General features: G+C 48.2%; 2 protein-coding genes and 1 non-coding gene across 3 annotated transcripts; all 3 read left to right on the forward strand.

Annotated features, from left to right (window-relative positions):
• Positions 1-11,529: 11,529 nt before the first annotated feature.
• Positions 11,530-29,122, forward strand: Tsnax (translin associated factor X). Its single transcript, XM_045150089.1, has 6 exons — positions 11,530-11,679; positions 11,933-12,037; positions 14,155-14,269; positions 15,091-15,221; positions 22,524-22,651; positions 27,461-29,122. Exons 1-6 carry the CDS (start codon positions 11,664-11,666, stop codon positions 27,836-27,838), a joined length of 873 nt encoding a protein of 290 aa, XP_045006024.1. The 5' UTR covers positions 11,530-11,663; the 3' UTR covers positions 27,839-29,122.
• A 111,841-nt stretch (positions 29,123-140,963) lies between these two features.
• Disc1 (DISC1 scaffold protein) lies at positions 140,964-439,156 on the forward strand. Its single transcript, XM_045148675.1, has 13 exons — positions 140,964-141,066; positions 141,211-142,295; positions 145,855-145,924; positions 174,590-174,737; positions 200,568-200,688; positions 204,346-204,581; positions 217,774-217,828; positions 223,917-224,019; positions 234,301-234,489; positions 383,992-384,052; positions 406,531-406,807; positions 429,838-429,955; positions 437,091-439,156. Exons 1-13 carry the CDS (start codon positions 140,964-140,966, stop codon positions 437,228-437,230), a joined length of 2,706 nt encoding a protein of 901 aa, XP_045004610.1. The 3' UTR covers positions 437,231-439,156.
• LOC123460966 lies at positions 257,895-258,013 on the forward strand. Its single transcript, XR_006637311.1, has one exon. It is a non-coding gene; the product is annotated as a 5S ribosomal RNA (ribosomal RNA).
• Positions 439,157-576,716: the final 137,560 nt, after the last annotated feature.

Below are 576,716 nucleotides of genomic sequence, written 5' to 3' on the forward strand. Positions count from 1 at the left end.
ATTTTTTAAAATGTATTCTGCTGCTGAAAATGAGTGTCTGTCCAGCTTCACAGCTGTAGCTGGGGAATTGAGCTGGGCTAGCAGGCTTGTAAGCAAGCACCTTTTTTTAAAATTGGTTTTTCGAGGTAGGGTCTCACTCTGGCCAAGGCTAACCTGGAACTAACTATGTAGTCTCAGGGTGGCCTTGAACTCATGGCAATCCTCCTGCCTCTGCTTCCCGAGTGCTGGGATTAAAAGTGTGTGTCACCATGCCCGGCTCTAAAAATATTTTTGAGACAGGGTCTAATCATATAGGCTAGCCTAGCCTTAAGCTCACTGTGAGTGGGGACTGGCCTTGAACTCCTCCTGCCTCTACCTCCCTAGTGCTGACTTTACAGGCACCACAACACTCAGCCTGAACATATATTCAAAACAAAGTAGGCCGGGCATGGTGGTGCACACCTTTAATCCCAGCACTTGGGAGGCTGAGGTAGGAGGTTTGCTGTGAGTTCGAGGCCACCCTGAAACTACATAGTGAATCCCAGGTCAGCCTTGGCTAGAGTGAGACCTTACCTCGAAAAGACAATAAAAACCAACCAGGCAAAAAAACCACTCAAGTATTTTGTTAGATTTCCATTTCTGTATATTGGTTGCTTTTAAAGGGTAAGAATTTCTCTGAGGATTTACCTTGCCTTAAAATTATATTCAGAGAGCTTGAACAAACTCAAAACGGGGTGCAACCCAAACTGTAGAGACGTCTACCACTCAAACAGCTTAGTTTGTCTCTACATATGAACAACCCACAGGATGATGTGGCTAAAATTAATAAAGTTTTGTAAACAAAGAAAATTATTTATAGTTCTTGAAAATGGACAGTTAAGTGGGACTGGAGCAATTGTTCCGTGGTTAAGGCACTTGCCTGCAAAGCCTACTGACCGAGGTTCAATTCCCTAGGACTCACTGAAGCCAGATGCACAAGATGGCACATGTGTCTTGAGTTCGTTTGCAGCAGCTGGAGGCCCTGCGCATCCATTCTGTCTGCCTCTTTCTTTCTCAGTCTTTCTCTCAAATAAATAGAAGATAAAAATAAAAGCAGTATGAGATTTGTTCACTGAACTAAGCATATTTTTCCTCACAGTAGATTCCTGTCCAATGTGGTGAGGGAATTTAGTCGAGATGTTCCTTTCTGTCCAGCCCATTCCCATGCTGCAGAGCCACAGACCCCGAGCATCTCTGTGGTCAGCTGTGTGTCTTCCACCCTCTCCCAGAGCACTGTGACTTCCAAATGCTCTTGGTCCCCATGGGGAGGTTTTCTTTGCCACCAGCGATGGCACCCTAGGTATGGCCACTGAACCTTTTTTTTTCCCCCCAGATCTGGCCTGCTCCCACTTCTCTCATGCTTTCACCAAACTGTTGATGTCCCAAAGATGCCACCACCCTCCAGCTTCCGAGCACTGGCAAGAAGAAAAGGTCTGGTTGGGATCCAGCCACGGTGTGCTATTTTTAAACCCTGAAAGAAGATAACTCCTTAGAATTCTGGTGCCCAAAGGAAATACACGTCACCTGGAGCAAAACCACCCAAACAGAACATTTTTCCCAACACAGACTGAGAGAATTTGGCATGAATGGACCTGCACTGAAGGAGACACCAGGCACTGTTACTCAAGTCAGAGCGAAGACAAACCTAGAGGAAGCCTGGAGTGGTGTGGGGGAACGAACCCACAGAATCGGACAAAGCTGCAAAACCTCCAGAGGTCAAAAGCAGGGGTGTGAAAAGTAGAATGTGGACGTCACAGGCTGGATGGTGGTGGCAGGGTGCACAGTTTGGGAGACACTGGCCAGATGACGCAAAATTCAGTTAGATAGGAGGAGAAAGTTTAAAGAGATATTGTATAACATGGTGACTATGGTTCACAGCACTGTATACATGAAGATTTCTAAGAGATTTTGTGTTCTTGTCATAAAAGAACTCACTAGTATTCTCTAGGAAATTGCCAGTAGGTCAGTAAACAGGATACAATCACAGGGCGGAGAAGTAGAGGAAGAACTGGGATATGGAGATTTTTTATTTTTTTGTTTATTTTTATTTATTTATTTGAGAGCGACAGAGAAAAAGGGAGAGAGAGAGAAAGAGACAGAGACAGAGAGAATGGATGCACCAGGGCCTCCAGCCACTGCAAACGAACTCCAGATGCATGCACCACCCTGTGCATCTGGCTTACGTGGGTCCTGGGGAATTGAGCTCGAACTGGGGTCCCTAGACTTCACAGGCAAGTGCTTAACCACTAAGCAATCTCTCCAGCCCTTAAAAAAATTTTTTTTGTTGTTTATGAGAATTTAAAAGAAAATTAGTCAACCAAAAAATGCAAAGAAGAAAAAGAGGTTACTTGAACAGGTGAAACAAAAAACAAATACTGAGGTGACAGACTTCAACTGAAGATATCAGTAATTATATTGATTACAAATAGATTAACTAGTCTAAAAGAAAACACACACACACACTATATATATGTGTGTGTATGTATGTATGTATGTATGTGTGTGTGTGTATGTATGTACATATATATATATATACATATCAGTCAGAACCTATGAGGATGCAAAGAGCACTGCAAGAAGGCGGCCTTCCCATGTATGGAACACGCACCTAAGGAGCTAGCGTGTCTGTGCATCGGCCTGCAACAGTTCAAGGGAATGCTAAGACTTTGGACTGACGCAGGGTGGGGACTGGGGCTGGGATGCTCACTATGGAGATATTGCAGGCAGCTTTCCTAGTTCATTTGTGCTTCATGGTCACGATCTCCATAAATACAGATCACCAGCAACTGTAACAATAACCACTATGCCACTGATATAGTTCCTTGGGATAGACAAGAACAGCTTACCTGAGACTTATCAAACATGGGAAAGAGGTGGAGATAGCTCATGAGATTGTAGCTCCCTGACTGCCTCCTTTCTCTGCCCATCTTTGGTTCACACTGTAACTAGTTGGAGCCCTTTGCGCTTGGAGCCTGTCACGCCTTTATTTCTCTGGTGCTGAATGCACAGTGAATCTGTGATAGGTTCCAATAGTCTGCTGATAATCTTGGCCACTGTCCATGGTCCATAGCAAAGGACTACCTGGTTTCTTTCAAAAAAAAAAATTGTACCTGTCCCAGCATTTGTTGTGAAATGGCAGTTGTATCTTCTTTGTCAAGCTCAGCTAGCAGGTACTTCCCCTCTCTTGCTACCTGTTTATTCACTGCAGGATCTCCCAGTTGCTTAACACTGTGGACACTTGAGGGCAGGGAGTTGTGATGGGGCTGTCCTGTGTATCCAGTATGTTTGGCAATGCCCTTGACCTCTACTCACTGGCTGAAATCTTACTTCCCAACTATGACTAACAAGGTCTCCTGACGCTGGAGTGGGGAGTTGCCAGAAAGAACCTTAGGTTGCAATTTTTGGCAGGACTGCTGGAAAGGCATATTATTTTTCTGTTGCTGTTATAAACGTTCACAAGCTCAGTGGCTTAATGCAACACAAATCCATGACCTTACCGTAGCTATAACCCTCCTCATTGTTGGGACAGAACACTGACCAGAAGCAGCTGATGGAGGGAAAGGGTTGTATTTCAGGACAGCCAACTTTACCTTCCTTCCCTTATGCTTATTTTCTTGGGAGTTGTGTAAGAATTTTTTTCTTCTTATTTATTTTTTTTTTAGCACCACAAGATGAAGGTAGACTCTGAATGTTGTAGTTAATGTACGCCCATCTTCCAGTTGCTTATCAGCAAAGATCAGCCTTTGCTCATCATGAGGAATTCCCTATTTATCCTGGTTCTTGGCATTTATATCTTCTTCTTCTTCCTTCTTTCCTCCCTTCATTTCTTTCTTATGAGAGAGAATGTTGCTTTTAGCCACTGCAAACTTATTCCAGATGCATGTACCACCTTGTGCATCTGGCTTATATGGGTCTTGGGGAATCAAACTTGGGTCCTTAGGCTTCACAGGTAAGCACTTTAACCACTAAGCCATCTTTCCAGTTGGGCCTTTACATTTTCTACAGTGTCCGCAGGTTCAGCCTCGAGAGTGATGGGTTTTTATAAAAACCTGCATTTTGGGCTGGAAAGATGGCTTGGCAGTTGAGGGGCATGCCTTTGAAGCCTAAGGTCCCAAGTTCAATTCTCCAGGTCCCACGTAAGCCAGATGCACATGGTGGCCAATGTCTGGAGTTTGTTTGCAGTGGCTAGAGGCCCTGGCATGCTCATTCTCTCTCTCTCTCTGTGTGTCTCTAATAAATAAATAAAAATAAAAAATAAAATCTTAAAAAAAAAAAGCAAGCTGCATCTTGACAGAGGATTCACCACAGACGGTGGATCAGAATGCTCATACTCCATTCTTACGACCTCACTCAATTGTCTCACAAAAACCCTGTATCCAAACACACACACTGGAGGACAGAACTTTAACATTACTGGGAGCAACAATTCCGTGTATTAGTACATGGGATATGGAAGGTAAGAGAATGAGAATTCACTGATGATACTGATTTTTTGGTCTGATCAACTGAAAGCATAGAAGCTAGCTGAAATAAGGAACACAGCTGAAGTAGGGTTTGGGGGATGATGTCTGGTATTGGATATAGTGATGCTGAGGTGTATGGACGCTCAAGAGAAGATACAAATGAGTCGTTCTATCTGGTTGGACTGGAGATGTCAAGTGGGCAATGGTTACATTATAGATGACACTGAATACTATGAGAATGGGGTCAACAAGAAATAAGTGAAATCTGGGCTGGGCGTGGTGGCGCACGCCTTTAATCTCAGCACTCCGGAGGCAGAGGCTGGAGGATCACCACGAGTTCGAGGCCAACCTGAGGCTACATAGTGAATTCCAGGTCAGCCTGAGCTAGAGTGAGACCCTACCTCCAAAAAAAAAAGAAAAGAAAGTAAGTGAAATCTAAGTCTTCTGGAGCAACTCAATGTTGATAGTTTGGGGAAACTGGGAGAAACCTGAAAGGGCTATGAACTGGCTAGTGAGATCAAAGAAAATTTAAACCACCTTATGTAATGTTTATTTAAGCTATGTTGTGTAATGCTTATTGTGATACCTACATTTGTGTATTTATAAAATGGAAAAGAAATGTTTTTCATCACCTTAAAAACGTTCTGAAATACAATTTACATACCTGTGGTGGTTTGATTCAGGTGTTCCTCATAAACTTAGGTGTCCTGAATGCTAAGTCCCCAGCTGATGGTAATTTGGGAATTAAAGCCTCCTGGAGGCAGTGTGTTGTTGGGGACAGGCTTATGGGTATTATAGCCAGCTTCCTCTTGCCAGTGCTTAGCACACTCTCCTGTTGCTGTTGTCCATCTGATGTTGGCAAGGAGGTGGTGTCCACCCTCTCTGGTAATGCCGTCATTTCCCCCTGCCATCTTGGAGCTTCCCCTTGAGTCTGTAAGCCAAAATAAACCCTTCCCCTGCCCCCACAAGCCTCTCTCGGTTGTTTTCTGCTGACAATGCAAACCTGGCTGCAAAAATACCATACAATTTACTTAAAGTGGCCAATTTAAGAATTGTTAGCATGTTCTCAGATTCATACCACCACCCATCAGTAAATTTTAGAGCATTTTCATCACCTCAAAAAGAAAGCCCATACCCTTTGGCTATCACTCTTCTTTTCCAGGCTGTTCAGGCCTAAACAGCCAGTCTTTCTGCCCTTACAGATTTGCTTATTTGCGACATTCATATAAATGGAATGCACGTGTCCTTTTGTAAAGAAACTGCTTCTACTCAGCCCATTTTCCAGGTTCCTCCATGTTGCACCACAGGCGTGGCTTCCTTCCTCCTGTCAGCTAACACTCCACAATTGTGTTAGTTTCTTTTCTCATTGCTGTGACCAAATACCTGACAAAAAGCAACTTAAGGGAGGAAGAGTTGACTGTGGCTCACGGTTTGAGGGGACACAGTCCATCACAGCAGAAAAGGCATGGAAGCAGGAGCATGAGGCAGCTGCTCACATTACATCCATTGTCAGGAAGTAGAGAGATGCATGCTGGGGCTCAGTTCAGTTTTTCCTTTGTATTCAGTCTAATACCCCAGCCATGGAATGGTAATTAGGGTGGGTCTTCCCACCTCATTAACCTAATCTAGAAACAGACATGCCCAGAGGATTGTCTCCTAAGTGATTTGAGATCTGGTCAAGCTGACAATCAACATTAATCATCGCGGTGCGGATGTACCATCTTCCTTATCTATTTATCTATTGGTGGACATCTGGATCATCTTCACTTGTTGGTGACTGTGTATAGTGCTACAATGACAATCTCTGTACAAGGCATATACCTAGGACTGGAATTACTGAGCCATATGGCCATTCTACATTTAGTTGTTTTTATTCACAACTGCCTGAATTTACAGAGTTCTCCAGAGAAACAGAATCAGCAGACTGAATATATATGTTACATAGAGGTATTATTAGATTGGCTTACATGATACAGGTTGGGAAGTCTAACAAAGCCTGTCTTGTCTGCTCACTGGAGAGGCTGAGAATTCAGTAGCTGCTCAGTCCACAAGGCTGGATGCCTCAGCAGTCACAATATGGCACTGAAGGCCTGGAGGATTTCTGGACAGTCTCTGGTTTTCCATGCTTGAAGGCCAGAGAAGCGGGTTCTGATGTCAGCAACAGGGTAGATGCATTCATCATCAAGAAGCAAGACTGGAAAGGGGTTACCTTTTTCTAGAACCTCTTTATATATAGCCTGCCACCTGAAGGGTTGCCCACCTTGGGAAAGGTCTTTCCTGCCACCTTCAGTTGATCCTTCTTGGAAATGCAATGAGGCATGCCTTTTACTTGATTCCTGATCCAATCCAGCTGACAAAAGATACTACCTTTCCCACTGCCCAATTATCTGTACAGTACTTCTATTATTTAACACCCCTACCAGTGATACATGAAGGTTCCAATTTTCCTATATCCTCACCATCAACTCTTTTATTTCTTCTTCTTCTTCTTCTTTTTTTTTTTTTTTTTTTTTTTTTTTTTGAGGTAGGGTCTCACTGTAGTCCAGGTTTACCTGGAATTCACTATACTATGCAGTCTCAGGCTAGCCTTGAACTCATAGCAGTTACCTTACCTCTGTTTCACAAGTGCTGGGTTTAAAGACATGCACTACCAAACCTGGCTTGTTTTTTGTGGTTTTTTTTTTTTTTTCTTTTGAAGGCAGGGTATTGCTCTAGCCCAGGATGACCTGAAATGTAGTCTCAATGTAGTCTCAGGGTGGCCTTGAGCTCATGGCAATCCTCCTACCTCTGCCACCTGAGTGCTGGGATTAAAGTGGTGTGCACTACCCACACCTGTTTTTTTTTGTTTTTGTTTTTTTTTTTTGAGGTAGGGTCTCACTGTGGCCCAGGCTGATCTGGAATTACTGTCAGGGTGGCCTCAAACTCATGGCAGTCCTCCTACCTCTGCCTCCCAAGTGCTGGGATTAAAAGTGTGCACAACCATACCTGGCTTTTCTTTGTTTGTTTTTAGTATTTTATTTTTATTTATTTGAGAGAGAAAAAGAGAGAGAGGGAGAAATAATGAGCACCCCAGGGCCTCCTTCTGGTATAAATGAACTGCAGAAGCATGTTCTACCTTGTGCATCTGGCTTATATGGGTCCTTTGGGTTTGCAGGCAAGTGCATTAATCCCTAAACCATCTCTCTAGCCCCGTTTTCTGTTTTTGATTATATCAGACTAGTGAATATGAAATGATTATCTGTGATTTTGCCTATTACTCTTCACTCAAATAACAGCTTTTCTCTTGTATTATAGAAATGAAACACTTTCCTCAATATCTGAAAACTCTGCGAATTGGTATACAAATGCTTCATAATACCTGAGTCCCTCCAGTGTCTTCTGTATGTAAGGTTATGTTCAAGGGCCACCATATGATGCAGCAGGAAGACTTGAGTTCAATTCTTGGAACTGCAAAAAATAACTAGGTCACTAAAAGTAAAAATGGGAGAGTCAAGGATAGTGGTGCACACATGTAATACCAGCACTAGGGAGGCTGAACACAACCTGGTCCTATATAGCACATTCCAGGCCAGCTTGGGCTATACAGTGAAACTCTCCCTCAAAAACATAAACAACATGAAGGCTGGAGAGATGGCTCAGTGGTTAAGGTGCTTGCTTGAAAAGTCTGACAACCTGGGTCCAATTGTCCAGTACCCATGTAAAGCCAAATGCACAAAATGGTGAATACCCCTGGAGTTTGTGGTAGCAGGAGGCCCTGGAGTGCCTGTAGTCTCTGCCTCTTTCTCAAATATATAAAAATATGTTTTTGTATTTTTTTATGTCAGAGAGATTGAGTATTGGCACACTAGGATCTCCAGCCACTGCATTCAAACCACAGACGCATGCGTGGCCTTGTGCACTTGCATCACCTCATGCATCTGGCTCATGTGGGATCTGGAGTCGAACATAGGTCCTTAGGCTTTGCAGCCAAGCATCTTAACCAGCAAGCCATCTCTCCAGCTCTAAAAAAAATTTAGTTTTTAAAATGAAGATGTGTGGGCTGGAGAGATGGCTTAGTGGTTAAGGTGCTTGTCTGCGGAGCCTAAGGACCCATGTTCAACTCTCCAGATCCCGTGAAAGGCAGATGCACAAAGGTGAGACAAGTGCAAAGTCACACATGCCCACTAGGTGGTACATGCATCTGGAGTCCAATTGCAGTGGCTGGAGGCCCTGGCATGCCAACTGTCTCTTTTTCTCTCAGAAAAACACATGAAAAAAAAACCAAACAAACCATAAAGATGTGTGTGATGGATTACTTCTGCAATCCCAGCCCTTGGGAGCTGGGGCAGAAGATTAGGTGTCAAGATTATCCCCAGCTATATCATTAGTTTGAGGTTTGCCTAGGCTACATGTGACCACATCTCAAAAACCAAACCAGAAATGAGGAGCATGGTGGCACACACCTTTAATCCCAGCATTCGGGAGGCAGAGGTAGGTGGATTACCATGAGTTCAGGACCCTACCTCAAAAAACAAGACAAAACAAGCCATCCCAGCACTGGGGAGGGAAAAGTAGGAGAATCACTGTGAGTTCAGCACCACTCTGAGACTACATAGTGAATTCCAGTTCTGCTTGGGCTACAGCAAGACCCTACCTTGTTTAAAAAAAAAAAAAAAAAAAGCCAACCAGCACCAAAGCAAAAAGGTACTCAGGATTATGGCAACTCATTATGAGCCTCTTCTAACTGATGTAATGACTACACAAGGGAAATGCCGAAAAGTCACCTCTTGATTGTCTAGTATACAATTTCTCCCAATGTCAAAAACCATTTGCAGCCAGGCATGGTGGTGCACGCCTTTAATCTCAGCACTCAGGAGGCAGAGGTAGGAGGATCTCCGTGAGTTCTAGGCCACCCTGAGACTACATAGTGAATTCCAGGTCAGCCTGAGCTAGAGCAAGACTCTACCTCAAAAAACAAACAAAACAACAACAAAAAGCCAAGAACAAAACAAACGAAAAACCACATTTGCAATAGGCTATTTCTCTTATAAAGCTGTCAAAGGAGGGATTTATACACTGATATATATTTATAGTAAGGTTTATGGCTTTATTCAGTCAAACATGGACAATTAGAGCTTAATAATGGGAGGAACACCATCCATTCTCCAGGTAAAAATTTATGGAAAACGTTTACCTTTTTCACCCTGACTTGAGGTGGTAATATTCCTTTAAAAACACATTATTGTTTTGCTAAGTACAACTACTATACGTCTGTACTTGAAACAATTAAAACAAGGAGAGGGGGTAGGGATTCTGGGAAGGTTTGCCTGCAGGTTGCCAGAGGTGGAAAGACATTTCCTGAAAAAGTGTAGCTTGCTAGTTGGGACACTGGAGAGGGCTGGGATTAACTGCATATGCAAATATGTGCTGGGAAAGTGCTCAGGGGATTCACCTCCATTAAATATTTTGAGAAGTCTGTACAGGTAATGAAACTACCTTTATGGGAAGGAGTGAAGAACATTTCAAGTCAGAGTCACAGCTGAACCAGCCGGCGGAGTAGTGGCTGGAGAATGACCATAAGCACTAGTGATCAAGCTTTGGAAAGTGAGGTTTTATAAGCCATTTCAGTAGTTAGGAAGCACTCTTCCCAGATTATGGTAAAATTAGTACCGACTTTAAGAATGCTCACAACTACCAGCCTCCTTGGATTCTGGGAGGGAACCACACTAAGACATTTATATTGAAGTAGTCTTTGTTTTTGCATGGTCATGTGGCCTTAACCCAACGAGTGGGGGGGGGGGGGGATACTGGTGGATGTGAGCAGTCACAGAAATCCGGATGTGCCTAACATCCACCAAGCAAGGTTCCCCACAAGGACTTTCGTCAATCAATCTGTACTTGCAGAGCTAAGAAATTAATGGGTAATGGGTACTTGCCTGCTCTTGGGTTGGAGGGTATTTTTGGAGGCCATTTGGGGCAGAAAACCCTCCTGTAATGTCCTGAAGTCACCACCATGTTATAGGCACATCATTCCATTTATTGTTCCCTTATTTTAAGACAGGGGGGGGGGAGGGAGAGGGAGGGAGGGAGGGAGGGAGGAAGAGGCAGGCAGAAAGAATGGAAACACCAGGACCTTCAGCCTGCTGCAGGAATTCCAGTTACTTGCACCCCCTTATGCACACATGCAACATTGCGTGCTTGTGTCAACCTGGCTACATGGGACCTGGAGATTTGAACATGAGTTCTTAGGCTTCTCAGGCAAGCACCTTAACCAGTGAGGCATTTCTGCAACTTTACTGTTCCCTTGTTGGATGTGGCCCAATTTGTTCATCCCTAGGGGGTGGGGGGCTGGTCACCAGTTACATGTCTTTTTATTGTTTTGTTTTAGAGGTAGGGTCTCACTCTGGCCCAGGCTGACCTGGAATTCACTATATAGTCTCAGGGTGGCCTCTAACTCTCAGAGATCCTCCTACCTGTGCCTCCCGAGGGCTGGCATTAAAGGCGTGCGCCACCACGCCCGGCTAGTTACACGTCTTGATGTGGGCGTAACTCTTCCTCCACAGATGCTGTTGCAAGGCTCAGGGGGTCAGCAACAGTACAGAGTACCCGGGGCAGGTGGGCGTCACATCTCGCGAGATGTGTTGAAATGGGCCCGGGCTGACGGCAGCCTCGGTTTTGCAGTGGTCGTGACCGACCTTCACGTCACCCTGCGAGGCAGGTCCTTGCACGTTCCTGGGACAGTAAGGGCACCGGGCACTCGCAGCACGCACGCAGGAGGTGGCTCCGGCCGGGCACAGACGCCCGACTCCGCGCCTGGAGCCCTCCGCTCCCGTCCGCGTGCACCCGACGCGCACAGAGAGCCCAGCACGGCCGCGCGCGCCGGCCCCAACCAGCGCGGAGGCGCGGCCACAGCGCAGGGGGCGGAGCCCAGGCGCAGGCCGGAAGTCCGCGCGCTGAGAGCGAGCGCGCCGGAGCGGGGACCGGAAGTGCGCGCGGCCGAAGGGAGCGCGCCTGCGGCTGAGCTGGGAAACGCCAGCCGGAAGTCAACCTTCCCGAGGGAGCGCCTCAGAAACGCTTCCGGCGTGTCCACGTCGGCCTTCGGCGCGTGCCCGGGATTCGTTCCTCCCGCGCTCTCCGGTGGCCGGCGCTGTCCCCTCGGCCGCACGACTTCGCGGGCGCGCGTGGAGCGCAGGCCCCGCCACCATGAGCAGCAGAGAAGGTGGCGTCCCCGACCGCGTTGGCGCCGAGGGGGAGGGTCGCGGCCTCGTGGGGCGCTGGGGGGTGGCCCCGGGGCTTCTCTGCTCCCCCTTCCCCCCGAGCCCTGGCGCTGTGCCGGTGCCCGAGGCGGGCTCTGCGGGTCAGGTCGGCCGGGGGAAGCCCGGGCCGGGGTCCGCCCGCCGGGGCCTGCGCGTTCCCAGCTCTGCGGGGGGCTAGGAAGGGTCCCTGCCCACAGCGCTTCTCTTCTTCGTAAGGACCGGGAGGGTTCAGGAAGAGGAAGCATGACAACTTCCCACATAGCCAGAGGAGAGACGGCAGAGACGTCAGTTCGTCTTCACCCGTCATGTTGGCCTTCAAATGTGAGTCTCCCATAGCGTTAGGTGGGCGGAGAGGGGGGACTGGGGACTCTAGAGACCTGTGTACGTGTGTGTGTCTCTGTGTGTGTCCATGCTGTTCGAAGGAAATAGCCCCCGGTAATTTTGCAGGTGGCGATGTGAAAATTAGCTTTCCTGGACTTTTTGTTTGTTTGTTTGTTTTCGAGGTAGGGTCTCACTCTAGCTCCGACTGACCGGGAATTCACTATGTAGTGACCCGGGTCATTAGTCTCAGGGTGGCCTCGAACTCATGATGATATTATCTCTGCCTCCCCAGTGCTGGGATTAAAGGCTTGAGCCACTACGCCCGGCTCCTGCACGTTTTATGATGGGTCTAGGTTTGTTCTGAAATCTGTGCTTCAAAGACCCTGATTTGTCATGACCTGTGATGCTAAACGATGTTAGTAAACGATTTCACACAGCGGTTAAATGTAACATATTGTACGTGCCACATATTTAACAATTGTTCTGTGACATTCTTTTCATTTATATAGCATGTTAGTCTTTTTTGTTTTTAATTGCAAGGAGAGAGTGAATGAGTTCGCGGATGCCAGGGCCTCTTGCCAGTACAAATGAACTTCAAACCCACGTGTCACTTTGTGCATCTGTCTTGTGGGTACTGGCGTCAGGCTTTGCAAGCAAGTGCCCTTAACTGCTGAGCCATCTCAGCTCTATGTTAGTTTTTTATTTTTTATTTTTTATGTTTATTTGGAAGCAGAGAGGAGATTGACAGAATGAATGGGCGTGTCAGGGCCTCCAGCACCAGCAACTGAACTCCAGATGCATGCGCCACTTTGTGCGTCTAGTTTTATGTGGGTACTGGGGAATCAAACCTGGTCACTAGGCTTTGCAAACATGCACCTTAACTGCTGAGCCATCTCTTCAGCCCATGTGTTACTTTTATTTACTAGAGTTTTGCAGACAGTCTGGAACTTTATTTTGAAGTATCATTTTGCACATTATGGGAACTCTCTTAGTAAACCTTGCACACATATAATCACACCCCCCCCCTTTTGTTTGTTTTTCAATGAATGGTCTCACCGTAGTCCAGGCTGATCTGGCATTCCCTGTGCAGTCTCAGAGTGGCCTCTAACTCATTGTGATCCTCCTACCTCTCCCTCTCTGGTGCTGAGATTAAAGCCCTGCGCCACCACGGCCAGCTCACATTCCCCCTTTCTTATCATATTAAGTTGGTTAAATTTATCCCCAACTCAAAACTATAAAACAATTCTTTTTCTGTCCCTTTATCTACTGTCTGGATGTTCCGTACAGTTCCTGTGATTCAGGAATCTGGGATGTGGTGCTAAGCTGGTTGCTTTTGATTTGCAGGAGGACTCGCAACTGTTGGCAGTTTAGTCCTGCCTGTAACCATCTCTCTGTCGTGTTGCCTAAGTGTCAGCATCTGTGGCCTCTGGCTTTCCCTAGAGCAAGGAGGAAACCACAATCTCTTTAAGTGCTAATCTCAGACATCACACATTGTTCACCACATCGTATATTTGTTAGAAGCAAGGCAATTCCTACTCAGGGGAAGGAATTAGTTTGCATTTTATAAAGAAAAATAACACAGTAGCTGCAGCAGACCTCATAGGTGTAAGAAAACCAGCTGTAATTGGGCCGTATCTATCTTTGAGGATAGGAACTGTTTTTCTTTTAATTTTACATTCATAACATCAGTCTGACAGTATAATAAATAATGAAATGCTAGACAAAAATTCAGGCCTAATCATTATTTTAATTTATTTTGGAGATAGCCTCTACCTGGCTAGTGCTATGATTACAGGTGTGTACTACCACACAGACCTGTGGCATTTATTTAAAGAAGTTTTTGCATAGTCATTTTAACACACTAGTTAGTGTTACCTTAAAATACTTTCCAAAAAACCTCAGTGATTCAGGACTTACGTGTTTTGTGCATCATTGCCATGTACAGAAAAATGCAGAGCATAGTGCTCAGGTGTTGTTCTGAGAGTCAGTGTCATGACCAGTGTTCTGCTTTGCCTTATGTGGAGGCGGGTGCCTGAGTCATTATGTGCATTTTTATATGCTTTGAAAGGTTTCGAGTGAAGAATGTGCATACTTATGGTCATAATAATGTGGTCTAGCGTTTCAACAGGAGTTGGATGCAAGACATGACAAATATGAGAGACTTGTGAAACTAAGTCGAGATATAACTGTTGAAAGTAAGAGGACAATTTTTCTTCTCCATAGGATTACAAGGTAGGCAGACGTTTTAAACCTTTGTTATTTTGATGCAATGTGTATATATTTTTATTTCAAGAGATGTTATCTGGCTATTAGGATATGTGGTGACTTTGTAAACATTGGTAGTAGAGAACATTAGAAATTACATTTTAAAATTATTTTTAAAACTAGAAAGGAAAAATATGCTGGGCATAGTAGCATATGCCTTTAATCCTAGCACTTGGGAAGCAGAGGTAGGAGGATCTCTTGAGTTCAAGGCTAGCCTGAGACTACATAGTAAATTCCAGGTCAGCCTGCGCTAGAGCGAGACTTTAAACTTGGGGAAAAAAAAAGAAAGAAAATTTCTTTCTTTTTGCCCAGCTAGGGATTTCATGCTCTCTTAAGATTATTTATTTTTTTATTATGTGTTAGATGATTTTTTTTTTTTTTTGATGTAAGGTCTCACTGTAGCCCAGGCTGCCCTGGAATTCACGATGTAGTCTCAGGGTGGCCTTGAACTCAGGGCGATCCTCCTACCTAAGTCTCCCAACTGCTGGGATTAAAGGAGTGCACCACCATGCCTGGCTCTGATTTTTTTTTAATTTACAAGAAAAGAGAGAAAATATGGGTGTACCAGGGCTTCTTGCCATTGTAAAAGAACTCCAAATGCATGTACCACTTAGTGCATCTGGCTTTACATGGGTACTGGGGCATCAAACCCAGGCCATCAGGCTTTGTAGGCAAGTGCATTTAATCTCTGACCCATCTCCCCAGCCCATGTGTTAATTGATTTTAGATGATTTCAGTAAGCATCTGGCTGTTGAAGATTGCTAATATCTATTATAATGTTTATATAGTGCTCCTGATATGGAAGAAATATTGGCTGAATCAGAAATTAAGTTGGATGGTGTCAGACAGAAAATATTACATGTAGCCCAAGAACTCTCAGGAGAAGACATGCATCAGTTCCATCGAGCCATTACTACAGGTAAGACCAAGGTTAAAATACTAAATTTTAATGTTAAGTAGTAAGTAGAATGCCAATGAATTTATTTTATCAACTGTAATCGACACCCTGTGAAATAATATTACTAACTTTTAAAAGCAGGGACTTGGGGGTGATGTCAAGACAATCCAAAAAACACTCAACTGACTTTATTTTCCTAACAGTGTAGTCATCATTGTTGATTGATTGTAATGAAGTAATTGAGAGCACAGGCCCCGTAGAATGAGCTTTCTCCTTGGGTCTATCAGGTATGTTCAGATGGGGCAATCCTAATTGTAAGTACAGGGACATCTCTGGTGGCTCTCAGTTTCTACTTTGGGAGGTTCATGAGATACTGCTTCCCGTACGCAGGTGAACCCAGCTTCTCTCAGTGTGGCTGCATTGAGATACTAGGATAGTACTGGGGTTATATGCACACAATAGTTCAGTGAACACTAGACCTTTGTGGTCATCAGTGTTTTCAGGTTAGTTACTAAACCTGCAGGTTTCTCAGGTCCCTCCTCATCCTTTTCTCCACATGCCCCCATCTACAGGAGATTTACTGTGTAATTCAGATCTGCCCTGGGATTTTTGTTTTGTGTTGTGTTGTGTTTTTTTTTCAAGGTAGGGTCTCACTCTAGCCCTGGCTGACCTGGAATTCCACTACGTAGTCCCAGGGTGGCCTTGAACTCACTGTGATCCTACCTCTGCCTCCTGAGTGCTAGGATGAAAGGATGATGCCTGGCTACCCTGGGATTTTATATACTGTCTGACTGAGGGGAAGTGGGGAGCAACTGAGCTCAAACGCTGACTTCTGAGTGGACTGGATCCAGAAGTGGCATCTCCAAGCCAGACATCTGGCAGGTCTTTGAGGATGCAGATCAGGAGCAGTGGCGTATGCACCACGAGCACTGAACAGCCATCGGAAACACTGCTCCCTCCCTGTAGCTGGCACAGTAGTTGTAACCATACCAGAGACAGGCCATAGCAGCAGACAGTCCCAGTGCAGTGGTTGGTGCAAGTGCAGTCTTGAGGAGGGTTGGATGACGGGTTAGTTCCCTTTCTAGAAAATCCTTGGTTGGAAGCAGCAGTGGGGGTTGCTTTACTACATCATAGTGAACAGAAATCCCATTCTATGGCTCCTTCAGAGTGGCCTCCTAACTTGAATGATACAGGCAAGAGTTTGAAAACTTTTCCAGAGCTTAACTTGTGAAAATTTATGGCAGTTTAATAAAACTCAACCACAGTGGTCCTCACTTTTGACTTTAGTACACGTTTAAGCAAGCACCTTTAACTGCTGAGCCATCTGTCCAGAAATTGGACTAGTGGAAGTTATTCCCAATGTCATAAGCTGCCAAGTGATGTCAGTGGTCTCTTCCCTTACAGATTGGTTTTAACTTACTAATGTTAGCATTAGATAAAACATAGTAAAGGCTGGGTGTGGTGGCACACACTTTTAATCCCAGTACTTGGGAGGCAGAAGTAGGAGGCTTGCTGAGAGTTTGAGGTCAGCCTGAGGCTACATATACATAGTGAATTACAGGTCAGCCTGGACTAGAGTGAGACTCTACCGCATGGGAAAAAAAAAGCCTTGAAAATCTTGCTTTCCCTACCAAGGTTTTCTTATAAATATAGAATCTCTGTTTTTAAATAGCACTTAATAGCTTCAAACATAGTGTCATATCTTTATAGATTATATTTTATTGAAGTTGTTCTCAACAAAGTGTATTTTTGTTGCTGTTTTTGTTCTTCAGGGAGGGTGTGCCACTGTAGCCCAGGCTGGCCTCAGACTTATGGTCTCCCTCCTACCTCAGCCTCCTCTGTACTGAGGTTATAGGTTTGAGACATCCTGACTTCTGTTTTTTATTTTTGAAGCAGGGTCTCATAGCCCAAGCTGGCCTTGAATGTGCTCTGTAGTGGAGGTTGCCCTTGAACTCCTAATCACCCTACCACCACTTCCAGCTGGTGTCTGTTGCATCCCATTGCCTGCTTTCTCTGGAAGAACTAGATACTCACACTATACTTAGGGATGCATATTTTTTGATTTTAGCTTAAATATAGGAGTAAAATTGGTAGAATTTATTGCATTTAAATAGATGATTCATGAAACATTTTGGGGATTTATTTTATTCACAAATTCATTTGTATATTCCATCCTGCAAGGCCTTTTCACTAGCCACTATAAGCATTAGAAAATCTACTTACACATTTTTGGGTTATAAGAACCTTAATTTTAGATTTGTTTTCCAGATAAATGTTTGGTATTCACTATTTGAACTGTCAAATGTGTGATGGTATTTTAGTCTAGTTTCTTCTTTCATTTCTGAACATTCTTTTTAAAATTTTTTTATATATTTAATTTTAATTTATTTATTTGGCAGATTGAGGGGTAGAGAGAGAGAGAAAATGGACATGCCAAGGCCTCTAGCCATTGCACAACAAACAGACGCATGTGCCCCCTTGTGCATTTGCCTTAACGTGGGTACTAGAGAGTTAAACTGGGACCCTTGAGCTTTGCAGGCAAGCTAGGCCGTCCCTCCAGCCCCTGAACATTCTTATTTTCTGAAATTCTGTTTGAAAAAGTTAACTTTTTTTTTTTTTTTTTTTTTGGGTTTTCAAGGTAGGGTCTTATTCTAGCTCAGGCTGACTTGGAATTCACTGTGTAGTCTCAGGGTGGCCTCGAACTCAACTGCAATCCTCTTACCTCTGCCTCCCTAGTGCTGGGATTAAAGACTTGTGCCACCATGCCAGGATAAAAGTTAACATTTTTGAGGTGGGATCTGTCAATGTGTCATATGTAGGGGCGTATTATTACTCATTTTTGAACATTTTTAGAAATTATTTTTATGTATTTATTTGAAAGGAAGAGAGAAGAGACAAAGAGAACTAGAGAGTAAGGGCACACCAGGGCTTCCTGCCACTGCATATGAACTCCAGATGCTTTCACCACTTTGTGCATCCGGCTTTGCATGGGTCCTGGGGAATCAACCAGGCCGGTCATTGGGCTTTACAAGCAAGTTCCTTTAACCATTGAGCCATCTCTCCAGACCAGCTTTTCACATATTGTATAAGTCAATCTCTGCTTTAATTTATCATGCTTTTATGGAATAAACAATCTTGTATTAGCAGTATAGTTTGTTAATACCCCAGCCCACTAGTAACCACTACTTTACTTTCTCTCTGAATTTTTCTATTACATGTCTCATATAGATAAGATCATATAATATTATAGCCTTTATGTCTGGTATCTTTTTATTGTTTTCATGGCAATCTCTTTTTTGGTTTTGATGTTTTGTGGTAGGGGCTCACTCTAGCCCCAGGCTGACCTGGAATTCCCTATGTAGTTTCAGGGTGGCCTTAAATTCATAGTGATCCTCCTACCTCTGCCTCCTGAGTGCTGGGATTAAAGACATGTGCCATCATGCTCAGCTAGTTAGCTTTTCTTTCTTTCCTTTTTTTTTTTTTTTTTTTTTTTACATTTTGGGTATTGTGAACAATACTGCCATTCACATAGGTCTGCACATCTTTATGTGAACATAAGCTTCTACTTCTCTGGGGCTTGTGGTGGAGCAGAATTGCTGAGTCATGTGGTAAACAGTTGTTTGTTGTTGTTTTTTTTTTAAACCGAAAAGCATTAAAATCCTGCAAAGAAAATTAATGTGAAACTTCACTTTATGGTGAATTTTGTCTTTCCTGTTTACCTTCATACATAGTTTTGGGGGAAGACATGGACTGAATATGTATGGTATAAGTATTATAAAAATAAGTAAAAATAATCAGAGGCCTTTAATTGGGCTTCCCTGTATACATTCTGATAGGGGATGAGGCGAAGAATGACAAATTACATAAAAGCCACCTCCAGGCTGCTCTTACTGGGAGCTAATGCTGTAAATAATTCCATTTGGACTTCATCCAAGACAGGAACATAGGGGAAGGCATTGTTTGGTGGAGCATGGCAGTGGGCTGAAAATTTTCACCTTGGGGATTATACACTGAAAATAACGGATGTCCTTTTCATCAAGTTGAAACATAACTTGTTTAAACATCCTTTTACCTACATGTGACCCAAAGTGCTTTTTTAGTGTTTGGGGCTACATGTCCTTGAACTCTGTTGAGTTCAAAAGCATACACCCTACTTTGTTTTCTCTTTTCCTTTCTCTCTACAGTCCCTTTCTTTTTTTTTTAAGTTGATTTTTTGTTGTTGTTTGTTTATTTATTTGGTTTTTTGAGGTAGGGTCTCACTCTAGCTCAGGCTGACCTGTAATTCACTGTTGTCTTGGGGTGACCTTGAACTCAACAGTGATTTTCCTACCTCTGCCTCCTGAGTGCTGGGATTAAAGGCTTGTGCCACCACGCCTTTTTGTTGTTGTTTGTTTTTTGAGGGTTTCATTCTAGCTCAGGCTGACCTAGAATACACTATGTAGTCTCAAGGTGACCTTGACCTCAATGATGGTCCTCTTACCTCTTGTCTCCCGAGTGTTGGGATTAGAGAAAGGCTTGTGCCACCCTGCCCAGCATTTAAAGCTGATTTTTTTGTTTTGTTTTGTTTTTTGAGTCAGTGTTTCACTGTAGGCCAGGCTGACTTGGAATTCACTATGTAGTCTCAGGGTAGCCTTGAATTCATGGTGATCCTCCTACCTCTGCCCAAATGCTAGGATTAAAGGTGTGCGCCACCATACCTGGCTTAAAGCTGATTTTGTAAAATTTATTTATTAGTGTGAGAGAGAATGGGCACACCAGGACCATTAGCTACTGAAAATGAACTCCACATGCTTGTGCTGCTATGTTCATCCGGCTTAAGTGGGTACTGGGGAATTGAACCTTGGTCCTTTGGCTTTGCAGGCAGGTGCCTTTAACTACAGAGCTTTCTCCTCAGCTCCTCTTTTTTCCTGACATAGTCACATGTAGTCCAGGTTGGCCTTGAACTCACTTTGTAGTCAAGGATGACTTTGATCCTCCTGCCTGTACTTCCTAAGTGCTGGGATTTACAGGTGTGCTGGAGATTGAACCTAGGTCTTCGTGTACTAAGTAAGCCAGGCAAGCACTTTGAGACACGGTCTTATGCAGTTCAGGCTGACTTTATGTAGCTGAGGGTGACATTGAAGCCCTGAACCTCCTGTTCCACCTCCAAGTACTCAGATAACAGGCTTGCTCCGCAACACCTGGTTGTGATGTTTTTTTTTTTTCTTTCATCTTTCTTTCACTTTTTTTTTTTTTGATAGTATGTCTGTAGACCAGGTTGCCCTGAAACTCACTTTGAACCCGATCTGGCCTTGAACTGATAGCAGTTCATCCATTGTCCTGCGTCAACTTTCCAGGCACTAGGATAGTAGGAATGAACCACCATGCTACAGTTCTTTTTTTTTTTTTTTTTAAATTTATTTTTATTTACTTATTTGAGAGCAACAGACAGCGAAAGAAAGAGGCAGATAGAGAGAGAGAGAGAATGAGCGCGCCAGGGCCTCCAGCCCCTACAAACGAACTCCAGATGCGTGCGCCCCCTTGTGCATCTGGCTAACGTGGGTCCTAGGGAATCCAGCCTCGAACCGGGGTCCTTAGGCGTCACAGGCAAGCTCTTAACCGCTAAGCCATCTCTCTAGCCCCCAGTTTTTTTTTTTAACTTTAATTAGTTTATTTGATAGAGGATGTGGCAGGTAGAGAATGGGTGCACCAGGGCCTTCGGCTGCTGCAGATGAACTCCAGACACATGCACCACCTTGTGCATCTGGTTTATGTGGGTCCTGGGGAATCAAACCAGGGTCTTTTCTGCTGTGCAGAAGAGATATTTGAAAAGAAAATTGATGAGCTGGAACAGAAGCTCAACAAAAGTTGAGGGGGCTTTCTAACTATTAATGTTTAGGTTAGGAGAAGACATGACCTGCATACAAACCACACCGTCAGTGCAGTGCCTCAGCTGTTGCAAGTGTGCAGTTCCCTGCATTTCGTGTCTTCACTGTGGTGCAGCCGCTGCCTGTGCATTCCTCACCTCCTCCTGCCTCCCAGGTTACACTCTGCCTGTTGTGCTTTGTACATTGCCATGAACACTGTCCTATTTATTGAATGTCTATTTGAGGAGTGGAGGTGCATGCACGTGTGAATGTGTGTTGTGAGTGAAGAAGCCAGAAACGACCTTGCAGTCATTCTTGGGCATCACCCTGTTGTTACTGTTTTGAGACAGGGTCTTCCATTAGCCTTGAACTCACTAAAGCCATTGAGCTTCAGGGATCCTCCTGACTCAGCCTGCTCAGTACTGGGATTTACAGGAGGCACCACCGTCCTCAGCTTTTTTTGTTGTTGTTTGTGGAGGTAGGATCTCACTCTAGTGCAGGCTGACCTGGGATTCGCTATGTAGCCTCAGGGTGGCCTTGAACTCAAAGTAATCCACCTACCTCTGCCTCGTGAGTGCTGGGGTTAAAGGCGTGTACCACCTCGCCTGGCTATACACCCAGCTTTTTAAAAAATTAATTAATTTTTTAATAACACTTCCATGATTGTAAACAATATCCCATGGTAATGCCCTCCCTCCCCCCACTTTCCCCTTTGAAACTCCATTCTCCATCATATTCCCTCCCCCCTCTCAATCAGTCTTTTATTTTGATGTCATGATCTTTTCCTTCTCTTATAAGGGTTTTGTGTAGGTAGTGTCAGGCACTGCAAGGTCATGGATATCCAGGCCATTTTGTGTTTAGCGGAGCACATTGTAAGGAGTCCTAGCCTTCCTTTGGCTCTTACATTCTTTCCACCATCTCTTCTGCAATGGACCCTTGGAAGATGTGATAGAAATATTAAAGTGCTAAGCACTCTTGTCACTTCTTCCCAGCGCTGTGATGCTTTCTGAGTCATCCCAAAGTCACTGCCATCTGAAAAGAGAAGATTTTCTACGAAAAGTGAGGGTAGCATTAATATATGACACCCAGCTTTTTTAAATGTGGGTTCTGGAGACTCCAGCCTCAGGTCCTCATTTGTAAAGAAGCACTTTGCTGATTGAGCTGTCTCCCAGTCCCAGAAACAATTTTTATTCACTATATAATTGCTTTACAAAATGAAAGTCCCTCATTTCATCATGTGTCTATGTACCTGGTATGTACAAGGTCTACATTAGTGCAAGGACAATTGTTGCATGGGGCATACCATCCAGCTCTGACAGTGGGGGCTTGTTGACATACTTGAAGTGTGTATTCCCCACCTTAGCTCACAGAATCTTGAGTAGGCTCCTACTTGTGTTGTGTGAGATGATGTTCACTTTCAAGTATTTTATCATGGCACCATGCACTAGCTTAGTAACTCTCTCTCTTGTGTTTTCAGGGCTCCAGGAGTATGTGGAGGCTGTTTCTTTTCAGCATTTCATCAAAACACGTTCACTAATCAGTATGGAAGAGATCAATAAACAATTGACATTTACAACAGAAGACAGTGGGAAAGAAAACAAAACTGTGAGAATTTAAAGCCATACTTCACGTTTACTATATAGTTTATATGACAACATAGTGACTAGTGGAGATTTACTGGTTTTCAGTGGTTGAGATGGGAATGTTTTTTGGGGGGATGGAGGTATGTACACATGTGTGAGGTTGTAGGCATGCAAGGCCACGCCCAGCTGTATTATTAGTAGGCGCTGCGTCATCAGACTCGGCCCTTCAGGCCCTTATGCTTGTATGGCAGGTGCTCCTGCGGAAACACCTCCCCAGTCCAGGACTGTTCTTGCTAAAGCATGGCTTCATGGATCACACCAAGAAAACGGTTTTTTTAAACAGGAGAACTGGGGATAGGTTAGGAGTATGTTGAGGGTAGTTGTACTCTTCTACCGAACACACAAGCAGTGAGCACCGACCTTTTTCCCTTTTCCTTAACCTTGTGAGATAGGAAGGAAACGACTTGTAGGGAGAAAGTATCCAAGCGCACCAGAGCTGGGATTTGAACCAGGCCTGTGCCCTTGACCTCAGCTTGTCTCGAGATGTATACGAGGGGTGCCTGGCATAGGTACTTACCTCCAACGGTTTTTGAAAAGGTGTGACTTACAAAGGTTTATTTAATTTATTTATTTAATTTATTTATTTATTCGAGGTAGGGTCTCACTCTAGACCAGGCTGACCTGGAATTCACTATGGAGTCTCAGGGTGGCCTTGAACACACAGCAGTCCTCTTACCTCTGCCTCCTGAGTGCTGGGATTAAAGGTGTGTACCACCACGCCCCACTTGGGGTTTTTTTGTTGTTATTTTTTGTTTTTTCTTTTTTGAGGTAGGGTCTCAGTCTAGCCCAGGCTGGAATTTACACTGTATTCTCAGGGTGGCCTCAAACTCATAGCACTCCTCCTACCTCTGTCTCATGAGTGCTAGGATTAAAGGTGTGTGCCACCATGCCTTGCTAAGGTTTTTAACTCAGTGGTGTTTACTCTTGACACCTTCATCATATACTCAAGCCATAATAGTTACATCTGAAATTTGTGTAGCTTCTTTGAACATAGGAAAAAAGTTTTGTAGCTTGACTTTGAAACCAAATGCTATTTTTATTTTCGTTCTGGATTTGAAAATAAAAAAATTCAGACAACAAGGAGGGCCATTTGGGATGTTTTGTCTTTTCTGAATACCAATTCATTTATTTATTTTTAAACTTTTATTTATATGAGAGAGAAAGAGACAGACATACGGAGAGAGAATGGATATGTCAGGGCCTCTAGCCACTGCAAACAAATTCCAGGTGCATGCACCACCTTGTGCATCTGGCTTATGTGGTTACTGGGTAATTGAACCTGGGTCCTTAGGTTTTGCAGGAAGTGCCTTAACTGCTAAGCCATCTCTTCAGCCCCCCAATTTATCTTAAGATAAACATTGAACAATATTTCTTCCCCTTATTTAAGCTCCACTGTAGGCAGGATATGGAAGATGCTGTTCTAGCTAAAGTTTTGTTGAATATAAATGAAAATGGTAATGTTGCAAAATAAGACTAATTTTGCATGACAACATGGTTTTTCAACTTTTCAAATTGTATGGCATTTATTAAGGAGGAAAGTCATTCTGAAGTCAAATTTCTTAACAGTTTTGCTCCATTTAATGATGATTACATTGTAGTGGGGTAAGCCTATTTGACTAACTTTTTATCAACAGTAGGGATAGCATACCTCCCATTCTGTTCTAGTTCTCTAAACCAAAGTGAAAATGACGGAAAATTGTTAAAACTACATTCATAAGTAGCTTTCCCTTTGGTGTTGAAAGTTCTGGAAATTTGATACTGAAAAGAATTTATTCCTAATTTGCTTTGTGAGAAGAGTTAGCAAATCCATTAATGTAAAAATAATTATGACAAATGTTTGTGTGTGTGTTCACATTTGTGGGTACATGTGTATTTAAGTGCCTATGGAGGCCTGTGGTCAGCCCTCCTTGATAATTCCCCCATCTTATTCCTGAGCCAGTCTCAGGTGAACCCAGGGCTTACTGTTTCAGCTAGTTTAGCCAGTTTGCCCCTGTGTCCAGTTTCCAGCTGCTGGGAGTACACACTGGCTGCCACCCCCACATGTCATTTACGTGAGTGCTGGGGATGTGAACTGCTATCCTCATGCTAATGCAGAAAGCACCAGATCCCTTCAGCCATCAATCACCCTAGCCCCCATGATAAGTTTTATTAGGACGGGGATGGAAACGCAGTAAGTGCTGTGTATCTGTGTAACACAGCATCTGATGTGTTATCATTGGAAAAGTATCAGAGTGATTGGATATTTCCCATTTCTGTTACTCACCACCTACCTGTCTTCTGTTGTTTCTTGGACCTCATTCCTTCTACTTTATGATACAGGCATTGGGCCACATGATCTGTAGTGTCTGAGCTGTTAACAAAGTGATCCTGGTAAAACCAAAACCCCCTTCTGCCTTCTTTGTTACTTCTCAGAGACTGCAATGCCTGTATGTTAAGTCCTGGTTCCTACGTGTAATATTCTGCTTGCTCTCTACTCTTAACCTGTACTATGCCTTACTTGGAAAAATTTCACTTTAAGAAATTCCTCAGTAGCTCCTCAACGTTCAACACAGTTCTTACCTGTAGACCTCTGCAGTTTCCACTGTTAAGTAGTCGGTAGTAGTTTAGGCATATTTTCCAGAAGGAACCTCAGGATGGTGGTGGAGATTGCTGCTAACATTCACTAGTGCTGCTTGTCGAGCTTTATCCAGGAATTTAGGAAGATCTCATTTTACCTATAAGTGATCTTTGAGGTAAGTGTGATGTCCCATTTTAAGAACAAAGAAGAAACTGAGTTTAGGCCATATACCTCATGAAGCAAGGTCCTGGCAGAGGTGGGACATGAGTCAAGGTCATGTGGCTATTAAATCGGGTTGTTTTGGTGGAGATAAGAGGTAATTAAGAGAGGCTGTGCTAGGTGCTTGGGCAAATGACTGAGTCCATGAAGTTTGGGTACATTGTCTACTGAAGATGAAGAACTTGAGGAGTGAGTGGGCCACAAGGGAGAGCACTTGAGGTCTGGAGTAGTGTTGGAAGAAGCTGCAGTAGTACCTGAAGGGTAACTAAGGACTGGCGAGAGACCTGCCGTGGAACAAACTACATGGTCATGATTACTGGGCTATGCTCATTTATTGTTTGCTTTGAAATTTTTATTCACTTATTTGCAAGCAGAAGGAAGAAAGAGAATGAAGAGAGAGTGAATGGGTAGACTAGGACCTCTTGCTACTTTAAACAGCCTCCAGATACATGCACCATTTTTTTATGCATCTGGCTTTATGCAAGTACTGGGGAATTGAACCTGGGGCATCAGGTGTTACATAAAAGTACCTTTAACTACTGAGCCATCTCTCCAGCCCCCCAGTTGCTGATTGTAAACTCAGTGGTACTCAGCTACAGATTGAAGGACTGACTGGGGTTTTAGCAATGTTTCAGGTTTCTGATTTTGTTGGACATATGTAGGAGATGTAGCAGGGAGTGCAGGGGCAGCAGTCAGGAGTGGAGGGGCAGCAGGAGGGGCAGCCGTCAGGAGTGGAGGGGCAGCAGTCAGGAGTGCAGGGGCAGCAGTCAGGAGTGGAGGGGCAGCAGTCAGGAGTGCAGGGGCAGCAGTCAGGAGTGGAGGGGCAGCAGTCAGGAGTGCAGGGGCAGCAGCAGGAACATGAGTCCTGATGGGTGTAGTGGTGGTTTCAGTGTAGAGTGTCCCTCATAGCCTCATGTGTTTTGAAGATTTTGTCCCCAACTGGAGGCATTTTGGGAGGTAGAGCCTTGCTGGAAGAAGTGTGTTTTTGGGCGGTGGGCTTTGGGGTGTTATAACCTAGCTTCCCTCTTATCATCACTCTCTTGTTGCTTTCTGGCAGCTGCTGTGGTAAGAAGTGATGTCCAGCCTCTGCTCTACTATCATTTTCCTGCCATTATGTAATTTCCCCTCAAGACTGTAAGCTGAAATAAGCCCTTTCCTCTCATCAGCTACTTTTGGTCAGGTGGTTTGTCCCAGGAATGAGAGGTAACTACAACAGTGGTGCAGAGTATGGGGAAGAGGCCAGCTGAAGGAGCATGGCAGGCTCATACACATGGAGGGCTTTATCATTGTTATTTGATGGTGATTGCTATGCAGTGAAGTCATTAGGCTTTAAGAATGTTTCTGGGGCTGGGGGAATGGCTTAGTGGTTAAGGCGTTGGCCTATGAAGCCTAAGGACCCACCCAGTTCAATTCCCCAAGACCCACGTAAGCCAGATGCACAAGGGGTGCATGCATCTGGAGTTTGTTTGCAGTGGCTGGAGGCCCTGGTGTGCTCATTTTCTCTCTGCCTCTTTCTCTGTCTCTCAAATAAATAAAATATTTTTTTTTTTTAAAAAGAATGTTTTTGTGTTTCAGTTGGAGTTGAATGTAGTTGTGTTAGGGTCTCGCTCTAGCCCAGGCTGACCTGAAATTCACTACATAGTCTCAGACTGGCCTTGAACTCATGGTGAAACTCCTACCTCTGCCTCCTGAGTGCTGGGATTAAAAGCATGCACCACCATGCCCAGTTTGTAGTTGGTTTTATAGTGGTCATATTTGATTATTCTAGTTTATTTAAGCCGCCTGGTCCCAGCTTCCTTCTCAGCACATGGGTGGATTCCTGTGTTATGTCCCAGATGGTTGTCAGCATAGTAGATATGCATCTCGTGGAAGAGGTGAATGTGCCTGGTCTGCCATTGACTGTATTTATAATAGCTGTGCGAGCTGTTGTGTCCACTTTTTCACAGTGTCTTCTCTTTGTGTGTGTGCGTTGCCTTCTGTTTTGTTTCTCACCAGCCCTCCTTGGATTCCCAGGATAAGCAGCTTGTCACTTGGAGACTGAAAATCACACCTGTTGATTACCTGCTGGGAGTGGCCGACCTAACAGGAGAACTGATGCGGATGTGCATTAACAGTGTGGGGAATGGGGACATTGACACCCCCTTTGAAGTGAGCCAGTTTTTACGCCAGGTTTATGATGGGTTCTCATTTATTGGCAACACTGGGCCATATGAGGTTTCAAAGAAGCTGTATACCTTGAAACAGAGTCTGGCCAAAGTGGAGAATGCTTGCTATGCCCTGAAAGTCCGGGGCTCAGAGATTCCCAAACACATGCTGGCAGATGTGTTCTCAGTTAAAACAGAAATGATTGATCAGGAAGAGGGCATTTCTTAGGCTTGGAGACAAAGTTATACCACCCCGCTATTCCCCTTGGAACTCCCAAGAGACCAGTTTGTGAGACTGTTATTTAGTGTTACTGCATTTGACTTTAGTGTGGCTTTTACGTAGACGTGTTTCCACTTATACTAGTTTGAAGCCATGTACAGGCTGTGTATAAATTTATCCAGATGATGTTTGTTATTCATGAAGGTTTGCATATATGCCTCAGTTGGTTAACGTTCATTTTTCTGTTATGTGAACGTGCTTCAGAAACCTCTGGGCTTGAGCTTCTTGTTTAAGTTCTTGGTAATACTGTGCCAAGCCTTCGAATTTGACTCAGTCTGTGAAATAAGGATTAAAATTTGGTAATCTCTCAGTATTTTTAAGTACAACTTTTGTTCATATTATAGTGAGAGCTCATGTAAAATTCTGGCCCGTTTTAGGCCACTCTGAATTTATAGCCTTCCATAAAAACTAACCCAAATGTTAGTTTCTCCACTTAGTTTCTGTTGTTTTTCACAGATCTGATGGGGATTGAAGCTCACATTGTATTATTTTCACCGGTCAGGTTGAGCTGGATTATGTGCTTGTTTGTATGTAAAGCTGGAAAGCTTTCAGTACTGACAAGTTAGCAGGGTTTTTGTTACTAGGCATGTTTGGAAGGTTTCCTGTTGTAGTATCTCTTAGAAATCATATTTAAACAAATACAATGATACTTTAAACACTAAGTTAATTCAAACTTGTATATTTGTCCATGGTGTTAATTGATAAAGTTGCCAAAGAAAATGTATCATATATAATTCAGCAATAAGACAGTTGTCAGCGCAGTTGCCAGGAGCACCGGTCGTCTCGAGCAGCCTTGTGATTGAAGTTGCCGCCTGAATCAGTCATAGATGATTGTGATGTGCAGCCGGCTTGAGCATGACCCTGCTGGCTGAACACCACACATTTCCTATTGGTCTTAGGAATTTTCAGAACCTAGATACTGGGTTTTATTTTTGGAAATATGTCTGGTTGTAATAGGGGCCGATTCTTTTAAAATGTACTTTTCTAAGAAATCTTACCTAAGGGAAATAAAATGGTGACATGCCTGCTAAGCTGGAGTGCTGGTTTGGTGGTGGGGATCGGTCTCCTTGCGCTGAGGCACTGCTTCCTTAGTTAGTCCCCTTGCAGTTTTTTTTTTTTTTTGTTTCTTCTACCAGTTCAAGTTAAATTGATAATGTTAAAAGTAAAATAAGGACGGATTGATGAATGTTTTACAGATACTCAAACAAGTTTTGAATAAACTATTAAAATACAGAAGTTAGTTTCATTATTTTGATCATACTGAGAAATAATGAAGTGATTGTGTACTTTTTGGTTGAAATGGGAAAGCCCAGGTAGACTAGGTTAGTAAGCTTTATGTTGTTAGAAGTGGAGACGCCTCATTGGTAAAGGTGCTTGTTTCACTAGTGTGATGACCTACATTCAGATTCCTAAAGCCACCTGTGGTTGGATTCCCCAGAACCCACATACAGCCAGATGCACAAAGCGGGGCATGTGTCTGGAGTTTGCAGCAGCAGGAGGCCATGCATACCCATTCTCCTCTTTCTCTCTCCCTCTTCTACTCAAATTTTTTCAAAATTTATTTTGTCTTAAAACAAGTCTTGAGCTAGGGAGGCTGTCCAGGGTGGTTTTCTGAGGAGCCCAGTGATACTGTCATCTACCCAGATCTGCCTCTGCTCTGTGGTCTCCATGTTCCTTCCCACTAGCTTCCTTATGATTGTTAGATGGTGACTGTTTGCAAGTGTCACAAAGACATTTTGAAGGGTGGAGTTCTTTGTTTAAAAAATGTTCAAAGCAGGGTGTGGTGGCGTACATCTTTAATCCTAGCACTTGGGATGCAGAGGTGGGAGGATTGCTGTGAGTTTGAGGCCATCCTAAGACTACATAGTCCAGGTCAGCCTGGGCTAGAGCAAGGCCCTACCTCAAATTCACCACCTCCCCAAAATTTATATAAGCTCCCAGAAAATCATCCTTCTCAGCTCATTGACCCAGACAGGCTCATGCCCTATCCCTCTAAGCTGGTTCCTGGAGAGGAACTTGATGTACTACCAATTGTTCAAGAGGAAGAGGACACAGAAAATCCTTTGGTCTTTGGGCCTACCCACCAGTGGTCAGCAGTGCCACCCAGTGCCATTGCTGCTGATGCGTTCCTTACTAGGCGGTGCGGCTCAGCAGGATGGGAAGAGTCCCAGAGTCCCGCGTTAAACTGCTTACGGTGGTAACGTGCATGTGCTCTGCAGGGTTGGGGTTTCTATTTGGAAGGTGGGTCGTACTCCTAGGCTGACCTAGAACTCGTTCTGTAGCCCTTGGCTCGGCTTGCACTCACATGGCCGTCCTACCTCTCCCTGAGTGCTAGGATTAAAGGTGTGTGCTCCCTCACCTGCTTGCTCTGTTGGGTGGTGGTGTTCTTGTTAATCAATTTAGTTATTTGAGAGAGAGGGCAGAAAAAGAGAACAGGTACTCCAGGGCCTCTAGCCACTGCAAATAAACTCCAGATGCATGTGCTACCTTGTGCCATATGGCTTTATGTGGGTACTGAGTAATCAGATCTAGATCCTTAAGCTTTGCAGGCAAGCACCTTAACCACTGAGTCATCTCTCCAGCCCCTTAAAGTTTTTCTTTTTTGGGGGGGTGGATGTATTTATACTGTCTGCAAAGGCTCACATTAGATTTCAAAGACAAAACTGAAATAAAAGGGCAGAAATAGCCGGGCGTGGTGGTGGACACCTTTAATTCCAGGACTTGGGAAGCAGAGGTAGGATCGCTGTGAGTTCAAGGCCACCCTGGGACTACATTGTAAATTTCAGGTCAGTCTGAGCCAGAGTGACACCCTACCTCAAAAAACCAAAAAAAAAAAAAAAAAAAAAAAAGCCAGAAAAGAACCATATGCAAATATTAACCAAATGATAACCTGGTTTTGCCCACATCAGATGAAGTGGACTCAAAATGTTTTGCAGCGGACACAGACCACCACTGCAGGTTAATGAGCTCAGCCTATGAAGAACCTGTCACCAAGGGCAGTTCATGGTCGTGTTAGAGGCTTCGGCACCCCGCCTCCTATAATGACTTGAACCGGAGGGGAAGACTTGAACACTTCCATAGCCAGACACACCCATAGACGCTGAGCACAGCCCTACAGCTGAGGGCCATTTCTTTCATGTGTCCATGGAACGGTCTTCACAAAATAGGAGGCAACAAAACACATCCATAAAGTAGAGATAATAGAGAAAATTGCTCTTAGCACAGCAGGGTGAGGATAAAAGTCCTGGACAGGAGAATATTAACACATTTCACTAGTGAAAATTAAGCAACATGTATCAGAACAACCAGTCAACGATGAAATCACAGAGAAATTGGAAAATACTTTAAAAGGACAGAACTCGGCAAGGGGACCCAAGGTAAGTGGTTCTGCATTAAGTACCTGCATGCAAGCCAGGTGTGGTGGCGCATGCCTTTAATCCTAGTGCTTGGGAAGCAAAGGTAGGATTGTGATGAATCAAGGCCACCCTGAGACTACATAGTGAATTCCAGGTCAGCCTGTGCTAGAGCGAGACCCTACCTTGAAAAACCAAAAGCCAAAACAAGCCTGTGTATAAGTAGAAGTGTGAGGGGTGTGGAAAACGTCTCAGTAGGTGGTGTCTGTTGTGTAAGCATGAGTACCTGAGTTACATACCCAGCAGCCGCCACAAAAGTGAGGGGCAGGGGTCCATGCCTTTAATGCCGGTGCTAGGGAGGTGAAGACAGGAGGGTCTGTGGGCCTTGCTGGCCAGCCAGTCTAGCCTAATTAGGCAGCTCCAGGTCAGTGGGAGACCCTGTCTCAAAAACTGTGGACAGCTAACTACCTGAGGAACGGCAGGTGTAGGGTAGAAATGTGTGCGCACACAAACGGTTTGTAGCATCAAATAAAGAACCTGGGAATATGATTACCTGTGACACTGCAAAGTGACATAACATTGTGAAAGACCAACTAGAAGGCTTCATTTCATCTTGTGGTCCTGGACTACAAGAATTTTTGAGATAGTCCAGCTGTGTATGTAGCCCAGGCTAGCCTCAGATTTCTGGTCGTCCTGCCTCTACATCCCCAAGCACTGAGATACAGGTGTGCCTCACCTCCTGTAGCAAAGTTTAAATATTGTCAGGATAACAAAAGCTCTTCAAATTGATGTACAAAAGCTCTTCAAATTGATGTACAGGTTAAATGTAACCCCTATTAAATTTACAACTTTTTTTCCAGAAATGGACAACCTGGTCATAAGTTAATTAGGAAGACCAAAGAACAGACAACTCAGTACAAACTTTGACCTGAACCATTTCCCAATGTCACTTGACTGCAGTAATCACGATAGCGTGGTCCTGCTGTGTGGCATGTGTATCAGTGGGGTCAAAGTGGGCAAGTACGGAAGCCCATGTATCCAGTCTTGGTTTTTAGCAAAGGTACCAAGCATTCCATGGGAGAAATAATAGATTTTAAAGTAAATGTCAAAATAGTTGCATGCAGAAGAGTGAAATAGAATCATTACTTCAAATCCTAGCCAAAGTTTACCGTAGGAAAGGTTAGAGACCCAAAGCTACAAACCCTTAGGAGTGCAGCTCGGGAGACGGCTCGTTGGGTGAAGGTGCTTGTTGCACAAGTGTCGTAACCTGGATTCCGATCCTAAGACCAGCTGTGGCAACACACGCATCTAATCCCTGCGTGCCCATGGTGAGACGGGAGGTGGGGAGAATCCCAGAAGCCTGTGGGCCAGCTAGCTGGTGGATGCAGTGGCAGACAAGGCACAGAGTGAGGATAACCTCCACACACACCCATGCCCCATGGCATATGTGTGCCTGCACTTACATATACATCAGTTAAAAAGTGGGTGGCCTGTGAAGCCTAAGGATCCCTGTTCGAGGCTCAATTCCCCAGGACCCATGTTAGCCAGATGTGCAAGGGGGTGCACGCGTCTGGAGTTCGTTTGCAGTGGCTGGAGGCCCTGGTGTGCCCATTCTCTCTATCTGACTCTTTCTCTGTCGCTCTCAAATAAATAAAATAAAAAGCAACTCCCCCCCCCCAAAAAAAAACCCTGTGCTTTAAAAAAGTGAACTCTTAGAACAGGTGTATGTTTTCTTGACCCTGGATTAGGCAGTGGTTTCTCACTGCACCAAAGACCTAGCCATTCATGGAGAAAAATAAGAATATTGAAGTTCCCACTAAATTGAAACCTCTTATCAAAAGACACAATTGCGAAAGTGGAAAGACCACCCAAATAAAGAGAAAACGTAGATTCAGTGCCTGACCAGGGTTGAGAACCCAGGGTTGAGAGCTCCAGCTGGGTGTGGCAGCTCACGCCCATAATCCTGGCTCCTGGGAGGTGGAGGTAGGATTGCCCTGCATTTGCCTTCAAGCTGGCCTACAGAGAGACATTGGCTCAGCTCTTCCACCATCACCTCAAAGAAACGCGAAACTCAGCAATGAAAGGTGCTGTAGCTCCCTTCATGTTGCTGGGACAAAAAAAAAATCACAAGTGGAAGCAGCTGACGGGAGCAAAGGGTTTATTTTGGCTCAGTGTAGAGGGAAGCTCTGCGGCAAGGCAAGGGTGGTAGAACAGAGGCTGGTGGCACTTTCCACAGCAGCTGGCGGGAAGCACAGGGTGAGCGGGCTGCGCGAGAGGGCACGCACCTTTCATCCTGGCACTCAGGAGGCAGAAGTAGAATTGCTATGAGTTTGAGGCCTGCCTAAGACGAGAGTGGGTTCCAGGGAGCCTGGCTTGAGTGACGACGTAACACCAGCGAGGCCAGCTTGGGTCAGTTTGAGGCCCTCCCCTTCTCAGTGGCAACAAGGTAAGTGTCTACCAGCTGACAAATGCATACACAGAATGTGAAAGGCATTTTGTGTTAGGGGTGTGCCCGTGCGTGCAGATGTACACACGTGCTAGTCATCGAGCAAGAGTGAAATGCTGGCCCTTGCTGCATCATTGGTGAGCTTGGGAAATGTGCTGTGTGCGGGAAGCTGGACACGAGACCAGATGTGCGGTCCCATTTGTATAAAATGTCCACAGTACAGAGGTGGGGGTGGGCGTGGCTGATGACACAGCATTTTATTGGGAGTGTTTGGGGCCCAGACAGTGGGATGGCTGCATGCACTGTGACTGTACTGAAATCCACTGGACTGCACACTTTAAATATTTTAATTTTACTTATTTATTTGAGAGGGAAAGAGGCAGAGATAGAGGAGAGAGAGAGAAAGGACACGCCAGGGCTTCCAGCCACTGCAAACAAACTCCAGGTGCATGCGTCACCCTGTGCATCTGGCTTACATGGGTCCTGGGGAATTGAACTGAGGTCCTTTGGCTTTGCAGGCCAATGCCTTAACTGCTAAGCCATCTCTCCAGCCTGAACTGCACACTTTAAACAGGTCCAATTTATGTTACGTGAGTTGTATCTTAAAACACTTTGTAGGGCTGGAGGAATGGTCAAGGCATTGGCCTGCAAAGCCAAAGGACCCAGGTTCGATTTCCCAGGACCCACGTTAGCTAGATGCACAAGGGGTGCACAAATCTGGAGTTCAGTTGCAGTCGCCAGAGGCTCTGGTGTGCCCATTCTCTCTCTACCCCTCTTTCTCTGTCAAATAAATAAATACTAGTTTGTAAATATTTTTTACAAAGTAGACTGATTGGTGCTTTAACATTTCTGCAAGTAATTGTCTAAGAAACATTTGGGAACTGGCATTTTTGCTTGTGAGAAGTTTTATTTTTTGTTTTAAATAAATTCCTAAAGTTCCTTTAATTTTGTAGAACCATTCAAGCTTTCTGTCATTTTGCATTTGGGAGCGGGTATGTGTATGTGTATGCAACAGGCCTTGCATTACCCCCGTGTACCAGAGGGCTGGTGTGTGGTCTGTGCAGATGGCATACGTGAGGTTTTGCAGGAGTCCGCATTCTGTTGCTCACCTGCTCAGGGTGCGGGCAGCTGAGGTCATGGCCGTGGTTTCCTGCAATTCCTGCAGCTCCTCAACTTCCTGCACTCGCTGGCCGTGTTCCCAACCTTCCTTTCCTCCAGCCCGTCCAGTGTTTTGGAAGCACCTGCCTAAGTCCTTTCCTGAGTGGCCTAAGTGCCTTTTGGTTTCCTGAGCCCATGTGGCCAAAGAGACCATCACCAGATACGAAATACAGCTGGCTTTAGGCATGAACAGAGAAATGCAGAGTGTAGAGCACCACGTCCCTGTATCAGATGGGTCAGGACTTGATGTTTAAGAACATAATGTTGGGGCTGGAGAGATGGCTCGGCAGTTAAGGCGCTTGCCTGTGAAGCCTAAGAACTCCTGTTCGAATCTTCACATCCCACATAAACCAGACACAGTGACACAAGCACACAGTGTCGCACACGTGCACAAGGGGGCGCACGCATCTAAGCTTGTTCGCAGTAGCTGAAGGCCCTGGCATGCCCATTCTCTTCCTCTGCCTCTCTCTCAAAATAAATAAATTTTTAAAAGAATATAATGTGTGGAAATGGCTCTCATTCTGCGCTGCAAAATGGAAAGGATGCTTATCAAGAAAGGTATACTATTGTGAGCCAAAAGAAGGGGAGAAGTGCCTACAATACTGCCTTCCATACACAAAGGGGCATGGTATTCATGACCTCAGAGTGGCTGATGCCATCTACCTAAGACCTGAATAATAAGAGGGTTAAAAAAAAAAAAAACATGACATCAAAATAGAAAAGAAACTCCACTCCCCATCATATCCCTCCCCACTCTCAATCAGTCTCTCTTTTAAAAAAATATATATTTGTAGAAGAAGACAGTCTGTGGTGCTGGGAAGACAGGATCTCCACAGGTAGGCAAGCAAAACAAGATCTCTCTTTCTCACCCTGCACCGAAACATAACTTCAAAATGAAGCAAAGACCTTACCGTAAGTCCTGAAGCTTCAAAATTGTTAGAAGAAAACAGGGGAAATACTTGAAGAAGTAGCCCTAGGCAAAGCTTCTGAAATGGACGCCAGAGCTTCAGGAAACAATAGCAAGGCTTGACAAGTACTGCATGAACTTCAAAAGACTCCGTACAGCAAAGGAAGCAACCAGCAGTGCGGACAGCACCGCAGGATGGGAGCAGATCTTTGTCAGCTGACATCTGGCAGGGGATTAATATCTAGAATATATAAAGAGTTTGTGGGGCTGGAGAAATGGCTTAGTGGTTAAGGCACTTGCCTGCAAAGCCTAGGGATCCAGGTTCGATTCTCCAGGTCCCACATTAGCCAGATGCACAAGGCAGCTCTTGCATCTAGAGTCTGTTTGCGGTGGCTAGAGTCCCTGGTGTGCCCATTCTCTCTCTCTCTCTAATAAACAAAAATGGCTCTCTAGCGTAACTTGAAGTCAGATATTGTCACTTCCCACATTGCTTTGGTTATTCTGAGACGTTTAGGATTTCTTTCTATTTTGTGAAATATGTCATTGGAATTTGGACAGAGTTTTATTGAATCTGAATTGCTTTTTGTCACAATATTAATATATTGTAGTTCTCTAGGGTAGTGGAATCGATAGAATGTGTATACATTATAAAAGGATGTATTAAAGCTGGGCATGGTAGCACACACCCTCAATCCCGGCACTGGGGAGGCAAAGATAGGGGGATTGAGATGAATCTGAGGTCAAACTGGGACTACAGAGTGTGTTCCAGGTGGGTCTGGGTTAGAGTGAGACCCTACTTCAAACAAAGAAGGCATCTATTAGATTGGTTTACATGATAAAGGCTGGGTAGTCTAACAGTGGCTTCCACAGCTGGAGAGCTCAGGAGAACTTGTAGCTCAGACCACATCCTTGCTGACCTTCTCATCCATGCTGCTGACTTCCTTATCCAGGCCTTGAATTGACTTCTTACTTTATCCATCCTCTTTCTTCCTTCCTTCCTTCCTTCTTTCCTTCCTTCCTTCCTTCCTTCCTTCCTTCCTTCCTTCCTTCCTTCCTTCCTTCCTTCCTTTCTTCCTTTCTCTCTCTCTCTCTCTCTCTCTCTCTCTCTCTTTCTCTCTCTCTCTCTCTCTCTCTTTGTTTTGCTTTGTTTTTTTTGAGGTAGGGTCTCACTCTAGCCCAGGCTAACCTGGAATTCACTATGGAGTCTCAGGGTGGCCTCGAACTCACGGTGATCCTCCTACCTCTGCCTCCTCCGTGCTAGGATTAAAGGCGTGCGCCACCACGCCCGGCTACTCATCCATTTATTTGTGTTCTCTTGGAAGCCAGTAATCAGTCTTACAGTAGGCTTTTGAGTCATTTGGATTTGGCTATTGAGGACTTAGGCTTCTGGGGAGTCATGTTGCCTTTTCATGTTTGTTGCATTTCTGTGTTGTGATTTGTATGTCTGTTGGTTTGGAGATCTCTTCCAGACTTATGTGAGGCTCTTCCTGGGGGTCACCTTTCTTTTGAGGGCTCAGTCCCCAGTGCCTCTTACAGGAGAAAACAAGCCATTTGTGTGTAAGTCCTTGGCGCTCCTTCCTGCACTGGTGAGCGGGGCAGGCTGACTCCCCATGTCCACTGCTCTTCTCGTTCTCTGGGCTTTCCAGCTTCTATAGCATCTCAGTTGTAATTTTTCTCAAAATATTCACTTATCTCATGTACATGTTTGTTTACTTATTTGAGGGAACGAGAGACAGAGACTGAGTGTGTATGTGTACACCAGGGCCTCCTGCCACTGCAGATATATTCTAGACACATTGTACCACATTGTGCTTCTGGCTTTATAGGGGTACCAGGAAATCACACCTGGGCTGTCAGGAAGTTTCTTTTCTTGTTGTGGTTTGTTTTTTTCAAGGTAGGGTCTCACTGTAGCTCAGCCTGACCTGGAATTCACTATGTAGTCTCAGGGTGGCCTCGAACTCAAGGCGATCTACCTACCTTTGCCTCCTGAGTGCCGGGATTAAAAGTGTGTGCCACCACGCTCAGCCCTCATTTGTAGTTTCTAATGCTATTCTACCTTCATAGTAGACCTGCTCTTTGATTTGTTCATCACCTTATCATACCTGCTGCTCTTTCCACCATCTTGTCTGGAAGTCAGTAGTTTTCTGGTTATATGGCCATTCTCCCAAGCCCTGATAATTACCTATCTACCCTGAATAGTTACCTATTCTAGACACATTTTTTAAAAGTTTCTCTAATTGCCTTTAATCCCAGCACTCTGGAGACTGAGGTAGGAGGACTTGAGAGTTCAAGGCCAGCCTGGGCTAGAGTGAGACCCTGCTTAAAAAATAAAAACAAAGAGCTGGGCCTGGTGGCGCACGCCTTTAATCCCAGCACTCAGGAGGCAGAGATAGGGAGATCTCCGTGAGTTCAAGGCCACCCTGAGACTACAGAGTGAATTCCAGGTCAGTCTGAACTAGAGTGAGACTCTACTTCGAAAAACCAAAAATAAATAAATAAATAAATAAAAATAAAGACAAAAATAAATGTTTCTCTTATCTAACTGCAATTATAATTTAACCACCTTTCCCCCTTTTGAAATAAAAAAATCCTTTTACATATGTTTTATATGTACATTTTAGGGTAATTTAGGTGCAAAAACATCTATGATTCTATTTGTAGAGGTCATTATGTTTAGTATTACATAGGTCTTTCTTTTTTCTTTTTTATTTTTAAAGTTATTTATTTATTTATTATTTGAGAGAGTCAGAGAGAGAAGGGGACAGACAGACAGAGAGAATGGGTGCACTAAAACCTCCAACCACTGCAAATGAACTCCAGACGCATGAGCCACCTTGTGCATTTGGCTTACATGGATCTTGGGGAATTGAGCCTTGAACCAGGGTCCTTAGGCTTCACAGACAAGCGCTTAACTGCTAATCCATTTCTCCAGTCCTTATTTTTTATTTTAAAAGGTATTTATTTATTATTTGAGAGAGTCAGAGAGAAAGAGAGGGACAGACAGACAGACAGAGAGGATGGGTGCACTAGAGCCTCCAACCACTGCAAATGAACTCGAGATGCATGAGCCACTTTGTGCATCTGGCTTATGTGGGTCCTGGGGTATCTAACCTGGGTCCTTTGGCTTTGTAGGCAAACACCTTAACCACTAAGCCATCCCTCCAGCCCACATAGCTCTATCTTTCTATATGCACATACATAGTTGTATATAACCTATATGATTATTGCTAAACTAAAGAATCAGGATTTTATATTAATTTATGATGTGTATTTTCTCTAAAAATAATATTGATATATTCCTATAGCTACAGAATATGGTGTCATGAAGTAATTGACTCAACCAGATCTGCTGTAGAATATTGAAGGATTATTAAGTAAATATTTGTCAGCCAGCTATGGTAGCTCATGTCTGGAATCTCAGCACTTGGGAGGATAAGGCAGGAGGATTGCCATGAGTTTGAGTCCAGCTTGGGCTACAAAGTGAGACCCTGCTTCAAAAAAAAAGTTTGTCATTATGAACAAAAATGGACACAAATGTTGTTAAAACTCCACCCATGTTTATTTCCGTATAATAACTAGGTCATCCGAATGTTTTTGTTCTGTACTGACTAATGGGTTGATTTCTTCCGAAACAAATGTAAACCAGATTCCCTTTTCTAAGCCATTGTTTCCCAGATAAGTGAGCTCCATGTGTTCTCTTGGGCCTCTCCCTGGAGCTGTGTGCGCGGCACCATCATATTCCCTAAGGTTACTATGAGGCACTCTGGCTCCGCCTTCCCGCCCAACACTCCAACAGGAACTCCACGTGCCACACGTGCTCCGAAGTATCAGTACGTGCATCGCAGGAGAAAGGATCTCTGATTACTTTTCAGCATGAAAGCTAGAGCGCGTGTCTCTATTTATCTGCTCCATCTACAGCACCTAGCCCATCCTGACTCGCTGGATATAATCAGATTAACAGACGTGATTTCTTTAATCTTCATTAACTCACTGTCAACTAACTGCGTCATCGTGGGGGTCACGAGAATCGAGGCACGGAACCCTGATGGCCTGGGCTGACTGGGGGACAGTCCTCAGACCTGCCACGTCCCCACACGATCCGCCCGTGTTTCTCTTAAGCACTGTATGCAGCACAGGCTGCACCAGAAGCCTCTTAAGATGTAATTGGTGCAGTATTCAAGTATGTGTTTAGTTGAATTGTAAATTATGTTGTCATTCTTTCTTTAAAACATTGATGAGGGGCTGGGAAGATGGCTCAGCAGTTAAAGGCCCTTGCTTGTAAGGCTCCACTGGCCTGGTTTTGATTCCCCAGTACTCATGTAAAGCCAGATGCACAAAGTGATTCATGTGTCTGGAGTTTGCAGCAGAAAGAGATTCTGGCACACCCATATACTCTTTTTTTCTCTTTCAAATAAATAAATAAAAATTTAAAAATAAAAGATTAGGGAACTGGAGAGATAGCTCAACTTGGGTTAATGTGCTCTCCTGCAAAGCCTAACATCCTGGGTTCAATTCCCCAGTACCCTTGTAAAGCCAGATGCACAAAGTGGCACATGCCTCTGGAGTTCATTTGCAGTGGCTGGAGACTGTGATGCACACATTGTTTCTGTTTGCCTCTCTTCTCTTTCTCTGTCTCTCCCTCTCTCCCTCTCTTTCTCTGCTTGCAAATAAATAAATGTTTAAAAAAGAATGAGGAGGGCTGGAGAGATAGCTTAGTGGTTAAGTGCTTGCCTGTGAAGAAGCCTAAGGGCCCCGGTTCGAGGCTCGATTCCCCAGGACCCATGTTAGCCAGATGCACAAGGGGGCACATGTGTCTGGAGTTCATTTGCAGTAGCTGGAAGCCCTGGCGGACCCATTTTCTCTTTCTCTCTCTGCCTCTTTCTCTCTGTCTGTTGCTCTCAAATAAGTAAATAAAAATAAACATTAATAAATAAAATAAAATATTTTATAAAGAATGTGGAGCCAGGTGTGGTGGTGCACGCCTTTAATCCCAGCATTTGGGGGGCAAAGGTAGGAGGATTGCTGTGAGGTCGAGGCCACCCTGAGAATACATAGTGAATTCCAGGTCAGCCTGGGCCAGAGTGTTATTTGAGAGAGAGAGAGAGAGAGAGAAATACAGAAATATGCAAGGAGAGAGAGAGAGAATGGGAGCACCAGGGCCTCTACCCACTGCAAACGAACTCCAGATGTGTGTACCCCCTTGTGCATCTGGCTAACGTGGGTCCTGGGGAGTCGAACCTGGGTCCTTTGGCTTTGCAGGCAAGTGCCTTAATTGCTAAGCCATCTCTCCAGCCCCACATTCTTTTGTGTGTGTGTGGGTGTGGGTATGTGGACATCTGTTCATGTTTATGGTTACACGTAGGTGTGCATGCACACGGTTGTAAAAGGCAGAGGTCAACATTCATTGTTGTCCCTGATTGCTTTCCACCTTATTTTCGAAATTTTTTTGTTTTATTTTTATTTAATTATTGGAGAGCAACAGACAGACAGACAAAGAGGCAGATAGAGAGGGAGAATGGGTACACCATGGCCTCTAGCTACTGCAAATGAACTCCAGATGCCTGCGCCACCTTGTGCATCTGGCTTGAGTGATTCCTGGGGAATGGAGCCTCGAACTGGGGTCCTTAGGTTTCACAGGCAAGTGCTTAACCACTGAGCCATCTCTCTAGCCTTCCACCTTATTTTTTGAGACAGGGCCACTCTCTGAACCTAGAGCTCACCGACTTGACTATACAAGCTAACCATGGCATTCAGGGCTCTTCCGTCTCCACCCAGCCAGCGCTGGGATCACGGGCATGTGTTCTGTGCCTGGCTTCTGCACAGCTGCTGGAGGTCTGCACTCAGGTCCTTATGCTTGAGTAGCGGGCATGTTACCCACTGAAGTGTTTCCCAGCCCAGCCCCTCCCCTCCCCTCCTTCTTAAGAGAGAATGAAAGGGCTCTGCTGCTCGCTCTTCATACAGGTTCCTGAAGTGCAGGGAGTCCCGCAGCTTCACACATGGGAAATAAGAGAGACATTTCCTTCCCTGGAGCCCAGACCTTTGCACATCTGGGTGGGTGATCTATCCAAGAGGTTCACTATGTTCTTTTCATTTTTTCCCCACTTTTCTTCTTTCTGATAAATATTATTGGAAGTTTTCTTGAAGGGCAGTGAAAAGAGTATGTTAGCTTTACATGTGTGGGTACTGAATAACAGTTAAAATATTTTGTGCTAAAAAATGTTCTAATCAAGGGGCTGGAGAGATGGCTTAGCAGTTAAGGCTCATGCCTGCGAAGCCTTAGGACCCAAGTTCAATTCTCCAGGTCCCACATTAGCCAGATGAACATCATTGCACATGCATCTAGAGTTCATTTACAGTGGCTAGAGACTCCGGTGAAGCCATGCTCTCTCTCTCTCTCTCTCCCTCCCTCTGTCTCTAATAAACAAATAAAATTTAAAAACATTCTAATCAAGGGCCTGAGAGATGTCTCAGTGGCTAAAGTGCTTGCTTGCAAAACCTTAAGGCCCAGAGTTTGACTCCCCAGTATCCATACAGATGTGCAAAGTGGCACATGCATCTGGAGTTCATTTGCAGTGGCCAGAGCCCCTGGTGTGCCGTGCTGTGTCTCTCTCATTCTTGAAAATACATGAAAATACATTAAAAGTGTTCTACTCAAATTTATTTCCAAGTGCCTGCCACTGCCAGGGCCTGCTCTACTATGTCACTTATGCAGTTGAAGGGAAACGCACGCTCCTAGCACCATACGCAGGTGACCCCCTCTTCAAGCACCAGGTAACTTTGTTTCAAAAGTGTTCAGTGGAAGGCTGGAGAGATGGCTTAGAGGTCACAGTGCTTGCCTGCAAAGCCTAAGGACCCATGTTTGATTCTCCAGGTCCCACGTAAGCCAGACGCACATGGTGGTGCATGCATCTGGAGTTCGTTTGCAGTGGCAAGAAGCCCTGGTGCACCCATTCTCACTCTCTCTGCCCCGAATAAATAAAAAAAAAAAACCCAGATAAATAAATAAATGAATAAATAAATAAAATGGTAAGCACTTAAAAAACAAGTACTCAGTGGAACTTTATTAAGCACACTGGGCTGGAGAGTTGCTGTCATTGTCAGTGACTCTCCATGCGAGCAGCAAAATCTTGAGATCTCAAAGATCTTTAAGACGTGGAGAGATGGCCAGACGCACAGGGTGACGCAAATGTGCAAGCTTGCACACGTGCACAAGGTGGCGCACGTGTCTGGAGTTCGATTACAGTGGTTAGAGGCCCTGGCATGCCAATTCTCTCTCGCTTACTCATTCTTGCTGTCCCACATTAAAAAAAAAAACAAAAAAACCCCACCAGTTTGTTGGGCTTGCCTCAAAAAAAAAAAAATTTAAATACAGAGTACATTTAAAGAGAGCAGCAGTAAAGCTGGGCGTGGTGGTCCACACCTGTAATCCCAGCACTCAGGAGGCTGAAGCAGGAGGATTGTGAGTTTTATGCTTTCCTGGGCTATGCAGTGATCTGAAGGCCATAGCAGGACTCTGTCTCAAAAATGAGTGAATGAAGGAATGAAAATAACTAAAGAATGATTCTTAAGAATGAAGCCTTACAAGTGTTGGAAAACTGGCCGTGGGAAGGGAGGTCTTCTTGGAGGGTTGCAGACTGAAATCTCTAAATTGGCTTCTGGAGTTGTGGTCCTTGAACCAGCCACATCACCACCCATGGGCTACAAGTGAGGCATCTGTATTTCTTAAGACCTCCGGGGACTTCTCAGACATTGGAAGTTCCCAGGGACCCTGCCCTTAGGGGTAGTGGAGGATGACTTCCTGCCGGAAGCTTTGGAGAGGGAGACCTGCAGAGTGACCTAGGAGACTGCATCCGCTGGACCTGAAATACTGGGCTCCAGGGCCGGCCTTAGGGGTTCCTCGGCTGCAGGAATGGGAGCAGAGCATGCCTGGGGTGCAGGCAGGTGACTCACACCACTGGCTTCAGCAGCTGCGTTCTATGAGAAAAGGGTCCTCAGTTCAATGTGATCTTGGAGATCTGCCAGCCATGTCCGTGAATACAATGTGAAGCATTGCAGCTCCCCTCCGCCTTATATAGAGTCTCACTGTAGCCCAAGCTGACCTGGAACTCACTATTTAGTCTCTGGCTGACCTCCAACTCACAGCAATCCTGCCACTACCTCTGCCTCCCAAGTGCTGTGATAAGCGGCATGTGCCGTCACGCTTGGCCATTGCTGCTCTTTTTAAAGCACAGGTATGCTCACCAAGGTTGAATGCTTTGCCAGCTCCAAGTGTAGCCCATGCACCGGCCCTGGGTGCTCGACCCAAGTGCAGAATTACAGACTCCCGACCAGCGTCTTTACCTGACAGGCTCCCTGGGTGACTGAGAGTGCCAGGGGGGTGTGCCTGCTTAGTCCAGGGCACCCGTGCTCCAAACGCAACACCGTGGCTCTGCAGTGCACGCTGGGAAGTCTTCCAGCAATTGAGAGCTGTCACCTCTGCCCAGACAGCCTATAAGGAGAGTGAGGGTCCCTGCCCCCCTCGCCACGCAGAGCATCCATCTTTCCACCCCTCTCCCACCATCAGCCGGTATTCCCGGCTTTTCTTCTTGCTCACCCCCAGAGGTCTGTCTGTGTCTTCATTGTCTAGAAGCACCCTGGGTCTGTCATGGAGCCAGCCAGGCAGAGAGAGTGGCTGGCCACAGACACAGCAGTACCCATGAAGCTTGGGGCACAGGGTGTTGGTTTTGTGGAAACACATCCCCAGAGCCATGTCCACGGTGGCAAGGGTTCTGGTGCTAGCTCTATGAGACAGTGTGGTAGAAAAAAAGTTAAAAGTTGAACTGATTTATTGAGTTATTTGTTGAGTTAATTGCTGAGGAGCTAAACTTATCTTTGTTAACAGATAGAAAAATCCCAAAGACAGAATTGTCTAGAAAGGGCCCAGAGGCCATTGCCAAGGCTCCTGGTTTCCCACCAGGAATAGATGGTAAGAGCCGATTTCTGAAGACTCCACATGCTTGGGCTGCAAGGTCACTGAGAAATCTTGCTGGAGCTGAGCTGAAAACCTCCTCTGTGTAGATCAGCTGACAGAAAGCTGGAAAAAGCTATGCTGCATGCAGCTCAATGGGAGAGAGAAAAGTCACCAATGAAGCTAAATAACCGTAGACACTGCAAGTCTTAAGTTTGGCCAGCCAGACTAAATGAGCCAACAGAGGCAATAGTGGCATGTCTGTTATGGGGGAAACTAATTGCTCTCTAACTGGACTGGAGACCCGTTCCACGGGAGGGAATACATGCCTGGTACCGAAAACCTATGAAAGGGGAGGTCATAAGTCCTAGCGGTGTAACATCTGCTGTTGTCTGACTAAATGCATATATTATGCTCACCAAACTGCCCAGTAAACACTTCTCTTAATGTTCATACCCATATATTAATGCTACTCTCACTTTTGGTTAGAGAAGCTTCTCTTCAGATGACAGTGACCTCTGAGATGACTCAGAAGGCACCATACTGCTGACAAGAGGTGACAGAGGAGTGTTCAGCACTGAAACATCTATCACACCTCCCAAGGCTCAGGGTCCATTGCTGAAGAAGTGGTGGAAAGAATGTAAGAGCCAAAGGAAAGGTAGGACTCCTTATAATGCATTCTACCAGATACAAAATGGCCTGGGTATCCATGACCTTGCAGTGCCTGGCACTACCTACACAAGACCCTCATAACAGGAGGAAAAGATGATGACATCAACGTAAAAGAGAGACTGAGAGGGGGAGGGGATATGGTGGAGAGTGGAGATGCAAAGGGGAAAGTGGGGGGAGGGATTTATCATGGCTTATTGTGTATAATTATGGAAGTTGTCAATAAAAAATTTTAAGAAAAGAAAGGGCCCAGAGGGATGATAAGAAAAACAGTTTAGGCTAAAACAAAGTAAAATAGAGTTTATTGTTAGGATGTCCTGACTAAAAAATGATTGATATACAAATTGTCACATCTTGTTTTTTTTACTTACCCCTCCCCTCAGCTATAAAAATAATAAAATAAAAATAAAATTTCAACCCGGGGTCAGCACTTCTTTGGAGAACTATCTCGAACTTTTTGTCCCTCCCCCCAGGTAAATAAACGCATCTACTTTCACTCATACTGACAGTGGAGTGATCTTTCCAGAGAATTTCTGCAACAAAAGACTTATTCTGGGGGGTTTTATGCAAACCCCAATACCAAGCTTGTGTCTCCTTTACTTCATTTCAATAAAAAAAGACTGAAAAGGATTATTGTTCTAAATCATTACACTTTATTCCATCCAGGAACCAAAAGGTGAGGCGTGGGTATATCCACATGGTCTAAGGTCCATATACAAGTCCATGAGCCTAGGAAAAATAGGTGGAAAAGAATATAAAAGAGAAACTTTAAAAATAAGATGATGACACATCATCCTTTCCCACCCCGGCAGGGTGGGAAGGACAAAACCTTACTGGTGGCAAAAAGCTCCAGTGCTGAGAGATGAACAGCCTTGGGAGCAGAAAAGAGGGAAACTTCACCAAAAGCCTCGTGAGCAGCCAGACGTTTGTCTTATCCTGGGTCCGGGCTGAGTCCAGAAGTCAGCGCACCTGGGTGCAGCTCTGGAGGGGGCCAGGCTGAACTCCATGTGCCCAAGAGGCATTGCAGCTCTGTGCAGCTGCTGCAGACCGCAGGGGACTATGTGAGCTGAGCAGCCGCTGTTTGTTTTTATGTCTACCTGGCAGACAGGAGTCCAGGTCCCCATTTCTTCTATAGGCCTCCCTATCTCACTGCCTGGCTTCCTCCCCCAACATGTGCACCTGTGCCAGGAGCCCACCACCCACGGTCTTCACTTCTGTGCACACTTTGCATAGTGTCCTAACGATCTTTTCCTACCCAGTAGTCTAACGAAAATTTTCATTCATTCATGTTTATTTATTTTTTTGGGGGGGGGTGAGGGGTTCGAGGTCACGCTCTAGCCCAGGATGACCTGGAATTCGGTATGTAGTCTCAGTGTGTCCTCGAACGCACAACCATCCTCCTACTTCTGCCTCCCAAGTGCTGGGATTAAAGAGGTGTGCTAACATGCCTGGCTATTTTGTTTTTAATATATATATTTTTAACTTACTTGGCTTCTGTAGACATGGTCCTTAACCATAGGTAGGTAGGTATATAGATAATACAAAGATAAAGAGAATGAGGCAGACAGAAAAGGAATGAGTATGGGTACACCAAGGTCTCCTCCCACTCCCGTGTGTGGTGGTTTGACTCAGGTCTCCCCCATAAACTCATGTGTTCTGAATGCTAGGTCCCCAGCTGGGGGCAGTGTGGGAAGTTGAGCCTCCTGGAGGAAGCGTGTGATTGGAGGGGCAGGATTGTGAGTGTTATAGCCAGCTCTCCTTGCCTGTGTTTGGCTCACCCTCCTGTCATGCTGCCTGCCACCCGTGGTGGCTGAGGTGGTGTCCAGCTTCTGCTTATTCCATCCTTTTCCCCGCCATCATGGAGCTTCCTCTGGAGCCTCTAAGCCAAAATAAACACATTTCTCCCATCAGTCGCTTTTGGTTGGGTGCTTTGTGCCAGCAGCATTAAGCTAACTGCAATACGATACATGTGTCATCTTGTGCATCTGGCTTTACCTGGGTACTGGTGAATCCAACCCAGGGCCATCCAGCTTTTCAGGCAAGTACCTTCAAGCCCTGAGCATCTCCCCAGCCCTTTTTTTCTTGAGGCAAACCCAGCAGACTGGCATTTTTATTTTTTATGTGAGAGAGTGAGAGTAAGAGAGAAAGAGAGAAAGAGAGAGAAAATTGGCATACCAGGTCCTCCAGCTACTGTAATCAAACTTCAGACTTGTATGCCACCTAGTGTGCACTTTCATCACCTTGTGCCTGCCTTATGTGGGACCTGGAGGGTCGAACCTGGGTCCTTAGGCTTTGCAGGTGTAGCAGACAGCTTCAGGTTCTCTGAGATGAACTTCCAGACCAGGCACAGTTATGGAGGAAGGGATATTTATGAAAGCTTACAGATCCAGAGGAAGTTCCATAATGGCAGAAGAAGCTGGCCTGCTCTTATAGGACCAGGCAGAGAGAGAGAAGCACAGGCCAAAAAGCTGAAAGCCAAAAGCCACACAGCACAGCACAGCACAGCACAGCATACTTCAGGAACTCCAGGTAGGCACACTTTACATATCTTTAGATTGGAATCTAAAACCCACCACCACACCCTAGGTCTGGACCCTAAGATCCACCCAGTGACACCGCCTCCAGCCAGGTGGCTCCAGATGCAAACTACAAACTAATAAAACACTGACTATATTGGGAGCCATCTATTCAAACTACCACAGCAGGCAAGCGCCTTAACCGCTGAGCCATCTCTCCAGCCCCAGCTCTTTTCTGAAAGGCCACTCTCTTGCTGTGTAGGCCACTCTGTCCTCATACTCATGATGCTTCTGTCTCGGCCTCCTGAGTGCCCAATTTGCAGGTGTGTGCCACTGTATTTTGCTCAGATCTTACTCACAATTACTGACAACTTGTTCTAAATATGAGCTTGTCTGTCTTAAGTCTTAGAGGCTAGGGAGATGGTTCAGTGGTCAAAGCCACTTGCTTGAAAGCAAGAATTTTGCCTTTGGCTTATTTTGCTGGGAGCTTTCAGGGTTGTCTATGTTTTACTTTTATTTAAAAAAAAAAGATTTTATTTATTACAGTCAGAGAGAGAGAGTTAGAATGGGTGCACCAGGGCTTCTAGCCACTGCAAATGAACTCCAGACGCATGTACCACTATGTGCATCTGGCTTACATGGGACATGGAGAATCAAACCTGGATCTTTAGTCTTTTCAGGCATATGCCTTAATTGCTAAGCCATCTCTCCAGCCCTACTTTTTAAAAAATATTTGATTTATTTATTTGATGGGTGGGAGGAAGAGCGAATGGGTGCATAAGAGCCTCTAGCTATTGTGAAACTCCAGATGCAGGTGGTATCTTGTGGATCGGCTTTATGTGGGTGCTGGAGAATAGTGCCTTAACCACTAGGCAATCTCTCCAACCCTGTGTTTTACTTTTTTTGTGTGTGGATTTTTGTTTTTGTTTTGTTTTTTGGGTTTTCAAGGTAGGGTCTTACTCTAGCTCCAGCTGACCTGGAATTCACTATATGTAGTCTCAGGGTGGCCTTGAACTCACGGTGATCCTCCTACCTCTGCTTCCTGAGTGCTGGGATTAAAGGTGTGCACCACCACACCTGATCTATGTTTTACTTTTGATGCACGTGCATACACATACGTGTGTGTGTGTGTGTGTGTGAAGGCCAGAGGATAACCATGAGTGTCACTCTTCACTTGTGCCATCCAGCTTTTTTTTTTCTTTTCACAATTTTTATTAACATTTTCCATGATTATAAAAAATATCCCATGGTAATACCCTCCCCCCGCCCGCACTTTCCCCTTTGAGATTCCATTCTCCATCATATTACCTCCACATTCTCAATCACTGTACTTACATATATACAATACCAACTTATTAAGTACCCTCCTCCCTTCCTTTCTCTTCCCTTTATATCTCCTTTTTAACTTATTGGCCTCTGCTACTAAGTATTTTCCTTCTCACTCAGAAGCCCAATCATCTGTAGCTAGGATCCACATATGAGGGAGAACATGTGGCGCTTGGCTTTCTGGGCCTGGGTTACCTCACTTAGTATAATACTTTCCAGATCCATACATTTTTCTGCAAATTTCATAACTTCATTTTTCTTTACCATCCAGCTTTTTTGAGACAGGGTCTTCTTGTTCGCCTGGAGTGCACCAGGGAACCTTCCGTCTTTATCTCCCCAGAGCTGGGATTACAGGCACGGGCCTCTATGCCCAGAAGTTTTACGTAGGTTCTGGGGTTGGAGCTCAGGTGCCCGTGTGTAAGGCTAGCACCACACCCACTGAGCCATCTCCCCAGACCCTGAGGTCAATTGTCAACACATGATGGGAAGTGCAGGATTTCCAGAAACTACTGTAACAGTTTGGGGCTGGCCCTAAAAAATAGCCCCATTGTTGAGCTAAAGCATCCCCCAAAGTGTAGAGAAACAAAGCCTCTTTCTAGAGTGGCAGGTGGGAAGGCGATGGGCGGAAGGACAGGGTGAGGGGACATGGAGGAATCCTTTAGGGGAGCATCCAGAGGGTGCCCAGCCACACTGACCAGGCCCGGGACAGTGCAGATGGAGCCTCACAGCAGAGACCAGCAAGGGTCACCCTGATGGGGCTGGCATGGAGCGTGGAGGTCAGCCTGACTTCAGGACAGCATGACCTGCGGCCACCCCTGCCACATCTGCCACCGAGGCTCATCTTTGTGCTCTCAGGGGTCGATGGACAAGCTGAAGAGGGGACAACTTCCTCTATTGTGGCCTCAGTTTCCCGTGTGTGCACACCCTCCATCCTGAGCTGGCCAAGCTGTCAGAGCTAGGATGGGCAGTGTGCTTCCTGAGAAGGAACCATCGCTGATCAGGGTGCAGGGCACTGAGGAGCAGGGGCAGGGTGCCAGAGGAAGGGGGCATCCCGTGACACTCATGGAAACTGAGCCAATCAATGGTCACACTTGCCAAGCAGGCCAAAATGGAGCTTCACAAAGATCCTCTTCTGTCGTGAGACTGAGCATCTAGTGGCAACCTGGTGACGTGGTGTCAGAGACACCACGGTGGGTGGAGTTCCATGTCCTACTTCCCTCCTCAGATAATTAAAGAACAATTGCCAATGCCTTGCTATTGCACAAATGTTTCTTTTCTTATTTTGTTGTTGTTTTTCAGTTTTTCGAGGTAGGGTCTCATTCTAGCTCAGGCTGACCTGGAATTCACTCTGTATTCTCAGGGTGGCCTTGAACTCATGGCAATCTTTGTACCTCTGCCTCCTGAGTGCTGGGATTAAAGGTGTGCGCTGCCACACCCGGCTTTGCATACACGTTTTTGTTATAAATGTGTTGAAAGAACTGTTTTAGTCTGAGTAGATGCTGAAACTATTCATCAGGCCCCCATATGCATGTGAACATATGTGTGCACACCTACATATACTGTACACATGCAAGAAAAGTATAAAAGAAAAACAAAAACCAAAGAACAGCCGGGCGTGGTGGCACACGCCTTTAATCCCAGCACTCCGGAGGCAGAGGTACAAAGATTGCCGTGAGTTCGAGGCCACCCTGAGACTCCATAGTGAATTCCAGGTCAGCTTGGGCTAGAGTGAGACCCTACCTCGAAAAACAAACAAAACAAAACAAAAAAAATCAAAGAACAGTCTCAAGTCCATCCACCCTTGGACATATTGAGAAGTGAGGGAGTGACCACAGGGATTTCCTGGGAGCTTTTGCCACCCAGTACCAGCCCAAAAGGTAGTACTACCTCTCCTACACGCTTTCTTGTCTGTTTATGAATATGGGTTTATTGTAAGAAAGTGATCAAATCAGTAGATTGAAGCTGAACAGAGTAGATACGTGGCAAATCCTTTAAACATGGGTAAGAGAGAAACTGAGATACTGTGTAAACCCAGAGATGTGCCGGCCACACCTGTCACTGCGTCCCATGTTGATCCTCTGCCATTCCAGCCCTTCAGGGAGCGGAACAAAGATGAGGCCAGTGCGTCACTTGCCGTGGCTGCTCACGTCCTCCCCTCCTGCTTCTCTCCTTCTCCCTGGAAGAAAATGTTGGGAACAGGCGAATGTGAGTGAAAATTTCCATTGACTCCAGTGGAAACCAGATTTTCATCAATTGGGGATTTGGTTCAGTGGCAGGCTGTAGATTTGGTCGCCAGCACCAGGAAAGAAAAAAATAAAAATGAAACTATCCCTTCATATTGGTTTTCCTGTATATGCTAATTTTTTTCCAAATTTTATTTATTTGCAAGCAGAATAAGAGAGAGAAGGAGAGAGTGGGCATGGCAGGGCCTCCAGCCACTGAAAATGAAATCCAGATTCATGTGCCACTTTGCACATCTGGCTTTATGTGGGTCCTGGGAAACTGAACCTGGTCATTAGGCTTTGAAGGTAAGTACCTTAACCATTGAGCAATATCTTCAGCCCCTAATCTTTTGAAAAGTTTTAACGTTTTTACTTTGATTTCTTATTTACTGAATTTCTTGATTTCGTTTTGCCTTTGTATCCCTATATGGCCCAGGCTGGCTTCAAACTTGTGATGTGACTTAGCTTTTATAAAAAGCACTTTCAGCTGGGTGCAGTGATTTATGACTCGAAGCCAAGTACCTGGGAGGCTGAGCCAGGAGGATCAAGGGCAGCCTGGGCTACAGAGTGAGGTTCTGTCCTAACAAAATGAATGGATGGTTGGATGAATGAATGAGAGTATTTTCATGCAGATAAATCTACTGTAGAGTGAGACCCTACCTCGAAAAAATGTATACGTGTGTGTGTGTGTGTGTGTGTGTGTGTGTGTGTGTGTGTATGATGTTGCTCTGCAGCCTTTGGGAGGAGAAAAGTCATCAACAGTTTTAACCAGCAGTGAACATTGCAAGCTTTAAAGCTGGCCAGCCAGGAGACATGTACCAACTGATGCAATGGTGGTATGTCTGTTACAGGGGAAACAAACTGTTCTCTGATTGGATTTGAGGCCTGCTCCATGGGAGGGAATTCCTGCTGGTACTGAAAACCTAGTCAAAAGCCTATGGCTGGGGAGGTCAGAAGCCCTACGATGGAAAATACTACAGTTATCTGGCTAAATATTATGACTATCAAACTGCCCTTCAAACACTTATGTTTATATATATATATATATATATATATTAATGCTACTCTCACTTTTGGCTAGAGAAGTTTTCTCTTTTCAGATGGAGGTGACCACTGGGGAGACTCAAAAGTCATTAAAGTTTTAGCTGGGCATGGTGGCGCATACCTTTTTTTTTTTTTTTTTAAATTTTTTTTTTAATTTTATTTATTTATTTGAGAGCGACAGACACAGAGAGAAAGACAGGTAGAGGGAGAGAGAGAGAATGGGCGCGCCAGGGCTTCCAGCCTCTGCAAACGAACTCCAGACGCGTGCGCCCCCTTGTGCATCTGGCTAACGTGGGACCTGGGGAACCGAGCCTCGAACCGGGGTCCTTAGGCTTCACAGGCAAGCGCTTAACCGCTATGCCATCTCTCCAGCCCTGGCGCATACCTTTAATCCCAGCAGCACTCAGGAAGCAGAGGTAGGAGGATCACCATGAGTCTGAGGCCACCTGAGACTAAAGAGTCTTCCAGGTCAGCCTGAGCTAGAGTGAGACCCTACCTTGAAAAACCAAAAAAAAAAAAATCCATTAAAGTTTTAAGGAGAAGCAACAGTAGAGTGTTTGGCACTAAGCGAGACATCTCTATCACACCCTCCAAGGCGCGGATCATTGCGGAAGAGGTGGCAGAAAGAACATAAGAACTAAGGGAAAAGGAGGACTGTTTACAATACTGCCTTCCAGATACAAAGTGGCCTTGACGTTCATGATCTCACAGTGGTTAACATTACCTACACAAGATCTGCATAATATGAGGGAAAAAATAATGACATAAAAATAGAAGAGAGACTAGTTGGAAAGAAGAAGGATTCAGTGGAGGGAGAACTTGGGAGGGCAAAAAGGAGAATATTGGGAGGGGATTATGATCATGATATATTCTCTGTATCTATGGAAGCTGTCAAAAAAGTTTAAAAAAATACTGTGTGCTCATTGGGAATGTTCAGAATAGTGAAAAGATCCTACTTAGGTCTCTATGCACATTCTTACTTATCTTAAGGTGGACCAGCTGGGACATGGGCTGCAGAGATGGCTTAGTGGTTAAGGCACTTGCCTGAGAAGCCTAAGAACCCAGGTTTGATTCTCCAGGTCCCATGTAATCCAGATACACAGAGTAGCACATGTATGTAAGGTTCATTTGCGGTGGCTAGAGGCCCTGGTATGCCCATTCTCTCTCTCTCTCTCTCTCTTTATTTCTCCTTATCTATATCTCAAATAAAAATAAAAATATATATATTTTTTTAATTTCTAAAAAAAAAAAAAAAGAAAGAAAGAAATGGAATTCCAGACTGGGAGGACAAATATAAGTGATTTGAGGAAAGGGTCAGAGGGTCCCGCTAGGCACCAGGCCCAGCCACCACTGTCTCTTCCTCCGTGGTCCTCCAAAGACTGAGTCTCTCATCACTTAGCACTTGGTTCCTGCCTTCTTTCTTCATGTGTGTGCATGCATCTGACATGACCACACACACTCACAGTTCATTGACCTGTGCTCAGACCCGCAGCTGCTCTGGGACCTGAGCAGTGAGAACCGGGAGGGGCTGACCCGCTGCAGAGGACTGGACAGGTGCTGGGTGACCGCTGGGAGGCCTTGAGCTGGCCAGCGGCTGCCGGACAAGCAGGACTGTACGTGCTAGTGCACCACGTCTGGAATCCTCCTTACTCCATCTGCTGCCTCGGCAGAGGTTAGGCAAAAAATAATGACCCACTAACTTGTTTTCAAGTGTAGAAAAGCAAAACCACAAAAACAACAACAAAAAAAAATGAGAGAGAGAAAATGGTTTGTAATGTCATCGTGTAGCTCACCTCATATATATATATATTACAATGAGAAGTAGGTGGCCTTTCTTCTTGAAGGCTCTCTTCCCCCAAGTGGTCACTGCTGTGTCTCTGAAAAATCATGACTATGCTATTATGTATATACATCTGCCCTTTAAAATATATGCAGTGTGGATTTCACTATCTAGTTTCTGCTTTTTTTTTTTTTTGTTTAGAAGGCAGCTATGCTCACCACTGTGCCACCAATGCCATACCCATATTTCCTTTTTTTTTTAAATTTTTTATTTATTTATTTGAGAGCGACAGACACAGAGAGAAAGGCAGATAGAAGGAGAGAGAGACAATGGGCGCGCCAGGGCTTCCAGCCTCTGCAAACGAACTCCAGACGCGTGCGCCCCCTTGTGCATCTGGCTAACGTGGGACCTGGGGAACCGAGCCTCGAACCGGGGTCCTTAGACTTCACAGGCAAGCGCTTAACCGCTAAGCCATCTCTCCAGCCCTCCTTTTTTTTTTTTTTTGTATGTCTGTGTGTGCATATGTGCTTGCATGCATGTGGAGGCCAGAGGACAACCTTAGGTGTTACTTCTCAGGCATCAGCCACCTTTTTAATTAATTAATTAATTAAATTTTTATCTGAGAGAGGGAGAGAGAGAATTGGCATGCTAGGGCTTCAGCCGCTGCCATCAAACGCCAGACATTTGTACCATCTAGTAGGCACCTGTGACCTTGTGCTTGTCTCACCTTTGTGCATCTGGCTTATGTGGGATCTGGAAAGTAGAACATGGGTCCTTAGGCTTCGCAGTCTTAACCGCTAAGCTATCTTTCCAGCCCCCATTTATTTATTTATTTATTTATTTATTTATTTGGTTTCAAGGTAGGGTCTCTCCCTGGTCCAGGCTGACCTGAAATTAACTATATAGTCTCAGGGTGGCCTTGAACTCATGGCGATCCTCCTACCTCTGCCTCCCAAGTTCTGGGATTAAAGGTGTGCGCCACCATGCTCAGCTCATCTACCTTTTCTGAGGAAGGGTTTCTTCATGTCCTGGAACCCACCAGTAAGGTAGACTGGTCGGCCAGCAAGCCTCAGGATCTTCCTGTCTCTGAATCCCAGTGCTGAGATGACAAGCATGCACCATTACACCCAAGTTTATTTTTTTCATGGGTTCTGGGGATCGAACTCAGCTTCTCATACTTATAAGGCTGGCACTTTCCTGACAGCTATCTCCCCAGCTCCCCTGGCCAGCTTTAGGAGGGAAGAGCTGCTTGTGTTCAAATCTGGAGGTACTTATTAGTGGTTTAGACAGTTGGCCTATAGTGTCTCTAATCACACTTGAGTTAAAATTTTAAGCAAGGAAACTGCTCAAATAAATCATGTTCATGAATATTGTAATGTAACAAATATGTTCACTGTGATATCAATTCATTTATTCCAACATATTTCATTCAGAAATCCTATTTCTCTTCCTACTCTTCACCTCTACAAAGGACCTCTGTGTGTCTGGGGGTCTTGAATCAGCCTCTGACAGGGCTTTTAGGACATGAAGACTTTTTCTTCTTTGAACTTGCTAGTTATATAGATTAAACACTTTTTTTTATTCCAAAGTCAACAATAAGCAACAAACATGAGCTCAAATCCTAAAGGAATTAGACACAGGTCCTTAGGGGGTGTGGGCATGCCCTCGTCATCTTTGTATTCCTTCTTTTGCAAGGTTTCCATAATACTGTGGGGGACTACAGGTGGGTTTTCCTCTGTACTCCCAAAGCCAGGTGTTGATCAGCAGACGGGACAGGCGAGAGACATGTGGCCATGCTTGCAGGCCCAGAGCTAGTACAAAAGGCCTGCTGGAATTTCTATTTTTCCGTGATTCTTGGAAATCTTTACAAAACTGTTGAATAGCATATGGTAAGAGCAGCCAAAAGCAACTTCAGAAAGGAAGACTTCACAGAGCAACGAAAGCATCTTGGCTCAAGAAGAGCCCAGCTGTCCTGGAGCACAGCCTCACACTGTCCCACCAGTGACAAGACCCTCCGAGTCCCTTCCGCCCGCCGTGGCTGCCTGCATTGTAGCTGTCGCAGGACGTGGAGGCATATAAAGTCCACGAGCATGTGACCCGCAAAGTTCAACATCTGCTTTTTATCTTAAATGTGTTTCTTTGTCTTGTCACCGTGGAAAAAACCCCGGAAAAGCCTTGAAAGCTAATTAGCTCCAAATTTACTTTCAGCAAGAAGGGCCAAAGATTTCTGATGACAAATTTTCTTTGTTCCAGTTGCCAAGCGGGTCTTTGACCCTTCCATTTAATTTGGGTGACTATTTCTTTGCACATAGGTTGTTTTGCTTTTGTCAGAACAGCAGCCTCATTCCGGGAAGGGACACCTGCCTGCTGGCAGGCCGTGGCCTCTGCCACAGGCTGGGAAGGACTGCCCGGCTCGCTCCATCACGGCTGGTCCTTGATTTTCAGGCTGGTTTTTTTTTTTTTTTTTCCCCAAAGGGGATGTGTTATTATGATGATATGCATTATATTTTCCTCCAAGTTAATGTGTTTTCTTCAAAGCTCTAATTTCCTGCCAAGTTTTCATATTGCTGTTACATGTGTTTGTGTGGCATGCCTTGCCTGTGCATGCGTGTGAGCACACACGAGCGTGTAAAGGCCAGAAGTTGACTTTGAGTGTCTTCCTCCATCATTCTTCATTTAATTTATCGAGAGAGGGTCTCTCCCTGAGCCCAGAGCTCACTGTTCAGTTACTCTAGCCAGTGTGCATGGAGGATCCTCGTTCCCACCTTCTAAGTGCTGGGATCACTGGTGGGCTGACACACCCACCCTGCCTTTACATAGGTGTCAGGGATCCAAACTCAGGTCCTCACACTTGTGCGCCAGCGCTTTATCGACTGAGCCATCTCGCAGCTCTGGTTTCATAGTTCTAACACATATATGCACTTTTCTTTTTCACTATATGTAAGAATGTGTTAAATGGCCAGGTGTGCTGGCACACACCTTTAATCCCATAATTTGGGAGGCTGAAGTACACTATTGCCTTGAGTTTGAGGCAGCCTGGGCTAGAGAACAAGTTCCAGGTCAACCTGGGCCAGAATGAGACTCTACCATGAGTTCAAGGCCACCCTGAGACTACATAGTGTTAATTCCAGGTCAGCCTGGCCTGAGTGAGACCCTACCTTGAAAAACAAAACAAAATAAAAAGTTACTTGGTAAAGTTGGGAATTATTAATTTGAGATTATTGGCTCAGCAGTCTCAGTGCTTGTTTGCAAAGCCTGCAGGCCTGGGTTTGATTCCCCAGGACCCACATAAAGGTAGATCTACAAAGTGGCATATGCATCTGGAGTCCATTTTCAGTAGCAAGAGACCCTTAGTATGCCTATACTCTCTTTCTCTCTGCTTACAAATAAATAAACAATATTTTTATATGTTTTACTTATTTATTTATTTGAGAGAGAGAGGGAATGGGTGCGCCAGGGCCTCCAGCCACTGCAAACGAACTCCAGATGCATGTGCCTCCTTGTGCATCTGGCTTGCGTGGGTCTTGGAGAATCGAACAGGGATCCTTTGGCTTTGCAGGCAAATGTCTTAACCGCTAAGCCATTTCTCCAGCCCATAAATAATGTTGTTAAAACATTATCTGTGATTATCCACTGTCCTTTATTCTGGAAGATTAAGGCTTGAATCAGCTCCACACATTTTATTAGAGTCAAAAGGTTTCCAGAGGGCTGGAGAGATGGCTTAGCGGTTAAGCGCTTGCCTCTGAAGCCTAAGGACCCCGGTTCGAGGCTCGGTTCCCCAGGTCCCACGTTAGCCAGATGCACAAGGGGGCGCACGCATCTGGAGTTCGTTTGCAGAGGCTGGAAGCCCTGGCGCGCCCATTCTCTCTCTCCCCCTCTATCTGTCTTTCTCCCTGTGTCTGTCGCTCTCAAATAAATAAATAAAAAATGAACAAAAAAAAATTTTTTAAAAAAAAGGTTTCCAGAGAGATGGCTCAGCATTTAAGACACTTGCCTGCGAAGCCTAAGGACCCATGTTTGATCTCTCTCCAGATCCCACAGAAGCCAGACACACAGATGAGGCAAGGTGGCACATGCCCACTTGGTGGCGCAAGCATCTGGAGTTTGATTTCAGTGGATGAGGCCCTGGCATGCCAATTCATTCTCTCTCTCTTAAAAAAAAAAAGTTTCCAGTGAGCAATCCCATATTTAAAAAGTGGTCAAATAGTGGCTGAGCATGGCGGCACACATCTTTAATCTTTAGTATTCAGGAGGCTGAGGAAGGAGTATTGCTGTGAATTCAAGGCCTGAGCTAGAGAGAGACCCTACCTCAAAAAACAAACAAACAAAAAAAAGTGATCAAATAGCTTTTGTAAAAAAATATTTTATTTTCATTTATTTATTACAAAGAGGGAGAATATAGAGGTACACCAGGGCCTCTAGCCACTGCAAATGACCTCTCTTATGTCACTTACATACATACACATATATGCATGCATAAATACACATAGATATTTGAAAATCATGCAATATATATGACATATATATGAAGAAGTCCTCTGAGCCACATATATGATATCTGTTTTTTGTTTGTGTTTGTTTTTGTTTTTCAATGTAGGGTCTTACTCTAGTTCAGGCTGACATGGAATTCACTATGTAGTCTCAGGGTGGCCTTGAACTCACAGCGATCTTCCTACCTCTGCCTTCCAAGTGTTGGGATTAAAGGTGTGCGCCACCATGCCCAGCATGATGTATCTTTATTTTTAAATGTTTTATCTATTTATTTTGGGTTTTTTGAAGTCAGGTCTCACTTTGGCTAAGGTGGACCTGGAACTCACTCTGTAGTCCAGGCAGACCTTGAACTCGCGGTGATCCTCATAGCTCAGCCTCCTGAGTGCTGGGTTTAAAGGTATGTGTCACCACACTTTTGCTTTTATTTATTTATTTTTTTGAGACATTAAAATTTTGTCAGTCCCCCTGCTTAAGCCTTCCCAGTGCTAGGCTGGCTCGCCCTCCGAGCCACCACACCCTGCTGCCTTTGCCTTTATTCTAGGGCAAAAGACTTGGGTGGGGGGAGCAGAAGAACTTAAATTAAGGACTTGGGGTCTCTGGGGGTCACACAGCTCCATGTCGGCCCTCGTGGGAGATCCATAGAGGACCTTTCCCACATGGGCCATTTTCATCCCGAGTCAGGGTCTTGCCACTCTCCTTGGCGTGCCATGGGGCTGGAGGACTCTGAGGGCAAGGACCATGATGCCATCTCTCACGTGGCTTCATCAGTCTCTGCAGAGCTCTGGGGCTGCAGGATGTGGACATTGCCCGAGGAAGCTCAGGTTCTTTGCCAAAGGCCATGCAGACAGGCTTTCCTTCTTGGTTTTTTGAGGTAGGGTCTCACTCTGGCCCAGACTGACCCAGAATTCACTATGGAGTCTCAGGGTGGCCTCGAACTCATGGCGATCCTCCTACCTCTGCCTCCTGAATGCTGGGATTAAAGGCATGCGCCACCACGCCCGGCTTTTCCTTGATTTTTAAAGTGTGACTTTGCTCCTCCCAGTTTCCTGGTCCTGAAAGTAGCAAGACCTGAGGAGATAAACTCCCCCTGGCACTTCAGCCAAGCCACAGCTGAATCCACAGAGGCACTGGGGAGACGAGCCAGGGCGCTGCCTCCATGCTGATCCTGACCGTCAGCGCCAGGGTGCAGGAGACAGACGCTGAGGACACTCAGCACCTACCAAAGCAGAGATCCAGAGGCTCCTAAGAGCCCAGCACTGAAGTAGACTTAAAACTCACCCACCATGGCCCAGGGAATTTTGCAGAAGAGGGGGCAGAAAGATTGTAAGAGCCACAGGTTGAGACATCATGCCCAGAGGCATTCCCTCCCCACAGAATAAGCACTTCTCCCACAATGTATGAATCACATCCCTATGGGGAATATCTGCAACCTCACTGAGGGGTGTTCCCAACAGAATGGGGGCAGGGATGAGGGAAAAGAGGGTACCAACACATGATGTATCCATGTGAAACATCATCATCATCATAATAAACATTTAAAAAGTATGAATTTTACTGGGGCGAGCCCCCTGTCCTGCAGGAGAAGAACGACCACCAGACGAAGATCCTTCTTGATCACACTTTATTGGAGAGCCTCTTGGTTAACAGGAAAGCTGATGGCGAGGGGCGAGGGGCGCAGGAGTGTAGCTGCTTTTATAGGGCAGAATACTACGGGGCGCCTGCTGATTGGCTGCCATAGGCTCACCCGCCCACAGGAGCCACGGGATAGGCTCGGGACAAGGTGCGTCAAGCGCATGCGCAACCTCAAGCGAGGTTGGCACCAAGGCGCTGCCTAAATAAGGAATTGTTTACCTCAAGACTGGCAGGAAGCCAGTGCCATCTTGTAATGGCATCTGCATTAGCTCCCTACATTTTACTACCACCCATTCTCTGCTGGCATTAAAAACTTTGCTTTACTTTCAGGAAGTTAGGCACATTCTGTGCTGTGGTTGCAAGAAGAATTGGCCCCTCCATGGAAACAGGCCCTCGTCTTGCTAAAAATATTTATGTGTTTATTATAAATTTAAACTCTGAGCAAAATGTAAACATTGTGGGTTGCACAGTTGAGAAATATTTACGTGGCTTGGCTTCAAAATGTATCTTTTGTTGAAACAGGATCTCGTTATGTAGCCTCGCCTGGCCTCGAGCTCATGGAAATCCTCCTGCTTCAGTCTTCCTAAGACTGGGATGGCAGGTGGGAGCCCCTAGTTCCCACTAGCAGAAATAATTTTAATGAGTAAGTGAAAATTTAGTCATTCATTTGGAAATAAATTTTGCTGTGGTGACAGCTGTGAGACCCCAGAGGTCATAATAAAAGATGCTATATGCACAAGGTGGCGCGTGCATCTGTAGTTCATTTGCAGTGGCCAGACTCACTGGTGTGCCCATTCTCTCTCTGTCAAATAAATAAATAAAAATCTTTTTAAAAGCCTCTTTATAAAGATGCCCACACGGGCACTGTGCCAGGTCTGTAGGTGACGTGAGACCTGAGAGTTGAATTCCTGAGAATGGCCATGAGAACACAGTAGGTCCGTTTCTGCACTCCCCTGCTGGCCACAGGGACCGAGAAATGGGACTCTGCTTAGCTTGTTCCTACTAACAAGTGTGATGATCTTCATGTTTTAAAATGCCAGAAACTTAGCATCATTTTCACACATCTTTTTCTTTTCTTTTCCTTTAATTTTTTTTTAATTTTTAAAATTTATTTATGAGAGAGAGAGAGAGAGAAAGGCTTGTCAAGGCCTCTAGCCACTGCACATCAACTCCACATGCATGCACCACCTTGTGCATCTGGCTTACGTGGGACCTGGAGAATCAACCCTGGGTCCTTAGGCTTCACAGGCAAGCACCTTAACTGCTAAGCCATCTCTCCAGTCCTTTTCCTTTTATTTTAAGAGGAGGGAGGGAGGAAGAGGCAGAGAGAGAGAGAGAGAGAGAGAGAGAGAGAGAGAGAGAGAATGGATATGCCAGGGTTTTCAGCTGCTGTGAACAAACTGAAAAGTGTGCACCCCCTTGTGTGCATGCACAGCATTGAGCACTTGCATCACTCTGTGTCTGGCTTACTTGGGATCTAGAAATTCAAACATGAGTTCTTAGGTTTCACAGGCAAGCACCTTAACTGCTAAGCCATCTCTCCAATCCTATATATTTTATTTATTTATTTGAGAGAGAGAGAGAAAGAGAGAGAGAATAGGCACTCCAGGGCCTGCAGCCACTGCAAATAAACTACAGATGCATACACCCCCTTGTGCATGTGGCTTATGTGGGTCCTGGGGAATTGAACCAAGCTCCTTTGCATTTTCAGGCAAACACACCTTAACTGCTAAGCCATCTTTCCAGCCTATCCAATCCTATTTTTTTAAAATATTCGTTTTATTTATTTATGAGAGAGAGAGAGAGAGAGAGAGAGAAAGAGAAGGAGAGAGTGAGAATGGGTGCACCAGGGCTTTAGCCACTGCAAACAAACTCTAGATGCAGGTTCCACCATGTGCATCTGGCTTACATGGGACATGGAGAATTGAACCTGTATCCTCAGGCTTCACAGGCATGTGCCTTAACCGCTAAGCCATCTCTCCAGCCCTATTTAAAAAATATCTTATTTTTTTTAAAAGTGAGAGAGGCAGAGAGAGAGAGAGAGAGAGAGAGAGAGAGAGAGAGAGAGAGAGAGAGAGAGAGAGAAAGAGGGAAAATGGGCATGCCAGTGCCTCCAGCTACTGCAAACAAACAGGTGCATGTGCCATCTTGTGCATCTGGCTTGTGTGGGTCCTAAGGAATCGAACCTGGGTTCTTTGGCTTTGCAGGCAAGTGCCTTAACTGGTAAGTCATTTCTCCAGCTCCCCTTTTTTTCTTTTCTATGTGCATACATTTGAATGTGTGTGTGTGGGGGGGGATGTGCATATGTATGTGTGCATGTATGTGCATGTGTGTGGGGACATGCATGTGTGTGTGTGTGTGTGTGTGTGTGTGTGACCAGTGGACAACCTTAGGTATCATTTGAGATAGGTTCTCACATTGGCCTGAAACTTGCCAATTCGGCTAGCCTGGCTGGCCAGTGAACTTCAGGGATCCTCCTATCTCTGCCTCTGTGGGGCTGCAGTTACAAGCATGTGCCACCATGCCTGACATCTTTTCGTGTGTTCTAGGGATCAAACTCAGGTCCTTGTGTTTGGCAGGCAAGCACTTTATACCAGTCTGCCCTTTGCACATTTTTACAGTCTTCAAATGCTTTTTAACAGTGACCTGATCTAGTAAGTTAACATAGTCATTACTTAACCAGATATTTACGGTTACAGTTCCACTTTTGTAAATTATTTTGTTCAGTATTAAAATATTTTCTCAAAAAGCTGGGCATGATGGCACATGCCTTTAATCCCAGCACTTGGGAGGCAGAGGTAGGTGGATTGCCGTGAGTTTGAGGCCACCCTGATATTACATAGTGAGTTCCAGGTCAGCCTGGGCTAGGGTGAGACCCCACCTCAAAAAACCAAAAAAAGGGCTGGAGAGATGGCTTAGCGGTTAAGCGCTTGCCTGTGAAGCCTAAGGACCCTGGTTCGAGGCTCGGTTCCCCAGGTCCCACGTTAGCCAGATGCATAAGGGGGCGCACGCGTCTGGAGTTTGTTTGCAGAGGCTGGAAGCCCTGGCGTGCCCATTCTCTCTCTCTCCCTCTATCTGTCTTTCTCTCTGTCTGTCGCTCTCAAATAAATAAATAAAACATTAAAAATAATTAAAAAAAAATTCTCAGCTGGGCGTGGTAGTGCACGCCTTTAATCCCAGCACTCGGGAGGCAGAGGTAGGAGGATGGCTGTGAGTTCAAGGCCTCCCTCAAACTACATAATGAATTCCAGGTCGGCCTGGGCTACAGTAAGACTCTACCTCAAAAAAAAAAAAAAAAAAAAATCTCAGAATAAACTTCATGGAAGAAAATTCTTCAGTTAAAGGATGGTTGATGTTTGGCATTTCTGTTCTTAACTATTTATTTGAAAGAGAAAGAGAGAGACTGGGCATGCCAGGAACTCTAGCCACTGCAAACAAATTGCAGAGGTGTGGCTAGAGTTCCTGGCTTTACGTGGATACTGGGGAATTGAATCTACAATACTGGGGTATTGAATCTACAAGCTCCTTAGTCCCTGAGCCATCTTTCCAGGCCAATGTTTGGCATTTCTTTTCTTTTTTTTTTTAATTTTTTTTTTATTATTTATTTATTTGAGAGCAACAGACACAGAGAGAAAGACAGATAGAGGGAGAGAGAGAGAATGGGCACGCCAGGGCTTCCAGCCTCTGCAAACGAACTCCAGACGCGTGCGCCCCCTTGTGCATCTGGCTAACGTGGGACCTGGGGAACCGAGCCTCGAACCGGGGTCCTTAGGCTTCACAGGCAAGCGCTTAACCGCTAAGCCATCTCTCCAGCCCAATGTTTGGCATTTCTTATTCCAACGTTTTCTCCTTATTCTTGCTTGTTTTGTTCTCAGTGTTCTTCATCATGAATCACTGTGCTCAGGGATTGGAGTTAAGAGAAGGTAATGGGAGATTATGATCAAAAATATACTACAGGGCTGAAGAGATGGCTTAGCAGTTAAGGTGCATGCCTATGAAGCCTAAGGACTCAGGTTCAATTCTCCAGGTCCCATGTAAGCCAGATGCCATGGTGGCGCATGCTCTGGAGTTTGTTTTCAGTGGCTAGAGGCCATGGGGTGCCCATTCCCTTTCTCTCTCTCTCCCTTTCTCTAAAAATCTATAAATCTTTTTTAAAAAATACACTACATAAACCGGGCGTGGTGGTGCACGCCTTTAAACTCAGCACTCGGGAGGCAGAAGTAGGAGGATCGCTGTGAGTTCAAGGCCACCTTGAGACTACATAGTGAATTCCAGGTCAGCCTGGGTGAGATTGAGACCCTACCTCAAAAATAACAACAACAAAAACCCCACACTACATACATGCATAAAAATTGTCAAACAAGGCTGGGCATGGTGGCGTAAGCCTTTAATCCCAGCACTTAGGAGGCAGAGGTAGGAGGATCACAGTGAGTTCAAGGCCACCCTGAGACTCCATAGTGAATTCCAGGTCAGCCTGAGCTAGAGTGAGACTCTACCTCCAAAAACTAACCAAAAAAAAAAAAAAAAAGTCAAACAAAAGCATAGTCACAAAGAAATACTTTTGTCTTCATTTCGGGCTTTCTGACAGTGTCTGCCTATGTAAGCACAGGCTGGCCTAAAACTCAAGGCCTTCCTGCCTCCCCTCCCAAGTGCTGGGACCACAGGTGTGACTGCCAGGCCCAGCCAGTCTCATTGGCCTTGACATGGCTCCTCGGATTGCTCATGTACCGTGTCAGCTCTGAGAACAGCTGCAGAACAGAAAGTTCCGCCTTTCCTGGGTCAGGAAGGTGGGCCTGAGGCACATCAAACCTGTTGGTCTTTGTTAAGCAGTATCTACTGTGCAGAAACCAATCCTCCAGGGACTTTTTTTTTTTTTTTTTTTTTCTAGGTAGGGTCTCACTCTATCCCAGGCTGACCTGGAATTCACTATGGAGTCTCAGGTGGCCTCGAACTCACAGCGATCCTCCTACCTCTGCCTCCCGAGTGCTGGGATTCAAGGCGTGTGCCACCACGCCGGCTATCCAGGGACTTTTTATAGATGGGTTAGTTCACTCTCCCTGCTCTCTGGCGGTGGCCGGTTTCTTTCTCCTGGGCTAGAGGTGGGTCTGCTTCACTCTGCTCTGGGGGAAGAGCTGGCCTTGCCTGCTGTCCTTCCTCCTGACAGCCCTGGGGCAGCGTCTGAAGCCACCTGCTTGTCATGTTCCTTCATTGCTGACGACTGGTCTTCACATCCATCCTGTTCATGGGAAAGGTGATGCTGTCATGCCACGGTGCACGGTCTGAAAGGGTCCCGCAGTCCACAGGGGGGGTCTGGAGGACAGGCCCCAGGAAAAGTCCCCTTTGTCTCAGGAATGGCTTTGCCTATAGGATTTGTAGTTAACTTCTGCCTCCTGGTGGCCGCTTCTGAGAAATTAAAAAAGTATTTTGGTATATAAAAAGATATTTCTGTGTATCTGTCAGTTCATGCTTTCTTTAAAAATGTCAAGAGATGGGGTGGAGAGATGGCGTAGTGGTTAAGGAGCTTGCCTGTGAAGCCTAAGGACTCAGGTTCGATTCCCCAGGACCCATGTAAGCCACATGCAGAGATGGCAAATGCATCTGGAGTTTGTTTGCAATGGCTGGAGGCCCCGGTGATCCCATTCTCTCCAACTGTCTCTTTTTCTCTGTTAAGTAAATAAATAAATAAAACATTTAAAAATATCAAGTGAAAAATAGCATACTATCCACAAGGGGAAAAATTGTGGGAATTCTAACCCAGAGATGCTTACGGCGTGCTCTTGGGGCAGCTACCCAGATTCTGCCTTGTTCTCCTCTACTGGAACTGTTTCACACTACTTGTACTTTTATTGTTGTGTGTATGGTGTTATCATAATACATCGTTTAAGGGCTGGAGAGATGCTCAGCGGTTAAAGGCACTTGCTTGCAAAGGCTGATAGCCTGAGTTCAATTCCTCAGTACCCATGCAAAGCCAGGTGCATGTGTCTGGAGTTCATGTGCAGTGGCAGGAAGCCCTGGTGTGCCCATTCTCTCTCTCTGTCAGTGCAGGCACTTATGTGGAGGTCATCAGGCAACTTTTGGGTCAGTTATCACCTTTCGCCTCATTCCCACAGGTGCACCGGGATTACAGAAGCCCACCCCAGTGTCCAGTGTTTACATGGGGCCTGGGGATTTGAACTCAGGTACTCTGGGTTGCACGGCATTATCTACTGAGCCATTTCTCAAACCAGTGATTGCTTTTAGATAACTTGTCCTAACATGAAAAATGAATGTGACTTTAAAATTCACCTCACTTTTCCCAACTTCAACAAGCCAAGCACAGTTTTAGCCTGGTGATGACCACCTTGCTGGGGTGAATGTCCACATGGACATCCCTCTGTGCCCCTTCAATGTAGGTGACGTATTTCTTTCTGTAAACCTGGGCTGCTCTGCCATTCTGCTGCCCTTTATAGTGTCCTTGCACAGCCTGACCTCCTCTCGGATAGCATAGACTGAACACTGTGCGGCCGAATCAGCTCTTTGGAAGAGGGGAAGACATCATCTCCCTCCGGATGTGGGGAGGTGTGCTGAAATGCCTTTCATGGTTCTTGCTTCGGTCAGAAGTCACGAAGGGATTGAACTTCATTGTGGCAGCTGCCACTCTGGCCATGGCCGCTAAAGGGAAGAACCCAGATTATTTATTTTTATATTTTAATTTTTATTTATTTGACCGGGGGGAGGGATGAGCGTGCCAGGGCCTCCAGCCACTGCAAACAAACTGCAGACACATGTGCCTCCTTGTGCATCTGGCTAATGGGGGTCCTGGGGAATCGAACCTGGGTCCTTTGGCTTTGTAGGCAAATGCCTTAACCACTAAGCCATCCCTCCAGCCCTATTTTTATAATTTTATTTTATTTTATTTTTAAATTTTTATTAACATTTTTCATGATTATAAAATATATCCCATGGTAATTCCCTCCCTCCCCACCCCCACACTTTCCCGTTTATAATTTTATTTTGAGGCAGTGTTTCACTCCAGACTAGGCTGACTTCAAATTCATTACGTAGCCCAGGCTAGCCTCAAACTCATGATGATCTCCTCCTTTAGCCTCTCCAGTGCTGAGATTGTAAGTGTGAACCACCACACCTGGCTGTAATGATTTTTAAAATCTCTCCGTGTCTGTGTGTGTGTGTGTGTGTGTGTGTGTGTGTGCAGACATGCATGTCATAGCATATGAATGGATGTCAGAGGATGACTTGTGTGTTGGACCTCGCCTTTTACCTTGTTTAAAGTGGGGTCGTTTGTTCACTGGTACATGTACCGGGTTAGCTGGCCCATAAGCTTCCAGGATTCTGCACCTCCCATCTTGCTGAAGGAGGGTTAGGATTATACACTCCCTACCACTTTATGCACTAAGCCATCTCCCCAGCACCCCCCCCCCCCGATTGCATTTTCAGAGCAGTTTTAGATTTGTAGAAAGATCAGAGCACAGGGCTGGAGCAATAACTTCGTGGTTAAGGCGCTTGCCTGCAAAGCCAAAGCACCCACGTTAGCCAGGTGCACAGGGGGCACACGCGTCCGGAGTCCGTTTGCTGTGGCTGGAGGCCCTCGTGCTCCCATTCTCTCTCTCTTTCGATCCCTGTCAAATAAATAAATAAAAATAAATAAATTAATTTACAAAAAGAAAAAAAAATCTAGGCTGGAGAGAGATGGCTTAGCGGTTAAGCACTTGCCTGTGCAGCCTAAGGACCCCGGTTGGAGGCTCGATTCCCCAGGACCCATGTTAGCCAGATGCACAAGGGGGCGCACGCATCTGGAGTTCCTTTGCAGTGGCTGGAGGCCCTGGCGTGTCCATTCTCTCCCTCTCTGCCTCTTTCTGTCTGTCTGCCGCTTTGAAGTAAATAAATAAAAATGAACAACAACAAAAAAAGAAATTTCAGAGTCCAGAGTTCTCACTGTGCTGTTGTGTTGCACTCATTGTCCACACACTTGCCACCGCTGATGAGCCCGTCTTGATACATCACTGTAAACTGATGTCCACCCTGGGCTTTAGGGGTCACTGTGGCGTTAGGCATCCTGAGTTTCACCAAATGGGCAATGTCACATTTCACAACTGGAGCGTTGTGTAGGGTGAAATCACTCCCTGGCAGTCCCCTGTGCTCCTCTTACCCGTCCCGTTCCCTTCCCCCACCTGCCGCCCTGTGAGTTTTTTGTATGCCCCTGTGCCAGGCTGAGTCATACACCCAGGAGGTGGGCGCTCTGTGCCTGCTGGCTGGCTGGTGGCAGCAGTGATTGAGGAAATGGCTCTGTGAAGGAAAGGTCTCCGGGGCCATCAGAAACAGCCTTGACGTCCACCTAAAAAACCATCTCCGGCAAAGGTGGGGCAGCCATCCTTAGCAAAAAGGGGCGGAGCTTCTGCACTGACAAGAAATATCCTTCCTTTCTATTTTTCTTTTTCCTTTTTTTTTTTTTTTTGAGGTAGGATTTCACTCTAGCCCAGGCTGACCTGGAATCCACTACATAATGGTGATCCTCCTACCTCTGCCTCCAGAGTGCTGGGATTAAAGGCCTTGCTGGGCTATTTCTTTTTCTTTCATTCTTTTTTGTTTTGCATGTGTATGGGTGTGTGATGTGCATATGTATTTTTGTGTGTGTGTGTGTGTGTGTGTGTGTGGGTGGGTGGGTTACAAGTCCACCTTATTTATTGAGATAGGGTCTTGTACTGACCTACAGCTCACAATACTTAGCAAGTACTGGCGATACTCTTGTTTATTTATTTTTTATTTTTTGAGGTAGGGTCTCACTCTAGCCCAGGCTGACCTGGAATTCACTATGGAATCTCAGGGTGGCCTTGAACTCACAGCAATCCTCCTACCTCTGCCTCCTGAGTGCTGGGATTAAAGGCATGCGCCACCATGCCTAGCTTATAAAGTATTTTTAAACTTTTATTTCTTTATTTATTTGAAAGAAAGAGACGGGGGGGGGCATATATATATAGAGAGAGAATGGATGTGCCAGGGTCTCTAGCCACTGCAAGCAAACTCCAGATATGTGCGCCACCTTGTGCATCTGGCTTACGTGGGTCCTGGGAAATTGAGCCTTGAATCGGGGTCCTTAGGCTTCACAGGCAAGTGCTTAACTGCTAAGCCATCTCTCCAGTCCAATAAAAAGTTTTTAAAATGAGGGCTGGAGAGATGCCTTAGCAGTTAAGGCATTTGCCTGAAAAGCCAAAACACCCAGGTTCGATTCCCCAGGTACTTTGGTGGGCATGATATAGAGGATCTTCTGATTTCTGCCTCGCCAGTGTTGGGGTCATGGGCATGTGCCACCATGTCCAGCTTTTACACGGGTGCTAGTGATCCCAACTCAGGCCCTCATGTGTGCACGGCACACACTTCACCTACTGAGCACCTCCTGTGCTCATGCTCACATGGAGTGATGCTTGCACGCACACACGCTTGCGCACATGTGCACACACACACAGGAATCTTGACTGTCTCCTTGACTTTACGACCCACTCTCTGTTGCGTAGGTCAAAGACCCACAGTTGCAGGTCCACTGTCTGATTCCATGTGAACCTGGCTGGTGACAAAGCAGAGCCTGCAGGGGATGAGGGGACAGGGACAAGGTCACCACCAGGCACCTACCCTCGGTCCCCATGCAGCCATCCTGTCAGGAGAGGAGATGTTCTAAAGAGAGACCCTTGGGCCCTTCCCTTCAGATATCAGACTATTGCAACAATGGACCCCCTCCAAAAATCAAAATTCTTTGCTGGGGCAAGAAAAAGGCTGAGGCCTGGTGCCAACTGGAGGGGGAGCTTGTCTCCTAGGACGAGATCACACACTCACTTCTGACAATTTCAGAACACCTTGCAGGAGAGACTGGCACTGAGACAATGATGGGTCAGCCATGGGCAGGACCACGCCTTGACCACAAAGGAAGAAGAGTGCGTGTTCCTTGCCCTTCATTTAAATCTGAACCTCCTGTCAGGACCCCTAGGATGGACCTGTGGGGGTCACTGGACTTCGTTCTTTATTCCCTTTCCTGGTGACCATGTCAGTAAATCTTTCTCCACTCTCCACTGTTCCTCATGGGTTTAACTGGCACATTGAGGATGGGTGGCAGAGCCTGATTTGTTAGGGCTGCCGGGGCCCAGGCTCGGACCCTAGGTAGCATTCGCAGGCCATAGGCTAGCCCTGGGCCACGCTCTCATCCTCTCAGCCACATGCACCTTGCTGGGAGCCTCCCGACTCTGCAACCCTTGGGAAGGGACAGCCACTTGCAAGTCACTTATTGAAGAGTTCAGATCCTGGAGACTTTGTAGACCCCCTCCCCCAAAACCTGAGAACAAAACCAAAATGAAATGAACAAAAACCCCCCAGCCAAACAACTAAACAATCATAGTCATTGCAGTAAACTGAGACAAAAACGGGCTAAAAGAGCAGTGGCTCTTGCATCTATAATCAAAACCAACTTCAGATGCCCTTCCTTAATAGCTCCGGCCATTTGATGACGTCCATCCTTCCTGAATGCAAATCTCTGGTGACAGAGCCAGTCTCCTGGGGGTGAGTACCTGCCTGCACACAGGGTTACAGTGCATGCCAGTTACTCTTTTTCTTCTTTCTCAAGGTAGGGTCTCACTCTAGCCCAGACAGGGAACTCATTCTGTAGTCCTAGCCTGGCTTTGAACTTTTGGAGATCCTCCTACCCCTGCTTCTTGAGTGCTGGGATCAAAGGTGTGTGCTGTGACGCCTGACTCTATATTACTCTTTTTGCTGTGATCAAATATCTGACAAGAAGCAACTTAAGGACAGGAGGAAAGCTTTAATTTATCTCACAATTCAAGGTAACAGTCCATCAGGCAGAAATAGTGGCAGAAACTTGAGGTAGCCAATCACATTCCATCCACAGTGAGGAAGCAGAAAGGTGAATGCCCGTGCCCAGCAAGCTTTTTCATTCATTCATTCATTTTTTTTTTTTTTTTTCCAAGGTAGGCTCTTACTCTAGCCCAGGCTGAACTAGAATTCAAAGTAGTACCAGCCTGGCCTTGAACCTGCAGCAACCCTCCTGCTTTAGCCTCTTGAGTGCTGGGATTAATTAATTTATTTCTTTGGGTGGAGGGCAGGGAGAGAATAGATGTGTCAGGGCTTCCTGCCACTGCAAACAAACTCCAGATATATGTGCCACTTTGTGCATCTGGCTTTATGTGGGTACTGAGAATCAAACTTGGGTCATTAGGCTTTGCAAGCTTGTGCCTTTAACTGTGGAGCCATCCTTAGTCCTCAAGTGCTAGGATTAAAGGCATGTACCACCTTGCCCGTTTTTTATTTTTTCTTCTTTTTATTCAGCTCAGGAGCCCACATGGGGGTCATGCCACCCACATTTAGGGTGGTCTTCCAGCTTCAATTAATCTAATCGAGATGATCCCTCACAGACATGCCTGGAGGCTCATTTCCTAGGTGGTTCTAGGTCTTGTCACATTGGCAAGCAATATAAGTCATCACACAGTGGGCTTCTAGGAAATTTCCTCTGCCACTGTGTCACACTTAGATGGTTTTCTGACAACACCGCCTCAAAAGGAAGGCTACTTAACTTCCACATTTAGCTAAAAGCCACCACGGTGTCCTTTGGTGTGGCTGGCACCTGATGCTGTCTGAAATGGAACCAGCTTCCTCTTTGCAGGCATTAACAAATTCGGGCCCTCATGCTGTCTACCGTTACTTCCTGGGTTGAAGACAGATTTCTCTTCTCCAATTCATACAAGTTTATTATTTTTTTAAAAGAAAAGATCTCCTTTAGACAATTAAATTTCCCAGAATTGTCTAAGCCTGTTATTGTTCTCTGCGAGGATGTTTCCTATCCAGCGGAGCCTGTAGCTCTGTGGGAATGCGCTTAAATATCTGCCTTTGCCAGACTCCAAAAATCTGCAGGACGTTTGAAGAATAAATCACCCGGCCTGTTGAGGGGCATAATCCCAATTTAGCACGCGCATTCCAACAGGCCTCCTGGAACAGCAAGGTCATTGCCATTCAAGAGCTTAGGCCTGACCAACTGGGAGCTGGACAGGCATACTGACCACAGGCGGTCAGCATGATCTATCTTCTCTCCTTCCACCCACTCTGTGAGGTGACTGAGGGAGGACGGAGGGGACCGTGGGCTGGAGCGTGCAGCCACATGAGTGACTTCATTACTGAAGCACACGTGTCCCTTACGAAATGAGAGCAGTCGCTTTGTGAGCGGGCATCACAAATGCCATTTTTGTCTCGTGAGGAGAAAGTGTGTCCTGGTAGTGGGGAACATGTCCTCCACGGCCCAATTGCCTGGGTTCAAGTCCCTGCTGTGCCTTTTATGACACCTAACAGCTCCAGCCTCAGATGCCTAGTCTGAAAATGTTGTCAAGGTGAAGTATATTTAACAAGCTGGGGTTATTGACAACGTATATTTAGCGAGCATTTTTAAAAAATATTTTTATTGATTAATTTGTAAGCAGAGAGAGATAGAAGAGAGACAGACAGAGAGAATGGGCCCTCCAGGACCTCCAGCCTTTGCAAACGGACTCCAGATACATGCCCCACTTCATGCTTCTGCTTTATGTGGGAGCTGGGGGATCGAAATCAGGCCCTTAGGCTTCGCAAGCAAGCGCCTTAACTGCTGAGCCATCTCTTCAGCCCCTTAGTGAGCGTTTTATGCTCCAGATGCCATCGTCTAAGCCAACAGATGGAACAAAAGCTGAGACGAAATGATCATACCCTTCAAAAACCCTCCTGGTCTATTGCTGTTCTAAAACCGGTAAATTAGCTGGGCGTTCTAGGGGTTTTAATTCCGTTTCATTGGCAAATGGTTTTACAGCTTATTTCTTCTGAGTTCCTGGCTTCTAGCTGCAGATCCACACGTCTAATATTTCAGTATGCAGGGCCCATGCAAATGGGGCGTGTAGGGCACAGAGACTGCTGACTTGGCAATTCAGACTCTGGGCTGTGACCTCAGATACCATCCGGGTCCTTGTGGCTGCCTCAGTCCTGCTCTCATCAAAGTGAGGAAGAGCTTCCCAATCATTTAGGTAAAACTGTTATTATTAAATATTTTATTTATTGGTTTGGGAGAGTCGGAGTCAGTTATGGGCACCCAGGACTTGTTGCCTCTGCAAATGAATTGCAGACACACGTACCACGTTCGGTGTCTGGCTTTACGAAGGTTCTGGGGGGAGTGAAACTGAGGCCAGCAGACTTTGCAAACAAACTCCCTCAACTGCAGAGCTGTCACTCCAGCCCGAAGTATGATCGACAGAGCAATGGTCCTGTTGTTATGTGCCCAGTCATCTTTTCCACGGACATGTTTACACATCTTAACATCAGGGCTCAAACCAAAGCAATGGAAATTAAAGGTGCCACGTATTTGCTAGAAACCTCGGGTCTTGGTACCTGATCCTCATCGTAACATTTACGGTTGGTGTGTTTGGAGATGGCTGTCCCACTTACAGTGACCCCTCACCCATGTGTTTGTCCTGAGTCTCTATGGGGCCTCACCTGGGTACCCTGGAAATGTTAACTGTTTTGACAGAAATCAAGATAATTCTAAATTTTTTTTGTTCATTTTTTATTTATTTATTTGAGAGCGGCAGACATAGAGAGAAAGACAGATAGAGGGAGAGATAGAGAGAGAGAGATAGAGGGAGAGAACGGGCGCGCCAGGGCTTCTAGCCACTGCAAACGAACTCCAGACGCGTGCACCCCCTTGTGCATCTGGCTAACGTGGGACCTGGGGAACCGAGCCTCGAACTGGGGTCCTTAGGCTTCACAGGCAAGCGCTTCACCGCTAAGCCATCTCTCCAGCCCAGAAATCAAGATAATTCTAAAGAGACACTTGTGCCCCTCCCTTTGACGATTAGACTATTAAAACAATGCACCCCAAGAAATTTCGGTTTCCCTAGGAATCTCATGCTGGGAGAAGGGAAAGGTTGAAACCTGGTGCCAGACAGAGGAAGAACTTGTCTCTCAGAAAGAGATTTCCACAGTGTTGTCATCTCACCTTGCAGGAGAGACTGGAGGCCAGACAGTCATGGATGGGCCAGGGACCTCCTCTCCACCAGCACTGCTCAGCAATGCAAACCTCTTCCAGTCTACACAAACCTATGTCGGGACCCGAAGACTGACTGTGGGTGTCAACAAGTCTCTCTAGTCTTTCCAATGTGGTCAGGTTGAGTAAATCTCTAATTTTCACTGCTAAGTGTGTCTTCAATAGGCTTATTGAGGATAGGTGCTGAGTCTAGCATGTTAAAGCGTCCAGGGTCCAGGCTTTGACCCTGACAAGTCTGGTAACAGAGGCATGAGGTAGAGGCTCAGGACCCGTGTTCCACCAAGCCCGATGTCATTCCTAGAGGTTTGGAATCGGCTCTGAGTGGGCCAGGCTCTCTTTGCCGCTGGGTTCGAACCCTGGAGCTATGGGAAACAGATACTCCAGGAATGTGGGCTGCCAGGGCCTCCAGCACCCAGAGACTGACCCTGCTTTCTGACTCTGTGAGCCCTCCACCCCCAGGCTCACCAGAACTGTTGGCTTACCTGAGACTATATTGATGATGGTTGGTTGCCACCGAGAGCCCCAGTTGCAGGCAGGAGAAGCTGCTCGCTGGTGAGGTGGAGCCCCGGATCACCGGAGTGTGAATCTCCGCAAGGCACACGCGCAGCTGGGTGTGGTTATGCGCACCAGTAACCTCCGTCCAGGGTGGGACAGAGACCTGAGAATCTTTGAGGCCTCGCCAGCTCCTGAATCAGTGAAGGGACTCTGGCTCAGAACAGATTGGGCAGAAGAGTGATGGAGGAAACCCACTCCTAGCTCCTGTCACTGGTCACCGTAGGCCACCCCTCCACCGCAGACGAGCCCGTGGGGCACCACACCACATACGCCACACCATCCTTGATTATAGACGTGCTCCACCAGTAGAGCTCATCTATAATCCAGGTACTGGGGAGCTGGGGCTCATTGGCAGGTCAGTCTAGCTTAACTGGTGAGCTCCGAGCCAAGTGGAGACCCTGTCTTAAAAAAGATGGACTGATCCAGGTGTGGTGGTGCACACCTTTAATCCCAGCACTCAGGAGGCAGAGGTAGGAGGATCCTTGTGAGTTCAAGGCCACTCTGAGATTACATAGTGAATTTCAGGTTAGCCTGGGTTGGAATGAGACCTTACTGCCCACCCCCACAAAAAAAAAAACACAACAACACAAAAAGATGGACTGTATTCCTGCAAAATGACACCCGAGGTTATCCTCTGGCCTCTACACACACACACACATCATGCAACTGCACAGCACAAGCACACACATGCATTCAAAAAGAGAGTGAGGTCTGAAGAGATGGCTTAGTGGCTAAGGCGCATGCCTGCGAAGCCTAAGGACCCAGGTTCGATTCTCCAGGTCCCATGCAAGCCAGATGCATAAACTGGCGCGTGCGTTTGGAGTTTGTTTGCAGCGGCTATAGGCCCTAGCGTGCCCATTCTTTCTCTCTCCCTCTCTCTGTCTCTAATAAGTAAATAAATAAAAATAAAATTAAAAATATTTAAAAGAGTGTGAAAACAAGAGAGTGAAAGGAGAGAAGGGTTGGGGGTCCCACCACAGCCTTCAAAGGCCCACCTCTAACGACCTAGAGATCTCTCACTCGGTTCTACTTCTTACTTTCTCCCACTTCCCAAAGTGCCACTAGAGAGCAAGCCTTTAACACGTCGCTGTCTGCGGACACTCCAGATCTTGCATGCAGCGTCCTCGTGTACCCTCTTCACCCACCCACCCGTGCTCCCTTGTCACAGTTCCTTATCTGCCCAGGGGATCAAACCTTCCTTCTTCTCCTTCTCCTTCTCCTTCTCCTTCTCCTTCTCCTTCTCCTTCTCCTTCTCCTTCTCCTTCTCCTTCTTCTCCTTCTTCTTCTCCTTCTTTTTTTTTTTTTTTCCTAAAAGCTGTCTCAGGAACCTCCACACTGATTTCCACAATGGCTGGACCAGATTGCATTCCCACCAGCAGTGTAGAAGGGTTCCTCTTTTTCTGCATCCTCACCAGCATTTATGGTCATTTGTTTTCATCATGGTAGCCAATCTGACAGGAGTGAGATGGAATCTCAACATAGTTGTAATCTGCATTTCTTCCTTCTTAAAAAAAAAAAAAAACAACCGGTTTTACTTTTATTTATTTATTTGACAGAGAAAGAGGGAGAGAGAGAGAGAGAGAGAGAGAATGGCCACACCAAGGCCTCCAGCCATTGCAAACGAACTCCAGATGCGTGCGTCTGGGGAATCGCACCTGGGTCCTTTGGCCTTGCAGGCAAAGGCCTTAAATGCTAAGCCATCCCTCCAGCCCAAACCTTCACTCTCCCTCCCTCCCTCCCTCCCTGTCAAATAAATAAAAATAAAATATTTTTTTTAAAAAAAGAATTGAAGACCATTCTTAGATACATCATGAGTTTGATGGGAGAGAGAGAGAGAGAGAGGGAGAGAATGGGCACACTAGGGCTTCCAGCCATTGAAAATGTACTGTGCCCCCCCCCTTGTGCATCTGGCTAACATGGGTCTTGGGGAATAGAACTTGGATTCTTTGGCTTTGCAGGCAAACGCCTTAACCACTAAGCTATCCCTCCAGCCCAGTCTTCAATTCTTGATCCTCCTGCCTCCACCTCTCAAGTAATGGGATTATAGCCATGGCCATCGAACCCCAGATGCTTGTGCCATCTAGTGGGCATGTGTGACCTTGCACTTGTCTCACCTTTGTGTGTCTGGCTTATGTGGGATCTGGAGAGTTGAACATGGGTCCTTAGGCTTTGTAGGCAAGTGCCTTAACAGCAAAGCCATCTCTCCAGCCCAGCTCTTTCCTTTTTAACATCCATTTAGAGATCAAGTGCATGCACCTGCTTCTCGGTCCTCCTTGTCATCATTTTTCCCATCATGTTCCTTTCGGTTCCTGGCCATCCAGCCCAGTATCAGACTGTAATTGACCTCCTGGCCATCTCTCTTTCCAAGCAAACTGGGTAAGTTGTGCTCCTCAAAGCTCTGCTCACAGGGGGGGTTTCTCTTCATTGCTGTTGTTCAGGGTGTCCCAGAGAGGGACTGGGAGGCTGCAGCTGTCAGTTTTCAGGAGGCGTGGTGACAACCTGCTCCTAGCTTCTTCCTCTTCTGTTGCCTGTGGTGGGACATCCCCATGAGCCCATAGTTGCAGGCTCTCCTTGGGAGGGAGGTGTCAAACATGCCCACACCAGGAGACCTCTGGAAAATTCACCCACATGGAGCCCTGAGGTCTTGTCAGATGTGTTTCCCACCCTCTGACATGTAGGTAGGATCCTTATCAAGTAAACTCAGTAGTTTCTTCATCCTACCCTCTAGGTCTAAATGGTGTAACATCCTCCCTGCAGTAGGGTGGTGGTGTGCTGCAGGGAAGGGAGGGTGGTCAAGGTCGCTGAGAACTCAGTTATAATGCAGAGCTGGGGAGACCCGCTGCCAAGGTTGGGCTGTGAAGGTGCATTGCTGCCTGCTGATCCCTACCTCCGCTTACTCATAAAAAGGCGTTTCCAGGGCTGGAGAGATGGCTTAGCGGTTAAACGCTTGCCTGAGAAGCCTAAGGACCCTGGTTTGAGGCTCAGTTCCCCAGGTCCCATGTTAGCCAGATGCACAAGGGGGCGCACGCATCTGGAGTTCGTTGGCAGAGGCTGGAAGCCCTGGCGCGCCCATTCTCTCTCTCTCTCTCTCTCTATCTGTCTTTCTCTCTGTGTCTGTCGCTCTCAAATAAATAAATAAAAATTTTTTTTAAAAAAAGGCGTTTCCAGATCAATAACTGCACCAGGGAACAGGCAATATGGTCACAGGTTCAAGGAACAAAGCAACTTGTGGTAGCACTGATTTGGTGTTCATGGTCACTGCTCAGGACTGATCTGTTTCCCACACAGTTCAAGTAGGTGAATTGAACAGAAACTTGGAGTCACCATGGCACCCTTCAAGCCCGTAGTAGTGGCACTGATTTCTTTGCACCCTTGGGCCATGTGGTTGTTTTTGGATAGTTATTTTCCTAGGGAGAGGTACTTGCAGTGGTATCTGCCTTCTTACCAAAATACCCTTCTTCCCACAGATCAGAGAGCTCACAAGAGAAACCTGAGTGCCAAGTACGCTCTGTTCCAAGTTTGGATTTGGGGGGGTTCACGGACCCCTTTGAGCCACTGTGACAAGGACCTGTGCCAAAACTCCACAGTCACCTGACCTCCGTACTTCCTGACTGATGGGTGGAGGCCAGTGACACTCAGGCCCCTTGGGACTGGCGTCAGTTCCAAGGCAATATGCAGGAATTCCTGCCAGGTCTGACTGTTTCCTTTTTCCCTAGAACAGCCACCCTGGTGAGACGCCCTACCCATCTTTGTAAAAGATCGGGGGAAAAAGTTAACAACAGAAACTTTTCAAAATACCTGTGTGGCCTGGAGAGATGGCTCAGTGGTTAAAGACACTTGCCTGCAAAGCCTAATGACCTGGGTTCTACACCCCAGTACCAATGTAAAGCCAGATGCACAAAGTGCTGCATACATTTGGAGCTCGTTTCCAGTGGCAGGAGGCCCTGGGGCACCCATACTCACTCTCTATCTACTTTTTTTTTTTTTCCTAAGATAGAGTCTCACTGTAGCTCAGGCTGACCTGGAATTCACTATGTAGTCTCAGGGTGGCCTCAAACTCTTGAAAATCCCCTACCTCTGCCTCCCGAGTGCTGGGATTAAAGGCGTGCACCACCATGGCCGGCTCTATCTATTCCTTTGTATCTGGTCTGTCTCTCAAATAATAAGTAAAAATATTTTTAAAAGCCCAAAATACATGTGTGTATGTGTGTACATAGGCACATATGTGTAGAGGCCAGAGGGCAGTCCTGGGTGTCGTTCCTCAGGGACATTTCACCCTTACTGGGTTACCCCCTTTGTCCTGTTCCACGGGGGCCCTTCCTCGGCGCAGGTGCTGGCAATCACGGGGGTCACGCACCAGCCAGCTGGAGTGGGAGGATGGTGCCCCACAGTATACCTCCCCCCCTGTGGCTCTTACATTCTTTCTGCCCTCTCTCTCTCTCTCTTTTTTTTTTTTAAATATTTTTAATTAATTTATTTATTTGAGAGCGACAGACACAGAGAGAAAGACAGATAGAGGGAGAGAGACAGAATGGGCGCGCCAGGGCTTCCAGCCTCTGCAAACGAACTCCAGACACATGCGCCCCCTTGTGCATCTGGCTAACGTGGGACCTGGGGAACCGAGCCTCGAACCAGGGTCCTTAGGCTTCACAGGCAAGCGCTTAACTGCTAAGCCATCTCTCCAGCCCTCTGCCCTCTCTTTTGCAATGTTCTCTGAGCCTTGGCGGGTGTGTTAGAAATCTCCTTTAGTGCAGAGCTCTTGACAGCCTCTTGCTTTCTGCTTTGGTGAGTTTTGAGCCTCCTTGGTGTCTCCACCAGCTCCCCGGAGAAGGTTCTCTAGCAGTGAGAGAGGCATTCATAAGTGGCTTTAAGATTTCCTAAGTTTTGAAAAAAAAAAATTTCGGCACACAAACCAAGTGCCAAGGCCTCTTGCCACTGCAAAGGAATTCCAGACACATGCACCACTGTGTGCATCTGGCTTTAGGTGGGTTCTTAGGAACTGAACATGGGCTGGCAGGCTTTGCAAGCAAGTGCTTCTAAGTACTGAGACATCTCTCCAGCCCAACACACTCATATTTAATCTACTACTTCCTCTGCAGTGTTTCCTGGACCCTGGAGGGTGTGACAGAAATGACTCATCCAGTGCTAGGCACTCTGCTTTCTCTTGCCCTTTTGATGAATCTTGGGTCTCCCTGGCATTTACCACCATCTACAAAAAGTAGGTTCTAGGGCTGGAGAGATGGCTTAGCAGTTGCGGTGCTTGTTTGTAAGGCCAAAGGAGCACAGTTCGATTCCCCAGGACCCACATAAGCCAAATGCACTAAGTGGTGCATGCATTTGGAGTTCATTTGCAGCGGCCGGAGTCCCTAGCGCGCCCCATCTCTCATTTTCTCTCTGTCTCTCTCATAAATGAATAAATAAAGCAGGTTCTTCACTTAAGAGTGAGAGCAGTATTAGTTAAAAGGGACAAACATTTAGAAGGCTTAAAAATATTTACTTGAGAGTTCTCACTTTATTTATTTGAGAGAGAGCAGAAGAGGCAGATAGAGAGAAAGAGATAATGGGCACACCAGGGCCTGTAGCCACTGCAAACTAACTCTAGATGCATGTGCCCCCACCCCGTGTGCATCTGGTTTACGTGGGGTCCTGGGGAATCGAACCGGGGTCCTTAGGCTTCACAGCCAAACACCTTAACCACTAAGCCATTGCCCTAGCCCTTTGATGGGCATAATTTCTCCATTTAGTAAACAACAACAACAACAAAACAGTGGAACCTTCCTCTAGGGTCTCTGACCTTCCAGTCCATAGTCTTTTGACTTGGTTCTCAATATCAGGCACTAATTCCCTCCCATCGAGCGGGCCTCATATCCAATCAGGGCTCAACCTCGGTCACTCCCCATCACCGTCCACCTTTCTGAAACCGGATCTCTGCCCGTCCCTGGAACAGGCTACCCGGGAATCTGTCTGGCACGGCCTCTCCAGTGCTGGGATTACAAGCACACCACCTCGGGGCTTCTGGGAATCAAATTCAGCTTGGCACGCATGCCAGGCAAGCACGTTACTGCCCGAACTGTTCAAACCCATGGCTGCTTCTGGTTCGCGCTCATAAGGTCTTCATCTCTCCAGGGGGGCAGGCCTCTCCCTTCCTGCAAAAAAGTCTCCTCGCCCAGGCGTCCACCTGCAGCCTGGCCTCCAGCCTCTGGCTCCTGGCTCGTGATTTAGTTTTGTAGGCATAGGCTTTCCTTCCTGCGCAGAGGCAGGACCCCTGCCTGGCCCTTCCTGTAACCACTGTCGTCTAGCAGGTGCGTTGCTGCAGGAGCCAAAGGGCAGATGAAGGCGGTGAGCCAGCTACCCAGAGCTTGGCATGGACCACAGCCTGCGAGCTGCCAGCGATCCTCAATATTAGAGTCACACACCATTGAGGAACAGCTGCTCCCGCCCATTTCCCCCAACCCCCATCTGCCGCTCTCCTTCCCACTTTGCCCAACTTGCGGTGAGCGAATCCCGCTCCTCTCCTCCATCCATCCTTCCACTCGTGAATCTGGGAGACGGCTGCTCTCACCAGCCTTACATTGGCCTGGGCTCCCATCCCCAATCGCACTTCCCCTCTCGGTTTCTCCCTGAACCGACAGAGAGTGCGAAGTAAACTTTCTGAGGTCCTGAAGTCCCGGGAAGGAAGCGGAGGCGGAAGGCACCTCCCCCGGCCCAGCCCCCTCCCCACTTCCCGCGCCGCCTCCCGCAGGCGCAGCCGGAGCGGCCCAGGGCGCAGGGGCCGAGCGCATGCCGGGCGGGGGTCCCCAGGGCGCCGCGGCCCGCGCCGGGAGCCACCGCGCAGGTAGGGCCCGGGAGTCGGGGCGACGAGGGCGCGCGGGCCGCAGCAATGTAGGCGTGGCACTGACCCACCGGTCCGAGCGCCCCTTTCCCGGGAGGGAAACCGAGGCAGGGCTCCGAGCGCGCGGGGTGAGGGCGGTGCGCGCCTTGGACCTGCCGGCGGGTCTGCGCCCTAGGGCCGCCGGGGACCCGCAGGTGGCAAACATCGCCCAAGGTCACCCCCTCCCCGCGTGTGTCCGGGCTGTGCCCTGCCCGGTCGTGGGGTCCCGCGTGGTCAGCCTCTGGTGGCAGCCGCGAGACCCCCGCGGTGGCGCCGGGATTGGTCGCGATCCGGGTGCGGAACTGCAGCGGGCACCTCCCCGAGGCTGCTTGGCCCGCTGGTGGGACATCGGCCGCCCACTTCCGACCCGAACCGTGACGCTTGCCGCAGAGCAGGACCCACTTCCCCCACCGTGCCAGCCTCCTGCCAGCCCAGTGGTGACATTGATAAGAGTGATTGGCTACTGAACAGTGACAGGACTTAAGCGCTTAGAAAACACCAGAGGAATTTGAGCCTCAGCCTGCTGCGGTGGCTCACATCTGTAAATCCCAGCTTGCAGGACAGGACCCATTCAAGGCCAGCGTGGGCTACAGAGAAAAGCTCCGCCTCCAAAAATAAAAGCAAAAAGCATTTTAGCCTTGCTTAGAGAAGGGGGTTTGCAGTTTGGGCCCTCTGCCCTAGGCCCAGAGAAAGCCGGTCATCTAGGCGCTTTCCATAACCTCTGGTTGCCTCCCTTGCGGGCCTTTGAAGGGGTGGTGATCACCCACTCACTGTCTTATCTGGACTGTGCAGAAGGAGGCGCTCACAAAACGTGTCCTTGCCCACCACCGTGAGGTGTGAGCGCAGAAGACAACCTAGGCACCCCAGTCCTAGACATGGACGTTTCTCAGTTTCCTTACCTGTAAGAAGGAGCAAGTTTCCCTACTCATTGTTACATTAAGGGGCTCAGATGTGATCAGGAGGGCTGGGGAGAGGGCTTAATGATTAAAGACACTTGCAAAGTGAGCTGGCAGGGGTATTCAATTCCCCAGTACCCTCATAAAGCTGGAGCAAAGTGGCACATGGATCTGGTGTTCATTGGCAGTGGCAAGAGACCATGGAATAACCTACCCCCCACCACATGCGCAAACACATAAAAATTTAAAACACTGTGGCAAGGGCCATGAAGCCCCTGGCCCATATCTGAGATACACACAAGCCTTCAAAAGACCCAAGTTGTTATTTATTTTATTTTATTAATATTATTATTTATTAATTTGAGAGAGGAAAAAGGAGAGAAAGAGAGGGAGAGAATGGGTGTGCCAGGGCCTCCAGCCACTGCAAATGAACTCCAGATGCATGCACCACCTTGTGCATCTGGCTTATGTGGGTACTGGGGAATCAAACCCAAGTCCTTTGGTTCTGTAGGCAAGCACCTTAACCACTAAGCCATCTCTCCAGCCCTGGAGTTATTTTTTAATATTTAATTTAATTTATTTGACAGAGAAAGAGGGGGAGAGACCGAGAGAGAGAGAGAATAGGTGCGCCAGGGCTTCCAGCCACTGCAAACGAACTCCAGACACATGCGCCTCCTTGTGCATCTGGCTTATGTGGGTGCTGGGGAATCAAACCTTGGTCCTTTGGCTTTGCAGGCAAATGCCTTAACCACTAAGCCATCCATCTAGTCCTCTGTTTCTTCTTAATTGTGTGTGTGTGTGTGTGTGTGTGTGTGTGTGGTGTGTGTGGTGTGCATGAATATGTATGTGTTCATACATGTGTGGATGTAGGTGTGCATGCAGGTGTATGTGCACATGTGTGCCTGTGTATGTGCAGGCCAGAGGTTGACGGCAGGTGTCTTATTCGGTCGCTTTCCACCTTGGTTTTTGAGACAGGGTCTGTCACTGAACCCAAAGCTGACGGAATGGTCTAGGCAGGTTAGCCAGCAAGCCCTGGAGATCCTGTCTCTGCCTTCCTACTGCTGGGATTATAGGAGTGGCTCGTGACAATATGAAGACCTCAGTTTAGATTCCCAGAACCTACATGAAATGTTGTACATAAAACCACTGAATTTGGACTGGAGAGATGGCGTAGCAGTTAAGTGCTTGCCTGTGAAGCCTAAGTACCCCGGTTTGAGGCTCAATTCCCCAGGACCCATGTCAGCCAGATGCACAAGGGGGCACACGCATCTGGAGTTTGTTTGCAGTGGCTGGAAGCCCTGGTGCACCCATTCTCTCTGTCTCTCTCTCTCTGCCTCTTTCTCCTCGCTCTCAAATAAATAAATAAAAATAAACAAACAAAAAAACCCCATTGAATCTGGGGCTGGAGAGATGGCTTAGTGGTTAAGTGCTTGCCTGTGAAACCTATAGATCCCAGTTTGAGGCCCGATTCCCCAGGACCCACCTAAGTCAGATGCATAAAGTGGCGTATGCATCTGGAGTTCATTTGCAGTGGCTGGAAGCCCGGGTGCATCCATTCTTTCTTTTTCTGCCTCTTTCTCTCTATGTCTGTCTGTTGCTCTCAAATAAATAAAAACAAACAAACAAACAAACAAACAAACAAACAAACAAAACAAAAACACACTGAATTTGGGCTGGAGAGATAACTCAACAGTTAAGGTGCCTGTCTGCAAAACCTAATGACCCAGGTTGGATTCCCCAGTACCCACATAAAGCCAGATGCATGAAGTGGCACATGCATCTGGAGTTTGCAGTAGCTAGAGGTCCTGGCGTGAACTCTCTTCTCTCTCTGCAGATAAATAAATAGTTATTTACAAAAAGCAACACCAAATTTTACCAGTGCAGACAGAAGAGCCTGCTGCTTCTGTGTAATCCACAGTGCTCATTAATTTGCATGTATTTCAAAGGTGGTATGCAAGCCCCTTATTGCTTTTGTTAAATGACAAAAGTGATACTTGCTTATTGCTCAAACATGAAGACAGTAATTTAGAAAATAAGACAATTTTCTTTGCCAAGTAAAATCTTTTCTTTCAAAATAATGTTAATGTTTGGGGAGCTCTCAGAGATTTGGTTGTAGATACTTAAATTCTATTGTGGATTTGAATGAAGTTTGATGCTAGACCCTCATAACCCAGTGGTGACCTTGTCCCTGTCCCCTCATCCCCCGCAGGCTTTGCTTTGTCACCAGCCAGGTTCACATGGAATCAGACGGCGGACCTGCAGCTGTGGGCTTTTGACCTATGCAACAGAGAGTGGGTCGTAAAGCCAAGGAGACAGTCAAGATTCCTGTGTGTGTGTGTTTGTGTGTGTGTGTATGCTTCCTTATCTGAAGCACTGCACCATGGCCTTCCCTTCTTGACACTGCAGCCACTCATCTGGGCGCCCTGTTGGGACAGCTGACTGGAACAGTGGAAGTTCCAATGAAGACTTGTGGAGGAGCTCATTTTAAAAGTACGTGTGTGTGTGTGTGGATGCGCCATGATGTGTGTGTACAGACCAAAGGGCAACCTCCAGTGCGAGTATTCACCTTCCACTTTTTGTTTTTCAGGGTAGGGTCTCATTTTAGCTCAGGCTCACCTGGAATTCACTTGGCAGTCCCAGTGTGGCCTCAAACTCATGGTGATCCTTCTACCTCTGCCTCCCGAGTGCTGGGATTAAAGGTGTGCACCACCACGCCTGGCCCACCTTGTTTTTCTCTGAGGGAAGGTCTCTTGTTCTTAGCTGCATCCTCTAGGGAAGTTGGCCTTTCGAACCTGGGAATTCTGTCTCTACCTCCCTTCCCTCTGTAGGTGTGCTGGGATGACAGCCACTATTGCTGCACATCTGGCTTTTTGTGGGTTCTGGGGACCCAAACTTGGGCCATCAGGCTTGCATGGCAAGGGCTTTACCGCTGAGCTATCTCCCCAGACCTGAGCCCTTTCTTTTCAGTCACTCTTCAAAGAATGTCACTCTCACAAACCACAAACCACCCTAGTCCCGTGCCTTCTTTACCTGCCTTCCAAGAGGAGACCCAGGAAGCCAGCACTGCTGGGGACACAGCTGAAGCTGCTCATCTCCCCCACACTTCCCCCACGTGTGTGTGCGCGTGCATACGTGCGCGTGCACACACAAGCAAAAAATAAATCAGAAGGTCTAATGAGCAGTTAGGTCAAAGCACCTGAGGTAAGGATAGGTGACATGTTAGACGAGGGTCATTAGACCAGAATTAGACTTGTTCTTTGGTAATGGCAATGATGTTTCAGGTTATGTGCCAAGCACGCTGCTCTCACTGATGCCTGGGGCGCCCACCTGGTGTGAGCACAGCTGAGCCACCTGTGGCATCATTTAGTGTCCTTAGCAACATTTAGGAAGGCATGGATTTTTTTTTGCCTGTGGGAATCTTCTGCTGTTTGGGCTTGACTTTAAGGACAGTTGGGAACAATTGCTTCGCAAATGGCTTCTGTATAGCAATTAAGCATTCTTTTCATACCAGATGCTGTAGCCATTCGGAATCCATTTTCTCTCCTGAAATGTGAGTTCACCAGCTGTTGTCAGAGTGCAGAGTTTGCAATCAGCTTCTGATTTTTCACACTAAGCAGAGGAGGAAGGGAGAACTTGGTTGGCCAATGAATGAAAAACATTGTTTTGCTTTGAGATGTGGTCGGCGTCCCCAGAGTCTGTCTTGCTTCCTTTCCCTGGCCCCTTCCCCTTTGGTCACTTGCCTTTTGTCAGAGCTCAGGAAATGGATGTAAATATAGCGGGACTTCCTCCAACCACTAGAATCCCTGCTCACTAATGGTAAGAAAGCATCTCTGAGCTAGACGCAGCTCAGAGCATCAGCGGGCTAGGCCCCTGTGTTTTACTGGGCCTTCATTTAACAAGTGCAGCTGATGGCAAACACATGTATGTTTGCACTAAGTGTATGTCCCTATGCAGAATTATATAGATGTGTACATATATACATATATATGGTTATAATATGTAACTGTGGTAGTTTGAATTAGGTGTTTCCCCATAAACCCATGTTTTGCATGCTTGGTTCCCAGATGATGGCAATTTGGTAGCTGGAGTTGTTGGGGGTGTACTTAGGGGTGCTACAGCCAGCTCCCCTTTGCTAGAATTCCGCTCACCTGCTGCTGTTTGCTACCTGCTGTGCCAAGGAGTGATGCCCGGCCTCTGCTCTACCGTCTTTCCCTGTCATTGAGCTTCCCCTCAAGACCATAAGCCAAAGCAAACCACTCTCTTCCCATCAGCTGCTTTTGTCAGGTGCCTAGTGCCAGCAGTGAGTCGGTAACTCAAACAATAACATAAATAGTGTATGTCATTATATGTAGCATATCATTGTAGTGTGTTTGTATGTATGCATGCATGCATGTATGTATGTATTTAAGAGAGGGTCTTGCTCTGCAGCAGAGGCTGGCCAGGAACTCACAATCCTCCTGCCTCAGCCTTCCAACTGCTGGTGTTCCTTTCCCAGCCTCATGGCCTTATGCTCATCCAGAGAGTGGACAGAATTCCACTGACTCAGCTGCAGTCTTTGCCCGTGGTGGTTGGGGAGGGAGGCTGCTCTCTCTCAGGGTCCCTCAGATCACCAGAGCATTAAGGGTTGTGACAGTGGAGGTCAGTGAATCTGGCTCCTTTTTCTATGACAGAGGAAAATGAAGATGGCAACAGAGTGAGCCAAAGACCAGCGTTCTACTTTTTCTTTTCCTTTTCTCTTCTTTTTCCTTTCTTTTAGCTAGTGGCATTTCTATTAAGCTGAGTGGTTCATCTGGCTTTAAGACAAGTTAAAACTAAGTGAATTGAACCAAATTCTCTCTCTCTTTGATCTATCATGATAAGGGGATTGGATATGTCCTTGAGAACAATGGAGCCTTTCTTGGCTCTTGGGTGGGCAATGAGTCAGGAGCCAGGGTGCCAGACAGTCATCTAAAGCTTCCACTGAATTAGTGGCCTCTACATTCTTGTCTTATGAACTTGATGAATGACATTCATAGACCACAGAGGGTTAAGTTTAGAAAGATTTATCATAGAGCTTAAGAGAAGGAAAGAGCATAGAACCCCTGCCCAAGACGAGGCAGGGTGGGACTTTCAGAAATGGGGAAACCCACAGTGACCCAGATTGAGGTCTTTATGGGAGCTTACTGTGAGTCTAGCCCAGAGGACAGGTTTCTAGGTAGGGGTCACGTTTTCTGGGAAAGGATGCAGGATTCCCAGGATTTTTAATCTTTCAAAATCGGGAATTTTCCTTCTTAAAAGGGGGTGATCTCGTCTCTTTTTCAAAAACATTTTTTTTTTTAATTTCTTTATTTGAGAGAGAGAGAATGGGCACACCAGGGCCTCCAGCCACTGCAAACAGACTCCAGATGTGTGCGCCCACTTGTGCATCTGGCTTATGTGGGTCCTGGGGAGTTTTGAACCTAGGTCCTTTTGCTTTGCAGGCAAATGCCTTAACCACTAAGCCATCCCTCCAGCCCTTATCTCATCTCTTAATTTTCTCCTCCAGAAACAAAAGAGATAAAGGAAAGCAGATTCTCCCCTTATGTTCTTGGCCTCTAGCAAAGTGGAGATGCAAGGACTCCATTAGGGGGAAGGAGATAAGGATGACCCAGGTTCTCCCTACAGAATCAATTTCCTTGCTGTTACTTTTGGTGCCCTGTCACCTCAAACTGTTTCAATAATAGCTCTTAAAAGCTGCACCTCTCAGCCTGGGGTATAGCTCAGTGACAGAGCACTTGTCTAGCAGCCTGAAGCCCTGAGTTGGATCCTTAAACCACAAGCAATGCTCTGAGATGTCTTACCTTTTTTGATCTTAACATTTGTGCTTAGAGTCTATATTAAAATATTTAAAATTAGGGCTAGAGAGATGGCCCGGTAGTTAAGGCACTTGCCTTCAGAGTCTAAGGACACAAGTTCGATTCCCCAGTACCCATGTAAGGCCAAATGAGCAAAGTGGCACATGCATCTGGAGTCTGCAGTGGCTGGAGGCCCTGCTGCACCCATTCTGTTTCTCTTTCTTCTTTCTACCTCTCTCTTGCAAATAAATAAATAAATTAATAAATCTTAAAAAAAAACACCCAAAACAATGCATTTCTTCATTATTCATGCATTTCACATTCACTAGGTGCCCAGGTGGCCTAGAATTAGAAATAACATTCGAATCATGTATCATAAGGTCTTAGCATTTTTATTTGGAAGAAAACTGCTAAAAACAATGGTGATCATTTTATGGAGTGGGCTAGCGTGACAGGTAGTGAATTCTTGGTCACTGGAAGTATGTAAGTTGGCATTGAATGACTGTGGTGGATATGATGGAAGGTGTGGGGCTGCCCTGGGGGAAGGCTGTGTGTGATGACGTGGGGGAACCTCTCAGGATTGGTACGCTGTGACTGTGTCCTGGTGGACTGGGGTTTGAACTGCTATGAACATTTCCCATCTTCTCCCTGGGGTTCACAATTTGTCTCACCTCCTCCCAGATGGTTTAAGCAGCTCTGAGAAGGGCAGCCGGCCGCCTGATCTCAGCACCTGCGGTGTTTAGGATTGGTGGTAGTTATCCGACGCTCACCTAGACAAACTGACCAGCAATGCAGACATGAGCTTGGGGCCTGGGGGGATGGCTCAGTTGGTAAAGTGTTTGCTTCACAAGCATGAAAACCCTAGTTTGGTCTCCAGAACCCACATAAAATGCCAGTCATGGTGGCATATGACTGTACTCCCAGCGTTGGGGAGGTAGAGACAGGTGGACCCCTGGGGCTCGTTGGCCAACCGGTCTAGTCGAATGGATGAGCTCTAGGCTGGTGAGGGATTAAGAAAGGTGAATGGTGTTCCTGAGGAATGGCACTCGAGGTTGTCCTTGGGCCTTTATGTGCATGTACCCACATTTTCACAAGCACCCAGACACACAAATAGGACTGTGGTACTTTGAATGTATGTCCCCCATTGACTCAGGTATTAAAATGAAACTTGTAACTTGGATCTTCAGCGGCCTGGCAGGAGGAGGTGTCACTGGGGGCGGATTCTGGGGTCCAGCCCTATGGTGTCATTGGGGGTGGATCCGAATTCCAGCCCGAAGGTGTGCAGAGAGGTCTGAGCTCTGGTGGTGCTGCGGCTGCTGGCTCCTAATTGCTGCCTTTTGGTGTTTGCTGGCTGCTGGTCTCTTTTTTCTCTCTGCTCGGATCTATGGAAGGGAGCCAGCATCTTCAGCCATCAATGGAACTCGCCTTGGATCCGTGAGCTGAAATAAATGTCTTCCTCTCATAATCGGTGTCTGGCTAGGATGTTCATTGTGGTGCTGATGCCTACAACGACACAGCTCTCTCCCTCTTTCCAAAAAGTTGTACTCAGCCCATGTCTCTGCCTGGAGTGTAAGTTCTTCCATAGGCTGGAAGGTGACATTTCTGCAGTGTCACGAGTCAGTTGTGTCACTGTGGAACTCGAGCTGAGATTTCACTCTATGATTTGCACACTGGCAGAACTATTCTTTCGCAGACCCGTCACCTCCTGGCTTGTGAGTAGGCAGACAGGATGATTTGTCACAGTTGCTGGTCTTTATTTTACTTTTTTTAAAAATATTTTTATTTATTTATTTGCAAGGATGGAGAGAGAAATAGAGGCAGATAGAAGGGGAATGGGCACACCAGGGCCTCCAGCTACTGCTAGCTCCAGATGCATGCAGCACTTTGTACATCTGGCTTGATGTGGGTACTGGGGAGTCAAATCTGGGTCCTTAGGCTTTGTAGGCAAGTGCCTTAACCACTGAGCAATCTCTCTAGCCCTCTGGTTTTTATTTATTTTTAGTTTCTTTTTATTTTAGAGAGAGCAAGAGTGAGAGAGAGACAGAGGGAGAGAAAGAGAATTGGTGAACCAGGGCCTCAGTCACTGAAATCAAACTCCAGATGCTTGTGCCACCTGGTGGGCATGTGACACCTTGCACTTTGCCTTACCTTTGTGCATCTGGCTAACATGGGATCTGGAGCATAGAACATGGGTCCTTAGGTTTTACAGGCAAGTGCCTTAACCTTTAAGCCATCTCTCCAGACCACCTACTCTTTATTTTTAACTCAGTCAAGTCTCTCTCTCTGTCTGTGTTTTATAACTGAAAGCATCTTGCTCAAGTAGTGATGAAAAAAAAAAAGGATGGGGCTGGGGAAAAGGTTTAGCAGTTAAGGTGCTTGCCTGCAAAGCCTAGCAGCCTGAGTTCAATCCCCCAGTGCCCACATAAGCCAGATGATGCAGTGACACATGGATCTAGAGTGTGTTTGCAGTGGCTAGAAGCTCTGGCATGCCCATTCTCTCTCTCCCTCTTTCTCAAATAAATAAATAAATAAAAATAATTTAATAAAAGAAAAGAAGGGGGCTGGAGAGATGGTTTCGTGGTTAATGCATTTGCCTACAAAGCCAAAGGACCCAGGTTTGATTCCCCAGGACCCACATAAGCCAGATGCCTAAGGTGGCGCAAATGTCTGGAGTTCATTTGCAGCGGCTGAAAGCCCTAGCATACCCATTCTCTCTTTCTCTCTCTCTGTACTTTTCTCTCTCTCTCTCAAATAAATAACTTAAAATTAAAATTTATAAAAAAGCAGAAAAAGTGGGACAACATGGAGGTGAAGTACAGAGGCAATCAGAGCACTCATATTTCTAATTCACTGGAACCTAGACTTGTGAAAGTGACTTTGTGATCACAAATTTGGTGGAAAAAATATTTGCATAGTTTAGCATAAGACATTATTAATATTTCTTTAGTGCTTTGTATTGTATCCACTGACCAGGCAAGTGACATGTGTCTACCCCAGCCATCCCTGGAGATCAACAATACATGTTTAGTTTCAACAATAGATTGAGGAGTTTGAACACACCTTTATTCTGTTGATTGATTTGTTTCTGTATCTTTAAAAAAACCTCTAAAAAATGTTTTTAAATTTTATTTTATTTATTTGAAAGAGAGAAAGAGGCATATATATATATATATATATATACATATACATATATATATATATATATATATATATATATATATATATATAGAGAGAGAGAGAGAGAGAGAGAGAGAGAGAGAGAATAGGCACACCAGGGCCCTCAGCCGCTGTAAATGAATTCCAAATGCTTGTGCCACCTTATGCATCTGGCTTCTATGGGTCCTGGAGAACCGAACCTGGGTTTCTTGGCTTTGCAGGCAAACGCCGCAACTGCTGAACCATCTCTCCAGCCCTGTTTCTGTATCTCTTGATACAATTCTGTCCTAGGGACAATAACCCTAGCTTCCTTCCACAGTGTGTATTTCAGGAGCACTGTCTGCCTGTCCTGTCCTGTCCGTGTGTTGCAGATGTTTAATGGTGGGTGGAGCGTATTGTCCCCCAGGACGAATATTCTAGGGGTGCGAGGCCGGTGCTCTTTGCAGGGGTCTCAGGCGAGCCTTCCATTTGCTGGACCTCCAGCACCTGGAGCTGCACCCGGCCCCTTCTTGTGTGTGTCACTGTGCCCACCAGGAAGACTGCACTTCATTCCTCCTGTGCCAGCCAGGCAGGAAGATATTCTGAAGAAAAGCACTTGTGCCCCTCCCTTTGGAAGCAGTGGACCCAAAGAATTCAAATTTTCCAGGTATCTCATACTGGGGGAAGGGAAAGGCTGACCGCCTCTGCCAGCCCAGGGAGAAGCTTGTCTCCTAAGGAGATTTCACACAGTTCTCGTGGCTTGTCAGATCACACTTCAGCAGAGACTGGAGCTGAGGCAATATGGGTGAATGATGGGCAGAATACTATGCCCTGTGTCCAGCCACCCTGGTCTTGCCCCCACCAGCTGTGGCCCACTCCCTGGGAGCCTGAGAAACTGTCCTCTCTCATCATTAGCTTACTGCTCACCAATTAGACTATCCTGGCTGGCCATTGAGCTCCTGGGATCTTACTGTCCCCACCTGCCGGGCACAAGGATTACAGGCATGCCCCATATAGACGGAGATTTTCATGTGGGTACTGGGGTTGAATGCTGGTCCTCACACCTGCAAGGCAAGTACTTTAGCAACTGTGCCATCACCTTAGCTCTGAACAGCTTTTTTTTTTTTTTCTTCAAGGTAGTTTACCTGGCTGACCTGAAATTCACTATGTACTCTTAGGCTGGCCCTGAACTCTCAGCGATCCTCCTACCTCAGCCTCTTGAGTGCCTGAACCCCACTTTTATTTTATTTTATTTTTTTTGTTCCTTTTTATTTATTTATTTGAGAGTGACAGACAGAGAAAGAGGCAGAGAGACAGAGAGAATGGGTGTGCCAGGGCTTCCAGCCACTGCAAATGAACTCCAGATACATGTGCCCCCTTGTGCATCTGGGTAATGTAGGTCCTGGGGAATCAAGCCTCGAACTGATGTCCTTAGGCTTCACAGGCAAGCGCTTAACCACTAAGCCATCTCTCCAGCCCAGAACTGCACTTTTGAAGCACTTGGTTTCACTTCTAGAGTTGAGTCTGTTGATACCCAGTTCTGCAGCTTGAGGCCTTACTGGTCTGGAGGGATGAGATGGCTGAAGAGAGAGAGAGAGAGAGAGAGAGAGAGAGGGAGGAGGAGAAGAGAGGGGGAGATGGAGGGAGGGAGAGAGGGAGAGATTGGAGAGACGCCTGTGAGAGCAGTCAGCAGCAGCGGCAGGCATGTCACGTGTGATTCTTTGGCAAGTGTGTTGCCGTCTTGGCTCTAAGCTGTCACTTGTGCCGCTGATGATGGGGTCCCACTGGGGACGTCTCTCACATACCAAGGACAGCGAGGGCTGTGGAACCCATGGCGCGCAGTCCGATTTGTCCCTGTGAAGGGAATTAGTCCTGGAACCCAGCCAGATCTTTGGGTTTTTCCTGTGTGATTTCGTTCAGATTTGGCCTTTGTCCGACTCCCATCTGGGTGTGGTGGAGCCTCTGTGACACTCTGCTGGGGGGTGCTTGGGCTTTGGCTCCTCCAGGGCTCTGACTCAGTTGGCTTCTGCCGCTGGAACATTCTTGCTGGTACAACTTCATACCCACAGAGGGCACTCTGACCCCAAGGAAGGCGCAGTAGCAGCGTTGGTGACCTCTCTCTGGAGCAAATCTTCCTTTGCTGTGGACTTACTTTGGCGTTTTTTGTCTCTAACAAGGAAATGTCACAGTTCAGACTTACTGAATAGAAGCCTTCCTAAATGCTCCCTGCCCAAGTGCACTCTGGGATGGAGGAGGACCAGGCCTTTCCCCTCCCACAGGACCCCACTGGCTTCGTGTAAATTTCAGAGCAGTTTGTGAGCGATTTCCACTTCTGTGACTTGGAGATCCGCCAGAGCCCTTGGCCCGGGCTCAGGGTGTTCCTTCAGCTTGTCAAAGGCCCCTCAGTGCCGGCAGAAGGCAGGCTTGTTTCTCGGAACCCTCCAGGAGCCAGAGTCAAAGGGCTTCTTGTGTCAGGAGCAGAAAACCTCAGGAAATGCCAGCTGCAGACACAGCTTTGTGTCTCTCTGTCCCCTCAGATCTGGCTGTGTTTACGCCCTTCGGAGAGGGCGGCAGATAGCACACAGATCAACAGAGCTGCTGGCGGGGGGTGGGGGTCCTTCCCGTTCTCCTAGCCATGAAAGGCAGGGCATCCGAGCTTCCTTGCCGCCAGATAGCCGTTTCCTCCAAACTGAAGTATTCCTTCCTGGGGGGAAGCAAGCGTCGAGAGGCCACAAGTCCCCCGAGAGCTAAACCTTGAAAGGTCACAGGACCGCCTCCCGAGGAGCAGCGAGCAGCTGTGGAGGGGCAGACTCTGGCCAGGGTTGTATAGCAGTTTTCTAAACTTAAAAGGTTGCAAGACCCTTCCCTAAAGACATATAAAGGATAGACAATTGCGTGCAAAGGGCCGGGGGCAGGGAGGATGGACGCTAACCAGCAGACCGCCTGCAGGGCGCCCGGTGGGCGCCACGAGCCATCATCACCTATGCTGCATGGGCTTTTGGTTGAGGTGCCCACCTTTGAGTCGCCGTGCTCCTGAAGGAAACTCCTCACCCGCTCTGTGAGTGACCCCAGGAAACTCACTCGCTCATCAAAACTGGTTTTGGCACAGTAGGGCTTCGGTCTGTTGTCCATGTCTCCCCCTCTCTAATCTTGGGACAGCGACTTCCTTGTTTTCCCCTCCTTCTGACAGGTGTTCCCTGCCATGACGGACTGTCCTCTCAAACCGTGAGCCAAACCCTTTCTCCCTCCAGTTGTTTCTGCCAGGCATTTGGTCACAGCGATGAGGAGGCCACACCATGCCGTGTCCCTCCTGGCTGCCTTCTCTTGAAGATGGTCCCCAGAGAGGAGAAGGCTGGTCTCTGCAGGCAGGGATCAGCAGGCCACCCTAGTTATAATGATCGGTCTCTTTGTTTCTTCACTGTGAACCACAGTAATGCATGTGGTGCTAACAACACACACTCTGAATTTAAAGTCACCTGTAACCCCCAAAGTTTTCAATCCCCAGTAAGACCCAAGAATATGAGTCATTCGTGCCTTGTGTCAAAATAGCTTCTGTCCCAGAGGGAAGAAGGAACAAGCATGACCCATTAATCTCTCCCAGGAAAGCTTTACAGATGAGGCTAATAAGGAGAAGCAGATGGGCTTCTCAGAGAAAGATGACAAATTCTCTGGTTAATCTGATTAAAGGGCCACGGAAATTTTCACTGGTGCCGAAATAAAATATAACAGTCGGTGTTAGCTAAGAAGTCTTTGGCGACTTTCTGGTCCCTTATTTGGGGCACATCATAGCAGTGTTATCTTTTAGCAAATTGTAGCATGCTGTGAAGGGAACCCCGGGAAGCAGAGGGCCACACGAAAGGGCTGTCTGTCCTCTGCATCCCTCTGACATGGTCCCTGGAGGGTGAGATGACAGGTTCCTAGGGGAAGACAGAGGGTCATTCTCTCTCATCATGGCCTCCTAGGAGGATAGGAACCTCCTAGGATAGAAGCCTAGGATTCTGGGAAGGAGAGAGCAGGGCTGCTGGGAAAGGAGAGGCTGTGGAGGCCACGGAGAATTCTCCAGAAGACATTGTTCTTTGCCCTTTAGGTTTGGCCTGGCTCTGCAGGGAACCTTTGGGCTTCCTGGAACTTGTGTAAAATGTTGATGCTCCCCTGGGTACACGGCTGTAGCTGTTTGGAAGTAGAGGGGTGGTGAGACTCTTTGCATCCACTTCAGGGCGTCCAAGAGGACCATGGAGGTCTCCTCCTCTGGTTTGGACAACAAAAGCTGCCAGGGGAGGCAGGAAGGAACTAGGAATTTGCACGCACGCTTTACAGTGTCTCTGAGTTGACCTCTTTTAAATTGCAAACTTGTGCTGAATTTCTTACCCTCTGATCTCTGTCCCAGGCTACTGTCCCTGAGCAGACCCAGGGAAGGGCATTCGCTGCCTGACATGCTGTGTTGGCACACACTGGTGGCGGCTGCCTTAACCCCCTGCGCGCTTCATCTCTGTGAAAACCACGTGCTTCATTCAGCTTCCTCCCGCCCTTCCCTCCTCCGCCTTCTCCTCCTTTTTTTAATCGAGGTAGGGTCTCACTCTAGCTCAGGCTGACCTGGAATTCACTCTGTAGTCTCAGGTTGGCCTTGAACTCACGGTGATCCTCCCACCTCTGCCTCCCGAGTGCTGCGATTAAAGGTGTGCGCCACCACACCCGGCTTTCTCTTCTCTTTCTTTGACAGGGTCTCATAGCACAGGCTGGCCTTGAACTCACTATTGTAGCCACGGATAACCTTGAGCTCTTGATCCCCCTGTTTCCACCTTCCAAGTGCTGGGATTACAGGTGTGTATCACCACGCCCAGCCTTAATTCTGCTCAGTTACTGACTGTAGGTTAGAGTTTTAATTAAAAATTCCTTTTCTTTTAAAAATTAACAGTTCAAGCCATAAGGTGGTGAAGCAGGTAGTCTGAGCCCGTGGGCGCGGGGAGGAGTCTGGAGGTCTGCTGTATTCTACCTGGGGACAGTCACTGCTTTGAACAAATGGTGCAAACAAAAGTGCTTTGTAAGCCAGGCGTGGTGGTGCTCCCATTCATTCTAGCACTCAGGAGGCTGACATAGGATCGCTGTGACTATGAGGCCAGTCTACTGGCCACAGAGTGAGTTCCAGGTCAGCCTGGGCTGGGGTGAGGCTCTCACTGAGGTAAGAGGATCACTGTGAGTTCAAGGCCAGCCTGAGACTACATAGTTAATTCCAGGTCAGCCTGAGCTAGAGTGAGATCCTACCTCAAAAAACAACTCCTCTGTTGCAGTCAGGTTTGTATTGCTGGCAAAAATCACCCTACCAAGAGCAGCTTTTTTTTTTTTTTTAATTTATTTATTTATTTATTTGAGAGCGACAGACACAGAGAGAAAGACAGATAGAGGGAGAGAGAGAGAATGGGCGCGCCAGGGCTTCCAGCCTCTGCAAACGAACTCCAGATGCGTGCGCCCCCTTGTGCATCTGGCTAACGTGGGACCTGGGGAACTGAGCCTCGAACCAGGGTCCTTAAGCTTCACAGGCAAGCGCTTAACCGCTAAGCCATCTCTCCAGCCCAAGAGCAGCTTTTAGGAAAAAAGGGTTTATTTTGGCTTACAGGCTTGAGGGGAAGCTCCACGATGGCAGGAAAATGATGACATGAGCAGACGGTGGAATTCAGCCCCTGGCCAACATCAGGCGGACAATAGCAACAGGAAAGTGTGCCAAACACTGGCATGGGGAAACTGGCTATAACAACCATAAACCCGCCCCCAACAATACACTTCCTCCAGGAGGCTTTAATTTCCAATTGCCATCAGCTGGGGAGACTAGCATTTAGAACACATAAATTTGTGGGGGCCCTTAAATCAAACCACAGTCTTTGCAGTCTGTGAAGTATTAAGACATATCACTAGCATTTTTAAAGATGTCTTTTCCATTGTAGCCAACTTTACTTCAAACCAACTTTTATTTTATTTTATTTTTTATGTATTTGACAGAGAAAGAGGGAGAGAGAGAGAGAGAGAGAAAGAAAGACAGAGAGAGAGAATGGGCATGCCAGGGCCTCTAGCTACTCCAAAAGAACTCCAGATGCGTGTGCCACCTTGTGCATCTGGCTAAAGTGGGTCCTAGGGAATCAAACCTGGATCCTTTGGCTTTGCAGGCAAATGCTTTAACCGCTAAGCCATTCCTCCAGCCCAACTTCAAGCCACCTTTGCTGAGGGATGATTGGCCTACAAAAAGCACACATGTTTAGTGCACACATGGTTGAGTTTGGGGATGATTATATATTGTGAATTCATCACCGCCATCAAGGCCCGCCCACAACTCCATTGCCTCCCTTAAGTTTCTATTTGACCCATTATTATTATTATTATTATTATTTTAGTAAGCACACTTAGCATAAAAGTCTACTTTCTGAGGATGCTTTAAATTTGTAGTCGTGCTGCCAACTGTAAGCGTCAAACTAGACATGTAGTACCATACACTGCACTTCCTAGTGCATAAGCTTATTATAGTATGTGTTTTCATACTAAACTCCTAACTTGCTCCTTGTGACTGTTAGAGGACAGGTTTGTAGATCACTTGGCGAAGTGTTCACCTCTTGCATGTACTGTTGTGTGGTGTGGGACGTGTCCCCCAGTGGAGTTAGAGATGACTCCTGAGCTGCAAGGATGTGACATGGGACACCACCCGCTCATTTTCACGCTCTCCTCCAAGGATAGTTTCCTGCCAGCTGATCTTTGTCTCTGACAGCGATGAGGTGTAATGAAGGCGGCAGAGAGCGCTTCTGTCCTAAACTCCTTGGACAGTGACAGGAAGCGCTATTGTGTTGCCCGGTTTTGTATTTGTGGAGTTATCTTCTGAACTGGCGGTGCACCATTGTCCTTTCCCCAGTGATGGCACTTAGACTGTGAAGATACTTTTTATTGACAACCATTATACACATAGACGATATAGCATGATTATAATCCCTTCCCATCCCTACACCCCCTCCACTGAATCCCTTTTTCTCTCCAATGAGTCTCCCTTCTAACTTGATGTGAAACTATTCTTTGAAATGTATTTATTTAAATAAAAGGAATGAACTAATTTAAAAGGATAACGAATTGAACATCCTGGTCCAGATGGTGTTTGACTACAGGAAATAACCTGATGTGGCCTGGCACAGTTGATGTTTGAGGCACAGCTCTGCGTGGTGCTTGGTGGATGGGCCCTTGATCAAAGTGCTGCCCTTTGTATGGTTCAGTGTCTCGGCCATCCTGCTCCAGAAGCTTCCACTTCTCCAAGGACAGCACTCACTAGTCCCCAAGGTCTTGTGCAGGCCACACCCTCCTGGTTCCTCCTCGTGAGCCATGCATGATGCTCCGCATGGAGACCTGTGAGCCTGGGCTTCTCCCTCAGGAAGGTGTAAGTTGATCAGTTTAGTGGGAGTCACCCTCTCTTCCATTAGGGGGACACCAGTTCCTAACACCAGTAGAGAAAGGGATTTGGGGACCTAGGGAGGGTCCTGCATGGCCCAGAGAACCACAGCTAGGCAGATGCCTAGGAAAGCTGGGCAGGAGCACTGGTAGAGATCTGATCCCAGGGCCGTAGTTACGCTCTCGGAAAGCTTTAACGGTTGTGGGTTGGTTTGAATAAAATGTCCCCCGTGGGCTCATATGTTGTTGTTATTTTTAACTAAACTTCTTCTTTTTTAAGACTTTTATGTTTATTTTTAGAGAGAGACAGAGGGAGAGGGAATTTGCTCCCCAGGGCCTCAGCCACTGCAGTTGAACTCCAGATGCTTGCGCCACCTAGTGGGCATGTGCGACCTTGCTCTTGCCTCACCTTTGTGTGTCTGGCTCAAACTTTTCCCCCCATTTGTTAAATTTTAATTGTACAGACTTATATAATATACTTATATTTATAATAGCATATTATATCATAATGGTGTCATAATTTGGCACATATACAATTGCTATGGTTTTCTTATTGTTTTCAAACTTCTTTTTTTTTTAAAAAAATATATTTATTTATTTGAGAGAGAAGGAATGTGTGTGTGTGTGTGTGTGTGTGTGTGTGTGTGTGTGTGTGAGAGAGAGAGAGGAGTATGGGTGCACCAGGGTCTTCTACCTACAAATGAACTTCACATTCATGTGCCACTTTGTACACCTGGCTTTATGTGGGGACTGGGGAATTGAACCTGAGCCACTCGGCTTTGCAAGCAAACACCATTAACTACTGAACCCTATCTCCAGCCTGGCTCCTGTGTCTTGAATACTTAGTCCCTAGATGGTGGTAATTTGGGGCAGTGAGTGGCAGAGCCTGGGGAGGGGAGCCTTGTTGGAGGAGGTGCGTCACTGGGGCGGACCTTGAGGTTCATTAGTTCACCCCACTGGTGTCTGAGCTGGGTCACTCTGGCCATTTCCTCCCTGCTGTGTGACAGCATCTGGTGGCCATCTGTGTGCCACGATGAGGCTTCCCCGTGAAACTGTAAGCTGAGCTAAACCCTTTCCTCCGATGCGCTGCTTCTGGTTGAGTGTTTTGCCCCCGCAAGGAGATGTGAAAGCTACCATGTGTAAGCGAAATAAGAAGATGCTCTCCCAGGAGGCTCGGGGGGGGGGGAGGGGGGGGAGGATGTGTTAGGTTGGGAGTGAGCCAGGGCACGTTTGCAGCTTGACCTCTGAACTTACGTAAAAGGCCTTGGTCATTGGGGAAGTGCTATACGGAGGTCAGAAATTATGCCTTTCTTTCCTCTTTTTTTTATTCCAGGTAGGTCTTGCTCTAGCCCAGGCTGACCTGGAACTCATTCTGTAGCCCCAGGCTAACTTCTAACTCATGGCAATCCTCCTATCTCAGCCTCTTTAGTGCTGGGATTAAAGGCATGCACCACCATGCCTGGCTGAAATTACCTCTTTTTCCTTATCTATTTTATACTGTATATACCATTATCTTATGACTCTTTTCCGTTTGTATCCATTATTTTCTCAGTCCTTAATTTGAATGTTTATGTATTAGTCACGGTTCTCTAGAGGAACAGAACTGATGGAATGAATTGTATTAAAAGGGAATTTATTGAATTAGTTTACGGCAGTCCAATAACAGCAGTTTGCAAGCCTGAGAGTCAAGGAACCTCATAGCTGCTCAGTCCATGAGGCTGGAGGCCTCAGCTATCCCAATCCAGCACTGAAGGCCTGGAGGCTTCCTGGAGAGATGCTGCTCTTCAGTCCACACTGGTCTTCAGTTCACGTTGGTTACAGGCCAGATGCACAAAGTGGCACATGCATCTGGAGTCTCTTTGCAGCGGCTGGAAGCCCTGGCACACCCATTCAATATCTGTTTCTCTTCTCTGTTTGTAAATAAATAAATAAAAATATTACAAAAAAAAAAAAAAAAAAAGAATACCAGGAAGGACACAGGAGGAGGGGTGTGCCAGGGAAGGTCTCAGGGAGAGGAGTGGAGCAACCTGCCCTGTTGCCGTGCAGATCTAGGAACCTCCATATGGTCAGCTGTCCATTAGGGCTTTTAAAAACGTGTGTGTGTGTGTGAGTGTGAGTGTGTGTGTGCTGCATGCAGGTGTATATGTGTGCAGGTGTGTGTGCTTGTGCATGTGTGCATGCACGAGTGGAAGCCAGAGGACAGACTTGGTTGTCATTCCTCGGGAATGCTGCTCACCTTTATTTTGAGACAGGGTCTTTCTCTGGTGTGGAGCTTACCAAGTAGGTTAGACTGGTCGGGTTGCAAGCCCCAGCTATCCTTGTGTCTGCACCTCCCCAGGATTGGGGTTACACGCATGCACCATCATGCCTGGCATTTAAAAAAAATGTATTTTAGCTGGGTGTGGTGGTGCACGCCTTTAATCCCAGCACTTGGGAGGTAGGAGGATCACCATGAGTTCAAGGCCACCCTGAGACTACATAGTGAAATCCAGGTCAGCATGAGCTAGAGTGAGACCCTACCTCAAAATAAAAAAAGTATATTTGCTGAGTGTGGTTGTGCATGCCTTTCATCCCAGCACTTGGGAGGCAGAGGTAGGAGGATCATCATGAGTTTGAGGCCGGCCTGAGAATACAGAGTGAATTCCAGATCAGCCTGGGCTAGAGTGAGGCCCTACCTCGAAAAACATATATTTATATATATATATATTTTATTTTATTTATTTATTTTTACTCACTTGACAGAGAGAAAACAGAGAGACTGGCTGACTATGTGGGTGCCCTAGGGCCTCCAGCTGCTGCAAATCAACTCCAGATGCATGTGCCACTTTGTGTAGCTGGCTTTATGTGGGTGCTGGAGAACAGAATGGGGGCCAGCAGGCTTAGCAAGCAAGTGCCTTTAACCACTGGGCAATCTCTCCAGCCCCTGCCTGGAATTTTTATGTGGTTATGAGGCTCAATCCAGGTCCTCATGCCTAAGGCAGGCACTTTACCCACTGAACTCTCCCCGTCCCCTTCCGCTGAACCCCTTCTTTCTAGATAGTCCTTCTTGTTGTTTTTCCCCCTGATGCAATGTTGATGGGCCCAGTATTGTGCAGGGCTTGTGCAGGTAACGGACGGCAGCCGCTGTGAGGGCGTGGAGGCAATGGGGCACTTTGGGAGCCAGCAGTCCAGAGCCCTCTGGCTCTTACGTTCTTCCACTCCTGCTCTTCTGCAGTACTCCCTGAGCCTTAGATGTCTCACTCAGTGCTGGACATCCAGCGATCTCTGACTCTCATCAGTTTGTAAGTTTTGAGTCTCCCCAGTAGTCACCGCTGTCTGGAAAAAGAAGCTTCTCTGACCAAGGTGAGAACAGCTCTAATCTGTGAGCAGTCGCATGAATATTAGAGGGTCGTTTGAGGGGCACACCGTGTCCATTTAGGCTATACCATTATTTTTTATATTTCCCCACACAGGTGGTGGAAGGTGAGAGTGTATTTTTAGTTCCTATGACCCACCTCGGGGTGCAGAAGTTCTGGATTTGGTGGCCTGCCTTACGGAGATAAAGGGACAGGCGAGAGAGAAGGCAGAAGGTCAGAGGTCTGAAGCCCAAACTGCCCCGATGTGACAACGGAAAACTGTCCTTTCTTGCTCTGAGGCTATTTCCAGCCTGGTTCAGAAGGCCAGGGCATGAGGGAAATATTCTATTTAACCGTTTTGTTCTACCCACTTAGGAAATAGCAAGGGCGGTGGGATTATGAGCCTGGATCTGCGGGCGCAACAAACAGAATCGGAGTGCCCACCTTGGCTGGCTTGAATGTGGCTCGCCATGGGGAGCCTGTGGCTGTCTGAGAGCCACGTGGTTTCATCTCCTTCACCTCTGCAGTCAGCTCTCGCCCAGGCTCCCCACGGTCACCATCCGTGTTAGTCACTTCTCTCGTTGCTGTGACAAAACACCTGACAAAAGCAACCTAAGGACGGAGGGTTTATCTTGGCTCACAGTTTGAGGACCCAGTCCTTCATGGTGGGGAAGTCCCAGCAGCAGAAGCATGAGGCGCTGGTCACCTTGCGTCCGTGGTCAGGAAGCAGGGAGTTATGAGTGCTGGTGCTCAGCTCGCTTTCTCTTTATTTATTTATTTTTATTTTAGAGAAAGAGAAAGAGAGAGAGAGAGAGAGAGAGAGAGAGAGAGAGGGAAAATTGGTGTGCCAAGGCCTCAGCCACGGCAAACAAACTCCAGACGCTTGTATCACCTAGTGGGCATGTGCGACCCTGCAGTTGCCTCACCTTTGTGCGGGTGGCTTACGTGGGATCTGGATAGTCGAACATGGGTCCTTAGGCTTTTCCGGCAAGAGTCTTAACCATTAAAGCCATCTCTCCAGCCCTTGCTTTCTCTTTTTGATTCAGTCTAAGACCCCAGCCCATGAGATGGGACTGTCCACACTCAGGGTGGGTCTTCCCTCCTCAGTTAAATTTTACTGGAAACACCCTCGTAGTCACACCCAGGGATTTGTTTCCATGGCGATTCTAAATGTAGTCAGGTTGATGGTGACGCTATCCCTTCCTTTCTCCTTGCTGCCGTGCGGCCCTTCATTTGTAGTATTGTTGGCGCCCGCCGTCTGTATATTGTCCCCCTGTGCATATTGTCATCCTCGCTGTTACTCTTCTTGCCAACTCCTTTGTATCCTGTCATTTCTCAAGTTGACACTGGATGCTCTTGGTTCTGGTTTCAACTTCAGCTGTTCCTCTGAGGTGGCTTCATTCTGGGAATAAGCCAAATAGAGCAAGGGCGGGGGGCGGCTGGGAAAGTCTTAGTTATACTAAAAACTAGGTTGTTTTGTTAATTTTTTTTAAGAGAGAGAGAATTGCTACACCGGGGCCTGCTGCAAATGAACTCCAGACGTGTGCGCCACCTTGTGCACATGTGCGACCTTGCGCACTTGCATCAACTTGTGCATCTGGCTTGCATGGGACCTGGAGAGTTGAACATGGGTCCTTAGGCTTTGCAGGAAGCACTTTAACTGCTAAGGTATCTCTCCTGTCCCCAAATACATTAATTTTGACTACTTTCTCCCTTTTTTTTTTTTTCTTTTCCTTTTTTTTTTTTTTTGAGATAGGGTCTCTGACCTGGAATTCACTATATAGTCTCAGGGTGGCCTTTGAACTCTCTGTTGAGACAAGGTCTCACTCTGCATTCCAGGGCATTCTGGGATTTACTGTGTAATCCAGACTAGCCTTGAACTCACTGTAATCTCCCAGAATGCGAGGGTTCTAGGCATGCACCATGCCATCTAGTCCTTTTCCCACTGTCTAAATGAGCATGCTTGTCAGTCCTTAGTTTCTGTTAAGTCCTAAACTTTCCCAGGCTATACTGTGTGTCTGTGGTCATGGCCACAAGTTCTGCCCATGCTGGATCGTGACTGACCTGTTACCAGAGAGCTGGAAATCACCTTAGCCCTTGCAAAGGCATCTTGGGGTTCAGATGCTTCCCTAGAACAAATCCCCACACACAATGAAATGGAGACCAGAGAAAAGGCAAGGAAATATTTTGCTGCTATTATATTTATTTATTTATTTGTTTTTTTGAGGTAGGGTTTCACTCTAGCCCAGGCTGACCTGGAACTCTGTAGTCTCAAGGTGGCCTTGAATTTACAGTGATCCTCCTACCTCAGCCTCCCGAGTGCTGGGATTAAAGGCATGCACCACTGTGGCCAGCTTTGTTAATTGATTACTTTATTTTTTGGTTTTTCTTTTTCTTTTTCTGGTTTTTCAAGGTAGGGTCTCCCTCTAGCCCAAGCTAACCTGGAATTCACTATGGAGTCTCAGAGTGGCCTTGAACTCATGGTGATCCTTTTACCTCTGCCTCCAGAATACTGGGATTAAAGGCATGTGCTATCACGCCCGGCTATTTTTTGGTTTTTTGAGGTAGGGTCTCACTGTAGCCCAGGCTGACCTGGAATTCACTATGGAGTCTCAGGGTGGCCTCGAACTCACGGCAATCCTTCTACCTCTGCCTCCCAAGTGCTGGGATTAAAGGCATGAACCACGTCTGGCTATTTATTTATTTAAAAAATTTATTTATGTATTTCTTTGCAAGCAGAGAGATAGAGTAAAGAGAGGCCGACAGAGAGAATGAGTGTGCCAGGGCCTCCAGCCATTCCATATGGACTCCAGTTGTGTGCACCACTTTGTACATGTGGCTTTATGTGGGTACTGGGTAATCAAATCAAATCCTAGGTTGTTAGGCTTTGCAGACAAGTGCCTTTACTGCTGAACCATCTCTCTACCCCTATTTTTAGTTTATTGTTTATTTTTGTTTTTTCAGTTTTTTGAGGTAGGGTCTCACTTGAGCCTAGGCTGACCTGGAATTCACTATGTTGTCTTAGGGTGGCCTTGAACTCACAATGATCCTCCTACCTCTGCCTCCTGAGTGCTGGGATTAAAGGCGTGCACCACCACACCCTGCTCTCCACTTTCTTTTTTTGAGACAGAGTCTGTCAGAAACTGGGAGTTCAGCAGTTCAGCTAGACTAGTTAACCAGCCAGACCTAGACATTTTTTTTCTTAGCCTCTCTAGCACTAGAGATTACAGGCATGCTTCGCCACGCCCAGCCTCCTTAGGTGAATGCTGGGGATTAGAATTTAAATTCTTTCTGTTCTTTGTGGTTTTTGCAGGTAGGGTCTAGCTCTAGCCCAGGCTGATGTGGAATTTACTATGTCATCTCAAGGTGGCCTTAAACTCACAGTGATCCTCCTACCTCTTCCTCCCAAGTGCTGGGATTAAAGCGTATACCATCATGCCTGAGAAAGAGAGAGAAGGAGAGAGAAAGAAAGGAATGAAGGAAGAAAGAAAAAAAGAAAGGAAAAAAAAAAGAGTGGGTGCACTAGGGCCTCCAGCTGCTGCAAACACACTCCAGTTGCATGTGCCACCGTGTGCATCTGGCCTTATGTGGGTACTGGGGGATCAAATTCAGGTTGTTGGCTTTGCCGGCAAGCTCCTTAACTACTGAGCCACCTCTCCAGCAGTAGAATTTAGGCTCTAATGTTTGTGTGGCAAGTGCTTTGTGAACAGGCTGACCTCAGCCCCCGTATAATGGTTTTGATCATCCTCACCTTCTCTCATCCTTTCTTGTTCTTCTCCCACAGAGTCCCTGGTTAAGCAGCTTTTCTTTCATAAACTGATGGTAAAGAAATTGTGTACACCTTGTGAGAAGCAAGGTGGGCCATCAGGGAAGAGAACAGAGTGACCACAGCCCTGAGGGTTGTAGCTGTGATGAGGTGCATGTGAAAACCGCACCCTCCCCGTGATGATGGAGCCTTGGGTGAAAAAATTATTTCCACCTCCATGGTGGAAATAACCGTATTCCCTTACTGTTGGATTTAACGTTGTGTTTAGTTAACAGCTCTTCTTTGTGGCCCAAAACGCAGGATGTGTGTGTGAGATGGGAAACAGCAAACTGTATTCACTATCAGGAGTTAATCTTTTCACTTTTGCCAGCTTTGGGCCAGGAAGGATCGGCTAACTCTATCTTATGTCACCAATTTACCCTTTAGTTCTGTGGGGTGGTCAGTTTACAGCCTGGCGCTCTGTTCTTACCACACAGTGACCACTCCATGCCTCTTTCTGATTAGTTTTAAGTAAGCAGGGAGCAGTAGTTTGAGGATTGCTTGTTTGCAGGATAGCACTATTTGAAAGTTCTAGGCTGCCTCTGGGAGAGCTTGTACCCTCTCCTGGTTCCCTAGCGTTGTGCCCAACCCAGCGCCATCTCTCCTGGGAACACAGAGTTCTCTTCTGCTCTTCTTTCCTCTCGAGCTTCAGTGCCTCCTAACCTGAGTTACCACGATCCCTTTCAGTCTGAAGTCCGATCGCTTTCTACAATAGAGATGATGGCTGAGAATTTGAGCTGGCTAATCCTGTTCTGTCTTCTCTCTGGTCGAATCCTGCTGTCCTAGATAGAGCGCCCTTCTTGTCTGGCTGGCTTTCTTGCCCTAATCTGTTGTCTGTTATTTTTAAAATTTTTAAAAATTGGGGCAGGGGGAGCACACACCACGGCACACGCGTGGAGGTCAGAGGATAACGTTGAGGTGTCCATCCTTTCCAATCACCATATTTGAGACAGAGTCTTTCTTGTTTTTTGCTGTTGCAAGTGCCAGACTGGCTGCTGAGTAGCTGCCCGTGAGTGTCTGGAATCTTCTGACTCTGAGATCCATGGCCACAGGCACATTGGGATCACAGTCATATGTGCCACTTTGTGTCTTGACTTTATGTGGGTGCTGGGAAGGATTGACCTTGTGTTAGCAGGCTTGCAAGCAAGTGTCTTTAGCCACTGAGCCACCTCCCCAGCCCTGTCTATTTTAAGCACACCCTTTGCTAGCTTAAGGTATTTATTAGAGGTGAATCGGACTCTGGCCTCTCATTGTCTTGCCGTTTTTCTTATTGCTTGACCCCTGTCCTAGTTACTTTTCTCGTCACTGTGACCAAATTCCTGCCCAGAAGCAACTTCTAAGGGGTCCTATTTGTTTCGCCTCATGATTTGAGCTCAGAGCCATCGTGATGGGGACAGCGTGGAGGAAGGAGTGGTCGTACCTGGGTGGACCGGGAGGCAGAGGCGGGGAGTGCGTGTCTCGGCTGGCTTCTTCAGCCCAGGCCTGCAGCCCTGGGATGGTACCGCCCACGTTCTGGGTATCTTCTTCCCTCGGGTAATTCTCTCTCAGACATACCAAAGGTATGCCTTGCTAATGTAATAGGGGACCAACAGCAGGACACCCAAAGCTTTTCTGCCAGGAAGCAGCTTTTACTGTGGCTTCACATCAAAGGCTGAGCCCCTGGTGCAGCTGAGCATTGCCTCATGGACACTTCAGTCTCTCTGTCTCTCATACAGGGTGGCACTCATATTCTGATTGGTTGTTCTAAACTTGTTAAGCAGAGTCTATTAAAACAAACAAACAAACGACAACAGTGTGGTGGCACACACCTTTAATTCTAGCACTTGGGAGTAGAAGGATCACCCTGAGTTCGAGGCTACCCTGAGACTCAGTGAATTCTAGGTCAGCCTGGGCTAGAGTGAGACCCTACCTCGAAAAACCAAAAACTAAACCAAACCAAAACTAAAACCAAACACTAGAATTTTTCACCATTGCTCACAGGGGAGGTGGGGACAGGCTCATGGATGCTGACCAGCCTGCTGAAGATGTTTCTTGTTTGTCTTTTCCTCAGTTCTTCAGAACCTTATCATCAGCATTGCCTCCACCCCTTACCACAGTACAGTCACGTGCTATTCCAAGCTACTGGGCCAACTCTTCAAGTTCACTTTGTGCACATAGATGTGTAGCTGTGTTTCCTGTCCTGTGAGGGCCCTTACTACACTAATATCTTAAGTTGGTCCTCCCTCCCTTCCTTCCTCCCTCCCTTCCTCCTTCCCTCCCTTTTTTTCTGTTGTAGTCAGGTTTGCATTGCTGGCAGAAATCACTTGACTAAGAGCAGTATTTGGGAAAAAATGGTTTATTTTGGCTTACAGACTTGAGGGTAAGCTCCATGATGGCAGGGGAAAATGATGGCATGAACAGAGGGTGGCCATCACCCTCCTGGCCAAAATAAGGTGGATAATAGCAACAGGCACTAGCAAGGGGGAGCTGGTTATAACACCCATAAGCCCGCCCCCAACAACACACTCCCTCCAGGAGGCATTAATTTCCAAATCTCCATCAGCTGGGAACCTAGCACTCAGAACTCCTAAGTTTATGGGGGACATCTGAATCAAACTACGACATTCCTCCATTGGGCCCCATAAACTGGTAACCATCCATGATATAAAATGCAGTGCGTTCAGTCCAACTTTAAAAGTCCCATAGTTTTTATTAATCCTAATGAAGTTCAAACATTTCCATAGATCTTTTCACTGAACCATAATGCTGAAAAAAATAATCCCAAAAAACCCCCCAAACCAAAAAACCCCCCCCAAAACTCCATAATGGCACAGAATAAACACTCATCCTGCAAAAGATGGCACTGGGCATAGCAAAGAAATATTCAACCAATATAAAATTTAAACAGGTCAAACACTAAACTGTAGTTCCAAGTTCAACAACTCTAGTCAGTGACAAGTCTCTGGCATTCCAATTCCGCCCCTCCAGCTAGGCTACTCACAGTCCTGGGAAACTTCTGGGACAGTTGCTCTCCTTAGCAGCCATCTTGTGGTCCCGGCATCCTCACTGGGTCTCCACTGCAATGCATGGTTCATCCTCATGGCCCCATCGGGTCTCCATGCAGACATCCAGCAAACCTGCTTCACACTGCCCATGGTCATTTCCAAAACACAAGACCGTATTGCAAACGCAAGGCCCCTCTCTTTCCTGCATTTCTTATACTCCACAATACCAGGTAGGGTGCCAATTTGTTAATCTGTGGGGGGGAGAGTTGGGGGGGATAAAGTAGACTTTGAAGAACAGGACACTCCTTGAGCACTCAGGACCCTTCAAAAGAGTCTACATTCTTGTTGCCCCAGTGCAAGTCAACTGACCCAATCTCAACAGTTGTAATCTCTCATATAATTGTAGCTGAACAGGCAGAAGTTTCAACACAGAGATTTCATTTTTTCTGTGTTATACCCTCTGCTCACACCAGTCCATTTCTATGCAAAGCAACTCTGCACAAGTTCTCAGGACACGGGCATGACGGCAAGCTTTTCACACAACCTGCTTCTAGCCCAGTCCAAGCAAAGCTCTTTCTCAACCTCACAAGCCAAACCTCACAGTCCTTAGTTCTTACTGCGTTCAGGTCTTTCAACTCTGACCAGAATAGTCCATCAAGCTGTACTTACAGCACTGCAAGGCGTTTCTTAGGCAAATGTTTCAAATCCTTCCACATTCCTCTTGAAAATCAGCTGCAAAAAGCCAAAGATACACCGTCAGGTGTCTAGCAGCAATCCCACTCCTCGGTACCACTTTACTGCTGCACTCAGGTTTGCATTGCTGGCAGAAATCACTAAGAGCATCTCTCTAGCCTGCAGTTGCTTTTTTATGTATGAGAGAGAGAAAGAGGAGAGAGAGAGAACTGGCCTGTCGGGGCCTCCAGCCATTGCAATCGAACTCCAGACACGTGTGCCACCTTGTGCGCATGCACGACCTTGTGGCATGCGTCACCTTGTACATTTGGCTTATGTGGGCTCTGGGGAATTGAACCTGGGTCCTTGGGCTTCACAGGCAAGTGTCTTAACTGCTAAGCCTTCTCTCCAGCCATGCTTTTTCCTTTCTCATTCTGAGAAGATAACTCGCTAGGTCTGGGTGGGCTTGTTACTGTTCTCATCACCACAACCAAATACCTGAGCAGAGCTGGAGGGAGGAAGGGGTTATCTTGGTTCACAGTTTGTGGGTGCAGTCCAGCGGGGTGAGGAGGGCGTGGCAACGGGAGCGCGAGGCAGCTGATCACATTGCAGCCATCGTCACAAAGAAGAGAGAGAGAGAGAAATGTCGATGCTTTGTTCACTTTCTCTTTCTATGCAGTCACTTTCTCCAGAAGTGTCCTTCCTTCTGCATTACTGACCACTTCTTTGTGGCTATCAGATTATGTCTGTTGTCCTTCCTCAGAGAGGGTGCCTCATTAGGAGCCTCTGCTTGCCAACAAAGAACTGGAGTGGATCTTCAACTCCACGTAGAGAACTTGGCGCATGGGACACGTTAGTTTACCTTTGATGCTACTGCTGGATCTTCTCTCTCTCTCTCTCTTTCTCCCTTTCTCTCTCCTCCCCTATCTCTCTCTCTCACCCCTCTTCTTCCCCTCTTTCTTCTTCTCTCTCTCTCCTTCCCTCTTTTCTCCTCCTCCTCTTCTTCTCCCCCACTCTTTCTGTGTATTCCAGGCTTGCTTCAAGCTCATGATTCTCCTGCCTCATCCCGGTTAGTAGCTGGGATTACAGGTATGTGCCATCACTCCTGACTTCGAGTCTCCCTACAGTTTTCAGCAGTTTGCTTATCATGAAAGTCTGGAGTATTATATTGTCAGTCACCACTTAGCAGTCCAGCTTTTGATACTCATTCCGAGACTCTGCAAATGGGACAACAGGCCACACAGGTGCCTTCACAGTATGGTGTCACCTTTAGGGGACATTAGTGACCTCAGGCTCTTGCATTCTGGGCCAGGATAGGTTTGATCAGGCCAAACCTTTCTGGGGTCTAGCCAGCTGTGGGACACTGAAAAATGACTGGGCTCCAACAGGCTGTTGTGATATTACCCCAAAGCCAGAGTGGTGATCACGGCCTTCACCCCATTAGGTTTTGGGGAGTTACCCAACATGTGTAAAGAACATTGACCCTACGTAGTGCTTATAGGTGCACAGTGAGTGTTTGATGCATACGGATATCCATGTAGGTCACATTCATCAGCCTGTTTTTTTTTTTTTTTTTTTTCTTGGACTTAATTTTTTTTTTCCGAGGTAGGGTCTCCCTCTGGCTCAGGCTGACCTGGAATTCACTATGTAGTCCCAGGGTGGCCTTGAACTCTCAGCAATCCTCCTACCTCTGCCTCCCCAGTGCTGGGATTAAAAGTGTATGCCACCATGCCTGGCTTCACACTGGCTTTTGATATTTTCAAATCTCTTGCGTTTTGAGTTTCTTTCTAGATCATGTGTATCATGAGTTCTTATAACTTGGTGAGTCACATTGGGCAATGGCTGGACTGATTCTGTAACAATATTTGATCCAGAGATTACAGGGCTGCCAATCTTAGCAGCCCCAGTAAAACTTTGCATTTCCACAGCACTTGATATTTAAACAAAGAAGAACAGACTTATAGTGGGATACCTGATTGTCCTTGAGTAGGTTTAACAGGCTGGGTGCGGCCTTAGATTCCTGAGGTTTCCTGGACACTGGTTGGCCCACAGGGAACCTAGCCCTGGGAGCCCCGCACATGCCAGTCAGCTTTGTAGGTCGCTGGGCACACACGTACCTCTGCTGAGGAGCAGAGTTCACTGAGCTTGTAGAACATATGCCGATGGAATCCCAGAGATAAATTTTGACAGAACCAACCCTGAGACACGCTCTCCCTGTGGACTAAAAAGTGATGTGGCATCCCTGACGTCCCTCTGCTGTCACCTTGTCCCTATTCCCACCCAAATGTCTCTTCTGCCTTTACTGGGGGCTGGGAAGGTTTAATCCTTCCTGGATCTCTCCCAAGATAAGCTTGGTAATTGAAAATGTGCCCACAGGCATAATCCCCCTCCCCAACTGGTGGATTTAAAACAAAGCTGATTAGAGACTTCCGACTGTAAGGGTGGGAACAGAAAATCTGTCTTTAAGAGATAATGTTGATAGTGAAAAGCTGAGGAGGCTGGCCAGCCGCACACAACTGGAGAGGGTTTTACACAAAGAATATGCATCCGTTGGTCCTGCCTCTGGGCTTCATGTTACCAGCTAGCTGGCTGAAGTCCTGCTGCTCTGCCCAGACAGAAATCATGAGCAGGCAAGGAGATGCCCTTGTAATGCTGGAAGTCCCCAGCCTTTGAGTGCCCTGCACCTAAGGCCTGTACTGACAGACCTGGAGGCTTACAGCTCCAGTCTCTGAAAGCTGGCAGCCGTGCTTCATAAGCTAACTGGTTCTAGGGACTTAGGTGGTGTTGTGGTTTGAATGAGAAATGTCCCTCATAGTCCCTTGTGTTTGAACACTTGGTCCCCAAGTGGTGGTGCTGTTTTGGAAAGCTGTAGCATCTCTAGGAGCTGGAGACTTGCTGGAGGAAGTGGGTTATGGAGGGCAGGTATTGAGGTGTTAACACTCAGTTATACTTCTTATTTTTAAAAATTTATTTATTTAATTTTGAGAGAGAAAGAAGAGGGGGGGAGAGAATATATAGAGAGAATGGGCACACCAGGCTCTTCAGGCACTATGAACAAACTCCAGATGTGTGCAGCCCCTTGTGTGCAAACACAGCATTGCACGCTTGTGTCACTGTGTCTGGCTACGTGGAACCTGGAGACTCGAACATGAGTTCTTAGGCTTTGCAGGGAAGCACCTTAACTGCTAAGCTATCTCTTCAGCCCTCATTTCTGTTTCCTGTCCACTGTTTTTCTCTTTGATTGTAGACACAATGTGACCAGCCACCTCATGCCTTCCTCAGCATGATGGACTGAGCCAAAATGAACCTCTCCTCCCTTAAGTTGCTTCTTGTCATGTGTTTGGGCACAGCTGCGAGGAAGGTAATGGTTACAATAAAGATCTGGGCTGTAACCAACAGGAGCCCTGGCACTTGATAGCTACTGAAATCCTCTGCTCCTGCAGCAGTGAATGGTAACGCCAGGCAGTAGAGGTGGTGTCTGGTGGTGTTAGCGCTTGACTGGGTCCTGCTCGTAGGAAACCTCGGCTCCTGTGGTGACTAGTGTTATACCTCTTAGGCTTTGGGTACTGGGGACATGTGACCCTTGAAAATGGCTGGGTTTCTAGCTCTTGGACCTTGAGCATCAGAGACCCTTGGCTCTTGACCATGGATGGGTTTATAGCTGTTGGGCTTTCAGTGTCTGGGACCCTTGAATCTTGTTGTAGTTACCTTCATGCATTTGGGACAACACATCAGACCCAAAGCAGCTGATGGAAGGGAAGAATTTAATTTGGCTCACAGACTCGAGGGGAAGCTTCATCGTGGCAGGGAAGCATGGTAGAGCAGAGGCGGGGCGTCACGTCTTGCCATAGCAGTTGGCTGTGGGCAACAGTGAGCTGAACTCTGGCAGTGAGGAAGCTGGGCTACACCACCCCAGAGCCCGCCCCTGGCAGCACACCTCCTCCAGCAAGGCTTCACTTCCCAAGTTGCCACCAACTGGGGACCAAGCATTCAAGACATATTGAACTGTGGGATTCACATTCAAACCACCCACAGCAGCAAGGCTTGGCTCCCTGGAACTCCTCTCCTGACCGTGGCCGATGGATTCTCATCTCGGACTCTTCTTAGAGGTGGACATGGATGAGTAGGTGTTTTATGCTTTGGGAACCAGAGGAAGTAGGTGAATGGTAACATATCGGTGGCTCTGCATGGTGGGAGTGTTTGCTTGGCCTTTGTTATTGAAGTTGGCAACCATACACTCATTTATATGTTGGTAAGGTGATGTAGGCAAGAGACTCTGTCAGGGATACAAGCTTATGACCCTCCACCTTTATAACCACCTTGCAAGTGGTTTAGTAGAATTGGCTTTCCCCAGATGGGAAACCAAAGTAGGGAAAAGAGAGACTTTGGTGAGTCAGAGCTATCAGGGGTCAAGGTCAGTGAAAACCCAGTCTGACTTCAGAACTCTCTGAACCACATTGCTTTGTCTCCTAAAAGTCTTATCACCTGGCATGCTTCATTTTCTTATTCATCTGTTTGTTTCTGTGGAGAGGTGGTTTTGCTGGGCATAGTAGTTTGGGTTTTGCAACTGTACTTTTTAAATGCTTGGAATACTCTAAGCCCTCTGGCTTCTTAAGTTTCCATTGAAAAAAACTCACATGTTTTTCTAATTGGCCTGCCTTTAAATGTAACTTGCAGCTTTCTTTATCTTTTCTTTGTTGTGTGCATTTAGAGTTTTGACTGTAATGTCATGTGGGGAGTTTCATTTCTGGTCCTCTCTGTTTGGTATTCCATATGTCTTTTGTACCTGAATGGGCATTCTTGGCAGGAACATGTTACCTTGTTTTCTTGTGTCACTCATTTTGTATTAGGATTTGCCTGACTGGGGACAGTCTGTTCATGTGGATGGGGGAAGGTGAGCATACTGTGTGGGTGACCGTGGACTCACACAGAACGGTGGTGGCATCACAGGTGGGGATGCATTCATGGAGGGCGCACATGCCAACAGGAAGACGTACATGCAGACAGCGGCAGCAGCATTACATGCCTGGGCAACTCACACCTGGCTTTAAAAAAAAAATTAGTTATTTATTTGAGAACGACAGACACAGAGAGAAAGAGGGAGATAGAGTGAGAGAGAGTGGGTGCTCCAGGGCCTCCAGCCACTGCAAATGAACTCTAGATGCGTGCACCCCCTTGTGCATCTGGCTAACGTGGGTCCTGGGGAATTGAGCCTCGAACCTGGTTCCTCAGGCTTCACAGGCAAGCGCTTAACCGCTAAGCCATCTCTCCATCCCACACCTAGCTTTTCGTATGTGGGTCCTGGGGATCGAACTCAGGTCCTCATCCTTGTGAGGCAAGCACTTTGCCCACTGAACTATTTCCCTAACCTTTTGTTTTCCGCTCTAACAGAGAGTTGATGACAGAGGTGGTTTCCCATAGGTGACTTGCATTCTACAGAACAAGGCAATGTGGTACTTACTGGCTGATGTGTGCCCACTGGGGGTCACTTCCAGGCCTGCTGGCCCCTGCCGTAAAGTGCGCTCACCTCCCTGGAGAATATAGTCTTACATTACTTCAACACTTGCTTGCTTGGCTTCCAGCCAGCCAAGTCTGCATCTCTCAGAGCAAGCCCCCTCCACCTTCTGAATTGCAGCTCTCTGGAAACAGTCAGTAGCTCTGGCTCCCAGCATGCTCTGGAGATGACCCACTCTGAGAGGTTATATGATAGCTGTCAGATGGCAGTGACTGGAAGAGGCTCTGGCATCTAGTTTTAATAATTTAGTCATCATAAAACATGCCACTTTGTGTATAGAAACTTGCAGGAAGAGCCGGGGAGAGAGTTTTGTCCTTTCCACAATGAGGAAACAGATTGTTGGTTGTAGCCAAGAGTCCACTTACTTCAGATACATGGGCATCAAAGCATGGGGAGGAAGACCCCCTCTTAACAGTGAAATGCATTGCTTTATTCAAAGTTTCATCATGAAGAGGCATTATAAAGGCGAGAAGATCAAAATTTTCTTTGCAATTAGTGTGTGCTGTTTGAATGTAAATGTGTCCTTGGAAAGCGTCTGTGCTGTTCTTAGGCATCCTGAGAACTCCCTGCTGTCTTCTTCCCTTCGGGTTTTCATCTGTTGAAACAAACTTCATTTACAGAAGCAGGAAGGGGAACTGCAGTCTCGCCCTGCCTCCTATCCTCTCTCCTCCAGAAGCCGATGGCATTTGAATTACTCAGGCAGAATGGAGCTGTCGTCATGGAGCTGTGGTCTCCCAACATGGGAAAGACGGTGGAAGTTGAGCTGGGACTGCCCGTGCACGCCTGTCATCCTGGTGACTTGGGAGGCTGAGGCAGGAGGATCTCAAGTTCAAGGCTAGCCGGGGTTATGTAATGAGTTAAGGTGACCCTGAGCAACTTAGTCTCAAAATGAAAAGTAGAAAAAGTGCAGAGGACATAACTTAGGGGCAGACAGCTCCCACGAGCTTGCGAGGAGCCTTGGGTTGCATCCCAGCACTGCTAAACCAACCAAAATAGCAAAATCATAAAGCAAACAAAACCAGCCGGCTGTGGTGGCGCCCACCTTTGATCTCGGCACTTCGGAGGTAGAAGTAGGAGGATCACCTTGAGTTTAAGGCCAGCCTGAGACTTCATAGTGAATTTCAGGTCAGCCTGAGCTAGGGTGAAACCCTGCCTTGGAAAAAAAAAAAAAAAAAAAAAAAAGCCAGTTCAACACAACAACATGTACAAATTATGTGTGGTGTTTCAACATGAGTGGGCCTGAAACCAGAATTTGGCCTTGACACAGACGTCAATAAGCAGAGACAGGAACTGAATCTTAAAACTGCACTTAATTCAGAAAACCATTAATCTCAGAAGACAATGGTTAGTACCCTAGAAGTCTGTCTTATCTTATGTCTTATCTTTTTTTTTAAACAACTGGCACCTAGCCATTATTTATCATCTTAAAATTTTATTAGAATACAAAGAATTAGGTTTCACTATAGCATGTTGAAATTTTCATTTATTTGTTAGCAGAGAAAGTGAGAAAAGGGGGAAGGGAGGAAGGGGGGAGGGAGGGAGGGTAAATGTGGGTATGCCAGGCCTCTTGCTGCTGTAGGCACACTTTTAATACATGTGCCACTTTGTGTAGCTGCCTTTATATGGGCACTGGAGAATAGAACCTGGGCAGAAAGGCTTTGTAGGCAAGTGCCCTTAACCTCTGAGCCATATCCCTAGTCCCATTATATAGGATTTTAATTTTTTTAAAAAAGTATTTATTTCATTTATTTATTTATTTGAGGTGGGGGGGGGTAAGGGAAAGAGGCAGATGGAAAGAGAATAGGCAATTCAAGGCCTTCAGCCACTACAAACAAACTCCAGATACATGTGCCACCTTGGCATTTAACTTACTTGGGTACTGGAGAATTGATTCTGGGTTCTTAGGCTTCACAGGCAAGTGCCTTAACTGCTTAGCAATCTCTCCAGCCATGTAGCATTAAAAAAAATTCTTATTGGCAACTTCTATACTTACAGACAATAAACCATGATAATTCTTTCCACTCCCTCACTTTCCCCATCACAACTCCACTCTCCATCATATCTCCTTCCTCTCTCCATTAGCCTCTCTTTTATTTTATTTTATTTTATTTTTTTAATTTTTATTAACATTTTCCATGATTATAAAATATATCCTATGGTAATTCCCTCCCTCCCCACCCCCACACTTTCCCGTTTGAAATTCCATTCTCCATCATATTACCTCCCCATTACAATCATTGTAATTACATATATACAATATCAACCTATTAAGTATCCTCCTCCCTTCCTTTCTCCACCCTTTATGTCTCCTTTTCAACTTACTAGCCTCTGCTACTAAGTATTTTCATTCTCACGCAGAAGCCCAGTCATCTGTAGCTAGGATCCACATATGAGAGAGAACATGTGGCGCTTGGCTTTCTGGGCCTGGGTTACCTGACTTAGTATAATACTTTCCAGGTCCATCCATTTTTCTGCAAATTTCATAACTTCATTTTTCTTTACTGCTGAGTAGAACTCCATTGTATAAATGTACCACATCTTCATTATCCACTCATCTGTTGAGGGACATCTAGGCTGGTTCCATTTCCCAGCTATTATAAATTGAGCAGCAATAAACATGGTTGAGCATGTACTTCTAAGGAAATGAGATGAGTCCTTTGGATATATGCCTAGGAGCGCTATAGCTGGGTCATATGGTAGATCAATCTCTAGCTGTTTTAGGAACCTCCACACTGTTTTCCACAATGGCTGGACCAGATTGCATTCCCACCAGCAGTGCAGAAGGGTTCCTTTTTTTCCACATCCCCGCCAACATTTATGATCATTTGTTTTCATGATGGTGGCCAATCTGACAGGAGTGAGATGGAATCTCAATGTAGTTTTAATCTGCATTTCCCTGATGACTAGTGACGTAGAACATTTTTTTAGATGCTTATATGCCATTCGTATTTCTTCCTTTGAGAACTCTCTATTTAGCTCCATAGCCCATTTTTTGATTGGCTTGTTTGATTCCTTATTATTTAACTTTTTGAGTTCTTTGTATATCCTAGATATTAATCCTCTATCAGATATATAGCTGGCGAAGATTTTTTCCCATTCTGTAGGTTGCCTCTTTGCTTTTTTCACTGTGTCCTTTGCGGTGCAAAATCTTTGTAATTTCATTAGGTCCCAGTGGTTAATCTGTGGTTTTATTGCCTGAGCAATTGGGGTTGTATTCAGAAAGTCTTTGCCAAGACCAATATGTTGAAGGGTTTCCCCTACTTTTTCCTCTAGCAGTTTCAAAGTTTCCGGTCTGATGTTAAGGTCTTTAATCCATTTGGACTTAATTCTTGTGCATGGCGAGAGAGAAGAATCTATTTTCATCCTTCTGCAGATATTTATCCAGTTTTCAAAACACCATTTGCTGAAGAGGCTGTCTCTTCTCCAATGAGTATTTTTGGCATTTTTATCGAATATCGGGTGGCTATAGCTACTTGGGCTTACATCTGGGTCCTCTATTCTGTTCCACTGATCTACATGTCTGATTTTGTGCCAGTACCATGCTGTTTTTGTTACTATGGCTCTGTAGTATAGGTTAAAATCAGGTATGATGATACCACCAGCCTCTTTTTTGTTGCTCAGTATTATTTTAGATATTCGAGGTTTTTTGTGATTCCAAATGAATTTTTGGATTGTTTTTTCTATTTCCATGAAGAAAGCCTTTGGAATTTTGATAGGGATTGCATTAAATGTGTAGATTGCTTTAGGTAAGATTGCCATTTTCACGATATTGATTCTTCCAATCCAGGAACAAGGGATGTTTCTCCACTTTCTAGTGTCTTCTGCAATTTCTCGCTTGAGTGTTTTAAAGTTCTCATTGTATAGATTCTTTACTTCCTTGGTTAGGTTTATTCCAAGGTATTTTATTTTTTTTGATGCAATTGTGAATGGGAGTGATTCTCTGATTTCATCCTCTGTGTGTTTGTTGTTAGCATATATGAAGGCTACTGATTTCTGTGTATTTATTTTGTATCCTGCTACATTGCTGTAGGTTTTGATCAGCTCTAACAGCTTTCTAGTAGAGTCTTTAGGGTCCTTTATGTATAGAATCATGTCATCTGCAAATAATGATAACTTGATTTCTTCCTTTCCAATTTGTATCCCTTTTATGTGTGTCTCTTGCCTTATTGCTATGGCTAAGACTTCCAAAACTATATTAAATAGAAGTGGGGACAGTGGACACCCTTGTCTTGTTCCTGATTTTAGTGGAAAAGCTTCCAGTTTTTCCCCATTTAGTAATATGTTGGCTGTAGGCTTGTCATAAATAGCCTTTATTATATTGAGATATGTTCCTTCTATTCCCAGTCTCTGTAGGACTTTTATCATGAAGGGATGTTGGATTTTGTCAAATGCTTTCTCTGCATCTAATGAGATGATCATGTGATTTTTGTCCTTCAACCCGTTTATGTAATGTATTACATTTATAGATTTGCGTATGTTGAACCATCCCTGCATCTCTGGGATAAAGCCTACTTGGTCAGGGTGAATGATCTTTTTGATATACTCTTGTATTCTGTTTGCCAATATTTTGTTGAGAATTTTTGCATCTATGTTCATGAGGGAGATTGGTCTGTAATTTTCTTTTTTTGTTCTATCTTTGCCTGGTTTTGGTATCAGGGTGATGCTGGCCTCATAGAAGGAGTTTGGTAGAATTCCTTCTTTTTCTATTTCCTGGAAAAGCTTAAGAAGCAATGGTGTTAGCTCTTCCTTAAAAGTCTGGTAAAATTCAGCAGTGAATCCATCCGGGCCTGGGCTTTTTTTAGTTGGGAGATTATTGATAACTGTTCGGATCTCCATGTTTGTTATAGGTCTATTTAAGTGATTAATCTCATTTGATTTAATTTAGGTAGGTCATATAGATCAAGGAAATCATCCATTTCTTTCAGATTTTCATACTTTGTGGAGTATATGCTTTTATAGTATGTCCCTATGATTTTTTGAATTTCTCTGGAATCTGTTGTGATGTTACCTTGTTCATCTCTGATTTTATTAATTTGTGTCTCTTCTCTCTTTCTTTTGGTCAGATTTGCTAAGGGTTTATCAATCTTGTTTATCCTTTCAAAGAACCAACTCTTTGTTTCATTAATTCTTTGGATTTTTCTTTTTGTTTCTATTTCATTAATTTCTGCCCTAATCTTTATTATTTCTTCCCGTCTACTAATTTTTGGTTTGCCTTGTTCTTCTTTTTCCAAGGCTTTAAGGCGAAGCATTAGGTCGTTTACTTGCGACCTTTCTAATTTCTTAATATAGGCACTTAAGGCTATAAATTTACCTCTTAGAACTGCCTTCATTGTGTCCCAGAGATTTTGGTATGTTGTGTTCTCATTATCATTTGACTCTATAAATTTTTTGATTTCCTTTTTGATTTCTTCATTGACCCACTCATCATTTAGTAGTGTATTGTTTAGTTTCCATGATTTTGTGTATGCTCTATAGCCTTTCTTGCTACTGATTTGTAGTTTAATTCCATTGTGGTCAGATAGAATGCAAGGAATTATTTCAATTTTCCTGAATTTGTTAAGATTTGCTTTGTGTCCTAATATATGGTCTATCTTAGAGAATGTTCCATGTGCTGCTGAAAAGAATGTATATTCTGCAGCCTTTGGATGAAATGTCCTGTATATATCTGTTAGGTCCATTCCTTCTATGACCTCATTTAGTCCAGATGCCTCCCTGTTTATTCTTTCCCTGGATGACCTGTCAATTGATGAGAGTGGGGTGTTAAAGTCACCCACCACCACTGTGTTTGGTGTTATCTGTGACCTTAGTTCTAATAGTGTTTGTTTGACGAATTTGGGAGCCCCCATGTTAGGTGCATATATGTTTAGGATTGTAATGTCCTCCTGTTGGAGTGTGCCCTTAATCAATATAAAGTGACCTTCCTTATCTTTCTTGACTAACGTCGGACTAAAGTCTACCCTGTCTGATATTAGGATAGCAACCCCTGCTTGTTTTCTAGGCCCATTTGCTTGAAACACCGTATTCCAACCTTTCACCCTAAGATAATGTCTATCCTTTGTAGAAAGGTGAGTTTCTTGGAGACAACAAATTGTAGGATCCTGCTTTTTAACCCAGTCTGCAAATCTATGTCTTTTGTTGGGGCATTGAGACTGTTGATATTAAGAGATATTATTGAAAGGTGTGTATTTATGTTTGCCATTTGTGTGTGTGTGTGTGTGTTACTTGTTCTACCTGTGCTCTCTTCTGTTAACTGGTATTTGAGTATAGCTTGTTTTTTCTAGGTTCCTTATATGTGTGCTTTTCCTTTTGTTCAGCATGGAGGATTCTATCAAGTATTTTCTGTAGAGCTGGTTTTGTCTTCAAATACTCCTTTAACCTGTTTTTGTCATGGAATGTCTTTATTTCTCCATCTATTTGAATGGATAACTTTGCAACATAAAGTAACCTTGGTTGACAGTTGTTATCTTTCAGAACTTGGAATATATCACTCCAAGCCCTTCTGGCTTTAAAAGTTTGTGTTGAATAATCTGCTGTAATCCTGATGGGCTTGCTGTTGTAGGTAACTTGATTTTTCTCTCTAACTGCTTTCAATATTTTTTCTTTGGTGTGTGTGTTTGGAAGTTTGATTATAATATGGTGAGGAGAGGTTCTTTCTGGGTTTTGTCTGGCTGGGGTTCTAAAGGCTTCCTGTATCTGTATTGGCACCTCTTTCCCAATTTGGGGGAAATTTTCCTCTATGATTTTGTTGAAGATGCCTACTATGCCTCTGGAGTGGAGTTCTTCTCCTTCTACTATGCCCTGAATTCTTATATTGGATCTTTTCATAGTGTCCCGAATATCTTGAAATTCCCACTCATACTCTTCTATAAGTTTGTCTTTCTCTTTGTTGGACTGCATTAGGTCTGCCACCTGGTCTTCTAGCTTAGATATTCTGTCCTCTCCCTCATCCATCCTACTGGTGAGATTTTCTACAGAGTTTTTTATTTCATTAACTGTGTTCTTCATTGCTAGTAATTCTGACTGGTTTTTCTTTATTATTTCTATTTCCCTATTTATGTCTTGTATTGCCTTCTTTATTTCATTAAATTGGTGTCCTGCCTCTTCTTTGATTCCTTTGATTTCCTCTTTGATTTCTTCTTTGATTGTTTTCATGTGTTCTTTGACCTCTTTGAACATATTTATAATTATTATTTTGAACTCTTTCTCAGGCATTTCCTCTAACTCTTTCTCACTGGAGGACATTTCTGATGCATTAATACTTTTAGGTGGATCTATATCGTCTTGCTTTTTAGTGTTTCTTGTGTTATAATGTATATATTTTTGCATCTTGGATTAAGTTAATGCTTGGATTTTCTAGCTAGCTGTGTATTCTTAGCTGTATCAATTGATTTGATGTAATATATTTTCAGGGTAGGACCTTAAGGTATTAGGTGTGGCTCTTAAGACTCTCAGAGTATCTGCAAAGATGTTCTTAGGGGTTGAATTTCCCTTCTATAGGAGTATTCAAGCAGGCTGAGTGGAATAAAATACAGGTAGATTCTAAAATTTAACTAAACACTGTACACATTCAATCAAAAACAGCCCCGAGTATGTATGCAAGAGTAGTTATTATAATGACCAGATCCTCTATCAACAAAGAGGTTTAGATTTCTGGTCTGTTGAGGGATCCAAGTCAACTTGTGACCAAGTGAGACCCTTCCCTGGTGCAATCCCAGTTACCTTGGGTGATTTTGGTCTCAGTCAAGTTGCTGCCTGGGTCGTTGGGCTGCTGTTCTGATTTCTGGAGCTGGGCACTTGCTTTTCCTACGGGGCAAACCGAGCCGCTGCTGCTGCCTCTGCTGCTGCCGTAGCTGCCACCGCCGGAGCCACCACCGCTGCTGAAGCTGCCACTGCCGTGTCCACCGCCGCTGCTCCCCCCGAAGCCGCTGCTGCGGGATCTGCCGCCGCTGCCGCTCCTGGGTCCGCTGCTGCTGGGGCCGCTGGTACCGGTGCTGGAGCCGTTGTTGTTGCTCCCGAACTCTGCTCCTGCTTGGATCCCGTTGTCAGCCCAAGTTGGCATGGCCGGGTCCCAGGCCGCTGCTGTGTTCGCTGGAGCTGGGTTCAGGCGGTGGGGGAGGGGAGGGAGCCGCAGCTGCTCTGGTTCTCTCGCTGCTCCACGTGTTCTTCTACCTCGCGGTCTGCTCCTCTGCTGCTCGCTGCCGCTCTCCCCTCACGTTTCCCAAGTTGCGGAGAGCGCGGTGTGGGGGGAAAATCCCGCACCTGGCTTTTCCTGCGGCTCGAGCCGAGAGTCTGGCGGCTTTCTGCTGCGCCACGGCTGCGGCGGTTGGCTGAGCTGCCGGAGCCACTTTTCCCGCCTGTGCAGGCTCTGGATGCTCTGTAACTCTTCTACTTCTCCGCTGCTGCCTCAGTTTCCTATACACCTCACTTTTTAGTAAAAGTGTGTATTTTGCTGAGTTTTTTTGGTCTTTTTCCCCCCTAGGCTGCTTTGGCGTGGTACCTACGCTGCCATCTTAACCGGAAGTCCTCTCTTTTATTTTGATGTCATCATCTTTTTCTCCTATTATAAGGGTGTTGTGAAGGTATTGCTAGGCACTGTGAGATCTTGGATATTGAGGCCAATTTCTGTCAGGACAGTTGCATTATAAGGAGTGGTTCCCTTCCTTTGGCTCTTCATTCTTTTTGCCACCTCTTCTGCAAGGGACTCTGAGTCTTGGAGGGTGTGATAGAGATGTTTCAGTGCTGGATACTCCTCTGTCCCTTCTTCTTGCACTATGTTGCCTTTTGGGTCATCCCAGTGGTCACCACTATCTGAAAAGAGAAGCTTCTCTAGTCAAAAGTGAGAGTAACATTAATATATGAATATGAACATTAAGTCTAGTGTGTTCAGGACAGTTTGGTGAGAAAAATATATGCACTTAAACAGACAAGAGCAGGTTTTATACCCCTAAGGCACATGACCCTGCCATAGACTTTTGATTAGGTTTTCCCTAATGTATTCTCTCCCATAGAGCAGGCTTCCAGTCCAATAGAGAGCAGTTGGTTTCCCCCAGAGCAGACATACCACTATTGCACTCGTTTGGTCATTTGGCCCTTCTGGCAAAACTTAAGCCTTGCAGTGTCCACTGTTTTCATTACTGATGACTTCTGTCTCCCATAGGGCTGCATACAGTGCACCTTTTTCCAGATTTCTGTCATCTGGTCTACAGGAGATGGTTTTCAGCTCAGCCCCAGCTTGATTTCTCAGTGACCTGGCCGTCTAGGCATGTAAAGTCTTCAGCAATAGGGTTTTACCATCTTTTTCTCAAGGGAAACAAAGGGCCTTCGCAAATAGCCTGTAATGTTTTGGAGGCAACAGGGAAGTCCTTGGCCAACAACTCACTGGAAGGTATCCCATGCCTGGCACTGAAAATTTTCTAGTAGCCATCTATGGCTTCTGGATGTGCCATTATCCAGAAAGTAGGCTTTCATATGTCTTATTCAGAATATCTTGAATGTTGATTGACCCTCCCCCGCCCTTCTCTTACTCAATCTCTTCCCCTGGCCTCACTTAGGCCATTTCACTCCCTGTGATCTGTTCTTTTACACACACACACACACACACACACACACACACACACACACACAATATCATCCCCTCAAGTCCTTTCCTCTCCTTCCTCCTTATAGCTTTTTCCTAGCTTACTGACCTCTGCTCCTGATTTTTGGATATAGCTCACACACAAGTCTAAACATTTGTAGCTAGGATCCACATATGAGAGAGAACATGCAACATTTGGCTTTCTGGGCCTGGGTTACCTCACTCAGTATAATCCTTTCCAGAGCCATCTATTTTACTGCAAATTTCATAACTTCATTTTTCTTTACCACTGAGTAGAACTCAATTGTGTAAATGTACCACATTATAATTATCCATTCATCTATTGAGGGACATCTAGGATGGCTCCATTTCCTAGCTATTGTGAATTGAGAAGCAGTAAACATGGTTGTGCAAGTATCTCTAAGGTAGTAAGAAGAGTCATTAGGATATATGCCTAGGAGTGCTTTAGCTGGGCCATATGGTAAATCTATTTTTAGCTATCTCAGGAACCTCCACACTGGTTTCTACAATGGCTGTTCCAGACTACATTCCCACTAACAGTGTAGAAGGGTTCCCCTTTTTCCACATCCTCACCAACATTTATTGTCATTTGTTTTATTGATAGCAGCCATTCTGACAGGAGAGAGAATCTCAAAGTAGTTTTAATTTGCATTTTCCTGATGGCTAAGGATGTAGAACACTTTTTAAAGATGTTTATATGCCATCTGTATTTCTTCCTTTGAGAACTCTCTATCTAGTTCCATAGCCCATTTTTTAATTGGGTTGTTTGATTTCTTATTGCTTTGTTTTTTGAGTTCTTTGTAATTCTGGATATTAATCCTCTGTCAGTTGTATAGCTGGCAAAGATTTTCTCCCATTCTGTAGGTTGTCTCTTTGCTCTATTCACAATGCTTTTTGTTTTTGCTATACAAAAGCTTTGTAATTTCATGAGATCCCAGTGGCTGATTAGTGGTTTTATTTCCTGAGCAATTGGGATTATATTCAGAAAGTCATTGCCTATTCCAATATGTTAAAGGGTTTTCCCTACCTTTTCCTGTAGGAGTTTCAGAATTTGAGGTCTGATGTTAAGGTCCCTGATCCATTTGGACTTGATTCTTATGTATGGAGAAAGACTAGGATCTATTTTCATCCTTCTACATATAGATATCCAATTTCCTAGTACCACTTGCTGAAGAGGCTGTCTTTTCTCCAGTGAATATTTAAATCAGATAGCTGCCTGGATTAACATCTGGGTCCTCTATTCTGTTCCATTGGTCTATATGTCTGTCTTTGTGCCAGTACCATGCTGTTTTTGTTACTATGGCTTTGTAATATAGCTTAAAATCAAGTATGGTAAAGCCACCAGCCTTATTTTTGTTGCTCTAAATTATTTTAAGATATTTGAGTTTTTTTGTGCTTCTAAATGAATTTTAGTATTGTTTTTTCTATTTCTGTGAAGTATGGCATTGGAATTTTAATGGGGATTGCATTTAATGTGTAGATTGCTTTTGGTAAGATTGCCATTTTCACAATATTGACTCTTCCAATCCAAGAACATGGGATGTCTTTTCCTTTCCTAGTGTCTTCTGTAATTTATCTCTTGAGTGTTTTACAGTTTTCATCATAGAGATCCTTTACTCCCTTGGTTAGGTTTATTCCAAGGTACTTTATTTATTTATTTATTTATTTTTTTGAGGCACTTGTGAATGGGAGAGATTCCCAGATTTTATCCTCCGCATGTTTGTTGTGAGCATATGATTTCTGTGTGTTTATTTTGTATCCTGCTACGTTACTAAAAGTGTTTATCAGCTTTAACAGTTTGCTGGTAGAGTTCTTAGGGTTCTTTATGTATAGAATCATGTTATCTGCAAATAATGATAATTTGATCTCATCCTTTCCAATTTGTATACCTTTCATGAGTGTTTCTTGCCTTATTGCTATAGCTAAAATTTCCAGTACTATAAAAGTGGGAAGTGTGGACACCCTTGTCTTATTCCTGAACTTAGTGAAAAGCTTCAAGTTTCTCTCCATTTGGTATTATGTTGGGCTGTAGGTTTGTTATAAATAGCTTTTATTATGTTGAGATATGTTCCTTCTTTTCCCAGTTTCTGTAGACCTTTTACCATGAAGGGATACTGGATTTGGAAAATGACTTTTCTGTATCTATTGAGATGATCATGTGATTTTTTTTCCTTCAGTCCATTTATATGATGTATTGCATTTATTGACTTGTGTATGTTGAACCATCCCTGCATCTCTGGGATAAATCTACTTGGTCAGGGTGAATAATCTTTCTGATATATTCTTGTATTCTGTTTGCCAATATTTTGTTGAGCATTTTTGCATCTATGTTCACAAGGGAGATTGGTCTGTAATTTTGTTTTTTTGTTCTGTCTTTATATTTTTTTGGTATCAGGGTGATGCTGGCTTAGTATAGGAGTTTGGTAGAAATCCTTCTTTTCTATTTTATGGAAAAGTTTGAGAAGTAGTGGTATTAGTTCTTTCCTGATTGTCTGGTAAAATTCACCAGTGAATCCATCTGGGCTTGGCCTTTTTTTTTTTAGCTGGGAGACATTTTGTACCTGCTTGGATCTCCATACTTGTTATAGGTTTATTTAAATGGTTTTTCTCATCTTGATTAATTTTAGTAGGTCATATGAATCAAGGAAATCATCCATTTCTTTCAGACTTTTGAACTTAGAGGCGTGCATATACTTAAAATATGTCATTATGATTTTCTGAATTTTTTTGGTATCTGCTGTAATTTTGCCTTTTTCATTTCTAATTTTATAAAATTTTTGTCTTCTCTCTTTTTTCTGTTCAGATTTGTTAAGGGTTTATCAATATTGTTCATTCTTTCAAAGAACCAACTCTTTGTCCATTGATTCTTTGGACTTTTTTAGGTTTCTATTTCATTAATTTCTGCCCTAGTCTTTATTATTTCTCCCCATCTACTGATTTTTGGTTTGCCTTGTTCTTCTTTTTCCAAGGCCTTAAGGTTAAGCATTAATTTGTTTACTTGTGAACTCTCTAATTTCTACATATAGGTACTTAGAGCTATAAATTTCCCTCTTAGCACTGCCTTCATTGTGTCCCAAATTCTTTGGTATGTTGTATTCTCATCATCATTTGATTCTATGAATTTATTGATTTTCTTTTTGATTTCTTCAATGACACATTCATCATTTAACATTGTGCTATTTAGTCTCCATGAATTTGTATGTTCTGTAGTTTTTCTTGTTGCTGATTTGTAGTTTAATCACATTGTGGTCAGATAAAGTATAAGGAATTATTTCAGTTTTCCTGTATTTGTTAAGATTTGCTTTGTGTCCTAATATATGGTCTATTTTGGAGAATGTTACATGTGGTGCTGAGAAAAATGTATGTTCTGCAGCATTTGGATGGAATGTTCTGTAAATATCTGTTAGGCCTATTTGTTTCATGACATCATTTAATCCAGAGGTCTTTCTGTTTATTTTTTTCTAGAATGACCTGTCAATTGATGAGAGTGGGGTATTGAAGTCACCCACTACAATTGTGTTTGGTGTTATCTGTGAACTTAAGTCTAATAGCATTTGATGAAATTGGGAGCCCCCATGTTAGGTGCATATATGTTTAGAATTGTAATGTCCTGTTGGAGTGTTCCTTTAATCAATGTAAAATGACCTTCTTTATCTTTCCTCACTAATGTTGGTTTGAAGTCTATCCTGTCAGATATTAGGATAGCAACCCCTGCTTGTTTCCTAGGCCTGTTTGCTAGTGTCTATCTTTTATTGAGGCAACAAACAGCAGGATCCCTCCTTTTAATCCAGCCTGCAAGCCTGTGTCTTTTGGTTGGGACATTGAGGCCATTGATACTAAGAATTATTATTGAAAGGTGTGTGTTTATTCTCTCCATTCTTCTTGTTTTATAGTGCTTCCTGTTTCCCTTTACTCTCTTTTTTTTTTAAAATTTATTTATTTATTTGAGAGCGACAGACACAGACAGAAAGATAGATAGAGGGAGAGAGAGAGAATGGGCGCGCCAGGGCTTCCAGCCTCTGCAAATGAACTCCAGACGCGTGCGCCCCCTTGTGCATCTGGCTAACCATGGGGCCTGGGGAACCGAGCCTTGAACCGGGGTCCTTAGGCTTCACAGGCAAGCGCTTAACTGCTAAGCCATCTCTCCAGCCCTACTCTTTTGTTTTAACTGTTATTTGAGTGCGGTTTATTTTTTCCTGTTTCCTCATGTGTGTGCTTTGCTTTTTCTTTAGTGTGAAGGATTCCTTAAAGCATTTTCTGTAGAGCTGGCTTAGTTGTTACAAATTCCTTTAGCCTTCTTTTGTTGTGAAATGTCCTTATTTCTCCTTAAAGTTGGATGGATAACTTTTCAGGATAAAGTATTCTTGGTTGACAGTTGTTATCTTTCAAAACTTGAACTACATCATTCTAAGCCCTTCTGGCTTTTAAAGTTTGTGTTGAGTAATCTTCTGTGATCCTGATGGGCTTGCTTTTACAGGTGACTTGCTTTTTCTCTCTAACAGCTTTAGATATATTTTCTGTGGTTTGTGTGTTTAGTCGTTTAATTATAACATGGTGAGGTGAGGTTCTTTCCAGGTTTTGTCTGTTTGGTGTTCTAAAATCTTCCTGTATTTGCATTGTCATTTCTTTCCCAATTTGGGGAAAATTTTCTTCTTTAATTTGGTTAAAAATACCTACTAAGCCTCTGGATTGAAATTTTTTTTTAAATTGTGTTTATTTTTATTATTTATTCAAGAGCAACAGACAGAGAAAGGGGCAAAGAGAAAGAGAGGGAAAGAATGCATGTGCCACCTTGTGCATCTGGCTTACATGCGTTCAGGGGAATTGAACCTTGAACCAGGGTCCTTAGGCTTCACAGGCAAGTGCTTAACTGCTAAACCATCTCCCCAACCCAGGATTGAAACTCTTTTCCTTCCACTATACCCTGAATTCTTATGTTTGATCTTTTCATAGTGTGCTGGGTATCTTTAAATTCTCATTCCTGCCTTCCTATTAGCTTGGTTTTTACTTTGTTGGACTGTATTAGATCTGCTACCTGGTTTTCTGGTTTAGATATTCTGTTCTGTCCACAGAGACTTTCCACAGAGTATTTTTTTTTTTTTAATTTAACTGACTGTGTTTTTCAGTGCTAGTATTTTTACCTGGCTTTCTTCAGTATTTCTACTTCCTTATTCATGTCTTGAAATAACCTCCTTATTTCATTAAACTTGTGTCCTGTGTTCTCTTGGAATTCCTTCAGGAGTTTGTTTTCTTCTTTAATTCCTTTGATTTCTTTGAGTATAGATAAAATTATTTTTTTTGAAACCTTTGTCAGGCATTTCATCTAAAATGATCTCACTTGAGGCCATTTCTTATAGATTTATAATCTCTGGTGGGATTGTACTGTCTTGATTCTTTGTATTTTTTGTAAAACAATGTAACAATTTTTGCATCCTGAGTTGATTTGATGCTTGGGTTTTCTAATTATCTGTGGTGCTTTTAGATTTGGAAATCCAGCTTTATGTACTTTCAGGTAGGAGTTTAAGGTGGTAAGTGCAGCTTTTGTACTCCAATCCAACCGCAGAAGTAATTCTAGGTGTTGGGTTTGCCTGCTATCCAAGTATTATAGTGGCTGGGTGGAGCAGTTTACTGGAAAATTCTAAAATTCAACTGAGCAATATACACATTCAATAAAAACAAGCACAGAGTATGCAAGTGTGGGGCTTCTGTATTTCGCTGTGGTGTTTGCTTAAATCTCTCTCTAGGCTGGGTGGGTGTCACTCCTAGGCAGCCATCAGTCATCAACCATCTTACCCACCCTCCCCATGGCAGTTTTTAAACAAAAAGTTTTCTGTTTTTCTTCCGTTCCACTTCTCTTCATCTCCCTTTATGCCCTTCCCCCATCATAGCCTCCTTCTGGCTTTCTTGCTATGGATCCTTTCCCCTTCTTTCTCATCCCCTCGTATTTCATTCTTGGGGTCTCCTATCTAGTTCCATAGTCTGTACTCATACTTCCTTCCCCTTACTTCCATATATGCAAACATGAAAGGAAAAGATTGCTGGGGCTAAGGAGATGGCTCAGCAGCTAAAGGTACTTGCTCGTAACAGCCTGCTCACCCAAGTTTGGTTAGTGGCGCATGAGTTTGTAATCCCAACATGCGTAAAAGAGACAGAGCCAGGAGAACCCTGAGCTCATGGGCTGGCTAGACTGGCCTTCGTAGCAGCAGACAAGAGAGACCTGTCTCAACGGAGGTGGACGGAGGGAACCAACACCATGAACTTGTTCTCTGGTCTTCACACACATGCTGTTGCACATACATACACACACACAAATGAACAAAAATGTAGGATCTGCACATGAGAGAGAACATGTGATTTTTGTCTTTCTGGGCCTGGGTTACTTGAATTTTTCTTTTAAGTTTTTATTGAAAACTTCCATAAGTATAGATGGTATGCTGAAAACATAATCCCCTCCCACAAACCGCGTTTCTTTCTCCTAAGCTCTGATTAGACTCTTCTGTTTTGACGTAGGGCTACCATAATTTGAAACCAGAAACACTGAAACGGTTGGGAAAAAGCAGAGAAAACACTTCAAGTAATAAGTGAAGCTGAGAACATTCTGAAAGGGGCTCCAATGGCACAGAAAATAGGCTCAAGAAGAATCAACAAGTGGGACCACATGAAACTAGTAAGGTTTTGCAAAGCAAAAGAAACTATTGGGCTGGAGAAATGACTTAGTGGTGAAGGCATTTGCCTGAAAAGCCAAAGAGGACCCAGGTTCAGTTCCCCAGAACCCACAGAAGTAAGATGCACAAGGGGATGCATGTGTCTGGAGTTTGTTTACAGTGGCTGGAGGCCCTGGTATACTCATTCTCTCTTTCTACCCATGTCTCTTTCTCATAAATAAATAAAATTTAAAAAATATTGTTTAAAAAGAAACTATTAGCTGGCATGGTGGTGCACACCTTTAATCCCAGCACTCGGGAGGCAGAGGTAGGAGGATTACTGAGAGTTTGAGGGCACCCTGAGACTTCATACTAACTTCTAGGCCAGCCTGGGCTATAGTGACACCCTGCCTCGGAAAAGAAGAAGAAGAAGAACAACAAAAAACCCCAACCACCCCAAAAAGAAACTATTAACAGAGTGAATAGAAATTCTATGGAATGGGAGAAAAATCTGCCCAGTACATCCAGATAGGGAGTTGATATCTAGAATACATGCAGACTTTACTCTGCAGATCATACAAGGAGAAGGGGAGAGAGGAACAAAAGCAGGCAGTTATTCCCAATCCAGCCTTGCCCCTGTGGGCAGGTGACAGTCTTGTGTTTGAGAACTGTAGTTTCAGTATTTTTTCTTCGTACAGCCTCCTCTGTCTGTGTAGTGGGAGTGTCACATATACCAAGGCTGGCGAGTCCCACAATCCTTGAGTCTCCTCCAGGCCAAAGGTTAACGCAGAACAAGCGTTGTATGTGTGCAGGGCTACTTGCAATGAGCATGTGCAGGTTATAAAAGTGCTTCTAGCTGGAGAGATGGCTTAGTGGTTAAGGCGTTTGTCCACAAAGTCAAAGGACCCAGGTTCGATTCCCTAGGACCCACATAAGCCAGATACACAAGGGGGTGCATGCATGTGGCTGGAGGCCCTGGTTTGCCTATTATCTTTCTTCTGCAAACTATTTAAAAGTACCTCTATTTGTTCCCTATCAAGACTAGAATGTTTCTAAAAAATCCTTAAGTGGAGAGAAAAGACATCTGAATTCTACTGCATGCATTTCCTCTCAACTCAGACTCCCATCAGTTACAGCTCACACCTGGTGCCCACCCTGCAGGCTATTGTAACAGAGGGCCAGACAGAGGACTTATCACTCTAACCTGGGCTCCCACGGTGCTCACTCCTGTCTGCACCTTCACCCAAGTGCACGAGGCTGTAGAACTGAAATGTGGAGCATGCACCCAGTCCCCTTGTTTTCTGGTAGGAGTGTGCAGCAGGGCACGTGAGAGGCTGTGACCATATATATATATTTTCAGGTCAGGCATTTAGAGTGCACATGCCTTTGATGTGGGCTTAACTCCCAAGCATTATGAAAATTTAGTACAAAGTAGGGGCTTGCTTGAAAGACGCTCCGGTCTCCAGGGAGCTACTTACATGTGAGATGCTGACAATTTGGAATCATTTTTTAATAAACACGTCTCCAACTTGGCGTGCAAAATGGGGCATTTAGAAAGCCAGGAGAGTGAGCCCACGCATAAAATATGGCATTAGAAAGGTAATTGCGAACTTTGTTGATGACTTGTGTACGAAAGCTGTCTTTTGTTAGTGTGGCTGGGGGAGCGTGCAGCTCTTTGCTGCACAAATAGATGAGCAGAAACCCAAGTTGTTGAGGTGTTTTGAGATCACAGCGACAGAGAGGGCTCCTTCTGGTGCATCCATATTTCATGAGGGCAACAGTTAAAACATTCATTAGAGACTCCCATCTGGAGCAGTACGCTCTTGAGGGGTTCAGATGGGGATCGGATTTTTTTGAGTAGCACTTTGCACACACAGGAAAAGACAATCGCTTGAGATAATTAATAGCTTAGTGGAGAGAGGCTGTCTGGTGAATTTCAGGGCAAAACTGTGTAGACACAAAACACAGCGTTTGCACCAAAGGGAATAGAATCTATTCTGAGCCCAAGATGAGCGATTGTGGCCGGGAAACAGATTTAGGTTGTCTGGAATAACGTGCTCCACGTAGAAGTGGTTAGGAGTACCTGGAGAGCCACGAGATAAAAGAAAGCAATCGGTGTGTTTGCTAAATGCCTTGATGAGGACAGCGGACAGTCTGGTTGAGCAAAGGGGAAATCTCATCGGTTTCAGATGCTATCTGAAGACAGCCTTTGCTTTTGTGTGGGTGGAGGCTAATGATCTGTGAAGTTCATACATTTAGAAAGGTTTTATTTGACATTCAGAAGAATTGTCAGGTCAGATACGGTTGTCAGAGTAAAGGAGTACTGGGGGGCGACAGCTAGTCTGACATGATTTTTGCTCAGCACCTGCCCAGTTCCAACTCTCCACAGTCATGAGATCCTAGTCATCCAGGAACGGGGTCTTTCTTTCTTATTTAAATTATTTAGTTTATTTGTGAGGTGGGGGAGAGAGAGAGAAAGAGAGAATGGGTATGCTAGGCCCTCCAGCCGCTGCAAATGAACTCCAGACACATGAGCCACCTTGTGCATCTGGCTTATGTGGGCCCTGGGGAATCAAACCTGGGTCTTTTGGTTTTGCACGTAAGTGCCTTAACCAGTAAGCCATCCCTCTAAACCCATATTTTTTTTAATTTTTATTTAAAAAAAATTTTTTTTGGTTTATTTTTATTTATTTATTTGAAAGCGACAGACAGAGAAAGAGGTAGAGAGAGAGAGAGAATGGGCGCGCCAGGTCCAGTGTGTTTGCATGTTCGTATGTGTGGGCACGTATGCATGTTTATGCACATGTGTGTGGAGGCAGCAGTCCCTCGAGTTTGCTACGTAACTGGATGCATTTCTGTCAGAACTGTATGAAAATACCACAGCAGTCAGTGGCCTAAGAAGAGGATGCAACCTTTGAGGTTTCTTGTATTGCATTCCCACCCCATTAAATCCACTGTTGAGGTTGTTTGTTGATCACTGCTTCTTCTCCTTCTTCTTCTTCCTCCTCCTCCTCTTCTTCTTCTTTTTTTTTTTTTTTTCAAGATAGGGTCTCGCTGTAGTCAGGCTAACCTGGAATTGTAGTTGCAGGCTGGTCTTGAGCTCACAACAATCCTCCTGCCTCTGCCTTCCAAGTGCTGGGATGAAAGGCATGTGCCATCACACCTGGCTACTGTTAATTTTTTTTTTTTAATTTATTTATTTGAGAGTGACAGACACAGAGAGAAAGACAGATAGAGGGAGAGAGAGAGAATGGGCGTGCCAGGGCTTCCAGCCTCTGCAAACGAACTCCAGATGCGTGCGCCCCCTTGTGCATCTGGCTAACATGGGATCTGGGGAACCGAGCCTCGAACCGGGGTCCTTAGGCTTCACAGGCAAGCGTTTAACCGCTAAGCCATCTCTCCAGCCCTAATTTTTTTTTAAAAATATGTTTATGAGAGAGGGAGAGGGAGTTAATATGGATGGGTGGTCATGGCCCCTTGCCACTTCAAACTGACTCCAGAGTCACTGCGACTCACTTTGTGAGTCAGGCTTTATGTGGGTACTGGTGAATCGAACCCTCGCCATCAGGCTTTGCAAGTGAGCACCTTTGACTGCCGAGCCATCTCTCCAGCCCCACTGGTTCTTTTTATTTACTATTTTAGCATCACTTCTACCTCCGTTCCAGAACTTTCTCTCTCTTACTCAACCTGATGCTTGCGTGATGGTGTGTGACAGTCGTGGGCAATGGCTGGGACGTCTACCGTGCCACTTGCAGCATACTCTGCTGGGTTAGTAGCGGTCGGGTTGGGAGGTCAAGCCTTCCGGTACAACCTTGACCTTCCTGATCACTTCTGCGTTCAGCTCAGTAAGTCACAACATGTACAACAGCTTTCTCAAAGGCAAGCAGCGTTTTCTCTTTCCAGTAGAAATTAAAGATGTGTTTGTGGCAGTAGTCCCTTCTTTTTCACCAAGCTTAGTGTCACCCTTTGCTCTGACCCTATGCGGTGGAGTTTTGGGGACACTGAGGCTGGCGTCACTCAGGAACACATGGAACTTCTGCTTTGCTGCATGGGGAGAGGATTGGGCAGCCCAGTGAACCAGGTCTCTGTTCAGTTGACTTCAAGCTGAGTGGATGGAAGCAGCACGTTTCATGACTATAGTGGTGTTTGCGTGCATGACTAATGTCTTCTCCTAGAGCAAGCAGTCTGGGGACAGAGACAGTGTCTTGTCAAGCCTGCACCTGTGCCCAGCCTGTGATAGCCAGTAAAGAATGACTGCCTGAAACAGACTGTGCCATCAACAAAGAAATGCCACAGATGGTACTGGGGAGGTGGCCGCAGTTGGTCAAGTGCATGTTGAACAAGCATGAAGACCTGAGGCCAGGCTGCCAGCACCCACTGACGATGTGGAGTGTGGAGGCATCTGTAACCCCAGAGCCAGGGAGTCTCCACAGGGGATCTAGCTTGGGCTTGCTTGCTAGCTAGTTTAGCTGAGTTCTGTGAATCCTGGCTGGGGTGAGTGAGAGACCCTGTTTCAAAAATAATATAAGGTGGGGCTGGAGAGATGGCTTAATGGCTAAGGCTCCTGCCTGTGAAGCCTAAGGACCCATGTTCGACTCTGCAGACCTCACGCAAGCCAGACACACACAATGGTGAGGTGAGCGGAAGGTCGCTCATGCCCACTAGATGGTGCAAATGTCTGGAGTTCAATGCCAGTGACTGAAGCCCTGGTGCACCAATTCTCTCTGTCTCCCTTTCTCTTTCCCTCTTGCTGTCTCTAAAATAAAATAAATGTTAAAAAAAATAGAAGGTAGAAGACTGATTAAGGAAGACATCTGACATCGAGCTCTGGCCTCCACACACAGGCATGCACATGTATGAACATGTGTGCCCACCACACAAAGCAATGCAATAAAGGCTGCTTTACCCTTCGACAGGACTTGCCTTGCTTGCAAGATGCTTTTTACAGAGAGTGGAAGGCACCTCAGGACCCCTCAGTGCTGCCCGGGTCACTGAAGCACGGTTGAGCTTTGGCACAGTAGCGTGTGTTCACTGTGCGCTCGGGTCATTGGATTCTGACCCTCTGGAAAGACATCAGTCCATGGGGGGATGTGGTTTCTTTCTAGGTCTGGCTCTTTGGCTAATCTGAGTGTCTTAAGATCTCTTGCTGCTACTGGGACAAGTAGGGTTAAAATTTCTTCTATGAAAGAAACATCCTGCATTCATCTATGCTTCCTCCATACGTTCATAGCCAAGCCATGTCTTGGAAAGTCTTTGTGACTTTCTGCACCACAGCTCTGGGGCCAGCAATCTGGCTTTGGCCTGTCTGTCTTCTCCCCCTGCCAACTCGAGGCCCGGCAGCCACACTTTCCCATGCGCTCACGAACATGTGCTTTCAGCCTTGGTGATAAGATCTTCCAAGAAAATTCACAAGCATCATGTTTTCTTTTTCTTTTTAAAAAGTATTATTTATTTGCAAAAGGAGAGGAGAGGAGAGGAGGGGGGGGGGGAGAATGGGCGTCCAGGGCTTCTTGCCACTGTAAATGAACTTCAGATGCAGTCACCACTTTGTGCATCTGGCTTTACATGGGTACTGAGGAACTGAACTCAGGTCATCAGGCTGTGTGAGCAAGTGCCTTTAACCTGAGCCATCTCTCTGCCCAGCATCATCATGTTTTCTTACACTGCATGTTACAAATTTCCTTCCTTCCTTCCTTCCTTCCTTCCTTCCTTCCTTCCTTCCTTCCTTCCTTCCTTCCTTCCTTCCTTCCTTCCTTCCTTCCTTCCTTTTTTAAAAGCAGGATGACCTGGAACTCACTCTGTAGTTCAGGCTGGCCTCAAACTCATGTGATCCTCCTGAGTACTGGGATTAAAGGCATGAGTTGCGCCTGGCAGCTTTCATGTTTTAAGGTGAGTGTGGGGCTGGGGAGAGGGCCTTGTTTGCAAAGACTGCTGGTCCCGGTTTAACCCCCGAGTGCCCACACAAAGCCGTGTTCGCAAAGGGGCTCGTGCGTCTGGAGTTCGCTTGCAGTCTCAAGAGGCCCTGCTGTGCCCATCCTCTATCTGCTTATAAACAAATAGATAGGTACAGCAAGAATTATCTGCTTGATGTACATTGCAATTCCTTTCCTGTGTACTGAGTCCTAGGGTTGTTTTGGAATGATAAGGGCCCCAGGAAGGTCATCTATAGAATATTGTAAACAATTCATAGACTCCAAAGATACCCAGCAGTGCTGGGTGTTCATAGTGAACAGAGGATGTCATGTGGAACATGGAGGGGAGTCCTGGGAAGCAGGGGTTCAGGGGAAAGCTGTCTGAAGGAGAAGGTTCTGGAAGCTGATGTTTAGGAAGGATTTTGGCAGAGAAGGGGGGTGCAGGAGTCTGGCTCGCTGGCTGGTTGACTTTGTTAGCAAGGAAGTGGGGAGTCGACTGGATCCTTGGCTGAGGTGGCTTAGGGTGAGGACAGCTCCTTTAGAGCAGCTTGAAGAACAGGAGGCGGAGCCCTGTGGAAAGGCTCTGAGAGCTTTGAAGGAGCTTTTTGAGGAAAGAGGGTTCTTGGGGTTAAGGTGGGCACGCCGAGAAGAACATGGAACTGTTCCCTTCAAGTTGTCCATTGAGGTTTTTTTTAAAAAATAATTTTTTGGCTTTTGAGGTAGAGTCTCTCTCTAGCCCAGGCTGACCTGGAATTCACTACATAGTCTCAGGATGGCTTTGAACTCACAGTGATCCTCCTCCTGAGTGCTGGGATTAAAGGCACGTGCTACCACACTTGGCTAGGCTTACAAAAATTTATTTATTTATTTATTTAACAGAGAAAGAAGGAGAGAGGGGGAGAAAGAGAGAGAGAGAGAGAGAGAGAGAGAGAGAGAGAGAGAGAGAGAGAAAAAATGGGCATGTTAGGGCCTCCAGCCACTGCAAATGAACTCCAGATGCATGCGCCCCCTTGTGCATCTGGCTTATGGTATGTGTGCCCCCTTGTGCATCTGGTTTATGTGGGTCCTGGGGAATCGAACCTGGGTCCTTTGGCTTTGCAGGCAAATGCTTTAACTGCTAAGCCATCCCTCCAGCCCCCCAAATTTTTTTGTTTTATTTATTTATTTGAGAGCGACAGAGAGAGAAAGAGAGAGAGAGAAAGAGAGGGAGAGAGAGAATGGGTGCATCAGGGCCTCCAGCCACTGCAAACAAATACTAGATACACGTGCCACCTTGTGCATCTGGCTTATGTGGGTACTGGGGAATTGAGCCTTGAACCAGGGTCCTTAGGCTTCACAGGCAAGTGTTTAACTGCTAAGCCATCTCTCTAGCCTCCCACCTTTATTTTGAGGTGGTCCGGAGTACTGTGTTCTACCCAGGATAAAGTGGGTCTTCATCACGTTTCATTGCACCTTTGCAGGCCAATTGAGGAAGAAACAACCAACCATGGCCCATTGCTGCTGGCTTCAACACTGCACTTAAAAGCTATTCTGTGTGGCTCCAAACTCAGAGTGGGTGTTTGAGGCAGGGGGTAGCTTACTTCACTTGTCACCATGAGTTCACCTTTTAGTTGTTTTTTTTTTTTAATAAATACTTTTATTTGAAAAAGAGACAGAGAGGACAAGGCAAACAGAAAGAGAGCGAGTATGGGCACACCAGGGCCTCTTGCCACTGAAAACAAACTCCAGATGCACGAGCCCCTTTGTGTATCTGACTTTATGTGGGAACCGGGGGATCGAACCCAGGGTGCCAGGCTTTTCAAGCAGTGCCTTTAGCCCCTGAGCCATCTCCCCAGCCCTACCTTTTAGCTTTTGCTAGCTTTGGGCCCGGAAGGATTCTCTAACCGTGTCTGCGCTTAGTTTTCTCTTTAGCTGTGTGGTCAGCTTCCGGCCCTGCCATCCCTTCCTTGCTGGCCTAGCAGTGACAGTCCCAGGCTGCTCCTCTGGCTCATTTTCACTCATCAGTGGCTAGCAGCTTAAGGACAGGGCTTGCTGGAATGTTAGCATTTGAAAGTCCTGAACTGCCTCGTTGAGGGCCTGCTTCTTTCCACCGTTTGCTCCTAGACACTTTCCAGGCCCTCGTTGGATTGTAGATAGGGTCTTTTTGAAGTTCCTGTCTGTCCCTTCTCTTCAATTTCACAGCCTTCTGAGCTGGGGCAGGTGGGGTGGGGAATGGGAATCCTGTGAACCCAGACACAGCAGGTCACACAGGAGACGAGGCTTCTGCTCTCATATGTCCTCTGGAGCAGGATGACGCAGAAAGACCAAAGAACTCTGCACCAGAGCCCTCTGCTCAGCCATTCCTGGGACAAATGGGCAGAATGAAGTCATCTCTAGGTGACCCAGAGCAGAGCGGGCACAGCTATTTCCTGCCCGCCCCTCAGAGCTCTCACTCCAGGCCTCACTCTCCTTCCTGTCTGGCTGAGTCGCCTTCTGGCGCTGACCGCTCAGCGGTGGGGAGGGGGGAGTGTGGCCTTCTCCAGCTGAATGCTCTGCAGCCCTTCCTTGACAGCGGGCCGGAGCTAAGCCTTCAGGAAGCGTATGTGAGAAATAATTGATCTCTGGTCACAGGAGACATCACAAGCTCCTTCAAAAAATAAAGAGGGCTGGAGAGATGACTTAGCAGTTAAGGCACTTGCCTGTGAAGACTAAGGACCCAAGTTCAACTCCCCAGAACACACATAAGCCAGATGCACAAGATGACACGTGCCCACAAGGTGGCGCATGTGTCTGGGGTTCGATTGCAGTGGCTAGAGGCCCTGCCATACCAATTCTCTCTCATAAAAAATAAAATAAAGAGATAAGTGGGGGAAGATGGCTTGAAACACAAGCATGAGGGCATGAGTTTAGATCCCTAGAAGCCACATGAATTTCTGGGTGTGGTGCCTATAACCTCAGTGGTGGGGAGGCAGAGACAGGTGGATCCCTTGGGCTTACTGGCTAACTAGTCTAGCCAAATTGGCAAGCTCTAGGTTCAGTGTTAGGATTACGAGCCACCGTGCCTGGCATAGTAGCCTATTCAATTTAATGCTTGCAACAGCCTTATGAGAGGGGTCCTTTTGTGCTCCTTCCAATTTACTGATAGGGAAACTGAAGCACAGTGAGGTTGAACAACCTTTGGAAGGTCACACAGGTCATCATCGGAATGAGACGGCAAAGTCCAATATTTGTTACTACTCCTGTGTCTACAGGGTCGCTAGGCAGGGAACTCAGCCCTTCACTTGGAAGTCCACAGTATGAAATGAAGGGACTGGTGGGCGTTATAGCACAGCCAGACACCCACTGGGCATTTTGGGGACATGGACAGCTGGGATAATGAAGATTCATGTGTTATTGACTAATGACCATAGTGCATGCCTACATTCCAGAGTCAGGTGGCCCCGACTTCCAAGCCCTTTCTGGGGTGCCCCAGGAAATACCAGGGGAGATGTGCTGCAGCGTCTGTGAGGACGTAACGGCACAGCACAGGGCATGGCCAGCTGCTCTGCCAATAGAAGGATGGAGCCCTGGGCTGACCTGAGGGCAGGCAGGCGGGGTTTCACTCTGGGTTGCCCCCAGGATTTCTGAGCTCTCTGTGTCTTTGACAGGTGCAGCAGAGGTGACCCAGAACCTTGCATGTTTTCCATGCGTGGTGTCTGCCAGGTCGGGTGAGATGCACTGTTTTCTGTTCTCAGACAGCAGAGGTGGCTCACTGCCTGTGGCGTCCCCTCGGAGCCGGCGGCTGGCACGAAGGCCGGGCTACATGAGAAGCCTGCCTACGTCTGGGATCGGGTTCCACGCCCCAGCAGAAGGCACGGCACGTCTGGTCCCAAGAGGCCTGAACGGTGAGGAGGTCCAACACTCTGAGTCCAGGGCTGGACATTGTGGTCTTGACCCCAGTGGTCAATGTCAAGGCCTGACAGTGGGCAGCCCTATTCCTGAGAGCTCAGCTGCTCCTGCTGTGGCCTCTGTGGGCCCCCTACACCTGGACCAGAACTCTGAGGGAGCAACTCCAGTACACTTTGGGATTCAGCACAGAGCTGGCACCAGATTGCCTGAGAGACTGACCAGGCCATGCGGCCCTGGGGACAGTGGACATCGGAAGGAGGTTTTATCCATGGACAGTACTGAGGCCTGTGGCCCCAACAAAGATGCGGCCTGCAGTGAGGGAGCAAGAAACACGCGGGTCGTGGGGTCTCTGGCATCGCTGGGGGTGAGTGACAACTGGAACAGCCTCGAGAGAGGCCCCGACAGCTCCCCTGCCCCTCCCGGCTCCCAAGTCCCCTTCGCCTCGAACTTCAGCTTCATTCAGCTTTCCCTTCGCTCTGCGGGTGAGCGGGGCGAGGCCGAAGGCTGCCTGCTGTCCAGAGCCTCCAGCAGCGCCCAGGAGACGGGAGCCATCGGCTCAGACCAGTCCCTGCGGGACCCCCGAGGCAGCTCCTGGGCCTCTAGTCTCCCTGCTCCCAGGGGCCCGGAGGGCTTGGCCCAGGCAGTAGGGAGCAGCAGCCAGCAGCTGAGTGGCTTGCACTCCTTGGCCTTGGACACTGGCTCCTTCTCCCTGGATGCCTCCTTGGCAGGCGGCTGGGGCGATGAGGGCAGCGCCTTGGAGGACGGCCCCAGCTGGCACGCTCTGCTTGGGCAATGGGAACCTGCACTGCACGACTGTCTCCTGAGCAACCGCAGGCAGCTGGGGGTTAGTATCTTTTTTCCTTTTTTATTCATTTATTTATTTGAGAGAGAGAGAGAGAGAGAGAGAGAGGGAGAGAGGGAGAGGGAAAGGGAATATAGGCATGCCAGGGCCTCCAGCCACTGCAAATGAACTCCAGATGCGTGCGCGCCCTTGTGCATCTGGCTTATGTGGGTCCTGGAGAATCAAACTGGGATCCTTTAGCTTTGCAGGCAAATGCCTTAACTTCCAGCCCCTCTTCTTTTTCAATATTTTATTTTTATGCATGAGAGAGAGAGAGAGCGAGATGGAATGGGTGCACCAGAGTCTCTAGCCACTGCAAATGAACTCCAGACACATGCACTACCTTATGTACCTGGCTTACATGGGTTCTAGGGAATCAAACTGGAATCCTTTGGCTTTTCAGGCAAACGCCTTAACCACTAAGCCATCTCTCCGTCTCAGTCAGTATCTTCTTGAGGGGGTCGTTAGGACCCCAGCTCAGTGCCGGTGGAGGGCAGGGAAGGGGCAGGCTGGTTTCCAGGGCGGCTGACCGCACAGCCATGCCGAGTCTGAACCTGTGCGCTTTGCTCCCTGGGTTCTCTCTCTGTGTCTTCCGTGCTCTGATGGGCACACGTCCATCCTCCCACCCCCGCCTTTGGCCTGGATTTGTTCAGCGTAGCTTTGCTTGGAGTAGGACCCTGCAAGTTGGGGAGACTGAGCTGGCTGCGGTTTGGAAAAGGTGAGAGATTGGAAAGAGGACATCCTGCACTGGGAACCCCAACTTCCTGGCCTTTGCTTCATGTGTCCCATGCTTTCCTGTACATGCGGAGCTGGCCTTCTAGACCACGTTGCTTGTCCTGTCGAGACTGTGGCGGGGGCCTTGCTCAGGTCTTCACGGGGTCTGTTCTTTCTCTCCGTACAAGGAAGAGCAAGAGTGCAGAGGTTACAGTAAGCCAGCGGATTTTATTCAGGCAGAGGTGAAAGTCAGCAAATGCTCCCTGTGGGGTGGGGAGGGACCTCCAAATATGGTGAGCCTTGACCTCTGTATGACCATGGTCTCTGGCTGGAATCATTGCCCCTTCCTTGGCCTGTGTTGTGTCTGTCTCGGTAGGGTCTCTCCTGTCCATGACTTCTTACTTAATATTGGATTAGACGCCTGCGTCTGCCACAGCACAGAAGTGGGATTGTGGTTGGATCCCCTGCCTCAGGCCATGAGCTCAGGAACCCTCGCTCAACTAGTGGCCTTGGTTGTGGGCTATGAGGGAGGGGCACCATCTTTTCTCATCCTCTAGGACCAAGACAGGGTAAGGTTACCGCTGTCTTCACACCTCGCATTCCGCTCCCTGTCTGTCATCCCTCTACCTCTCCATCAAGACTACTTTATGCTGGTGTGTGTGTGTGTGTACATGCATGTACATGTCCTTGCACATGTGTGGGGATATGCAGGGAGGCAAAGCGCTCACCACGGAGCATTTAGCAGGAGAGTTTGCAGACCTGGAGGAAGTTCATGTTCATGCCATGTAGTTGGATCCTCTCTGCTTTCTGTTCCTTCCCTGTAGATTGATGTCACGAGGGACTTGTCCTTGTTTGACTCCGTATGGCCTTAGGGACCTCAGTCCAGCCCATATGTAGGGAGAGAGAGAGAGAGAGAGAGAGAGAGAGCGAGCGCAGGAGGAGATCCGTGGAGTCCTGGGCTCAGATGTGTCCGTAGCTGGTGCCACTGACCTTCCCCGACACCTGCTCTAGGGGCTTGTGTGAGGTGATCTGAGTGAAGAGACCCCTCGATTCTTCAGGTCAGAAAACAATGTGCTTCTGTACCCTGCCGCTGTCTCTGAACCCCCTCAGAGCTGCCACACACCCGCTCTCTCACCACAGCCGCAACCACCCAGCAGCACCCCCTGCCCGAGAGAGTGCTTCTCCTGTCCTGTGTGCCTGGTGCTCCCTCCCCCCCGGGGAGCACAGCTGCCCCCCCAGTTTCCCCATTCTCCCTCATCTTTTCACCCAGGGGTTCAGAGCAGAGACAGTTTTGCCAGAACTGTATTCCTTCTTAGCACGCACTGTGATGTTCTTGTTTAAAACAACATCCTAACTTTTTTTTTTTTAATTTTTTATTTATTTACTTGAGAGCGACAGACACAGAGAGAAAGACAGATAGAGGAAGAGAGAGAGAATGGGCGCGCCAGGGCTTCCAGCCACTGCAAACGAACTCCAGATGCGTGCGCCCCCTTGTGCATCTGGCTAACGTGGGACCTGGGGAACCGAGCCTCGAACCGGGGTCCTTAGGCTTCACAGGCAAGCGCTTAACCGCTAAGCCATCTCTCCAGCCCACATCCTAACTTTTTATGAGGATTTCATGCTCAAATTATACTTCTGTTTATATAACTTTTTTTTTTTTTGGTTTGTTTGTTTTTTAAGGTACAATCTTGCTGTAGCCCAGGCTGACCTGGAACTTACTATGTAGTCTCAGGTGGCTTCGGACTCAAAAAGAAGCTAATAACTTGGTTTGGTGGTACACACCTTTAATCTCAACATTTGGGAAGCAAGATAGGTGGCTCGCTGTGAGTTCAAGGTCAGCCTGGGGCTAAAGAATGAGTGCCAGGTCAGCCTGGCCTAGAATGAGACCTTACTTTGAAAAAAACAAAATAAAACAAAACAAAAAAGATAATAGAAACAAATGCATTTGGCATGAAAAACATACACTTGTGGTTTTTTATTATTTTTATTTTGAGAGAGAAAAAAAATAGGGGGGGAGAGAAAGACAGAGAAAGAGAGAGAGAGAGAGGGAGAGAGAGAGAGAGGGAGGGAGAATGGGTGTGCCAGGACCTTTAGCCTGCTGTGAAAGAACTCCAGACACATTGGCCCCTTATGGTGCATATGTGACATTGCACACTTGTGTTACTGTGTGCCTGGCTATGTGGGACCTGGAGATTTGAACATAAATTCTTAGGCTTTGCAGGCAAGTACTTAAACTGCTAACTGCTAAGCCACCTCTCCAACCTGTTTTATTCTTTTTTTTTTTTTTTTTTTTTTTTGAGGTAGGGTTTCACTCTCATCCAGGCTGACCTGGAATTCTCTATGCAGGCTCAGGGTGGCCTCAAACTCTTGGTGATCCTCTTACCTCTGCTGCCTGAGGGCTGGGATTAAAGGTGTGCTAATATGCCAGGCTTTTTTTTTTTTTTTTGTAAAAAGGGGGGGAATGAAGTGGGCTGGGGAGATAGCTTTGTTGTTGAAGGCACTTGCTTGTAAAGCCTGATGGTCTGAGTTTGATTCCCCAGCACCCATGTGAAGTCAAATGCAAAGTGGTATGCATACATGTCTGATACTCATTTGCAGCCTCAAGAAACCCTGGGATGTGTGCACATGCACGCATGCACACTCACACGGACACACGGACACACACACACACACACACACACACACACACACACGGACACACGGACACACGCAAATAAACTTTTTTTAAAAAAGAATGAAATTGATTTTTAAAATACTTCCTAGATGTGTTCTTGGGTTTCACAAAAATGGGTTTGCTTGAATGCAATTGTAATTTTGTTTTCACGTTTTTCCTTTCAAACCAACACAGGTAACCTCATTGAGTTTAAAGCTTCAGAAACTTCAGGAAAAAGCAATTGAGGACGAGGATTATGATAAAGGTGAGGTTAAAGCTGTTGATACATGGTTTCCTCTTTTCCCTTCACATTCCTCCTTCCTTCCTTCCTTCCTCATCTCTCCCTCCCTTGCCCAGGAGCTGTGGAGCCAGCTCCTCAGGTTAGCTCTGCTTAGGGGCAGCTGCCTATCTGATAGCCAGGCTGGCCTGTGGAGTTCTGAGCAGACTTACTGATTTTCCTGAAATGGGTAGAATGTTTTACGGTAAGAGCCCCATCAGCCAGGCATGGTGGTGCATGCCTGTAATGCCAGCACATGGGAGGCAGAGGTAGGGGGATCTCTGTGAGTTCAAGGCCAGCCTGAGACTACAGAGTGCATTCCAGGTCAGCGTGGATTACAGCGAGAACCTACCTTAAAGCAAACAAACAGCCACATCCAGGGTCTGGGGAGACAGCTCTGGGCATGAAGTGTGTGCCTTGCAAGTGTGAGGACCTGAGTCAGATCCTTAGAACCCAAGTGAAGGCAGACAGGGTAGCACGTGTCTGTGACCGCAGCAGTCCTTCAGAGAGACGTGAGGTGGGGACTGGAGTGTCCCTGGAAGCTTGTAGGACACTTAGCGTGCACGTGTGGCAGCCAACAAGAGACCCTGCCTCAGACAAGTTGGAAGGTGAAGACTGGCCCCCAAGGTTGTCGTCCTGTGCCATCGCCTCCCCCACACAGAAGAATCATGTCAGTCATGTCAGTGAATGAAGTCATTCATTCACCAAGCGTGCCTGTTGAGCATGCGTGATGTGCCAGGTAATGCGGCAGGGTACAGGAAAGAAAAGTCGATGTGTATCCTGTTACCAAGCCTGGAATCGCGTATTTGTTTGAAGTTGCCTCTGGCTGCAGATTTCCAGAGACTTTTGTCCTGATCTTTTCCAGGAAGCAGAGCGTCATGGTTTGACAGTGAAATGTCTCCTATAAGCTCAAGTGTTTGAACACCTGGTTCTCCGTCTCCCACAGGTGGCGCTGTTTTGGGAGGTTTGGGAACATTTACGAGTTGGAGCCTCACTGGAGGAGCTGGGTCACTGGAGGTGGGTCTTGAAGGTTGGGTCCTGGCCCCGTGGTTGTTTTGCTGTCTGTTGCAGCAGAATGACCAGCAGTGTCATGTTCCAGCTGCTGCAGAGGGGAGCTGGCCCCACTGCCAGGCCTTTCCCTCCGTGACAGACTACATCGTCCGAACCAAGAACGAACATAAGCCCTTCCTCATTGAAGTCATTTCTGTCATAGCAATGGGACAAGTAACTAGGACACAAAGTAATCCTTGCTGTATGTCTGATTGTGACAGTGTAAAGGGGGTGTAAAAGGCCCCGTCTTTCAGCTGGTGCCTGTGATAAGGGGACACTTGGCTCACAACCTGCCAGTCCAATGATTGATTGACCGATGGGCGATGCTACTGGCAGATTCAGCTAACCCTGTATTTCTGCACAAAGGGGAAGAAAGAATTAATTTATGCAATCCGAGGTGCTTCAAAACACTTTTATGAGCTGTGAAAAAGTCAGTAAGAATTTATTTATACATTTGTTTTAACTTTCTGTGTATTTTTATCTGGGGTATAATTTGCATACAGTGAGCTATAAAATGTTTAGTATTGCCTTCTTTGTTTTCCCTGTTGCGGTGACAAAATACCTGTAAAGAAGCAGCTTAAGGAAGGAAGGGCTTATTTCAGCGTCAGGTCAAGGGCTGTAGTCCGTCATGGTGATGAAGGATGGGGACAGGAGTATGAGGTGGCTGGTCACATTCAATCCTTAGTCAGGAAGCAGAGAGAGATAAAGTGCTGGCTCTGGGCTCCCTCTCTCCTTTCTATTTACTCCACAACCCCAGCCAATGGATGCTGCAACTCACAGTTAGGGTGGGTCTTCCTCAATGAATCTCATCTAGAGATTCCCTTGTTGACATGCCCAGAGATTTGTCTCTTGAATGATCCTGGATCCTATTAAGTTGGCAATCCATATCAACCATCACAAGTGCCCTTCTCTGTCTGTCTGGGTAAGCTCAGCTCAGCAGGCTTGCTGAAGTGTCCCTGGACAGCTCAGGAGACCAGATGTCAGTGTGTCAGCTGGCTTTTGTCCTGCCGTCCACACTTGGGTGGCTGTTTGCTCTGGGATAAAGCAGGAGTGGTGAACCCTGCTCTGTGGTGTGGTGGAGGGTCCGTGTGACTGTGATGGATCTGAGGTACCTGCGGTTCAGGCCTAGGTACCACGTGTTTCTCTGCTCTCTTTCCTTTAGTTTGTATGTGCGTGTGCATAGGTGTGTGTGGTGTATTCACGAGTGTGTGCAGATGCGCATGCTCTGTGCGTGCCAGGGGACACTGTCAGGTGTCCCTCCTCCACGGCTCAGCCACGCGTTTCCTTGATGTGGAGTCTTTTGCCGATACCAGAGCTCGCTCTTTTCACAAGCCCCAGTGGTTCTCAGGTCTGTGCTCCCCACAGGAATAGGGTTCCAGGAGACTGCGGCCACACCCAGCTGTCTATGTGGTTGCTGGGGATTTGAACCCAGGCGCCCCTCAGGCCGTCAAGCTTGCGCGGGAAGTGCTGTGAACCTCTGAGCCTCCCTCCAACCTCAGGATCCCCTTCTCCCTCCACCCCGTGCCACAGTCAGGAAACCCTGGAAAGCGCCGTGCCACTGCACAGCCTCTGGCAGCGGTTGGCATCAGGAGCTGTGGAGGTAACACGGAGCAGTCTGGCTTCTCCCTCTGTGTTTGGCAATATGAAGCTTATTTGCACATGTTCTGATTTCTTTCTAGCGGCCAAGAATTAGAAATGTGGCAAAGAACTATATATTAAAACAGGCAAATGATAATGAAACATTTGGACTTGAATGTTCTCCATGTCTTCCCAGGATGAGCCAGCTTTCCTTGGCGGTGTACACTGTCACGTTGCTTCTCTTGTTCCCTGCCCGATGTTCTGTTGGGTGACGCTGAATGAGGAAATGAAACTGCTGCTTGGCTTTGAGGAAGCCCCCACATCAGTTACCCGGTTTTTGTTTTTTTGTTGTTACTTTTGTTTTGAGACGGAATATTACAGTTTAGTCCAGGCTAACCTGTAACTCAGAATTGACCTGTCTCAGCCTCCCCAGCAGCTGGGATAGTAGGTGTCCCGGACTTGGTTTTCCTGGTTTTAAGAACAGAAGGAAAACATGGGGAGAGTTAGAAGGAAAGTGAGGCTTAGAAAGAGAGTTAAAGACAAGCTTCGTGACAGAGGAACTGAAACCTGGAGTCTGTGCTTCTCCATGGGCCTTGCTGTTTTGTGACCTTGGCCTCATGAGGAGAGAGGGTGAGTGTGTCGCTGCAGATGATTTTATGATCTCTCCCTTCCAAATGATCACAAATGGCGGCTAGTCCCTCTTCATGACGGCAGTGACTTAGTGCGTATTCCTGCGTGAGGCTCCCTGTACTGTTTGGTGCATCACTGGACACGTAATTTGTTTTGATAAACTGTCCAGGCACTTTATTCAACCTTGCATCCTAGCTCATGAAAAAAAATCACAGTGTATGGGACTGGAGAGATGGCTCCACCGTTAAGACGCTTGCCTACAAAGCAATAAGGACCCAGGTTCCTTCCCCCAGTACCCACATAAAACTGGATGCATAAGGTGGCATATGTGTCTAGAGTTCATGGCTAGAGGTCCTGGCATGTCCATTCTCTCTCTTTATCTCCCTCTCTCTCAAATAAATAAGTAAATCAATAAATAATATTAAAAAATTATGGGCTGGAGAGATGGCTTAGCAGTGAAGGCGTTTGCCTGTGAAGCCTAAGGACCCAGGTTTGATTATCCAGGATCCACATAAGCCAGATGCACAATGTGGTGCATGTGTCTGGAATTCATTTGCAGGGGCTGAAGGCCCTGATTCACCCATTTTCTCTATCTGCCTCTCTTTCTCTCTCTCCATTAAATAAATATAAATAAACAAAATATTAAAAGATCACAGCATGTGCAATGCCAACGTGCTTCTGATGGCGGAGAGGCCCACGAGGAAGGTGCTCAGGGGGGCGTTCCCTTCAGATGTAACACTGCCCACCTAGAGCTCAGTCAAGTCTCAAATCTGTGTGAGTCTAATAGAGTAAGTGGCCACTCTAGAGGTCTTGTCCTTGGGAGATGAACCCTAACTCATTTTAAAAAATTTTATTTATTCATTTATTTGAGAGAGAGAGAGAGAGAGAGACAGAGACAGAGAGGCAGAGAGAGGGAGAGAGAGGAAGAAAGAAAGAGAATGGGTGCATCACTGCAGAGGCCCTCCAGACACATGTGCCACCTTGTGCATCTGGCTTATGTGGGTCCTGGAGAATCGAACCTGGCTCCTTTGGCTTTGTAGGCAAGCACCTTAACCGATGAGCCAACTTTCTAGCACCTAACACATCTTTTAAAGCTTGGAAAAAATGAAACTTTATGGCAAATAGGGATTGGAATTTTACCAAGGTCTTCTGTCTCCTGAGCAGGGCCAGGGGGAGTCTCAGTAGCCCGTCCAGAAAGTTAGATGAAAATTCCCTCTTCTCTGCATGGGTTCTGGTGGCTGGCGATCTCCAGGCTCATTTTGCTGAGAAGCCCTGACCTGGTACGAAGCCGCCAGAGGGCCAGGCCCATCTGCCTTGCTCATTCTGGCTCCTGCGTTGTCACTGTGGGGCTCTGCTGGCCACGTCAGTCTTTTCTACAAGAGGAAAGAGGACCTCGTGGTGCAGGGTGGTAAGGCACCTCCCCCAGAGTTGGGACTAAGTGGAGGAGTGACAAGAGCAGCGGCAAGAAGAGAGGTGGGCAGTGGTCAGTGGTGGACCGTCTCCAAGCCAGACAATGAAGTCGTCAGAGATCGTCTCTGAGGTCTTTTCCGCACTAGTAAGAGAAAAGCCTGGAATTGATGACATCATATCCTTTTGCAATCCTGGGGCTGTGGAGTGCCCAACCTAGGACCCCAAGACCCTGTTTTCTCCCCTGATCACTCCTGATCTTTGTCCCACCCCAGCCCGGCTTATTTCCTACCACAGCAATCGTGGCTCAAGCAAGACGAGCTTGGAGGTGTCCTGGACCCGCCCTCTCACCGGGTACTGGGCGGACGCAGGCTTTAGATTTTGGATCCGGAGTCTCTCCTGTCCTTCAGCCTGAGCACTTGGGGAGGGCTGGCTGACGGTCCCCAGCCCCGCACTTGCCTCTCTGCCCTGTCTTCCTTCTGCAGTTCGGATGGCTCTTTCATTTCACCGGATGCTGTCGCCAGGACAGGTGTGGAGCCCAGCCCTGTGATGTCCCTTCTCACCTAGCTCCCTCCTGGTTTCCTCACCTTACTTCTGGACACGCCTTCTCCATCAGAGCCCTCTTTCTCTCTGGTCCCCAGTCACCGCAGAGGGCAGCGAGCCGTCGCCCACACTGTCACACATGGGAGTGCACTAACCAGCCCTCTCGTCTCGGTCCGATGAGACCCATAGCTGGTACTCGTGTGCCTTTCTCATGGTGTCCTGCCTGTCTCCTCACACAGAGCCGTTGGCTGTCCCCTAGGATGAGCTTCCCCAAAGGGTGAAAAAGACTTGCCATCTATTTTTATTTAGTTTTTAAAAGACCAAATAATTTAGTATGTGCAATGCAGCAAACCCAGGAGATAGGTGGTTTTCTTTTAAAATGAACCCTTTAGCCGACTATTCCGAACTCTAACCCTAGAACCTAGCATGGTGCTGATGCAAGTCTCCTCTCAAGAAATAAATGCTCAAAATAATTATTACAAATAGTGATTATTGTCTTTTTTTATTTTAAAGAGAGTGAGAGACAGAGAGGAGAGAGAGAAAATTGGCGTGCCAGGGCCTCAGCCACTGAAATCAAACTCTGGATTGTTGCGCCACCTAGTGGGCATGTGTGACCCTGCCCTTGCCTCACCTTTGTGCGTCTGGCTAATGTGAGACCTGGAGAGTAGAACATGGGTCCTTAGGCTTTGTAGGCAAGCACCTTAACTGCTAAGCTATCCCTTCAGCCTGTTTTTTTTTTTTTTTTAAGACAAGGTCTCATGTGGCCAAGGCTGGCTGTGTAGCTGAGGATGACTTTCTTACCTCCACCTGCTAAGTCCTGGGATTACACACGGGCACCAACACACCCAGCTTTGTATGAGCTGGGCACTGAACACAGGGCTTCACGTATACTAGGCAAGCACTCTACCAACTGAGCTACATCCCAGCCCTGTTTATTGCCATTTTTGTGGTTATCAGCAATAGATAATCTTGTGGGCTACGAATCACAGGGTTTCAGTACCTTTAAGGCCAGCCTAGTTAGCGAAGTCAGGTTCCTCCACTTATAAGCTATATAAACTTGAATAAATTATGTAATGTTTCCAGGCTTTGATTTTTCCCATCTGTCAATGGGACATCAGGGTCATTTGAAAAACTAAGTGGGTGGCATTGCTAAAACTGCGGTTGTGTATCACCCTAAGTGTTAGCTACAGTGATGCCCCTCGTAAAGGCCTTAGGTAGTAAGGGTCTACATAGAGAGTCTTTTTAATCTTCCGTCTTTGTGTTTTTCTGTCAAGGTCTGCTTGCACACAGGTTCCTGTCTCGTATCACCCGAGAGGACCCGATTAGACGCTTTAGAATAAAGAGAAACCAGAAAGTCCACAGGAGAGGGACTTTTCTCATTTCACAGTACACAGAGTTATTTTCTGTCACAGCAGCATATTGGGTGGAGTGACCTTTAGCGGTTGATGACAGTGATGTGGTGGAAGGGACAGTTTTCCACTTGACCTTTATGCATCACGCCAGCTTGTATCTTAACACGAAATCAGTTGCCATTGACAGGCTTGACAGAGCGCGGGCCTGACAGGAGCTGCTTGTTGGAGGGAGATGGTCACCGATTAGCCACGGAGTGAGGGAGGGACTTCCCCGTGCCCAAGGGTGGCTGGAAGTGACGACTCCCCCATTCACTGGCAGCACACTTGGCGTAATTAGACCCTCAGGGAGCTCCTCTGGAACTGAGATCTGCTGTTAATGAGTCACAATTGCCGGGCACCCGGTTACCCCGCAGTGCGCCGCTCCATCTTGGTTGGCTGCTCTGCTGTTGTTAGCTCTCTGCCTGGCCAGTCACTGCAGGATGTTTTCATCTCATCTGTTCTGTCACTCTATTTTTGCTTTTCTCTGAGATTTTCTTGCTTCTTACTGTTTTCTACCACTAGAGGACGTGAAGGTCCCCACATGCGGGCTGAAGTGTGAACCTTTTTTCTTTCCCATCTTGCCCGGGGTAGAACTGGTTCTGGGTGCAGGGGGAGGGGCCGCCTTATAGCCAGTGAGTTTGGAGAAAGATGCAGCTCCTGAGAGTCTGTTGTCCCAGATCTGTCCCTCATTCTGACGCCACGTGTGTGTGGCACCACAAGGGATCCGCTTCGGTTCTCCAGGGAGCCTGTGGAAGGGTCTCTGCAGAGGCCACTGTTGGTTCCGACAGCCGGAGTTGACCACGACAGAGGGTGTGCCGTCGCGGCGTCGCTCCCGGCCGTCTTCCCGAGCTGTCACGATGTGCAAGTCACGTCTTCGTCTGCTGCAGGGCGAGGCAGCCGCTGTCCCTCCTCCCTGCTTGGCCCGAGAGAGAAGCCACACGAGCGGCAATGAGAGCTGTGCTGGTGGACAGGGACCTGCTTCAGGAATTACGATGTTTTCTGCTTTTTAATTTTTCCCCTCTATACTACAAATGAACGAAAAAAGGTTTTAAGAGAGGAAGAGAAGTTAGAAGGGAGCATACATAAACATGCTGTGGAAAGTCAGAAATCTAGCAAAACCCTTAGTACCCTTTGGCTTTTTTCTTCAAGTAAGTGCATTTCACCAAGATTAATATTCTGGGCACATCCATGAGACCAGAAATCCCGTTACACCTTTGAATTGAGATTGTGCCATACCTCTGAAGAGGGGAATCTTTTTATTTTTCTGAAAGGCCTTACATAATGAAACATTCCCTTATAGTATATGGGCTCCAGGAAGCAACATAAACTTTGCAGTGAGGCTGGCAATATGTATAGTAGATGGCCTGAAAGAGTTCATTTCAAAAAGCATTTAGGGGCGGGAGGGATGGCTTAATGGTTAAGGTGCTTGCCTGTGAAGCTTAAGGACCCAGGTCTGATTCCCCAGGACCCTTGTAAGCCAGATGCACAAAGTGACACTTCTGGAGTTTGTTTGCAGTGGCTGGAGGCCCTGGTGCACCCATTCTCTCTGTCTGTCTCCCTTCTCTCTCTCTCTCTATTTGCAAGTAAATAAATAAATATAAAAAAGTATTTAATCACCAAACAAGCAAGTCAGCAAAAATACTTGAAAAGCACCTTAGAGCGGAGGCAGGGCAGCAGCTGGAGAGCCCCGTCCACGCGCTTCCACTCTCCTCTGCTTCTGGCTCGCGTTTCCTGGAAGCTCGACTTGGCGGTATCCAGAGAAGACATTCCTCTTAGGAGGACGGGGATTCTGCCTCGGGAGATCTGGGGAGAGCAAGGATATGTGGCACAAGGGTCACTCCAGTCCTTGGCAGAGGCACTTCTGGTGGGCTCTTGGAATTCGCTGTCCAGTGAACACCTCAGAGCCCATCCCAGTCAAGATGATTCCTTAGAGTCTCACTAGGAGGCTTCCATTTTCTTCTTGGCAGATGGAACCCATTGCTTTGAGTCCACCATGTAACTCTCAAAACCGTGAACCAAACTATTAACAAAAGTCCCTCATTTAAGAAAGATGGCATCCATGCATCCACTTTCTCTCCTTCAGACAAATGTGAGAAGAGAAGGATCCTGGTGAAAGAGCAGGACCCGGGTGGGGGTAGAATTTGAATGTGACATGTCTTCTCCAAGCTTGTGGCTGAACACTTGGACCCCAGCTGGTGGTGCTGTCTTGGAAGGTTGTGGAACTGCAGTGGATAGCTCCCGTCTGGTGGATCTAGGGCACCAGGAGTGGACGCTGCTGGTTTGTGGTTGGCCTGGTTCTGCTTCGTGGTCCAGCCACCATGTGCGGAGCTCCACCTTGCTCTTGCTGTCTCGGAGCTGCTCTGCCACGCCTCCGCCCGTAATGGACTGTTCTCTCTGAAACTGTGAGCCACAGTAAACTTTTACTCCCTTGGGGTGTTGTAGGGTGTTTCATCACAGTGACCAGAAAGGCAACTAGGACGGGTGGCTTCATGCCCCCTCCCTTCTCTGCTCAATCAGCGGCTGCTCGGGGGCTGACTGGGCCTCACCAAGTCCAGCTCAGTCTTTCCGCCACCTGTAACTTCTTCCCTGTGTTCCCAGATTCCTGTTATTGTAGAAAAAGCCATCCTTGGATTTCAGCCATTAGGTCTTTGTAGGGAAGGGAAAATCCTCCAAAAGGGAATAGAGAAATGAAGATCATGATGGTCACCTGTTACCCAGGAACTCAGGAGCAAGGCAGGACATCCAGAGTTCAAGGCCATCCCGGGCTACACTGTCAGACTCACGTCTGAAGAAACGAGAGGAGAGAACAAAGCCTTTAATCCCAGCACTCGAGAGGCAGAGGTAGGAGGACCACTGTGAGTTTGAGGCCAGCCTGAGTCTGCATAGTGAATTCTAGTCCAGGTCAGCCTGGGACTCAGCAAGACTTTACCTCAAAAAAACAAAAGAAAACCAAACAAAAAAGCGCCCTCTACTTTGGGGCCTTTAGGATCATACTGTGGGCTGGTGATTGTTATGATGAGATCAGATGCTAAATGGCTGCTGCATCAGTCTCTTCCCACCCTAAGCCCACACCAGGTTCAGTCCAGGTGTGAGCCATTCCTTCTACATGGCCCCATGGCTGTAGCAAACACTGAGTTCCTTTTTGTTGCAGGCAGGTTTGCATTGCTGGTAAAAATCATCCAACCAAGAGCAGCTTATGTGAAAAAGAGGTTTATTTTGGCTTACAGGCTTGAGGAGAAGCTCCACAATGGCATGAGCAGAGGGTGGACATCACCCCAGCCCACATAAAGTGGACAACAGGAACAGGAGAATGTGCCAAACACTAGCAAGGCGACGCTGGCTATAATACCCACAAGCCCACCCCCAGGGATACATCACCTCCAGGAGGTTTTACTTCCCAATCTCTATCAGCTGGGTACCTAGCATTCAGAACACCTAAGTTTATGGGGGACATCTGAATAAAACCACCACACTTATAGCATGTCTATTAAATAATATATATCTGACAGTCTGCCCAGAGCAAACATTCAAAGTATTGGCCCCACCCTTTTTTATAGCATGATCTGTCCTAGTGTTTTCTTTTATTCTATTTTATTTATGAGAGAGAGAGAGAGAGAGAGAGAGAGAGAGAGAGAGAGAGAGAGAGACAGAGAGAGAGAGAGAGGGAGAGGGCATATCAGGGCCTCTAGCTATTGCAAATGAACTCCAAATGCATGCACCACCTTGTACATCTGGCTTATATGGGTACTGGGGAATTGAACCTGGATCCTTATGCTTTATAGGCAAGTGTCTTAACTGCTAAGCCATCTCTCTATCCTGTGGTGATTTTTATCTCATCGATTGGGTCATATCACCCCAGCCACTGTCCTGAAACTCAGGCTTCTACCTGCTTCTCCTCCCTATCTTTGGGGGTCACTTCCACAGCTACTGGACTCGTGCATGAGGAGCTGCAGGAGCCAGATTTGTCCCCCACCCTTCTTCCTCCCTTCTCTGTGGTGGTTGGCCTACATCAACTTCCCCAAAGGACCTCAAGTATGTGATGACAGGTTCACTGTGCCTGGCGTCGATGCCTGAACAATGAACTCTCTAGAGGCTACTGGGTCTCACAGTCCATGATGATGGCCCTAGAGAGGAAATACATCGTGACCCTGCCCATGCGTGGAACCAAAACAGCCCGCTCTGGCTTTGTATTGCTTCACACCTTGTTCATTGAAACAGGTGCTGGACTCCATCCGAGTGTGTGTGTGTGTGTGTGTGTGTGTGTGTGTGTGCCTATGCATATTTGCACATGTGTGAGCCCATATATGTGTGTGTGCGTGCATGTATGTGCATGTGGAGGCTGGACATTGGTATGGGGTGCCTCCTCACTCTCCACATTATTAATTGAAAATGTTCTCTCACTTGAACCCAGAGCCAATCCTCCGGTTTGGCTAGTCTAGCCAGCCAGCTTGCCTTGGGAAGAATGGCTTCTTCACCTCCTGAGCTCTGGCGTTTCAGCCTGACCTTTGTGTTGGGGCTGGGGTGGAGCCCAAGCTCAGGTCCCCATGCCTGGCCTGCATGGCAAGCATTTTACCCACGGAGCCATCTCCACAGCCCCTGCTCTCCACCCTCTATGTGTATATTATTATTGTTTACTAGCCGGAATCAGGAAAATGCTGCTGCCCCTCCCGCTTGATCAGCCATTCCTGGCAGAGCGGGAACACTTTACAGCCAAAGCCACGATGGGCCGCAAGGCACTCACTGTTGGTGTCTTGTGTGGTGAGCTCAGGGCCCCAGAGAAGCGGGGTGGAAGGAGGGCTGCCCAGACACCCCCAGTAAGAAGGGGGGGCAACAGGCTGTGTTCCTTAGCATGGCTCCCACACACTGGACACGAGCCGCGTCGCCCTGGGTTCAGGTGAGTGCTGGTCGCAGGGACGCCCCCCTGCAGGTTCCTAGGGCATGGGGAAGCGGCGTCTCTGGCAGTGGAATTGCAAAGACAGTGTCCTGCAGAGCAGCAGGACGGTCCCTGCTGTTGACGGCATGGCGTGGTTCCACAGGGCACCCAGGTGCATTGTTCTGCCGGCCGCCTGCGGTCTTGTGCGTGGCTCTGCTGCGCAGTCCTGATTCCAGTGGTGGCTGTAGAAATTCAAAGAGAGCAGAGGTAGGTGGCCTTGCATGGTCTTTCTGGAAACCCCGCATGCACTCCCTCTCAGCCTCTGATAGATATGGGTGCTATGGCCGCCTTTACGGTACTGGGTCAAGGCACCGGCCCGGAAGCAGCTGATGGGAGGAAAGGGTTTATTCCTGCTCACAGTCTCGAGGGGAAGATTCAGGGTGACAGGGAAAGCATGGCAGAGCAGAGGCCGGGCCTCACGTCTTGCCGCAGTAGTCGACAGCAAGCGTGAGCTGAGCTCTGACAAGGAAGAAGCAGGGCCATGACACCCCTGAGGCCGCTCCCAGCAGCACACCTCTTACGGAGAGGCTCGGCCTCCATGTTGCTGCCATCTGGGGACCAAACACACAAAACCCATGAGCGTATGGGGGACATCTGATTCGAACTACCACAACGAGTAAGACTAATAACTGTACCCTTCCCTCCAAGACTCTGGTGTGCAACTGAGGGACTGTTGTGGAAGACAGAGCGTTCATTTTGACAGAATCAAAGTGGGAGTGGAGCTGAGCGGGTAATGCACTTGAAATTCCATGGTAACAAACACTGTAACCCTGTTCCTGGAACTCAAGCCTGCTGTCACTTGTCTGTGACTGTCTGTAAGATAACAAGACAGATGGACATAGCAAACGACTACCTGTGGAAAAGTCTGAATTCCCCATCACGCCCCATCTCATAGCATGTTCTGTCTCTGCTTCCTGGCCACCTGTGCCTTTCCTTGTAATTTCATACACCATACCTGTCATGGTCACCTATTTTCTGCTACTGACATTTTTGCCTCTGTGTTTGATGGAGTTCAGTTATCCACATGCCTTATTGTCCCCTTAAGGGCTTTAGAATCTCCAGGAAGCTCAGAGGCCAGTTGCCAAAGGAAGCCTGTGCTGCCCACGTGTGCGAGTGAGGGCAGAGGGAGCCGAGGAGGGACAGAAGTTATCGTACTTTGTACAGTAAGATGTGGGCACTGTGCAAGGCTGACCTTCAGCTCCTCCCTGTGTGATGGTCCCTGGGTGTTGGCCACACTGATTGCATGCCAAATGCCAGAGATGCTATTGTGTTAACTGAAAACTTTTTTGTGCATATGTGTGTGTGGTGTGCATGTGTGTAAGTAAATGTGCAAGTGTGTGCACATGTATGTGGAAGCCAGAAGTCATATATATTTCATATATGTATATATATATGAAATTTATTTATTCAAGAGAGTTAGAAATAGACAGATAGAGAGAATAGATGCACCAGGGCCCCTAGCCACCACAATTGAATTCCAGATGCATGTGCCACCTTGTGCATCTGGCTTACGTGGGTCCTGGGGAATGGAACCTGGGTCCTATGGCTTTGCAGGCAAGCGCCTTAACTACTAAGCCATCCCTCCAGCCACTCTACCTTATATATTTTTTGAGACGGTGTCTTGCACTGAGCTGGGAGCTCACTGGTTCGGCTAGCCTCATTTGCTAATGGGCCTCAGGAATTTTCCTGTCCCCTCCTCCTCAGTCCTGGGTCACAAGCACATGCCACCACATTTGGCTTTCACGGGTGTTTGAGTGGCAAGCCTGTTTCTCATCGAGCCATCCCCCCAGCTGCTTGTTGGTTACTCTTTGTTCCTATGAGCACAATCCCCATAGAAACAACTTACAGGAAGAAGGATTTATTTTGGTTCATGGTCCCAGAGGGTTCAGCAAGGTTGTGTGCTCCCATACGCTTGGGTGGAACATTATGGTGGTGGGAGCAGATCAAGGGCCTTGAGCAATAAACCTCCCAGTGTCCTGTCCCCGTGATCTTCTTCCTCTGGCAACAGAGCAAGAGACGGGGACACCCAGCGCCCTGCTCGGGCCTCCACTCGTGTGCACAAGGGGCACACACATAGGCACCTTCCTACGTCCTCGAAGACAGTGCCACCTGATGGGGTCTGACTGCTTCATACATGAGCCTGTGGTGGGCATTTCACATTCAATCTATAATAACATCTGAGTGGATTTAAATCTGAGTCACGAAGCTGGACCTGGGCTGAGGAAATGGCTCAGTGGGTAAAGTGCTTATCCCACAAGCATGAAGACATAAGCATGGATCCTTCCAACAAAGCTGTCAATTCTGGATGTGACAGCAGATGCTTATAATCCCAGGGCTGCGGGAGCAGAAACAGGAGGATCCTTGGGGCTGATTGGCTGCTAGCCTGCCGAATCAGTGAGCTCCAGGTTCAGTGAGACACCCCGATGGAAAAATAAGGCAGAGAGGAGTTCAGTGTACAACACTTAATGTTGACCTCTGGCCTCCACACGCAGCCTCACGTGTGCACTCACCCCCCCCCGACATGTACACACATTCATGCCACACAATAGGCACACACAAGAGAAGCTGGGATGGATAGATCTGGAAAGGATTATACTAAGTGAGGTAACCCAGGCCCAGAAAGCCAAGCGCCATATGTTCTCCCTCATATGTGGATCCTAGCTACAGATGATTGGGCTTCTGCATGAGAAGGAAAATACTTAGTAGCAGAGGCCAGTAAGTTAAAAAGGAGATATAAAGGGAAGAGAAAGGAAAGGAGGAGGGTACTTAATAGGTTGATATTGTATATATGTAAGTACAATGGTTGAGATGGGAGGTAATATGATGGAGAATGGAATTTCAAAGGGGAAAGTGTCGGGGGGGAGGGAGAGAATTACCATGGGATATTTTTTTATAATCATGGAAAATGTTAATAAAAATTAAAAACAATAAAAAATTAAAAAAAAAGAGAAGCTGGGAATGTCAATAGTATCTTTCATATCAATTCTTGCACATTTCATAAGCATTATCTTGCCACCATTTCTCAAAAATCTGTTAGCATAAGACAGTCTGCCGTTATTCTCAAATGTGTAGTGAGTAAACTTAGAAAGGTAAAACGATGCTACGGTTATAAAGCTGGCCAGATGATCTGGGACTAACATCTTTCTTAAAGTTTTTCTTTATTGAAGGGGCTGGGAGATTGGTAGGTGGTGAAAGTTGCTTGCTTGCAAGGCCTGACAGCCTGGGTTCAGTTCCCCAGTGCCCTCGTGAAGCCAGGCATAGGGAGTAGCACAGGCACCTGGAGCCCACTTACAGCGGCTAGGGGCCCTGTGTGCGGCGTGCCCATGCACTTTCTCTCTCTCTTTCATTGCAAATAAATAAACACAAATTCTATTTTATTGTGTGTGTGGTGTGATGTTGTGTGTGTGGTGGGGTGTTTGCACGTGCACGTGCCCTGGCAGTGCCCCATACACTTGCCTGCCGTGGGGCTCACTTGCCTGCCGTGGGAGGCGGGAGTAGAATGTCGGGTGAATGGCTCCGCTGCTCTTCCACCTCGTTTGATTTTGAACCGGCGTCTCCTCTTACTAATTTGCGAATTCCAGCGCTTGCGGGGTTCTGCTCCCCCGCGGGACCAGGGTTACAGGAATGTGTGGCCGTGCAGAGCTGTTGACATGGGGTGTGGACATTAGCGGTCTCAGACCCCTCAGTGCTTGCACAGGAAGGACTTAACTGCTGAGCCATCTCTCCGGTCCATATCTGGGTCTCTTGATACCTATAAAAAAACCCAAAAAACAAACACTTTGATTATTTTTTTTTTTCGAGGTAGGGTCTCACTCTGGCTCAGGCTGACCTGGAATTCACTATGGAGTCTCAGGGTGGCCTTGAACTCACGGCGATCCTCCTACCACTGCCTCCCGAGTGCTGGGATTAAAGGCGCGCACCACCAAGCCTCGCTTATAATTTTTGATTTTCTTATTGCACTAGAAAATTCTACACAAAGATTGAGGAAACACATGATCCTCTTTGAATCACTACTAGATGAGTTTACACATTCCTGGATGTTAATCTCTGGGACAATGATCTATGTAATCTATGATGTTTATCTGTAACAATTCTAGCTGGAAAGTCTGCAGGGCCAATGTCTATTTTTTGAGAGAGTGTGGCGCTCCTTCCGTATCCTGTCAACTCCCAGTGCCTCTCACTGCAGTGCAGCAGGTCCTGGGATGGAGAGTCACTGTCCATCCTGAGGGTCCCCAGGCTGGTTCTGGGCAGCCTCTGCTGGCAGGTAGGCCCCCTTGGTCAGTAGTGAGATGCCCACGCTCGACCAGAGCCTTGGCTGCCGCCTGTCCTTGTCACAGCTCAGTAGTCTTGCAGCTCTGTGCTTGGAGTGACACTTGGGCCCTGAGGGCCTAATAGCTGCAGACTCTGACTTCTTGCCATATGGAGCCACTTGGGGGTATTCCACAGACTCTGCAAAGGGCCTGTGGGAGTCTCTGGTAGCTGCCTTCTCTTACGGCTTTTTTTTCCCCCTGGGAAGACGTCCCATGCAGGCAGTTTCCTTGTGTTTGCTCATTATGTGGGGCGTGTATCATACATGTGTGTGTCTGGATGCGTGCACATGCATGTGGAGGCCAAAGGCCAGTGTCTGATGCCTTCCTTTGTCACTCTGCGCCTTGTTCATTTGTTTATACATGTATCTGTGTGCGCAGTGTGTGCATGTGTGTGCCCCTGTGCACACGTGTGGAGGCCTGAGCAGGGCGCTGGGCGTCCCTGTCTGTTGCTCTTCTGCCTTATTTCATTGAGGCAGCGAAGCTCTCTGAACCTGGTGCTTGTATTGTTATTGTTACTATTATTGGTTTTGTCTCGATTGCCTGTTAGGTGAGTCCCAGTGATCCTTGGTGCTGGGGTTACAGGCGTGCATGGCCACACCTGGCTTTTTATGTGGGTGCTGGGGCATTGAACTCAGGCCCCCATGCTTACAGAGCAAATGCTTTTAAACACCAATCCACCTCCCGAGGCTCCATCTTACGTATGGAGACAATCTTGCAGTGAACCCAGGGCTCACGGGTTCAGCCTGCTCCAGGAACCCACTGTCTCATGCTCCGGAGAGCTGCGATCACAGGCATTTATGTGGGCTCTGGGGATCCAAACCTAGGTCCTCCTGCTTCTGTGGCAAGCAAGCACTTTACCCACAGTCCCCGCCTCAGCCCCTGCAGGCGGTTTGGTTTCTCTGAGTACTGGGGCAGCAGAGGAGTGGGAGGTGCTGCTCAGCGAGTCCGCTGGGGCCCGTCAGCGTCCTCGGCTCCTGCTGGCTGCGTGGAGGGCCACACCTGCGGGGTCGCAGCATGAGGGATGTGTGGCCCTCTCTCAGGCCTCCCTTCTGTTGGTGGCATCTCTGTGATTTCTGTCTGCATCACCTTGGCATTGAAGGTCGTCCTTTTTTTTTTTCTCCCAAGTTAGGGTCTCACTCTAACATAGAGTAACCTGGAACTCAGTCTGTGGTTCCAGGCTGGCCTCAAACGCACTGCTTCTCCTAACTCTGCGGGATTGAAGGCGTGTGTCACCGCGTCAGGCGGAAGGTCATCTTTTCATCTGCTTGGATGTGCTTCAGCCAGAAGAAGACGGCTTCATTCTACATGGCTGCAAGGAACGAATATTCTAGCGCGCCTCATTTAATTTGGTTGGAGTTCATCCTAATTGGAAGGGCTCAGGCTAGTGAAAATCATTTAATCCTCTAAGTTTGTTTTGTCGGGGTTGCATGCTGTTATATACCTTAATCCCTTTGTACTGTGCAAAGAATTTAAGCTGTTCATGGTGCTGTGGTGTTTGCTGCAGACCAATTTAGGTGATCTGGTGCTGTGTAAAATGCTGCTGCATCCCACTTGCTATTCCAGATGGGGATAAACACATCACAGTGACTGACATTGTATTTTTCGCCATAATGACTATGGCTGCTCAAACAATGAACCCAGATATCTTGAATTCCACGAGATGAGTATGCAGAAATCTGCTCTCCAGAAAACGATGATGCCTGAAGAGATTACAGGTTGTGGTGACCACCGTTAAAGGGTGAATGAGCCTGTGGTTTCAGAGCACCGATGAGCAGATGTGTCTGGCTAATTTTATATGAAAACACCAGCAGAGCAAATGACTCATGAAAAGTCTATTCATAGGAACTAATTGGACACCATGTCCAGTTTAATAGTGAAAACTGAGTGCAACTGGGACTCACTGAGGGAGATAATGAAGAGGCATTTGAAGTCTTCCAGTGACATGGTCTGTAAAAATAACCTCAGGGCCAGGAGGATTTCTGCTGTCCAAGAGGAGCATTGATGCACAAGATAGCTCCCCAACTGTATCCTGTGCATGCAGTAAGGTAAAGGAACCCATGAAACAGGAACTAGAAGAGTGGCCATTTGAACTTTGAACTTTTTTTCATGTGTAGTATGCATGGTGTGTGTGATGTGTGCACCCTTGTGTGCAGATGTGCCTGCCCCATGCATGTGTGTGCAGAGGCCAGAGGAGATGTCCTTCTCCTATCCATTCTCTGCATACGGGGTCTCTCCCTGACTCCAGAGCTGCTGTCCATCAGTGAGCACCACTGAGTCTCTGGTCTCTGCCACCCCCTCCACCATGCACCATGCGCGAGTTTTGCGGATATGCATGGCCACGTCCAGCTTTTGACATGGGTTCCGGAAGGTCTCTTATAATAACCTCTTAATAAGAGGTTCTTATTAAGCTGGACATGGAGGCTACAAGTGCTTTCAACGGTTGCACCATCCATGTGCTCGGCCAGCCGCATGGATTCTCTACGGCGTCGGTCTATGGTCACTATGCACGTGGAAGTGGCCCAGAGTCACTGCTTGACAGACATCCTTCTGGTTTTGTTGGTACATTGAGGGTGAGATCTAATCACTCTGCTGTTAAGAATTTCTTAATTAATTTCATCTTAATAGATTATACTTGATAAGTGGTCAGGTATAGAACCAGTTTCCTAGGGCTCTGTGCAGGACTGTCTACATCATGGAGCGAGAAGTTTGTTGGAGCTTATGGTAGTAACTTTTCGCGTCATCATGGCCAGGTACCAAACAAGGCACTTCAGAGAAGGATTTGTTTGGGCTCGCAGTTTGAAGGGCTGTGGCACAGAAAGCAGCGTGGTCAGTGGCTGCACAGCAACGGAAGGGTGTTGCTGGGACTTCTCACCCCTCACATGTTGGGGAACAGGAAGCGGAGGTGGGGTTAGGCTATGACCTCAAGGCCTGCCCACCGGTGCCCCGCTTCTTCCAGCTAGCCCTCGAATCTGAAAGGTTGCACAATGTCCCCAAGTGGTGACCAAGTGTGACAGTGTGGCAGTCTCACATTCTGTGGGAGAACTTGTGTGCCCTGCATCTTTTATCCAGCACGCAGATTCTGTTTGCTAAGCATGCACTTGCTACTGCCCAAAGAAGGCCCATTGCATGATGGGCCACTGGATCTCTTAAGTTCCCGAGTGAGGTAGGCCCTGGCCAAGGGACTGGTACATTGTGGCAATGACTGAACAGACGTCAGAACTCAATTACGATGGAGACTGTGGCTCACACATTATTTCATGTAGGCGGATCTGCCGTTACGTTTTAAACAGCATCTCTCTGGGAACTCATACCTTTGTTGTTTGTTTTTGAGACAGGGCCTCACTGTGTAGCTCAGGCTGGCTTAAGACATGTAGTAAATCCTCCTGCCTCAGTGTCCTGAGTGCTGGGACTACAGATGTGAACTTCCATGTCAGCTCATAGAACACATATTTCTTTTCTTCTTTTCTCTTATTTATTTATTTTTATTTTACTTTGTTATTATTCACTCCCTGCATTACCCTACCCTCTCTTGTCCCCATTTACTTACCCTCATCCCCTTCCTCTTTCCAACTAATTCCCTTCTGCCTTCAGGTAGTTTTATTTATTTATTTCTTTTTAATTTTTTAAAAAAATATTTATTTATGAGGGAGAGAGAAAGAGAGAGACAGAGAGAGAATGGGTATGCAAACAAACTTCAGATGCATGTGCCACCTTGTGCATCTGTCTCATGTGGGTACTGGGGAATCAAACTTGGGTCCTTAGGCTTCACAGGCATGTGCCTTAACCATTAATCCGCCCTCCACCCCCTATTTATTTATTTCTCTGTGACCCAATGAGTTTAATGAGGGTTGGTTCTAGGAGCATGGGTGAGGGGTGTGTATAGGGGCACAGGCCACTTTCCAGTGGCTACACTACTAAAGAAAATGTCCCCAAGCCCTCCTCATCCACTTACTGCCAACAGAAGGGAGGAGCCTGTGAGCTCCTTCCCCATCCGTGAGGAACGCTGACCCGCCCAGTCTCGGGCAGGTGTAACTGCAGCTGCCCTGAGTTCATGAGTGGACAGATTCTTAAGTGGATGAGAGAGGATCCAGCTCTGTGTAGGCTTGTCCTGTGGCATTTCTCTGTGTGACTCTGAACAGGAAGTTAGCTCTGGAGCCTGCGCTGGGGTCTCTGGATGCTGTTCCTTCTGAGGTCTCATCTGCCCCTTCCAGTCTGCGGAGCAGGGGCTTGGGGGTGACTCAGCAGTTAAGGCTACTTTCTTGCAAAGCTTGCTGACCAGGGTTCAATTCCCCAGGACCCACATCAAGCCAGATGCACAAGGTGGCTTATGTGTCTGTTGTTTGTTTGCAGTGACAAAACACCTGGCTTGCCCATTCTCTCTCTCAAATAAATAAAATGAAATATTAAAAAAAAAAGAGCAACATAAGAAAGGGTCTTTAAGGTAAATGCCATGCCTCCTTCCCTACGCCATGGCAATGACTGTGATTCTCGCTGATGGTGTGCGCCCCACCCAGGCTGGAGCTCTTGGTGTTCACCTGGGCGGGAGACCAAGGCAAAGCAAGGTTCTAAACGTGCAGACCATGCAGCTAGCAAGGGGCTCACGGAGGCAGTTTCTTTAGAGCCGGCTTTGGATTCCCAACCCCAGCATGTGAATGAGCCGCTTGCTAGCTGAGCCATGGTGTCTGCTCTTGCCACCACAGTCACACCGGGTCTGCGGGACACACCGGCTTTGAGGTGCAGGACACCTTCTTTAGAGATGGATCTGAAGGCACGACCAGCCTTGACTGGTAATGATGACCAGCTACCCAGGCAGCATCTGTGAGCTTCAGGCTTTCTATACATCACGTTGGTTTTTCCACAGCCCTGTATCTAGTATTTCGACTGTTGAGAAGCAAAAATACATAGTCAAAAACTCTCTTGTGTCTTCTGGGTGGAGATGCTTTCACTGGCATTTTAGTTTGTGTGTTTTTTTTTGACTTACTTAATCACCTGCCGAGTCGTGTTTTGTCTCTTGCTCTTTCATTTGGATTCTGTTTTATTTTTTTCGAGGTTAGGGTCTCACTCTAGTCCAGGCTGACCTTGAATTCACTATGTAGTCTCAGGGTGGCCTCAAACTTCCGGTGATCCTCCTACCTCTGCCTCCCCACCCCCATGCTGGGATTAAAGGTTTGGGTCACCACGCTGTACTTTTTTTTTTTTCTTTTTTTGAGGTAGGGTCTCACTCTGGTCCAGGCTGACCTGGAATTAACTCTGTCATCTCAGGGTGGCCTTGAACTCACAGCGATCCTCCTACCTCTGCCTCCCGAGTGCTGGGATTAAAGGCATGCGCCACCATGCCCGGCTTAGTACTTGGTTTTTTGAGATGGGGTCTCATTCTAGCCCAGGCTGAGCTGGAATTCATGATGTCGTCTCAGGGTGGCCTTGAACTCACGGCAATCCTCTGAGTGCTTGGATTAAAGGCATGAACGACCACGCGTGGCTCATTTGGATTCTCTGAATTAGAGAATGGACATTTCTTGCTGGCAAGGACTTCCAACTCATATCTCTTACTGAATACTTAGAAAGCTGCAGGATTCTCTCCTGGAAATCAACAGGGATGGTGGGGATGGTGGTGGCTTTGGTGCAGTGGTGGTGGAGGTGGTGAGGGAGGGGGTGCTGGTGCTGGTGGTAGTGATGAAGGTGTTGGTAATGGAAATGGCGATGGTGGTGATGGTGATGGTGAGGGCAGTGGTAATGGCGAGGCTGGTGGAGTGACCACAGCAGTGCCGCTGATGGCGGTGGTGGTGGAGGTGGGCAGGAGTGGCAGTGATGCTGGTAGGCCCTCAGCACCGGGCAAGCAGTGGACAAACCTATCCTTCCGTTTGATGCTTGTCTGTGGCGACTCCTCCACCCCTGTTCTGACCCCTGACCCCAGGCCACGTAGGCTAGTCACTATTCTGCATAAGCACACTTCAGCGATGGTTTTGAATCAGTAGCTCTGAAAATCTGAGGGCTTTAAGAAGCTTAGCCCAAATGCAGTCACTTCCTTCCCTGGTGTCCTTGGTAATTGATATTTGGTGAAAGACATGTCTTCCATTTGAGTGTGGAGGCAAGGGGTGCTTTGGAGTGGCTCACAGTCAAGCCGCAAAGCGTACAGTCGGAGGGATTTGTGTTTGCTGATGTAGCTGTGTATGTTCTGACACATCACGTAGGTACTGTTTGCAAGGTGTGTCGATGCCATGCACACCAAGGCTCGCTAGCCGTGAGGTGTACCCAGGCCCTGGGGGAAGCATCTGGAGATTTCTTTACTTTGATATTTTGCCCACTCACCATGTAATCATTTTGTGTGGTAAATTTTTACTGGGGATGGATAGATGTCTTCAGGCACACATTTTGTTGAAATATGTCAGAGCAAATCAATGGACATGTATCAAGAACCCCGCAACAGGCTACGTGCTGAGTGGGCAAGTGTCCCCGCTAAATGAGCGCCTGGTGTCCTCGGCATCCCCAGAGGCGACCTCCCAACTTCGTACCACGTCAGAACGATTCCTCAGTCTTCTTCACGCTGCCAGCTTTGAGACTTTTCCAGAAAGCCTCCTTGCTCTTTGCTGTGGTGTGTGGGGACCTGTGACCCTCGGGAACCAGGCTTACCCTAAGCGGCTTAGCACTAAGAATGTGAGGAAACCAAATCTCTGCTTTTATGCAGAAATCAAAGAGGAGCAGAAGCAGCCGACAAGCTAATAGCTTCCTGCAATAATAAGCAGCTTAGGGGTTTGCAGCTGATTTTGTAAGGAGAGAAATGGAGATAAAATCACTCATAATCACACCGCCTGCCTCGTTTTCAGTTCCTCAGGTTTTTTTTTTTAAACATAATTGTAATCATAGAGTACAAATAATATATACATATAATCTTGCATCCTGTTTTTATTTCATAATATTAAAATCTTTCCCCATTGCTAGGTACTCTTTGATTGATTTCTAGTCTATCACTTTAACCAGGAGGCCAGGACCACCATGCTCCTCCTTCATTTCCAGAAGTGGACATACCACAGTAGACCTCACCATTCTCCTAGAATTGGATTCAAGAGTTGGTTTTTTTTTTTTTTCCCCCCACTTTGATGACGTTTGGTTTGTTTGTTTGGACTACTTAGCTCCCCATGAGAAAGTGGCAAGTACGTTGCAGGGATCCTGGGCACTCACATACAGCATTCAGGCACGTAGTTCAAGGTGTGACATGTTCAGAGAGACACCGTCTATCTTCCCTGTTTAAATTCAGTAGAACACTGAGCTTGGAACCAGGCAGATCTTGGCTTTATTTCTAATCCCTCAGAGCTGTGTGACTAACTGAGTTTCCTTTTTTTTTTCTTATGCATCATCATTTTTTAAATTTTTTAACTTTTTGTTGACATTTTCCATAAATATAGACAACACACTACGATCATAAGCCCTCCTGCCACTCCCCTCCCAAACTCCCACTCACTGAATCCCTTCTTTCCAACTAGTTTCTCTTCTAAATTTTAATTTTAATTTTTTTATTGACAACTTCCGTCATTGTAAATAATATCCCATGGTAATTCCCTCCCTTCCCACTCTTTCCTCTTTGAAACTCCACTCTCCATTATGCCCCCCCCCCAATCAGTCTCTCTTTTATTTTGATGTCATGATCTTTACCTCTTATTATGAGGGTCTTGTGTAGGTAATGTCAGACACTGTGAGGTCATGGATATCCAGGCCATTTTATGTCTGGGGGGAGCACTTTGTAAGGAGTCCTACCCTTCCGTTGGCTCTTACATTCTTTCCACCACCTTTTCTGCAATGGGCCCCGAGCCTTGGAAGGTGTGATAGAGATGTTGCAGTGCTGAGCACTCCTCTGTCACTTCTTCTAAGCACCATGGTGCTTTCTGAGTCATTCCAAGTTCATAGCCATCTGAAAAGATAAGGTTCTCTAACCAAAAGTGAGAAGAGCATTAATATATGGGTATGAACATTAAGAGAAGTGCTTACTGGGCAGTTTGGTGAGCATAGTGTATACATTTAGCCAGACAGCAGCAGACGTCACGTTTCTACTTCTGTCTTTTTTTTTTTTTTAAAGTAGAGGCTTTGTCTGGACACATCACGTGTTGGAACCATCATTTCCCTCCCCCTTGCCCCCATGCCGCCGAGGGCCCTCTTCAGGGGGATTGCTGGTATTCACCGTGGGATTGTGGGTTATGAGATGTGAGAGCAGCCGTCAGTCATTGTGGAGGGTCATGCTTTCAGACATTCCCTTCTGCTCTGTGGCTCTTACAATCTTTCCACCCCCTGTTCAGCAGAATTCCCCGAGCCTTGGTGGGTGTGTTTTAAGTCGACTTCAGTGTTTTGCTCCCAGCTGCTTTGGATTTCTGCTTTGGTGTGTTTTGCACGTCCTCAGTGTTTGTCCCCCTCACTGCAGCGCTGGTTGCCAGGCTTACCACTGAAGCCGCACTCCTGCTCCTCTTCCCTACTTCTTTGAGACAGGTTCTCTCATTGAACCTCGAGCTCCCTGATCCAGCTAGACGAGCTAGTCAGTGAAGCCTGGGGATATCCTATCTCTGCCTCTGATGCAGGGGTCACAGGCATGGGCCATCATGCCTGGCTTTTACATGCCAGTGGGGCTCTGAACTCAGGTCTCCTCATGCTTTTGTGGCAAGCACTTTACCCAATGAGCCATCTCCAGTCCTACCATTGGTTTTATTGTCTAAACAAGGAGCCCCGTCCAAACAGAAACACACATTCATTTCTGCGTGCCTACTGTGTACAAGGCAGAGGTGGCTATGATTCCGCCCCTGCCCCAGGGACCTCACCCTCACTAGGGAGTCTGGTACCTGGGCAGGCAGACAGCACCCCCGCATGATGAGAGCATAGGAGCAGGGATGCTCTGGGGAATGGAATGGAAAAGTCAAGGGGCTGCACATGAAAGGACCAAGGTTCAAGGCCACCTTTGCTACACACTTGCTTTGACACCTTGTGCATATCACTCAAAGTTCCGAATTTCACTTTCTCCATTTGTAATCCTAGCCTGCAAGTTGTCACGGAGCTCAGAAGTAATGGACAGACAGCATCTGGGCATGTGTTAGATGCTTAAAAATGATTAATATGCCTGACATCCACGGTGCCTGGTGGCAGCTGATCTTTATGAAAATGAACCCAACAAATTGCAATATTCTGAAATGTCAAAGGCAGGCTCCATTGTGCTTGAGATGGTCGGAAATACATCTTATTACAGTCTAACTCTTTGCACACTTGCCATCTAGGCACGATATGTATGGTAATGAGAGTGCAGTATGTAGCTCTCCATTGCATTTCTTGGCCATTATATAAAAAAACCAAAGAAAAATGACTCACAAAGAGGATGTTGACTTTGTAGCCTGAGAGGCACTCCCTCCCCTAGAATGTAGAATTGTCTCCGGTCTCTGGGAATATGGGTTACACTTTATATCCCGTCATATATCCCAGGCAAATGAGGAACAGGAATTGAATCTATTGTGTAAGATGTCTTTATGTGTGAGGTTTTCATCCGCTTCATAAATGCTTATTTACTTACTGATTGTTTCTTCATTTCTTTCCTTGTGTTTGCATATTGTGGCTCTAGTAATGAGCACTTATCACTGATACTCTAATGCGGTGGTTTTTAATCAGGTGTCCCCATGAACTTCAGTGCTCTGAATCTTTGCTCCCCAGGTGGCGACAGTTTGGGAGGTGGAGCTTGCTGGGAGAGGTGGGTGCAAGGGTGGATCTCGGGGCGTATCAGCTCCTCGCTTGCCAGTGCTGGCTGGCTCTCTCCCCTGCGCTGTTTCCACCCGCTGTGGCAGAAGTGACGTTCAGCTTCTGCCCTCCTGTCTCTCCCTGCCGTCGTGACGCTTCCCCTTGAGGCTGTAAGCCAAAATAAAATCTTTTTTCTCCCGTCAGTTGCTTTTGGTCAGGTGCTTTGTCCCAGCAACAAGAAGGGAACTGTAACAGCTAAGGAGTGGCAGTCAGCCTTCATGAAACCCTAGTGAGTGTCAACTTGACTGGATGTGGAATCACCTAGAAAATACACCTCTTGGGTGTATCTTTGAGAGTTCTTTCTGAGAGGCCTCACTGAGGAGGGAAGACCTCTCCGGAATGTGGGGAAACACCATCCCATGGGCTGGGGTCCTAGACTGAAAGAAAAAGATGAAGTGGGTGGAGCCTGAGAATTCCTCTCTCTCTGCTTCCTGACTATGACACAGGGTGACTGGCTGCCTCACTCCCCACCATGATGAACTGTGTCCCTTAAACCATGAGCCAAAATAAGACTCCCTCCTAACGTTGCTGTTGTCATGTGTTTTATCAATAAGGAAGATAATTAATATGATGTGGCAGCATAAGAAAGCATATCTACTTGTTCCAAAAGAGAAGGAGATGGTGGTAGCATAGGGTAGGCATGCAATGTCTGTTAACTGAATATAAATTCTCAAATAGAATGTATTCATCAGTGCATGGTTTTGCTTATGGCTTGCTAACATTTTCCTGGGTTAATTTTGAATTTGTTTGGTTTTACTGTTCAGCTGTATTTATAAATTACAAACAGTATGTCTAATATTGCTGTTCTGTCAGATTTTTTTTTAAAGCTGTATTATTTGGCACGTGTTGTATGCTACACATGCCTCAAATGCTGGCCTTGAGCCACACACTGGAATCTCATGCCCGGTTTCCACAGAAAGGCCTCATGGGTTTCAGATGAAGAGAGCCTGGTGGAAGAAAGCTCTGTGTCCTTGACCATGGGGCCAAATGACGAGAACAGTAGGGATGGGCTTCTCAAAGGCACAGCAGGACCCCTGCAGGTGAGGGGCGTAGAGTGAGGGTCCCCCATGAGGCACCTGTGGTGCTGGGCTACTGTTAGTTAAAATGATCTACACGGACACACTCACAGGGGTGTCCGGGTGTGGTGAAAAGCTCACAGTTGCCCCTCATTCTGTGTCCCCAGCTAGACGCTCATGGTTTCGCGAATCTCTGTAACCACTTGATGGCCTGCTGTAGCCACGATGCCCGAGCGTCATGAGGATGAGGATGTGTGTCCCCAGACACAGCCATGCCACAAGGCCACCTGCAGCCCCCGAGTCATGAAGTTAATTCTGATATGTTGTTCCCGTGTGTTTCATTTCATCCGGGACCCCAGAGGCACTCCATCCCGCCGTGGCTCAGGAACAGCAGTGTGCGGCTGCCTGGGCGCTCCTCGCCTCCACTGGAGCGTTTTGTCAATGATCTCTTCTCCCCACCGTCTGTGTCCTTGGGTGTTTGGAGGAGTGAAGACTTCGCAGTCCGTTGGATGATCCGAAACCTGGGTCCATCCCAGGCTTCCTCTTGCTTCTGCCAGGAGCCTTCTGGAGGTGGTGCTGTGGGATCTTGGCATCTCATGTGTGGAGTCACACGGGACAGCCCTGGCCTTCCATTGTGGCTGTCCACCTTCATCACCTGGACACGCTGCAGTGTCAGGCTTCTCAACCCCAAAGCTACCATTACCCTTTGGAAGCTGGTGTCTGTTGTAGGGCGATAACCCAAGATTTCCTCAGTCATTGCTCATCATCCAGCCTCCTTGCCGCCTTCCTGCCACCAGGTGGCTTTCTATTAGAGCCATGCATGATGGGAAACTGTTTGGTTCAATCATTACTATTTAATTTTATTCTCAAGTGATCAAGATTTGGCCCGTGGGGACTTCTTTAGGTGACTCATGTTCTCTTGACATGGTCCTCAGGCTTCCCACACTTCCAGATCATTAAGCAGTTCTCCTGCTCAGCCTCCCAAGTGCTGGGATTACAAGCTTGTGGTACCATGGTTGGCTAAAGTCATCTTTTTATGAGAGAGAGAGAGGGAAAGAATTGGCACGCCAGGGCCTCAGCCACTGCAATTGAACTCCAGACGCTTGTGCCATCTAGTGGGCATATGCGACCTTGTGCTTGCCTCACCCTGTGTCTGGCTAACGTGGGATCTCGAAAGTCGCACATGGGTCCTTAGGTTTCACAGGCAAGTGCGTTAACGCCTAAGCCATCTCTCCAGCCCTAAAGTCACTTTGTGTAACAACATGAAGGCACTCAGCAGGATGCCACCTTTGGCACATTCATCCCTTTCCCAGCTTGTGCACATGTGGCGTGGAGGCTGCAGTGTGGGCCGTGGGAAACAACGTGGGATGAAGGAGAACTTGGCGAAGGCAGACAGCCTCTGAGGAAGTGAGGGTGCCCTGGCTGGGCTAGAGGTAGCAGAAGCGAAAATGGAGGAGGCTGAGCATAGTAACACCACTGAGCGGGTGACCAGGGTGTGGACATGGGGACTGAGGACCAGCTGAGGCTCTAGAGCCACAGGTCTGGCTGGAGAGTGCCTGTGACATGGTCAAGCAATGACGGTGACTTCAGCTTTGCTCTGTCCTCCCTCGGTCAGGGGAAGGGAGATGAAGTGGCTTATGAGTAAGCAGAACAGAAGGTCTCCAAGCTTCCTTTACATCAGACTGGAACACACCTGCAGGTGACAGGAGCTAGAAAAGGCGAGGGGCTATGCATGGAGGAGGAGCCAGGTGGCTAAAATCTCCCGGATGTGGGTGAGGTGGATCCTCAGGTCCTGAAGCTTGACATTGTTTCCCCATCCCTGATGTCTCCTCTGCTGGTTACAAAAGTTTAATTGTTATAAGACAATTAAAAAGAATGAGCTGTGAGCTGGGGAGGTGGCTCGGAGGGTCATATATTTGCCACACAAGCAGGAGGTGGGACTCGGGAGGAGCTGGGATCAGTCCAGCAAGGAGATGGGAGGTGACCCACCGAATTTCACGGCTCTTCTGTCTCCCGTCTGTTTGGGTTTCCAGCGGAGCTGTTGAGACAGAGACTGGAGCACCTGGAGCAGGAGAAGGGCCGCGTGCCCTGGGCTCTGCCTTCGCGACAGCCCGCTCTCGGCCGCTTCCTGCGCTGCCTGGCCGCCCGCATCCAGACCGCCGTGCAGGGAGCCACGCGGCGGTGAGTGCGGTGGGCCCCGCTTCCTGAGAGCTGGGAGGGGCTTGGCTAGGGTATTCGTTAAAGTTTTCACTGCTTCAACAAAACACCCCACAAAAGCAATTTGGGCAAGGAAGGGTTTATTTCGGCTCAGATGGGGACGTGAAGGTATCAGGAGTGCACGGTGGCAGGTCTCACTGTGTCCACGGTCAGGACGCGGACGGAGGTGAATTTTGTGATCAGCCGGGTGCCCAGCTGTGGAAGGCTGCTGCCCACATTCGGGGTGGTCTCCCCACCTCAAATCACCTAATCTAGAACTCCCTCATAGACGTGCCCTGAGACTTGTTCCCATGATGATTCTAAATCCTGTTAAACTGACAACTGAGGCGAACCCTTGAGGCTGCAGAGAGCCCCTGGGAAGGCGGATCTGAGGGAGGCTGTGGGGCCCTGCTTCCCGAGGAAGGTGAGGAGGAAGGTGAGGAGGAGAAGCAACCAGCCCAGGGTAGCTGCGCCCTCCGCCAGCGGGACTTGTAAGGGGCGGGGCTCTCCTCTCCCCCCAGCAGCTCCTCCTGGCCTTGGGCTCAGCCTGTGAGCGAGCACGTGGGCCTTGATGACTGCAGGGGGAAACCTGCAGCTCCTGAGTGACTTGTTCATGCCACCTAAGGTCCTCCTGGTGTTGGTATAGTAGCTATCCATAAGGATCTGGGAGGGTGTGTGTTGTAGCTGTCCCTCTGGTTCCCAGGAGAGACAGAGAGAGACGGGGGGAGGGAGGGAGGGAGGGAGAGAGAGAGAGAGAGGGAGGGGGGAGGAGGGCTGGGGATGGTTGGCTTCTGGTCCCTTTGGATACCCAAACTCACAGTACTCAAAACCTTCCTATTAGTTGGGCATGGTGGTGCACACTTTTAATCCCAGCACTTGGGAGGCAGAGGTAAGAGGATTGCCTTGAGTTCAAGGTCAGCTTGTGACTACAGAGTGAGATCCAGGTCCAGGTCAGCCTGGGATAGAGTTAGACACTACCTTGAAAAACCAAAAACAAACAAACAAACAAACAAACAAACAAACCACAAACATACAAAACCAACCCTCCCCAAACCCCAGAACCCTTATATAAATGCTGTGGTGTTTGCATCTTACCTACACAACTCCCAATATGCTTTAAACCACCTCCAGGTGACTTTTAACCCCTGCTGGCATGGCAGTGCTCTCTAAGTGCTTCCGTAATCATTGCTTAGGGACCAGTGGCAAGGAGGTCTGTCTGAGGCATGCAGCACAGCCACTTTGAATAGTTGTGATCGTCAGTTGTTTGACCCTATAGATGCAAGACTTGTGGATATGGAGACCCACTGCATAGAGAAGAGGCCATATTGGACATAGTGTCCCTCAGTCCCGGCTGCAGACTGTCCCTGGGGAACTTGGAAGCCTGTTGCTATGCAGGCTCCACCCCCACATGAGCTCTGTCAGGTTTCCTGGCATGGGTCTCAGCGCTGGCATAGATCTACTGCTCTTGTCCACCTGTGTCCCCTCTCCTCTGTGTAAGGCCTGAGAGAGGACACACACATGCTTTATGACACTAGGAGCCTATTCAGAATTTAGGCCGACTTCTACGTAGGCGTGAACACAGCCCCAGCGATTGCTCCTTGCTTCCCTCTGACAATCATAGGGCTGTGTGGCCTGTTCCTATTAAGTGTACATGACACAGCACATCACACTTATCTTGATGCCTCTCTGGAGCCTGATTTAATAGCGAGGCCAATTATTTTCTGCTGAAGGGATAGCATGTGATGGAGCGTGTGGCCGGAGAGTGGGTAAGAGCGCTCACTGCCTAAGCGAGAACCCGAGTTTGGTCCCCAGCACCTATGTAAAAAGCTGAACATAGCTGTGCCTGCCCGCGACCCCAGTGCTAAGGGGGGCAGAGACAGGAGGACCTCTGGGGCTCCCTGGTCAGCCAATCTAGCTGAAAAATGGCACAAGCTCCAGGTTCAGTGAGAGACTATGCCTCAAGGAAATAAAGTGGGAGAGCAATTGACATCCTTGTCTTGTCTCTGACTGTGTGCACATGGGATGTGCACATCTGCATGTGCACATGAGACACCACACGTGTGTGCATACACAAACACACATGCTGCACATGGGTGATGAGTGCACGCTACTGTTGTATGGAGGTGATTCCTACCGCCTCGCTTCTAGTCTCGCTTCATCTGACACAGAGGTGTGCCTCAGTTCCCCTTCTAGCCTCAAACTGGAGCTTCCCCAACTTGACTTTCTACCCCTTTCTTTTCATCTCTGGGACTGTTTCTTGTTCTCACCCCTGTCTGCTCCTGTGTCACGTGTGTCCCTTTTGTCACTCTTGTTCCTTCTTTTCCACTTTCTACAGAGCCGTTGGGGAGGGGCACTTTGTGCCCGCTCAGTGGCTTCTGAGCTTTCAGGATGGACCACATGCTTTTCAGGAGACGCTCAAGGCGCCCGTGACCCAGTGCCTGGCATCTAGCTGGCCATCACTAGCCCCCCCACTGCCCACATAGCTAAGTGCTGGCAGTCACTGTGGCATGTGGAATGTTGCTGAATTCTGTGGTCTTGCATGGGTCACACTGGTGTCACAAGCTATCACTCATCTTTCAAGACAAAAAAGCTACTCTCCTCCCCGTGCCCTGCCTGCCAGTCACACAGCTCCTGGTGACTTGATAGGACATCTTGAGTGACTGCGTCTCGGTCCTAGGGGTCAGTCTGCTGCCTAGAATATCCGCTCGCTGTGACAGACGACTGTCCCTGGAGGCAAGACTGCACTGTGTTTGCTGTTTTCTGTCTCCACTGACTTGGTGCAGGTATCACACGTGTGTGCACGTGCTTGGGCGGGTCCCCATGCAGAAGGAAGGAGGAAGAGGTTCCTTCTCTTCCTTCTGATGCTGCAGCTTGGGCTGGGGCAGGTGCAGGAATGCTTCCCATGGGGCCAGCTTCCTGTGGCCCCATAACCTCCGAAGTCATCCTCAATCACTCTCCACCTTATTAGATGCCTCGTGCATGTGGTATGTGTGTGGTGTGTATGTGTTAGTGTGTGCGTGAGCAAGTGCAGGTGCACACGCATGTGCGTATGGAGACCAGAGACCTTGGGCGTCCTTCCTCTAGCATTCATCGGTGTGTTTCCTTCTGACAGAGTCTCTCTCTGAACGCAGAGCTTTTTCATTTCCCCTCAGCCCCAGCAGTTCTCCAGTCTCTGCTTCTCCTAAGATTGGGGTTACAGGAATATGTGTGGCCATGTCCAGCTGTTTACATGAGTCTGGGGTCACTTGAACTCAAGTGATCTCAAGCCTTTTCTAAACCTCATGATTGCAGCAAGTGCTTCGACCTGCTGGACTGTCTCCTCAACTCGTACACCTTAGTTTTCTGTTTGTTTGTTTATTTTTCGAGGTAGGGTTCCACTCTAGCCCAGGCTGACCTGGAATTTACTATGTAGTCTCAGGCTGGCCTCGAACTCACAGCGATCCTCCTACCTTAGCCTCCCCGAGTGCTGGGATGAAGGGTGTGCACCACCACACCTGGCTACTTAGCTTTTGAGGTAGAGTCTCTCCCTGAATCCAGAACTCACCAATTCAGCTAGATAAGCTTGGCTGCAAGCACCTGGGAATCTTCTTGTCTCTGCCTCCCCAGAGCTGGGATCACAGGCACGTGTAGTCATGCCTGGCACTGTGACATGGGCTCTGGAGATCTGATCTCGGGCCCTCATACCTGTGTGGCAAGCACGCATCCTCCCAGGGCTCTGTTCTTTGCTTTCCTTTTTTTTATTAATAATTTTTATTTATTTATTTGCAAGGAGAGAGAGAAAGAGAGAAGAGAGACAGAGAATGGGCGCACCAGGGCCTGTAGCCACTGCAAATGAACTCCAGATGCATGTGTACCTTGTGTATCTGGCTTACATGGGTCCTGGGGAGTTGAACCTGGGTCCTTTGGCTTCACAGGCAAATGCTTTAACCGCTAAGGCATCTCTCCAGCCCTTCTTTGCTTTTCTTTAGCCAAATTCTCCTGTCCAATTATTGCCGCAGCTGAAAAACAATGACTTGAGATCCACATCTTCATGCATTCTGGCACAGTTACACAGTCACTAATAAGTAAGGAAACCTGCCCTTCCGAGGGCCAGCTGCCCCACACCCTGTGATGTCTGTCCTCAGCCTGGTCTGTTGGACTCGCCTGCTTTCCAGGAGGGGGTGGTTCATGCAGTCCTCTCAGTGGCCACCAGGGGGACCCGGACACAAACTTTTACCAAGTGGGCTCTGAATCCAGGGGAAGAAATTTATTCCTAATATATGGTACTTTTCCTGCAGAAACAAAATAGTTGTGCCAACATGGCCAGTTTTCAAGGCTAATTAGAAACCAAAGTAGGTGTTTCTTTACCTTTCTGGGATCAAGTGTTTCTTTGAGAATTTGATGAAAACTATAGACATTATGTGTTACCAACCTCCTGTGTATGTGTTCACACTTCCTGGGGTGGACTGGGGATCCAGCTCAGCCGGAGGAGAGCTTGCTTAGCACTCACAGAGCCTGCGTTCCACCTCCAGCACCACTTACACCGAGTGTGATGGTGCACACCTGCAGTCCCAGCACAGGGAGGTGGAGGCAGAAGGACCAGAACGTGAAAGCCATCTTCCACTTCATGGTGAATTTGGGGCCAGACTAGGTTACAAGAGACACTGTCTTCAAAACCAAATTGCTAACTGCCGGGGCTCTTAGGAGGCACTCGAATTTGAGATCTACCCAGTCATTCTTGGGGGGTTTAGGTACTTGAGACTTAAGGAAGAGTTAAGGACATGTAAAGTCCCCAGGAGCCCCCATCTACTTTCTTGTTTTATTACTTTTTTTTTTCACTTGGTCTAAAAATTACTGCTTAACTCATATTTTTGAGAAAGCCCATTTTGTTCTCTGAACTGGTTAGAGAAGCATCTTGAGTCGCTTCTGGGTGACTATGTGGGTCTCCACTGTGCTGGTGGCCCCCTGTCATCCCACTGTCTCTCTGGCATTGGATCCTCGCAGCTTAGTCACAGAGTTGGTCCCCTGGGTGAGGCGGGTGTCATACTTCAACGAAGAGCGGTATTCCTCTACAGTGCAGTGGGTCTGCCCGTCCCTCTTCTCTGTGATGTCACTGTGCGGTGGGTCTGCCCGTCCCTCTTCTCTGTGACGTCACAGTGTGGTGGGTCTGCCCGTCCCCCTTCTCTGTGACGTCACTGTGCGGTGGGTCTGCCCGTCCCTCTTCTCTGTGACGTCACTGTGAGGTGGGTCTGCCTGTCCCTCTTCTCTGTGACGTCACTGTGAGGTGGGTCTGCCCGTCCCTCTTCTCTGTGACGTCACTGTGCAGTGGGTCTGCTCGTCCCACTTCTGTATGATGTTATGGATGGAAGGGGCAGACATTTGGGGTGTTTCCCATCCCTGATTCAGATGCAGCCCCGTCCCTCTGAGATGCCTACTGAAGGTTGGATTTGCAGCATTCTCTGCCTACTATTAGGTACCCTGTCACCATTCCTGATTCCCTGGCCAGTGGAATTGACGTCCTCTATACACAGGATTCAATATTCTCACTCTCTGGTGGGACACACGCAGTCTCCAGGAAGCCATCCTCATGGTCCAGACCCCAATATGAGCACGATGTCCCTCCACCTCAGCAGCAGTTGTTGCCTACAGACTGCTTCTCTGGGCACTTGTGGGGGCATGCCTGGAATGGCCACCTACCTGGCAGGAAACTGATAGACCCACTGATGTGAGCTGGTGGGTATTTAGGTCACTCCCAGCAGACCCATCCCACATGCCATTCATTCCTGTCGCTATGGCAACCACTCTGTTCCCACCCAGCCTCTCTCAGAGCCCTTCAGGGGTCAGCTTCCTGCTACTGCTGCTCTCCACCCTGGCACCTCACACTCTGACTGAGCTTTTCTGCCAGGGGTTCTCCAAAGCTCTACCATTTCTGTGAGTGGAAATTACAAGAGGAAGTTTTGAACTGCAGTGATAAACATAACAATATTAGTTGGTAAAGAACTTGCCATGCAAACATGAGATCCCCAGCACTCATACAAATGCCAAATGTGGTAGTGTGTCCTGCAATCCCAGTGTGGGAGAAGCAGAGACAAGTGTGTTCCTGGGGTTTTCTGGCTGGCTAGCTAGCTTACCTGAACCGGTGAGCTCTAGGCAAGAGACCCTATCTCAAAAGATAAAGGGCGGCTGGAGAGATGGTTCAGCAGTTAAAGGCAATTGCTTGAAAGCCTGCAGACCCAAGTTTGATTCCAGAGCACCCTTGTAAAACTGGACATAAAGTGACCCGTGAGTTGAATCCTTTTCTCCTACCCACAGTGACCCACTTCCTTTATCAAGGCTTATCCTCCTAAAGGTGTCACAGCCTTTCCAAAACAGTGCTATCGTCTGGGGACCAGGTGTTCACACACACAGACCTGTGGGGACACGTTTCATAGTCAGCCCTCAACAAAATGGGTGGGTTTCCCTCATCTCATCCAGGCTGCTCATCAGACGCCGTTTACATGAGAATGTTTCTGCCCTATGACCAAGGTGGTGACTCTGGAGTAACCTCACCCTGCTACCCAGTGAGCATTCTTCCTCCATTCCCTCTGAAACATGCTCTGCTTGTCAAGTGGGGACCATAGCATATTGTATCGTCACCAGGCCCAGTGACCGTCAGCTCTAAACTCAGCCTGGAATGAGCACACACTGTGCACATGAGGCCAGAAAGTGTCTCACAGATAGGTTCTACCAGGGGTGTGAAACAAGATGGTGGTGAGACCACCTGAAATGACTCTTATCACCAACGTCCCTGCCTTTGTTTCTGCATCCAGAATTGGAAGTTGGTCTCCTGGAGACCCCCCCTCTCCAAAGAGATACTAGCATGCCACGTGTCCCATTCCCAGGAGACCCGCTCCAGACCCTTGTCATGGCCTTGAGAAGAGAAGGGAAAGTGGGAGAAAATAAGTTGAAGTGGGCCTTAGGGAGTCCTTAGAACTTGGCCTGGAATTAGTGGACTATAAATAAAAACTTACAGATAAGGTTCAAATTCAGCAGAAGTCTATCTTTATGCCAACAGAACTAGACACAAAACATATAATCCCAGGTGACTACTCATGGGTTCTTCTTTGATGGACCTAAGGTGGGGTCGAATGAAGATCAGTTCCCAGAGGGTTGTGGTTTGGTTTTCCATACTGTTTTTAGGCCCAAATCATGACTGCGGGGAAGAAGGATAAGATCGCTTTCATTCTCTTTTGTTATCAGAGTGGCCTGATGTTTTATGACGTCACTTATTGATGAGGAAGCTGTTCGACTGGCCAAATCCCCTTCCCACCACCACCTTCCCAAGGACAGGGATGGCAGCACAGGTCGGAATGTGACACGAACTTGAAGACACTTCTGGGCGGTGGTGACTCTGCTGTCAGAAGGGCTGGGCTTACCCTCTGTTTCCAGATGGGCCATCTGAAGAGAGGTGGCTGTCCCCCGAGCCTGGCTTTTTACCAGTGACACTGATGGCATTGGCCTGGTAGGCTTCTGTCCTGTCCAAGACTGAGGTTGTGCAAGTCCAGTAGCAGCGCCAAGCAGCCGTTCCTCTGGCCCCACAGGGCCGACAGCATCAGAGAAAGGCATTTCTGCACGGGCCGCCGTGTCTCCTCCGGCGGCTCTGATGCAGGAAGTCCTCTTGGACGGCTCGCCGGTCACTCCTCTGCCCCTTCCGTAGTCTAATGCTCAGTGGCTGGGCAAAGTCAAGGGCAATGGGAAGGCGGTGCTGATGCTGTGTTGGGAGATGGAGACGACGTGGGCTCGGCACTAGGACGTAGCTGATGCCCACCAGCACGGTCCATCCCACAGTAGGGGTTCACCCTTCTTCCAGAGTCCTGGGCCAGATGCTTACCTCAGGTGCATCTTAAACGTTACTAGGGAAAAAAAATTCCCCTGTACAATTTGTAGCCACGTTACCCCAGTGGTCTTCTAGGATCTTACTTTACAGATGGGGTTTATCCTTCTCATTATTGGTGGAAAAGACACGAGATAAAAGGACCTTCAACTTTTCGCTATTGGGCAGGCCTCGATGGATGGGTCTGAGGACAGGATTCTGGGCCCCTAGGTCCCCATGGGCACCCAGTGCTCTCTAACATGCCATCCTATTGCAGAGTTTTAATCCTTCTCCTGAGGCCTTGCTCGTTTTACATACTGATTCGTTTATAGCAGTGATGCTAATTTGCTCTGTCATTAGGGATTACATGTTGAGACTTAGTGAATGTAAAGGGAACAGCATTATACAGGCAGAGGGTGCTCTGGGGATGGAAGATGTGGAAGATGGAAACCTGTCCCTGCTTTGCAACTGAGCAGTGTGTCTGTCCTGGGGCCACCACTCAGCCCTCCAAGGATCACCCCTTGTCCCGGGAGTTGGAGCCTGATAGACATTCAGGGTTGTGGTTAATCACAGGGGCTTTACTTGTGGATTAAGCGATGTATGTGATTAACCATAATATACAGAACTCCCAGCAATCCACCTGTAGCTCCTCTGAGCAGCTAATATTCAATTCTGTGTTGATTTCCGGCAATAACTCCCACCCCGACCCAGATGGCATCTATTTAGGAAATTCAAGAGATGCTTAATATTAGCATAAAGCAGAGCAAATTGGGAAATAAGTGAGTGAAAAGAAATAAGCTAATGTGATAGAAAATGGAATATAAATGACTTCTGGATTTTCTAGGCTACAGGCTCATTAAACCATCCAGCAGGGATTTGCTAAGTCTCCACTCAGTTCCGGGTCCTGGGGACGTCAGCAGGAGAGGCCCTCAGTCTCCCTCTGGAGCTTATAGTCAAGGACTATGATTGCACAGTGGTTTGGAGCCTGGAGGATGAGGTATGTCCTCTTCCCACAGATGTTGGTAGCTAGGGAGAGTTTAGAACCCTGATCCATCAAGAGGCACATTATGGGGCTGAGAAGATGGCTCAGCCAGTAAAGTGCTTGCTTTGCAAGCATGAGGTCCTGATATTAATTCTCAGCCTACATTAAATAAGCTGAAATAGAGCTGTTGGGAGAGCATTGGGTTGAAGGTCCCAAAGTTCTAGGTTTGAACTCAGGTTTCAGCAGTGCTTCAAGGGCTGTAAGATTGTAAGATTGCTCAGTGGTTAAAGGCATTTGCTTGCAAAGTCTTCTAGCCTAGCCCCAGTACCCACCTAATATTAGATGCACAAAGTAGTGCATGTGGCACGTGTGTCTGGAGTTCGCTTGCAGTGGCAAGAAGACCTGGTATGCCCATTCTCCCTCTTTCAAGCAAATAAATAAAAATATTTAAAAAATAAGCTAGGTATGGGCTGGAAAAATGTCTCAGTGGATAGAGCAATTGCTGTGCAGATGTGAGTTACCTGGGTTTGGGTCCGTACAACTCAGATAAGAATCCAGACATTATAACAGGTGCCTGCAAACCCAGCATACCCACAGTGAGATAGAAAGTGGATATAAGAGAATCTTCTGGAAGCTTATTGGCCAGCTAGCCTGATGGTGAATGAGAGACCTTTTCTCAAACAAGGTGGAAGGTGCAGACCAAGATTTAAGGTTGTCTTCTGATCTCCACATGCATACTGTAACGTGCATGTGTGCACATGTGGACACACTCACACACAGACAAAAGCTAGGCGTGGTGACACATGCTTATAATTCCAATGCCCAGTTGTGGGGAGATAGAGACAGATTCCCTGCGGCCTGTTGACCACTTATTCTAACCTGCTTGGTGGGCTCCAGGCCAAAGAGATAACTTGTCTCCTAAAGGTAGGTAGCGCCTGGGAAGCATGGCACTCAAGGTTGCTCTCTGCCCACCACGTGCACTCACGCACACATGTAGATGCACACGTGCACATACACATATATGCACATGCCACACAGAGGCACATGGTGTCCTTAGCCTTCATCACGCTGTGTGGGAGTGTGCCCATCAGACACAGCTCCACTGTTTGCCATTTTGATGCCCATGTTGGGAGGATGGAGGTCTGTAGCAAGTTCCTCAAGGACAGAGGTGACCTGTCTCCTTCCCTGTGTGGCTGAGCATGAAGGTAGGCCTTCACAAGTAGCCATCCAGTGGTCATTTTGTTGTCTAACTTGATGCCATATCAACCTGAGGGGAAGGGATTGTTGGCATCTTGACTGTAAAAGTGAAGGTATGGAGGTTCAGAGGGTTGGGCCAGTCTCAGGACACAGCTGGAGAAAAGCAGAACCAACTTCTGCCCATGACCTCAAGCTTGTCCATCTGTGCCCTCCCTGTGGTGTGCCCCTTATAAAATGTCAGCCACGGGACTGTCCTGTGGTGCATGATAGAAGCAAGAGGAACAAATGTTTGATCTGCCTGGGGATCACATCGCCTGGGTGAGTCATCTTGGTTTACTCTGAGTTCTACACTCTGCTTCTTGCTATCTGTGTGACCACAGGCAAATCACCTGATTGCCCTGAAACTCAGTTCTTTATCTGCAGACTTAGTGATAGCTTTTCAGCTTAGGTCCATGATGTAGATGTCTGGCAAACAATATAAGACACATGTGTTTAGTTTGCTTTGTCACAGGTTTATGAAAATGACGCGTGTCTATTGTGCTAAGGAGGTACCTTATCATGAATTTAAACTTAAAAAATTTCATTGTTTATTAGAGAGAGAGAGAGGTAGGTAAAGAGAGAGAATGGGCACACCAGGGCCTTCAGCCTCTGCAAATAACTCCGGACACATGTACCACATTGTGCATCTGGCTTGTATGCCTCATAGGGAATTGAACCAGGGTCCTTTGGCTTTGCAGGCAAATGCCTTAACTGCTGAGGCATCTCCCCAGCCACACAATTTAAAACTTTTGGTTACTACTACTATCATTAGCCTTTGAGCTCAAAACAGTGGAGAACTACCTGTTAGGTGGTAGGCTACCATCAGCAGTAGATCTTCAAGGTCATTCAGATAATTCGGGGTCTGCGTCAGTGTGAGGCAGGGCATGACAGCGAGGCTGACCCCTGTGTTTGCAGCCAAGGTGGCGGGTACCTGAGCATTGCTTCTGATAGCATCAGGGCTGCTTACCTGCATGTGGTTGGTTGGCTCCCTGATTTTGTCAGTGCCACACTAAGATCTAGGAGAAAGGAGTCATCCCACCTTGGACTCTGCACCCCTGAATTTGCAATTGGATGGAGTGAATCTTCACAGCCAGATAAATTTTCTATAGATATATTTGTCTTCCTGCCCCCACTCCACCATGCATGGAGGGGCAGAGTGCTTACTGCTGTGTTTTGGGCAGTTGGGCATGTACCCCAGCACATAGAGGTTGGTCCGGGGAGATTGCATCTTTTCCTGAGGGAACACAGAAGAGCATGGGATGAGTCAACATCTCAGGAAGAGACACCCACTGTCCCAGTCCCTTTGTGCTCCTGTCAGAACTCCTGAGGCTGGGTGGATACGCAGCTCTGTGCTCCTGTCAGAACTCCCGAGGCTGGGTGGATACGCGGCTCTGTGCTCCTGTCAGAACTCCCGAGGCTGGGTGGATAGCAGCTCTGTGCTCCTGTCAGATACCCGAGGCTGGATGGATACGCAGCTCTGTGCTCCTGTCAGAACTCCCGAGGCTGGGTGGATAGCAGCTCTGTGTTCCTGTCAGAACTTCCGAGGCTGGGCGGATACGCGGCTCTGTGCTCCTGTCAGATCTCCCGAGGCTGGGCGGATACGCGGTTCTGTGTTCCTGTCAGAACTCCCGAGGCTGGGCGGATACGCGGCTCTGTGCTCCTGTCAGAACTCCCGAGGCTGGGCGGATACGCGGCTCTGTGTTCCTGTCAGAACTCCCGAGGCTGGGTGGATACGCGGCTCTGTGCTCCTGTCAGACACCTCAGGCTGGGTGGATACGCGGCTCTGTGCTCCTGTCAGACACCCGAGGCTGGGCGGATACGCGGCTCTGTGCTCCTGTCAGACACCCGAGGCTGGGTGGATACGTGGCTCTGTGCTCCTGTCAGATCTCCCAAGGCTGGGTGGATACGCGGCTCTGTGCTCCTGTCAGAACTCCCGAGGCTGGGTGGATACGCGGTTCTGTGCTCCTGTCAGAACACCCGAGGCTGGGAGGATACGCGGCTCTGTGCTCCTGTCAGAACTCCCGAGGCTGGGTGGATACGCGGCTCTGTGCTCCTGTCAGAACTCCCGAGGCTGGGTGGATACGCGGCTCTGTGCTCCTGTCAGAACTCCCGAGGTTGGGCGGATACGCGGCTCTGTGCTCCTGTCAGAACTCCCGAGGCTGGGTGGATACGCAGCTCTGTGCTCCTGTAATAACTCCAGAAGCTGGGTGGATACGCAGCTCTGTGCTCCTGTCAGACACCCGAGGCTGGGTGGATACGCGGCTCTGTGCTCCTGTCAGATCTCCCGAGGCTGGGTGGATATGCGGCTCTGTGCTCCTGTCAGAACTCCCGAGGCTGGACGGCTACGCAGCCCTGTGCTCCTGTCAGAACTCCCGAGGCTGGGTGGATACGCGGCTCTGTGTTCATGTCAGATCTCCCGAGGCTGGGTGGATACGCAGCTCTGTGCTCCTGTCAGAACTCCCGAGGCTGGGTGGATACGCGGCTCTGTGTTCATGTCAGATCTCCCGAGGCTGGGAGGATACGCGGCTCTGTGCTCCTGTCAGAACTCCCGAGGCTGGGAGGATACGCGGCTCTGTGCTCCTGTCAGACACCCGAGGCTGGGTGGATACGCGGCTCTGTGCTCCTGTCAGACACCCGAGGCTGGGCGGATAGCAGCTCTGTGCTCATGTCAGACACCCGAGGCTGGGTGGATACGCAGCTCTGTGCTCCTGTCAGAACTCCCGAGGCTGGGTGGATACGCGGCACAGTGTTCATGTCAGATCTCCCGAGGCTGGGAGGATACGCGGCTCTGTGCTCCTGTCAGAACTCCCGAGGCTGGGAGGATACGCGGCTCTGTGCTCCTGTCAGACACCCGAGGCTGGGAGGATACGCGGCTCTGTGCTCCTGTCAGAACTCCCGAGGCTGGATGGATATGCAGCTCTGTGCTCCTGTCAGATCTCCCGAGCCTGGGTGGATACGCGGCTCTGAGCTCCTGTCAGACACCTGAGGCTGGGCGGATACACAGCTCTGTGCTCCTGTCAGAACTCCCGAGGCTGGGTGGATACGCGGCTCAGTGCTCCTGTCAGAACTCCCGAGGCTGGGTGGATACGCGGCTCTGTGCTCCTGTCAGAACTCCCGAGGCTGGGCGGATACGCAGCCCTATGCTCCTGTCAGAACTCCCGAGGCTGGGTGGATACGGGGCTCTGTGTTCATGTCAGATCTCCCGAGGCTGGGTGGATACGCAGCTCTGTGCTCCTGTCAGAACTCCCGAGGCTGGGTGGATACGCGGCTCTGTGTTCATGTCAGATCTCCCGAGGCAGGGAGGATACGCGGCTCTGTGCTCCTGTCAGAACTCCCGAGGCTGGGAGGATACGCGGCTCTGTGCTCCTGTCAGAACTCCCGAGGCTGGGCGGATACGCGGCTCAGTGCTCCTGTCAGAACTCCCGAGGCTGGGAGGATACGCGGCTCAGTGCTCCTGTCAGAACTCCCGAGGCTGGGCGGATACGCGGCTCAGTGCTCCTGTCAGAACTCCCGAGGCTGGGTGGATACGCGGCTCTGTGTTCATGTCAGATCTCCCGAGGCTGGGAGGATACGCGGCTCTGTGCTCCTGTCAGAACTCCCGAGGCTGGGCGGATACGCGGCTCAGTGCTCCTGTCAGAACTCCCGAGGCTGGGCGGATACGCGGCTCAGTGCTCCTGTCAGAACTCCCGAGGCTGGGCGGATACGCGGCTCAGTGCTCCTGTCAGAAACCCCGAGGCTGGGCGGATACGCGGCTCAGTGCTCCTGTCAGAACTCCCGAGGCTGGGCGGATACGCGGCTCTGTGCTCCTGTCAGAACTCCCGAGGCTGGGCGGATACGCGGCTCTGTGCTCCTGTCAGAACTCCCGAGGCTGGTTGGATACGCGGCTCTGTGCTCCTGTCAGACACCCGAGGCTGGGCGGATAGCAGCTCTGTGCTCATGTCAGAACCCGAGGCTGGGTGGATACGCAGCTCTGTGCTCCTTTCAGAACTCCCGAGGGTGGGTGGATACGCGGCTCTGTGTTCATGTCAGATCTCCCGAGGCTGGGAGGATACGCGGCTCTGTGCTCCTGTCAGAACTCCCGAGGCTGGGCGGATACGCGGCTCAGTGCTCCTGTCAGAACTCCCGAGGCTGGGCGGATACGCGGCTCAGTGCTCCTGTCAGAACTCCCGAGGCTGGGCGGATACGCGGCTCAGTGCTCCTGTCAGAAACCCCGAGGCTGGGCGGATACGCGGCTCAGTGCTCCTGTCAGAAACCCCGAGGCTGGGCGGATACGCGGCTCAGTGCTCCTGTCAGAACTCCCGAGGCTGGGCGGATACGCGGCTCTGTGCTCCTGTCAGAACTCCCGAGGCTGGGCGGATACGCGGCTCTGTGCTCCTGTCAGAACTCCCGAGGCTGGGCGGATACGCGGCTCTGTGCTCCTGTCAGAACTCCCGAGGCTGGGCGGATACGCGGCTCTGTGCTCCTGTCAGAACTCCCGAGGCTGGGCGGATACGCGGCTCTGTGCTCCTGTCAGAACTCCCGAGGCTGGGCGGATACGCGGCTCTGTGCTCCTGTCAGAACTCCCGAGGCTGGGAGGATACGCGGCTCAGTGCTCCTGTCAGAACTCCCGAGGCTGGGCGGATACGCGGCTCAGTGCTCCTGTCAGAACTCCCGAGGCTGGGCGGATACGCGGCTCTGTGCTCCTGTCAGAACTCCCGAGGCTTGGCGGATACGCGGCTCTGTGCTCCTGTCAGAACTCCCGAGGCTGGGCGGATACGCGGCTCTGTGCTCCTGTCAGAACTCCCGAGGCTGGGAGGATACGCGGCTCTGTGCTCCTGTCAGAACTCCCGAGGCTGGGCGGATACGCGGCTCTGTGCTCCTGTCAGAACTCCCGAGGCTGGGCGGATACGGGGCTCTGTGCTCCTGTCAGAACTCCCGAGGCTGGGCGGATACGCGGCTCTGTGTTCCTGTCAGAACTCCCGAGGCTGGGTGGATTCGCGGCTCTGTGCTCCTGTCAGAACACCCGTGGCTGGGAGGATACGCGGCTCTGTGCTCCTGTCAGAACTCCCGAGGCTGGGTGGATACGCGGCTCTGTGCTCCTGTCAGACACCCGAGGCTGGGTGGATACGCGGCTCTGTGTTCCTGTCAGAACTCCCGAGGCTGGGTGGATACGCGGCTCTGTGCTCCTGTCAGAACACCCGAGGCTGTGAGGATACGCGGCTCTGTGCTCCTGTCAGAACTCCCTAGGCTGGGTGGATACGCGGCTCTGTGCTCCTGTCAGAACTCCCGAGGCTGGGAGGATACGCGGCTCTGTGCTCCTGTCAGAACTCCCGAGGCTGGGAGGATACGCGGCTCTGTGCTCCTGTCAGACACCGAGGCTGGGTGGATACGCGGCTCTGTGCTCCTGTCAGACACCCGAGGCTGGGCGGATAGCAGCTCTGTGCTCCTGTCAGAACTCCCGAGGCTGGGCGGATACGCGGCTCTGTGCTCCTGTCAGAAATCCCGAGGCTGGGCGGATACGCAGCTCTGTGTTCCTGTCAGAACTCCCGAGGCTGGGTGGATACGCAGCTCTGTGCTCCTGTCAGACACCCGAGGCTGGGCGGATACGCGGCTCTGTGTTCCTGTCAGAACTCCCGAGGCTGGGTGGATACGCAGCTCTGTGCTCCTGTCAGACACCCGAGGCTGGGCGGATACGCGGCTCTGTGCTCCTGTCAGAACTCCCGAGACTGGGCGGATACGCGGCTCTGTGCTCCTGTCAGAACTCCCGAGGCTGGGCGGATACGCGGCTCTGTGCTCCTGTCAGAACTCCCGAGGCTGGGCGGATACGCGGCTCTGTGCTCCTGTCAGAACTCCCGAGGCTGGGCGGATACGCGGCTCTGTGCTCCTGTCAGAACTCCCGAGGCTGGTTGGATACGCGGCTCTGTGCTCCTGTCAGACACCCGAGGCTGGGCGGATAGCAGCTCTGTGCTCATGTCAGACACCCGAGGCTGGGTGGATACGCAGCTCTGTGCTCCTGTCAGAACTCCCGAGGCTGGGTGGATACGCGGCTCTGTGCTCCTGTCAGAACACCCGAGGCTGGGCGGATACGCGGCTCAGTGCTCCTGTCAGAACTCCCGAGGCTGGGCGGATACGCGGCTCAGTGCTCCTGTCAGAACTCCCGAGGCTGGGCGGATACGCGGCTCAGTGCTCCTGTCAGAACTACCGAGGCTGGGCGGATACGCGGCTCAGTGCTCCTGTCAGAACTCCCGAGGCTGGGCGGATACGCGGCTCAGTGCTCCTGTCAGAAACCCCGAGGCTGGGCGGATACGCGGCTCAGTGCTCCTGTCAGAACTCCCGAGGCTGGGCGGATACGCGGCTCTGTGCTCCTGTCAGAACTCCCGAGGCTGGGCGGATACGCGGCTCTGTGCTCCTGTCAGAACTCCCGAGGCTGGGCGGATACGCGGCTCTGTGCTCCTGTCAGAACTCCCGAGGCTGGGCGGATACGCGGCTCTGTGCTCCTGTCAGAACTCCCGAGGCTGGGCGGATACGCGGCTCAGTGCTCCTGTCAGAACTCCCGAGGCTGGGAGGATACGCGGCTCAGTGCTCCTGTCAGAACTCCCGAGGCTGGGCGGATACGCGGCTCAGTGCTCCTGTCAGAACTCCCGAGGCTGGGCGGATACGCGGCTCTGTGCTCCTGTCAGAACTCCCGAGGCTGGGCGGATACGCGGCTCTGTGCTCCTGTCAGAACTCCCGAGGCTGGGCGGATACGCGGCTCTGTGCTCCTGTCAGAACTCCCGAGGCTGGGCGGATACGCGGCTCTGTGCTCCTGTCAGAACTCCCGAGGCTGGGCGGATACGCGGCTCTGTGCTCCTGTCAGAACTCCCGAGGCTGGGCGGATACGCGGCTCTGTGCTCCTGTCAGAACTCCCGAGGCTGGTTGGATACGCGGCTCTGTGCTCCTGTCAGACACCCGAGGCTGGGCGGATAGCAGCTCTGTGCTCATGTCAGACACCCGAGGCTGGGTGGATACGCAGCTCTGTGCTCCTTTCAGAACTCCCGAGGGTGGGTGGATACGCGGCTCTGTGTTCATGTCAGATCTCCCGAGGCTGGGAGGATACGCGGCTCTGTGCTCCTGTCAGAACTCCCGAGGCTGGGCGGATACGCGGCTCAGTGCTCCTGTCAGAACTCCCGAGGCTGGGCGGATACGCGGCTCAGTGCTCCTGTCAGAACTCCCGAGGCTGGGCGGATACGTGGCTCAGTGCTCCTGTCAGAACTCCCGAGGCTGGGCGGATACGCGGCTCAGTGCTCCTGTCAGAAACCCCGAGGCTGGGCGGATACGCGGCTCAGTGCTCCTGTCAGAACTCCCGAGGCTGGGCGGATACGCGGCTCTGTGCTCCTGTCAGAACTCCCGAGGCTGGGCGGATACGCGGCTCTGTGCTCCTGTCAGAACTCCCGAGGCTGGGCGGATACGCGGCTCTGTGCTCCTGTCAGAACTCCCGAGGCTGGGCGGATACGCGGCTCTGTGCTCCTGTCAGAACTCCCGAGGCTGGGCGGATACGCGGCTCTGTGCTCCTGTCAGAACTCCCGAGGCTGGGCGGATACGCGGCTCTGTGCTCCTGTCAGAACTCCCGAGGCTGGGAGGATACGCGGCTCAGTGCTCCTGTCAGAACTCCCGAGGCTGGGCGGATACGCGGCTCAGTGCTCCTGTCAGAACTCCCGAGGCTGGGCGGATACGCGGCTCTGTGCTCCTGTCAGAACTCCCGAGGCTTGGCGGATACGCGGCTCTGTGCTCCTGTCAGAACTCCCGAGGCTGGGCGGATACGCGGCTCTGTGCTCCTGTCAGAACTCCCGAGGCTGGGAGGATACGCGGCTCTGTGCTCCTGTCAGAACTCCCGAGGCTGGGCGGATACGCGGCTCTGTGCTCCTGTCAGAACTCCCGAGGCTGGGCGGATACGCGGCTCTGTGCTCCTGTCAGAACTCCCGAGGCTGGGCGGATACGCGGCTCTGTGTTCCTGTCAGAACTCCTGAGGCTGGGTGGATTCGCGGCTCTGTGCTCCTGTCAGAACACCCGTGGCTGGGAGGATACGCGGCTCTGTGCTCCTGTCAGAACTCCCGAGGCTGGGTGGATACGCGGCTCTGTGCTCCTGTCAGACACCCGAGGCTGGGTGGATACGCGGCTCTGTGTTCCTGTCAGAACTCCCGAGGCTGGGTGGATACGCGGCTCTGTGCTCCTGTCAGAACACCCGAGGCTGTGAGGATACGCGGCTCTGTGCTCCTGTCAGAACTCCCTAGGCTGGGTGGATACGCGGCTCTGTGCTCCTGTCAGAACTCCCGAGGCTGGGAGGATACGCGGCTCTGTGCTCCTGTCAGAACTCCCGAGGCTGGGAGGATACGCGGCTCTGTGCTCCTGTCAGACACCGAGGCTGGGTGGATACGCGGCTCTGTGCTCCTGTCAGACACCCGAGGCTGGGCGGATAGCAGCTCTGTGCTCCTGTCAGAACTCCCGAGGCTGGGCGGATACGCGGCTCTGTGCTCCTGTCAGAAATCCCGAGGCTGGGCGGATACGCAGCTCTGTGTTCCTGTCAGAACTCCCGAGGCTGGGTGGATACGCAGCTCTGTGCTCCTGTCAGACACCCGAGGCTGGGCGGATACGCGGCTCTGTGTTCCTGTCAGAACTCCCGAGGCTGGGTGGATACGCAGCTCTGTGCTCCTGTCAGACACCCGAGGCTGGGCGGATACGCGGCTCTGTGCTCCTGTCAGAACTCCCGAGACTGGGCGGATACGCGGCTCTGTGCTCCTGTCAGAACTCCCGAGGCTGGGCGGATACGCGGCTCTGTGCTCCTGTCAGAACTCCCGAGGCTGGGCGGATACGCGGCTCTGTGCTCCTGTCAGAACTCCCGAGGCTGGGCGGATACGCGGCTCTGTGCTCCTGTCAGAACTCCCGAGGCTGGTTGGATACGCGGCTCTGTGCTCCTGTCAGACACCCGAGGCTGGGCGGATAGCAGCTCTGTGCTCATGTCAGACACCCGAGGCTGGGTGGATACGCAGCTCTGTGCTCCTGTCAGAACTCCCGAGGCTGGGTGGATACGCGGCTCTGTGCTCCTGTCAGAACACCCGAGGCTGGGCGGATACGCGGCTCAGTGCTCCTGTCAGAACTCCCGAGGCTGGGCGGATACGCGGCTCAGTGCTCCTGTCAGAACTCCCGAGGCTGGGCGGATACGCGGCTCAGTGCTCCTGTCAGAACTACCGAGGCTGGGCGGATACGCGGCTCAGTGCTCCTGTCAGAACTCCCGAGGCTGGGCGGATACGCGGCTCAGTGCTCCTGTCAGAAACCCCGAGGCTGGGCGGATACGCGGCTCAGTGCTCCTGTCAGAACTCCCGAGGCTGGGCGGATACGCGGCTCTGTGCTCCTGTCAGAACTCCCGAGGCTGGGCGGATACGCGGCTCTGTGCTCCTGTCAGAACTCCCGAGGCTGGGCGGATACGCGGCTCTGTGCTCCTGTCAGAACTCCCGAGGCTGGGCGGATACGCGGCTCTGTGCTCCTGTCAGAACTCCCGAGGCTGGGCGGATACGCGGCTCAGTGCTCCTGTCAGAACTCCCGAGGCTGGGAGGATACGCGGCTCAGTGCTCCTGTCAGAACTCCCGAGGCTGGGCGGATACGCGGCTCAGTGCTCCTGTCAGAACTCCCGAGGCTGGGCGGATACGCGGCTCTGTGCTCCTGTCAGAACTCCCGAGGCTGGGCGGATACGCGGCTCTGTGCTCCTGTCAGAACTCCCGAGGCTGGGCGGATACGCGGCTCTGTGCTCCTGTCAGAACTCCCGAGGCTGGGCGGATACGCGGCTCTGTGCTCCTGTCAGAACTCCCGAGGCTGGGCGGATACGCGGCTCTGTGCTCCTGTCAGAACTCCCGAGGCTGGGCGGATACGCGGCTCTGTGCTCCTGTCAGAACTCCCGAGGCTGGGCGGATACGCGGCTCTGTGTTCCTGTCAGAACTCCCGAGGCTGGGTGGATTCGCGGCTCTGTGCTCCTGTCAGAACACCCGTGGCTGGGAGGATACGCGGCTCTGTGCTCCTGTCAGAACTCCCGAGGCTGGGTGGATACGCGGCTCTGTGCTCCTGTCAGACACCCGAGGCTGGGTGGATACGCAGCTCTGTGTTCCTGTCAGAACTCCCGAGGCTGGGTGGATACGCGGCTCTGTGCTCCTGTCAGATCTCCCGAGGCTGGGTGGATACGCGGCTCTGAGCTCCTGTCAGACACCCGAGGCTGGGCGGATACGCAGCTCTGTGCTCCTGTCTGAACTCCCGAGGCTGGGCGGATACGCGGCTCTGTGCTCCTGTCAGAACTCCCGAGGCTGGGCGGATACGCGGCTCTGTGCTCCTGTCAGAACTCCCGAGGCTGGGCGGATACGCGGCTCTGTGCTCCTGTCAGAACTCCCGAGGCTGGGTGGATACGCGGCTCTGTGTTCCTGTCAGAACTCCCGAGGCTGGGTGGATACGCGGCTCTGTGCTCCTGTCAGATCTCCCGAGGCTGGGTGGATACGCAGCTCTGTGCTCCTGTCAGACACCCGAGGCTGGGTGGATATGCGGCTCTGTGCTCCTGTCAGAACTCCCGAGGCTGGGTGGATACGCGGCTCTGTGTTCCTGTCAGAACTCCCGAGGCTGGGTGGATACGCGGCTCTGTGCTCCTGTCAGAACTCCCGAGGCTGGGCGGATACGCGGCTCTGTGCTCCTGTCAGAACTCCCTAGGCTGGGTGGATACGCGGCTCTGTGTTCCTGTCAGAACTCCCGAGGCTGGGCGGATACGCGGCTCTGTGCTCCTGTCAGACACCCGAGGCTGGGTGGATACGCGGCTCTGTGCTCCTGTCAGAACTCCCGAGGCTGGGTGGATACGCGGCTCTGCGCTCCTGTCAGACACCCGAGGCTGGGTGGATACGCGGCTCTGTGCTCCTGTCAGATCTCCCGAGGCTGGGTGGATTTACAGCCAAGAGGCTTATTTGGCTCACGACGGTAGTGGCCAGCAATCCTGTTTGTCATGACATCACCTTTGAGGGGGGGACCTCTGACCGTGTGTCTGTGTGGCAACATGGTGGAGAGGCACAGGGGAGTGGAGTGTTCAAAACCATGAACAGAGGATCAACATTCTTCTTCTTTTCCTCCTCCTCTTCCTCTTTCTCTTTGATGTGTGTACATGTGTGGGCACACACATATTTCGCTGCATGTGTGTGTGTGTGTGTGTGTGTGTGTGTGTGTGTGTGTGTGTGTGTGTGTGTTTGAAGACATGTATTCGGGAGAGTCCTTGCCTTCTAGCTCATTTGAGGAAGTGGCTCTTGTTTTCATTTACTGTTCACAGGCTGGCTGGTCTGTAAACTCCCTGGAGATTCTCCTGTCCCCACCTCCATCTTGCTGTATGTGTGGTGGGATTGCAGAAACCCCCACAGATTCTGGCTTCTTCCGTGGGGTCTAGGGATCCAAACTCAAGCACTCATGCTTGGGTCAGCAAGCACTTTGTCCTCTGGGCCTTCTCCCCAGCTCCCATCTTGAGTCTTAACAACCTGCTTTTGTATCTGCTACATTTCCCCAGAGTGACAACTTCGGAGTTCTTGTAGGCCCCAGCATCTCTGAAGAGCACCACCTCTCTGCATCTCTCACCCAGGGCAAGCCAGATTCAAATGCTGTCATGTACCCCTCCTTCCCTCCCTCCCTCCCCCACTCTTCCTCCTTCCCCTCCCCCTCCCTCCCCCCTCCCTCCCCCCTCCCTCCCCCCTCCCTCCCCCTCCCTCCCCCTCCCTCCCTCCCTCCCTCCCTCCCCCCTCCCTCCCCCTCCCTCCCCCTCCCTCCCTCCGTCCCTCCCTCCCTCCCTCCCTCCCTCCCTCCCTCCCTCCCTCCCTTCTTTCTTTCTTTCTTTCTTTCTTTCTTTCTTTCTTTCTTTCTTTCTTTCTTTCTTTCTCTGCTGGTGTGTTTGAGCCCCAGGCTAGCCTCTAAATCTTAGTCATCCTCTTACCTCCCAAGTGCTGGGATTATAGCCTGGCACCACATGTGACAATTGATTTCTTCTCTAAGCAGTGTGGAGGGGGGTGAGAGCCCATATTAATATCCAGATTAGTACCTGCAACTCCATGCTTCCCCCTCCCCCCAGGCCTGAAGGAAGCAGCACATGACCATCTAGTATTGTGGGGGGGGGGCAGGTCTAATGTGCCTCAAAGTGTCTGAAGCCCACATGCTGCTCTGCAGAGCTCTGCCTTTCATGGTCAGCAAAGCTTCTGATGGGATTTATTTAAATCATAAGCATGGAGAGGATTTATTTGAAACTCAGACATGTTCAGGAGTGACAGGACAGATTGGCTACATTAAATTATTGAAGTCAATCATGGTTACTTAGTGGGTGAGGTGAGGACCTTTCTATTGCTACTATTGTTATTTTTTTGAGACAGGATCTAATTATGTAGCTCAGGCTGGCTTTGAAGTCATCATGTAGCTTGGCTGTCTTGAATTCATTTTGTAGCCCAGGCTCTCCTTGACTCACTATCTAGTTCAGACTGAGCTGGAACTCCTGGTGATCTTCCTGCCTTGGCCTCCCGAGTCCTGGGAGATAGAGGTGTGCCCAGCACGTCTTCATTCATTGCTATGAAAATAGCCCATGCTCACTGCAGAGGCGTCTTTTGCACGTGCATGTGTGTACTGATGTGTGATGGCGGTGTGTGCACGTGTGCATGGAGGCCAGGACAACCTCGGGTGTCATCTCAGGAACACTGCTCGTGTCCTTTTTGGACAGGGCTGCTCACTGGCCTGGAGCTCTCTAAGTAGGCTACAATGGCTGACCACCAAGTTCCAGGGATCCACCTGTCTCTATAAAGATTGTGGGCACATGCCACCATGCCTGGATTTAAAATTTTTTTTTTTAATTTTGAGCCAATCCCAACAGACTGGCCTTTTTTCTTTCAATGCAAGAGAGAGAGAGAGAGAGAGAGAGAGAGAGAGAGAGAGAATTAATTGGTGCTTTAGGGCCTCCAGCCACTGCAATTGAATTCCAGATGTGTGCATCACCTTGTGCACATCTGTGACCTTGTGCTATTGCATCACTGTGCATCTGGCTTATGTGGGACCTGGAGAGTTGGACGTGAGTCCTTAGGCTTTGCAGGTAAGTGCCCTAACTGCTATGCCCACTTTTTTTTTTTTTTTTTTTGGTTTTTCGAGGCAGGGTCTCACTCTGGCTCAGGCTGACCTGGAATTCACTATGTAGTCTCAGGGTGGCCCAGAACTCATGGCGATCCTCCTACCTCTGCCTCCCGAGTGCTGGGATTAAAGGCGTGCACCACCACGCCCGGCTTTATGCCCACTTTTTATGTCAACAATTAATTTCTCTTTCTTTCTTTCTTTCTTTCTTTCTTTCTTTCTTTCTTTCTTTCTTTCTTTCTTTCTTTCTTTCTTTCTTCCCCCCCTCTCTTTTTTTTTGGTTTTGTAAGGTAGGTTCTCTCTCTCTAGCCAGGCTGACCTGGAACTCATTATGTAGTCTCAGGCTGGCCTTGAACTCACAATGATTCTCCTACCTTTGCCTCCTGAGTGCTGGAATTAAAGGTGTGTGCCACCATGCTTGGAATACTTAATTAATTTATTTATTAGAAGATAAAGAGGGGGAGAGAGAGTGAGAATGGATACGCCAGGGCCTCTTGCCACTGAAAACAAACTCCAGATACATGCGCCACCATGTGAATATATCTGGCTTATGTGGGACCTGGACAATTGAACCTGGGTCCTTAGGCTTTGCAGGCATGCACCTTAACCACTAAGCCATCTTTCCAGCCCTAAGTAAATTTTTTTAACATATGTTTTATTATGACCTTCTGGTTCCTGTTTCTGGCCTTTATTTTGAGGTAGGTTTCACTGTGGCTCAGGTTGACCTGGTGCTCTATAGTCCCAGGCTGCCCTCAAACTCATGGCAGTCTTCCTACCTCTGACTCCCAAGTGTGCTGGGATTAAAGGTGGGCCCCACCATATCCAGTTATCTTTTTAAATTTTTAACTTTTTACAGAGAGAGAGAGAGAGGGGGGGCGGGGGAGGGAGGGAGAGAGAGAGAGGGAGAGAGAACTGGTGTGCCAGAGCCTTAGCCACTGCAATTGAATGCCAGATGCTGGTGCCACCTACTGGGCATGTGTGGCCTTTCACTTTCCTCACCTTTGTGTGTCTGGCTCATGTGGGATCTGGAGAGCTGAATATGGGGTTCTTAGACTTTGCAGGCAAGCATCTTAACTGCTAAGCTATCTCTCCATCCCCCTAGCTATTTTTTGTTGGTTTTTCTGGCTTTTAAAATGTGGGCTCTGGGGATCAGATGCAGGCCCACATGTTAGTACTTTACCCACTGAGCCATCTCCCCAATATAGAGATCTTAGACTGGCCAGAGGAAATAATCTTACTACCTGACAAAAGAGCTGATGGCATGATGGAAATTGTTTTCTTCTTTTACTTCAGACACATATTATTTATTAATTTTAGTTTTATTTGTAAGTGCAGAGAGAGAGATAGAGAGGGGGCAGAGAGAGAGAAAGACTGAGAATGGTATGTTAGGGCCTCCAGTCCTAACTAATTTTATTTTTTTAATATTTTATTTTTATTTATTTATTTGACAGAGAGAGAGAGAGGGAGAGAGAGAGAAAGAATGGGCGCACCAGGGCTTCTGCCATTGCAAATGAACTCCAGATGTGTGCACCCCCTTGTGCATCTGGCTTACATGGGTCCTGGGGAATCCAACCTGTGTCCTTTGGCTTTGCAGGCAAACGCCTTAACTACTAAGCCATCCCTCCAGCCCACCTAACTAATTTTATTTTGAGACATATCTTGTTAAATTTGCCAAGGCAGACCTTGAACTTGGAGTTTATATGCCTTAGCCTCCAAAGTAGGTGGGGTTAAAAACCTGAACCACGAGGCCCAGCATTAAGAAGTTTTGGATGGTCTTTCAGCAACGGTTTACTGTGGAGCTCTGCCCAAGCCCTTGCCTGTCAATCACATCTCTACATCTGCACTGCTAAGCCCAGCACTTGGACTTGCTCAGTTAGGCAGGAGTTCCAGGGCAGTGCTATGCAGTGTAATAGATGTGAACCTCATGTGTGACTTTAGTTGATCTAGAAATGACATTGAGAAAAAGCAAACACTGGGTAAAATTGGTTTTCACAATATATTTAATTCAACCCATTATGTCAAACATAGTATCCTTTCAACATGCAGTGAGCATAAAGCTATCACAAATGAGTTATCCTGCACTCTTTATTTTCATGGACTCTTTAAATCATATGTGGATTTGATATTCCATTTCACTTTAGCTTGGGCTAACCTGTGTCAGGTGCTCATAGCCCCATGTAACCAGAGGCTATTGGATAGGAAGGTAAAGTTTCACTAGATGGCCTTTGGTTGAGAATTAAGAAAAAAATCCCCAACAGGGGCTGAGGAAGTTGCTCAGTGGTTAAAGATACTTGCTTGCAAAACCTTCCAGTCCAGGTTCAGTTCCCCAGGACCCATATAAAGCTGGATGGACAAAGTAGTGCATACATCTGGAATTCACTTGCCCTGGCTCAACCATGTTCTCTCTCTCTCTCTCTCTCTCTCTCTCTCTCTGTCTGTCTCTCTCTGTCTGTCTGTCTCTCTAGCTAATACATAAAACACTTTTTGAAATCCCTAATAGATTGCAGCTAAACCAGAAGTGTACATTAGGGATCTTGTCCCTGCACATTTCCTAAAGCTTAGTTGGCTTGTGGACCCCTTGTGGAATTTCTTCTCCCTGCCTACACCAATACATGTCTGTCACTTTATGGTTCCACAGTGATGACTCTGCAGCCCTGCTCAGGGGTGAGCGGAGGCCATTGGAGGCCTCTGTCCAGGACAGCTTGCATGCAGCCATCACCAGGCGAGACTGGCTTCTTCGGGAGAAAGAGCAGTTGCAGGTGAGTAGTATAGAATCTTCCAGAAAAGGGTTGGCCTTGTTCTTATCCACGTAAACCAGATGTGGTGAAGTGGGTCTTTGCTCACTGAAAGGAAAGATGGTGGAGTGGCTGAAGGGCATGTAGGAAACTCGGGGCGCAGGAGGAGTCAACTACTCTGCAACATAATTTTGTTTTTTTTTAAAATTATTTTTATTTATTTATTAGAGATAGTAAAGGGGGCAGAAAGAGAGAGAGGAAGAGAGGGAGAGAGAAGGAATGGGTGTCCCAGGGCCTCTAGATGCTGCCAACAAATTCCAGATGCATGCGCCACCTTGTGCATCTGGCTTACATGGGTCCTGAGCAGTTGAACCTAAGTCCTTTGGCTTTGCAGACAAGTGCATTAACCACTGAGCAACCTCTCCAGCCCTTCAGCATCATTTTCCTTGGGACCCTTTGGCTAGACTCTCCTTGTCTCCACCCATCATTTGACCTGCAGAAACTTCGCGTGAGAGACAAGAAGAGATCTGTTTTCTGGGAATGTTTCCGCCATGGGGGACTCTGAGAGGCAGCTGTTAAGGGGCATGGTTGCTGGTCTGAGTTGGGTGGGGACTACATCTGGAGTGACCAGCAGGTACCTGGAAGCCATTCGTGGGCCAGTCCAGTGATGACATGTGGCCAATATCTGTCTAGAGCCAGAACTCTGAATGCCGTTCCGAGGCAGGAGCCTGGATGCTCTTGTGGCTAGAAGTGACATCTGGGCCTGCTCTAGTCTGGAGGTCCGGAAAGCATTGACTAGTGGAGGCAGTGGTTCCTAGGTAAAGCCTGGATCTTCAGCTCACCCATTCCAAAGCCCGGCAGAGATTCTCTGTATTAGTAAATTTTCCCATTGCTGTGTCAGAAACCTTGCAGAAACAGGGAGGAGAGGTTTATGTTGGTTCACAGTTTAGAAAGTATAGCCCACCATGGTGGGAAAGGCATGCTGGAGTGCCTTGGACTCTTAACAGGGGAGCATGAGTGTACTGGTCACAGCTCACCGCAGACAGGAAGTGGAGAGGCAGCAACCAATCACCTTCAAGGCTCCTCCTCCGAGAACCCCTTTCTTCCAGGAGGCTCCACCTCTTAAAGGTTCCACACCTTCCCAAAATGGTTTCACTAATGCTCAAACACACAGTCTATGGGGGCAGGTCACATGGGAACTGGGCCCTTGTCCACAGCGGATAAGCTTAGGCAAATGGGGAGGCTCTGTGCCGAGCAGTCAGCTAAATTTGCTCTATGCAAGTGCCTCCAGTGGCGAGGTGGTGAGCAAAGCACGAGTGAGCATGGTTTGTAAACGTCCCCCACAATCTGAGCACTGTGCTGGGCAGGGAACTGTTTGGATAGCTGGAAATGTGCATTCTGGTTTGGAATGTTTTTTGGTTTTTCGAGGTAGGGTTTCACTCTAGCCCAGGCTGACCTGGAATTCACTATGTAGTCTCAGGGTGGCCTCCAACTCATGGTGATCCTCCTACTTCTGCCTCCTGAGTGCTGGGATTAAAGGTGTATGCCACCATGCCCAGCTTGGAATTTTTAAAAAATGTTTTATTTATTTATTTGAGAGAAAAGAGAGAGAGAGAAAGAGAGAGAGAGAGAAAGAAAGAGAAAGAGAGAGGGAGAGAGAGAGAGAATGGGCACACCAGGGCCTCCAGCCACCGCAAATAAACTCCAGATGCTTGTGCCCCCTTGTGCATCTGGCTTACGTGGGTTGTGGATAATTGAACTGGGATCCTTTGGCTTTGGCAGGCAAATGCCTTAACCACTAAGCCATCTCTCCAGCCCCTGATTTGGAATTTGTTTTCACCAGTGGAGGTCAGTACCACTCCCAGGGAGGTCAGAGTGCATGGAGGAGACCAACAAAAGCACAAGCTAATAGCTAAGTTGGGGCATAACCTAGGCAGGTACAAAGAAATGGATAAAGGGTGTGGGTGGAGATTTAGTATTTAATGGGACAGAGCTTAGGATGGAAGAGTGAGGAGATCTGTGGAGGGGCGGTGGTGGGCACGTGGTTTTTGAATGTTCTGATCTTGTCCATACTGCTGAGCTTGTTCCTACAATGGTGGGGATGTTAATCCATGTTACATCTCTACAGTTAGAAGAACTTGAACTGGGTCCTGTGGCTGTAACCCCAGCACTTGGGAGTTAAAGGCTAGCCTGGACAATGGCACGAGATCCCATTTCTATTGAGTGTGTGCGTGTGGGTGAGCGGGTATGGAGATCACCTTCCATTTCCATTGAGGCAGGGACTCTCACACGTCACCGCCATATTTGCCAGACTCCTGGGGAGTCTCCCGTCTTCACCTCGCATCCTGCCGCAGATGCCTGTGGTGTCCTGTCAGACCTCATGACGGTTCTGGGGAATCTCAGGTCTTCATGCTTGCATGGCGCGCACTCAATCCACTGAGCACCCAGCTCAACACCCTGTCTCTAAAACACAAAAGCAAAGTGAGTGAAGAAAAACTAAAGAGGAAAGAACAGTGAAAAGAAGTGCAGGAGACAAAGGAGGGAGAAGCCTTATTTGTTGAGAGGCTTTGTCAACCATCAAGAGGCACCAGGTCTTAGATGTCCAGCATGTCGTGGCTGTCCCCCCCCTCTGGGACTGCAGGAGGCAGAAGCTGTGGGGAGTCAAGAAAACATGTGTCAGAGACCAAAGACCCAAGAATTGGGCTAGACTCTTATCAGCCAGACCTCAGTGTATACAAGAGTGTGTTTATTAAGAGAGTTGGGATTTAAAAATTTTTATTTACTTATTTGGAGGGGAGAGAGAGAGAGAGACAGAGAGACAGAGAGAAAGAGAGAGAGAGAGAGAGAGAGAGAGAGAGAGAGAGAGAGGGAGGAGATTGGGCCCACACAAGGGCTTCTTGCCACGAACTCCAGATGCATGTTCCACATTGTGCCTCTGGTTTTATGAGGGTACTAGGGAATCAAACCCAGGCTGGCAGGCTTTGCAAACAAGTGCCTTTAACTGCTGAGCTATCTCCCAATCCCAGGGGACTGGTTTTTAATTCGGAATTCTGTGGGTGATGAGATGGTTTTGTCACAGCACTGCTCACACGCTGGGCGTTTTGCTCCCCGCTGCTTGTTTGATTCGTTGACCTCAGCGGATGACAGTAACGGATTGCTTGGGTTCTGGCTTGCTGTGTTACCGGAAATTAAATTTATTTAACATTCTTATGAATTTTAGACACCATGGATATCTACAACATTGTATTGTTATCTCAATCCTGTGGACCCAATGAGCCATGGTTTTTATCTGTCTCTGCACACTGCATTCTCATTTTTGGTGACAGACCCGCATTTTCTCCACCTGATCTGTGGTTACGCCTCAGTGTGTGATGGATGTGGCCCGTGTCTTTGCTTGTCTGTCGGAAGTGAATGAAGCCGGTTATATATTGCTTGGTGTTTTTTTTTCCCAATCAAAACCTTGGCCATCCACGGTCCATATTTCATGCTCTGGAAGGAAAGTTTCTTCTCCTGCTGTCTCAGCAGCACCATCAAGCTGGCCCAGTGTTTCCAGTTCAGAAAACCTTCCTGCACATAAGGGGAGGCTCCAGGCTGCCGCGTGTGGCACACTCTCATCTAACTGAGCCCCGGCCAGCAGAAGCGGGGTTAATGCATGGAATCTGTTCTCCCCATTCTCTGCAGAAAGAAATCGGAGCCCTCCAAGCGAGGCTGTCTGTGCTGGAGGCCAAAGAACAGCAGCTGGGAAGAGAGCTGGAGGAGCAGGAGACTCCACTGCAGTGGCAGGGCCGTGACCTGATGCCGCTGGTGGCCCGGCTACCCCTGGGCCAGCTGCAAGAGTTCAGCAAGGCCTTGCAGGACACCCTGGCCTCTGCCAGCCAGGTGCCCTTTCAAGCAGAGCCACCTGGAGCCATAAGGAGGTACTGGTGAAGTCCTACTGGTTTGAGCTTGCTTGCCTGCCTGTCCTGCTCTGTGCCTTCACACGCCCACAGACGTTTTCCTTGTCTGTTGTCTCAGGAGAAGGAATATTGGTGTTCTGGTTTCACTGTGTGGTACAGTGGGAATTTTTTCCCTATTATCTTGCATCTTGTCCACCCAACCTGCTAATATGTCAGCCCTGACCCCACTTGGGTAGGTGTGTCCCATTTCCAACCTTGCCCCAGGGATGACTCCTCTCTCTTTAAGAACTGTTGGCATTCAACTGGAAAGAGACTTTGATATTGACTGTGGCAGTTACCTTTTCATTGCGGGGACAAAGCACCCGACCAGAAGCAGCTTATGGGAGGAAGGGATTTATTTCAGGGTTACGGTTTCCAGGGGAAGCTTCACCATGGTGGGGAAGAGCATGGCAAGAGAAGAAGCTGGCTCACCTCTTCATACGACAGCAGCAGGGAGACAGCAGCGGGCGCTGGAGTTCTCAGTACCCAGTAGGCTATACCATCAACCTTAAGGTCTGCCTCTAGTGCTACCAGTAGGACTCTGCCTTCAAAGCCATCCCATTGGCCTTCTCTGATCATCCATCAGAGATGGCCTCTGCTTTTCCCAAGGGACAGGGTATAGCACTGAGAAAGGGTGACTCAGCAGTGTTTCTAGCCAGTGGACCTGTGTTGACAGCTTGTACTGGCTGAGTGCTTGCTGTGTGTCAGGCACGGGGCTGATAGTCGCCTCTGTAGACCTATTAGGCTGTTTCATAGTTAGGGAAGAGTCATATGAGCAGGTTAATCATTTTCCCCGTCTCAACTGGGGAGAAAAGCTGGTACTCACAAATCCTCCAGCAGGGAGTGGAAATCTTCCCTGCATTTCGCACTGTGGAGAGTTCGCCGGATGTGCATCTGCCAGTTTCTGCGGTTTTGATTTGTTGTTTTGGGGCGTGTGTCTGCTGACATCTGATATCTTCCTCAGTTACTCTTTACCTTACTATATTTCCCACCTTGGTTTTTGAAATGACTCCCTCGCTGGGCCTGGAGCTCACTGATTCAGCTAGACTAGGTGGTCAGCAGGCCCCAGGTGTCCTCCTGTCTCTGCTTGCCAGGGTTAGGATTACACGCATGTGCTGGGGCTCTAAACACAGGTACTCATGCTGGCATGACAAGCACTTCACTCATGGAGCAACCTCCCCGGCCACTCTTTCTGGCTTTTTGAGACAAGTTCACGATGTAGCTCAGGCTGGCTTCTAGTTCTCTATATAGCCCAGGTTGGCCTTGAACTCTGGATCTTCCTACCTCTGCCTCCCAAGTGCTCAGATCATATCTACGTCTTGCCCTTCAGAAGTTCATGCCTCATTTTTGAAGACGGATGGATGGAACACACACAGGGGTTGGGTGGCCGTGAGAGCAGGGGGGCTGTGAGGTGAGAGTGCTCGGTGTAAGAGTGGGGCTCAGAGTGCTGTTGGGTGGGAATGCTGTCCACCTTTGGGGGGTCTTTACTCAACTGTTTCCTGCCCAGCTTGGGGTGGGGGGTGCCAGACTCAGAGCTCCCTCCCCGCTCCCAGCTGGCTGAAATTGAAGTCAGGTCCTGCAAAGGATCTGCTCTCTGTCCATAGGAGATCCAGCCACCCTGTGTCCCTTGAGCACGGGTACTCACACCCCACAAGGCCCCTCCCACAGAAATGTCTGACAGGGATCCCTGGGACAGGAAGACAATAAGGGCATCTGCTCAGGGGCTGGTGCCTGGGTGAGCAGAGTCACTATGTCATCCTGGCTGGCCTTGGACTTGCGCTGATCTCCTTGTCTCAGCCTCCTGACCGCTAGAGTGCTGTGATCACAGGTGTGTGCCGCCACACCTGGCTAGATCTTTCTCATATCTTCCATCATCTTCAACCTCAACTGAAGGTGTCCTCAGCGGCCGGCCTCAGACCCGAGGTGCTGTTTCCGGGGAGCACTTCTGCTTTCTGGGGTCTGGCACCACACAAACGTGAGGGAGAAGGTGCTTTCCCTTGGCGAACCAAGCATGAGCTGAAAGGGAAGCTTCCAGAGAGCACTGGCCTTCCTGAGTGTTTTCCTTTGGGACCCTTGTGCTGGCAAGAGGCCCCCTCTTCCAAGGTCTGTTGGGTATCTGCTGGCCAGTGTTGGAGCAGAAGCAGAAGGCCTGTGCTGGGATCATAGCCCTGATGGCTGTGGTTTAGGAGTTGTAACCTAAGCAGAGAAGTCATTCTGGTGATCCCGTGTCTGTGCTTGAGGTCACATGGTTTACCCTGAGGGGAGAGATGCCATACACTGCCTTTGAGAACAGCCGGCAAAAATGCTTTTTAATAACTTTAAAATTTCTGGTTAAAAATAAAAAGACATCAAAATGGAAGAAGGATTAACCAAAAAGAAGGAGTCAGAGGATGGGGTGGGTGGGGAGAGGAGAGCAGGTGATGGGACTATGCTTGAAAATTGTCACTGAAAATTTTATAAACTTGGGCTGGAGAGATGGCTTAGCCAGAGGATCCCAGTTTGATTCTCCGGTAACCATGTAAGCCAGATGCATAAGAGGGCACATGCATCTGGAGTTTGTTTGCAGTGGCTGGAGGGCCTGGTGTGCCCATTCTCTCCCTTTCTCTCTGCCTCTTTCTCTCTCTCAAATAAATAAATTAAAAAAAATTTATAAACATTTTTTTTCACCCTAGTGGACAAAAGGAGGCTGTTTTTAAGCACGTGGAAGAAGCAGACAGGGCAGAAGCCACGGAAACCATTAGGGTCATTGAATTCCCCCCATGCCTGGGGTCCCTGTTCCTGGGCTTCAAAACAAGCTCTCCATTTTCTTCTGAAAATCTGCCTCCGATGAGAGGGTCTGGAAGGGCAGCTTTTACCAGTGACCCTGATGCTCCTTCACATTTAAGCCCATCTTTCTAATTCCACCCCATGCTCCACGATGGGACTGGGCTGTGGGCGTGGAGCCGGCGTGGTAAGGAGAGAGGGAAAAGAAAAGGACACAGGTAGCTTGCAAGGGCTCCCAAGGGCCACGTGTATGCACGAGGATGTGAGGTTCTGTCCGTCTGGCATCGACTGAGGAGCGTGGTGAATCACAGTTCGCCCGTGGCTGCCAGCTGCCCTCCCCTGGTTAGCTGGGGGCTGATGCTCCGGGGAGGGCTGCCTGCGACAGGGTCTCGTCCGCACCTGGCTCCCTGCAGAGCGAGGGGGGATAATTGTAGTAATAAGAACCGCGGGGATGGGGAGGGCTGGGTGCGCACGGTGTGCCTAGCGTTCTTTAGAAATGCCTGGCTGGTTTTTGTTAGTCTGTGGTTGAGTTCTTCATCCCTAGGCTCTTGGGATTTTTCATGCTTCACATGAAATGTGTTCTGGCAGCTCATGGATGAATTGTCTCTGGTTGTGCATTTGGAAGAAACATGTCACATCTTTTTACAAACTGTTGGCACAAACTGAAGCAAACACCAACCCCTGGTTCCAGAGGATCTGGCAGGGCTTCGGTTGGAGAGTCTGGGAGTCTTCCTGGCACAGCTGGGCTCCAGAAGTGCTGGGTGGGCAGGACGCGGGCCTTCGGCGCCCCTCACCTCCTCAGCCAACTCCAGGGCTCGGCAGCCGAGGGTGGACTGCACGGGGTCCGTCCCCACCAGTGCAGCAGGAGCCCCGCAGTGCACAATCCCAGCTGGGTTAGGGCTCCTGGAAGTGAGATCTGAATTAATGAAACCCAGCAGCTCGCAATTGACTCGAAAAAAAAATCAATCATCGTGCTGTCCCCTCACATACATATCTGACTACAGCAAGGAGACACGGGGAAACAGAAGGCTGGAATTGGAAGACAGACCTCCCACCCCCCCATCAGGAAGGTCTGGCTGAGAGTCACAAAGAAGGGTGTGTGGCAGCAGCTGGGTGCACGCGCTGGTCCCAGGCATGCACCAGAGCACGGGGTGAGGGACACGCACTCAGCAAGCTGGGCGGCGCAGAGGCGGGGCTCCCCTCAGAGTTCACCCGGGCTCTCCTCCATGTCAGCTGGTTCTGTAGGTTCACCTCCACCGGGGTGTGGCCTGTCCTCTGCCTTCCACCTGGACCGTTTGCCAAGGACAACGGCATTGGACACTTCCTCCCCCACCCCCAGCATATGAAGGCACTTGGAGGAAGGCGAGCGCTTCGCGTTCCCGAGACTGCCTGCCTTTTGAGAAAGTTCTGGCCTTTCTCTGTCTCCACCTTCCTGTCTTTCCTCAGGCATCTTGCAGTTCCCAGGAATGTGTGAGGCAGGTAAACATTTGCCTGGGAAGTGAATGCGGTGAGACAGCAGTGTTGTGAGGGGAGACCCTCAGGGTTTGGGGCGCTCGGGCAGGCCTGTCCTCTCAGCTCATCCTGCGTGACATACTTGGATTGATAGTGACAATCACACATTGATTCTGAATATCCGCCATTTACAAAAGCTCCCGTTTTGACGTACAACAACCCCATGAAGTACACTGGACCATGTCATTAGTCTTGTGCCCAGTTTGCAGGTGCCACGGCAGTAGGCGACTTCACAGCTCTGACAAGTGTTTGAGATGGAGAGAGCAGGGTTCGCGCCGAGGGCCCGAGAGAGCTGGGCCTGAGCGAGCGGCGGTGGGGAAGGCCTCGCAGCAACGCCGCCCTCGGCGGAGACCGTGACTTGTCCTGCGTGAAGCTTCCTTCCCGGGAGCCGAGGAGGCCAGGCGGAAGAACACGGCGCCTGGCTTTAGCAGAACAGCGTAAAAGAATCACTGAAGAATCCCGGAAGCAGAATGTTGCATTCTTTTCCCCTCTTCCGTCCCCAAGCACTGGGACATTGAGAGGGACAGGTGTCCAGGTCTTAGCTGTGGGACGTAGAATAAGGCTCACCACAGTGGAACGTGGTCCTGAGCGGAGCCCGTGGCCTCGGCTCCCGGGCCTAGCGGCACACCTGCCTCCAATCCCGGCACCTGGGAGTAGAGGAGGAGGATCAGAAGTTCAAGACGTGAGACGCTGTCTCAATAGAAAACTATTGTGACAAAAAAGGACAAGTGTTTTGCAATACTGGCTACCAGACACAAAATGGACATGGTATTCACGACCCCACAGTGGCTGATACTGCCTACACGAAACCTGCATAATAGGAGGGAAAATGATGATATCAAGATAGAAGAGAGACTGGTTGGAAAGAAGGGATTCAGTGGAGAGGGAATTCACAAGGGAGAAAAGGGAGGGAGGTGGGAGGGAATTGTGATCATGGTTTATTGTCTATATGTGTGGAGGTTGTCAATAAAATGTTAAGAGACCTCCATAGAACAAGAGTGAAAAAATGGATATGTGTATAGTAATATTTTTACAAATTCTCCATGGTTTGTTTTCCTCAAGGGTATAAAAGTCTATTACATTTACTTCGCTCTTCTGTTTTTCAAGGTAGGGTCTTACTATAGCCCAGGCTGACCTGGAATTCACTATGTAGTCTCAGGCTATCCCTGAACTCATAGTGATCCTCCTTGAGTGCTGGGATTAAAGGCAGGTGCTACCATGCCTGGCTTTAGGTGGCTCTTTTAAGTCTTTGTTTTCTTGAAGCACATCTCATTAGGTAGCCTAGGCTGGCCTTGATTGCCCCGGCCAGCAGGGAGTTGAACAAGGACCCAAGGGGAAGTTAACCTGAATGGGAAGAGGCAAACAGACACAAGGAAGGAGACCAAGCCGAGTTTCTGGTCAAGGCCTCAAGAGTTTATTCTTACATGTAGGTTTATATAAGGTTGTAGGGGGAAGGGGACATATAATCAGGCCAAAGATCACAGAGTTACTGGCTAATCTCTGTTTCTTTATCAGTTACCGGCAGCACGGGGGGGAGGAGGGCTTATCACCCAAGGGTGCGATTTCTTCATTTCTGGTAACTGAGCGGTTTAGATGAGGAGATAGAAACTTAACTTGCTATATGGCAGTTTCTGTCAACATGGTCGAGGTTAGGCTCATAGCTCCCAACACTTGATCTCAGTGATCCTTCTGCCTCAGCCTCCTAAATGCTGTCATTATGGTGTGCACCAGCACATTCAGATTTGGGGTATTTTAATTTGTGCCTTTCCTCTTTTATAATTAGATATGAGTAATCAGCTGGAGTCTAAGGATTCTCGAAGATGGGAAGGGATCATTGTAAAATGATTGTAGCTACCTCTAATATTCCAGCTATAAGTTAGCTCTCATACACATCCATGAATGGGCTATATTTAAAAAAAAAACAAAAACAACTTTCTTCTGGTCAGTATTTATATTCTACCATATTATATTCTTCAGTATTTATATTCTACCATTAACATTTTGGAAAATGTTATATACTTAATTTTCTGGTAATTTGATTGTCTTCTATAATCTTTTCATAACATTTTCTTACTCTTTCTCATTGTTTTAGCCCTTTGGATGTTAATTTAATAGGGTGACCTGAACTCTTCTGGGGGCCTTGGTCTGAAGTCCTGGCAGAAGTGGGGGAGCTCTGAGGCTCTACCAGCAGAAGGCCAACCTGCTCCACTGACCCTTCTCCAGTGACCACTGGGAATACCCTGGGATGGAAATGCCAGCTCCTGGCTTGCTGAGGTCTGACCAGTTGGAGCTCATTCCTACTGAGTGGCTGGAGCAGTTCAGTCTGCCCTGTGTTCATGTCTGCTGCTGAGGAGCCCTAGGTCAGAGCCAGCCAGACCTCTGCATTCCTTCAGATGCTTATGGGGGTCTCATGTGCAAGAGTGACTTTGGTTAACCTGTTTCCTTTTCCTTCCTCCCCCTTCCCTTCCCTCCTCTTTCCTTCCTTCCTCTTCCCTTCCCTTCCCTTCCCTTCCCCACTCTTCCTCTTTCTTTCCCTCCTCTCCCTCTTCCCTTCCCTTCTCTCCTTCCTTCAGTTCCTCTTCCTCTTTTCCTTCCTTTCTGCCTTCTACCCTCCCTCCCTCCCTCCCTTCCTCCTTCCTTTTTTTTTCTTATTCCTTCTTCTTTACCTCCTTCCCTCTTTCTCTCTTTTCCTCTCAATGCTAGAGTTATAAGCCAGAGATTTGTGCACACTAGGCAAATACTTTTCCATTGAGTCATGCCCCCAGTTTTCATTTTTGTTAAGTATTCATCTTTTGGGCACCGTAATTTCAAGTATGTATGAGATGAAGGTTTGGGATCTAGAGCGATGCCTGGATTCGTCCCCATCCCTGCAAACAAACAAAAGCCCGGTCATCTTGCCGGACACTGTCATTACTGTTTTGTCTCTCTTTGGCAGGTTTCTGAAGCTGCCTGTAACTGACAGTGGAATTCCTTACTCAGTGACTTGCTTAACTAATGGGATTTTCCTCCCTACTGTTCATTCATTTTGCTCGTCCATGTTCTATTTCAGTGCTCTGTATCCAATAAAGTGTCCATCTTCAGTTTACCCTGGGGACATTTTAGCAAATGATATTGACAGTATTGCCCAGTTTTCAGAATCAGCCAGATCTCTTGCTTTGCCAACTGTCTTGAGAGAATATCTGAAGGAAACAGAAGGTTGAAATCTCCTCTGCAGACGTGAGCTGTGCATATGCATTGGAGAGATATTGAGAAATACCTGGTTGAATTATCACTTGGATACAGCAAGTGCTATGCCAAATACCAAGTAAACTATTGAAAATAAAACTGCCTTTTGTGGAGCTGGATGTAGAGGCGAGCTATGGCAGTAAGGTTGTCAGCAGCACACCAGCTGGTATGGAAGGCTCAAGAGGTGGCAGAGGCATGCCTGTGCATGTGTGTGTGTACATACGTATACATGTGTGCATATACATGTGTTCGTAAGTACGCATGTATGTGTATATGAATGTGCATGGGTGTGCAGAGGGGTTCCTATGTGTGTGCATGTGGGTGTTTGTGTATATGAGTACATGTGTATGGGTGCATGTGTGTGTGTTTACGTGTGCATGCATGTGTATATGTGTGAGGGTTCATGAATTTATGTGTGTATATGTGCATAATGTGCATATGTGTGTTTGTGCACATGGGTCTTTGGGTGTGTATGTGTGCACGAGTGAGTTATGGGCATGTGAATGTGTGTATGTGTGTATGTGTGTTTATTGGTGCATGGGTGTGTGCATCTATGTGTGTTTGGATGCATGTGTGTGGGTGCATGGGTGTATATATGTATGTGTGTGTCTGTGGATGCATGTCAGTGCATGTGTATGGGTGCAAGGGTGTTTGTGTGTGCATGCATGTATGCTCTTATTCAAGTTGGCAACTTCAGAAGGTCCAGCAGGTCCAGCAAACTGAGTCCTGGGCTCCTTGCCTCACTTGCTGCCTATAGACTCATCCATCTAGCTCAGGAAATCTTTTTTTTATTTTATTTTTTAATTTTATTTATTTATTTATTTATTTTTCTTTTTTCTTCTTTTTTTTTCTTTTTCTAGGAAATCTTTTTTTTTTTTTTAATTAGTTTTGTACTCAGTGATTACAGTCAAGTTGGTACCATTGTTAGGGCCCTTCCTGACCTCCCCGCTCCACAGGGGCCCTTCTTATTGGGGAATATGGATCGCACATTGTGGGTTGGCCATTAGTTATGGGTAGGAGGAAATGTCACTGTGTATCATGACCCAACGTGTGGCTCTGACATTCTTTCCGCCCCCTCTTCCGCAAATTTCCCTGAGCCATGTTGGGTTCATTTTAGGTCTGCTTCAGTGATAAGGTCTTGGGAGCCTCTGTGTCCCTGGATATCTGGTTTGGTAGGAGCTGATTGTTCTCTATGTCTAGTTCCTTCACTCTTGTGCTGGTACCAGGTTCACCAAGAAAACAGCATTCTTGCTTGTTTCCCCAATTATTCTTAGTTTCAGCTGGGACTCTTTTGAGATATGATGGGGTGGTTCTCCCCTTAGAACATGCATCTATCTGAAAAAGAGATAGTTAATAAATCTTACCCAACAGAGATGGCAAGTATAGTGTACGCCTTTCTCTCCCCTGCTTGCTTACGTGCGTTTATTAAAGTTCGTGGCCTTAGCATCCGACATCTCATTTGCATATTGCTGCGCTGCCGAGGTTGGGCAAGACTACTCACACGTTAACAGTGGGGGGCCTCAAGACTCAGAGGGTCACATTGTGGGTCCTGAAGACTCAGAAAGCCACATCATGGGTCCTCACCCCAGTCTAGATGCTTGGAACTGAGAGAAAGCACCAGAAAGGATGGATGCGGGCCATGAATGTGCTTGGCGTCCTGGGAAGTGTAGACTCCAGCCAGAGCCCGGGGAGTCCCAGCATGTCCCCTGGTCCCTTCATTTGCTCTCCTTTACCTGGCCGGCGAGGAGCACATCGCGTAGAACACTCAGCTTAGTGAAACCCCGTGTGCCTGATTTCAGTCAGGTTCCTGTCCTGCCCACTTGCTTTCAGGCAGAACGCAGAATGCATTAGGAAGCCTTTCTGTCCTACACTCCTCTGGAGATTCTCAAAGAGGGGCTCTCTGGGAGCATGTTCTGTTGTCACCACGCTGTCTGAATCTCTGACTGCCACCCAGTTGGATGACAGGGACATGCTTTGTTAGCCTGCAAGTGTGGCCTGCAGAGGTGCTGTATACGCACCTGCCTCTTGGAACACAACTGTCCACTGTGCCTGTCCCAGGACACAGGCAGGAGATGCTGGGTGCCTGATAAGGCTGGAAAGGACAGCACTTCCTGAAGCATGCATGTGTCCCACGCTGCCTTGATAAGGTCTTCCTAAATCTAGAGGAATTCATGACATTTTGTCAGTTGTGCCCATGGATGTCCCACTGGTGACATGTGACATTATCTGTGGTGAAGATAGAAGGGTCCAAGGCGGGAAAAGGGCAAGTAGATAAACCCTCATTTCCTACAGCGGTCACCTCTGTCGCTTCTGACCCACTTGTCCTCCACAGAGGGCTGGGGGACTATGCAGTAATTGGCACAGTTGCTAATGTCAACGGATTCCTGTGTTTGGTTTTATTTTTTTTCAATTCCAGACCCAAGTAGCCTCTGTGTTCAGATAACTGTCACTTTGCCCTTTGTGTCACTTCTCCTTTGCTTCAGGAGCGATCTCTCATTCTCAGATTGGCTTATTAAACCAGGGCTGAGGGGGGCTGGGCATGGGGGAGGTGAAGGACAGGAGGCTGGACAAAGCTGGGGATGAAACTGACATTCTCCCCCTCACTGTGTGGGGAAAGTAGGACGCCAGCGCGGGCTGTGTGCACACAAGGTGGGGTGGGATTGGATGGACGGACAGTTGCAATAGGCAGCTGACTACACAACCCAGAGAAGAGGGTTTATCGACAGTATCAGGGGTTTAGCCAGTATTCCTGCCTCCATCTCTGCTGTTATCTGGCTCCATGCAGTTATTAGATCCCCAAATCTCTGCAGACATAACCAGGGGAGTGAGAGCTTGGGGTAGAAAGACAGTAAAAGGTCTTGGATGGTTGGCCTGAAATAGTTCCTTTGTGTGTGTGTGTGTGTGTGTGTGTGGAGAGCAGAGGACGACCTTGGGTATTGTTCTTCAAAAATGTTCCTTTGAGATAGGGTCTCTCACTGGCCTGGGGCTCACCAGTTAGTCTAGACTGGCTAGCCAGTGATCCTCCTGTCTCCATATCCCCAGTGCTGGGAGTACCAGCGCATGCCGACATGTCTGGTATTCTCCCGTGGGTTCTGGGGATTGGACTCAGGTCCTCATGCTTACAAGGCAAGCACTTCATCCTCTGAGCCCTCTCCCCGGCCCCAGATTCATTTTTTTTTTTTTGATAAGAAAATGGTCCCCAGAAGAAAGGAGCTTGCTCTGGAGTCAGCAGGGTGTGGGAAGGGAGACTGCTGGAGGGTCAGCAGAGGTCAGACAGGAGTAGGAATGTGTAGGAGCCTTGATGGTTCTTCAAAGCCCAGGCTCTGGATGGGTGGGCACTTGCCTCCCCAGTGGGTCTGGCACTGAGGGCTTTTCCCTTGGTGCTGTGTACTGAGGGCAGTAGACACTGGCTGGCGGTGGGAGGAGGAAGTATGACAACATGGAAGGAGACATCTTGTCCATCTATCTGACATCTGTCATGGTGTCCCCAAGCAGGAGGCCATATGGAACTCTCACCTTGTCTTCCTGCCCTTGCACTGTCCCATACTGTGGTGAATCCACAAGTTCACGTGTAGACACACACCTGTTCAAACAACACCCACCCCTCCAAAGCAGTCTGACTGTGACAGTCACTAGACCTGGGGGCACAACATGTGCCACGGGGGTAGTGTTGTAGAGAAGGACGGGGAAGGCTCCAGCTCTGGCTCTTCAGGGAGATGTTGCTGCGCTGGGCTGACTGGCCTCCCGTGGAAACAGCCCTCACTCCTAATAGACATATTCCCTCTAAGGTAAGGAGGGCCAAGGCAGGTTCCTCTGACACAGCAGGGCTAAAGGATCAGGAATGCTGGAGTCACAGGCAGGTGTCGCTGTGCCTGGCTCTTAGGGGATAACTATAGGTCATAAGCAATGGGCAGTCTTATTGAAACATGGGGCTTAGTTTTAGTCACCAAAGTACATAGAACTCCTATTTCTCAACATTTAACTGGTCTAACCAGGTGGTTTTCAACTAGTAGTCCTGCTCCTAGGGGTCATAGTGTGGTGGGCAGTAGCATCACACCTGGGCAGGGTTAATGTGATTCATTTGTACCCCAGACCAGACACTTCTATTATATTATATATCACAGCTCTGTGTGACACTTTGTTTGAGAGTTTTGAGCTAAAAATAGCTCACAAACCGCTAGCACAGTCACAAATTACTCATATTCCTCTGCCCCCCATTGCTTTCATTCCATGCGTCCCCGAGGGATGTAGCTAATGTTAATATTAGCCCGAGTAGCACATAATTAGCAAGGTAAATCTACTGCAAAAAGTAATATGGCATAAATTAAATAAATGAAGTATAAATCAACTTAGATATAAAACAATGCATTCAATTATCCGCATCTCTGCCTGCTTCTCATGAGAGGGGATGTATTTTCCTTCTAGGATTGGACCAGATGTGAGCCCAGACCCCAGAGCTCGGTCTACTCCTGGAAGTGATGCCTGGCCAGTTTTTCACTTGGGATACTGGGCATTAGCTACATGCGCTGTTTCTGGCCAGCTAAATCTTAGGGCTAGAAGAGTCTGCTCTCCATCTTAAGTGTCAGAGCATGAGCTATTGCTTGGGGATGCCTGTTTGCATTCTGCTATTAAGTGCCCAAAGAATGGGCTGAGGAGATGGCTGCATTGTAAAGCATTTGCCTTGCAAGCATCAGGACCTGGGTTCAGTCCTCAGAACCCATGTTAAAAGAAACATAGCTGGGTCTGGTGATATGCGCTTATAATCCCAGTGCTGGGGAGGTGCTGGGGAGGTGGAGAGAGGGGGATCCCTGGGGAGTACTGGCCCACGCACAGTCTAGCCTACTTGGTGAGTTCCAGGCCCATGAGAGACCCTGTCTCTACAAAAGTGAATGGTACTTGAGAAAGGACACTTGAAGCTGTTCTTTGTCTCTGTCTGTCTGTCTGTCTGTCTCTCTCACACACACATACCTGTGTTGATCTTAGTTGTAGTTGTACTGAACTCAGACCTGCACAGATTTCAACTCTGTGCCCTCCAAACAAATGTTTCAGACCCTGGGACGTGGGAGTGAGCCCAGCTGGTTGCTTCTTCCCACATGGGACTTAGAATTCATCCCAGTTGGGGAGACATGGCATGAGTAAGCAAATGGATGAAGGTGGAAAGTGCTCAGGAGAAAGAAAGCAGACGTAGTTTAGAGAGAGGGTGCTTAACTGCCTCAGACATGCTAGAGAAATATGTTTGTCTTGTTTGGTCTGCTTGATGGGCGCTCAGTGCAGGGGACACTTGGTGCCACCATTTGTTGAGTCCGTGGCATGCCCACTTAGATGTCATCAACTCTTGTCCTTCTAGGACAGTTTCAGGACACAAATCTCAATGCTTTGTGGCATGATCACATGTGGGTGACTCCTCCTGGGCCGGGAGAGGTACAATCTCAGACTGCGGACCTGAGTTCAACCCTCAGAACAGATTTCGATATCAGCCCAAGTGAAGCATGCTTAGGGAGACAAACTGCTCTCTGTGGCGTGTTAGTCCCATGGGTGTGTGGAGCCAGCCAGACACCATGTTTCTCCTGCTTCTCTTCAGCCCCTGGGTGATGGACAGTCTCTGTTGGCAGTGTCCTGTGTGGGGAACTCCACCTTAGTGCCAAGACCAATACCTTCTTTCTCATTCTTCTAGCCTCCAGGAAAGGACAAAATCCCTGAACCTGGCCATTAGAGAAATCACTGCCCAGGTAAGTATCTTCCGATCCTTATTTTCTTCTGACCTGATTTCATGACTGTGTCCAAGTGGTCACAGAGCACTCAGATTCTGGAGAAAACGCAGACCTTGCAGCAACATTTTGCAGTCCGTAGCTTGCGCCAGAAGACCTGGGGAGGGGCAGCTGTTTCAGAGGTCTCCATCTCTGTGTCCACCCCCACTCATCTCAGTGTCTGGGAAAGACTGTATGGGTATGGCCCTGCACATTAGCAACTTCAGTCCTGTGGGGAGCAGAGATGGGAGGATTGCTGACTATTACTGCACTGCTGGCAGAAAACACCCAGCCAAAAGCAGATGATCAGGAGGAAAGGGTTTATTTTGACTTATAGACTGGAGGGGGAAGCTCCATGATGGCATGAGAAACCATGGCACAAACAGATGCTGGACATCACCTCCTGGCCAACGCCAGGTGGACAACAGCAACAGGAGAGTGTGCCAAACACTGGCAAGGGGAAGCTGGCTATAACACACATAAGCCTGTTACCAACACTTCCTCCAGGAAGCTCTAATTTCCAAATTACCATCAGCTGGAAATTTAGCATTCAGAACATATGAGTTCATGGGGCACACCTAGTTCAAACCCCGCCACATTCCACCCTGGCCCTCATAAACTCATGACTATTAATGATGTGAAATGCAATGCATTCAGTCCAACTTTAAAAGTCCCCATAGGTTTTATCCACCTCAGTGTTGTTTAAATGTCCCCATAGTCCAAAGTCTCTTAACTGAATAGCAATACCAACCAACCAACAAGAACCCAAACATAAGCACACAGAATAAACATTCACACTGCAAAAGAGGGCACTGACCATAGCAAAGAAAGACTGAACCAATACAAGTTTTAGAACAAGCAGGACAAACATCAAATCCTGCAACTCCAAGTCTGACAACTCTAACCTGTGACAGGTCTCCAGAGTTCCAATTCCATCCCTCTGCTCAGCTGCTTATAGCCCAAGCTGTACTCCATCCAGTGCCAGCAGGTCTCCTCGGCAGCCATCTCCTAGTCTTGGCATCTCCTTGGCTCTCCACTGCTACCCATGGTTCATTCTCATGGCCCCATCAGGCCTCCACACAGGGCGTTCAATAAGCCATTTCCAAAAAACAAATGTGTTGCACATCTAGTGACCCTTTATTTCCTGCATTTGTTATACTCCATAGTACCAATGGGATAACAAATTTATTAATCCAGGTGGGAAGAATACTTTGCAGAGCAGGAAACTCCTTTAGCATTCAGGCTCCTTGTTTAAAAAGAGTTCACAGTCTTTCTGCTGCTCCAATGCAGAACAGCTGGCCCAGTCTCAGTGGTGATGATCTATCAAACAATTGCAGCTGAACTGAGCTGTTGATTTTAGCCCAAAGCTTTCACTTCTTTCTGTGCGATACCCATCTGCTCACATTCGGTCCATTTTTACACAACTCAACTCTGTAAGTTCTCAGGACACAGGCAGGCCGAATGCAGCAAGCCTGTCACACAAACTGCTTCTAAACCAGTCTCAACAAAGTTCTTTCTTACTCTCACAAGCCAAACCTCACAATCCATAGTTCTTACTGCATTCAGGTCTTTCAGCTCTGACCAGAATCCATCAATCTGCACATAAATAAGGGATGAGATAAAAATTAAAAAAATTAAAAAATGCCACAATCTATGTCCTATTGATCAGGATAAACAATTCACAGAACAGAGCCCTTCCTCATGGTCATGCCTGGCCAAGTTGTATGCCCATGTATGCTGCGAGATGTCACCAGGCACTGTGGCAGAGCCTTTGGCCTGAACCCTTCATCACTGGTATCAGGTCTGGGAGTCAGGAGGTTCCAAGATGGTCACTATGTAGAAAGAACAGTTGCTGAGCAGAGCCACTGTCCTGGGAGGGATCTCTTTTTGTCCCTACGACCAGAGAGAGGAAGACCTGTGACCTTCTCAGGGGGCATGTAGAGTGCACCATCTTATTGCTGATATCGGCATGTGTTGTTGGCACAATTGTCCAGCTGTGGCCCTTTTCTCATTCTAGGTGTTGCTCACAGCCACAGGGCAATGGGCAGATGTGGCTATGTCAGCAACTATAACGTGGTTTATGTAGGATGATGCAAGGCCCTGGGACCCAGGAGCACTTAGAGTCCACCTGACAGTTTCCTGGGCTGCTTACCCAGAAAGAGGAGTAGAATGAGTCTCTCACTCCTCCTGGCTCAGAGCTGAGCGGTAGAGACCCTGTCCAGAGGCTGTGAGGACCTTGGGTTTACCCAAAAACCAAAGGGACCATGCTTTGTCTGCATGCTGCCCTCATCCATTTGGGGTGTGATGGACCAGAGGCTGGTGGCTTATAAACAACAGCATTGGAGGCTGGAGATCTGAGGTCTAGGTGACATCATAGCCAGGTTCCAGTGGGGACTTCCTGAGGGCCACAAATGGCTAATTTCTTGCTGTGTCCTTACATGCTGGAAAGAGCGCAGTAGGGCTCCATGGTAAAAGTAAAACAAATTAAAATTAATTGTTTTGCATGTGTACATGGTTTATGGTGTATGTGAGCATATGCATACTTGTATGTGTATGTTTGTGCATGTGGAGGCCAGAGGACAGCCTCAGGTGTTATCCTCAGGTGCGGGCCACTCTCTTTGAGGCAGGGTCTCTCACTGGCCTGGAGCTCACTGGTTAGGCTAGCCCAGCTGGCCTGTGAGTCCCAGGGATCTGCTTGTCTCCACTTCCCCAGGCCTTGATTACGTGTGTGCATGGACATGCCCAACATTTATACATGGGTGCTGGGGGTCAAACTCAGGTCTTCATGCTTGCGAGGCAAGCACTTTACCCACTGAGCCATCTCCTCAACCCTGGGTTGTAGGGCCTTTGAGAAATGGCCTTTAAAGATAGTTATTTGCAAGGGGAATGAGAGCGAGCGAGCACGTGCACATACTAGGGAAAACTCCAGAAGCATGCCCCTCTTTTACATCTGGCTTTACGTGTAGACTGGAGAATTGAACCTGAGCCGGTAGGCTTTGCAAGCAAGTGCCTTTATCTGCTGCTGAGCTCTCTTCTCAGCCTCTAGGGTCACTTTTACAAGGACCGACGCATTCCATGGGGTTCTGCCTTCTTGACTTGTTACCTCCCAGAGCTTCACCCCTAATCCCATAGCACTTGGGTTGAGGATTTCAACGTATGAAGTTTCGGTGAGGGCGGGGGCGGGGTGGCACAAGCATTCAAACCATCACACATCTCATCTCTAATACATTTATGACCAACTTATAATTACTTTGCTTTTCCATAAAATTAAAGAGCTTATGCCTTAGAGTTAAAAATGTAAGTCTAACATCTCCATTTGATAATGAGGTCCTCAGGGGCTAATTTTATTCGTAAATAAGGAGGTGCAGCATTTTTCTGTGTGTGTGTGTGTGTGTGTGTGTGTGTGTGTGTGTGCCTGTACATGAACAGGGAGGCCATGTGTGAGAACTATAGCATAAACCACTGGTCCCATAGAACATCTTCTGTCAACTGCAGGCTGGTCAGTGACAATGAAGTAAGAGGCTCAGCTGGGCACAGTTTTCTGTCCTTAGTGGAACACACACACACAGAGACACACACACACACACACACACACACACACACACACACACACACAAACACCTGAGTTTTTTCAGTGAGGTATGGAATCTTCCTTGTACTTGTTACGTAACAGGACTCTCGTGGGTTACTCAAACCAAAGGTAATTAAGGGATAAATGAGATGGAAATAGTTGGAAATAATTGGGATATCTGGAGATTTGTAGATATTAGATTACATCCAGCATGTGCATTGTAATTTAATAAGAGACTTTAAGAAGGCGGTTTCACATTATTGGTGAAGCTTGGGGGATGGCTTTTCTCAACAAAGGAGAATTTGACCTAATTACGGTCAGTGGATAGTTGCAGTTGCCGTCTGGTTGCTGGGACAAAACACCTGACCAGAAGTGGCTTGTAGGAACAACAGTTTAGTTTAGCTTGTGATCTTCAAGGGAAGCTTCATTGTGGCGGGGGCCTGGGGTCACATCTCCACATCAGTAGGAGGGAAGTAATTTATCTACTGGACTTGGTGTTGGCCTATATCACCTCAAAGCCCATCCCTAGCAACACCTCTCAAAGGCCCTACAACTTCCCCAAACTGTCACTAGGTGAGGACCAAGGGTTCAAAACACATGAGCCTCAGAGGCACGTTTCATCCAAGCTATCACAGATCTTGTTAACTAGAATTAGCCATGTCGGATGTGGATAGGTGAGACCTCAGAACTCTGGCTGGTGTCAAAGAATCAATAGAAATGTCTTTGGACTTCCAATGGCAGATTTCATTTTATTATTATTTTTTATTTACTGGAGAGAATGGGCCTACAAGGCCCTCCAACCACTGCAAATGAACTCCAGATGCATGTGGCACTTGGTGCATCTGGCTCAATGGTAGATTTTGATGGACAGGATGGCCTGTGCCAGTCACTGGGCACTGAGCCAGTTTGAGACTCTGCTGGGGAAGAGGAGCCATGGATGGCTTTTACCTCTTGGTTCCATCATCCTGACATGTGTCGGACCATTGGAAGCACCTCAAAGTTAATGCCTTTGGATGTGTGAATGCATGCTACCTGGTGCAGGCTTTAGCATGGAAGTCTCCTGACTGCATTTTCATCCCGAGAATGAGTTTTATCAAGAGAGGTTGCATAGTCCCAGCCACTGAGGGGAGGGGTACCTGTGCAAGCCCATGAGAGAAACAGTGGTGTGTTTTAGGTAGGACTGAGTGAGGTTTGCTTTGATTCTAAAAATAACCTGTGTTTGATCTGAGATAAACAAGATACCTAAAGTTGACTGTTTCTCTTAAGACCCAGAGTGCTCTGGGGGCCTGGAATTACATATCTTCTCTGGGCTCTGAATGCTTGTAGTTAAATTTAGTTTCTGAATATGATTTTACTTTTTTGGCAAGACCAGAATGATGCTTGGGGGCAACATCCTTCGTGAATCACTCCCAAATGTCTACAGATGTTTTTATCTTTATAAAAACTGTGCAGTATGCTTTTGTTGAACTGAAAATACATCTAGGTACCTTATGAATCTGAAGATAACAGATGAATAAGATTTAAACCCGAAACACACATACACACACACACACAAAATGTAGCATTTCAGTTTCAAAGCATGAAAGATAATCTAAAGGCATCGGGAAAAGAGATTGAGGCTGAAGGCTTTCATTATTTTTGAAACACAAAGAAAAACGTAGGAAGTGTTTGCAGAGTCACAGGAAGATACATGACAAATCCCACAGTTCTCTCTGTGAGCGACTTGCCTGTGTTTCAGATCTGGCTCTCCACAGAGAATCTGCCATCTTAGTAGGGGTGGTGTGTGTGTGTGTGTGTGTGTGTGTGTGTGTGTGTGTGTGTGCGTGCGCGCGCCCTGTTAGTAGACACCAGTAATTAAATTTAGCAGGCTGCTCTGACCTTGATCTCCAAACCCACATCTTAATTTACTGCCTACTGTATGTCAGGGACAGAGCAAAGTCCTACTATGTGTCAGGGACAGAGCAAAGCCGCTGCTCACAGACAGCTTGTATCCTAGCAGAGAGAGATGAGGTAAAAAACAAAGGGAGAGAAACAAACTGTGTCAGCTGCAGAGGACCCTAGGGAAGACTTCACGGTGAAGGGGAGAGAGGGAGGATTCTGCTATCTGGGGCAGGAAACCATCAAGGCCTTTCTTCCCAGGGAGCCCCAGAACAGACAGATGCTGAGAGTGTGAGGGAGCTAAGCCTGGGGCTGGAATGTTCTAGGCAGGAGTAGAGTACAAGGCACTGAGGCATTTCGTATTTTAGCTTGTGGTTGTTCTCTGGGTGACACCCCACCAGTTTTGTGTGGGTCTTCCCTCTCTCCACTCTCTTCCCATCTTTTCCCTTTCCTTTTCCTTCTCCTTCCTTCTCTTCCGGTTCCTTACTTGCTAAGAGCCCTCCTCTGTTCCCTCTGACATCCTCTTAGTCACTTAGAAATCCAGAAACCCTGGGGACAGCTGCCCCACTGTCGTCTGGTTGCCAGTCGCGGACGTTGATTGATGATCATGTCTCCTCCTAGGTGTGCGCCAGCGAGAGACTTTGCAGCTCTCTGAGGAGGAGACTTGCTGACCTTGAAGCCCAGCTACCTGCCTTGCTGGAAGCCAAGATGCTCGCCATATCGGGTAACTGCCAACCAGCTAAATAGTCACAGTTGCCACCCACCCACCTTGTGTTCTGTCACGGCAGGATGGACCTGGTTATGCAGGCCTGTTATTCTATTTAGTTGGGAAACTGAGGCAGGAGGACCAATAGCTCAAGGCCTGCATGGGCAAACTAGTGAAATCTCATCTCAAAATAGAAAGAACAACAAAGGCTGGGGATGTAGTTAGTGGTAGAGGGCTTGCCTAGCCCTGTGTTCAATCACTAAAAAACACACACAACACCCCTAACCCCGTGGCGGTTTCTTATACGTTAATAATGAGGCAGGATTTGGGGATTCAGGAGGGGTCCTCCAGAATTTAGAGTTTTGGGTTCTGTCTTACCTGTAATAAAGAATCAATAAAAATGAGCCAGGTGTGGTGGCATACACCTTTAATCACAGCATTCGGGAGGCTGAGGTAGGAGGATTGCTGTGAGTTCGAGGTCACCCAGAGACTACATAGTGAATTCTACATCGGGCCTGAACTAGAGTGAAACCCTACCTTGCAAAACCAAAAAAGAAAAAAAAAAGGACTCAAGGATAAATTCTGAATAATTGAGTATATTTAGGGGGAAATCACAAATTGTGGGGTTTATTTAAGGGAGACTGGGGTCTAGGAAGGGAGGCTAAGCACATGGAAAGTAGGAAGCATGTTCTCATGTGGAAATGCTATATAGTTTACGAGGTGCATTTAAGAGAAACTGAGGTCTTTAGGAAAGGACCGGAGCAGAGTAAAGTACATGGAAAGTAGAACTTAGATGTCCACGTAGAGACTCTGGAAGGACACACGAGCGCCTGCCATGTGCTTTCCCGAAGAGGAAAGTATCAAAGCAGAAGAGAGATTCAGAGGAGAAAAGAGGGACGAAGAGGGTCACACCCATGGTTACCCCGAGTTTAGAGCGAGTGCACAGGCAGCAAGTCCAGAGTGCAGAGAGCACCCACATGGTGGATTCTGAGGTCACAGAAAATTGTGCATGTAATTAAAGTGAGAAGTTACCCAAACTATAAAGCACAGGCAAGCGGAAAAGCCTTCCAAACCAAGAAACAGTGATATGTTTCCATCCCCACCCCAGCCAGCCAGGTCGGGGGAGGGGAAGCCAGACTCACTTTGTCCCTGTGGGCAGAGTGAAGGGAAGACACACCCACACCCACCCATACCCACCCCGGGTCAAGTCCAGAGGGAAGAGGGAGAGTCTGGAAGACCACAGCCTTTCTAACATCAGATTCAGGTGTATAAGGGGAAGCCAGATTGGCTGGTAAATTTGGAGGATGAACACAAGGGTCAGCCCAGTGGGGTCAGCCCACCCTGGTAGTGCAGTAGTGCAGTAGACTGTGGGCAGTAGGGGGCGCTGTAGATCTGTCTCAATCATATATATATATATATATATATATATATATATATATATATATATATATGATTTATATATTTACTTATTTGGGAAAAAGGCAGAGAGAGAGAGAGGGAGAGGGAGAGAGAATGGATGCACCCGGGCCTCCAGTCACTGCAAATGAACTTCAGATGCATGTACCCCCCTTGTGCATTTGGCTTACATAGGCGTTGGAGAATCGAACTGGGATCCTTTGGCTTTGCAGGCAAATGCCTTAACTGCTAAGTTATCTCTCCAGCCCCTCAATCAGATATTTTTTCCAAGAGTTTCTGGTGCCAGTGTGAGTGAGCTGGCACCTCCTAGTTCTCCTTGAGCCCCAATCTCTGAGACTGCCTTACAAAAGCTAGCTTTCTCCTATTGTCCTTCACTGAAACATCACAAAGCTATTCTGGAAAACTTTCCTAAGTCCTTGGAAGGTTCCTGTGCATACCATGTCCACACAGGAGTTCAGGTAGGGCCATGTCTTAGATGGTCCTTTCTCCATGTGCACAGGAGTGGACCTGCTGCTCTGTGGCCACAATTCCAGCAATGTGTGTGAGCCTTGCCCATTAAGGGTACCCACTGAGGGTGATGGATGTGACCTGGCTTTTCTTAGAGGGAGGGGATTCCCATGTGAGGTGAGCCTCTGGTTGTAGAACTTGGTGGCTGGGTACTGGGGCATTGGCTCAGTTGGTCAAGTGCATTTGCATAAACATGAGGACCTGAGTTCAGATCCCCAGCATGCAGGTAAAATTCTGGGCGTGGTGGCAAGTGCCTGTGATCCCAGCACTGGGGAGGACAGCCAGAGAATCCCTGGGGCTTACTGTCAAGCAAGTCTAGCTGAATTGGTGAGGCCTAGATTCAGTGAGAGATCCTACCTTAAAAATAGGTGGGGAGTTAAAGAGATCACCTGAAATTGACCTCTGACCTACTCTCTCACTGCCTCTCTCACACACACATACACGTACACACGCTCTCTCTCTCTCTCTTACACATACACACACGATCTTGGAGTTGTGTGAGAGAACTTCTTCCTTTATCCTTGCAGGGTTTTTGGTGCATATATATTTATGCGTAGTGTGTACAGATGTGATTTGTGTGTGGGTTTGTGTGCCAAGTCATACATGTAGAGGTCAGAGACCAACCTTAGGGTATCAGGCCCCACCTCCCGCCTGGTTAGAGACAGGACTTTCCTTCTGCCGCTGTGAGTGAGTGCTGGCCCAGCTGGCCCATGCGCCAGGGTCTTCCTGCTTCTGCCTCCCATTGCCGTGGGCGTGTTGGGTTCAGGTGCTGCTTGGATTCTGGGAGATTGGGATTCTGGTCAGTAGGCTTGGGCAACCAATGCCTTGAAACACTGAGCTCTCTTCCCAGCTTGTGCTTCTTCAGAGCTGCATTTCTTCATTCAGCAGTAGCTTGGAAATACGAATCTCTGCAAATAGTGTCTTACTTGGTCATCTGAATTGTGCTTTCAAACATCCCCCTGTGTTTACTCTTGGATTTGATTGTTTATTTATTTACTTATTTTTGGTTTTTTGAGGTAGGGTCTCACTCTAGCTCAGGCTGACCTGGAATTCACTACGTAGTCTCAGGGTGGCCTCTTCATGGCGATCCTCCTACCGCTGCCTCCCTAGCACTGGGATTAAAGGTGTGCGCCACCACGCCCAGCTGATTTGATTATGTTAAGAGTGATGCTGGGCAGGCTGCGGGCAGGGAAGGAGGGGAGACCGCTCTCAGTGGCCCGGTAGGGAGATCCAGGCTGTGGGAATGTCCCGCCGTGTTCTACTAGCCCAGCAGTGGTGGGTGGTGCCAGTTATGTAACGATGGCCTCACAGAGCTCCCTGAGGTTTATAGATTGAAGGAATACACAGCCCATCAGCTTCGGCGGAATCATAAAATTTAATGGAAAGGTGTAATAATTACATATACGGGTTTTCAATGGTGTTTTCAGAAGGAGTGTGGTATCTGGCGGCTTCTGCTCCTCACATCATTAAACACTAATGTTGGCAGCTAACGAGCCACTGGGTCCCTGGTGCAGCCAAGCGTCGCACTTACAGCCTTGAACGTGGCAGTGAGTGTGCGGCTTGCCTCTTAATTGCCTTGCGTGCCACTTACGTGGAATTATGTCCCCATTTGCAGAGAGAGCAAAAAAGATGGAACATAACCTTCCCTGTGAGTTAAGGGTTTTGCCTTTCTTAATCAATATTATCTTCCCCAGGAGAGGAGGTAGATGAGGCTCCTTGGAGCCCAAGGGAGGAGGAGTATGACTCAGGCAACGTCAATCATCTGCTTTTAGAATCCCATTTTAAGATTTATATTTATTTATTTCTTAGAGAGAGAGAGAGAGTGTGTGTGTGAGAATGGGCATGCCAGGTCCTCTAGCCACTGCAAACAAACTCCAGATGCATGCGCCACCTTGTGCATCTGCCTTATGTGGGACCTCGAGAATCAAACCTGGGTCCTTAGGCATTGCAGGCAAGTGCCATAACCACTAAGCCATCTCTCCATCCACAGGGAATGTTCTAAAGGTGGCATATTGCAAATGGGCCTGGGTTTTCTGTCTTAGCTCTTTGGTCAGCTGAGAAAATTGGGGAGCCTTAACTGGATGAAGGGTGGTGACCTGAGTCAACTGAGGTGGAGACCAGATCATTTCTCCCCAGGCTGTCTGATGGGTGGGCCTGTCTTCAGGGAGGTGGCTGTCCCTGGGACACTGTGCTGGTGGGCAATGTTGCCATTCTTTTGCATTTTGTTTTACTTTCTCCTGTGTACGTGTGTGAGCATTGTCTATGTATGTATTTATACTCGTGGGAGTACGCGCGCATGTGACAGCAGAGGTCAGTGTTGGGTATCTTCCTCAATTGTTTTCCACTGTGTTCCTTAGATAGAGTCTCTCACTGAACCAGGGAGCTCACCGATTTCGTTAGATAAGCTAGCCAGCAGGCAAGGCTGGGACCGTCCTGTGCTGGGACTACAGACATGTGCTGCCACGCTTGGCATCGTACATGGGTTGCTGATTCTTAGAATCCATGTTTTTTTGTTTTGTTTGTTTGTGTAGCAATTACTTTCTCATTGCTGAGGCAAAATACCTGACCATAAGCAACTTAGGGAAAGAAAAGTTTGGATTTAAAATTCCACAAGGCAGAGTCTGTCATTATGGGGAAAGCAGGGTGAGGCAGGAAGCTACATCTCATCACGAGAGGAATGCTGGTGCTCAGCTCACTTTCTCCTTCTCATACGGTCTGGGACCCTCAGTTCATGGAACTCTACCACCCACAGCTAGTGTGGGCCTTCCTACCTCAGACAATCTAACCTGCAGAATCCTTAACAGACAGGGCAAGGGATTTGTTACCAGGGTGGTTCTAAATCCTGTCCAACTGACAACCAGAGATTCACCATTACAGTTTGTTTTGCAGTACTGGGGATGGGGAAGAAATCCAGGGTCTTGTGTAAGCTACAGAAGAGTTCTGCCACCAAGCTACACCCCACAGTCTCCAGTCTGTCATTTCCACAGCATCTTCACTCATGGGGCCTGTCAAGGCTTCACCACCTGCCCTGACTTCAGAAGATCTGTGTGCTTTGAAGATCTGCTCCTCCCGTTCCTCCAGGGAACGACGGGTTACTGAATCAACTCAGGATGCTTGAAGCTGACTATGACCACTTCCCAGATCCATCTTCAGTCCGTGTCAATGCTTACCGTGACCACCTTCCAGATTCATCATCAGTCCACATCAACATGCGCAATGCTGGATGCTGACTGTGACCACCACCCAGATCCACCTTCAGTCCACATCAGCATGCCCAGTGCTGGACGCTGACTGTTACCACCTCCCAGATCCACCTTTAGCCCACGTCAGTATGCTCAGTGCTGAACATCTAGCTTTTTTACCTGGATTCTGGGATTTGGACTCAGGCCTTCACGTTGTGAGGAAAGCATTTTACTGACTGAGCCCCTTGTCCACAGCTCCTTGTTGGCTTTATCTTAAGGTCACTTCCTAGAGTGCTGGGACACTGCCTGGTTCTCATTTGTGTTATACTGTTGCCCGTACAATGACAGACAGACAGACAGACAGACAGGGTCTCAGTGCTCTCCCACCATGCAGACAGAAACTATGGATTTCAGTGACAGATGCCACATGCTGGGTGGGTATTCAGAATTTATCTAAAGATAAAACATTTTTAGCATTTGTATCAGTTTGAAATCTGCCTGTTAAATAATAATACAGAAACAAACAGCACAGTTTAGTATTTAAGAGGAGGCTTCAGGCCTGATGTTTGAGTTGGAAACTTGCCCTGTAGCATATTTCTCTGTGACCTTCAGCAAGGTATGAGTTCCAAGACTTCAGTGTCCTGTGCTGTGAAGTAGAGATAACGATACATCTTTCAGCGAGCATGAAAAGTACATGTATTTTATATCCTACAAAGAAAGCAAAATTGCTGTCAACTAAACAATGATACAATACTTCCTTTGACTCAGAATTTTCGTCTTATATTTATTGAAAGAGCTCTTTTAGATAGACTTAGGCTTAAAAAGATCACATGCTATTTCACAAAAAAAAAAAGAAAAATAAATTGGTTAAGGCTTTTCTCTATATAACACCGTCATCTTCATCTTCCAAGGCTTCTGAGGCACCTCTGGCCTCTAGGATTGGAGCTGGATGTTTTCGCACATGTTGTCATCCTCCTCTCTGTCTGAGCTGTCAGGAGGTAGTGTTTTTTTCCTCCAAGAATGAACTGCTGACTTCTGTAGGATTTTCTGTCAGGCCACTGACAGCAGGCTTCAAGTTTTAAATGCAGATCTTTTCTGATCGTGCAAATATACACCCATCGAAAAGTTTCAAGCAAAAGCCTGATTCAACTGTTCTTTCAGTGGTTTAAGCTTTAGAGTGCCCAGGGTGGCTGGTGGCCGCAGTCAGCTGGCCCCCAAGAACACACATGTTGTGAAAATGCCCCCCACTTTCCCTAGACTGATGGTCCTGCCTCAGATGTGTTAGTGTTCCAAACAAATGCATCTTAGAATGGAGACTTGAAAATAGCCTTTGTCCCAAGGTTGTGCTGAGACTATGAGAGGGAAGGCTTAAAGCTGCTGGTGTCATTATGGCTACAGTAAGCACTTGTTAGTAAGCAGTGAATTGTGCACGTGTGTGTGCATATACATGCAGGTGCATGTGCATATGTGTGCATATGTGTGTGGAGGCCAGAGGCCAACCTCAGGAATCATTCCTCACGCACTATCCGCCATTGTTGAAACAGGGTCTCTCATTGGCTTGGAGATCTCTAAGTAGGCCAACCTGCTCGGGAGAGCTGCCTGTCTCTGCTTCCCCAGCACTGGCACTATAAGTGTATACCACTGATCCCCCAACCTCTGCCAGCTGAGTGCTGTGATCAAAGGCGTGCGCCGCCACCCTGGGCTAAAATCTTTTAAAAGGAGACAAGCCTGCAGGAGCAGCAGCCAGGTATCAGAACAAATGGTTGGACCAAAGGGCAACCAACCATGGTGGCTTTAGACAGTGCTGCGCTCTGGGGTCTGAGCCACCTCGCGTGTTCTAGAGGCTGGAAGTTCAGGCTGACCTGGCACTGGAGGAAAAAAAAAACAACAGGAGCAGTGGTCCTTAATTGTGGCTTAATTGCTAAAGTGTAGGCCTTGAGTCCTTAGTCAGACACATCCGTGGCAAATGAGTTGCCTACTTTTTTTCTCCCCTCAACTTTATCTCCTCTCTTTCTTTTTAAAAAGTATTTAATTTATTTATTGAAGAGAGAGAGAGGCAGCTACAGAGAATGGGTGTTCCAGGGCCTACAGCCACTGCAAACAAACTCCAGACAAATGTGCTACCTTGTGCGTCTGGCTTATGTGGGCACTGGGTCCTTGGGCTTCTCAGGCAAGTGCCTTAACCACTAAGCCATCTATAGCCCTTGTTTTTCTTTTTAAAAATGTATTAGTTTAAAGAGACAGAGAGGGGGAGAGAATTGGCGCGCCAGGGCCTTAGGCACTGTAACTGAACTCCAGATGCTTGCGCCACTTAGTGGGCATGTGCGACCTTGCACACTTATGTCACCTTGTGTGTCTGGCTTACATGGGACCTGGGGAGTTGAACATGGGCCCTTAGGCTTCATAGGCAAGTGCCTTCACTGCTAAGCCATCTCTCCAACTCTCTCTTTCTTTTATTTTGACAGGGTTTCATATAAAGGCTGGCCTTTAACTCTTAAATCACCGACTTTCACTTCCTATGTGCCTGGTTTGCAGGTGTGCACCACCACACCTGGCCTGACTGTTCATTTTCTGTTTTTTCAAATTAAATTAAATTATTTGACAGAGAGAAAGAAGGAGAGAGAGAGAATGGGCACACCAGGGCTCCAGCCACTGCAAATGAACTCCAGACGTGTGAGCCCCCTGTGCATCTATCTGGCTTATGTAGGTCCTAAGGGATCAAGCCTGGGTCCTTTGTCTTTGCAGACAAACACCTTAGCTGCTAAGCCATCTCTCTGGCTCTGACTGTTCATTTTCTAAACGGTGTCTTCTCTGATGAGCAGAGGCTTGTAATTTTGATGAAGGCCATTTATCCAGTGTTTTATTTCACTGTTATTGTTCTGTTTCCTGTGTCCTCTACAGTGTTTTTGCCTGCTTCGAACTCAATAAGAGATTCCTCTTTATTTCCTGCTAGAAGCTTCATGGTTTAGACTTCTTTGAGTCATGTGAGCCATCTCTGGTTATAAATTGCCTGTGGTTAAGGTTTGGCTCAAGGCTAACTTGCTCCCTGCAGAGTTAACTAGTTGTCTCTGCATCCTTTCTGGTCCTCACTGGCTTGCCTTGTCCTTTGGTTGGAAGTCAGTTGGCTGTGAGCATGCGTCTGCTTTGGGCCTCCTATTCATCCCATTGATCGATGTGTCCGTTCACTTGCTGTAGCTTAGTTATGGAAGTGATAGCATTAGCGTTGACATAGAAACTCGCTTTTTGTTTTTATTTTTGTGTATGTATGTGTATGCTGTGTGTGTGTGTGTGTGCATGTGTGTGCACATGAGGACTGTGGTGTGTGTGTGGAAGCCAGAGGACAAACTCAGGTGTCTGTCCTCGCCTTCCACCTTGCTTGAAGCAGGGTTACTTTGCTGGTCTCCACTGCACACACACCACGCTGTGAACTTCCTGTCAACTTCCAGGGAGTCTCCTGTCTCTGACTCCTTGTTATCTTATCACTGGAGTGCTGGGGTTTTAGATGTAAGCTACTGCGTCTGATTTTATGTGGTTTCTGGGGATCCACACTCAGATTCTCATACTTGCACACTTTACCCCTAAACCACCTCCCTAGCCCCGAGGATAACTTTTTAAGGATTGCTCTGGCTTATCTAGGGCTTTGGGTTTTGTTTGCGTGCCCATCCATTTCCTACCAAAGGGCTTCATAAAATTTTGATTGGAATTGTATTAAAGAAATGAATCAATCTGGGGGAAACCTTAGGAATACTGAGTGTTACGATGGATGTTCGTAGTTTTAGCTCCCTAATTGTCTGTCTTATTCCTCACAGTAGGGTTTTGAAAACAGTTTTCACTCTAGTGCTCTTGCATCTGGTTTTTTAAATTTATTCCCAAGTCCTTTCACTTTCAAAATATAAAGTGTACTTTAGAGAAATCATCTCGCAGCAGCTTGTGGTTAATATTTAGACACACGTTTGATTTTTGTATACCGACCTTGTGCCCTGCAAACTTGCTGGTCCCCAGCGGCCATGCATTTCCCGTATGCTTCCCGTAGCTTCTTTCTGATGCCACCACCGTGACTCTTGCAGCCACCTGTGGTTCAGGCTGATTATGATCCTATTTCAGAGGAAGCTGGCCCAAGGCTGGGGGGGTGGCTCAGTGGATAAAGCACTTGCTACTCAAGTATGAGGACCAAAGTTTGGATCCCCAGCACCCGAGTGGCAGTGGCTCTGTAGTTTCAGTCCTCAGGAGGCGAGACGGGGCGTCCTTGGGGCAAGCTGCTTAGCTAAACTGTCAGAGCTGCCAGCTCTGGGTTCGAGTAAATAAGGTGATAGTGGCTGAGAAAAATATTCAGCATTAACCTCTGGCCTCCACACTGACACGCACACACATGTGCCCACATGCAGCCATGTGTGCATACACACATGCACACTTTACGCACATACACACACAGATTGAGGAACAGGGATGAGGGCGGAGCGGGACTTGCTCGTAGCTCCAGCGTAACTATCAGGCCACGATTCTCGGCATCGTCTGCCTCTGCCGGCTCTTGGCCACTTGGTATGAAGAGGAATGATACCCATGTCTTTCCCACCACTGGGACGTTGTGTCATCATTTTCAGGGGTCTTGAGTTGGCCAATAGAATCCCTAAAACAAACATAATACACATAAGGTGATAGGGCCTGGGGAGATGGCTCAGAGGGTTAGAGTGTTGCTCGCACATGAGGGCCGTTCAGTCGCCAGCACCCAGGTGAAAACGCAGACATGGCTGTAGCTGGATGCTGCCTGTAACCCAGGACTGAGGAGGCAGAGACAGGAAGATTGCCGGGGCTCCCTGGTCAGACAGTCAGTGAGAGACTCTTGTCTCAGGGAAATAAGATGGAGGAGTGAGAGAGAACACCTAACTTCTTCCACTGGTCTCTGCGTCTGTGCACAGGGTGGGCGCAGCTGCATACACATGCACATGTGCCATATCCTGACGCACGCACGCACGCACACACACACACGCATGCACGTGCACACGCTCGTGCACACAGTAATAAAGAGAAGAGTGATATTGCAGGAAGGAAGAGTCTTTTCAGCCTGCCGAGGAAGTCCTGCTGCCCTGCAGAGCTCCCTCCCTTTGCATTGTGGGTGTTTGACAGCTATCGTACGTTCCTCCATGTTTGCGGGTGTCACACCTCTTTCCCTCTTCTCTCCCACGCCGGGCTGCAGGAAGCCACTTCCGCACAGCCAAGGAGCTCGCGGAGGAGATTCGGGCCCGGGCCTCGGAGCGGGAAGGCCTGGAGGCGCTCCTCAGCAGGCTGCTGGTGCTCAGCTCTAGGAGCCACCGAAGACTGCAGAGCGTCAAGGACGACTATGGCAGGTGCAGACGGGAGCTGGCACACCACGCGGCTGTCCACAGTGAGTAACGGTCACCCTGTTAGTGATGGCATTTATGGTGCCCTGGGCCCTGATAGTTGTTATGTGCTCTAGGTGGCCTCACTGTGACAGATGTCATGGGGCACATGGCCTTGTTCATGGGGGGGGGGGTGGCATTTTCAGCAAGAACCTTGGCCATGAAGGTCAGCTTTTGTTCTGCTCTTCAAGGTGGCGTCTCCCTCCTTCCCCATCCCCTTCCAACATCCTCTAATCGAGGCCTGTGGAGTGCTGCTCTGAGCACATCTTAGGTATTGTCTGCCCTAGAAGGTTCTCCTCCTTCAGTTCCTTGGCTCAGTCTTCTGGGCACAGGCTGACTCTGGGGAGTTGAGCTGGGACCAGAAAGCAGTTCTCTTTGTCCCCTGAGGCTTTTCTCCCCAGGGGAAGGGCAGAGATGACCTTGCTGCTACTTGGGCAACGGCTGACACTGTGTGCCTTGTGTTCCACACGCGAGACCCGAGGCCACCCAGGGCCTGAGCTCTGGAGTCTCAGAAGATGCAGGTTCCATCCAAGTGGAGTAGTGGAGACTTGTTTCTTTAAAAAAAATGTGGAGGAATTTCCAATGATTCGGTTCCTAAAATTCAGAGTGAAATCACAAGAAGCAATATCAGATGGAAAATGTGATAGACTCCGGAACCAGTTTCTTCACTATAAAATGAGTCTAAGATGCATCTCACATGCAGACTGGGTATAGAGATCGGAGTGCAGAGGCCCCCCGTGTGTGTATATTGTGCATGCCTGTGTGAGAACGGGTGTGTGTGTGTGTGTGTGTGTGTGTGTGCGCGCGCGCGCATGCATGCAGAAGCTACAGGAACACCAGCCACCTCCTTTGAGATAGTTTCCAGTTGTCCTGATGAAGCTCGCCAGTGAGGCCACACTAGCTGTCCAGTGAGCCCCCAGATCCTCCTGACTCCCCTTTCCCATGCCGGGAGCACAAATGTGTGCCACCACACTTGGCATTTTTAATGGGCTAGGTTTTGGATTCCTCCCCTCCCTGGGTCTTTTCTTCTTCTTCTTCTTCTTCTTCTTTTTTTAAATTAAGAATATGCTATCTCCCCGAGATTCTTACTTAGCAAGTGCCCTGCAAGTGGAAGGCACAATTAGCACGTCTCGTTCAGGTCTGTATACCTGGCTTTGGGGTAGCTATCAGCCCAGTGTAAGACAGCCCTGGTGCCTTCCGGGAGGCTACAGGGTCTCATCCATGCTCACTGTGAGGCCGGTTCCCTCTTTGCTGCCCTGTGGGGAGGCTCCTCTGGTTGAGTCGGTAGATCTGCTCTTGGGTCAGCTGTGCTGCGTGCTGTGTGGGGGAGGGATGGCTCCAATCCCCTTGGCGACCTGAGATCTCCAGTGGTTTCCAGTGCTGGTGGCTGGGGGAAGGGGAGCTTTGGAGAGTGCCTGAAGTTGTTCCAGAGCTGCTGAGCTCAATGCTTGATATTTTTATGTAGATTGTGGAAACCAAACATAAGTCTTTATGCTTTCAAGGCAAGCACTTTATCGACCAAGTCCCCAGTGCTGATTTGTTAAATGTGTAAACAATGAAAACTTTGGAATTTCTCATAGTATTATCATGTAGTTTTTGACATGAAATGGGGAATACATTATATCTAGGAATAAACAAGATGCAAACAGATTTGCACAAATATGGCCCAATAATGTTTTCAGCTGAGTAGTTGAGTTCTTAAAAGCCATTAATATATCTTGTATTCAGAGAAGGACTGTGCAATATTCTCCGAATCTCATTATTGTCACTTTTCTGAATGCTTTCAAGTGATGAGCTAAACGTAAACAAATGCAATGGAAGACTGTTGCCAGGATGATTCTAAATGCAGACGGTGCTTTTCTGTCACGGAGGTCTCTTTCGCCTTTGTGCTATGATTTTGCTAGATCAGCTCCCTCTTTCCCTGTGTTGGTGCACGTGTGTTTGAAGCTAAAGCTGGTGTTTTAAAAATACTTTTTTCTTTTAAATTGAGGGCTGGAGAGATGGCTTACTGGTTCAAGGCACTTGCTTGCAAAGCCTGCTGGCCCAGGTTCAATTCCCCAGCCCCCAGGTAAAACCAGATGCATAAAGTGGCCCAAGTGTCTGGGGTTTGTTTACAGTGGCAAGAGGCTCATTGTTACCCTCCTTCTCTCTCTTAAATAAACAAACAGATAAATAAGTGTGAGGCGAGGAGGGCAGGCACGCACATGCCCCTGTCGTGTGTGGGGTCAGAGGGCGTCTTGGGTGTCAGTGCTCACCTTCCACCTTGGTGGTGGCAGGATTTATTTTTTGCCACTGTGTATACAAGGTTAACTGGCCTGTGAACTGTGATCTTCTGGGGATTCTCCTGTCTCTGCCCCATCCCACCCCGCCCACTTTGCTTGGGATTAGACACGTAAACCCAGCTGTGCCTGGGTTCCGGGGCTCCAAACTGCTCATCAGACTGGTGCGGCAAGCCCTTCACCCACAGAGCCGCCTCCCAGCCCTGAGGGTAACGCTTCAGCGGTTTGAGAAACTCGGTTTTGGGTGATTGAAATTAGTGACCCAGGGTGAGCGACAGTGCGGTCACAGAGAAATGACACATGAGTTCCTGAGTAAATGGAAGCTTTCCCCATTGACATGTCATAGAAGCAGGCCGAGGCTGGCTTGGCTGACTTTGGAGTTGGGGTGTTAACAATTCAGGGGGAACTCTGCTTCTCAGTTTCCATAGAGATGGAATAAGAACTGGAGCTGGGCGTGGTGGCACACGCCTTTAATCCTAGAGCTTAGGAGGCAGAGGTAGGAGGATTGCTGTGAGTTCGAGTCCACCTGGTGACTTCATAGTGAATTCCATGTCAGCCTGAGCTAGAGTGAAACGCTACCTCAAAAAACCAAAAAACAAAAACAAAACAAAAAAAGAAGGAACCCGGAGCATGGTCACGTAGCACGGATGTGAACCAAGACTCCTGGTAGTCTTGGAAAAGGCAATTTAAGAACTGTGCCACATCTATGTGATATGGCATTAAAAATCTGATTTTCAACAATGGTTTCCCTATGTAGCTTTTGGGGAGGAAGATAATGCTGGGATAGATGAGAGGCCTAAGACACAGGGACTGTCTTTCAGGTCCCCCAGTACACAGGTGACATCCGCCCAGACATGTGGCTACCACGTCTGGCCAGAAGAGAATGGAAGAGCACAGCTATTCCCTTCAAGGGCTCTTATAGAAATCTGCACACGTCTCACTATTACACGCCCCTGCAAGCTTGACCCTGGCACATGGTGAGAGCCAACCGCAAGGGCAGCTGGGAGCCAGCCTCACCCTGGGCAGCCATGAGCCCTGCCAAGGTCTGTGCTCCTATTTCTATAGCAAAAGGTGAGATCTGTAGACTTGGGCACCACTTAGCAGTGCAGTTCACAGAGTGCTGCCGCTAACGTGAGGCATTTCTCGCTCCCTACCTGAAACGTCACTGTGTCCGCATCTCCGTCTCCCAAGGATGGAGCAGTTCTTGGGTTTCACTGGAATGTATCAGGATCCAGCAGGGTGGCCTTTAAAAACAGAAAGCATACTACAGGTTCACCTGCGGGGGCCGGATGTTGCGTGAAGTGTTAGTTCGTTTTTCTTCTGCTTGGATTGCAGACCTTCCCAGCCTCGTGACAGCAGCGGTAGGCTTGGCTGTCTTTCCTGGGAGATGATGGAACCGTCTGGGTTGGATATTTAGACTGGAGTGGTAGCACACTGGGATGATCGAAAGGCAACACAAACATAAGAAAGCGTTTCTTCAAAGGCGAAGGTAGACAGACAGACATCGCCTCTGGGTCAGGGCGATGCAGCCTCTGTGAAGGGAAGGGGAGGACGCGCGTTAGTTCCCCCGGCAATGCCATGACTTCGGAGGGGCACACATTGGAATTCTGAGCAATTAAGCAAAGTGAATCCAAATGAAAAGCTGAGTGGTCTTCTCGCTCCCTGAATGCTTGTGGAAATCACCAGTCACTCTTTATTAGTGTGGAGTTCAAAAAAAAATTTGGTAGGGAAAAGTGGGGGCCCCCCAAAAATCAATAATGTTTTTGGTGCACCATGCCTACTTTCCAGACCCCTCCCCAAAACAAAAACAAACAAACAAGCAAAAGCAGCCTTGAGATCGGCGCCGCAGCTCTCCCATTTCCTGTGTACAGCTGGTAAGGCACGTTGTGCTTCATTAATGTTGTTGATCTCACACTGTAACTTGGATATAAAGGAAGCTGGTGGGAGGAGAGCGATTTAATCACAGAATAATCAGGGCTAGAATTTAAATAGGACATTATTAGCATGGTAATTAATTTCCCCTAAATCTGGTTGGGGCCTGGGCTGGAGAGTCCTCAGGAGTCCCTGTAGGGGATCCTCAGCCTAGGAGAGCTTATTGCTGTGAGAAGATCAAATGGCAGGATGTCATATTTCTGGGGACACTGGCCCCAGCCTCTGGCTTACCTGAGTTGTCTGTCAAGGACCAGAAAGGTGGGAAGCTGGTCACAATCAGGCAGTGACGTGGCACTGATGGTTTGGGGTTGGCCGTGTGTCCACACAGACAAGATTCTTTTGCTTACTACTGAAGTTTTTCTTTATTAGCTTATTTTGTATGTGTGGGGTTTATGCGCGTGTGTGTGAGTGTCCTGTGTGCACACGTGTGGAGAAGTGAATGTTGAGTGTCTCCTCTATTGCTCTTCCCACCTTATTTCCCAGAAACAGTCTCGCACGGAACCTGGAGCTCATGCTGTGTTTTCTATGGTAGTCTGGCTGACCAGCGAGCCCAGCAACCCTCCAGTCTCTGTCCCTCGAAGTGCTGGGGTTATAGGCATGCATCATCGTACCATCTTTAAAAAAAGATTGAGGGCTGGAGGGATGGCTTAGCAGTTAAGGCACTTGCCTGTAAAGCCAAAGGGCCCAGGTTCGACGCCCCAGGGCCCACGTAAACCAGATGCACAAGGGGTGCATGCATCTGGAGTTCCTTTGTAGTGGCTGGAGGCCCTGGCACACCATTCTTTTTCTCTACCTGCCTATTTCTGTATCTCTCTCTTTTCAAATAAATAAATAAATAAAAATAATTTTTTTAAAAAATGATTGAGCCGGGTGTGGTGGTGCACGCCTTTAATCCCAGCACTTGAGAGGCAGAGGTAGGAGGATCACTGTGAGTTCAAGGCCACCCTGAGACTACATAGTGAATTCCAGGTCAGCCTACCTCGAAAACAAACAAACAAAAAAGCCAAAAAAAATTTTTTTTGAGGGCTAAGGAGCTTGCCTGCAAAGCCTAAGGACTCAGGTTCAGTTCCCCAGTACCCACATAAGCCAAATGCACAAGGTGGTGTGTGCATCTGGAGTTCATTTGCAGTGGCTGGTGGCTCTGGCGCACCCATTCTCTCTATCTGCATCTTCCTCTTTCTCCCTCCTTCATCTCTGAAATAAATAAAATATTAAAAACTATTGAGAACTTTAATATATGAACATTGTGTAAAGTTGGTCATAATCGCAATTGATTATACTCTTATTTGTCATCTTATGTCCCCACTCCTCTGGTCCCCACTTTCCCAAGGACCCTGTTCAGTGGGGTTTTGGTAGTCACTGTGGGGTCATGGATGCACCAGACAGTTCTGTGGGCAGGACAGTACCTCATAACATACCTTTCCGCCCTGTGGCTCTTACACTCTTTCTGTCCCCTTTCCGGCAAAGATCCCTAAACCTTGGAAGGTGTGGTAGAGATCTACTTTGGTGTTGAGCTCTCAGCAGTCCCCGATTTTCTGCTTTGGGGAGTCCGAGTCTCCCCAGTGTCTGGCCATCACTCTGGGGGAGGTTCTTTGGCTAACTGTAAGAGCATCAGTCAACCCGCCACATGCTCTATAGTGCTCCCTGGGCCCTGGCAGGTGTGATAGATGTGGCTCACCTTATGCTAGGCACTAGGCTTTCTTTTCTTGTCATTCTGGTGGGTCTTGGGTCTTCTTGGCACTTGCCACACTCACACCAGCTTTTTAAAAAATTTTTTTTCATTTATTTTTATTTATTTATTTGAGAGCAACAGGCAGAGAAAGAAAGAGGCAGATAGAGAGAGACAGAGAATGGGTGCACCAGGGCCTCCAGCCACTGCAAACGAACTCCAGATGCGTGTGTCCCCTTGGGCATCTGGCTAACGTGGGACCTGGGGAATCGAGCCTCGAACCGGAATCCTTAGGCTTCATAGGCAAGCGCCTAACCGCTAAGCCATCTCTCCAGCCCTCACACCAGCTTTTGACATGAGTGCTGGGAGTCAAACTGAAGTCCTCATTCTTATGAAGCAAGTGCTCTGACCGACTGAGGCAGCTCCTTGTAAGCTTTGAGCTGGAAGTAGGCAATGGAAGGAAGCTGAAAGTGCTGGTTCCTCTAACTCTGAAGCTCAGGGCTGCAGCTCCCTGCCAGGCTCACACGTGCTGGTCGTGGTGTGTGGCTTAGAGAGCTTGTCAACCACGCCTTCTGTACACAGTCAGTGCAGGCAGTCACTGTCCGTGTTGATTGGCTCTCCACGAAAACGTTCAAGATCCATCAGACCCCAGGAACAAATCAGTGTCCCTCCCCTTCCTCTTCGTGGTGAGGGTGGGAAGAAATGGTGACCTGGGATAACTCATCTAGTAAAGATGCAAATAAAAAATCAATAAAAACCGGCTGAAAAAGAGGCAGAAGACAGTGCTAGGGACAAGTGTGAATTATTTTGGTTGAGACTATGATGTGACAATAAGTTTCCTAGAGTCCAAGCTGAAAAGGTAACTGAGGTATTGTTCATGTTCCTCAAAGTCCCTAAACTTCCTTATTCTCTGTAACCTCCCAGCAGAGGATTTGACACAGTCCATTATTCCTCTCTGAAACACTTTTATGCCACATAGAATATGCCATATTCTAGTCTATTCCTCTTTGTTGGCTGCCCTCATTCTCCTTCAAAAGCACACCGTTCTCAGGAAATACGTAGGCAGGCTACACAGAGGCAGAGAACATGGAGCCACGGAGTATGGAGTCAGGGAGCATGAAGCCATGGAGCATGGAGCCAGGTGACATGTAATCGGGGAACACAGAGAAATGCTAAGTTCTACAGACAACTTCCATGAGAGCATACTGTCAGTCCTCATGGACAGATTTATAATATACCTAGGCCCTTGCCCTTTGACCATCATCACCTATGTCTGGATACAAGGGAGACGACTTCTAAGTAGGGGCTTAGGGAGAACTGAAAGTGCACATTTAGATGCATGAGTAGGTACAGGTTTTGCCACAGGAAGACACCTTTCCAGCAGATTATGTAAGGACTTATTCTTATATATTATTTATATGTGTGTGTGTATATTTGCACACATGTGCATGTGCATGGCAGTGCATGTGTGTGAATGTCAGAGGATAACTTCGAGGTGTCTGTTTCCCACCTTCTTTGAGATAGGGTCTCTTGCCATTGCAAATGAACTGCCAGACTATCTGGCATTCCTTGGTCCATTTCCTGTTGTCATTGGCATATGGGGATCACAGATGCATGTACCACTTTCCATTAGGCTTCACGTAGGTGCTGAAGAATTGAACTCTGGTGGAAGGCTTTACAAACAAGTGTCTTGCCACTAAGCTATCTCCCCAGCCTTGTTTCCCCAGTTTAAAACAGCAGTGGGTGGAAGTCCTGACACCTGGGAGGTGAGCCAGTGAGGATCTGGGTGGAGAATGCTTAAAAATCTTAGAACCTAAGAGTGTCTAGAGAATGCTACCAACATTCCTCTCTCTTGGTTTCAGCATGTTCCCCGGCAACAAGCTCAGCTCTGGGGGCAGAACAGTGACATCAGGAGATGCCTGAGGCCCTCCTCTGTGTGTTGGCAGCTTGGATGACTATGTGGTATTTGTATCTGCCATCTGAACTGAGGAGCTTAGGTTGCTTAGATAAAAAGAAATGAACTGACTCATTTGGAGGAAAACTTTTTTTTTCTAAACATTTCAAAGGTTTCTTTCTTCCCCCTCCTCTTCCTCCTCCTCTGTCTTCTTTTTTGTCTTTTGTTTTTGTTTTTGAGGTAAGGACTCCCTCTAGCCCAAGCTGACCTGGAACCCATTCTGTAACCCACGCTGGCCTTCAGCTCATGTCAGTACTCCCACCTAAGCCTCCTAAATGGACTAAGAGAGTGAGCCACCATGTCCACCTCCTTAGGGTATTTTATTTTTCATGGACCAAGATTTCACATCTATGGTCATTTGTCTTTAATTCACCATGTTAATTAATTACTTTAACCGGATCCTGGTTAAATATATGTTTGCATTTTCTCTCCAATATATATGCATCATTACTTCTCTTCAGCCGCTTTTGTCTGTGGAGTTCTAAGCTTGAAATTTACCATCCACATTCTCCCTCTTTAACTAAATAGCTGTGATAATTCCCATGTGGTCTGAGAAGCCTGGAGAGCAGTTGGTTGCCCTGTGACAATTAAGCCACTTTTGCCCTAGTGGGTACATTTTGCTTGGGGTGGTCATTTGTGTGGCTTATAGGTTAAAACTGTTAAAACCCCTTAATAGGCTGCGTAGCTCTTTCTAGCACCTTGGTAGCTGGCCAGCAGGAAGGAAGCTTCTAGCTCGGTCCAGCTTGATTTCTCAGTGTCCTGCAACTGACTCATATGGAATCTTTAGCACTACTTCTGGCGGGGAACCAGGAGCACTGGCAATAGCTTACATTATTTTGGGAGCTCCAAAGGCTTCCCTGACCAACAACTCACTGGGAGGTATCACATGGGATTTTCCTGTAATGACCTATGGCTTCTGGGATCAACATTATCCACCCCCACAGGGTATTGCTGCTCAAATACGCTTTCTTTTTTAAATTTTTTTAATTTATTTATTTGAGAGCGATAGACACAGAGAGAAAGACAGATAGCGGGAGAGAGACAGAATGGGCGCGCCAGGGCTTCCAGCCTCTGCAAACGAACTCCAGACGCATGCGCCCCTTGTGCATCTGGCTAACGTGGGACCTGGGGAACCGAGCCTCGAACCGGGGTCCTTAGGCTTCACAGGCAAGCGCTTAACCGCTAAGCCATCTCTCCAGCCCAATACGCTCTTTTTAAAATTATACTTTCCATGGGGCTCTTTCATAATGTCCTCAGTTTTTGTTCACCCTCCCCACCTACTTCTCCCCTTCACCTCCCCCCCCCACTTGAACCTTTTCACTCCCAGTGTCCTGCCCCTCACTTACATATCTACTGTCCCCTCCCCTTAAGCCCTCTCCTCCACCTCCTCCCTCACGGGCCCTTTCTAGCTTCCTGGCCTTTACTACAGACTTTCACTCCAACTCACCTACAAATCTAAAAATCTGAAGCTAGGATCCGCGTATGAGTGTGAACATGTGGTGTTTGTGTTTCTAAGCCTCCATTACCTCACTTAGAAAAATATTTTCCAGATCCATCTATTTTCTTGCTAATTTCATTTTTCTTTCCAGCGGAATAAAACTCTATTATGCATATGTTCCACATCTTCACAATCCAGTCATCAGTTGGTGGGCTTATGAGTAGAGCAGGAAAAAGCATGGTTGAGCAAGGATTTCTGTAGTAAAGAATAGAGTCCTTAGAGTATATGCCCAGGTGTGTCTATTTTACTTTTTTTTTTTTTTTTTTTTTTTTTTTTTTGAGACAGTCTCAGTGAACCTGTTGCTCACTGATTTGGATAGACTAGCTTAGCCAAAGCTTTCTCCAAGGCTTCCCTGTCTCTGCCTCCCCAGTGATGGGATTATAGGCACATGCCTTCACATCTGATTTTTACGTGATGCTGTAGTCAACTCCACATTGCTGGGATGAACTTCCAGTCACAGTTTATGGGAGGAACAGGTTTACAGATCCAGGGGAATTTCATCAATGGTGGAAGAAGCTGTTCACTTCCATACATCCTCCCAGAGAAGAACAGCAGTCGCCAGCAGAAACCACCAGAGTTCAAGCTGCTCTCCATACTTTTAGGCTGGAATCAGATCTTTCCCCAAACATACCTTAATCTGGACTTCAGGATCCAACCTCCCCAGTGACACCTCCTCCAGCAGGTTGCTAGAGACTTAACCAGGAAGCTTAACCTTAATCAAAATGCCCAAGGCAGGCTGGAGAGGAGGCTTAGCCGTTAAGGCACTTGTCTGTGAAGCCTAAGAATGCATGTTGGAATCTCCAGGTCCCATGTAAGTCAGACACAGTGACGCAAGCACACAATGTGCATATGTGCACAAGGGGGCGCACATCTGGAGTTCATTTGTAGTGGCTGAGGGCCCTGATGCACCCATTCTCTCTCTCTCTCTCTGCCTCTTCTCTCTGAAATAAACAGATGAAAATGCCCGAGGCTATGGAGGACATACATTCACGTTCAAACTACGACGCATGGGTACTGGGGATCTGAACACCTGTCCATAGGCTTGTGCCGCTGGTGCTTTTGTATTGAGCCATTTCCCCTCATCCCTCTCCCTTTTAAAAGTTTTTGTTTTTTTGTTTTTTTTTTTTTTTTTTGGTTTTTCAAGGCAGGGTCTCACTGTGGCTCAGGCTGACCTGGAATTCACTATGTAGTCTCAGGGTGGCCTCGAACTCACGGCAATCCTCCTACCTCTGCCTCCCGAGTGCTGGGATTAAAGGTGTGCGCCACCACGCCCGGCATCTTTTAAAAGTTTTTTGAGGTAGGGTCTCACTCTATCTCAGGCTGACCTGGAATTTACTGGTCTCAGGATGGCCTTGAACTCATGGTGATCCTCCCATCTCTGCCTCCTGTGTGCTGGGAGTAAAGGCATGAGCCACCACACCTGGCATCCATTTTCTTAAGAACCTCTTTTTCCCAAAAGAATGCTATTCTTTCACAGGCTGATGGAGTGCACACGCTGTTCCAGTCTGAGGGAGAGGGTTCCAAGAAATGGAGGACAAGTGCCCTCCCTGTCCTGGAACGATGACATTTGTAACTGTCACCATCTTCTCCACTGGTGTGCAGCAGCTCCTGACCCTTCTGCAGGGACAACGTATGGTGTTTGGGGTGCAGTGAGAGAGGTCTTCCTGAGCGTGTGTGAGCACAGGCCACATTCAGCCACAGGAACTGCCTTCCTCCCATTGTAGCTCTTCCCGTCCATCACCCCCTCCGTGGCCGTGGGGGTCCCCCCTCAGCTTCCATGTTCTTTATCCATCCTCTGGAGTACCCTGCTCCCCTGCCCCCCAGTGCTCACTCCCTGCGACCCTCCAACTCTGTCCTGGCCACTCCTACCCTGTCGGTGTGCTGATGACATAGGTGAAGCCATGTCCTGCATTATCTGGGTCAGAACTCACCTTGTCTACACCCTCTGTTTGCAGGCCACGTCCTGGAGTCTGGCCTGATGCTGGGAAGGGAATTATTGTTCCTTACTTAATGTTCCATAATTATTCATCCCATTTGCCATATTTTAATGGAATACTTAATAGCATCTATGAAGAAGCATAAAGACTATAAATAAATGCTCTCTTTAGTACTGAAAGGGTTGTATACAATATGAAATTTAGAACACATTTTTCCTCAGAAGCCCCGGCATTAATATTCATCACGAGCCCCAAAGTAGAAGCTATTATATTTTAGCATAATGAGTTTCCCATATGTTGCAAAGTCTCTTGCAGTCATGCTTCTCATCATGACAATTAGAAAGGTCATCTTGTCTTGTAGGCTCCCTCACATCCATAAACCAGCTCATGGCTGTCACTTTGAAATGCAGTAGGCCCTTGTGTGAAATTGTAAGAGGCAGACGTACTTCTGTCCCAAAGTGTAGCCGTTCACATCTAATGACCAAACCCAAACATGCGTGTTTTGGGGCCTTCTATGATATATGAGCATAGAAATTTCTGGACTATGCTTTCCTGTCTCCTCTTCCTCCTTCTTCTTTTTGAGGTAGGGTTTCACTCTAGCTGAGGCTGACCTGGAATTCCCTATGTAGTCTCAGTCTGGCATTGAACTCACAGTGATCCTCATATTGAGGATCAGCATTGTTTTTTATTTTTATTTTATTTTTTTTGAGGTAGAGTCTCACTCTAGCCCAGGCTGACCTGGAATTCACTTTGTAGTCTCAGGGTGGCCTCGAACTCACGGCAATCCACCTACCTCTGCCTCCCAAGTGCTGGGATTAAAGACGTGTGCCACCATGCTCGGAAGCATTCATTCTTAATGCTGAGATTAAAGGCTTGTGCCACCACACCTGGCTTTTCCTGTCTTCTTGATATGAAAGACACCTGACCGGGAGAAACTGAAGTGAGGAAGGCTCCCGGTTTGAGGAAAGAGTCCATCCCAGAGGAGGGGCATGGCAGCGCGATCAGCTCCGTGAGTGCGTGAGTGTGAGGCTCCTTGCTCATCCCCAGAAAGAGACAGCGAGAGAGATCAAGAGGGAGAGATCAAGCCGGAAGCAGGATCAGGCTGTAACCTCTTTGACTTGCCCCCGCTGACCCACTTCCTCCAGCCAGGTCCCACTTCCTCCCTAAGCAGCAGCACCGGCTGGCGGCTGAGTGTTCAAACACATGGGAGGCGTTCCATACAGACACCATTCCTCCTTGCTTTGTTCTGTCTTTGAGAGAGAAGCTGAGCTCCTTATATGTGGAAACTTTTGCCCATAGAGAAGAGAGAAAGTTCTAGATTAGATCATGCTTGGCACAGTCTCCACAGTCTTAGCCTCCTTACCTGGGAGGATGCTGAAGACTCGGTGGTTTATGAAGCCTGGGATGATTGACACGTGACTTGGATGCTGTTCTCGTTACTTTTCTTGCTGCTGCGACCAATTCCTGGCAGGTGCAACTCCAGGTAGGAAGAAGGGCTTTTTTAGGTCCACAGTTTCAGAGGACATTGTCCACCGTGGGGGACGGTATGGTGACTAGGGATGCATCACCTACAGTGATGGGAGAACAACGTGACACCCTCTCACATCTTGGTGGATCAGGAAACAGAGAATGGGAGAGAAACTGGGACCAGGTTTTAACCCTGAGGGCCACCTAGTGACCCACCTCTGCCAGTAAGGCCCTATCTCTCTCTCTTTTTTTAAAAAAATATTTTGTTTGTTTATTTTTATTTATTTGAGAGTGACAAAGAGAGAAAGAATGAGAGAGGGGGACAGAGATCGAGAGAATGGGCACGCCAGGGCTTCCAGCCACTGCAAATGAACTCCAGACATGTGCACCCCCTTGTGCATCTGGCTAACGTGGGTCCTGGGGAATCAAGCCTCGAACTGGGGTCCTTAGGCTTCACAGGCGAGCGCTTAACCGCTAAGCCATCTCTCCAGCCCAAGGTCCTATCTCTTAAAGCTTCTGTAACAGCACCACCAGCTAGGGACCAAGTGTTTATGGTGGACATGCCCGATTCAGGCTATGATAGATGTTTTAATTTTAAAATTAACTGATCAGATCAACATGGACTCCAGGGTGCATGAGCTGGGCAGTGAGCTGCCTTCCCTTATCTTGCTGCACATGTCGGGGGCTAGTCCTCATTTGTCTGGAGTGAGACACAAAGGATTAGTCTATGCCTCAATGGATGATTACTAGACTTTTAATATAAAAAAACCATGGTCCTTGATGGGTCAATGGCTACAGTCATACAAGTGTGAGAAGTTGAGTTTGGATCCCCACCACCCACATAAATAGCAGGTGGGTGTGGTGGGATGCCTGCTTGGGAGACGGAGTCACAGGATTCCCCAGGCAAGCTTGCTAGCTAGACTCACTGGGTCAGTGAGTTCTGGGTTCAAGTGAGAGACCCTGCGTCAGGGAATGAGGTGGACAGCAGGCGAGGAAGACACTCAGCGCCAACTTCTGGCTCTCACATGCTTGTGCACACACCTGCATGCACACATGCACACACACCACATGGGGAAATCATGTTTCTTACCTGAACATGACCGAAAAAGAGGACTGAGAGATCTCAGTGTCCCTGTTATATGTCGCCGGAGTGGTGCTCATGCAGTTCACAGGAAGGACAGGGGCACAGGTGTGAAAGGGCCCCTCCCTCCTGTACCCACTCTTTTCCCTGAAGCTGTTGACGTCATGTGGATGTTCCCATTGTCATCTCCAGATACATCCAAGTTCTGCTAGGTGCTAATAAGAACTGATAGACAAGCCTAGTTCAAGAGTGTGTGTACATTTGCGTAAGATCTTTTTTTGGTGCTTATAAAATTCACTTATGTAATGCCTTAATGTGGATGCATTTTGTGGGGCTCTGACTTTATGTTTAAGATCCCTGTGCTACTGAACTTTTGTATTCCACCAGTCCCCACTGACATCTTAGCTGTCACTCAGCACCCACAACAGCAGTGAACACCCCTTGCGTGCCAGTAGCAGTATGAAAGTCTTGAGGTCAGAAGGATCACCCAGTGTGTGACCCTTGATCTCCAGTTGTAGGTTGGGGAGTCTGTGCACATGTTGGTGCTAAAGCCTAGGAACAGCCAGGTGTGGCAAGAGCAGAGTGGACAAGGGTGTTTACAGTCATGGAGAGTGTGGGCGAGGCAGAGCGGGAGCTGGGCCGTGGGGGACGGGGACAGTGAATTACACTGCCCCAGCCTAGGAAAGCACAGGGTCACGTGGCACCTTTGGAGGTGGGTGAGACCATAGATGGGTCCCAGCCCTGCCACACCACTCAGCACAGTGTGGTGCTGGATGTTTCCCAGAGTGGCGAGAGCCGTGGAGAACTTCACCTAGAGCAAGCATGAAAAACCCAGACTGTGTCCTCACCCGCCATGTACCTGCACGGAGCCGCTGGCCACAGCAAGCTTCAGTGCTCTGTCCCGTTCTCAGTTCTGCATGGTCACTGGCTCTGAACCTCATCCCCCTGGCCCAGCACTGAAGTGGCCCCCATACTTCTGAGCAGCTGACTACAAGCAGGTGAGCTAAGGGCAGAGAAAGAAAGTGAGGCAGGATCTGGGGCTTCCCGGAGCCCAGACTCTTCTTGCTTTAGGGGACACCCAGAGGGGTTTTGTTCCACATGTCTCCCATCTGCTCGGGTGATCTAAATGCTTGGTCCCCAGCTGATGGCAATAGGGGAGGCAGAGTCTTGCTGGGGAAGGAGTGTTGCTGGGGGCGGGCTTTGGGGTTCTACAGAGTCCAGTTCCCCCTTGCCAGAGCTGAGCTCATCCTCTTGCTGGTTTCCACCCACTGTGGCACAGCTGATGTCCAACCTCTGCTCTCCCATCCTCTCTCTGCCAGCACGAAACTTCCCCGGGGACTAAGGCAAGATAAACCCTTTCCTCCCATCAGCTGCTTTTGGTCGCGTAGCTACAACACACCCATTCAAGGAAGCTGCTTGTCATAGATGCTGCCCCTAGGTGGGGTCAGCTGCAGCCTCTCTGAGTCCAGAGCACGGGGCTGCCTGGGGTCTGGTGCATTTCATCACACAGCTGACAGTTGTGTGCACAGGGGCTTTGTAGTTTGTACACATGCCCCTTTCTTCTCCATCGGTGTGCGCCACGCCTGAGTCCTTGTAATAGCATCCACCCAAGTTTAGGTGGTGTTGGGACCCTGCAGAGTATTGCACAGAATGGGCTTATCATAAACACGGGTAGAGCGCAGAGGCCACATATGTGAGCAATGTCTTCGGGAGCTCCTGTTGGGTGGGACTTCTCCAGCTTGTGTGTGTCTGACCCGTCTGGAGTCTGTCGGTGCACACCCCGATATTGGAGGGTGATGGGGCTCAGTGTTCCCAGAGCTCCCTGTGAGCTGTGACTTGGCATGTGAACCAGTGACACAGTGTGGAGACGCTTGTTAGACTACATAGAACCTTAATCTTCCAGCTCCCATCACCCATCAACCCTCTCAGGTACCAACATCTTGCTCTCCTGGGCTCAGAAGCAGTGCCTTTTAGAGGCTGTGAGTTATTTAGGAAGAAGGACACGTCTTGTTTGCCATTTGCTCCTGGCAGTGTCTGGTCACTGTTTTGTGGGTGCGGCTTACCTGAGCAGGACTTGGGAAGCCGAGGGCAGGCTATTCTCTCAAACTCCACAGCATTCATTTGCCATGGTGTCCACGGCAGCACTGACTCTGCTCACTTGGCTTCTTTTCTGGATCAGTCCAGCAGGCGATGTTTTTATGAGAGGGCTGGGCTGGCCTGCCGTGGATTCAGGCAGCTGTCTGGAGCCTAGTCAGGGCTTGCATTGGTGTCTACATTTGATCAGGGTCGGCACACAGGGAGGATGAGGGAGCAGGGTGAGCGGCAGGTGTTTTAGGGGAGAGTGCCAGCCCTGCAGAGAGATTATTCTGTCCCTGTTGGCTATTCAAATACAGGGGGACAGGGAGGCATGTGCAATGCTGGCAGGTGAAACTATCTTTTTGCAACTCTCATCTGTCTGTGAAGGATCCACCTCACCAACACTCTAGACATACTAGCATTTCAGTGATCTCAACCTACAGTATCCATAGATTCCCCTCACATGTCTTGGGGGGGAGGAATCTGTGGGGAGCATCAGACAGGCCTCTGCTTGGACTTGGGGATGGTGTCCTGCAGTGATGATGTGGGCACTGGCCAGAGAGCAGGTGTCCTGAGAGATGGTGTGGGTGCTGACCAGAGAGCAGGTGTCCTGAGAGATGGTGTAGGTCTGGCTGCAGAGGAGGTATCCTGAGAGATGGCATGGGCACTAGCTGGAAAGTATGTGACAGTGGTGTGGGCACTGGCCAGAGAGTAGGTGCCCTGAGCAATTGTGTGGGCGCTGACCAGAGAGCAAGTGTCCTGAGTAATGGTATGGGTTCTGGCAGCAGAGCGAGTGTCCTGAGTGGGGGTGGGGGCATTGGCTGGAGAGCAGGCTATAGGTATAAATTGTATTCACACGTGTGCAAGTTTGTCTGTGAGAAGAAATATTTATGGTGTTCTCTGTGCATAAAAAGAGAAAAAGAGGGGTGTTGCAGTCAGGTTCACATTGCTGGCAGAAATCACCCAATCAAGAGTTGCTTTTGGGATAAAAGGGTTTATTTTGGTTTACAGACTTGAGGGGAAGCTCCATGATGGCAGAAGAAAATGATGGCATGAGCAGAGGGTGGACATCACTCCCTGGCCAACATCAAATGGACAACAGGAACAGGACAGTGTGCCAATCTCTGGCAAGGGGAAACTGGCTATAATACCCACCCCCAAAATACACTGCATCCAGGAGATGTTAATTCCCAAATCCCCATCAGCTTGGAACCTAGCATTCAGAATACTTGAGCTTATGGGGGGATACCTGAATCAAACCACCACATTCTGACCCTGGCCCATGTAGACTGATAACCATACATGATGTAAATGCAATGCATTCACCCAACTGTAAAAGTCCACATAGTTTTTATCAATTCCAATGATGCTCAAACATCCCCATAATCCAAGGTCTTTTAACTGAGCCATAATACCAAAAAAACCCCCATAATGTCAGAGAATAAACATTCACACTGCAAAAGATGGCACTGGGCATGGCAAAGAAATATTCAACAAATACAAGATTTAAAACAGGGCAAACATCAAACTCTGTAGTTCCAAGTCCAACGTCAGTGACAGATCTCCAAGTCTGATAATATTAACCAGCAACAAGTCTCTGGAGTTCTAATTCTGCCCCTCCAGCTAGGCTACTCACAGTCCTGGAAAACTTCATTTGGGGCCAACAGCTTTCCTTGGCAGCCATCTCATGGTCCCAGCATCTCCATTGGGTCTTCACTGCAACCCACAGTCAGTCCTTTATAGCTGCATTGGGTCTCCATGCAAGCATTGAGCAAACCTGCTACACACTGCTCATGGTCATTTCCAAAACACAAGACCATGTTGCAAACTCAATCACCCTCTCTTTCCTGCATTTCTATACTCCATTATACAAGGTGGGGTGTCAATTTGTTAATCTAGGGGGGAGTAAAGCAGACATTGAAGAACAGGACACTCTTTCAGTATTCAGCTCCCTCCAAAAGACTGCATTCTTCCTGTTGCCCCAGTGCAGGTCAGCTGACCCAATCTCAAAGGTTGTAATCTCCCATATAATTACAGCTGAACAGGCAGAAGGTTCAGCTCAAAGATTGCATTTTTTCTGTGCCATATCCCTCTGCTCACACCAGTCCATTTCTACCCAAAGCAACCTTGCACAAGTTCTCAGGACATGGGCATGACAGCAAGCTTTTCATACAACCTGCCTCTAGCCCAGTCCAGGCAAAACTGTTTTTCACCCTCAAGCCAAATCTCACAGTCTTACTGCAGTCGAGTCTTTCAATGCTGACCAGAATAATCCATCAAGTTGTACTTACAGCACTGCAAGGCATCTCTTAGGCCAAGGTTTCAAATCTTTCCACATTCCTCTTGAAAATCAGCTCCAAAAGGCCAAAACCACACAGTCAGGTATCTATCAGCAATCCCACGCCTCTGTTACCAACTTTCTTGTTGCAGGCAGGTTTGCATTGCTGGCAGAAGTCACCTGACCAAGAGCAGCTTGTGGGAAAAAACAGGTTTATTTTGGCTTACAGACTTGAGGGGAAGCTCCATGATGGCAGGGGGAAATGGTGCCATGAGCAGAGGGAGGACATCACCCCCTGGTCAACATCAGGTGGATGACAGGAACAGGAGAGTGTGCCAAACACTGGCAAGGGGACGCTGACTATAACACCCACAAGCCCGCCCTCAACTATATGTGGCCTCCAGGAGGTGTTAATTCCCAAATCCTCATCAGCTGGGAACCTAGCATTCAGAATGCCTAAATTTATGGGGGACACCTGAATCAAATCACCACAAGGGGGAAAAGAGGAAAACAGCTTTCTTTATGAAATTATAAAAGAGCACCATAGCAGAATTCTTTTGAATATGGTAGAAGGAGGGGAACTTCCATTTAAAAGTTGCACATTAGGGCTGTGTCTGACTTTGCATTCGTCTGATATCCCTTGCTTCTGGGGACATCGAGGCCTTGCATCTCTGCTCTCTCTGTCAGCGTCAGGTGGAGCAGGAACCACCAGTCACTCCGTGTATCCATGTTGATGATCCCTCATGCCATCACTGTCACCTAGTTGTCTCAGACACCCTTGCAGAGGAACCAGATTTGGCAGATGCGGAGGTCACAGCTAGGGCACTAGTGGCTTACCAACAGCGCATGTCTGGTGAGATCTGCTACCCCTGACTTCTGAGGTCCCTGCCTTCCACAGGACCAGAGTCCACCCAGCCTTCTGCTCTGTTCCTCCATTTCCTTCTCCATATCAGTGGCTGTCACCATAACTGTCCCTAGCTGTGTGTGATGTTGAGTCACAGTAAGCTCTGAGTCTACTTTCGTATCTGCCTCCTTCCTGTTTTTTAAAAAATATTTCCTTATTAATATTAATAGTATTATTTTTTACTTCCTCCTCTGGCTTCCAGTCATATGCACCCAGGTTATATGCATCTGCATCCACACACCACAACACACACACACATACACACACACACGGAGAGAGAGAGAAAGAGAGAGAGATAAAAAGAATTTGGGTGTTAGAGAGGTGACTCAGTGGTTAAGGGTGCTTGCTTGCAAAGCCTGACTGTTTTGGCCAGATGCCCAAAGTGGAACATGCATCTGTTTACAATGGCAGGAGGCCCTGGCACACCCATACTCAACTCTCTTAAATAAATAAGTATATAAATATATTTTTAAAAGAAAAGTTGTATGGTGGTTTGAATGTTATAAAATATTTCCCATTGTCTCATGAGTTTGAATCCCCAGTTGGTTGGGAAATTTGTGGAAACTTCAAAGAGGGCAAGTCTTGCTGGAGGAAATGTGTCATTGGAGGCTGGTCTTGAGGTGTAGCAGTCCCTGCTGCTCGTCTCAGTTCCTCCCTGCTGAGGTGCACATGTGATGCTGGGACCCTGCCTCTGCCACGCTTCCCCTGCCACGGACTTGACCTTCTGAAATGGTAATAATAAGATGAATCAATGCCTTCTTTCCTCAGTTGTCTCTGGAGGGGGATTCTGTCCCAGCTATGAGAAACTAACTGATAGGACTTGTATTTCATTCTACACTTCTAGAGTGTAGTGTAAAAACTCACCAAAGAATAATTTTGTGTTCATTATTTTTGTATTGCTGTGACCAAATATCAGACAGAAACTACGTAAGGAGGGAAAGGTTTATGTTGGCCATGATTTCCGAGAGACTCTGGCTCATCATGACCGATAAGGCAGCTGGTGGGAGTGGCTTCATTATGACGGTGGGAGCTTGTAGCAGAGGCTAGTTCACTTGGTGTGAACCAGAAAGCAAAGAGATGCTGCTAGAACCAAGGGCCAGGCTCACCTTCAAAGGCCCATCTTTTGCTCTGCACTTCTGCCAGCCACATTCCACCTCCTAAACCTCGATTTGTTCCAGTCTCCCAGAAGGATACCATCAACTGGGAACAGCTCTCAAACCATGATCCTGTGGATGATTCTCCAGATACAAACCATAACAGCCTTATATTTAAATAGTAGTTTTCTACACAATATATGTATTTCAAAACAACATGTTACATGCAATAAATAAAACCATGCTTGTAGTTAAAGTAATAGAAAAATTCTATGAGTTCAGTACATTTTTACCACAGATAAAATCTTCCCCAACTGATGTAAGCAGTGAAAGTTAATTTCTATAGTTCTTCCACCAAAACTAGTAATTCCACTTTCTCTTTTGAACTCTCCCCATAGATGTCACTTTTTGAGGGCACATGTATGTGGTATATGTGCAAGTGTGTGTGTGAGAGCCCAGGTGTGTTTAGGTGCACAGGTATGGATGTGGAGACCAGAGGTTGACAATGCCAGGTGTCTCCCTCAATCATGTCCACCTTTTTTTTTTAAACCGAGGCCGGCTCTCTCACTTGAGCCCAGAGCTCACTGATTCAGCTAGCCAGCTTGCCCAGGGATCCTCTGTCCCTGCCTCCCAACCCCTGAGAACCCGACGTTTACATGGGTGCTGGGGAGCCAAACTCAGGTCCTCATGCATGCCAGCACATGCCTTATCCCTTAGCCATCTCTCCCCAGCCCATATCTCTATCTCTGTCTCTGTCTCTGTCTCTGTCTCTGTCTCTGTCTCTGTCTCTGTCCCTGTCCCTGTCCCTGTCTCTGTCTCTGTCTCTGTCTCTATCTCATCTCTATCTCTATCTAATCTGTCTGTCTGTCTGTCTATCTATCTATCTATCTATCTATCTTGCTATCTATATTTGAACTTGCAACACAAAACCCAAGCCACACATCCTGGAGGGTAGGACCTGGAGACCACGAATAAGGCTGAGTTGCTATGTCTTTAAAACCAGTTTTGACTGCTTCCTGCTTCCAGAGTATGCTTTACTTCCCTTGTTGTGAGGTTGTCATATGGCTGGTGGTGACGTGAGGGAAGGGTTGTCTTTCTTTTCCTTTGCTTGACCCATCTCCTAGTCTTAAAAAAAACATGTGTGGGGAGAGGGGTTGCTTCCATTTGGAACCTAATTTGAAGTTTGAAAAACCCAGACATGTCTTTCCTTCCTGGCCATGTCCACGTGTGCATTCCAGAAAAGATTCCCCATGCTGGGTAGTCCTCAATTTTCTGGACTGTTCCAATCAAACTGTCACAATGTTGTGCAGGCCCAGATCCTGAAATCGCCCTTAGCACGTGAGTGAGTGCCGTGTGGTGTAGCCTGTCACTCGCTCCTGACGCTATTCCTCTGGCTTTTACTTAAAGCTGTTTGTGGGTTGGCTCACATATGCTGAGGCTTCCGCGAACATAAACTCACACAAATATTTGTCAAGTTGAGCTAGCTAAACAGCTCCTCAGCTGCCAGAGCTGTGGGATGGGAGATGGGCTGCTCCATGTGCGCGGGAACTTTTGAGCTCCAAGCCAGACTGAATATTCACGTGTCCCAGTGCACACCACAGCTTGAGGACTCCCATGACATGTGGACAAGACTGGGCAGGGAGGGACTCTGCGGGGGAGACGGAGAGAAGGAGCCTGAGCGTGGCTTGCCCTGCCCTGCACCCCTCTGTTGTTGAAGTGACCACTGTTACTTGCTCATCTTCATGGTGGATTTATTTACATTTTCTTTTAGCTCCTGAAGCCCAGTTAGTTTCACAAGTTCATGTTGTCCCATGTTCCTGTTCAAGACAAGAGCTTGGCCCCGAGGGTCTGCCCATCCCTGTGTGACCAGTTGCCTGGTCTCATGCACTGGGTTTTCCTTCCTCACGTGTTTGGAGCTTGTGTCAGACTTTTCATTACTGTGACAAATACCCGAGAGAAACAATTGAAAAGGAGAAAGGTTTAGTCTGGCTCATGGTTCCAGAAGCTACAGTCAGTGGTCAGCTGACCTGTTGACTCGGGGCATCGTGGTGGAGGGGTGTGGTGAAACACAGTTGTTTGTCTCATGCACCTCAGGAAGCAGGGGAGTAAACAGGAGGGGTCAGGGCCAGGAGAGATCCATCAACAGCTCGCCACTTCCTCCAGCCAGCCTCCACCTTCCCCAAATTCCACAATCTGGCATTCATCTACTCAAAATTTGCATCTACGGATGGACCAAACCACTGAGCACTCCTGATCTAACTGTCTCTGGAAACCCCTCGCAGATCTTACTGACCTTCCCGGCTTCTCTCAGTACAGCCAAGTATTGGAGAGCACTGTAAGTGGCCTTAGTTCCAGGTCTCTGAGTAGCACTGGCTCGGCATGGGCTGCTGGGTCTTGGTTCCCTCAGTGAAGGGCTACTGTAGACGTTCTACAGGGATGTGGCAATTTGAATGTAGAATGTCCCCATAGCCTCACCTGTTTTGGATATTCAGTTCCCACTGATGGCAGTTTGGGAAGGAGAGCTGTGCTGCAGGAGATGTGTCGCTGGCGCCGTGGCGGGCTTTGGGAATCTCACAGGCCGGCCGCCCCCTTGCCAGAGCTGAGCTCATTCCCTCTCTCTCTGTCTGGCTGTTTTCTGGCCGCTGCCCTGGCAAGAAGGGACGCCCAGCCTCCGCTCTGCCACCCTTTGCCTTTCCCTGCCTGCCTGCCTGCCTGCCTGCCTGCCCCATCAGCGATGAACCTCCCCCCGGAGACCGTTAGTCACCCAGGATCAAGCCTTTCCCTTTCCTGCCATCTGCTGCTTCGGGCCGGGGGTTGGGTCCCGGCACCGAGCAGGAGAGAGAGCGAGAGTGAGACAGACAGACAGAAGGGCAGGGCGAGTGAGCGGCAGGCCGAGCGACCGAGAGGCAGAGAGAGAGAGAAAGGGAGAAAGAGACCAGAAAGCTACTACGTCAGGGGCCAATCACAGTCAAGACACGGGTTTTGTGGGCGGGGCTTGAGGCTGGGGAGAGACTGGAGGCCAGGGCTCTGGGCGGGTGGCCGGTGGCGGGGCCTGTGGCCATCGGGGATCCCTGGGGTCGGTGTGAGGGTGATGTCGGGGCGTCTGGGCGTCTCCCGTGACTCCTGGGAGCGGGCTGGCGGGCGGCAGGCGAGGCAGGGGCCGGCCGAGGCGCGCTGCATGCGCCCCGCCTGGCGTCACGGGCCGTGCAGGCTCTTGAGGCGCCAGAGTGCGGGTCTGAGCGTCTACGGCCATACCACCCTGAACGCGCCCGATCTCGTCTGATCTCGGAAGCTAAGCAGGGTCGGGCCTGGTTAGTACTTGGATGGGAGACCGCCTGGGAATACCGGGTGCTGTAGGCTTTTTGCCTACTTCCGCAGGCTTTTCCTACTGCATGCACGCGCACCCACCCTCCCTGTTCAAAGCTCTTGTACAGATCTGAGGAACATGAGAACCAGCAGCCACTGGTGTCCATTGTGTTGTTTCCACACAAAGTAAAATGACTCAGGCGATGTTTCAGGTGTCCTTTTAAATCCAGCCTCATCGACATCGAACTTCCTGCCTTGTGTTCTGTTCATGTGGACACTAAGCTGGAGTGTACTGATAGCGGTGGCCATCTCTCCTACCCATAGGTTAGGACCCACTTCTGGACCTACGTATGAAATGGCATTCAGACTCAACAGTATTTTTTTTTTTTTTTTCGAGGTAGGGTCTCACTCTAGCCCAGGCTGACCTGGAATTCAGTATGGAGTCTCAGGGTGGCCTCGAACTCACGGCGATCCTCCTACCTCTGCCTCCAAGTGCTGGGATTAAAGGCGTGCACCACCACACCCGGCAGACTCAACAGTTTTTATTTTTTAATTTATTTTAATTAGTTAATTAATTAAGTTGACAGACAAAGAGGGAGAGAGAGAGGGAGAATGGGCGAGCCAGGGCCTCCAGCCACTGTAAATAAACAAACTCCAGACACATGTGCCCTCTTGTGCATCTGGTTAATGTGGGTCCTGGGGAATTGAACCTGGGTCCTTTGGCCTTGCAGGCAAACGCCTTAACTGCTAAGCCATCCTTCCAGCCCCAGACTTAATATTTTTTTTTTATAGCTGATTCCAAGTGTTTAGTTAGTTCATGATTTTTTTTGGGGGGGGGGTTGATCATCAAATTCCATGTTGATCCAATTGGCTAATTTCTTTTGAATTATTCTTGAAATCTTAGAAGGACAGGATTCTGTTTGGGATGTGTTGTGGATTGCTTTTGCGTATCATTTACATTTGTGTTATGACCACAACACCCAAGAGAAACAACTTAAGGGAGAAAAGTTTCTTTATGGCTCACAGTTTTAGAGTGCTAAGTCCATCATGTTGGGGATGGTGTGGTGGAACAGAGCAATAAGGACCAGCGAGGAGGTGGAGAGAAGACAATGCTGGTGCCCAGCTGGTCTTATGTCCCCCTTTTATTCCATGTAGGGTCTCACTGTGGAATGGTACCGCTGACATTCAGGGTGGGTTTTCCCCTAACCCTCCCTAGACATGGCCTCATAGACACACCCAGAGGTGTGCCTCCCCAGACTCCCGAGCGGTTCTAAGTTCAGTTGAGTTGACAATGAGGATTAGCCATCCCAGCTTGCCTGTGGCTATGTAGCTTACCTTCTTGGTCGTGACCACTGCCCACTTCTTTTCATTCTTCTCAACCTTCCTACTTACCTGGTTCAAGGTTGAAGACCACTTTTTGTTACTTAGCTCAAGCTTTTTATTTTTAAATGAGAGATTGAGGGAGAGTCCATGGGTCCCCTGCATGACAGCTGTCCTGGGGATGCTGTAGAGTTGACCCAGTGCCCGGGCTCGGACTTTGCTGGTTCTTTGATATGTCCTCGCATAGGTATCTGGAGAAGGTGAAATGGCAGGAAAGGGGTCTTGGAATGTGCGGTGTGATGAGCTTCAGGGTGACTTTGACCATGGCATTGTTTCGTGCAGTCAGAGGTTTGCAGGAAGTCTGCAGACATCAAGGTGACCTCCGCGCTGACCGTCGAGTGGCACGGGGGGAAGGTGTGTGAGGCCCTGCTGCCGCTCTTCAGGCACCTCTCCCCCGCTCTCCTCGAAACACCCCCCGCCTGACAACTCAGCTAGACATGCTCGCCTGTTCTCTGCGTGGTTTTCCCCTCCCTGCATTTCGTAATATGTCCCGTGTCTGCAGGATACACGTTCAATCACTTCCTCTCAGGGGTCTGTCTACTGCTGTCTTTATTTTCTACTTCTCACACTGCCTTGGTCCATTTGGATGGCTTTGACAAATACCATGGAGTGGGAAGGTAGCTTAAACAACAGACATTTATTTCTGGCAGTTTTGGAGGCTAACGTCTAAAGTCAAGATGTGGGCAGAGGGCTGGAGAGATGGCTTAGCGGTTAAGTGCTTGCCTGTGAAGCCTAAGGACCCCGGTTCAAGGCTCGATTCCCCAGGTCCCACGTTAGCCAGATGCACAAGGGGGTGCACGCGTCTGGAGTTCGTTTGCAGAGGCTGGAAGCCCTGGCGCGCCCATTCTCTCTCTCCCTCTATCTGTCTTTCTCTCTGTGTCTGTCGCTCTCAAATAAATAAATAAATAAATAAGAAGATGTGGGCAGATTCATTGGGCATGCATTTGGTGAAGAGATGCCACCTTCTTGCTGCGTTTAGTGCCTGGTGCAAAGGTGGGGCAGCTCTCTGGGCCCTCTTTTCTAAGGCTACAAATCTTGTTCATGAGTACGGAGCCCAACGACCTCTGGATATATCACCTTGAGGGTGAAGATTTCGACATGACCCTTGGGGGGACCAAGTGTTTGGGCATCACATTCCTATATATATGTACTTCACATTCCTATATATATGTACTTCAAATGTTTTCTTATTGCCTCACGAGCTCTTCAGTCCTTTGGGAAGTGGATTTTCATGTAACTCTCTCTTTTACTCCTTGATTTATTCGGTTTTTTTTGCATGTGTTCATTTTGCATGTGTATGTGTGTTTGTATGTGTGTGGGCATATGTGTGCATACTACTGCATGTGCCTCTGTGTATGGACGTGCATGGATGACAGAGGTGAGTGTCTCCTTCGTTGTTCTTGACCTTATTTTTCTTTGAGACGAAGTCTTGCACTGAAGTTGAAACTCACTGATTTGGCTGGCTAGCTGGCCAGTGAATATCAGGGTTCTGTTTCTGGCTCCCAGCACTTCTGCTGCCTTCTGTCTCATCTCTCATTCTTGCTATCTTTGTCAACAGAACCCATGCCTTCCTTACAGACACATTTTTCTCACTGCTTCATTCCTTGCACTGGGCACATCTTTCTCAACCAAGGCAGCTTCTGCTCAAGCCAGAAGCATCTGTAGGGACCAGTCTGGAGAATTTCACATGAGGCCATGTTCTTGAAGCATCTTCATTCAACAGCCTGAAAATGTTTCTTTGCCATTCCCAAGGTTTTTAGGGGCATGTTTATCTTTGAGTAATATAATATTTCCTCCTCATTTTCTGTATCTAGAGTCTTCAGCTTAATTTTCTTTTATTTCTATAAATATTGTTATGGATAAGTCTTGAAAAACCAAAAAAAAAAAAAAAAAAAAGCCCAAAGGGACATCATTGACAACAGGGGCTCCCTGGCTCTCTGTGAAACCTCAAGTGACCCGGGGGACATTTGGACAGACTTACAGGCTTGGTTCAAGTCATGGATGTGATTATCTTAGATTATCTCAAAACAAGTTGTGACAGGGGATGGTGATGCTGATGAGAACAGCTGCATTGTTTATTGAGGACATGTGTGTCAGGTCCTGTTTGAGTATTAGCTCAAGTCCCACCTGAGAAGTAAACACTAATGGTCTCACTGTGCGGAAACCGAGGCCATGTGGATGAGAAAAGGCCCAGTGCACATAGCACATGAGTGACAGAATGAATATTTGGGCCAGTTTTTCCTGTCTGCAAAGGTCTTTCATTGTTTGCACATGATAAAGGTCATCACCCTACTTCATGACGGGTAAGTATGTCTTCCTTAGCTTGCAGATAAGCACCCCATTGCCGTGTGTACAAAGTTCATAATGAAGTCCCCTCAGGGCCTGCAGGCTCACTGCCAAAAATACCAGACTGGCAGGAATTCTCTTGTGATTGACACAGGCTATAAAACTTTTAAAATGAAAGTATAGTTTCATGTCAAACCAGATAAATTTGGACTATGACTTTTAATAAGACAGTATTGTGTCTTCCAGACCCTTTGGGTAGATTGAACTCATAAAAACCATCAGGCATCAGATCACAATATCTTTGCAAAGCCTGAGTCTTTCGGTAGCTCCATCCTTTCCCTGTCCTGAGCTTTTTAAGAAAGTAGGGTAATGAGTCCCCTGTTCCTCATCTTCAGAAGAATGGAAGGACTAAGCAGCCAGCTCAGCCTACTTCCTGTCCCTGGAGAGACGACTGAGGGAAGGATGGGCCAGGACTGGAAGTCCCGAGCACAAGTGCAGGACCAGAAAGACGGTCAGTTCCTCCTTCTCCCGGGCTACCCTTCCGAGAAAGATGCCTGTGCTATTCTTGGGGCCTTCTGTAATAGCTGGCACCAGGGAACTTTCTCTCCTCCCCTCCTTACCCTCCCTCACTCTCTCTCGCCTACCCTCCCTTCCTCTCTGCTACTCTTTACTCCTTTCTCTTTCTCATCATGCAGCCCAGGGTGGCCTTGACTTCGTGATCCTCCTGCCTCAGTTTCCCCTTGCTGGGATTACAGATGGGCCCCACCAGGCATGTCTTGAGTGTGTCTTTATGACAATCTGTTTGTTTTTTTTAAATCATGCCCACCTGCAGAATATGGCTTCTTAGCAGTACAGGGATCTGCACTTAAACATTGATCTCATCACACAACACTGACCGTGAAATAAAAGCACCCACCGTGTGCTGATGAAATGGTGCTGAACATGTTTCACTAGCCTCCTCACTTCTAAAGGGAAAGTCTCGGGTGAAAGCAAAAAGAGGTTTTAGGGTTCCTTTTTCCCTCCTGCTTCTTGGCCATGCATGCTTAGTCTGAATTCTAGAGAGTCTCTGTCTTCTGTTGACAGAGTTGCCACTGTTTTCTACATATGGGTGTTGACCTTTCAAAGTCTAAGGGGCAGGACGCCATTCTTGTAGTATTTACCAAGAACGGGTGGGCTGCGTGCCTGGGGAAGCAGGAGAATCTTGAGGTCCAGGCTTATCTGGGCTATAGGGTGAGACCTTGTCTCAGAAAACAAATGAGGGCTGGCGAGATGACTTAGCGGTTAAGGCGTCTGCCTGCAGAGCCTAAGAACTCATGTTTGAATCTCCAGGTCCCGCGTAGCCAGACACAGTGCTGTAAGGTTGCAATGTAGTACCTGTGCACAAGGGGGCGCATGCATCTAGAATTTGTTCACAGTGGCTTAAGGCCCTGGCAAACCTATTCTCTCTCTCTCTCTCAAAAATATAAATAATAATAGAACAACAACAAAAACCCCAAATGTACAAACTCAAAATGAGCAAAAAGAAGAAAATGATAATAAATGAAAAATATTTTTTGCATGTATTTGTGTATAGGTATGGTGTGTATGTGTATGTGTTTGTAAGTTTGCAGGGGCTTGTGTACATGTGTGTCTGCATGTGTGGGGGTCAGAAGTGTCTTCCTTGAAGTCTCTCCTCTTTAGTTTTTGAGTCAAGGTCTCTCACTTGAACCCAGAGTTCACCAAATCCTCTAGACTAGCTAGCCAGCTTGTCCTGGGGATCCTTTGTTTCCTGAGTTCTGGGATTACATGTGGGCTGTCACGCCTCACCAGCATGTACATGGGTGGTGGAGGTCAGAACTCCAGTCTTCACGCTTGCAGAGCAAACCTTTATCCAAATTAGCGTCCCAGTGAGAAGTGATCAAAATAAAAATACAAAGAATAGGTGGGTGTTAAGAAGGATATCTTTCTTTTCTTTTTTCTTTCTTTTTTTTTTGAGGTAGGGTTTCACTCTAGCCCAGGCTGACCTGGGATTCACTATGTACTCTCAGGGTGGCTCTGCAGTTCACAGTGATCCTCCTACTTTTGCCTCCCAAGTGCTGGGATTAGAGGCATGCGCCACCATGCCTGGCAAGAAGGATCTCTTACACAAAATCCGTGGACCTTGTCCCCACAATTTCTTTCTTGTTTGCATAGGGGCAGTCCTAAGTTTAGCTTCTCCTTTTACGCTCACATATTACTCCAGAAAAAGAAAACAGCAGGCGGTTCCAGATACCGTCAAATTCACGTACGTTTGGTGCTCACCACCACCTTAGCATGTAAGTGCTACGACACGGAGAGCCCGTGCCCCTGACAGGGGTCAGTGCCCGATTCTCAACCAGTACTGAAGGAGCAGCGGAGAGATGACGGCATAATGACCAGAGGAAGAGAAAAAGAGCATGCCTTCTCCTCCCGCGCTGTCACGCTCTCCACAGATTCCCCGTCTAACCGTGTGAAGGGTTGTAATTAATCAGTAATTACAGCTGGAGCAGGTTCTCGGGCAGGGAGGGAGAAGGATCAGTGCCACGCGGGCTGCGGACACAAGAGGGCGCTGTGGCAAAGCTCACAGTCACAAGGCCGCCTCAGGAGGGCCAGCCTCCTGCCGGAACCTCCAGAGAGGGAGAGGGGACCTCATTGTCACCTTGGGAGGTCCAGCCTCTATTCTTGGAAAACACAGAATGAAATAATGGATGAATCCGCACAGTCCTATGCCCTCTCTGTGCCATCTTCCTCTTGGCTCAGGCAGCTTCGAGGGCTCTCATGCCCACCTGCCTCGCTGTGACCCGTCCTGTCTTCTTAGCTGCCGACGGAGGAGTGCGATAATGAGGGTATTTTATTGAAACTCACTCTGGGCATTCTCCCATTACTTGCGCACTTGTCTTGTTGGCGTTGACAGCACCCTCCATGTGGTCAGAGGTGCGGACGGTAGGGACATTGACGAGGCGCTGCTGCGGTCCCTGTTTGGCCTCAGAGGAGAGGCCGTGGCCCAGGACTGGACTCCGTCGTGAGGCTCTCACAAGGGCATGGGTGCCCAACACAGCGGTCGGAACTGTGCTTAAAAAACCAGAAGTGCTTGCACGGCACCTGGGAGAAATGCGAACGCATGTTGCAGCCATGGGAAGGTCCCCTGCGACACAGAGATGCTTTTAATTAACCAGACTGCCAGCAAGCCCCGTCTCTAAGCCGTGCACAAAGCTGACTCTCGGGCACACAGCTCCGCCACCCGTGTGTTATTGTTTTGTGACACACCAGCCGGCCGTTTTCTCTCCTATTGTGCTGGTAGTAGAGAAAAGGCTTTAAGAGAAAACGATGAGCTTGAAACCCAAGTGAGGATCATCAAAGGCAGGCGTGGGGCTTAGTGAAAGGAACACCTTGGTTTTGTAGGACACCAACTACCTGCTTGGCTCAGGCCATCTCTGAGGGGACGAGGACAGTCAGCTTATTGTCTCAAAGGAAGAGGACAGACCCCCTCCCTCCCCTCTATCTGGAGGCGCAGCTGGGCTGCCCGGAGGAGGGTGCTCTGACTTCCAGTGAGTTCTGAGACCCTGCTTCACTGGCTGGGAATGAGATCAAATGAAAGGAACCCTCAGAGGATGCGTATCTCCAAGGGAATAGGAGGGGCATTTAGGTCCTTAGGTATTTCTGCGTTTGAAGACAGCCATGAGTAAGAGCCTGGGCTGCACTGTGGGCAGAGCAGCTGCTCCAAGCCCCGGGCCCCAGGCCCTTAAGTGCCCTCTGTGTGCATTCCACCACCTCAGGCCACTTCCCTCTCCTCTTCCCTCTTTCCTCCCCCCCCTTTCTCACTGTCCTTTCTCCCTTTGTCTTCCTTTTATCCCTCCTCCCTTCCTTTCACCTCTTTTTATCATTGCTTTTTCAGTTCCTCTTCAAGGGTTTGCCCGAGTTTGTTGGGGTACCTTGAGCTCTAAGGCTGCCATCAAGGACCTAATGATCCCTGGCTGATGGTGTAATGGTTTTGGGAGCTTGAACTCCAACCCTGAGCTTATGTATGTTTTGTTGGATAAGTCAGACTGAGAAGGCTAATTTATAAACCATTACAATTTTATTCAGGAACATATGAAGAGGAGGGAGGGCCCGTAGCAGGCTCTATAGCTATCAGAGGCTGGAGGTGCCCAACCCCCTAAGGGGCACCTAGGCTCCCTGGCCTTGTTGTGGGTGGTACACCGGTGGCTCCATGGGCAGCAACTGAGTCTTTTCCTGCCGAGGGACTCACAAAGCAGATAGTTGATGCAGAGTAGAGCTGTCATTGTCTGGGAGGATCACTACATCTCAAAAGTGAAAATTTCACATTGGTACGCAATCATTCACACTATTAGATTGAATAAGCATTTTACTCCGGCAAATGTTAGCTTTCTTTATTCTGTCTTTTTATCTTTATGTGTGTATGATGTGTCTGTGTCTGTGCACGTGTGTGCGTATAAGTGCCTCCATCCTCTAACACACGTGTGAAGGTCGGAGGACAGCCTTGGGTGTCTGTCCTTGCCATCACCTTGTTTAAGACAAGGTCTCTTCTTTGCTGCTATCTGCTGGCTCGGGAGGGTTGCCTGCCTCTTCCTCTTATCTTGATGCAAGTGCCGCGGGATTGAGCTTGAAGATGGCTCAGCAGTTAAATATGGTTGCTTACAAAGTCTGAGGCCCAGGTTTGATTTCCCAGGACCCACAGTGGCTCATGCATCTGGAGTTTGTTTGCAGTGGCAAGAGGCCCTGGTGTGACCATATTCTCCCCCTCTCATTCTCTATCTCTGAAATCAAGCCATCAATAAATACAAAGTTTTAAAAGAGCTCCCTGGGTTGGAGAGATGGCTCAGAGGTTAAGGCATTTGCCTGCAAAGGCTGAGGACCTGAGTTCGATTCCCCAGTATCCACAGAAGGTCAGATGCATAAGGTGGCACATGTGTCTGGAGTTGGTTTGCAATGGCTAATGGCCCTGGTGTGCCCATTTTCTCTATCTGCCACCCCTCAAATAAATAAATAAATAAAAAATTTTTAAAAGAGCCCAAGGATTATAGATGTGTGCTACTATGTCCTACTTTATAAGGGTGCTGGGGATCTGAAGTCAGGCCCTCACTTTTGCGCAGAAAGCACTTCACTCGTCGAGCTGTCTTCCCAGTCGCCCATTCTTTCTTTACAATCGTCATCTTAGTAACGCAAAGCAAACACACGTGTCCCATTGGCTTTTGTTGCATGTTGACTTCTTTTCATTAACTTGAAAATTCTTCCCATGATTCCCAGCATCTTTATTGACTCAGCTATAAACCAGACTCCACTGAGAGGCAGTCCTGACCTTGGGACACCTCCCAACCCCCCCCCCAGAAGACTTCACGGGGCAGGGGTGAGGTATGGGCTGTGGACAGGGGAGGGAGGAGGGTTCTTGATCTTCAGCAAGGCCCTGCTCCAGGTTAGAAGTCATGCAGGGCAGAGGTGGGAGCTGTTTCCTTGGCTGTTTATTTCCCATATCTTCACCCACCGCTGTTTGACATTCCGTTGTTGTTTGCATACTAGTTGCCTGTGTGTCCCTCTTTCCATCTGTTCTTAAAAAAAAAAAAAAAAAAAAAACCACCCGAGTTTAATTTTAAACCAACCCAGATGACAGTAGCCTGGTCTTGACAATGCTTTGGAAGCCAGGAGAAGAACATTCTTCTTAAATGACTCATCCACTCAGCTCCATTTCCATTGACAGTCTGCTGCTGGGAGGCTGTGTGTTTGTGAGATAAGTGCAGGTTTCAAAGGCAGGTTCCTTGTCCCCAAAGACATGCAATTAATAAATTGTCTTGGACCGTTTGCTTTTGGCTTTAATGCTTCCGTTTTGCATTCTAAGATAACCTGTTGTGTGTGATTAAGGACACATGGAGGCTAACCTTTGAGGAGATTCAGTTCCTCCCACAGGAGAGAGATCCTTGTGGAAAGAGATGGCGAGGCGCCTGTGTGGGTGTAAGTGTGCATATGCGTGTGTGTCTAGTCACAGAAGGGGTGTCAAGTCCATTACCTGAGCTCACAGGTGCTGTCTCTCTCTGTGAAGCTCTGGTAAGTTCTCCAGCATGGAACGGCCATTTTAAGGAGACTTGGAGGAGGAAAACTCTTGATGTCTTTTGGAGTCACGGGTGGAGGATGGCCAGTGGTAGACACCATCACTGAGTTAAGACCAGAGGGGTATGATGATCTTTGGCCAGCCAGAAGCAAAGCTGAAATCAGATTGATATTGACCGGAGGACTTGAGTCTGGACCGCTCCCTGCCACATGCCTGTCCTGTGTCCCTTTATGGCACAGGGTTTGCTATGAGGACCAGTCGTGCTGAGAAACCCAGAGTGGACAGAGGGCCCACAGGATTTAGCAGTCATCCGTGGGCAGGCTTAGAAATGACAAGGCCAAGGAGAAGGCACGTCAGGACTGATGTTAAGAAAGATGCCCAGTGCAGATCTGTAGCTACAGGAAAGTGGGCAAACCCCACTGTCAAGTCACCCCCACCAAACCTGGGGAAAGAAGAGAGCCAGTTCTCACAGCCATGGGAGGTGATTTGGGACTGAAAGTCAGAAGAGGCCTTCTGTATGCAAAATGTGCTGGAAACTCTGAAATCCTAGCTTCTGCCTCCACAGCAGGACTTTCTTTGTGTGATGCCGGGGCCCGAACCAGGGAATCATGCCTGCCAGGCAAGCACTGTGCCACTCGCTACACTGCTGGCCCCAGATAGGGCATCTCAAAGCATCACAACAACTGGCGCTCAAATGCTTGCCTTGGCCACACTCCCAAACTAACCCACTCCCCCGGTTGGCCTTTCCCACTCATCTGATTCAAAACAGCACAATACAGCCCACTTTGTAGTGACTGAGATACTAAGATATTAAGAATGGGGGTAGGGGGCGGGAGAGATTGCTCAGTGGTTAAGGCACTTGCCTGCAAAGCCAGAGGATCCTGGATCGATTCCCCAGGACCCACATAAGCCAGGTGCACAAGGGGGCACATGTGTCTGGAGCTTGTTTGCAGTGGCTGCAGGCCCTGGTGCAACATTTCTCTCTATCTCTATCTCTGCCTCTCTCTATCTCTATCTCTGCCTCTTTCTGTCTCTCACATAATAAATAAATAAATAAATAAAATCTTTTCTTAAGGGGTAGGAGTAGGGAGATGACTCGGTCGGTAAAGCGCTTGTAGCACAAGCGTAAGCTCTCAAGTGCACGTCCCCAGCACCACACACAAGCCAGTTATGGTGGCACCTGTCTGTTACCTCAGTGCTGGGAGGCAATCCCTAGAGCCTACTGGCTAGCTTGTCTCAATGACTCAGTGAGCTCTAAGTCTCTAAAAACAAAAGGGGTTGGAGAGATGGCTCAGGGGTGAAGGCACTTACCTGCAAAACCTAAGGAGCTGGGTTCAATTTCCCAGGACCCACATAAAGCCAGATGCACAAGGTGGTGCATGCCTCTGGAGTTCATCTGCAGCGGCTGGAGGCAGTGGTATGCCCATTCTCTCTGTTTATGTCCTCTCTATCTCTCTCTGCTTGCAAATGAATAAAAAAATAGCAATATTAAAAACAAAAACAGCAACAATAAAAGATCTTGGAGAGTAATTGAGGATGCTGTCTGATGTTGACCTCTGACCTTCACATGTACCTAGGCACATGTGACCCCATGTATATGATCATGCATACACATGCACAGGCACACTGTACATGCATACAGCACACTGTGAGGGACTATCAAGAGCGACACCGTGAGTGGGACATGGTGGAAGGCACTTGACCTGCTTCTGTCAGATCCTACAGCACAGATGTGAGAACCTGGGAGTATGTGCAAAGCATCCTGGGCCACAAAACACGGGCACCAGCTCCCTGTGGTTTCGCTTGCCCTCACCCCCACGGCGTGTGGCTGTCCACACGGACGGAGACCATGACCTCTAACTCTGTGCTGACTGCAGCAAGCTGGGCTTTTGTTAAGGCTGTGACCAACATCACAGCTGTGATACTATAGTTGCTGAACCAAAGGTGTTCCTGTGGAGGAAGGGGAACTGCCTCTGAACTCATGGGAAAGGAGCTTCCAGCCACAGGTCTGGGAGGCTGAGGCAACCTGTCAGAGGGCCTGCCATAGGGATGACCAGCTGCCTACACCACCTGAAGCTTCCAAATCCCTAACAGGAGTGATCTCTCAGAGATCTTGGTTACTTGCCCTCTCTAGTCTTTTTAAAACTTTTTATTTATTTAGAGAGACAGAGAAAGAGACACACAGAGAATGTGTACGGGTGGGAATGCCAGGGCCTCCTGTCACTGCAAATGAACTTCAGACACATGGGCCACTTTGTGTGTCTGTCTCTATGTGGGTTCTAGAGACTTGAACCTGGGTCATCAGGCTTTACAGGCAAGCACCTTTAACCACTGATCCATGTCTCCCAGCCCTGACCTCAGTAGTTACATTACTGTTTCCTCATGACTAATGCTGTGGTAGTTTGAATGTGACATGTCCCCTGTCACCTCAGGTGTTTGTATGTTTGGTCCTCAACAGGTGCATCTGTGTGTGTGCGCAGTTTGGGAGGCAGAGCCTTGCTGGAGGAGGTGTGTTGCTGGAGGCAGACTTTGGGGTGTTATAGCCCAGCTTCCCTCTTGCTGGAGCTCACCTCATTCTTGCTGCTTCCTGCCAGCGGCTGAGGTTCTGTCCAGCCTCTGCTCTGCCATCCTTTCCCTGCCAATCTTGTCCTTGAGACTGGGGGCCAAACTACATCTTTTCCTCCCATTGGATGCTGTTGGTTGGGTGTTTTGCCCCAGCAATGTGAAGCTGACTGCAGCAGATAGCGCCCCTCCTGTCATTATGTGGACGTATCCATCTGATGGACTAAATGGGAAGGCTAAGTACATAGTCTCCCTGCCGTTTGTGCCCCCTTTGGCAACAGCAGGTACCTGTTGAGCATGCTCTGCTCCTTCACCCACCTGTCTGGTCCATATCGGTAACCCATGGTTTTCTTGTAGAGGTACACCGTTAAATGGATCCACCAGTAAATAGCAGGGTAGAGGAGGGGGTGACATGTCAGTGGCTGGACCACACTGGTCCCTGCGAGCATTGTAGAGCCTGTAAGTGTGGCTTCCCAGGCGTGTTCCTAAGCGGCTCTCACTTGGACATAGTCAGGAAGTGAAGGATGCCAGGATCCCGAGATTCCCAGCATGGAGTAAGGATTCTGCATGATTCTCCTCGGCCCTCATACTTTCTTTAACATAAGTCTCTAACCATACGTAGCGACGGTTGTGGCCACTTGCAGAGCAAGCCCACCTTTGCAGACATGGTATGGTGTGATGTCACTGGCCCACAAGTTGGGTTTGAAACGTTGGTGTCTGAGTGCTGCTCCTTGGATCTCAGCATCTGTGCACAGAAACTTCCAGAAGGTTTGTGGTTTTTCAGGGCCCACTGCAGGCAGTTTCTGAAGGTGTGCAGACTACAGCTCCGGTGATTTGGATCCGACTTTTCACTGCTCCAGAGGTTCAGGACCTCTTACAGCCTTCCTATCCCTGTCCTGTTTCCTGTGTGGCCAATGATGGAGTGAGGCCTCAGGGCACGTGCGGGGTGTGTACAGGCGAGGGGCGGCTCTGTCTGGGTCTAGACAGTGACATGGAAACCATCAGACAGGAGATATTACAGCAGCTGAAGCATCACCTGGATGGACGGTTATGTGAGCACAGGTCAGGCGAGCAATCACCAGTGATGAACTGAGGGTAAGAAAGGGGCATTTAGTTAATGTGAGCACTCTTTTCTTAATCAAAGGGCTCCTGGCTTGTACTTTTCTTTGTGATGCTTAGTTGAGCCTGAGGCAGAGTGTGTTGTTCCCCCAGTGCTCCTGACTTGGGTTCCTGACAAGAATGAGTGCTGCAAACCACTGGTGGTCCTAAGCCACTTTCTGGGTATTTTCCTGAGTGGGTCCTCACAAGTGGTCTTCAAAGTGGCTGTTTGGTGCCACAGTCTTGCTGGCTGTGCATGACAGGTTAATGTGGGAGGTTCTCATAGGAGTCTCTTACGGAGAAGTCTCGGCGGAGGTCACAATGGAGCAATCACAAGAAAGGTACTCATGGAAGATTCTCATGGAAGATTCTCAGGGAAGGTTCTCATGCAAGGTTCTTACAGAAGGTTTTAATCAAAGGTGTTTACAGAGAGTTCTCATGGAAGGTTCTCACAAGAAAGTTCTTACAGAGTTTCTAGTGGCCAGCGGCTGTCTGGCATTTGTGCTTTTCGAAGACCACACAGGATGGACCATAGAGGCATGCATCCCATAGGTGCGTGATAGGTTACACTGGACAGAGAGCTCAGTACAGGAGGCCAAGGTCCCAGGAAGATTGGCAAGGAAGCAGCTGAGGGTCCCAGGGTTCTCCTCCCAGTAGACATACTGGTGGGGAGGGGGAGGTGACAAGAAAGCCCCAATGTGCCTGTCTAGTATGATGGTCTAGACAACAGTGTTTGTCTCAACTCCAGAGTGCAGGTGTGGATGACAGCGTGAGCGAGGGGCGGGAGTTCAGGAGGCAATGCCGGCATCTTGGCCGTGAGAAACCTCTGCTGTGGGTTCAGCAGCTGTTCTCCACTGGGGCCATCGCCTCCTTCCCAGGCAGGCTGGTGACTAGGTAGATTGGAAGGGACCTCAGTCCTAATGTTCTACGCTGTCACCTTTTACCGTGAGATCCTTGATCATTATTGGGGTGTTTTCTGCCTGACATGTCATTCCCACTGGCTCCCACTGGCTACATGAATATTGTAAATATGGTGACAGGAACATTCAAATGTGATTCTGGATCAAGTCTTTAGATAAGAAACCTGTCTGGCATGGGCGAGGCCTGTGGGAATGGGGGAGGCACCGGCTCTCCTTTCTCCAGAGTTTCCGAGAGCCCTGTGGCAGTCTGACATCAGCAGTTATGAAGTTTGCCATGCATGTCTCATGCAAAAGAAGGAATTTCAGCCCGTTCAGTTGATGCCTACTTAGCACACCAATGGTTTAACATCAGCCGGCCGTAACAGGCAGTTTTTAATAAAATTTACCTCAGAGTTTAAAAAATGCTGTCTCTGAGCTTTCATACCAAAACATATGAAAGCCTGACAGGTGGGATCTCTCATGCAAAACTTCTGCAGGGGCTAAAGGAAAATATCTGATGAGGTTGCACGCCCATGGGGGAAAGATTAATTAGATTTTTCCATCTTGCCCCCCAGCGTCCAGCCCTCTGTTATTATGACAAGACCACAGAAGCTTTAAAAGCTGAATCATAGTGTGTATTTTTAGCATTTGTGGGCTACTGAGATGATAAGAGTGAAGGAAGGAGGGTAATGGGGAGTGGATCCCCACAGCGCTCTTGAAATAGTGTCAGGGGGCTGGACATTCCAGCCTCTCGTAGCCTGTGCCAAGCAGCGCAGCGGGGATAGGAAAGCCGCAAGCAAGAATACAGGCTGTGCTCCAAACTCCCTCTTGCCAGCTACCTGCTCAGGCTAGCCTGGGGATGTTTGTGTGGTCTGTTTAACATTTTCTTATTTTATTTTTATTTAAAAAATTTATTTATTGGAGAGAGAGAGAGAGAGAGAGAGAGAGAGAGAGGGAGGGAGGGAGGGAGGGAGAGAACAGGTGCACCAGGGCCTCCAGCCACTGCAAACAAACTCCAGCCACATGCACCACCTTGTGCATCTGGTTTACGTGGGTCCTGGGGAATCAAGCCTGGGTCCTTAGGCTTCACAGGCAAGTGCCTTAACTGCTGCCATCTCTCCAGCTCTTATTTCATTTTTTGTGTGTATGTGTGTGATGTGTGTATGCATGTTTATGTATGAGTGGATGTACATGTGTGTATGGGTACATGCACATAGACCTGGCTACTTTCTCATGTAACAGTTTGTGCGTGCATGTGTTCGTGTATGTGTGTGTGTGTTTGTTTGTGTGTGTGCACGCATACACAACTTCAGGTGTTGTTTCTCAGGTCTGTCTATGCATTCTGAGACAGGATCTCTCATTGGCCCAACCAGGCTAGGCCAGCTGCCCAGTAAGTCCCAAGGATTTGCTTATTTTTGCTGCCTAGCAGTGGGATAGTGAATTACAACTCATGCCCTCATAGGGATGTGAGAGAGGGAAATAGTGGAGGGTTGGAGGGCCGAAGGGGAAGGGAAAGTGACCAGAGAGATCAGGGAAAATATACCACGTGGTCCAGGAGCCTATGTAAAGAATATGGACCATGGATCCAAGAACAGTGCGAAGGGGTTTAAAAAAGAGTGTGTGCTTCCAAAGAGACTAAAAAATTAAACCAAGGCTGGGCATGGTGGTGCACACCTTTAAACCCAGCACTCAGGAGGCAGAGGTAAGAGGGTCACCATGACTTCAAGACCACCCTGAGACTACATAGTGAATTCCAGGTCAGCTTGAGCTAGAATGAGACTCTACCTCGAAAAAAAAAAAAGAGTAAAAATAGTAATAAAAAGGTGTCCCTTCCCAGCCTGGCAGTCAGGCTGGAAGCAAGATAATCTGAGTGAGGAAAGAGAGAAGGGCGCTGACCCTTACTTTTTTAGGCAAACCCAACAGACTGGCCCTTTTTAATTCAAGAGAGAGAGAGAGAGAGAGAGAGGGAGACAGAGAGAGAGAGAATGGATACACCAGGCCTCCAGCCACTGCAATGGAACTCCAGATGTGTGCACCACCTTGTGCACATGTGCAACCTTGCACACTTGCGTCACATTGTGTATCTGGCTTACATGGGACTTGGAGAGTCAAACAAGGTTTTTTAGGCTTCGCAGGCAAGTGCCTTAACCACTTAGCCATCTCTCCAGCCTGACCCTATTTTTTTAATATATATTTTTTAAATGTTTTTTTTTTATCAGAGACAGAGAGAGAGGGAGGGAAATAGAGAGAGGGAGAGAGGGAGAGAATGGGTGTACCAAGGCCTTCAGCCACTGCAGACAAACTCCAGATGCATGTGTCACTTTGTGCATCTAGCTTACATGGCACCTGGATAATCTTACCTGGCTCCTTAAGCTTCACAGGCAAGCACCTTAGCCACTAAGCCATCTCTCCAGGCTTTTTTTTTTGTTGTTGTTGTTGTTCACTTTTATTTATTTATTTGAGAGTGACAGACAGAGAATGAGACAGATAGAGAGAGAGAAAGAGAGAGAGAATGGGCACACCAGGGCCTCCAGCCACTGAAAACGAACTCCAGACGCGTGTGGCTCCCTTGTGCATCTGGCTAACATGGGTCCTGGGGAATCGAGCCTCGAACCGGCATCCTTAGGCTTCACAGGCAAGTGCTTAACAGCTAAGCCATCTCTCCAGCCCTTTAAAAAAAAAAACAACAAAAAAACCCCCATGAGCCCTAGGAATAAAACCCAGGTCCTCATGCTGGCAGGGCAGACTCTTCACTGATTGTCTTTCCAGTGCCATGGTATATCTGTGGGTAGGAACTTGTTTCCCCACCAAACTTGGTGTCAGCAAACACCCAAGGTCGCCACTCAGTAAGGGCTGCAGTGACGTGCTTGCAGACGGAATGGGAATGACAAGCTCAGCTCTCACAGGCAGGCCTGCGCGTCCCTGCGCTCTCCCTGCTTGTCAATGGAGGATCCGAGGCCCGGGGCGACAGAGCTCACCGAGAGACAGCAGCATTTCAGGCGGCCTAGCCCCGCTTCCCCAGCACTTCCTTTAGCACAGCCTTCCCCCCGCTTCTCGTGTGTCCCCGCCCTCTGTCTCTCTCCCCGTGCAGCACACGGGCGCTGTGATAGAAGACATTGTGTGAGCTGAAGTGATAACTTCCGTTGTGAGAAGTACCAGGTTGGAGGAAATCACACACAAAATGTCACAAGTTTTCTCTCACGTGTGGAATCTGTTATTCGTGTATGCATGTGCACGTATATGGCATGAAAGCACACGGCGGACTATTTGAAGGGAGAAAGAGGACTAGTGAGGGGGGAAGAGCTTGGGAGAGAGTGCTGGAAGAATAACTGTGAGCAAAGTACGATTGATATGTGTGTGAGAACGTCATAATGAAACCCTTAATTTTGTCAGCTAATTTAAAAATTTTGATTTTATAAATAGTGATACTAGAGCTTTATTTGATTGTTTTTGAGATGGCATCTCTTGTAGCCTAGGCTGCCCTCGAATCTGCCACATAGCCTAGTCCCTCCACTGTGGAGGCTGGGATCATCGGTGTCCATCCACCTCTGGGGCTTATTTTTTTTTTGTTGTTGTTAAAATTCAATATATTCATCCAACTTTAAAAAAAATTTAGGCTGGAGAGATGGCTTTGCGGTTAAGCGCTTGCCTGTGAAGCCTAAGGACCCCGGTTTGAGGCTTGCTTCCCCAGGTCCCACGTTAGCCAGATGCACAAGGGGGCGCACGCGTCTGGAGTTCGTTTGCAGAGGCTGGAAGCCCTGGCGCGCCCATTCCCTCTCTCTCCCTCTATCTGTCTTTCTCTCTGTGTCTGTCGCTCTCAAATAAATAAATAAATAAAAATTTAAAAAAAATTTTTAAATTTTTATTAGCATTTTCCATGATTATAAAAAAATCCCATGTTTTATTTTTAAGCAATATGTTTTACTTATCTGTGTGTGTGAGCCCATGCCACAGCGTGCGTGCGCAGGTTCACGAGGGCGACTTTCAGGTCAGTCCTCTCCTGTCCACCTCACTTGAGGCCAGGGCTCTTGCTCCGGCTTTGTCCTGCTCGCTGTCAGTTCCTCGCTGCTCTGTCGCAGTCTTTTATGGCGAGGGCTGCGAGGGTGCAACTCGAAGACGCCGGCTTCAGCACCGGTTGCTTTTCTCTCCAGCCCTCATAGATTTCAGCACGGTTTTGTTTTTTTTTGACATTAAAAAACATTCCTTTTTAAAAAAATTATTTATGGGGCTGGAGAGATGGCTTAGCGGTTAAGCGCTTGCCTGTGAAGCCTAAGGACCCCGGTTCGAGGCTCGGTTCCCCAGGTCCCACATTAGCCAGATGCACAAGGGGGCGCACGCGTCTGGAGTTCGTTTGCAGAGGCTGGAAGCCCTGGCGCGCCCATTCTCTCTCTCTCCCTCTATCTGTCTTTCTCTCTGTGTCTGTCGCTCTCAAATAAATAAATAAATAAAAATTAAAATAATAATTTAAAAAATTATTTATGGAGTCGAGTGTGTATGTGCATGAGCGTGTGCAGCAGGGTCTCTTGTGGCTGCAAATGAATGCCACACCCAGTGTCACTTGTGTCCGCTTCACGTGAGTGCTGGGGAATTGACCCCGGGGCATCAGGCTAGTAGGCAAGTGCCCATCACCACAGAGACATCTCCCCAGCCCCAAGGGTTTGCTTTGAAACCGACCTCAGAGACGCACTCATCACCTGTTGTCCGCCGTCAGGGGCGCTCAGCTGACCTGCCGTGGCTCCGGCTGTCTCTGTGATGTGGCTGATTTCCGGTTTGCTGTTCTAGGACTTCCTGGACTTTGACACTGTCATCATGAGAAACTGTTTCCAGTGGTCTCCAAGATTTGCTTGGGAAATGTTTTTCTCTTTGATTTGCTCAAAATTTGATTTTGTTGTCCTAGGCACTTTTCAACTTGTGCCCCTGAGTTTGCAGTCCCTGCTGCGTCTTACCGACTTTTAACGTAAGCTGGGAGCGGTGTGGTGTGCGCCAGGCCCTGTGCTTGGAGGTGATCTGTCTTTCAGAGGGCCCAACCTTGGGTAGGTGAAAAGCAAATTGACTTCGGACAGACAGAGTGGAAGTTTCTTTTTCACTTAAGACCCTGTGAAATTACAGTGAGCACATTCAAACTGTGGGATGGCCTAGGTGCCATTCACCAAGTGCAAATCCAATTTAACAGAGCAAAAGTAAAAATCAAAAGGAGAGCCAGGCGTGGTGGCGCACGCCTTTAATCTCAGCACTCGGAAGGCCAAGGTAGGAGGATCGCTGAGTTCAAGGCCACCCTGGGACTACAGAGTGAATTCCTGAATTCCAGGTCAGCTTGGACTACAGTGAGACCCTACCTTGAAAAAACAAACAAACAAAAAATAGCAAAAGGAGGAAGTTTAAAATTTTTTAAAAGTATCTCCGAGTATTTATAATTTGTTTTTAATAACACTGTATGATTCCTCTTACCTGAGGACTGAGCTATCAAATTTGTAGTGGTAAAAAGTAGAGCGGTGGCCACTGGAGGCTCAGGAGAGGATAAGTGAAAGCCCGTGTTGGGTGGGACCTTCAGTTTGGGAAGGTGACAATAATTTAGGGGTGGGCAGGTGATGGTTGCACAGTTGTGTTAATGTATACTTGGTGCCATGAACCGCACACTTAAAATGGTAAATTTTATGATTCCATAAAAATATTTCAGTTAAGTCTCCTATTGGTTGAGAATTTACCTCCCTTTGCAGTGAAGATGTTTCTATTCCTTTCCTTTGGGCATTTAGCATTTAAAAAGTTGTTAAGAGCCATGCCCATTGGCTCAGACCTGAGATTCTAGCACCTGGGAAGCTGAGGCAGGAGGATCCCTGTGAGCTCCAGGCTAGTCTGGGCTAGAGAGTAAGAAGATTCCATTTCAAAAACAAAATCAGCCAACCAACCAACTAACCAAACAAACAAACAACCAACTAACCAAACAGCCAAACAAGTAACTAACCAACTAACCAACGAGCCATACAACTAAGCAAACAAATGCACAAGAGTCCTTAGTTTAAACTACACTCACCCTTTCTTCCTGGGCAAACGTTGGTCTTTTGCCACATGTTCACTGTTCCAGCCATGCCTTGGGCTACTGAGATGACCAGATGACCCAAGTGCATTCCCAGCATAGCTGCTTCCTCCTTTCCTGGCTGGAGGGGGTTCTGCCTCTACCTGTTCTAGTATCGAGTGTATTAACACAGAGATGACTGCCATAGGAGGGTGGCCCTTGCTGGTGGGCCTGGATCTGGAGTGATGAGGGAATGAGTGTGGCTATAAGAGCTTGCTGGGAGGCAGAGTTACTCTGCTCAAAAAGGAGTTGTCTGTCCTCTAGCCAAGGCCTTGAAACTGGATCAAGACAGCATTTAAAAAAGTACCTGAATTATATCCAGCATCGTGAATCTATGTGAACTTGTGTCCCACATGTGAGATGTGACTGTACACTGTGACCTTTTATATTTGTGCTGCTAATAACACAATCCCACAGGCTGAGTTATAAAGAAAAGTTTATTTTGGCTACAGTTTTGAAGTATAAGGTTGAGAGGCCACCTCTGGTGGTGACCTTCTTTCTGCAGGGTCCTAAGGAAGCCCAGACACCTCATGGAGGGACATGGGAACACATGCCTCTGTTTTCTTCTTAGAAAACTAGTGGAATCTAATCACGGGGCTGCACCCTAACGCCTGTATGGAATCTTAATCATTTTCTCCCAACTGAGAGGCCCATCTCTAAGCACTCGAGTTGGCTTAAATTTTGACCTCCAGCACCTCATAGTGGGGATTAAATGTCAACAGATAAAGCAGGCCTTGGGGAACACACTGGAGCCATCTCCAAACCACAGCATCTTTCCTCTACAACGGAGAGCCCAGTCTCAGCCAGCCCAGGGATCTATGAAGGCTTCCCACTGAGAACCAGACCCCAGATATATATATATATAACTCATGCCATGGATGCTTCTGGTAAGGGCACCTGCCCGCACGGTCTCTGTTAGAAAGACATCCCTCCCCTCTCCTCAGAGTACTTTCTGGGACTGGCTGCTTGACAGAAAGAAGAATGCTGACCCTGGGTAGGGATTTGCACACCTGGGTGACCACACTCAGGCCCCAGTGGGGAGGCTCATCCGTGTAAGAGGAAGTAGGTGGGCACCATGATTGTGTAGGAAGATTGACTCCACCAGAAATGGTTTTCCCCATTGGTGAAGTGTGAATCCTCAGTGGAGGCAGTCATTCAGTGAACATCTCCGGGTGAGGCAGTGCATCGGGGGCGTGGAGACAGGAGCACAGGGGAGATGGCAATCCCCTCCCAGTCCTGGAGGAAGCTGCTGAGAGTTTACGGGTGTTTCTTGTCACAGCGAGGAGGAAACTAACCAACACAATGGCGTTCAGGAGACTTCCTGTCCCCATATTCACACTTCCTGTGTAATTTCTTTGGTACCAGTGGTGTCTTGCAACAGCTAACCCCCATCACCATTTTTTTTTCCAGGAAATTACTTGAATAGTTCCATCTGGATTGCTTTAACTGGGAAACATACAGAGTGTGAACGTGACATCCTGATCTTGTTATTTGCTGTACCCTACGCTTTCCCTGAATTTGGACTTTGGGTCAAAGTTTTGCAATAGGAATATGGTATTTAATCATCGTTGTGCCTAATTTAAAACTACTTCTTTCCAGAGGTTTGTGACTACCCTGTGCTCTGGCTTCTGTGAAGAGTAGCACCATTAGGGGGTAGAAGCTATGTGAATTTCTGACACTTTTGGAAAAGATACATTCCTTTTGTTGTTGTTTATTTATGAGAGAGAGAGAGAGAGAGAGGGAGGGAGAATGTGTATGCTAGGGCCTATGGCCACTGCAAATGAACTGCAGGTACATGTACTACCTTGTGCATCTGGTTTACGTGGGTACTGGAGAATTGAACCTAGGTCCTTAGGCTTCACAGGCAAGTGTCTTAATTGTGAAGCCATCTCTCCAGCCCTTGTTTTGTATTTTTGAGGCAGGGGCTCACTGTATGCCGGGTGGGCCTTAAACTCACTATGACCCTTCTACTTCAGTGGAGTAGTTTGAATGAGATGCCCCATATAGCCTTATGTGTTTTGAATACTTGGTCCCTGGCTGGTGGCAGCTTGGGAGGTGGAGCCTTGCCGGAGGAGGTGTGTTGCTGGGGGCGGTAGGGGTGTTATCTCCAGCATTGCCCCATCAGAGCTGGGCTCAGTCTCTTGTGGCTTTCTGGCAGCTGCTGTGACAAGAGGGGACCCCCAGCCTCTGCTCTGCCATCTTTTCCCCACTGAGATGAAGCTTCCCTGAAGATTGTCAAGACCAAAGACACCCTTCCCTCCTACCGGCTGCATCTGGTTGGGTGTCTGGTCTCAGCAACAAGAAGGTGACTACAACGCTCCGCCTAGAGGGCTGGGGTTATAGGAGTGAGCACTGCCGAGCTGCAGAGGAGACATTCTTGATCCACTTCAGTCGATGACTCCCACTCCTGTCCCTTCTACAGTTTGGGTGCTTCCCTCAGCTTCCTGGTGTTCTTGAGGAGGCAGAATGTTCCCAGAGCTACAGAGCGGGACTTTGAGGCTTTCAGAGGTTTTCTGTGTGACTTGGGGACCAAATTTCCTTCATGTCGGCCTGGGTCTGGGCTTGGTGCTGTGGTTTCCTGACCTCCTTTGACTCCATAGTTTCCTCAGAGCATTGATGTGAGGACTGGAAAACGATGATGCCTGAGGTACCCACAGGGTGCGACACTGGGTCAAACAGCTACATACCTGAAACACACACACACCACACACGTACACCACACATACACATGCACACTCCCCCCACACACAACACACACATTCACATCCCCCCCACCACACCTCCCCACACCCCCACACCACACACACACACACACACACACACACACACATACCACACATACATACACACGCTCACCTACCACACCCACACAGACACACATCACACCCACATCACCCACATCAGACACACACACACACACACACACACACCAGAGGCCAGTGCTGAGAACTGGAGAATCTTCTCAGGGCTGAGCTGAACAACTCAGCAGGAGAGCTTCTGCTCTGATTTGCAGAGTGGGTCTTTGTCCACGCTCTGTGGCGGAGGCACAGTGGCCGATCAGTGCCTAGCCTTTCAGTGTCACTGACCGTTGCAGGCTTTCAGAATCTCACACCACCGGCTTGCGAACCTGGGGTAGACCAAGACCTTACCAGGGGTGCAGAGGGAACCTGAAGAGTGAGTTCACTCACCTTTCCCGGCAGAGCTCTGGTGGACCTAGAGAGGTAGGATGGGAGGTCCATCCTGAGGTCTGAAGGGAAGTCTCTCAGACAGAGAGCGTGGACCATCACGACAGGGAGGGCCTATGGCAGCCAGTCCATGGAGACCTGGTTCCACAGGCTTCTGCCAGCACTTGTGGAAAGCGTGAGTTAATACAACCATGTGACAGCATCCTTGTCGCTGTGTCTTTCATTGCCAGCAGGGGAGCTTTCCCGTCTTCCGTCCCTCTCCTTCTGATTTCTGGGCCATGGTGGCTGGTTGTTCCATTTTGCCCTGAGGAGTTGACTGGTCCAGATAGCATTTCACTTAAGACTTCTAGAGAATAGCCCAAATACTTCTTCCATGCCTGCAGCATAACTAAATAGCTCTTGTGTTTTCTTTTTCTTTTCTGTGACTACCTTTGGCTTCTTTGCAATATCTGAAAAATGTTTTTGCAGGAGTCCAGTTGGCTGTTTGCTCTAATGTTTGCTTCTGTGGGCTGTCAGTGTTCTGTGGTGAAGTTTCATCTGGCTCCGTTCTGGCCTCAGGCACTGTGGTTGTCACAGGGCAGCCTGGCGCCTGTGGTCCCTGCTCACCTTACAGCCATTAGTGGTACACTCAGGAGCGCTACAGCTCTGTCTGCCCATGGATCCTCAGGATTGACTGAAGTAGAAGTGTTTGATCCCCCTCCACCAAAATCGAAGGAAAAGCAAGATTCAGGGTGCAGCTGGTGGCCCACACGAATGAGAATGCAGAGGCAAATGAATCTTACTACAAGGGTATTAGTATTTGAATTTCATGAAAAGTGAGAGGGGTTGGGTGTTTCCCACAAGGGACATCTAGCAGAACCAGACAGAAAGGTCTCAAGCCACACTAGGTAAGAGATCAAGGTGAAAAGCAGAGAACCAGAGCGTGTGGGCGTGTGAGTGGAGGCAAATCTGCACGCGTGGGCTTGACTTGGTCATGACATTGACCTCCATAGGTGTTTGTGAATGGCAACAAGAAGATGTCTTACAATTATGCCAAACATTGCGTTGCGTTTGTGCCTATACACTTGCTCTGTGGAACACTGTCCTCTGAGCACGGTGGCCCTTTGCCCCTTTGAACTGTTAGCCACTGTGATTACCAGAAAGAGACTTTTACAAGATCAGACCCACAGACTTTCATCATGGAGTTGAGGCGGGGAGGCCATGAGGCCACGCAGGTAGAATGTGGAAATGAAGGGTGAAGACCATCAGGTGAGATAGAAGGACCAGGAGACCAGCTGGACCACACCGTATAATGCAAATAAAATTCCTCTATCCAAGCTTCATCTTAGGATGTGTGTGTCTGAGCAGTCTAGCCTGCTTGGGGTCTAAGTTTTTCCCACTTCTAGCTGCCTTTTCCTTTTCTCCTTTATTTTTTTAATCTATGTCTTTGGTGGTTTCCCCACTCACTGTAGGTCATGGGAGGCCAGTCAACCGCAGGTGGCATGTCTGTCCGTATGGGCTTTCCAAGGTCAGGGCTGCGGAGTGCCCTGCGTGCTCAAAGCCCCAGGTGCTACAGGGTTGGGGCAGAGCCTGAGAGGAGGCACAGTGCTATGCACCTGAAGACCACGGTCCCAGAGCCACTGCTTTAGGGTAAACTGGCCAGAGCCTTCAGCCAGGGGTCACACCAAGGGGTCTTGCCCTAGCCCCAATTTTTCCTTCTATCATTCACGGTGACTCTGAGTTTTGCCTGACTAAACACTGGGTCTGGTTTGGACACTCAGCTTAATAGTAAGGATGAACTTCGCAGCAAGGGGCAGGTAGAGTTTGCTCCCATGCCTGCCTCTGCCTGTGGTCTAGTTTCTTCACACAGATCTTTCAGGAATCATCACTGTTAGCACTGAAATTAGAAATAAGATGTCCAGGGCTGGAGAGATGGCTTAGCGGTTAAGTGCTTGCCTGTGAAGCCTAAGGACCCCAGTTCGAGGCTCGGTTCCCCAGGTCCCACGTTAGCCAGATGCACAAGGGGGCGTACGCGTCTGGAGTTCATTTGCAGAGGCTGGGAGCCCTGGCGCGCCCATTCTTTCTCTCTCCCTCTATCTGTCTTTCTCTCTGTGTCTGTCGCTCTCAAATAAATAAATAAATAATTTAAAAATAAAAAAAAAAAAAGAAATAAGATGTCCATTAACCCTGTGTATTTTCAGTCTCTGAATGTGAGTGTTTGATTACTGTTTTCTGGCGAGTCTGTGAGTCTGTGACCTATTTCAGTAATTATTGCCAATAAAAGGAAAGAGTCAGTTTTTGCAGATATTATATCACATAGAATTTCTCCTGGGACCAAGTATAGAGATATCTCAGTCTATGTTTATCTTAGACATCCTTTCCACTTCCTAAAATAGATGGAATACATAGGCTAGACTGACTGGATTTTCTCGATATACTTATCTAAGACTAGGTAAGTGGCGTTGGTATATCTGGGGTAATGATTTTGTTGCCCAAGTAACAGCTACAAATAAAACTCCTTCATGCCAGCTTCGTCTTAGGTTGAGTGTGTCTGCTTGGGATTGAGGTTTCCCCTGCTTCCCGCTGCCTTTCTTCTCACTCTGGTGGGGGCTGTGGTCTCCTCTTCTTGCTCCACAACAGAAGATGCTGCTATCCCATGACATGGAGATCCCCAGACACACAGGAGTACATTGTCCCATGCTCAAGCAGGCCAGCGTGTGTTCTCCACACAGGGCACAATGTGCTGCTGACGCCCATCAGGGAGGAGCTGCAGGAAAGGAGGTTTTGTTTTAGCTTTTTAAATTGACAACTTCTATATACATACACAATAAGCCATGATACTTCCCTCCCCCCCCACTTTCCCCTTCATAACCCCGCTCTCCATCATATCCCCTCCCTCTCTCTGTTAGTCTCTCTTTTATTTTGATGTCATTGTCTTTTCTCCTATTATAGGGTCTTGTGAAGGTATTACTAGGCACTATGAGGTCATGGATATCGAAGCCAGTTTCTGCCTGGAGAGTTGCATTGTAAGGAATGGTACCCTTCCTTTGGCTCTTACATTCTTTCTGTCACCTCTTCCGCAATGGACCCTGAGCCTTGGAGGATGTGAGGTGTTTCAGTACTGGATGCTCCCCCGTCCCTTCTTCTCAGCCCTATGGTGATTTTGGATCATCCCAGTGGCCATCACCATCTAAAAAGAGAAGCTTCGCTAACCAAAAGTGAGAGTAACATTAATATATGAATATGAACATTAAGTGTAGTGCTTTCAGGGCAGTTTAATGAGAAACATACATACATTTAGCCAGACAAGAGCAGGCTTTATACCCCTAAGGCTCATAACCTCCCCACCCATAGCCTTTTGATTAGGTTTTCAGTACCAGGCATGTATTCCCTCCCACAGAGTGGGCCTCCAGTCCAATTAGAGTGCAGTTGGTTTCCCCCAGAGCAGACATACCGCTATTGCACTTGTTTGGTCATTTGGCCAAAGTTGAGGCTTCTAGTGTCCACTGTTTACACTGCTGATAACTTCTGTCTTTCATAGGGCTGCATAAAGTGCAGCTTTTTCCAGCTTCCAATTGGCTGGGCTACAGGGAGAAGGTTTTCTGCTCAGCACCAGCTTGATTTCTCAGTGACCTTGCCTCCCAGGCATGTGAAGTCTCCAGCAATAGGGTCCTACTGTGGGTCCCTGGATCCTTGGGGCCAGCCACGGTTCTCTGAGGGTGTCCAGGCAACTGTGGAGAGTGAGCGTGACAAAAGAATCACTTTTGGGAGACAGTGTCTGTGAACAGCTTGGTTTAATCAATAGGGAAATGGGTTTATAAGCAGTTGAGGGTCCTAAGGGGATTGGATGAGCAAGGTTGCTTGCTGATGCCTAATCAGCCGTTCATTCCAGCACATAGGCAATGGCAGGGAGAAGGTACAGGGTAGAGGGGATGGGCTGTGCCAAGGTTGCTGGCTGATACCATATAAGGAGTTTCCTAGGCAATTGACCAAAGGCCACAGGGTTATGGGCAAAGCCTAAGTCTTATCTCAATGCCCAGGTATCCCATGCTTGGAGAGGGAGTGGTCGTACTTCCTACCAATCTCAGGGTCTGAGATTTGGTCCAGGGGTCCAGGCTAACTTCAACCCCCAAGAATGGGGGGAGGATCTTGGCTCACTGCAACCCCTGAGAGTGTGGGGAGGAGCTACCCTGCCAGTCTGGTCCCCGAGATATGCCCGTCAGATCAGGCTGCTGTGACCCTCCATAGCCCGGGGGCCTTCGTGTCAGACAGCTTAGGTTTGCTTTAACCCAGAGTCCTGCCTATGTCTGACATCTTACCATCTGTTTCTCAAGGGAAACCAAGGGCCTTGGCAATAGCCTGTAATGTTTTGGAGGCAACAGGGTCCTCCGTGGCCAACAACTCACTGGAAGGTATCCCATCCCTGGCATTGAATATTTTCTAGTAACAATCTATAGCTTCTGGATGTGCCATTATCCATAAAAGTAGGTTTTCATATGTCTTATTCAGAATATCTTGGATTTTGATTGCCCCTTCCCTCCCCCATCTTTTATACAGTCTGTTACCCTGGCCTCACTTAGGTCATTCCGCTCCCTGTAATCTGTTCTTCTACTTACATATGTACAATACCATCACTTCAAGTCCTTCCTCTCCTTCCTCCCTTAAAGCCTTTCCCTAGCTTACTGGCCTTTGCTATGGATGTTTTTGGTTCAAGCTCACACAGAAGTCTATACAAATGTAGCTAGGATCCACATATGAGAGAACATGCAATGTTTGGCTTTCTGGGCCTGGGTTATCTTATTTAGTATAATCCTTTCCAGATACATCCATTTCCCTTCAAATTTCATTTTTCTTTACCGCTGAATAGAACTCCATTGAGTAAATGTACCACATCTTTATTATCCAATAATCTGTTGAGGAACATCTAGGCTGGTTCCATGTCCTAGCTATTGTGAATAGAGCAGCAATAAACATGGTTGTGCAAGCAGCTCTAAGGTAGTGAGAAGAGTAATTGGGATATATGTCTAGAAGTATTATAGCTGGATCATATGGTAAATCTACTTTTAATTGTCTTAAGGGCCTCCACACTGATTTCCACAATGGCTGTACATTCCCACCAACAGTGTAGAAGGGTTCCCATTTTTCTGCATCCTTGCCAACACTTATTGTCATTTGTTCTCTTGATGGCAGCCATTCTGACAGGAGTGAGATGGAATCTCAAAGTAGTTTTAATTTGCATTTCCCTGATGGCTAAGGATTTAGAAAATATTTTTGGATATTTATATGCCATCTTATTTCTTCCTTTGAGAACTCTCTATTTAGTACCACACCCCATTTTTTTAATTGGGTTGTTTGATTTCTTTTTGTTTTGCTTTTTGAGTTCTTTGTATATTCTGGATATTAATCCTCTGATGAGTAGCTGGCAAAGATTTTCTCCCATTCTGTAAGTTGTCTCTTTGCTCTATTCACAGCATCTTTTGCTTTACAAAAGCTTTGTAATTTCATGAGATCCTAGTGGTTGATTAGTGGTTTTATTTCCTAAGCAACTGGGGTTATATTGAGAACGTCATCGCCTATGCCAATATGTTGGAGGGTTTCCCCTACCTTTTCCTCTAGCAATTTCAGAGTTTCAGGTCTGATATTAAGGTCCCTGATCCATTTGGACTTGATTCTTGTGCATGGAGAAAGACAAAGATCTATTTTTATCTTTCTACATAGAGATATCCAGTTTTCTCAGCACTGCTTGTGGAGGAGGCTGGCTTTTCTCCAATGGATATTTTTGACATTTTTAAACCAGATGGCTATACTGCCTGGATTAACATATGGGTCCTCTATTCTGTTCCATTCATCTACATGTCTGTCTTTGTCCCAGTGCCATGCTCTTTTTGGTACTATGACTTTGTAATATAGCTTGAAATCAGGTATGGTGATACCACCAGCCTTATTTTTGTTGCTGAAAATTGTTTTGGTTATTTGAGGTGTTTTGTTTTGTGCTTCCAAATGAATTTTAAGATTGTGTTTTTTATTTCTGTGATGAATTCCATTGGAATTTTAATGGGGGTTGCATTAAATGTGTAGATTGCTTTTGGTAAGATGGACATTTTCACAAGATTGATTCTTCCAATCCAAGAACATGGAATGTCTTTCTATTTCCTAGTGTCTTCTGCAATTTCTTGCTTGAATATTTTAAAGTTCTTATTGTAGAGGTCCTTCCTTTTATTGGTTAAGTTTATTCCAAGGTACTTTATTTACTTATTTTTTTTTGAAGCAATTGTAAATGGGAGAGATTCCCTGATTTCATCCTCTGAATGTTTGTTGTTAGTATATAGGAAAGCTACTGGTTTCTATGTGTTTATTTTGTATCCCGCTATGTTGTTATAAGTGTTTATCAGCTCTACCATTTTAGGGTCTTTTATGTATAGAATCATATCATCTGAAAATAATGACAATTTGATCTCTTCTTTTCCAATATGTATCCCTTTTATGAGTCTCTTGCTGAAAGGAGTTTTATCACAAGCACCAGTGGGTAAGAAAGCTACAAAGAATTCTGGTAATTGTCTTGTGAGCTTCACCAGGAGAAACCCTCCCATGGATGTCTTTAGAGACAAATCCCAGAGGAGTCCTCAGAGGCATTATTCTGTTCAGTAGCTGAATGTCACCAGACATGTAACCAGGTAAAGAATCAAAGCTTTGAGAACCACCATTCCTTCATAAAGCCACACTCTGTTTTTGGTTTTTGTGTTTTTTTGTGTTTTTTTTTTTTGAAACAGAACCCGTGGCTTGTTCTATGAAGCTTTGCAAAGAGCTTCTCCCACTGTGGAACAGGGGTGAAGTGAGGTGGACTTCTCTGTTTGGGGAGCCTCCCTGTCCCTTCTTTTCTCAATGTTGAAGGACAGAGTTTTGCATTAGGAGGTGAGAGGAATGGAGAAAACGTTGAGGTGTTAGAGTGAAATTGAAAGTGTCATAGTGAACTCAGAGTTCTCAATGTACAGGTAGACACCTGAGTACCAAGGTACCTTCGAGTAAGCTCACACTGCTCAACCACACATCAAAAATATCTATGAGGAAAGGCCGGGTGTGGTGGCGCACACCTTTAATCCCAGCACTTGGGAGGCAGAGGTAGGATTGCTGTGAATTTGAGGCCACCCTGAGACTACATAGTAAATTCTAGGTCAGCTTGTGCTATAGTGATACCCTGCCTTGGAAAATATACGTATGGGCTGGAGAAATGGCTCAGTGGTTAAGACACTTGACTGCAAAACCTAATGACCTGGGTTTGATTCCCCAGCACCCACATAAAGCCAGATGCACAAAGAGGTGCATGCATCTGGAATTCATTTTCAGTCCATTCTCTCTCCCTTTCTTTGTGAAAATAAGTAAAAATATTTTAAAAACCAAACCAAAAAGAATACATCAGACAAGCATAAGGTTTTCTCATGCTTGTTTTGAAAAGCTTGGATGGTGTGATCTTCGTTGTCGACTTGACTTAGACTCACCTAGGAAACTCACATTTGGGTACGTTTGTTAGGACAGCTCCAGGAGGGTTTAATCAAGTAGGGAAGACCCACCCTGGATGTGTGTTTCACCATATAATGGGCTGGAGTCCTGGGCTAAATAAAAAGTAATGAGCTAGCTGAGTATAGTATTCAGCTCTCTCCACTTCCTGACTAAAGACACAATGTGACCAGCCACTTCCCATTCCTGCCACCAAGCCTTACCCACCATGATGGCCTGCACTCCTTCAAACCGTGAGCCCAAAGAAACTTTTCCTTCTGTCTGTTGCTTTTGCCCTCCATTTTGTCACAGCAATGAGAGACGTAACAGACACACTGGGTTTCTTTTTCCTCTTCTGCTTAGAAGCCTCAGCAGTGAATTCAAGGGCAGACGGGGACAGCTAAGCCTGCCTTGGCACACAGCTTTCCAATGACATGGGTATTTGTGTCACAGTGGCCGTGGTGCATGTCCTTCTGTCTGGCAGGTGGGACTTTGCCATGGGGATTTGGTTTAAATCCATCCTTAGCTAATCTCTTATTTTTGGGCAGCAGTGCTTCTCCAGTCACAGGGATGCTGAGCCTGGCAGGAAGGCCTTTTCCATAAGCGCCTAATCTTCAAGTGGGCTCTGCTAGAAATGCTGTTTTTAGCTCTTAACAGTCTCACAAACGGAATTTTGAGTGTGAAATATGAAGAATGATTGAACACATGGATTTGTGTACTTTTATTTTCCAATGAGTCTTACTATTTGCTTAGGTTCAAACCTTTAGGTTCTTGCCAAACTCTTATTTTTACAATTATTTTTATTTTTATTTTTTTTAACATTTTCACTTATTTATTTGAGAGTGAAAAACAGAGAGAGAAAGAGGCAGATTTATGTAGAGAGAATGGGTGAGCCAGGGCCTCCAGCCACTGTAAATGAACTCCAGATGCATGCGCCACCTTGTGCATCTGGCTTATATGGGTCCTGGGGAATCAAGCCTCAAACCAGTGCCCTTAGACTTCAAAGGCAAATGATTAACCTCTAAGCCATCTCTCCTGCCCTATTTTTAATTTTTAAAAAGTCTGTGTCATAATGTTGACAGGATGAATATTGTGTGGGTCATGTGGAGGTGACCTCTACTGTAAGGTCATGAATGCACTGGTCAGGTCGTGTCTGGAGAACAGTGCTCCAGCAAGCTCCTCCCTGCCCTGTGGCTCTTACTCTCTAATAAACTGTTCTCTGAGCCTTGGAAAGAGTGATAAACATGTGTATTCAGCTCTGAACAGACTCTAATTCTCAGCACTTTGATGTGATTTGAGTCTCCTCAGTATCCACAGGCTTCTCCATAGAGAAGCTTCCAACGTTGTGACAGAAAGAATGAGACATCAAAATAGAAAAAGGCTGCTTGGAAAGAGGAGGGAGTTCATTGGAATGGCGGTGGGGTGGGCAAAAAGAAGTGACTATGATCACACTACTGTATGTCCATCTATGGAAATTCTCAAAAAGTGTGTGTGTAGCCGGGCGTGGTGGCACACCTTTAATCCCAGCACTCGAGATGCAGAGGTAGGAGGATTGCCCTGAGTTTGAGGCCACCCTGAGACTCCATAGTGTATTCCAGGTCAGCCTGGGCTAGAGTGAGATCCTACCTTGAAAAACCAAAAAAAAAAAAAAAAAAAAAAAAAAAAAAAAAAAAAAAAAAGTGTGTACATGCGCGCACACACACACTGGCAAGATGGCTTAGCTGTTAAGGCACTTGCCTGCAAAGGCAAAGGACACAGGTTCGATATCCTAGTACCCATGTAAGCCAGATGCACAAGGGGGCACATGCGTCTGGAGTTCGTTTGCAGTGGCTGGAGGACCTGGGGTGACCATTCTCTTTCGTTCTCGCTCTGCCTCCCTCTCTGTCTCTCTCTAATAAATAAATAATTTTAAAGAATAGTAAAAAAAATAAGCGTACGTTGTGCGGTGTGTGTGCATGTGCCGCGGCACGTGTAGTCGGAGGACAACTTTGGCTGTTGGTCCTCGCCTTCCACCGCGTTTGAAGCGGGGTTTCTCTGCTTTCCGCTGCTGCGGTTGCCAGGCTAGCTGACCTGGGAGCTCCTGATTCTCCTGTCCCAGCTCCTGTTTCACTGTAGGTGTGTTGCGATTGCAGGAACACAGTACCATGTCTGGGCTTAGCGTGGGGGCTGGGATAGGAACTCTAGTACTCACAACTGTGAGCCATGTGTTTTATCCACTGAGCCATGTACCCAGACCCTCATGAAATGCTTGTGAGAATTTTCCCACTGACACCACCCCCCCCCACCCGAAGCAGCGTTTCTCAGCCCCGCCATTGAAGTTGGGACCAGAGAGGTCCTTGTTGTCAGGACTGTCCTGGGCATCTGAGGCTTATGCTTAGGAAGGTCTTTCCATTGTTATTTGGTTTTTCTCAGGGTGTGCTTCCAGGGTCGCAACACACAGAACAACCAGCTGACAGCCGTCTCCTGTGGTGACTCTGGGCTAGCATAGTGACAAAGATCATATCGACACCAGACTCCTGCCTCTGGCTGGCTTCATCCCCCAGAGCTGTTTCTGGAGGAGGTGTGGCCATGCTGTGGGTGGGTGCTGCATCTCAGACTATGTAACCAAGCATGCGTGTGTCCATGCACCTCACCTATTCTCATTCGGGATATGAACCACTTATTTCAATGCCTTTTTCATTTTCCTTAAAAACACAGAAGTATGGAATCATAGACACAAATAGCTTGTCACATATACACTTTTAAAGAGAAAAAGATGAAATTGGCCTCCGGTAAATAAAGCCATAAATCAGTCAAAGGTGAGCACCCTGAACGGTGAGAGTGGAGGAAGGAGCTATCTTGCATGGGACCATTTGCCCCGAGGGCAGACACACGCCGGCTTGCTTCGGGGCTGTACATCCACAGCTGTGCACATCAGAGCCTGAATGTGTTCACCACCTGGAACCAGAAGAGAAAAAGCTTTGGCTGAAGAAAGTGTTGTGTGAGTGCTCTCGTTTGGGACACATGTCTTTCTCCTGGGAGTCCACAGAAGTGTACGTGTGCTGCTTGGCCGTGGGTGGGTGGGTGTGTCTGCATGGGTGAAGTGAGGATAGGGAAGTCATGGGAGCCAACCAGGGGAGGAAAGAGTGTGGGGGGATCATAGAGCTTTCTTCTTGTTGTTGTTGCATGTGTGTGTGTGTATATGTATGCTCATATGTATGCACATGTGTGTGTGTGTGTTCATGTGTATGCATGCAGAGGCCAGATGTTGATGTCGGGGTGGTCTTTTTCAGTTGCTCTCTACCTTAACCTTTGAGATGGGGTCTCTCACTGAACCTGGAGCTCAATTTGGCTAGACTAGCTCGCCAGTGGGTCCCAGGGATTTACTGTGTCCACCTCCCTAGTGTCGGGATTGCAGTTGTGTGCCACTATGCCTGACATTTTATGTGGGTTCTTGGGATCCAAACTCATGTCCTCATGGTTGTATGGCAAACACTTTACCTACTGAGCCATCTGCTCAACACAGGAATCCTTAATCTTACAGGGCACACGAGTGTATTCCCTGGCCCATCATAAGAGTGAGCAGGTGCTGGGGGTGGCACAGCATAAGAATGTTTGCAGGAAGGTTTTTTATGAGAGAGATTGAGAATTGGCATGCCAGGGCCTCTAGCCATTGCAAACTCCAGACTCATGTGCCACCTTGTGCCCGTGTGACCTTGTGCCCGTGTGACCTTGTGCCCGTGTGTCACCATGTGTCTGGCTTATGAGGATTCTGGGGAGTCAAACCTGGGTCCTTAGCCTTTTCAGGCAAATGCTTTAGCCACCTAGCCATCTCTCCAGACCCAGAAAGGTTGTAAAAATGTCTCCTTTGCTCTATATACTGATGAGCACAGTTGGTACATGTGTATCTTGGGGACAAGAAGAGGGTGCTATGGAATGCGTGGGGACAGGTTGTTCTGGTTCCTAATGGTGCTCATGTGGAGGGACTCTAGAATTCACCCTGGAGCTCTGCCTCCTCCCCACCCTTCCCAGAAGAATTCGAGTCCCTCTCATTCAAGGGCAGGAGCCCCAGTCTGTCGGAGGAGTCTTGATCTTGAATGATCACTTGCAATTCTTGAAACAGTCACATATCCCTCTGCCGTTAGTCTGTGCTGTTGAAAGCTGGTGGTGACAGACCATCCCCTGTTGTGACATGTGCACCAGGATCATCTTTAGAACCATTGGAAAAGTCTGAGGATAGAGGTGTTCCATCATAGCTTGAGTTTTCTTGCACTGATGACTGTCTAGCTGTGGCTGAATGCCTTTGCTGGGGTCATCACAAGGTGTTCTTGTGTTCTGGAAGAGGTGGGGCAAGGTGACCTCAGAGGTTCCATCCACCTGTAAGATGACACATACAAAGTGCCTTCTATGAAGCCCGTAGCAGGGTGAGTCACAACTCTCAGCAGGTATGTCCAAGTGCCCACCCCTGCTCCTTGTAAGCATGGTCTTACTTGGAAATAAGGTTCTGGCAGGCTTTAGGATCATGAGATGAGATCACCTTGGACTTAGAGTGGCCCTAAACCCATAGATGTGTCTTTAAGTGGGGGTAGAGGGGGACGTGGGGCATACAGAGAGGTTCCACATGAGGATGGGGCAGAGAGAGGAGTGATGGCTAAACTCAGTTGTCAACTTGACAGCATCTACAGTCACCTAGGAGACGAATCTCTAGGCAAGTCTGTAAAGGGGTTTCTAGATTAAGTTAACTGAGAATGGAAGGCCCATTCTAACTGTGGGTGGTAGCATCCTGTGGGCTGGGATCCCAGACTGAATAAAAATTAGAGAGTGGGTCTGAAGAGATAGCTGAGTGGTTAAAGTGCTTGCCTGCGAAGCCTAAGGACCCAGGTTTGATTCCTCAGAACCCACATAAACCAGATGCACAAGGAGATGCATGCATTTGGAGTTCATTTGCAGTGGCTAGAGGCCCATTCTCTTCTCCTTCCCTCCCATTTCTCCTTCCCTCCATCTCTCTCTCTCTCTAACAAATAAAAATAAAAAAGAAGAGAGCTGAGCACCATTCATCTCTCTCTGCTTCCTGACCCTGGAATGAACGTGACCATCTGCCTCCTGTTCCTGCCTCCATGATGGACTATATCCTCTTGAACTTTGAGCCAAAATAACCCCTTCCCTCCCTTACGTCACTTCATATCAGATATTTGGTCACAGAAGCAGGAAAATAATGAATACACTCCTGAAGCCAGGGAGAAGTGTAAGATGCTTGTATGAGCTTTCAAGAGGACCTTACCTACAATAGTTTGATTTGGAATTCCAGCTTCTGGGACGGTGAGAAAATGAATTAGCATAAGCACCTGACTCATGGTCCTTTGGTACAACAATCTTAGGCAAGTAGTACTGTTCTTGACCCTCAGTGAATGCTGGCCACCACACCTGTCACTCAGCCACTGCCAGAGTAAGTCTGTGCCGTCCTTCAGGGAACTGTCTGCTGTACTTCCAGGAATATTTTCACTGCGAGATTCTCGCTGTGAACTGCTTTCCCAGAAAGTGGGAGCTCATCTACACACCTTGTTTTGGATGTATTTAAGATAACAGGAAGCTCACATGGCAGTACGCAAATTAATACCATTGGGTCAATGGCCTGTCTACAGCGCACAAGGGACACCGATGTGTTATTCCTGTGTCCACCCTGAACATGAACGTCGGGGTGGACTGATGTGGAATGCCAGATCAAGGTTGAAGCTTTAGCTCAGCCAGGGATGAAGGTTCTTTGTTGAAGTGGGCCATAGCTGCCTTCTCCACAGCCTCTTGCCGCCAGCGAAGCCCCAGGGCAGCTGATCTCTCAAGCTGTCTTATCTGTTCCAAGCCTAGCATCTGGATCAAGTGGATTCTCAGTGGTCACTTTCAAGTCCAAATGTTAGGAGCTTGGACTGAAGGAAGAACTGGCAGGAATGGCCCTGTAAGAGCCGCAGGAGCAAAGCTAAGGCCGGGGGGGGGGGGGGGCGCAGAGTGAGGAGTTCCTGGGACTTCAAAGGTTGGATGGAGAGAATCCATCCACAGTCTAAGAATGTGGGTGAAGAGAGGGGTGGAGGGTAGGCTCAGCTCTCAAGTTCCCTCCTAATCCCTTCAAGTGAGCCATTTGAGGTGGGGACTCTCCTGGGGCAGGGGTGATACAGCATTGTCTCCATTGCTTTTTGTATTTTGCTCACAAATCTCTTAGCTTCTTGTGAGTCTCACTTGGAATTCTAGGGTCACAATGCTTTTAAGTTTGTGGCTTCCCTAAGATGGATGTCATTGCTATACTTTCTTCTCAGCCAACTCAGGAAGCTTTGGAATGGGGGTATGCATGGCCCATCCAGCTAGCTTCTCTTCAGCGATGTGATAGGATTCCCCTTTTATGTCACAGCCAATGGGAAGGCTCGGCCTTCTCCTGGTCTGTTTGTGTTCCCACCTTCACTGTAGTAGAGGCAACATGGCTTCTATTTATGGAAATAAAGCCAACCCTGCCTCTAAGCATGAAGCATCCTTGCAGAGGTCTAGGTTAGGAACATTCAAGTGCCCACTTGCTGGATTATTATTAGTAGTAGTATGTTACCATTTTGCTGTGACAGATTTATGCACATGTTGCTGCTTCAGCTTCCCCACACCTGGAATGAACGTGGCCTGGAACTTTGTCATGTTTCCAACATCAATTCTGTCCTGACATCTCTGATACCAGTCAAGGAAACCCGTGTCACTGTCCCGTGGCTTCTGCTCTTGCCTCTTTGTGATGCCTGCCTCCCTCAGAACCCTCCTCCGTCTGGAGGTGGTGGGAGGGAATTATTTAAGTTATTAATAGTGTTTTTTTATTTTATGAGATTTATGTGTTATTTACTGCATTAAGGAAGCACCTAAGTTTTTTGTTAAATTTTAACTAAAATAAAAAGAATATATTTCATTCATGTTGCATTTGAAATGAGAAAGAAAAAACTTGATTCTTGCTTTCAGATATTGAAACTGGAAAAGGCACAAAGGAAGAGGTGACAGGACATTAATTTAATGAATGTTCTAGGCCAAGTTTCCCCGGATGCTATTCATACACTGAGGATGCTTTCTTACCTATTTTTATCTTATTGTTATTATTATTATCATCATTTTGAGGTAGGGTCTCACTCTGTAGCCCAGGACACGGTGCTTACTATGTAACTAAGGCTGGCCTTGAACTCTTTGCAATCCTCTTGCCTCAATCTTCCAAGTGCAGGATGATAGATGTGAGCCTCCACTCCAGCTTAGGAAGCTTCTAGGAACAGTAAGTAATGTACAAAGGCCCAGGATGCTGGTGGTGACTGGTTGTCCCCTACACAAGTCTCCTCCAGGCGGAGGCTGTGCCTTCCTGTTTAAAATGTATTTGACATCTGCAGACCCAGCCTGCGGGACAGTCATTGTTCCGTCACTCTTCCTCTGTTCCTTGCCTCCCCCACTCCTGACAAAATATGGAAATCCTGTTCCCATATCATCTCCATCACAATACAAAATCTCACAGCCCAAAGAATGCCCTTTTAGCCCTGGATGGATGGCTTAAGTCATTCATGCCGTCCAGTCTGTTGTCCGTCGGGGCCCATGCTACTCTTCCCAGGCTTCCTGAGCCCCCTGTGAAACTGCCCACCATGGACCACGCACCAGCTTCAAGCAACGACCAGCTGGCTCTGAAAATGTGCAAGTCGTGAGCTTGTCAGAAGTGCTGTGGGGAAAGTTCTCAGGGCAGGCAGATGGTTTCTAGAGACGTTGTTAGCTGACTTGGGCCTCAAAGCCCAGTAAGGCTCAAGCAGTGAAGGGCAAGAGACTCTAGGAAGGGTAGAAAGCAGTGGGAAGAAAGCCTGGCTGAGCCTGACAATGTTGTTTTGAAGGAGGGCATGTCACCTTTTCTTCATTTCCCCCTTTGATGGAGAGCTTCTTCCGATTCCCCAAATCCCATTACTTCTTGGCCTTTTGGCTAAGTTCAAGTGTATATTCTGAGATTCCCCAAACCCTGTTCTACGTAAGGAGCATTTGCTGAGGAGGGTGGGAGCTGCCAGATGGTTGCCTACCTGTCTAGGTGTCTGAGTCACGGAGAGGGCTCCTGCCAGCTGAGGCATCATGCAAGGTGGCCTGGGTTTGAGTTCCAAGTGCCCGCATAAAGCCAGATGCGCAAAGTGGCACGTGCATCTGGAGTTCATTAGCAGTGGCAGGAGGCCCTGGCATGCCCATCCCCCCTGCTTTCAAATAAATAAACATTAAAAAAAGAAACATCCAGCGTAATAGTGTGTGTGGAATGGAGTTTAATGTCATTCTGCCATTGTCACCATCCCGATGGTGGTGAATACAGGGGTCGTGGTAAGAGTTGCCGTGATCACAGGTAACTGTTGTGGAGGACCCAGGGTCGCCTGTCAGCTGCTATGTGAGGATGTCATGGTGTCACCCCGTTTTCAGATAAGGAAATGGGGTTTGGAGATGGCTGGGCTGGTAGGGCGCAGGACTCATCTGCAGTCTTGAAGCTCAAGGCTTTCTTTTGTTCCCTGTGGCCCCTTGTCCTGTCATGGTGAGAAGAGCTCTGGGTTCTTGTGTTGAAAGGAAACCTAACCACGTGTGGTACTAAACATGCCTGTCCCGTTATCCTGCATAAGCTAAGCCAGCCGCTTCCTCCTTTTAAGCAGGTGTGCCACGTCGTGACACATCTTCATAAGCACCCATCCTGTCCTTGAGCTTTGGAGTTTCATAGGATCTTTGGGTTTATGCAAGGAGCTTCATGAATTTCCAGGAAAAAAAACAAAACAAAACAAAACATTTTTAAGCTCATTTTAAAATCTGGCATCTTTTAAAATTGTATGTTTCTAAACATCAGTGGAGATGACTTGGTAGGTATGATATCATAAATTTAGTAGGGTCCTGGGGGAGCAGTTTTCTCCTGGCAGAGGGGTGGTGTTATCCTGGCCCTGTCTTCATAGGCACTCTGCCCTCACTTCTCTGAAGGTCAGCTTACTCTGGGCTGAATATCTCCCACCAGAGTTGACTTAAGGAGTAGTTTGGTGACCCTGAGGACAGGGCTGATTGTGGAGTGGGGACAGGCTCATGGAGGGACCAAGCCAGAGACAGACACCACAGCCCTGTGTGCCCGTAGTCATGGGGACCCTCCAACAAGTTGACAAGGACAGTTGTGCTGATAGACTTTGGACCTTTTCATATAGCAAGGTGAGACATTCTATTGCCTGGAATTCTTGAGGAGCTTTGAGCCAAGCCAACCCCCCAGAACTATGGCATGTCCCAGTGTTAGTACGTAAGTGAGGTGTTGGGAATAATGTTTGGAACTGACAGAATTTAATACAGTGCACATGTAAGGTAGAATTTACCAGAACTTTTAGTGTGTCAAACACTCACAGAGTATTCAGTTGAATGCATGAAAATTACAGGCACTGCCTATGAGGTGACTATACTTGGGGTCAGAACTCTATGGTTTCCTTTCTCTCTAGCATTTGAGTGGCTTCTAGATTGTTCTCAGTTAATTAAGCTACAGAAGGAGACAGGCAGTCCTAGGCTCAGAGTGCAACCCCTTTGGGCGGGGTGATGTGTCCTCACAGGGCTGGGAAGCTTCAGTAAAGCTCCCATAACCTCCCTGGGCCCCCAAAGTGTGTTCTTGCACCTGAGTTGGACTCTCATTGATCCTAAACTGGGGCTCATCCATGTCTCGCCACAGGGGGCACTGCCATGGATCCCCAGTCTCACTGCCTCCATTGCATGCCCATCACGCATCCCCTACCCGTCCCCTCTGAGCCACTGCTCTTCATGCTCCAATGGCTGCCGCAGGCTGATATTTAGGCACTGTTGCCCCTATCCAGCTGAGGGGACCCAGGAGGGGTGAGCTGTCACTGAGTGGCGAGCATTGATCTCATGTGGCCCTGTATGGGCACATGTCAGAAAGGACTGCATGGTTAAATGCCAGAGGGGACGATGGCCTGAGAAATGGGTTGCAGGACTGGTTTTACACAAATTTGTGAACTGGTGTCACATAATTTTTTTCATATTGAAACAAAATGGGGCTAGGGATGTAGCTTGGCTGGTACAGTACTGACCTCGCATGCATGAAGCCCTTTGGGCTCAATTCCCGGCACTGAATAAACTGGGCAGAGTGGTGAATGACTGTAAGCCAAGCCCTGGAGAGATGGAAGCAGGAGACTCAGAAGTTCTACACCAGCCGGGACTACGTGTTTTCATAGTTCCTTCCATGAGCTTTCTGTCTGAACTGGAATGGGGTTTGAACACAGTAACAGCCTTTCTGATGATGTCTGTAAGATCAAAGCTTGGATTTAGACTCCCTCTCTCTCCATCACTGTGGTCAGAGGACCCATCCAGCCCCATATTTGTCATGTGTCTCTGGGATAAACAGAAGCAGCCCTTACCTCTGAGCTCACCAGCAGAAAGAATGCCAGCCAGCAGACACGCAGTCCCTCGGCATAGCAGTGCCAGGCAAAAATTGCACCTTAATGTGCAGTCTAACAGGCTTGGTCTTCCATTAAACTTGTATCCCCATTTTATTATACAGTCGAGCCAGTTATATATGACTCACTGGGAAAATGCATTTTATGATCTTGTTAGAAGAAATGGTTTCACAGGGATCATTTTAAGCCAATAATTTTATACTTACCTCCTCCTCAATACCTAGGACATTAACTTATTAGCCATTCTGGTGTCAAGCCTAATGTGTTTTAAGTACTTAAAACAAATACCAGGTACCACGGGGGGTGAAGACTAGATTTTCTGTTGGCGTTGAATGCTTTTGGTTACGAGCAGAAATCTATCTCAAGAGAGTGCATCTGGCCCTCGGGTCTGGTGCTCACAGGACTTGTTTCTTCCAGCAGGAGGGGAACCGTGTCTACGGGGTGAGGGATGGGCTGAGCGGAGGCGCACGCCTGCTGGCTGCTGAGGTTTCGGTGCCATGCTGGGTTGATGGCATAGACATATAGGCTCTTCCACCAACCTCGCAGCTGGTCCTGAGAGAGGTGGGTAGGCTGAGGGCATCACTGAGGGAAGGGAAGGAAAGGCTTGGTAATGGAAGAAGAGCTCAGCAGGGGAGCCTCAAGGGACAGGAGCTCAGCGCCCTGACAGGAATTCCTGCACGTGCACGGACATGGCGAAGGTGGCTGTGGAGCATTCATCGCGTTTTCTTTTTAAGACAGGATCTCATGAATCCCAGGCTGGCTTCTAATGTAGCTGAGAATGACCTTGGACTTCTCATTCTCCTACTCTTACCTCCCAAGTGCTGGGCTTCCAGGCATGAACCACCAGGCCAGGTTTTCAGTCAAACCCAGGGCATTACGCATGCCAGGTGACCACTCTACCACCTGAGCTACAGCCCCAGCCTGCCAACAGTGACTTTTAAAATTATTTATTTATGTTTTAGACATACACACACACACACACACACACAGAGAGAGAGAGAGAGAGAGAGAGAGAGAGAGAGAGAGAGAGAGGGAGAGAGAGAGAGAATGAGCATGCCAGGGCCTCCAGCCACTGCAAATGAACTCCAGACACGTGCGTCACCACCTTCTGCATCTGGCTTTACATGGGCACTGGGGAATCAAATCTGGGTCCTTTGGCTTTGTAGGCAAGCACCTTAACTGCTAAGGCACCCCTCCAGCCCCCAAGAGTGATTTTTATCACAGAACCCAGGCAGCCCTTCTCTGTGTATTTTGGTCTCTGGGTCTGTTGCCAGCTTTGGGGCACTTTACTTCCCACTGGCTGTGGAGGCGCCCCTCCCAGGTTCTCTACTGTGACCACCCCGTCTCTGTTATCTTCTCTGGTTCCTCTTCCTGGACCCATCTTTTAAGGTTTCTTTTTCCTAGGATTCTGTTTCCAGGCACCTTTTCTTTTCGCTTTACATGCCCAGTGTGGTAGGCAGCATAGTGGTCCCAGTGATGGGCGAGAGAGCTCTGAGTGGGATTTGAACTCCCACACCAGCAGCTCTCAAGTCTCAAGTTCTGCTCCACATTAGTCAAGAATTGAAAACAGACACCCGGGGAAGAGTAAGTTTAGAGATTTATTTCAAGGAGAGTTAGGGTTTGAGGGAATTCAAAGATATAAAATGTTCAAGACAAAAGGAGGAGGCTGGGAAACTCTCCTCACATGGAAAGGAGCTTCTCCCAGGGAGGAAGCCTCTGGGGAAGTTGGGGAGAGGAGGGGAGGTGAGATAAAGGGAATAAAAGGAAGAGGAGAAAAGGGAAGGAGAGGGAAGGGAATGGGAGGGAGGGAAGGGAAAGGAAGGGGAGAAAGGGCAGAGAAAGAAGAGAAAGGAAGGACAGGGGAGGGGAGGACGAGAAGGGGAGGAGGAGCTCATACTTGTGCTCTAGGCCTGTGCATGAGTCAGACATCCAATCAGAATGAACCTCATCACCAGGCTGGGGTATGTGCGAACAAACCTGATTGGCTGACGGGCCTGGGAGCAACTCTGACTTAGGAAGGGTGAAGTTGTCACTGAGGAGTTGACGCCTTCAGCCATCTTGGATGAAAATGAATCAGGCGTGAGTTCTAGTCCAGCCAGGGTAGTCAAGGTGACATCCATGTTTCCGTGAACCAGCCCCTAGCTGACTACCCTTTCAAGAGAAAGCACCTTGTTCCTAATATGTATAGCTAGCGTTTACGTGCCCTAATCCCTAGGACCCATGATAAGGCCACTAGGACTTCACATCCATGAATACTGTATGGGTCCAGCTAAGGAGAGAGAACCCTGGATTATCCAGGTGGGCTCGTTCTAAACACTTGTGCCCCTAGGAATGGAGTGTGTTCACCGGCTGGCCGTGGCAGAGGTGTGAGGTGAGGAAGAGTGTGTGAATGTGGAGCACGAGAAGTGATCGGCTTGTGACTGCTGGCTTTGGGCATGGAGGGCTGTGAGCCAGTGAGCATGTGCAGACCGGCCAGGGGCAGGGGCACAGGGAGCTGATGGCAGAGGAAGGAGACCAGGCCACGCTTGAAAGGTCAATGCGTGTCTTTTATTGAATTCTTTCTGTTTGGCAAGTAGTAATGCAGCGGTTCTCACGTGCCAGGCACCCTCTAAGCCGTCTTGGGCACACATGCTGATCTGGCACTACTTCTCATGCCTGCAGCTCTGTAGCAGTAGAGGGGATGGCTGAGTTTAATCTAAACCTACTGATCCTACCTCAGGATCTCTCGTATGAAATCACCTGTTCTGACCAGCCTGGATCCACTGTGTGAAGACCTGATCGAAGGTGCCAGGAGATCAGAGACAGAGAAAGACCCCAGGGTTATAGAGCATGGTTTACTGTAGAATTTCTGGATGATGCAATATGATCTTGAGGAGAAACAAGACCAGCAAGTAACCAGGCCTTGGTCAGGAGGCATGTGTGCTGGTCAGGACAGAACTGATATCAGCCCAGGTGGCATGTACCTGGATGTACCTGGCTCACTTCAAGCTGCTATCAGTCAGGCACTCTCCTGACCTCAGTTTCTTGTTCCTGTGTCCTGGCTTTATCTGTCTGTGGTGTTCTGGAACTACGGGGAGAAAACTGACTAAGGGTCACCTGGGGGCACTTGTGGTGGTCAATCTCCAAGATCACTACAGTCACGCCACATCGGACCACACATGCACCTTCCCCGCACTGTCTGACCCTGGCCTTGTGCAGCACAGCGGTGATATTCAGTGGGTCCTCATCTACTGAATCCCGCTCCAGGCTACAGAGCATGAATCTAGTGGTCTAGGATAGGCCACAACCTTCTCTTATGGGACCCTCACATAGTTTCCCTGTGCTCACAGGGTAGTCTGCACAGTGCTACGGATATTCGCACAGCCATCCTGACACACGCTCTGTCTCACCCTCACCGCTCACAGGAGTCAGTCTACACTGCCACGGGTGTTCACACAGTCGTCCTGATGCACCCTCTCTGCTCAGAGGAGTGTCTGTCTACGCTGCCGTGGGTGTTCACATGGCCATCCTGTTGAACCTCTGTGGGTTCCTGGGTTCTTGGGTCAGCCGAGATTTCCCAAAGGCATCCCAGGAAACCGAGGTGGTGAACATGTGAAAGCAAAGACTTTCAGAAGATAGTTTTGGTGTACATCTCTCTCGGTTTATTGTCAAGGAAATGGGGTTATAAGCATCTGAGGGTGGGGGGAGAGTGCTTAGGAGATTGAATGTACAAGGTTCCTTGCTGATGCCTAATTAGCATGTGGGGACATTCACTCCAGCACTTAGGCAATGGCGGGGGTTGGGTCAGGTGATCCAGAGTCTCAGGGGGATGGGCTGTGTGAAGGCTGCTGGCTGATAAGAAGTTTCCTAGGCAACTGCCCAAAGGTCACACAGGGCTATGGGCAGAGCCTAAGTGCAGGTGTGCTGGGCTTGGAGAGGAAGTGGCCTCCTGTAGCCTGGGGTTCCTTAGCCATGCCTGGCAGCTCAGGCCCCTCTCCTGAAGGCTCCAGCCTGTGCCTGGCAGTGGTCAACACACCTTGTCTGTCTTACCCTCACTGCTCACTGGAGAGTCAGTCTACACTGCCACAAGTGTCCACAGGGCCATCCTAACACACCCTCTGTCGCTCTCACCCTCACTGTTTGCTACTTCCCTCTCGCTCTTTCTCCCCTTCTCGGTCAGCCAGGACCTCAACTTTCCCACATATGCCCACCCGCTCCTCTAAGCCCTTGCATGAGCTTCTGATCCCCACTTCTTTCTTGCTACAGGCTCTGTCTCTCCTGGTGTAGGATTCAGTTCAGTTGGTCCCACAGATCCTGCCTTCCACCTCCACAGAGACTAGATTGCTTGTGGCTTCTCCCTCCCAGCATCTCTCCTTCCCTTCTCTCCCCATGCGGCAAAGACCTCTTTCGCATACAATTTCCTCATCAGTTCACAAGGTGCTTGGGACCATGAACTTATAGTACAACTATGGGGCACTGGGTGTCCCACCTGGGAGGTTGGCAGACACCTGCCACATAAGTCAATTGGTTTGTGTGGTTTGGTAAACCCAGGCCGGGCAGTTGCATGGGCCAATGGGCACTTGTTCTGCCATTATTGATTTGCAGGCACAATTATATGTATAAATGAATTTTCACTGTTCTGCCTTAGGACTCAATTTTTGAAAATTAGATTTTAAATGTCGTATCCTCCTCACTTACGCTTTATGCTTCTAGACATTCAGCACATAATTTAAAATGAAAGGCATAGAAAATTGGGCTCATTTGGTTTACTCTACTTGAGATCCATGTTCAGCTATTTTTAAATTCTCATAGACCTCGTGCTCTTGAGGGTGGGTGAGAAGCGGAGGGAGGAAAGAACATCCTGTTATAATCTGTTATGATGTTGCAGGTTACTGTATGCTGCTTTTTATGCATGTATGTGTGTGTGTGTACATGCACGTATGCTTGTTCGTGTGTGTGCACGTATGCACATGGGTGTGGAAGCCAGAAGACCACTTGGGGTCTCACCCTCAGGATGCCATCCACCTCCTTTGAGACATGGCCTCCCACTGAACCTAGAATTCCCCAAGTAGGCTAGACTAGCTTTCCAGCATGCTCCAGGGACCCTCCTGTTTCTGCTTCCCCAGTATTGGGGTTACATGACCGTGCCACTGTGACTGTCATTTTTACCTGGTTTCTGAGGATCAGACTCAGGTCACCTTGTTTGTGAGAAAGGCCCTTTACCTGCCGAACCATCTCCCCTTGTGTTGCTTTCTTCTCATTAGCACAATCCAAAATGAGATTTCTAAAAGTCAAAGAGAAAATGGGACTCTGCTTTGGTGGTGTTGCTTGTCTTCACTTGAGGTGGGGGCACAGCAAGCCCACTGGCATTCAACCTCTGGTTTCCCAGCTGACCTGCTTGTCAGGCTCCTCCATGTCCTTCAGCCAGCTGGTGGGGAGCAACTCAGACCTGCACATCAGCAGGACGCACAGAGCTTGGCTGATCAGGGCAGGGAGCTTCCCGAGGAACACATGGAACACGTGTCAGTATCTGCTTTTGCCATGTTGTGGGTATTGGTCTCACAGGTGTTTTCATGGTCATCTTGGGGATTTCTTTCTTTTTTTTTTTTCTTCAAAGACAAAGAGCTTTAATTCGGGCTTAGGCTTGGACTCTTGACTTCACCAGCGTAGTGGATCCATGCAAGAGCCCCGAGTAGCAGAAGGGCAGGGTTTTTATAGGGATTTGAACAAAGAAGTAGGGGGCAGTTACCTGATTGGTTAGTTTAAACAGTAACTGTACTTGTATTCTTTTGATTGGCTGGGGCAGAGAGGCAGAAGGGACAAGTCTTGGGCATGCCTGGACATGTCTAGGGGCTGAATCATGCCTAAGTGGGAATTTGAAACCTTAGACCTAGCTGGGGTAGTGCCTTACTGAAGCCTGTCATGGTGCCAGTCTGGTTTGTGGGTCTTTCATTCCCCCCTCTACTTGTAACTTAAGAGGACCCAATCTTGGTCCTTTATTAGGGAAGAGGTTGTAAAGAATGGTACTGGGTTCTTAGCACCATTAGTTGTACTGCATTAATTCATTCCTTGACAAAAGAGATTAGTTTATTGATTATGCAGGGTCCAAGGGTTAGTAACAACAACAATAGAATCAAGGGTCCATCTAAGGCTGAAAGCACAGTCGTTAGCCATGAGGATCAATCAAACATGGATTCATACCAATTTTGATTCTGTTATCTAGCTTTAGCCCTTTCCTCTAGTTTCTTGTGGACCATGGCTAAGCTATCTCTAATGATACCTGAATTGTTGGTATAAAAACATTGCTCTCCCAGGGCTTGGCATAGTCCTCCTTGTTGTAGGAAGAGTAGATCTAATCCCCTTCTATTTCTCCCTCTCATGAGAAGACTCTCTAACTGCTTTAGGGGACTGGGACGAAGACATCAGATCATTTACTACTTCCTGCTGAACGGGACACGAAGTGGGGACTTGTTGCAGTTAGAGAGTCTCTTCCAGAGAGGGGAACTATTTTAATGGACCCCATAGTGTAGGAAGATAGTCTTGGAAGAGAACATTAGGGAGAAAGAATAAAAGTAAGGAGTTAATGAGAAGTGAGCACACAGCAAACTACTTTTTGAGGTCAAGGGAATCCAGGTAGACAGGCTTGGATTGTCTCAGAACCATCTGAAGATGAACTGGCTGAGATTTTCTTCAAGAACTGCTCATTAAATGGCACTGTAGTATTTGACCTGACTTGTAAAACAGATGAGATATTAGCAGAATTATCAGAAAAATATACACAACATTTAACCTTGGTAATAGAGAGCTATTGGATGCCATTAAAGGCTGTACAAATATATTTTTTGGTCTCAGAAATTATTTATATATTTCAGATTTGAAAATAACCCTTCTGACAGCTATAGTTTTTTTAATTCTAGAATTAGAACTATGGGGAAAAGATGTCTTAATGTTTGTTTGTTTCCCCTCTTGGAAAGCTCTTGTTATATTACTTAATAGGCCATTCATATATTTAAGATATTTATTATCTTTGGTTATACATTTCTCTCTGAGTGTTTAAGACCATGCAGATAGTCAAATTTTAATTAAGGATTAATTTTCGAGGTCACTAATGGCTCTCCAAAGAGACTTTAGGGACACAGGAGTAGCCCCGTAGCTTACTGGTGTTTTATTTCTGTCAGGCTGTGTCTGGGTTGTGCTGCCCAAGTCGTTTTCCCTTCTTTGGGAAGTCAGGAGGACTGATTGCTCCTCAATTGTGACTCTCCTGTTTAACACTGCACACCAATTTTGTTTGGGTCTTCCTATCCTCCCTGTTCAGGAAGACAGGTGACTTATCAAGGGGCCAGTGTAGAAGCGTCCCATCATCTCCAGTGGGATCACAGGTCAAAATATTGGCACCTCTTGCTCTGATGATTCCAATTGGCTTTGGCTTCTACGTAGGTAATAAACACACTTAAAAAGGAAGTCACACTAGCCTGGGTGTATGTACATATAGAGCACATCTGATTACTGAAGTAGATTTAACGAATGGTACAAGGGCTTCTAAAATCATTTTGTCTTATTTTTAAAATTTTTGTTGTACTGTGGCAGCATAAGCCTTATATATGAGGTATAGAAAGTAGGCACATCTCACATTTTAAATACCTAACATTAATAAATATAGGCAGAACCTGTTACCAGTCTTGAAAACAGTACCGATTGATTTACAAACTAATTTAACCTAGAAATTATCAGAAAAGGACAAGTAAGACAGAGAGTCTTAGCACCTGTGTTTGAAAACATCTTTGATTAGTTCAGATACCTGTGTGGGTACAAATTACCCAAAGAACATTGGAAACAGAACCACAGAGCTTGAATATATTTTTCTCAGATGAGGACCATTGTTTGAGCATGAAGCTGTACCCTAAAGTAGGGAATATGTCTTAAGAGCTAATTTTGTTATAAGCACTGGACTTACATACAATAGAGCAGAATCTGGTCTTTTTTTTTTTTTTAAACCAAAACAGCTAGCTAAGTTCTAATATAATCCTTGATAAGTCTTTTTGAAAGAAAAGACATTTTTGACAACCAGTGATTTTGGCTTAAACTTGATAGCTATTGATTTTATGTACCACAGAAATTTTTACTAACATAAAACAATTTTATGTTTTACCCATGACTTAAATTTGATAAAGCTAAAGCAAGCTATCCCAACATATTTTAGCCTGAAAATTCTTTCCTACATATGCATATCTTTATTCACATACTTTAACATTCTGATCTAAATACCACTCAAAAAACATTTTTAATGAACATTCTATGTCCCAGCATTGAAAAATTCCTTCCTAGTTCCTTCAATCAACTCATCTCACCCCATTATTAAACATTTTTCTTATAAGGCTATTATGAAAAACTACACCAAATTGATTAATCCTATTAATCACCAACAAGTGAGTAGTCTAAAGACAATTTTATGTCATTAATATCAATCAGGCACTTGGAAATGATTTTATTAGGAGTAACTAAGGCAAATTTTGTTACTGTCTTGAGGCTGGCTGGCCTGGAAGTCAGGTCAGTTGCCTCTTCCTTTAAAGTAACAGGACATTACAATCTTTTTTTTTTTTTTAAATACCTGACAAATTATAAGTTACCACTCTAGAGAGAATTCTGTTGTTTTTAATAATCCTCTATGTAAGTTGACGTTGACCTGGAACATAAATTCAGTAATTATATTTATGATATCAGTAACAAAGTACGACTTTTTTTTTTTTTTTTTTTTTTTTTTTTACGTAAAACTTCAGTTCTTTATAGGCTGTAGTTAAATGTGACTTTTTGTCTTTCTTCACTGCCAGCACTCACCCAGGGTCCAGTCTAGTACACGTGGAGGGAATGCCCAAGAAGCCTGCTGGGGCCCAACGGCTCTGGCTACCTGAAGGGGAAAGAAGGGAGGGAGGGAGGAGGGGCGGAGGGGGAAGAGGAGCAATCATCTGGCTTATCTTTCTTCTTACTTGCATAATAGTGGTGGTCTTTGGTGGAAGGGGAAGAAAAGGTTTAGCCCAAGAGGGAGGATCTTCCACCAGGTCCCACCAGACCAGAATATAGGGGATTTGGTCCAGGTGGCCAGGAGGTCCCTGAAAGATGGTTTCCTGGACTTGCTGTATGATCTGTCAGCTCACGTTGAAGGTGGGCCACTCACTCCTGTGAAGAGTGATGAGTTTAGTTTTCTTTATTTCTACACTGAGGTTATGAGCCCTAATTTTAACGTCCTGAAAGTGGTCCATCAGTAAAGAAAGTGGGGTAGTCTGCATCTGTCCCATCTGTCCAATCACATAAATAGTAATTCCAACAAAGAAAAGGAAAAGAGACAGCAAAAAAAAATTCAGCTGGCCAGTGACTACGAAACTGAAACTGAGACAGCGGTTTCTCACTGTTCTGCGGTAGCAACCTGTGTTGCCTCTGAAAATCCACCAGGGGAATGAAATCCTCCTTGGGCAGGCCGGGGCACGCAAGGACCCACCATTCAGACAGAGTGGCCTCCAGGGATGCATCTGCCCAACCACAATTATCTGATGAAAGGAAGGATGAAGGATAGGTTTTCAGGAGGACAAAACACAGAAGCACACTTATCAGCTGGTGACCTGAGCTCCACATGTTGGTGGTCCTCAAGGGTCTCTGAGGGGATCCCAGGATGATCCCCCAAATATTATGCCCAGTTCTTGGCACCCCAGTGACAATCAAGGAAAACTAAACATACATGCAAAGGGAAAGAGCTTTATTTCAGGAATAAGCTCGGCCTCTTGACTTCACCAGCACAGTGGATCCATGCAAGAGCTCATCTTGGGGATTTCTTATCCTGAGGTCTGAGTCTCTTGGCCATTTGTGGTTCATGAGCACGTTGGGGTGAGGTGCTGTGAGCCAGAGCCACTGGCTGAGTCTTCTGTTCCCAGGCCCCCGAAGAAGAAGGCATCCACTGGGAAGGCCAGATCCTTCTCTTGGATTCCAGATACTTGCCACCCAGACCCCACCTTCCTTTCAGGTGGAGGAATCACATTGCCATGCAGGTTCCTTTGGTTTTTGTCACAACATGACAGAGGTGGGGAAGGTCTGTTGTAGTCCTCATGTAAAACAATTTTGTTCTGATTTCCATGACTCAGGTGCCCACCAAACAATGCGATACCCACTTTATGTTGCTATGGTAAGCACCTGATGCCGGGTGGCATAGAAACACAGATCCATCTGACCCACGGTTTTGGAGGTTAGAGGTCCAGGACGAGGTAGCCTCATGGGCTAAGTCACAGATGAGGGCCTCATGGTGCCCAGCTTCCCCATGGCAAGACCCCGCAGGGCAGAGAACACAGTTCAGGGTAGGAAGGAAGGAAGAGAAGGATGGAGGGGCCAGGCTTGCTGTTCCTAATGCACAATCTTTGAGAGAACCTACTCCAGGAGACCAACATGAATGTCTTCCAGTGACAGCACCTCCAATGGCCCAGTCATCTCCTCAGCACCCTAACTCTTACAGGGCCCACCAACAATTGGGGCCTTCCCCAGCTGGGCATTGAGCTTCCAGTACATGAACCTTTGTGGCACACACACCAATGACAAGCAAGGGGACAGTGACTCAGTGACAGTGTGCCATCTCAGGCTTGTTCTCCTTGTCTTATTCCTGTTACTGCCTTGCTCTGTCCTCTTCTTTCCAACTTATTTGTGTGTACAGTTGGTCCTCCTTCTTCCTGTGTTTTGTTCCATGGAGTCACCAACATTAGGTGAAAGAACTCAGGTTTCTGCTGAACGTGTCTGGTTGTTGGTTTCTTTTGTTGTTATTGAGTTAGGTATGATGTCATCCAGAGGGGAGCTGGTGCGTCAGGTACGAGCATGAACACAGTTTAGCGTATGAGGTCCATACCCACATCCTGGAGGCTGAGTGTCTCTGGGGAGTGCTGGAGCTGGCAATCCAAGCTGAGCTTCCTCCTGGCCTACTGTTGGCTAGCCCAGTCTCACCTCTCTTGGGTCTGTGTAGCTCCTCTGTACTCCTCAGTCAGGGCCACTTCTAGGACCACTTGTCACTCATTCCTGATGGCACAGCAGCCCAGTGTGTGTTCTGATTTTGTCTCATTGACTGTCAGTTCCCCAAGAGCATGAACAACTTCTTCACCGTGCTTCTCTACAGGGACACAGGGCCTTGATGGGCTTGGTGCTCAGCACACATGGGAACAAAGTGCTTGACTGTACTAGGTGCTCGGTACCAGGGGGAGCAAAGTGCCTGGTTAGGCCTGGTGCTCAGTACCCATGGAGCATCTAGCCTGGCTATTGCACAGCATGTAAGATGCAGCACTGAGAACTTGCATCTCCTTGACACCCAAGGAACGTACGAGGCACTGCAGCTCAAGAAAGGAGAATTCACATTAAAGAAAAAAAAAACTTGTGTATTTATTTACAAGGGTAGAAATAGAGAGAGGGAGAGAAGGGGCATGCCACAGCTTTTAGAAACTGCCAACAAACTCTAGATGCATATGTCACCTTGTGCATCCAGCTTAATGAGGGTATTGGGGATTTGAACACAGGGTGCTAGGTTATGCAGGCAAGCAAAGTAATGGCTAAACTATTTTTCCAACCCTGAGAATTCACAACTTTCTTGGAGTATGGTCCATTTTCTGAGTGACCTTGGTAATGTTGAGGATATGAAAAAGGTAGAAGTCAGAGGAAGAGAGGATGTCAAGGGAAAAGAGCCTGAGAACAAGAATGTGTTGTCTTAGGGACCATAGGGGACGTTGGTGAATGGAGAAGTAGGAGATAAGAGGAGGATATGGAGGAGACATGGAAGATGAAACAGGGGTCCTAGGGATAGGACTCAATGCAGTGGATATGGAAGGAGAGAAAAGGGTTTTGGGACAGGTCCCTATGGAGGGGACATAGAAGCAGAGACACAGGTCTTAGGGACAGGACTCTATGCACAGGACATGAAGCAGAGATACTGGAGTTAGGAACAGGTCTCTATGAATGGGACATGGAGCAAAGACATGGGCCCCAGGGAGAGGTTTCTATGCAGGGGACTTGGAAGCAGAGACACGGGTCTTAGGGGCAGGACACTATGCAGGGGACATGGAAGGGGAAATATTGGTCTTAGGGACAGGTCTGTCTGTAAGGGACATGGAAGCAGAGACACTGGTCTCATGGACAGGTCTCTATGTAGGGGACAAGGAAGTAGAGACACTGATCTTAGGAACAGGTCTCCATAAAGGGGACATGGCAGCAGGGAGACGGATCATAAAGACAGGTCACTATGCACTAGACATGGAGGCAGGGAGACAGGGCTTAAGGACAGGTCTCTATGCAGGGGACAAGGAAGCAGAGACACTGGTCTTAGGCACAGGTCTCTATGCATGGGACATGAAAGCTGGATCACGGGTGTCAGGGACAAGACTCTATGCGGGGGACATGGAATAGAGACACTGGTCTTAGGGGCAGGACTCTATGCAGGGGCTATGGAAGCAGAGACAGTGGTTTTTGGGACAGGTCTCTATGTAGGGGCTATGATTGTTGGGTCACGGGTATCAGCGACAGGTCTCTATGCAGGGAACATGGAAGCAGAGACACTGTTCTTAGGGTCAGATCTCTATACAGGGGTCATGGACACTGGGTCAGGATATTAGGAGCAGGTCTCTATGCAGGGGAAAAGGAAGCAGAGACACTGGTTTTAGGGACAGGTCTCGAAACAGGGGACATGCTAGCTGCTTCACGGTATCAGTTACAGGACTGTATGCAGTGAATATAGAAGCTGGGTCTCTGGAATCAGGGACAAGTCACTATGAAGGGGACATGGAAGCAGAGACACTGGTCTTAGGGATAAGTCTGTATGTAAGGGATATGGAAGCAAAGACACTGGTCTTAGAGACAAGTCTCAATGCAGGGGACATGGAAGCAGAGACAATGGTCTTAGGGACAGGCCTCTATGCAGGGGCTATGAGCAGAGACACTGGTCTTAGGGACAGGTCTCTATGTAGGGGCTATGGAAGCTGGGTCACGGGTATCAGGGACCTGTCTGTATGCAGGGAACATGGAAGTTGTGTCTGGTATCAGGGATAGGTATCTATGAATGGGACATGGAAGCTGGGTCTGGGGTGTCAGGGACAGGTCTCTGTATAGGGGACATTGAAGCAGAGACACTGGTCGTAGGGTCAGGAATCAATAAGAGAGAAATGGAAGCTGGGTCACGGGTATTAGTGACAGGTCTCTATGCAGGCACAAGGAAGCAGAGACTCTGGTCTTAGGGACAGGTCTCTATGCAGGGGACATGGAAGAAAAGACACTGGTCTTAGGGACACGTCTCTATGCAGGGGACATGGAAGCAGAGACACTGATCTTAGGGGCAGGTCTCTATGCAGGTACATGGAAGCTGGGTCACGTGTATTAGGGACAGGTCTCTATGCAGGGGCTGTGGAGGCAGAGACACTGGTCTCAGGGACTGGTCTGTGTGCGGGGGATATGGAAGAATTGTTACGGGTATCAGGGACCGGTCTTATGCAGGGGACATGGATGCCTCGCCACGGGTTATAGAGACAGTTCTGTGTACAGGGACCATGGAAGCTGGTTCACCGGTATCAGGAACAATTCTCAATGCAGGGGACATGCAAGCAGAGACACGGGTCTTTTGGAAAGGTCTCTAGGCAGGGGCTATGGAAGTAGAGACAGTGGTCTTAGGGACATGTCTCTGTGCAGGGGCTATTAAAGCAGAGACACTGGTCTTAGGGACACGTCTCTAGGATGGGGATTGGAAACAGAGACACTGTTCTTATGGACACGGCTCTATGCTGGGGATATGGAAGCAGAGACACTGGTCTTATGGACTCGTCTCTATGCATGGGCTCTGGAAGCCGAGACACTGGTCTTAGGAACAGGTCTCTATGCAGGGTCTCTGGAAGCAGAGACCCTTGTCTTAGGACAGGTCTCTATGCAGGGGCTATGGAAGCCAAGACACTGTCTTATGGACAGGCCTCAATGCAGGGGTTATGGAAGCTGAGACAATGGTCATAGGGACACATCTCTATGCAAGGGCTATGTAAGCAGAGACACTGGTCTCATGGACAGGTCTCTATGCAGGGATTATGGAAGCAGAGACACTGGTCTCAGGGACAGCGCTGTATGCGGGGGACATGCAAGGTTTGTCACGGTTATCAGGGACTTGTCTCTTTGCAGGGGACATGGATGCTGGGTAACGGGTATCTGGGAAACTTTTTTATGCAGGTCAATGGAAGCTGGTCACGGGTATCAGGGACAGTTGTCTATGCCGGACCTATGGAAGCAGAGACACTGGTCTTAGGGACAGGTCTCTATGCAGGGGTATGGAAACAGAGACACTGGTCTTACGGACCTGTCTCTGTGCAGGGGCTATAAAAGAAGAGACACCGGTCTTAGGGACAGGTCTCTATGCAAGGGCTATGGAAGCAGAGACATTCGTCTTAGGGACAGGTCTCTATGTAGGGGCTATGTAAGCCGAGACACTGGTCTTAGTGACAGGTCTCTATGCAAGTGCTATGGGAGCTGAATCATTGGTCTTAGGGAAAGGTCTCTATGCAGGGGTATGGAAGCAGGGACACTGGTCTTAGGGACTGGTCTCTATGCAGGGGTTATGGAGGCAGAGTCAATGGTTTTTGGGAAATCTTTCTATGCAGGGAATATGGAAGCAGAGACAGTGGTTTAGTGAAATGTCTATGCAGGGGGATGGAAGCAGGACAATGGTCTCACGCTCAGGTCTCTGTGCAGGGAATACGGAAGCAGAGACATTGGTCTCAGGGACAGGTCTCTATACAGGGATTATGGAAGCAGAGACAATGGTCTAAGGGACAGGTCTCTATGCAGGGATTATGGAAGCAGAGACACTGGTCTTATGGACACATCTCTATGCATGGGTTCTGGAAACAGAGACACTGGTCTTATGGACACGTCTCTATGCATGGGCTCTGGGAGCAGAGACACTGGTCTTAGGGACAGGTCTCTATGCAGGGGTATGGAAACAGAGACACTGGTCTTAGGGACCTGTCTATGTGCAGTGGCTATTCAAGAAGACACACCCGTCTTAGGGACAGGTCTCTATGCAAGGGCTATGGAAGCTGAGACATTCGTCTTAGGGACAGGTCTCTATGCAGGGGCTATGAAAGCTGAGACACTGGTCTTAGGGACAGTCTCTGTGCAGGGGCTATGGAAGTAAAGACACTGGTCTTAGGGACAGGTCTCTATGCAGGGGCTGTGGAGGCAGAGACACTGGTCTCAGGGACTGGTCTCTGTGCGGGGGATATGGAAGAATTGTTACAGGTATCAGGGACCGGTCTTATGCAGGGGACATGGATGCCTCGCCATGGGTTATAGAGACAGCTCTGTGTACAGGGACCATGGAAGCTGGTTCACCGGTATCGGGAACAATTCTCAATGCAGGGGACATGGAAGCAGAGACACGGGTCTTTTGGAAAGGTCTCTAGGCAGGGGCTATGGAAGTCGAGACAGTGGTCTTAGGGACATGTCTTTGTGCAGGGGCTATTAAAGCAGAGACACTGGTCTTAGGGACACGTCTCTAGGATGGGGATTGGAAACAGACACTGTTCTTATGGACAGGTCTCTATGCTGCGGATATGGAAGCAGAGACACTGGACTTATGGACACTTCTCTATGTATGGGCTCTGGAAGCAGAGACACTGGTCTTATGGACACGTCTTTATGCATGAGATCTGGAAGCAGAGACACTGGTCTTATGGAAACGTCTCTATGCATGGGCTCTGGAAGCAGAGACACTGGTCTTAGGAACAGGTCTCTATGCAGGGTCTCTGGAAGCAGAGACCCTTGTATTAGGACAGGTCTCTATGCAGGGGCTATGGAAGCCAAGACACTGTCTTATGGACAGGCCTCAATGCAGGGGTTATGGAAGCTGAGACAATGGTCATAGGGAAACGTCTCTATGCAAGGGCTATGTAAGCAGAGACACTGGTCTCATGGACAGGTCTCTATGCAGGGATTATGGAAGCAGAGACACTGGTCTCAGGGACAGCGCTGTATGCGGAGGACATGCAAGGTTTGTCACGGTTATCAGGGACTTGTCTCTTCGCAGGGGACATGGATGCTGGGTAACGGGTATCTGGGAAACTTTTTTATGCAGGGCAATGGAAGCTGGTCACGGGTATCAGGGACCGTTCTCTATGCTGGACCTATAGAAGCAGAGACACTGGTCTTAGGGACACGTCTCTATGCAGGGGTATGTAAACAGAGACACTAGTGTCAGGGACCTGTCTCTGTGCAGGGGCTATTAAAGAAGACACAGGTCTTAGGGACAGGTCTCTATGCAATGGCTATGGAAGCAGAGACATTCGTCTTAGGGACAGGTCTATGCAGGGCCTTTGGAAGTAGAGACACTGGTCTTAGGGAGAGGTCTCTATGCAGGGGCTGTGGGAGCTGAATCATTGGTCTTAAGGAAAGGTGTCTATGCAGCGGTATGGAAGCAGAGTCAATGGTTTTGGGTATTCTTTTTATGCAGGGAATATGGAAGCAGAGACAGTGGTTTAGTGAAATGTCTATGCAGGGGCTATGGAAGCAGGACAATGGTCTCACGCTCACGTCTCTGTGCAGGGACTACGGATGCAGAGACATTGGTCTCAGGGACAGGTCTCTATACAGGGACTATGGAAGCAGAGACACTGGTCTCCGGGACAGGTCTCTATGCAGGGGACATGCAAGGTTTGTCACGGCTGTCAGGGACATGTCTCTTTGCAGGGGAAATGGATGCTGGGTAACGGGTATCTGGGAAACTTTTTTATGCAGGGCAATGGAAGCTGGTCACGGGTATCAGGGACCGTTCTCTATGCCGGACCTATGGAAGCAGAGACACTCGTCTTAGGGATAGGTCTCTATGCAGGGGTATGTAAACAGAGACACTGTTCTTAGGGACCAGTCTCTGTGCAGGGGCTATTAAAGAAGACACAGGTCTTAGGGACAGGTCTCCATGCAAGGGCTATGGAAGCAGAGACATTCTTCTTAGGGACAGGTCTCTATGCAGGCGCTTTGGAAGTAGAGACACTGGTCTTAGGGACAGGTCTCTATGCAGGGGCTGTGGAGGCAGAGACACTGGTCTCAGGGACTGGTCTCTGTGCGGGGGATATGGAAGAATTGTTACGGGTAATAGGGACCGGTCTCTATGCAGGGGACATGGATGCCTCGCCACGGGTTATAGAGACAGTTCGGTGTACAGGGACCATGGAAGCTGGTTCAGTGGTATCGGGAACAATTCTCAATGCAGGGGACATGGAAGCAGAGACACGGGTCTTTTGGAAAGGTCTCTAGGCAGGGGCTATGGAAGTAGAGACAGTGGTCTTAGGGACATGTCTCTGTGCAGGGGCTATTAAAGCCGAGACACTGGTCTTAGGGACATATCTCTAGGATGGGGATTGGAAACAGAGACACTGTTCTTATGGACACGTCTCTATGCTGGGGATATGGAAGCAGAGACACTGGTCTTATGGACACGTCTCTATGCATGGGCTCTGGAAGCAGAGACACTGGTCTTAGGAACAGGTCTCTATGCAGGGTCTCTGGAAGCAGAGACCCTTGTCTTAGGACAGGTCTCTATGCAGGAGCTATGGAAGCCAAGACACAGTCTTATGGACAGGCCTCAATGCAGGGGTTATGGAAGCTGAGATAATGGTCATAGGGACACGTCTCTATGCAAGGGCTATGTAAGCAGAGACACTGCTCTCATGGACAGGTCTCTATGCAGGGATTATGGAAGTGGAGACACTGGTCTCAGGGACAGCGCTGTATGCGGGGGAAATGCAAGGTTTTTCATAGTTATCAGGGACTTGTCTCTTTGCAGGGGACATGGATGCTGGGTAACGGGTATCTGGGAAACTTTTTTATGCAGGTCAATGGAAGCTGGTCACGGGTATCAAGGACAGTTCTCTATGCCAGATCTATGGAAGCAGAGACACTGGTCTTAGGGACAGGTCTCTATGCAGGGGTATGGAAACAGAGACACTGGTCTCAGGGACCTGTCTCAGTGTAAGGGCTATTAAAGAAGAGACACCGGTCTTAGGGACAGGTCTCTATGCAAGGGCTATGGAATCAGAGACATTCGTATTAGGGACAGGTCTCTATGCAGGGGCTATGGAAGCCGAGACACTGGTCTTAGTGACAGGTCTCTATGCATGTGCTATGGGAGCTGAATCATTGGTCTTAGGGAAAGGTCTCTATGCAGGGGTATGGAAGCAGGGACACTGGTCTTAGGGACTGATCTCTATGCAGGGGTTATGGAAGCAGAGTCAATGGTTTTTGGGAAATCTTTCTATGCAGCGAATATGGAAGCAGAGACAGTGGTTTAGTGAAATGTCTATGCAGGGGCTATGGAAGCAGGACAATGGTCTCACGCTCAGGTCTCTGTGCAGGGACTACGGAAGCAGCGACACTGGTCTCAGGGACAGGTCTCTATGCAGGGATTATGGAAGCAGAGACAATGGTCTCAGGGACAGGTCTCTATGCAGGGATTTTGGAAGCAGAGACACTGGTCTTAGGGAAAGGTCTCTATGCAGGGTACATGCGAGGTTTGTCACGGCTGTCAGGGACATGTCTCTTTGCAGGGGAAATGGATGCTGGGTAACGGGTATCTGGGAAACTTTTTTATGCAGGGCAATGGAAGCTGGTCACGGGTATCAGGGACCGTTCTCTATGCCGGACCTATGGAAGCAGAGACACTGGTCTTAGGGACAGGTCTCAATGCAGGGTATGTAAACAGAGACACTGGTCTCAGGGACCTGTTTCTGTGCAGGGGCTATTAAAGAAGACACAGGTCTTAGGGACAGGTCTCTATGCAAGGGCTATGGAAGCAGAGACATTCGTCTTAGGGACAGGTCTCTCTGCAGGGTATGGAAGCAGAGACACTGGTCTTAGGGACTGGTCTCTATGCAGGGGTTATGGAAGCAGAGTCAATGGTTTTTGGGAAATCTTTCTATGCAGGGAATATGGAAGCAGAGAGAGTGCTTTAGTGAAGTGTCTATGCAGGGGCTATGGAAGCAGGACAATGGTCTCATGCTCAGGTCTCTGTGCAGGGACTACGGAAGCAGAGACATTGGTCTCAGGGACAGGTCTCTATACAGGGACTATGGAAGCAGAGACACTGGTCTCAGGGACAGGTCTCTATGCAGGGGACATGCAAGGTTTGTCACGGCTGTCAGGGACATGTGTCTTTGCAGGGGAAATGGATTTTGGGTAACGGGTATTTGGGAAAATTTCTTATGCAGGGCAATGGAAGCTGGTCACGGGTATCAGGGACCGTTCTCTATGCCGGACCTATGGAAGCAGAGACACTGGTCTTAGGGACAGGTGTCTATGCAGAGGTATGTAAACAGAGACACTGGTCTTAGGGACCTGTCTCTGTGCAGGGGCTATTAAAGAAGACACAGGTCTTAGGGACAGGTCTCTATGCAAGGGCTATGGAAGCAGAGACATTCTTCTTAGGGACAGGTCTCTATGCAGGCGCTTTGGAAGTAGAGACACTGGTCTTAGGGACAGTTCTCTATGCAGGGGCTGTGGAGGCAGAGACACTGGTCTCAGGGACTGGTCTCTGTGCGGGGGATATGGAAGAATTGTTACGGGTATCAGGGACCGGTCTCTATGCAGGGGACATGGATGCCTCGCCACGGGTTATAGAGACAGTTCTGTGTACAGGGACCATGGAAGGTGGTTCACCGGTATCAGGAACAATTCTCAATGCAGGGGACATGGAAGCAGAGACACGGGTCTTTGAGAAAGGTCTCTGTGCAGGGGCTATTAAAGCAGAGACAATGGTCTTAGGGACACGTCTCTAGAATGGGAATTGGAAACAGAGACACTGTTCTTATGGGCACGTCTCTATGCTGGTGATATGGAAGCAGAGACACTGTTCTTATGGACACGTCTCTACGCTGGGGATATGTAAGCAGAGACACTGGTCTTATGGAAACGACTCTATGCATGGGCTCTGGAAGCAGAGACACCGGTCTTATGGACACCTCTCTATGCATGGGCTCTGGAAGCAGAGACACTGGTCTTAGGGACAGGTCTCTATGCAGGGGTATGGAAACAGAGACACTTGTCTTAGGGACCTGTCTATGTGCAGCGGCTATTCAAGATGGGACACCAGTCTTAGGGATACGTCTCTATGCAAGGGCTATGGAAGCAGAGACATTTGTCTTAGGGACAGGTCTCTATGCAGGGGCTATGGAAGCTGAGACACTGGTCTTAGGGACAGGTCTCTATGCAGGGGCTGTGGAGGCAGAGACACTGGTCTCAGGGACTGGTCTCTGTGCGGGGGATATGGAAGAATTGTTATGGGTATCAGGGACCGGTCTTATGCAGGGGACATGGATGCCTCGCCACGGGTTATAGAGACAGTTCTGTGTACAGGGACCATGGAGGTTAGTTCACCGGTATCAGGAACAATTCTCAATGCAGGGGACATGGAAGCAGAGACATGGGTCTTTGCGAAAGGTCTCTGTGCAGGGGCTATTAAAGCAGAGACACTGGTCTTAGAGATACGTCTCTAGGATGGGGATTGGAAACAGAGACACTGTTCTTATGGACACGTCTCTATGCTGGGGATATGGAAGCAGAGACACTGGTCTTATGGACTCGTCTCTATGCATGGGCTCTGGAAGCAGAGACACTGGTCTTAGGAACAGGTCTCTATTCAGGGGCTATGGAAGCCAAGACACTGACTTATGGACAGGCCTCAATGCAGGGGTTATGGAAGCTGAGACAATGGTCATAGGGACACGTCTCTATGCAAAGGCTATGTAAGCAGAGACACTGGTCTCATGGACAGGTCTCTATGCAGGGATTATGGAAGTAGAGACACTGGTCTAAGGGACAGCGCTGTATGCGGGGGACATGCAAAGTTTGTCACGGTTATCAGGGACTTGTCTCTTTGCAGGAAACATGGATGCTGGGTAACGGGTATCTGGGAAACTTTTTTATACAGGGCAATGGAAGCTGGTCACGGGTGTCAGGGACAGTTTTCTATGCCGGACCTATGGAAGCAGAGACACTGGTCTTAGGGACAGGTCTGTATGCAGGGGTATGGAAACAGAGACACTGGTCTTAAGTACCCGTCTTGTGTAGGGGCTATTAAAGAAGAGAAAACAGTCTTAGGGACAGGTCTCTATGCAAGGGCTATGGAAGCAGAGACATTCGTCTTAGGGACAGGTCTCTATGCAGGGGCTATGGAAGCCGAGAGACTGGTCTTAGTGACAGGTCTCTATGCAAGTGCTATGGGAGCTGAATCATGGGGTTAGGGAAAGGTCTCTATGCAGGGGTATGGAAGCTGGGACACTGGTCTTAGGGACTGGTTTTTATGCAGGGGTTATGGAAGCAGAGTCAATGGTTTTTGGGAAATCTTTCTATGCAGGGAATATGGAAGCAGAGACAGTGGTTTAGTGAAATGTCTATGCAGGGGCTATGGAAGCAGGACAATGGTCTCACACTCAGGTCTCTGTGCAGGGACTACGGAAGCAGAGACATTGGTCTCAGGGACAGGTCTCTATACAGGGACTATGGAAGCAGAGACACTGGTCTCAGGGACAGGTCTCTATGCAGGGATTATGGAAGCAGAGACACTGGTCTCAGGGACAGGTCTCTATGCAGGGGACATGCAAGGTTTGTCACGGCTGTCAGGGACATGTCTCTTTGCAGGGGAAATGGATTTTGGGTAACGGGTATCTGGGAAACTTTTTTATGCAGGGGAATGGAAGCTGGTCACGGGTATCAGTGACCGTTCTCTATTCCAGACCTATGGAAACAGAGACACAGGTCTTAGGGACAGGTCTCTATGCAGAGGTATGTAAACAGAGACACTGGTCTTAGGGACCTGTCTCTGTGCAGGGGCTATTAAAGAAGACACAAGTCTTAGGGACAGGTCTCTACACAAGGGCTATGGAAGCAGAGACATTCTTCTTAGGGACAGGTCTCTATGCAGGCACTTTGGAAGTAGAGACACTGGTCTTAGGGACAGGTCTCTATGCAGGGGCTGTGGAGGCAGAGACACTGGTCTCAGGGACTGGTCTCTGTGCGGGGGATATGGAAGAATTGTTACGGGTATCAGGGACCGGTCTCTATGCAGGGGACATGGATGCCTTGCCACGGGTGATAGGGACAGTTCTGTGTACAGGGACCATGGAAGGTGGTTCACCGGTATCAGGAAAAATTCTCAATGCAGGGGACATGGAAGCAGAGACATGGGTCTTTGAGAATGGTCTCTGTGCAGGGGCTATTAAAGCAGAGACAATGGTCTTAGGGACATGTCTCTAGAATGGGGATAGGAAACAGAGACACAGTCCTTATGGGCACGTCTCTATGCTGGGGATATGGAAGCAGAGACACTGTTCTTATGGACACGTCTCTATGCTGGGGATATGTAAGCAGAGACACTGGTCTTATGGACATGTCTCTATGCATGGGCTCTGGAAGCAGAGACACCGGTCTTATGGACACGTCTCTATGCATGGGCTCTGGAAGCAGAGACACTGGTCTGATGGACATGTCTCTATGCATGGGCTCTGGAAGCAGAGACACTGGTCTTAGGGACCTGTCTATGTGCAGCGGCTATTCAAGATGGGACACCAGTCCTAGGGACAGGTCTCTATGCAAGGGCAATGGAAGCAGAGACATTTGTCTTAGGGACAGGTCTCTATGCAGGGGCTATGGAAGCTGAGACACTGCTCTTAGGGACAGGTCTCTATGCAGGGGCTGTGGAGGCAGAGACACTGGTCTCAGGGACTGGTCTCTGTGCGGGGGATATGGAAGAATTGTTACGGGTATCAGGGACCGGTCTTATGCAGGGGACATGGATGCCTCGCCACGGGTTATAGAGACAGTTCTGTGTACGGGGACCATGGAAGCTGGTTCACCGGTATCAGGAACAATTCTCAATGCAGGGGACATGGAAGCAGAGACACGGGTCTTTGCGAAAGGTCTCTGTGCAGGGGCTATTAAAGCAGAGACACTGGTCTTAGGGACACGTCTCTAGGATGGGGATTGGAAACAGAGACACTGTTCTTAGGGACACATCTCTATGCTGGGGATATGGAAGCAGAGACACTGGTCTTAGGAACAGGTCTCTATGCAGGGTCTCTGGAAGCAGAGACCCTTGTCTTAGGACAGGTCTCTATGCAGGGGCTATGGAAGCCAAGACACTGTCTTATGGACAGGCCTCAATGCAGGGGTTATGGAAACTGAGACAATGGTCATAGGGACACGTCTCTATGCAAGGGCTATGTAAGCAGAGACACTGGTCTCATGGACAGGTCTCTATGCAGGAATTATGGAAGCAGAGACACTGGTCTCAGGGACAGCGCTGTATGCCTGGGACATGCAAGGTTTGTCACGGTTATCAGGGACTTGTCTCTTTCCAGGGGACATGGATGCTGGTAACGGATATCTGGGAAAGTTTTTTATGCAGGGCAATGGAAGCTGGTCACGGGTCTCAGGGACAGTTCTCTATGCCGCACCTATGGAAGCAGAGACACTGGTCTTAGGGACAGGTCTCTTTGCAGGGATATGGAAACAGAGACACTGGTCTTAGGGACCTGTCTCTGTGTAGGGGCTATTAAAGAAGAGACACCGGTCTTAGGGACAGGTCTCTATGCAAGGGCTATGGAAGCAGACACATTCGTCTTAGGGACAGGTCTCTATGCAGGGGCTCGGGAAGACGAGACACTGGTCTTAGTGAGAGGTCTCCATGCAAGTGCTATGGGAGCTGAATCATTGGTCTTAAGGAAAGGTGTCTATGCAGGGGTATGGAAGCAGAGTCAATGGTTTTTGGGAAATCATTTTATACAGGGATTATGGAAGCAGAGACACTGGTCTCCGGGACAGGTCTCTATGCAGGGGACATGCAAGGTTTGTCACGGCTGTCAGGGACATGTCTCTTTGCAGCGGAAATGGATGCTGGGTAACGGGTATCTGGGAAACTTTTTCATGCAGGGCAATGGAAGCTGGTCATGGGTATCAGTGACCGTTCTCTATGCCGGACCTATGGAATCAGAGACACTGGTCTTAGGGACAGGTCTCTATGCAGGGGCTGTGGAGGCAGAGACACTGGTCTCAGGGACTGGGCTCTGTGCGGGGGATATGGAAGAATTGTTACGGGTATCAGGGACTGGTGTCTATGCAGGGGACATGGATGCCTTGCCACGGGTTGTAGGGACAGTTCTGTGTACAGGGACCATGGAAGGTGGTTCACCGGTATCAGGAACAATTCTCAGTGCAGGGGAATTGGAAGTAGAGACACGGGTATTTGAGAAAGGTCTCTGTGCAGGGGCTATTAAAGCAGAGACAATGGTCTTAGGGACACGTATCTAGAATGGGGATTGGAAACACAGACACTGTTCTTATGGGCAAGTCTCTATGCTGGGGATATGGAAGCAGAGACACTGTTCATATGGACATGTCTCTATGCTGGGGACATGTAAGCAGAGACACTGGCCTTATGGACACGTCTCCTTGCATGGGCTCTGGAAGCAGAGACACTGGTCTTCTGGACACGTCTCTATGCATCGGCTCTGGAAGCAGAGACACTGGTCTTATGGACACGTCTCTATGCACGGGCTCTGGAAGCAGAGACACTGGTCTTAGGGACAGGTCTCTATGTAGGGGTATGGAAACAGAGACACTGGTCTTAGGGACATGTCTATGTGCAGCGGCTATTCAAGAAGGGACACCAATCTTAGGGACAGGTCTCTATGCAAGGGCTATGGAAGCAGAGACATTCGTCTTAGGGACAGGTCTCTATGCAGGGGCTATGGAAGCCGAGACACTGGTCTTAGGGACAGTTCTCTGTGCAGGGGCTGTGGAAGTAAAGACACTGGTCTTAGGGACAGGGCTCTATGCAGGGGCTATTAAAGCAGAGACACTGGTCTTAGGGACACGTGTCTAGGATGGGGATTGGAAACAGAGACACTGTTCTTATGGACACGTCTCTATGCTGGGGATATGCAAGCAGAGACACTCGTATTATGGACACGTCTCTATGCATGGGCTCTGGAAGCAGAGACACTGGTCTCATGGACAGGTCTCTATGCAGGGTCTCTGGAAGCAGAGACCCTTGTCTTAGGACAGTTCTCTATGCAGGTGCTATGGTAGCCAAGACACTGTCTTATGGACAGACCTCAATGCAGGGGTTATGGAAGCAGAGACAATGGTCATAGGGACACGTCTCTATGCAAGGGCTATGTAAGCAGAGACACTGGCCTCATGGACAGGTCTCTATGCAGGGATTATGGAAGCAGAGACACTGGACTCAGGAACAGCGCTGTATGCAGGGGACATGCAAGGTTTGTCACGGTTATCAGGGAGTTGTCTCTTTGCAGGGGACATGGATGCTGGGAAATGGGTATCTGGGAAACTTTTTTATGCAGGGCAATGGAAGCTGGTCACGGGTCTCAGGGACACTTCTCTATGCCGGACCTATGGAAGCAGAGACACTGGTCTTAGGAACAGGTCTCTATGCAGGGGTATGGAAACAGAGACACTGGTGTTAGGGACCTGTCTCTGTGTAGGGGCTATTCAAGAAAAGACACCGGTGTTAGGGACAGGTCTCTATGCAAGGGCTATGGAAGCAGAGACATTCTTCTTAGGGACAGGTCTCTATGCAGGGGCTATGGAAGCCGAGACACTGGTCTTAGTGACAGGTCTCTATGCAAGTGCTATGGGAGCTGATTCATTGGTCTTAAGGAAAGATGTCTATGCAGGGGTATGGAAGCAGAGTCAATGGTTTTTGGGAAATCTTTTTATGCAGGGAATATGGAAGCAGAGACACTGGTCACAGGGACAGGTCTCTATGCAGGGATTATGGAAGCAGAGACAATGGTCTAAGGGACAGGTCTCTATGCAGGGATTATGGAAGCAGAGACACTAGTCTCCGGGACAGGTATCTATGCAGGGGACATGCAAGGTTTGTCACGGCTGTCAGGGACATGTCTCTTTGCAGGGGAAATGGATGCTTGGTAACGGGTATCTGGTAACCTTTTATATGCAGGGCAATGGAAGCTGGTCACGGGTATCAGGGACCGTTCTGTATGCCGGACCTATGGAATGAGAGACACTCGTCTTAGGGACAGGTCTCTATGCAGGGGTATGTAAACAGAGACACTGGTCTTAGGGACAGGTCTCTGTTCAGGGGCTACTAAAGAAGACACAGGTCTTAGGGACAGGTCTCTATGCAAGGGCTATGGAAGCAGAGACATTTGTCTTAGGGACAAGTCTCTATGCAGGGGCATTGGAAGTAGAGACACTGGTCTTAGGGACAGGTCTCTATGCAGGGGCTGTGGAGGCAGAGACACTGGTCTCAGTGACTGGTCTCTGTGCGGAGGATATGGAACAATTGTTACGGGTATCAGGGACCGGTCTTATGCAGGAGACATGGATGCCTCGCCACGGGTTGTAGAGACAGTTCTGTGTACAGGGACCATGGAAGCTGGTTCACTGGTATCAGGAACAATTCTCAATGCAGGGGACATGGAAGCAGAGACACGGGTCTTTTGAAAAGATCTCTAGGCAGGGGCTATGGAAGTCGAGACTGTGGTCTTAGGGACATGTCTCTGTGCAGGGGCTATTAAAGCAGAGACAAAGGTCTTAGGGACACGTCTCTAGGATGGGGATTGAAAACAGAGACACTGTTCTTATGGACACGTCTCTATGCTGGGGATATGGAAGCAGAGACACTGGTCTTATGGACACGTCTCTATTCATGGGCTCTGGAAGCAGAGACACTGGTCATAGGAACAGGTCTCTATGCAGGGTCTCTGGAAGCAGAGACCCTTGTCTTAGGACAGGTCTCTATGCAGGGGCTATGGAAGCCAAGACACTGTCTTATGGACAGGCCTCAATGCAGGGGTTATGGAAGCTGAGACAATGGTCATAGGGACAAGTCTCTATGCAAGGGCTATGTAAGCAGAGACACTGGTCTCATGGATAGGTCTCTATGCAGGGGTTTTGGCAGCAGAGACACTGGTCTCAGGGACAGCGCTGTATGTGGGGGACATGCAAGGTTTGTCACGGTTATAAGGGACGTGTCTCTTAGCAGGGACATGGATGCTGGGTAATGGGTATCTGGGAAATTTTTTTATGCAGGGCAATGGAAGCTGGTCACGGGTCTCAAGGACAGTTCTCTATGCAGGACCTATGGAAGCAGAGACACTGGTCTTAGGGACAGGTCTCTATGCAGGGGTATGGAAACAGAGACACTGGTCTTAGGGACCTGTCTCTGTGCAGGGGCTATTAAAGAAGACACAGGTCTTAGGGACTGGTCTCTATGCAAGGGCTATGGAAGCAGAGACATTCGTCTTAGGGACAGGTCTCTATGCAGGGGCATTATAAGTAGAGACACTGGTCTTAGGAACAGGTCTCTATGCAGGGTCTCTGGAAGCAGAGACCCTTGTCTTAGGACAGGTCTCTATGCAGGGGCTATGGGAGCCAAGACACTGTCTTATGGACAGACCTCAATGCAGGGGTTATGGAAGCTGAGACAATGGTCATAGGGACACGTCTCTATGCAAGGGCTATGTAAGCAGAGACACTGGTCTCATGGACAGGTCTCTATGCAGGGATTATGGAAGCAGAGACACTGGACTCAGGAACAGCGCTGTATGCGGGGGACATGCAAGGTTTGTCACGGTTATCAGGGACTTGTCTCTTTCCAGGGAACATGGATGCTGGGTAATGGGTATCTGGGAAACTTTTTTATGCAGGGCAATGTAAGCTGTTCACGAATCTCAGGGACAGTTCTCTATGCCGGACCTATGGAAGCACAGACACTGGTCTTAGGGACAGGTCTCTATGCAGGGTTATGGAAACAGAGACACTGGTCTTCGGGACCTGTCTCTGTGTAGGGGCTATTAAAGAAGAGACACCGGTCTTAGGGACAGGTCTCTATGTAAGGGCTATGGAAGGAGAGACATTCGTCTTAGGGACAGGTCTCTATGCAGGGGCTATGTAAGCCGAGACACTGGTCTTAGTGACAGGTCTCTATGCAAGTGTTACGGGAGCTGAATCATTGGTCTTAAGGAAAGGTGTCTATGCAGGGGTATGGGAGCAGAGTCAATGGTTTTTGGGAAATCTTTTTATGCAGGGAATATGGAAGCAGAGACAGTGGTTTATTGAAATGTCTATGCAGGGGCTATGGAAGCAGGACAATGGTCTCACGCTCAGGTCTCTTTGCAGGGACTATGGAAGCAGAGACACTGGTCTCAGGGACAGGTCCCTATGCAGGGATTATGGAAGCAGAGACAATGGTCTAAGGGACAGGTCTCTATGCAGGGACTATGGAAGCAGAGACACTGGTCTCAGGGACAGGTCTCTATGCAGGGATTATGGAAGCAGAGGCACTGGTCTCAGGGACAGGTCTCTATGCAGGGGACATGCAAGGTTTGTCACGGCTGTCAGGGACATGTCTCTTTGCAGGGGAAATGGATGCTGGGAAACGGGTATCTGGGAACCTTTTATATGCAGGGCAATGGAAGGTGGTTACGGGTATCAGGGACCTTTCTCTATGCCGGACCTATGGAAGCAGAGACACTCGTCTTAGGGACAGGTCTCTATGCAGGGGTATGTAAACAGAGACACTGGTCTTAGGGACATGTCTCTGTGCAGGGGCTATTAAAGAAGACACAGGTCTTAGGGACAGGTCTCTATGCAAGGGCTATGGAAGCAGAGACATTCGTCTTAGGGACATGTCTCTATGCAAGTGCTATGGGAGCTGAATCATTGGTCTTAGGGAAAGGTCTCTATGCAGGGGTATGGAAGCAGGGACACTGGTCTTAGGGACTGGTATCTATGCAGGGGTTATGGAAGCAGAGTCAATGGTTTTTGGGAAATCTTTCTATGCAGGGAATATGGAAGCTGAGACAGTGGTTTAGTGAAATGTCTATGCAGGGGCTATGGAAGCAGGACAATGGTCTCACGCTCAGGTCTCTGTGCAGGGACTACGGATGCAGAGACATTGGTCTCAGGGACAGGTCTCTATACAGGGACTATGGAAGCAGAGACACTGATTTCAGGGACAGGACTCTATGCAGGGATTATGAAGCAGAGACACTGGTCTCCGGGACAGGTCTCTATGCAGGGGACATGCGAGGTATTTCACGACTGTCAGGGACATGTCTCTTTGCAGGGGAAATGGATGCTGGGTAACGGGTATCTGGGAAACTTTTTTATGCAGGGAAATGGAAGCTGGTCATGGGTATCAGGGACCGTTCTCTATGCCGGACCTATGGAAGCAGAGACACTTGGCTTAGGGATAGGTTTATATGCAGGGGTATGTAAAAAGAGACACTGGTCTTAGGGACCTGTCTCTGTGCAGGGGCTATTAAAGAAGACACAGGTCTTAGGGACAGGTCTCTATGCAAGGGCTATGGAAGCAGAGACATTCGTCTTAGGGACAGGTCTCTATGCAGGGGCATTGGAAGTAGAGACACTGGTTTTAGGGACAGGTCTCTATGCAGGGGCTGTGGAGGCAGAGACACTGGTCTCAGGAACTGGTGTCTGTGCGGAGGATATGGAAGAATTGTTACGGGTATCAGGGACCGGTCTTATGCAGGGGACATGGATGCCTCGCCACGGGTTATAGAGACAGTTCTGTGTACAGGGACCATGGAAGTTGGTTCACCGGTATCAGGAACTATTCTCAATGCAGGGGACATGGAAGCAGAGACACGGGTCTTTTGGAAAAGTCTCTAGGCAGGGGCAATGGAAGAAGAGACAGTGGTCTTAGGGACATGTCTCTGTGCAGGGGCTATTAAAGCAGAGACACTGGTCTTAGGGACACGTCTCTAGGATGGGGATTGGAAACAGAGACACTGTTCTTATGGACACGTCTCTATGCTGGGGATATGGAAGCAGAGACACTGGTCTTATGGACACGTCTCTAAGCATGGGCTCTGGAAGCAGAGACACTGGTCTAAGGAACAGGTCTTTATGCAGGGTCTCTGGAAGCAGAGACCCTTGTCTTAGGACAGGTCTCTATGCAGGGGCTATGGAAGCCAAGACACTGTCTTATGGACAGGCCTCAATGCAGGGGTTATGGAAGCTGAGACAATGGTCATAGGGACACGTCTCTAGGCAAGGGCTATGTAAGCAGAGACACTGGTGTCATGGACAGGTCTCTATGCAGGGGTTATGGAAGCAGAGACACTGGTCTCAGGGACAGCGCTGTATGCGGGGGACATGCAAGGTTTGTCACGGTTATCAGGGACGTGTCTCTTTGTAGGGGACATGGATGCTGTGTAATGGGTATCTGGGAAATTTTTTTATGCAGGGCAATGGAAGCTGGTCACGGGTCTCAGGGACAGTTCTCTATGCCGGACCTATGGAAGCAGAGACACTGGTCTTAGGGACAGGTCTCTATGCAGGGGTATGGAAACAGAGACACTGGTCTAAGGGACCTGTTTCTGTGCAGGGGCTATTAAGGAAGACACAGGTCTTAGGGACAGGTCTCTATGCAAGGGCTATGGAAGCAGAGACATTCGTCTTAGGGACAGGTCTCTATGCAGGGGCTTTGGAAGTAGAGACACTGGTCTTAGTGACAGGTCTCTATGCAAGTGCTATGGGAGCTGAATCATTGGTCTTAGGGAAAGGTCTCTATGCAGGGGTATGGAAGCAGGGACACTGGTCTTAGGGACTGGTCTCTATGCAGGGGTTATGGAAGTAGAGTCAATGGTTTTTGGGAAATCTTTCTATGCAGGGAATATGGAAGCAGAGACAGTGGTTTAGTGAAATGTCTATGCAGGGGCTGTGGAAGCAGGACAATGGTCTCACGCTCAGGTCTCTGTGCAGGGACTACGGATGCAGAGACATTGGTCTCAGGGACAGGTCTCTATGCAGGGATTATGGAAGCAGAGAAAATGGTCTTAGGGACAGGTCTCTATGCAATGATTATGGAAGCAGAGACACTGGTCTCCGGGACAGGTCTCTATGCAGGGGACATGCAAGGTTTGTCACGGTTGTCAGGGACATGTCTCTTTGCAGGGGAAATGGATGCTGGGTAACGGGTATCTGGGAAACTTTTTTATGCAGGGCAATGGAAGCTGGTCACAGGTATCAGGGACCGTTCTCTATGCCGGACCTATGGAAGCAGAGACACTCGTCTTAGGGATAGGTCTCTATGCAGGGGTATGTAAACAGAGACACTGGTCTTAGGGACCTGTCTCTATGCAGGGGCTATTAAAGAAGACACAGGTCTTAGGGACTGGTCTCTATGCAAGGGCTATGGAAGCAGAGACATTTGTCTTAGGGACAGGTCTCTATGCAGGGGCATTATAAGTAGAGACACTGGTCTTAGGAACAGGTCTCTATGCAGGGTCTCTGGAAGCAGAGACCCTTGTCTTAGGACAGGTCTCTATGCAGGGGCTATGGGAGCCAAGACACTGTCTTATGGACAGACCTCAATGCAGGAGTTATGGAAGCTGAGACAATGGTCATAGGGACACGTCTCTATGCAAGGGCTATGTAAGCAGAGACACTGGTCTCATGGACAGGTCTCTATGCAGGGATTATGGAAGCAGAGACACTGGACTCAAGAACAGCGCTGTATGCGGGGGACATGCAAGGTTTGTCACGGTTATCAGGGACTTGTCTCTTTGCAGGGGACATGGATGCTGGGTAATGGGTATCTGGGAAACTTTTTTATGCAGGGCAATGTAAGCTGTTCACGAATCTCAGGGACAGTTCTCTATGCCGGACCTATGGAAGCACAGACACTGGTCTTAGGAACAGGTCTCTATGCAGGGTTATGGAAACAGAGACACTGGTCTTCGGGACCTGTCTCTGTGTAGGGGCTATTAAAGAAGAGACACCGGTCTTAGGGACAGGTCTCTATGTAAGGGCTATGGAAGGAGAGACATTCGTCTTAGGGACAGGTCTCTATGCAGGGGCTATGTAAGCCGAGACACTGGTCTTAGTGACAGGTCTCTATGCAAGTGCTACGGGAGCTGAATCATTGGTCTTAAGGAAAGGTGTCTATGCAGGGGTATGGGAGCAGAGTCAATGGTTTTTGGGAAATCTTTTTATGCAGGGAATATGGAAGCAGAGACAGTGGTTTATTGAAATGTCTATGCAGGGGCTATGGAAGCAGGACAATGGTCTCACGCTCAGGTCTCTGTGCAGGGACTATGGAAGGAGAGACACTGGTCTCAGGGACAGGTCCCTATGCAGGGATTATGGAAGCAGAGACAATGGTCTAAGGGACAGGTCTCTATGCAGGGACTATGGAAGCAGAGACACTGGTCTCAGGGACAGGTCTCTATGCAGGGATTATGGAAGCAGAGACACTGGTCTCAGGGACAGGTCTCTATGCAGGGGACATGCAAGGTTTGTCAAGGCTGTCAGGGACATGTCTCTTTGCAGGGGAAATGGATGCTGGGAAACGGGTATCTGGGAACCTTTTATATGCAGGGCAATGGAAGCTGGTTACGGGTATCAGGGACCGTTCTCTATGCCGGACCTATGGAAGCAGAGACACTCGTCTTAGGGACAGGTCTCTATGCAGGGGTATGTAAACAGAGACACTGGTTTTAGGGACCTGTCTCTGTGCAGCGGCTATTAAAGAAGAGACAGGTCTTAGGGACAGGTCTCTATGCAAGGGCTATGGAAGCAGAGACATTCGTCTTAGGGACATGTCTCTATGCAGGGGCTGTGGAGGCAGAGACACTGGTCTCAGGGACTGGTCTCTGTCCGGGGGATATGGAAGAATTGTTACGGGTATCAGGGACCGGTCTTATGCAGGGGACATGGATGCCTCGCCACGGGTTATAGATTCAGTTCTGTGTACAGGGACCATGGAAGCTGGGTCACTGGTATCAGGAACAATTCTCAATGCAGGGGACATGGAAGCAGAGACACGGGTCTTTTGGAAAGGTCTCTAGGCAGGGGCTATGGAAGTCGAGACAGTGGTCTTAGGGACATGTCTCTGTGCAGGGGCTATTAAAGCAGAGACACTGGTCTTAGGGACATGTCTCTAGGATTGGGATTGGAAACAGAGACACTGTTCTTATGGACACGTCTCTACGCTGGGGATATGGAAGCAGAGACACTGGTCTTATGGACACATCTCTATTCATGGGCTCTGGAAGCAGAGACACTGGTCTTAGGAACAGGTCTCTATGCAGGGTCTCTGGAAGCAGAGACCCTTGTCTTAGGACAGGTCTCTATGCAGGGGCTATGGAAGCCAAGACACTGTCTTATGGACAGGCCTCAATGCAGGGGTTATGGAAGGTGAGACAATGGTCATAGGGATACGTATCTATGCAAGGGTATGTAAGCAGAGACACTGGTCTCATGGACAGGTCTCTTTGCTGGGATTATGGAAGCAGAGACACTGGTCTCAGGGACAGCGCTGTATGCGGGGGACATGCAAGGTTTGTCACGGTTATCAGGGACGTGTCTCTTTGCAGGGGACATGGATGCTGGGTAATGGGTATTTGGGAAACGTTTTTATGCAGGTCAATGGGATGCTGGTCACCGGTCTCAGGGACACTTCTCTATGCCGGACCTATGGAAGCAGAGACACTGGTCTTAGGGACAGGTCTCTATGCAGGGGTATGGAAACAGAGACACTGGTCTTAGGGACCTGTCTCTGTGTAGGGGCTATTAAGGAAGAGACACCGGTCTTAGGGACAGGTCTCTATGCAAGGGCTATGGAAGCAGAGACATTCGTCTTAGGGACAGGTCTCTATGCAGGGGCATTGGAAGTAGAGACACTGGTCTTAGGGACAGGTCTCTATGCAGGGGCTGTGGAAGCAAAGACACTGGTCTCAGGGACTGGTCTCTGTCCGGGGGATATGGAAGAATTGTTACGGGTATCAGGGACCGGTCTTATGCAGGGGACATGGATGCCTCGCCACGGGTTATAGATTCAGTTCTGTGTACAGGGACCATGGAAGCTCGGTCACTGGTATCAGGAACAATTCTCAATGCAGGGCACATGGAAGCAGAGACACGGGTCTTTTGGAAAGGTCTCTAGGCAGGGGCTATGGAAGTCGAGACAGTGGTCTTAGGGACATGTCTCTGTGCAGGGGCTATTAAAGCAGAGACACTGGTCTTAGGGACATGTCTCTAGGATGGGGATTGGAAACAGAGACACTGTTCTTATGGACACGTCTCTACGCTGGGGATATGGAAGCAGAGACCCTGGTCTTATGGACACGTCTCTATTCATGGGCTCTGGAAGCAGAGACACTGGTCTTAGGAACAGGTCTCTATGCAGGGTCTCTGGAAGCAGAGACCCTTGTCTTAGGACAGGTCTCTATGCAGGGGCTATGGAAGCCAAGACACTGTCTTATGGACAGGCCTCAATGCAGGGGTTATGGGAGCTGAGACAATGGTCATATGGATACGTCTCTATGAAAGGGTATGTAAGCAGAGACACTGGTCTCATGGACAGGTCTCTATGCCGGGATTATGGAAGCAGAGACACTGGTCTCAGGGACAGCGCTGTATGTGGGGGACATGCAAGGTTTGTCACGGTTATCAGGGACGTGTCTCTTTGTAGGGGACATGGATGCTGGGTAATGGATATTTGGGAAACGTTTTTATGCAGGTCAATGGATGCTGGTCACCGGTCTCAGGGACACTTCTCTATGCCGGACCTATGGAAGCAGAGACACTGTTCTTAGGGACAGTTCTCTATGCAGGGGTATGGAAACAGAGACACTGGTCTTAGGGACCTGTCTCTGTGTAGGGGCTATAAAGGAAGAGACACCGGTCTTAGGGACAGGTCTCTATGCAAGGGCTATGGAAGCAGAGACATTCGTCTTAGGGACAGGTCTTTATGCAGGGGCTATGGAAGCCGAGACACTGGTCTTAGTGACAGGTCTCTATGCAAGTGCTATGGGAGCTGAATCATTGGTCTTAGGGAAATTCTCTATGCAGGGGTATGGAAGCATGGACACTGGTCTTAGGGACTGGTCTCTATGCAGGGGTTATGGAAGCAGAGTCAATGGTTTTTGGGAAATCTTTCTATGCAGGGAATATGGAAGCTGAGACAGTGGTTTGGTGAAATGTCTATGCAGGGGCTATGGAAGCAGGACAATGGTCTCACGCTCAGGTACCTGTGCAGGGACTACGGATGCAGAGACATTGGTCTCAGGGACAGGTCTCTATACAGGGACTATGGAAGCAGAGACACTGGTCTCAGGGACAGGTCTCTATGCAGGGATTATGGAAGAAGAGACAATGGTCTCAGGACAGGTCTCTATGCAGGGATTATGGAAGCAGAGACACTGGTCTCTGGGACAGGTCTCTCTGCAGGGGACATGCGAGGTTTTTCACGACTGTCAGGGACATGTCTCTTTGCAGGGGAAATGGATGCTGGGTAACGGGTATCTGGGAAACTTTTTTATGCAGGGCAATGGAAGCTGGTCACGGGTATCAGGGACCGTTCTCTATGCCGGACCTATGGAAGCAGAGACACTCGGCTTAGGGATAGGTTTCTATGCAGGGGTATGTAAAAAGAGACACTGGTCTTAGGGACATGTCTCTGTGCAGGGGCTATTAAAGAAGACACAGGTCTTAGGGACAGATCTCTATGCAAGGGCTATGGAAGCATAGACATTCGTCTTAGGGACAGATCTCTATGCAGGGGCATTGGAAGTAGAGACACTGGTCTTAGGGACAGGTCTCTATGCAGGGGCTGTGGAGGCAGAGACACTGGTCTCAGGGACTGGTGTCTGTGCGGAGGATATGGAAGAATTGTTACGGGTATCAGGGACCGGTCTTATGCATGGGACATGGATGCCTCCCACGGGTTATAGAGACAGTTCTGTGTACAGGGACCATGGAAGTTTGTTCACCGGTATCAGGAACTATTCTCAATGCAGGGGACATGGAAGCAGAGACACGGGTCTTTTGGAAAGGTCTCTAGGCAGGGGCTATGGAAGAAGAGACAGTGGTCTTAGGGACATGTCTCTAGGATGGGGATTGGAAACAGAGACACTGTTCTTATGGACACGTCTCTATGCTGGGGATATGGAAGCAGAGACACTGGTCTTATGGACACGTCTCTAAGCATGGGCTCTGGAAGCAGAGACACTGGTCTTAGGAACAGGTCTCTATGCAGGGTCTCTGGAAGCAGAGACCCTTGTCTTAGGACAGGTCTCTATGCAGGGGCTATGGAAGCCAAGACACTGTCTTATGGACAGGCCTCAATGCAGGGGTTATGGAAGCTGAGACAATGGTCATAGGGACACGTCTCTATGCAAGGGCTATGTAAGCAGAGACACTGGTCTCATGGACAGGTCTCTATGCAGGGGTTATGGAAGCCGAGACACTGGTTTCAGGGACAGCGCTGTATGCGGAGAACATGCAAGGTTTGTCACGGTTATCAGGGTCGTGTCTCTTTGCAGGGGACATGGATGCTGGCTAATGGGAATCTGGGTAATTTTTTTATGCAGGGCAATGGAAGCTGGTCACGGGTCTCAGGGACAGTTCTCTATGCCGGACCTATGGAAGCAGAGACACTGGTCTTAGGGACAGGTCTCTATGCAGGGGGATGGAAACAGAGACACTGGTCTCAGGGACCTGTCTCTGTGCAGGGGCTATTAAGGAAGACACAGGTCTTAGGGACAGGTCTCTATGCAGGGATTATGGAAGCAGAGACACTGGACTCAGGGACAGGTCTCTATGCAGGGGAGATGCAAGGTTTGTCACGGCTGTCAGGGACATGTCTCTTTGCAGTGGAAATGGATGCTGGGAAGTGGGTATCTGGGAACCTTTTATATGCAGGTCAATGGATGCTGGTCACCGGTCTCAGGGACACTTCTCTATGCCGGACCTATGGAAGCAGAGACACTGGTCTTAGGGACAGGTCTCTATGCAGGGGTATGGAAACAGAGACACTGGTCTTAGGGACCTGTCTCTGTGTAGGGGCTATTAAAGAAGAGACACCGGTCTTAGGGACAGGTCTCTATGCAGGGGCTATGGAAGCCGAGACACTGGTCTTAGTGACAGGTCTCTATGCAAGTGCTATGGGAGCTGAATCATTGGTCTTAGGGAAAGGTCTCTATGCAGGGGTATGGAAGCCGGGACACTGGTCTTAGGGACTGGTCTCTATGCAGGGGTTATGGAAGCAGAGTCAATGGTTTTTGGGAAATCTTTCTATGCAGGGAATATGGAAGCTGAGACAGTGGTTTAGTGAAATGTCTATGCAGGGGCTATGGAAGCAGGACAATGGTCTCACGCTCAGGTCTCTGTGCAGGGACTACGGATGCAGAGACATTGGTCTCAGGGACAGGTCTCTATACAGGGACTATGGAAGCAGAGACACTGGTCTCAGGGACAGGTCTCTATGCAGGGATTATGGAAGCAGAGACAATGGTCTCAGGACAGGTCTCTATGCAGGGATTATGGAAGCAGAGACACTGGTCTCCGGGACAGGTCTCTATGCAGGGGACATGCGAGGTATTTCACGACTGTCAGGGACATGTCTCTTTGCAGGGGAAATGGATGCTGGGTAACGGGTATCTGGGAAACTTTTTATGCAGGGAAATCGAAGCTGGTCACGGGTATCAGGGACCGTTCTCTATGCCGGACCTATGGAAGCAGAGACACTCGGCTTAGGGATAGGTTTATATGCAGGGGTATGTAAAAAGAGACACTGGTCTTAGAGACCTGTCTCTGTGCAGGGGCTATTAAAGAAGACACAGGTCTTAGGGACAGGTCTCTATGCAAGGGCTATGGAAGCAGAGACATTCGTCTTAGGGACAGGTCTCTATGCAGGGGCATTGGAAGTAGAGACACTGGTTTTAGGGACAGGTCTCTATGCAGGGGCTGTGGATGCAGAGACACTGGTCATAGGAACTGGTGTCTGTGCAGAGGATATGGAAGAATTGTTACGGGTATCAGGGACCGGTCTTATGCAGGGGACATGGATGCCTCGCCACGGGTTATAGAGACAGTTCTGTGTACAGGGACCATGGAAGTTGGTTCACCGGTATCAGGAACTATTCTCAATGCAGGGGACATGGAAGCAGAGACACGGGTCTATTGGAAAGGTCTCTAGGCAGGGGCAATGGAAGAAGAGACAGTGGTCTTAGGGACATGTCTCTGTGCAGGGGCTATTAAAGCAGAGACACTGGTCTTAGGGACACGTCTCTAGGATGGGGATTGGAAACAGAGACACTGTTCTTATGGACACGTCTCTATGCTGGGGATATGGAAGCAGAGACACTGGTCTTATGGACACGTCTCTAAGCATGGGCTCTGGAAGCAGAGACACTGGTCTTAGGAACAGGTCTCTATGCAGGGTCTCTGGAAGCAGAGACCCTTGTCTTAGGACAGGTCTCTATGCAGGGGCTATGGAAGCCAAGACACTGTCTTATGGACAGGCCTCAATGCAGGGGTTATGGAAGCTGAGACAATGGTCATAGGGACACGTCTCTATGCAAGGGCTATGTAAGCAGAGACACTGGTCTCATGGACAGGTCTCTATGCAGGGGTTATGGAAGCCGAGACACTGGTCTCAGGGACAGCGCTGTATGCGGGGGACATGCAAGGTTTGTCACGGTTATCAGGGACGTGTCTCTTTGCAGGGGACATGGATGCTGGGTAATGGGTATCTGGGAAATCTTTTTATGCAGGGCAATGGAAGCTGGTCACGGGTCTCAGGGACAGTTCTCTATGCCGGACCTATGGAAGCAGAGACACTGGTCTTAGGGACAGGTCTCCATGCAGGGGTATGGAAACAGAGACACTGGTCTTAGGGACCTGTCTCTGTGCAGGGGCTATTAAAGAAGACACAGGTCTTAGGGACAGGTCTCTATGCAAGGGCTATGGAAGCAGAGACATTCGTCTTAGGGACAGGTCTCTATGCAGGCGCTTTGGAAGTAGAGACACTGGTCTTAGTGACAGTTCTCTATGCAAGTGCTATGGGAGCTGAATCATTGGTCTTAGGGAAAGGTCTCTATGCAGGGGTATGGAAGCAGGGACACTGGTCTTACGGACTGGTCTCTATGCAGGGGTTATGGAAGTAGAGTCAATGGTTTTTGGGAAATCTTTCTATGCAGGGAATATGGAAGCAGAGACAGTGGTTTAGTGAAATGTCTATGCAGGGGCTGTGGAAGCAGGACAATGGTCTCACGCTCAGGTCTCTGTGCAGGGACTCCGGATACAGAGACATTGGTCTCAGGGACAGGTTTCTATACAGGGACTATGGAAGCAGAGACACTGGTCTCAGGGACAGGTCTCTATGCAGGGATTATGGAAGCAGAGAAAATGGTCTCAGGGACAGGTCTCTATGCAGGGGACATGCGAGGTTTGTCACGGCTGTCAGGGACATGCCTCTTTGCAGGGGAAATGGATGCTGGGTAACGGGTATCTGGGAAACTTTTTTATGCAGGGCAATGGAAGCTGGTCACGGAAATCAGGGACCGTTCTCTATGCCGGACCTATGGAAGCAGAGACACTCGTCTTAGGGATAGGTCTCTATGCAGGGGTATGTAAACAGAGACACTGGTCTTAGGGACCTGTCTCTGTGCAGGGGCTATTAAAGAAGACACAGGTCTTAGGGACTGGTCTCTATGCAAGGGCTATGGAAGCAGAGACATTCGTCTTAGGGACAGGTCTCTATGCAGGGGCATTATAAGTAGAGACACTGGTCTTAGGAACAGGTCTCTATGCAGGGTCTCTGGAAGCAGAGACCCTTGTCTTAGGACAGGTCTCTATGCAGGGGCTATGGGAGCCAAGACACTGTCTTATGGACAGACCTCAATGCAGGGGTTATGGAAGCTGAGACAATGGTCATAGGGACACGTCTCTATTCAAGGGCTATGTAAGCAGAGACACTGGTCTCATGGACAGGTCTCTATGCAGGGATTATGGAAGCAGAGACACTGGACTCAGGAACAGCGCTGTATGCGGGGGACATGCAAGGTTTGTCACGGTTATCAGGGTCTTGTCTCTTTGCAGGGGACATGGATGCTGGGTAATGGGTATCTGGGAAACTTTTTATGCAGGGCAATGTAAGCTGTTCACGAATCTCAGGGACAGTTCTCTATGCCGGACCTATGGAAGCACAGACACTGGTCTTAGGGACAGGTCTCTATGCAGGGTTATGGAAACAGAGACACTGGTCTTCGGGACCTGTCTCTGTGTAGGGCTATTAAAGAAGAGACACCGGTCTTACGGACAGGTCTATGTAAGGGCTATGGAAGGAGAGACATTCGTCTTAGGGACAGGTCTCTAGGCAGGGGCTATGTAAGCCGAGACACTGGTCTTAGTGACAGGTCTCTATGCAAGTGTTACGGGAGCTGAATCATTGGTCTTAAGGAAAGGTGTCTATGCAGGGGTATGGGAGCAGAGTCAATGGTTTTTGGGAAATCTTTTTATGCAGGGAATATGGAAGCAGAGACAGTGGTTTATTGAAATGTCTATGCAGGGGCTATGGAAGCAGGACAATGGTCTCACGCTCAGGTCTCTGTGCAGGGACTATGGAAGCAGAGACACTGGTCTCAGGGACAGGTCCCTATGCAGGGATTATGGAAGCAGAGACAATGGTCTAAGGGACAGGTCTCTATGCAGGGACTATGGAAGCAGAGACACTGGTCTCAGGGACAGGTCTCTATGCAGGGATTATGGAAGCAGAGACACTGGTCTCAGGGACAGCGCTGTATGCGGGGGACATGCAAGGTTTGTCACGGTTATCAGGGACGTGTCTCTTTGCAGGGGACATGGATGCTGGGTAATGGATATTTGGGAAACGTTTTTATGCAGGTCAATGGATGCTGGTCACCGGTCTCAGGGACACTTCTCTATGCCGGACCTATGGAAGCAGAGACACTGGTCTTAGGGACAGTTCTCTATGCAGGGGTATGGAAACAGAGACACTGGTTTTAGGGACCTGTCTCTGTGCAGGGGCTATTAAAGAAGACACAGGTCTTAGGGACTGGTCTCTATGCAAGGGCTATGGAAGCAGAGACATTCGTGTTAGGGACAGGTGTCTATGCAGAGGCATTATAAGTAGAGACACTGGTCTTAGGAACAGGTCTCTATGCAGGGTCTCTGGAAGCAGAGACCCTTGTCTTAGGACAGGTCTCTAGGCAGGGGCTATGGGAGCCAAGACACTGTCTTATGGACAGACCTCAATGCAGGGGTTATGGAAGCTGAGACAATGGTCATAGGGACACGTCTCTATGCAAGGGCTATATAAGAAGACACTGGTCTCATGGACAGGTCTCTATGCAGGGATTATGGAAGCAGAGACACTGGACTCAGGAACAGCGCTGTATGCAGGGGACATGCAAGGTTTGTCACGGTTATCAGGGACTTGTGTCTTTGTAGGGGACATGGATGCTGGGTAATGGGTATCTGGGAAACTTTTTTATGCAGGGCAATGTAAGCTGTTCACGAATCTCAGGGACAGTTCTCTATGCCGGACCTATGGAAGCACAGACACTGGTCTTAGGGACAGGTCTCTATGCAGGGGTATGGAAACAGAGATACTGGTGTTAGGGACCTGTCTCTGTGTAGGGGCTATTAAAGCAGAGACACCGGTCTTAGGGACAGGTCTCTATGCAAGGGCTATGGAAGCAGAGACATTCTTCTTAGGGACAGGTCTCTATGCATGGGCTATGGTAGCCGAGACACTGGTCTTAGTGACAGGTCTCTATGCAAGTGCTACGGGAGCTGAATCATTGGTCTTAAGGAAAGGTGTCTATGCAGGGGTATGGGAGCAGAGTCAATGGTTTTTGGGAAATCTTTTTATGCAGGGAATATGGAAGCAGAGACAGTGGTTTATTGAAATGTCTATGCAGGGGCTATGGAAGCAGGACAATGGTCTCACGCTCAGGTCTCTGTGCAGGGACTATGGAAGCAGAGACACTGGTCTCAGGGACAGGTCCCTATGCAGGGATTATGGAAGCAGAGACAATGGTCTAAGGGACAGGTCTCTATGCAGGGACTATGGAAGCAGAGACACTGGTCTCAGGGACAGGTCTCTATGCAGGGATTATGGAAGCAGAGACACTGGTCTCAGGGACAGGTCTCTATGCAGGGGACATGCAAGGTTTGTCACGGCTGTCAGGGACATGTCTCTTTGCAGGGGAAATGGATGCTGGGAAACGGGTATCTGGGAACCTTTTATATGCAGGGCAATGGAAGGTGGTTACGGGTATCAGGGACCTTTCTCTATGCCGGACCTATGGAAGCAGAGACACTCGTCTTAGGGACAGGTCTCTATGCAGGGGTATGTAAACAGAGACACTGGTCTTAGGGACATGTCTCTGTGCAGGGGCTATTAAAGAAGACACAGGTCTTAGGGACAGGTCTCTATGCAAGGGCTATGGAAGCAGAGACATACGTCTTAGGGACATGTCTCTATGCAGGGGCATTGTAAGTAGAGACACTGGTCTTAGGGACAGGTCTCTATGCAGGGGCTGTGGAGGCAGAGACACTGGTCTCAGGGACTGGTCTCTGTCCGGGGGATATGGAAGAATTGTTACGGGTATCAGGGACCGGTCTTATGCAGGGGACATGGATGCCTCGCCACGGGTTATAGATTCAGTTCTGTGTACAGGGACCATGGAAGCTGGTTCACTGGTAACAGGAACAATTCTCAATGCAGGGGACATGGAAGCAGAGACACGGGTCTTTTGGAAAGGTCTCTAGGCAGGGGCTATGGAAGTCGAGACAGTGGTCTTAGGGACATGTCTCTGTGCAGGGGCTATTAAAGCAGAGACACTGTTCTTAGGGACATGTCTCTAGGATTGGGATTGGAAACAGAGACACTGTTCTTATGGACACGTCTCTACGCTGGGGATATGGAAGCAGAGACACTGGTCTTATGGACACGTCTCTATTCATGGGCTCTGGAAGCAGAGACACTGGTCTTAGGAACAGGTCTCTATGCAGGGTCTCTGGAAGCAGAGACCCTTGTCTTAGGACAGGTCTCTATGCAGGGGCTATGGAAGCCAAGACACTGTCTTATGGACAGGCCTCAATGCAGGGTTTATGGAAGCTGGACAATGGTCATAGGGATACGTCTCTATGCAAGGGTATGTAAGCAGAGACACTGGTCTCATGGACAGGTCTCTATGCCGGGATTATGGAAGCAGAGACACTGGTCTCAGGGACAGCGCTGTATGCGGGGGACATGCAAGGTTTGTCACGGTTATCAGGGACGTGTCTCTTTGCAGGGGACATGGATGCTGGGTAATGGGTATTTGGGAAACGTTTTTATGCAGGTCAATGGATGCTGGTCACCGGTCTCAGGGACACTTCTCTATGCCGGACCTATGGAAGCAGAGACACTGGTCTTAGGGACAGGTCTCTATGCAGGGGTATGGAAACAGAGACACTGGTCTTAGGGACCTGTCTCTGTGTAGGGGCTATTAAGGAAGAGACACCGGTCTTAGGGACAGGTCTCTATGCAAGGGCTATGGAAGCAGAGACATTCGTCTTAGGGACAGGTCTCTATGCATGGGCTATGGAAGCCGAGACACTGGTCTTAGTGACAGGTCTCTATGCAAGTGCTATGGGAGCTGAATCATTGGTCTTAGGGAAAGGTCTCTATGCAGGGGTATGGAAGCCGGGACACTGGTCTTAGGGACTGGTCTCTATGCAGGGGTTATGGAAGCAGAGTCAATGGTTTTTGGGAAATCTTTCTATGCAGGGATTTTGGAAGCTGAGATAGTGGTTTAGTGAAATGTCTATGCAGGGGCTATGGAAGCAGGACAATGGTCTCACGGTCAGGTCTCTGTGCAGGGACTACGGATGCAGAGACATTGGTCTCAGGGACAGGTCTCTATACAGGGACTATGGAAGCAGAGACACTGGTCTCAGGGACAGGTCTCTATGCAGGGATTATGGAAGCAGAGACAATGGTCTCAGGACAGGTCTCTATGCAGGGATTATGGAAGCAGAGACACTGGTCTCCGGGACAGGTCTCTATGCAGGGGACATGCGAGGTATTTCACGACTGTCAGGGACATGTCTCTTTGCAGGGGAAATGGATGCTGGGTAACGGGTATCTGGGAAACTTTTTTATGCAGGGAAATGGATGCTGGTCATGGGTATCAGGGACCGTTCTCTATGCCGGACCTATGGAAGCAGAGACACTCGGCTTAGGGATAGGTTTATATGCAGGGGTATGTAAAAAGAGACACTGGTCTTAGGGACCTGTCTCTGTGCAGGGGCTATTAAAGAAGACACAGGTCTTAGGGACAGGTCTCTATGCAAGGGCTATGGAAGCAGAGACATTCGTCTTAGGGACAGGTCTCTATGCAGGGGCAATGGAAGTAGAGACACTGGTTTTAGGGACAGGTCTCTATGCAGGGGGTGTGGAGGCAGAGACACTGGTCATAGGAAGTGGTGTCTGTGCGGAGGATATGGAAGAATTGTTACGGGTATCAGGGACCGGTCTTATGCAGGGGACATGGATGCCTCGCCACGGGTTATAGAGACAGTTCTGTGTACAGGGACCATGGAAGTTGGTTCACCGGTATCAGGAACTAGTCTCAATGCAGGGGACATGGAAGCAGAGACACGGGTCTTTTGGAAAGGTCTCTAGGCAGGGGCAATGGAAGAAGAGACAGTGTTCTTAGGGACATGTCTCTGTGCAGGGGCTATTAAAGCAGAGACACTGGTCTTAGGGACATGTCTCTAGGATGGGGATTGGAAACAGAGACACTGTTCTTATGGACACGTCTCTATGCTGGGGATATGGAAGCAGAGACACTGGTCTTATGGACACGTCTCTAAGCATGGGCTCTGGATGCAGAGACACTGGTCTTAGGAACAGGTCTCTATGCAGGGTCTCTGGAAGCAGAGACCCTTGTCTTAGGACAGGTCTCTATGCAGGGGCTATGGAAGCCAAGACACTGTCTTATGGACAGGCCAAAATGCAGGGGTTATGGAAGCTGAGACAATGGTCATAGGGACACGTCTCTATGCAAGGGCTATGTAAGCAGAGACACTGGTCTCATGGACAGGTCTCTATGCAGGGGTTATGGAAGCCGAGACACTGGTCTCAGGGACAGCGCTGTATGCGGGGGACATGCAAGGTTTGTCACGGTTATCAGGGACGTGTCTCTTTGCAGGGGACATGGATGCTGGGTAATGGGTATCTGGGAAATTTTTTTATGCAGGTCAATGGAAGCTGGTCACGGGTCTCAGGGACAGTTCTCTATGCCGGACCTATGGAAGCAGAGACACTGGTCTTAGGGACAGGTCTCTATGCAGGGGTATGGAAACAGAGACACTGGTCTTAGGGACCTGTCTCTGTGCAGGGGCTATTAAAGAAGACACAGGTCTTAGGGACAGGTCTCTATGCAAGGGCTATTGAAGCAGAGACATTCGTCTTAGGGACAGGTCTCTATGCAGGGGCATTGGAAGTAGAGACACTGGTCTTAGTGACAGGTCTCTATGCAAGTGCTATGGGAGCTGAATCATTGGTCTTAGGGAAAGGTCTCTATGCAGGGGTATGGAAGCAGGGACACTGGTCTTAGGGACTGGTCTCTATGCAAGGGTTATGGAAGTAGAGTCAATGGTTTTTGGGAAATCTTTCTATGCAGGGAATATGGAAGCAGAGACAGTGGTTTAGTGAAATGTCTATGCAGGGACTGTGGAAGCAGGACAATGGTCTCACGCTCAGGTCTCTGTGCAGGGACTCCGGATGCAGAGACATTGGTCTCAGGGACAGGTTTCTATACAGGGACTATGGAAGAAGAGACACTGGTCTCAGGGACAGGTCTCTATGCAGGGATTATGGAAGCAGAGAAAATGGTCTCAGGGACAGGTCTCTATGCAGGGATTATGGAAGCAGAGACACTGGTCTCCGGGACAGGTCTCTATGCAGGGGACATGCGAGGTTTGTCACGGCTGTCAGGGACATGCCTCTTTGCAGGGGAAATGGATGCTGGGTAAGGGGTATCTGGGAAACTTTTTTATGCAGGGCAATGGAAGCTGGTCACGGGTATCAGGGACCGTTCTCTATGCCGGACCTATGGAAGCAGAGACACTCGTCTTAGGGATAGGTCTCTATGCAGTGGTATGTAAACAGAGACACTGGTGTTAGGGACCTGTCTTTGTTCAGGGGCTATTAAAGAAGACACAGGTCTTAGGGACTGGTCTCTATGCAAGGGCTATGGAAGCAGAGACATTCGTCTTAGGGACAGGTCTCTATGCAGGGGCATTATAAGTAGAGACACTGGTCTTAGGAACAGGTCTCTATGCAGGGTCTCTGGAAGCAGAGACCCTTGTCTCAGGACAGGTCTCTATGCAGGGGCTATGGGAGCCAAGACACTGTCTTATGGACAGACCTCAATGCAGGGGTTATGGAAGCTGAGACAATGGTCATAGGGACACGTCTCTATTCAAGGGCTATGTAAGCAGAGACACTGGTCTCATGGACAGGTCTCTATGCAGGGATTATGGAAGCAGAGACACTGGACTCAAGAACAGCGCTGTATGCGGGGGACATGCAAGGTTTGTCACGGTTATCAGGGACTTGTCTCTTTGCAGGGGACATGGATGCTGGGTAATGGGTATCTGGGAAAGTTTTTTATGGAGGGCAATGTAAGCTGTTCACGAATCTCAGGGACAGTTCTCTATGCCGGACCTATGGAAGCACAGACACTGGTCTTAGGGACAGTTCTCTATGCAGGGTTATGGAAACAGAGACACTGGTCTTCGGGTCCTGTCTCTGTGTAGGGGCTATTAAAGAAGAGACACCGGTCTTAGGGACAGGTCTCTATGTAAGGGCTATGGAAGGAGAGACATTTGTCTTAGGGACAGGTCTCTATGCAGGGGCTATGTAAGCCGAGACACTGGTCTTAGTGACAGGTCTCTATGCAAGTGTTATGGGAGCTGAATCATTGGTCTTAAGGAAAGGTGTCTATGCAGGGGTATGGGAGCAGAGTCAATGGTTTTTGGGAAATCTTTTTATGCAGGGAATATGGAAGCAGAGACAGTGGTTTATAGAAATGTCTATGCAGGGGCTATGGAAGCAGGACAATGGTCTCACGCTCAGGTCTCTGTGCAGGGACTATGGAAGCAGAGACACTGGTCTCAGGGACAGGTCCCTATGCAGGGATTATGGAAGCAGAGACAATGGTCTAAGGGACAGGTCTCTATGCAGGGACTATGGAAGCAGAGACACTGGTCTCAGGGACAGGTCTCTATGCAGGGATTATGGAAGCAGAGACACTGGTCTCAGGGACAGCGCTGTATGCGGGGTACATGCAAGGTTTGTCACGGTTATCAGGGACGTGTCTCTTTGCAGGGGACATGGATGCTGGGTAATGGATATTTGGGAAACGTTTTTATGCAGGTCAATGGATGCTGGTCACCGGTCTCAGGGACACTTCTCTATGCCGGACCTATGGAAGCAGAGACACTGGTCTTAGGGACAGTTCTCTATGCAGGGGTATGGAAACAGAGACACTGGTCTTAGGGACCTGTCTCTGTGTAGGGGCTATTAAGGAAGAGACACCGGTCTTAGGGACAGGTCTCTATGCAAGGGCTATGGAAGCAGAGACATTCGTCTTAGGGACAGGTCTGTATGCAGGGGCTATGGAAGCCGAGACACTGGTCTTAGTGACACGTCTCTATGCAAGTGCTATGGGAGCTGAATCATTGGTCTTAGGGAAAGGTCTCTATGCAGGGGTATGGAAGCAGGGACACTGGTCTTAGGGACTGGTCTCTATGCAGGGGTTATGGAAGCAGAGTCAATGGTTTTTGGGAAATCTTTCTATGCAGGGAATATGGAAGCTGAGACAGTGGTTTAGTGAAATGTCTATGCAGGGGCTATGGAAGCAAGACAATGGTCTCACGCTCAGGTCTCTGTGCAGGGACTACGGATGCAGAGACTTTGGTCTCAGGGACAGGTCTCTATACAGGGACTATGGAAGCAGAGACACTGGTCTCAGGGACAGGTTTCTATGCAGGGATTATGGAAGCAGAGACAATGATCTCAGGACAGGTCTCTATGCAGGGATTATGAAAGCAGAGACACTGGTCTCCGGGACAGGTATCTATGCAGGGGACATGCGAGGTATTTCACGACTGTCAGGGATATGTCTCTTTGCAGGGGAAATGGATGCTGGGTAACGGGTATCTGGGAAACTTTTTTATGCAGGGCAATGGAAGCTGGTCACGGGTATCAGGGACCGTTCTCTATGCCGGACCTATGGAAGCAGAGACACTCGGCTTAGGGATAGGTTTATATGCAGGGGTATGTAAAAAGAGACACTGGTCTTAGGGACCTGTCTCTGTGCAGGGGCTATTAAAGAAGACACAGGTCTTAGGGACAGGTCTCTATGCAAGGGCTATGGAAGCAGAGACATTCGTCTTAGGTACAGGTCTCTAAGCAGGGTCATTGGAAGTAGAGACAATGGTCTTAGGGACAGGTCTCTATGCAGGGGCTGTGGAGGCAGAGACACTGGTCTCAGGGACTGGTGTCTGTGCGGAGGATATGGAAGAATTGTTACGGGTATCAGGGACCGTTCTTATGCAGGGGACATGGATGCCTCGCCACGGGTTATAGAGACAGTTCTGTGTACAGGGACCATGGAAGTTGGTTCACCGGTATCAGGAACTATTCTCAATGCAGGGGACATGGAAGCAGAGACACGGGTCTTTTGGAAAGGTCTCTAGGCAGGTGCTATGGAAGAAGAGACAGTGGTCTTAGGGACATGTCTCTAGGATGGGGATTGGAAACAGAGACACTGTTCTTATGGACACGTCTCTAGGATGGGGATTGGAAACAGAGACACTGTTCTTATGGACACGTCTCTATGCTGGGGATATGGAAGCAGAGACACTGGTCTTATGGACACGTCTCTAAGCATGGGCTCTGGAAGCAGAGACACTGGTCTTAGGAACAGGTCTCTATGCAGGGTCTCTGGAAGCAGAGACCCTTGTCTTAGGACAGGTCTCTATGCAGGGGCTATGGAAGCCAAGACACTGTCTTATGGACAGGCCTCAATGCAGGGGTTATGGAAGCTGAGACAATGGTCATAGGGACACGTCTCTATGCAAGGGCTATGTAAGCAGAGACACTGGTCTCATGGACAGGTCTCTATGCAGGGATTATGGAAGCAGAGACACTGGACTCAGGAACAGCGCTGTATGCGGGGGACATGCAAGGTTTGTCACGGTTATCAGGGAGTTGTCTCTTTGCAGGGGACATGGATGCTGGGAAATGGGTATCTGGGAAACTTTTTTATTCAGGGCAATGGAAGCTGGTCACGGGTCTCAGGGACACTTCTCTATGCCGGACTTATGGAAGCAGAGACACTGGTCTTAGGAACAGGTCTCTATGCAGGGGTATGGAAACAGAGATACTGGTGTTAGGGACCTGTCTCTGTGTAGGGGCTATTAAAGAAGAGACACCGGTCTTAGGGACAGGTCTCTATGCAAGGGCTATGGAAGCCGAGACATTCTTCTTAGGGACAGGTCTCTATGCAGGGGCTATGGAAGCCGAGACACTGGTCTTAGTGACAGGTCTCTATGCAAGTGCTATGGGAGCTGATTCATTGGTCTTAAGGAAAGGTGTCTATGCAGGGGTATGGAAGCAGAGTCAATGGTTTTTGGAAAATCTTTTTATCCAGGGAATATGGAAGCAGAGACAGAGGTTTATTGAAATGTCTATGCAGGGGCTATGGAAGCAGGACAATGGTGTCACGCTCAGGTCTCTGTGTAGGGACTACGGATGCAGAGACATTGGTCTCAGGGACAGGTCTCTATACAGGGACTATGGAAGCAGAGACACTGGTCACAGGGACAGGTCTCTATGCAGGGATTATGGATGCAGAGACAATGGTCTAAGGGACAGGTCTCTATGCAGGGATTATGGAAGCAGATACACTGGTCTCCGGGACAGGTATCTATGCAGGGGACATGCAAGGTTTGTCACGGCTGTCAGGGACATGTCTCTTTGCAGGGGAAATGGATGCTGGGTAACGGGTATCTGGTAACCTTTTATATGCAGGGCAATGGAAGCTGGTCACGGGTATCAGGGACCGTTCTGTATGCCGGACCTATGGAAGCAGAGACACTCGTCTTAGGGACAGGTCTCTATGCAGGGGTATGTAAACAGAGACACTGGTCTTAGGGACAGGTCCCTGTGCAGGGGCTATAAAGAAGACACAGGACTTAGGGACAGGTCTCTATGCAAGGGCTATGGAAGCAGAGACATTCGTCTTAGGGACAAGTCTCTATGCAGGGGCATTGGAAGTAGAGACACTGGTCTTAGGGACAGGTCTCTATGCAGGGGCTGTGGAGGCAGAGACACTGGTCTCAGGGACTGGTCTCTGTGCGGAGGATATGGAAGAATTGTTATGGGTATCAGGGACAGGTCTTATGCAGGGGACATGGATGCCTCGCCACGGGTTATAGAGACAGTTCTGTGTACAGGGACCATGGAAGCTGGTTCACTGGTATCAGGAACAATTCTCAATGCAGGGGACATGGAAGCAGAGACACGGGTCTTTTGAAAAGGTCTCTAGGCAGGGGCTATGGAAGTCGAGACAGTGGTCTTAGGGACATGTCTCTGTGCAGGGGCTATTAAAGCAGAGACACTGGTCTTAGAGACACGTCTCTAGGATGGGGATTGGAAACAGAGACACTGTACTTATGGACACGTCTCTATGCTGGGGATATGGAAGCAGAGACACTGGTCTTATGGACACGTCTCTAAGCATGGGCTCTGGAAGCAGAGACACTGGTCTTAGGAACAGGTCTCTATGCAGGGTCTCTGGAAGCAGAGACCCTTGTCTTAGGACAGGTCTCTATGCAGGGGCTATGGAAGCCAAGACACTGTCTTATGGACAGGCCTCAATGCAGGGGTTATGGAAGCTGAGACAATGGTCATAGGGACAAGTCTCTATGCAAGGGCTATGTAAGCAGAGAAACTGGTCTCATGGATAGGTCTCTATGCAGGGGTTATGGAAGCAGAGACACTGGTCTCAGGGACAGCGCTGTATGCGGGGGACATGCAAGGTTTGTCACGGTTATCAGGGACGTGTCTCTTTGCAGGGGACATGGATGCTGGGTAATGGGTATTTGGGAAACGTTTTTATGCAGGTCAATGGATGCTGGTCACCGGTCTCAGGGACACTTCTCTATGCCGGACCTATGGAAGCAGAGACACTGTTCTTAGGGACAGGTCTCTATGCAGGGGTATGGAAACAGAGACACTGGTCTTAGGGACCTGTCTCTGTGTAGGGGCTATTAAGGAAGAGACACCGGTCTTAGGGACAGGTCTCTATGCAGGGGCTATGGAAGCCGAGACACTGGTCTTAGTGACAGGTCTCTATGCAAGTGCTATGGGAGCTGAATCATTGGTCTTAGGGAAAGGTCTCTATGCAGGGGTATGGAAGCTGGGACACTGGTCTTAGGGACTGGTCTCTATGCAGGGGTTATGGAAGCAGAGTCAATGGTTTTTGGGAAATCTTTCTATGCAGGGAATATGGAAGCTGAGACAGTGGATTAGTGAAATGTCTATGCAGGGGCTATGGAAGCAGGACAATGGTCTCACGCTCAGGTCTCTGTGCAGGGACTACGGATGCAGAGACATTGGACTCAGGGACAGGTCTCTATACAGGGACTATGGAAGCAGAGACACTGGTCTCAGGGACAGGTCTCTATGCAGGGATTATGGAAGCAGAGACAATGGTCTCAGGACAGGTCTCTATGCAGGGATTATGGAAGCAGAGACACTGGTCTCCGGGACAGGTCTCTATGCAGGGGACATGCGAGGTATTTCACGACTGTCAGGGACATGTCTCTTTGCAGGGGAAATGGATGCTGGGTAACGGGTATCTGGGAAACTTTTTTATGCAGGGCAATGGAAGGTGGTCACGGGTATCAGGGACCGTTCTCTATGCCGGACCTATGGAAGCAGAGACACTCTGCTTAGGGATAGGTTTATATGCAGGGGTATGTAAAAAGAGACACTGGTCTTAGTGACCTGTCTCTGTGCAGGGGCTATTAAAGAAGACACAGGTCTTAGGGACAGGTCTCTATGCAAGGGCTATGGAAGCAGAGACATTCGTCTTAGGGACAGGTCTCTATGCAGGGGCATTGGAAGTAGAGACACTGGTCTTAGGGACAGGTCTCTATGCACGGGCTGTGGAGGCAGAGACACTGGTCTCAGGGACTGGTGTCTGTGCAGAGGATATGGAAGAATTGTTACGGGTATCAGGGACCGGTCTTATGAGGGGACATGGATGCCTCGCCACGGGTTATAGAGACAGTTCTGTGTACAGGGACCATGGAAGTTGGTTCACCGGTATCAGGAACTATTCTCAATGCAGGGGACATGGAAGCAGAGACACGGGTCTTTTGGAAAGGTCTCTAGGCAGGAGCTATGGAAGAAGAGACAGTGGTCTTAGGGACATGTCTCTAGGATGGGGATTGGAAACAGAGACACTGTTCTTATGGACACGTCTCTAGGATGGGGATTGGAAACAGAGACACTGTTCTTATGGACACGTCTCTATGCTGGGGATATGGAAGCAGAGACACTGGTCTTATGGACACGTCTCTAAGCATGGGCTCTGGAAGCAGAGACACTGGTCTTAGGAACAGGTCTCTATGCAGGGTCTGTGGAAGCAGAGACCCTTGTCTTAGGACAGGTCTCTATGCAGGGGCTATGGAAGCCAAGACACTGTCTTATGGACAGGCCTAAATGCAGGGGTTATGGAAGCTGAGACAATGGTCATAGGGACACGTCTCTATGCAAGGGCTATGTAAGCAGAGACACTGGTCTCATGGACAGGTCTCTATGCAGGGGTTATGGAAGCAGAGACACTGGTCTCAGGGACAGCGCTGTATGCGGGGGACATGCAAGGTTTGTCACGGTTATCAGGGACGTGTCTCTTTGCAGGGGACATGGATGCTGGGTAATGGGTATCTGGGAAATTTTTTTATGCAGGGCAATGGAAGCTGGTCACGGGTCTCAGGGACAGTTCTCTATGCCGGACCTATGGCAGCAGAGACACTGGTCTTAGGGACAGGTCTCTATGCAGGGGTATGTAAACAGAGACACTGGTCTTAGGGACATGTCTCTGTGCAGGGGCTATTAAAGAAGACACAGGTCTTAGGGACAGGTCTCTATGCAAGGGCTATGGAAGCAGAGACATTCGTCTTAGGGACATATCTCTATGCAGGGGCATTGGAAGTAGAGACACTGGTCTTAGGGACAGGTCTCTATGCAGGGGCTGTGGAGGCAGAGACACTGGTCTCAGGGACTGGTCTCTGTCCGGGGGATATGGAAGAATTGTTACGGGTATCAGGGACCGGTCTTATGCAGGGGACATGGATGCCTCGCCACGGGTTATAGATTCAGTTCTGTGTACAGGGACCATGGAAGCTGGGTCACTGGTATCAGGAACAATTCTCAATGCAGGGCACATGGAAGCAGAGACACGGGTCTTTTGGAAAGGTCTCTAGGCAGGGGCTATGGAAGTCGAGACAGTGGTCTTAGGGACATGTCTCTGTGCAGGGGCTACTAAAGCAGAGACACTGGTCTTAGGGACATGTCTCTAGGATGGGGATTGGAAACAGAGACACTGTTCTTATGGACATGTCTCTACGCTGGGGATATGGAAGCAGAGACACTGGTCTTATGGACACGTCTCTATTCATGGGCTCTGGAAGCAGAGACACTGGTCTTAGGAACAGGTCTCTATGCAGGGTCTCTGGAAGCAGAGACCCTAGTCTTAGGACAGGTCTCTATGCAGGGGCTATGGAAGCCAAGACACTGTCTTATGGACAGGCCTCAATGCAGGGGTTATGGAAGCTGAGACAATGGTCATAGGGATACGTCTCTATGCAAGGGTATGTAAGCAGAGACACTGGTCTCATGGACAGGTCTCTATGCCGGGATTATGGAAGCAGAGACACTGGTCTCAGGGACAGTGCTGTATGCGGGGGACATGCAAGGTTTGTCACGGTTATCAGGGACGTGTCTCTTTGCAACGGACATGGATGCTGGGTAATGGGTATCTGGGAAATTTTTTTATGCAGGGCAATGGAAGCTGGTCACGGGTCTCAGGGACAGTTCTCTATGCCGGACCTATGGAAGCAGAGACACTGGTCTTAGGGACAGGTCTCTATGCAGGGGTATGGAAACAGAGACACTGGTCTCAGGGACCTGTCTCTGTGCAGGGGCTATTAAGGAAGACACAGGTCTTAGGGACAGGTCTCTATGCAAGGACTAAGGAAGCTGAGACATTCGTCTTAGGGACAGGTCTCTATGCAGGGGCTTTGGAAGTAGAGACACTGGTCTTAGTGACAGGTCTCTATGCAAGTGCTATGGGAGCTGAATCATTGGTCTTAGGGAAAGGTCTCTATGCAGGGGTATGGAAGCAGGGACACTGGTCTTAGGGACTGGTCTCTATGCAGGGGTTATGGAAGTAGAGTCAATGGTTTTTGGGAAATCTTTCTATGCAGGGAATATGGAAGCAGAGACAGTGGTTTAGTGAAATGTCTATGCAGGGGCTGTGGAAGCAGGACAATGGTCTCACGCTCAGGTCTCTGTGCAGGGACTACGGATGCAGAGACATTGGTCTCAGGGACAGGTCTCTATACAGGGACTATGGAAGCAGAGACACTGGTCTCAGGGACAGGTCTCTATGCAGGGGACATGCGAGGTATTTCACGACTGTCAGGGACATGTCTCTTTGCAGGGGAAATGGATGCGGGTTACGGGTATCTGGGAAACTTTTTTATGCAGGGCAATGGAAGCTTGTCATGGGAATCAGGGACCGTTCTCTATGCCGGACCTATGGAAGCAGAGACACTCTGCTTAGGGATAGGTTTATATGCAGGGGTATGTAAAAAGAGACACTGGTCTTAGGGACCTGTCTCTGTGCAGGGGCTATTAAAGAAGACACAGGTCTTAGGGACAGGTCTCTATGCAAGGGGTATGGAAGCAGAGACATTCGTCTTAGGGACAGGTCTCTATGCAGGGGCATTGGAAGTAGAGACACTGGTCTTAGGGACAGGTCTCTATGCAGGGGCTGTGGAGGCAGAGACACTGGTCATAGGAACTGGTGTCTGTGCGGAGGATATGGAAGAATTGTTACGGGTATCAGGGACCGGTCTTATGCAGGGGACATGGATGCCTCGCCACGGGTTATAGAGACAGTTCTGTGTACAGGGACCATGGAAGCTGGTTCACCGGTATCAGGAACTATTCTCAATGCAGGGGACATGGAAGCAGAGACACGGGTCTTTTGGAAAGGTCTCTAGGCAGGGGCTATGGAAGAAGAGACAGTGGTCTTAGGGACATGTCTCTAGGATGGGGATTGGAAACAGAGACACTGGTCTTAGGGACATGTCTCTAGGATGGGGATTGGAAACAGAGACACTGTTCTTATGGACACGTCTCTATGCTGGGGATATGGAAGCAGAGACACTGGTCTTATGGACACGTCTCTAAGCATGGGCTCTGGAAGCAGAGACACTGGTCTTAGGAACAGGTCTCTATGCAGGGTCTCTGGAAGCAGAGACCCTTGTCTTAGGACAGGTCTCTATGCAGGGGCTATGGAAGCCAAGACACTGTCTTATGGACAGGCCTCAATGCAGGGGTTATGGAAGCTGAGACAATGGTCATAGGGACACGTCTCTATGCAAGGGCTATGTAAGCAGAGACACTGGTCTCATGGTCAGGTCTCTATGCAGGGGTTATGGAAGCAGAGACACTGGTCTCAGGGAAAGCGCTGTATGCGGGGGACATGCAAGGTTTGTCACGGTTATCAGGGACGTGTCTCTTTGCAGGGGACATGGATGCTGGGTAATGGGTATCTGGGAAATTTTTTTATGCAGGGCAATGGAAGCTGGTCACGGGTCTCAGGGACAGTTCTCTATGCCGGACCTATGGAAGCAGAGACACTGGTCTTAGGGAAAGGTCTCTATGCAGGGGTATGGAAACAGAGACACTGGTCTCAGGGACCTGTCTCTGTGCAGGGGCTATTAAGGAAGACACAGGTCTTAGGGACAGGTCTCTATGCAAGGACTAAGGAAGCTGAGACATTCGTCTTAGGGACAGGTCTCTATGCAGGGGCTTTGGAAGTAGAGACACTGGTCTTAGTGACAGGTCTCTATGCAAGTGCTATTGGAGCTGAATCATTGGTCTTAGGGAAAGGTCTCTATGCAGGGGTATGGAAGCAGGGACACTGGTCTTAGGGACTGGTCTCTATGCAGGGGTTATGGAAGTAGAGTCAATGGTTTTTGGGAAATCTTTCTATGCAGGGAATATGGAAGCAGAGACAGTGGTTTAGTGAAATGTCTATGCAGGGGCTGTGGAAGCAGGACAATGGTCTCACGCTCAGGTCTCTGTGCAGGGACTACGGATGCAGAGACATTGGTCTCAGGGACAGGTTTCTATACAGTGACTATGGAAGCAGAGACACTGGTCTCAGGGACAGGTCTCTATGCAGGGATTATGGAAGCAGAGAAAATGGTCTCAGGGACAGGTCTCTATGCAGGGATTATGGAAGCAGAGACACTGGTCTCCGGGACAGGTCTCTATGCAGGGGACATGTGAGGTTTGTCACGGTTGTCAGGGATATGTCTCTTTGCAGGGGAAATGGATGCTGGGTAACGGGTATCTGGGAAACTTTTTTATGCAGGGCAATGGAAGCTGGTCACGGGTATCAGGGTCCGTTCTCTATGCCGGACCCATGGAAGCAGAGACACTCGTCTTAGGGATAGGTCTCTATGCAGGGGTATGTAAACAGAGACACTGGTCTTAGGGACCTGTCTCTGTGCAGGGGCTATTAAAGAAGACACAGGTCTTAGGGACTGGTCTCTATGCAAGGGCTATGGAAGCAGAGACATTCGTCTTAGGGACAGGTCTCTATGCAGGGGCATTATAAGTAGAGACACTGGTCTTAGGTACAGGTGTCTATGCAGGGTCTCTGGAAGCAGAGACCCTTGTCTTAGGACAGGTCTCTATGCAGGGGCTATGGGAGCCAAGACACTGTCTTATGGACAGACCTCAATGCAGGGGTTATGGAAGCTGAGACAATGGTCATAGGGACACGTCTCTATGCAAGGGCTATGTAAGCAGAGACACTGGTCTCATGGACAGGTCTCTATGCAGGGATTATGGAAGCAGAGACACTGGACTCAGGAACAGCGCTGTATGCGGGGGACATGCAAGGTTTGTCACGGTTATCAGGGACTTGTCTCTTTGCAGGGGAAATGGATGCTGGGTAATGGGTATCTGGGAAACTTTTTTATGCAGGGCAATGTAAGCTGTTCACGAATCTCAGGGACAGTTCTCTATGCCGGACCTATGGAAGCACAGACACTGGTCTTAGGGACAGGTCTCTATGCAGGGGCTTTGGAAGTAGAGACACTGGTCTTAGTGACAGGTCTCTATGCAAGTGCTATGGGAGCTGAATCATTGGTCTTAGGGAAAGATCTCTATGCAGGGGTATGGAAGCCGGGACACTGGTCTTAGGGACTGGTCTCTATGCAGGGGTTATGGAAGCAGAGTCAATGGTTTTTGGGAAATCTTTCTATGCAGGGAATATGGAAGCTGAGACAGTGGTTTAGTGAAATGTCTATGCAGGGGCTATGGAAGCAGGACAATGGTCTCACGCTCAGGTCTCTGTGCAGGGACTACGGATGCAGAGACATTGGTCTCAGGGACAGGTCTCTATACAGGGACTATGGAAGCAGAGACACTGGTCTCAGGGACAGGTCTCTATGCAGGGATTATGGAAGCAGAGACAATGGTCTCAGGACAGGTCTCTATGCAGGGATTATGGAAGCAGAGACACTGGTCTCCGGGACAGGTCTCTATGCAGGGGACATGCGAGGTATTTCACGACTGTCAGGGACATGTCTCTTTGCAGGGGAAATGGATGCGGGTTACGGGTATCTGGGAAACTTTTTTATGCAGGGCAATGGAAGCTTGTCACGGGAATCAGGGACCGTTCTCTATGCCGGACCTATGGAAGCAGAGACACTCGGCTTAGGGATAGGTTTATATGCAGGGGTATGTAAAAAGAGACACTGGTCTTAGGGACCTGTCTCTGTGCAGGGGCTATTAAAGAAGACACAGGTCTTAGGGACAGGTCTCTATGCAAGGGCTATGGAAGCAGAGACATTCGTCTTAGGGACAGGTCTCTATGCAGGGGCATTGGAAGTAGAGACACTGGTCTTAGGGACAGGTCTCTATGCAGGGGCTGTGAAGGCAGAGACACTGGTCATAGGAACTGGTGTCTGTGCGGGGGATATGGAAGAATTGTTACGGGTATCAGGGACCGGTCTTATGCAGGGGACATGGATGCCTCGCCACGGGTTATAGAGACAGTTCTGTGTACAGGGACCATGGAAGTTGGTTCACCGGTATCAGGAACTATTCTCAATGCAGGGGACATGGAAGCAGAGACACGGGTCTTTTGGAAAGGTCTCTAGGCAGGGGCTATGGAAGAAGAGACAGTGGTCTTAGGGACATGTCTCTAGGATGGGGATTGGAAACAGAGACACTGTTCTTATAGACACGTCTCTAGGATGGGGATTGGAAACAGAGACACTGTTCTTATGGACACGTCTCTATGCTGGGGATATGGAAGCAGAGACACTGGTCTTATGGACACGTCTCTAAGCAAGGGCTCTGGAAGCAGAGACACTGGTCTTAGGAACAGGTCTCTATGCAGGGTCTCTGGAAGCAGAGACCCTTGTCTTAGGACAGGTCTCTATGCAGGGGCTATGGAAGCCAAGACACTGTCTTATGGACAGGCCAAAATGCAGGGGTTATGGAAGCTGAGACAATGGTCATAGGGACACGTCTCTATGCAAGGGCTATGTAAGCAGAAACACTGGTCTCATGGACAGGTCTATATGCAGGGGTTATGGAAGCAGAGACACTGGTCTCAGGGACAGCGCTGTATGCGGGGGACATGCAAGGTTTGTCACGGTTATCAGGGACGTGTCTCTTTGCAGGGGACATGGATGCTGGGTAATGGGTATCTGGGAAATTTTTTTATGCAGGGCAATGGAAGCTGGTCACGGGTCTCAGGGACAGTTCTCTATGCCGGACCTATGGAAGCAAAGACACTGGTCTTAGGGACAGGTCTGTATGCAGGAGTATGGAAACAGAGGCACTGGTCTCAGGGACCTGTCTTTGTGCAGGGGCTATTAAGGAAGACACAGGTCTTAGGGACAGGTCTCTATGCAAGGACTAAGGAAGCTGAGACATTCGTCTTAGGGACAGGGCTCTATGCAGGGGCATTGGAAGTAGAGACACTGGTCTTAGTGACAGGTCTCTATGCAAGTGCTATGGGAGCTGAATCATTGGTCTTAGGGAAAGGTCTCTATGCAGGGGTATGGAAGCAGGGACACTGGTATTAGGGACTGGTCTCTATGCAGGGGTTATGGAAGTAGAGTCAATGGTTTTTGGGAAATCTTTATATGCAGGGAATATGGAAGCAGAGACAGTGGTTTAGTGAAATGTCTATGCAGGGGCTGTGGAAGCAGGACAATGGTCTCACGCTCAGGTCTCTGTGCAGGGACTACGGATGCAGAGACATTGGTCTCAGGGACAGGTTTCTATACAGGGACTATCGAAGTAGAGACACTGGTCTCAGGGACAGGTCTCTATGCAGGGATTATGGAAGCAGAGAAAATGGTCTCAGGGACAGGTCTCTATGCAGGGATTATGGAAGCAGAGACACTGGTCTCCGGGACAGGTCTCTATGCAGGGGACATGCGAGGTTTGTCACGGTTGTCAGGGACATGTCTCTTTGAAGGGGAAATGGATGCTGGGTAACGGGTATCTGGGAAACTTTTTTATGCAGGGCAATGGAAGCTGGTCACGGGTATCAGGGACCGTTCTCTATGCCTGACCTATGGAAGCAGAGACACTCGTCTTAGGGATAGGTCTCTATGCAGGGGTATGTAAACAGAGACACTGGTCTTAGGGACCTGTCTCTGTGCAGGGGCTATTAAAGAAGACACAGGTCTTAGGGACTGGTCTCTATGCAAGGGCTATGGAAGCAGAGACATTCGTCTTAGGGACAGGTCTCTATGCGGGGGCATTATAAGTAGAGACACTGGTCTTAGGAACAGGTCTCTATGCAGGGTCTCTGGAAGCAGAGACCCTTGTCTTAGGAGAGGTCTCTATGAAGGGGCTATGGGAGCCAAGACACTGTCTTATGGACAGACCTCAATGCAGGGGTTATGGAAGCTGAGACAATGGTCATAGGGACACGTCTCTATGCAAGGGCTATGTAAGCAGAGACACTGGTCTCATGGACAGGTCTCTATGCAGGGATTATGGAAGCAGAGACACTGGACTCAGGAACAGCGCTGTATGCGGGGGACATGCAAGGTTTGTCACGGTTATCAGGGACTTGTCTCTTTGCAGGGGACATGGATGCTGGGTAATGGGTATCTGGGAAACTTTTTTATGCAGGGCAATGTAAGCTGTTCACGAATCTCTGGGACAGTTCTCTATGCCGGACCTATGGAAGCACAGACACTGGTCTTAGCGACAGGTCTCTATGCAGGGTTATGGAAACAGAGACACTGGTCTTCGGGACCTGTCTCTGTGTAGGGGCTATTAAAGAAGAGACACCGGTCTTAGGGACAGGTCTCTATGTAAGGGCTATGGAAGGAGAGACATTCGTCTTAGGGACAGGTCTCTATGCAGGGGCTATGTAAGCCGAGACACTGGTCTTAGTGACAGGTCTCTATGCAAGTGCTATGGGAGCTGAATCATTGGTCTTAGGGAAAGGTCTCTATGCAGGGGTATGGAAGCAGGGACACTGTTCTTAGGGACTGGTCTCTATGCAGGGGTATGGGAGCAGAGTCAATGGTTTTTGGGAAATCTTTTTATGCAGGGAATATGGAAGCAGAGACAGTGGTTTATTGAAATGTCTATGCAGGGGCTATGGAAGCAGGATAATGGTCTCACGCTCAGGTCTCTGTGCAGGGACTATGGAAGCAGAGACACTGGTCTCAGGGACAGGTCCCTATGCAGGGATTATGGAAGCAGAGACAATGGTCTAAGGGACAGGTCTCTATGCAGGGACTATGGAAGCAGAGACACTGGTCTCAGGGACAGGTCTCTATGCAGGGATTATGGAAGCAGAGACACTGGTCTCAGGGACAGGTCTCTATGCAGGGGACATGCAAGGTTTGTCACGGCTGTCAGGGACATGTCTCTTTGCAGGGGAAATGGATGCTGGGAAACGGGTATCTGGGAACCTTTTATATGCAGGGCAATGGAAGCTGGTTACGGGTATCAGGGACCGTTCTCTATTCCGGACCTATGGAAGCAGAGACACTCGTCTTAGGGACAGGTCTCTGTGCAGGGGCTATTAAAGAAGACACAGGTCTTAGGGACAGGTCTCTATGCAAGGGCTATGGAAGCAGAGACATTCGTCTTAGGGACATGTCTCTATGCAGGGGCATTGGAAGTAGAGACACTGGTCTTAGGGACAGGTCTCTATGCAGGGGCTGTGGAGGCAGAGACACTGGTCTCAGGGACTGGTCTCTGTCCGGGGGATATGGAAGAATTGTTACGGGTATCAGGGACCGGTCTTATGCAGGGGACATGGATGCCTCGCCACGGGTTATAGATTCAGTTCTGTGTACAGGGACCATGGAAGCTGGTTCACTGGTATCAGGAACAATTCTCAATGCAGGGGACATGGAAGCAGAGACACGGGTCTTTTGGAAAGGTCTCTAGGCAGGGGCTATGGAAGTCGAGACAGTGGTCTTAGGGACATGTCTATGTGCAGGGGCTATTAAAGCAGAGACACTGGTCTTAGGGACATGTCTCTAGGATGGGGATTGGAAACAGAGACACTGTTCTTATGGACACGTCTCTACGCTGGGGATATGGAAGCAGAGACACTGGTCTTATGGACACGTCTCTATTCATGGGCTCTGGAAGCAGAGACACTGGTCTTAGGAACAGGTCTCTATGCAGGGGCTCTGGAAGCAGAGACCCTTGTCTTAGGACAGGTCTCTATGCAGGGGCTATGGAAGCCAAGACACTGTCTTATGGACAGGCCTCAATGCAGGGGTTATGGAAGCTGAGACAATGGTCATAGGGATACGTCTCTATGAAAGGGTATGTAAGCAGAGACACTGGTTTCATGGACAGGTCTCTATGCCGGGATTATGGAAGCAGAGACACTGGTCTCAGGGACAGCGCTGTATGCGGGGGACATGCAAGGTTTGTCACAGTTATCAGGGACGTGTCTCTTTGCAGGGGACATGGATGCTGGGTAATGGGTATTTGGGAAACATTTTTATGCAGGTCAATGGATGCTGGTCACCGGTCTCAGGGACACTTCTCTATGCCGGACCTATGGAAGCAGAGACACTGGTCTTAGGGACAGGTCTCTATGCAGGGGTATGGAAACAGAGACACTGGTCTTATGGACCTGACTCTGTGTAGGGGCTATTAAGGAAGAGACACCGGTCTTAGGGACAGGTCTCTATGCAAGGGCTATGGAAGCAGAGACATTCGTCTTAGGGACAGGTCTCTATGCAGGGGCTATGGAAGCCGAGACACTGGTCTTAGTGACAGGTCTCTATGCAAGTGCTATGGGAGCTGAATCATTGGTCTTAGGGAAAGGTCTCTATGCAGGGGTATGGAAGCCGTGACACTGGTCTTAGGGACTGGTCTCTATGCAGGGGTTATGGAAGCAGAGTCAATGGTTTTTGGGAAATCTTTCTATGCAGGGAATATGGAAGCTGAGACAGTGGTTTAGTGAAATGTCTATGCAGGGGCTATGGAAGCAGGACAATGGTCTCACGCTCAGGTCTCTGTGCAGGGACTACGGATGCAGAGACTTTGGTCTCAGGGACAGGTCTCTATACAGGGACTATGGAAGCAGAGACACTGGTCTCAGGGACAGGTCTCTATGCAGGGATTATGGAAGCAGAGACAATGGTCTCCGGGACAGGTCTCTATGCAGGGATTATGGAAGCAGAGACACTGGTCTCCGGGACAGGTCTCTATGCAGGGGACATGCGAGGTATTTCACGACTGTCAGGGACATGTCTCTTTGCAGGGGAAATGGATGCGGGTTACGGGTATCTGGGAAACTTTTTTATGCAGGGCAATGGAAGCTGGTCACGGGTATCAGGGACCGTTCTCTATGCCGGACCTATGGAAGCAGAGACACTCGGCTTAGGGATAGGTTTATATGCAGGGGTATGTAAAAAGAGACACTGGTCTTAGGGACCTGTCTCTGTGCAGGGGCTATTAAAGAAGACACAGGTCTTAGGGACAGGTCTCTATGCAAGGGCTATGGAAGCAGAGACATTCGTCTTAGGGACAGGTCTCTATGCAGGGGCATTGGAAGTAGAGACACTGGTCTTAGGGACAGGTCTCTATGCAGGGGCTGTGGAGGCAGAGACACTGGTCTCAGGGACTGGTCTCTGTCCGGGGGATATGGAAGAATTGTTACGGGTATCAGGGACCGGTCTTATGCAGGGGACATGGATGCCTCGCCACGGGTTATAGATTCAGTTCTGTGTACAGGGACCATGGAAGCTGGTTCACTGGTATCAGGAACAATTCTCAATGCAGGGGACATGGAAGCACAGACACGGGTCTTTTGGAAAGGTCTCTAGGCAGGGGCTATGGAAGTCGAGACAGTGGTCTTAGGGACATGTCTCTGTGCAGGGGCTATTAAAGCAGAGACACTGGTCTTAGGGACATGTCTCTAGGATGGGGATTGGAAACAGAGACACTGTTCTTATGGACACGTCTCTACGCTGGGGATATGGAAGCAGAGACACTGGTCTTATGGACACGTCTCTATTCATGGGCTCTGGAAGAAGAGACACTGGTCTTAGGAACAGGTCTCTATGCAGGGTCTCTGGAAGCAGAGACCCTTGTCTTAGGACAGGTCTCTATGCAGGGGCTATGGAAGCCAAGACACTGTCTTATGGACAGGCCTCAATGCAGGGGTTATGGAAGCTGAGACAATGGTCATAGGGATACGTCTCTATGCAAGGGTATGTAAGCAGAGACACTGGTCTCATGGACAGGTCTCTATGCAGGGGTTATGGAAGCAGAGACACTGGTCTCAGGGACAGTGCTGTATGCGGGGGACATGCAAGGTTTGTCACGGTTATCAGGGACGTGTCTCTTTGCAGGGGACATGGATGCTGGGTAATGGGTATTTGGGAAACGTTTTTATGCAGGTCAATGGATGCTGGTCACCGGTCTCAGGGACACTTCTCTATGCCGGACCTATGGAAGCAGAGACACTGGTCTTAGGGACAGGTCTCTATGCAGGGGTATGGAAACAGAGACACTGGTCTTAGGGACCTGTCTCTGTGTAGGGGCTATTAAGGAAGAGACACCGGTCTTAGGGACAGGTCTCTATGCAGGGGCTATGGAAGCCGAGACACTGGTCTTAGTGACAGGTCTCTATGCAAGTGCTATGGGAGCTGAATCATTGGTCTTAGGGAAAGGTCTCTATGCAGGGGTATGGAAGCCGGGACACTGGTCTTAGGGACTGGTCTCTATGCAGGGGTTATGGAAGCAGAGTCAATGGTTTTTGGGAAATCTTTCTATGCAGGGAATATGGAAGCTGAGACAGTGGTTTAGTGAAATGTCTATGCAGGGGCTATGGAAGCAGGACAATGGTCTCACGCTCAGGTCTCTGTGCAGGGACTACGGATGCAGAGACATTGGTCTCAGGGACAGGTCTCTATACAGGGACTATGGAAGCAGAGACACTGGTCTCAGGGACAGGTCTCTATGCAGGGATTATGGAAGCAGAGACAATGGTCTCAGGACAGGTCTCTATGCAGGGATTATGGAAGCAGAGACACTGGTCTCCGGGACAGGTCTCTATGCAGGGGACATGCGAGGTATTTCACGACTGTCAGGGACATGTCTCTTTGCAGGGGAAATGGATGCGGGTTACGGGTATCTGGGAAACTTTTTTATGCAGGGCAATGGAAGCTGGTCACGGGTATCAGGGACCGTTCTCTATGCCGGACCTATGGAAGCAGAGACACTCGGCTTAGGGATAGGTTTATATGCAGGGGTATGTAAAAAGAGACACTGGTCTTAGGGACCTGTCTCTGTGCAGGGGCTATTAAAGAAGACACAGGTCTTAGGGACAGGTCTCTATGCAAGGGCTATGGAAGCAGAGACATTCGTCTTAGGGACAGGTCTCTATGCAGGGGCATTGGAAGTAGAGACACTGGTCTTAGGGACAGGTCTCTATGCAGGGGCTGTGGAGGCAGAGACACTGGTCTCAGGGACTGGTCTCTGTGCGCAGGATATGGAAGAATTGTTACGGGTATCAGGGACCGGTCTTATGCAGGGGACATGGATGCCTCGCCACGGGTTATAGAGACAGTTCTGTGTACAGGGACCATGGAAGTTGGTTCACCGGTATCAGGAACTATTCTCAATGCAGGGGACATGGAAGCAGAGACACGGGTCTTTTGGAAAGGTCTCTAGGCAGGGGCTATGGAAGTCGAGACAGTGGTCTTAGGGACATGTCTCTGTGCAGGGGCTATTAAAGCAGAGACACTGGTCTTAGGGACATGTCTCTAGGATGGGGATTGGAAACAGAGACACTCTTCTTATGTACACGTCTCTATGCTGGGGATATGGAAGCAGAGACACTAGTCTTATGGACACGTCTCTATTCATGGGCTCTGGAAGCAGAGTTACTGGTCTTAGGAACAGGTCTCTATGCAGGGTCTCTGGAAGCAGAGACCCTTGTCTTAGGACAGGTCTCTATGCAGGAGCTATGGAAGCCAAGACACTGTCTTATGGACAGGCCTAAATGCAGGGGTTATGGAAGCTGAGACAATGGTCATAGGGACACGTCTCTATGCAAGGGCTATGTAAGCAGAGACACTGGTCTCATGGACAGGTCTTTATGCAGGGATTATGGAAGTAGAGACACTGGTCTCAGGGACAGTGCTGTATGCGGGGGACATGCAAGTTTTGTCCCGGTTATCAGGGACTTGTCTCTTTGCAGGGGATATGGATGCTGGGTAACGGGTATCTGGGAAACTTTTTTATGCAGGGCAATGGAAGCTGGTCACGGGTATCAGGGTCCGTTCTCTATGCCGGACCTATGGAAGCAGAGAACACTCGTCTTAGGGATAGGTCTCTATGCAGGGGTATGTAAACAGAGACACTGGTCTTAGGGACCTGTCTCTGTGCAGGGGCTATTAAAGAAGACACAGTTCTTAGGGACAGGTCTCTATGCAAGGGCTGTGGAAGCAGAGACATTCGTATTAGGGACAGGTCTCTATGCAGGGGCATTGGAAGTAGAGACACTGGTCTTAGGAACAGGTCTCTATGCAGGGTCTCTGGAAGCAGAGACCCTTGTCTTAGGACAGGTCTCTATGCAGGGGCTATGGAAGCCAAGACACGTCTTATGGACAGACCTCAATGCAGGGGTTATGGAAGCTGAGACAATGGTCATAGGGACACGTCTCTATGCAAGGGCTATGTAAGCAGAGACACTGGTCTCATGGACAGGTCTCTATGCATGGATTATGGAAGCAGAGACACTGGACTCAGGAACAGCACTGTATGCGGGGGACATGCAAGGTTTGTCACGGTTATCAGGGACTTGTCTCTTTGCAGGGGACATGGATGCTGGGTAATGGGTATCTGGGAAACTTTTTTATGTAGGGCAATGTAAGCTGGTCACGGGTCTCAGGTCAGTTCTCTATGCCGTACCTATGGAAGCAGAGACACTGGTCCTAGGGACAGGTCTCTATGCAGGGGTATGGAAACAGAGACACTGGTTTTAGGGACCTGTCTCTGTGTAGGGGCTATTAAAGAAGAGACACCTGTCTTAGGGACAGGTCTCTATGCAAGGGCTATGGAAGCAGAGACATTCGTCTTAGGGACAGGTCTCTATGCAGGGGTATGGAAGCCGAGACACTGGTCTTAGTGACAGGTCTCTATGCAAGTGCTACGGGAGCTGATTCATTGGTCTTAAGGAAAGGTGTCTATGCAGGGGTATGGAAGCAGAGTCAATGGTTTTTGGGAAATCTTTCTATGCAGGGAATATGGAAGCAGAGACAGTGCTTTAGTGAAATGACTATGCAGGGGCTATGGAAGCAGGACAATGGTCTCACGCTCAGGTCTCTGTGCAGGGACTACGGAAGCAGAGACATTGGTCTCAGGGACAGGTCTCTATACAGGGACTATGGAAGCAGAGACACTTGTCTCAGGGACAGGTCTCTATGCAGGGATTATGGAAGCAGAGACACTGGTCTCAGGGACAGTTCTCTATGCAGGGGACATGTAAGGTTTGTCACGACTGTCAGGGACATGTCTCTTTGCAGGGGAAATGGATGCTGGGTAACGGGTATCTGGGAAACTTTTTTACGCAGGGCAATGGAAGCTGGTCACGGGCATCAGTGACCGTTCTCTATGCCGGACCTATGGAAACAGAGACACTGGTCTTAGGGACCTGTCTCTGTGCAGGGGCTATTAAAGAAGACACAGGTCTTAGGGACAGGTCTCTATGCAAGGGCTATGGAAGCAGAGACATTCGTCTTAGGGACAGGTGTCTATGCAGGCGCTTTGGTAGTAGAGACACTGGTCTTAGGGACAGGTCTCTATGCAGGGGCTGTGGAGCTAGAGACACTGGTCTCAGGGACTGGTCTCTGTGCGGGGGATATGGAAGAATTGTTACGGGTCTCAGGGACCGGTCTCTATGCAGGGGACATGGATGCCTTGCCAGGGGTTATAGGGACAGTTCTGTGTACAGGGACCATGGAAGGTGGTTCACCGGTATCAGGAACAATTCTCAATGCAGGGGACATGGAAGCAGAGACACGGGTCTTTGAGAAAGGTCTCTGTGCAGGGGCTATTAAAGCAGAGACAATGGTCTTAGGGACACGTCTCTAGAATGGGGATTGGAAACAGAGACACTGTTCTTATGGGCACGTCTCTATGCTGGGGATATGGAAGCAGAGACACTGTTCTTATGGACACGTCTGTATGCTGGGGATATGTAAGTAGAGACACTGGTCTTATGGACACGTCTGTATGCATGGGCTCTGGAAGCAGAGACACTGGTCTTAGGGACAGGTCTCTATGCAGGTGTATAGAAACAGAGACACTGGTCTTACGGACCTGTCTATGTGCACCGGCTATTCAAGAAGGGACACCAGTCTTAGTGACAGGTCTCTATGCAAGGGCTATGGAAGCAGAGACATTCGCCTTAGGGACAGGTCTCTATGCAGGGGCTATGGAAGCCGAGACACTGGTCTTAGGGACAGGTCTCTGTGCAGGGGCTATGTAAGTAAAGACACTGATCTTAGGGACAGGTCTCTATGCAGGGGCTATTAAAGCAGAGACACTGCTCTTAGGGACACGTCTCTAGGATGGGGATTGGAAACAGAGACACTTCTTATGGACACGTCTCTATGCTGGGGATATGGAAGCAGAGACACTGGTCTTATGGACACGTCTCTATGCATTGGCTCTGGAAGCACAGACACTGGTCTTAGGGACAGGTCTCTATGCAGGGGTATGGAAACAGAGACACTGGTCTTAGGGACCTGTCTCTGTGTAGGGGCTATTAAAGAAGAGACACCGGTCTTAGGGACAGGTCTCTATGCAGGGGCTATGGAAGCCGAGACACTGGTCTTAGTGACAGGTCTCTATGCAAGTGCTATGGGAGCTGAATCATTGGTCTTAGGGAAAGTTCTCTATGCAGGGGTATGGAAGCAGGGACACTGGTCTTAGGGACTGGTCTGTATGCAGGGGCTATGGAAGCAGAGACACTGGTCTTAGGGACTGTTCCCTGTGCATGGGCTCTGGAAGCTGGGGTACGGGTATCAGGGACATGTCTCTATGCAGGGGACAAGGAAGCAGAGTCAGTGGTTTTTGGGAAATCTTTCTATGCAGGGAACATGGAAGGAGAGACAGTGGTTTAGTGAAATGTCTATGCAGGGACTATGGAAGCAGGACAATGGTCTCATGCACAGGTTTCTATGCAGGGACTATGGAAGCAGAGACACTGATCTCAGGGACAGGTCTCTATGCAGGGACTATGGAAGCAGAGACACTGGTCTCCGGGACAAGTCTCTATGCGGGGGACCTGCAAGCTTTGTCACGGCTATCAGGGACATGTCTCTTTGCAGGGAACATGGATGCTGGGTAATGGGTGTCTGGGAAAGTTTTTTATGCAGGACTTTGGAAGCTGGTCACGGGTATTAGGGACAGTTCTCTATGCCGGACCTATGGAAGCAGATACACTGGTCTTAGGGACAGGTCTTTATTCTGGGGCAGTGGAAGCAGAGACACTGGTCTCAAGGCCTGGTCGTCTCTATGATGGGGATATGGAAGATTTGTTATGCGTATGAGGGACTGTTCTCTATGCAGGGGACATGGATGCCTGGTCACAGGTTTCAGGGATAGTTCTGTGTACTGGGACCATGGAAGCTGAGTCATCGATATCAGGAACAGTTCGCAATGCAGGGGACATGGAAGCAGATACACTGGTCTTAGGGATAGTTCTCTATGCAGGGGCTATGGAAGCAGAGACACTTATTTTAGGGAGAGGTCTCTGTGCAGGGGTATTAAACAGAGACACCGATCTTAGGGATGGGTCTCTGTGCAGGGGCTATGGAAGCAGAGACACTGGTCTTAGTGACAGGTCTCTATGCAAGGGCTCTGGAAGCTGAATCATTGGTCTTAGGGACACGTCTCTATGCATGGTCTATGTAAGCAGAGACACTTGTCTTAGGGACAGGTCTCTATGCAGGGGCTATGGAAGCAGAGACACTGCTCTTAGGGACTGGTCTCTGTGTAGGGGCTCTGGAACCCGGGGTACGGGTATCAGGGACATGTCTCTATTCAGGGTACATGGAAACAGAGTCATTGGTCTTAGGGAAATCTTTCTATGCAGGGAACATGGAAGTAGAGACAGTCGTTTAGGGACATGTCTATGCAGGGGCTATGGAAGCAGGATAATGGTCTCGCGCACAGGTCTCTATGCAGGCACTATGGAAGCAGAGACACTAGTCTTAGGGACATGTCTCTGTGCTGGGGACATGGAAGCAGAGACACTGGTCTTATGGACATGACTCTATGCTGGGGATATGGAAGCAGACACACTGTTCTCAGGGACAGGTCTCTATGCAGTAGCTCTGGAAGCAGAGACACTTGTCTTAGGGACAGGCCTCTATGCAAGGTCTGTGGAAGCAGAGACACTGGTCTCAAGGACTGGTCTCTATGATGGGGATATGGAAGATTTGTTATGGGTATGAGGGACCATTCTCTGTGCAGGTGACATAGATGCCTGGTCACGGGATTATGGGATAGTTCTGTGTACAGGGACCATGGAAGCTGAGTCACGGATATCAGGAACAGTTCTCAATGCAGGGTACATGGAAGCAGAGAGACTGGTCTTAGGGACAGTTCTCTATGCAGGGGCTATGGAAGCAGAGACACTGGTCTTTGGGACAGGTCTCTGTGCAGGGGTATTAAACAGAGACACTGGTCTTAGGGACACCTGTCTCTATGCAAGGGCTATGGAAGCTGAAAGATTGGTCTTAGGGACAGGTCTCTCTAGGGGCTATGGAAGCAGAGACACTGGTCTTTGGCACTGGTTTCTGTGCAGGGGCTTTGGAGGCTGGGGTACAGGTATCAGGGACATGTCTCTATGCAGGGAACAAGGAAGCAGAATCATTGGTTTCAGGGACATGTCTCTGTGCAGGGACTATGGATGCAGGACACTCGTCACATGGACAAGTGTCTATGCAGGAACTATGAAAGCAGAGAAACTCGTCTCAGGGCCAGGTCTCTATGTGGGGGACATGCAAGCTTTGTCACAGCTATCAGGGACAGGTCTCTATGCAGGGTACATGGAGGCTGGGTCACAGGTATCAGGGACAGTTTCGTATGCATGGACAATGGAGGTGGTCACGGGTATCAGTGACATTTCTCTATGCAGGGGCTATGGAAACAGAGACACTGGTCTTAGGGACAGGTCTTTGTTCAGGGGCTATTAAAGCAGAGACTCTGGTCTTAGGGACAGGCCTCTATGCTGGGGCTATGGAGACAGAGACACTGGTCTTAGGCACAGGTCTGTATGCAGTGGCTATGGAAGCAGAGACACTCTTCTTAGGGACAGGTCTCTATTCAGGGGTTATGGAAGCCGAGACACTAGCATTAGGGACAGTTCTCTATGCAGAGGCTATGGAAGCCGAGACACTGGTCTTAGGGACACATCTCTATGCAGGGGCTGTGGAAGCAGAGACACTGGTCTCAGGGACTGATCTGTGTGCGGAGGATATGGATGATTTGTTACGGGTATCAGGGACTGGTCTCTATGCAGGGGACATGGATGCCTCTCCACGGGTCTTAGGGACAGTTCTGTGTACAGGGACCATGGAAGCTGGTTCACCGGTATCTGGGGAAGTTCTCAATGCACGGGCTATGGAAGCAGAGACACTGGTCTTTGGGAAAGGTCTCTATGCAGTGGCTATAGAAGCAGAGACACTGGTATTAGGGACATGTCTTTGTGCAGGGGCTATTAAAGCAGAGACACTGGTCTTAGGGACAGGTCTGTAGGCTAGGGCTTGGAAGCAGAGACACTGGTCTTTTGGACAGGTCTCTATGTAGGGGCTATGGAAGCAGAGACACTGGACTTAGGGACAGGTCTCTATGCAGGGGCTGTGGAAGCAGAGACACTGGTCTTTTGGACAGGTCTCTATGTAGGGGCTATGGAAGCTGAGACACTGGTCTTAGGGACAGGTCTCTATGCAGGGGCTATGGAAGCTGAGACACTGTCTTGTGGACAGGCCTCTATGCAGGGGTTATGGAAGCTGAGACACTGGTCTTAGGGCCAGGTCTCTATGCAGGGATTATGGAAGCCAAGACACTAGTCTTAGGGCCAGGTCTCTATGCAGGGGCTATGGAAGCCGAGTCACTGGTCTGAGGGACAGGTCTCTATGCAAGGGCTGTGGAAGCAGAGACACTGGTCTCAGGGACTGGTCTCTATGATGGGGATATGGAAGATTTATCACGGGTATCAGGGACCGTTCTCTATGCAGGGGACATGGAAGCAGAGACACTGGTCTTAGGGACAGGTCTCTATGCAGGGATTATGGAAGCCAAGACACTAGTCTTAGGGCCAGGTCTCTATGCAGGGGCTATGGAAGCCGAGTCACTGGTCTGAGGGACAGGTCTCTATGCAAGGGCTGTGGAAGCAGAGACACTGGTCTCAAGGACTGGTCTCTATGATGGGGATATGGAAGATTTATCACGGGTATCAGGGACCGTTCTCTATGCAGGGGACATGGAAGCAGAGACACTGGTCTTAGGGACAGGTCTCTATGCAGGGGTATGGAAGCAGAGACACTGGTCTTAGGGATATGTCTCTGTGCAGGGGCTATTAAAGAAGAGACACTGGTCGCTAGGGACAGGTCTCTATGCAGGGGCTATGGAAGCAGAGACATTCTTCTTAGGGACAGGCCTCTATGCAAGGGCTGTGGAAGCAGAGACACTGGTCTCAAGGACTGGTCTCTATGCGGGGGCATGGAAGATTTGTCACGGGTATCAGTGACCGTTCTCTATGCAGGGGACATGGATACCTGGTCACGGGTTTCAGGGATAGTTCTTTGTACAGGGACCATGGAAGCTGGGTTACTGATAGCAGGAACAATTCTCAATGTAGGGGACATGGAAGCAGAGACACTGGTCTTAGGGACAGGTCTTTATGCAGGAGCTCTGGAACAGAGACACTGGTCTTAGGGACAGGTCTCTATGCAGGGGCTATGGAAGCTGAGAGACTGGTCTTAGGGACAGGTCTCTATGCTGGGGTGTGGGAGCAGAGACACTGGTCTTAGGGACAGGTCTCTGTGCAGGGGCTATTAAAGTAGAGACTCTGGTCTTAGGGACAGGTCTCTATGCTGGGGTGTGGGAGCAGAGACACTGGTCTTAGGGACAGGTCTCTGTGCAGGGGCTATTAAAGTAGAGACTCTGGTCTTAGGGACAGGTCTCTATGCTGGGGTGTGGGAGCAGAGACAATGGTCTTAGGGACAGGTCTCTATGCAGGGGCTATGAAGCCGAGAAACTGGTCTTAGGGAGAGGTCTCTGTAGGTGCTATGGAAGCTGGGTCACGGGTATCATTGACAGGTCTTTATGTAGGGGACATGGAAGCTGGGTCATCTTTATCAGGGACAGGTTGCTATGCAGGGGACATGGTAACAGAGACACTGATCATATGGTCTGGTTTCTATACATGGGAGATGGACGTTGGACCTGGGTATTAGTGGCAGGTCTCTATGCACGGGATAAGGAAGCAGTAACGTTGGTCTTAGGGACAGGTCTCTGTGCCGGGGACATGGATTCTGCGTCACGGTTGTCAAGGACAGATTTCTATGCGGGGTCATGGAAGCAGAGATAGTGGACTTATGGACAGGTCTCTATGCAGGGACATGGAAGTTGAGTCATTGTAATCAGGGACAGGTGTCTATGCCGGGGACATGGAATCAAAGACCCTTGTCTTAGGGACAACTCTATGCAGGGGACAGGGAAGCAGAGACACTGGTCTTAGGGACCGGTTTCTATGCAGGGCACATGTGAGTTGGGTCACGGGTATTAGGGACAGGTCTCCATGCAGCGAAAAACATGCAGAGACACTGGTCTTAGGGACCGGTCTCTATGCAGGGGACATGGAAGCTGGGTCACGGGTATCAGGGACAGGTCTCTATGCAGGGGACATGGAAACAGAGACACTGGTCTTAGGTACAGGTGTCTATGCTGCGGACATGGAACCTGGGTCACGTGTATTAGGGTCAGGTCTCTATGCAGCGAAATGATAGCAGGGACACTGGTATTAGGGACAGGTCTTTATTGTGGGGACATGGAGGCGGAGACAATGGTTTTAGTGACAGTTCTCTATGCATGGGACTTGGAGGCTGGGTCATGGGAAACCGGGACATGTCTCTATGAAGGGACATGGAATCAGAGGCACTATTCTTAGGTTCAAGTGTCTATGCAGGTGCTATGGTTGCAGAGACCCTGGTCTTAGGGACAGGTCTCTATGTAGGGGACCTGGAAACTGGGCCTCGTGTATCAGGTACAGGTCTCTATCAGGGCACAAGGAAGCAGAGATACTGGTCTTAGGGACAGGCCTTTATGCAGGGGACATGGATGCAGAAACACATGTCTTATGGGCAGGTCTATGCAGGGGACATGGAAGCTGGGTCACAGGTATCAGGGACAGTTCTCTATGCAGGGTCATGTAAGCAGAGACCCTGGTCTTAGGGACCGGTCTCTATGCAGTCGACATGGAAGCTGGGTCATGGGATTCAGGGACAGGTTTCTATGCAGTGGACATGGAAGCAGAGACACTGGTCTTAGGGACAGTTCTCTATCCAGGGTACCTGGAAACTGGGCCTCGGGTATCAGGGACAGGTCTCTATCAGGGCACAAGGAAGCAGAGACACTGGTTAGGTACAGGCCTTTATGCAGGGGACATGGAAGCAGAGACCTTTGTCTTAAGGACAGGTCTCTGTGCAGGGAACATTGAAGCAGAGTCACTGGTGTTAGGGATAGGTCTCTATGCAGGGTACTTTGAAGCAGAGACACTGGTCTTTTTGACAGTTCTCTATGCAGGGGACATGTAAGCTGTGTCACGGATATCTGGGACAGGTCTCTATGCAGGGGACATGGAAGCAGATACACTGGTCTTATGGACTTATTTGTAAATGGACATGATGGCAGGGTCACCAGTCTTAAGGATGGACCTCTATGCATGAGAAATTGAGAAGAGACACTGGTTTAGGGACAGGATGCAAGGGACATGGAAGCAGAGACTCTGATCTCTGGGATATTCTCTATGCACAGGAGACAGAAGGAATAAACTTCTTTTAAAGTGAAGTCTTGGGATGGAGAGATGGTGTATCAGTTGAGCACTTGCCTGTGAAGCCTAAGGACCCCGGTTCGAGGCTCGGTTCCCCAGGTCCCACATTAGCCAGATGCACAAGGGGGCGCACGCGTCTGGAGTTCGTTTGCAGAGGCTAGAAGCCCTGGCGTGCCCATTCTCTCTCTCTCTCTCCCTCTACCTGTCTTTCTCTCTGTGTCTGTCGCTCTCAAATAAATAAATTAAAAAAATTAAAAATAAAGAAGTCTTTATGCAGGAGACATGGAAGCTGAGTCAAGGTTCTTAGGGATAGGTCTCTATGCAGGATACATGGAAGCAGCGACTAGAGTCTTAGGGATAGGTCTCTATGCAGGATCATGCAAGTAGAAACACTGGTCTTATGGACAGGTCTCTATGCAGAGGACATGGAATCAGGGACACGGGTCTTAGGCACAGGTCTCTATGTAGAGGACATGGAAACAGGGACATGGGTTGTAGGGACAGGTCTCTATGCAGGGGACATGGAAAGAGGTACACAGGTCGTATGGCCAGGTCTCTATGTAGGGGACATGGTAGCCGAGACACTGATGTTAGGGACTAGACTCTATGCAGTGGAAATTGAAGCAAAGACACTGGTCTTAGAGACAGGTCTCTATGCAGGGGACATGGATTCTTAGACATGGGTCTTAGGAATAGGTGTTGTAGTCATGTTCCCATTGCTGGTAGAAATTACCCAACCAAGAGAAGCTTGTGGATAGATGTTTTCTCTTTCTCTCTCTTTCTTTTTTGTGTGCCTTACTGGCCTGAGGGGAGCTCCATGACGACAGGATAAATGTTGGCATGAGCAGAGCGTTGACTTCCCTTTCTGGCCAACAGAAAGTGTACCGTAGCAACGTGAGAGTGTGCCAGCCATTGACAAGTGGACAGTGGCTCTAACTCCTGTAAGCCCAGCCCCACCAATACACCGCCTCCAGGAGGCAATAATTCCCAAATCTCCATCAGCTGGGGACCTAGCATTCAGAACAACTAAGTTTATGGGGGACTCCCGAATCAAACCACCACATTCCACCCCTGGCACCCATAAACTGATAACGATTCATGCAGTCAGTCCAACTTTAAAAGTCCCCATTGTTTTTACAATCCTTATGATGTTCAAACATTCCCATAATCCAAAGTCTTTTAACTGAGCCATAATACCAAAAATTCCCTCCAAAAACCATAATGGCACAGAATAAACTGTCACACTGCAAATAATAGCATTGGGCATAGCAAATAAATATTCAACCCATACCAGATTTAAAGAGTGCAAATAGCAAATGCTGTAGCTCCAAGTCCAACAACTCATGTCAGTGACAAATCTCCAAGTCTGATACATCGAACCAGCAAGCAATTCTCTGGAGTTCCAATTCTGCACCCCCAGCTAGGCTACTCACAGTCCTGGGAAACTTCATCTGGGGCTGGCAGTTCTCCTTGGCAGCCAACGCGTGGTCCCGGCATCTCCACTGGGACTCCACTGCAACCCATGGTTCATCCTCATAGCCCCATGGGTTCTCCATGCAGGCATCCAGCAAACCTGCTTCTCACTGCCCATGGCCATTTCCAAAACACAAGACCATGTTGCAAACTCAATGACCCTCTCTTTCCTACATTTCTTATACTCCACAATACCAGGTAGGGTGCCAATTTATTTATTTATTTATTTATTTTTAATTTAAAATTTTATTTATTTATTTATTTGAGAGTGACAGACACAGAGAGAAAGACAGATAGAGGGAGAGAGAGAGAATGGACGCGCCAGGGCTTCCAGCCTCTGCAAACGAACTCCAGACGCGTGCGCCCCCTTGTGCATCTGGCTAACGTGGGACCTGGGGAACCGAGCCTCGAACCGGGGTCCTTAGGCTTCACAGGCAAGCGCTTAACCGCTAAGCCATCTCTCCAGCCCAGGTGCCAATTTATTAATCTAGGGGGGAAATAATACAGACTTTGAAGAAAACTTGAGCACTCAGGCCTCTTCAAAAAGAGTCTATATTCTTCCTGTTGCCCCAGTGCAGTCAGCTGGCTTAATGTCAAAGGTTGTAATCTCTCAGTTGCAGCTAAACGGGCAGCAATTCACCCTATGATTTTTTTTTTTTTTTTGTGTGTGTGTGTGGCATATCTCTCTGCTCACACCAGTTCATTTCTACGCAAAGCAAACCTGCACAACTTCTCAGGACATTGGGATAACAGCAAGCTTTGAACAAACATCTAGCCCGGTCCCAGCAAAGCTCTTTCTCACCCTCATAAGACCCTTATAAGCCAAATCTCAGTCCAAAGTTCTTACTGCATTCAGGCCTCTCAAGTCTGACCAGAATAGTTCATCAAGCTGTACTTACAGCACTGGAAGTCATCTCTTAGGTGAAGGTTTCAAATCTTTCCACATTCCTCTTGATAATCAGCTCCAAAAGGCCAGGTTTGAATTTCTGGTAGAAATCACCCAAACTAGAGCAGCTTATGGGAGAAAGAGTTTAATTTTGGCTTACTGGCTCAAGGGGGGAAGCTCCATGATGGCAGGGGGAAATGATGGCATGAGCGGAGGGGGACATCACCCCCTGGCCGACATAAGGTCTACTGTAGCAACAGGAGAATGTGCCAAACACTCACAAGGGAACACTGCCTATAATACCCATAAGCCCGCCCCCAATATCAGATTGCCTCCAGGAGGCGTTAGTTTCCAAATCTGCATCAGCTGGGAACCTAGCATTCAGAACACCTAAGTTTATGTGGGACACCTGAATCAAACCACCACACCAGGTCTCTGTGAAGGGGGACATGGAAGCAGAGACACTGGTCTCGGGGACAGGTCTCTATGCAGGGGACATGTAAGCAGAGACACTGGTCTTAGGGTCAGGTCTCTATAAGGGAGACATGGAAGCTGGGTCACGGGTATTAGGAACAGGTCTCTATGCAGTGGACATGGAAGCAGAGACACTGGTCTTAGGGACAGGTCTCTATCCAGTGGTCATGGAAGCTGAGGCATGAGACTTAGGGTCAGCAGCTCTATGTTAGCTCTGGTGGCCACAGCAGAGGCACGTGAAGATGGGAATGACAGTAAGTGCCAGGGTCAGCTCTGTGAGCCATCCTTTCTGCTCTGCTCACAGGTCAGTCAGCTTTAGCCTCACAGCTTTGTGAAGCAGAATGTGGCTGCCAGTGCCCTTTCCTGATTCCCTAAAGCTGGCCCTGGAGACCCGACTCTTCCTTGGTCAGTTCGAACATGAACCAAGGCTGATGACCTCAGACCTGGGCAGAGGAGGTAAGGTGCCACTTCCACAAGGATGTGTTGATCAATGGGAGAGCAGGTGAGGGAGACCAGTACCCCCAGGAGGAAGGCCTATTTTCCAGAAGAGGGGTAGAGTGTTAGATGGAAATTGTGGTGCATGTATGCAGTTCCCTGCTGATTGTTGGGAGGAAGCTCCCAACCACAAGGAAAGAGTTCTTGTGGCTCACAGTCTGCAGGGGAAGCTCCATGATGGCAGAGAAAGCCTGCTTGGCAGAGGCTGGACGTCAGCCCTGCTACGGCAAGTAGAGAACGGCAGCAGGAGAGTGAGCCAAGCTCTGGTGAATGGGGGAGCTGGCTGTACCACCCCAAAGCCTGCCCCCAGCGACCCACCTCCTCCAGCAAGGCTCCACCTCCCCCGTTGCCATCAGCTGGCAACCCAGCGTTCCAATCACGTGGGCTTGTGGGGCACCTGGTTCAGACCACACCGTGGAGGAGGTGGGCCCAGCTGTGACGCTGCATGTGTGTGCGACAATAGTTGGAGGTGTTCAGAGCCCCCATGCCAAGACCCACTGACACAGGGAGGAAGTCTTGGGGCTGGCCCTGGCTGTCGGTGGGGGGGTTCCCACAGCAGACACAGGGGAAGGAGTGGCCTGGTTCTCCACAGAGATTTGTTCTGGGCCCAGTGCTGCCTTCTTCCCAGCATCACAGGATCTTCTCCTGGGGTCCTAGCACAGAGAAGCCCTCTGTCCCTTGCAAGTAACCACAGCCCCTCCCAGACATAGACCTTCCGGGTAGCACGCCCACAGTCCCCGCTGCAGAAGGAGAAGTGAGCTCTTGCCCTCTGCAGCGTGAGGATTCCTTCAGTGAAATCCATAAGTTAGGCATCGTGGACCTGGGCCACAGCCTTGTGCCTAACACTGAACTCTTTTCTTTTTTAATTTTCTTCCTAAATCAGTTCTCCTCAGCTTTTAATTTTCATCCTCAGAAGTGATTTCGGGGAGCACTGCGAGAATTCAGCACAATAACATGCAACAGCAACGCGTCCCACCAGCAACCAGCATGGTCTTGCTTCCCTTAGCCTAGGGGATCAAATGAGAATTGGGGCTTTGTTTTCCCAAACCAGATATGTGAGAAGATAGTATTCCATTTCAAAAAGACAGTTGTTCTGTTTGTCAAAAGAATGAAGAGAAGTGAATCCGCATACATAGGTACACATGTCTAAGGGCATGTAAGTATGTGTATGTGCAAATGCACAGATTACACGTGCATGTAAGAGTCCATGTACACAGGTGTGTGAACATGCATGCACATGTATGTATGTGGTACATGTTTGCACACATGTTATGCCTATGGGTGAGAGAAGAAAGAAGAAATTAAAGAGAAAGACTGTATATTCTCAGATGCACCTAACTAGCTAAGGCAAATAAATGTGCATTCTAAGCAGTTTTTGAAATACTGTAAATAAATCTCCTGGTCACAAGCTCACCATTTATGTGCACTGGAAAGCCGGAACCAGGCCCAGGAGCTGCTGTCGGCAGGGGTTGCCAAGGGCCAGCCAGTCTTTCCATCTAGAACATGTGGCCAGGGCTCAGGAGTGCGGCTGGAAGGGAGGCTGCTCAGAGTCCACTCGCTGAGTTCTCTGACCTATGCAGACCGCGAGCCGTTGGCTTTTGTTTAGTCATCGGCTGCTCAGTTGTTAGGCTGTGTTCGTCGGCGTCGGGAGATGGCGTAGGTGCGGGTCAGATCTGGCAAAGTGAGAATCACCAAGGCACGTGACACCCAATTAGCTGGTGACAATCGCCGCAGGTGGTGGGGCAGCGGACGTCATCTGTCCACTGTGTAGCCTGAGGGGTCACGGCCCATCAGCTGGTTCCTGAGCCGGCGGGGCTCGTGTGCCCCTTGGTGCTCTGGTCCTCCTGTCCACTTCCTGTATCTAAGCAGGGGCTGCTTCTTGGCAGTGACCCTCTGGCTGGTCTTTCAGGTGTGCCCTGGATCAGGGACAGCGTGTCAATGTGACTGTATGTCCCCCATAGCCTCGGGGATTCGTGATTAAGGCTCAGCTTCTTACTTAACTTCCGAGCAGCCTGCTGGAGGTGACGTCACTGGGGCAGACCTTGTAGCGGAGCCCTAAGGAGTGTTGAGAGTGAGCAGAGGCTCCGGCTGTTTGTGGTACTGGCTGTGTGTGGGGCGGGTCTCTGTGTTCGGATCTGTGGGAGTGCACCAGCTTCTTCCACGGATGGTGTTTCCCTGGATTTCCGTAAGTTGCTTCTGGTCGGATGTTTGTCCGGCAGCGGGAGAGTAACTGCAGCAGACCCTCGGGTGGAGCTGTGGCACTGGGGTCATGCAGGAAAGCTCCAGCCAGGCGCTGGGTCACGGGCCAGGCCTGTGGAGGCGACGTGGGGGTCTTGGATTTATTTTCTTCCAGGATAACTGGGTCTCAGGGAGACACAACAGCCGTGAGGATGTTTTCACACTTGGCTCCTTGGCGCTTTTTCTGGTTTGAAGTTCTGCATTTTCATTCGTCTTACACAGGAGACTGGAAGGGTTCACCTCCACGTGTAACTGGTAGTGTGGATTCTGTGTTTCTGGATGGGCCTTGTCCTCTAGAGAACCCACTGTGCTTTACCAGACACAAGGCAAGCTTGGGGAAAATGATTTGAAAACTCCTGGGATAGAAAGTGATCCGACAGTCAATGCCCAACATTCTGCAACACACATCTTATTTTCTGTGCAAAGCCTGGTCGTGAACCAGTGATCAGGGAAATCCCTTTAAGACCTCTGGTCAGTCCATTCTTTTAAGAGTCACTCTCACCTCTCCAAGGCACCCAGGAGTGGTGCTACCTGGAGCAGCTCTCACTGAGTGCAACTCTTGTTTGCGTGGTCCCCTATGTGGCTGGTCCTGTCACTGGCCTGGTTTCCTTAAGCCCAGCGTGCCATTCTCTGCATTCCTGGGACCAACACGAGCTCCAGCATGTGATGAATGTGTTTTGTGATTGTATGAATGAGGGTCAGCTGGAACCCCAAGCAACAACCCTCTCTATGTTACCACTTCCCTTCATCCACCAGAGCCCACATGCAATCATTTCCCTCTTCTCTGTAAATCTTTCATATCAAAGGACAAAAGAGAAAAAATTAGTCACCACCTGTGTCTGGAGCCTTGCCAATGGGCAGAGAGTCCACTTGGTGATGACTGATTTGGCTCCAGCTCTGTGAAATCTACAGTGAATAGCCAGAATCTTGGGAGGGTGGAACACTGCTAGCTCTGAGATCCTCCTTTGAGAGCCCCATTCATTCCAGAGCCTGTATACCTGGGGGCAGCATGGGATGGAACATTCAAATGAAACCTGTTTGCAGCCACATATATGCAACACTTTGTGTGGAAAAGTGAGCCAGTGCAGGTAGAAACATTAAAAATATAGGGCTGGAGAGATGGCTTAGTAGTTCAGGCATTTGCTTTTGAAGTCTAAGGACCCAGGTTCAATTCCCCAGGACCCACATAAGCCAGATAGATGCACAAGGGCACACATGCATCTGGAGTTTGTTTGCAGTGGCTGGAAGTCCTGGAATGCCCATGCTCTCTCCCCATTCCTCTATCTCTTTCTGCTTGAAAATGAATAAATAAAATATTTTAATTTTTTTTTCGAGTTAGGGTTTCACTCTAGCTCAAGCTGACCTGGAATTCACTATGGAGTCTTAGGCTGGCCTCGAACTCATGGTGATCCTCCTACCTCTGCCTCCTGAGTGCTGGGATTAAAGGTGTGCACCACCACACCTGGCGTTAAATAAAACATTTTAAACAATTTAGTCATCACCACCTACTTCAAACTCACTTTCTCCCCCCCCCCCCACATATATAGTACAGTTATAGTTTACTTTATGTTGGTATAGTATAGCATTCTCCCTATGGTGTGTATGCAATGAGGTTTCTATTTGTTGGTGGCTGTTCTTTGCAGCTGGTTAGTTGATAGTTTTGTTGTTTTGCATTTGGGTGTACATGTAATTCGCATGGGTGTGTGTGCAAATTCATGTGGAAGCTAGAGGTCGATCCCAGGTATCTTCCTCAATTGCTGTCCATCTTATTGTTTGAGACAGTCTTACTGAATCTGGAGCTCACTGATTTAGCTAGCTAGCCAGTAAACCCCAGGGGCCCTCCTGGTTCTGCTTCCCCAGTGCCGAGATTGTGGGCATGCGTTGCTATACCCAACTTTTATGTGGGTGCTAGGTATTCAGGTCCTCATGCTTGTGAGACAAATGTTTTATTGACTACACTATCTCCCTAGCCCCTTGTATTCTAGTTTTTTGTTTTTCAGCACAGCGTCTGACCTCTTCTGAATTTACTGTATTTGAAATCTAATCATTTTGTTAGCTCTGGAAGTTTATGTGTTCATTCAATGTGCCTTCACTGAGACCTGATCATGAAACTCCACATAGATCATTTGGGGAAAGTGGTAGCAATATTTGAGCTCTGGCAGGGTAGCCCGTTCCTTTAGTCTTGAAGTCCCACCACACGCAGCACATGGGGTCTGTTATGTGGGCCAGCTCCATCCAGTGCCTGCAGCTTTCTCTGTCAGATGTTCCTCATTCCTGGGGTCTCCAGTGAAACTTAGGCTTTGCTGTCCAAGCTTCACATGTCAGCCTCTCTGGCCCTTCCTTGCAATGTGTTACCTGTCTTCACGGGCTTCTCTGTGGAACCTTGGTGCAAGCCTCTACCATCCTGTAACTCTTGGATTATGCATACCTGCAAACCGTGTGGACAATGCACAGATATGCTGCCAGTTCAATATGCAGTCTGGCCCTCTTGGCATCTGAGTGTCTGCACAGCAGAACAGGGAAAAATGCCCCTTTAGATGGTCTTGTTTGAACAAGGTGCCCTGGAGGCTCTTCCTTCTCAGGCACTGTTTTCTTTAAAGGAAAATCTTTCATGTGCCCTTTCAGTTTTATGTGTCGGAGCCTTTGATGGTGGTGTTTGTACTTTGTGTTTAATGGGGATTTGTCCATGGTCACTTTGCTTTTTGTCCCACTGCCACTTGTCTATTTCATTTTATCTTTTTATTTTTGAGAGAAAGAGAGAGAGAGAGAGAGAGAGAGAGAAAATGAGCATGCCAGGGCCTCCAGCTGCTGCATGCCAACTCCAGGTGAATGCGCCCCTTGTGCATGTGACATTGCATGCTTGCGTCACTGTGCGTCTGTCTTACATGGGACCCGGAGATTCGAACGGGAGGTCTTAGCCATTGCAGGCAGGCGCCCTAACCATTAAGCCATCCCTTCAGCCCCGTTTTGTCTATTTTATTCACAGACATCTTATCTGTGACATTAAATTAGCTCATTCCCCTTTCCTTGCCAAACCCCATATTTCAGCATCTTTCTACTATACTTTTTGCTTGGAATTCTTACTGTAAATCTCCCTGTAGCTGCAGTGCAGTGAGCAATATCATGCTATAACCGATATGCTAGGCTGTTGTGATGGCTTAAATGTAAGCTGTACCCATAGTCTAAGTGTTTGAGATTAAGCCTCTTGGTCTGGAGCTATTGAAGACTTTGGGAGGTGGAGCCTGCTGGAGAAGGTGTGTCCCTGGGGGTTGGCCTTGTGGTTTATTAGCTCAGTACACTGGGTGTTCAGAACCAGTTCACTCAGACAACTTTCTTCCTGCTGCTGTGATAATATGTGACCTCCTGGCTGTCATGATGAGACTTTCCCTAGAAACTGTAAACTGAAATAAACCCTTTCTGCCCATAAGCTAGGTAATAGTCTAAACATTTCAGAACTCCTGAACAGTACCACCAGCTGGGGACCAAGCATTCAGGCACATGCTCATATAGGGACCATTCCCCATTGCAACTGTAACAAGGAGTCAAACGTCTACTATGTAATTTCTTAGCAGAAGCATTAGTCTGATAGAGTGGATTACTTCTAAACACAAAATATTTTTCTTCGATAGAGACGCTGGTCCTGTGGAAGGAAGGTGTAGGCACACAGAGTAGTGGACTGCCAGTGAGCTATGTGTGAAAGTATCAAGTCAGGGTGGCTCAGGAACATTACCGCATGTCTGATGCCAGCTGTATGTGCATTGACCCCAGCACCCTTGCCAGTGCATGACTCCAGGCAGCCACTTGGAAGCACTAAGTGTTTTCCAAACATAAGATGTTGTGATTCTTACACTCTTAACCATGATCTTTTGTTTTTGTTTTTTAGATGAACAGTTATGTGTTTTTTAAATTTTTTTGTTGTTTATTTTTATTTATTTGAGAGTTACAGATAGAGGGAGAAAGAGGCAGAGAGAGAGAAAGAGAGAGGAGGAGAGAGAAGGGGAGAATGGGTAAGCCAGGGCTTCCGGCCACTGAAAATGAACTCCAGATGCATGCACCAGCTTGTGAATCTGGCTTACGTGGGTCCTGGGGAATAGAGCCTCGAACCAGGTTCCTTAGGCTTCATAGACAAACACTTAACCACTAAGCCATCTCTCCAGCCCAACAGTTATTTGTTGTTGTTCTATTTGGCCGTGTTCACATTCACATTGGTTTTCTGTCTTGCAGAAGCAAGTGTGAAGGAGAATGCCATGAAGTACATGGGAACACTTGGGGAGCAGCTGCGCAGGTAGGAGTTTCTGCATTTCAGACTCCATGGTGCGTCAAGTGGCCACAGGATACTACGGATTTGCTAAGTCAAAGGAAAGGGTTGAGCCAGGCGTGGTGGCGCATGCCTTTAATCCCAGTACTTGGGAAGCAGAGGTAGGAGGATCGCTGTGAGTTTGAGGCCACCCTGAGACTACATAGTGAATTCCACGTCAGCCTGAGCCAGAGTGAGACCCTACCTTGAAAAATAAAAAAATAAAAATAAAAAAGAAAGAAAGAAAAGGGGTGCCAGTTACTACAACGAACAAAGAAGAATATGTAAACACGCTCTGACTCCCCAGGGGAAGGAGCAGGTGCCATGCCAACGTGTCTTGAGCCCAGGCCTCCTCGTTTACAAAGCAAATAGATGAAAATGTTTAAAAGCATCTTGGGGAGAATATGAGAGAGGTTTGATGTCCCAGAGAAAAGGAGAAGAGCCTCTTTCGTATGTTGGATTCAGAAGTCACGCTGTGGTCTGCTTTTCCTTTCTCCCCAGCGTCTGAAGGGGTTTTAAGGATTGTAGAAAATATACCTCATCAGTTCTGTCTTGAATCCTGAATCAAAACCAGCGTGAAAATTCCTGGTTGCTTTTGTCTTTTTTTTTTTTTAAAACCCAATTAGGAATTCAGATTCGAGAAGCATTAGCATGTATGCCACAGCACGTCAAGCTGTTTCTGGTTTTCATGGATGTCTACTTCTGGAAATGAATTCCAGCCGCCAGGATCTGTTCCTAATTAAGGAAACAAGTTGGAGAATGTAGTCTGAGCTTTTCTTCCCTGGGAGCCATTTGGTTTTATGGAAACGTTTTGCTACTATTTTGGAAATTGTTAAGTGGCTCTGGATAGCTTTGCCTTAAACCTCTGTGCGCTGGGACAATGGCATCTTCTCTCACGCGGCTTCTCCCAGGAGAGATGCAGGGTGGAGCTGCCCAGCTGAGCTTCATTTCCCAGGGGGGCTGGGGGGGGGGAGCCAGGGTTCATCCCGACGGTGCAGGGTCACTCTTAATTTGGAAACCAAATCCTCCCACCCACTGCTTGAGCATTCTCATTTTCTGACGCCTCCCCCCTCCCCCCCCCCCCCGACTCAGGAGGAGCCGTGACGGGCTGGTGGGTCAAGTCTGTGCCAGTGGGTCAGGGGCTCAGATCTGAGACTGGCCTTTTTGCTCAGCTAAGTGCAGTTTCTGACCTCCCCCCTCCATCTTAATCTCCTCTTTTTAGGCACACACCCCACGTGTGCCGTAGTCACATTAGGCTCTTGGGCTGTAAATTGTCACCCCGCCAGCACGAGCGGGTGGAAAGACACTTGCAGCAACGGAAGCTCTATACCAGTAAACTGCCCAGCCTCAGGAAAGCACCTGCAGTCTTTTGCCACCGCCCTGGAGAAATGTGAGGAAATCCATACGGAAGGCATTAGCTCTCTGCCCCTCCTGCTGTACCGTCAAGGCTGAGTGGACAGTCACACCCAGAGCTCACCCTCCCGCGTGTGCTGGCTGGGTCTGTAGCCACCTGACCTGTTCCTGGAGGGAAAAACCAGCTTCAAGCTGGCTCTGATTGTTCCTGAGTCCTGTCAGTTTTGTCTGTTTGTTACCCACCTTGTCTTGCCTATGTAAACAGGCTCTATATGCATGAATCACTTTGTGCATCTGGCTTTATGTGAGTACTGGGGAATTGAAGCCAGGCTTTGCAAGCAAGCACCTTAATCATTGAGCCATCTCTCCATCAATCTCTTTTAACCTCCCCAGAACCAAAGAATGTGCCTCCGCAGCCCCACGGTCTCTGTATGGGGCTCCTTGTCTGGGGTTGTTTTGCTCAGAAGTGTTTCCTCAGGGATTTCCTGGGGCAGGAGTCAGCACCCTGAAATCATGCTGCGCGAACGGCTCGTTAAATGACTGAGTGAGTTGCTGTTGTCTTTGTTGAGGGTGGAGGAGGGTTTGGTTTCGCTCTGGGTTTTAGAGGATTTCATCTACCCTGGTGGGGAAGGCGTGATGACATGGCCAACCATGTGGCTGGGGATTCTCACATCAAAGCCAGATGAGGAAGAGAGAACTCAGGCTGAAGTAGCTATAGCCTTTAATGCCCACCGCCAGCAACCCATTTCTAGCGAAGCTACACATCTCAAAGGTCCCACAGCCTTCCAACACAGAGTTACCACTGAGGACCAAATGTCAAATACATGGGCCTATAGGGGACAGTTAGCATTCGAAGCATAATGATGAATGAATAAGTGATAAGTCGATGAATGAATAATGATGATTTAAACTGCTCAGTCTCAGCTCTCATCATCTTTCACCTTTCTCTTTGCCCACTCAGCCACATAGTGTCCCAAAGAAACCATGCTTTGTCCCTTGAGTTCATCTCTGTCAGTGCCCAGAAGCCCTCCCAAACCTCTCAGACTACGATGGTAGCCAGCTCTCTTGTCCCCACCCAAGAGGCTCTTTCCCTGCCTGTATCCGGTCGCCAGCAGGCCTGGCTGTGATGTCTTTGAACCTGTGGTGTGCAGAAACCACAAGGCAGAGGGGCAAGGGCAGCTGGGGTGGTGTCTGCCCCCTGGGATCAGCCACCAAGGAGAACAAGTGTACATTACAGAACGTGCGGTGACCGCCAGGCCGTCTTGGGACAGTGCTGACCCCTCAAAGATGATGGCTGCTCTCATATACTCCGCATTCTCCCAGACTATCCATCACCAGAATCAGCTTCTTACCCACAAGCTGGTTCTGAGCACCCAGTGCAGGCAGCCTGGTGAGAGCACCGCTCATGTTGCAGGATGGTGACCGAGCGAGGTGGTGGATGCAGCTGGAAATCTTGGTTCCCTCTGTCCAGTGTCTGGAGCACCCTGTGGCCTGATGGGTTTGGAAAAGAAGCAGCTGGAAACCTTGGGTTGCTCTTGTCTAGGAGGGCGCTGTGGGGAGCTGTGGCTGTTACCTTCATGTGCTGGGGCCTCACACCCAACCAGAAGCAGCATATGGGGGAAACAGTTTAACTTGGGGTTTGCGGTTTTGAGGGGAAGTTTCTTCTTGGTGGGGAAAGCATGACAGGGCTGAGCAGGAAGCCTGGGCCACATCTTCTCACAGCAGCAGGGGAAGGAGGCAGTGTGGATGCGCTAGCTAGCCACCACCGGGTAGGGCTGGACCAGTGAACATTAAGGTCCACCTCCAGTGACACACCTCCTCCAGCAAGGTTCCACCTCCCAAACTGCCACCAGCTGGGGAACCAAGCACGCAGAGCACACGTTAATGGGGGATGTCTAACACAAAGCACCACACACAAGGGTCCCGGGAGTTTACTGGCCAGCCAATGTAGCTTAATTGGAGAGCTCCAGGCCAATGATAGACCCTGTTGCCGTGTGTGTGTGTGTATGTGTGTGTGTGTGTGTGTGTGTGTGTGTGTGTGTGTGTATAGACACACAAGCTCTTGTCCGATGCTCTCCACACACATGCACATATGCACGTACTGGCATACACACATGCACCTGTACACACATGAACATGCACACAGGCGTTAAAAACAGACTCTCTGGATTCAAATGTAACCACTTATGAGCTGTGGTTCTTCACTAATATGATAAACCCTCCAAGGCTCTGCTTTCCATCATAAAGTGGAAATTCACAAAAAAGGGAAAGGATGCTTGGACACAGTGATGGCTGGATAAGTGGTAGCTGTTGTTCACCAGTAGCAGTACGGCACCACGAGAGTGTTGAAGTCACCTCCCGCCGTGGGAAGCAGCCCTTGTTTGACAAAAGCGGAGGAGACCTTCCGTCTTCTTGTACTGCTCATGGCGAGCACTCCAGCTCCGTATTATCTGAACGCTCTTCTCTCTCCACTACCCGCCTCTGCCCAGCTGTTCTCGGCTCCCGCGGGGCGGAAGGAAAGATAGAAGGTAATTGCATTCTCGTCAGTGGCTGTGACGGAGGCTGAGAGCCTGCAGGGCTCCCCGCCCACAGCACCTGCCAGCTGAGACCCCAGAGTCACCCAGTGGCCTCCATAGCACGCGCCTTTCAGTGGAGTTTGTGAGACCCAGAGCCCCGAGCCGGCGGCTTACAAGTACGGAGGTCAGCTGGTTCCTGGTTCCGGGAGCTCTTAGCCTTCACCTGGTGACCCTCTGTGGACCTCAGAACACCTAGGAGGATGGCAGCTGCATGGATCGCCTCCCTCTCGAAAGTTCCCTGACACAGCAGGAGAGTCACCTAGAGAAGAACGTGGCCGGGCAATGAAGCAGGGTCGGAAGAGAAGCCCTGGGTGTTGCTGTCACGAGGGAAGCTAGGTGACACTGGTGGTTTCAGGTCTCAGTGTCTCAGAGCTGGGAGTTGGAGTCCATGTGAGGAGGGGCTGAAGCAGCTGCCATCTTCCTTGTCACTGAGGTTTCAACCCTTATGTACACGCGGCAGTGTTAAGATAGCCTACGCTACATGATCTTCCTGGAGAGACACGAACAAACATCTATTCATTCCACATAGGGCACGGATGACAGATCAGAGAAACAACCCCGTCCGTGTCCATCAGTGGACCAGTGAGTTGAACGGGCTTGTGTACTGGAACATGGGCAATTTACAGGCATGGCCACCACTGGAGAGAGTCACCACTAGCAATTACTAACAACTTACATAGTCTCGGGAAGGGGCAGCATGTGCGAACCTCTCCCTGCTTTGAGAAAGGAATACCAAAGGTGGGGCTGGAGAGATTGCTTAGTGGTTAAAGGCACTTGCTTGCAAAGCCTAATGGCCTGGGCTCTATTTCACAGCACCCATGTAAAATCAGATACATAAAGTGGTGCATGCATCTGGAGTTTGTTTGCAGTGGTGGGAGGCCCTTTATGCCCACACTCACTCACTATCTGTATCTCTCTTTCATTCATACACACACACACACACACACACACACACACACACACACACACATATATCAACCAAAAAAAGAATTCCAAAGGTTCTGATCTCATAAGACTGTCAAGCAAGTGATCACAACTGCTCTGATTTTAAGATGGCACAGGGCTGGAGAGATGGCTTAGCGGTTAAGCGCTTGTCTGTGAAGCCTAAGGACCCCGGTTCAAGGCTCGGTTCCCCAGGTCCCACGTTAGCCAGATGCACAAGGGGGCGCACGCGTCTGGAGTTCGTTTGCAGAGGCTGGAAGCCCTGGCACGCCCATTCTCTCTCTCTCCCTCTATCTGTCTTTCTCTCTGAGTCTGTCGCTCTCAAATAAATAAATAAATAAATTTAAAAAAAAAGATGGCACAGGCCCTGTCATGCTCAGAGGACAATCCCACAGATCTTCACAGTGGTACACAGTTCAAGGTGCCTGTTATGTGTTTTAAAACCCGGTTGAGGAGGTTGCTCAGTGGTCAAAGGTGCTTTCTTGCAACCCTACCAACCACAGCCCAGGTGTTGTGCACTTGCTGAAGTCAGACACAAAGTGGATGTGTGTCTATGTTCCCAACATACATATGGCTATGGAAGGCAGAGTCAGGAAAAGCTCATGGGTCAACTAGACTATTAGGCATGAAACAAAGCAGCAAAAGAAAATAACAAAGGAGCCCCTGTCTCAAGCACAGTTGAGGGAGAGGACAGACACCTGGGGTTGTCCTCAGACCTTTATACATGCACGTTCACACACACACACACACACACACACACACACACACACCACACACCAACATGTGTGGATACATACACTAACATAATTTTTTAGAAAGTGAATTAAAAACAATTATCATTGCTGGGTATAGTGGTACATGCTTGTAATCCAGCTCTTGGGAGGTGGAGGAAGGTGGATCAGGAGTTCACAGCCAGCATGGGCTACTTGAGACCCTGTCATAGACAATCAGTGATTACTAAGCAATAGGGAGTGTCTGAGTTGAGATGAATCTAACAAACTCAAAGAAATTTCTAGCTTGAGTGTTTTTGATACATTTTGGCTAGGAATTGAGAAACCTTTCAGAAATATTAATTGCATATCAAGAGAAACCCCAGTAGGTAGAGAAGGAGACCTTTCATGACTCAAGAAAGTGATGTTGACGAGCCGGGCGTGGTGGCACATGCCTTTAATCCCAGCACTCGGGAGGCAGAGGTAGGAGGATCACTGTGAGTTTGAGGCCATCCTGAGACTACATAGTGAATTCCAGGTCAGCCTGGGCTAGTGAGACCCTATCTCGAAAAACCAAAAAAAAAAAAAAAAAAAAAAAAAAAAGGTGTTGTTGAGACAGTATAATAATTTAATTTGCTGGTGTGGCATAAACCTGTTAGAAACAGACGCAGAGTTTGTGAGTGTTGCTGCTGGTCGGTTCTCAGATGTCTATTTTAGCAACTGGACATTTCCAAGGCTACCAGTGACCCTGCCCGCCCCCCCCTCCCACTGGTGATTATGTGCCACCGCCATGGCAAACCCAGGCCAGGCACAGCACCATGCTCAGCGGGTTCTGTGACTCATTTTGCTCCCTCTCTCTCCTGCCAGTCCCCTCCACCAGTTTACGTCACATGGCAGCTGGAAGGACATCAGTGATGAGGGGGTGAGTCACGGATGTTGAAGATGCTGGGGTGCATCTCATAATAGCTGGAGCTCACTTTAGCATGGCTCTAAGCTCCTTATCAAGGTCACCTCAGGCAGAAACTCGTTCCTCTCTGTTGCCAGTGACGTGAACATGACATTTCTCGAGCTGAGAGAATTTTCTGTGACTGTATTGTGTGTTAAGTCCCAAAGGAAGACTTCACAGCCATTCATCAGAATACACAGCCCTTTTAGCTCTGCTTCTTAAAGAGCAAAGTCCCCAGTAGAAATCTTTCATGAACTGAGCTGAAGATGAGAATCATTGAGATGATGACATGTGACACGTACACACAACAATGGGTTTGTTATTTTCTTTGTTAGCCTGTGGATGTGATACTAAGTGATAATAAGGATGCCCTGGTTACTTGCCGTGACTTCAGGGTAACTTTGCTCCACGACGCACACTGGTGACAGTACTTTGTAAATGAACTAAGGCTTCTCCTTGCCTCCCTCCCTCCCTCCCTCCCTCCCTCCCTCCCTCCCTCCCTCTCTCTCTCTCTCTCTCTCTTTGTGTGTGTGTGTGTGTGTGTGTGTGTGAGAGAGAGAGAGAGAGAGAGAGAGAGAGAGAGAGCCCGCGTGCATGTGCATGTGTACCCAGGTGCCATGGCATACGTATAGAGGTTACAAAACAACTTAGGGTGTGGGTCATTGTTTGAAGTAGGGTCTCTTGCCCTAGGTGCCCACTGGGGTCTAGATGCTCATACCACAACTTTCCATGGGCTCTGGGGATCTAAACTCAGGGATTCCCGCATGCATGCCAAGTGCTTATCCACTGGCCCACATTCCTCTCTGCACTGAGCTATGTTCCTTTCTTGACTTCCTTTCTTTTTTTAATGTGTGTCCATGCGTGTCCAGTGTGCACACATGGGTGTGGAGGATGGAGGACAGTCTTGGGTGCTGCTCTTCAGATGCTGTCCACCTTTTTTAACACAACATCTCTCACCAGTCTGGAGCTCACCAATTAGGCTAGGCTGGCTGGCCAGAGAGTCCAGGGATCTGCCTACCTCTGCTTCCCCAGTGCTGGGATAATAGACACGTGCCACCGCGGCTGGTACTTCATGTGGATTTTACTAGGGAACAAACTCAGGTCATCATGTTTGCAAGGCAATCTCTTTACCAACTGCGCCGTCTACCCAGCCTTCTTTTGATTAAAAAAAAAAAAGGTCTTGACCTCCCTCTGTAGCCCAGGTAGACCTAGAACTGGGAGGACAGGCTCTGCGCCATCAGGCCTGGTTCTGTCCATCTTTCTCGGAAGCTCTGGAGGCTCCTGCAGTTTGCAGTCAGTTTTTCTTTGTCCCTCCTTACAAGCAAGGGTGTTACAACAGCCCGCCACACAGCCCTTCCCGTGGCCACGTGCTCAGGCTGCCTCTTCAGAGCTCAGTGCTATGCAGGGCCAAGTGGAAGGGAGGTGGCAGGGAGGCCATGACCCCGTTGGTGGGGCTGGATCAGAGGGAACGTGCCTGTGGGCTGCCTCCCAATCTGCCTCCCAGGTGCTCCTGTACCTTACTCAGAAATAAGCAAGACTACCACAAAAAGACGCGTCCAAGGAAGTGTGGCTTTGTGGGTTGCATGCAGGGACATTAACAGGACTAAGTGTGTGAGCCTCCGTAGGTGCTGACTAGCTTGTGTGTGGAGTAGGACAGAGGCTTTGGAGTGTGTCTTAGAGATACGGAACAGTCTGGTGCCGTCAAGCTTTGTCACTGGGGTGGGAATGATCACTGTGGCATCCACTAACTACAGAGCCGAGGAAATGCCAGGTCCCCTGAGCCCTGCCCTCACCTGCAAGGCCAAGATCACAGCAGGATCACCTCACATGAACCTGCGTCAAAGTGAAGGTCATGGCCGCGGGGTGCCTGGTGCCTCCTGGGCACACAGAGGCGGCTCCATCTGGCTTCTCATCTGGCCTCTACTGCTCCCAGCTCTTCTCATCTAAGGCTCTCCAATGCCATCGTGGTGACTGGGATCTCGAGGCAGCCACTGTGCTGTAATGAAGCTCAGTATAGGGGTACAGCATGTGGGGGACTCGCTGGCAGGTGTGATAGAGCGTGAGGGAAGTGGCCCCCGCTCCCCTTTGCCTGCGTTCCTCCCGTCCCTCCCTGTCTTCTTTGTTCTCCACAAGCGGGGCTTGGTGGGGCCGAGGGCTTGATGACTGCTCCTGCTTCCCCGAGATTAGGTACTGTGTGCTCAACATCAGTGGGGAGCACACACACAAGTAAATATTTGCTTGAGGAATGTCTTTCTGATGCTGCAAGATACGCTTCCTGCCTGGGAGAAGTCAGCCGCCCGCTCCCATTCGCCTCACGTTAGAATCTGGGAAAAATGATCCCCACAGCTAGAGGCCCGTCGTTTGGTACATCCAGCAGAGATAATGTGACCACCACGCAGTGACACTGAACACTGATAAGGATGTGACAGGCTTAGACTCAGTGTCACATCCAGATGACTGGCTGAGAGATGAAAAGAAAACAAAAATTAATCCCCCCGCAGGAGCCTCATGCAGTCTCACTTAGAGCTTGCTCGCCACTCAGCAGTCTGTCTCCTGTTCTCCCATTAATGATCATAATCAAATACCCATGATTGGTTTCCAGCAACCGGGTAATTGCTTTTCCTTCCTCATTTTTGGGATGGGCCTGTGTTTGCCAAGACGGGGGTGGTTGTGTAACCTTTCTGTCCCTGTGAACTCTGGAAGTGGGTTGTGCCCTGCTGCGGTGGATGTTGGGCTGTTTGCTCTCCATGGAGTGAAGGAAGAAAGTCATTTTATTGTGCTATATTTAGACTTCAATTTAGATTTCAGCTGTTATGATCCTCTGTGTGCAAGGACAGATAGAGCCTTGGGTACACAATGCCGTGGCTCACTCTGAGTCTGCTCTGGGCTCTGACAGTCCCCGGATTCCCTCTCAGCCTGTGACCTCAGCAGTGACCAGTCCCCTTAGCATCTTGAGTAGCTGAGAGATGTACCAGGTGACTGGGGGATGGCATATTCTTCACCCACAGTAACCGGCAATGAACTTTGCTCCAGCTACCTTGAGTGCAGTTTGCCTGGGAAGTTCCAGTGTGATCATTGTTTTACACATGTAATCAGCACCCGCAAGCTCTGCACAACGAGAATGTGTCCCGGCCACCAGCGCTGCTTGAGACAAGTGTCCAGAGGCGGTGGATGAACGATACAATGAAAGCAAAAAACGGGTTTGTGGCAGGATTTCTTTCAGATCAAGCCAGAAGGATGTAGGCACTGGGGTGGTGTATTAGGGTTCTCTAGAGGAATAGAATTGCTAGAACGAATTTTTTTAAAAAGGGAATTTATTGAATTAGCTTATGATAGTCTAATAGCATTTGCAGGCCCAAGAATCACGGAACCTGGTAGCTGCTCAGTCCACTGGCCAGATGCCTCAGCAGTCCCGACCCGGCACTGCAGATGATGCCGGAAAGCCTGGAGGCTTCCTGAGGAGCCGCTGGGTTTCGATCCATGCGGGTCTTCAGTTGATGCTGGTCTTCAATCAATCCATGCTGGAAGGTAGCAAGCAGCTCCAGCAGCCACGTGGAAGGCAGGAAGGAGCTCTTTTTACCTAGAGCTTCCTTATATGAAATCCCCCTCTGAGCGGTGTGCCCACTCTGGGGAAGGGCTCACTCTGGGGGAAGGACTTCCTCCTTTAGTTGATCCTTCCTGGAAGCAACCTTCAAGACCCACCCAAAAGGGATTTGTGTGGATTACTAAACAGATCAAGTTAACAACACCTTAACTATCACAGGTGGGGTTTCCTCAGCTGCAGTGGAAGGCCCTACACCTAAGCAGGCTTTCTGGCTGGTCAAGATCTGTAACGAACTGGTCCTAAACTCCAGCGGGTCTTAGAACATGCTTGCCATACCTACCCAAGCCTGTCTTACGTCATTGCGCCCATTCAGATTTCTTTGTGTCTGGGCCCTGCAGGTGCCTGTGGGGCTTGTCTTATTGCTCATAGTGGATGCTCCATGGAGTACTGACAATGACACCACGTGGACATGTTTAACATGCGGCATCTCAGGCACCAACACCTTGATCTGCAAACCAGGAACCTACATTTTAACAAGATTTTCCAAGAAAACTGTAGGCATGTGAATCCCCTGTCCCTCTCCTTTACTTTCAGGAAACTCGCATGGACTTCTAGCAGGACACTGTCCCATGCTTCACAGCACCCATGGGGAAGGGCCGCCCAGCGTGTCTCCATGGATCAGATGGAGACCAGCGCATTTCCAATGCTCAGTTCCAATACTGCAATTGTCGTCTCTCCTTGTGTGTTTCTCTGGGTGGAGGACACTTGAGGGGCTACTCTGGTTTCCACACATATGCACGGATCATACACATCTGTACATATGCACAACCCCGCCCCCCGCCAAGAAGCAAGAAAAAAGCCAGGGTGTTGACTGGCCCACTGTACTCAACAGTTTCGCATTGCCGGGATGAATGTCCAAACCAGGTGGCGTCCATGGGAGGAAGGGATTTGCTTCAAGCTTACAGATCTAGGGACGCTCCATCAATGGCAAAAGAAGCTGCCTCCCGTTCATCAATCCAGGCAGAGAGAGAAAAAACACCACAAGCCAGAAAACACCAAAAAGCAGCAAGCAGCAGACGTGCACGGGGCTCAGGCCTCTGAACACCTTTGGGCTGGAATTCAGATCTGCCCCCAGCGACACCTCCTCCAGCCAGGCAGCTGGAGAGCCAGGTCACAAGCTTTAACGGAGCCCCCAACTCTATGGGGACACACAGTCAACCCCCCATTCCCAGTCCCCCACAGACAATGACATTACTGGGGCTTTGGTCTCCTGGTGTATGTATCTGTATATTGATTGTGGCCAGTCATCTTTACACACGTTTATTGACTCTACCATATTTCTTCCTCAGCCCAAACGACCTATTTTTTTTTTCTGGGGATACTTGTGCTTTTTATGTATTGATTTTCAAAATCCTGTGCTGGGTAAGAACTTGGCTCATGGGCTTCTGTTATAAGTGAAAAATATTTTTTCCTAAACTGTCATTTGTATTTTGACTTTCATTCATGGTACTTTTGCCATGTGGTTGGTTGAATGTATATGCATGTATATTCAAACTTCAGTCTATGTACAGAGAGAGAGATTTCACTACATTATCCCTTTTGATATCCAGGCTTTGTGAAAAGGCTTTCCCTACCACTAAATGATAGACAATTTCAAAATTGTGTTTGGTTCTTAAATAGCCGAGAAACCAAGCAGACTGGCCTTTTGAGGCTTACTCTGAGTCTTTAATTTTTAATGTAGCCACTCCACTGGGATTGTTTACTAGGAAGGAGGATGGCTTTCTCCCTATTAACCCTTGCCAGGACAGATATTTTTAAACAACCATTTTCCAGTTTCTCTGGCAGTTCGTTCAGCTCATTAAATATTTCCTATGTTCCCCCCCAACGCAGCAACCAAGTGAAGAGCTCTGGCAAATGCCATGCGGTTTGGACATCACTGACAGTCTGGGGTTTGGATACGAGTTATTTACTAGGTGGCATGGGCCCTGAAGAATTGGTTGGATTGGAATGGATGGGGAAGGGAAGGGCAGAAGAAATAGCCATCTGTCATTAGACACTGTGTGCTGTCCTGGAAGAATGGGCAAGTCATTCTGGTGGCATCTGAAGGAGTGCCAGTGGGAGGAGCCGGGGCAGCAAGGTCGTCATAGGAAAGGCCGTGCAGGACCTTGTTGTGTGCTTGGTGTGCAGAGGGAGCCACTGACATTGTTGGAGGAATTACAGATTGGAAGGAAAAGGCACTTGAAGGCAGAAAATCACATCACTAATTATAGTTTCCTTAACTGATGGACAATAGTTACAATAGAGGAAACTATCTGAATGATACTGTCAGTATATAATAAATGGACATAGAGGCTGAGGGAAAGAAAATGTTTAAAAATGACCAAGATTCTTGACCTTTATCAATTCATGCATTTAAAATGTGTTGGTGGCTAGTATATGTCAGTTCTACGCTAAGCATGGGGACGGAGGGGTTGCGGGACAGACAGGGACTATTCTCAATGGAGAGATTCTTATGTACACGTGTATGTGTGTGTGTTGTAGATATGTGGAGGCCAGAGACAACGTTGGGTGTGTCCATCTGCTACTGTCCCACCTTGATTCTCTGGGATAGAGTCTCACTGAATATGGAGCTCCCAGTGTTTTGGTTAGGTTGGCTGAGCAGGGATTCCCAGCAGTCCTGTCTCCCCCTCCCTGAGCACCAGGATAACAGCCATGTTCAGTGGGGCTTGCTTTTTCATGGGTTCTGGGGACCATGCTTGCCTACCCAGTGTTCTTACCCATTGAACCATCTCTGAAGAGCCTCAAGGGAGGGATTGTTATGTGTAAAAGAGGCTGTGCAAGACAGGATGGCAGAAATAGAAGGAAAATAAACAGAGAGAGGAGTTGTGTTCAGGCTACTTTTCTTGTTGCTGTTTCAAAATGCCTGACAAATGCAACTTGGAAGGAAGGAAGGAAGGGAGGGAGGGAGTTGATTTTGGTTCCCATCATGGACCAGAAGGCATGGTGGCTGGAGTGAGAGGCAACTGGTCACAGTGCATCTGCAGTCAGGAGGCAGAGAGGGATGAATGCTGATGCTCAGCTCTCTTTCTCCTTTTTATTCACCCCAGGACCCAAACCCATGGGGTTTTGCCACCCACAGTTAATGTGGGTCTTTCCACCTCAATTAGCCCAGTCCCAATACTCTCCTATGTGATTCTAGAGCCTGTCAAGTTGACAGTTAATATTAACCATCACTAGCTGATTGAATGGGACTGTATAGAGACTTTTATTCATACCCTAAGCAGAGAATATAATGCTTAGTCTATGTAACTCTCTTAATTATTTCTGTGGTATCTCTTTTCTATTTCACTTTGGTGCACAACTGAGTGAAACACAAAAAGCAAAACCTAAAAGCACCTCTTACTTTAAGGACAATGAATAACTGTTCTGCTCAAGGTGGCTTTTGTCATCACTGGCAGGTCAGCTGGAAACAAAGTGAGCCATTCGTTTCACTTGATGTGTATTTCTCTTTTAGTAACTGTAGAGACCTATCCAGGAGGTGGTCATAAGCTTATCTCTTTAATCTCATTACACTTTTCGTGAGGAGCCCAAGAGGAGGTCATCATCTTCTGTCCTGAGGAGCCCAAGGGAAGGTCACCATCTTCTGTCCTGAGGGTAGATGCTTGATTACCAGCTCTGTTAGGAAGCACAAAAGGAGAAGACATGCTGTTAGCTTGGAGGCCAGAAGTGTTCACTATGATCCCTAGTCAGCCAGTCTTTCCGATATTTTCTTTCTTTATATTAGAACAAGGCATTTGATGCGGCAGAAAGCACTATTTCAAAAGGCCATTTCCCCATAGAAAATGATGTTAATTTTCCTTCGTTGGAAATAGAAGACAAAGAAATAAGATTGAAACTTTTATAATAATTACATTTTTTTTTCTTTATTGGAGATTACATTACTTAGGGATTGGAAGGAGCACAGGGACGTGAGGACTGTTTTTGCTTCGTTGGTTCACAGTGACAATTAGAACCATCTCCTGTTCCCTGTCTGTTTCGAGATTTTATTCCATCTTAGGCCTGCAAAAAGACATGGTTATCTTCAAAGGTTTCAGAGAACATGGCAAAGATGTTAATTCCCTTTTGGTGAAAATATTAATAAATGAGGAGGGACGGTTTGGTGATAGGTGTTGAAATTATAAATACCTGTGCTGGAACTTAGTGGGCCCACTGTTTGGGTTTTTTTTTTTTTTTTTTTTTTTTTTGAGACAGTGTCTCACTCTAGCCCAGGCTGGCCTGGAATTCACTATGTGGCCCACACTGGCCATGAATTTGCATAGTCCTCCTGGGTTACCCCAAGTGTTGGGACTCTGGCCACCACATCTGGGGCATTCTTCTACCATAGTGATTCACTGCCTGCCTCCCGGTCCCCCTTATTCCCTAGCAAAGCACAGCCACACTCGGTTCCATGAGGATTCATGCACAGTTGGATGGCCTCTTGGGCCCCCCTTTATTTCTTTAGGAGCAACAAAAATACTGGCTTTCAAGTCTCCACTCAAGACCATGCCCCAAATATGGAGGATGGACCTTTTAGCCACCTCCTTAAAGCTCAAAACAGCCCAGATCCCCACAGCTTGGGTAGCCATGAATCACTTGGTGGAGGGATTTTTGCTAATGACCCAATTACTTTCCTGGGCAGGAAGAGCAGGCATGTTGCTATGTCCACATCAACCACGACTCTCTAAAGTACAAACAGATGCAAGAAGCAGATGTCTCTGAAACCCAGCACTTGAAATAACCACGTGGGCCACAAGGAAACACGGCAGTGTTGTGCCCACATATTCACCACGCAGCATGCATCTATGAAGTTGGCATCTAAATATGGGCACACACATCCTAAGAGAAATCTAGGATTAGCCCCACTTTTTCTCAGCAGGGACATGGTCTATATTTCACCAAGTTGCGATAGACACCGCATTATAGGGCCCCAGGCCTCACAATGTGGAAAGTTGCTAACCCTTCCCTGAAGAGCCTGAAGAGAACAGACTGCTGCTTTGACTGTGAGTCCAGCCCTGCGTCCACCTCAGGCCCGTCAGAGTCCAGATCAACCATGCAAGCCCCCGACAACACAGGGGCTTTGGATCCAGGTGTGGCAGAAGCAGGTGAGGCAGGCATCTTTCCAGTGTGCCCGTCTTTCTGCCTTACCCAGGAAAATCCCGAGCTTCTAGAGCTCCTGGTCTATGGCAGTGAGGTTGGTGGTGGCAGGGGCAAGTCCAGCAGCAGTGTCCTTGGGGAACTGCCAGGGGAGAGTAAGCAGATGCCTTGACCTTGAACACCTGCCTCCCGCCAGTCTGCTCTCAAACATGTCCATGGAGGAGCAGGCTGTGTCTCCACAGGAGGGACGTTTCTAGACAAGGGACTTCCCCACGGGCCACAGGATGAGCGTAGGTGCATCTCAGCATCAGCCCTTTGCCAGGCACTCGTGGTCAGTGGAGGATCTAACACCGGGTTGGAAAAGGACCTCGTTTGTTAAGTAACAAAGGCTGCTGAGGAGGGAACAGTGACAGTCAGGTGACCTAAGCCTGGAAAAGTGCCTTCTGGACTAGACATCCTGAACAGACGAGGGAGGAGGTTGAAAGCATGGCTCAGACATGGAACCCAGAGGGGAGTCTGATGGAAATGCAAAGACTGCAATGTGCATGCTTTTCAGTCAGCTGCAACACATTGGGTTTGACTGCCAAATGGCTTCCCCTGCAGAGCCAATCAGTGAGCTAGGAGGTGGAGTCAGAGGCTCTGTGTGTGCCAGGAGTGGCCCGAGGAAGAGAACTTGGGACACACAAGCTTCGCATGGCACGCATATAGAACAAGCCCCAAGGAGAAGAAAGTGAACCAGATGCCTTTTCATGACTGTGACCAGAAGCAACTTCAGGGAAGAAGGTTTACTTTGGCTCAGATGTCAAGGGACACAGTCCATCAGGGTGGGGCAGGCATGGCAGCCATCAGATTCATGTGGGAAAGTGAGGCAGCTGGGATGTGGCTCGTAGGTAGCCTGGAAGCAGAGAGAGGACCAGAGCCATGGCCTGCTGATAGACCTCAAGGCGTACTCCCCCCCACACCCCCGTGACTTAACTTTCACCAGCTAAGCCTCACCTCCCAAAGGTTCCACAACCTCCCAACAGTGCCACCAATCAGGGGCCAAGTGTTCAAACCTATGAGCCCTTGGGGGACATTTGAATATTCAAACCATGGAAGGAAGTGTTTCAGGGAGAGAGGAAGGACTAAGGCCTCAGCTGGAAGGCGTTCTAGAGTATCCAGCAGGCAGGACTAAAGGGCAGCCTGGTGAGGAAACGTCAGTAAAACAAAGATAGGCAGAAGCTTCTAAGAACGGAGTCAAACCAGCCCCAGATTCTTCTTCCCGGCAGGCATGCAGGGTTCGCGGCACAGACCATTTTCTATCCCGGAACTGCAGAATGTGCTACCAAATAGCTCTGAATTAAAGAGGAAATAACAAGGAGAAAAAAAAACCTGTCTGTTATAACCTGCATGATGAAAATGTGAATCCTGGGGAAAATATTTCATACAGTTACAGGAAAATATTGAAAAAAAATCAGCAAATTTGACAGCACATGCATAAGCATTATAAAACATTCTGTGTTTTCTGCATATTTCAAGTATTTAATAATTTGAAATTTTATTTATTTATTTATTTGTAAGGACAGAGAGAGAGAGACAGAGAGAGAGACAGAGACAGAGACAGAGAGAATGGGTGCACCAGGGCCTCTTAGCATTGCAAAGGACTCCAGATACATGCACCCACGGCTTTGTGCATCTGGCCATACGTGGGTACTGAGGAATCAAACTCAGGCCATCAGATGTTGCAAGCAAGTGCCTTAACCACTGAGAAATCTCTCTAGCCTAATTTAAAATTTTATATTCACATGCTTGAATATAGTGGGTGAATTGCACAGACAAAAATACAGAACCTTAAGTACATTTATTGGAACATTAAAATAGGAAGATTAAAATAGCTGGACATAGCCTCATGTGGTGGCACATGCCTTTAACTCCAGCACTTGGGAGGCAGAGATAGGAGGATCACTGTAAGTTCAAGACCAGCCTGGGACTACAAGGTATGTTTCAGGTCAGACTGGGGCTGGAGTAAGACTCTGTCTTGAAAAATAAAAAAGAAAATCTGGACGTGGTAGCTTACGTTTTAATCACAGCACTCAGGTGGCTGAGGTAGGACAATCGCTGTGAGTTTGATGTTTGAGGCCAGCCTGGGCTAAGGTGAGACCCTGCTTCAAAAAAAAGAAAGCAGCAAGCAAGGAAAGTCAGAGAAAGAAAAATGAGTTAAGTACTTTTAACCAAAGTTAATAAAAAGTAAGGCAGCAAGTCCATATAGATGAGAACAACAGAAATGCCAAGGACAGAAGTTGATGGACCAGAGAACCAAAGTGGAGAAAAGTCCCTCTGCAAAATGATGAACACGATAGCTGGTCTCTGAGAAGATGGACAAGGTAAGTCAGGCGGAAGAAACTCATGTACAATGACCAGGAGTGAGGCCTGCTGGAACAAGAGGTCTCGCGAACCATTTTAGAAATCATGAACACACATGTACTTGTACATTTCAAACCCATGAGAGATAGGCTACTTTGTGTAGAGGACATAAAATATAAGAATGGACACAAAAGGAAAAGGAAAACTTAGGGAGATGAGTCAAGTTACAGATACTGGCTAAGATTCTTTTCCTGCACATTCCTTGGAGGAAGGAGCGGACAGGCAGGGGATACAGAGACCATCGGCTGGCATCTGAGCCGTGTGAAAAGATACTGGAGAGAAATCCCAGTCTGTACCCCTGAGGCACCATTTCACACCTCAGATTAGGAAACCAGTGATTCCAGACCCCAAGGCTGTCTTGGCCCTTCATGGCTTTTCCAACTCTATCTGAGTTCTCAGCACTGATCTAAGTTATTACTTATGGTTATACCATTAATATTCTGCTTCTTTTGTTTTGTTCTTTTGCTATTATTCTGCTTAGTCCAAAGTCAGGACGGGACTATTGTGTTTCTCCTCTGGAAATCCTGCTGTTTTAACTCCCACGTTCTGATCTAGAATCCACCTGCAACTGGTCTCTGTATCTGTGAACCAGTCATCATGATTCTTTCCTTTTTTAAAAAAATATTTTTGTTTATTTTATTTATTTGAGAGCGACAGACACAGAAAGAAAGAGGCATATATAGAGAGAATGGGCATGCCAGGGCATTCAGCCACTGCAAACGAACTCTAGACGGGTGCGCCCCCTTGTGCATCTGGCTAACGTGGGTCCTGGGGAATCAAGCCTCGAACTGGGGTCCTTAGGCTTCACAGGCAAGCGCTTAACCGCTAAGCCATCTCTCGAGCTCTCTTTCTTTTTCTATAGTGAGGTCCGATTGACATATTGCACGTTCAGAACACAGTCCTGTCCCTACTTCCTTTACTTCTAAGCATACTTTGATGACATGTATTTTTCAGCCTTTCACTTATGTGATTGTGTCCTGATATTTAATGTATGGGTTTGTAAACAACATACAGTTGGATTTTGACTATATACTAATCTTAACTTTTTGCCTTTAAATGAAATATTTATCTGTGTTCAAAGTAATTTCCAATATATTTAGGTACAAATCTTTCTACAGATTTCCCATATGCACACCATCTTCATTCATGTATCTTTCATAACTTTTTGTTTAAAATACTTAAGGGAGATAAGCATGGTGGCACACGCCTTTAATCCCAGCACTTGGGAGACAGAGGTAGGAGGATCACTGTGAGTTCAAGGCCACCCTGAGACTCCGTAGTGAATTCCAGGTCAGCCTGGGCTAGAATGAAACCCTACCTTGAAACTCCCCCCCCCAAAAAAAAAGAAAGAAAGGAAAAAAACCTTAAGGGATGTCCTTAAAGCACATGGTCTCCCTGCCTCCACCTCCCAAGTGCTGGCATTGCATCGCTCAGTTTTATGAAGTGTGGGAATTGGGATCAGGGCTTTGTTGAGCGTTAGGCAAGCACTCTGCCCACTGGACCACATGCCCGGCCCTGAACATGTGGTTTAGTACGAGTCCTTTACTCATTACTCATTTATACATGGACCACTTTTACTCTCCCAGACACTGTATTTCAATTTTTCTTTTCCTCCTTCCCTTTGTACTAGTGATCACACTTTTTTTTAAGAGAGGGAGAAGGAGAAGGAGGCAGATAGAGAGAATGGGCATGCCAGGGCCTTCAGGTGTTGCAAACGAACTCCAGACACATGTGCCACCTTGTGCATCTGGCTTATGTGGGTCCTGGGGACTCAAACCTGGGACCTTAGGCTTTGGAGGCAAGTGCCTTAACCACTAATCCATCTCTCCATCCCTGGTCACAAATTTTAATCCTACATATATTTTAAGTCAGAAAAGAAACAAGCCAGGTGTGGTGGTGCATGTCTTTAATACCAGCACTCAGGAGGCAGAGATAGGAGGATTGCAGTGAGTTCTGGGCCAGCTACAGAGTGAATTCCAGGTCAGTCTTAGCTATAGTGAGACTCTACCTCCACAGGGAAAAAAAAGAAGAAAAGAAACTCTTTCACATCATCACCACGTTGTACTTCTGGACTTCTCCACACACTGCACTCCGCATTGTCGGCCACTTCCTGGCTGATGTCATTTTCTGGCTGGGGTCAGTTCCTTTTTGTGAGACATTCTGAGGATGAGATTTTCTCTTTGTTTTTGTTCATCTAAAAATGGGTATACTTTCATGTTGAAAGACATTGAAAATAATTTTATAATCTTTTTAAAAATAAATTTTATTTATTTATTTGCAAGTAGAGAGAGAGAGAGAAAGAGAGAGACATTGAGAGAGAGAGGGAGCTCCTCAGCCTCCAGCCACTGCAAACAAACTCCAGACGCATGTGACCCCTGTGCATCTGGCTTATGTGGGTCCTGGGGAGTTGAACCTGGGTCCTTTGGCTTTGCAGCAAATGCCTTAACCTCTAAACCGTCTCTCCATCTCAGTTTTATAATCTTGATTGACAATTTGTTGCAGCACGTTAAAAAACTTCATTTTTTTTTTTTTTCGAGGTAGGGTCTCACTCTGGCTCAGGCTGACCTGGAATTCACTATGTAGTCTCAGGGTGGCCTTGAACTCTTGGAGATCCTCCTACCTCTACCTCCCGAGTGCTGGGATTAAAGGCGTGCGCCACCATGCCTGGCTAAAACTTCATTCTTTTACATGTGCGTGTATGAGTATGCCAGGTTCTCTTGCCATAGCAAATGCAATGACAGATACTTGAACCACTTTGGGGGTTTAACTTTTCATGCGGGATGGGGATTCGAACCCAGGCCAGCAGGCTTTGCAGGCAAGTGCCTTTAACTGCTAAGCCATCTCCTCAGTCCCTGTTGCTGCATTTTAAAGATGTTATTTGCCTCACCATTTCTGCCACAGTATCTTTGTTCCTATGAGTATAATGCTTTTCCCACTCTGGCTGCTATTTTGATCTGTTGCTGGGACAAGCCTCCGTGTGTCCTATTTTGTTTTGTTTTATTTTATTTTACTTTATTTTATTATACTTCTACAGGTGGCTTTATATCCCTTGTCAATATTTAAATGTTCTTTGTTTTGCATCATCTAATATTGCTAATACCTCCTTCTTCTTCCTCTGACTGCATTATCCATGGGTATGAGATTTAAAATAATGAAGATTAAGGAAAGTTTGGTGGTCCAGCTCTGGGGAGACTGAGGCAGGAAGATTGTCATGAGTTCCTGGTGAGTTGTTCTACCATGTCTCAAATAAATAAATAAATAAATAAATAAATAAATAAATAAAGCTAAGCAAATGAAATAATAATTACTATGTTAAAGAATAAAAGCTGGGAGCCAGGCGTGGTGGTGCACGCCTTTAATCCCAGCACTCAGGAGGCAGAGGTAGGAGGATTAACATGAGTTCAAGGCCACCCTGAGATGACAGAGTTAATTCCAGGTCAGCCTGGACCAGAGTGAGACCTCGAAAAACCAAAAAAAAAAAAAAAAAAAAGAATAAAAGCTGGGGCTAGAAAGATGGCTTAGCGGCTAAGCGCTTGCCTGTGAAGCCTAAGGACTCCAGTTCGAGGCTCAATTCCCCAGGACCCACGTTAGCCAGATGCACAAGGGGGCGCACGTCTGGAGTTTGTTTCCAGTGGTGGGAGGCCCTGTGCACCCATTTTCTCTCTCTCTCTCTCTCTCTGTTGATCTCAAATAAATAAATAAATTAATTTAATAAAAGAATAAAAACTGGTGACTCACTTGAGGATTTCAACAGAGAACTGGAATATATCAAAGAAAATCAAATTGAAAGGTTACTAAGATTTTGGACACAATGGATGGATTGGACAGCAGATGATATGCAAAATAAGGGAAGCTTAATAAATGAAGATAAATGTAGAATAAATAAATGTAAAAACTATCTAGCATGGCATTTCATGAATGAATAAAACCCCAGATTTTTGGCTTTCTACAAAAAGGAAAAATGCTTTTCACTAAGCAGTTCACATTCCGCACTCCTTTTCGGCCAGTCTGAGCTGGTGAGCTGTTTGCATACAGAGATCTGTCCTTCCCCAGAGCAGTGTCCCTCCTCCTGCGGTCCTCTGCTTCTGGGGCTGTGGGGCATCTGCTCTGCTCCGCGTCCGCACCGCACTCCCCTGCTCCCCTGCGTGCTGGTGTACTGCGCGTGGACTTTCGGTGCACGCTGCTAGTTCCAGCAGTGGAGCAGGGAGTTAGGGGCAAAACCTGCCATCAGAGGAGCCATGACCACTTCCGAACGCACACCAGCAGTGGCAGACGGGCTGGAGGAGGCGTGGAGGGCAGCCTGAGCATCTAGCTGTGATGTAGGGAGCTTCCCCCAAGGACAGGATTTCCAAGCTGAATCTGAAGACATGGTGGTTTCTGTAGGAAGATGAGTGTGTGTGTGTGTGTGTGTGTGTGTGTGTGTGTGTGTAGGAATGGTTGAGGCAGGGGGCAGAGGGCATTCTGTCCCTGATGGCCTCTGCACGAGATTATGGGTGTTGATGAGATTGGAAGGTATGTGCGGATGGGATGGTAAGCATGGCAGGGTGACATTCTAGTGGTTCCTAATTGAGTGGAGTTGGGGAAGATCTGAAGACTCAAGTGACTCAGCAGGCTGGACACAGTTGGGTAGGACTTGGAGACTCCCACAGGACTCCGGGTGGCCTTGCTGACCAGGCAGCAAGGAAGAACCCACTTCAATGGCTCTGTGACTAGAGACGCACAAACTTGGCCCCTCTAGGCCCCTTGTTGACAGGCTCCGTCCCTGTGAAATAAAGTTGCTAAGCGTGGGATGACCATCTGGTGATAGATGGGCTGGTGGTGGGATAGTTGAGCCTCATGCCGGCTTCCTTCTGTCCTAGCTGCAGGTGTCCACTGCTGGCGAGAGTGTGGGAAGCTGACTTGGAGGCCTGTCGGCTGCTCATGCAGAGCCTGGAGCTCCAGGAGGCAGGGAGCGGCCTGCGTGTGGAAGAGGAGGAGCCAGTGGACAGCGGAGGGGAGACCGCCGGGGTGACTACTCTGCCTGTCCCTCCACCACGCCACACTGACGACGAGAGGAAGGCGGCCTTGCAGACATTCCATGAGCAGAAGGGTCACCTGGCCCCCTCTCCACATTGCATTGGAAGTGACCACAAAGAGGTCTGTCCTCATGCATGGCTTCTGGGCGGGGCACCCTGTCGGGTGCTGGAGGTCTCTGCGGCACCTAGGAGCTCGCAGTGCTGGGAGGTTTTTACAAGAAACATCAAAAGTTCTTAACGTATCTAACTCTTGAATATGATTACCAAACAGTACACAATTTTTGTAGATATTGAAAATGCAGACCAGCAAAGAGAAAAGTTTTTACATAGTAACTTTATTTTTATATATTTATTTATTTGAGAGGGATAGAAAAAATGGGCATGCCAGGGCCTCTTGCCACTGCAAATGAACAGCAGACACATGTGCCACTTCGTGCATCTGGGGAATTGAACCCAGGCCAGCAGACTTTGCAGGCAAATGTCTTTAACCATTGAGCAGTATTTCTATCCTTTAACTTTATTTTTATTCTAATTTAATAACCCTATTATTCTATAATTAGAATTAAAATAATATAGAACAAATATAGTCAATGCTATATATGTCATATATAACATATAGCTGTTGTATATGCTACATATTCTATATGATATTATTTTTTTAAAGCTACATACCTCAAGATATTATTTATTACAACCAAATATTCACATGCACATGCATATGCTTTTATTTGTTTCTTTCCAAAACCATAATCACAATGACTGTTTGCCATGTGCTGTTTTCATAAAAACAAAACAAGCATAAAAAAGCAAAAACCCCCACTGTTTGACCCAGGATGCATGCACTACAAGTTAAACCATGGTTTATTAACTTCTTTTTTTTTTTTTTTTTTTTTTTGAGGGAGATTGGGTTTCAAGGTAGGGTCTTGCTATAGCCCAGGATGACCTACAATTCACTATGTAGTGTCAGAGTGGCCTCAAACTTAGTCAGTCTTCCTACCTCAGCCTCCCAAGTTCTGGAATTAAACGCCTGTGCCACCACATCTAGCTACTTAAATTTATTTATTTATGAGATAGATAGATAGAGAGAGAGAGAGAGAGAGAGAGAAATGGCATACCAGGGCCTCTAGCAATGTGCCACCTTGTGTGCATGCATCACCTTGTGCATCTGGCTTATGGGGGTTCTAGGGAGTTGAACCAGGGTCCTTAGGCTTTGTAGGCAAGCACCTTAACTACCAAGTCATCTCTCCAGCCCCTACTTAAATTCTTTAAGCCTCCTTTCAATGAAGCTCAGGATGCTTTCCTGATGAGCCTTTGACCCCGGCTCCCCAGCTCCTTGCCTGTGGGCTGGTCTGTGTGTCCTGTGTGGGAGTGCCTGGTTCTAGCTGCTGTCTGGTTCACAGCATCTCACCTTGATTTTCAAAGCCTGCTGTAACCCCCTCCTCACCCCCACCATTGTGAGCACTCACAGTGGGGCACACGGGAGGGGAAGAGTGCTCCTCAGGCAGCCCACTGGACTTCCTGCCCTTTTGTGGGACCTCGGCCTTTACAGAACAGACCCTTGGCCCTTTGCTGAGTGCATCAGGTCTCTGCCTTCTGCTGCTAGAGGCCCTGGTCCGTTCTTGAATGGATGTCCTTATGAGAAGGGTCACCATGGTCTCTACTGACCTTGGCACAGGAGGATCTCTGTGGAAGCCTGTGTTATCCAAGCCCTGCCCAGAACCACGTCAGAGCTCTGCAGCGGGAACACATGTGCCATGGGAAACCATGTGCATGTTTAAGGAGGTCAAGGGCTGGGGACAATGGCTTATTTGGTAAAGCGTTTGCCTTGAAAGCAGGAGGACCTGAATATCTCAGTACAAGATGATCTGTAACGTGATCTTTTTGCCTCCATACACATGCATGCACGCACTCACATGTCACCCCCCCCCCATACACACATGATTATGCAAAGGGATGTTGAGGCAAGGGGTAGCTCTTAAAGGAAAAATGACTTAAATTGATTTGAAATAATAAGGTTTAGCTACGAGGGTTCCGTCACAAGGACGTATCTTTGCAGAGGTGTGTCCTGGGTAAGGCTGCAGCTCTGGCCGAGTTGTCACCAGGCACATGGACAATTGCCAACCTCCTCCCTAACCTCTTGACTTTGCTTGGTTCTTTGTGGAACTTGACTTGAGCAGGTCTGTTTTTGCCCTGGTTGTGTTTGGTCCCAAGCTCACCCTCTGGTGCTCTGGGCAGAGTGTTGGAAACCTTCACCTGCTGCAGAAGGATGGCTTGAATGGACAGTCTGGTATGAGCTATGGATGGGAGGCCTGGGTGACAGGAACTGCCAATGCTGGACCTGTGGCTTTGAAGGCAGGACTGGCTCTGTGTAAGTCTGGTCTCCAGCACCATGACCAAGCTCCGAGAGAGTCACATCAGGCAGAAAGGGTCTGCTTGGGCTCGTGGTTTCAGGGGTCTCTGTCCATGATGGCTGACCCTGTTACTGTGGGCCGGTATTAAGACAGTAAGTCATAGCAGAGGCACGGGGTGGTGGAGCAAAGCCCCTCCCGTCCCAGCAGGGAAGCAAAAGAGAGAAAGAAGGACCTAGGGTCCCACCCCTATGTCCCCAATAACCTAGAGACATCCCAGTAGGTCCCGTATCTTAAGTCTACATCACAACCCAGTAGTGCCGGGTTAGGAATGAGCCTTCAGGAACACTTGCTGGGAGGAGCTCAGGGCTGGACAGAGGGGACCTGTCCCAAACACGGCTTGGAGTCACTGATTCAGGATTCCTGCTGGAGGCCAGGAAGGATTCAGCAGCTCTGATGTGTGCCAGGTCCCCTTCCTTCCTCCCTCTGTATCTTAGTCTTCTAGAAAGAGAGGAAGTCGTACCCCAACTTTGCAGAGTTTGTAGCTGATGCGCCCCCAGTAAAAGTTAAGAGGGCGAGAGAGAAGTCTGCAAACCCACGTGAAGTCTTCAGGGCTACCCCGCAACACAGGGGATCCACACGACCCGTACGCAGGTTGATGAGGAAGTGGACAGTGTGACTGGACAGAGGGAAGATGGTCTCATGGCAATGACCCTGGGGACTCACAAGGCCTGTGAATCACACTCCTCTGTACCGGAGTCCTCAGAGCTGAGGCCGCTCCCCTGCCCTGGATGGAGGGAGAGAGCCTCACACGTAAGTGTCTTAAGCATGCTTTGGAGGAACGTCCTGCTTTGGGGAGCAGGGTGGGGCGGTCTGGGAAGCTGTCCGGTTCTGCTGTTGCCTCTCGGGCCAGTGGTTCTGTGTAGCGTGAGCCCCAGCCTTCCCTCTCCCGCTCCCCGACTTTCTCCTTTGCACTCTGGGCACTCGAGGATGACTTTCCCGGCTAGCAGTGGCGGGGGGTGGGGGGGGAGGGTGTTCTTCCCCCATCAGATGATAGCACTGATCAATTTCATGATCTGGTGGTGGGAGAGCAGCTGTATCTGCTGAGATGTGTGAAACTCAAGGTCACGGATGAGGAAATGCCGAGTCTTGTCACACAGTGATCAAAGCGTTCCCGGAGGCCCAGTGCCAGCATCCTCCCATGGCCCCTCCATGCTCCAGCTCCCCTGAGCGCCTGCAGAACCCCCTTCACAGCTTCTAAGGTGTCCCACCATGTGTTTGCTGTGTCCTCAGAGGACTTCTGAGCTCTCTTACTGGCTTTCAGAAACTGTGCTCCTGCTTCCATTTTGCTGGGGGGTTCGCTCTGTAATTCCTCTTCCTACACAGTATTGTTTTCTAGGGCTTCCTTGACACGTCATCCACTGTAGTCTGAAAATATGAAACAGCAAACTTCCAGAAGTAAACAAGAAGTTTTACATTGTACACTATCCTGAGCAGCATGAAGTTGGTGAAGCTGGTGAAGTTGGTGCCTTCCTTCTCTGACACACCTAGAATGTGAATCGTCCTTTTGTCCAGTGCGTCCACCCTCTCACTGCGGAGCCAACATGGTTACTAGATAGATTGGCATTGTGTCATTGCACTCGGGATTAAGCAACACTATTTAAAAATTTTTTTGTTGTTTATTCTTATTTATTTGAGAACAACAGACAGAGAGGGAAAGAGCAGAGAGAAAGAGAGAGAGAATGGTCACACCAGGGCTTCTAGCCACTGTAAATGAACTCCAGATGCGTGTGCCCCCTTGTGCACCTGGCTAACATGGGTCCTGGGGAATCGAGCCTCGAACCAGGGACCTTAGGCTTCACAGGCAAACGCTTAACTGCTAAGCCATCTCTCCAGCCCAGCAACACTATTTTTTTTAAAAAATATTTATTTGCAAGCAGAGAAAGAAAGAGAAAAGAGACAGATAGAGAATAGGCGTACCAGGGCCTGTAGCCACTGCAAATGAACTCCAGATGCATGTGCCCCTTGTGCATCTGGCTTATGTAGGTCCTGGAGAATCGAATCTGCATCCTTTGGCTTCACAGGCAAATGCCTTAACGGCTAAGCCATCTCTCCAACACTAAGCAAAAGTATTTAATGTAAGAATGGCCTCAAAGGGCTGTAATTGCAGTTTCAAAATTGTCTACTTGAAATGAAAAGACTGAAGCTCACCAATTATAGAAAGAAAAAGATGATTGTTGAGGTTCCTAAGAGGTGAAGGACAGTATGATATGGACAGAGGGACTCTGTGGACATTCATGTACGTGTGTGTACCTACATGTACCCACCCCCATGTATGTGCACACACACACAAAAACCAATATGTTTTCCTCCCTTTATTGGGGAGCAGAAGTGAGTCCCTGAGCACAGATGGGTTGATAAGAGAGACTTCAGATCACGAAGGCCCAGAGAAGCCATGTCCAAGGGACTGGGGGGGGGGGGCAGGGGAGCGGTTCTGTCTTCCTGCCCTGCTTTTCCTGGGGTGACCAGACTCTAAAGAATGATGAAGGCCTCTTCAGAAAAGAGACAGAGAGGAGGGAAAGGATGGTACCAAAATGTGATGTTTACATGCATGCAAATATGTCCATATCTAATGATAAAAAAAATGAAAAAAAACAAACCCAAAACGAAGAATGATGGCTTGATCTGAGGGAAAAGTGTCTCTGCTGTGTGGCTCTGCGTGGGTGAGTTTCGCAGTCCTGCTGGCCGTGGCCGCCCGCGCCGGTTTCTCTATGGAAGCATGATGCCCTGGAGGCAGCCAGTTGCTTTTCAACCGAAATCTTCCATGAAAAAATCACGGGCTCCTTACAGAGGCCCGCAGGGAGATGGGTTTGAAAGCTTTTCCTGTGCTTATCTGGCCAACAAGGTGATACCCATGTTTTGGTGACACATTGTCCCCAAGTGCTTTGTCACTCGTGGACACCCACCCCGCGGCTGAGGGTCCCTGCCAACGTGCTCAGCGCCTTTACCTCTGTTTTGGAGCGGGGCCCTTGAAGGAGAAGTCATTTGCTGGGCTTAGTTCCAGGGGAGTCAGCAGCAGGCCGCGGGCCAGTTCCAGCACGCATGTGCACTTCCTTTGACCGTGAGAGCTCCTTTCCTCCTCAGAGCCATTACAGCTTTCCTCCAAGCCTTTAAGCTGCTCTGGCTCTGGCTTATAGATGCCTCAGAAACTGCAGAGGGTGGCGGGGAGGACGGGAGCTGGGAAAACCAGCGAGCCAGGCTCCCACCCCGGGCAGGTGCTGTTTCTCCTGACTCTGGCCCGTCTGCAGCCTGTCCTGGCAGCTGCTTTTGCTCTCTGTTACTTAATGCGCTTCCCTCCTGTCGAGTTTCCTGGACAGCATCACTCCTTCTGACTTCCCACCCCAGCTGCTCCCTTTCTGAGCCAGTAGCTGCTACCAGAAGCCAGAGAGAAACTGGCAAGGTGGAGACTCACACGAAGCGTCTGAGTGGCCAGGATGCAGGGGGGGGGGGTTGAGGGGGGTCTGTCAGAAAGGAATCGGGAATGAGACACAAGCAGACACTATGGGCTCAGATTCTGCTTATTGAAGGCTTGGGGGGGGGGGGATGGTGAGATTTTCCTCACCGATCACAGGGATCATGGTCAATGTTCCTAACCCAAAAGACAGATTGACAAGGGAAATGCATGGCACACTTATTTGATCAAAGTTCAGGGGCCTGGAGATACGGCCCAGTGGTAAAAGGTGCTTCCTTATGAAGCTTGACAGGCCACATTTGATTCCCTAGAACCTGCGTAAAGCCAGACACGCAAAGTGAAGCATTGTGTTTGCAGCGGTGGGAGGCCCTGGTGGGCCCATTCTCTCTCGCTCGCTCTTTCTCTTCTCTCTTCTCTGGGCCCCTCTTCAAAGTCCAGAAATGACCAGAGTCCCAGGGGAAACTGTTTTTGTTCTCAAGTTTTGTGGAGAATGGACAGTGTTATGATTTGGACCAGAAGGGTCCTCAAAAGCTCAGTGTATTAGGGCTTGGTCCCCAACTGGTGGTGCTCCTTTGAGAGGTTCGGGGAGTTCAGGAGGTATGACCTAGCTAGAAGAAGTGAATCACTAGGGGGCACATCCCTGGGGGTCTGTTTGCTCTGGCTTCTTCTTGTTTTTCTCTTTGCTTCCTGTCCAAGAAGGTGAGAAAGGGCCTCTGTTCACAGCCACAAAGTTCTCCCCAGGCTCATGGGGCCAAACACTCATGAACTGAAGCCTCTGAAACCATAAGACAAAATAAGTTCTCCCTCCCTAAGTTGTTTATGACAGGTATTTTATTTAATTTTTTTTTTCGTTTATTTTGTGTGCAACAGAGAGAAAGAGGCAGAGAGAGAGAGAGAGAGAATGGGCGCGCCAGGGCCTCTAGCCACTGCAAATGAACTCCAGATGCGTGTGCCCCCTTGTGCATCTGGCTAACATGGGTCCTGGAAAATTGAGCCTTGAACCGGGGTCCTTAGGCTTCATAGGCAAGTGCTTAACCACTAAGCCATCTCTCCAGCCCTATGACAGGTATTTTAGTGACACACATAGACACGTTATATGTGGTTAGTAAATATTTAGGCATTTCTTAGCAATGAAAAGCTAGCTATTGCAATAACTTGATGATATCAGGTATATTCTATAAATATACCTGATCATATGGTCCTTAAGACTTTAGAGTAGTTTGTGGGAGGAACTTGGAAAGTTTTGGAGGAGTGGGCTATGGAAACCCAAGACTACTGTAAGCAGAACATTAAAGAAATCTATTTATTTATTTGCATGTGTGTGTGTGTGTGCATGTGCCTCTTGCTGCTACCAACAAACACAAGACACTTGCACCACTTTTTTGTGTCCAATGTACATGGGTATCATGGGAATTGAATCTGGGCTAGCAGGCTTTGCAAGCAAGCTCCTTTAACCACTGAGCCATCTCTCCAGCTCCCTATGAGCAGAATTTAATGAGCAACTCTGGTGGAGCTCAGAAGACCAGACTAGGAATACAGTGAAGGCTAGACTCATGAGGGTCTAGATGTGAAGAAGGACCCTTGCAAATTTGACCAGAGGCTGTGTATGCTACAGTCTGGCAAAGAACCTCTCTACATCTACATTTTTTATTTTATTTGTTTGCATGTATGTGCAGGGTAGGGGGCATGCATCAGGCCTCCTGCTACTTCAGATAAACACCAGGGAGATGCTTGTGCCACTTTTTGCTTTTGGCTCATGTAAGTGGCTTAGGTATTAAACCCAGATTAGAAGGCTTTACAAGCAAGTGCCTTTAACCACTTAGCAACCTTCCCAGCCCCCACTAAGCAGAAGTTAATGGGCAACTCTGGTTGAAGCTCAGAAAACTGCATGAGGAATACAGGGAGTGAAGCCAGACTTGTGAGGCTCTAGATGTAAATGAGGACTCTTGCCAATTTGACCAGAGGCTGTGCATGTTATAGTCTAGTGTTGAATGTGTCTACACACTTGTCTGGGTCCTCAGATTTTGAATGATCTGTATTTTAAAGTAATGGAATAATTAATTTGGTGGAGGGAACTCCAAGGCATTACAATGCCCAGGCTATTGCATGGATTCCATTGTTTTCTTTTAGTCAGGTTTATAGTGAGGATTAGGAGTGAAAATCAGAGCAGAGAGATTTGACATATGGGGAGTTTGACCAGAAAGGGGAGGATGTTTAGAGCTGTGGACAAGGAGGACCTGGTTCTTAAAAAGATTAGTCACCAGAAAGGAATCAGGACTTTGCCTTGGGACAATATAAAAGATGTTTTGAGGGAGTCTCAGGAATTGGCCAGACTTTACCCATGTCAGGCTCAAGAGTACAAAAGGGTAAATTCACTCTAAAAACTTTTCAGGAGAGAGTGCTTCTGGGACACCCTGCTTAAACAGACTACCTCAAAGTTTGTTTTGCCAGAATTTGGTTTAATTTCTATATGCCTATGCACTCAAAGACCCTCACAGCCCTGGTCAAGTGGACCTGGCTAATATTTGAGATAGCAACAGAGGGCTGGAGAGATTGCTCAGTGGTTAAGGTGTTTGCTTGCAAAGCCTAACAACCTAGGTTTGATTCCCCAGTTCCCATGTAAAACCAGATGCACAAAGTGGCATATGTATCTAGAGTTTGTTTGCAGTGGTTAGAGGCCCTGGTATGCCCATTCTCAATCTCTCTCTCTCTCAATCTCTCTCTCTCTTTCTCTTCTATATGTCACTCTCTACTTGCAAATAAATAAATATGGTACAAAAAGATAGCATGGGCTAGAGGGATGGCTTAGCTGTTAAGCCACTTGTCTGCAAAGCCAAGGGACCCTGGCAAGATTCCCCAGGACCCACATAAGCCAGATGCACAAGGTGGTACATGCATCTGGCATTGATTTGCAGCAGCTGGAGGCCCTGGTATGCCCGTTCTCTCTGTCTCTCTCTGCCTCTTTCTCTGTGTTAAATAAATAAATAAAAGATGGCAGCAGACCTTAGCATCATTCCTGTGAAATTGATGCAGAATATAAGCACTGTGGGAACATGGAGGCCTCCACCCAGATTTCATAGGAAGGGTCAGGAAGTCAGGAAGAGTGTGGCAGGGTCAGGCTCCCTGCAGGTGTCCCCTGAAAAGTATGAATCTATGAGAGAGAAAACTAAGCTGTGATGGCAAACCTATGGGGTTGGTGGTGTCAGGATCATGGACCATCTTCTGAGGAAAGCCCACAGGCTTTCAAAGTGGAGCCAGACCAAGAGAGAGGTCCAGTGAGCTTCAGTGAGAAGGAGCATAGTTGTGAGGCTGCCCACGCCCTTGGGAGCTCACGTCATTATACCAAACACCCCAAACACCGCGGAACGAGTACCCACAAGACTTCCCATTTGCCCTGCTGACTCTCAGCCTCGCTTTCACCCGGTTTCTCATTTCTGTGTCCTCATTCCTCCCTTTTGGAATAGGAATGTTTACTTCATATCATTGTGTCTTGGAAGTCTTATACTTTGTTCTTTCTTCCTCTGTAAAGAGGTTCATAGCTAAGAACTCAGAAGAGATGAATTTAGACTTTTGGACAGTGTTGGAATTTTATGATTCATAGAGATGGATTAAATGAATTTTATATCATGAAATGGCCATGAGCCTTTGAAGGGCCAGAGGCAGAATATTATGGTTTGGATATGAGTATCTCTCCCCAGAAGGCTCATATACTGTGACCTGGCTATTAGTTGGCAGGACTACCATGGGAAATTCAGAGATCTTGAGGAGTGGGACGCACGTGGAAGAAGTAGGTTATAGGGTATTGTATCCCAGCCTTCTTTCTGGCCCTCACCCACCTCTGCTTCCTCTCCACAATGAAGTGAAGACATTCCTCCACTACATAGTCCCCAGCCATGACGTTCTACTGAGAGCATGGGGTCAAGCAACCACAGACTGAACCCTCTGAGCCTGTGAGCTCAAAGAAATCTTTCCTCCCTTTAGGTTGGTCATGACAGGTATTTTGGCCACAGTGATGAAAAACGAATCGAGATGACAGCCGTGGAGAAGTGTGCTTGGACCAAAGGGTGGGATCAGCTGATACTGGACCAGGGGTGGGGTGGCTGCAGCAATGTTGTCTTCTCAGATTCTTAACCTCTTGGGTAGGGCGTGGTGGTGCACGCCTTTAGTCCCAGCACTTGGGAGGATCACTGAGTTCAAACCTGGGACTGCAGAGTAAATTCTAGGTCAGCCTGGGCTAGAGTGAGTCCCTACTTCAAAATAAACAAACAGACAGACAAACAAACACCCTTCTTTTTCAATAACTGAAACCATGTTGATTTGCTAATTGTTCAATGTAGGATCAGAGTCTTCTCTACGGGTCTGCTGAGTAGCTTTCCTGTAACCTTGATCACATAAGCTTTACCTATAAAGTATCATGTACAATTTCCGGATGTGAACTCCTTAAATTTTACTGAAAATTTAACAAGCACTTACAAGACAGTCATCAGACTCCTCCCTTCCTCACTTAATATTACTCAACCCTTCCAAGATTTTCACCCCCTTTTTTTTTATTAGAGATAAGAACATTCTTTTCCCACAAATATTTTATTGTTCAACATAGGCTTTATTTAAGTTGTATACTTAGGATTTTAAGTACAATTGGCATATAAGTCGGCTTGGAAACTATTCAACCAGCAGGAATGTGAGTTCTATGCTCCTGGCCTGGCCTCGGCCTCTGGGTGTGATGGAGGAAGCAGGTGGGAAAGGGAAGGCTTTGCCTCACAGTCCTGCTGGTCCCCTCAGTTAATTAATATCCTTGCCTGCTGTCAGCCTCCTTCACCTGCCCCAGGGAAGGAAGTCAGTTCCTTTGATCTGCCTGTTTCCCTTCCTATTGGAAAATTGTGGAACCACCCTCCGTGCTCTGGGGCCCAAGGGTGGGAGCACTTCTTCCACTAATTAACCACAGCTCATTGCTTCTGAGGAAAACAACCTGGGGGTTCCACCTTGAAAATCCCTTATTTGCTTGTGGAAGGCTAAAGGTTCGATGGGTAGCGCAGTGGTCAGGGCTGCTGGAAGGTGGCAAGAACACATGCGCAGTGCTTGCAACTCAGCTTCACCGACACACACTGGCGTCCTTTGAGCAGCTGAGAGACTTTTGTCCCGGATTTTCGCGTTTCTAGAAATGAACTTACATACTGCCTTACACAAACTATATCAGATTCCTCTACTTCTTGAGTTCAGGACAGTTAAAGAAAGAACATTTGTGTCCTCCCCAGGGTAGTTGTGAGCCACGACTATGCATGTAGCTAGAGCAGGTAGAAAGGTCTGGCTGAGCAGTGTAGACCTTCCGCCCCATGGCGTTGGCCTGGCCCTACCAAGACTTGCTGCCGCTCACTTTTCACTGAAGAATGACTTAATACATTTCCATCCCACCACACTGGTTATTTTGTTTTGTTGTCCATTGGTCACTTCCTTCCCTGTGGGCCATCCATCCCCTTCTCTGTGTATGCAAGGGAGGCATTGCTTATACCAGAGCAGGCCACATTGTCTGAAATAATTGGGAGCCAGACCCTAAGTAGCTTGAGCAATAGTTTAATGGTCTATAATTGCCCCATGAGGGCAAGAGCAGGCGCTGCCCATTGAAGTGTCCATTGCTGAAGCACAAGTCACAGATGTCCAGGAGTAGAGAGTAAAGAACTGCATGTTTGCTTGGAGGGGCCACATCGGGAATCAAGACTCAACATTGCATCTGAAGACAGCTATTCTTAGTGTCTCATGGTCACATACTTACAAGAAGCACTCAGAAATTCATTGGGGGTGGTGTGGTGTGTGTGTGTGTGTGTGTGTGTGTGTGTGTGTGTGTGTGTGTAGGCCAGAGATTGATGTCAAGTGTCTTCTTCAATCTTATTTTTCTTCCCCCTTCCTTCCTTCCTTCCTTCCTTCCTTCCTTCCTTCCTTCCTTCCTTCCTTCCTTCCTTCCTTTAGTTTTTTTTCTTTTCTTTTTTTAGGTAGGTTCTTGTTCTAGCCCAGGCTGACCTGGAATTTACCATGTAGTCTCAGGCTAGCCGCAGACTCACAGTGATCCTCCTACCTCTGCCTCCTGAGTGCTGGGATTAAAGGTGTGCGCCACCACGCCTGACTAACACCTTATTCCTTGAGGCTGGCTCTCTCACTGGGCCTGGAGATCACCAATCTGACTAGACTAGCTGGTTAGGAAGCCCCAGGGACCATCCTGTCTCTGCCTCCCCAGCGCTGGGATAACGTGCTGCAGCTCCTGACTTTATGTGAGTGCTAGAGACCCAAACTCTGGTTCTCATGCTTGCGTGACAAGCTTTGCTCCCTGAACCACCTCCCAGCCCAGAAGTTCAGTGTTTTACAAACATCAGGGCAGGTGGGCAAGGTGTGGTGTTGGAACCTCTTCTCCCATGTCGGCTTTGCTGTGCGCTTCCGTGTCCAGGCTGTGGTCTGACTGCATTCTCTTACATGAAGGGCTCTTGGCTTGCTGTTGCTGTCCCCAGACACTGGACCTTCTTTGAATGGGGATCAGTTTGGTGGTCTCTGCTGCTGTGGACCTCGTTTTCTGATTAGTTTTCCTCAGAAGACCATCTCAGGCTCTGGTCTGCTTTACCTTAATGTCCAATCCCAGAGCTCTGCAGAGAAACAGCCTAGAGCCTCCAGGAGGACCCGTCACACACAAGGCAGTGCTTCAGCGTGCCCACACGACGTCAGGGGCATTCAGGGCAGTATGGTCGTGGATCAGACGGTCCTGCATGGCCATCAGCAGCCATCAGGCTTGTCCCCACAGCCCAGTCATCGATCTCCCCCCATTGAATTTTCACTTCTGTTCACTGGTTCTGTTTGTTTGTTTGTTTGTTTTTGAGGTGATTCCAACAGAGTTGACTTTTTTTTATTTGTTTGTTTGTTTTTTGAGGTAGGGTCTCACTCTAGCTCAGGCTGACCTGGAATTCACTGTGGAGTTGCAGGGTGGCCTCGAACTCATGGTGATCCTTCTATCTCTGCCTCCCAAGTGCTGGGATTAAAGGCATGTGCCACTGCGCCTGGCTTTTTTTTTAATGAGAGACAGAGAGAGAGAGAGAGAGAGAGAGAGAGAGAATGGGCATACCAAGCTTCCTGCCACTGCAGATGAAGTCCAGATGCATATACCCCTTTGTGTATCTGGCTTTTTGTGGCAACTGGGGAATCAAACTTGTGCTCTTGGACTTTACAAGCAAGCATCTTCAACTGCTGAGCCATCTCTTGAGCCCTAATGCCAAGCTGAACCTAGAGCACTTTTCTTGGTGAACTCACATCTCTGGGTCGCTTTTGAAACAAGTGTGGGGATTCTTGAAGGCAGCTTGCAGCTTGCTCAGACCTAAAGAAATCTAAGCATTGCAGATGTTTCCTGCCCCTTCAGACATCTGGATGCTTTTAAAAAGAAAAACCCACTCACTCAGGGTGTGACCATGCAATTTGGAATCTGGGTGAATACTTCTGTTATTCAGTACGATACAGGCACACCCTCGCTGCCTCTCTACCTAATGGAATTTAAACAATGACTGTAGCTCTCTGCGCATATGTGGAAAGATGAATGCTTATCACAAAATCTACGTTAAATAGATGTGAGGGATGTTCTTTGTGTTACAGATAGGCATTTGAGGTAATGACTCTTTAATGTAGACCATATTTTTTAAAAAGAGAAAAACATAGAACATTCCTGGAATGTATTTGCTAAGCAAATATTCTGGAAAACAGCCCAGAGCAACCTATGTGAGGCTGCGATTTTAATCTGAGCTAAGGAAATGCTTTAATGCATCTGCTAAGCTTATGGGTGGTGGTAATCACATCTCGTTTACCTCCAGCTACAGGAGAAGCAGTGAGACTCAACAAGAGAATGAACATCCCGGGGCTCCGAATATAGTTTTGTTTTGTAAGTATGTGTGCAAGCAGGCCAGGGTTTGCGGTGCTTATCAAACCTAAATGGTGCTGAGGCTTGGAGTCCACAAATGCAGCTTGCCCAGCAGCCACTGCGGAAGACTGCTTGGACACGTGGTCTTCCTTCCATTACATAGCCAGTGGCTTTTGCTGTCAGAGTGAGGTGCTTTGTGGATAGGCAGCTCTTGCAGATACCGTACCACACAGCTGACAGCGACCCGGGTCTGGGTGAACCTGCTGAGTTACAGCCAAGAGAGCAGTATCCAAGATGGTGGCCTGAGAGCGTGGGGTGTGGATCCTGTCCTCTGGCCCCCTACCCAACAACAGTGAGGGTTGGGAATGGCTTTGGAGCCCAGTCCCCACACAGTGCATTTCCTCTCTGATCATCATGTCACTCTCCCAGATGACTATTACCAATGACATATTAGTCACCTCCGTGACTTTTCTCTTATTCAATCGCTTGACTCCACTGTGAACCTCAGCTTGCCTCTTCCTTTACATTCGGTTCTCTTTCAGGTGTGTGCATGTACTGTGGTGTGCAATGTTGTGTGTGTGTGTGTGTACAGATGCACACACCCCATGTGGAAGCCAGAAAATGATCCCATGCGTCTTCCTCTGTCACTTTTCTGCCTTTCATTGAGACAGAGGCTCTCATCGAACCTGGAGCTCGCTGCTTTGCAGTGGGACTGGCTGACCAGTGAGCTCCAGCGGTCTCCTCGCTGTCCCCCTTGCCAGTGCCGGTCTTGCATGTGTGTGCAGTCATGTTTGTGCGAGGGAGATGGGACTCAGGTCCTCGTGCCTACACACCAATCGCTGCTACCCACAGAACCATCTTCCCAGCTCTGGAATGACTCTTGATCAGAATTTCAAGGAGTCAACTATTTAAATAATCTCAAGGGCTGGGGAGATGGCTTAGCGGTTAAGGTACTTGCCTGCAAAGCCAAAGGATCCAGGTTCAATTCCTCTGGACCCACATAAGCCAGATGTACAAGGTAGCGCATGCATCTTTTTTTGCAGTGGCTGGAGGCCCTGGAGTGCCCCGTCTCTCTCTCTCTCTCTTTCTGCTTACAAATAAATAAATAAAATAAAATAAATTTAGAAGAAAAAAATAATCTGAATCTACGATGCAACCGGGTGGGTCTCCTCTGATGTCAGCGCCGTGAGGTTGTGAGCTCTGTTCCTGTGGGGCTTTTCTGCGTAGAGCTGGCAGCTGCAGCAGGACCTGCCCACTTAGCAAATTAACCTCAGCAGCTTCCTATTCCAAACACATTTTCTATTTAGAATAAAAATAAATATGATTTGGGGCCTGGGGAGATGGCTCAGCAGGTCAGAGCGCCTGCCATGCAAGGATGAGAGCCTGAGGCTGCCTGTCACCCATGGAAACAGCTGGGTGTGGCCATGAGCATCTGTAACCCTAGTCCACGAGGGGCAGAGATCAGAGAATCGCTGGGGCTACTGACCAACACCAGCAGCTACAAGTGGAATGAGAGATCCTGTCTCAAGGAAACATGCAGAGGAGCCACAGAGGACTCCAGGTGCTTTCCTTTTGCCTCTGTACAGACATGCACAAGGTGCATACTCTGCACACACCTGTGCCTATGACACACACCCATCACATCACATGACACACCACACACACCAAGAAATATGATTTCCTAAGCACACTACATGCAGCCTGATGAGACACTGTTACCAGATGCTATTACCAAAACAGACCGATGTGTGTTCTTTATCCTCTGAAGATGATGAACTCCAGTTTCAAACTGTTTTAAATTATTTATTTGAGAAATACAGAGAGAGAGAGAGGCAGATAGAGGGAGAGAGAATGCACCAGGGCCTCTATCCTCTGCAAATGAACTCCAGATGCACATGTCACCTTGTGCACTGCCTTTATGTGGGTACCAGGGAATCGAACTTGAGTCCTTTGGCTTTGCAGAAAAGAACCTTAATTGCTAAGCCATCTGTCTAACCTTTAAACTTTCTTATGAGCGAGAATTGGTGCATCGGGGCCTCTAGCCGCTACAGTGGAATTCCAGACGCGTGTGCCAGTCTGTGTGTATGCCTCACTCATGTGTGGTGTATGTGCATTCTGGGGAGTTGAACCTGGGGCCTTAGGCTTTGTAGGCAAGCACCTTGACCAATAAGCCATCTCTCCAGCCCTTGAACTTTTAAATGTTGGTATTTCACAAATGCCCTATGCAAGGACTTAACCTTGCTCATTGGAAATATAGCTAAGTAAAAAAGGCCTCAGAGATGCTGGCCCTAGAAAAGCCTTTCACCTGCACCTGCAGCTTAGCATCTGCTGAGGCCAGCCGTTCATCCTCAGATCTGCAGACATGCTTTAATAGATAGATGCTTGTGGAAAGGTGAATTGTAATGGAAAAGTTCTGTCTACCAAAGGAAATCCTGTTTTCTGGTTTAAATCTGGCTCCTTGAGTTGGGAGAGTGGGACAGAAATTTGACATCAGCTCTAATTCAACACAGCTGCCTGTTTCTGCCCAGAGCTGAAGCCTACTGGTTTGATCACATGGTGGCTTATGCTAATTATGTTTGAAATACTGATGGGTGGGTGGAGCTGGTGGAGGGATAGCTGGGATGATTTGAGGGCTTCTCCTGAGACCAAATAAAAAAAAAAATTGGTGTGTGTGTGTGTGTGTGTGTGTGTGTGTGTGTAGTTCTGGTGTGATCGTGTAAGCCTTGATAGTTGTCCCAGAGGCAGGAGGATTGCCCCAGACAGGCTCTTCTCAGCTGCTCGGAGGTAGGGCAGGCATCATTTGGCAAGGCCTTCCCTCGCGGCCCTCCCCGCCGTGGTGAGAGCATCATTTGGATGATGCAGTCTGTGATCCAACAAAGTGTCTTCAAGACCCGCTGCCTTGGACTACTTCCCGGGCCTGAAGCTGGGTGCTTTCTAGAGAAAAGAGCTTTATTTAGCTGACAGCGTTGGAGGCTGACCCAACTCTTGGATGAAGGTTCCTGTGGCTCTGTCACGTCATGGCTTCATATCGTGAAGAACAAATCACCTGGCGAGGCAGGAAGACAGAGAGCTTGCTCTTTTATGACAGCCCAGGCAACTGGCACTGGTCCCTCCCGAGGGCAGTACCCAGTGACCTGGCTACCTCCCCTGGGCCCTGCCTCTTACCTCCTCTGTATGATTATGTATGTGCGCACATGCGTGTATGCGTGGATGTGCACACTCGTGTGTGCAGAGGCTGGAGAACCGCTTTGGGTGTTGTTCCTCAGGGACCATTCACCTCTTTTGGAGATAGAGGCTCTGCAGCTTGTCACGTAGGCCAGGCGGGCTCGTCAGCGAGCCTCAGAGCTTCTCCCATCTCTGCGTGCCCTGTGCTGGCATTGTAGGCGTGCACTGTCCTGCCCAGCATTCTTTTTTTTTTTTTTTTAATTATTTATTTATTTATTTGAGAGCAACAGACACAGAGAGAAAGATAGGTAGAGGGCGAGAGAGAGAATGGGCGCGCCAGGGCTTCCAGCCTCTGCAAACGAACTCCAGACACGTGCGCCCCCTTGTGCATCTGGCTAACGTGGGACCTGGGGAACCGAGCCTCGAACCGGGGTCCTTAGGCTTCACAGGCGAGCGCTTAACCGCTAAGCCACCTCTCCAGCCCCTGCCCAGCATTCTTATGTGGATTCTGGGGATTGAATGCAGGTCTTCATGCTCAGGAGGCAAGCACTGTATTGACCCAGGTCTCTCTCCAGCCCCTTCCACAACTCATATGTTGCCACACTAGGGGCCGAGCCTCTCATGCATCAGTCTTTTGAGATAATTCACATCGTTGCTGCTGTTGTCAGAGAGGAGTCTGCATCGCTGTTGTAACAAACACTGGCTTCTGGGTGAGGCGTGGGGTCAGTCCCCAGGGCCGTAGTGGCGGTAGGACACCACATCTTTTGATGCCTAGTGAGTGTGACCAGCAAACGGATGCCAGGGAAACCCACCTCTAACCTCGAGTTTGGCTGGGAGGGGACCAGGGATTTTGAGGAGGGGCATGTGAGCCAGGCCTGGAAGGGAAGAGCTGGTGATGGGCACCTGACTGCTGTGGTTCCTCCTACGTGACGAGCTGTATGTCTAGAAAGAAAACAAAGTAACCATTTGAATTGCTGACAAGACTGCCCAGTGGGGCGAATTACCGGAGCGTTTTCAAAGACACTTTGAAACACAGAGCCACCCATACTTCAAATTATACCCAGAGTTCCCTGTCCTACAAAACCCGTCTCAGCTGGAAATTTCAGGGGCTGTGTAGTAGGTGGCACATTTAGTTATCAAGTATCGAGCACACGGGTTTTCTTCGTTTTGTTTCTTGTCTTACTTAATTTAAAGATAAAAATGGAAGTGGAAGTTACATTTTACATCAAGGGGAACTCTGTGAAGAATGACTGTGTTTGTTCATTGGTGGTGGGATCAAGGACAGGGAGAAAACTCAAGGTTACCTTGTTTGGAGAGAAAAAGCTTGCTGTTGTCCCCATGGACTCCGGCATGATGTGTTATGGACACATAGACACTCCTGTGGTCCCAGGCTCAATATGTGGTTGTCACCATGGTCACTTCTGGTCCACCAGTGCCTGGGTCCCAGAGGGAATGTCATCCCAACCTGAGGCTGAGCCCTCCAGGATCCCGGAGCTGACTTTGGCACCTTGGGGGGGGGGGGGGTGGGAGGAGCTTGCGCGCTCTGGTGCTTTGATCCTCTGAGCTGCTTTCAGCGGAGGGAGGAGGAGGAATGGAGCTGGCGTTTCCTGAGACCCCAGGCAGCTCTCGCACGCCGCATCGTAAGGGGGGGCAAGGGTGTTCTCCACTTGGCTTATAAGTCAAGAAGCTCCCCTCTGCTGTTGTTTGTTGAGGGGTGTGATGGATAGTCTTGTCAACTTGACAGGATTTGGGATAACCATGGAAACATCTCTGGCCAAGTCCGTGAGGGATTTTCTAGATTAGATTATTTGAGGTAGGAAGACCCACCAGAGATGTTGCTAGGCACCATTTCATGAGCTGGGTGTCCCGTATAAAAAGGAGAGAGCTAGCTGAGCACCAGCATTGGTCACTCTCTGCTTCCCGACTGTGGGAGCAATGTGACCGGCTGCCCCATGCTCCTATGCCCCGCCTACCTGCCATAGTAGACTGTAACCGGTTAATAGTAAACTGAAATAGACCTTTCCTTCCTTAGGGTGCTTTGGCCAGGGTCACAGTGACAGGAGAAGTAACTAGTACCAGCCAACCACAGGGCACCCAGAGTCAAGGAGAAAAGGCATCAACCCTGCTCTTGCCAGTGGAGAGCCTTTGTTCCGGCCAGCCCTAGAGCACAATGGAGTGTGATAAGGGGATTCTGCCTCTCCAGGAAGCAAGCACTGAACAGGCAGAACCTTGACTTCTGTGTGTGGCTGATGCCCAGGGCTGTGGTCCCCTCCGTCCCCACCCATGCCCCGGGCTGTGGTCCCACGATGCCCTCCACAGAGTGACAAGACTTTTCTGGACAGAGCAGGCTCTTGGATCAGATGCATGGGAACTATCCGTCTGATCAGATAAATCTGCTAATCAAGTGAATCTGATCTTTTATTCATTCTCAGCTTAGGTCTAAACAAATTCTCTTCCAAGATTGTGAGTGAGAGCTTTATGTTAAAGCTGTAAGCCACTTAAATAATTCTCACTGCCGTGGCATCCTGTGTCCTCCACATCCTGTGTTAGACTTTGCTAGGCCCGCAGGTATAGTTGGCACTAATACAGGGGAGACTGGTTGCATGAACCATTAAGATACTAAGATTTTCAGGTGCTCAGATCCCTCATACTTTTTTGTTTTTTTTTTTTAATTTTTTAATTTGTTTTTGTATTTTTAAATTGTTTTATTTAGTTGAGAGAGGAAGAGAGAAAGTGGGCACACCAGGGCATCCAGCCACTGCAAATGAACTCCAGATGCATGTGCCACCTTCTGTATCTGGCTTACATGGGTCCTGGGGAATTGAACCTGGGCCCTTTGACTTTGTAGGCAAGTGCCTTAACTACTAAGGCCATCTCTTCAGCCCCCACTTTTTTTCTCGTGTTTTGAGGTAGGTTCTCACTCTATCTCAGGCTAACTTGGAATTCACTATGTAGTCTCAGGCCTCGAACTCATAGCGATTCTCTTACCTCTACCTCCCAAGTGCTGGGATTAAAGGCATGTGCCACCACACCCGGCTCAGGTCCATCTCATAAAATGGCACAGTGTTGGCAGATGCCGGAAGTACATCTCCCCATGTAGCTTAGCCCAACTCTGGATGGCTTCCGGCACTCAGCATGATGTCGATTCTGTGCAGATAGCTGGTGCAGTGTGTGGCTCAGGGAGAGATGACAAAGGAAAATACAGGTTTATACATAGTCAGTACAGGTATAGTATTTAAAAATGATTGGTTATCCAAGTTTGGTGGGGTCCAGACTTAGAATGCCTGGAGATGGAAGATTGTGCTCCAAAGTGCTTGGTACAAGAGCCCAGTAGAGATACCTTATCTTATATCTAGGAAAGACATCCTCATACAAGACCACTTAGCCAGAGTTCTTGTCACAGGAGATGGTATTTTATATTCTTACTGCTTTGTTTCCTTATGCCACTTTGTACATTTTTTAATCTATAAGCAATTAGCAAAAACTCAGGTGTATTTCTTTCATAGTTTTCCATTATGGTTTGAATTAATTCTTTTGATAGTTTGTCCTCATATATTTCTAAAAATATTTTAAAACTTTTATGTATTTACTTGAGAGAGAGAGCCTCCAGCCACTGCAAATGAACTCCAAATGCATGCACCCCTTGTGCATCTGCCTTATGTGGGTCCTTTTGCTTTGCAGGAAAATGCCTTAACCGCTAAGCCATCCCTCCAGCCCCTTGATTTTTTTTTACATCTTTACTTCAGTTTAGCATGTAACTATATGATCACTCTCCATGCTTACTACAAAGGCTTGATAGAAATTATTTCAATTTAAGGGCTGGAGAGATGGCTTAGCAGTTAAGCGCTTGCCTGTGAAGCCTAAGGACCCCGGTTCAAGGCTCGGTTCCCCAGGTCCCACGTTAGCCAGATGCACAAGGGGGCGCACGCGTCTGGAGTTCGTTTGCAGAGGCTGGAAGCCCTGGTGCGCCCATTCTCTCTCCCCCTCTATCTGTCTTTCTCTCTGTGTCTGTCGCTCTCAAATAAATAAATAATAAAAAAAAATTAAAAAAAAAGAAATTATTTCAATTTAAATTTGTAAGTTATTTTGAGTGTGTGTGTGTGATAGATTGTGAGCAGTGGAAATACTGAGTTCCAGCATAGAGACAACCTAAAGCACTTGCTGTGGTCTGAGATTGCTTTCCAAAATGCACACTACCATTAACAGTTTTCCAAATAAAGCAGACAGGGATGGCATGTTTGTGGGAATATATATATATATATTATTTTCAATTTGTTTAATTCAGATTTGGCCTTATAGTTCTTGATGCTTCAAAATGAAGATTATGTCATTGTTTTGTTTCCTGCTCTGAAGCTGAGAGTTTTTACCCTCTGAGTGTTCTGTAGTCATATGCTCTTGACCACGAACACCATGTCATTCTCCTTCAACTGTCACCCGTGGTGTGGCCTCCATCAATCACTGCTCTCCAGATGTCCCCTTCCCTTGTCTTGTGACCACAGTGTGACTCATCGTCAGTGTCTTCCCTTGCATGTAGTTCATTTCTCTCCTTTTCACTGCACATCTTCGAATGATAATGTCATCGCTTTTTGGATCAATGCATACTCATGTACCTGTCATTCATGTGGATATTCTGCCTTCTCCTCACCACTGTGGTCAGTTCTGAGCAAACCCTCACCATGCTGCACCCACAAACCTGCTTAATTGTGCCCCCATGTCCTCGGAGTTGTCCAGAAAGGTTCTTTCTTTTCAATATGTGTCACTCGTATGCACAGGATTTCTGCAGTGTTTCCAATTATTACTTATAGTTCCCATTAGCACTGCTTTATTTGAACATACTTGACCATGGCGGGCATAAACTTTGGAGTTCAGAATGAATGTAACAAACATCAAGACATATCTGGATTTAGTTGTTACTCCTGGATTCCAATGATGATGCATTGTACACAATCTCTAAGGTCTTTGAACAGTGCAATCCAACATGAGCATCTTTCTGTGGCTGTTGTATGTTAGTTGCAACTTTTTAAGCAGCTCTGCCATTTAATCTGAACATGCATCTTAATTCTTAGGCAAAATTCTTTTAGCGTGCTTACTGAGGTGGGGTTTTTTTTGGTAATTAGCTTAGAAAATATTATGTTTTCCTTTGGCCAAGTTTTAATTTTCAGCTCATTGCTTGCTTGTTTCCACCTTTATTTAAAAATATTCCATTTTCTTTCCTTGGTTATTTATTTGAAGAATTTGTGGTCTTCTGCGGGGCAGGTGAGATCCTGGGATGAATGACGAGAGTACGGCACTCAAGAACACGTAGCACATACCAGAATTGATGTGCCTGAGGGCGAGGGTCTACCGTGTGGGCCTTCAAGGAAGCGCCAGGAGCGTGGAGGTGTGTCCACTTGCGGAAGAGAAGGGGGAAGAGCTCAGAGTGCGTGAGGAGGATCAGGATGTTGCACTGAAGTGTGGTGTGTGCTAGACCAGCTAGGGCCATGGCCAAGGTTAGACTCTGCTCATGGTGGATCTATAGGAAAATGTGACATGAGGTGACAATAGGTCATGTGTGAGATGCATGCATGAAGGGGAACTCAGGAGGTTTAGGGAGCTGCAAGACCACCTAGCTGTCTGTTCATTGAATATGCCTGTTACATGCCTGATGCCATAGGAGGAGCCCTCCTGGGCATCATTGTCTCTAGTCTTATGGGGCCCACACTCCAACACAGGGTGGCAGTGGCAGCTGAATGGATAATAGTCTCATAGTATTTAAAACTTCTTTCAGAGTGTGATTTTCAGGAGCACTGGCCAGTCTGTAGACAAATGCCCAATGTCCTGTTGAATCTCTGTGCTTCTTTTCTCATAGATCAGCCTGTTTGCTCTGGTGACAAGCCCTGTCCCTTTTGCTAGCCTGCCTGTCAGCTCGTGAATTCTGCTGGGTGAGGCAGGACTGTCTGAGATACACTCTTCTGTGGCGGTGACATGTTGAAGACACGTGGAAATGAACAGGCAGGGTGTGAGGGGAGGGAAGGGGACTTGCGGAACTCTGTAGACAAGACTCACTACACACTGATAACTTGAACTTGCCTGTGTCTCCCCAAGAACAACCTGTATCCTCTGTTTTCCCTTCAGATCGTTTGAATCTCTCACCTTTTACAATCTCCAGAGAAAACAGCCTCTCCCACAGGATTCCCTCTGAGGCGCAGAAGCCACAGGCTGTCCCAGGGGCCCTGTCGGTATCCCTAGCCTTAGGCATTGCATAGCTGACATGTAATAACCTTTTTTTTTTCTCTGTCCAGGAATCTTCCATCATTTCTGTAGACCTCAGAGACAAATGTGAAGCCATTGGCATGAAGTTAATGCACTTGGAAGAACAACTTCACACAGCAACCCACAGCCAAGATGAAGACCTCTTTCATATCCTTTCCATGTTGCTAATTGAGCACCTGAAAGGCTCTTTGGTTAAAAAAAGAAAAGTCTTAAAATTTGCACCATGTCTTCATGTTTGGCATTTTTACGTGAGTTTCAGGGATCCAACTCAGGCCTTCATGCTTACAAGTTGAACCCTTCATTTACTTAGCCAACTCTTCAGCCCTCCTTCATCAGTGTCTGACCACATGCCTGTAGTTAAGCTGCACCTAGTCCTTTCAGGTTCCTAATGATGGCGTTTTCTTGCACCAGACTTAATATGTCATTGCTACAGACACTCTATCAAAACTATCCCTTGAAGCCGGGCGTGGTGGCGCACGCCTTTAATCCCAGCACTCGGGAGGCAGAGGTAGGAGGATTTCCGTGAGTTCGAGGCCACCCTGAGACTCCATAGTGAATTCCAGGTTAGCCTGGGCTGGAACAAGACCCTACCTTGAAAAACCAAAAAAACAAAAACAAAAAAAAAAAAAAGAAAAAACTATCCCTTGAGCAAAGTGTCAGGAGGACATGTGGGTTCAGGTGTGTATACAATGAGGATTTAGCTATTTTAGTTGTTGCTTGTCTTACTTATTTGCAAGCAGAGAGAGGGAGAGAACAGAGAGGCAGACAGAGAGAGAATGGGCACACCAGGGCCTCTGGCCACGGCAAACGAACTCCAGATGCACATGCCCCCTTGTGCATCTGGCTTACATGGGTACTAGGGAATCAAACCTGGGTCATTTGGCTTCACAGGCAAGCACCTTAACCACTAAGCAATCTCTCTTGTCCTAGTTGTTGCTTATCTTTGCTGCATTTCCATTCAGAGTTTCCGTTCTTACTATACTTCATGTCTGTGTGTTTGAGTAATTTTAAATAGCCAGAGATTAATCAGAATGAGAACTATTGAGATCTCCAGGCTAATGATGGACTCAAAATTTCTCATTCTAGCTTTTGGCCTTTGCCCTTTCTTATAACTCAGCAGGCTGCTTGTTTCCCTCCATCAGCACTCTTTTCTTTCATTGTTAATATCTTGTTATTTATTTACTACTGTGTGAACTTCAAAATGTATTAATTATCATTAGCTACATCTCTTTCTATAGAAGGTGAGATAGAGACATACCTATCCTTTTTACAATTTTTATAGTTTTTATTAACTATGAACTCTACTGTATGAGCAGACTGTAGGTTGGCCGTGTGCCCATCAGGTTATGCTCCTGTCCTGAGGGCTGCACTCAGGTCTGGGTTGGGCTCTTGTTTTGGATGTTTGGTTTGATGCCAGGGAGTTAAGTTTCTTCCTAAGCCTGGGGAGCAGGAGAGGAGGCAGAGAAAGGGCGAAGCACAGTTTCAAGGGGTCCTTGTGAGCTTTTCCACAGCCAGCCTGAGCCAGGTCCAACAGCTGCAGCACTGGGGACAAGTGGCAAAGCCTGTTCGCACCCTAGTGAGTGTCCTCTCTGTCACATCAGCATGTTAACACGCACCTTTAAGTTATGAGGTTAAATGAAGCTGTGCTCCATCTGTGGGTTTGACATGTCCTTATGAGGAGCAAGGACTCACCCTCCTTGTCCCTTTTCATTCACTGTACTCACCATTTTGTCACAAGGTCAAACAGCCTCCCATTTATACCTAAGTGGTGTCAAGGTGTTGAATCAGCTGCTCTGTGAGAAGTGCTTGGAGGAATTGGTCAGTAGCCACATTGTGGCTTATATGAAAGTCATCAAGTTCTTACCAGACTTCGTAAATAGATAGGTGTTGCATTTGTGTCCTCCTCACTGGGACAAGACCCTTAACAACAGCAGCTTATGGGAAGGGTTTATTTCAGCTTGCTGTTCTGAGGGGACATTTCACCATGGCTGGGAAAGCATAACAGGCTTAAGCAGGAAGCCTGGGTTGCAGCTCCACCCCGATGGGAAGGAAGTAGTCTGAGGGAGCTAGCTAGCCCCCAGTAGGGCCGCTGCCAGCAACACACCTCCTCCAGCAAGGCTCCACCTTCACGCCCCCCAGATTGCCGCTATCAGGGTGGGAACCAAATACTCAAAACACCTAAGACTGTGAGCGACATTTCACATTCAAACCACCACAAAAGGGATTGCTATTTCTGCCTGGCATCAGGGAGAAAAACTAAGGCTTAGAACTTGCCCTGCTGATTGGGGTCACCTCCAACAAATGCCTGCCTGACCCTCATGGTCAGAAGGACCATCAGGAGGGAGAATTAATTTTCAAAAATTAAGTTATGGGTTGGAGAGATGGCTCAACAGTTAAGCCACTTGCCTACAAAGCCCGAGGACCCAGGTTCAATTCCCTAGTACCCACATCAAACCAGATGCACAAAGTGGCACATGTGTCTAGAGTTTGTTGCAGTGTATGTCTCTTTCTATCTGACTCATTCTCTCTCTCTCTCAGTCAAATAAATAAATAAAATATTAAATAATAAAAAGTAAGTCTAATAAAAATATTAGTATTTTTTCCCTTTTCCACTGCCTTCCCTATTCTTTCCTCTCTCTTCCCCTCCTATCCCTTTCTCTCCTCTCTTCCTTCCTCCTCCGACCCCCACCATTTCTTGTCAAGCTAAGTGGAGATATACTGGAGAAATGTCAAACCAAGTTTGTTAGTCATTTTTTTAAATTGCTATGACAAAACACCAGACAGAAACACCTTACAAGAGAAAAGGTTTATTTGGGCCCGTGACTCAGAAGATATAGTCCACTATGATAGGAAAAGACATGGTGGCTGGTGACGCCATCCGTGGTGGCGGAAACATGCTGCGGCATGTAACATGTTGGCAACTCCAGAAGCAGAGAGCTTGAGCCTGAGGCATGATAAAACCCTCAAGGTTTTTTTTTTTTTTTAATTTTGTTTATTTTTATTTCTTTATTTGAGAGCAACAAACAGAGAGAGAAAGAGACAGAGAGAAAGAGAGGAGAGTGGGTGCTCCGGGGCTTCTAGCCACTGCAAAAGAACTCCAGATGCGTGTACCCCTTTGTGCATCTGGCTAATGTGGATCCTGGGGAATCGAGCCTTGAACCAGGGCCCTTAGGCTTCACAGGCAAGCACTTAACCACTAAGCAATCTCTCCAGTCCCTCTCAAGGTTTTATTGTGACCTAAGTGACCGCTTCCTCCAGCTAGGCCCTACCTCGTAAAGGTTCCACACCTCTCCAGACAGCACCAGCAGCTGGAGACCAAGTGTTCAAACACATGAGCCTGTGGGTCAATCTCACATACAAACCATAGGGCAGCCAGGGTGTAAAACAGTGGTTTGGGTACTAACATCAGCCCGCTCCTCAAATAAAATCTGCATCACAGTACAGATTTCAACCCCCACTTTCCTCTGAAGCACAGGATACGCTGTGCATAACTGAGTGAGGATAAACCCAGAGAGGTGTCTTTGAACTCATGTAAAGTGGCATTTGGGTCTGAGTGGAGGACTGGGGCTAAGACTGGACACTGTGTCCACATAGCTTTGTGGGGCTCTCTAACAAACAAAAGCTGCCATTCCAAATTCCAGTTTATCTCATGATCCAAAGAGGCTACCGGAATCCCCTAGCCAAACAGTGACTGGCTTGTGTTTTATTTCTGATCAAAGACACAATGCTGAGGGGGCTGAAAGAAACAGCCTGCTGCCAGCAACAGGGAAGGAGCTGCAAAGCAAGGGGGATGTTTGGTTTGGTTCCATTAAGCACACTGCCAGGGCCCACTGTGCATGCGTGGAACGTGGCGCGTGGTTAGTCCAAATCCACGTTGGAACATGATCATGTCCACTCACATGGGGCACTGCAGGAAGATGCGCGTCTGTCCATCCTGCAGGAGGGTTTCGCAGTCTTCCCGCAATATGATTTATGTTCCTCAGGGTACGTGCGCCTCTGTGCACAGAGCATTCTCCCTAGCAAGCGGCTAGGTCCAGTGGATTTTAAAACAGGATTTTTCCCTCCCTCCTTCCTTACTTCCTTCCTTTGGCTTCTATACCCCATTATGGGAAGAAAGGAAGTACACCCAGGATGTGCACATCCAGGTTATCTTTCAAAGCCGCCAGGTAGTTCTGCCCACTTCTGCTGAGTCATCAATGAAGTGGGAGCGGACTGATTCTGTTTGCCTGGTATTTGCATTCCTGTCCGGAAGCCCTCCGGGAATCCTATTCTCTCTGCTCGTTTTGAATGTGCAATGCCCAATTGATTCGTCTTGGTAGCCTTGATGGCATGCAAAAACTAAATGCATCCAGGCTCATGCATAAACTCCATGGCCCCAAAGGGCTCCTGTCTGCTTTCATTTTCAAGTGTGTGTGTGTGTGTGTGTGTGTGTGTGTGTGTGTGTGTGTGTGTGTGTATGTTGGGCAGAGGTCGACGTGGGTGTCTTCTTAAATCATCCTTCACCTTATTTTTCTGAACAGGGTCTTTTATTGAACCTGGCGCTCATGAGTACCAAAGAGCATGAGAAACTTAAATACTTAAATATGTTTTCCTCCCAGGGCCACTACCTGGAACATTGTCACCACATTACCACTGTGTCCCCCTGAAATGTCTACCACTATGTAGCTTATCTCTAGTCTTTTATTTAGTTATTTATTGGTTTTTAAAGATAGGGTCTTGCTCTGTAGTCCAGGCCAACCTGAAATTCACTCTGGAGACAGTCTTGGTGGCTTCAAACTCACAGCAACCCTCCTACCTCAGCCTCCAGAGTGCTGGGATGAAAGGTGTGCGCCACCATGCCCGGCTCTTTCTTTTCTTTCCAATTTAGGATTATTCCATAGAAGTGCTCAGTGGATTGCTTTTTTCTTTCTTTCTCTGCTCCATACTTTATCCTGAACTCTTCCATTTTGGTACATCTGAACTGCTTTGGAACTCCCATTTGGTAAGGAATCATTCAAGGAAAGGGCTAGAGTGACATTTTGTAAATAAGGGCATGATGATTTAGTTCAGTTTTTAACCTCTTTGTCTGTGTGTGTGTGCATGGTGTGCATGGCATGGCGTGTATATATGCACATGTGTATGCAGATGTATGAGGTTCCGGGGGTCTAGATTTTACATGGGTGTCAGGGATCAAACGCAGGAGGTCTCAGGTCCTCTCAGGCCCTTGTGCTTGTATGGAAAGTGCCCTTTCCTTCTGCGCCATCTCCCCCGCGCTAAGAAGGTGACTGGAGTATTATTCTTGTGACAGAGACTCACCCTGAGCCTGCAGGGTCTCTGACGCCCGGGCTGCAGTGATGAAGCCGGCTGCAGGCTCGATGACGAGACTTCAGCACCACGGTGCTTCTCAGAGGGCACAGCAAGCTTCCGCACAGAACCAAGCCAAGCCCGCTTAAACCACACCTCCGTGAATAAGATATGGGGTTCTGTATTTTCCACCCGGGACAATTAAACATGCAATGATTTGCCCAATTTCCCTGGGGACTTGTATCTTCAAATGTCATTTTTTTCTAACTCTTCAGTGTGTTAATGGAAAAGACTGTGTGAGGGACTGATGTGTTAATTTAATTTTATAATTTAGCAGGACTTCTTGTCACAGCTTCTCTCTCTCTATCCCTTTTAGTTTATACTGCTGTGTGCCAGACGTTTTCTGAGAAGTATCACATGTTGGGTTAATTTCTCTCCCTAAAACCTTCTGTCATTATTTAGGTAGTGACAGACATCCACATCATCCCAGGTGACCCGTCAGAGGTAATCCGATCTCAGGACTTTGTCAGGATCCAGAAGCTCTTAGGTGCCCTGTACATGGACTTTGTGATCAATCACAGCTTGGAACTCAGGCTGGAGACCTATGATTTAATTTCCATAAAGTCGTATGTATTCTCCATAAAGATTAGTAGATCTGCCTGGAGAAATATAAGAAGGTCAAATTTTGTACCAAAAGAGTACAGGGATAAATGTTGGATCCTCTTTTGTTCTTATGCCCTTCAAGTTCAAGGGCAAATAGTGAACTAAAACTTGCAGGGGGTTGAGCGTCTCTGGTTGGGATAATCTATGTTTCGGATTTGTATAATCCCCAGACTGGACAGTCTGGAGCTTCTTATTGTAAAATGATGGGGAATTGTTTTCGCCAGACAAAACCCCAGGGTGTGGCTTTCCTTGGATCCTGTGTTGGCATTGAACCCAGGTAGGAAGCATTGCAGCGTAGGTGGCCTGTGACCATCCTGTCCCTGCACTGCTAGTTATTTCCCAGGCTTGCCTTCCTCCATACCTGACCTGGTCATGGTCTAGTGGCTTGAATTCATGTGGGAGCTTAGCCATGGTTAGGGGGGATCAACATATTGCTCCTGTCCTGGCATCCCTGTTGGACGAAGTTGTACTTGTTTGCTTGCTAAGCCCACTTTCCATCTTGCGACGATCCTAGTGCTCAGACAACAGGAAGGGACAGAAGGGTCTGGTGATAGAGCAACAGAAAGCTCACTAGTGGTGAGCTGTTCTCCTGCTTGAATGCCCAGAGGAGAATCCATTGCTTGGGCGAGAAGCCTAGTTCATTCTGTGTCATTATTTGCTGAGCTCTGTGTCCCCTGTGCATAAGAAACAATGTTATAGACTAGGATATTAAGGGTCCATCCATTCATGTAGAAACTAACCAACTGGCTCAGACAAGGGAAGGGCCTTGCCTTCCATCAAAGCTGGAGTCACTCTGCTAGTACCCGTGAGCAAACCAGCCGAGGGAAGGTGAGACACAGCTTGACAGGAATTGGGACTGGCTTGTGTGAGCAGGGGCCACTGCCAGGACATTGAACTGACCGGTGATATTGAGCAGTCTCTCTGTGTTCATGGTGGCCCCCAATCCCAGGTGTCTCAAGGAGGCTCTGCGGTTAAGCATCCTTCCCTTTCCACTGACTTGGCTGTGACCCTGGCAATGTCTCAGCAGCTCTGTGCTCATACTAACCACGTGTCACTGAACTCCTGAGTTGGCCATCTGTCTCATGTTGAGGACTGAAACTGCCTTCCAAGTTTCAAAACCAAACTTGAGAGTTAGTAACTTCAGGGCTCACACAAATCACAGTTACTCTTTAAGGAAGTGTCATTTTTACTTAGCTGTATAATTCTTACAGTTTGGGAGACTATGAGACCACAATTAGATGTCAGTGTCCATATGCTCACGGCAAGCTCCTAGGTCCCAGGGGTGGGGGGCTGTGGAGGGCTGATCATCTCCTGCGTGTTCCTTAACAGCATGCACAGTCTCTCCGGGGGGAGCTCCAGATGGTGAAAGAGACACTGCAGACCATGATCCTGCAGCTCCAGCCAGCAAAGGAGGCTGGGGAAGGAGAGACTGTGGCTTCCTGCCCACCAGCTGGTGCCTGGGAAGCACAGGCCTGAGGTGGAGAGGAGGGCCACGTGTCCTCTGTGTGGAGTGGAGGCTGGACATGGAGGTGGACCACATGTCATTTGTGTGACTCTGGCACCACCCCCCGCATGCATTTCCCATGTGCCTGGCGCAATTGTGAGACACAAGGCCTTGAGGTCTTGTAGGAAGACGGCCTGTTCCTTCTCATAGCTGAGACAGGGACCTTGCAAACCACTATGAGGTGATAGCTTGATGATTTTTCTTCTGAATGTCACCAGGGTTCCTTTCTCTTGTCATGGGAACATCCAGCATAGAAGGTGACAGTGATCCCATTCCAGCCTCCACTACATGAAGTTGTGCTGGAAAGGTGTCACTTTTCCCAGTATCATTTTGTTTTCTGCTGCAGCTAAGGTCTTTTCTGATACAAGAATCTCCGAAGGAAACCAAACCCAAGGTGGCTGGCCACCATCCCTGCTGTGGCTTCCTACAGGAGCTCAATCCAGACAGCCATGGAGGGGCAGATGGACGGTGCTTTCATTCCATGCCGTGTCTCATCTCCAGTCATTGTCTAGCTTGAGAGCGTCCTCCAGGCAGGCTGGCAAGGACCAGCGTTTCTGCGGCCACATTACTTTCTCATAGGAACCCCTCTCACATTACCCACACTGCCCCTGGGAGGCCTGTGTTTCCTCGGCCATGCAGGAGGACAGCTCTACCAGGGCCACATAAAAATGCGCTTACAGCTTGAATTGAAGCTATTATGAAGCCAAGACACCAGCACAAGGACATACTGAAAACGATGACATCCATTTTCTTGTAAATGACATGTTTTCATTCTCGGTGGCTGAATAAAACACCATTGTGTGTGTGTGGCATTTCCCGTAGCCATTCACCTGTTGAGGGGTGCCGACATGGATCCGTTAACATGGCAATAGTGAATGGCCTCTGATTTCACTGTGACATGGGGCGAGAGAGGATATGTCACACTGCCACTTTGCTGGGACACAGGTCTTCACATGCCCAAGTTCTCCACTACTAACAGGCCCAGTTCCTTCCCACTTCCTGAAATTTCAAGATGTACTTTGACCATTTTCCAGATCAAATTAATATATCATAATGAATGTTTGCTTTCCTCTGCAGCGAGGCTGGTCCCAATCCTAGGGCCACATGCACTGCGCCTTCACGATGCCCTGCACCCCTCACAGTAGCCTGAGGAGGTGGGGGTCACAGACGGTGCCCCTGTGTCTTAGGAAGGCAAAGTCACTCTTTCTCTAAGGCTCAGAGCTGGGAAGAAGGGTGTTGTGGGAAAACCTGGCATCCAGAGGTAGTCAGCTTCTCCTAACCAATATCCTTTTAAAAGTGCCTTTGATGGCCTGTCTGTCTTTCTAGCCTTGGAACTTACTTATTTGACCAGATGAAAAACATGACCACCCTGTGAATCCTGCCCAAGAGTCATATACACTGAACCCAGATAAACTCAGTATGCTCACAACCCCAGCAAACACTGTGTAGCCTGTACAGCAGCCCACCTTCTCCCCTCCACCCTCCACCCTGACCCAGCCACTCCCAGTCACCCGAAAGGCCATTGAAGGAGCAAGCACTCACAGCCTGAGACTGAGCGGAATTTTGGCAGGTTCCCAGGTAATAGGTCTTTCCCAGAACAAGTTCATGTACTGGGAAAGCCCATTCTTTGGACCAAAGCAACTATATGCTCATTGGCCAGGGCCTTCTGGTATTTGTAATTTACACTTATTTTTAATGGCTTCATCTTTTCTAATCTGTGAATTTTGTCATATAACTTATTGCTTTGTTAAGTTTGTTTTTTTTTTTTTTTGTCACTGTGAAATTAAAACTGATATCCAAGCCCTGGTGCTCCTTGGGGATGTTTTGTGTTCCCGAGTATAGACGGTGGAAGAGGGGTCAGAGGGTTTATTGACTCATTAATTCTGTGGTAACTTACATGGCACCAAGCATTGACAATAAAGCCATACTGCAAAACTGCACATGCGTTTACTTTCAGATAGCAGTAAATTAGAAACCATAGAAAAGTCTGTTCCAGGTCCCTTGATAAGAAAACTAAAAGCCTTACTGAGGCAGGCAAACTTAGAGAAAGGGCCAACCCAAGATACCCCTTGGGTTGGGCAGTAAACACACCCCTCTCCCTGTAGACAACCTGATGGCCCCGCCTACACCGAGCTGCAAGTGTACTCCAAACAACAGAAGGTGTCTCTCCTACCCGAGAATCCACAAGTCCCTCCTCTCCTGCGATCAGTTTCCATTCAAACACATTCTCCCCATATGTGGGATCAGAAGACAGGGAGCCATCTATCCTAGACTGGCTTCAGGGGCATGCTGTGTCCCCTAATGAACTTTTAGGGAGCATCTCCTATTTGCCGTCTTGTGCCTATACATACTCGGGCATACATATGAGTCAAGTCAGATGCATCATGGGAAGGGACATGCAGAGCAGAGAAAAGGTTACAGAACTCAAGTCCCTCAGTCAAAATGGAGAACCACCCGTACCGCGCTTGTTGGCAGCTGCCCCTCCTTCTCATGGGTCCCTTCAAAAGAACCCTGGGCAAGCTCCTGAGCCGAGTCCTCTTCGTTCAGGCAGCTGCCGCTACTCCCTAAAGTTTGCTGCTTTGCTGACTGTGTCTTTCTTCGATTCTTTGAGGAAGATGTCCTGAACCTAGAAACACCCAGACCGAGACCACCAGCAACATTATCATGTGGGAAATACCAGTAAGAATACTTCACTGGAGAAAAGGGCTGGTTCTTTTGGGCAAGAGAAATAGGTGGAGGTCAGGATTAGCACAGGAAGAGGCATGACCTTAATATTTACAGCCTTGGAGAGGGTGCAGGAAAGCCTCTTTGATAAGAGGCCAAAATCAACAGCTATAGGAATGATAATCTCAAAGTGGAGTATAAGAAAAGACTGTTTCCTATGACAACGAAAAAGGAGACACAGGGCATATCGGTGTATACCTATAATCCCAACACTTGGAGGTGGAGGCAGGAGGATCTGGAGTTCAAGGCCAGCCTCGGTTCCCTGAGACTGCCTCAACACACACATGCGCGCGTGCGCGCACACACACACACGCACACACACACACACACACACACACACGCAAGGAATAAGCATAAGGCATGATGGCAATTTAAAGATGAGAGACCCAAGAGACATTGGGAAATGCAGTCAATTGCAGACATTTCAAAGCACACTTTCATATTACTGAGGTTATGACAGACAACAGAAAATTCATTTACCTCCCCTTGATATGGCAACTAAAGTATTCATCCTCGGGATGAGCCTTCACTCTGAAACATTCACTGATCTCCTACCACAGGAAGTGTCCTGCCAGTACACAGGAATTTTATGAACCCAGAGGTTTAAAAGCTTCATAAAGATTTTGAGTGTTGACTCCTGGAACTCTTGTTTTTAGTATACATGATAAATACTCATCCTAACACAGAGAGAAACACAGACACATGCCCAGCTCTTTGATTCATGTTGGATGTCATTTATGACTTCTTCTTTCATACTTGATTTTATTTGTGACAAGAAAAATGAAAAATTGTTTGTGAAGATTCATATATGACTTGTTATTCAATTTTTCTAGAATTTATCCATACAAAAATGATTTTTCACTAAACTACACCAGTATACTTTATATTCTTCTGTTTATGTTCAATATTATGGTATTTTTCCATTTTGCTATATAATTGTTACCATCATTGTTTTTATTGCTATACATTTCATCAAATTGATCCACTATAACTTAGACATTCCCAGGTAATTGGACAGAGAATGTTTCCTATCTTGCTGTTTAAATCAATTCTTCAGTGACATCCTAAAGAACTGCTGAAATGAACTAGCTCTGTCTGAGGAGGGGAGTGGCGGTTTTACTATAGCAGCACGTGGTCTCTGCTGGGATCCCTGCCTGGCAACGAGGGACTTGATTGATATGGAGGTGTTTCATGAGCATCCTACAGTCCCACAGGGAACAAGAGGGTATCTCTCACCTTGTGTGAGCGTGTGTGTGTGTGTGTGTGTGTGTGTGTGTGTGTGTGTGTGTATGTGTACACATGTGGAGGCCAGAGGCATCCCACAATTATACAGTAAAGCAAAGTAGGGTAGTTACACCTGTGTGTGTGTGGGGGGGTAGGTGTGTATGTGCACGTGCATATATGCATGCAGGTACGTTGAGGGCCAGAGGAGAACCACAGGAGGCAAATGATACACTACAACCTGTGTGAGTAAAGAAAACTAGTGAGAAAAAGCCAGGTGAGGTGGCGCACACCTTTGATCCCAGCACTCAGGAGGCAGAGGTAGGAGGATCGCCATGGGTTCAAGGCCACCCTGAGAATACAGAGTGAATTCCAGGTCAGCATAGACCAGAGTGAAACCCTACCTTGAAAAAAAAAAACAAAAAAAGGAAAGAAAACTAGGGAGGACTTTGCCGTGATGGCATGCACCCTGCAATTCCCACAAACCATCCCTGATTTATCACTTTTCCGACAAGCAGGGTGCAGAGGGCATGGCCACATGTCCATCGGGACGGCCCCTCACATGGCAACCAGCAACATCACCCGACTCCACAGATTGTTACCATGATGTTATAATGATGGCCACCTACCTGAACCTACCTGCCCTTGATAGGAAGCTCACGCTGTACAATGACAACACCTTGGACTGTTAAAAATGAGTCTCGAGGGAATTTCCATGGGATATTTTTTTATAATCATGGAAAATGCTAATAAATATTTTAAAAGTAAAAATGAAAAATGAAAAAAAAATGAGTCTCACTGACCCAGTATGTAACTGAAGTACAGTTCCTAAATTATAGAGGTTAATCAAAAACATTTACAGTATGTGTATAAACCACAGGACAGCCTCAGTGTTATTCCTTGGGCACCATCTACCTTTTTGTGAGCCGGTCTCTCATTGGCCTGGAACTCTCCACATAGACTAGACCAGAGATCCTACTGTGTCTGCCTCCTCTGCACTGGGATTATCAGTGTGTACCACCACACCTGGCTTATTGCTACTTGAGTTCTTAGGATTAACTCAGGTCTTTATGCTGCAATGCAAGATCTTTACCAGATGAGACCTCTCTCTGTCCCTAAAAAAATCCTTCTCAGTGTGTCTTAGATGACCCTGTAGTGGGTGGCAGATTAGAACCATGCACTCAGGAATGCTAGACTCATGGTGGTGGTTTCCCTTCGATGCTCAGCCTCTCCCATGCAACGAAAATGCGCCATGGCCCCATGCCCTCTCTTTCCAGACCTGGCACCTTTTATCTACTCCTTTTTAACTGCTGGGATTTAGCAGTGTGGGTGTTTGAATGATGTGTCCCACACAGACTCTTGTGTCCTGAAGGCCTGGTCCCCAGCTGGCGAGAATTTGGGAGGTGGCAACTTGCTGAGGGGGGTGTGTTGCTGGGTTGGACCATGGGGTCTTCTAGCCTGGCCAGAGCTGAGCTCTCTTGCTGCTCTGCTCCCTCCCAGCTGCTGTGGCAGGCTGTGATGTCCACTCTCTGCTCTTCCATGCTCTTCCCCGCCATGCAGAAACACCGTCGCCTGCCTCCCATCGGCCGCTTCGGATCGGTTTCTTTGTCCCAGTGACGAGATGGAAACTGCTGCGAGCGTTACCCTGTGCGCCTGGTATCTGTCCTCAGGTCTCCTCCTGGTCGGTCAGGATTGTGCTCTGTGCTGATGGCCACCGTCTTGTGCTGTGGGGACAAACGCAGAGCTGGGGTGGGGATGCCTCAGAACCTCATTCTGAGATGGGATCTGCCTGCACACAGTTGACTTGGAAGGTGATTCTAGGCGACACCCGCACTGGAGTGGGGAGTCCAGCTGTGATGTGGTGAACATGGAATGTCGGCTCGATAGCATTTAGATGCCGTGGGAACCCCCCCCACCCCCACAGGGCATGTCAGCGAGGGAGTTTCTAGATTGATGACTTGAGGTGGGAAGGCCTACTCTCAACGTGGGCAGCACCGGTCCACAGGCTGGGGTCTGGCCTCCATGAGAAGGCGAGTGCCAGCCGAACATCAGCGCTCGGCCTTCCGCCTCCTCACGGTGACTGCGCGTGAGCAGCTGGAAAGCCCCGTCTCCACGCCTTTCCCGCGCCACGGGCTGTCGCTGAAACAAACCTGCCCTTGCTCCCGTTGCTTCTTGTCAGGTATTTGGTCATCGCAATGAGAAAAGTAACTAATCCACCAAGCAAAGGTGTGCTACAGAGCAGGTGACTGCCATGTGGGTGTGGCGGTTTGATTCAGGTGTCCCCCATAAATCCAGGTGTTCTGAATGCTAGGTTCCCAGCTGACGGGCATTTGGGAACTAACGCATCCTAGAGGTGGTGTATTGTTATAGCCAGCTGTCCCTTCTTACCAGTGTTGGGCACACGCTTCTGCTGCTATTGTATACCTTATGTTGTCCAGGGAGTGATGTCCACCCTCTGCCCATGCCATTCCTGACATTATGGAGCTTCCCCCTTGAGTCTGTAAGCCAAAATAAACCCCGAAGCTGCTCTTAGTCGGGTGATTTCTTCCAGCAATGCGAACCTGACTGCGACAGTGGGCAATAGACTTGATCCTCTGGGAACCCTGAAGCACGCGCCCCGCAGCATGTCCCTCCTCGGGTGGGGTACTGACGTCTTCATCTTCCCACTGTCATCCATCACAGGGCTCTTCCCCATGCCAGTCCATCAGCCCATGCGGAGATGAAGACAGTACCCAGGGGCTGATGCAGGCTGTTGAGCTGCAGGCTGAGTGGGCAGCCCTGGGACTCCCCAAGGGTTAGAGCTGGCACTGCAGGTGGGTGCTTGTCACTTACATGTCGCTGTGACCAAACCCTTGACAACAACAATTTCAAAGAGGAAAGGTTTATTTTGACTCACGGTTTCAGTCTGCCATGATGAGGGAGGTGTGCCAGGAGGAGGGCTCAGTCCCTGCTCACAAGAGTTGCACGTGGGGCAGAGCAAGAGACAGAGGGAACATTCCAGAACCAGGGGAGGACGGAACCTTCAAAGGCTCCTAGTCACCTACACCAGTCAGGCTCCACATGGAGCTGTGGAGACATTTCAAGACCCCAAAATGGAATTTGGTTCATAGCCTTTTAACCTACCTTGTGTTAATATTTAGAGATTTGTCACTATGCTATAATGAAGAGATGGGGGCTAGAGGGATGGCTTAGTGGTTAAGATGCTTGCCTGTAAAGCCAAAGGACCCAGGTTTGATTCCCCAGGACCCACATCAGCCAGATGCACAAGGGGGCGTACGTGTATGGAGTTTGTTTGCAGTGGCTGGAGGCCCTGGTGCACCCATTCTCTCTCTCTCTCTCTCCCTTTTTCTCTGTCAAATAAATAAAAATAAATTTTTTTTTTTTAAAAAGAGAAGGGTCAGATGACCTCTAACGTCACCTTAAGTCACAATATTCTGTGACTATGTAACCAGGTAGCATGCCTTTGGTTTCTATAGTGTTTAGAAAATTTCCATTGACTGTGGGCTTGACTCAGACTGGCAGGTCCTTTCCATAGAGGTTGCTGCAGCTATTTTCTTGTATCATGTTGACCTGATTGTAGGACTTCCCACTGACTCATTTTAATTTTGATCAGGTCAGCCTCGGTTCTATCATTCTGGATTTTCCGTGGTATAATTCCAATATCCAAGACGTGAGCCGCTGTCTCAGCTGCTGGCAGCTGAAAAGCTGATAACCAGGTGGGTTGTGTTTTCACTAAAATTGCTTGAACTGTTGATCAGGAGAGAACTGGCAACAACGCGGTTGACCAGAACCACCCTTCCCGTGCCATGTGGGTCCGTTGTGAATAGGCTGGGAGAGTCCTACAGCCTAGTCTCCTTGAGGGTGTCAGGGCAGAGACACGTGAGACCTTGGCAGGCTGGGCTCAAGCTCTTAGATGCAGTCTTCTGGCGAGGGCTCAGAGCAGGAACGTGGGGCTCTTTCCCCCTGAGAACCGCTCAGCACCCTTGCTCAAGAGCATCAGTACTTCCCCTCGGTGTGCACCACAGCACCCACCCGGGCACTAGCCCAGCCCCAGGCCCCACTGACTGGGGCTCAGCTTTGGGCACTGTGTCTGCTGCTGCCCTTCTCAGAGCGTCCTCGCCCTCCCCGGGGTGGGGGATCCTTCCCCGTCCCTCCTCGGCATCTTCCCGTTGCCTGCGTATGCTCTGCTCCATTCCGTCTCTCCCTCCTCAGACTCAGCCACCTGCTCAGGTCAGGTGAGTCTTAGGAAGGACACAGGCCCTACTGGGACTGAATGTCTATGTTGGCGTGTCTGGATACGCTTGTGGAGGGGGCAGAGGAGAGCATAGGGTGGCTCTGTCACAGCTCCCCCAGCTCTGGACCCCCTGAAGGTTGCTTCATCCTCAGTCGTGTGTCTAGGGGGAGAAGACAGAGAGCAGAGGTGGATGGGGCGCTCTCTTCAGGTCCAATGGCCCTGTCAGCTAGTGCTTGGGATCCAGAACCTTAGATATCCCATGTCATAACTGAGTATCATAATTCTAATCAAAGTGTCTCATTCCTATAGGAACACATAATAGGTGATTTAAATATTTTTAAAACATGTTTTATTTATTTGAGAGAGAGAAAGGGGGTATGTGTTAAGTAAGGGCACACAATAGGGCCTCTTGCCACTGCAAACAAACTCCAGATGCATGCACCATTTTGTGCATCTGGCTCTATGTGGGTCTTGAGGAGCTGAACCCAGACCATGAGGTTTTGCAAGCAAGTGCCTTTAACTGCTGAGCCTTCTCTCCAGCCCTTGAATATCTTAAAACTATAAAACACATAAAGCGGGTTATTTGATTTGGGAGGATTTTACATATCCCCATACTCATTTAATGTAAAAACACACACACACACACACACACACACACTTTGCCCTATTTTATATCTGCTGAGCAGACCAAAGGACACAAACTAATTATGTAATCATGAATAAATAATGTCAACAGAAGAACAAAGAAGACTTAAAGGACCAAAGGGCCTCTGACTAGCAAAGTCAGACCTGTGATACCTGGAATCTTCCTTAGCTTGCTTCTATTTTTCTTTCCAGACTCGAGGACTCAGCTATGGATACAAGCCTCTTCCTTGTGTCCAGCCATGTGGGATAAGCACTGAATATGGGCCCAGTCCTTTGCACGCCCACTTGAGCTGAATGATGCAGCAGGTCTTTCTCCTCTGAGTCTTGCCATATGGGCTGAGCATCAGAGGCAGGTGTTTCCCCAGGGCAGGGGGCAGAAGGCAGGGAAGGAGTTCTGAAAAAAATGATTCATCGAGGTTGACCCACGAGGGCTTTGATTTGTCTTCTTTTACTGGTGGTCAGACAGGTCACCAGAGGAGATAAGAGGGCAGGCTCGGGACAGCACCCTTCCCCTGTTCACACACACATAAACATGCAAAAAATCAGCAATCCTATCATGGTTCAATGCATGCATCTATGTCCCAGAAGGCATATGCAATAGTGTTTATATCAACATTACTAAGCAACCCAAACTGTAAGCAGCAGAGTAAACATGACAGAGTTGAGAGAACCTGGAGCGACCCCACCAGTGTTGACTGAGCCATCACAAGGCAATTTATACAAGACTCCCTTTGTGTACAAGTTTGAAATTAATCAATTCTAATGTGTGTATTAGAAGTTGAAATGCAGATTACATTTATACTTGGGAAGGATTAATGATGGAACACTTCTGATTCATGTACCTTTCTATACAAATATTATACTTCAATTAAAATTAAAATTTTATTTCAAAGGTTGTGTTTCTCTGGTAAATCCCACCTCTTGATTTCATCTCTGAATTGATGAGCAATCAATACAAGGTCACTGTAAACAAACAAATCAGGAATTCTCCATCTGTCTCCTCTTCCAGAAGGTTTCCTCTCATTGCTTCTAAGCCTAAATACTAATCTTGAGTATTTCATGTGTATTTGACATCTTGTTACTCACTTTTGAATGTTTATATGAAAACTTTCACCAGTGTATGGTGTAGTAAGAATCTAAACTGCATTTGTTCCCCCAACAACTATGGTTCCTTTCCTCTTCAGCTTACAGAGGCAATGTCCTGCCCATTCAATATCTACGTGCTTCATACCTGTAGTTACCATGATTACATTATGATACAACCATAACGTCTTGTCATTTTAAACAGTTCTTCTAGAATTGTCTTAATATTCTTGCCTATTGATTATTCTGATTAAGTTTAGAATTACTTGAGCTCTATCAATCGAAGAAGAGAATTCTATTGCTAACAATTTCACTATTCAGAAAAAATGGTTGTTATAACACTAGGTCTTGTCATGCCTTAAAGTAATTTCCACATTTGCTGACATCAATTGCTATTCTCATGATATAATAGTAAAGAAAATAAGGAAGTCTAATTTTTTGCTTGCTTTTCGGTAAAATGATTGTGTGATTTTGAGAAAGCTATTTCAACAAAGGGATTTTTTAAAATATATTTTATTTATTTATTTATTTTCTTTTTGATTTTTTGAGGTAGGGTCTTACTCTAGCCCAGGCTGACCTGGAATTCACTATGTAGTCTCAGGGTGGCCTCGAACTCACAGTGATCCTCCTACCTCTGCCTCCCCAGTGCTGGGATTAAAGGTGTGTGCCACCACACCCGGCTCTATTTATTTATTTATCTATGAGAGAGAGAAAGAGGGACAGGGAAAATGGGCGCACCAGGGCTTCTAGCCACTGCAAATGAACTCCAGACGTGTGTGCCCCCTTGATCTGGCTAACGTGGGTCCTGGGGAATCAAACTGGGATCCTTTGGCTTTGCAGGCAAACGCCTTAACCACTAAGCCACCTCTCCAGCCCAAAGGGATACGCTTTTCTCATTTTTTTCTTTGAAAAAATTTTTTCAATTTATGGCATTTCCATTTATACTGGGGATAATTCATGTTTCTTAAATTTTATAAATTTTCTTAACTTGCCATTTTCATTTTAATTCGATTCTCCCAAGAATTGTGTGTGTATGTACATATGTGAGGCTGGAGAGGAAACACAGGGCCTGGCATATTCTGAGTAAGTGCCATCCACTGAACTACATGCTCAGCCCTTCATTTTGATAAAGTGCCACATTTTTGTGGACGGGGATGCTGAGTTAGTACCATTGACTATATTTGATTGGAGTTTAGTTTTCATACAGTGACGTTCTACAAGTCTCAGAGACCCCAGCGCACACATTCTGTCCCCTCTCCCCTTAATGACTCAGCATGTCATTGTCTCAGGAGAATCCACTGTGGTGACCAGTGATCAGTCTGGGCTACAGAGTGAGACTCTGCCTCGAAAAGAGAGAGCAATGTCTTTGGCGAGGCACAATTTAAGCAGAAACAGTCCCACAACAGTGGTTCTGGCCACTTGTTCCATCTGTCCTGGGATACTGTAGACAGAATCCGATGGAGTGGGTCTCATTTTTTGTGGGTTCTGTGTTTGCACATTTGTTTAGAAATCATTTGTAAGGGCTGGGAGATAGCTTGGTCAGTGAAGTGTTTGCTTTGCAAGCATAAGGACCTGAGTTAGACCCCCAGGATTCACATTTGAGAGGCTGGGAGTGGTGGCGTGCACCAGGGAGGCAGACCCAAGTGGATCTCTAGGGGTCACTGGCTAATTAGTCTAACCTGATTGGTGAGTGCTAGGGCAATGGGAAGCCCTGTCTCAAAAGAGGGGCATAGCATTCCTGAGGAGGACACCCTAGGCTGTCCTCTGCCCCTGCCCCAGCACACACATGCTCCCACACACAAATGTGCATTGTATACATGTACAAATACACATGCCCACAAGCTAAAAATGTCGTGACCAGAGCCTTCAGGAACCTGCTCTGCGAGCTCACTAGGAGCAGTGGTCTGCGCTGTCCACTGCCACAGAGACTTCAGAAAACACTGCTCCTGTAAAGTGAGGTTTCCCTGCTGGCAGGGTCATCTGAGGCAGTATAGTCATGGCTTGTCTCTGAGAAGCATCACATTGTAGAAACACACCCCATGTTTCTTATTTGTTGCTTGTTAATAGAAATTTGGGTTATTTCCAGTCTGGAATAATTTTGAATATTTCCAGGAGCCACACTTGTACGAGTGTTGTGAACATGCAAACATCTTCATTTCTCATAGGCAAATACCTTCAAGTGAAACTGCTAAATGAACAACAGCATAAAATGCACTGTAGGGAAACTTCCAGAACGTCTCTCTGAGAGGCCACACTGTCTTACCCTCCCACTAATAAAGTCTTCAAATCTGATTGCTCTATAATGTGTGGCCAATGTAATGGGTATGTGATTTTAATATGCATTTTCCTGATGATGTCAAACACCTTTTGATAGGCCTTGTAGCCATTTCTGTATCTTTTCTGTGATGTGCCTTTAGCATTTTTTATTATTTCTGTGCGTATATACTTCAGAGGACTTTTGGGTGGGTCCTCACCTGTCCACATCATCTGAGTCTCAGCCTCCTGAGTGCTGGGATTACAGTTATGTGTGCCATGCCTTGCTTAAGAGTCCATCTTCATCAACTATTCAAATATGGAAAAAAAAACACAAATCAAGATCTTAGAAAATCAAATAAATACTAAGAGCAATGAAAGCAACTAAAATGCAGAGTGGTTTTGAAAATTATGGCTAAGTAGCACAATTGAACATTATATAGTCATTACAAGTTATGATTTGCAAAGTTTGAAACCCCATAAAGATGTTAATATGGTATCAATGGAAAAAGAAATACTAAATTATCTGTATACTTTTCATTTCAGTTATGAAAAATCTAAATGTGAAAAATGTCAAAATGTATGCAAATTAATCACAGTATTAAAGTGGTGGGATTAAAAGGATTTTCTCCACTCTAATTTAAGTGTTTTATTAAGAAGATGAATTTCTTTTTATTCCCCTTGAAGTTACAGAGGATGAGATAGGAGCTGGTAAACTCCTGGTTTCATATTAAAAAGAAGGTCGAAAATGTAGGGTTTTGAATGCGCAGAAACATGGCCAGGAGTGTCAACAGAAAGGAGACTTCTTGAATTTTGTTAACGTGGCTGTCTTGGGGCAGGGAGAGGGGGGTGACCTTCCAGAAGGCAAGCACCAGGTGGAAACCAGCATTCTCAGAGCCAGGTGGACTTACAACTGTTGCTATGATGTCTATCTGTCCATTATTTTTCTACTTATTTGTTTGGTTTTTCAAGGTGTGATCTCACTCTGTAGCCCAGGCTGGCCTTGAATTCATGTTGATAACTCCTACTTCAGCCTCCTGAGTGTTAAGATCAAAGGCATGTGCCACCACATCCTGCTCATGTTTTTAAATTCAAAATTCAGATTCAGGCTGAAGCGATGGCTTAGCAGTTAAGGCATTTGCCTGCAAAGCCAAAGGACCCAGGTTTAACTCCTAGAAAGCTGGATAACCAGTGTGGGATATCAGCCTTAATATCCCATTTCAAATCTTCTGGAACCTAAGTTGAGCAACTCTGCATTCAGAGAGCAACGTGGACCATGAACCAAAGTTTAAATCTTGACATACATTGTGGGTTTAGGTAAACTCTGCTGAAATGAACTCACCATTTGTGTCAGTTACTTTTCTCATTGCTGTAATGAAATTCTTGATAGATTCAGTGGAGGTGGGCCATGTTCATTTGGGCTCATAGTTCAAGAATAATGAAATTCTTTTTCTTTTTATTTTTTCTCGAGGTAGGGTCTCACTCAGCTCAGGCTGATCTGGAGTTTACTATGTAGTCTCAGGAAGAGTGATGAAATTCTTGATAGAACCAGCAGAGGCAGGAAGGGTTCATTTGAACTAAGTTCAAGAACCATCCAGCACCTGGGTAAGGCTTGGCAGCAAGTTGTGGCAGCAGGAACAGACCTGCAGTTCTTTACAGCTGGGATGGTCGGGATGCAGAGAACTGGGCCAGAAGCAAGACCAGACAACAACCCTCAACGTCTTGCCCCCGGTGACCCACCTCCACCAGACATGCCTCCCACTCCAGAGGTCCCACAACCTCCCAAAACAGTGCCACCAATGGGCATTTCACATTAAAACTTAAACCATTGCTGACTAGGTTCGGAGAGGCTCAGTGTCTGACTGCTTAGATTCACACAACTCAGATAATGGATGGAGTTTTCCTGCAGACATGCTGCTGCGGCGTTCCATTTACCTTCTTGTTCCGGGGACAGAGCACCTGACTGGAAGCAGCTTGCAGAAGGAGCAGGTTCATTTTGGCACAGTTCCAAGAGGCGGGCTCATCATGGCAGGGAGAGAATGGCAGACCAGCTGGCCAGGGCGTCGCATCTTGTCACATCAGCTAGGATGAAGTCATCTACGTACTGGGCTTGGAGCTGTGACATTCACTCCACAGCCCACCTTCAACAACACAGCCAGGTGCTGTCTCCCAAAGGCCACACAACGTAACCAAACTGCCACCAGCTGAGTATCAAAGACACATGAGCTGGGCTGGAGAGACGGCTTGACAGTTAAGTGCTTGCCTGCGAAGCCTAAGGACCCATGTTTGACTTCACAGGGTTTATTTTTTCTAAGCCAGACGCACAAGGTGGCACACGTGCAAGGTTGCACATGCACACAAGGTGGCACACGTGCAAGGTTGCACATGCACACAAGGTGGCACACGCATTTGGAGTTGAATTACAGTGGCTGGAGACCCTGGCGTGTCAATTCCCAACCCGCCCCCTTTTTACTCTCATTCTCTTGCTTTCTCATAATAAAGGCCAGTCTATTGGACTTGCCTGAAAAAAAAATGAGCCAGTGGGGAACATTTCATTCAAACCATGGAAGGTGGGGTCAGGAAAAGCTATCTTGAGTATGTTCATAAGAAAATTCCTTTTCTTAAAATATGTTAATTTTAATTTATATTGATTTATTTGAAAGAGAAAGAGAGAATGGGCATGAGAAGGCATCTAGACACTGCAAATTAATTCCAGATGCATTCCCCACCTTGTGCATTTGGCTTATGTGGGTACAGGGGAATTGAACCTGGGTCCTTAGGCTTCACAAGCATGAACCTTAACCACCAAGCCGCCTCTCCAGCACCCAAAATTCCTTTTTCTTAGGTTTTAAAATTTTTAAACTTTATGGCATTATACTATTACATGTATCATCCTCCTACATTTAAGGATACAGGTCAAAGTGTTAAGTTCATAATGGTGTTGTAATGAAATCCTAAAGTCATTTTTTATCTTGTAAGACTGAGCTATTCATGAAGCAACAACCCAGTAAGACAGTTCTTATTAGTCAATATTTAATAAGTAACTTATAAGAAATAACAAGTAGATGGCTTGAATTTTATACTCAATTATTTTTCATGTGCATGGTGTGTGTGAATATTCATGTATACATGTGCATGTATCTGTACTCATGTCAAGACCAGAGGTCATCACTGGAAGTCTTCCTCATTCATTCTTCACCATATTCTTTGAGACATGGCTTCTCACTAGTCCTAGAACTCACTGATTTGACTGATCAGTAAACCCCAAGATTCCCTGTGTTAGCCTTATCAGGGCTAGGGCTAAAGGTATGAGCCACCATGTCCACTTCATGTGGCGTGGGAGATGGAATCCAGGACTTTGTGTATGCAAGGCAAGCACTCTAACACCTGAGCTGTATTCTTAGCCTGTGCACTGACATTTTTCTAACATCACTCCAGGAGAAATAACATAATCACATGTTACTTGTAAATTTGGATCTACAAAACTAGAATTTCTGGTGCGCTGTAGGGAAGGAGATTGGAGTTTGTGTGAGAGGTTTTGTAGTAATTCCATGCCTACTCATTTGATTTTGAGAAGGCCCAGTCTCTTCCATGGGTCAAGCTCAGAGAGCTGTGATGACTGCCCACAGCGGGTGGCCTGAGCCGTCGGCTGGTTTGCTCACCACACAGTGCCAACCCTCATCTTCCTCCTTCATCACACTCTCCTCATAGTTACTGCTGCCCCCCACCCCACCCTAGCCTGTCCTTACCTGCTAGGGTAGAGCAAGAATGGCTTCCACACAGGCTTGGAGTCGAGTTACACTAGAGAGATCCTGAGGATTCCTCAGAAACCTGCCAATGGTCTGTGTTTTCCTTTGTCTCTGACCCTCCATGTCAGGAAAGAGGGTGGTCTAAACTCCTGGGACCACTGAAAAGTAAGGTCTCCATGTGAGTCATCAATTGTACAGAATGGCTAAAGAGGGGTTTTCATGAAAATGGGTTCCAGAAGAGAAAAGTGGACGGTGGGTGGGGAATAGGGTGACTTAATGGCAGGAAAGTCCCTTTTGGAAGCTCAGTTCCTTTGTCTCTTATTTTAAAAACTTTTTTATTGACAAATTCCATAAAAATAAACAATATTCCATGATCATAATCCCCTCTTTCTACCTTCTCTTGCCCCCTCTCAAATACCTGCTGAACCCCTTCTTTTCCGTGAGTCTCTCTTCTATTCTGATGTCATCGTCTTTCCCTCCTCTTACACAGTCTCATGTGGGCAGCATCGGCCATTGTGGGGTCACGAAGGCTGCAGCCACTTTGTGTGTGTAAAACAGCATTGTAAGCACTTCTCCCCTGCCTTTGACTCTTACATTCTTTCTGCCACATATTCTGCCATGGGCCCTGAGCCTTGTGATAGACATGTCTCCCTTAGTGATGAACACTCCGCTGTCACTTCTTCTCACCACTTTGATGATTTTGAGTGTCCCCAGTGGACACCCACAGTTCCTGTCTCTTGAGCTATGTGTCTTGGAAGGGACAGATCAGGCCATAGTCACCCTCAAACCTGCCCCAACATCAGCAAGCCTGTATGTCCAGGCCAGAGGTCATGTTGACCTCTGAGGGGATGGGGACCCATGTCCTGGTGGCCTGCCCACACGCCGCACATGCCCACCCTTGCCTTTGCAGCCCACAGCTCCGTGTCCCATAGCCCTTCCCTTCAGGCCTCTGGCCAGGTCAGGATCCCTGTCTGCCCTCCTCCCCCGCCCTGTGGAACCTCCTCACATCTGACCATCTTCCTTTCCCGCCTTGTCTTTCCGCTATCACCACACTTTCTTCTCTGGTAGCACTAGACTTTTTGGGCTCAGCCCTGCCCTCGTCTTCCTATTTCTTGGGCTGTGCTTGGGCCTTTATTGGCCTTTTGATTGTGGTTATGATGAATAAACAGATCTACTCCATGCTTATCTCCAGCCCAAATGTTTCTGTTCTGTCTTGGTTCAGAAAAAGCAAATGAATATGTAGGGGAGGAAAAATAAATATCTCCTCGCACCCATCCCATGGTTCAGGGCTGAGATTGCAATCACAGAAGACAGATTAACAAGAGGGAAGCTTACACATTTGTTTTTAATGTTTCACCAACCTGGGGACTTTAGAAGTGAAGAGCCCAAGAAGCAGAGATCTGTCTTCTGTCAGGGTCAATGTGATCAGAGGACAAGGGAAACAATCCCATAACAAGCGGGACAGCGTGTTCAGTTTTCTCTTGGCACCCTATATGACATTCCTCCCCTGTGGCTATAAGCAGGACATTTGTCACGTGAGTGTCTTTAGGGGAGGAGAGAGGGAGAGGGTCCCAGAGTGACCTTTCTTGGCTTGATACCTGCTTCAGGCAAGAAAGAGAGAAGGGAGTCCCAGCTCCTACGCCAGTTTCAGGGAGACTCTGCACTTCGGCTATTTCACTCCCAAGGTACCACATTTTTTTTGTTGTTGTTTGTTTGTTTCTTAAGGTAGGGTTTCACTCTAGCCCAGGCTGACCTGGAATTCACTAGAGTCTCAGGGTGGCCTTGAACTCACAGCATTCCTCCTATCTCTGCCTCCTGAGTGCTGGGATTAAAGGCGTGCGCCACCACGTCTAGCCCTGGCATCACATTTTTGAGGTCGTGGCTCTGGTGCCCTTCCAGGTAGTTACTGTGTCCATCCAACTTTTCACACAGGTGCATGTATGCATTCCTCTCTCGACACATGGCACAAACATCGTCATGGTCACTTAGCCCGGAACTCTGGAGCTACCCTGAGGCAGGCTTCCTCACCTCCCATATTAACTCATCAACACCACCATGCAGAACCCAGCCGCTTGCTCCCACCTGTTCCCTCCTTCTTCTGGAGACCCCCATGGTCCAAACCAGCATTTCCCACCTGGTCTTGTACCTCCTGATGTCTCCCTTTGTTCAAGGTCAAAGCCCTGCTCATGGCTGTCTTCCAGCCTCAGTCCCACTCTGCTCTTTCAAACGCCCAACCCGGTGAGCTGTTTCAGGAAAGTGAGAATGCACGTGGCGGGAAGTCCCTGCTCCCTAGGACAGGAAGATGTCCACTCCTCAGCACCGCGGTGGCCACGGATGCTGGCATGTGCCCCGAGCCAGAGGCTGGGGTCGAAGTAAAATGGTGGTACTTTCGGTGCATCTCCAATGCCTCAGGCTGATGCACAGTTAATGCTCGCCCAGATTCTTGCCTTGGTCTCTAGAGGAGGTACCCCATGGCCGCTTTAATGTCTCTTGACCTTTTCCACCAGGAAGTTCTAAGTCCTTGCTCGAGGAGGCTGGGGAGGTGGGTAAAGTGCTTGATGTCTAAGTGTGAGGACCTGAGTTTGGGTCCTCAGCACCCACTAAAATCCAGGCATGAGGTGTGCACTGTAATGCCAGTGCTGGGGAGGTGGAGACAGGAGGAGCCTTGGGGCTTGTTCACTAGCGTAGCTAAAGCAGCGACCTTAGGTGTAGTGAGAAGCCTGCCTCCGAGAATCAGGTGGAGAGCTATGGGCGACAATACCCAACTCTGCCCTCCACACACGTATACACACACACACCTCACACACACGAACAGGCACATGCAATAATAACAGTAAAATGATGGTTATTTTTAACTTCAGTCCAGCCTGAGCAGGTGAGGTCACACGAAACTCTGACTCTGTTCTGCTTTAAGCCCGCATGTCCCCAGTCCAGCTGCTTCAGACCAGCCTGGGAATGAACATGCAGTGTTAGGCGAAGCCTGTGTCTGATACGCTCTGTCAAAAGAGCTGAGCAACAGAAACTGCAAGTGAGCAGAGGGCCTCTTCAGATCTCAGCAGGGAAGGGGAAGGCCTCTCTCTTCACTGAGTCCAGCACAGGACACTCTTAGGTCACCAGCTCTCACAGAAGCTGCTCAGATCCCCACACTGAGTCAGGGATGTGCCACTCCATAAAGATACCTTCTGAGGGCAGAGGAATGAAAGCCAGGTTGTTATTACTGAGGTCAATCACTTTCAGGTGAGGAGAGTCCTTGCCCTCTCTTTCCAGCCCAGATGGCTACAGAGTGACCACAGCCTCATCCTCACCATCTGTGACATCTACATGCAGCTGTTAAGATCTGAGTCCTGTCTCTTCTCAGAAAAAAAAGAATAAACGAGGAGAGAGAGAGAGAGAGAGAGAGAGAGACAGAGAAGGGAGGGAGACAGAACATACAGGGAGATAGAGTTACTAAATCCATCTTAATGGATCAAACATAAATAATACCCTTCAGTTAGTATGTACAAATAATTACCCAATTTTTTCTAGTTTGGAAGGCCCTCCCCATCCTCAAATAAGTGAGAAAAGACCATAATGGCTAAAAGAGATGTTAAACAGAAATGCTTGTGGGAATGAGCATCTGATATCAAGAAAGCATCCTGTCCCCTGTGTTCCTTCTCCCTCTGCCATCACTCATGCGTTGGTGCAGGGTGGGTGTGTGCAGGGACGGGTACAGACCCACTGCCATCTTTGGACACACCAAGGTTGGAGGTGGCCGCTCTGATCCCTTGAGGACATGTCTCACCTGGATCTTCAGCCCTGGTTGTCATGTGGATCTCAGTCTAGTTCTCATTTGAAGTATTTAGAGCAAAGAACAATAAATCAATATTTCCTGAATCTGCCTTTTGCAGACCTTAGCACTATGTGCCTGGTCAAGGCATATTAGCTGTATGGGCATGTCATATCCTTGTGGGACAAGTTGGGTACAACTTGGAGTGGGGGTCAATTCTATATAGCAAAACATTTCAAAGACATGGCAGGTGACACTTGAGGCAACCTCTCATGAGGGTTTGTGGGGGGGATAGTAGAAGGGTGTGAGGAAGAAGAAAGGATAAGGGGGAACAAAAAGGTAATAGAATACATGTGACCTGACAGCAAATGGGGGACCATATGTGGGACGGAAGGGACTAACAAGAGGGAAGATGGAGAGAGTGGGCCAGGGGGGTGAATTCAAAGAGAACATCACACAACACACACACACACACACACACACACACACACACACACACACAATGCTATAATAAGGTCTATTTCTTTGTAAGTTAATTTTAAAAGCTCAGATGGAAAGAAAATAGCAAAAGCTCAAGGAGAGAGCTTTGGGAGAAACATTGGCTTCAGAGCGTATGTGATGGAAAGCTGAAGAGGGTGGGAAGGAGGACTGGGCTAAGGTGGGACAGGAAAAATGTCCTAAGTTCTCGGGTAGTTCAAGACTTGCAGATGACAGATCAGAGAACTGCAGGTTTCCACTGAGAACACTGAGGAGAGGAAACTGCTTAGGAGGAGAAAAAAGAAGCTGTGTAAGAAATAACAATGATGAGCGCTGGTCCCTCAGAAGATGCAGAGGAAACAGCTCTGTAAGTCCTCATGATGCTGAGTGTTGGTCCCTCAGAAGATGTAGAGGAAACAGCTCTGCAAGTCCTCATGATGATGAGCACTGGCCCCTCAGAAGATGCAGAGGAAACAGCTCTGTAAGTCCTCATGATGCTGAGTGCTGGTCGCTCAGAAGATGTAGAGGAAACAGCTCTGCAAGTCCTCATGATGATGAGCACTGGTCCCTCAGAAGATGCAGAGGAAACAGCTCTGTAAGTCCTCACGATGATGAGCACTGGTCCCTCAGAAGATGCAGAGGAAACAGCTCTGTAAGTCCTCATGATGCTGACTGTTGGTCCCTCAGAAGATGTAGAGGAAACAGCTCTGCAAGTCCTCATGATGATGAGCACTGGTCCCTCAGAAGATGTAGAGGAAACAGCTCTGTAAGTCCTCACGATGATGAGTGCTGTTCCCTTAGAAGATATAGAATGGTCAAATTATCTACCATAACCTGGTCCATTTCCCTTTCCAATGCTCTGGATAAGACAGTGCTACAGATGGGTGGCCCAGGCTTTGTCCTCTCAGGTCAGTGTACCTCTTCCCTCAAACCACCTACCTGGTTTGTTACTTACAATGTAGTGCTCATTCTTGCTAGGGCTAGCCTTTTGTTTCAGTTTTCACTTCATTGTGTATATGTGGTGTGCATGTGTGTATACATGTTTGCATGTCTCTGTGTGCACATGGTGTAGAGGCCAGAGGACAGCCTCATATGTCATACTTTCGAATGCCATCCACCTCCTTTGAGACAGGGTCTCTCATTGTTCTAAAACTCCAAGGGTCTCACCATCTTTACCTCCCCAGCGGTGGTATTATAGGAGTGAGCTACCCTATCCTGCCTTTTATGTTGATATTGGGTTGCAAACACAAGTCCTCATGTTTGCAAGAAAAGGAATTTCCTGTTTGAACCATCTCCCCAGACACATTTTTTAAGACAGGGTCTCAATATGTATGTCAGGCTGACCTTGAATTAAAGGCCATACTCCTGCCTCAGCCTCCTAAATACTGGGATTATAGATTCATGTGAGTCACATCCAGACTGGGCTGATGTTTTATGACTGTAAACTTCCATTGTTCAGTAAAGTCAGCTAGAGTTCTGTATTTCCTATCCCAGAGCAGAAGCTTCATGCTAAAGGCAAGAAAAAAAATTGACATCTTACTGCTTCTGCTACCTTTAAAAAATAACAGTAACCCAGAAATGTGGCATTTTTCAACTGGTCTTCCAGTGCCATTTGTAGGCCATATAGCACTAAATATTCAGTCTCAGTAAAGATGGCTTCATGGCATTATCTGGACTGTGTGTTTGGAAAAGGATAAAGTAGGAAATCTGAGCTGGGGGCAAAGTTGCCATATTGATGTCAGTGTGTTTTCATGGTGGTTGGGGTGGGGGGAAGTTTACCTCGTTCCTCCCTCCTTTGCCTCCAGGGGAAGTGTTCTTACAGAGTTTTCAGCAGGCAGATTTATTACTTGTCATGATTCTAGGATTAGCTGCTAAATGGTCTCACATTCATTTTTTCTGGTACCAGAAACTTAAAAAAAAAAAAAAAGGCAATCACATGGGTTGAAGGGATGGACTTCATGTTGTGATCATAGGCATGTGTAATTCCCACCACTAACTGAAAGACCCCACAGGGCTTGGGAGTGTCAGATGGCTCTGTGCATCTTTGAAGGCTTTTTGTCACCAGATGCTTGGGATGTGGGAGATTAACGGGATGCTGTAGACCAATAACTGCTTCTCTCCAAAGAATACTCCACTGGGGAATCACAATGACAGGTTGGCAGGCTTTATTTAAATACAGAGGTTATTAGGAGATGTATCTTCTGTCACTTAAGGACACACAGGACCCTAAAGCCACACAGTTTGATCCTATGATCATTTTTCAATTTTCTGCACCTGTCTGATTTACTCATTCCCCATTCTTTTCTTCATTCCTTTGTTTTGTCCTTTCTCCACCAGTTTCACTGTACTCTTTTTTCCTTTTCCCTTCCCTTCTTCCTGTCCTTCTTTGCGTGTAGTACTAGGGATCGACAACAGGGCCTCGAACATGCTAGGCAAATGCTCTGCTACTGAGCTACATCACCAGCCCTCTTTTCATGTTTTTTGTTTTCTGAAAAATTTTGGATCAGGGTCTCACTAAGTTCTCCAGGCTGACCTTGAATTCACTCTGTAGCCCAGCCTCAGTCTCCCGAGGAGCTAAAATGAACAAGCTTGTGCTGCCAGACAGAATTTCTCTCCATGTATTTATTTATTTGACAGAGAGAAAGAGGGAGAAAGGGAGGGAGAGAGAGAGAGAGAGAGAATGGATGCACCAAGGCTCTAGCTGCTGCAAACAAACTCCAGATGCACACGGCCCCTTGTGAATCTGGCTTACATGGGTCCTGGGGAATCGAACCTGGGTCCATTGGCTTTGCAGACAAATGCCTTAACTGCTAAGCCATCCCTCCAGCTCCTTATCCATGTTCTTCCCTTAAAAATCCAAATTCATTGAGAACCTGCACAACCTCCTCCATGCAGCCTTCTTTCCATTAAGCAGATTCTCAAAGGACCTCTCTTCATAGCATTCCATGATTAAGTTACACTTAGTGAAACAGAGTCAAAGATATCACAACTACTCAGAATTCTTTCCTGTCCATCACCTTATCCGCTGAACAATGTTTTTCATGACAATATGAAACTCTACTGGGGCTTTTTTCTTTAGCAGCCAACCCTTGACCTGCCCTTGGCCATCAAGACTTTCACACTGAGGCCAAGCCACTATGCACCATCTGAATCTCTGACCCTCAGACCATGTGAGCAGATGAAATAAGTCATTCTATGCCATTACTCTGGGGAATGGTATGCTGTATGGCTGTAGCAGACAGGGTTTTGGTGCCAGGAGTGGGGATATTCCATAGAAGATTTTTAAAAATTCAAGTGAGGGCTGGGATGTAACTTAGTTGTTGGTGATGTGTTTGTTTCCCATACATAAAGCTCTGAATTCAATCCCAACATCACCACATGATAAAAAAAAAAAAAAAAGAATAATAAGGGCTGGGGCAATGGATTTCTCAGTGGTTAAAGGTGCCTGCTTGCAAAGCCTGGCAGCTTAGGTTTGATTCTCCAGTACCCATGTAAAGCCACATGGCACAAAGTGGCACATGCATATGAAATTTGTTTGCAGTGGCAAAAGGCCCTGGCATGCCCATTCTTTCTCTCTCTCTCTCTCTCTCCCTGTCTCTCTCTCTCTCCCCTTCTCTCTCTTTCTCTCATTCTCTTTCTAGGCAAATTAATGTAAAATATATTTTTAAATAAATAATACTGTGCTTTCCGGCTTACTATACATACACTTCTTCTTATGTTAGTCAGTTTTGAGAAAGAGCTAAAGACGGATGGCATACCTTAGAGTTGGGGCATTTCTCTGACATGCAAAGAGGCTCAAGTGCCGTAAAGAGAAAATAACAACAAGCTAAAGTTCGCAGCCCTGACTTTCGGACAAGGCAGTCTGCAGATTGTCAGAGAAGGATTCAAGGGTTCTGAGGAGTCCAGTTTGAGCATCTCAACCCAAGTGGATGCACCAGAGGCTCCTCATCTGCATAAAGACTCAATGTCAGTGACACACTCTCTGTCCCATGATGGAGGAGACATCCTGAGAGGTTTGGGGAAAGAATGAGTACTCGTTATGGTTTGGCTCTTAACTGTCTCCCCAAAGCTCTTATGTGGAAGGCTTGGTCCCCAGTGCAGCACTGTTCAGAGGTGAAGTGTTGCAGGCGCCTTCTCATTGCTGGGACAAAACACCTGACCAAAAGCAGCTGATGGGACGAAAGGGTTTGTTTTGGCTCACAGTCTCGAGGGGAAGCTCCATGATGGCGGGGAAAGCATGGCACAGGCAGAGGCTGGGCATCGCCTCTTCCACAGCAGGTAGAAGACAGCAACAGGGGAGTGAGCCAGTAACACCCCAAAGTGTGTCCCCAAGAACACACCTCTTCCAGCAAGGCTCTATTACCCAAATTACCAACAGCTGGGGACCCCTGATTCAAACCACCACATGAGACCTTTAGGAGGTGATTTGATCATGTGACTCTTACCTCATGAGTTGATTAATTTGCCCATGGATTTATAGTTTAGTGAGTTTCAGAGGGAGGGCTTAAAACAAAAGTAGACTCTCTAAATCGGCCAGGATGGCCTGGAACTTACTCTGTGGTAGATCTGGCAAAGGTGTCATGACCTCTAGGCAGATGCCTGCTTGCCAAGAGAATTTACGCAGATGCTACACATCCAGGTGGCTCTCCTGCACGTGGATCTCATCCCCCGTTTCCTCCCACATCAGGCCAGTCCCCTGGAAGCCACCTGGATGGAGGTCATACATGGCCCCAGCCAACTTCTTTCTCAAAGAGCTTTGGAAGACTTCAGGAGAGAACCAGGCTTGGTCACACTGCATCCCCAGTCAGGGAATAGGGAGACAGAAATGTGGGTGCTCAGCTCACTTTTTTAAAAAATTAAATTCAGAACTGAAGGCCATGGCATGGTGCTGCCAACATTCAGGGTGGACCTTTCCTCCTCATTTGCACCTGTCTAGAAACACCCTCACAGACATGCCTAGAAGTACATTTGCAATATGACAATGAAGATCAACCTCCTCACTGACCCTTGGTTCTCTTGGCTTTATAGTTCCCAGCAGGAATTATATGTGTGACATTCCCAAAAGAGCAGAGCATAGCTTTGGGACATGGTGCCACAGGACAGTCTAACAGGAGCAAGTGCCTGACTCCAAGCTGGCCTTGGAGTGAGTGCAGGAGACAGAACTCCTGGGAGTCTGGCTGCTGGGGCTGTGAACGGCAAAGGGGAGTGAGGCCTTCTTGGACACACTCAAACAATCAACCTCTCATTCCAGCATCTCTGAAAAGAGATGTTAAGTGCTATATGAGAATATTCCTAAGACAAGACCAGTTTGTCCCTTTCAGTGTTTTGCTGACCTCAAATGCTAGCAGTCCTCCTTGGTCTGCATGAAATTGGTCTATGTGTTCCAGAAGACGACAATGTCAATCAGCCTGGCCCTTCTCTTAGACGAGCTGTGGTCTATCTGTATCTGCAATATTTCTTTCTAGGAGGAAACATACAAGAGTCAAATGTAACGGGAAACCTGAATTTTCATTAAGTCCTGGATTTTATTAAGTATTTTATTTTTGTTATTGTTAAGGATTTTATTATTTTTATTATGTTTATTAAGATTTTATTAGTTTTAGATGACATCTCACCCCTGATTCTACCATCCTGTCCAACAACAAGAGGGAAACTGAGCCACAGAAAGACCTGTCCACATGCTGAGAGAAAGGCCAGACAGAGGTGATCTTGAGATGACCCAGGCATTAACACATTGGTATTCCATTCACCAACATTCACCTCTCCCCACCTGAGTAAACAGGAAAGCAGAGTAAAAGTCAGAAAATAAGCATAAAGAAGGGTAGTGACATTTTCTTTCTTCTGAATAATCATTTGATTCTTCTGTTTTCTTTTTGAGATTTTAACTACCAAACCTTTGGTATTCTTTGAGTGACCTTGGTTGGCAAGTGAATTTAGCCAAATAGGAACTGTTGAACACCCACCAAAGCCAAAATCCTCTGTCATTTCATCCATTAGGGACACCCAGCTCTCCCCAGACACAGCGTCCCTTAATTCTGCACCCTGGAGTGCTCCTGATCCACACTGTCCCATTGCGATGTTGCTTGCAAAAGTGGCTGAACTGTTTTCATTTATTGTGATCCTGCAAAGCAGGCCGCCTCTAGGATGCCTGTGCCAGGCCCCCAAAAACTGACCGCATCTCATAATGTCATGGCCCTCCCCCTCTTGCCAGACTAGGAAACAGAAATAGCTCTTGAATTCCTTTTGATTGAGAAAATTATTTGCCTTTTGATTTTCTGGGGGGCACCTGCATGTGTAGGGATGCATATGTGTAGAGGCAGAGGACAGCCTTGGGTGTTGCTTCTCTGGTACTATTATTATTATTATTATTATTAATATTATTATTATTATTATGACAGGATCATTGACCTAGAACTTGCTTATTAGGCTAGAGTGGCTGGCCATCGAATCCTAGGGAGCCAAGTCTTCACTTCCCAGCACTGGGATTACAAAGCATGCCTAGTTTTGTTTTTTTTTAATGTGGGTTTTGGGGATAAGACTCAAGTCGTCGAGTTTGTGAAGCAAACGTTGTATCAACCCAGCCAGCTCCCTAGGCCCCACCCCACCTTCCCAGTGGCTATTTTTGTTCTCTCTTAATTTGCCAAAGAGACCCTCAGAGGTCCTGAAGAGGAACTGGCTTCTCAGATGGGCTGCTTCTTAACCTGTTGAAACAAAAGGAATGAACTAGAAAAAGGCAAAGCAAAGTGCTTAAAGTGTTCAAATTAGCCTAGAAGCTTCCCTGACCGGAGGACAGTGTGTCAAGGAGCAGGTGCTAAACACCAAATCAGTCCAGGGCTTCAAGGTCAAGGTCAAGGTCAAGGTGGGGATTGCAGCTGGGGAGAAAACAAAAGATAATCCACTCTCCCCACCAAGAAACTGGGAACCAGAGTTGGGGGGGGACCCACAAGAGGCTGCGGGCTGCTAGGAGCCCAGGCTTCTGAGAGGATGCCGCCCTTTGAAGAGTCTTTCAAGTTCAAAGCTCAGAGGCTCCAGTGGACACAACCAAGGCAATAAATAAATATCTGTGGACAAAGCAACCCGGCCGCTCTCCCAACCCCCACCCCAACCTCAAAGCATAAAACCTCAAGGAAGTAACTCCCCCGTGGCTCCAGACAGTCTTTGTCCCCATGTAACAAAGGGAAACTCTGACATGCTCTGGCTTCGACTGGCCTGCTGTGTATACAGGTCTCCCCCAGTGTATTTTTCCTGCTCGGGTCTTCTTCTCAGAGGGCCATGGGCTTCCACCCACGATGGGGTCTGGCTGCTCTGCGGCACATCAGCAAGAGAAGGATAGTATACTGATTAAGTCAATGACCTGAATTCTGGAGCGGTCACTCCCAGCATGGGCTTGGGAGAGACATGAAACTTCTCTGAAGCCTGTTTTCCTCCCATGGGAGCTGGGGATGTAAGAATATGTCACAGGGTTCGAGCGAGGTTGGAAGATGAGCTGATGACTCACGGAGACCACATAAACCCAAGACGGATGCTTAAGGCCTAAATGTTTGCTGTTATAATCTGCCTTCTTCCTTTTGAATTTAACTGTATGAATTAAATCAGTGTCAACAAGATGGCTTAACAACCTATCGATTCTGGCAAGTCAGGAAAGGCAATCCGTCAAGCTGCTTGCTTGACATTTAGTGGATGAAAATTGACCTTTTCTTCTTCACATTTCAAGCAGTGATGTCATCTACCCAGCCCTAAACCAGTGGCTTCTGCTGGGATCAGACGGAGTAAGCCATCAGAAGCAGGCTGTGCATGGCAGAGGCTGGGCAAACAAGGCTGAAGGCTGTATGGGGTCCAGGCTTTGAACCTGATGGGGACGCTTGAGGCAACAGTGTGTGTCTGGGCCTACACCCTATCTGCACACACATACCTGGGCCCCAGGGGAGGGAGCAGAGCCTTGGGGACCAGTGAGCCCACATGGGAAAGGTAGGTGCTCCTTGTCACCAAACCACCTGCCTGAGGGGCTAAAAGGGAATGAGCTGCAGCCTGAAGCCTGGCTGTGCAGGACAGGATTGCTCTCCTAGGAAGACAGGTTATGAAAGGCCTAAGCCCTTGCTTACCCACCTGTAAAGCTCTAGGGCTGGATGAAACATGTGGCCAGAAAACATTCTCCAGCCACAGGATTCCATGAGGCTTTATGGGGAACGTTAATCCAGTGGGTTGAGCTGGGAGGGACACACAGATGTGAGCTTGGAACCAGGCGACCTGGGGTCCAGCAGCTCAGGCAAGGAAATTATCCCATGACACCTTAGTTCCTACATTTGCTGAATGGAGATGACAAATGCCATAAGGTTATTTATTTGCTGGGCATGGCGGCACAGGTCTACAAACCCAGCGCTCAGCTGAAAGAGGAGGATCGTGAGTTCAAGGTCAGCCCGAGCTTCTGTGTCTCAACAACAACAATGGCGACAACCAAACAGAAGCAAACTGAGTTATTTTCGAGTTGCTAGCTGTCAAAATGGGTTAAGTTACCTGGGGTGCTTTCTGATAGAGTTATGGTCAAAGCAATCGAAGGAGGCAGAGATACTGTGAAACACTGCAAGCTGGGCGCCTGTGAAGGTGAGTCCTATGGGCATGTTAGGTGCGGCCGAGACGCAGCACAGCCAAGCCGGTCACGACGAGAACGGGCTGCTGCTGCCTAAGAAGAGTTGAAAGAAAACCAAGTTATAAACCAATATTTAGCACAAGGCCTCTCGAAAGTGTTTGAGCCTTGCTGCAGTCAGGTTCGCATTGCTAGTGGAAATCACCCGACTATGAGCAGCTTGTGGGAAAAAGAGGTGTATTTTGGCTTACAGGCTCGAGGGGAAGCTCCACAATTGCAGGAGATTTGGTGGCATGAGCAGAGGGTGGACATCACCCCCTGGCCAACATAAGGTGGACCATAGCAACAGGAGAGTATGCCAAACACTGGCATGGGGAAACTGGCTATCAAGCCCATAAGCCCGCCCCCCAACAATACACCGCCTCCAGGGGGCGTTATTTCCCAAATCTCCATCAGCTGGGAACCTGGCATTCAGAACACCTGAGTTTATGGGGGACACCTGAATCAAACCACCACAATCCTTGATCCCTGGGATCCAGACCCCAATGTACATACACAACCATACAATTCTATGGTATTCTAGAGCCTTCCATTGCCTTCTCCCCACCTCTGCCCTCCCTTGACCTTGTGGTGTATAGGAAGTTCATGCAGTTCACATCACCACTCTCCTGAAATCAAGCCAGAGGCTCCTATAAGTGGTAGATGTGTCTCCCCTACCCTGAATTCCAAGCCTGCCCTCTCGCTGTGCCATGCTCATGACCCCAAAGTCCTTATGCCCTCCTTGCCTGGAATCTCATACCTTCTTTTTTTAAAATTTTTTGTTTTTATTTTTATTTGAGAGCGACAGAGAGAGAGAAAGAGGCAGAGAGAGAGAGAATGGGTGTGCCAGGGCCTCTAGCCACTGCAAACGAACTCCAGATGCGTGCGCCCCCTTGTGCATTGACCTGTAAATTCCTTCTTGTCTTCCCGGGTCGCAGCCCTAAGCTGTGTGGTTTCCTGTGTATTGACTCCTTTTCCGCCCACACTGCTCCCCACCTCCCGCTTTCACTCCAGGACCACTGGGACTCGTTGGACCCAGTGAACACTCACCTGTTTCCTTTAGTATCCTCCCTAAGGGTTCCCTTAATAGTTCACATATCTAATGCTCCCATCAAATTGGGAATCTCTCAAATGAAGGAATCTATTATATTGACTTTTTTTTTGGCATCCCCAGCATTTCATAAATGCCCTATCAATGACTCTTCGATGTTAACTGGGTTCTGGAAATGAAGGAAATATTTTGGGTCATTTACTTTATTTTCCCTCCAAACCATATTCATGAAAAAGGAGAGATACCGATTTCCAAAACTGGCTTTTTCCCAAAAGGCACCCAGTACTTAATTGACACAGAAAGTGTTTATTAAGTACCCACAATGGGGAGACAATAGCTGAGTAGTTAGGAGAGAGTAGTGCCCCCCCCCCCCACTGAAATCCTTTGCAATCCTGGAGCATGTGTCTCAGTGCGTGAAACAGAGCAGGTTAGGGCTGGCGTTCTGTGAGGCAAAGGGCTGGTCAGAGAAGCCAAGGGTCCTGGGAGCAAAGGAAGACGGGGTTCTGAATAGGGTGCTCACAGTAGACTGGGAGAGCTTGAGGAAAGCTGCAGAGTGGGTGGGGGACAAGCCATACGATTACAGGAGGAGGTGACCCCATGAAGGGAGCAGCCCAAGTTCAAGGTCTATGGAGACCTAGGCAGGACATCAGAGTGATGGGGCAGCGTCAGAAAGCAGAGAGTAAGGGATGGGGTGGGAGGAATGAGCGGGAGACCAAATTAGGTTGGACTCCAGGATTGAAGGATTTTTGTTTTCACTCAGGGTTGATCCGGGAGCTGTTGGAATGTTCCAAGCAGATGCAAGACATGGTTTGAATTATGTTTGAAAGCATTTTTCTGGCTGCTGCCGAGTTAAGCACAGACAGAAGGAAGGCAGAGCATGAAAGGGAAGCCTGCTTAGGAGGCTACCGTCCACTCCCCAGGCCAGAGGCAGCAAGAATGCATCCATCGCACATAGGTGGAGGCTAAAGCCAGCAGAAGTTCCTGCCCAGCTGAATATTCACATTCAAGACAGAAAGAACATTTGGAGATCATGTGTTTGAAGTACCAGATACCATGTTAAGCACTTAAACTAATTCCCTGCCCTGCAGGCCATCATGTGTTCTCAACTGACATGCTCCTTTGAGTGTGTTTTGTTTCCAGTGGCAGGTCACCACATCAAGATGCCATTTCAGCTAGGCATATGGAGTCAGGAGTGACAGGGGATAATCATCTCGCTGTATAACAGGGGTTCCAATAGCTACCTTTACTTGAGTGCCATTGCAAACTTCATTAAAGCCACCCAAAAAAATATGCAGTGTGCACCTTTCTGTACACGTTACAGTGATCCCTGGGCAAGGATGGAAAATGAACATCAGCTAAGCGGCGAGCGAGCACACGGAGACCAAGAGAAGCCAGGGAAGGACCCTCAGAGAGCGGGGCTCTGGGAAGTATCAGCGATCACAGTGACTGTCACTCTTGTTGCCACGAAAAGATGATTCATGACCATTGTGATGGGTTACGTGAGCATCTCAAGTCAACGAGGACATTTGCCCTTCCTGTCTCCCATGTGTAGACACTTGTCACCAATGCTGTCCATGCAGGCAGCTCCTCAAACCAAGGTCTCCCAGCGCCGGGCCTTGGGTCTTTCCCGTTTTTCTTTAGCTACTCCTTGTCCAGTCCCCAGAACATTTGCAGCCTTTCTTGTTTCATCACTTTTCTACTGGGGGAGGTTCAACTCCTTTAAAAGCTCTGCTCCCGATTCTCCAGTCACCATCACCTTATCACAGAGTGTTAAAGAATGTTCATAAATAACTCACTGACATCTCAAGGCGTCAGTCATCCACATCTGGACCCCACATGGGCTGAAGAATCAACGCTCAAGTTCAAGTCTAGCTGTGAGAAATGTGATGCCAGAAGAGCCTCACTCGGGCCTAGGTGAGACTCAGCTATGGCCTCATAGCAGCAACAGCTCTGGCGAGGGAAGCAATGAATGTAAGCTCGCTCCTCACCCCGCACCCTTCAATGCCACTCTCCTCCTCCTGAGAGGAGAATGTGATGCATCACCACCCAGCAGCTGTGCCCTGATCACTGCTCCTCCCAGCAATGGGTCCTGGTATCTCAAGCTGCACTTCTGCTAACTCAGTGTCTTCACGGGGAGAGCGAACGTTTTCTCTGATCTTCTGTGATGATCTTCTGTGATGAAGGGTATCTGAAGTTGGCCATAGTGTCTGGAGTGCTGGAGGAGAGGAATGGGAAGTGGGATGTATGGGGGCCCCATGGAAATATTGGTCTACTCTTTTTTAATGTCTTATTTATTTATTTGGGAGAGAGAGAGAAAGAGGCAGACAGAGAGAGAGAGAGAATGGGCACACCAGGACCTCCAGCCACTGCAAAAGAACTCCAGATGCATGTCCCACCCCTTGTGCTGATGCAGGTCCTGGGGAATCAAACCAGGGTCCTTAGCCTTCACAGGCAAACGCCTTAACTGCTAAGCCATTTCCCCAGCCCTGGTCTACTCTATCTCTTGGCCATCTAAGCAATTTGTCTCCCAAGACCTCAACCATGAATCACTGCCTGCTGCAGAACGTGATGGATGAAGAGTCGGTTTCCCGAGGGAGGAAGGCATGAGGAAAGGGAAACTTTAGCATGCCTCTGCATCACATGGTGCCTAGGCTTATGAAAGGGGTGTTGCTGAACTCCTGAGAGTCCTAGGACATGGCTCCGGGTCTTCAGATGGTCTGGAATTCTACCCTCATTTTCCATGGATCCAACATAAGAAATTCAACTTGGGAGGACCCTTGGGAGATACTCCATTGTTAATGTCAGCTGTCCTGCTGAGAGACCAGGCAGACTAAGTCACAATCGAGAGGTTCAGAGTGTACAGGGTCTGACTTTCCTTTTTGTCCAGTTCTGGGGTATGTTCTGCTCAGTAGATTCTACAGAGAGAAGATACTGACCTACAGGAACTCCAAAGGTGAACAGGAAATGGGAGCTCACTTCGGCGGGAGCATGAGGGCGCTGCCATCGGAGCTTAAGCATGGGGAGAGCCTTCTGTGCTTCCGTGGTGTTGACCTAAGGAGACCACGGAAGCCTACAGTCTGCGTGCACTGGAGTTCCAGGATTCAGCATCCCCAGAGGTGACCTCAGATTTCTCCACCGACCCCCCAAGCTCCTGGCCGGGCGTGTCTTTCCTCCCCAGAGTCGGCTTGGTTGGAGCGTCTCTCAGAACTGGAGAGGCAAGCTGAGGGTTCATGGAAAATCCTTCCTCCTCCTGACTTTTTAAAGTTTACTTATTTATTTGAGAGAGAGAAACAAGCAGAGAGAGAGAGAATGAGAATGGGTGTGCCAGGTCTTCCAGCCTCTGCCAATGAACTCCAGATGCATGTGCCTCTTTGAGCATCTGACTTATATGGGTCCTGGAGAATTGAACCTGGTTCCTTTGGCTTTGCAGGCAAGCACCTTAACCACTAAGCCATCCCTCCAGCTCTTTTCTGAGTTGTGTGTGTGTGTGTGTGTGTGTTGGGTGGGGGGGATTTCTCATCAGGTAGAACTTGGTTCCTGTTGTTTCAGTAAAGGAATCTTTCAACCCTACAGGTTTCTGGCTTGAGATAGCCTCTGTTGCTAATGGAACTTACCAAGCCAGAGATTGTTCATTTAGTGAAAGCTCAGAGTTACCTGCTAATCCTAATTGCTGGTATAAAACTGGCAAGTGATTGTGGGCAGGAAGCTGTGGTTGGGCTGTGACATCCCAGGAGGATCTGACCCTCTGTGCCAAATATCTGGATCAACCACCAGCCATTAGACACAGTGTGGTGTAATTACATTGGAAGGGCTTTGGGCAGATGGCTGATAGTTCCTGTGTATAATCTAATTCTTTCTTCCCCATAAAATATGCATTTATTTGATATCAGCCTAAGCATATTGAGATGAATCACCTGTTTAAATTTCTTGCTGGGATCCTCTTTTCTTAACACCCCCTTTTGCCCTGATTTTTCTTACAAGAACATTCAAAAGATAAAAGGCCAGAAAGTTAGCTTTTAAACCTGGCAGTAAAACCTATAAACCAACCAATATCAAGAGAGAGGGCACCAGAGCATTGTCTGTGGTGACAAGATAATCCCAGAAACTGATCCTGCCAAGTTCAGATTCAATACAGACAGAGACTTTAAAAATAAAGTGGGCTGGGGAGGAAAATGAGCTTAGTTGACCTAACTCAAAAGCAATGATCCAGCCCCAAATTTAAAAATAGAGAATGGTCCAAGAATAATAATAGTATCTCACTGGGAAAGATATTTTATCTTAGCTAGTCAAAAAGAAAAAAAAAGAAGAAGAAGAAAGTTAGAGAGTTTTTTTTTCCAATTTATCCAGCTGCATGTTGGGAACCATGGGCTTTACTGAACCATTTATAAACCAAGAGAAGATAGCAATAATCATGAGTGCCAGGGGAAAATGTAGGAGGCAGGGAGGTTGATGTCTCCCCCACCCAGTTCATTCTGCTTTTGTTGTGTGCGTGCATGTGTGTGTGTGGTATGCAGGAGTGTGTGGATGTGCATGCACGTGTGTGTGTGTGTGTGTGTGTGTGTGTGTGTGTGTGTGTGTGTAGCATGTGGAGGCCAGAGGTTGACATTGGAGCTCCACTTTACTGACTGACCCAGAGGTCATCAATTAGTCTCATTGAGCTAGCCAGTTTGCCCCAGGGATCCCCTGTCCCTGTGGGGTTTACAAGTGGGCCAACACGCACATCTGACATCCGGGTGGGTTTTGGCGATGACACGCAGACCTCATGCTTGTGCGGCCAGCTCTTTCCCCACTGAGCCATCTCTCCAGCTCCTCATTCTGCTTCTTGAAGTGCAACTAACAGTGATGGGAAGGCTTCTTTCTCTGTAGATAATTTGTATGTTGTAAACATACATTTTCATGCCATGAATGTAATGACATACAAGGAAACAAAAGCACTAAACTCACCAAAGACACCAGAAGTGAAAGGGCCTGTGGTTGATGGATTTCCAAGGTTTTATGTTGCTATTTTTAGGGAGGCCTTTCTGTGAATGCCTGTGAGGGTGTGTGTGGGTGTGTGTGGTGTATTCAGCTGAGGATCCTCTTCTTTCTAGGTAGTCCTTCCTCTGGTTTGCCGTCTCGTTCTTTGTCCTTTCGGTCCTCCATGTCAAAATGCTGCTGAGCTCAGACCCATGCTGGCCTTGGTTATCAGTGACCACCGTGGGGTCATGGACGCACCGTTTGGTCCATGTCAGGAGAAGTGCCCCAAAACGCTCCTTCCCACACTGTGGTCCTTACATTCTGACCAGAAACGTGGAAGCATTTTCATGTCTCCATGTGTCTTTGCCCACATGTTTCTTCTCTTTTGGTTTTAGCAATCCTAATTTGTGAGGTGTGATATCTGTCTTGGTTTTTATTTAATTCCTAGACAGGGTTTTTCACTGGTCTAGAACTCACCAAGCAGGCTATACTGGCTGGCCAGCCTGTCTCTACTTCCCTGAAGCTGGAATTACAAGCCCATGCCACCAACCCTGGCTTTTTAAAAAATATGGATTCTAGAGATTGGACTCAGATCTTCATGTTTGTAAGGCAAACACTTTACCAACTTTTTTGTGTTCTTATTGGCCATTTGTACATTTTCTTTTGAGAAATGTCCTTTGGGTTGGACCATTTTAAACATCACTTTCTAGGGCTGGAGGGATGGCTTAGCAGTTAAGGCACTTGCTTGAAAAGCTAAAGAACCCAGGTTCAATTCCCCAGGACCCACGTAAGCCAGATGCACAGGTAGCACATGCAACTGGAGTTTGTTTGCAGCAGCTGGAGGCCCTGGTGTACCTATTGTCTATGTTTCTCTGTCTCTGCCTCTTTCTGTCTGTCAAATAAATAAAAATAAAAAATTTAAATATCATCTTCTACTTAACATCTCATTAATTTAATCTAGAATTTAAGATTTAACCATTTTATCTTATTATAAATTTATAGAGCTATTTATTTATTATTTATTTTATTATTATTATTTATTAATAGAGCTATTATTATTTATATTTTATATATTATTTATATATTATACATATTTTTATATATATTATTTATAGATCTATTTATAGAGCCATTCTTTATTAAACAGCCCATTGATTTAATCTAGTATTTAGCACTCACAATTTCTTAGTATAAGTACTTAAAGTTTTCTCTTTTATTATCTTTGTGTCACCAAGAAGCTCTTTGAAATAAATGTATCCTAAGAAAATGACAATCACACTTGATTTATGACATTACCCAGTGTATGCCTATAGGATTTATCACCTGCTGAATTTTGGAACATTCCTTTCTGTAAGTTCTCTGAAATGCATTTTCAAAAGCAAGTTAGAGTATCATTAGATTTCAGAGCATCAGAAAATTGAACCTATAAGCTAAGGTTTGTGCTTAGAACAGCACAGAAAATGTACATCTTAAAGATAAGTGGGCTAAATAATAAGTGTGCTAATGTCGGCCCTAGGTCAGGCTTCGCTGCATGTTAGCAGTTGCCTGCAGAAACGTACGGGGTGCGGGGAGCCCACAGGAGGTAAGAGACTGGAAGGAACCTGGATCCTCCCTCTTGCATTGCTCATTTTTTAACTTTATTTTTATTTATTTATTCATCCATTCATTTATTTATTTATTTGACAGAGCAAGGAGGAGAGAGAATGGGTGTTCCAGGGCCTCCAGCCATTGCAAACGAACTCCAGATGCGTGTACCCCTTGTGCATCTGGCTAACGTGGGTTCTGGGGAATCGAACCTGGGTCCTTTGGCTTTGCAGGCAAACACCTTAACTGCTAAGCCGTCCCTCCAGTCCATGTATTACTCATTTTTTTATTGGGTCATTTTTTTTTGTTAAGTTGCAATGTTCTTTATATACTCTAAATGCAAATATCTTTCCCATGATTTGATGTCACTTTACTTTCTTGTCCATGTCCAACCATGTGCTAAACGTGTGGAGGTTGTGCTCCTAACGCTATCGCTGGTGTGTGCAGTCCTTTCCAGGGACAGTAGGGTCTCGTCTGGTCAGTAGGACACGGTCATTCCTTCTCAGAATAGTCGCCACTCTTCTGATCCTTATACTGTCCTGGAACAAATGGCCTGTTGTCCAGTTCTACTGTCCCTCAGTCCACTTGGGAGCATGGGCCCTGGCCCAAGGCTAGGAGGGGAAGTGGAGGGACAGTCCAAGTCATCTGGGAGCAGACTCAGATGATGTCTACAGGGCATCCAGGCCTCCCTGTGCTGAGTGGAGCAGGAGCCTTCACACGGGAAGAGCTGCAGAGGCCAAAGTCCGAGCTGCAGCTGGAAAGTCAGGATGGGAGGCGAGAGCTTCCCTGGCACTCTTTGCCCTCTGCAGCGAACCTTATGCCCCCTTCTGCTCAGCATCACAGTGACATGGAACCTGCTTTCCTGGTGGACTGCAGTGGTCCAAAGTTGTCCCCATGAGACAAAAGAACATCCGATGGAGTCATTCTACTTCTTCGTTGTCTTGGCAATGCCTCAATCTACACACAGTGTGTACAAGTATGCATATGTGTATACCTGCACACACATGCATATCTACGAGCCAACTTCCCATCACTGCTTTTAGCTGTGTAACTTCCTAGGGGAGCATGGGTTGCTGTAAAGTGGGGCACAGTGAAATCATCTACAGAGGCTGGTAGGACCTTCCTGTTACTCATTCATTTTCTTTGCTTTGTGATAATTTAATTGGCAACAAAGGCTTACTGGCTGGGCCACCTCTGACTTGCCACAGAATGACCAAATATGGGTTGAGGTGGTTGGGGAGATAGCTTAGTGGGCAAAGTACTTGCCACACAAGCATAAGGACTTGAGTTCGTACCCCTAGACCCCACTAAAAAGCGCAGCAAGGCATCCTGTCTTCCCACCATTGTGAAGGTGGAGACAGGAGGCTCCCTAGGGCTTGCTGGGTAGCTAGTCTAGTCTGATCATGGCGCTCTAGGCACAGTGAGAGACCCTGTCTCAAGCATAAGGTGGAATGCAATTAAGGAAGACACCCACATTGACCTCCATATACACGAGTGGTCACACAGACATGAACACACATGCACACACGCCACACATGCATACACACACCCAGAAAGAGAAAGAACAGGCACCTCCATTGCTCCCTCCCCAAGCTTCCTGTTCTTGGCTCTGGACTGGGGCTGGTCATTCTGAATCCCCCTGGCTCCTGCATTCTGCCCACTGTTCTGCCAGCCCCCACTTTGCTTTTCATGTAGAGGGGTCCTGGCCAGTTTGAGATTATGTCACATAATCATTGTGCATATCTAAAACTCCAGAGGCACTGTGCCTGTGACCCTGTGTGGACACGGCTTCCTGGGGGACCATGCTGCTCCCTGGATGTCTTATTCCTGGCATTTAGCAGACCCAGTTCTGAGACCTTTGTCTCTTCTGTCCGGCTCAAGTTGGCGGTGACGCGGGACTTTTGTGGGCCTTCGAATGGGATTCACAATTTCTGAATTTATTTTCCATCCATGTGCCTAAACAAACACTTCTAATTTTATCCAGGAAGTTCTTAATTTCCCTTTAATTTCCCCTTAAAATATATTACACTTTGTTCATTTTCCTGAAAGGAAGGCCATGATCCTTTCTAAGAAAACATTATAATGAGGGATTAAGATGGTAACCAGGGGCCAGAACAACCCAGGAAATCCTCTATAGGGAAACACAGTGCGATCAGGTTGTTTCTGATTTGACTCCCTTCTAGGAAAGGTGTCTGCACTCCACATGATGTCATGCCTGAAGGTGCTGAGGAACCCTTGTAAGGAAGGGAGCACTTTTTACAAGAAACCTCTATAAATTGATGTGTGTGCGCGCACATGTGCATGTGGTTGGGGGCCCCATGCACTCCCCTGTGGTGGCCAGAGCAAACATCAGGAGTCCCACTGCACCCCTCTTCTGCCCAGTCTTGCCTTGCGTCAGAGTCTCTTCACCGATTCCAGAGCTTCCAGGTTTCTGACAATTCTCGGGTCTCTGTTGCCCTTCTGGGTTGGCATTCCTGGTGTGTGTACCAGGCCCAGCTATTTATGTGGGATCTGGAGTTTTGACTTCTGGCAGTCGCAGGCTCCCTCAGGGCCTCATGTTTGCATAGGAAGTGCATTTAACCACTGAGCATCTCTCCGGCCCTATCAATTGATTGCAATGAAATAGTGGAGCTGCTTCAAGTGCTGTTTTGACAAAATGTACGTGAATGAAAACTTCCCTCAAGTGGCAGGATAAAGGAGCTTGTGGGTGAACCTGAGCCACAGCTCATTTCATTCTTGTCCAGCAAGCAGGCACCTGGTTTCTGCCGGCGCCACAGAGGGCCTGCTTCCAGCCTGGCGTTCCCCCGCCCAAATGTGCCTTGTCTGTCCCAGTTATCTTTTAGACTGATGCAGAAAAACAAGATTCTCAGACAACAACAATAAAGTAAATATCCCAGTGTTTCTATTCAGCTATATCTTAAAAATTTATTGCCGTTGCTTTATTTAAAAATCAGACTTGTTGGTTTCTAGCCCAAGACAGCTGTTAATACATTTATACTTCTATTTCAATTTATGCCATTTATTAGTCTGACTGTGACATAGAAATGGGAGTTTAGAGGCAGGGAGGAAGAATAAATTTGTATTGCACTGTATAATTATTTATAAGGAAAGCTTTATTTAAAGACAAAATCAATTCAAGTATTCAGACAAAATCCCACATGAGTTTTAAAGACAGGGTCTGCCCAGATCTAAGTGGCCACACAGTAGCAGCAGCCCACCCTCTGAAGAAAGGCAACGGGCTCAAGAAGGGATGGGGTATGCTCCCCACGTCTCTCTGTGGACATTACAAAGTCACTACACAACACTGTAATGCCACAAGAATGGTGCTCTTGACCCACCTGGTGTCCAGTATCAGTTCAACCCACCTGGCATTCTTATGGCAGGGTGATGAGCCACACTTGCCACAGGGGGGTGCTGTGGTGCAGGATGAGCCACCTGGGATTGGCTGGTGAGGAGTATGGCAATGCCTTCCTCTGCTGAAGAGAGTTTGCCAGAAGCATGGTACAGAAAGACAGAACCCAGGGCACCCCTCGCCTGATAGACAAGACAGTGAGATGGAAGGCCTATGAATGAGCTGAGTGTGAGTCCCTCCATCGTCTGATTTTATGTTAGAACATCAGAAAACGTGCCTGTCACTGAGAATTAAGCTACACCCATCTAATGTACAGCCTGGATGCATGGCAACAAAGTGTAGTATATCCACCCATGGAGTATCACTTGGATTTAGGAAGGAAGAAAATTCTGATCCACGGTTGAACCTTGGTTAACTAAAGCAAACCAGAGATGCGGGGCCACACAGGACCATTCTACCCACACAGGGCGCTCTCACTCATTGAGACAGGAAGTGGAGAGTGGCTGTCAGGCGCTAGGGCAGGGAGATGGGGCGTCCATGGTGACTGAGCGTGGGGTTTCAGATTAGGAAGATTGTTGCGCCCCTCCCGCCAGCAGGAAGAACAACAACAACAGGATTCTTCTCAAGCACACTTTATTGGGAGCTCCAGACTGAAAGAGAGAAGGACCCTGACCCTACAGAGCCCCAAGCTTATATACTAGTGGTCAGATGATTGTGCAGTGTCGTCTGATTGGCTTAAGTCTCATCAGCTGACTATGCATCACCCAATCGGGATAGGTGAGCAGCCATGTTAGGATAACATCATGTGCTCATGCACAGACAATTAGGATACAAAAGCAGAAAACAAGCTGACACAGCAAAGCCTGATAAAGCCAGCAAGGCTTCCCACAGTAGCTGACACAGCAAAGCCTGATAAAGCCAGCATGGCTTCCCACAGTTCCCCCTTTTAAAATTGTTTTGAACCTCAGGATACCCGATCCAGGACCGGCCCTCATGATGGCCAGTCCGATCAAGGGTAGAGCCCAAGACCAAAAGCCTGCTTCAGCACCTTCCCGAGTGCAATGGAAAAATCCCTTCAGGGTGCAAAGGCTGCTCATGCAGGAATGTAAGCCTTCCAAGGTGCAATGACAACAAGGTCACTTGGTGTGCAAAGGCCTTACAGTAAGCAGGGTGGAACTAACCATTTTGCAGGCTTGCCAGCCACACTTGTGGAGATGCTCCTTGATCCAAGGCTATAAGTGCCTGAACAATCTTTATGTTATCCTGGTGACGTTGTCGTCTGATTCGACAGATAAGCCAGAGACAGAACACCATACCACACAAAAGGGCTGCTCCAAACATAGCCACCCCCACCCATTCCTTAAAGAAAGAAAATGCAGAAGATAACCAAGAAGTAAAATCTCCCAAAGAGATTGGCTCCAAATGAGTTCCATTCAGCTGTACAATCTGGAACAGTAACTTCCGAGATAGTTGTTCTCCTTCACGCGTCCAGTTTCCTGTCAAAAATTCAGCTAGCTTGCGACTCTGATTAAAAGAAGCAGTAAAATTAAATTGTAAAGGAGTAATACACAAATGTTGATACTGAGACACACATCCAAGTTGTATTATTTTATATAATTTCTCTACTTGATTTTGCACCAAATCTACTCTTTGATTGACTAGATGAATACCAGCAAGAAGGTGTGTATTAATTGCTTCTTGTGTTTTTAATGCTGTAGAAGTCTTTTCTACTATATTATTAACAACTTCCACAGTTTGGGCCTGAGATGTCATGTCAATAGCAGCAGTAGTTGCTGCTGCAGCTGAAATGACGATGGCGGAAATGATTGCTGCAGTAATACCAAAATCTCTTTTATGACGAATAAGTCCTACTAAAGGAAAGGTATTTGGATCCGCCTCTACTGGAATGGGGACAAAAGTAGGTAATTTTACTATTAAAGCTAGATTAACTCTAGCATTCCAGCACTCTGTAAGCCAACATGTGATATTTCTACAATCTATCAAAGAGATGTTAGTGCTAACATTTGCTGTCAGAAAAAAGAATGGAGCTTGTACACAAATTGAGGCTGGATTAAAGCTACTATTAATCCATTGGTGATTTTTATTTATGTCTTTAATATAAATTTTATCATTTATATTAACTCTAACTGCTGAAACATTCCATAATGCATGTTTAGTTCCCAATAATCCTGCTAAAGCTGACACATCTGCCATTGTACCAGCCTCATTGGACAGAAGCCATTTATACCAGGGCCAACCAGCACTATTACTAAGAGTATCATCTCCTTTACTTTTAAATTGGTAACGCCTTAATGGAGGGGTCATTTGAAATCCCTGTAAGATCTGTTTCTGGATTTTATCTGAACTCTGACATGGAGTAAAAATCAGAGGAAATGCATAATTAGGTTCACACCAGGGAGCACCTTTTACATTACTAGCATATATCTTAAGATTGGGCTGTCTAGAAGGGACAGTCACTTCACTCTGTATCAATAATGTGGTAATATTAACATTTGTAACATTACCTCCCTCTCCTGACCCATTTTGTTTTTTCTTAGTAATCTGAGTTAAAGTTGCAAGTATTATACTCAAATCAACTTTAGACTTTTCTAATGGGTCCTGCCAAGCACTAAGATTTTGTTTTTGTAATACAATACATGGGGGAGCTAGGTTCTTATTACCCTGGAAAAAACACAAAGTGCCATTCAGATGAAAAGAAGTTTGATTATAAATTGTTGGTGTTTGCATAGGATCCCTGATGCAAGGCATTTCCCCTTGGCAAGATGTGGAAAATAGAGTAGGTAAGACACTAGAATATGAATGAACTGGCATAGGGACAGGCCATGTTCTGGCCACAGCCCAAAACTGCATCTTAATTCCCTTTATCATCATCGGCAGGAACAGGCTCAGGATCATCAGTAGTAATACGGAGGTTGTCATTCCTTGTTGTCTCATGACGCACGATTCGAGTCAACCGCTCTGGCACCCAGATAGGATCAGCTTGGCCCTGTGGAAAAACACAAATAGCTCCCCTGGATCTGGCTATAACTGGATCCGGGCCTTTCCAGACATTTTCAAGTACATCCTTATATCTTATAGCTTCATGATATCTATTATTGGTATTAGGATCCTCAAAGACTGGATAAGCAATAGCCAGCTTTTACCAAGTATCTGGTTTTATCAGACTACATCCGGACGAAGGACGTGCCCCAAACGGAAGTCGGCCATCTTGTTGTTTACACTTTTTACTCATAGAAGCATAAGCTGGAGGAGAAGCAAAGACGCCATCTTGTCTGGGTCTAGAACACTCCCGACCACATTCAGTCTCTACTTTCTCAAAATCCTGTTCTTCCTCTGGAGTTAATTCTTCTCCCTCAGATTCACTAGAACTTTCTATATATAAATTTGTAAGTTCCATTAAATCTGGATATAACTTAGGACCTGAATTTGGCCCTTCCTTTTGTGATTCATTTTTATTCTGTGCACTTTTATTCTGTTCTATTTGAAACCTAGGTTCTCCTTTTATTTTAACCTTTTTTTGTTTTCCCCTTTTACTTTCTTCAGACTCTGACATACTATCTTGATGATGTGCTAATATGCGTTGACCTTCCCTGATCACTTCTTCATAATGTTTGTCCTCCAAACAGGATCGCACCAAACGCCATAAGGGCTGTGTACCTGCGCGCAACTTTCGCGTTTCTGACTCACGGTCAATGTCTCTGCCTAATTTATCCCAGCAGGTCAAATTTAAACCTCCAGTCAGCTCAAACCAAGGCGCTATCATAGCCACTTCTTCCAAAAACCCTTTAAGAGTTTTATCTGAAATCTTAAGTCTACGTTGTGTTAGTACTTCCTGAAGTGGCTCCAAAAAGGTGGAGTGGTGTTGTCCCATTTTGCAACCTTATGTATGTTACTTAGAGATCAGTTACAGGCCAAAACTTATCATATAGCACCAGGGGAACTTACCGGTACCGCCGCTCCGTGTGTTGAGTTCTGAATCCTCCCTCGGAAGTATCCTCAGGGGTCCTCTCAATTGGCCGTTTGTTGACAAGTTCCCGGGTTTCGGCACCACTTGTTGCGCCCCTCCCGCCAGCAGGAAGAACAACAACAACAGGATTCTTCTCAAGCACACTTTATTGGGAGCTCCAGACTGAAAGAGAGAAGGACCCTGACCCTACAGAGCCCCAAGCTTATATACTAGTGGTCAGATGATTGTGCAGTGTCGTCTGATTGGCTTAAGTCTCATCAGCTGACTATGCATCACCCAATCGGGATAGGTGAGCAGCCATGTTAGGATAACATCATGTGCTCATGCACAGACAATTAGGATACAAAAGCAGAAAACAAGCTGACACAGCAAAGCCTGATAAAGCCAGCAAGGCTTCCCACAGTAGCTGACACAGCAAAGCCTGATAAAGCCAGCATGGCTTCCCACAGAAGATGAAAGATCTGAAGATGGCGGTGAGGTCGGCACAGCGAGAAGGTACCTGAGGCCACGGAACCATTTTTAGACACAGTGAAAACGGCAGCTAGGCATGATGGGGTATGCATGCAATCAGGAGTATTTGAGATCAGAATGGGTTACGTAGTGAGATTCCTACCCAACACCGCAATAAGAAGTTGAGAAGGTATTGATGCACACCTGCAATCCCAGCACTCAGGAAGCAGAGGTAGGAGAGTCAAAAGTTGAAGGTCATCCTCAGCTACACAGTGAGTTCAAGGGCAGCCTGGGTACATGAGACCTTATCTCAAAAAGAGAGATATGATACATATGTAATATCTTTGCTATCCATATTAAATATAAAGCCCAACGCTGGTGGGGAAGAATGTTTGACAAGTGTAACTGGGTCACATATAGCCCATGTTCAATCCACACAGTAGAGAGCTCCAGCTAGAAATAGACACTTCCTGGGATTGCTGTGCAAGGAGGCTTGCATTGATAAGAAGCAGGCAAATCAGTTCTGGTGTTTCCATGCAAGAAATGCCGAGTAGCTATGATCGAGGTGCTTGTGCCAAGACAGAACTGCAAGGGGAAGTGCACGGACAGGAAGGGCGGGATTGTGTACCTAGAAAAAAACAAATGCATAAATAGCATAGATATGCAAATATAGGCACACCTATGCTTGGAAAACTTCTAGAAGTATATCCAGCAAAATGGTACTGCTGGCTGCCTCATCTGCCTCAAATCTTGCACAGTAGTTTATACATTAAAAAAAAAGTCAATTAAAGGCTGGAGAGATGGCTTAGCGGTTAAGCGCTGGCCTGTGAAGCCTAAGGACCCCGGTTCGAGGCTCGGTTCCCCAGGTCCCATGTTAGCCAGATGCACAAGGGGGCGCACGCGTCTGGAGTTCGTTTGCAGTGGCTGGAAGCCCTGGCGCGCCCATTCTCTCTCCCTCTATCTGTCTTTCTCTCTGAGTCTGTCGCTCTCAAATAAATAAATAAATAAAAATTAAAAAAATAAATAAATAAATAAAAAAAGTCAATTAAACAGAGCTGGAGATACAGCTCAGTAGCAAATGTGATGTTTAATATTGATCAACTCAACCGGACCTAGAATCACACAGAAAAGAAGCCTCCGGGTGTGCCTGTGAGGGGTGATCTTGATTAGATTAATTGTGGTGGGAAGAGTCACCTTAGCTGTGGCTTGGCACAGGACAGGGTCCTGCACTAGAGAGCTGGCCAAGCACCAGCACTGTTGTCCACGGTGACTAAGTGTGACCTGCTGTCTCCTGCTGCCATGGCTTCCTTGTCACCATGGACTGTGACCTCAAACTGTGAGCAAAATAAGCCCTTCCTTCCTCCCTTAAGTTGCTTCCTGTCAGATGTTTAGTCACAGCACCCGGAAGGTAACTAGTGCATGGAGCTTGAATGTGGCCCTGGCTTCAATCCCCAGTACTGCAAAAATAAACAGACGAATACACGTAAGGTGCGGTGAACGCAGTGGTCAGCCTTGGAAACTAAGCGAGGAAACGCGCTCCTGGCTGAGGACATTTCCTTTCCCACACTTTTGTTTGAAGTGATTAACAGCAACTCTGAAAATGAAAGGAAAATAATAAAAAAACATTTCAAAGCCAATTTTTATAACTTTTTATTGACAACTTCCATGCAGGTACAAAAGATACCAAGGTCATAATTGTCTCCCACCATCCTGTTTCCCCTCCCCCATCTCTCCTCCACTGAATCCCTTCTTTCAATCTAGCCTCTGTTATATTTTGATGTCATTATTTCCCCCTCCTGTTATGCAGATCTTGTGTAGGTAGCGTCAGCCACTGTGACGTAATGAGTGTCATGGCCACTGGTGTCTGGAAGACCATGTCCCCAAGAACTCCTCCCCTTCCTTTAGCTCCTTTGTGCCGCTTCTTCCGAAATAGTATCTGAGCCTTGGAGGGTGTAACAGATGTCTCACTTAATGCTGAACACTCTACTGTCACTTCTCAGCACTCTGTTGAGTTTTGAGTCTCCCAAGTGTTCATGGCCATCTGAAAAGAGAAACATCTCTAGCTAAAAGTGGGAGTAGCATTAAGATATGGGCATAAACATAAGTATTTAGAAGGCAGTATTTTGGTGGGCATAATATATCCTAGTAGCCAGAAAACAGTAGTAGTTTCCCCTAAACCAAACTAAAAATTGTATACATACTTTATTATTTTCTGGAATACAAACATCAGGAAAAAAAAAAAAAGAAGGAAGAATTGGAGCAAATGTGAGACACAGATTTACAAGAAGAAACTGACTGCAAGGCCCCAAGGGCACATAGACACAGGGGACAATCCCAGGACCTTGAAGCCTTCGGTCTCCGGTGTCCGATTCCCACACTGGGCGACATGAGAGTGTATGACCCCTGGCCAGCTGAACGCTGGCTCGTGTTCCCTCTGGCTATGGAATCCGTGGACTCTCACTTTCGGCATCCCGGAGGGCTTAGGGAGCTCCCGGCATGAACAGTGACATTTCTGACTCCCGCTGGAGTTTCCATGTGCCCATCCCCTGCCCAGCCCAGGAACGAATCACAGGCAGCTTCTGAGAATGGTGAGGCCATTTAGGAACAGCTGCCAAGTAAGCATTAAAAATAGCTCCACTCCCTTAAAGATGAGCTGCTTATTTTAAGACGACAAGAGTGGCTTGAATCTGTCCTGCTTGCATTTTTTATCTCCTGGGCACTGTGCCAGGAGATCTGAGCAAAGCCAGCTTGTCAGATGGGAATGCCATATGCAATGAGGCAGCCATGCCTACCCAGGGGCTGGCATCTCGGCCAGGACTATGGAACTGAGTTCCGCCTCACCCTGCTAACACCTGCATCCCGGGAGGCCCAGACCATGGGGTGGGGGCTTCTCTTCTGGCCGCAGCAGAAGGTGCTCAAGGTGCCTGCATTGTGGTGACCGAATACTGAGAAGGAGCAACTTACAAGAGGGGACGGGGGGTGCACTGTTAGGGTTCAAGGTTCAGGGAACAGAGCCCCCGTGGCGGGGCAGGCTCAGTGATGGAAGCAGCTCATGGCTGAGTCAACTGGTCATGTCAAAGTGGTCGTTGGGAAGCTGAGAGACCTGGGCAGGAACAGAGGGACCAAGTTATAACCCATCAACCCAGTGCCTATGGTCTACATTTACCAACTCATCCGTGGGGCCAGAAGATGCCACAATCTCCCAAAATTGTGTCACCACCAGGGGACCAAGTGTTCGGATACATGAGTCTGTGAAGGACATTTCCCTTTCACACTACGCAGTACTATTCAGGCCATTGGTCCCCAAAGCGTGCTTAGGAATGGACACAGTTGCCCAGTGGTGTGAAGAAGGATAGCGCTGACACACGGACTGATAACGGTGGCGCCGAGTGGGTTGCGTCTGACCCTGGAAAGCACAGACAGGCTCTTGCCCCATCCAGGGGGCTGGACACCAGTGTTGCTGGAACACACAGCAGATTCTGTCGGCAGACTTGGGTTTCTCAGACAGGTCCACCAAGGGGCCAGGTCATCCTGCGCTATGAGAAATGGTCCTGGATAAGGGTTCCCAGGTGTCCAGCTGAGTCTGGCCAGATAAAGTCTTAGTCAGGTGTCCCATGGGTGTTTTGTGAAGAGGTGGGATGACGATGATGCATTGTAAGGAGCTGGGGCAAGGAACTTGAAAATACTCAACTACTGAGTCCAATGAAAAGGAGTTATAGCTGGGTGTGGTGGCGCACAGCTTTAATCCCAGCACTCGGGAGGCAGAGGTAGGAGGATTGCCATGAGTTCGAGGCCACCCTAAGACTACATAGTGAATTCCAGGTCAGCCTGGGCTGGAATGAGACCCTACCTCGAAAAACCAAAAAAGAGAAATGAATAAAGTTTGGTCAGGAGTTAGAAATGTCCACTTACAATGACTGTGCCAAGCCTGGAGAATCTTCGGTGCTGTCAAGGGCTGATGGTTTACAACAGAATAAAACAAGCACACAGGAGCGCGCACATCCACACGCCCGCCCCGTGGTGGGGAGAAGCTCGCATGTTGAGCACAGAGCACTGTGGGCGGCCAGCTCCCGGCCGACATCGGCCTCCGCAGGGCCTCCTTACTGAAGAAGAGGCAGCAAGCCCCGCTGCCCACCACCATGCCTCCCCCCCCCCCCCCCCCGTGCGCCTGAAAGTGAGCAAAGTCCTAATGCCTGTCCTTGGTTCTGTGTCTGTGTGCACGCTGCATGTACATGATGTGTATGTGTGAGCATACACATGTTGATGTCAGAGGACAGCCTTGGATGTCGCTCTTCTGTTTCCAGCCTACTCAGGGCAGATTCTCTGTTGTCTGGCTCAGGGGCTTCTGGGAATCTCTCTCCACCTCCCCTCCATTTCTCTGTCCCTGACAACTCTCTGTCCCCACCATCTCTCTGTCCCCACCGACTTTCTGTCCCTCCATCTCTCTGTCCCTCCATCTCCGTCCCTCCATTTCTCCGTCCCCACCATCTCTCCATCCCTCCATCTCTCTGTCCCTCCATCTCTCTGGAGGCATGCTGGGATTACAGACACTACTGTAGGCTCTGAGGATCCAAACTCAGGTTGTCCTGATTTCGCAGCCAGTGTTTTGCCCACAGAACCCTCATCCCAGCCCCAGTATTTGTATTTGAATATCTTGTGTTCAATTTTATTCCATGTACTTTTTTTCTATGACTTCCTGTAAGTGTGACTCGGTCTATCCCTGGTGAAGGCAGCACAGGCTGCTTGTTATTTGAAAAAGTGAGCGATAGCCTGAGCAGGTGGAGGCAGAGCAGCTCCAGCTAAGGGTCCCACATGCCCTGGGCCCCCTGGCCCTTCACTGCCCACTGCTCTCGGGTGCTGCCCAGCTGGCTGCTGGCACCGTCTTTCTACCCACAAGTGTGTCACACTATGAATTGCTTTGAACGCTTGCCTCCCAAGGCTGCCATGCTGACAATGCCTAGACACTGAAAAGATTCAGGATATGGGGACTGTTGAGACAAGGTAACTGGGCCGAGCTGGAGCGGGAGTGTCTCCTTCTGCTTCCTCGGGCTTTGCCCGTGGTACGGGAGTGCTGTAGGCCCCATGCCCGATTATGCTTGTTGTCACCAGCATAACTGGTGCCCTGAATGCTCTCTCTTCCTAAGATGCAAGCTAAAAATAATTCTGGAACGCTGGAACCAGTCATTAATGAATGAGTTATTAATACAAGGGGACAGACCGTCTCTGCTTACACAGCCAAAGACTTAGCCACACATTTCTCTGAGTGCATGAAGACATTCCTTCTCAGAGGACAAATGTACTGTGTGGTGTTTTCATTGAGTGGGATATAGTGGGAGACACATTTCACTTTGGGGTGCAAAAGGAACAGCATGAGCAAGGGTGTGGCTGTTTAGTAAGGCAACCCCAGAGCTTGCCTGGGGTCCTGTCCCCAAGCACGGATTGAATATTCATGCAACTACCCTACAGAGACACACAGAATTCAGAACTAAAGCTGAGGCTCAGAGGGTTCCACTTATGTAGAAGTGGGGGATTGGGCCACTGGTGGAGTGGGAACAGAGACTTGGCTCTTGGATGGGTCTCTGGGTTTTGCCAGCTTGGCCCGTATACCAACCTAGTGACCCCTGCTCCTCTTCAAGTGGTGATGGTCGTGTCCTCTTGCTTTGTATCCAGAGCACCCTAATACTTGAGCATCTCGACTTTCTTGCTGAGTGAACTGAGGCGTGGAGAAGTGAGACCACGTGACTGAGATTCCAGACCCTGTGTATAGTCACTAGCCTGTACATTTCACCGTTAAAGCAAGCAATTTAAAGTATTTCTTCTCTTGTATATCTTCTACTTTAAATGTCCCAGCTCCTCCCTAAACCTCCCCAATAGTCACAGGAATGGACGGGCTATAGATCTTCGGCAGTGAGGTGGCAATGGACAGTGAAGAAACATGGGCAGAGGGATTAGGCCACACGTGTGTGAAGGGGCCCCTCACGATTGCTGTTTCTCACCTCTTGAGCCTCTACATGACTTCTTGCAAGACAGTTCTGGATCTTCGGAAGGAAGAAAAGTATAAGTAAATCACCATCAAGTCGGAAAAACATATTTAAAGCCTATAGCATTGCAAAGGTAACGTTATACCATTGAAAGGAAACTGGGAAAGAAAGAGGGCAAGAGTGAGTGGCATTGAGGGGAGAGAAGAAGGGAAAATGGAGAAGTGGGGAGAGAGAAAGGCAGGAAAGGGAGGGGGGCCCCTTTGGCATTGGCTCAAGTTCAAGAACGCCAGCAAAGAGCAGATTTGTCTGGTTTACATTTTTGTAGACACTCGATAATTACTTGTCAAACACACAGCTCCCTCCAAAAGCCACATTTTGCTCATTTACTAACACATATTTGTTTTTCTTCTGGAGATGAATAGACACACCTTGGGCAGGTGTAACATTTTGATAAGTCTTGGATTATTTGAATGCTTTTCATTTGTTGCCAAATAAATGCCAATCTGCCCAAAATTGGAGGCTCATTTTTCTCTCACAAACTTCAAAATTTAAGAAGAAAATGTTTCTAGTCTTGGGATTCTATTCCCTCTCCCCTCCTCAGCTTAATGTGTTTCTTCCTTTTTTTGATTTTTCTTTTAATTTTGTTTGTTTGGTGTGCACACGAGCGCACATGCACCAGAGGACAACGTCAGGTGTTGTTTCTCAGGTGTTAACTTTTCTTTATTTGGTGGGTGGGGGGGGGTCTCTTGCTGGCCTGGAGCTCTCCAAGCAGACTGTAAGACTGGCTGGCCAGAAGTCCAACTGTCCACATCCCAAATGCCCTCGTACTGGGATTACAGCACACATCACCAACCCCTGATTATTTTTAATTGGGTTCCAACATCAAACTTAGGTCCTCCTGCTTGTAAAGCCAGCACTTTAGAGACTGAGCCGCCTCCCCAGCCCTGTTTGTTTAGTGTTTGAGATGAGGTCTCTCTCAGTAGCCCAGGCTTACCTCTAACTCGGGTCCTTGCGCCTCAGGCTTCTGACTGCTGGCCTCACAGACGTAAACCCTGACGCTGGTTGCTTCTTGCTGAGGGTGTATCTGGCCACCTCTCCTTGCTCTCTGGAATCTAAGGTACAAAAAGAAAACCACTCGGATGGCCAGTTTTCTTGTCCTAGAGAAAGAGGTGCCGTCGGGTAAAAGACAAGGTGTGGAGCTGTCTGCACTGTCCGTCTGTCTCAGGGCAGCCTGTGAACCCAGCTTTGGGAGCAGTGATGGGATCACACGTGCTAAGTCACCACAGTCAAGACAGACACCTGGATATCCAGGGAGTGGACACAGAAGGGTCTCCCATGAAAATGGTCCGAGGTCCTGGGAACTCCTTGAGCTGCCCCAGCAGGGACGCAGGGCTCGCAGGACGTGTAGTCGTGGCGGTGTATTAGGGATAGATCCGAGTTGAGAGAACACCTGCCGGAATGCCCAGGTCCTTGTATCTCCAAACGATGACCCTCCCATCCTCAGGAGACCATTTCTTCTTCTTTATAAACTGTCTCTATTCCTATTTCCTTACATTGTGTCTGTGGAATGATTCCTTGTCCTGGGACCAAGAACATGGAACCTTCTGCAAGTGTCCTCTAATGTCACACCCATGCCGAAGCGTCTCAAAAGCAAAGTTATTAAAAAGAAAAACCTCCTACAACGGTGCCTTGTGTTTTTCGGTTGGATACGTTATCACTGTCAGTACCAGTAAGGGTGTTGTCTGAACAAAAGCAGCTTATGGGAGGAAAGTTCTCATTTCAGCTTACAGTCTCAAGGAGAAGTTCCATGATGACAAGGGAAAACATGGCATGAGCAAACGCTGGACATCACGTCTGCCACAGCACGTGGAAAACAGCAGCCAGAGAGGGAGCGGAACTCTAGCTAAAGGAGAGCTGGCTCCCACACCCCTACACCCCAACAACACACCTCCTCCAGCAAGGCTCCACCTCCAAAGTTGTCATCAGCTGGGAAGATAGCATTCAAAGCATATGAGCTTACGGGGACACCTGTGCAAACCACCACAGAGGATGCCATCCTGAGTCTCTGTCACGCTTCCTTTACTTACAACTTTAATCCCCATTCTAAGCAAAGGAAGCTGGAGAAGAGTGAGAGAGACCAACAGAGAGAGAAAGAATGGGTATGCCAGGGCCTCCAGTCACTGCAATTGAACTCCAGACACATGCTCCGTCTTGCGTATCTGGCTACATATGGGTGCTGAATTGAACCCTGGGTCCTTAGGCTTTGCAGAGCCATCTCTCCAGCCCAAAGGCTGTGTACCTTAAATTCAACTTTAATATTCCTCCCACTGCTTTATAATCTCAATCTCCAATATTCAGAATTTATCTGGCACTTAAATGCCTCCCACCACTTCTGAGACATCTGTGTATGCTCAGGGACTTAACAGCTCATGCGATCAGCTAAGACACCATGAAAACTGTCCACTTCTTCCACGCTTTCCTCTGCGAATATGACTGTAAACACACAGAGTTATTGTAAACATCCTGTGTATTTCCTGTGAATTAACAGTTGTCTTGCAGGCTTGGCTAAGTGTCCTCAATGTGGTAGAGGGGCCCTGCTTCACAAGGTGAAAAATGATAGTCGGAGGATGTTTAGACATGCTGGGGAGGGAGGGGAAGTCTGGAACCCTCTTTCTACACTGGGGTTCAAGCAGAGGCCAGAGCCAAAACAGCCTCAACAGGGCATTTGTGGATATTTCAGCCACTGAAAGCTATCAGTAGTGAGAATGAAACTACCCTGGCAGGAGCAAAGACATCCTCAAGAGACACTTGTGCCCTCATTTCAGATATAAGACTATTGAGGCACACCCCAAAGAACTGGGATTTTCCCAGAACCCTGTGCTGGGGCATGGGAAAGGCAGAAGTCTGGTACCAGCCTCGGGAGAAACAAAATCTGCCAAGAAGAGATTTTGCACTGTTTTGAGAACTAGTGAGGGTACCTTGCGGGAGAGAGGGGAGCCCAGACAGAGGTAGTTGGTAGTGGCCAGGACCACACTGGACTACTTCCATTTTGACCCCTGTTTAAACCTCAACTTCATGTCCGACCCAAAGGGGGGACTTGGGAGTCACCGGACCACCCCTGCTTGTTCGTCCTCCTGCTGGGCCACTCTTCCTCGTTACTGTCACCACTGACTCTTAGTCACAGTGACCACTCACTGTTACTGCTCATCCTGACTGTTCACTATTAATTACCACGCAGTATTACTTGCACACTTGTCACTGCTATTTGCTGGCTTATCCAGTGACCTGCAGAAGATGGACGGCAAGACTTTCGTCAGAGGACTGCCGGGGTCCGGGTCTGCTCTTCACAACTCCGATATAAACCTGGTTGCCCTTTAGGACTTAAGGGGGGCGGGGAAAGGTAGCAGTGAAAGGCTGATTTGTATTGATGAATTGGATCGGTTGGTTTTTCCAAATAGAGTACAGAAACCAAGGAAAATCTGAAGCCAATTAAAGAAAAAAAAAAAAAGAGTTAATGTATAGGCCAACATTCCAAAACAAATGAGCTGAGGATAAACAGTGTTAAATCATATTAGAAGCTACTTGAGAACTGTGATGAGTCAAGTTTATGTTAGATGTCGTGGGAAACGTCTGAGTCATTCAGTCTGATTCCAATGAAGAACTTGGTAAGGATATGGGTATCGTTAACATCGTGTCTTACCACCGGTGCCCACGCTCCGAGCATCTCCCCACACCGAGCAAGGGCCTGTGGCAAGCTCTCGCGCTCCTATCTCCTCACTGCACGTGCTCTCAGGTATTCAGACCTCAGTATCCACGTAGCACAAAAGAAATATGAACAGCTGATGGCCCATTTGAAGAGCTATTTAATCTTAAAACACTTGAGTGGCCTTCTGCGAGCTAGAGATTTTTAGTGGTATACAACTTTTAAAACTACATTTTAAGCAAAATGTTGTACTCTTTCCAGACATGGGGGTTTAAGACTATAATCCCACCGCTCTTGAGGTAGGAAGACTGCTGTGAGTTCTAGGCTAGACTGGGCTAGATAGTGAGTTTTAGGCCAAACTGGGATGAATACACTTGTCTCCAGAAAACAAAAAAAAAAAAAAAAAAGAAAAAAAGAAAGAAAGAAAGAAAGAAAATGACCCTGTTTCAAAACAACAACAAAAACAAGGACTGGGCAGATGGTTTAGCAGGTAAAGTGCTTGCTTATCCAAGAGTGAGGCTCTGAGTTCAGGTCTGTGTCACTCACGTAAAAGCTGGTAGTGTACGCCCAGTACCGGAGGTGGAGACTGGAGGGTCTCTAGGGCTTGCTGGTTAGCTAGTCTAGCTGAATCCACGCATCCTGAGTTCAGCAAGAGAGCCTGTGTCAAGAAATAAAGTGGAGCTGGGCTTGGTGGCGCACGCCTTTAATCCCAGCACTCAGGAGGCACAGGTAGGAAGATCACCATGAGTTCAAGGCCACACTGAGACTACACAGTGAATTCCAGGTCAGTCTGGACTAGAGAGAGACCCTAACTCAAAACGCCCCCCCCCAAAAAAAGAATAAAGAGGAGAGTGATTTAGGAAGACATCTGACATTAAATGCTCCCCTATACATACATGCACACGCATGTACATAACCTGCCCCCCCACACAACCACAAAAGTACCCACTTTGCTAATGTCAATGTTCATAGCCCCCCCTTCTAGTATGTTTTAAGAACCTAGTCCTACCTGGTGTTCCAGAAGGCACAACCCCATCTGCTGTGCTCACTGCCTTTCTGATGCAAGGGCATGTGTCTGGCACTGAAGGAACGTGGCAGCCACGGTGGCCCTGGCTCTGCGCTGGCTCTCTCCCGGTCTCCGTGACAGCAGCTACCAGCCAGGCAGCCCCAACAACTCCTGGCCAGGCATTTGATTTTTCTTTCATAGACGTTTTTGGATGCTATTTCGAAAGTTTTAATATTTCAGCTTTCTACTTAAAATTATTTCCAATCTACAAAAGGCATATCCAAAGAGTAGATGAATTCTTGGCACAGTCTTCACCCCAGTTCCCCATGTTCATGTCTTATGTGGCCACGGGGCACCTTGAAGAAGCCAGAGGCAGATTAAATCTTACTGTCTCATCACAAGACCTTATTCTGATCCTATTCAGTATCCAACCCAGCGTCACACATGGCTTCTGGTTGTCACGGTCCCTGGCCCACTGTAATCTAGTCCCTTGCTTTCTGCCTCATTATCTTGGCATTTTTCAAGCATACTGGCCAGCTGGGTACAGTGGGCACACATCTGCCATGTCAGCTACTTGTGAATGTTAATACAGGAAGACCAGAAGTTCTAGGCCAGCCTGGACAGTGCTAGGGAGTTAAGGACAGCCTGGGGAACTTAGTGAGTCCCAGTCTCAAAATAAAAAATACAGAAAAGGGTTGGGGTTGTAGCTCAGTGGTAGAATGTTTACCTAGCACACCCAAGGCTCTAGGGTCAAACCCGCAGCGTAGTAAATAAACAAAGAAATAAATAAATATAAAGGAATGCTGGTCAGTTATTTGAATAATGAGTTTGCCTGCTGTTTCCTGGCGATTAGATTCAGGCCTTGGCTCCCCCTCTGGCAGACACACCATGGAAGCTTACTGTGTACTTCCCAGGGGCTCCCCTGAGGGGCATGCCCTGCCAGCCCGCCCTGTCCCCTTCCTGGTGCTGGTGACATTGATGGCTCACTTGAGTTGGGTGACTGCCAGCTTCCTTCACTGTAAATAACTTCCTCTTTGACATGAACAACTGTGTCCTTGGGGCTAGGTAAGAATCCTGTTTCTCATCCTGCACTTGCCCAAGAACTTTATGCTGAGATGAAGGTTCCTGACATAATGCTTGTGTTTGTCAGGTGGTAATTTCCAGGTTCGCTGAAACTCTTTCGGCATTGGGCTTCCCTCCCCCCTCGTTACATACGTGTTGCTATGAGATACATGTATTCTTGTTTCCGTTCCTAGGCTTGGAAGCAATGGCACCTCAAAATTTATACACATGCTTCTCTCCCTAAACTTCTCATAGAGAGTAGGAACAAGGCAGCCTTCTTTATGGGGTGATTAGCTAGGGACCAGACGAGTGAAATATGCGTGCCATCTTGCCTGCCCTGGAGGACGAGAACCTGCGTCTGATCCAGTCTCATCCAAGATGCTGTTAAGCCACACTCCTCAGCAGTGCTTCCTGCCTCGTTCTCAGCTTAGCACACCTGAGTGGACCCTGCTGAGTCAGCCTCCTGAGCCCCCCAACCGATCACGTCTCTCCCTTACCCACCTGAGATGACGGCCTCATTCTCCTTAGATGTTTGACCTGTAGAAATGAGCCTGCTCCATGGGCGCTCCTGGCCCCTTGTTCTCTTGCGTGTTGTTGGTCCTTTTGCAAGCTTGTAGTTCTTCCCTCATGTGAGGGGACACTCTCGGCCTCCTCTCTCACCATTCCCAGCTGGGCTGGACATCATTTTGTCCAGGAACTTTCTTTCCTTGTTTGGAGGGGGAGGAGGTTTGATTCAGACTTAGGTGTTCTGAATACTAGGTCCCCAGCTGATGAGATTTGGGAATTAACGCCTGCTGGAGGCAGTGTATTGGGGGTAGGCTTATGTGTATTATAGCCAGTTTTCCCATGCCAGTGTTTGGCACGCAACCTTGTTGCTATTGTCCACCTTATGTTGGCCAGGGGATGATGCCCACCCTCTGCTCATGCCATCACTTTCCCTGCCATCATGGAGCTTCCCCTCGAGCCTGTAAGCCAAAATAAGCCTCTTTTTCCCACAAGCTGCTCTTGGTTGGGTGATTTCTACCAGCAATGCGGAACTGATTGCAACAGGGGGCTCTCCTGCCTTGCTTTCAAGGATGTGTGAGCCCCTTCTCCAGGGATTTCTTCCCTGGAAACGCGAGGGCCCTTTCTCCGTCCCCCCGCAGACCTTTCCAGCCTGGCTGGGAGGGGTGGAAACTCTTTCTGGCTTGGGCCTTCCTGCTTGTCTTCCCTCGGGATCCTAATGCTCCCCAAAATTAATCTCATAATTCATAATTTACCCTTCTCTGAGTCCATAGTTTCAATTCTCTGATAAAATAGACAAGGACTCAAGTTTGGGGTCCATGGGCCCGGGGTCTCCTGCATCTTTTTCTTTTGTTTGTTTGTTTATTTTTATTTATTTGAGAGTGACAGACAGATAGAGAAAGAGGCAGAGAGAGAGAGAGAATGGGCACGCCAGGGCCTCCAGCCACTGCAAACGAACTCCTGGTGCATGCGCCCCCTTGTGCATCTGGCTAACGTGGGTCCTGGGGAATTGAGCCTCGAACCGGGGTCCTTAGGCTTCACAGGCAAGTGCTTAACTGCTAAGCCATCTCTCCAGCCCATCCTGCATCTTTTTGGATATCTAATCATTCCCTGGACTTCGAGAGTCCAGCATCACTTCTATCTCCCACCTCTTGGGAGCTGTCTTTTCCGTGGTCATCATCAAGGGCACCCCACACTCAACCACACCGCGCACCTAAAGCAATGTGCTCACCGAGAAGCCGTTCCTTGGGCAGAAGCAGCAGGATGTGCGGGAGGCCCTGGTGCTCACCGCAGCCTGTTCACGGGGCTGGCCGTCAGCTGGCTTGCAAGAGAGCGCAGGAGCCTCACAGAGAAAAAGCCACAGCCGAGGTGTGCCATCCTTTCCACCGGGTGGCATTCATGAACACAGTGCCACTCAGGGGTGTGGCGCCCAGGTGTTAGCGGTAGGGCTGTGGCTGCTGTGGGCGGGGGGCATGAACGCTAGGGACGAAGACCAGCAGAGCCGTCTTAAGTGGCAAACTGGCATTAGTTGGAGATGTGTCTTGTTTATTCTTTCTCAGTGAGAAGCAGTGAGGCCACCAAAGTTCCAGATTCTTCCTGTCTTCCTACTGGCCGGTAACAAGTGCCTGGTCTCCAGTAGCTAGCAATCCATGTCCACTGCACACCGACAATAGCTTAAGCTCATGTCCCCCTGCCTCCCACACGTCTCCGCCTCCCGAGCACTGAGATCACAGGAGTGCCCCACCACATGGTGGCATCGCGTATATGGTTCTGGGCATCGAGTTCAGGTCCTCGTGATCGCGGGCCAGGCACCTGATCCACTGGCTCATCTCCTCAGCCCCAATATCTAGCTAGAGAACAGAGGCGAAATAGACAGGAAATTCAGTAGAAGTACATTCACATTCGCAGAGGGAGGGTCCCGGTGTGACACTGATGCCCACACACCGCCTCTTTTAGGGTAGGTCACGTGACATTTCCAATACCTCCCTGGGCTCTTTGGGTGGCTCTCAGCTGAGGGAACGCTTAAAAGAAAAATCGTACCACAGGAACCCTGAGGAACTGAAGGAAGCCCTCTGGGGTCACACCTTGTCTCACTGTCCCCACAGGGTTCACCACTGAGCTCTCGCCTGACTGTCAGCTGACTTACCCAAGGCCACTGAGGAGATGGGGACGTTTAAGCTCAGTCAGCGCAGGGCCTCACTGCTTGTGTGACCTCCGCCCTGCTCGGGCTTGGTTCCGAAACCTGGTCAAGTGCCAATGGCAGGGACCTCATGGGCCTTGCGGGGGAAGCAAGGACATCTGTTCGGTGATGGGCAGGCTGTGCTCACCCAGCTGAACTGTGAACGTGCGCATTCATGCCCATAGATGAGCCTTACTCCCTCTCAGAGCCCTGAACATGAATGACGGTGGAGTGCTTGATTCTAAGAGTCTAGGTGAGCCCCCTCCAAGGCTCGGGAGTCACTACTGAAGGGGAGGAGGAAAGACACCAGGGTTGGTGGATGGGGAAGAGTGCTGTGGAGTACCGTCTGATGGTCGTGACATGGCCCTTGTGTCCTGACCTCACGGCAGCTGTCATTAGCTGCACAGTAACTGGCCCAGCAACATTTCAACATGGATGGGGGGGGCGGCTGATGAGCCCCTGCCAGTGCTCCCCGTGGAGATATTGGGAGTTAATGGTTACTGGAAGAGTGGAGACATTTTCTGCAGCGGGAGAGCCATAGGTAAGTAATCCCCCGCTGTGATTAAAATCGGTGGGTCGCACCCACACACGGGAAATAAGACATCAAAGTAGGACAGGTGCCAGCTGGGAAGGAGGAGTTCAGTGGAAGGGGACTGGGTTTGGGTCAGGGGAAGTAATGGGAAGGGATTATAATCGAAATGCATTATATGCATGTAAAAAATTGTCAATAAAAAGAGAAAATAGACAAAATATAAAAAAATTAATTTCAGATTACTAACTGCACATACTCAGGGAACAGGGAAGAAATCCACACCAGGCTTGCTTCAGTTAGCTGGGCCTCAGGGTGACCTTCAGAATTGGTCTGTATTGTAGAGACCCCTTCAGAGCTAAACCTTGGGGTGACTCATCAGAGCTGGGGCTCAGAGTGGCCCTTGGTGTAGGGACATGGGGGTGGACACACCATCAGTCAGAGACCCTACATGTTGCCCTGAGCCATTCAAACCACATTTTGGGAATGGGAACAAATGCTCTGGGGAATTGATGCATGAAGCTCTTAGGACTACCAGGTGGCCTCTTGGGACATTCAACAGTCCCAGAACCAGCTTCCTGCCTCCAGGAACAGCCTCCCCAGCTGCCCCGGCCCTTTGTATGAGATAGCCTGTGTGGTGTGTGCTCTAGCCAAACCAGACTTCCCTACTTCTTTCCCCAGCAAACCATTTCCATCCGTCTCCAGCCCCAGACTCGAGCCCTACTTCCATGATGTGTCAGAGTGATGTCAGCAAACCAGAAACCTTGTAGGGACCAGTGGTCAGAAGAAGCAAAACAGGAGATCGTGTGCCACCACATGACAAATCCCCTGAAAACGTCTTCCTTTGTGGTTGCCACAGGCTTCAATGTACACGAGAGGAGGTCTGTTCTCTGGACATTCCCCCATGAAATGTTGGAAGGCGCTCGGCCTGGTTGGCTGTGTCACTGTGTGAAGTCCTCTCGTACCTTTTCTTTCTGTCATCTGAGCTGTGATAGCTGTTGGGCAGATGACCCCACGGATATCTCTAGTTTAAAAATTCCAGAAATCCACATGAAAGCTTAGAAGCATAGTCCATGTGCTAAAACATGAGGAAAACAATGGTTTTCAAAATGTCACTAGGCTCTCTAATCGGAGTGATTATTCTGAATTGGGGCAAATGATATCCTAGACTGAAACTGGCTTTATGCTTAGCTCAGGTGAAGTGACCGTTATAAAAGCATTAATGTTTTCCTGTGGCCTTCTTGGATCATTGAAGAATTAAGGGCTCTTTTTCACCATCCAGTACCTTGCTGAGCATGTTATTCGTTTGTACTTAGCATCACAGGTGAGCACACTTGTTTTACAGCATGTGCCAAATACTGTGGCATTAGCATTTATAAAGCATAAATAGCAATGGCATTCATGTTTATTTTCCTGAGCTCAGGAAGGAGACAGAGAAAGAGAAATGGGATTGTCACACAGCAAGACCATCTGTATCTGTGACCTTGGGAACTTTGTTACCTTGAAGCTCAGGGATGAGGTTTTTAAAAAAATAATTTTTGGGCTGGAGAGATGGCTTAATGGTTAAGGCACTTGCCTGTGAAACCTAAGGACCCAGGTTCGATTCCCCAAGATCCACATAAGCCAGATGCAGATGCACAAGGTGGCGCATGCATCTGGAGCTTGTTTGCAGTGGCTATAGGCCCTGGCACACCCATTCTCTATCTCTCTTGTCTCTTTTTCCTGCTCTCTCTGTCTCTAATAAATAAATAAAAATAAAATCTATTAAATTATTTATTTATTTATTTATGAAAGAGAGAAAGAGGGAAAGTGGGGTGGAGAGAATGCATTTACCAGGGCCTCCAGCCACTGCGAACAAACTCCAGTTGTATGAGCCACCTTGTGCACTGGCTTATGTGGATCTTGGGGAATCAAACCTGGGTCCTTAGGCTTTGAAGACAAGTGCCTTATCCACTAAGCCATCTCCCCAGCCCAGGGCTGAGTTTAATGAGTGGCAGGAACATAACTAGTCAGACCACAGAGCTCTGCTCCTGAAATATCATGGAAAGCAGGCTGGGGAGATACTTGTCAGTAACGTGCCTGCTGTGCAGGGTGACGACCTGCATTTGATCCCCAGGATTATCTACAGAGCCAGGTATCATGATCATGCTTGTAATTCCAGACCTGAAGAGGCAGAGACAGGAAGGTCCCTGGGGCTTGCTGGCCAGCCAGGTTAACTGAATCAGTAAACCCAGGTGCCAATGAGAGATCATGTCTCAAAGGAGAAGGTCAAGATCGACTGAGGAATGACACTTGAAGTTGACCTCTGGCACACACACACACACACACACTATGCACACACTATGTACACATGCACAATACACACACACCATGCCTACAAGGGAAGCCACAGTGGCAGTGCCAAGATCTGCTGTTACCACATTATAGCTCTTTCAGATCAAGAGAGACAGGAAGTTCCTAGAAAGTGTTTGAAGTCATGATGGCCAGTATGGAGGGCAGTAGCAAATGGACAGAAAGGAGGAAGGAGGCCTGTGGTCCAGGGCCGACATCACAGAGGACCTGTATTGTGCTTTTCTCATTGCCTTGGCCTGACAAGAGGCAAATTGAGAGAAGAAGACTTCGTTTGACTCGTGCAGAGAAGACACAGTGGCGGGGGCATTAGGCAGCCGGTCACGCTGCATCCACAGTCGGAAAGCAGAGAAAGATGAACGCTGGCGCTCAGCCCACATTCTCCTTTTTATTCAGTCCAGGACCCTGGCTGATGGGATGGTGCCAACCACATTCAAAGTGGGTCTTCTCAGTTAATCCTCTCTAGAAAAACCCTCATGAATATGCTCACAGATGTGTCTCCTAAGTGATTCTAAATCTAGTCAAGTTGACAACAAGATTAACCATCATAAAGCCTCTCATAGTAACAAACAAGAAATAACATGTGAGGCAGAAATTTAACGTAGTGGCTAAAGAATACCTTTTAAGTACCTTGGATGGTGGTGGTCCTAGCCGCTCAGAAGGCTGAAGCAGTGGCTCAGTCAGGTCCAGGAGCTCTGGACGACTAAAGGAGGGGATAGAGAAAGAGAGAGAAGATGGAAGAGGAGGAAGAGGAGAAAGTGAAGTCGAAGCAGGAGGGAGAGGAGAGAAGGGGAGAGGAAGGGAAAAGAGAGGAGAGGTAGGAAGAAGAGGGAGAAGAGAAGAAGGAAAGAATATTTTTCAATGGCCCAGAAACTGCTCAGAAAAAAAGTCCAGCAATATTACCAACTGCATTGGGTCTTATCACCATGACCAAATCCTTGACAAGCAGCATTTAAGGGAGGAGAGGTTCATTGTTTTGGTTCATGGTTTGAGAAGGAACAGTCCCTAGTGGTTGAGAATCAGCCTGGCTATAACCCTTAATGTCCACCACTAGCCACTCACTTCAACCTCAGGGCTGGAGAGATGGCTTACTGATTAAGGCTTTTGCCTGTGAAGCCTAGGGACTTACTGTGTGACTCTCCAGACCCCATGTAAGCCAGATGCACAAGGGGACGCCAGCATGCAAGGTCGCACATGTGCACAAGATGACAACAGTGTTCAACTGTGCTGGCTGAAGGCCCTGGCATGCTAACTCTCTCTCTCTTCCTCTCTCTCTTGCTCTCTTTGTCTCATACAAAAAATCAGCTTCACTAGATGGGCACCAAGTATTCAAGCACATTAGCCTGTGGGACTAATTTCACTCATTTCACAAGATATTAGTGTAAAGGGGAAATCTAAGAATAGAACTGGCTGGCCCCTCTTCCTCCTCTGGCTTTGTGACTGTCACATATGGTGTTTCCTATCAACATCTTAGTCCTGTTAGGATCATTCCTAAACAAAGTCCTACATGGCAGTTACAAATGTTACAGATGCAATGGCTCCACATTTTTTACACTCAAGTTTTGAATTTGCTTATAAAAACAGCAACAGATTGATGTCGCAGTCAGTGACCTCTAAAAACAGTCATTCCGGATAATAAAAAACTGTGTTCAAGAGATCCTCAAGCTTAGGAAGCTGGGCAAGAAATTGTGGTCCAATCTGTAAGGTTACAACCCTCTCTCTTCAACTGAGCAGAGTTACCACCAAGCCCATCGGAAGCAGTCTGCTCAGGTCTCTGCTAGGTCTCCTGGACAGTAGCAGAATAAAAAGAAGAAAAGCAGCTTTCAGATATAGGAAATGCCCGACAAAACACCTTTACTGCTTACAGACGGAGCTATTTCTTTAGAGAGGCCATCCACAGAGAGCAACGCTTCTCTGCCAGCATATGGGGTGTCTTGGGGCCTCTGGCTCATGGCCCCATGGAGTGTTCTTCCATATGGAAGGTGGGGGTGGCCCAAGCTCACTGGCTGTCGGTAGGACCAATGTTGCTCACTGCTACAGACTGGGGCAGGAGGCCAAAGTGCCGGGCTTAGTCTAGGTGACTGCCACCGTATAGTGGATTCTATCTTAAACATTCTCTGGAAGGGCTTGGTCTCCAGTCTGCGGTGCTTTGGGGTGGTGGAACCTTCAGGAAGTGCCATCTAACAGAAGGATGCTAGATCACTGTGGGGGGGGGGAGAGTAGTGGGGGGATCAATCCCTTTCTCTCTCTTTCCTAGATGCCATGACATCAGCTGCTTCCTCTCTGCCACGTGCCCTCTGCATGGCTCTCCCTCACCATGGGCTCAAAAGTGAAGGGGCAACTGGCCATGGACTGGAGTCCCTGAAGCCATGCACTAAAGTAAGCTTTCCTTCCTTCCTTCCTTTCTTCCTTCCTTCTACATTGTTTCTGTGTGGTATTTGTCACAGCAATGGAAAGGTGACTAACACACATGACATTTTGCGTAAAAAATATAGAGATTCAGTGTGCATGTTCAAGTCAGCCATGATACAAATTATAGACCACCTAAAGATTCTAATTTAGATGTGATTAATCATTTCATGAAGAACTCTTTTTTATTTTAATTTTAATTTTTTGTTTTGTTTTTTTCAAGGTAGGGTCTTATTCTAGTCCAGGCTGACCTAGAATTCACTCTGGAGTCTGAGGGTGGCCTTGAACTCATGGCAATCCTCCTACCTCTGCCTCCCGGTGCTGGGATTAAAGGCGTGCGCCACCACGCCTGGCTTAAGAGCTCTTATTTTAAAAATAGATGTTGTAGTGGTTTGAATCAGATGGTCCCATAGCCTCATGTGTTTTTAAATGTTTGTTCCCTAGCTTGTGTCAATTATAGGAAGTGGTATGTTTCTGAGATGGGCTTAGGGATGTTATAGCCCGCTCACCCTGTGCCAGATATGAGCTAGCCTCTTGCTGATTTCTGGCAGCTGCTGTGACAGGCAGGGATACCCAGCCTTTGCTTCGCCATCCTTCCCTGCTGTGACGAAGCTTCCCCTGGAGACTGGGAGGCAAGACGAATCCTGTCCCACCGTCAGCTGCTTCTAGTTGGGTGTTCTGTCCCAGAACTGTGGAGGTTACAACAGAAGTTACTGTAGGCTTTTAAAGCTTATTATCGTGGTCACTACTCTGGGTCTTAAGGATGGCTCTACAGTGATGCGATCTCCAGTTCTTGCAGGCTTCCGTCAAAGAGCCACATCTCCTGATGCACTTACAAGATGGTACACATTTATATTCACATTCAGCTTTTCCAGAGACATTTTGACATAGAATGATTTGTACTGGCATGTAAACTGCAGTGTGTGTAACAGATTTTGGGTGCACATTTAATTGTCTTTTGATACAATAAGTTCCACCACTCACATCCAAGTGATCAGACATGGTGACTTTTGGCGACAAGAATCACACTCATGAGATCGCTCTACCACTGCCCTTCCCTTTGGAGCTCCCCAACCAAACAGGCGAGAGGTGAAATGCACCCTAATGAAGAGGCTGAGGCAGATTTTCTGTGTTTTCCATGCCTATGTGGGGAACAGGCTGAAGCCACAGCATGTACCCTGAGACCAGAGGTATGCAGCAGTCTACCTCAGAGGAGCAGCCCTGCCATGAACAGGGGTCTGCAGTGTTACCTGCGCCTCCCACAGGCTCTCAGTCCCTAACCCAGATCCAGATCACGTACAGACCCTGAATGACCGCCGTGGGTTATGTCTCAGGACTGAGATGTGATACCTTAGGGTCATAACAATGCATTAAATCATGCTCTATTTGTCCTAAAATATTCTGTTACCATAGCAAGTGGCCCTTGGAGGAGGAGGTGGCAGAAGCTCGGCTAGCGGGCTTGGCAGGGACTGGTGTGGAAGGGGACTGGGTGAAGCGGTGAAAAACGTGCATGCCGGGAGCGGAGACCAGTGGGAGAGGCCACAGGGAACGGCCTATGCTCAAGGGACAAGTCCAAGACCAGGCCAGGCCGTGGGAGGTCGGGGTGCCCTTCATCTTACAGGGGGAAACTTTCTGACCACCGTGTCTGGCAGCGAGGCACTGAGAATGCGGACAGACCAGCGTGAGTACCTCTCTCTCTCCCAGGTTGACTTGGGGAGAGTTAGGAAAGAGACCACGTCTGAGAACTCCGTTTGTTTCAAAGAAGTGCAGAAGTTGTTTCAGCTTTCCAGCACCTGGCACCTGATGTCAGTGCTAACGAGCGAGCCCCTCCTGCGTCCACCCGCCTCCCCTCCCTCTGCATGCTTCCACCAGGAGTGTGGGGTGTCTTCTCCAGCGTGCCCCTAACCGCACTCATTTAAAGCAGTGAGGTAGTAATGAGGTCACCAGGGATGCTGTTCTAAGGGACAGTGTCTGCTAATCAACCCTCAGCCTTAGAAGTAAGACTGTCATGGCGCACGGGTACATAGACATTCTGGGGTGCTGCCTTTGCTGTTTCTGGCTGTTTTGAAGAAGTTTCCTGGGCTTGCTCACTTTCCATCTCTATTGCTAATGACAACAGAGCAAGGCTTGAAGAGCGAGTGGACAGTCGTGGCCATCAGACGAATCATTGCGGCCACGCCCAGCCCAAGTGCTGAGGGACCTGCCGCACCCCTATCTCTTTCCCTTTGAAAGCAGGTAAGGAGTCTTCCATTCTTCTAAGCATGATCTGTCTTGACAAGTGCTCTGCCTTTTTGCTCTATTCATTGTTATTTTCTCCGCCTCCAAATCTCAGCATGGATTTTCCTTCCCAGGAAATCGACACAGAATCGTCCCTGATCTGTTGTGTGAACCAGCATCTGTTCGCCTCAGATAGGGTGACAACGACCCCACCCCCACCCCTGACCAAAAATCAACAACAAAAAGAGTCTAACCGAAGGGAGCTTGGCGAAGTTTATTGGAGCTACTCACAGGAACATGAATGAGGGGTTGTTTACAGGAGTATGGATAACCAAGATCCCTGCTCTAGTGTGGGTGACGGCTCACCCAAACGGTTCCCTGGGGTTGCCTGTCAGCCAGCAGGCCGCTGCACCAGCAAATCTCCTTTCCCAGGGATTGCCTACAGCTTATACAACCCTGGGGAGGAGCCTGTGACTCCTGCAGCTTTAGGAGCGTCCCAGGCCGGGAGTTTCATCAGCCTCCTGGTCTTATGATCCTCTCACCAGGAAGAGATCTTTCAATTCAGAGGAAATAACTTCACAACGGAATCACAGCAGAAGTGCTGAAGGTCTGTGCTTTCTCTCTGACCCCGAATTAGTCCAGTGAATGAGTTAGCCCGCCTCGCTGGCATGGCTGTTTCCATTGCTGGCTGGAGAGGCAGAGACAGGCGTACTTGCTTTTAAGTGGTTTTCTGGAGCGGGAATGACTGCGCCCCAGGCCACTTGTTTCCTTGGACAGCCAGTGACCTTGGGAGCCAGCCCCTGCTTGATGGTGCGATAGTGGAGCAGCAGTGGACCGCAGGTCACCGTGGAAACCTTTCCTTCCAACTCAGGAATAAACAGGCCTGAGCAGCAGGGACGCTGGCCTCTCTTGCCTTGCCCTCTGTCCTAGTTACTTTTCTCATCATCGTGACGAAATATCTACCAGAAGCAATTTAAGGGAATATTTTATTTTTGCTCAAGGATTGAGAGTCTAGTCCATCTTGGCAGGGAAGGGATGGCAGAGTTCACGGAGGCAAGAGTGCGTGTCTGAGACTTCTCACTCTGTCGAAGACCCCCCCAGAGCGCAGGGACCCTGGGGCTTGTCTGCATCCCTCAGCCTTCACCTTTTCCAGTTGCAACCGCAGCTAATGGGATGGTGACACCCATGCTCAGGCCGGGTATTCCTTCTTCAGTCAATCCTCTTTGGACATGCTCTATAGACACACCCAGAGTATTTCTCCTAGGGGACTCCAAACCCAGTTACATTGAAGTTTACTCGTCACACCCACTTTCCATAATGACGCAGACACCACCTCTCCTGTAAGGGACTCCATTTCTCTCTGGGTGCAAAGGCAGCATTCAGACAAATTACATTTCCCCTGGCCATGACCAAGCACCTGACAAAAGCAACTTAATGAAAGGAGGGTTTCTTTGGACTCCTCGTTTGAAGGTGTACAGTCTGTCATGGAAGCAGGAGGCAGTTGGTCTGATTGTGTTCACAGTCAAGAAGAAGAGAGAGCCATGGTGGTGCACGCCTCTAATCCCTGCACTTGGGAGGTAGAGGTAGGAGGATCCCCGAGAGTTCGAGGCCACCCTGAGACTATATAGTGAATTCCAGGTCAGCCTGAGCTAGAGCAAAACCCTGCCTCAAAGAAAAAAAAGAGAGAGAGAGAGGAGGGAGAGGAGAGAGAGAGAGGAAGGAGAGGAGAGAGAGAGAGAGAGAGAGGAATGCTGGGGCTAGACTCATTTTTGTCCTTTCTATTCAGTTTCTCCTGACATCAACCAGTGGGATGATGCCCCCAACATTCAGGGTTAATCTTTTTTCCTTAAACTCATGCAACTTCCTCACAGACACTGGATGTGTCTCCCTTGGGTGATTCTAAGATAGTCAAGTTATCAACCAAAATTCACCATCAAACAGGTGAGAGCCACCTTTGGCCTGACTCTCCATGAAAGGTGGCCGGTCAGTGGCCCTCCTGTAAAGGCTGTGTGGAAAGGGAGGATCCCAGCAGTGACTGGCTATGGCTGAGGGGTGGTGAGGAGGGCCAGGAAGAGGCGAGGCCAAGTGGATCTTCCCCGGGGCTCTGTAAGCCAGCCCCACCCACCCCTGGCTCTTGCAAGGTGACTTGGCCAGGGAGGTAGCAACAGCCAAGTGCATAGGGACACCGATACTTTTCCAGATTCTTCCTTCCAGAACAAATCCTATGGAAAATCAGAAGACAGAGAAGAGGCCGGTGAAGAAGAGCCACGCTGAAAATTCTGGCTGAGCTTAGGAGCCATGGGGTGTTGGGGGGGGCAGCTTTACTACTGCCAAGTCACCACCTGCACAATGACCGAAGGACGGCTGGCGTTTATGCAGGGCTTCCATGTATAGGCACTGCACAGTCCTGTTTAGCACCCACAATAGCACTGTGACAATCAGTCACGTTCACTCGGCAGAGAGGGACCCTCATGAGCACTGAGCCCTTTTGCCCAGAGTCACAGGGCCAGGGAGAGGCGGAGCCGGCCTCCAGCAGATTGCCTCACACCTGAACCCAGCGGCTCCCACTGGTCTTTAAGCACTTGGACTGATCACTGCATTAAAGAAGCAACAAAAGCGTTAGTGTAGCTTTCGTGTGTGTGAAACTGACCATGGGAACTCAATATCAGAGACTCCGTGGAGCCATGCTGACTCCTTTGCCTTAGAGACTAGTAGGTAGCTCTTTGGGAACCTTCTAGATTTGGGATATATTCACGTCTATAGGCATGGCTACGTCCAGATCCTTCCACCCCCGACACACACACCTGTTTTGAATGCCAGGGTCCTTTTTCCAGGAGAGCAGTGTGGCTCAAGGGAGAACTGGGCATCTGGGAAGACAGAGGCACCTCTGGCCCTGCCTTTCATCTGGATTCACCATCAGCTTCTGCTCCAGGGATTACAGTAGAGTTCAGACACTGGTTTCAGATGCAATGCAAGACCACCTCTAGAAAGTATGCTTTTCTATAGAAATGTGCAGTCTGGTCTAAAAAGGGAGGGAGCGAATACTTTGGCAAGGCCAGTCAGCCGCAGGAAGCTGGGAAGGGGCCCCAGGGCCCCAGTTGATATGCCAACAGCAGCTCTTGCCAAGTACCGGGTGGGGCCACGTATGCACCCATAGGGCGATAAAATTCTGAGCCATCTTACTTCCCCGAGGTAAAAAATCTGCATTTGTCTGGCTTGACAAGGCAGGGGAGCTGGTGGCAAGAGCCAGGGCCATCTGGACTGACTCAGTGTGCGTGCCCTGAGAGGACACAGGGTGTCAGGGAGGCAGGCGGTCACAGAGTGGGCCAACAGATCTTGGAAGGTGTCATTCATAAAATATTGAATCACCAAGGATGCAACACGCAAGCCACACGGTAATGACACGTTCTGGGAGGGACATGGGAGGGGACCAGGCCTCCATTCATTCCTGACTCATCCGGCTTGGGCTGGATGCCTGTAGGATCTGGTTGGTGTGGACATGGGCCATGGAGCCCATCCAATGGTTCTGAGCCAAGCTGAAGCAAGCTCTGGCCAAGGGTGGCCATCTTTACAGCACTACTCCATGTTTCTTCACAACAAAACACAGTGGAATCTCAGCCAACCAGAGGAGACAAGAGAGACTTGTGCTTCTATAGCTACTTTCCGGGACCGTGTCCATACTGGAGGCATCAGGTTCACAACACAGTCTTGCAGAGGGGGTGGAATGCAGAGAGAGGGGAGTGACAGGCGCGGGGCAGTAATATGACCTGACCTTCGAGTCTGCCAAGCAAGGCACGTCCCCATGTTTGTGAGAACCGCAGTTATACTGCAGCTGTCTTTCCTCTATTGGAAAGATAGTGACAAACTGTACTCTCCCAGAGGCTTTGTGGAAAGTTATGGCCCAATGGAAGTATCCCAAGGATGCTATTAATGTCCTCAGCAGGTGTTTCTCTGGTGCTGAGCCCCTGCTTCCAGAATCTTCTGTAGCATTTCTCAGTGTGTTCTTTGCAGCCCCAGCCAGAGGAAAAGGTCAAAGTGCATCTGGATCCAGATAGGACCTTGTCATTAGGACTGAGGACTCTTGTGACTACCTCTGGGGTCCTAAAACCTGGAAGGATTCAACACCCATGTGGGGTGTGAGCCCCTAGGGAACAATGATGCACGTGGTTTGAGCGTGGACAGTTCCCCGTAGGTTCCTGTGTTTGAACACACACCCCAGCCGATGGCGCTGCTTGTAAAGGTCGCGGAACCTTCGGGAGATGGAGCCTTGCTGGAAGCGTGGCTTGCCGTGGGCTGGCGCTGGGCTTTACGGCCTGGCCCACTTCCCATTTGCTCTTGCTTTCTAACTGCACAGGTAATTGGACCAGCCACTCCACACCTTCCCCGGCCACGGTGGACTGTCTAACCCGGCAACAATAAGCCCAAACCCTTCTTCCCTATGTAGCTTCCTGGCAGGAAGTGGGTCACAGCAAGGAGCAAAGTAAATAAATACAGTTTGCTTGCAGAACTGTGTAAAAAAGGCATGGACAGAGATGCTGGGGGGCGGTGGGGAGGAAGAAGGGGGATGAATAGATTGGGGAAAGCATGTGGGGTGCCTGTTCTTGAGTGTTCAGACCCTAACCTTGTCCCTGTTGCCCATGGTGTACCCTGCCCATCAGTTTCACAGGTCATCCTGGCAGCTACTACTAAACCCACTTTGATGTTCATGAGTAAGGGTGTAGCTATCTCAGGTCATGTGACCCCAGACAGAGCTGAAAGGCTGAGCTGTGCACAGCCTGCTAGGGGGCTCTGAAGGGTTGCTGATGCCCAAGGGTCCTTCTGCCTCTGTCCGGCATTCACTTACCACATTTGTCACCCCCCACCCGCCATATACTGGGTCAGGAACAGGCTACCTAGGACACACATTCTTACACACACATGCTTCAGCTCAATGCCCTTAATGTTCCAAATAATGAGGAAATAACAGTTCTATCCCTTTAACCAGCTGACACAAACGTGTGTATCAGTGGCACTCATGTGTGCCTCCGACATCTGTGATGGCAGTGTCCCAAAGAGGAACTCAAGGAGGAAACTGCTGCTCTGTTCAAGCAAAATGCAAGACCTTATGAAATAAAGAAAGCAAGCATGAAGGTAAAGACCAGTGATGAATGCTAGATCTTTCCAGTCTCTCACCTACAATGTCTTTCCTGGATTGGAGAGATGGGTTAGCGGTTAAGGCGTTTGCCTGCAAAGCTAAAGGACCCAGGTTCAATTCCCCAGGACCCACATCAGCCAGTTGCACAAGGTGGCACATGCGTCTGGAGGTCGTTTGCAGTGGCTGGAGGCCCTGGTGTGTCTCGTGTGTCCATTCTGTGTGTGTGTCTGCCTCTTTCCCTCTCTTGCTCTCTCAAATAAATAAAGAAAGAAAATTAAAATGTCTTTCCTTTCTTGTCTTTGGACCCCTGAGGCTTTCCTACCCATGGTCACCCCTAAAGCGATGGAGCCATTAGAGGTCTGGGCTGCTCCTTTTCTTGCTCGTTTACTTGCTGTGGCTTCCTGTGACACACAGATTGGGTCCCTCTTTCCCTTCTCTGCACTCCTCCACCTTGGGTGTGTGGGCAGCGGAACATGGAGTGAGGCGGTGGAAGGGTTGTCATGGGGATCACAGAGCTTCAGCTCTGGTCTTGGAACTCATCAGTTGCAGACCCCAGGCATGTCACCCAACACCTACAGCCTTGGTTTCCCCACATCCATAGGGAGTACAGGGATGGGAGATGGCTTAGTGGCTAAAGGCATTTGCTTGCAAAGCCTGATGGCCTGGGTTCAATTTCCCAGTGCCCACATAAAGCACAGAGTGGTGCATTTGTCTGGAGTTCATTTTCAGTGGCAAAGGGCCCTGAACACCCAATCTCTCTCTCTTCCTCTCCCTCAGTCTCTCTCTCTCTTCACAAATAAATTTAAAAAAAATTTTTTTAGAAGGGGGTATAATGGCACACACCTCGTAGGACTGCCATGAGAATCACATCAATCACATGCATACGAGGTTTTGGACCCGTGTGTTAGCTACTTTCCCCATTGTTGTGCCAACGTCTGTGAAGAAGCAGCTCAGTGGGGGCGGGTTTGCTTGGGCGTACACCGCCACGCGCTGCAGCGCAGCGGGATGGGAAAGGCCGGGCAGCACGATGCTGAGGCCACTGCTCGGGAGCAGAGAGCAGAGGCAAGTGGAGCCAGGCTGCCAAACTCAAGGACCGCTGCAGCGCCCCACTTCCTCCAGCAAGGCTGCACCTCCTACAGGTTCCACAACCTTCCCAAATGGCTTTGCCAGCTGTGGGGCATTTTACATTGAAACTTCCACTCCAGGCCACAGAGAAAGTGCTTGTTAATGCTGTCAAATCATTGAAACTTCCACTCCAGGCCACAGAGAAAGTGCTTGTTAATGCTGTCAAATCTCACTTTCCATTTGGGCTAATTTTCTCCACTGTCTGTTCTATCCAGCATACCTTCTTTTGTTTTTGTTTTTGTTTTTTTTTCCAGCATACCTTCTTTTAAAAAAATTTTTTTGAGGAAAGAATTGGCACTCCAGGGCCTCAGCCACTGCAATTGAACTCCAGACGCAAGCGCCACCTAGTGGGCATGTGCGACCTCACGCTTGCCTCACCCTTGCGTCCGGCTTACGTGGGGTCTGGGGAGAGACCCAGCAGCAAGCGCCTGCCATCTCTCCAACCTCAGCGTGCATTCTCATGCAGTTCCCTTAACCCCTTTCAACTTATCCTCAGCTCCGTTCTGGGGTGATCTCTAAGATGAAGTCCCATACACCTCAGTCAAGAAACTAGCCCTTCTCCATGGGAGCCTTGATCATGGCTCATACGTGCGCAAGGTTGAGATGGCGTTAGTGACATTGTCACCATACAGAGCACCTGTCGGAAGCCACTTGAGGGCGGAAGGATCTGCAGTGGCTCCCGGGTCTGAGGTTTAGTCTGCTACAGCCGGGGCAGCGTGGTGGGCGGAGGACCAGTTATAGTGCCAAGTCCCACAGCAGGGCTTGCGAATGCCTCGGAGGGTCAGTAAGCAAGGAGCTGGGGCCAGAAGGGAGGCCAGGCTGCAACTGTCCAGGCCCACTACCGCCAGCCATGCAAGTTCTACACCTTCCTAAACAGCACAGCCAGCCGAGTACCAAACGTCCCAGGACATGAGCCTGGGGCTGGGGTTAGGGGACATTTCACAGGTGTGGGAATTACTTTTCTCATTGCTGCATCCTCAAAGACCAGGCACAAAGCATCTGGAAAGGAAAGGATTTCTGTGGGCTGCCAGGGTAACCCGTCATGATGAGGAAGGTGTGGTGGCAAGAACATGAGGCAGCTGCCCACACTGGACCCACAGTCAGAAAGCAGAGAGTGGACGGGAAGTTAGGCCAGCCCATGAAATCTCCAGGCGTGTCCCCAGTGTCCCACCTTCTCCCACAAGATTCCACCTCCTAAAGGTTCTATAGCTTTCCAAAACACCACCAGCCACTGAGGACCAAATGTTCAAACACATGAGCCTATGAGAGATATTTCCAAGTCAAATCACAGTACTCGGGTCCTAGAAAAAATATTAGTGTGGCTTGGTGGTGCACACCTTTAATCCCAGCACTCAGGAGGCAGAGGTAGGAGGATTCCTCTGAGTTCAAGGCCACCCTGAGACTATATAGTGAATTCCAGATCAGCCTGAGCTAGTGCGAGACCATTCTTGAAAAACAAAACAAAACAAATTGTTGCCCAGGGGTCTGCTATCTGAGCCCCCAGTTTGGAAGGGAGAGGGTAACCTGGATTTAGGATGCTACTCATAACCTGAGCCCTGTACACCTAGTGGCATATCCCCCACAAGCACTGAACAAGCGTTCTTGACCCATCCTGGCACCGTGGGCCTGGCGAATGGAGAGACCATATGTTATGCTCAGAACGCAGCTGACTGAGCGCCGGAACAGCATGCAGAGACCACGAAACAAAGAAGTTTTCCAATAAGGAATCGCATCAGAAGAAGCTGTAACTCCAAGTTGATGAAACAAGCCCATCTTAAGCTGGTTACGAGGGTCGAACATTCATCCAGGCCCTTCTCCAGAACGCTTTATAGATCAAAGTTAAGTTGGGAAATTTAATAAAGCCACAGTTTAAGGGGGGTGGATTTCTCTCAAAGCAAACATTCACATCAGTTCTTCAGAATTTCCCCTTTAGGCCAAAATGTTTCAGAAATCCGGATCTTTAGTAAGGGAAGCTAAATATTTTTTGGCAGGCCAGATGGGTTTTTTTTTTTTTTCCTTCTTGAGGTCTATTTTTCCACAGCCAATACCAAAGCAGGAATGTTAATAGGGCCATCAGTTCAACTTTGATTTTATAAAGTGTGAGGAAAGTGGTAGCAGACGCAGCACGTTTGCCAGAGGGCAGCAATTAAGCAGGTTGAAAAGAGACTCCAGTAAGGCGGGACTTGCTCTGCAGTCCACTGACGAGAATCGGCCCTGTCAGAAGTGTGATTCCTGCGGAGATCTGAGAAGGTGCTGGAAGGAGGGCACTCAGTCTTTAAACAGCACGCTCAGCAGATAGGAATGGAATAAGCCCTGGGCACCTTGCTGGTTCTGCCAGAATGTTCCTGCTCTCTGCACTGAAGATGAGCTGACCACTGATCTAGAATCTTCTTTGTAATGGAGAGCTTTCATTTCCCATTGTCCACATGGTGACTATACCTGCACAATGTCCCTGGGGAGGTTAATGCAGTACTTTCCAACCTCCTTTTGAATTTTGTTCTTGAGAAATAGCTTCAGAGGGGCTGGAGAAGTGGTTTAGTGGTTAAGGCACTTGCCTGCAAAGCCAAAGAGCCCAGGTTCAATTCCCCAGATACACAAGGCGGCACATGAGTCTGGAGTTCATTTGTAGTGGAGAGAAGCCCTGTAGTCCCATTCTTTCTTTCTATCTGCCTTTTCTTTCTCTCTCCGTAATAAACTGAGGGGAACTGAGGGAATCTCCAGGCCCAAGCTTATGGGGAGCACTATCCTTAAAACTACTATTGTCTGGGCCTGGCAGATGGCTCAGTGGATGTAGTACCGCACAATTGTGAGGACCTGAGTTCAGATGCCCAGCGCCCATGTAAATGCCAGGTGGGCGTGGCCATTTGCCTATCATCTTAGGGCTCCAGGAGACATTCGTGCACATTCTTGTGTTTTTAATGTAATGTAGTGTGTGCATGTGTGTGTGCGTGTGTGTGTGTGTGTGTGTGTGTGTGGTGTGCATACTTGTATAAGTGTCTTTCCAGAACACCAGGAGGGTACTCACCTCTAGTGGCCAGAGCAAACATGCCCTGCTACATCACTCTTCTGCCCATTTAAACAATCAATCAATCAATCAATCAATCAATCAATCAATACATCAATATATCAACATATCATGCTACCACACTAAGTAAGGGTGTTTATTATCTTTTATCAAAACATTAAAAGTGTGAAGCAGCAAAGGAAAGGCTTCCAGGGGAGACTTATCAAAGTAGAGTCAGGAGCTTGTTAGGGGAAGGAGGCTCTGGTGAACCCCAGGCTGCCACCTGGGAACATGAGCTTCAGTCTCCTACATCCCTGACACCCCACCTGCAGCCCAAGGTGTGTCCAGACCCCATCTCGTGGGCATGTTACTGTGTAAGCAGTCTCCGTATGCCCCACGGCCCCTGGCGTCTCTACTCCAACAGACATTTCCAACAGAGAAATGCTTGCGGCTTTGCAAAGAACCCCACCGCTGGCCCAAGGAGCTCCCACTGCCTCTGTCGCCTTCAGAGCGTTGGCTTCTTTGGAGCTTTCTGGATTTCTGAACTGCACTTCCTAAGACCCCCAGGGGAAGCTCCTTGACATTTTCTGGGGCAGAGTTTTTGGTTGATTTTGTTTTGCTTTTAGAGGTAGGGTCTCACTCTCTAGGCCAGGCTGACCTGGAATACACTACGTAGTCTCGAGGTGACATCGAACTCACAGCAATCCTCCTACCTCTGCCTCCCAAGGGCTGGGATTAAAGGTGTGTGCCACCATGCGTGGCTTAACTGGGGCAAAGCGTGAATTGTTGGACAAAAGAAATCTCTTGCCTTTGTCGAGTGCGCATCCATGGCTCTGGTTGATGGCTATCCTGCCTTTATCTACATTCCCTCCCTCCCAGTGAACATTTCAGAGGATGAAAATAGAAAATGTTTGTGCTTTGGGCCTTCCTGAGCCAAAGTGGTGAGTTCATTACTACTTTGTCCTACATCTAAGTCCCTTTGGGGTCAGCTGGACAGAACAGTGGTTATATTCAAGCAATAGAATAATGGCTTTTCTGTTTTGTTTTGTTCTTCCATAATTCCTCACCAATTAAAGGAGAAATATTTTTGAGGCAAGGGTTCACTGTAGCTCATGCTGATCTGGAACTTACTCTGTAGTCCCAGGCTGGTCTGCAACTCACAGTGACCCTCCCTCCTCTGCCTCCTGAGTATTGGAAATAAGGACATTCACCACCATGCCCAGTTAAAGAAGAGGTTTTAATTTTTAGAAGGAAGCTCTGCCCTTACTGATAGTACTTAATGTCTTACTTTAATCAAAACCATTGTATGCAAGTTTATTGTGCCCCAAAAGAAATTTGATGTGGAAAAGTCATTTTCCAGGAGAGTTCAATGTTTTTCTTTATAAAGGAAATAGTGTGTTTCAATGTGATAAACAAAGTGATACTCATCCAAAAATGGGGATTTTGTGAGGTACCACAGATCTACATGGTATTAATAAAATCGTGCTTTTCGTATAGAGTCTCCACAAGGCTAGTGTGGTTGTAGACTGGCCAGGAAGCGACAACAGCCAAAACAATGGCAACCATGCAAAATGCTTTGTCCAAGGACTGCCAAACTTTGGGTAAAGAGCCAGAGAGTAAATATTTTAGGCTTGTTGGATCCTATGATGTGTTTAGTGGCTACTCAACCATGCTCTCTTACCAAGAAAATATCCCCTGGCAGCTGTGAACATACAGTATGACAATAAAACTTTATGTGTAGACCCTCAAGTTTGAATTTCATATAATTTTCAAGCATTGTGAACCATTTCTCATCAGCCTTTTAAAAATGTACATGGGCCATTCAGAATAAGCGGCAAGCTGGACTTGGCCTGGAGTGGTGGATGATGGCCAGTGTTGTAGACATTCAGAGAGACTGTTAAACATTAGCCTGATCTCCAGAAAGAAATCTAACCGTTCACTTTGTTTCAATCATCTTAATATGCGTTTGGTTACATAAATCTACTGAGGTAGTTTTTTTTAAATTTTTTTAATTTATTTATTTGAGAGCAACAGACACAGAGAGAAAGACAGATAGAGGGAGAGAGAGAGAATGGGTGCGCCAGGGCTTCCAGCCTCTGCAAACGAACTCCAGACGCGTGCGCCCCCTCGTGCATCTGGCTAATGTGGGACCTGGGAAGCCGAGCCTCGAACTGGGGTCCTTAGGCTTCACAGGCAAGCGCTTAACCACTAAGCCATCTCTCCAGCCCTGAGGTAGTTTTTAAATGAATTGACAGAAAACAAAGAGGCAGTGCGGGCTTGGTAAATTGCTCAGTGGCTGTTGTAGTCAGTTTCATGATGCTAGGGTGAACATCCATCCTGACCCAGTTTATGAGAGGAATGTTTTATTTTAAACTTACAGATGCAGGGGATGTTCCATCAGTGGCAGAAGAAGCTGGCTCCCATTCATAGATCCAGTCAGAGAGAGACACACCACCCATAGCTAGCACCACCAGCAAGCAGAAACCACCAGAGCCCAAGCTGCTGTCCACACACCTGTGGACTGGACCCACCCCCAAATGCACCTGAGGACTGGACTCAGATCCGCCTCCAGTGGCACCTCCTCCAGTAGGCTAGTAGTAGGCTGCTGGAGACTTAAGCAGAAAGCTTAACCTTAATCAAAAATAACTTAGGGGGCTGGAGGGATAGCTTAGCGGTTAAGGCTCTTGCCTGCAAAGCCTAAGGACCCATGTTCGACTCTCCAGATTCCATGTAAGCCAGACACACAAAGGTGAGGCAAGTGCAAGGTCACATGTGCCCACTAGGTGGTGCAAGCGTCTGGAGTTCGTTGTCAGTAGCCAAGGCCCTGGTGTGCCAATTCTCTCTGTCTCTCATGCTCTCTGAAATTAAAAAAAAAAAAATTGAAAAACACCTGAGGCTTTGGGAAACATATATTCACATTCAAGGCACCAGAGCGGTTAAAAGCGCTTACTGCACAAGCCTGCAGACCAGAGTTCAAAACCCCAGGACTCGTGGAGAGCAGGATGCAATATTACATGTGCCTGTACTCCTGATGTGCCTGTGGCCATGGGAGAGTCAGAGGAATCCCAAAGCTTGCAGACCAGCTATTGTGATGTTTGCAGTACCAGACCAGAGAGATCCTGTCTCAAACAAGGTGGAAGGCTAGTATCGACACCCCAAGACTTTTCTCTGACCTCTACATATGCCATGGCACATGCACGTGCACACACACACACACACACACACACACACACACACACACACACACACACATAAGAGATGGTGTAAAGTTATGTGCATGTCTGCACGCATGATATATCACAGGTAACTACATGACAATGTTCCTGTCTGTCAGTAAAGGGTTAGTGTGCAGACGGTTAAGGACTCCATCTGCTTGCATCTTCTGATCTGACAAACCTCTGGAATCCTGCTGCCAGCACTATGGGTAAATGTGCTGTCACTGAGGCTCCCTGCATGTGCAGGTGGGACCTGAGTCCTGACCTGGTTGGGGCTGTCAGTCACAGGATTGCCATGGAAACAGAGAGACTTCAGACTATCTGTCACCTACCTGTGGGGAGTCTGTCCTTCTGAAGGGAGTTTATCCAGCTCCTCCTCACAGGGCTTATATCAAAGTTTGTACATCCTTAGAGACCCGAGAACGACAGTCATTCCTTTCTTTCTGGGATGTCTCAAAGTCCCCCAGGAGTTGTCAAGAAATCCAGGTGATTTTAATTTAAGAGAGAGCTTCTGATACTCTTCAGATCTGCTTGTCATTTTGTCACCGGCGACGATGAGAGCTCCCCAAGTTCACGTTTGTTTCTGGAGCTCACCTAGGACACAGAAAAGCGACCTACATGCCTTCACTAAAGACACGGTGGAAATGCCACGAGTAATTTCATACCAAATGTGGCTTGTAAACATAAAAACTGTGCCAGAAACTCCCAGGTTGCTTTGGCTCAAAGCACCGGCTCTCTCTCTCAGGCCTGCAGTGCCAACGTGCAGCTGAAAGCAGAGCAGAGCTTGGCATGGCTGCCTGCATCTCGGGTCCGTCCGCTTTGCTCAGAGTCCTGCTCAGCCCTGCAGGACAACATCTAAAACTGGTAGTCCTTCCGCTTTCAGACACCACGCTAATAGTAACTAAGATAGCGTGAGGATTACCAAGGAAGGGGATCCAAGTGGAAAACTCCGTCAGGAAGACACCTGCCTTGCAAGCATGAGGACCTGAGTTCGAGCCCCCAGGCCATGTAAAGTAGCCAGGCACAGTGGCACATGCTTACAATCCCAGTGCTAGAGAGGTGGAGACCAAAGGATCCCAGGAGCTTGCCAGCCTAGTCTAATCGGTGAGCTCCAGGCCCGTGAGAGAGCCTGTCTCAAAATAGGTGGACAGTGCCTGAGGAAGGACACCTGAGGAAGGACACCTGAGGAAGGACACCTGAGGAAGGACACCTGAGGTGCCACCAGTCCTCCACGTGCATGCACACACATGAGCATGCTTACTCACACACACCGAGTTTCATGGAAGCTGGACCTAGTGCCCCACGCCTATCATTCTCACTTACTTGGAGGCCAGGCAGGATAGTCTTGAGTTCAAGGCTTGCTTGACCAGAGAGGGTCCAAGGTCAGAGTAGCTGTCTTAGCAAGACCCTGTGTCAAAGTAAAAAGTAGAGCTGTGAGGTGGCTCAGTAGATAGAGCACTTTCCACCCAAGTGCACTACCTGAGTTTGGGTCTCCAGAACCCATGTAAAGGAAGGGAGGGAGGAGGCAGGAGGAAGATAAGGAAAGACATAGAAGGAGGGAGGGAGGGAGGAAGGAAAGAAGGAAGAAAGAAGGAGCCTGGATAGGGAGGGAGGGAGGGAGATGCCATTTGCAGGTTATTTTAATTCATAGAAGAACAACTGGGAGCAGTAAGGACTGAAAGAAAAGGCCACTGCTCTTTGGGATACATTGCCACTTTTTGTATTGTTTTGTTTTCCAAGGTAGAGTCTCACTTTAGCCCAGGTTGACCTGGAATTCACTATGCAGTCTCAGGGTGGCCTCGAACTCATGGTGATCCTCCTACCTCTGCCTCTCGAGTGCTGAGATTAAAGGCATGTGCCACCACACTCGGCTACCACTTTTCTTTTGACCTCTTTAAACTTTCTGTTGACCCTTTGCCCCCATGAAAGGCTGAGCCTCACAGGTCTCAGTTTTAACACTTGGAACTCTTGTACTCTACAGGTCAGCACAGCATCTCCTGGGCTGTGCACCCGCTGTCTGTGTCTCTCTTCCTGATTGGCTTTTCATTTTTTATTTTATTTTTGAGAGCAAGAGCGAGAGCGAAAGAGAGAATGGGCTCACCAGGGCCTTCAGCTGCTGTTAGCAAACTCCAAATGTGTGTGCCCCCTTGTGCACATATGGGACATTGCACACTTATATCACTGTGAGTCTGGCTACATGGGACCTGGAGACTTGAACATGAGTTCTTATGCTTCACAGGCACGTGCCTTGACTGCTAAGTCATCTCTCCAGCCTGGCTTTTCATTTTAAAACCAATTCTTAATACCCTGGTCTCCATTTCTCTCATTTGAATATTCACTGAAGCCCAGCTGATTTCTTAATAGCCTGATTCCTCGCTGAGTGGTTCGTCCATCTCAGGACCACTTATAGCAGTGAAGACTCAGCTCCCTCCCTGCATCCTGGCTTCCACTGGCCTCGGAACCTGGACTGCCATGTGGTCTGGGCCTTGAGCATCCTGTAGTGAGGGGAGTAAGAGAGGACACTGCCTGGCTCCTCTTTCTGCCCAATGAGACCACTTGCTGTCTGGGTGGCGTGGGAATAATAAGGTTTGCAGAGGCAAGGCTGTTCAGGCTGTGTGTGTGAGAGAGAGTAAGAGAGATTCCCAAATCAGCCATTCTCCCGCTCCTCTAGTATAATCTTCCAAGATAAAGGATACAGCCTGTGGGGGCTCTTGGGGTATCTGGGAGGGGTGGGGAGTTAGATTTCTTCATTTTAAGTCAGGCACAAGGGGCTGGAGAGATGGCTCGGTGGTTAGGTGCGCTTCCTGGGTAAGCACGAGAGCCTGAGGAGGCCCGAGGCTGCCAGAGTTCAAGCCCCACATAAAGCGGCTGAGTGTGGTCATGAGCACTGTGGTCCCCATCCACAGCACAGCAGAGACCTGAGACTCTTCAGAGCCCCAAAGGGTCTGGAATCACTGAAATGAGGTTTCAGCTTGAAATGGGACTGGGCAAAGGAATGATGGAGCAGGATATGCGACATTACACTCTGTATACCATGTGGGGTACACTGCCTGCGTATATACATGTGTATATACCACACTCACCATACCATCATTCACATCACACACACACGCACACACACACACACACACAAATAAAATAAAATAAAATAAAATAAAATAAAATAAAATAAAATAAAATAAAATAAAATAAAATAAAATAAAATAAAATAAAAACATAACCATGTACCTGGCAGCAGTCTGACAGACCACATTAATGAGTTAAAAAAAAAAAAAAAAGCCGAAAGTCCAGAGCAACTCCTGTGCTTTCTTCCTGTCTTGGAGTAAGGCCTTGGTTCAGGGATCAGAACCTGGGGCTCCCCACACCCTGTGGGGATGGACGAAGATTGTCTCACACTCACTCTGCGAGGCTCAGCCTGCACTGTGCGGAGTCATGCAGATCAAATGAGGGAGTAATTGGCACTCCTGGGCCAGCTTCTGTTTGGATGAGTCTCCTGATGTTTGAAAGCATCTCAAAAGCCTCTTTTGTCGATGGTTCTCAAGGACCTTCGCAGAGAGCGATGAGTCCTTAACTGTAATGGGAGTGGGCGCCGGTCCAGATTCAGGGCCGTCTGGCTCCAACGCAGAAAGCGAACATCTAGGATTCCCTTCCAGCAAGGTATCCTGGGAGTTTCACCGAACAGGAGAATGGAGAAGAAATTAACTCACCTGCCAGCGCCTCAGCAGTGACACCTGCCAGGCTTTGTGGCTCACACCTGTGAGGCAGGGGGGTTTGATGAGATCTTGGGGCCAAGCTGAGATACATTGTGAGTTCAAGGCCTGTCTGGGCTAGGCATTGAGACCTGTCTCCAGAAAAAGCCCAAGCAAAAGCCTTTATCTCTTGAATTTTGCACTGCCCTGACTCCTGTTTCTGCCCAGTCAGACCACTTGCTGTCTGGGTGGCTTGGGAACAATAAGGTGTTCAGAGGCACAGCTATTAAGAGGCATGCGCGTGCGCGCGCGCGCGCGCATGTGTGTGTGTGTGTGTGTGTGTGTGTGTGTGTGGAGAGCATGCAGTCCCCCAAACCAGCCATCTTCCCTCTCCTCTAGTATAGTCTTCCAAGAAATAATGGGATCCACAGTCTTTCTGCAGTCACGCCCGCCTTGCCCTATCCACCGGCCAGTCGCTGGACACATGGAAGCCCAGAGCAGTGACAATGTGTTTCATGAGCACCACAATATTTAATTGTACTTCATTCTAACTGACTGGTTAACAATTATTTAATTCATGTGGCATAGCTTCCAGGTCAGGCAGCGCGAGCTGCCTGCTGAAAAATGGTGATGCGTAAGGAGAAGAATGGAAGAGAAGATTTGAATGCAAGCAGAATGCCAAAGTTGGCATCTTCCCCTAGTGACCTTTCACGAAATTCCTGGAGAGCCAGTGAGCCTCGTGACAGTCACTTACCCATGAGCATGCGCGCTGCGTTGGAGAGCTGGGTCTCCTAATGGGCCCCTGCATGCCATCGGAGTGCGTGTGGACAGGGACACCGTGTTAGTTCTCACGCCCACAACTCTCACATCTATCAAGCACATACTTCATTTTAGTAAACTTGCAACACAGGAACTTATAGATCTATTTTTGCCTCTGTATCCCCTGCCATGTGTGTGCATGTGCATGTGTGTGTACACACGTGTGTGTATGTACTTGTGTTTCCTGACTTAAAAAAATTTCAAATAGTTCTCAGTTCTTCTAAAGCCAAAGTATGTACTTGTGTTTCCTGACTTAAAAAAAAATTCAAATAGTTCTCAGTTCTTCTAAAGCCAAAGTCTCAGAAAAACACATTTTTTTTTTCTTTTTGTTTTTCTTTATTTAGCAGTGTGTGGTAGTGTGTAAAACTGTGAGATTCAGATGTTCAGGGCTAGGGATGTAGCTCATTGGTGGAACACTTAGTTGTGTTGGGTCCTGGTTTATCCCCCACTCCATTAACCAGAAGCCCAACACCCTCAGCAATCTCTGATCCAGTTCATGCAAAGAGGTCACAGGTCCCTGCGTGGGGCAGGCCTTTCCTGACCCGCTGGCCCCTAGAGGTCACTCCCTCTTGCTGATAGAGATCAGGGGCAAGCTCACGTCGCTTATAAACACAGATGCCCTGTCCCAGCCGGACTAGAAAGGAATTGCAGTGTAACTGGGGATGGCAAGAAGGACCCTTCTTGTTCTTCCTCCTTAACTCTCACAAGCTCCTTCCCCCACTGGCAGGCCCTTTGGAATCTGATTTCTTCCCAGCACAGCTGACACGTAGGTACATGAGTGTTAGGACTCCTGTCTCCACCTCCTAAGTGCTGGGATTACAGCTTGGAGGGGTTCCAAGAGGGAAAAACTGGAGACATCCGAATGGCGACTTAAATCAGGTCTTCCTATAAATTGGGCATCCCATTGGCATGAATCTTGTTGCCAAGTTCAAGTGTATGTGAAGGACCTCGATTGATTGATGGGCCAGGGAGGAAAGCGCCGTCCCAGAAAGGTCTTCCACCCCCATCCCCTGAGTGGTTCCTAATGACACGATTTACTCTGCGGAGATTTTAGAAGATGATGAGGGTCATGCTGTAAATAAAGTTTTCTTGGGATACGGTCACGCCCGTACCTTACAGCTCATCATGGGCTATGCTTGCATTCTGAAGGCCGCTCTGGTAGCTGTAACCAGTACCTGCTTCCCTGTGTAAAGAACTACCCAGCAGCTGGGGGCGGGGGAGCAGGAGATGCTGGGAAGGTGCGCATTTCCTGATGGCAAAGGCTGAGCAGAATGGGCCGGTGACCCACCATTCTCCGGGACTTTGCTACGAGCGTGCTCATCAGACTGCTCAGGAAGTTGGGAGTAATGAGTCTGAGGGTGGTCTGGACTGAAGTTTGCAGCACAAAGCCACATCCATGTTGCAGATTCTACAAGGCTCGTGGACTACTTAGAACTCTGTGATAATGGAGAGGCCGACTTTCCTGGCTCTCGTCATCCCTTTCACAGACATTCACTGTCACCTCTGTGTCTGACCTGAAATTCTTGTGCCAATCAGCAAATTTTTCTAAAAAAAAAAATAGTTGCAAGGGGCGAGAGTGGGGAAGGAGAATATGGTCACGCCAGGGCCTCCAGATGCTCCAAATTCCAGATGCATGAGCTACTTTTTGCGTCTGGCTTTTATCTGGGTACTGGGGAATTGAACCTGGGTTGTTAGGCTTTGCAGGCAAGTGCCTTAACTGCTGAGCCATCTCTCCTGTCCTGACAAAACCTTTTTACCTGGTGTTTTCAATTAACAGACCACCATCTCCCACCAACTCCAAGGCTAAGAATGTCATCAGATAGCATCGGAGGGAGGCCTGTAATGGAGATTTCCCCACTCTCCTGTGACCTGCCTGCCTGATGTTCCCACAAATATCTTTGAAAATTGCCTTGATGTATGGCTCTCTTTTGTTCTGGAACTAGAAAAAAAACTTCATGAAACTGCTACCACACTGGGACATATTATTTAGAGCAACCTGAATCCATGTTCTCAGGTCGTGGTCACTCTTATTTGGCTCAGGAATAAATTCTCTCTTATTCCTTTTTAGGGAAGAGCTGTGTTTTATGTGAACAACTACATCACAAGACCCTGTCTCTCAGTATATCCGGGCCCACATACAGGCTTGTGAAGTTATTTCAGTACTCGCATATAGAAATAGGAGAGCCTCTAATCCAGTGAGCAAATGTGGCAGAAATTGAGGACTTCCAGAAAAAGCCGGGAATGTGAGAGCTTACATCATTTGTCAGAGCCTCTGAGTGTTATCAGTAAACTTGTCTGTGAGAGGAAACCATGTAGATGGTAGAGCATGCATATACTGTAACAGTTCGCGTCTGTTTAATTGCTGTGCATCAACTCCCCCAGGTTCTGGGACAAGTGCTGGGGCTGTGGCTTCCAACATTTAAAAGGACCCTCAGATAGTCATCTGAGGAGTCTCTGGTGAGGTTTTCTTGCTATTTTGGAGAATATGATTGCTGCTCTCAAAACACTTCTTGCAGAATGTACTGCAGCAAAAGCCACACAAAAGATAGTCATTTCTGGGAGAAGAAATGAGTCATCTATGTTAGCCAGAATAAGAGTTACTTCAATTGTGTCTAAATACCTTCTTTTTATATTGGATTTATTTATGAGTACGTATAGCCACAAAGAGATAGCTATTAGGGCTGTAAATTGTGCCTGATACAGAGATTAATAGCTATAAAAAGAGTTCTCCAGGGAATTCAGGGTCTGGTTTAATTATCTCTATAATGTCCCTCCTCCAAGAGAAATGTTTTGTGGATATTGTAAAATTTATGAGCCTGTACTCGTGAAGTCTGTGGGGATCCAGGCGGGCAAAAGACTAGGAGCTTGTCCAGTGTTCCATGCCTGATAGGGTGCTCCTTCTGTCCCCATCTGGGGGTCATAGAAGCTGGACTCAGTGCCACATCTCAGGGCCTGGGTTGTAAGTTTAGACACATCAGAAATCACTCCTTCAATAAGAGCTTGGAGGCTTAGAGGAGCCTGGATGGGGTGGGGGGAAGGGATCCAACCCTTGGCGCTACCTCTCAGTGTCCCCTCAGGTGGGCAGGAGAGGAGTAGAAGGACAGTGTGCCCCACCCCAGGGATGAAGGCAGACATGGCTTGCCTCTGTACTGGAGGCAGCTTCTGCCCACCAGCAGGAGCCTACTGTTAAATTTTTAGGAGCTTTGTGGTTCTGTTTTTATACACAGCCACTGCTAAAACCCAGAGGGCGGTGCATACCTGTAACCCAAGCACTTTGGAGGTGGAAGCCGGAGGAGGGGGGGTGGACAGTAGTTTAAGGCCAGCCTGGACTACATGACACTCTGTCTCAAAAGTGAAGGCTGGGGGCTGGAGAGATGGCTTATCAGTTAAGACATTTGCCTGTGAAGCCAAAGGACCCAGGTTCAATTCCCCTGGACCCACTTTAGCCAGATGCACAAGGTGGTGCATGTGTCTAGAGTTCACTTCCAGTGGCTCAAGGCCCTAGCATGCCCATTCTTTCTCTCTTTCTCTCTCTCCCCCTCTCTCTCCCTCTTTCTCTCTGTCAAATAAGTAAATAAAAGTTATATATATATATATATATATAACTTTTACATATTTTATATATATATGAAGTGAAGGCTGGGGAGATAGGGCTCAGTGGAGGTGGCTCAGCTGCATAAGCATGGGTACCTGAATTTGGATTCACAGAACCCTTGTAAAAACCAGATGATGTGTGTGGTGTGGTAGCTCATGCCTTTAATCTCAGCCTTTAATCCCAGCACTCAGGAAGTGGAGGATTGCCATGAGTTTGAGGCCACCCTGAGACTACATAGTGAATTCCAGGTCAGCCTGAGCTAAAGTGAGACCCTACCTCAAAACAAACAAGCAAGCAAACAAACAAACAACAACAACAACAACAAAAAACAGATGCTATGGTGGGCTTCTGTAATCCCATCAAGTCTATGGTGAGAAGAGAGGCAGAGATAGACGACTCCCCCAGCTCACAGGCCAGCTAGTTTGGCAAATGTATTGATGAACAAGGGAAGAGCCTGTTTCAAGGACAGTGGAAAGTAAGGACCAGCCCCCAAAGTTGTCCTCTGACCTCCACACATTCACCATTGCACATCCATGCAAGCCACACCCACACACGAACACACACATCGCGTGTGCAATTGTATGAAGATTTGGTCTCAGTGACACAAGCGTAACAAACACGGTGAGGAACTGGACACTCAGACCACTCCGCCTGCTTGTGGATGAGAATGGCTGGTGTATGTCGGGGCCAGAGGTTGACATCAGATGTCTTCTCCAATCAGTCTCCACATATTTGTTAAAGATTTTATTTGATTTATTTGTTAGAGAAAGAGAGAGGGGAAAAGAGAGAGAGAGAGAGAGAGAATGGGTGCACCAGGGCCTCCAGCCACTGCAAATGAACTCCAGATGCATGTGCCACCAAGTGCATCTGGCTTATGTGGAACCTGGAGAATCTAACCGGAGTCCTTAGGCTTCACAGGCGTGTGCCTTAACATCTAAGCCGTCTCTCCAGCCCTGCTTTCATTTTTTTTTTTAGACTTTATTTTTATTTATTTATTTATTACTCTTCATTTTTTTTTTTTTTTTTTGAGACAAGATCTGTCCCTGAACCTGGAGCTCACCAATTTGACTATACAAACCAGCTAGCAATCCCCAGGGACCATCCTGTCTCCTCCTCTCTAGTGCTGGGCTGACAGACAGGCGGCCATGCCCGCCTGACATTTATGTGGAGCCTGAGGTTGTCTAAATTAGCATTTGGAAAAATCTTCCTCCACAGTGGAGTCAGCAGGTGGGGTAACCATCCATGTCTACTTCCCTTCTTTGTTCTTTTCTGCTTTTCAATTATCTCCCAAAGCTGGAATGCAGAGCCGTGTAAATCAGGAAGGGTTGTAGCCAGCCGCCACTGTGAGCTGGAGGCAGAGAGGAAATGAGAAATGCTCTGCTCCACTTGACGGGCCTCTCTTTGCTGGCTGGGGCCATCTAATTAGGCAACCGCTGGAGGCCACTCGCCCTGCTTCCCATGGTGGCATCACAAGACAGAAACGTGGAGCTGGGGTGCTTATTGAAGTAGTTTTTCACCCAGTCTTAAGCAAGAACCACCCCCCCCCCAGACACACATACTGCTCTACCTGCTTGTGGATGAGAATGGCCGGGTGTGAACATGAATTATGAATAGCACTGCCCTTTCATGACCCAGTGACCGGCTTGTCCTCTGCCCTTTGGTGACCCAGTGAGCGGCTGACCTGCAGGACTCTCAGCAAAGCTCAAGCCGCATTAGACCAGAACGTGTGACAAGTCTGAAGCCAGCAGTTCCCTTTCTGTTGGTCTATGACCTGGAGTGCGCACACTCCCTGAAGACAAACAAAAATGAAATACGAATCCTTAAAGCAAGTACAAAATATCCACATGGCTACAATTGTATCCATTAAAGTGGAGATGGCTTGCCTGTTTTGACCCAATGTCTTTTTATATTTGATATACTTTCTTAATTAAGACACACACCATGATAAAAAAAAAAAGGTAATTGCAACACAGGGTGTACTTTTTTTTAAGTATAAAATAAAAAAGGAAAGAAAGGGCTTCCCAGGGACAACTCTGTAGCCTGTAGGCTTCCCGTGGCATGACTCCCACATTTTTGCAATATAATAAGAAATGCTGGGCTGGAGAGATGGCTTAGCGGTTAAGCGCTTGCCTGTGAAGCCTAAGGACCCCGGTTCGAGGCTCGGTTCCCCAGGTCCCACGTTAGCCAGATGCACAAGGGGGCGCACGCGTCTGGAGTTCGTTTGCAGAGGCTGGAAGCCCTGGCGCGCCCATTCTCTCTCTCTCCCTCTATCTGTCTTTCTCTCTGTGTCTGTCACTCTCAAATAAAAAAAAAAAAAAAAAATTTAAAAAAAAAAAAAAAGAAAAAGAAATGCTATAAGGGACATTGTTCTGAGGCAAGGCCAACAGACTGGGATTTTTTTTTTTTTTTTTTTTTAGAGAGTGAGATTGAGAGTGAGAGTGAGGAAGAGAGAGAGAGAGAGAGAGAGAGAGAGAGAGAATTGGTGTGCCAGGGTCTCCAGCCACTGTAATCAAACTCCAGATGTGTGTGCTATCTTGTACACTGTGTGACCTTGTGAGCTTCCGTCACCTTGGGTGTCTGGTTTACGTGGGATCTGAAAAGTCGGACATGAGTCCTTAGGCTTCTCAGGTAAGTGCCTTAATCACTAAGCCATCTCTCCAGCCAAGGGACATTTTTTGAGGCTGATGTTGATCTGGATGGGAGCTGCACTCAGCATTCTTGTGTCAGATGTTTGTTGAATGAAATGGAAGATCTGTGAACTGTGATGTAAGTGTGGGATTAAGCCAGCCTTGCCTGTATGTTGCCATGAGGAGGGTGTTGGGTTTAAAAATACCCTTGTATCCAGGTCCATGGAGCTTCAACCTTCTCTCACTCAGCCCTTCTGGGTACCTATCTGAGCACTTGTGAATCACATAGATTCCAGGAGAATTTGTACTTTAGGAAATAACCATTCCTCTGAGGTCACCTGAGAGGATACAGTGAGAATGGTTCTCAGCGTGACTGAAAACAGAAATGGTCTGACACTACATTAAGATGATGCTTATTCCCCATCAGTATGGTGTGTGCCATGCATTTTCTTTTTTTTTTTTAATATATTTTTTTAATTTTTTATTTATTTGAGAGTGACAGACACAGAGAGAAAGACAGATAAAGGGAGAGAGAGAGAATGGGCGCGCCAGGGCTTCCAGCCTCTGCAAACGAACTCCAGCTGCGTGCACCCCCTTGTGCATCTGGCTAACGTGGGACCTGGGGAACCGAGCCTCGAACCGGGGTCCTTAGGCTTCACAGGCAAGCGCTTAACTGCTAAGCCATCTCTCCAGCCCGCCGTGCATTTTCTTGCTGTTATTCATTTGAGTTTATCTCCATGTTTTCTTGGCTCCATTTCTCTTCTGGCCAATGACTGGCTAGGAAAGGAACCCTCAGGCATATCGTTGTTTTCAGGGTTCTGAGATGTACAGAAAGCAGAAGAGCCTCTCAGGAAAGAGCCAAGATCACTGTAGAATTGTTGGAGTGAATGGTGCTTCCTCCCCTAGCTAGATGAGTGATCTTGGGCAAGCTCCTTTCCCTCTCTCAGTGTTAGTTCTCTCATCTACTGGATGAGAACTCACAATGGCACACTAATGTTGTAGAGTGAGTGAATCAATATCAGCAAAGCAACCGGGCCAGTAAAGAATAATGTGCAGTGGACTCTAAGTGCTGCCACAAGTACTATGCCTGCCCTCAGAAATCTAGCGCTTTGGACTGAAAAGAGCTCAGGGGACTGTGGCCATGGTGGCACATCTAGTTAAGGCTGTGGGAATGTTAATTTCAGAATTACCTGGCCTGGGACTTAGAAGAGAACCTCACTGAATGAGATTTAAGCTACAACTCATGATACATGCGCCCATCTTTGCTGAGCCAGGGGATATCTGAATTTGGATAAAATCCATAGATCTGTGATTCTAGGTCCCAGCCTGATGCCATGACAGCTTGGCTGCCACAACGAGGTACAAGTATGGGACAGAGTTGCTGGGGCTTGGGGACACCTTGTCCACATAGAAAGCATACAGTAGGACCGATTTATGTTATTGCTGTAAAATTTTATGTTTGATCAAGAGTCAAGAGAAAGAGGTGTTGGAAGTGCCACCGTTTCTCTTATCATAACCATGGTCTCCACTTCCTGTGTTTGGAGTGTGTGTATGCATGTGCATGTGCATGCCAGCATTTCTTGCCACTGCAGCTGAAGGTCTGTCTTGCTTTCTGTGGCTTGCTAAGGGATTGCTCTGGGGCCAACAGGCTTTGCAAGCAACTTCCAGTAGCCACTGGACCATCTCCTCAGTCCCAGGGTTGGCTTTTAAGAAATGGGGAGATGAGCATTTGCCATGAAAGCATGATGACCTGTGTTTGGATCCCCACAAATGCCAGGCTCAATTGATGTTTCATACTTATAACCCCAGTGTGGAGGATGTAGAGACAGGGAATTCAAGAGGCAAACTGGGTGGCCAGACTAGCCACTGGGTTCAATGAGGAACCTTATTTCAATAAATAAGGCAAAAACGACCAAGGGAGACACTCAACATCAATCTTTGGCCTCCACATGCACCTACTTACATAATCTACATATGAAAACATATCACATAGGAGTACCATGCACACATGCATGCAATACCAAGAAAGAAATGAGTTCACCAGTCACTTTCTTGAGCAGCAAAACACCAAGACAGTGACCCCCTTGAAGGGGTGTCCCAATCCAGATAAGCTTCCCACCCCTTGCATGGGACTGGGGGCATCCATCCTCACCCCCCCCCCCCGCTCCCCTTCCCCAGGTACTTTAGGATCCTGTGGCCCATGGGTGACCCCAGGTTCAGCTGTGCCAGCACATCCCCTCCCTCCCATCCAGACTCCACTACTGGTGTCAGTGGGTCAGGGGTGGGAAGGGGAAATGTCATTCCCCCTGGGTATGGAGCCAGCAATAATGAGAGACACTATGTGAGGCCTTTGTGATGCCTTCTTTGCAGAGAAAGGTGAGGGCCAAGTTTGAGAGAGAAGTGTATCCAAGGGCACAGGTTTTCCAGAGACTGTCTGTCTTGTGTGCATATTGTGAGTCTCAGGAGATAAGCCTTTATGGAACTTGCTGCACAAGTCTTCCCAGCACCAACTTAAGAAGCCCAGCATGGCTGTGCATGCCTGTAAGCCCAGTGCTGAAGGAGGTGGGGACAGAGACAAGAGGATCAGTGAGGCTCCCTGGCCAGACGGGCTAACACACAAACAGCAGCTCCAGTTGAAGGAGAGATGCAGCCTTAGGTCAAGTAGATGGAAGAGCCATACAGAAGGACATCTGTTGTCTTCTGGCCTCCATATTTGTGCACGTGGGGTGTGACTACACTCATGAGTTCAGGTACCACATGCATGTATATGGAGTGTACACATCTACACTCACATGTTCACACACCGCCTGCATGTATATGGGATGTATACATCTATGCTCACGAGTTCACACATCACATGCACATGCACAACACATACTATATACACATTAATAAAAAAGAAATCTCTGCTCACCCCAAGTAGAGAGGGCACCAACAGACCAAAGGAAGGACTCCAGCCAAGTGCAGCTGGGAGGTGATTTACAGGGACGTGGATGACTCAGAACAGATACACCACCAGGCCGGCCCTCCCCAGTCAATTATTTACCTTGTAGATAGTGGTGACTGGAATCTTGGCATGAGGAAGAGCCTTGTGAGGATCTTGTGAAGGCCTTGTAAGCGTCTCCTGAGTGCCATTAACCTCCTCTCTCCCTACACAAGGGAAAGTTAATGGGCCTGGTCTTGTGAGTGCCTAAGGCAGTGATCATAGCTGCTCTGCTTCAAGATGGCATGGGTTATGTTCAACCTGGAAAAAAAAACAGCTACACTGTTTATATATATATGTATATGTACAATTACATGCATAACAGGTTATATGTGCATATACACTATAGACATGTATGTGTGTATGATGCACTTACACACACTCTGCTGCATATCACCCAAGTTCATATATTGGAAACTTGGTCCCCAATGCACCCATGCTGAGAGGTGAGACCTTTGAGGGGAGACTGAGTCACAAGGTCTCGGTCATTCTAAGTCATGATGGCACTGGCATTATTAGCAAGGATGGATTTCTCTGTCTCGCCAAGTGACACCCTCTATTATGTCACATCGCAGCTTGAGGTCCCCACTGAGCAGAGCAGATGCTAACCCGGCGCTTTTGTACTGACCAACCTCCAGAACCATTGACACAATATATCTCTAGCCTGTGTAAATGGCACATGACAGGTACTCAGTAATAACAACAGAAAACAGCCCGACACACTCAGCCACATAGGCAGAAGCGTGGGCACATACAACTGCATTCCTGCCTAAATGCTGAATGTTCTGGAAAGGCATTGGATGAAGTGGTCCCTCTGAGGGAAGATAGAAGTCTATCTTATGAAATCTGTTTCCATGGTAGCTTAAGGCCCTTGGGCAGCCTCCTAATGAAGAGTTATTACTTTTTAGCTAAAACACATTGTAGGGAATGGATTAGTCATAAAACTTGCACAGCAATATAGTGGTTGTTGTTTCTTTCATTTGTTCTCCGACGCAAGCACGCCGATGTATGTGTAATGATTTATCCAACATCTGACTCACTCGCCCATACTTCTTCCTTAGTGAGTTAGCAAAACAAGGGGCAGCAATCTCTTTTGCCCTCCAGAGACCCTCAGGCAGAAGCTGTGGGTGGCAGTCCAATGGCAGTCTTGAAAGAGGGGTTCAGTCAAGTAAGTTGGAACTATTTTGCGACCATACTGTGCAGGATGTGACTGTACCCCGGGCACATTTGAGTTGGGTACCCGAGCTGCTATCACAGAGTGGTTTGCTGTTTGCAAGGGCTCAGCTGTCCAGAGGGGCGATCTCTGTCCTTCAGGTCTGGCTACCCTCTTCCTATTGCCGTCCTGTGGTTCAGATGCACAGATGGCCCACGGCCACAGGACAGGGGCTATGGGGGTTAATTCACAGTGGACCTGGGACAAGGCACAGGCCGATGGCGCCTCCTGGGCTGCTGAGTGGCTACAAGGCTTAGGAATGTCCTGCTTGGGACCTGGGCATGTGTTTTGTACCTTAAGAGGTTAAACCTCTGGTCTTTACGGTGCTGCTACATTCCTTGGATGCCTTTGTCTTGCTCCTTCTGAGTCTTGGTCCCTAGACAAGCCAGTACTGAGAGGAGCATCTCCTTAACTTCAGCAACGACAAACAATCCACCAAACACCCCCATGCTCAGGTGCTCACAATTTAACTCCCTGAATTCAAACCATCAGATTATCATCTTTGATTTGTAGTAAAGATTTACAGGCCATGTAGTAAGCATAAGAGAAAGCTAGATAACACACTGTAGGTAAAATAATAACTAAGACAGTTCTCATCCTCGACCCTGAAATGACATGACAAATACATGGAGCCTGAGACTGAGCAGGTGCATGGCTCAGCTGCTTTCTTAGTTATCTAAAATGTGCATTTAAAATTTTATTACACACACACACACACACACACACACACACACACACACACACACTCAACCTATGGAGAAATTTTGAGAATAGACTAATATAGCATTCTTTTTTAATTTTTTAAATTTTTATTTATTTATTTGATAGTGACAGACAGAGAAAGAGGGAAAGAGAGAAGGAGAATGGGCGCGCCAGGGCCTCCAGCCTCTGCAGACGAACACCAGATGCGTGCGCCCCCTTGTGCCTCTGGCTAACATGGGTCCTGGGGAACCGAGCCTCGAACCGGGGTCCTTAGGCTTCACAGGCAAGCACTTAACCACTATGCCATCTCTCCAGCGCCTAATATAGCATTCTTATGGAGACCTTTTTTTTGACGTTTTGTATGAGAGACAGATAGAGATGGATGGAGAGAGAAAACGGGTGCACCAGAGCCTCCAGCCACTGCAATTGAACTCCAGACGTTGGAGCCACCTTGTGCGCAGGTGCGACCTTGTGTGCTTGCGTCGCCTTGCGCATCTGACTTATGTGGGATCTGGAGAGTCAAACATGGGTCCTTAGGCTTTGCAGGTAAGCGACTTAACTGCTAAGCCATCTCTCCAGCCCTATAGACTTATTTGAATCACAATCCAGTTCAATCCAATTTAAAATCCAAAAGTAACCAACATAGAGACTTATCAATAAGATTTTTTTAATTGGTCGAAAAGATTTCAGAAATGTACTAAAAAGGAATTGAGGATTATTTTTACACAATTTGATGAAGAAGATATATTTGGATATTTTATCTAGCAATAGCTTCAGTTGATCCCCAGCGACAAACAGGAAGGAAAATCAAGCAAAGCTGAGGAGACAGAAGGGTTGGCATGTGCAACAAGAAAAGAAAGGCTGTGCTTCAAAGGGAAGAGAAATATTTGCAAAGCACTTTTCTGAATGAACATTGTGTCTCATTTTAAAAGTACATAAGGGCTGCAGAGATGGCTTTGCAGCTAAGGCGCTTGCCTGCAAAGCCAAAAGACCCAGGTTCAACTCCCCAGGACCCACATAAGCCAGATGCACAAGGTGGCACATGCGTCTACAGTTTGCAGTGGCTGGAGGTCCTGGAACACCCATCCTTTTCCTATCTCTCTCTCTGCTTCTCTCCCCCCCCCCTCTCAATAAGTAAATAAAAAAATATATTTTTAAAAATACACAAAAGTTCTTCAAGTGTAGCATGGAATTAAATTTAAATTTCTGCCCGAGTTGATTGGCAGTTTATTGTCACATTTATTTTCCAATGGTCCTACTTTCAGGGAACCACATCCTGCTGCAATATTCCTGGACCATAACCCACCTCAACTGGAAAATATGTTACACCAAGTTTCAATACCAGCTCCGTGGGGAAGGACCCAGTCTGCTCTGTCCACCCCTGGGCAACGTGTACCCCAGATTAGTTCAAAAACAATGATGGAATGAGTGAATCAACTCAAGACAACCTCATCCTCACGTAAGCAGAACCCTGGCGTCGGTGCTGACTGTCAGTTGCCACAAGCACCAAAGGGCAGACACAGGATGGGAAGCTCGCTTAGTTGTGCTTTATTCAGAACCAGTGAGTTGAGAAAGCAGTGGGTTAACATCCTAAAAGTCCCGGCTTCTCTCTGCTCTCCAGTCAGCGGGCTGCACAGTGCGGGGGGAAAAGTACAGGCAGTTGTCATTCCAGGCTCAGGCTCGCGCTCTGGTCAGGATCCAGCCCCGTTCCTGGGACGTGTGGGGTCTGCGCCTCTCCTTATCATCCCTTGCACCCTCCCCTCACGCTCAGGATGTCTGGGCTCAGACACCACGTGTGCTGAGTCGTGTCAGTGTCCACTCCTCCAGGAGCACCGGGGATGGAGAGCCAGCACAGATCGAGCGCGTCGTTAACAGTGGGCATGCTCTGAGCCATCAACAATGTGACACGCAGATTCCTTTCTGCAACGTACAGGTCAAATGTGCCCTTTATGGTTTTTTTTCTCTTTATGTTTTTTTTTCCTTTTATATTTGGAGAGAGAATGAGAACTGGTGAGCCAGGGCCTCTGAAATTGAACTTCAGACACTTGCACCATCTACTGGGGAGGTGTGACCTTGACCTTGCCTCATCTTTGTGCGTCTGGCTTATGTGGGATCTGGAGAGAGATTGAGCCTGGGCCCTTAGGCTTTGCAGGCAAGTGCCTTAACCACTAAGCCATCTCTTCAGCCCACATGTAGCCTTTATAACACAGAATATAAATGTCTCCTCGTCTCCATCAACTGAAGTCACTAAAGGAGTGACCAGGGCTCCATCCTCCCAGCAAGGAAATGGCCATGTGGTGCCAGTGGCATGTGGACAGTGGTATGAGCTTCCCCTGCTCTGAAGACCCAGCCTGAGAAGCAGGTCTCTAGACTGTAGGAGAGGTGTCCAACCATCTGTCCCTAGCAGCCCAAGTCATAGTGTGTCACAATGGCCCCGTGGAAGTCTTCTGTGTGGAGAACCCGCTGTGGAGTGACTTAAATGGCCCCTGTGTGATCCCTCACACACAGGTCCTGGTTTCCTCTGAGAGCCAGCGGCCTCCTTTCCCGAGTGCCACAGGGCACACACTGGAAGTGAGGCAGAGCTGATTCTGTTGGAACAATTCTCCACCCTGGTCTCGGGGGCTCCGTGGATTTCCCTGTGTTATTTTAGAGTGACTTGTACTTGGGGTGACAGAAGCCCCATTAACATGGGTGCGGGCTCCGGAGCATGCGTTCTGGCCTCACTCCCCAGCCCTGAATCGGTTAGGGCCACGAACGGATTCCCTCTTTCCATAAAACACATTGCCCACATCCCTTCTGAGATGTAAGGCCATTGAAACCAGAGGCCACGAGTGTTTTTATTCTCAGGTATTTTACCTGTGTGGCACTTAGCTGTTGTCCCGACCCGCGGGACCTCGTTATTCGTGGGGGCGAGGAGGACCCCAACCTGAAATAAGATGGGCGAGAGAGAGGAAGGGACTCAAGCAAATGTACACTTGTCAAGAGTCCAATTTTATTGAGCCACAGCGGCCTTTTTAAGGGTTAGGGTTAGGGTCTTGGGTGAGGGGGGGCTGGAGGAGGCAGGTGGTGGAAAGTTACAGAATCTTCTTGGCCTTTGGCCTAGGACAGTTTGCAGTTATTCCAAGAATTCACGGTATAGTTCTCACGTCTCTGCAGTCACCAGGCAGGATGTTAATTAGTTAGGTGTGGCGGGGTGAGGGGATGGAATCAGTTAGGTATGGCAGGGTGGGGGGATGAGGAAAGGTCGGAAGTTGCTCAGGGCAGAAGTTATCTCAGGGCAGAGGTTATTTCAGGGCAAAGATCTGTTCAGGGCTCATCTCCTCGTCTCCAACAAGCTGTTAGGAAGCCTAGGCTGTCCTCAGCTGGGGGCCACTGTGCGAGCCAGGTTGTTGTCATGACAGCCCACCACCCTGAAGCACGTTGTTCCCATTTCCGAGAGTGTGGGCCAGACGGCAGAAGACAGAATCCACATCCCGTGTTTAAAAGAATGACTGTAGGGATTGGGGAGATGGTTCAGTGGGTAAGGTGCTTGCTAACAAATGTGAAGTCCTGGTTTCGGACCCCCAGAACTCTCATGAATGTCAGGTATGCATGGCGGTGCACACCTGTAATCCAGGTGCTCAGCAGGTGGAGACTGGGCACCACTGCAGCAAGCAGTGATGAACTTGCCAAGCTCTGGGTTCAAGTGAGAGACCCTATTGCAATAATTAGTGGAGAGCGATTGAGAAGGACACTCAATATCAACCTCTGGTCTTCACATACATGAGGAATGAGGTCCCCAGGTGTCTCCACAGCAGGAGGCCACTGCCATCTCCAGATGCAGGAGGCCCTGTGGGTCATACCTTGGAAGGAGCTGCTGGAACGGTCACCCAGGGAAGAGGGGGAGGGAGAAACATGTTGATAGGGAATAACCTGATCATAGGCTATGATTATTACTCAACATGAGCAATGACACTTGCTTATGGGATGAGAATAAAGGTAGCCAGAGCTGGGGAGATGGCTTAGTGGGCAAGGCACTTGCCACAGAAGCATAAGGACCTCGGTTGGCACTTGCAATGTCAGGTGTGCTGAGGGGCAGACCGTCTGGTTAGCTAGTTCAGCCAAGTTGGCAAAGTCTGTGTTTGGTGAGAGACCCTGTGTCAAAGAATAAGAGGGGGGGGGTTTGAGGGAAAGCACAATTAGGGTGACTGGAACCCCGCAAGTAAAACAGGCAGGAAAGTCTGCACTTGCTAGAAGTCGAAGATGCCCCAACTTCTTATCTCGTGCCTAGTTCTAGAACTCTTTTTTCCACAAACAACCAGGACCCTTCCTGGGAGGAGGTCTTTCATAGGATCTAAACATTATGGTTGGTCAAGTTCAGCCCCCAGAACTTGGTGTCAGGGCTAACCTCTTCCTGAGACAGCCCCTAGCCCTAACCAGCCAGCTGTGCCTCTGGTTCACCTGAGCAAGCCCCCACACAAGGTCATAAACACCTTTGCGAGGGGAGGGCCGGCTGTCAGATCGCTTGGGGACTTCCAGCTGTGGGTGAGGTTTTTCCTCAGCTGGGCCCCCTGGGTTGAGCTCAGGGGCGGTCCCCCAGCCCTTTCTCTCCACATGAGTCCTTGACCTTTCCCCTCAGCTCCCCACATGCCAGGAGCTCCTGGAACTTTCTTTTCTCTCTTTTTTTCCCATGTTTTCTTTTCAGGCCCTGCACATGGGATCTCTAACCACGTGGATGTCTTTCCTTGGCTCTGTACTTCCCTCAATAAATATAATAATTTAATAATCATCCTTTTCAGTCTATTTTTTATTACATTCTTTGATTCAAATTAGAAACAACCCTAGAGTTTGGGGCTTAAGTACTTTTCTGGACTCTGAGCACCCCATTACAGAGTGACTAAGGAAGACCACCCCCCTATATTGACTTCTGGCCTCCATACACACGCACACGTACAAACACACATACACACATGCAGGAAGTGTGATTTCAGATTGGGAGTAGCACTGGAAAGATGCCTTTCAGAGGGTAGGAGAGGATTAAGGTTGGTTGTATTGTTTTTGCTTGTGGGTGCATGTGCACAGTGGTGTGTGTGTGTGTTTATGTGTATGTGTGGTGTAAGTACATGTACGTGTGGTGTATGTATGGCACCCATATGCTCACCTGTGGCGGGGGATCCGTCTAGGGTGGCCCAAGGGAAATGTGGCGTCCTGCTCCATCACTCTTCCACAGTTCTTGCCTGAAGTGCAGGCTACCAAGCCCAGAGCTTGACATGTGTTCATGAGCCATCTGATTGATTCCCAGATCTCTGCTCCCCTATAAGACTCAGGGTACAGGCACACACACAGCCACACTCAGCTGTTTAACCTGGATCCTGGAGATTTGAACTGAGGTCGTCATAGGCCCCCTCAGGCTCTCATGCTTGTGCAGGAAGTGAACTTGACCACTGAGCAATCTTTCCAGGCCTGTATCTTTAATCTTAAATAAGATGGTACACATTTTAGGTCTACAGTATGTTGTTTTGCACATGCATATGTAATTAAGTGATTCATGCAAGCTAATTAACCATCCCCTCAGGCAGAGTGGTGGTTTGAGTGTAAGATGTCCCCAAATCTCAAGCCTCCTACTTGGTCCCCAGCTTGTGGAGCCTTGCTGAGGTGGAGTCATCGGGGACAGAGCTTGAGATTTCGTAGTCTAGACCCTGGATGTTCAGAGCTGGCTCACTCTGGTGTCCTTTTCATTATAGTTTTTCAGCTTTTCACCTAAGTAGTCATGAGTTAAAAACATTTTGTTGTTGTTGTTGTTGTTTGAAGTATGGTCTTGCTCTAGCCCAGGCTGAGCTGGAATTCACTATATAGTCTCAGGGAGGCCTCAAATTCACGGTGATCCTATATTTTAATAAATATTTTAATAAAGCATGCACCACCATGCCTGGCATGGGTTAAAAACTTTTGAACAACAAAGGTTTTAACTCATGGGAAGAAGCAGAAGGAAAAAGAAAAAAAAAAAAACAACAAAAAAAAACAAAAACCTAACAGGATCCAAAAAATGAAATACAATAGGCCGAGGACTAGAGCCAGTGAAAAGAGAAAAAGCATTCAAAATATTGCCACGTCACTTATGGTACCTCTGAGGTTAACAGGAAATCACATCCTCTGTGAGGTTTTGGGAACAAGATTTGTCAGATAAGAACGTTTGAAGAAAAGTCTCACACAAAGCGGTGGTCAGGCCATTTGTTCTCTGTCCACTCTGTGACTGTAAACTTTGCTGGCCGATAAGAGCCTTCAGCGAAAGAGCCTGGAGGCCCCTGGCTCAACTCAAACGATAAATCACATTGAGATAAGGAAATCACTTGGTCTTTAAAGTTGAAAGAAGATATGATTAAAAATGTCATTGAGAGGATATATGAAAGGACTCCTATGATCAGTTATCTCAAATAAACCATATTATTTAGCAAATGTCTACAAGGAGACAGCCAGACAGATGTTTAAAGATGATGAAGAAATGGCTGAAGATATCTTATACACAGAAATTCTTCTAAAAGATGTCTTGATTTTTGGAGGGAACAAGAGACATGTTTATTTTTCAAATACTAATTTGCCATTTCTGTTTTTTCCTGCATGATGGAGAGAAATAAATGTGAGATGTATTCTTGCTTCAAGTCTAGGGGGGAAACAGGAGATGAAGCAGTGCATGATCAGGATTTTTAAAAACCTTTTTAAAAGATATTTTATGTACTTATTTTGAGAGACAGAGAGGTCGGGGATGGGAGAAGGGGAGAGAATGGGGGCACCAGGGCCTCCGGCCACTGCAAACGAACTCCAGGCACATGCACCACCTTGTGCAGCTGGCTTACGTGGGTCCTGGGGAATTGAACCTGGGTCCTTTGGCTTCGTAGGCAAGCTCCTTAACCACTAATCCATCTTTTGAGCCCATGGTCAGTATTTTGAGCCATGAATGATGTGATTTAAATGGAAATGAATTTGAAACCCACCAAATCACAGAGTAGAAATTGCAAGGGACCCAGGTCAGAGCAGATCTGAAGAAGAAAGACAGAAGCTGGCACATTTAGACACACAGCTCTCTTCGCTTACAGTGTCATGTGAAATGATGACACGGGCTTTTTTTTGTTGTTGTTTTTTGTTTTTTGTTTTTTGAAGTAGGGTCTCAATCTGGCCCAGGCTGACCTGGAATTCACTATGTAGTCTTGGGGTGGCCTCAAACTCACAGCAATCCTCCTACCTCTGCCTCCCGAGTGCTGGGATTAAAGATGTGCGACCCCACACCTGGCCGACACATGGTTATTTTATGCGCCAGGGTCGGAACCCACAGATTCAACAACCTTTCTTCCCCTTTCCTGTCTGTTGTCCCAAATAACCCACACATCTTTCTTGTCCATCCCAGAAAACCCACACTGTTCGTCCATCCCAAGAAACTTGTGCATGTGATCTATCCCAAGTGACCCTCACTTCTGGTCTGTTTGTCACTTCTCCAGTCCCCAGAGTCAGCCAAGGCCCAGCATATGGCTTTCTCTGCGCAGAGACAGGGCTTCTGGAGAACAGGCCCACAGAAAAAACATCCCCATGATGTCCTCTCGGAGCTCATGAGACGTGGGTGACAAGGTAAGGGAGCGTGGAGTGGATCACATCTAGAATCTGGGATTCTTCATTCGGAGCACACATCCCTAGTCTGCGCTTCTCCCTCGCAGACCCTTTCAGGACCAGATGACGACAGTCAAGGAGCCTGCCCAGGTGGCCCAAAGCAGGCGGCACCCCCAAGGCTTTTGGGTTTGCTGTTGGAGAAACCTCAGAGTAGAAGCCTCAATTCCTGTGTCTGGAGCTGAGGACAAGTTCTGGAGTCCTCGGAGACCAAGCCCAAGGGCGCAAGCTTCCTCACGCTGGGGTCCAAGCTCGCTCCTGCGTGAGCCCTTGCTCCTTGCTGGCATGCACACAGAGAGGTTCTGAACGAGCCCGGTCATCGGCCCCTGCAGCCTCTGTGTCCTTTCTACTAAACCTTTGTTCCAGCCCGAGCCACAGGGGAGCCCCGACCTTAGGGAAGCGGAGAATACCCACCCAGATCCTTCCACCAGAAACCCGAGGCGCCGTGTGACAGCGTGAGATGGGAGCAGGTCTGAAGGGGGAAGGCATGGAGGATCCGAGCCAGCGTGATCACCTCCACCCTGAATCCGTGTCCTCCACTTGGCTGTGGAGAATCTTCTCTGCCTGCCCTCCTCTGTGCCCCTTTCTCTTGCTCTCATACATCTCCAAGGCCAGTGGCAGACGGGCAAGAGTGCCCATGCTCATGAGTGTCTTGGCATCACTAGCAGAAACGACGAGACATGACCAGTGTGGGCGCTTCACAATTGTTAAAAATCTCCCATATTTGTGGAACAAAATCAGCCTGCTCTGGCTGACAGCTAAAACTTTGATCAAAGGGAGCCCTTCAGGCTCTTTGGCCCCCTAACCACAGGTCATGCGCTTGGTTAATCAGGTGCTATTTAAAGAAGAAAGTAGGAGCCTGGAAGATGCCATTTTTTGAGCAGTGGGGGGAGCAAAGCAGAAAGATGCCTTGATTTCAGAGCACTGTCCTGGCTGTGAGAACACCCAGCCTGAATCACCAGAGACTGTAGGAAAGGATCTTGCCTCGGAGACACCTAGGAGACATACCTGTGGGAGTGTCTGTGAGGGTCCAGAGAGGTTTGGCTGAAGAGGGAAGTCCCCCACTAAACGTGGGCAGCACTCTCCCACGGCTGGGGTCCCAGACTGAGTAAAAAGGTAAAGAGAGAGGGCTGGAGAGATGGCTTAGTGGTTAAGCGCTTGTCTATGAAGCCTAAGGACCCCAGTTCAAGGCTTGATTCCCCAGGACCCACGTTAGCCAGATGCACAAGGGGGCGCATGCGTTTGGAGTTCATTTGCAGTGGTTGGAAGCCCTGGCGTGCCCATTCTCTCTCTCTCTTACTCTCTCTCTCTCTCTCTCTCTCTGTGTCACTCTCAAATAAATGAATTAAAAAAAAAATGAACAAAAAGGTAAAGAGAAAATCCCTATCTCTCTGCTCTTGTAGTCTTTCCAGATGTGAGGAGTCCCAGCCACATGCTCCTGCCTCCATAAACAGTCCTGCCCTCTCGGCCGTGATGGAATGAATGGACCCTATTAAACCACAAGCCACGCGGAACTCTTCTTCCCTATGTTGCTTCTGATAGGTATTTTAAAAAAAAAACCTCTTAGTTATTTACTAAATATTTTTTATTTTTATTTATGTGTGTGTGTGTGTGTAAGAGAGAGAGAGAAAGAAAGAAAGAGAAAGAGGAAGATATAGAGAGAATGGGTGCATCAGGGTCTACAGCCACTGAAAATGAACTCCAGACACATGTGCCACCTTGTACACCTGGCTTACATAGGTCCTGGGGAATTAAACCTGGGTCCTTTGGCTTTGCAGGCAAGAGCCTTAACCGCTAAGTCATCTCTCCAGCCCTATTTTCCTATTTTAGAGAGAGAGAAAGAGCGAAAGCAAGAACAAGAGCGGTAGAGAGGAGGGAGGAGAGAGAATTGGTGCGCCAGGGCCTCAGCCACTGAAAACGAACTCCAGCCACTGGCATCACCTAGCGGGCATGTGTGACCTTGCACTTACCTTACTTTTGTGTGTCTGGCTAACATGGGACCTGGAGAGTCAAACATGGATCCTTAGGCTTCACAGGCAAGAGCCTTAACTGCTAAGCCATCTCTTCAGCCCCTCTTTTTATTTTTTAAAACTTTATTTATTTATTTGAGAGAGAGAGAAGGAACGGGCATGGCAGGACCTCTAGCCACTACAGTCGAACTCTGGATGCGTGCACCACCTCCGGCTTTCTGTGGGGCTGGAGAGATGCCATAACCATTAAGGCACTTGCCAGCAAAGCCCACGGACCCTGATAGCTAATTTTTTTAATCACCACCAACAACACAAATGGGTTCTATTCTTGTGGCCAAATCAAAACAAGTGGCTCGGGCTGGAGAGATGGCTTAGCAGTTAAGGTGCATGTCTGTGAAGCCTAAGGACCCTGGTTCGATTCTCTAGGTCCTGCATAAGCCAGATGCACATGGTGGCGCATGTGTCTGGAGTTCATTTGCAATGGCTGGAGGCCCTGGAGTGCCCATTCTCTCTCTCTTGATTTCTCTCCCTGCCTATTTCTGTATCTTTCTCTCTCAAATAAATAAATAAAAATAAAATATTTTTTGAAAAAGCAAGAGGCTCTTGGAAACTACAGTGAAATTGGTCCCCTGGTGATATAATAAGATGTATTTCCCAACACGCACCTCATAAGTGATGGATTAGGGAATTTTCTGAAAATTCTATGACCCTCTGGTTCTTAAAGCCAAATCAAGCCCAGTTCATACCCAGCCCCACAGTTTCCAGTCCCTCTCCACCTGCTGGCCCTTCAAGGGAAATGATGGTCTCCCCGGGGCTAGGGGGGATGGGAGAGTGTGCAACATGCCCACAGAGGATGCCTGCACTCTCACGAAGCTACTCATTGGCTGGGCTGGGCTCAGTGAACAGTTGGCACACTCCGCCTTAGAAACAGAATTATTCTCTAAGGTCAGCTCTTACTGTATCAAGCAGAGAAAGAATTGCAAGAAGGAGGTTTAAATTGGATCCTTATATGCCTGAGGGAATGCCTTGTACATTTCTGAACTTCATTTCCGGTATTGTTTATCTCTGGAAAGAAAGAAAACGATTCCGAAAGGTCTGCAGCAGAGCCAAGGTGGGAACCGCTTATATTAAAGTTCTTCCTGCCGGCCTGGCCCCTGGGTGACCTACACTCAGTGGATGGTATTTACCACCCTCAGGAAAGCCAAGGTCAGTGTGCTGGATGGAGGGCCGCTTTTCGCTTTGTTCACGTCCTCTGGGCATGTCTTAGCTTCTCTTTGCGGAGCCTGACACCACTTTGCTCTGCCAGGAGAGAAGGGGCAGGACATGGGAGGATGTGCAGAGAACCTCTGGTCAGAGGGGATTGCATCATTGAGGAAATGAGGCACTGACTTTGGGGTTGCTAAGGAAGGGCTGTCGGATGCTCCTACTGGATTACTGGGGCCATGTTGGTATTAAGAGGCACAGTCAGTAGCTTAGGACCAAAGAAATGACATAACAGAGATCCGACCTTGCCAAATGTGGTGGTGCATGCCTTTAATTCGGGAGGCAGAGGTAGGTGGATTTTCATGAGTTTGAGGCCACCCTGAGACTACATAGTGAATTCCAGGTCAGCCTGGGCTAAAATAAGACCCTACCTTGAAAAACAAAAGCTAAACAGCAACAACAACAACAAAAACCAGTAAACCAGAGATCTGGCCTCCATATGAGGACCAGCGAAGAGACAAGGGCATGCAAGGTGTCTCAGTTATGCCCTTAGCATGGACCACTGCTCGGTGAGTGTTTTGCAAGTAATCATTGCAAATGGGCATGTCTTAGCTCGTACCAGCCTGCTAACAGGATCCACTGAGTTAAACAAAGAAACGGGGCATGTCAATCTCATGTATTTTCATTCTGCAGTGTAATTTTTGCAATTCCTGAAGTTCAACACTAGTGTTTAAAAGCCAGTGTAATGAGGGCTGGAGAAATGGCTCAGCGCTCAAAGCACTTTGCAAACAAGCATGAGCACCCGAGTTCAGATCCCCAGAACCCACTATCATGCCTGGTGTCGCGATGCATGTCTGCAATGACAGTTCTAGGGAGGCAGAGACAGGAATCCCCAGGGCTCATTGTCTAGCTTGTTTAGACAACTTGGTATTGTCTAGGTTTATTGTGAGACCTGGTTTCAAGGAATGAGGTAGGGGGACAATATCGATCCCTACCCTACACCTATACACATATACATGCATTCACACATATGAACACACATTTGCACACACAAATACCTTTTAAACTAGATGTAGTGACATAGGCCTGTAATCCTAGCACTTGGGAGGTTGAGACAGGAGGATCATGAATTTGAACCCAGCCTAGGCTACATAGTGAGACCTCCATCTCCAAAACAACAACAAGCCCGGTGTGGTGGCACACGTCTTTGATCCCAGCACTCGGGAGGCAGGAGGCTGTGAGTTCAAGACCACCCTGAGAATATAGAGTGAATTCCAGGTCAGCCTGGGCTAGAGTGAGACCCCACCTAGAAAAAACAAAAACAAAACAAAAAAACAAAAAACAAAAACAACAAAACTATCGTATAAGATCCTTGAGTCTAGGGCCTGGGCAGTTTGTTTCTGGTACATTGGCTAGCATAGTCTGGAGCTCAGGCGGGGTGGGATGACCTTCTGTAGCCCTCCTGAATTCAGAGTGGCTGAGGCTGCTAGAGTGGCCTGGTCAGGTGATCTTGATCTTGGACATGCTATGCTGGCCTGTGGACCCTTACTTTCTTGGCTAAAGGAGGCTGCTCTCTTAGGTTCAATCTGGTTTTCTTGTAGAGGCCTGTCTACTCTTCACACTGAACATTCCCAATCTCTGCTGTCTGATCTTCTTCTTGCTAAAAATAAAGAAAAAAATTTAGTTTCATATACTCAGACCCCGACTGACACCCTCAAACTCAGTACCTTCATGTCGGGGCACCCCATGGTGTGTCCTGTTCATATATATCCACAGCTGTCTTACCTCTCCACCACCCTCCCACAAACACCCCGAAGTTTTCTTCTGCCCCAGCTCTTGAAATGACCCGGATTGCAAGGACTTCTCTCATCCATGAAGCCGGCTTCTGCTGCTTGGGAGCTGCAGGCCATCTGAGGTTGTGTTAGTTTCCTGCCCAGAGCAGTGCAGGGAAGGAAGGCTCATTTCAGCTTACGCTGGAGTCCGTCATGGTGGGGAAGCGCGGCAGGAGCAGAGGCCAGTGCCCATCACATTGTCACAGCAGCAGAGAGGAAGTGAAGAGATAGAGAACACAGTGGGGCCTGTCTGTAACACCCCAAGGCCCTCCCCCCAGTGACACATTTCCTCCAGCAGATCTCCATTTGAATTTGAGTTTCCTTGCCCTGTTTATGGAGCCTCTGCCACAGAGAGAAAAGCAATGGATAACTGAGAGGAAACATTTCCAGAAGTTTCAGTTAGAAGAAACTGTGATGGTGTGTAGTAATTGTCAACTTGGTAAGACCTAGGAGTCACCTGGGAGGGACTCCCTGAGAAAGTGAGCCCCTGCGCAAGCCTGAGAGGGGTCAGGCTGAGGGAGGAAGGCCCGCCTTCACTGTGGGCAGTTCCGTGCAGTGGGCTGGGGGTCCCGAACTGAATGAGAAGAAGAAAGCCAGTTATCAACCAGCACTCTCCACCCCTCACTGTGAGCGGAATCGGCCCCAGGCTCCTGTGCCACACCTTGCCCACCACGCTGCACCAGCTGGAGCTGCGAGACAGACAAATCCTTCCTCCCGTAAGCTGATTTTTGTCACGAATATTGTCCCAGCAGGGAGAGCTGACGCTCCTTAGCAATCCAAGGAGCCAGTGTGCTGATGCACACATGAAACTGAGGCAGGAGGATGGAGAGCTCTAGCCTGCACTCCACAGGAAGACCATAGCTCAAAAACAACAAACACATAACAAAGAATTAAAAAAAGAAAAACAAGAAGCACATACAAGAATTTCGTTATGGTAGAAAAGAGATGGTGAAGCTATTTGGCATTTTTGAGCAGAAATGCTGATATTAAGAAAGAGCAATTTGAGGCATATTTATTAATTCCTTGCTCACTTTCCTAAGTTATCTCTTTTTTGAAGTTTTTTTTTAAATATTTTATTTTATATACGTATTTAAAAGATAGAAAGAGGCAGAGAGAGGTGTGCAAATGGGCTCTCCAGGACCTCTAGCCACTGCAAACAAACTCCAAATGTATGTGCCACCATGCTCATCTGGCTTACATGGGTACTGGGGAATCAAACCTGGGTCCTTAGGCTTTGCAGGCAAGCGCCTTAACTGCTAAACCATCTCTCCAGCCCCCCACAGTTGGCTTTTAATGCTGAGAGGCCAAGGAAGGAGAACACCCTGCTTTCTGAGGCTCTGGGAAAAATCAAGCATGAGAGCTGACCCCAAGACAGTGATTCACAGAGGAGTGAAGTGCGAGAATTGGCCACTGCCTCCTGGCATCCAGCGAGACCCAGAAGCCGAGAGGGATAGCGGTTTAAAATATAGAAGTCTTCCCTGAAAAGATAACTTTGAGACAGAAGAATTGTTTACTTTTTAAATATGCATGTCTGGATGAAATTTTACGATGCCTCTGTGGGATGTGTGTGCATGTGGGTGGTTGTGAATTAACTTGGGCCTCTTTTGTTTTATTTTTTTTTCTGGAAGATGCCTAAGAATGTTTAATTTTTTAGAATTGTCCTTGGGAATCCTGTCTATTTTTTTTTAACTCTAGAACTCATGGAGCAAATAACAGAACGTACAAATGAAGCTCTTGTCCACCCCTTTTCCATATCTCCTTTTCTTTGTGATCACTTCTAGAAAAATTCCTTGGCTTTGATCTTCCATCTTGTGAATTCAATCTTGCACTACACCCAGATGAACATTCAGCCAGGGTTGCCTCAGTGGTGTTCCTCAGTTCCCACATTTCTGTTTTTCTACACCCACCATTTGCATTTGCTGGCAACTTCCTCTTTCGTTCCTTGAAGATAGGAAAGTGTTTCTCAGCTCATGCCCTGCTCTCCCGCTGGCCCTACTGCGTACGTGCTGGGAGGACTCTTGCGAGACAGCCTTCCTGTGGCCTCAGCCTAGGCCCCGGTGGGGATAGGACCCAACTACTCCAAGCTCAAGGTAGCGAAGCCCTGGGCTCCCAGGAGCACTGTTACCCAGGACCCAGCCCTGCGCGGTCAGCTGAACTCTGCCTCAGCCCACTGCTCCCACCTCAGCTTGAACACCCATCTTGGGTTTCACCCCGTGCTGGACCCAGTTTGTTGAGGGAATGAGGGTCAGACTCACAGCTGAGGGCTTCCCTTCTGCCTCCATCATTTAGAGATACTTACCCCTGTCTGGTCCACAGAGACCCCCATTCCTTGTGACTGGCTATGTCTTATACACTTAAAATGTTGACTTTGTGCAGGGGAGGAGAGTGGTGAGAGCAGAGCTCACCCTGACATCAGAACCCCATTTCTCTTCAGGACCTTTGTAAGATGGGTGCACACTAAGCTGAGATGACAGATCAGTTCTTGCAGGCTTCTAACTTTTCATTGGGGCAAAAATAGGTTGCAGGGCAGGTGGGGAGATGGCTCCATGGTTAGAACACTTCCTGTGCACACATGAGGGCCTGAGCTCAATACCCAGGTGGGCACGGCCATACCCCTCCCACAGGGGAACAAAGACCCCAGAATTGCTGGAGCTCCAGTACGCTCCAGGATCAGCAAGAGGTTCTCTCTCAAACAACACCTGGCAGAGGAGGGATGGAGCAGAACGCTGAGTGCTCCACTCTGCCCACCACAGGCAAGCACAGGGGCACTGCGTGGATGCATACAGGTGCATTCAGCACACACACAGTGTATAGGCAAAGATAAAAATAGGGAACAGGACTGAGAGTGGGTGGAGAGGGTCAAGGACAGGCAGGGCCACCGCAGAGCACAGGAAGTGAGGGCAGGGTCGTAGGTGCTGAGGTTAAGAGAGAGGTAAAGACTTGATCCATGCATGCCAGGTAAGGTTAGCAAGTGCTCATCCACAACCATTTTATTCCTGCCATAACATATATGCGTGGGACATAAGTTCCATAGAGCAAGACCATCATTCATTCTGCGGTGGGTAATGTGGTTAGCATGCGGCATTTCATCATTCCTGCCTTTATAATAAAAATCAAATGTAAACAAAGTCACCGAGGAGTTCGGCAGGAGGAAGGAGGGAGGGAGGCTGTCTTCTGGCTTCCAGCCATGTCTTTGGAACCTCTGAGAGAATGTGAATCTCATCCTGAGGTTAATAACCTTGTCTCGGGGTTGCTGAGTTAGACAAAAATGTTTTCCCTAATCTGAATGCAAGTGTTTGGAGTAATCGGCCAAAGCAAAGTTAATCCCTGAGGAGATGAACCTGGCTTAATGCCATGGCCTGTTGCCTGGCGCTCTGGAATCCTGTGTAGGGTAGTCAGTCCTAAAGCAAGAGCTCCTCGCTAAGTGTGGGCCCCAGACACTTCTGAACCTGGCTTTAGCAAGTTCCAAGGATAGAAGTGAGCGGATAGATACCCGCTCTGCTGTGTGGACCGAGATCCCCTTGAGGGATGCTCATCCACAATCTCAGAGGGCCACCTTGTTTGGAAATGGCATCTCCATCTTCACAGATGCCATCAGAAGGCTCTTGGGTGGGGGCGGGGGAGGCTTGTCTCTGCCTGAGAACATCTCTTGGCCTCCTTTGAGCTGCATGCTGAGGGCCCAAGCTGCTGCTGGGTGGGGGAGGGGTGAGTTGCTCTTTACATAACACGGTGAAGCCCCATGGCTATAGGGCAGATCTCAGCCCATGTTTTGGTTTTTATTTTATTTAATTTATTTATTGTGTGGGGGGAGAGGTAGGTAGAGAGAGACAGAATGGGTCTGCCAGGGCATCTAGCCACTGCAAATGAACTACAGATGCGTGGGCCACCTTGTGCATCTGGTTTACATGGGCCTTGGGGAACTTAACCTGGGTCCTTTGGCCTTATAGGCAAGTGCCTTAATTGCTAAACTATCTCTCCAGCCCACTCTTGGTTTTGATAAGGGAACTTTGGAGTGTCTTTGAGAGTTTGAGAGCAATGGAGACTTTCTTGGCTCTTAAGTTACTATTCAGGAGTTATAGAGCCGGAAAACTGAGCAGTCACACAAAACTTCCAGAGTCACTGGCCTCCAGGGTCTCATCTTTTGAATTCAATGAAGAAAATCTATAGACCAGAGGATGAGGTTCAGAAAGATTTTATTAGATTATAGTCAGAACTCAAGAAAAGGAAGAGAGGCAATGCTGTTGCCCAGGGAGGCAAGAAGGGGTTTGAGAAGCCCACTTTGAGACTGAAGTTGGGGACTTCTATGTGAGTACCCTGAATGAACGGCTGGCCTAGTCAGTCCAGTCCTGACATCCTGTGTCTGGGGTCAGGATTTCTAGAAAAGGGCAACCTTCCCAGAAATCTTAATTCTTCAGGAAGAGCCTTCTTAGAAGAGGCTGGAAGGAGTCCCTGAAGGCTCAGAGATAAGAAAAGACTTTCCTGATCAGTCATAAAATAAAATGACCTTGATTGTTCCCTACAGTTCCTGCATTTAGCCAAGAAAAAGCTATTCACACTGGGGTCCTGTTGTCCTAAGCTGTCTAGCCAAATTCTATCTCCTACGCTTCAATTTCACCATTAAGGACATATTACATTCAAACCATAATCATGTATATTTTTAAATATTTTATTTGTTTATTTGCAAGCAGAGAGATATAAACAAAGAGAGAGAGAATGGGCACACTAGGGTCTCTAGCCATTGCAAAGGAACTCCAGATGCATGCCCCACTTTGTGCATCTAGCTAATGTGGGTTCTGGGGCATTGAGCCCACATCGTTAGGTAAGTGCCTTAACCACTGAACCATCTATCCATCCCACTACCTGTATATTTCTGATCAAACACAAGCCTGCAGCAAGGCACCAGGGCCTATTGTAAGGGATATTATGCTCACAGGAAGCTTGTATTCAGTACGGAAGTGGTATATTGACAGGGAAGTGTGTTTCCACCTGTGACCCCTGCTGTCCTTGGAGTAGAGAAGGGGTCAGGGCAGCACACAAAGCAGGAAGGAGTGACACCCGAGGGAAGAGGCTGTGAGGAATGCTAGAGCTCAGAGCTAACTGCATCACATTGAGGCCCAACTCCACCTCAAATGGTCCATTCAAGTCTGGGCACAAAAGAGGTTGGGCATGGAGGAGCCTGCTGTATTTAGCACGTAGAGGAGACTAGGTATAGCAATATTCTCAGGTCTCAAAGAAGAAGGTGCCAAGTCAGGATGGTTGTCCTGCCACAGAATTCCACTGAGGTTGCTGGAGAAGTCCAGGCCTGGGCTTTCTTCTGCATGTGCATCTTCAGAAAAAAAAATTGGGGGCTGGACAGATGGCTTAGTGGTTAAGGTGTTTGCCTGCAATGCCAAAGGACCCAGATATGATTCCCCAGGACCCATGTAAGCCAGATGATATGGTGGTACATGGGCCTGGAGTTCATTTTCAGCTGCTAGAGGTCCTGGTGCACCCATTCTCTCCCCTTTCTTTCAAATAAATAAATAAATAAAAACAATATATTAATAAAAATAATTTGCAGCAGGGCATAGTGGCACATCTTTCATCCTAGCACTCAGGAGGCAGAGGTAGGAGAATCACTGAGAGTTCGAAGCCAATCTAAGAGTACATGGTAAATTCCAGGTCAGCCTGGGCTAGAGCGAGACCCTACCTTGGAAAACAAACGATAATAATAATACTTGTTAGGTGACCTAGTGCTAACTGGGAGCTCTTGATTGATGTTCCCTCTGTCACCCTGAGGTCTGAAACTTCTCTGAGCTCCAGCATGTTCTTCTGTGAAGTAGATGGTCTCACCTGTCAGAGCTCTGTGCTGGACTGCCTTGACTCCATGGTGGTTAAGCGAGAGCAATGTGGGGAAATGTCAGTGGACTGAGCATCTGCGCGTGCAACAGTACTGCACCACAACAGAGGTCCTTCCACTACACGGGCTGTTGGGAGGGCGGATGTGGCTGCAGATGCCGTGGAGGGCTGTGGACCAGCACCATGAGCGTGAGCCAAGGGCCCCTCTGGGCTGCACAAAGTTGAATCAAAGTTGAAAACCCAGTTGGATGGGTGCTTCCTTCGGGCTGTGGGAGGCCCAGCAGCGGCTTGTGTCCTGGGCCTCTGGTGGCTTCTCCTGTGTGTCTGCTTTGCCTGGTGCCAGTCAGAGGCTAGGCAGACACAGTGCGCAGCAGACACAGGCAGTGCGTCACCATACACCACAGACAAGGAGTGGGATGTCACAGCGAGGCGTGACTGCGGCTGAGTCACTGAGCGGCACGAAGATGGACATGACACAATGCATCCATGAGAAAGGTGAGGGAGGGGAGGGGGAAGAAAGACAGAGAGAGAGTGACCTGGAAGGACCAGGAAGGACACTGGAACCTTCGCGGCAGGAACAGCATTTAGAATTCAAGCAGCTGGAAATGTCCAGGGAGCTTAGAGACTAGATCCAGCCTCTCCTGTGTCAAACAAGGGAACCAAGGCCCGCGAGCCTGATATGTGCTTACCCCGTGTTCTAAGTAATGTGAAGTCCAGCTGGCATGGGGACCCACGGCTCCAAGTGCTGGAGGCAGAAAGTGTCAGCCTGTGAAATGTCTTTTAAATTAACTTGCAAGTTTTACTGTTTGCCCGGATTAGAGCATTTTCCATTTATGGAGCATGCTTTATTGCAGAAGGATCGATTGATCTGCCATCACGTGACTGGAGACCCCAGGGTGAAGAGGGAGAGGCGGAATCTCCAGACCCCAGCAGAGGGAGACTGAAAAGAAAGAAGAAAAGAACCAGAGACACACAGAACAAAACAAAACAAAATTTAAAAGAAAACGCCGCAGAGAGGAGCCTTAGAAATTAGCCCCATGGAATGTCTCCTGAAAGGAGAAGAAAGCAGTCCTCCATGCCAGGCCCCTCTGAGGTCAGTAATGAGGACAGAGAGCAAGAAGAAAAGCAACTGGGAGACCACAGGAAGGTTCCCGAGAGGCGCTCCGGAGCCCAGCACGCAGCAGCAGTCACATGACTGGGGGACAGCGGACACAGGGGGATGGACACCGGGTGAACATTGCAGAGGCCCAGCGGCGGGGAGAGGAGGCGAAGGAGGCGGAGTCTGAGAGGACGTGTGCAAATCGGGCAGGTGCCGCGCGGCTTAGCTGGGCATCCGCGGCCCCTGGATTCCCGGGGCCTGCTGCAGTGAGGGGGGTGCAGAAACAGTACAGCACTGGGCACTGCCTGCTGTCTGTACCCCAGCGGTCTTCAGAAATCGCCCCCGCTCCCCTCAGAGGCGAGAAGAAAAGGAGCCTCCTGATGGTGCCTTCAGGGAAAAGAAGCTGAGATGTGGAGATGGCAGTGTCTTCCGCTGTCCCCAGAGTGAGCAGGGAACGGAGAGGACCGGCTTCTTTTCTGCCTTCTGTGCCCATCATGAGAATAAAATGTGACAGCTGCATGGATGGGACCCCTGAAGACCTCTCTAGACCCCAATTTACCTGTCGCTGGCTTCTTGTTTTCTTCCATCCCCCCCCCCACCAATATCTTTCTCTGGAAATCATAGGTTTCCTCCCACACTATAAGACCAGCAGTAAACTTTTGTGGTCCTGTAAAATAGAGCCACTGAGGGGCACCCCAACTGCCATACCCAGAAGCCCCCCCATCTTGAAGAAGTCAGACCTCTCTGTTGTCCTACTCCCTAACGGCAGCTAGTGCTACGTCTTCAGAACGGGGAAATGATAGGAGACAGAAATGGGTTAGGAATTCAGGGTAACAGAACCCCAAAAGTAATGGTTTTGCATTCCTTGACTAAAAGCAGGAAATGTCACGAAGCTTGCAGAAACCTGGATGTTGTGTCCTTCAGGAAAGATCTCTAGAGTAAGCCTATACCCTTCCTAGGGGACAGAAACCCTGATCCTTACCTACGATGACTGGCAAAGTTGTGAAATCTGGTCTTTGTCCACAGCAACCTGCCTACCTGGTCTCGAGGTAGGCTTCCCAGCCCCCTCCTGCCTCTCTGGGCAAGAGCTCCACCTTGCTTCTTTCTCTTACGTTCTAGGCTTAAACCCCTTCTCTTTGTCCTCCGAAAGCTTTAAACTGTAATAAAATCTTTCTGAACCTTACCCTCTGCTCCATTAATTTCATTCTTTAAATTCATAGGATGAGGATCCAGTGACACCCTAAATGGTTGGTGCATTGGCACATAGGGAACCCCAAATTTCTGTATCGGTAGTTCAAGGTGTTCAGGTGGGATATAAGCCTGGGCTTACCAGCTGCTCCTGCTGTGACTGAAATTAAAACAAAGCAAGCTGTCAGAATGCCTTTGCCTTCCCCAGACCCAGCAACCCCACTGGCTGATTTTCTTCTTGTAAGGGATTCTCATTCTTCGTCCCTGGATTACTCCGTGGTCAGTTCTAAGCCTTTCCCCTTGCCAGCTGTGGACAGGGCAGTAACTGCTAACCTTAGGCGGTGTCACCTCCTTAGGGACACACAGGTCCTCACATGGTCTCCCGGGGAGGGTTGAAGATGCTTTAGAAAGTCTTCATTCTTCTGGTAGGCAACTACCTGCCCCTACCCCGGAACCATTAGCTCCTGGAGACCTTCAACCCCTTTCCCCGACAGTCCTCCCCTCTGCCCTTCGCTTTCACTCAGTGGGGCATTAGACGGCCTGCCTGAGGTAACCCTTTCTTCTCAAGCAGCCTGCAGAGCACTCGTCTGGGAGCTGCTCCTAGCCAGAGCCACGTGGACTCACAGCAGAGCCCAGAGCAGGTCACGTGTTAGAGCACAGAGTGCTTGATGGGCCTGGGGGTCTACGATGTGAGGCACCTGGATGAATGTGTCCTTTAGAGTGGGGTAAGGGAAAACACAGGAATGCATGCTGCTGGCACATAAACTGGCAGTTGCTACTGCTGGCCTATGAACCCTGTATGGTGATCTATAAAAAGGCCAAATCCCACTGGTGTCCAGGGCCAGACCCAGTGCTCTGGGGGCTTGCAAACTTCCACATGTCTGTGCCTGGCTTCCCATCCAGCTGTGTGCCTCCATTACTGCCCAGCAGGCTGTCACTGAATCACAGGCTGGGCTGATGATGTTACCCGCAATCTGCTATGGTTACCTCACAGTGACACAGATTAGGAGCAAGGTAGTTTCTTCTTGTAGGTAGTCACTTAGGAACTGGCCCAAACAAACCCAGTGAGACCAAAACTCCAGTCCCATTTGGTCTCCTCCACCATAGTGAAGCCATAGCAGTAGTTCCTTCTCGACTTTCCTGAGCTCAACACGTGTGCCTGGGCCGTCCTGAGCTGGCATTCCTCTTAGGCCAACGTCCAGTCAAGATTTTTCAAGTCTGTTTAGGCTTGACAATGAGATGCTCCTTAATTGGGTGCCTAATTCATACAAATGGACCTGATCTACGCTTCCACGTGAGTGAGACTTTCCCCCAGTTTACTCCCATCTTTCCCAGATTGCCTGGGAGAGAGGAAGGGTTCCTCTTGGCTTGGGAACTTTCCTGCTTTTTTTTTGTCTCCCCATTTCAACTCTCTTTTAATAAATCCTCCATAACTCACTTTTCTCAGTGTCTGTGTTTTCTCATTCTTTGCTAAAAACGGACAAGAACTGGAGGTTTGAGAGTCCTGAGCCTGAGGAATTGTAAGCGCAGAGCCCAGTCTCCTGCATCCCGGAACACCAGTGGGACAGAGGAGGCTGGCGCTGCAGTGTTCCTGGGAACACAGGTTTCACGGCCTCTGCCAGAACCATGCTGACACCCGGGTTCGCTTCGTGGTGGCAGGATCTAGCTGAATCTGCCCTGGGTCATAGTCACTAGACACGTGCTTACAGTGACCATCGGTGGGCCAGGCATTATCACACCAACTGGAGGTAGAACTGTAATCGGATAGATTCTATGTGTTCAGACATCCCCAGTTAACCTGCTGAAAGCAGTTGAGGAGGAACAGCAGAGTGCTGAATGAGTTCTCGCAGTCCTTGTAAAATTAGCATATTAAAAGCTGGCCTGGTGGCTCCTGCCTTGAATCCCAGTACTCAAGAGGCAGACATAGGAGGATGGCTGTGAGTTTGAGGCCAGACTGGGACTACAAAGTGAGTTCCAGGTGAGCCTGGGTTACAGTGAGACCCTGTCATGAAAAACAGAGCATATAAAGAAGCAAGGAAAAGACTGGACCTCCACAAGCCTCAGGCCAACTAAAATGACTTGGGGCAACTCTTGAAGGGGTAGCAGTGCTCCCCAAATTCCTAGCAGAACGGTTATTCATTATAATTCTAAAGCACACACCCCTGGGTGGAAATTTAAGATCCTAATGAAACCTGGGACTCATGACTCAGGAAACTGCCTGTAGAAAAACAGTAGCAGAGCAGGAGAAGGCCGCACTATGTAAACGACCCCGAGCTCAGCAACGTGACGCCATCAGGACTAGTGACCTGACAAACTCTTTTCCTCTGCTCCAGTCCACCACCTTCCTCGTTGGCAGTGATGTCTCCTAATGAACTCTCTGCTTCTACCTCTACTCTGTGCTCCATTCCTAGTTCGGGACACAAGAACCTGGAACCTTTGGTGCCTTCCAAACTCTGAAACCACCCGTATCACACTTACCCTGCAAGGCTTTGCTGAGGCATCTCATGAGGGAGAACAGGGCCACTCTTGGCACAAATGCTATTTATGGAAAGAAAGACGGACAGAGACTGTCTGTGACTAACTTGCCCCTGTGTCTAGGGTAGAAAGAAGGATGTGAGCCCATCATTGGGAAGCCGGTCACTCCACAGTGAACAAGACAAAAGCGTCTCCTTCCACATACAAAACGTTCTCCCAAACCAGGACCTGGTGGTTCAATTCGCCTATAATCTGTGTCCTCCTGAGAAGGCATGGACAATGTCATATAGCAAACATAAACCGCCGTGACTGCAGATGCAGGGCGTGTGGGCGTGTTGGGGCTGTTAACGCACAGACCAAGGACTTGCCTGGCCTGGGCAGTATGTGTCCGTCAAAAGGGCTGTGCAGATGGAGTGGCAACCCAGTTTGGATACTAAGATGCAATCTCTAAGAAGATGCATGTGACTCTTTCCACCTGAAGGGCCAGAAAGGGGAACCTTTTGCTGGGTCCCGCCTGGACTTTGCCAAAGGCTGCCTACAGCCCTGAGGTGCGGGGGAGGGACACAGGCATCCATCCAGGGGCTGCTGAGCAGAGGGGCTGCACCTGGCAAAATCTCAAGGAAGTTGGAAGCAAGATTCAAGTAACATTTCCACACATGGTCACCTTATTATCTTCCTAAGTTCCAAGTCGTTTTTCTTCTCCGTCAGATTTGTTTTAATTTAATTAGTCTGAGCCCCATGTGAGGCATGTGCTGACCTTCTAAGACAGCCTTAGAACAGGTAATCACATGCTGGTGTCCAGGGCCAGACCCGCTGCTCTGCGGGCTTGCAAAGCTTCCACATGTCTGCACCTGGCTTCCCATCCAGCTGTGTGCCTCCAGCACAGCTCAGCAGGCAGCTGTCACTGAATCACAGGCCAGAAAAGTCCAGCCATTCTCAGGCCCAGAGAGAACCTGACAAGGCTCCTACTGCCACGGGCTGAAGGGGGTAGGGCATGGGTGAGAGGTGGGCTCGCATCTACTATCTACAGCTGAAGAGGATAGCCTCTGACTAGCGAATGTTGCCCCACAAAACCCTGTCAATGCTTGTGTTGCATGCCCACCTATGCCAACATGCCCTCCAGGGTCCCAGACGGTGAGCCTGGCTTGGCTGCCCTGACTGGCAGAGCCACAGGCATGTCTGGGACAGGGCTGACCTCCGTTGCTCTGCCACTCATGCTAAACTGTGCTTTGCTCTTCTCTCTTGTGCCCTGCTGTCAAAAGCAAGTGACCAGTCCACCCCAGGTCACCGTCAGCACGCCAGATTGAGCACTTCATTGTCGGAAACCTGGGTGTCACTTTGGATTAGCACAAATGGCTGCCCGCAGCAGCCGCAGCAAGAGCAGTGGATTGGCCACTGAAATCAACGGATGGAACAGAGATCGGCTCGTAACCATTTGTGTCCTTGAATGTAAGTTGTGGGTCTGCTGGCCCCTTGGCTGTCAAGCCCATGAATCCATTCCCATCTAAAATGACTTCAACTTCTCTTTATCTCCGCACAAGACAAAGATGCATTTATCCTTTAATTAAATGACGGTCTTAAGCGTTTAAGCTGTTGCTGGACTGGGCTCCGGAGTTGAGCACTATCTAGCATGTGTGAGGCCCTGCGTCCCGTTCCCAGAATGGATGAGTTAACCTTGAGGAAGCGGAACCCATGAGCAGACTGGGAGACACTGGTTCATGGGAAGAGGGGAAGCAGCAGTGGAGAGATGGGAAACTGAGCCTTCGAATGTAAACTTCCATGAGGAAATGAGATGGAACTTTCCAGTAGTCCTGTGCATGCCCACTTACCTGTCCTCAGGTGTCAGGAGAAAGTGTGTGACACCTTGGTAGCCCTCCCTCTCCCAATGCCATCGCCATGCCTCCCTGTCTTTCTAGAGAAACAAGGCAGGGGGAGGCATTCTTTCCCTGTGATGTTCTAACCTCTCTGCTCCGTAGGATGTGTCTAAAAAATTTGGTATCGGGCTGCAGAGATGGCTTAGTAGTTAAGGCATTTGTCGGCAAAGCCAAAGGATCCTGGTTCAATTCTCCAGGACCCACATAAGCCAGATGCACAAGGGAGCGCATGCATCTGGAGTTCGTTTGCAGTGGCTGGAGGCCCTGGCATGCCCCCCCCCTCAAATAAATAAATAAAATATTTTTTTAAAAAATTAGCTATCTATAAGCCTCTAAAATCTCAAGAAAAAAAAATAATTTTGCATTTCCATGGTGTCACCTTCCAATGCAGCTAAAAACCACTTGGAGGATAATTTGTTTTGTAAAAACATTTTGTGTATGTATGCGTGTGTAGGTTCATGTATTTATGTATGTCTGTGCATGTTCATTTGTGCAGGAGCACGTGTACATACGTACACACACGTGGAGAACAACCTCAAGTGTTGCCTTCAGGAACATTATTCACCTCCTTTGAGAGTGGGTGAGAGCTGGCAGGTAGGCCAGACTTTCTACTGGGGAGACGTGAAGAAACATCTATTCACCCCCAAGAGGGAACCAAAGGATCGAAGATAGGATTCCATTCCAAGTCTAGCTTGGTGAACCAATGAGTCAACGGGGTTCCACACAGGCATCTGTGACCAGAGGAGCTACTCACTGGGAAGCCTCGGCCCAGCACGGGCAAGGACTCGCTAAGGCTGCATGCCTGGAGTGGCACCCTTGGCCAACCTTCCACTCCCTAGAGGACTGTGCTGGTCTGATCAGGTGTCCCCCCAAAACTCAGGTGTCCCAAATGCTAGGTTCCCAGCTGATGGAGATTTGGGAATTAACACCTCTTGGAGGGAATGTATTGTTAGGGGCGGGCTTATGGGTGTTATAGCCAGTTTCCCCATGCCAGTGTTTGGCACATTTTCCTGTTGCTATTGTCCATCTTACATTGGCCAGGGGGTGATGTCCACCCTCTGCTCATGTCATCATTTCCCCCTGCCATAATGGAGCTATAAGCCAAAATAAACCTCTTTTCCCCAGAAGCTGCTCTTGGTTGGGTGATTTCTACCAGCAATGCAAACCAGGACCCTCCCCCAAGGTCCTGTATAGCTGGGTCAAGAGGGTGTAGGACTTGAAATCTCAAGGGAGTCTTGTCACTTGAGTGTTGACAGCCTCAGAACCTTTGCCTTGAGTCTGACTGTCACTGTATTCGTTGCCATGACCGTAGCTCCACCCTTTCATTCTGGAGGTAACCACAATAGCCCATGGCACCACCATCGGGCCAGAACCACTGAAACGCCCTGAGGCCAGCGAATCCCCAACACCGGCAAAACACAGACCCATAACTTAAGCGCTCCTTGGCTACAAGCTCAGCGCTGGAGATAAAGTCCCCTGGGCGTGACTCTTCAAGGCAAATGTTGGATCTGAAGGTCAAAAGAAGCTTTGGAAGCAACAAGGAAGATGGTTTGGATGTAAGATGCTCTGCTCCTCCCACCCCAGGCTCCTGTGTTCAATCACAGATTTGGTTCCCAGTTGGTGGCACTGTTTGCAGAGGTTGTGAATCCTTTAGGAAGTGGGGGTGGGGAGGGGGTGCTAGCTGTCCTATGCAGGCCATTGGAAGTGGGTCTTAAACGTGACATCTTCCCCTGGTTCCCATAGGAAGGCTCTGCTTCCTGATCAAGCAAGATGTGGGGAGCCACCCCACATGTTCCCACCGCTTTCCACCAAGTGCTTCAGACGCCATGCTGTCCGCTTGTTGCTGCGGCAAGAACATAACATGTCTGCCACTCCTGGCCCTGGTGAGGGCTCCCTTGCAAGTCCAGGGCTTGCTTAGTTGTGACACTGCCTGGTTTCCTGCCATGAGCACCTTGGAAGGTGGTAGACTGAGCATTTCTCCAGTTTGGTGAGGTGGTTTAGGGGTAATGGGGCCACCAAGAGTAGAAGTGAGGTATACTCTTGAGCCTGTGTGTGGGAGTCGGGTCCCACTTATGCCTTTTCCCTAAAGGAATCCTTCCAGCCTCCACCTTTCTAGAGACCAGAAATGTCAGAAGAAGGATCTGGTCTTTCCTTATCTCTTTCCTAGAAGAGACAACTGCTAACTTCCAAGAGGTATTGTTCTCCTTACAGGAAGCCTGGTGGCTCCTGGACACCTGATGTGGAAGCTGGACTTAGCCTCCCAGTAAATTCCCATAAAAGACCCTAATCAGAGATACCAAGTGGGCTTCCTCATTCCAAAGACCCCTTCCTCCCTTGCAGCAGAAACTCTGCCTTCTTTCCTTCTCTCTAGTGCTATAGTAACGTCTTTTTTAATTTCACCCTCTGTGGTCTGTGGATTTCCTTTCGACCTAGGCTGAACCATGCGGATGCTCAGGTCTGGCTTAGAAGATCAGATACCAGCCTGAGACACTCGCAATGCTGGTGTTGGATGGAGCTGTCTCTGAAGGGTGTACTTTCAGGTCTGCTGATGAAAGCATAGCTCTTGGGCTGGGAAGATGGCTCTGTGGGTAAAGTGCTTGCACAGTAAGTACCTGGGACCTGAGTTCAATCCCCAGCACCCATGAGGAAACTGAGCATGGTGGCTGGAAGGTTGCAGGTTCAGAGCCAAATTGTCTTGAGGTATCTTAACCCCCTTTCATAGCCATTCAGTGCCCACCTCTGTGTCCACCATAATGTTTTTGTGACCAGCAGGTAAATCCTTTTGGAATGTACAAGCAGATGCCTAGCTTCCACCAACCCGAAGCCAGCAGATAACATCTGAGATTTACAGCAGATTCTCTCAACCTACTATACCTTCCTGATATTTCCACCAATACATTTTTAAATACCTTGATTTATGACTTTCTTTTATTATTACTATAAAAACTTCATGAAACTTTTACCATGTTGGAACATTGTATTTGGAGCAACTTAAATCTGTGTGTCTAGACCAGGGTCACTCATATTCTTGTCAGAATAAAATATCTCCTAGTCCCTTTAAGGTGAGACCCATTTTTTTGTGTTGACAGAGTGATTGAAGAATGGGTGACCTATGACATGAGATGGACCTTCCTGTGTCCACCTGGACTGTGGTACTCAGGTCTATGAAATTTATCATGAAACCAAACTTCCTTGAATTTTGAAGGTGAGCTGTGCTATCAGAACAATAATGTAAGGAATCCTGTGAAAACCGGAGCCTGTGTTACCCTGCCCCCCCTCCAACCGCAGAAAAAGAAAACAAAACTGCACTCAATCTGAAGGTCGAGGTCAATGCTGTCGAGGAAAGAGTCCGCAGGGCGGGCCCAGCACCACGCTGCAGGCTGGGATGCACTGAACCCTGAGGCTGAATCAGTGGTCAGAGCTGTGCACTGAATTTTAATCGGAGAGTCAGTCACTTCCTTTTTGGTCTCCTGAATCAAAGTTAGATGCTCTCACATCTGCCCTCCTGTGCCTCAGCCCAGTGGACTTAAAATGCCACTGGGAGGGGGCTAGTGGGGAGTAACTTTGCTCAGGGTTTAACATGACCACTGCCATGGTGGTGCCATCGGCTACTGTGGCAAACTCAGCTTGGCTCTTCCCTGGTCTCCTCCCTGGGAGCCAAACTTACACTGGGCTGAGGTCTGACAAACTTCCATGGCTGCTTCTTCTCCTTTCAGGACTGGGTAGGAGCCCAGCACCTCAGACCAGTGCACCTCCGGCTGAGTCTCCCTCCAGGGAGCAGCCCATTTCCAGAGGCCTGACTGTGGTGTGGACCTGGTCCTCTGAGAACAAAACCCATATCCTGTGCTTGATCCACTTGGCAGTCAGGCCCATCTGACCACTCCGCTGGGCGTCATCCTGAGGAAGGAAGACTCCAGGTATCTGTGAGAAAGCCAGAGACAGAGCTGCCTGGAGGGACCACGGTTTGTACTGCCATCTCCCATCCAAAGAGGGCCCCGGGGGTCCGACCCCCTGCAGCAACACTGAAAGGTGGACGGTCCTGACGCTGTGGTGGGTAGTCTTCTAGGTACTGGCCCAAAGACACATAGACACCACTCTGCCCTGGCGGAACTAGAATCCAGTCTGATGGAGTCTCATCCAAGATGGCTGCCAGCAAAAGCAGCAGCTTCCGGTTTCTTCCTCAACTTCTGGTCTTAGCACGTGCAGCAGGGCCTTTTTGGAGTCCTTCCTGGGTGTCCATCGACCAATCAGAGCCCTTCCTATATACCCGAAGCTCGTAATGGAGGCTCATTCTAATTAGATGCCTAATTCATATCGATGGACCTGAGACCCCACCTCTGTGAGAGAGATTTTTTCCCAATCTGATTTTTTCTCTCCCGCCCCAGTGGTGCTGGATAGAGGGAGGACTTCCTCTAGACTTGAGAGTTTTCTTGCATTTTCTTCTCTCCTATTTCTGATGAAGGATCTTGGGTCCAGGGAGGGATTAAATCCCATAAAAATGCAGGAGATCCCAGGCAGGCCTGTAGACACCAACTTTTGGGTCCTTATCCGAGTTAGCAAAGTATTGAAAGTGTGGACTCAGAGAGGGGTAAATTATGAGTTATGAGATTTATTTTAGGGAGAGATAAGACCCAGAGGGAAGGCCTGCAGGGAATCCCAGGCCAATACCAGTTCCCGCCCTACGGGAGTAGAAGGAGAGCTGGAGAAAATCTCTCCCTTCTCCGGGGAAGAAGCACGTGGAGAAGGCAGGGCGCACATGCACATGTACCACACACACATGTGCATGTACACACATGTGCACATACATACGCCACACATGTGTGCACATGTGCACACACCTCACATGCTCATGTGCACACATACACACACACACAGAAAGCAAAGCAGGAAAGCCCAAGCTCTAAGTTTCCCCCTCATGTCAGAGATCAGAGAGGATTAGGAGGCGGTGATGGACTCAGAGGTAAAAACCGGAAAGTACCCAAAACAAGGTGGGAAAGAATTCTGACCAAAAGAAATCTGCCCCCTTGCCAGCCAGGCTGGAAGGAGAAGTGGCCGAGAGCCATTTACACATAGTGCATCCACAGGAAGAAGAGGCCGTGAGATCTGCACACGTGGTTAGGCTCCTTTATGTGGATCAGACAACCAATTAGAATGAGCCTTGTCATCAGACTAAGGTGTGCAAGGGAGAGAGCTGGCTGGTTGATGGACTCAACAGGCTGACTCATGAGGGGCTAGACCCCAGGTGGGCTTAGCCAGGGAGACTTGCAGAAGAGCTGGACGTTGTCAAGGGCCTCGATGCTTGCAGCCATCTTGGATGAGACTGAGTCAACCATGGGTTCTAGTCCTGCCATGGCAGGCAGGATGGTCGCTGTCCCTGGTTGACTGCCTACAAAAATCTCTCTTTCTCCTACGCTGCATTGCCATGCTCCGTTAATGACTCTCCTGTCACTTACACTTCTCAGTGTCCATATTGTTCAATTCTTTGCGAAACATGCACAAGGACTGGGTCTGGGCAGTTCTAAGCCCAGAGCGCAGTTTCTCTTCCGTATCTCTTCTGGAGCCCTAATCCAGGCAGAGGAACCCGTGACTCCGGGCAGAGCAGGGCCCAGGCCCCTCTGGCCCCAGCAGAGAGCAAGGAGGAAAGTCCGAGAGGCTCATAGCTAAGGCTGCATAGGCCACACATGTGCTCCAGGTGCTCCTTAGCGCACCAAGGCTGCCCCTCCAGGCCGTCCTCTCCTACTCCGTTTCTGCAGTCACATGATTAGTTTGGAAGGCAGCAGTGTGGGGTGAAGTGGTGGGCACCACTGAACACTCCCAGGCATAGATGGATTGGCGTGTTGAGGTGGTTTACAGTTAATGACCTACTTCCCTTTTGTTTCTTACTCTTCTGGGAATAAAATAACTTAGTCCCAGTTCTCCCAAAATCAGGGGAAGGCAAACTGCCAGGCCTTCCTCCCTTTGCTAAACAAAAGAGCTTGCAAAGGGAAACCTCCCACGAGAGTTGATTTAGTCCCCAGCCAGCCTGTGGCCTCGAGAATAGCAGGCAGGCTGCAGCTTGCTGGCTGGTGTGTTGAGCTGAGTCATGGGAGGACCCTGAATGCCTCCCCCAGTCCCAGGGGAGTGGCCGCTCCTCCCCCTCCCGAGTCCCCTTCTTCTGTCCCTGTCATTCCTCTCCTCATCTCCACTCTAAAGACACACGGGTGTAGGGGCAGAACCCAGGTGAGGAGGCTGTCCCTTCCTTCCAGCAGCCAGAGCGGTTTATTTGGTTTGCAAAACGCACAGAAGTCGTGAAAATAAGCAGCCTACCAACCATAAGCAGAAAACAGTTGTCAAGGGGAAGGGGGTGGGGGTCATCAGTTTCCTTCCCATTGCTCTCATGCCCTAGATGCAGGCCAGCAGCAGGGCAGCAGCTCCCTGCTTTCCCTAAGTCATGATCCAAGGAAGCCCTCAGCTCGGAGACCTCTCTGGGGAAAACTTCAAGCTGGCTGAGTTTATAAACCAAACATACTCTGTCTGGCAAAGGAAAACTGGCCTGGAACTGAACTATTTCGAAAAGTTAGCATCCAGTGATTGTAGCTTTTTCAAGTGATTTAATTTGGGGCACAGCACTGCATTTTTAAGAATTGTATTCACACACACACACAAGTTGAACAAACCCAATCTTTTGTTGCTGGTGGTTGTCCTTTTGGGCAATGCTGGGGAAGGGTTCCAGGCACTTACACATGCTAAGTAAGCTCTCTGCCACTGAGTCACATCTTCAGCCCACAAAATAGAGAGAATCGATTCTGGGACTTACTCTGTACTCCTTGGTCCTGGTGATCCCCGCTGAAAGGATTCCAATGAGACCCGCAGAAGACAGCGGTGGAGGGTTGTGAGCTGCGGAGTCTGTGTCAGTTCCGGCACGCTTAGCTTAGGGGTCTCAAAACCCCACAATAAGAGGTAGAGTTTATTTCAGAGTGAGGTGGTATTGCAGTCAGGTTCCTATGGGTGACAGAAATCACCCGACCAAGAGCAGCTTTTGGGGGGAAAAAAGGGGTTTATTTTGGCTTATAGACTCTAGGGGAAGCTCCATGATGGCAGGGGAAAACGATGGCATGCACAGAGGGTGGACATCACCCCCTGGCCAACATAAGGTGGACAACAGAAGCAGGAGAGTGCACCAAACACTGACATGGGGAAACTGGCTATAACACCCATAAGCCCATTCCCAACAACACACCACCTCTAAGAGGCATTAATTTCCAATTGCCATCAGCTGGGGAGACTAGCATTCAGAACACCTAAGTTTATGGGGGACACCTGAATCAAATCACCACAGGTGGGGTAGCCTGAAGGGGTGAGAGTGAGCCTAAGGGAACACTGTAGAGAGAGACTCTCTCATAGTGTGAGAGTGGACAATGGCTAGAGTGACCCCTATGGGGGAAAACACTGGGTGAGAGTGGGCAGTGGCCAGAGAGACCACTGTGCCCATCCATGTGCTTAGGCAAGATTTTATGCCCCTTCCTTCCTTCCTTCCTTCCTTCCTTCCTTCCTTCCTTCCTTCCTTCCTTCCTTCCTTCTTTTCTTTTTCAACCTTGGCTGAACTGGAATTCACTATGTAGTCTCAGGGTGACCTCGAACTCACAGCGATCCTCCTACCTCTGCCTCCAGAGCGGTGGGTTGGAGGTGTGCGCCACTACGTTTGGCTTTATGCTGCTTTCTAGCATCCCTGCAACAGACAGATTTTCTGAGGGCATTTTTCCTACCAGGTGACTGGCAGGCTCACTTGAACTAACTCTTAAGGGAGAGGATAATTGCATGTCTTTGCATTTTACAAGAAAGCCTGCAGCTAGACTCTAATCTTAGGACCTTCTGGAAGTTCAGAATGTCATCTACGGCCAGAGATCCAGCCCAGATCCCAGTTTTTTTGGCCAGTAATCAGTCCACAGTTTCAGTTCCTGTTTTTGTTAGCTGCTGATTATGAGGGAGGGGCCCATCCTCCATGACCTTTTGACTAGCTACCTACGGGAATGGTTTCTTTGTAAAGCAAAGGTTGACTGTTCAAGACTGTGCACAGAAGACTGATGTAAGGAACCCACAGCACATCACTCCACAGGGAGACGCACCACCATTAAAGACAGCATCTATCTGGCTGGGGTGAGGAGGTGACCGCAGGACTCCATCTAAAGGGTTTGGTGGCCAGGATAGTGGGTAGAGGCTGTCATTCGGGGTCTTAGGTTCATGTCAGACATGGATCTTGAAGGCTTCAGGGCAACCAGGTTATTTGCCTAGTTGAACCTGACACTTTCTCTTTAGCTGAGGATAACTATAGTCTTCCTATCCTCCTGTGTCCACCTCCCCACCAGCACTGGGATTGAAGGTGTGTCTAAACAACTCCAAGGCATTTGCATAGGAACGATGTGGTGCTGGGCATCAAATACAGGGCTGTGTGTGGTGTGTGTGTATGTGTTGGGAAAATCTCTCCCAGCTGAGTTACATCCCCAGCCCCATTTTTTAAATTGCATCTCTTTTCATTAGTGGCTATTTTCAGAACTTCAATATCCATCTTTGACTCATGATAGCCTACTCAGTATTCATATTCTACCACCGTATGTGAAGCATGAGAATTGTATTATAGTGTGCCTCCATGTATGTCCCTTCTCTCATTGCTGCCATGGCATGCCACACCTACGTGTTTGGGTCTCTGCGCCGCCCGAGCCTCAGCCGTGCCTTTAGAAATAGTTCGCTGCGTACCTCTCACAGGTCAGAAATAGTCCTCAATGCAAAACTGGGGCTGCACACCGGCACACTCAAGGTGCGGGGAGGAGGTGAAAACAAAATTCCTGCCCTTGTTCTGTATGCATGCCAGAGAGTTATTGCTTTCTTAATTCATATGCAAATGCACACGAACGCATTGCCAGGCATTTGTATTTTGTATCCATTAATGAGGCATATAGATGGTAGGCGCTGCTGAAGTAGGTTGATGTAAGGACTGTGATTACAATGGAATGCTTTTTATAGTAAAACCACTCTACTGGTGAGTGGACCACAGAAACAATGTTCTGTTGGGTTTCTGATAAGTCTATATTGGAAAAAAAAAAAGAAAAGAAAAAAAACAAAACCTAAGAACTTGAGGCATGCATTTTTCTAAGTCCTTATGTGTTCAACAACTGCTCTCTAAATGAAAACAAGTGTGGTTCCACGATTTTCATCAGAGAAAAAAACATGAAGAAAGAAAGAGAGAGAGGAGCATAGAGAAGGAGAAATAGAAGAATGTTTAATCACAATTTTCTTTCTACTGAGAAGACACTTTACCTCTTACCCACCCGTCCTCCAAACATGTCAGCCACCCAAGATGCACTTACACCTCCAATGATACTTGGCATGGGGCTCCCCCAGACCTGTGAATGCAATTTTGGAATCCTTATCCTATTTTGTTTTATTTTTTATATTTTATTTATTTATTTGAGAGAAAGAAAGAGGGAGAGAGAGAGAATGATCACATCAGGTCCTCCAGCCACTGCAGAAGAACTCCATATGCAAGTACACCCTTGCGCATCTGGCTTACGTGGATCCTGGAGAACTGAACCAGGATCCTTTGGCTTTGCAGGCAAAGGCCTTAACCGCTAAGCCATCTCTCCAGCCCCTTATCCTATTTTAACAAAGAATTGATACAAAGTGGTCTTGAAAATACAACTTATAAATTAATGAGTTTATTTATGTAGAAATTCCAAATTGTGAGGTTTATCTAGGGGAAATAGGTATCTAGGAAAAGGCTGGAGTAGTTACATGTGCACATGGAAGACAGATCTGGAAGCCCACGCAGAAAGTTTGAGAAGAAAAACACGCTTGCATGGGAGCAGGAAAGCGTCGGCTCGGAGCCTCCACACGGGAGACGTGAGGGGATGAGGTGGTGACAGACTCAGAGCCTAAGAAAAATGACAGAGGGAGCAGAGACCTGAAAATTCAGATGCTGGAAAAATGAGTAGTGAAGAAAGTCTAGAGAGTTACTGCACACGTGGTAGACCCAGAGTTTAGAGGACTATCAAAACAAACTGAAGAAGGTATCTGGAGACAGAATACATGTGTGAAACGAGCAGAAGAGTACCCTGACAGGTAAGCCCTCCCCCCAACAGTCAGACTGCAGAGAGAGAGAGAGAGAGAGAGAGGGAGGAGACCCTTACTGCTCAGATGAAAGGAGCCAGAAGCTAACCAGGTCACAAAAGTGGAAGGGAGGGAAGAGGGGGCTTTTGTAGTTAATGGGGGTGGAATTTGTCATCAGGCTCACGTGTGTACAGGGGCAGCCTGACTGGTCTGTGACTTCGTCAGCTGAATCCCTGGGTAGTGGGCTGGATCGAGGAAGAGAAGGGGGTGTTGCAGCCATCATAGATGTCACTGGAACAGACACGAGTTCCAGTTCTACCAGGGCAGACACGTTGACACCTGGTTTTCTCTTTGGATCCTGCCCTGACTGCCTGCCTGGAAGAAGCTAGCTTCTCCTGTCTCCTTCAATGGTGTGCCTGTCGCGTGGTTCTGTCCTCTAAGCCTTTTCCCTTCAAAGTGGACGTAAGTCCTCATTCTCACCTTAGGTCTACCCATGGAGACTTGTGTTAGATCAAACCTTACCTGAAGGGAAGAAGACCTCCCAGGAAAGGAAAATTCAAACACCAGGTAGATTAGGAGTTGAGGACCATCAGAACCCATGCCTCAAACCACATGCTGTGTCATTGTTGTGTGCTAGATAGAGCATTACACATTCCACCAACACAGCTCACTACCAAGCACACACCAGTGAATTATCACCAGAAAATGAGGGCAAGGTATGGGCTGTAGTGTCAGGTATACCTGTCTGCATCCCGTAGTCAAGTTCAGACCAGTTCTTTTCATTGGCTAGTTGACTTGACACCTGAAACTATACTTTATCCTTAGGTTAACATTGAAAATAGAGTTTGAACTCTTAGTTAAAATGAAATCTAGTGCAGCCTCCATGGAAATCAGAATGAAAGGTCTTAAAAATAAAACTACCGGGCTGGAGGGATGGCTTAGTGGTTAAGCGCTTGCCTGTTGAAGCCTAAGGACCCCGGTTCGAGGCTCGACTCCCCAGGACCCACATTAGCCAGATGCACAAGGGGGCGCACGAGTCTGGAGTTCGTTTGCAGTGGCTGGAGGCCCTGGCACACCCATTCTCTCTCCCTCTCTCTATCTGCCTCTTTCTCTCTCTGTCTGTTGCTCTCAAATAAATAAATAAAAATAAAAAATAAATAAATAAAACTACCATATGGTCTGGCTACATTACTCTTGGGTATATATGAAGGACTTTAAGTAAACAGCCCACTGAGATACTGGCACACCCGTTTTTATCATCATATTATTCACAATGGCTAAGACATGGAACCAGCCTTAATATCCACCAACAGGTGAATGGATAAATAAAATGCACACACGCACATATACCAAAAAGGGCTTTTATTCAGCATAAATCAGAATGAAATTATGTGCAAGAAAATGGACAGAACCGGAGATCACTATGTTAAGTAAAATGAGCCAGATATACAAAGAGAGTCATTACATGTTTCCTCTCATATGTGGGATCTAGAAAGCAAAAGAAGATAGCAGGTAGAAGGTGGACTATTAGAGAAGAGGAGGGAGATCGGGAGGCGTTAACAGAGGGTGACAAGGAGTTGATTCGGATCAGTGTGCATCACGCACATGTTTGGAGATGTCACGATGGATCCCACATGTTGTGCAGGCACCATCACTAACAAAATTATACAAAATAGCATTTTATTAAAGTCTGTATTTTAACTTTGTGTGTGCACGTGTGTGCATGTGTATGTGGGGGGAGGAGTGACAGGGTCTCTTGCTACTGCAAATAAACATCACACACATATGTCCAGATTTACACAGGAGCTAGAGAATTGATCCCACATCAATAGGCTTTGCCAGCAAGCAGCTTTAACCACTGAGCAGTCTCCCTAGCCCCAAAGTATGCATTTTGATGAGATTTAACCATCATGAGCTTATTTGAACACTTTATAGCATTAGTGTTCAACGAGCCATGCAGTTCTTTTTGCCTGCCTACTGTGTATTCTGGGAAATACAAAGATGGACATAGGGCTACTTTACAGGGAGAGCTTACTTTGGCCGTGGAGAGTCTAACAGGAGAGAGCTGTGATAAGTTTGGTTTCAGAAGAGAAGCAAGGATGTCTGGACAACTCGCATCCTTTACTATGAGCCCTGGTGCTGCTGTGTGGCACTGTGTGTGACACAGTCATTAGGTATTGCCCCAGTGGGTGGCCAGAAGGTACAATACAAAACTGGCTCTGAAAGGTATAACTGATGGCTCTTGTGAGAGATGGATACAGGGAAAGCTGGGTGCAGGGGTCAGCATGGCACCTGAGTTTCTGATAAAACTGAAGCTGTTTCCAAAGACAAAGACAAGATGGGGAGATACCAGCCTGGGGACCAGTGAGGCAGAGAAGACGAGCCAGTGTGGGATGTGTTGAATGCAGCTGTCCAGGGAACACTGGGCTTGTGAGTCTCCGAGGTGTTCAAAACTGTACTGTACATTTGTTATGGAGCACATCACCCCAGAACTAAGTGGCTTAACACAGGAGATCTTTGCTGCTCCTCATAGCTTCAATCCAGCTCAGGGCACTGCTGGCCTCTGCCTGGCTGCTTCATGTACCTACAAGCCTGCCAAGGGATCAGATCCACAGGGGCTGGGCTGTTTTCAGAGGCTGTCAGTCACATGGCTGGCAGATGGGGAACAGAGAGGAGATGGGGTGCCTATTTACATCAGGAGACTTGGAGAGCAGGGGAGGGGAGCCAGGAGCAAATGCAGATGTGCGCAGAAGCGGGAGCAGTCCAAGCCCAGAAGAGCTCAGCGTCACCTCTCCTATATTGTGCTCTGCAAGCAAGTTTTCAGGTAACCAAAGACGAAGCTGGAGAGATAAACTCCAGCCCTTAATGGGGGATGCCGCGACGAACACACACTTGTAGCCAGAGGTGGATGAATAGAGGCGCCATCAGCATGTAAAATGATGCTCAAACATCAGAGGTGGGTGTGGCTTCCCTGCAAATGGGTTGTTGAGAGGCCTGGAGGGTGGAAGACTTTGGAGCCCAAAGATGACAATGTGAACATCACAACAGAGAAGCCCACACCACACACAGAGGACACTAGAGGATGGTGAGCGGCAGGATAAGAGTCTGCTTCCAGACAGGAGCATGGACCACGATACCTTGGGTACCGAGAGCAGTTTTAGCCAGGTGAAAGCAAGGTGCTGAGTGTTGGGCACTGCCAGGCCCAGGCTGGAGCCTTCAGGAGGGTCCTGAGCTGCCAGGGACGGCTAAGGACCCCCGGGCTACAGGAGGCCACTCCCTCTCCAAGCCTGGCACACCTGAACTTAGCCTTTGCCCATAGCCCTGTGACCTTTGGCCAGTTGCCTAGGAAACTCCTTATCAGCCTTCACACAGCCCCTCCCCCGTGACCCTCTTCCCGCCACTACGTAGATCACCTGACTCTGATGCTCTCCCTACGCGCTGGAATGACCGTCCCTAGGCATCGGCCAGCAACCTTTGAACTCACCAATCCCCTTAAGACCCTCTTCCCACTCTCTACTGTTTATGTACCCATTTCTCTGACAAATACACGAGCTGTTCACTGAGCCTGCCTCCCGAAAGGGGTTCTTTTGTCACGCTCAAGACCCTGCTCTCCAGGGTTGCCTGCACGCCTTCAGGGAACCGTGGCCTTGAGGATCTAGGGACCCACAGGTGAGCACTTGAGTAGCTGAGAAACACTTCAAGGTTGGTTCATAGGCTCCTTTCCCCCGGTTTCTTTTTCTCCCCACCACAGGTTCCAGTGTGTTCCTCCTTCTTTGCCCTTGGATTGTTCCAGGGGACCAGGGTGGCTGGAAGGCTCCCTGCACCAGCAAAATGTCTTGGGCTTGTTTTCCACATGCTAATCTCAGAGAGGAAAGAGGATTCTCAGAGATGGTAGAAGGGAAGCAGGCTTGAAAGAAGCAGGAGGAAAAGAGCCATTTCTGCAAAGGATGGGAGCTTCACGTGCCAGGAAGTAGCACAGGCTGACAGGGAAATGGTACTGTCTTTTCCTGGATCCTCCTTATAAATAAAACACAGGCTGCCATTGGAGCGGTTGAGCACTCTGAGAGGTCTTCCTCCATTAGTTACTCCTGCTCTCCTGCTGGAAACGCCCTTGCAGACCTGCCCGAGAGGACTTCCTCTTACTTGAGTTCTCATCTGATCACGTTGACAATAGAATTTAACCATCACAGGTATCCAACATCTCCCAAGGTGGGGGTCACAGGCACACTGGCTTACAGTTTCTCCCAAGAATCCAACTCAGAGACATCTGATTTAAAGATCCCATGTTGAGCTGGGCGTGGTGGCACACACCTTTAATCCCAGCACTCGGGAGACAGAGGTAGGAGGATCTCTGTGAGTTCAAGGACACCCTAACACTACATGGTGAATTCCAGGTCAGTCTGGGCCAGTGTGAGACCCTAACTCGAAAAACAAACAAACAAAAAATCCCGTGTTGGCAAGAACAATGCCACCCCAACAGAAATGTGGGGGGCAGATGGCAGTGAGCAAGTACCTCCATCAGACTGTTGGCTTATGGTACCAAGGAGCCTTCGACAGACCTGGAGAGCCTTCATGTCCCAAATATGTGAGATGGGATGGCAAACTGGAGAGAGAGGCTCCGTATTTGCAAGGGAAGACCTGTGATGTTTCTGAGCACCTTGGTCTAAGGACTGAGGCTCACACTCTGTGCAAGGCCAGGTGTTAATGTTTGCTCTTCCTAGGACCTCCTGGAGTGATGTCTTATTTTATTTATTTATTTGCAAAGAGAGAGAAAGAGAGAGAGAGAGAGAATGGAATGGGCATGCCAGGGCCTCTTGCCTCTGAAAATGAATCCCAGATGCATGCATCTGGCTTTTCATGAGTAGTACAGAATCAAAATCAGGCCATCAGGCTTTGTAAGCAAGTACCTTAGCCACTGAGCAATCTCTCCAGCCCATGATGTCCTGCTTTTATTCCCACTGCATAGCTGAGGAAACGGAACAGCAGAAAAGCCCAAAAAGTTTAGGAGCCTCAATCTAGTGTTAAAGGAGCTGGAGTTAGAGACTGTTCACTGATAGCCCAAACATAGCCGGCTTGGCCACCTGCCAGCAGTAAGCTGATTGAAAGAGCCAACTTGACAGTGAAAAGGGGGCTGGAAAGATGGCTCAGAGATTAAGGGCTCCTGCTCACAAAGCCTGATGGCCCAGGTTTGATTCCCCAGAACCCATGTAAAGTTAGACACACACACACACACACACACACACAAAGTGGTGCAAGCATCTAGTGTTTGTTTGAAGTGGCTTGAGACCCTGCCATATATATATGTGTGTGTGTGTACATATATATGTATACAGAGAGAGAGAGAGAGAGAAAGAGAGAGAATGGAGACTTGTTCAATGTGAAAGGGATCCATTGCTCTGCCCCACACCTAAGCACATCTCTAGAGTACAGGAATGAGGTTTGGGTTTAAGTAAAAGGTACTGATAAGCAGTGTCAATCAAGGGGCATCCTGCCCACCGTCATTGCCTGAGCTCCAGTATCTTGAATAAGGTGGCCTGACAGGTTGTCAGCGCTGTGTGAAATCTCTTTTCCGGAAAGTTTCTACTCTGGCTGACACCAAGCTTTATCCTTTTCTCTCTCACAGCATGAGTTTCCTGGGGAAATTCCAATTTCTTGGGGCTCATTGTTTCTATAGTTTGATAGTCTGAGGGAAGTGCACAAGTGTGTCATCAGAATGTACTCCTTCCTGCCCGCACCATCACTATGATAGTAAGTGGCAGAGCGTGTAACTGAACCCTGCCTCTCAAATGTCGCATTGTGTCATTCTGTTTCTGGTTTAAAGTGGCTAGCCAAATGACTGAGGCAAAATAAGAGGAAATAACCCAACCACGTGTAACTCGGAAACACATGCATGCGCATACACTGTCGGAAGTGAATGGCTCTCTTTTCCAGAATTTCGTAGATCTTCTGTGCATCTCCTAGTGTGTGACATTGTCCACCAATTCACAATGTAGCAATGACAAAACCACCAGACTTGGAAGGGAAAGTGGTCTGGTAAGAGCAAGGATGAGCTGGGCTGGAGAGATAGCTCAGTGGATACAGTGCTTGCTGCACGCATGTGAAAAACTGATCCCCAGGACCCACATGAGAGCCAGTGTTGTAGTTACCTTCACATTGCTGGAATAGAACACAGACCCAAAGAAGATGATGGGAGGAAAGATTTTATTTATTCTTACATATTTAAGAGAGAAGCAGAGAGGGGGAGAGAATAGATGCACCCGAGCAGCTACAAACAAACTCTAGATGCACGTGCCACTTTGTGCATCTGGCTTTACATGAGTACTGGGAAGTTGAACACAGATCCTTGGGCTTTGCAGGCAAGTGCCTTAACCACTGAGCATTCTCTCCATCTTGAGAGGAAAGATTTTATTGCGGCTTACGGTCTCAAGGGGAAGTGTCATGATGGCAGGGGAAAGCATGGCAAGAGCAGAGGCTGGACGTCACCTCTGCCACAGAATACAGATAACACTAGCAGGAGAGCCAGCCAAGCTCTGGCAAGGGAGAGCTGGCTATAATGCTCCAAGGCCCACCCCCAGGAACATGCCTCCTCCAGCAAGGCTCCACCTCCCAGATTGACATCAGCTGGGGACCAAGCATCCAGAACACACGAGTTTATATGGACCATCTGATCTAAAGCACCACAGTCAGCAATTGTGTTGGGCATGCGCAATCCCAGCACACCTCGGTGAGAGGGGAGAGGGAGGCAGGAAAGGCCAGCTTGCCTGGTGAATGCCATGGTGAACAAAGACCCTGCCTCAAACAGGTTGGAAGACAAGGACAGGCACCCAAAGTTTTCCTCTCACCTCCACATGCACCCTGCCCTGTGTGCGTACCTGTGCTCATACACATGAACACATGTGCACACACATCACACACACAAGAAATAAAAGGGGAGAAATGAAGGGCCGTTTTCTCTGCTAGTGCTCGGGAATGGCTTAAAGTGACTTGGAGTCACTTTGAGTCAATATAAAACCCATGGGAGTAAAGAAAGAAAAAGTGAGCAGGGGCTGGGGGAAAATTATGAAAATAAAGGTGAGGCAGAAAGGAGAAAGGGGATTAGTGGAGAAGGATCCTGCAGGGAGGCAAATAATGTGCAGAGAGCAAAGATTGGACTCAACTTCCCAGCAGCACAGCCCCAGGAAATCCTATTAGGCAGCAAACATGAGATTATTGTACTTTTATTTCTCGGCAATATGCAAATGACTCCATTTAGCTGTTAAACATGTTGTTATTGAATTCTGAGAAATTCCCTTCATAAGATGTAATATTTTTGTGACAATATTGTCAGCAATGCCAGATTGCTTTTCTATTTTGGTTAAGCTTTTATCCAAGTATGTCTGTGTCATCCACCCCCCGAGCCCCAGTATATGATTGCTTTCATGGAATTTTTTTGTGTAAGCAAGAAATAATAACATGCATGGAAATGTGAGAACTATATTAACCTTTCCATTATTTTTCAATGCCCAAGAGAATTAGAGGGTGGGCCATGATGGGGGGTGTAATTATTTCTCCTGATGAGTTTTATTTATGTTAATATCCCCGAAAGCCCACATGTCTGTTAGTGCTCATTGGTTAGTCTGGTTCCAGCCTTCACACCATTTACTTTCAGAAGCTGTTTGCATAACTGATGGAGACTTTTAAACCCTTTAGGCAAAGTATATGAAATCACTTGATCTTTGCCACATTGCTGCCCCCCTCCCCCGGTCCAGGGTCACTGGATCCAATTCCATCTTTATTTAGCAGACCCTGCGCCCGGCCACACCATCACATCAAAGGGCAATTGCATGGCTGTGATTGTCCTAGACTTTTATAGACTTGGAACATTTCTCTGGCAAAGAGAACTCCCACCAATCAAGGGTGAATCCATGGGAAATAAAGTGGAGAGAAAGCCACTGAATATCTTGTGGGAAATATCAGTCGCAGCAAAAACATCCTTGTCTAGACCATGCCAACCAGAAATGTACTGTATACAGCGGCTGGAGGAGTTAGCTATGTGGTCAGGAGCAATAGTGTCTACATAGTAACAGCAACTTTCACTGAGAAACCTAATTAGTGACAGGTCAGGCCAAATGCTGACTCTACAGTTTTATGTCAACTTGGCTAGGCCAGGTATCCAGACATTTGGACAAGCATTATTCCAGAAGTTGGAGAGAAGGAGATTCAGTGGAGGGGGTACAAAGGGGGTGGTGAAGGGGATTATTATATCACACACATACACACACACACATATATGTATGTGTGTGTGTATATATATATATATATATATATATATATATATATATATATTCAATTAAAAAGTTTAAAAAGAGGCATTTAGACTAAGAACAGGGGTCTGTGGCATATTACCACTCACCCCAGAAGTTAGCAAGTAGAAAAGGAAAAGGTAGGTAGCCCATGAAAATCACTTCTTTAAAAAATGTGTTGAAATAAACAATGGAAATTGAACTGAAATCACAGTGGTCAGTAGGAGCCAAATGTCCAAATGTGAGTTTGTTCTTTTCTTTTATAGCCACCATAACTGTTTTTATTACATTACAATAATAGGAGCAGTACAGTTCATGACAAAAAAAAATACAAGTGTCAGATCACTTCATAGCACATACTCCTACGAACATTGAAAGTTAATTACAGGAGTGGTCACTCAGATTCACTGTGACATGACCAGCACTCCCCAGGTCAGCGCAACCGAAGGATGAAACAAGGGGCGACACTGCATAGATCCCACACAAGAAGCACAGTGTGCATGTTTCAGTTTACACCACAAAAAATAGTTAAGACCTACCCCATAAACATGGTACAGTAAGAAACAGTACTAGTAAGAAATTGGTACTCAAAGGAAAAATGCAAAAATATCTCAACATGAAAACACAAGACAGTGGAACTGGAAACTTTAATGTAAAATTATATAATCCATGTAGGTTATATTGCTGAGGGGAGCCTTCTGAACTTGACATTTTTGCAGATAGTATTTTTCCCCTAAGTTCATCTAAAATGCCTATTGTCATCCCAAACAGGTACTTTGAACTACCAAACTAACCCACAAATCTTAATCTAGTTATGACTATTTGTTGAGAACTATTGTATAGCTTTAGAAAAAAAAATTTAGGTTTCTTATTTGGATGAAAAATGAAAGCTGCTGAAAATATGAAGATAGATCTGCCATGTGACCTAGCTGTCACTCTCCTGGGCATCTGCCCTAAAGTCCCCGCTCTTCTCTGCAGAGGTCCTTGCTCAACCGTGTTCACAACAGCTCTATTCACAAGAGCTAGGCACTGGAACCAACCCAGATGCCTTTCATCTGACGAATGGATAGTGAAGATGTGGTACATATACACAGTGGAATTCTACTGAGCAGTAAGGGAAAATGAAATAATGAAACTTATAGAAAATGGATGGACTTGGAACAGACTATGCTAAATGAACTCACCCAAGCATAGAAAGACAAACGTTGCATGTTCTCCCTCATATGTGGTTCCTAACCTGTAACAGCTTGAGTTGTAGGTACACCTGATGGGCAACTTCACGGACACATAAAAGAGATGGAAGGGTTTGAGGGGAGGGTAGGGGAGATATACACAAAACTGAGGCCAGAATGAATTAGTACCATAGAAACCTTTCTCGTGGATAGCAGACTAAAACAAACAGCCCTCAACACGAGGATGGGGCATCATCTGGACAGAAAGGCTCTGGAGAGGGTGGGATGAAGCCTAATCCTAAAACAATTGGCTTGGGCTTGTTTAGTGCCAAAAATTGGTTACAACCCACATTGAACTATTTGTCAGAGAGAACTATGAGGCCCCCAAACAGGAGAGGCTTCTGTCAAAGCACTTGGTTACTCACTTGAGGTAAAAGTTAAGGCCCTATTGCTGAAGACGCCACAAGCTGCTGACACAGAATGTCAGGAGAGCTGGAATCTGGAGGGAAGCCAGTTCCCTGATGGCTGGCTCACAGCATACTGGAAAATGCCACCAACATTGTGAACAAGCAGGGGATCCTGCTACACAAAACCAACCAGCCAGAC

The sequence above is a fragment of the Jaculus jaculus genome, chromosome 5, assembly GCF_020740685.1.
Source record: "Jaculus jaculus isolate mJacJac1 chromosome 5, mJacJac1.mat.Y.cur, whole genome shotgun sequence".
NCBI classification, from domain to species: domain Eukaryota; kingdom Metazoa; phylum Chordata; class Mammalia; order Rodentia; family Dipodidae; genus Jaculus; species Jaculus jaculus.

Bases quoted from the DNA above. Each gene is read 5' to 3' on its own strand.
- Disc1 (XM_045148675.1), top strand. From the start codon at position 140,964: ATGACCATAGTGCATGCCTACATTCCAGAGTCAGGTGGCCCCGACTTC. The intron at 142,296-145,854 runs GTTAGTATCTTT...AAACCAACACAG, and splicing joins GCAACCGCAGGCAGCTGGGG to GTAACCTCATTGAGTTTAAA. The intron at 174,738-200,567 runs GTGAGTGCGGTG...ATGGTTCCACAG, and splicing joins GTGCAGGGAGCCACGCGGCG to TGATGACTCTGCAGCCCTGC.
- Tsnax (XM_045150089.1), top strand. The intron at 15,222-22,523 runs GTAAGACCAAGG...TTGTGTTTTCAG, and splicing joins CCATCGAGCCATTACTACAG to GGCTCCAGGAGTATGTGGAG. The intron at 22,652-27,460 runs GTGAGAATTTAA...GTTTCTCACCAG, and splicing joins GTGGGAAAGAAAACAAAACT to CCCTCCTTGGATTCCCAGGA.